Source organism: Schistocerca gregaria, chromosome 2 (assembly GCF_023897955.1).
Source record: "Schistocerca gregaria isolate iqSchGreg1 chromosome 2, iqSchGreg1.2, whole genome shotgun sequence".
Lineage (NCBI taxonomy): Eukaryota > Metazoa > Arthropoda > Insecta > Orthoptera > Acrididae > Schistocerca > Schistocerca gregaria.
The window spans coordinates 804461944-805009461 of NC_064921.1; the positions used below are offsets into that span (position 1 = coordinate 804461944).

Consider the following 547518-nt stretch of genomic DNA (forward strand, 5'->3'; position numbering starts at 1 on the left):
AAAAAATACGAGCAATATTCGAGTATTGTTCGCAAGAGTGTTTTTTAAGTTACCTCCTTTGTGCGTGGACTGCAGTTCTCAGGATTCTTCCAATGAATCTGTCTGCCATCTGCCTTTCCCACGATTTGTCGTACGTGGTCGGTCCATTCTGAATCGCTCCTTACGCACACTCCTACATATTTTATGGAAGTAACTGCTTCCACTGATTGATCTGCAACCCTGCAGTCGTACAGTAATACGTCTCTCTACCTGTGTATGCGCAATGCGATACATTTGTTTACATTGAGAATCAGCTGTAGCTCCCCTGCACCAAGCGCCGATCCTTTGCAGTTCTTCCTACATTTATTTCGCAGCAATTCTGTAGCGTTGCTACAACCATCGTCTGTTTCCGACGTTATCTACTCCTCGTTTATATGTATATATAATGAAAAGTAATGGGCCAATGAGACTCTGAAGATTTCTCTCCATTGACTGTGACGTGCTGTGTTCCATTTGCTAGAAATTCTTCGATCCAGTTACAAGCCGACCTGATACTCGGCACGCTCGCGTTTGTTTTCATTAGGCGGCAGTGCCGAACTGTATCGAGCGCCTTCCGAAACTCAAGGCTCACGGCATCCACCTGGGCATCTGTGCTACTGCTTTCTGGATCTCGTGGACGAACAGAGCGAGCTGGGTTTTACGTGATCATTTGATTCGGAAGTAACGCTGATTCTTACAAAGGAAATTCTCGGTCTCCATAAATGTAATACCCGAGCAGATAACCTGTTATAAAATTCCACAACAGACCGACGGTAGAAATATATAGTAGACATATAGTTCAGTGCGTCCATTCGACGACCTAACTCGAAAACGGGAACGACTTCAGCTGTGTCGCAATAATCAGGAACGCTTCCCTCCTTCAGCGACTTAGCTTCTCTCTTGTTAGCCATTTCAGTTGCCTTTCTATACCAGGGCCACTTATTTCGCTATCTCTCATTCTGAAGTTCTTTCGACGATTTAAATGAGGAACTGCAGTGGAACCATCGACAGTGAAACAGTTTTGGAAAAAGTAGTATTTCGGCCTTCTCTGTGTCATCCTCAGTTTCGAAACCGTTATGGCCAAAGAGTGTCTCGACAGGTGGCGTAGATTTAATGTAAGACCAAAACGTCATGGGATTTTCTGTCAGGTCGGCAGATACAACTTACGTTCGACATCGTTGAACGCTGCAGCCAGTTTTTGTCTGTCTGTGAGGCTTTCGATACGTTTAAATTTGCAGTGAAGCTCTCTTTGTTTTCGTAATAGCTTTCTAATACGCCTGTTGAATCAAGACGGGTCTTTCGATTTCTCACAATTTTGCTCAGCATCCTATATGACACCATTCTTACTGAGGAGTCAGTAAACATAAAATTGTATAAAAAAGTTTCGCATCACCAGCGTCAAAAATAAAACTTGCTGAACTGTCCATTATCAGATTCCCTGCTGCTACGTGGAGTGCACTGTGCATACCGACCACCACACAGGACGTTGTGCGCTCGCTTAAATATGTGTGTTCTGCGGCTCCGTTGTAGGAATTTTGTTTCCAGAAACTGACACGCGTGAAACAGCTGTATTAAAATCACAAGCGATTGTACAAGACGCGCGATAACAATCCAGAACAACATCAGGGAGGGGTCAGTGGATTCGAAGGCACATTACGCGTTGAAAAGACACCTTTTCAAATTTTCCATTTCCTCTTTCACAAAAAAATCATAGATAAAATATATAAACAAGCAAACAAAGCTTTGAAAATTTTTAAGTATTGTTTGGAAATACACGATAATGTCGGTCAACATGTGAGATACGTTACTTGCTATTATTTAATCTCATATTCCGTATAAGAACATGGTTCATGGTAGGACTGTTCTTGCTTTAATGTATCTACGTAGATGAAAATGAAGCGTATTCTCCCTTTTAGAATGTTAAATTTTACTTTTTTGGAATTTGAGAAATAAGTCGACAAGTCAGTCCATCATTGTTGTTTTTCGTTATTTCTACAGAACGTAATTTAGTCGGGCGACTGAAACAGACACATACCCGGCCTGTCAGTGACAATCAGCCGATAATTTTGAACGTCGTTTCGTATTCCAGTATAGGCAGATTTTTCGATCGTCCACGCCCGTATTCCTGTATTACCTGTCGGTAGATAGTGAAGTTAGTATTAACAGATAAAACATTCAAAATCTTAGGAATACGTTTCGTAAATAAATGAAGAAACAGGAAGAGTCGAAATGAATTAAAAATAATGCTGGTGATATATACAAACCACGTCTGTGTTTATCCAGTGTCTACCAAATACGACGAATCTTCCCGACCACGTATGAAAGTACGACTTTGTTTGTTTGCTCTCCTCTGTTCTGGAGCATATTCCCCAATAAAGCAACAATAATTGTCACTCTCCATAGCGTACTTAGCTTGGAACAGTTTCATTCGGATCCATCACGTAGGTTAATTAAATCAGCTGAACAGCGACGACGAGTGGCATATCTTTCGACGGTACGATGTCTTGTGATGTTGACCAATTATGAACAGAGGAGTCGTTTAGCGATCAGGATCGGCAGATGAATAATATTTCACGACAGCTTTTGTGTCTGGTTTTCCAAATTTGGAAACTGTCGGATTTATCGTAACCATCGCCAAAAACCTCCGGTAGAGTTCCTCACTAACCATATCGGTTTAAAAATCGTCCAAATTTGGAAACTGTCGGATTTATCGTAACCATCGCCAAAAACCTCCGGTAGAGTTCCTCACTAACCATATCGGTTTAAAAATCGTCTCGTGTTTGAAGCACCTACTGTAAAAATATGACCCAGTGATTGGCCGACTGAAAAATGTGCAAAAAAGGGCACTGAGCACTCTGGGACTTGCCATCTGAGGTCATCAGTCCCCTAGAACTACTTAAACCGAACTAACCTAAGGACATCACACACATCCATGCCGGAGGCAGGATTCAAACCTGCGACCGTCGCGCGGTTCCAGACTGTAGCGCCTAGAACCGCTCGGCCACTCCGGCCGGCGAAAAATGTGCATTTAGTCTTAGCTTTAGGAAGCTGTATTCCAATATGGCATCTGCTTGGTTCGGCCTGTGTCACAGGAACGATCTTGTATCGTATTGGTTCACGTTACCGAAATCCGACACGACTCAATGCGTTTTGCACTCGCGAGAATACTCAGCGATGAAAAATTCCACGTAATGACGTCACAAAACTCTTCCTGTTCGATATTCACGTTAGGTTTCACGTTCCGTGTTGTGAAGACTTCAGGAGAAAGTTCCTCGTCTATAATTGATAAGATGGGCTTGGGATCTGACTGAAATAACACTTTCTTAATGGCGTTCTGTCCCCGTCGCGACTGCTTTGAATAAGCTTCAGTGATATCTAGTTTGGCCTTGACCATCATGAAGTTGATCTCGATGTAATCTTGTTTTACAAAGGTTCCACGTTATACTTCGTACCACAAGATTTAAGCGAGAGATTACATTGACGGTGACAAAGGCCGAAAGTACTTATCTGTAAAGTGTTATTGCAGTCCAGACCCATCATTATAAATAAACTACTATACAAAGATTGCGGATTCTTATCTAGACTTTGTCATGAACAGAGCAAAGTTTAATGGCAGCTGTAGCATTGGCGTGCATATACTTCAGTGCGATAAATTTAGATTGTCTCGATGCCTTCCTAAGCCAAAGCATTTTTTGTTGTTGTTTTTTTTAATTCAAAGCTTTCGCGAAAATGTTAATTCACTCTTTGTCCCGCTCTTTGGTTCACGAGATGAAAATAGTCCGTAGCGTTATATTCACTTCTGAAGCATATTTTTAGTGAATACATTGTAAATTATGGATAAAATGCTAAGTGTATAGTTTTTTCATTCCTTACGTAATACAAAGCGTACAGCGTTGAGCCACATCTGTGAAACTGTTCTCATTTGTAGTCATTGACGCGAACAGCCGGCAGAAGACCCTACTATTCGACATACCATCTGGTTTTATTGTCTCTCCAGCTTTAAAAATTTCTGCTGAAATACCTTCATCTGCGTGTGACTTCCATTCCTTGATACCCCGTACTGTTTAACAGAACTTCAGGATTGTCGTTATTTCCATTTCTAGCTTTTGTTATTGATCTTCTGAAGAACAAAAATATTCAAAGACATCTTGGTATGTTTGCAGAAAACGTTCCCTGTTGTTCGTTATTATCTTAACGGAAGATATGTGGTGTTTGCCCGGTGCTGGTGTCTTCAATACTGTTACTCTTATCGTTTCCAGTTGCTTCTGTTGCCACTTTCTCTTGAAAATATTTAATTCGGCATATTCTATAGTGTTCCTGAAACACTCGCCTACCCTTTGATAGCTGTTTAGTTCAGTTTGAAATTTTCTTCTCTTTGTGCATTCTTCGTACCAGTAACTTCTTTTGCTGCTGGCATGAGTACCGTTATTAAACAACTGCCGTTTTCGTCTTTATATACTCTCTTTATTTCGAAGTCCCCGAGCCCGTTGCTTCATTTAATCCGGTGTACGTCGCTACTGTTAAGTAAATCATCATACCCCACTGAAAGGTCTCTGATGGATTCCTTTCATGTTAATTTCTTAAATCTGTTGTCATTTACGGCATAAATTCCTCTTCTAAATTTACTGTGGTGTTTCTGATTATCTGGGAGAAGACTGAGCAGTGAAATGTGTTACTTTTACACGTAAACAAGAACGATCTGTCACACTACTACACTTTAAAAAACAGTTTATATGTAATTCATGTCACACAGTCTCATACGGAACCTACATCCGCTTTCTTTTATATACTGTATATGACAAGATACTGTCATCCCCTTCCCTTCTGTGTGTGAGGATGAATGTGCAAATGTATTTCTAGTTGCCTGCTTGATGGTAGCAGACAATCCTGTCTGCTAGAGAACAGTAGGACCAACGTCGGAACAGGTAGCTACGCTTTCTAGAACCAGAGAGGTTTTCCATTCTTAGTATGTTCCTGTCCGTCCCTTGTCATGTTGGTATAGGGAGCTGCCTCTCTGGTCACTTCCGTTTGTAATTGGGAAGCACGCTCGCTAGGAGCGCAGGTCAGTCTGTCCGTGGCGAGCGTCTGAAGTGGTAAGATCTCCGGCTAAGAGCGTGTCTGCTAAGTCCGTAGGACAATGGATTTCTTAAGATCAGCCTAAATGAAAATTTAATGACCTTTATTTCAGGTTTTAGCTCTAAAATATCTAATGTTATCTTAAATTGCAACGCAGTGTATTTCGAGTGTCAACTTCAGAATATCTTCCAGTAGTTGCTTTGTCACTACTTTGTGAGTAAATTGGAACCACGTGTTGATCAGAAACTCTAACTAAGATCATCAATCTTAAATGCGAATGTGTTTGAGATTATAACGTCTCGTCTTAACAATATTTTTCAATATAGCAACTTTTCTTTATGTTCAACCCACGTGGGGTGTACTTTGTGAGACCAGCACCACGTGCTTATACAATTGTTTGACTCATCAGGTTAATAGTAAGACGATAGTAACCAGTTCGAGGTTTTTCTTTTTCAAATTGCTTTTCGATCTAATTTATTTTAATTATCAAAATTATTGTGCAGTTACACTCTTTGTGTAAACCAAGTGGACCATGTGAAGCATGTGGTGTAATCATCAAAGTAGCCCTCAGCTATTCTTTTCGGAAGATTTCACAGAGAGTTAGTATGAATTTAGTATACCAGTGTGTGGTAATTACATGACGGACAGGATTGCGCTACGAACGTAACTTCTTTGGGTGAAAATTGAATCGGTTGGTTGTGGTTAATTTCCTCTTGCATACGTTGCAACGTTCTTCGTGTGTTATTTTATGAATGTAGTGTTGTATGCAGTCTCCCAATCTTGGCTCCATATTTGATGTGTTCCATAAGATCACAAACTCACATTTTCACAATCCTAGATCAGGCACCAGCTTAGTTATGACTCAGATTTAACATGCTGAAATTTCAATGATCAATGTTAAAATAAATTTCCAAATATATAGAGTGATTTATTTCTTTTTATTTAAATTCTCTTTTTTATATATGTACCACCGGTTTTCGTATGACTATTAAAAGATTATAATTAATGTTAGAGTGGTTGGAAATTTGGTAAGCTAGACTGGATATCTGGTGAAACAGTTGCTCAGTAATGCAAGGTTAACTTCCTCAGATAGCTCACAGCTTTTAACCCGCTTTTATTGTCTATCAGCACCGCTTTCACATCAAATTAATAGAACAACATTACACCACATTTGTAAATTCCTTGCTGACGAGACTATTTTTGTCTGGTTTTGTATCTATATCATGCGTGCAGCTGTATGCCGGTACAGAGCAGACATGATTTCAAAAACAGATTAGGTAATTAAATAAGCGAATCGTGATAGTTGAAAAATTGTGTCGGACAAGACTGGAATCGCTATTTCCTTTATCATTGCGACCAGTAGCATCTGTAATTTGCGCTAATATAATACGATGTCATTGCTTTTAATTGATTTGATGCACGTCGACCGAAAAATTTCACTTGAGTGAGTTTAAGTTTTTCAGTTATGTGATTCTTAGTGGTTTTGTTGTTTACGAATTCAGTCACAAATCCCCCCACTTTCGAAACAACCACTGGATAACTAATTGAAATGCGGTAGACGAAGGGAGGGAATTCTGACAGTCCGAATGCAAACCAACACATGGCATCCGAAGCAATGCGCGTCCACAGGCCGTGGTCTTGCGGCTAGCGTTGCTGCCTCTAGATCACGAACCGAGCGCGGTGGTGCAGTGGTTAGCACACTAGATTAGCATTCGGGAGGACGACGGTTCAAATGGCTCTGAGCTCTATGGGACTTAACATCTGAGGTCAGCAGTCCCCTAGAACTTAGAACTACTTAAACCTGACATCACACACATCCATGCCCGACGCAGGATTCGAACCTGCGACCATAGCGGTCGCGCGGTTCCAGACTAAAGCGCCGGCGACAACGGTTCAAACCCGCGTCCGGCAAACCTCATTTAGGTTTCCGTGATTTCCCTAAATCGCTTCTGGCAGCTGCCAGGTTGGTTCCTTTGAAAGGACACAGCCGACTTCCTTCCCTAATCCGACGGGACTAATTACTTCGCTGATTGGTCCCCTCTCGCAAATCAACCAACCAAACATCTAGATCATGTGGTTCCGGCTTTGATTCCCAGCCAGTCGGGCATTTTCTCTGCCTGTGAACTTGGTGTTTGTGCTGTCCTCATCATTCCACCATCATTCGAGAAAAGTGGCGAGACTGGACAATGAAAAGATTGGGAATTTGTACGGCGCTGGTAACCACGCAGTTGAGCGCCCCACAAACCAAATATCATCATCGAAGCAATGCGAACAAATACTATCTGATCGAAACTATCCAGACATCTCTGTGTAATGCGAAACGACCACCAGATGTCGGAAGTGGCGGACCTGCCGGCACCAAAGAAGGGGGAGGGGAGTGTTGTGATGTCAGTAGAGAAACAGCAGACAGCAGGATGGGTCGGGCAGGAGAGTTCAGTCATTTCGAACATGGTCATGGGGTGTCACCTGATTAACAGAGGCATCAGGGACATTTCAAACCTCGTAAAGCTGCCCAAATCGATTCCTAGAGATGTGATGGTGAAGTTGAAACACGGACCAATCACATCTGAACCAAGACCACGCAGACCTCATGTACTGACGGACAGGTACCGTCGAACATTGTGATGGTAAAAAAAATCGCGTGAAATCAGCGGCAGGAATCATTGGTGAGTTCCAAAGCGGTGCCAGCAGCTCAGGTAGTACAATGACTGTGCGTAGCGAGTAAAAAACAATTGGGTACATTGTTACTCATAAGCCACACATTTCCGTAGTCAGTGCTAAGGGATACTTGAGATGGAGTAAAAACCGACCCCTCTGGACAGAGGATGACTGGAGGCGAACGAATTGGAGTGATGAATCACGCTATGTCCCGTGGCAATCCCCGATGGGAGGGTTTGCATTTGGCGAATGTGTGTGGAGAACGTTAGCTACCATTATGTCAAGTGCCAACACTGAAGTATCGAGGGGGTGGTGTTACGACATGGGGTTGTTTTCCGGGGTTGGGGTACACTTACTTTAAGAAAACACAGATTACAGCGTTGTGTATTGCGAACAGTAGTGGAACATGTGACGTTCGCCTGCTTTATTTGTATCCTCACAATAATGGGCGCTGAAACTATACACTGTTCGATGTTTAATTTACAGAAATTACACTTAAAACATAACTCATTCAATTAACTGAATAGATCAAAAAATTTCTCCTTTTTAACAGTTCCTTCTACCACAAAGGTTAGGCCTAATTATTTGTTTAAATAATGAAATTAACATAGTTATACAAACAATACTTTTGACAAGCCTGGTAATTATATTGGAATTAATTAAGGGCGGGCTTTGCTAACATGTTTTCAAATGGAGCCAAATAAATACTTTAAGAATCCCTGTAGTTCTTCTTCCAAATGTTTATAATTAGTACATAATTTATACTTGTTTATAAGTCAACAATAGAATCTAAGTCACGAAACAATTACTGATTTCACCCTATAACAAAAGTATTAACTAGGAATGGTCAAAATAAATTAGGGGAGTAATTACACACACAAAACTAAGTACAAAATGAGATCTGGTGCTATATTATATAAGACTGAGGGCCAACCTTTCTCTTTTAAGGAATTGCCAATTATACTCATGCATGTTAACGGTAATTAGGTAAAAATGAAAATATAATGAATTTAAGGAGCAGATTGACATGATAATGCACCCTGTCATGCAGTAGCATCTGTGAGGCAATGGCATGTGGACAATAACTCCCCTGAAATGGACTGGGGTGCCCAGTGTCCCGACCTGAACCCAATGGAACACCTTTTGGAACAGTTGGAAAGAAGACTTCGCTCCAGATCCCAGCGTGGAAACTCACTAACTTCTCTTCTTTCGGGTCTCGAGTAACAACGGGCTGCCACTCCTCCACAAATATTCAGTCGCCTCATTGAACGGTCCCCAGCAGGCCTCAAACCGTTGCAGTGACGAACATTGGACACATCTCATATTAATATCCATGTGTAGGTGTCCAGATGGCTTTGATCAGGTAATGTATTTGGGTTACAGTGAAAACTTTTGTGTGTCATGCAATGTCACAATGACTGTTCCGCAAATACGTCCGTTCGACGCGTTGTACCATACAGCTGAAAGTCGCTACACAGCCGAAAAAGCTGCCCAACGGCGAAAAAGACGACATAGGAGAAAATTCTAACACAAATTGACGGCAGCAAGTGCGGCAGATTGTTGCATCAATGGACAGGGGTCACATATTTTTGAAGTTGAAATACCTTACAACACTCCCGTGTCTGTCACTGCTGTACCATAACCTTAAATCAGGTTGTGAAATAAAACAATATTATTGAAGCAATTATGGTACAACGCAACAGAGCAGTGTTACCCTCTGAGAGGAATTTTGTTGTGTTGACCGTGTTGTACCTAACGGAGGTAGCTTATCGGAAGTGAAAGTCAGAATTACGGAAATAATTGAACAGTAACAAACAAAATTTTGCCTATCTGTACTGTTTAACAGGTAAAGAAAAAGGTCGCCAACCTAACTAGGGAAGAGAATGATTAACATTCTCGTTCAAGAAAATAGTTATTTGAATGGATAAACACAACCTATACTTTGTCACACGCGACTGCACTGAACTCTTGACACATACATAAGTGTACGGTAAGATTGAAACTAACAGTTAAAGCAGCACAAACTATATGCAAAATTATAACAGATACTGAAACACACTATTACTTTCAGGGCTTACACAAACTGAATGGTCTTTATAACGTTATTATTACTATTAACTGCAGAATCATTAATTGGATATAGGTTAAGTCTCTCTCAGTTAAATACGTTACTATTTAAAATGAAAGTTAATTTGAATCCACTTAAAGGTTGCTCCTCACTATCATTTGACTAAAGAAATTAAGGTTTTCTTAATTAGTGGTCTTTGCGTTACTTGTTACCGAGCATTAACCCAATAGACAAACTGTGGATCCTATTATATTATTAATAAGCACTTCTAATACACAGGAGAAACAAACACTTAACAAATTTGAGTATATAACGTTCTACACTGCAGTTTTCCACTTTTACTACATTGAGACACAAAATTAACATATATGTAAGATACTGACTCACCTTCTGCGATTTACAACAGGCAGTAATGTGAACATTTACTAAGGAAAACTTTATAAGCCTCAGTCTTCAGAATTTTTAATTTGAAGTTGGCAACAACACATTAATAAGCAGTTTTATTAGGAAAATTACTTTCACTAACTTTCTTTTTTTTATTATGTTCAAGAGGCATTAATTAGCAAAAACACTGGTCTTTAATGTTCTTTCAGTAGGGATACTCGGAAATTACTTTAGTTCAAACGGAGAGGAACCTGAGAGGTGTTATGATAAGGAGAAAAATCAAGGTAAGTACATAAACTCAGTTATAAATTACCTTATATTTGAGCACACTAACACATCCATTTAGCTGATCCTTCACTGTACATTGCTATAGTGCTCCATTACAGTGATTGCGCAATGTGCTGGCGATTGCATGTCGGTAGGTGGAATTGCAGGTAGAATTGCTGGACTCTGTCATTTCTTGGTGGCGATGATAGATGCAAATTCCAGAATAGTTCCAGCTATTTATCCATCCATCCGAGGCATTGGAAAGTAGCAGCAAAAACCTCTCTCTGAACCAGTACAGTATGCAACATTTACATGGCTGTGCACAATTTGGTAGCTCGTCCCCGACTGGTAGCTCGCCCCCGACTGACTCTTGTTCCACCTTTTCTACCTAGGCCAACCACAATTTGCGCGCGCTACACTCTTTCGTTCCCGAGGGGAAACACTACTTCTTTTACATACAAACTAAGAACCCTAAGTGAGGATCAGCAGTTTACATAACAGTAAAGAAATACATTAAATAAAACGGAGCATTTGCACATATTGACATTTCTACAAAAAAAATTATTCACGCAGAAATTACAATTATATACAGTAAGTTTTGTTCCCTCCAAATGGGACAAAGAATTTAAATTATAGATACACTACTTTGCATAGAATCAAGCCACAATATCAAAGTTTTAAACAAAGAAAGGATTATAAAATTTTGTGTTATCAATTCAATCAAACACATTTACAGACGCTTAACGATGTAATATTAAATGAAACAAAAGCAAAATAAATCCATACAGCATAAGAGCTGTGGTGTTACAACCTGTCTGTTCGTTCCACACTAAGATGAATGACTCACCCAAATTGCGACTCTTTTAGGTGGAATCAGCTTTGGGCGCAGGAAAGCCTCATAAATTGTTGTGTACATTTGCACTCGTCAGTTTCGCGGACGCTCTGGTGCCACTGTTTACCGTCTGGAACGCGCCACAGTCGTCTCGTTCCGTCTGCTGGACGGAAGAGCGGAGGCTGACCTTGCCCTTGCCCTTGCCCTTGGCTGTGGTGTCGGCGCACGCGCTCCGTTCTCTGCTCTCCGCTGATTGGCGGAGCTTGGGTGGGGGCGGTGCGGCCTCGGCGTTGCGAAACCAAACGGCGGGTGGCGATGAGTCCCCTGTCGGTCTCACAGCACAGCTGGGCCGGCGGCGGTCGAAGCCTCACGCCTCATCGCAGAGCCCTCACACCATCCACTGACGCTGGCTACACAGCAGGAGGCGGACGCTGTCCGTCTCTCTCAAGAGGAGCAGCCCGCAGCCTGTGACTGCGCACACCGTCAGGTTGAAATTATCCACTAGTCGTCAATAAAGGGTAGTTCTGCCGAACTGCTTTTACCGTCTTACGTAAAATACACTACTGGGCATTAAAATTGCTACACCAAGAAGAAATGCAGATGATAAACGGGTATTCATTGGACAAATATATTGTACTAGAACTGACATGTGATTACATTTTCACGCAATTTGGGTGCATAGATCATGAGAAATCAGTGCCCAGAACAACCACCTCTGGTCGTAATAATGGCCTTGATACGCCTGTGCGTTGAGCCAAACAGAACATGGATGGCGTGTACAGGTACAGCTGCCCATGCAGCTTCAACACGATACCACAGTTCATCACGAGTAGTGACTGGCGTATTGTAACGAACCAGTTGCTCTGCCACCATTAACCAGTCGAACATTTTCAGTGTCCAGAAAGCCCCGTACAGGACCTGCAACATGCGGTCGTGCATTATCCTTCTGAAATGTAGGGAATCGCAGGGATCGAATGAAGGGTAGAGCCACGGGTCGTAACACATCTGAAATGTAACGTCCACTGTTCAAAGTGCCGTACGTGCGAACAAGAGATGGCCGAGACGTGTAACCAATGGCACCCCATACCATCACGCCCCCCCATACTATCACGCCGGGTGATACGCCAGTATGGCTATAACGAATACACGCTTCCATTGTGCGTTCACCGCGATGTCGCCAAACACGGATGCGACCATCATGATGCTGTAAACAGAACCTGGATTCATCCGTGAAAATGACGTTTTGCCATTCGTGCACCCAGGTTCGTCGTTGAGTACACCATCGCAGGCGCTCCTGTCTGTGATGCAGCGTCAAGGGTAACCGCAGCCATGGTCTCCGAGCTGATAGTCCATGCTGCTGCAAATGTCGTCAAACTGTTCGTGCAGATGGTTGTTTTTTGCAAACGTTCCATCTGTTGACTCAGGGATCGAGAGGTGGATGCACGGATAAGATGCCTGTCATCTCGAATGCTAGTGATACGAGGCCATTGGGATCCTGCACGGCGTTCCGTATTACCCTCCTGAACCCATCGATTCCATATTCTGCTAACAGTCATTGGATCTCGACCATCGCCAGCAGCAATGTTGCGATACGATAAACCGCAATCGCGATAGGCTACAATCCGACCTTTATTAAAGTCCGATACGTGAGGGTACGCATTTCTCCTCCTTACACGAGGCATCACAACAACATTTCGCCAGCCAACATCGGTTAACTGCTGTTTGTGTATGAGAAATTGGTTGGAAACTTTCCTCTTGTCAGCACGTTGTAGGTGTCGCCAGCGGCGCCAACCTTGTGTGAATGCTCTGAAAAGCTAATCATTTTCATATCACAGCATCTTCTTCCTGTCGCTTAAATTTCGCTACTGTAGAACGGTCATCTTCGTGGTGTAGTAGCCAGTAGTGTAATTTCGACGACACACACAGCCGTCTTCTTCAGGTGCTGCCGAGTTCTGCTGTTGCGAGTTGCAGGACTCGGCTGTTCGATACAGGATGTCAATTTAAACACCTTTCAGCCGTCTAGTTTCCAAACTTACTTTATTTGGCTACCAGTTTCAGCGTTTTACTACGTCATCTTCAGGCCCCTGACCGACGTGTGGGAAGATTCCACCGCGGTTCTGATCAAAACTGAAGCCAGAAATATTGGTATTCGTAGATTTCTTATTGCTGTAGCGATCTCTTCAACCATCACCTCTCATCATTAACAGTCGGAAGATCATGACTGACGTGATTCCTACTGCAAGCAGAAATCTATGAATACCATTATTCCTGGCCCCTGTTTTGATCAGAAACGGGATAGAATCTTCTTACAACTCCGTCAGGTGCCTGAAGATGGCGTAGTAAAACGCTGAAACTGGTATCCAAATAAAATAAGTTTGGAAAGTTGATGGCTGAAAGGTGTTTAATTTGACATCCAGACTGGTTTCACTCCGCTCTACGAGGGGGTACACAATAAAGAAACGGAATTATTTTTAAAAAGCTATATATTTTCAAATTGTTTACAAAACAACCTCGTCTCCTTCAAAATACTCTCAATTACAACTAATACATTTGTCCCATCGGTGCTTCCGCTGTTTGAAACATATTGTGCAGTCATCTTTAGAAATGGCTGACAGCTCCTCCCTCGTTATCTGCTTGACTTCTTCAATGTTGTCAAATCTCTGTCCTTTCATGCCCATTTTCATGCGTCGAAATAAGAAAAAGTCGCACGGAGCCAGAACAGGAGATTACAGTGCGTGGGGCAGCGGAACCGTGCTATTTTTAACCAACAACTGTCTAACAGAGAAGGCTGTATGCGCAGGTGTATTTTCGTGGTGGAAGAACCAGTCTCTTGTCTGCCACAAATCGGTTCTTTCGTGACGAACACTGTTGCCCGATCTTCTTCGAACTTCCACATAAAAGGTTTGATTGATAGTCTGACGGGAGGGGGGGGGGGGGGGGGGAACAAACGCAGAATAAACGACGTCTTGCATCGGCTCGCCTGCAGTACGCCTCATCGCCAGAAATGAATGACCTTTGACAGAAAATCTGTGTCAGTTTCAAGCTGTTGTATCAAAGCGCGAGATGTTTCATCTCGACGTTCCTTTCGATTGTCAGTCAGAACTCGAGGAACAAACTTGGCAGCAACCCTTTCCATTCCCAAATCTTCCGTTAAAATTCGCTGAACCGAACTCCAAGATAACCCACTAATCTCTGGCAGTCGATCAATCGTCTTTCGACGGTCTGTGAGCACAAGTTCTCGAATTTTTTCAGTACTTTCGTCGATTCGGGCAGTTGGCGGACGTCCAGAACGAGGTTTGTCATCAATCGAATTCCACCATTTTTAAATCTAGCAAACCACTCGTATACATGACTCTTCCCATGGCCTCATATTGGGAAGCTGTGTTCATCATTACAACAATTTCAGCTGCATTTGTACCGAGTAGAAAACAAAATTTCGCAGCTGCAGGTGTTCCCTTACGCTTTCCATCACAAAAAACGAAACAAGTACAGAACAGAGCTAGAAAAAAAATCACTGCAGGTGAACAGAACAAGCCAGGTCGACAACACAGACGGCACCGAACTGGCAATGAGCTGGTGCTACAAGAGCCTAGCGGCAGAAATCCGTACTACACAAGCTCCGCGCAGGGCAGTAATTCCGGTTTTTCTTTTGGGTACCCCGTCCTCTGTAGCATAGTTCGATTCCCGATGCCCACTACGTCCATTGATAGTCTTTCGTTTTACAGAACAGGCTCTGATGCTCCGTGAAACACAGAGTCTTAGATGTTACTGAAACTGAAACATCCACACCAGTTTATTAGGTTCTCTGACATCTTCCTTTCGATACACACCTTAACCAAGGTGTCCTAGCCGGCCGATGTGACCGAGTGGTTCTAGGCGCTTCAGTCCGGAACCGCGCTGCTGCTACGGTCGCAGGTTCGAATCCTGCCTCGGGCATGGATGTGTGTGATGCCCTTAGGTTAGTTAGGTTTAAGTAGTCCTAAGGCTAGGGGACTGATGACATCATATGTTAAGTCCCATGGTGCTTAGAGCCATTTGAACCAAGGTGTCCTAGAAACTTGGCGTTTGCAGAATGATACACTGGTCTCATGGTATCTCATTTACGACTGTATTCTACTCAATGCTCGGCGCACTTGATCAGTCTAATCTAAAAACCGTAAATTCAACTAAATACCTAAGTATTACAATTACGAACAACTTAAACTGGAAGGAACACATAGAAAATGTTGTGGGGAAGGCTAACCAAAGACTGCGTTTTATTGGCAGGACACTTAGGAAATGTAACAGACCTACTGAGGAGACTGCCTACACTACGCTTGTCCGTCCTCTTTTAGAATACTGCTGTGCGATGTGGGATCCTTACCAGATAGGGCTGACGGAGTACATCGAAAAAGTTCAAAGAAAGGCAGCACGTTTTGTATGATCGCGAAATATGGAAGAGAGTGTCACAGAAATGATACTGGATTAGGGCTGGAAATCATTAAAAGACAGGCGTTTTTCTTTGCAATGGAATCTTCTCACGAAATTCCAATCACCAATTTCTCCTCCGAATGCGAAAATATTTTGTTGACACCGACCTACATAGGGAGGAACGATCACCACCATAAAATAAGTGAAATCAGACTCGTGCAGAAAGACATAGGTGTTCGTTCTATCCACGCGCTATACGAGATTGGAATAATAGAGAATTGTGAATGTGGTTCGAACGACCCTCTGCCAGACACTTTAATGTGATTTGCAGAGTATCCATGTATATGTAGATGCTTGATTGTTTTAGTCTCGGGTATGTAGCTGGTGTTCCTTGCAGCTCTCCTCGATTGTTCTGATAGTCTGGCCCACGTAAGACACAGCACATTCGCGTGGAATGCGATACACATATGGTTTTCGGAGACCTACATAGTATTTAACCTTACGAGGAGGACTTTTTTCTCGGCTAAAGGGAGCGAAATACACCGGACGCCATGTTTCCGTAGCACTCTACCGATCTTTCCGGATATTGCGCCAACGTAAGGTGTAAGACAATTTTTGGCATCTCTTCCACGGTTTCAGTCTCAAGGTGTTCCTCAGGTGTTTTTGATTTTGACTCAATCGCCCGCTCAATCTCAGTACTTATTCCTACGGAACACTATTCGTAGGTTATGGTTACCTGAGATGATTCATCAGTGCTGGAGGTGATGTATAAATTTTTACTGTAGTCATCTTGTCAAAAACAATATATGTGCAACAATCACTTTGTTAACACAGTTACTGTATTACTACTTTCGGCAATATGCATTGCCATCCTCTGTTCCATAAAACGGACAGGTGGTGGTTACAATCATACAGTGCTTAAACCACTGTCACAGCAGAACGATGTTGCCAATGTGACAGAGTGGTATAAGCATTGTATGACATAACTGCCACTGCCCCGTTTTATGGAACAGAGGATGGCAATACATATTACTGAAACTAATTGCCTTAGCACAACGGTCGTGGCAAATAAATTCTTTCTCACAAGAAGACTAGAGTGCAAACTATTCGCAGGTGGTGTTCTACGGCGAGGCTTTCCTTGTCTGAAAGTCTTGGAGCTTTATCGACCGGAGTCCTTAGCACCGAATTTCCTTTTGATGGACAGCGATGGCTCGAGACGTGGCGATGGAGGTCAGTGTGCCTAGTTTTTCAATATACGTAGCGGCCGAAGGATTCGTCCGTTCTTCTCTTAACATGTCGGCCAAAGATAGCTGGCCCACTTTTTCAAGTACCATCGTGAATTTATAATACGATGGATGGAATTTAAATATTCCACGTTGCGTTAAAGCTTTTGCGCTTCTTGTGGCCACATTATAAATTTGTCTCCCGCGTAACAATAGAAACACTTCGGTTTCGATTTGCAGATTTTAATGCCTTTGCTGGAAAGTGTTCCATTTATGGGTTCGCACTACAGGTAAAACGGGTTAACCATACCAACACCATCTCTTTTTTGGTAATATTTTCCGTCGAATAAGAAGAAGTAGATGTCAGAAATTGCCTAAAATGTTCTGTGAAACAATCATCGAACTTTCTCGCGATTAGTTACAGGAATCAAACAGTGGAACTCTCGTAAAGAGTGAGGCTACATCGAAACTGACATCGGTATCCTGGAGATGCAGTTGACTGATGCGGCATAGAAAGTCAGCGGAATTGCAGATGTGGTGTGCGCACTTCCCCACCTATTCCCCCAGAATGTGTTTTCAAGTATTTTGCAAGCAGGTGTGTAGATGCACCAATATTACTGTGAGTCTTAGAGGAATTCTTTCCCTGTATATCGTAGGAATGTCGTATAGTCTATGTGACTCTGCTGCTCGTGTTTAAGACTCTTGATGATGTGACGTGGAAGCGTGACTCATTGAGAAAAGTCATCATCGTCCTCTCGAGTTTATTCGTAGCATCGTCAACTACTTGCCTGTGTGCAACGTCATTCAAAAGATCGGAAAGCGTCTTATCATAGTCCACTCGGGACGTTAGAACCGTAATAGTAGTGTTTGTTGTTGCTGCTGCTGCTGTTGTTGTTGTTGTTGTCGTCGTCGTCGTCGTCGTCGTCTTCAACCATGAAACTGGTTTGACCCTTTACACGTCTCTTCACATCTGCAAAACTATTGCAACCTATGTGAACCTGCTTACTGAAGTCTCCCTCTATGATTTTCACCTCTTCCACTTCCGTCCATCGTCAAATTGACGACTCCTTGATGCCTCAGCATGTGTACGCTGAACCAACCCCTTGTTTTACTCATGTTTTACCGTGAATTTCTTTCCTCCGCGATTCGGTTCAGTACTTGCTCATTATTTATCCGATCCTGTCAGTATATCTACAGCATTGCAGCTTGTTCTGTCTAATGTCCATGTTCCACTTTCGGGCAGGTCAACATACCACAAAGACACTTTCAGAAAAGACTTCGAAACACTTGTATTTCAGTGAACAGTTTTTGTTGTTGCTGAGTAACAGTCATAACATAATTTTTAAACGAACACACCGCCATTTGACTGTATTTTTGTTTATTTAATTACGACCCAGGTTTCGGCTTTTATGCCGTTTTCAAGCGCATATTGCAGTACATCAAGTTCAAAAATGGCCATAAATTAGGAAAAACATTCGCTCCCCACAAAATGCTAGATGTAAAATCATCATCTTGAAAAAGGAATAGTAAGTAATAGTGGGAGCACGTCATATTTAATAAAAACAGGTTTACTTTGGTATATAAAGGATGAAGATATGCCCCCGACTACTCGTACTTCCAATTACTTTCGTCTTTCATCGATTTACTCTCAATGCATATTCTGCATCCATTAGACGGTTAATTCCATTCAACAGCCCCTATAATTCTTCTTTACTCTCACTGAAGACAGTTAAGTCACCGGCGAATCTTGTCATTGATATCGTTTACCTTGAATTTTGATCCCACTCTCGAACCTTTCTTTTGTATCCATCTTTGCTTCATCAAGTATAGATTGAACAGCAGGGGCGAAAGACCGCATCCCTGTCTTACACCCTTTTTAGTACGATCACTTCGCCCTTGATCTTCCAGTCTTATTGTTCCCTCTTTGTTTTTGTACATGTTATATATTATCTATCTTTCCCTATACCTTACCCCTATTTTTCTCAGAATTTTGAACATGTTGCACTGTTCGGCATTGTCGATTGCTTTTCCCAGGTCGACAAATCCTATACACTTGTCTTGATTTTTCGTCAGTCTGGCTACCAATATGAGCCGCAACGTCAGAGCAGTCTCTCTGGTGGCTTTCTCTTTCCTAAAGCCAAACTCATAGTCGTCTAGCAAATCCTCAATTTTCTTTTACATTGAATTCATACCAATACAGGATAGAATGTCCCCCTAATAATTTCGTAAGATGCCCGTCCATCTTTTTCAAGCATTGCCCAAACAGCGCCAATATTTTCATCAGCAACAGCAGTTCTTGGGTGTCCTACAGAAAATTCATCACTAATATAAAACCAATCTATCGTGAATTCGCTGTAACAAAAAAAAAAATGGTTCAAATGGCTCTGAGCACTATGGGACCCAACTGCTGTGGTCATTAGTCCCCTGGAACTTAGAACTACTTAAACCTAACCTAACTAACACACATCCATGCCCGAGGCAGGATTCGAACCTGCGACCGTAGCAGCCGCACGGTTCCGGACTGCGCGCCTAGAACCGCGAGACCACCGCGGCCGGCTCGCTGTAACAACTGTAAATTGTTGCTTTAGGTGGGGCTTCTTCGCCCAAATCCTTTCTAAGCCGATCTTCTCATTGTTCAGGGGGTAATGCTAATTTACAAAGGCCATAGCTCGGAAGTGTTTTACTCGAATTCATTTTTTAGTACACACAAAATATTTGCAAGGTGATAATTAACAACTTATTAGAGTCAGTTAAACACGCAATCAACTCGCTTAACATTACAAAATTGCTGTCAAATACAAACAAGTTACATTTGTTTTTAGAGCGATGACAGTCTAAAATTTTCCGTTCTCTCTCTTGTAATTGATCAATACGCGCTAAGAATGGCTCGGCGCCAGGAAGCTTACCCCACTCTCCTCCGATGGTCGCGTAAACATCACGTAGGCCTGTGCTGGTGCGATAATTTGTACGGAAAGTGGTCTAATCTTCCGGGCGCCTAGCCGTGGAAATGGCTTCAACAACACTCTAATCCCGACAGACCACGTATTTTTACTCGCTAATTTCCTGGTAGACGTACAAAAGATCTATTTTACAGAGTTTACCTCATACTGATTTGCTATTCTGGAGCAAGAATAAATGTACCATAATTCGATTTTCAAAATTTACTAGTGACTTGTGTTTTCCTTTTTTAGGAATGTGTTATTGAGTAGATCTGCAGTAGAGTAAGAAGGCATAAGTCCTGGAATCAATGAACATATGCGCAAATCATTTTGTCTCATCGTAATTAACACAGTTCTTGCAGATGCCATAATTAGGTGGGAGATACATCTATGTCAAGAGGCTATCAAGATATACTGTATACCGACTTTACGACACAGAACAGTTGATCGCTTTCCAAATGAAGACACAAAATTCAGGTTACGTTTGAAGAATGAGAGAGATATTGAGGCACATCAGATGGAAACCGTTAAGTCATGTTGGAAGCATAGCCGATAACAGGTATCGAAAAATATCTAACAATTACGAAATGATATGCGAAAGCAGTAGAGAAAAACCGTAGAAAAGGTGAAAAGACGAATACTGAGATTCCTCAAGACGGAGCAGTGTTAACATGACTAATCCTATGTATTTATGTACATGAAGTTTGAATCAGTACGAGTATGTCAGCGACACTGTTTGCTAATAGGGACGCGCTTAAATGTGTGCTGTTCGGCAAACATTTCACGCGAAGATTCCGTCGACTCTCCAGGAAGGATATTGATAAACTTTGTTATTTGGCTGTATAAGAGTAATTATGTTAAAAAATTAACATCGGGGCTGTTCCTGTAGGAAAACAAATGCCCATAACGACCTGTTGTCTTGAATTCTCTTTGTGGTGAGAATCTGCTCTTCTTAATGGATATGCGGATATCTAGATCTAGAGGGTGCTCGCCTTTGTGGCCGAGAATATAACCCAAGTGTGATGACACGAAGTTTGGCTACAGGAGGAACGAACACTGGATAGTTTTATTTATTTATTTTCATTTTCCAATAGGGAACACCAGATAGTGCCCCAAAACTGTTGCCTGTGTCTAATGAAATTAGTACACAGCCATCAGCAGCGATAACACATCTCCAAGCGCAGTCATCACAGTCATCTGAAATAAACATATATTAGGAGCTCCGTGAAGCAAAGAAGATCAGAACTCAACGTCCAGTCGACTACGCGGTCGTTAGAGAAGCAGTACAACTCGGATTACGATAAGATGGCGAAGGAAATCGGCCTTCAGTGGAACCATCCCGGCATTTGTCTTGACCGACTTTGGGAAATTACGGAAAACCTAAATGAGGATGGCCGGTCGCGAGTTTTAACCGTTGGCCTCCCGAATGCGAGTCCAGAGTACCAACCATTGGGTCACCCTGCTCGGTAAAATTGTGATTATGTCGTGAGAGACGCGTGATTAGAATTACTAAGAGTGCTATGGAAACAAACAAAATGAATCAGGCAACAAACTGGAGTGCAAGATGTGATTACAAGTGTAATAAAAATGAAATGAAGGAAGGTTCCACACGTATCCATGCTGTTGGACAGTAGATGGCTGAATGTTAATGCTTTCGCTATTTCATTGTTCTTTTTGTTCCTTTGTGAATTGATTCTGCAATTAAGATATATATTTCAGTATTAATACGTTACATTACAATGTACACATCAGAAGTTCATAGAATATACTGTTGACAGGTGTCGTACCATTAATGTTGTTTCGAAATCAGTTACATTGCTTGTTGTGTTACATGTCAAGAACATCACGTTCCTTATCTGACCGCAAAGAGATTGTAGTGTTAGAGGCTGTTCTATTGCATGTTAGAAAACTAAGTGAAGTAGTCATGCAGGCTATCAACAGTTTCACTCAAGAATCAAAGCTAATTCTATAATTATTATGAATAGTAGCCCGCTACACTGCTATGGACATTGTTTATATTTTTTACGTCATTCATGACGAAGCCATTTCGGCATATTGGCATCATCAAGTGCTCTGTAAATACATAGGTAAGCTGTAAATACATAAGCGATGTCTGAATATAATGGTCTTGTAACTATGATGTCAAAAGCTATAACACATCATTAGGTGCTTGTACTTTATATGTAACAACGTTACTGTCATGTTCTGTCTTTTTAGAATTATTACTTTCTCCTAGGCGTACAATGGAGACGTATACCGAATTTTATTTGGTTTCATGTATGCTACTCCTCTGACTGCTTGTTTGACGGATGATCAGCGATATTACGTGTTTTCGCAGTTGCCATTATAAATAAGTGATGTGTGAAATTTAGTTGTTTTTTATTATTTTTTTAGGTTTGGTTCTAATTATGTTTTTGTCTAGAGGTTTAGTTTTATTTGAGATTTTTGTTTTACATTTTTAATTTTTCTTAATAATTGTGTTATTAATTTATCTTACTGTTATGCCTCTGTTTTATACTCTTCATGTTATTATCGCTATTACTATGAATATATGCTATTTAGCTTCTCTGATTTATTACTTTACCCGTTTTCTCGATTTATAAAGCGAATAAGGTTTTCTAAGTACTTTTTGTGCTTTTGGTCGGTTTGTTCGTTCAGTTAATTTGTCTGGTTGCTGTATGCACGTGAATATATCTCTATTTCCTCGAGGACGTTCATGAATGTCCCCTTCTGTGTAATATGGAGGATTTCTAGCGCTTTGTTTAAAGGTTTTACGTCGTGTTTTTTTGTTTGTAAATGTTGAAAAAATGTGGATGGATTGTTTTGACTTTCTCTGGTGTGATCTTAATATCTAATTTTTGAAGTTTCTACCATTTTGTTCTATGTAGAATTTATGGAATGCGTTACACGAAATTTTGTAAACCAGGTGTTGTTGTATATGGCAATTTTTGAGCCGCCTTTATGGATATTGTGTGTGAGGCCGTGTGTGTTTTGAAATGCAAATGCGATGTCGGTTTTGTTGAATGATTTCTTGATTTTGTTCGAGATGTTTCCTAGATAAGTTGTGGTTACGTATTTTGTTTTCTTCTTTTTCGTTATGTTCAAGTTTAGTGATACTTCTTTGTGTATATTGTCTCTTTCAGGTTGTGTTTTACTGTGGTATAATCGTGCTACAATTTTGGGGCCGTAATCGTTTTTCTGGGCTATGTATTCTAAGAGGGCTGCGGGCCCCAAAGAACGGAAGTTAATTGTATAATGACATCTTTGACGGTTAGATCTTCAATTGGTGATAGAAAATGTGGCGTATGAGCTTTACTAATCGCCACAGGTTCACGAATAAGAAACAGGGTCTTTATTACTTCATTAAAGGATGGCAGTAGCAGATGTAATCCATGTAAATAAGGCAGAAGTGTTAAGCCGTAGGCCATCGTTAATCATTAATGAACCTGTACAGTTACGTCTTGTCCATGGCCAAAGATAGTAGATGGATCTAGATCAGGACCACGGTGTGCCAAATTTCACGCATACTGCGTGTGCGGGCGGCGGGCGGATATATTCGGAACAGCGCGACATTTGGTTTAGCATTGCGTTGCTGCATTTTTCGGTCGGCTCAACTCGTGATTTCGGCAGAACCATGGTGTCAGCGCTGTTTACCATTTGCTTTTGGTAGTGGTACGAAGGACGTTCGCAGCTCCAGTGGCTGTTGGCGCAAGAAAGAGGGATGAGAATTCCCGATTCGTATAATCTACGGGTATTGCTTATTTGCTGTGAAACAACATTACAGTACCATGCAGAGAGAATTTAAACGTTCAGATGACACTGAAAGAGCAAAAAAATTACAACGATCGACAGACGGGATTCATTGTTTTGTACATCAAGAAGCACTTTGTACTAAATTTGCAAGCAAGGAGCACGTGAAGAAATTGGTGGTACGAATACTAAAATGTCTGAAGTCGCATCCATTATTCTGTTGTTAGTTCAATAGTTTTCAGTGGAACTGAACGAAGGGTATGGAGACTTTTTATGTTATTTGCAAAGTACGTTGGTTAAGTCATGAGGCATGCCTCGAACGATTTTTCGATTTAAAACTCGCTGTTGTTAAATTTATGAGAGAAAAAAAGGAGGGCAGGAACGAAAATTAGAAGTTCGGGGATGGATTGCAGACTTCGCATTTTAAGTGGATCTGACTGCAACAGTGTTCACAGTAAGACATTGCAAAGTAACTTCTTTCTGATTTGATGGGGATGGATGTAAAAAGAAAACTGCACTGTAGAAGGGACACATTCTGATAAAGGCAGTCCAGTTCCCAAAGCTCACTGGCGTTAAAGAAAGGGCGAGGTTTGAAGAACCCATTGTAGCCTTGGAAGAATTAAAAAGATAGTTTTATAAAGTTTTCGAGGACATTGTCAGTCTTATTTTTCTTTTCGAGCTGTTTTCGAGACTGACTGCCGTTTCAGTTGAAAGCACTCCTGTGCATGCGCAGACATAATTGACTGACCTCCAAGATAACTGCAGTTTCAGTGGCAAATCTTTTAGTGTTAACCGGTCAGGACGTCTACATTGCTTTCCTCCATAACGAGGTTGCAAAAGTACTACAATATTTCGATCGACATATTTGTGCGCGAGACCGTTTTTTCGATTATGAATCTATATCAGTCACGATTAAGTGGACACTTGAGTGCAAAACTCTGAAATTGTCTGCGTCTGTCTGTATGCCGACAGTTTGTACCAGATAAAGATTATGTCTTCAGCGCGCCAAAAAGAACTAATTAATACAGAAAAACTGCTTTGTTTTGATTTGTTTTGTTGGGAAATGTTAAATATAAAACCAAGTCTCTTGCAGTGCGACTGGACTGCCATTTAAATGCGGCTCGTTCGCTGTTACTTTGTTTCTGAAGCACTACGAAATTAAATTAAAGAAGATTAGTCTTGGGCTACCTCAATAATCATCCCAAAAGCAACTTGAATCTACGCAATTTGTAACTAAGAGATTTAACTTTGAACTTGAATTAAATGATTCTGAACAATTAACAATAGTAAAATTTTGTACGTACCAAGCTGAGCTGCAGTCACAGGTAAGCTAAAATATGGTAACAAAATTCGTTCTCTTAATTTGTGCTTGTGAAATCTAAATATAATTCTGTTTGGTTATGGTAGGCAGCTATGAATACTTTAACTGAACTTTGAAATTAAAGCAGTGAAATGGAATGATATTACTTTAATTCTGGCGTTTGAATTTCGACACTCGGGTTCATTCCGGAAAAGGAAGGGACCCTGCTTGGTAATGCAATTTGGACAATGAGCAACAAAGGTTCATGCTAAGTTGCTGTATTTTTGTGATGCAACAGACTGAGAAGCTTAGGTCTGCCACACAGTTCTAAAACCTTACGTGCTTTCAGTCTTCCTTGTTGGTTGATTGAAGGTTTGAAGTGGTCGTTCGAGGAGGTGGCGACAATCACTTATTGTCGGCCGTCGTGTTGCAGAAGCTGGATGTTGGCGTGCCTTCTTCTGGACACGGTCACCAGACGAAACGGGTTCTTGATGTGTGCCAGCTAATGCTTCCCGTCCGCGAAACCGTGTCAGAAACTATCATAGCAAGTCGAGCGCAATTACATGCTGCCAGACCCCGAAAGCGCGGCAACTCGCGGGAGCGTCACACAACAAACCACTTCCACCAACCTACTCCAGCCAGACTCTGCTCTGCCCGCGCTCCACGCGGCAGAGTTAGCACCACCCAAGATCCTAAACACTTTGGTTCTCCACACGGCCTATCGATGTAATCGTTCGATAGCATAGTTTCTCCTAGGCAAGACCCAGCGTAAAAATACAAATAATATTTACAAAACAAACCAATTATACATCGACATAAATGCAAAACATTTACAATATATAAAGACAAGGAAATGTCATATCTTCAGGTAACAAAATAAGGAAAAAATTTATAGTACAATAGATGGAAATAGGAGGATATGCGTTACATCGTCATCTATTATGTGTTATCTATGTCATAATCTTCGTGTTCCCTTGCAATTTTTGCCCTTTAGAGTGCCCTATAATGCCGTAGAAATTATTCCCTGCCGTCTTCAACAAGCATCATGTCAGCAGGTCCCTTTTTGTAATTAATGTTTCACACAATGCCCTTCCTCGTCAATTCTGCGGTAAAACACCTCATTTCTTATCAATCCACGCTGTTTTATCTTCCTTCTCCAATACCATGTGTGAAATTCTTTGATTCTGTTACTTTTTGTTTTTTTAGCAGTCCATGATTCACATCCATTTAACGCTGTGCTTCAGGCATACATCGGCTGAAAATTCACTCTCCAATGACGTTGAATGTTTGATACTGCAGTAAACTTCTTTCGATGTAGAATACTCTCTTTGACCGGACTACTCTCCTACCTCGATTCGTCCGTCATGCATTATCTGTATCCAAAGTAGCGGAATTTCTTCAGTTATGTTTCTATGTGATCCTCAGTTCTGATATCAAGTTTGTCGCCGAATCCTGCTGCTGTTCAATACTTTATCCGTTTTACTCTTAGTCCACGTTTGCGCTCAGTAGCCTTCATTTCATTCAACAGGTTCGTAATTCTTTCTCAGGACCGTCTATATCATAGTTTAGAACTGAAATTATAACATAAAATCATTCGAATCTCTCCTAACTTTTACAGAAATAGTGCGATAGCCTCAGAAGATGTAACGTAGGTGCCATAAGATGCTTGGTTAAGAAACAGGAAAGAAAAAAACATTTGATGCTTTATAGACGGCGGAGTTCTAAAAACTATATTTATTTAGCAAGCAGGAATGGGATAAGGAGCTTAGAAACCGGAGCAAGGTCAATTACCCCAGAGAAAAGGCCATTCAATAATACTGAGTTACATTACAATTAGGGGAATAGCCGTAAAAGGAGTTGTGTGATCGCGCCTTCATTTTTCTTTTTATTTCCGTAATTAATCCATCAAAACGAAAATTAGAAGTAGTTTCTAGTTCCGAGTGATTTTCTCCCACTCGTTAATTACGAGTATAATTGCGTGCCTATAAAATTTTCTAGCAAATGACTGACTGACGATAGTGAGTGACACTTGTCAGATCATTGCATTAGTTTGTAGCGAGCACAATAATCGCATCCAGGGAGAATAGCGACGGCAGACAATACAATTTCGGAGCAGCCACAAATCGCACAGAGTTTTCCTCAGTTTTCATGTGTCTCGCTTGTCAGACGCGAGCATCGTCAGACATTTAGTTTGTTTTTCAAAGATCAGCTCCAGCTCACAAAAGAGCCGCTCTCCTGGTTCTGGGCCCACAGATTTTGCGGGTGTTTGCTCCTCGGAACACTCTGAGTATGAGCATACCGTCGAACAGCGTCATAACAACAAAACATAGTCGGTAAGCATCCGCGTTCGTCCCCATCTCTATTCTACTGTAGTTCCAGCTACCAGCGCGACAGCACGCTAATCTGTCCCCAAGTTATCAGGATGCCTAAACGGTGAGACAAGGTTGCAGTAGTTAAGGCTTGTTCCTGACCCGGGCCTGTGAACTCAGTGACATATAGCCTAAACAGTTTCTTGTCAGGGAGCGCGATAACCAAGCTTCCCAACTGGCGCATATCGCCGCGAGAGGAAACGGAAAGAATATTTAACTCTGACATTTTTATGGACCATTATATCAGCGCTCTAACTTCATAAATTAGTCGCGATATAAACGCGGAAGTGTGTGTGTGTGTGTGTGTGTGTGTGTGTGTGTGTGTGGTGCACAACTCCGATAGCAAGTGTTTACTTCGCTGTTGGCGAGTTACCGCCAAGTGCTCCGTCCACTGATATGTGTGCTTATTGCAATACTTTTAAGTAATTGCAAAATTCTGAATTAAAATATCTGCCATACGTGATGGAAACTACACCGGTGTGCAAAACTTAAAGACGAAAGTAACAGTTTCGATGACGCTGGGAGATAAGAGAAAGAACTGCTACAGTATAGTGCAGGAGTTAAGTGAAAGAGGTGATTAATGAGACGAACAGAAATGACACTTTTATTCAAAGACAGTAATGACATTGAAGACACGGTGATTCATGACGGTGACCTGGACATCACCAAAGGGGTGGGGGGGGGGGGGGGGGGGGGGGCGGCATGGTTTCTAATAGAGATGCATGCTCTGCAATGTGCTCCCATGCTGGACACAATGTTAGTAAGGACTTCTTGTGGCAGGGTGTTGCATTTCTTCACCAGCGCGGGTGACACCTGCTGGATGATCTTTGGTGGATAAGGACGTTCTGCAGTACGTCTCGGTAACACATCCCACACGTGTCGATGGGTAAGTCGGGGAAACAGCTACTCTATTCGCGGAATATCCCCTCGTTCCAAGAGTTGCTCCGCCTACACAGTTTGATGCGATAGCGCATTGTCATCCACAAAAATGAGAGCAGGGCCGAATGATTGTACTCCATAACGTTGACTGGTCACCGTGCTAGCGCGTTCAAAAATTCAGATTCCAGTTGGTCCATGGAAAACTATGTCTCACCACACCACAAAAACGACCCTGTTCGACAATGTTCGTAGGTCTGTTACGTGTTCCCACCTCTCGCCATATGAGAGTTCGTCCAGCGTTATCGAACATGATCGTTTTGGTAGTTCAGGTCTTCTGGTGTGTGTGGAAGCATAATGTTGCATGAGTTCACTGACCTCCAAAGTTAGTTACACTCATCGGCCAGTGTTATTGTGACACTGAATACCTTCCCCTTGTGCCCCTCCCTGACTCTTATTCCCTCCGATGATGTTTCCAGCACTGGAAGACGAAACGTTAGGCAGAGAAATATGGCTCGCACCAAAGGCTAATCCCGAAAAACAAAGATCACCGAGGAGACATTACATGGTCAATCTCAGGTCCGTAATTACGATCTACAAACCCGTAGGCTAAACAGGTGGTGCGGGCCCTGCCAGGGGAATCTTTGTGCCAACTAAACCAACAAAAATGAAAATAACGCTTCTCTCTGCTGGTTTGTGATCATTAAGTGACAGGTATGTAAGTTCTAAGAGGACATCGACATTGGTGAAACTAGATTTTAAGTTTCATTGATACTATCTTGAAATGAGAGGTGAAAGAAGTAGGCAATCTATTGAACGAACTCATTTTGAACTATAAAAATTGAATGAACCATTTTTTTTAATATTCGGAGCAGTTTCGCCAGTTGCAGCGCCAAACATTTTATCGAACGCCACTGAGAGTTTGTCGCAAGGCAACGCGAGGATTGGACGAGGAACGGTTACTTCATTGGTATCAGCTGCGTACTGACAAATTCAACGGAATAAGGAGCACATACCAAACAGTTTCGTCTACACCCTTTACTATTATAGGGAGGAGGTCCGCATCACATTACTAAAACAAAGACATCTTGCATTTCAAATTTTTGTGTGTGCCGGACCCCTTTACGTTTAGTGTTTCTTAGGGCCGTGCCCGCATCGCCTCCTGCTGATAATACGGGACCCCCTCCTTTTTATCAATTTCACAAACGCTTCAGTGACGTGAAGGACCGAGATAGCTTTCAGGATAGCGTAAAATAATGTTGTAGACACAATTTATATCACCTGAGGATGCGCCTAAATTGGCGTCGAAACGGTCGTCGTTTTAATAAAAAAAACTTTCAACAGACGCAGCGGTGTATTTCGCCATCTTATAAGAACTCTTATGCAGGCTTGTAGTCTGTATGTAAATACACTCCTAACATGAAAGTACTAGTGAAATGTGTGTTTTGTGAAACACATAACACAAGTTTTAAACTGGAAACAAACTTTCTCGTCACAATGCCCCTGTATAAAAGTTTGTTTCCTGTTGCCGCGTCAGATTAGAGTAAAAACTCGAGCTTTCGACTGTTACGTGCATGTCCTTCGTCAGGTGCAGCTGAATATCCTTTTATCTGTTTATTTGATTGCAGTGTAATATTACGGCTCGATATCATGGGCATGCGCGTTTGTGAAAACACACCTACCCAGTATTTCACAAACTATTGTAAAGTGTGTTTCATCGACTAATGATTTGTTTCTCTTTTCCAGGTAAGTGCATCCACTACACAATCTGCTGTTACTGTAAGTAACAATATGATAAACTATAAGCTGCTGCGTGACTATCGTCGTATGTTGTCTCCCCATGTTGTTGTTGTTGTTGTTGTTGTTGTTGTGATCTTCAGTCCAGAGACTGGTTTGATGCAGCTCTCCTTGCAACTCTATCCTGTGCAAGCTTCTTCATCTCCCAGTACCTACTGCAACATACATCCTTCTGAATCTGCTCAGTGTATTCATCTCTTGGTCTCCCTCTACGATTTTTACCCTCCACGCTTCCCCCCAATACTAAATTGGTGATCCCTTGATGCCTCAGAACATGTCCTACCAACCAATCACTTCTTCTAGTCAAGTTGTGTCACAAATTTCTCTTCTCTCCAATTCAATACCTCCTCATTAGTTATGTGATCTACTCATCTAATCTTCAGCATTCTTCTGTAGCACCACATTTCGAAAGCTTCTATTCTCTTCTTGTCTAAACTATTTATCGTCCACGTTTCACTCCCATACATGGCTACACACCATACAAATATTTTCAGAAACGACATCCTGGCACTTAAATCTATACTCGATGTTAACAAATTTCTCTTCTTCAGAAACACCTTCCTTGTCATTGCCAGTCTTCATTTTACATCCTCTCTACTTCGACCATCATCCGCTATTTTGCTCCCCAAATACAAAACTCATCTACTACTTTAAGTGTCTCATTTCCTAATCTAATTCCCTCAGCATCACACGACTTAATTCGACTACGTTCTATTATCCTCGTTTTGCTTTTGTTGATGTTCATCTTGTATCGTCCTTGTAAGACACTGTCCATTCCGTTCAACTGCTCCTCCAGTTCCTTTGCTGTCTCTTGACAGAATTACAATGTCATCGGCGAACCTCAAAGTTTTTATTTCTTCTCCATGGATTTTAATTCCTACTCCGAATTTTCCTTTTGTTTTCTCTACTGCTTACTGCTTGCTCTCCGCAAGAAAATGGACTAGAAAATGTTGAACTTGCAGTGGTGCACCTGTCTCATGGACAGAACACGTGATTATCTTTCGTCGTCGTCGTCATCGTCATCAAATTGTGCACATGCTGAGCAGGTAATCCGCTGAAGGATGACATATCGCGGCCTGACTGTACACGTTACGTAACAGGGAGCATTACTGTCCACTGAGGCAACCCGCTTCCCTGGTATAGTCCAGCAAAAAGCGTGACTAATGTGGCGTTAACAAAAGACCAAATAAACGCACAGTTCTTAAGAATTTCCTAGTAGCCGTGGGAGAACTGAAACACAGTTTCTCATATCGCCCACTGCAAGGCCATATTCATTGTGGTTACGAACTGCATACAGCAGGCTCATCCAAGAATTGCGCCCCGCGGGCGCAAGGCAGTGTAGTTCAGCGCCCCGTCCGCGACCGTGTGTCGCTAGTGTCGGCGTAGGAGCGCGAGAGAGACAGAGAGAGAGAGAGAGAGAGAGAGATAGTGATAGTTGCGGAGCGAGTGAGACCGCACAGCAGTGCTCTGCGCTCTACTGTCCCGCGGTCTGATCCAACGTAAACAAATTATTCTATTTTAGAAATAGTTTTATGTAAGGGATATAGTGTCTCATTCTTGCTATTAATAGTAACAAGTACATATTTTTTGAGATACTTTGCGCTACAGCTTTTTGTATTCCTTTTCAGAGCTTAGAAATCGGATCCTTAGTTTGCTCTTCTGTACGTAATAATTTTAACTGAACAAGTTTGAAAAGTTATTAAAAATAGAATTACGGTTAAAAAGCTCTTTAATTGTTACAGGCAGTATTGTTAAAGAAGACAATTAACATTTTACACGTTTTTGTGTTTCGAGGAAACGATTTTGTTAAGGTACGGTAAAATATTCCGTTAGACTGCTAACCTAAAAGAATTAAATTTGTATCGCCAAGTAATGAACGGTTCTTAGTTTTAGCAAGCTTTAAAAGAGAGAAAAAGCGCTCACAAATATACGTAGAACCAAACATTGAGAGAAATTTGGCCGCGTGCTTGTGCAAAAGAGGATATTTCTCTCCTGGAAGACATCTGTAAAAGTCATCCAAAGTTTTACACATAAGAAAGCGGTCCTTCAGGCAGATATCGCACTGCAGGTCAATCAGCTCTAGTTGAAGCGCTTGTGAGGCGTCCTCTGCCCGAAGGGGAAACGGGCGAACAAATATATCTAAGGCCGGCTGAAGCTCACTTATCTACAAAAATCTGTTTTCAAACCGTTATTGCAATTCGCAAATGATTTGAACATAATCTGAAAAATCCACATCTTCTTTAACACTGTCTAGTGCAGGAAAGTGTCCACAATTCTTCTCGCGCAACTGTTTTCCCCACAAAATTAGTTTTTGTCTGCACTAAATCAGCAACAGAGTGATTTTAGCCTTGGTGTAAATGGTTCGAAGTATTTAAATGACCAGTAAGGTCACTCAAAAAAGCCAAATTCGCCACCCACTTAAGATCAGAAAGTAATTCTTCTGGACGTCCTTTCATTTCAAAAAAGTATTTATTTTACCCCTCCAGGAGAAAAACCGATGAAGCGCCTTTCCTCTGCTCAGCCATCTTACTTCGGTGAGGAAGGGGATGTCCGGGTATTCAGCTTCGATATCAGCCAGTAATTCTTTAAATTGGAGATGTGTGAGTCGATGCGATCGAAGATAATTAACCGTTCGAAGAACTGTGTTCATAACATTTTTTATGTTGACAATCTTCGCACAAAGTGCCTCCTGGTATATCAGACAATGGACTGCCGCGAATATGGAACAGCCAACTACAGCCATTTTTGACCTGACGTAACCCAGGAATCCAGTGCGTATCCCTCGTAGCGCAGGGGCTCCATCTGTTGTTACACTCGCCAGGCGTTCCCATTTTAAACCCATTGACTCTAACACGTTTCCCACGGCTAGAAAAGTATCCAAGCCCGTGGTTGTGTCTCATAATGGTATAAGGTGGAGAGGCGCGGCGGGCGGTGGGGCGGTCCGCACGGCCAGCTGAGCGACACGGCTCGGTCACTGCGACAACATAGGAATTCGCCTGGGGCGTTGGCCGCGGGCGATCGCGGTCGCTGGCGCCCCGGGGTCACAGTTTGGACGAGCCTGGCATACACTCTCACTAGCCTGGGACGCCAATAATTGTATCACCTGTGGTGGCAGGCTAATTTGACTGATTTAATTCACCAGGAATGCTCAGAAAATGATAATTAAATACTGCACATATAACTGATTTATCAGTAAGAGAAATATTTTTACTACAAACTGACTTTATATCGTGGACGTTGTGCTGCTGACCAGACACTTCCTTCACAACTGATCATACGGTTTTAATTTTTTCATGAGAATTGGCTGTTCTATTTGCATACCACATACTCTTTGCTTTACTAATAACATTTTAAGCACCTTACACTACTGTTTGTAATGTGCTACTGTAGCTTGATTGTGACTACTTCTAACATTTTGATATAATTCCCGCTTTGTTCTACAAGATATCCTTATCCCACTAGTCAACCACCCGGGCTGCCTATTACGGCTAGTACCCCGTTTAGAGTGTTCTTATGGAAAGCAACTGTCAAAGAGTACGAGAAATGTGTTAAGGAAAACATTACATTTATCGTCTATGTTATCGGCACTATAAACATCCTGCCACTCTTGTTCCTTGACAAGGTTTAAAAAACGCTATTGCTGTTGGATTAACTTTCCTACATAGTTTGTAATTACATTCGACATTTGCTTGAGTACAAAAACCTTTTAGTGTTAAAATTTGTGCATCACGCTCTGAAAGGCCATTCACGCTTTTACTAACAGAATGCCCAATCTAGTAATCAAGAATGAATAAAATATTGTTTATGGCTGTGATACTGTTTCCCTGCACCCTTGTTGGAAAAAAAAAACATAGTCTTCATCAGATTATATAAATTTAGGAGATCTACCAACTTCCTTTTTCGTGCAGCATCATGTACAAAATTCATATTGAAGTCATCACAGATAACTAATTTCTGGCACTTCCAATAAAGCTCGAGCGGAAATGCTCTGAAGTCAAAGTTAGCGGACCTATAGGCAACAACAATTACTGTCTTCGTTGATTTCACTAAGATGGCGCTGCATCTTTCTTGATTTTGTACGAACACGCACGAAAATGATTATTGTCGCTCGTAGACGACAAGTTGGTTTAAATCAAACAGCTTTTAGGAGAAGAACAAATTAATTTGGAGCAGCGTGTGAAGGAATATCTGCGTAGGGTAAGTATCTTGAATTTATTCACAATCGCCAATTTTCAGTATTTGACCGCAACGCCCGATATACTGTAGGGCGCGATCCTTTCTTAAACAGAAAAAACACGTAAAGCAATTGCATGTTATACGCCTTCAAAAAATGTGTTATGAAGTAATCGATCATCCCTCACAGTAATGCAGTGAAGGGCCACGTTGTTCCGTTATTTATAGCTCTCACATCCGCTCCTCTAAGTTCATAAATCACATCCTGAATCTCGACAGTATCAATCACTTGGGATTTACACAAGCGTTGCTCCGCCTTTATACCGTTTCTCTACTATTAGTTCTTGAGTCATTCAGATCCACATCCTCTTACATTCGATGTCCAGAAAATCGAATGTACAGCCCTCTTCATCTTCTTCTTCTTCTTCTCCTTCTCCTCCTCCACTTTTTTTCCGTGACTTTCCTTCCATCTTCATTCAACTGACCATAATTCTTCTGTATGAGCGTTGCACCCGTAAAGCAGAAAGTATACATGTACAACACTTACGTACACACAAATTTACATATTTCATGTCATACAGATAATATTAATTAATGAAAATCAAAGAAGAGGTGTATAGGTGAACACGCCAGGAAAATTCCGTCACAGTCCGTTCTGGCATGGCTCGAAGCACTATGGGACTTAACATCTGAGGTCATCAGTCCCCTAGAACTTAGAACAACTTAAACCTAACTAACCTAAGGGCATCACACACATCCATGCCCGAGGCAGGATTCGAACCTGCGACCGTAGCAGTCGCGCGGTTCCGAACTGAAGCGCTTAGAACCGCTTGGCCACCGTGGGCGGCCCTTCCGGCATGTACTTCACAGTGGTTTGCTGTGTGTAATGCTCCTTAACGTCTTATGTTGGGTCCATTGTTGGTTCTGGATATTCAGCTGCCTTAGTTGCTGTAATTTCTTGACATCGGACTACTGACTTGTTTTACAGGATTTGTGGGTTGCCCTGCTCTCAACTCACATGTCATTCACACTGTTTCACTAAGTCCCTTCGAGATAGACGGTACCAAAAAATTTTGTGGCGCCTGTGTCAGTCAGTAGTCGACGAGGCTGACCGCCACGCGGAGGACCCTGGTTCAATTCACGCTGCTATCAAGGAATTTTCCTTACCGGTGTGGGGCGGCGAGTTAAACAATAATAGCTATCTTCGCCGTATTTGGAAGAGCCTGAAAACTATTTTTGCGGTTTGCAAGAAAGTGATGGAGAACATACTGACCATAATTTCCAGTCTACAAGTCCACATTCTTCTTGTGTTCACTGAAAGAATGTTTCTAGTCTCCATTTAGTCAGCGGGATCATGAATTATTACTATAAATAAAAGTTTTGAGTTCTAACTAAATATTCCATTCAGTACAAATTCACACGCACAGTCGGCCGGTGTGGCCGCGCGGTTCTAGGCGCTTCAGTCCCAAACCGCGTGACCGCTACGGTCGCACGTTCGAATCCTGCCTCGGGCATGGATGTGTGTGATGTCCTTAGGTTAGTTAGGTTTAAGTAGTGCTAAGTTCTAGGGGACTGATGACCACAGATGTTAAGTCCCATAGTGCTCAGAGCCATTTGAACCATTTTTTTCACACGCACAAACATAATATTATTCGTGATAATAATAATAATAATGTCCGCCCCCGGTAGCTGAGTGGTCAGCGCGACGGACTGTCAATCCTAAGGGACCGGGTTCGATTCCCTGCTGGGTCGGAGATTTTCTCCGCTCAGGGGCTGGGTGTCGTGTTGTCCTAATCATCATCATTTCATCCCCATCGACGCGTAAGTCGCCGAAGTGGCGTCAAATCGAAAGACTTGCACCAGGCGAACGGTCTACCCGACGGGAGGCCCTCCTTTCATAATAATAATAATAATAATAATAATAATAATAATAATAACGTCCCTATCATAAACAGCACTATTTGCAGTTCAGGGGCGACTTATACGGTAAGCTTCAAGTAAAATGGTCTATCGTCCTGACTCCTAATCATAAAAGTTTACTGCTCGCCTCAAAAGTGGAAAATAATCTCACCAGTTGCCGCGCGGTTTTATCAACAGTAACGGGCGGCATACAAACAGTTCCTTGCGTGAAATCTAAGCGATCCAGGAGAGTGTGTAGCCCTCGCGAGTTCACTTCCTATTTTTACCGAACACATTTGGTATGTACGTAGCTCTGACGTCATCCGAGATAGCGCATAAGCCAGTGTTTGACTGATGCGTTCACATTGATAGCAGGGTGCGAAGTGTTGTCTCCCCTACTTCCTATAGGACGTCTTTGTTCCAAATTAAGTTTTAGTAAATTACTTAAAAACTATCAGATGTAGCTTAATAGAGTCATATAGTTAATCTTTTTATATCAAATGAAGCTTCATACGAATTTTCATCTTTCTGAGTCTAATATTTAACGCCTTCAATTTTTCCTAAAATCGACGATTTTGAGCAAAATATTGCTGCGGTCAAGTTGAGACTCGTAACTTTTTATGGTGACATATTTTTGTACATCTTGAACAATTTTTGGCTTTCTAGCTACATTATTTAGCGCCACTTATTTTTTTTAATTAAAACAATGTGTTTTTCATCATTCTGAGATTTAACAACTTTTGACATTGATGTACTGAAGCATGTAATGACAAAATTTCGAAAAGTTATTTCAATTTTTAATTTCACTCTTAGACTGTGGCGCGATACTTCGTATGCTGCGCACAGGCGCGTTACCATGACGTGGCGCTAGTGGCAGTGAACTGGGGTATTTCCCGGCACACTCACACGCCTCTGTATTTCTCAGAACGGTACAGCGCTTGTTTCGCCACGCTGGGGGAGCTGGACCGGAGTCGTCTCAGGCTCGTGATGCCTGCTGAGGATCTACGTGAGTGAGTAGTAGCGGCTCCAACGTCCTGCAAGGCCGACCACGGCCGGGAGAGCGGTATGCCCACCTCACCCACAGACCACTCCAGATGGCGCCAGTGTTACGCCTGTCGGTCGGCCCACATTGGCCGATCTGAGACCAGAACGGCGGTGCTTACCTTCCATTTCCTCATTCCTCACTGAAACACACGTAAATCGCCTGCTTTCCATAGTTCGGTGCGCGTTCAGGTACAACTGCGCCAGACACTTGTCTTATATACAGAAGTGCCGCAGCACGACGTGGCATGACTCGACTAATGTCTGAAGTAGTGCTGTAGGGAAGTGCCCATAAATCCTTAAGAGTACAAGGGGGTGGACAGCACGTTGCAAGACATCCCAGATATGCTCAGTAATGCTCATGTCTGGGGAGTCGGGTGGCTAGGGGAAGTGTTTAAACTCAGAAGAGTATTACTGGAGCCACTCCGTAGCAATTCTGGACGTGTGGGGTGTGGCACTGTCCTGCTGGAATTGCCCAAGTCCGTCAGAATGCACAATGGAAACGAATGGATGCAGACAAGATGTTTACGTTTGAGTCACATGTCAGAGTCGTATCTAGACGTATCAGGGAACCCATATCACTCCAACTGCACACACCCCACGCCATTACAAACCCTCCACCAACTTGAACACTCCTCTGCTCACGGGCAGGGTCCATGGATTCATGAGGTTGTCTCCACACGTCCATCCGCCCGATACAATTTGAAACGAGACTCGTCCGACTAGGCAATATGTTTCCAGTCATCAACAATCCAATGTCGGAGTTGACGGGTCCAGGCGAGGCGTAAAGCTTTGCGTCTCGTGCAGTCATCAAGGGTACACGTGTGGGCCTTCGGCTAGAAAAGCCTATATCGATGATGTTTCGTTGAATGGTTCGCACCCTGGCACTTGATGGCACAGCATTTAAATCTGCAGCAATCTGCCGAAAGTTTGCATTTCTGTCACGCTGAACGATTGTTTCCAGTCGTCGTTGGTCCCGTTCTTGCAGGATCTTCTTCCGGCCCCAGCGATGTCGGATATTTGATGTTTTACCGGATTCCTAATATTCGTGGTACAGTCGTGTAATGGTCGTACAGGAAAATCCCCACTTCATCGCTACTTCGGAGATTCTGTGTCCCACTGCTCGTGCACCGACTACAACGCCGCGTTCAAAATAACTTAAATCTAGATGACCAGCCATTGTAGCAGCAGTAACCGAACAAAAACTGCGCCAGACCCTTGTCTTGTATACAGTAGGTGTTTCTGACCGCAGCGCCGTATTCTGCCGGACCACATGTCTCTGTATTTGAATACGGATGCCTATACCAGTTTCCTTGGGGCTTCAGTGTCTCCAGTGTATATCCCAGATCCGTGTAGCATGAATTCGTCTAGTATCTGGAGTATCTGGTATGGGTTCGAAAAGGAAAGCTACGACATATTTTCGTGCGTGATACTCGGACGCAATGAAATACCGAGGCGTGGTACTGTTAGCACACCATATGAGTACGTAGTAGGATGGGTGGCGCTTAGTGGCAAACCACACCTGTTTACACCCGAGACCTCGCCCTGAGAAGTGAAGGGGAAGGACGCGCTAAGTGGACGGCCTCATCTTTATGAATAGCAGCACAGCACAGCACAGCACAGCACATCACCTGTCCGGCCTCGCCCACTCCGTTCCCGCCCTCACCAGGCATTTCCTTCGCACCCACACAGCCGCCGCCATCGCTCCCTGCCTTTGAACCGGTTGCCACAGTCAGCAGCACACCTGCCGTCCCAGCTTTGCTTCGTTTATTCCCTCGGCTATTGCATCAGTACGCTGTCGCTATAAACATCGTTCCACCGTGGTATACGTACCTGGTGCAATCCCCGTATGAAGTACGCGTTCTAGAGTAACAACAGTAGCCTTGCAAACTAAAGTTATTCCGCAACCATTTATGAAAATTTCGATCTTGACTAACACGTGATGGTGCTACAAGGAACCCATCAGGTTTCGCAGGCGGGAAGTTTCTCTGTCGTTGAAATTGTAAACATTATAATGTTCACTGTTTATCTCCGACAGTGCTCGTGTTATGTTGACCGGTGGCTTATGAAAACACCTGTACGTAGATACCGACAGTTGCTTGTACTTATCTCCAAACTCTTTCGATTCATAATACCCCGTCAATCGAAAATGTTTCAACACTGGTTTAACAAAAAAATAGAGAAAAGATCAGATGATGGTTTTAATTCTTCCGGTGTTCTGCATAGTCCAATCATATTAGTGTGGCCACCGCCTATGTTCGACGTCAACGTGCCATAAGCACTCAAATACGGCAGGTGGCAATACTAGCACCCCGGGGGTGGGGGACAGAAAACAGTGCACTTGGCTTACGTAACTCTGCAGGCTTTCGTGGTCGTTGTCACTAAAGTTAAAAGCTTCTGGGCTGTTAGGGTGCGTCATATTTCCTTCTAAAATAATCGACGTTTCGAACCCCCAGCTGGGATCTTATTCAGGATGGCTAAAATGGCTCTGAACACTATGGGACACAACATCTCTGGTCATCAGTCCCCTGGAACTTAGAACTACTTAAACCTAACTAACCTAAGGACATCACACACATCCATGCCCGAGGCAGGATTCGAACCTGCGACCGTAGCGGCCACGCGGTTCCAGACTGACGCGCCTAGAACCGCTCGGCCACACCGGCCGGCTATTCAGGATGTTTCGGTGTCCATTATTGCTATAACACTATCAGTAGTGGACGCCAAAACGTCCTAAAGAAGATCCCAGCAGAGGGGTCGAAATGTCGATTATTTTAGATGCACCTATGATGCGACCCAGCAACCCAGAAGGTTTTAACTTCAGTGCACTCGTTGTTGTGGTGCGGGAAAGGAGCGATTTATCTGAAGTCCAAAAAAAAGCATGATTATTGGCTTTCGGGGCAAGGATGGTAGCATTTCCGAAAGCAGCAAAGTTCGCGTGCCGCTGTGAATTATACCGTGCATGGCAAAATGGCGCTATCCAAAACAGACGCCGATATACACTCCTGGAAATTGAAATAAGAACACCGTGAATTCATTGTCCCAGGAAGGGGAAACTTTATTGACACATTCCTGAGGTCAGATACATCACATGATCACACTGACAGAACCACAGGCACATAGACACAGGCAACAGAGCATGCACAATGTCGGCACTAGTACAGTGTATATCCAACTTTCGCAGCAATGCAGGCTGCTATTCTCCCATGGAGACGATCGTAGAGATGCTGGATGTAGTCCTGTGGAACGGCTTGCCATGCCATTTCCACCTGGCGCCTCAGTTGGACCAGCGTTCGTGCTGGACGTGCAGACCGCGTGAGACGACGCTTCATCCAGTTCCCAAACATGCTCAATGGGGGACAGAGATCCGGAGATCTTGCTGGCCAGGGTAGTTGACTTACACCTTCTAGAGCACGTTGGGTGGCACGGGATACATGCGGACGTGCATTGTCCTGTTGGCACAGCAAGTTCCCTTGCCGGTCTAGGAATGGTAGAACGATGGGTTCGATGACGGTTTGGATGTACCGTGCACTATTCAGTGTCCCCTCGACGATCACCAGAGGTGTACGGCCAGTGTAGGAGATCGCTCCCCACACCACGATGCAGGGTGTTGGCACTGTGTGCCTCGGTCGTATGCAGTCCTGATTGTGGCGCTCACCTGCACGGCGCCAAACACGCATACGACCATCATTGGCATCAAGGCAGAAGCGACTCTCATCGCTGAAGACGACGCGTCTCCATTCGTCCCTCCATTCACGCCTGTCGCGACACCACTGGAGGCGGGCTGCACGATGTTGGGGCGTGAGCGGAAGACGGCCTAACGGTGTGCGGGACCGTAGCCCAGCTTCACGGAGACGGTTGCGAATGGTCCTCGCCGCTACCCCAGGAGCAACAGTGTCCCTAATTTGCTGGGAAGTGGCGGTGCGGTCCCCTACGGCACTGCGTAGGATCCTACGGTCTTGGCGTGCATCCGTGCGTCACTGCGGTCCGGTCCCAGGTCGACGGGCACGTGCACCTTCCGCCGACCACTGGCGACAACATCGATGTACTGTGGAGACCTCACGCCCCACGTGTAGAGCAATTCGGCGGTACGTCCACCCGGCCTCCCGCATGCCCACTATACGCCCTCGCTCAAAGTCCGTTGACTGCACACACGGTTCACGTCCACGCTGTCGCGGCATGCTACCAGTGTTAAAGACTGCGATGGAGCTCCGTATGCCACGGCAAACTGGCTGACACTGACGGCGGCGGTGCACAAATGCTGCGCAGCTAGCGCCATTCGACGGCCAACACCGCGGTTCCTGGTGTGTCCGCTGTGCCGTGCGTGTGATCATTGCTTGTACAGCCCTCTCGCAGTGTCCGGAGCAAATATGGTGGGTCTGACACACCGGTGTCAATGTGTTCTTTTTTCCATTTCCAGGAGTGTATATGTCGTGCACCATGGGTTATTGGTAAAAGGGGTGAACGATAGCTTTAGACATGTGTGCAGGCGTATAAACGTGCAGCTGTTGAGGAACTGACTGCCCGTGTGAACGAAGGTGCTACCAACAGTGTCTCCGCAACGACCGATCATCAAAAGCGTTGATGTGTATGGGCCTTAGCAGCAGGCGCCTGGTCCACGCAAACATGTTGACTTATGTTTATTGGCGGGATTTCCGCAACTGAACGTCCACTGAGTGGCGACAGGTGACCTTTCCAGAAGAACCACGTTTCATGCTCCATCGGACAGATGGCGGTTACCGTGTACAGCGTGAAATGTCTAAAAGCAAATACACTACTGGCCATTGAAATTGCTACACCAAGGAAAAATGGACATGATAAACAGGTATTCATTGGACAAATATATTATACCAGAACGGGCATGTGATTACATGCAATTTGGGAGCAAAGATCCTGAGAAATCACTCCCCAGAACAACCACATCTGGCCGTAATAACGGCCTTGATACGCCTGGGCATTGAGTCAAACAGAGTTTGGATGCCATGAACAGGTACAGCTGCCCATGCAGCTTCAACAAGATACCACAGTTCATCAACAGTAGTGACTGGCGTATTGTGACAAGCCAGTTGCTCGTCCACCATTGACCAGACGTTATCAATTGCTGAGAGATCTGGAGAATGTGGTGGCCAGGGCAGCAGTCAACATTTTCTGTATCCAGAAAGGCCCTTACAGGACCTGCAACATGCGGTCGTGCATTGTCCTGCTGAAACGTAGGGTTTCGCAGTGATCGAATGTAGGGTAGGGCCACAGGTCGTAACCCATCTGAAATGTAACGACCACTGTTGGAAGTGTCGTCAATGCGAACAAGAGGTGACCGAGACGTGTAACCAATGGCACCACATACCGTCACACCGGGTAATGCGCCAGTATAGCGATTACGAATACACGATTCCAGTGTGCGTTCACCTCGATGTCGCCAAACACGGATGCTACCATCAAGATGCTGTAAACAGAACCTGGATTCATCCGAAAAAATGAGGTTTTGCCATTCGTGCGCCCAGGTTCGTCGTTGAGTACACCGTCGCAGGGGCTCCTGTCTGTGATGCAGCGTCAAGGGTAACCGCAGCCATGGCCTCCGAGCTGACAGTCCATGCTGCTGCAAATGTCGTCGAACTGTTCGTGGAGATGGTTGTTGTCTAGTAAACGGCCGCATCTTATGATTCAGGGATCGAGACGGTACGATCCGTTGCAGCCATGCGGACAAGATCCATGTCATCTCGATTGTTAGTGATACGAGGCCGTTGGGATCGAGCACGGCGTTCCGGATTACCCTCCTGAACCCACCGATTCCGTATTCTGCTAACAGTTATTGGATCTCGACCAGCGCTAGCAGCAATGTCGCTATAGGCTGCAATCCGACCTTTATCGGAAACGTGATGGTACGCATTTCTCCTTCTTACACGAGTCATCACAACAACGTTTCACCAGGCAACGCCGGTCAACTGCTGTTTGTGTATGAGAAATCGGTTGGAAACTTTCGTCATGTCAGCACGTTGTAGGTGTCGCCACCAACGGCGCCAACCTTGTGTGAATGCTCTGAAAAGCTAATCATTTGCATATCACAGCATCTTCTTCCTGTCGGTTAAATTTCGCGTCTGTCGCACGTCATCTTCGTGGTGTAGCAATTTTAATGGCCAGTAGTGTATCATGCAACAAACTCCGAAAGGGACCAGACCGAAGAAGGGAGCGTTACGGTCTGGCGAATGTTTTCGTGGCATTCTCTGGATGGTCTCATTATTCTGCAACACACAGTGGATCAACACAAGTACACACCTATCCTTGGCGACCATGCCCACCACTACATACAGCAGTGTTTGTACCCGCCGCGATGGCATCTACCAGCAGGACAATGCAACGTGTCACACAGCTCGCAGTGAAAGTGCGTGGTTCGAAGAGCACCCAGGATGAGTTTACCGCAGTGCCCGTGGCCACCACACACACACCAGACTCGAGAACCTACGGGACCCCCTCGATCGGGCTGTCGGCGCCACGGATGCTGAGCCGTGAAAAATACTGCAGCCGGCCGCGGCACGGGAGTCGGAGTGGCTCCACAGCCTTGTCAGTGCCTTCCAGAACCTCACTGAGTCTCTTTCTACACATGTCGCAGCAGTTGGTCATTCAAGCTTTACGTTTAGGCAGTGATAAGAAATTGTCAGAAAATTTCTTCTTCCTTGTTGTTGAACGCGCACGTCAGATTGGTTTCAAAGTCGGCCATGTCGTCAAAGCCCGAATTTCACTTTGTCGTTTTGTGGTAAGCTAGTACTGGTAACACCAAGTCTCGTCACCTGTGAATATTTTTTTCCAGAAAACAATTGTCCGCCTTTTGCGTTAGAATCGATTTCCGTCAGGTGTTGACGCATCGCTCTTTTAGTCGGGGTCAAGGAGTTCAGGACAAACTTTCACACACTTTTTCTCTTGTTGAAAACGTTCTGGAAAATTTTTGGATACTTGGCTCAGACATGTTGCTCCCCTGCGGTTTGTGACACAACAAAGGTGACACGGTACTATGAGCACACGTCAACTGTTTTAACACTGCCTGCTCACAACTGACTCGTGGAATGCACATCTGTTATGTACAGTTGGTACTTCAAGCTGCCATACTAGTTACTGCAGAGACGTCGCTTACATGCGGGAATAAAATCAGTTCTGAACGTCTTGGACTGGCCCATAACACGTCGTTGAGTTAACTAATGCGATTGTTGTATACCTCTATTCGGCTGCACTGTTCACATTAATATTTAATACAATGTCCACAATGAATACATGAGAATCCAAGTTCCTCATATTTCTCGCAATTTCCTTCGCACACAGTTTATTTAAACCAGCGGTGTTACTGGCACCCAACACTCGGTGCCCGTTAATCGCCCTTTGTTCACGGCTCGTAAGTAGCCTTAAGAAAAACGACCGCGACCGACCGTCTCCCTCTCTCTCTCTCTCTCTCTCTCTCTCTCTCTCTCTTTCTCTCCCTCCCTCTCCTCTACCTACTTACCTACCGAAGCTTCTCCTGACTTTCTTCGGACCTTTTCTTTTCCACGCGCATCCAGAAGATTCGTTTCGATAACAAGATGCTGCGCCCTCCACGTAAAGAACTACAGGGTGATTCAAAAAGTAAGAACAAATTTCAGTTCTTTATTAGAGACTATGAAAGATAGCAGGACATAAGCGACGTCGGTGGATAGAGGAGGGTTCAAAGTCTGAGCTCTATGGGACTTAACTTCTGAGGTCATCAGTCCCCTAGAACTTAGAACTACTTAAACCTAACTAACCTAAGGACATCTCACACGTCCATGCCCGAGGCAGGATTCGAACCTGCGACCGTAGCGGTTGCGCGGTTCCGGACTGTAGCGCCTAGAACCGCTCGGCCACTCCGGCCGGCGTTTGATGTTCGCACAGACACTACACCGTACACTCAACACGAGCACGATGCCGTTGCTCAGAAACGTCGAAACGGTAGTCCATTCCATTTTACACACGAATCAGCTGCTCCCTGTTCATTCAACCGAAAGCTTCAACAGTCCGATTTGTCAGCTCTTGAACAGCGCTGCCATAGGTGGAACAAAGACTTTCTCTTTTAAGTACTCGCACAGAAAAAAATCGCAAGGTGTGAGTGAGGTCTGGTGAACTGGGAGGCCAAAAACAGTGAAGAAGATCCTGTTGTCTTCCACATCAACTTTCTGGGATGGTGTCCTGTTAAGAAAGGGCCGCGCCTCGAAGTGAAAGTGAGGCGAGGCGCTCTGATACATAAAAATCATTGGAATAATTGAGAAGTTGAAAAAAAAATCCATAAAGTTTGTGAACGGAAACAGCACAAAACACATTCAATTTCGGTGACTGACGTGCGAGGATGGCAGGTTTTTGTGACCTACGAATTCTAACATTATGGAGTTTGCCTTACCCGAAAGATAAAACGTCGATTCGTCCAGAAATATGAGTAGTTAGGAAAAAGTGTCCTCTGCCATGTCCTGGAGAACTGAAATGCAAGATTCATTTCCTCTGTTATCGTCGCCGGGACCCAATTGCTGCAGTAACTGCATCTTGTAAGGCAGAGCACGCCACGCCGTTGTTTGAGGAAGCTGAAGTTCCTGGCCAGCCCGTGTTTTGGACTTCCGAGGACTCGGTGTCAATGCATCTCGGATACGGTCGACATTTTCAGCAGGCGTGCGTGGTCGACCAGTGTTCTTTCCTTTGCATATGCAACCAATTATGTATGTCAGTCATAAATCTATTTGTGCAGAGGCGGCTTCTTGCTGAATCGACAGCGTAATGTACGTTGCGCTTGAACAATGGACTGACTTCGCGCAAATTCTAACACACATAATGATTTCTCTTGTGGTGTAGACGTCCATTTTGCTACGAACAACAGCGCAACTGTGTCGAAACGCTGAACTTCCCTCTATCCAGGGCATACGCAATTTATCGTATTACAGTATATTGTTAATTTTTCTTGTTGACAGTCTGACTACAACTGAATGAAACACAAACGAAATGAAATGAGCCTATGGCCTCGTTGGTCGGAAGACCCCATTCGGGGAATTTCGAATGCCAAATGAAACACAATTTTCGTGCCAAGCGCGTTTCGCCTTTATTCTCTGCAAGGCATCTTCAGTGGCAGGTTCCTCGATGATTTTCTAGGTGTTGTAGTTTAGTTCCGTTTTTAACGCTGTTCTTTTTCTTATAATTTCCATTTGGGTTTTTCTTTTCCACATTTCACAGCACTAGTAACTGAAGACTCTTTTTGATGCTATGTTTTGGTTTTAGTTGTTGTTTGACGGTCAACAAGTAAAAACTTGCGCAATTTGTTTCTCTGTAAGGAACAACTGAAATCTGTTATTTCTTTTTGAATCACTCGGTAAAAGGACTTTGCAAAAATAAGGGGAGATATACAGTTGCTTGATTACACGATAGTCAACATATCTGGAAACAAGTAGACCCACTAAACACCTGAAAGGTTGCATACAGTCGACGTAAATAGTAACTGCCGCACAAAACTAGTCGTAGGATAGGAAGATGCGAGACGGAGGTCCATTGGAAGGCTTCTAACGATATTAATTCACCCACCAAAGAGGCAGAGTAGGAGAGCTGTAGTTCCATCAGTTGCTGAACATTGTTGATCAGTCTGGGACCCTTAGCAAGTAGGATCAATAGGAAAAAAAGATCTAAATAATAATTCCGCGCCGGCCGCTGCGTCCGAGCGTTTCTAGGCGCTTCAGTCCGGAACCGCGCTGCTTCTGCGGTCGCAGGTTCCAATGCTGCTTCGGGCGTGTATGTGTGTCATGTCCTTCGGTTAGTTACGTTTAAGTAGTTCTAAGTTCTAGGGGACTGATGACTTCAGATGTTAAGTCCCATAGTGCCTGCAGCAATTTCATTTTACGAATGCCGCATTTGGACACTCTTTCGTTAACTAAGCGCACAATTGTTACGGGTATACTCATCACAATCGAACGGCCGACGCTACTAGAGTGGCGGTGTGCACCACGGAGAGGTGTAGTGTTATATTCCAAGAGCGTGTATTCTTTAGTGTTCAAATTCCAAGAGCGTGTGTTCCAAGAAGGATCTGGCAAGTTATTACTTCGTAGCTCTTGGGTGCTGCTATGGCGTCATTCTCAAATAAACCCGCGATTTGATGTTTCGGACTACTGCAGAGGTCGTTTTCCAAGAATTCTGTACGCATTCAAGGGCCGAAACGTCGGATAGGAATATTCTAGAAGAAAGACGTGGTACTAACATTCGATAATTTATAAGATGATAATACTTCCTCCTATACTGATCTTGCATAATGACCACGAGGGGAAAATCACAGATCTGGGATCGCAACGCTCATCACACGAAAATGGAAGGCGGGAGAGGTCTAACAGTGCTAAGTGTCCCTATATGATACTATTGCCTGAATTCGTAATGAATTGGAAACGTGAAATTTCATCTTTGATAAAATAAAAAAAACTCACGAAATCGCAGCACTTACGGAAATGACGTTGGTAGTGGCTCGTAGTTATTTAGAAAGAGCGTACTAAAATGAGGCTCTTTCTTAATGCGTGTGCTCCACGTCTTCATTGAAACCAATAAAAGATATTAAGCGGTAACAGAAATATTCGTTAGTAAAAATGTCATCGATAAAGAAATGCGATGGCCACCCAATAAGTAAGTTTCCCTATTTTATTTCCCTGCAAAGTAAACTGTGTCCGTGACGGTAAAGTGTTGCCACATCCTGCATATTCACCAGATCTTGCCTCATGTGATTTTTACGTCTTGTCCCAATTCAAGGGTCACCTTGGAGGCAAGGCCTTAAACACCGGTGATGAAGTCGCGTCAACAGTTACCAGCTGGTTGCGAGCACTGGACGCGACCTGATACAACAATGGTTTGGAAAAGCATGTCACGTTACCAAAACGCTTGGTAAAACATGGCGGTTATTCAGAAAAGTAACAGAAACTTTGTGCAATATCAGTGAAATTATTTCAACCCGATAAATTGTGTGCTATATTTCCTCATAAAACACGGGAACTTATTTATCGAACGCCCTTCGTACTAAGGTCAGTTCACTTTTTAATGCTCATCATTATATACGCATCAAAAAAAGTTTTGCGTCATACCGGTTCCCAGAACTCCTGAAAATAGACAGTGACTGTGGACACTGTATCACAGGCACAGTCCCTTTGACTGCCCAGAGATGTTACTAAACCCGCCCAAAGATGTAAACAACAATGCATGAAGAGCGCCTATTAGACGGAGGGGGTCCCACAGCCGACCATTTCCAGTCATTCCACCAGGAAGGAGGTACACGGCTCGTGTTGTCTGTAGTTCAACCATGCCTAGACGGTCAATAGCGCGGTTCGATCGCGTCCGCTTTGTTTCTTCGTGCCAGGAAGGACTCTCAGGAAGGGAAGTGTCCAGGTGTCTCGGAGTGAACCAAAGCGATGTTGTTCGGACACAGAGGGGACACAGAGGGACAGGAACTGTCGATAAGATGCCTCGCTCAGGCTGCCCAAGGGCTACTACTGCAGTGGACGACCGCTACCTATGGATTATGGCTCGGAAGAACCCTGACAGCAACGCCACCATGTTGAATAATGCTTTTCGAACAGCCACAGGACATCGTGTTACGACTCAAACAGTGCGCAATAGGCCGCATGATGCGCAATTTCACTCCCGACGTCCATGGCGGGGTCCATCTTTGCAACCACGACACCATGCAGCGCGGCACAGATGGGTCCAATAACATGCCGAGTGGACCTCTCAGGATTGGCATCACGTTCTCTTCACCGATGAGTGTACGTATGCCTTCAATCACACAATCGTCGGAGACGTGTTTGGAGGCGTACGCCGCTGGTGGTCATGGAAGGCGCCGTAACGGCTGTACGACACGTGAATGCCATCCTCCGACCGGTAGTACAACCATATCCACAGCATATTGGCGAGGCATTCGTCTTCATGGACGACAATTCGCGTCCCCATCGTGCACAACTTGTGAATGACTTCCTTCAGGATAACGCCATCGCTCGACTGGAGAGGCCAGCATGTTCTCCAGACATGAACCCTATCGAACATACCTGGGATAGATTGAAAAGGGCTGTTTATGGACGACTTGACCCTCCAACCACTCTGAGGGATCTACGCCGAATCGCCGTTGAGGAGTGGGACAATCTGGACCTGAGAAATCACTACCCAGAACAACCACATCTGGCCGTAATAACGGCCTTGATACGCCTGGGCATTGAGTCAAACAGAGTTTGGATGCCATGAACAGGTACAGCTGCCCATGCAGCTTCAACAAGATACCACAGTTCATCAACAGTAGTGACTGGCGTATTGTGACAAGCCAGTTGCTCGTCCACCATTGACCAGACGTTATCAATTGCTGAGAGATCTGGAGAATGTGGTGGCCAGGGCAGCAGTCAACATTTTCTGTATCCAGAAAGGCCCTTACAGGACCTGCAACATGCGGTCGTGCATTGTCCTGCTGAAACGTAGGGTTTCGCAGTGATCGAATGTAGGGTAGGGATAGTGGATAGTATGCCACGACGGATACAGGCATGCATCAATGCAAGAGGACGTGCAACTGGGTATTAGAGGTACCGGTGTGTACAGCAATCTGGATGACCATCTCTGAAGGTCTCGCAGTATGGTGGTACAACATGCAGTGTGTGGTTTCATGAGCACTCCTCAACGTGATTCACTGTTTGGTCGTTGCACAGACACTGTTGGTAGTCCCTTGGTTGATCAGGTGCTCCACAGTTGAACGTATCTCCTCAGCCCTCGTTCACCCCTGTCATCTATGGCCCGTTAACAGTTTATAAGCTTTGCCGTTTCGGAAATGCTTCCACCCTTGCCTAATAGCTGATGATCATGGCATTTTGGGCATAAGATAAACTGCTCCGTTCCTGCATTACGACGAAGACTGAATTGTATTCCCCGTCCCCCCGGAACGCTTTATATACGCTCCATTGCTAATTCTAGCACATGCCGTGTGTCAGTGGTTGTTACGCGTTGACGTCGATCGTACGCGATGGTCGCATTAGTGCGAACAAGTAGCCTTTATCTCGCACAGGGACTATGAGAGGATAAGTGACAGGAAGGCACGTATAGAGGCATACAAACAGACATTTTCCTTACTCAGTACACGAATGGAATAGGAGAGAAACACGGAAATATTGGCACGAAGTATTCTCGGCCACGCACCACAAATGGCTGCGGAGTGCTTATAAAAATGTAGAGGTAAAACTCTCTACTGCTCTGTCGCTTTCGTTTGGTATACAATGAGGTGAGAACACTCATGGGATATCGCCTAATACCGCGTGGGACCTCCATTTTTACGGCGTAGTGCAGCAGCTCCACATGGCATTGACCCAACAGGTCGACCGAAGTGCCCTGCAGAGATATTGAGCCATACTTCCGCTATAGCCGTCCGTAATTGTGAAAGTATTGCCGGTGCAAGATTTTATACACGAACGTATCTCGCGAGTATGTCCCATAAATGTTCATGTCGGGAAATGTGAGTGGGCAAATCATTCGCTCGAATTGTCCAAAATGTTCTTCAGATCAATCGCGAACAATTGTGGCTTGGTGATATGGCGCAGTGTCACCCATAAAAACTCCATCGTTGTTTGGGAGCATGAAGTCTACGTGTGTGAATTTCTAAGGGACCAAACTGCTGAGGTCATCGGTCCCTAGACTTATGCACTACTTAAACTAACTTAAACTACCTTATTCTAAGAACAAAACACACACACTCACACACACACACACACACACACACACACACACACACACACATACCCGAGGAAGTACGCGAACCTTCGGCGAGAGGGGCCGCGCAATCCGTGACATGGCGCCGTGAACCTCGCGAACACTCCGCGGGGCTCAAATGGTTTCCCAGTAGCCGAATATAACCATTTCCAGTCAGTGATTGGTTCAGTTAGAGCAGAGGGCCCAGTCCATTCCTTGTAAACACAGCTCACACTACCAGCTTGCTCAGTGCCTTTTTTACAAATTGGGTCCAAGGCTTCGTGGGTTCTGTGCCACACTCGAACCCCACCATCAGCTCGTACCAACTGATATCGGGACACGGTTTTCCAGTCGCCTAGGGTACAATCGACATGGCCAGGAACCCAGGGGAGGCGCAGCAGACGGTGTCGTCCTCTTAGCAAAGGCACTCGCGTCGGTCGTCTGCTGCCATAGCCTATTAACGCCAAATTTGGTCACACTGTCCTAACGTATGTATTCGTCGTACATCCCACCGTGATTTCTGCAGTTATTTCACGCAGTGTTGCTTGTGTGTTAGCACTTTCAACTATACGCAAACGCTGCCGCTCCCGGTCAAGCGAAGGCCACCGGCTACTGCGTTACCCGTGGTGAACGGTAATGCCTGAAATTTGGTATTCTCGGCACACCCTTGACACTGTGGATGTGGCAATATCGAATTCCCTAGCGATTTCCAAAACTGAATGTCCCATGTGTGTAGCCTCAACTACCATTCTGCGTCGGAAGTCTGTTAATCCTCGAGATGCACTGCCCTTTTGTTTGCATACGGGGTTGTACCGCCATCTGTGCATGCTCATATCGCTAGGCTATGACTTTTGGCACCTCAGTTAATATTAACGGCTGAATATGTCTCGTGTCCCGAAATTCAGTGAAAGTTTTTGATGGGACTGGCATATGGATGTGTGTGTGTGTGTGTGTGTGTGAGAGAGAGAGAGAGAGAGAAAGAGAGAGAGAGAGAGAGAGAGAGAGAGAGAGAGAGAGAGAGAGACTGGAAATATACCAGCAGTGGGCGGCTATCTTATCTACCGCTATCAGCGCCCCCAGCTGATGGGAGTGGCGGGGCTTTCACCTCACTGGCCGGCAGCTTCCAGAGATTCCTTTCTAGATGTGCCTCCCGCTATCAGAGAATCGTCATCGCGTCAGAGTGCTCCGTGGCACGTTATCAGCGCTCAGCTAATGGAGGCGGGAGCCGGCGGGAACACAGTCCATTACTGTCTCCACCTCGTCATTAACGCTCGACTTTTCTTTCAGTCACCTCCCGCCAGGGGGTTAGCTCACGCCTGACCGGTTCGAAAATTGTCTCTGGATGAAATTACTACGACCAGTCTTTCACTGTCAAGGAAAGATCTTCCTGTAAAGCCAACTGTAGGAATATGACCCCCTTGACTTGAGAGACTCCGAGGGTAGGTTCCGCTACCTCATTCGAAAGGTTTTCTTTCTTTCGTTAGCTTTTGTGGCATCAACGAGATGGTGCGCAGCCACTCTTTGCAGTCGACGTTAGGAACCGCATAGATGTTCAGTTTGGGCTGCGTCTTCTCGGGCCGTTCGATGAGCCTAGTTTACGAGACTTTTACTCACGTGAACCTAGTTGCCGAATTGTTGCACCCGCAGAAGCAGTATCCCTAACTCCTAAGACCGTTGATCGTGGAAGACAATCTGCAGTATTCCGCTATTATCTGTGTCCTGTATCATGGGCCGACATTTTGAAGAGTACCTTGTAAATGAACACATCGTCCCCACCATTCATGGAGACTGTTGCTAAACATTCTATTTCAAGCAGTCTGCCTGTCTGAACTTGACATTTTGATATTAGAAATATGATTACTTTTCAGAAAATCAACTCCATCTTTGTATCTCACAACGTTGGGATCACAGATTTACTCCAAATTTTGTAAACCTTTAGTAGGCTGTCAAAACAACATGATGTGCAAATAGTAAGGTGCACTACTCTAGCAGTTCCTCGAAGTTTCACGCGTCTGTTATGTGGCTTATGCCGGTATTACACTATCATATTTCTTTGACAAAGATGTGATCAAATATATGATCAAATATTCGTCCAATTTGTTTGACAAAGATATTTGACGTGGCGCTGAAAAGGGGTGTTACACCGTCATCATATTTTTCGTCAAAGTTCAAGACGGCTGACAACAACAACTTGTTATTATGCGCATTATGGGCAGCAGTTGCAAGTAACACAATTGCACTGTACTCGAATTTGGGAGAAACGTACCTGGGTGAATCCGTTACGTGAGCTTCTAATGGAGGACGCCAAGTCGTACATAAATTACTTAAGAATGGATGAGCATACATTTCAGTATACAGGTATGCTCTGTAAAGTATCTTATCATATCACAAAGCACAATACTCACTTCAGATCTGCAGATGACAGGCTCACAGTAACGTTCCGAGTTCTTGCTATAGGAGAAAATTACTCTAGCTTACAGTACAGCACTCGAATACCACAGCGCACATTAACTAAACAGAAACGTGTGAAGCAATTTATAAAGCACTAAAGGACCAATATGTGAAAGTAAATAAATGCATTACGAACTATTTTTATTGTAGATCAAAGTAATAATTACATGTTGTGTCCCACAACTACAAAATTAATAGAAATGTATGAAGCTAATGAGGCGCTTTGCAATCTGAGGCACCCTGAGTAAAAAAATAGATTAAGAAGACTGGAGAGCTCAGCATTATATATATATATATATATATATATATATATATATATATATATATATATATATATATATATATATATAAAAGTATGTCGATACATACTTTCGCTTTCTCTAGCTTGAGCAGAGGTCATTAATTTTCTTTCTTACGTCGTGAGCCGCGCACCCCGACTGAATCTCACGGCTAATGACCTCCTCAATTTTTTTTGTTTTACCTCTCCAGTCTTCTTAATCTATTTTTGTACTCAGGGTGCCTCACGTTGTAAGGGTTTCATACATTTCTATAACTTTTGTAGTTGACAGCACATACGAATTAAACTTCGCAGCCATGTTTACAAAAACACTATTGGTGACAGAACACTGCAGTTATGCAAGTGCTCCTTGTGGTAAAATTTCACATTGCTGTGAACAGAAAACAAGCGACTTTTATGATCAAATCCACAGCTAGGCCCTAATCATATTTATTTGACGACAGGCAAGATTTGACAAAGTTGATTTGACAAAGATCATTACACCATCAAATTTCTTCGACATAAATGTTTGACGTATCACCTTTGACAAAGATATATGATAGTGTAATACCGGCCTTATGAATCTGTGCATAGATGCCGGATGTTAATAGTTCGTGGTGGTCAAGTGGATGTCGGCACAGTAACTCAGCGTATTTGGTCAGAGGGGTAGCTGCCCTCTGTAGTAAAAAACGAAAAATTAAAAAAAATAAACAGTGAATGGATCAAAAATGAACTTGAATGGATGCCGCGAAATGTCCGCTCTGAAAAAATGCAACGAGCCATAACGAACAAAATAAGATAAAAAAAGTGCTTAGCGTTCGAGCTGCGTAAGACGAGTTTGTATGAGGCGACGGTTGGACTCTCGCTCAGACTTAATTTTTAGTCCGTGCTATTGAAAGAACGAGAAATTTTTCAAAATGTCAGCAAAGTGTGTTTACCCTCAGGAACCTCTGAACATTCCCCATAAACGCGGGAAAACTGCATTTATCCGATGTAGTACATGCCGTATCAATTTATGTTCTCCATGCCTGTATGACAACGTGTGATTAAGAGAGCACATCCGACGGTACGTTATTCTTGTGGTCTGTCACATTGTGACTTACTGTATTACTGAATAACTTCATTCGCATCATTATTTATCGAGGTTTGACTCGGGCTTTCCAAGCCTGTCCCCCATCCTTGAAAATTTAATACAAATAGTAAATAGACAAATAACATATGAAATTTACTATAACTTTATGAAAATGCGAGTATTTTTTTCATTATATTACCTCTCAAATGTCATATAAATGAAGTAATGTGATCAGTGATTTAAAAAAAGTAGATAACAAATAAATGTTGGCGAGATTCGAACCGTTGCCTTTTCCACGAGCCTCTTTGAGACAGCAATAGCTAACCGCATGACCACTATGGCTGCTTACAACCAGTTCTTTCACATAGATGCGTTAGTTACATAACAGACGCGTAAAACTTCTCTTACGATTCTCTCGAAATTGCCCGAGTAGTGCACCTTACTGTTTGCACATTATGTTGTTTTAATGACCTACTAAAGGTGTTCAAATGGCTCTGAGCACTATTGGACTCAACTGCTGTGGTCATCAGTCCCCTAGAATTTAGAACTACTTAAACCTAACTAACCTAAAGACATCACACACATCCTTGCCCGAGGCAGGATTCGAACCTGCGACCGTAGCAGTCGCACGGTTCCGGACTGCGCGCCTAGAACCGCGAGACCACCGCGGCCGGCTACTAAAGGTGTACAAAGTTTTGAAGTGAATCCGCAGTCCGAACGTAGTGGCCTCCCATTGTCAATTACCTGTGAAAAAAATTTTCGATCCGTTCTCGTTACTCTAATAGAACTGGTGTTTTTTTTCTCCTCTTCCTCTTCGAGCGTCGGTAATATGTTTTTATCGTTCTTGTTACTTCTATTTTATGTTAAATAATAATACTGTTTTAATTATTTCCTCTTTATTATGGTAGCTGTGGTTTAGCGAGCATTGCGCTCTTATTTAAATATATGGTCGAAAGTGTCAGCCTAAAGGAATTGTGAAACGAACCCTGTTGTCCAGGACGGCGTGCCGCAAAGTGCGCTGATTCACCACGAGATGGGGAAACTCAAAGGCGTCTATTGTCTATTGAGGCCTAAGCGCTGTAGTGTGTGAGTGAGTGAGACAGACGAGATCCTATGTCATAGGGTAACCCAGTAGAAGCCGTTTGTGGCCGAGGAGACGTAGTAGCGTTAAATATGGCGGACCTAAGATCGCCCATAAAGGGAAACATTTATAAAAACTATTTAATTCTGCAGCAATACAGGGAATGAAGCCACAGTAATTTTAATCTGCCATCCTCCATAAATTTTCATGGTGATCTCAATAAAACTTTAGTATTAAATAGTTTAGGATTTATTGTTAAAGTGAAATTAACAAGTTTTTTAACAAAGACCTGAATGCTAAAATCTGAACGCTTTGTTCGATCTTAACGATCGACATTTCATATAGAAGCGCATCATTTAAATGACAAATGTTGTAAATATCAACTCTGTAAATTTATTTGTTTAAGAGATATAGTATCAGATCATCACTTCCTCCACACAAAACACATTGAACGATGACACCATGACACCTTATTGAATCATTAGGTAATAGAATATTTGTTGTAAAGTCTGGTACATAATAGTTACTTTTGTTCTTTATTTATTTATCAGAAAGCACATTGGTGCGAGGCTACTAAGTTAAGAAGGGAATTGTATTGGTTTTTTGTAAAAGAATCTAACAATGGATATTATTGTTACTTTATTTAGACCGTGAAAATGGTCAAGCTTTGGTTATTTAAATATGTTAAAATATAAAATAATGTAGAATAAGCTGTAGCCAATCAGATGGACGGCTTCAGGAAAGGGAACTGCCCTAGTCAGTTGAGCGAGGATATTCGGCGCGCGGGAAACGCGCCCGGGGACGGGCAGAGCGACAGTGCTGGTGCAGACGCAAAAGCAGACAGTTCGGCTGGAGACACCTGTAGTTAGGATTGAGACGCGAAACCGGACAGTCGGTCTTCAGGCAGCTAGGACGCGAAACGACTTAGAAAATTTCTCGTTGTGTGGTATCGCGGGAGTTAGTGTCTGAGCGGTGAGCAGCCGCGATGAGATTGTGTATGATCGAACTGTGTCAAATTGATATGTGTTCGAGTGTAATAGTAGTTCTAAATACGACCACTTTCGCTATTACTTTTCTTTCTGAATAAACATTATTCGAAGCAAATCGCAACTGTGTGGCCTACATCATTGATGGGTCATTAATTTAGCTCCCGATATTATTATTACTGTTATTATATGTTATATTAACTTTATATTTCACAAACTTGCCATCAGCCAGACAATTTAACCAAAGGGTCACAAGTGTATAATTTAGGGCGCGTAATGCAACAAGTGCTGTTCTACGCCTAGACGAGTTTGAGCCAAGACATTTCGATGAAGAGGAACTGCATGTGAGCCCGAACATCTTTGGAATGTTAGCTCGCATAGCATACTACGAAACCCTGCGTTCCCGCAATTCGAAAACACTCATCAGTGATCCAGATGCCCCTATCTGGAAAACATGATACTGAAGCCGTAAAACCTAGACTATGGAGTCGTGGAAGAAAGTCGTTTCGTCGGATGTCTTGTTTACACTGTCTCGAACTTCTAACCGGCTTTACTTCCTAAAGCCGCCCGTTGTGACCGTGCGGTTCTAGGCACTTCAGTCTGGAACCGGGCGACCGCTACGGTCGCAGGTTCGAATCCTGCCTCGGGCATGGATGTGTGTGATGTCCTTAGGTTAATTAGGTTTACGTAAATCTAAGTTCTAGGGTACTGATGACGTCAGATGTTAAGTCCCATAGTGCTCAGAGCCATTTGAACCATTTTTTACATCCTAAGAGAAAAAAATGGCAGGGTTCGCTGGTCATTTGGGGTAGATATTTCGTGCTACTCCATCGGCCCCCATCATTACTCTACCACGTCACAATACTACCAATGATTATGTGACAATTTTTCTCACCAGGTCTACGTCATATCTCCCCTGGCCACCATTGTCACGTGGTAACAATATTATTGAGCCTTTGCACTTTCATTTGGAGAGAAGGGTGCTTGATCTCTATCATCGTCATCTGAACTTCCCACTATTCTGCAGGAAAAATGATAAAAGATTCCCTTTAAAACCATGCAGAACCTGTAATTACCCATTCAGAGACGACTGGAAGCTATTTTGAATGACAAAGGTTTTCCTACAACGTATTAGGCATGGCTATGTGTTTGTGGTGTTTCCGTATTTTTGCCCACCCCCTGTATACCGACGGCATTGTGATAAAAGTGTACGTGTTTCGCCTTTCTTCGTGTTGTCTGTTTCTGATGTTTGCATAACACAGGCTTTCTCACTGTTGTGAAAATATTTTCACAGAAACAAAAATGATTGGGGCAGCATGCGAATGAATTGTAATTACACAACACTGAAGTGACGAAAGTAACAGGATACTGATATGCAATTATACAGATGCCGGCAGTATAGCGTACACAAGGAATAAAGGGCAGTGCATTGGCGGATCTGTCATTTTTGTACTCACGTGATTCATGCGAAAAGGCTTCCGACGCGATTATGGCCGCAGTACGGAAATTAATAGACGTTGAGCGCGGAGTGGTAGTTGGAACTAGACGTATGGGACATTCCATTTCGGAAGTCGTTAAGGAATTCGATATTCCGAGGTGCAAAGCGTCAAGAGTGTGTCGAGAATGCCAAATCTCAGGCGTTACCTCTCACCATGGAGAACGCTGTGGGCTACGGCCTTAACTTAACGATCGAGAGCAGCAACATTTGCGTAGAGTTGTCGGTGCTAACAGACAGGAAACACTGCGAAAAATAACCGCATAAATCGACGTGGGATGTACGAAGAACGTATCTGTTTGGACAGTGTGGAAAAGTTTTTAGTTTATGGTCTGAGATAGCAGACGACCGACGCGAGTGCCTTTGCTGAGAGCACGACATCGCCTGCAGTGCCTCTCCTGGGTTCGTGATCGTATCCCTGGGACCCTAGGCGACTGAAAGACCGTGGCCTGGTTAGATGAGTCACACGTCTCAATTCCAGTTGATACGATCTGATGGTTGGATTCGAGTGTGGCGCAAACCCCTCGAACCCACGGAACCAGGTCGACAACAAGCACTGTGAAAGCTGGTGGTGGCTCCATATTAGTGTGGGCTGTTGTTGGGTTGTTTTTAGGGGGAGGAGACCAGACAGCGAGGTCATCGGTCTCATTGGATTGTGGAAGGAAGGGGACGGAAGTCGGCCGTGCCCTTTGAAAGGAACCATCCCGGCATTTGCCTGGAGCGATTTAGGGAAATCACGGAAAACCTAAATCAGGATGGCCGGACGCGGGATTGAACCGTCGTCCTCACGAATGCGAGTCCACTGTGCTAACCACTGCGCCACCTCCCTCAGTGTGTGGGCTGTGTTTACGTGGAATGGACTGAGTCCTCTGATCCAAATAAACCTGTGATTGACTGGAAAAAGTTATGTTCGGCTACTGGAGGTCATTTGCAGCCATTCATGGACTTCATGTTAGCAAGTAACGATATCATGTCACCGGGCCACCGCGACTGGTTGAAAGTACATTCTGAACTATTCGAGCGAATGAACTGACCACGCACACCGAGACCGGTCGAAGATTTGTGGGACACAATCGAGAGGTCAGTTCCTGCATAAAATCCTGCACCGACAACACTTTCGCAATTATGGACGGGTATAGAGGCAGCACGGCTCAATATTTCTGCAGGCAACTTCCGACTTGTGAGTCCACGACAGGTCGAGTTGCCGACCCTGGTAGCCGAGCGGTTCTAGGCGCTTCAGTTCGGAACCGCGCGACTGCTACTGTAGCAGGTTCGAATACTGCTTCGGGCATGGATGAAAGTGATGTCCTTAGGTTAGTTAGGTTTAAGCAGTTCTAAGTTCTAGGCGACTGATGCACTCAGATGTTAAGGAGGAGGAGGAGGAGATTAGTGTTTAACGTCCCGTCGACAACGAGGTCATTAGAGACGGAGCGCAAGCTCGGGCGAGGAAAGGATGGGGAAGGAAATCGGCCGTGCCCTTTCAAAGGAACCATCCCGGAATTTGCCTGAAGCGATTTAGGGAAATCACGGAAAACCTAAATCAGGATGGCCGGAGACGGGATTGAACCGTCGTCCTCCCGAATGCGAGTCCAGTGTGCTAACCACTGCGCCACCTCGCTCGGTCCAGATGTTAAGTCCCATAGTGCTCAGAGCCATTTGAGCCAGGTCGAGTTGCTGCATTACCCCGGGCAACAGGACTTCCGACCCGATAATAGGAGATAATCCGTGACTTTTTTCACCTCAGTGTGTTAGTTTGGAACGATTCACCGGAGACCACGGGTTCCTAGTACGAAAATTCTCTGAAAGCATCCCTGAACCAACTACAAAATTTAGAGCTCGACTTCTCTTTGTGTGATTAACATGCAGCTTTAGGGATAGATTCCTTACATCAAAACAAGAAAATAATACTTGTAAATAAGGGCTCTAAAATGGATATCTTAAAGAGCTGTGAGTAGTTGTTCATTAGAAGAGATATGTTTCACATTAGAGAAGATGAATAAATGTAATAATGCAGATAATATATACGTATATACACATTTATACATAATAAATATAATTAATATATAACAGATTCGTGCCAGAACTTTTTCCATTACTCGAAGTACTGACGCTTTCGTGGATCGTATTTCTCCTTCAGTGATTCCATCTTAAGTTATTCAGCGTTGTTCAGACGAAGTCCCTTGTTGCTTCTTTTCTGCTCCGACAATAGGAGCTAGATCCGGCGAGTATGGATGCTCAATTTCTCTGGCTGTTTGATTCACACACTCGTCGAGTTTGTCAGTCCAGACTGAGCGCCGTCGCCCTTTCTTATCATCCTCCACATTTGAGGGACCTTCTCATCGCGATCGGTCCGCATGTCTCGCCCAGTTCACGGTGGATTTCAGCAGCAGTGCGTCATTTTGCGAGACAGGAAAGTAATCATTCGCTGAATGGCTGAACTGGCTAAATCTTTTATCATCCCTTCATAATATTAATACCTCAAAATGAAAATTGGAGTACCGAGTTTTAATATTAATTCTACGAGGATTCCCATGGTCCTTATATAATACGAAGGGTACTTTGCCATAGAGGTGCATGAAGAAAAAATGTATGTATGTAGCCGTTAAGGGTGGTAAAAGGAAGTAGAAGCTTTCACAATCACAAAACTGATGTTACATTCTCTGTCACGCATTAAAATCTCCAGTACCTGAATAGCGAAAATTGAAGAGCTACCAACCTCTGCCCTGCGCACCGATCAGGTACTATACTAGAAATGACGCACGAAAATAATAACAGTTCGTGAAAACGCATTTTAGGGGTTCTCATGTTTTCGTGGTTCATTTGCGGTTAAACATGCATACCGAGCAGCTACAATGCTACAACTGCTAGGTCGATGACGTTGTCATTAGTGAAAATCAACTTATCGTATAACGAAGTCTGTGAGTAAAGTTGCACATTGGCGTCATTATTTCACTTACTTTTCTCTAAGAGTTACTGTGTAGTCATTTGCTATAATTACCAGAAAATTTAAAGTAAGTTCCAAATTTTTTAATTTCTTCATTTTGAATAACTACGACTTCCCACTTTCCCTGTTATACGGAAAATGTATCTGCTTTCGGGTATGTCTACAAGGAGAACGAAAATTGGTCACAGTGAAAGAGGCAGAGCCAGACAGACACAATTTTTTGCGTACAGAAGGTAATAGCAATGTGGACATTTATAATGATAATGCATTTATTTTATGTAACGATCGTAATACTAATACCTGACAATCGAAAACTGCCGTACTGTCTTTTAAAATTGATTGTGCAAGGAGGCCACTGAAACATCTACAAATTGAAAGGAACTTTGCCGTAGGTGTGCACAAAAGGAAAAAAAAAATCACTTGTATGCATAGCCATTAGGAGGGGTAAATGGAAATAGACAAACACACACACACATGAGAAAAGTTTTCCTCTGTCTCTGACATTGCTATCGACTTGTACCACGCATAACAATCAGGTGCTATGGTAGAAGCGGCACACGAAAGTGGCAACGTGTCGTGAAGTTGCTTCTACGGACGACGTTCATGTTTAAATCTTGCAGAACAAGTAGAGTGCCGCAACTGCTACGTCGTTGATTACGTTAACAGTGGAAAACGAAATGTAGTAATGAAGCTACCGGGGGTAAGAAAAGTTATTTATTAGCGTCGTTTTTTCACTTACTTTGGTCTAAGAGTAAAAGGAACTAACTCTGTGTTCGTCTGCCGCTGTCGCCACAAAATAAAGTGTGTTCCTAATTTTCAATATCTTCATTTTGAGTAACTACAACATCCCCTATTATAAGGAAACTGTTTGTTTCATGCTATGCCTCGAAGAACAACATTAAAGTGTTGGACTGAAAGACGAAGAGCTAGACAGAGACAATTTTTGCGTTGGGAAAGTAATATGAATAATGCAGATGTTGATAACGATTATTGTCGTTCGGAAAGATAAGATTTAAATGTGCTCTGAATATGATTCCAAATACTTTTGAGAACTGTATTTGCGGTTTGATGAATTTAATGTGCAGATTTATCTGAGATGACTTCACGCAAAACGAAAGCATTAACATTGTGTTGTCATAAGGGAAAAGTTATTTGCCGCCAGTATCACTAAATTTATTTTTCATCGCCGTGTATCAAAGACTCCCTTCAAGCGGTCGAACAGTTAAAGGCATATCATAGAATTATTTCAAGAATATACGTAGCTGCAATACAGTATTTACCGCGGATCAGTTGTGCGACTAAAATTTCAGACACTTTAATATACACTACTGGCCATTAAAATTGCTACACCGAGAAGAAATGCACATGATAAACGGGTATTCATTGGACAAATATATTATACTAGAACTGATACGTAATGATATTTTCACGCCATTTGAGTGCATAAAACCTGAGAAATCAGTACCCAGAACAACCACCTCTAGCCGTAATAACGGCCTTGATACGCCTAGGCATTGAGTCAAACAGAGCTTGGCTGGCGTGTACAGGTATAGCTGCCCATGCAGCTTCAACACGATACCACAGTTCATCAAGAGTAGTGACTGGCGTATTGTGACGAGCCAGTTGCTCGGCCACCATTGACCACATGCTTTCAATTGGTGAGAGATCTGGAGAATGTGCTGGCCAGGGCAGCAGTCAACATTTTCTGTATCCAGAAAGGCCCGTACAGGATCTGTAACATGCGATCGTGCATTATCCTGTTAAAATGTAGCGTTTCGCTGGGGTCGAATGGAGGGTAGAGCCACGGGTAGTAACACATCTGAAATGTAACGCCCACTGTTCAAAACGTGCCGTCAATGCGAACAAGAGGTAACCGAGACGTGTAACCAATGGCACCCCATTCCATCACGCCGGGTGATACGCCAGTATGGCGATGAGGAATACACGCTTCCAGTGTGCGTTCACCGCGATATCGCTAAACACGGATGCAACCATGATGATGCTCTAAACTGAACCTGGTTCATCCGAAAAAAAAAACCTTTTGCCATTCGTGCACCCAGGTTCGTCGTTGAGTACACCACCACAGGCGCTCCACTCTGTGATGCAGCGTCAAGGGTAACCGCAGCCATGGTCTCCTAGCTGGTAGTCCACGCTGCTGCAAACGTCGTCGCACTGTTCGTGCAGATGGTTGTCGTCTTGCAAACGTCCCCATCTGTTGATTCAGGGATCGGGACGTGGCTGCACGATCCGTTACAGCCATGCGGATAAGATGCCTGTCATCTCGACTGCTAGTGATATGAAGCCGTTGGGATCCAGCACGGCGTTCCGTATTACCCTCCTGAACCTACCGATTCCATATTCTGCTAACAGTCATTGGATGTCAACCAACGCGAGCAGCAATGTTGCGATACGATAAACCGCAATCGCGATAGGCTACAATCCGACCCTTATCAAAGTCGGAAGCGTGATGGTATGCATTTTCACTCCTTACACGAGGCATCACAGTAACATTTCACCAGGCAACGCCGGTCAACTGCTGTTTGTGTATGAGAAATCGGTTGGAAACTTTCCTCATGTCAGCACGTTGTAGGTGTTGCGACCGACGCCAACCTTGTGTGAATGCTCTGAAAAGTTAACCATGTGCATATCACAGCATCTTCTTCCAGTCGGTTTAATTTCGCGTCTGTAGCACGTCATATTCGTGGTGTAGCAATTTTAATGGCCAATAGTGTACATATTTGCTAACACGGAACGAGTCCACTGACGAATTTCGACCACAGGCGATGCTAGTTTAATTTAACACAGTGCTCGTAACAGTGAGTTGGAAGTTGCGTTACAAACAGACCAGGTAGCGCTACTAGACATCAGCTAACCAATCAGTGTTGCTAGTCCCTTGTTATTGCACGATCGGTTGGTAATTTTGAAACGTACCTCGAGTTATCTTGAGGGCACCGCCATATCTGTTTTGTGCTGTACGGCGGACGTGGAGGACGCTACTGGCCGGTCCGATATCTGAACGGAGAAACGCATTCACGTTTCCGTAGTGGCCCAAAGACGTGATGTGATTTCCGTATCGGGCACGGAAGGGCCGTCCCGTGGCGAATGCGTCGCACGTACCCCGTGCAGAATTATTTCCTCGCCCCCGGCGCCGGCTCGCAGAACAGCTGCACGGCAAAACTTGGTCACACCAGCGCTGCGCATATCAAGTACCAGCGACATACCCGAAACGAACCCTTATCCCTTTCGCGGGAGCGTTTTTTGTAACAACTCAACGAACATAATTATTTTGCTATCCTTTTACAAATGTCATCAACTGCCTATATTTAGTTTTTGATAATTTTATTGTTGTGACTTAGGACCAAAAACTATGGTGGTACATATGCCACCACAACACCTCTGTGAGGTATTAAAATCATGGTGGTATATCGATCTCCCTCTTCCCTTCTTTCAGCTGTTGCCAATTACACATAAAAAATAATGAACAGTGTTTTCTCTTTTTATGTTTTATTTTACTTTATTTAAAAATTCTATGAAACGTTCTTGTGACGCCTCGTGTAAGGAGGAGAAATGCGTACCATCATGTTTGCAATTTTGATAAAGGTCGAATTGTAGCCTACCGCGATTGCGGTTTATCGTATCGTGACATTGCTGCTCGCGTTGTTCGAAATCCAATGACTGTTAGCAGAATATGGAATCGGTGGGTTCAAAAGGGTAATACGGAACGCCGTGCTGGATCCCAACGGCCTCGTATCGCTAGCAGTCGAGATGACAGGCATCTTATCTCCATAGCTGTAACGGATCGTGTAGCCACGTCTCGATCTCTGGGTCAACAGGTTCTGTTTACAGCATCATGATGGTCGCATCCGTGTTTGGCGACATCACGGTGAAAGCACTTTGGAAGCGTGTGTTAGTCATCATCATACTGGCGTATCACCCTGCGTGATGGAATGGGGTGCAACTGATTACACGTGTCGGTCACCTCTTGTTCGCATTGACGGCACTTTGAACAGTTGGACGTTACATTTCAGATGTGTTACGACCCGTGGTTCTACCTTCCATTCGATCCCTGCGAAACCCTACATTTCAGCAGGATAATGCACGACCGCATGTTGCAGGTCCTGCACGGGCCTTTCTGGATACAGAAAATGTTCGACTGCTGCCCTGGCCAGCACATTCTCCAGATCTCTCACCAACTGAAAACGTCTGGTCAATGGTGGCCGAGCAACTGGCTCGTCACAATACGCCAGTCACTACTCTTGATGAACTGTGGTATTGTGTTGAAGCTGCATGGGCAGCTGTACCTGTACACGCCATCCAAGCTCTGTTTGACTCAATGCCCAGGCGTATCAAGGCCGTTTTTATGGCCAGAGGTGGTTGTTCGGGATACTGATTTCTCAGGTTCTATGGACCCAAATTGCGTGAAAATGTAATCACATATCAGTTCTAGTATAATATATTTGCCCAATGAATACCCGTTTATCACCTGCATTTCTTCTTGGTGTAGCAATTTTAATGGCCATTAGTGTACTTCTCACAGCTCTGTAGGCTGTATTTCACAACAAACAGAAACAACAGTTGGTGCTTATTCCCCAAACCCTGTAAAGGAATACATTTAGTGGGAAGTATATCCCCCATGGCCCGCGAAAGGGTTAAAATTATGACGGAGCGGAATTAGAAATTAGAACATCGTTAGAGAGGTGTCTGCAAACCACTAGCTTCCTTTGCCCTAATCTCCATGAAACTAGCAAAATTTAACTACAACAGCAAAACCAGTCCTCTTTTCCTTGTTGGATTACCATGAAGCACACGCGATGAGTGTTACCATGATCAATAGCCGCACTGCTGCTAGGATGGCACAGAATTGAGTAGGGGCCGCGTTGGGTAACCGCGCGGTCTTAAGGCCTCTTGTCACGGTCCGTGCGTCTCCGCACGTCGGAGGTTCGAATCCTCCCTCGGGCATGTGTGTGTGTGTTGTCCATAGCGTAAGTTAGTTTAAGTTAGAGTAAGTAGTGTAGAAATGAGAACAGCGAGGAACTTAACATCAGGATTGATGGTCACGAAGTCGGTGAAGTTAAGGAATTCTGCTACCTAGGCAGTAAAATAACCAATGACGGACGGAGCAAGGAGGACATCAAAAGCAGACTCGCTATGGCAAAAAAAGGCATTTCTGGCCAAGAGAAGTCTACTAATATCAAATATCGGCCTTAATTTGAGGAAGAAATTTCTGAGGATGTACGTCTGGAGTACAGCATTGTATGGTAGTGAAACGTGGGCTGTGGGAAAACCGGAACAGAAGAGAATCGAAGCATTTGAGATATAGTGCTATAGACGAATGTTGAAAATTAGGTGGACTGATAAGGTAAGGAATGAGGAGGTTCTACGCAGAATCGGAGAGGAAAGGAATATGTGGAAAACACAGATAAGGAGAAGGGACAGGATGATAGGACATCTGCTAAGACATGAGGGAATGACTTCCATGGTACTAGAGGGAGCTGTAGAGGGCAAAAACTGTAGAGGAAGACAGAGATTGGAATACGTCAAGCAAATAATTGAGGACGTAGGTTGCAAGTGCTACTCTGAGATGAAGAGGTTAGTACAGGAAAGGAATTCGTGGCGGGCCGCATCAAACCAGTCAGTAGACTGATGACCAAAAAAAAAAAGTAGTGTGTAGGATTAGGGACCGTTGACCTCAGCAGTTTGGTCCCATAAGACCTTACCACAAATTTCCAAATCAGCAGGGGAGAGTACCTGATGAAAATTAAGTTGCAACACTGATCTGTAATCTTTCATGTACGAGGATACGTCTGAAAGTATCTGTACATTATTTTTTAATTTATTGCAACAGTAGTATAAAAAGTACAATGGGTCATTTTTCAATTCTGGTTTTAAATGCGTTTGGTCGTTCAAGCTTTCCAATACAACACCTCTTCATCGGGTGCGAATCGACGGTCTATTAAGCCAACTTTAAGTGGGCCAAACAAATGTATCTCCTATCAGATCAGGACTATGTAGATGATGATTCAACACCTCGAAATCCTTAATTATTCTGAAGAGTTTAACAGTGCGAGCGGCGATGTTTACGCACGTTGTCGTGCAAAAAAGAACGCCGTGACCTCGGCGTTCGTTTAAAATTGCAGATTTCAACTCATTGCAAAGCGTATCATGGTAATGTTGCCTGTTTAGTGTTGACCTGTTTTTGTTACTAATGTTCCAGAATGGGCCCTTCTTCACCCCCCACCCCCACCCCCCCAAAAAAGCGGTGAGCTGTAGTTTCCACCGCAGAAGGTTGACGCTTGCATTTCTGTTTGGCTGGGCGGTCCGGGCTGTAGCCCTTCCGTGCCCTGTTGTTGCTCTCTGGTTCCAAGTGATGAACCGGTGCTTCATCTGCCGTGATCATTCCTCTCCAAAACCTTTCATCTTCGTTAGCATGACGGTTCAATAGCTGCTGACAGAATGATTGCACTTGTGCTCTTCGTTCAGTTGTGACAACTTTACGAAAGTTGAGCCTGTTATGGATACAGAAGCATGAATAACGTGCATTTGGTTTTACACTTCGTCACTTGCCGCTTGTTCAAAATCAACTCACGGATTTACACGTGCGGATGGGGCAATACGGCTTGTTCGGGCACTTTTATAGTGCTCGGTCAGTCCTCTGGTGAAGCTTCTTCGTGGCAAAAGATTGCCCCCGTATTGTGCTAAAGTCCTCTGCGGATTTCAGCTCTTGGTACACCTTCAGACCAAATGGAAATGAAATGAGTGGATGGTATCGTTGGCCGAGAAGCTCCCATTCGGGGAAGTTCGGCCGCCAAGTGCAAGTCTTGTTTCAGTCGACGCCAAATTGGCCGACCTGCGTGCCTGTGATGAGGATGAGATGGTGATGATGACAAAACAACACCCAGTCCACGAGCAGAGAAAAACTCCAATCCAGCCAGGAATCGAACCCGGGCGTGGGAGGCGAGCACGTTACCACCCAGAAAAACATATTACAGAACGCTGCTCTTCGTAGGTGCGAACAGTCGGGTTAAGCTCGCCAGAGCGCAAAGCGAACTGGTGTGAAAAAACTGAAACCTACCTCAGGGGAAGAAAATGGTGCCATGTAGTAGCTAGCGAGCACTCTTCTGTACTGCCAACTGATTAGAACGAAAATGTAGATCATTATTCACTTACCCTCTTACTAACATATACTGGACGTATGCCAAGATTTGCGTGGCTTTTAGTACATATTTTGTTAAAACTGTTTAAAATGTATTCTCGAAATCAGTTTATGAATGCCAGACAAAGCGATAATTTCTATTGTTGCATGAAGATTATTGGTAGCTTGGTTGAGTGATTTAGGGGCGGCGACCAAACAGGGAGGTCATCAGTCCCATCGGACTAGGGAAGGATGGGAAAGGTAGTCGGCCGTGCCCTTCCAAAGGAACCATCATGGAATTTGCCTCAAGCGATTTAGGGAAATCACGGAAAACCTAAATCAGGATGGCCGGACGCAGGTTTGAACCGTCGTCCTCCCTAATGCGAGTCCAGTGTGCTAACAACTGCGCCGCCACGCTAATATTGTTTGTATAACTTCGTTCACGGCTTGCAGATGGTCTGTTTTGCTATTCCCATTTCTACAATCAGATTCTTTCTACGCTTGATTAAAATTCCTGTTTATTTCTTCGTTGACATTTTATAAATAGTTTTGCAAATTATTTTAATATTACTTTCCCTTCGAGCTTTAATGATCTTTAATGACACTTCGTAACCTCCTTACGCCTTTCATTTATCCGCATCTCGAATGGTTGTCTGTATATCCGGTACTATTTTCAGGACATCATTAGTTTCACTGTAAACATTGTCTGTTTTTGAAACTCTTGAAGTGTTGATCATGATGATGTTTGGTTTGTGGGACGCCCGTATGAAGTCCCAATTTTTACACAGTGCAATTTTTACAGACTGCAATCTAGCCACTGTCACGAATGTTGTTGTTGATGATGATGATGATGAAATGTTGAGGACACCACAAACACCCAATCCCCACTCAGAGAAAATCCCAAACCCAGCCGGGAATGGAACCTGGGACCCCGTGACCCAGAGGCAGCAACGCTAGCCACTAGACCACGAGCTGTTGACTCTCTCGAACTGTGAAAACATTTAAAGAAACCTTGGAATGTTTGTGCAATTTTGTCCCTGTGCTTAGCTGCTGTGATATCGGCCATTACTTTTAATAGTTATGTTTCGTTCTCCTTATGCCCTTTTCGAAATCCATCTGGTGCCAGACGTTTTACTGGACCTCCACGAGGTAACTGAGTGGACAGCCCGGGCGAGACGAAGCGACAGCGTCACATCACGTTTTTTTGCTTTCGGCAGAGCCGGACAGGCGCGGCAACCTGTTGCAGGGGGAGTCGGCACACGTTCTTCCTTTCGACAGGTCTTCTCTATCCATACACTGCACACCATACGTCACGATGCGAGCAGAGAGTAAGCTCACTGGACTGCCCGCGCGGTTAGCCGTGCGGTCTAACGCACTGCTTTCCGGGTGGGAAGGCGTGCCGGTCACCGGCATGAATCCGCCCGGCCGAATAGTGTCGAGGTCCTCTGTGCCGGCCGGTCTGTGGATGGTTTTTAGGGCGGTTTTCCATCTGCTCGGCTATTGCGGTCTGGTTCCCCTTATTCCGCTTCAGTTACACTATGTCGGCGATTGCTGCGCAAACGCTATCTCCACGTACGCGTACACTATCTACATCTACGTAATGACTCTGCTATTCACAATAAAGTGCCTGCAAAGGGTTCGATGAACCACCATCAAGCTGTCTCTCTATCGTTCCACTCTCGAACGGCATGCGGGATAAACGAGCACTTAAATTTTTCTGTGCGAGCCCTGATTTCTCTTATTTTATCGTGATGATCATTTCTCCCTATGCAGGTGGGTGCCAACAGAATATTTTCGCAATCGGAGGAGAAAAATGGTGAAATTTCATGAGAAGATCCCGTCGCAACGAAAAACACTTTTAATGATTGCCACTCTCATTCACGTATCCTGTCTGTGACATTATCTCCCCTATTTCACGATAATACAAAACGAGTTGCCCTTCTTTGTACGCTTTCGATGTCATCCGTCAGTCCCACCTGATGCAGATCCCACACCGCACAGCAATACTCTAGAGTAGGGTGGAAAAGCGTGGTGTAAGCAGTGTCTTTAGTAGACTTTTGCACCTTCTAAGTGTTCTGCCAATAAATCGCGGCCTTTGGTTTGCTCTACCCACTCCAATTTAGGTTATTTGTAATTGTAATCCCTAAGCAGTTAGTTGAATTTACAACTTTCAGATTTGTGTGACTTATCGCGTAATCGAAATTTAGCTGATTTCTTTTAGTACTCATGTGAATAACTTCACGCTTTTCCTTATTCGCGGTCAATTGCCACTTTTCGCACCATAGACATATCTTATCTAAATCATTTTGCAAGTCGTTTTGATCATCTGATGACTTTACAAGACGGCAAATGACAGCGTCATATGCAAACAATCAAAGACAGCTACTTAGATTGTCTCCTATGTCGTTAATATAGATAAGGAACAATAGAGGGCCTATAACACTTCGTTGGGGGAACGCTGGATATTACTTCTGTTTTACTCGATGACTTTCCGTACATTACTACGAACTGTGACCTTTCTGACAGGAAATCACGAATCCAGTCGCACAACTGAGGCGATACTCCGTAGGCACGCAGTTTGGTTAGAAGACGCTTGTGAGGAACGGTATCGAAAGCCTTCTGAAAATTTAAAAATATGGAATCAATTTGACATCCCCTGTCGAGAGCACTTATTACTTCATGAGTATAAAGAGGTAGTTGTGTTTCACAAGAACTATATTTTCTGAAACCGTGCTACATGTCAATAATCGTTTTCTTCGAGGTACTTCATAATGTTCGAATACAGTATATGTTCCGAAACCCTACTGCAAATCGACGTTAGTGATTTAGGCCTGTAATTCAGCGGATTACTCCTACTTCCCTTTTTGGGTATTGGTGTGACTTGAGCAATTTTCCAGTCTTTAGGTACGGATCTTTCTGTGAGCGAGTGGTTGTAAATAAATGCTAAATCTAGAGCTATTATATGAGCATACTCTGAGAGGAACCTGACTGGTATACAATCTGGACCGGAGGCCTTGCCTTTATTGAGTGACCTAAGCTGTTCCGTTACTCCGAGGATATAAAAAAAAAATGGTTCAAATGGCTCTGAGCACTATGCGACTTAACATCTGTGGTCATCAGTCCCCTAGAACTTAGAACTACTTAAACCTAACTAACCTAAGGACATCACACACATCCATGCCCTAGGCAGGATTCAAACCTGCGACCGTAGCGGTCACGCGGTTCCAGACTGAAGTGCCTAGAGCCGCACGGCCACACCGGCCGGCTCCGAGGATATGTACTTATATGTTTCTCATCTTTGCAGTTGTTCTTGATTGGAATTCAGGAATATTTACTTCGTCTTCTTTGGTGAAGGAGTTTCGGAAAACCATGTTTAATAACTCTGCTTTGGTGGCACTGCCATCAGTGACTTCACCGTTGTTATCGCGCAGTGAAGGTATCGATTGCGTTTTGCCACTGGTGTGCTTTATGTATGACCAGAATCTCTTTGGGTTTTCTCCCAGATTTCGAGACAGAATTTCGTTGTGTAAATTATTAAAGGCATCTCGCATTGAAGTACGCGTCAGATTTCGAACTTCCGTAAAACTTTATCAATCTGGGGGATTTTGCGTTCTTTTAAATTTGGCATGCTTTTCATCATAATCAACTCTACCACGCAAACATTGGGGTTACACTCGTCTGGTGTGAGACGTTACCGGGAGGGGGGGCGGACCGCACAATAACCCTGGGTTCGGTGTGGGGCGGCGGTGGGGGCTGAGTGGACAGCTGTGGCCTGTTGTGGAGTTGTGAACCACTGAGGGCTACGGCGGGCACGAAGCCTCTCCGTCGTTTCTAGGTCCCCAGTTCCATAACATTACATTACATTACAATAGAAGCTCACCGGAGAAATAGCCACCGCGTTTAAAAGAGATCACTGGCGCTTTCGAGCGTCAGATGGCGCAGAAGCGATAAAAAGGGGTCATGTGACCCTACACCGCTGATTGAAGTCATGAACGTGAAGTAGTGTGTATGTGCCGGTCGGTTGTTTCGAATCCCCGCAGTAAGATGGACGGGCGTGGAGACGTGACAGAATAGGCTATTTTCCTGTGTTAAAAATATGGTTCGGGTTGTTGTTATTCGGAGTTATTATAAGATTCAAACCTACATTTACGGTCAATATTCTCACAAAATCTCTTATTTTTATGAAATTAAAGTTTAAAAATCATTAAACATCAAGATTTGGTCATGTGACTGAAAACGCTCTGTTATTGGTTGACGCTCTGGTGACGTCACAGACTAGGAATAAGACGAAGCCACACATATGTTACAGCAGTGTTAGCCGTAGTTACTAGGCTTTTATGTATTTTTTCTGCAAATGATATAGCTATCTAGTGATGGAAAACACGCCTAAAAGATGTAAGTAAGAATAGAAAGGAATTTTGTGAACGCTGATAATGGTAACCTTACGAAAATCGATGCGTTTATGCTACACTCATCTGGAGCGGCGAAATGTGCAAGGACGGACATTCTTTCCCTTATCCCTGCTACATCATTAAACCTGCTCAAAACAAAGGAATATTTGCAAATAAGGCCGTGTCTTACATCCTCAGTGTCGACAACCACTCGTGAAATAGGACCCAAAGCACAATAAAATTATTCTTGGCAAACCGTAGTGCTGATCCGCTAAAGAAGATACTAAGCAGAGATTCGGCCGGAAGTATGGGCGCTGTGGCGGAAGGGATAGCGTATGTAACTACGAAGAAGAAGAATTTAGGGTCCAGTCTTGCAAATGTCACGAATTTTGGAAAGCTTTACCCCAAATATGAATAGGGCGTTAGCGAGAACTCATTGTAGCAGTTGTTTTGACGGTGGGCCGTATTGTATACAGCTTCACATTAATCTCAGTCTGAGAAATGGACAACTGAGGGTAAATGCTTCTAGTCTACTTACAAACAATTATCTTTTTTTGGAAAGCTTTACTAATCTTGAAGATTATCACCAGACTCCCGCAGTACAACGAGGTGTAGGATGGTGAGGTTTTGTGTGCGGAGGGAGAGATATAAAGCATGTGCAACGTGCAGGTAACACCAATATAAGGGCTGCGCTGTTTGTGAGTGTAAATTAGCGTCAGTGTCTGAAGCAAACTTAACTTCATCTTATGCAATAAGGACTCTAGCTGGACAGCACGAAGATTTTAAAAAAAGTGGTTTCCAATAAAATAGAAAGTGTGTGGTCACATTAAATACTAGAAAATATCTTTTTGAACATGACGTGTGTCAAACAGCTATTACGCATGTAAACGCTAAGGAAAACACAGTAATATTCTGCTTGTAATCGGTGCGATGAAGATCTGTCATTGCGATTTGGTTTTCGTATGAAAATACTGTCGATTTGTTTTTTTAAATAAGTTAAAATATTGTCATCCTTAAATATTCGACATTTCGCCGCGCTACCAACCGAGCTACCAATGATATGTAAAGAAACAGACATAATTATAATTCTTAGGAAGAGTTTAACTTCATTGACTGACGCTTTACTTGTTTGTAACAGTGGGAAAGCGTATCTCGCAGGTAAATTAATGTTGACTTCAGAGTGCAAGACACTTTTAATTGAGGAAACTCGGGGATCGACGTGGTGGCATTTTGCCGGTACAATGCAACCAATTTTTTCGCACCTTCTCTTTATCTGAAACACTTCGAAGCAATTTTTAAGAGTTTTATGGATGTATTTCTACAGTGTTGTACTACATACCATTTGTAATCCTTTTTCCGAATCGTAAATTCCAAAAAGAAGAAATCACTGTGAATTACCTCTATGACAGTAGGAGAACCGAGATAGCCAGTGACGTCACAGTCACCACATGACTCGAAAGGAGTGTGTTACCGGCTTTCAAATTATTTCAATTTTCTTTCCGTTTTTGTAAAAGTAATGAAATTCAAGAAAGAAAAAGCTTGTTATGAGCATAGAATGACATAGTTAAATATTTAAAACGATTTACAGAAAACAGTAAAATACCCTACTGCAGAAAGGTGTCGTATTTGGACTTGCCCGATTTGTTGATGTATGAACGCGGACTTCCCAATGTGTCTAGGAGGAAAGATACACCACTCGCAGTCATATAGCAAGACGGAACAACAATGCTCTTAAAAATATCTTGAACGACAGAGACCGAAAATGAGTGACACGCCTTGCCAATTGCAGTCGGTTTCGAACCCGACAGGATTTTACGGGGTCAGTGAATCCAGATCCACATCCACCACTTCCCGAGCGAACCTTGCGAGAGCAACCTCTTGCAATGAACATTTAGATTCTGGCATCTCGCATAACACCATCGTTTATAGCGGGACGTGAATGTGCACGTCTTCAGCGGACCAGAGAGTACAGAAACTGGGCGTTAGCTGATTGGAGGCGCGTAGATTTGTCCGAAGAGTCGTAGTTTTGTCTCTTTCCAACGATGGAAGGTGGCCTGTAACCGGCAGTCTGGGGGGGGGGGGGGGGACGTAGATCATGCCATAGGTGGTTTTCGGGCTCTTATTGGTACCGTGTGTATGTAAATATGCTAAGACTCCGCAGCTACACTGTCCAGTCACATTAACAATTGCGTACCAATAAAGTTGGTGGGGGGGGGGGGGGGAGGTCAGTGACTGATACCAACGAAATTTCTGGACTACAACTCCCGTTTCTTTGACTATTTTATTGAATACATACATGGCATTTATTGTAATGATTATTGCTACAGTTGATAATAAGGTTTTGGTTCAGATTCATTGCTGAGTTACAGCGATTGTTATGAATGAATGTGCAGTAGCGCAACAGTCACCTTTAGTCAACCGGTAAACAGTGTGGTGATTGGAAGCTTAAATTTCCTGTGGCACATTGATAGAATGGGTACAAGGATGCAACCGACATATGACGAAATAAGAAATATGCTTGAGAACTCAGACAATGAATTTAATGGGGAACTACCCGAAAGTTCAAGCAGTGCATCTGAAGATGTAGTTGTGGAACCTCCACATCAGGTAGTTTCTGACAACAGCGAGTCGGATGAAAATGAACAGAGTAAGTATTGATATTTGTTACTGTTTGCAGATATTATCGAGTATATTAGGATATAATGATGCCGAAGCCATGTTCGAAGAGAAGTCTCTCAATGCTGGGCTTGAACAGGAGAGAAATGAAACTCTTCGTTGGACTATTGGCAGGCCATAGAATTTTCAAAAAACACATACATACAATAGAGATAATAGACGAAGAGCCCAAATCAAATGTGGCAAGTGTGGTGTGTGCAAGGAAACCGCTACACATTTGATCTTCGAATGCGATGCATTGGAAATTAAAAGACACAGAATATTCGGATCAACCAGATCTACATTATCATCCAGGTGCTTTCGAGAACACCCTATGACTGTACGTTGAAGCACATCGTACGCTAATTTCACTCCTGAAGATACCTGCCCATTAAGAGCGACATAATGGAATGTACTCGCAAGGCGGTCTTCCGTCCAATTTCACACCTCTTCGGATATTCCGTTCGCACGTCCGTTGTTACTAGGCGATTGAGAGGAACTGTATCGAAGCCTTTCTGGGAGTCAAGAGAGATTGCGTAACCCTAATCTCTAGTGTCTAGTGCTATCTGGATTTTGCCAAACAACAGAGCGAGCTGCTTTTCACAGCTGCTTGCGGAAACCGTGTTCATATTAAACAAACTGCCGGAAAAATTAATACAACTAGAAATATTTTGTCGATTTTGATCCGATGACAGCATATGCCACTTGTCCTGTACTGTAATGGTTTCAAAGTTGTCCACCAATAGATAGCGTAGTGGCATAGCTACCAGAGCGCCATCTATGTCTGCCCTTCAATAGCGAACACTTACAGCCAGAAGTCTCATTGTGGTGCAAACGTGTGAAGCAAGCAGACAACCACGCTACCGAGATGTGCTCGTGGTTCCTACAGCCAACAGAGAGAGTTTGAAAGGGATCGAAATGTGGTCTTCCGAGTGGCAGGTTGGTCCTTTCGCAGAATTGCCACACAAGTTGGGGGGGGGGGGGGAGGGGGGTGTCCTGGATGTGACTGCAGAACAGACGCCCGCCATGGTCGTCATACTGTAAGGACAGCAGTGGCAGATCGTACAGCTACCACAGCGCAGATAAGAGGGCTCGTGAGCCCAGACGTGTCAACACGAACTGTTGCGAACCGGTCATTAGCTGTGGGACTACGGGCACGCACACCTCTAGCCCGTCCTCCGCTCACGCCACAGCAGTGACGTAAACTGCTCGACTGGCGCCTTCAGAGGATCACTTGGGAGGTGGAATTGCGCTCGCCTTCGTCTTCAGCAAGTGATGGTCGTTCGCGCGTAAGATGTAGACCTGCCTAGAGCTCTCATAGAATGCCATCATCCAAGAGACACTGGCCGCACCCCAGGCCTTATTGGTCTCGACACGATAAACTACAACTCTCGTTCTCCTTTGGTGTTCCTGGAAGGGGCGCTAACCTGCGCTCGACATGTGCAGAATATTATCAGACCCGTCCTTCTGCCGTTCTTGCGACAGCAAGAAAATGTGTTATTCCAAAACGATAAGGGTCGTCCACACTGCCAGTGAAGCTCAACGTGCTCTGTAAGGAGTGCAGCAACTTCCCTGGCCATCACATTGTCCACACTTGTCTCCAATCAAGCACCTGTGGTATATGATGGCACGAAATGTGACTCGTGCGACTCGCCATCCGTACGATCGAATGGTTCAAATGGCTCTGACCACTATGGAACTTAACATCTGAGGTCATCAGTCCCCTAGAACTTAGAGCTACTTAAACCTAACTAACCTAAGGACATCACACACGTCCATGCCCGAGGCAGGATTCGAACCTGCGACCGTAGCAGTCGCGCGGTTCCGGACTGAAGCGCCTAGAACCGCTCGGCCACAGCGGCCGGCTCCTTACGATCGACTGGATACCAGAGTCAGCGCCTGCATTGCTTCCCGGGGAGGCTACACCAGTGTTTCAGTATGGGTTGAAAACTGGCGCCTCAGAACCGCTTTTGCTATTCTTCTATAAATGTAATCATTCCATGTACTCGATATGCACTGTCGCAACAATAAATCTCGAGTGAATTGGAAAACTCTAAAAAGCTGCACTAATTTCTTTTTTCGGCAGTGTATAACAGTCTATCAGACACGGGGCCCTATCCTCGCCTTTAGTCGGTTTCGCCTTCGGTTTTTTGTGAACTTATGCATCTTTCGGCTTTGGCAAGAGAGCCTGTTATTCCTGCTTGACTATCGGTTATTTGAAGGCTCTTCTTTTTATTTGAAGTTTATGCGTGTGAGCATTTTTTTATGTTTTCAGAATGCATAAATGCGAGAAGAATAGTCATCCAGAAACTTTATATTTGATTCTAAACGGATTTGAATAAAAACAGTAGTTGAATATAATAATACAAACATACTTCGAAATAACGCATAAATTTTTACCTTCCGATGTACAAGAATTCAGTCATGGTTCTTATTTCCGTGCTAATTTATCTTATTTCAAGCCTATCACAGAGACATGTGTATCTTTGGTCTTCAAAGGCATGGTCGGGTCGGCAGGCATATTACCGTTTGTGAGGAAGAAACTGTGTAAGTGTGCTTGTAACTCGTCTATGAACAAATATTGGTTGTCTGGATTAAGCACAAGAAAGCTTGATTTCAGTGTTATGATGATAAAATGGAATTTATCGTCTACGTCAAAAGTAAACGAAGAGATTTTTCTCGGATTGAATAAACAGCCGTAAAGGAAGCTTGCGTTTTATTTAAGTAGCTGATAAAAATCTGGACCAAGTCAACAGGAGAAATCATTCTCGAGACGATAATGTCGAATTTAAGCATCTGCGATCATTAATTTAATGTATTCCTCTCCAATTTTTTTTTTCGAAATACAACATGGATGCTGCTCTAAAATGCCTTCATTAAATAACTGTCTCGGTAATATCATTGTGGGGACCGACTATATTTCAAGCAGTAACTGATATCGAATGGGAAAACAAGTGGACTGTTACCAGACACTGTTTGTTTATTTCTACAACGCGTTTCGAAGGTGTAAACCTCCATCATCAGGTGTATTTGTGTATTTGGTATGGCATGTATAAATTGGTTTACGACTTTCGGCAAACCTGTGCCACTGTTTCCAGTGGTCACAGGCTACATTCATTGTCATTTTACGTCACATAACCCCTGAGGGGAACAAAGATGGGGTCTACAAACTAAGAAATGCAAATTCGTTTTTAGACGCCATTTTTCTTCCGCAGTGGAGACAATGCCCAAGACTACTCAAAGTCGTGACACAACACACAAATCCACATGATGGAGGTTTAAGCCTTCCAAACGCGTTATGGAAGTAAATAAGCAGTAACTGGTAACAATAAACTTCTTTTTTCATTGCATAATAATAACAGCCACGGTTAAGTCTAACTAAAAATTTTAGTAGGAAATGAATTGTGATTTCATTCGAATGAATCAGTTTCAGAAGACAAAAATATATTTTTTGAGCGTTCATTTTATGATTTTCTATTCCGGTCTATTATGATAAGCAAACATAACGACAACCGATTTCGATCCATTGACTTTACGGAGTACTTGCGTTGGCAGATATCTGCTTTGAAATCATTGAACGCTTCTGGCATAACTTCCGTTGCGCTTGTTTGACGTTGTTCAACCGTTGTTTGACTGCAAGTATTCAGCGGCATTTCAACCTTCTAGTAAGCTCTTTGTGCTTTCGCAGAAGCTTCCTAATTTTGTTATTGAGCCGTGGCGAATCCTCCACGTCCTTCACCATTTCCGCGGAATAAACTCGTTTAGCACGCGGCCTGCAGTGCTTTCCGGATGTGCTGTAATGTCTCAGCATCTCGATGTGTCGGAGGTAAAAAGAAACGGTAGCAGCTAATTGCGACTGAGCTTCGCAGTTGGCCGTACGTTTCTTGCTACCGAACTCCCGCGTTGCGTCGCCAAGTGCCCCGCGCACAGTGCTTTAGAGTTTGCCGTCTAATTTCGGGCTGTGCCGAAGTTCCCGTTCAGTGGAGGACGCGCAGCAGCGAACGCCAAACTTGCACCGTGTGCTGACAACAGCCGCAGGCGTCATACCGTAGCGTCAGCTGCGGGTCGCGCGGAATTTGCCAGACAAGCGGAACGCAAAGCAGAGCCAACTGAACAGCGCGAACGGCGTTTGACAAGCACATACATTCAGATATATTCACACGTCGATACATCAGCAATATCGATGCATACCTCCCATATCGGGCTCTTATGTTATCTATATACTTTTACTGCGTCTTGAATCTATTTAATCACTTTTCCATGCATCTTGTTAAATAAATTTAATCAAACGAAGAGTCATTAATTATTTCAAGATAACATTATAATAAATGACACCTAAGCTAAACTACGAGGCATGTTTTTTAAGTAAGTGCCGTTTTGAAATTAAAATAAGACGTGCTAAGATATCTCAATAATTTTATTTCTACATGAAAGCCTGTACCCAGTGACTACCATCTGTTCCTGCACTTGAAGAAACACCTGGGCGGTCAGCGTCTTCCAGACGATGACGAAGCCAAAACAGTGGTGGTGCAGTGTTTAACAAGTGAGGCGGCAGACTTCTATGAGGAACGTATTCAGAAACTGGAACAACGTTATGACAAGTGCCTCAATATTGACGTAAATTATGTAGAAAAGTGGATTAAGGTACAGGCCTTCGCGTAAAAATAAAATTATTAATATATCTTAGCACGACTTTTTTAAATTACAAAACGGTACTTACTTAGAAAACACGCCTCGTATATGGTAAGAAGGTCTACTTGACGTATTTGTAAAAGAAAGCATTTGACTTTCTAGCTGTCCATATGTTTCATACATACAGGGTGACAATTATTGAACTACATGAAATAAAATCGTCATAACCTCTGAACGTTTTGCGTTAGGACGTTGGAACTGTACCGTTGGCCGCGGGGAATGATGGTAATTAGTAAGGTTTGGTTGAGTGACGAAGCCCATTTTCATAGCTCTGAGCACTATGGGACTTAACATCTGAGGTCACCAGTCCCCTAGAAGTTAGAACTACTTAAACCTATCTAATCTAAGGACATCATACACATCCATGCCCGAGGCAGGATTCGAACCTGCGACCGTAGCGGTCGCGCGGTTCGGGACTGAAGCGCCTAGAACCGCTCGGCCACACTGGCCGGCAAGGCCATTTTCAGTTGGATGAGTTCGTCAGTAACCAAAATTGACGCATTTGGGGGACTGAGAATCCGCATTTCACGATCGAGGAGTCTCTTCACCCTCGACGAGTAACTGTGTGGTGTGCAATGTCCAGTCACGGAATAATCGCTGCGATGTTCCTCGATGGCACGGTACGTGAATGGGGAGGCTTGCGTGCCTCAGCGATACAGATGGCCGTACCGTAGGTGCAACCATAACGGAGGGGTATCTGTTGAGAGGCCAGACAAACGTGTGGTTCCTGAAGAGGGGCAGCTGCCTTTTCAGTAGTTGCAGGGGCAACAGTCTGGATGATTGACTGATCTGGCCTTGCAACATTAACCAAAACGGCCTTGCTGTGCTGGTACTGCGAACGGCTGAAAGCAAGGGGAAACTACAGCCGTAATTTTTCCCGAGGACATGCAGCTTTACTGTATGATTAAATGATGATGGCATCCTCTTGGGTAAAATATTCCGGAGGTAAAATAGTCCCCCATTCGGATCTCCGGGCGGGGACTACTCAGGAGGATGTCGTTATCAGGAGAAAGAAAACTGGCGTTCTACGGATCGGAGCGTGGAATGTCAGATCCCTTAATCGGGCAGGTAGGTTAGAAAATTTTAAAAGGGAAATGGATAGGTTAAAGTTAGATATAGTGGGAATTAGTGAAGTTCGGTGGCAGGAGGAACAAGACTTCTGGTCAGGTGACTACAGGGTTATAAACACAAAATCAAATAGGGGTAATGCAGGTGTAGGTTTAATAATGAATAGGAAAATAGGAATGCGGGTAAGCTACTACAGACAGCATAGTGAACGCATTATTGTGGCCAAGATAGATACGAAGCCCACACCTACTACAGAAGTACAAGTTTATATGCCAACTAGTTCTGCAGATGATGAAGAAATTGAAGAAATGTACGATGAAATAAAAGAAATTATTCAGATAGTGAAGGGAGACGAAAATGTAATAGTAATGGGTGACTGGAATTCGAGTGTAGGAAAAGGGAGAGAAGGAAATATAGTAGGTGAATATGGATTGGGGCTAAGAAATGAAAGAGGAAGCCGCCTAGTAGAATTTTGCACAGAGCACAACTTAATCATAGCTAACACTTGGTTTAAGAATCATGAAAGAAGGTTGTATACGTGGAAGAACCCTGGAGATACTAAAAGGTATCAGATAGATTATATAATGGTAAGACAGAGATTTAGGAACCAGGTTTTAAGCTGTAAGACATTTCCAGGGGCAGATGTGGACTCTGACCACAATCTATTGGTTATGACCTGTAGATTAAAACTGAAGAAACTGCAAAAATGTGGGAAATTAAGGAGATGGGACCTGGATAAACTGAAAGAACCAGAGGTTGTACAGAGTTTCAGAGAGAGCATAAGGGAACAATTGACAGGAATAGGGGAAAGAAATACAGTAGAAGAAGAATGGGTAGCTCTGAGGGATGTAGTAGTGAAGGCAGCAGAGGATAAAGTAGGTACAAAGACGAGGGCTGCTAGAAATCCTTGGGTAACAGAAGAAATATTGAATTTAATTGATGAAAGGAGAAAATATAAAAATGCAGTAAATGAAGCAGGCAAAAAGGAATACAGACGTCTCAAAAATGAGATCGACAGGAAGTGCAAAATGGCTAAACAGGGATGGCTAGAGGACAAATGTAAGGATGTAGAAGCTTATCTCACTAGGGGTAAGATAGATACTGCCTACAGGAAAATTAAAGAGACCTTTGGAGAGAAGAGAACCACGTGTATGAATATCAAGAGCTCAGATGGCAGCCCAGTTCTAAGCAAAGAAGGGAAGGTAGAAAGGTGGAAGGAGTATATAGAAGGTTTATACAAGGGCGATGTACTTGAGGACAATATTATGGAAATAGAAGAGGATGTAGATGAAGACGAAATGGGAGACACGATACTGCGTGAAGAGTTTGACAGAGCACTGAAAGACCTGAGTCGAAACAAGGCCCCCGGAGTAGACAACATTCCATTAGAACTACTGACGGCCTTGGGAGAGCCAGTCATGACAAAACTCTACCAGCTGGTGAGCAAGATGTATGAGACAGGCGAAATACCCTCAGACTTCAAGAAGAATATAATAATTCCAATCCCAAAGAAAGCAGGTGCTGACAGATGTGGAAATTACCGAACTATCAGTTTAATAAGCCACGTCTGCAAAATACTAACGCGAATTCTTTACAGACGAATGGAAAAACTGGTAGATGCAGACCTCGGGGAGGATCAGTTTGGATTCCGTCGAAATGTTGGAACACGTGAGGCAATACTGACCTTACGACTTATTTTAGAAGAAAGATTAAGAAAAGGCAAACCTACGTTTCTAGCATTTGTAGACTTAGAGAAAGCTTTTGACAATGTTGACTGGAATACTCTTTTTCAAATTCTAAAGGTGGCAGGGGTAAAATACAGGGAGCGAAAGGCTATTTATAATTTGTACAGAAACCAGATGGCAGTAATAAGAGTCGAGGGGCATGAAAGGGAAGCAGTGGTTGGGAAAGGAGTGAGACAGGGTTGTAGCCTCTCCCCGATGTTATTCAATCTGTATATTGAGCAAGCAGTAAAGGAAACAAAAGAAAAATTTGGAGTAGGTATTAAAATTCATGGAGACGAAGTAAAAACTTTGAGGTTCGCCGATGACATTGTAATTCTGTCAGAGACGGCAAAGGACTTGGAAGAGCAGTTGAACGGAATGGACAGTGTCTTGAAAGGAGGATATAAGATGAACATTAACAAAAGCAAAACGAGGATAATGGAATGTAGTCAAATTAAATCGGGTGATGCTGAGGGAATTAGATTAGGAAATGAGACACTTAAAGTAGTAAAGGAGTTTTGCTATTTAGGAAGTAAAATAACTGATGATGGTCGAAGTAGAGAGGATATAAAATGTAGACTGGCAATGGCAAGGAAAGCGTTTCTGAAGAAGAGAAATTTGTTAACATCGAATATAGATCTATGTATCAGGAAGTCGTTTCTGAAAGTATTTGTTTGGAGTGTAGCCATGTATGGAAGTGAAACATGGACGATAACTAGTTTGGACAAGAAGAGAATAGAAGCTTTCGAAATGTGGTGCTACAGAAGAATACTGAAGATAAGGTGGATAGATCACGTAACTAATGAGGAGGTATTGAATAGGATTGGGGAGAAGAGAAGTTTGTGGCACAACTTGACTAGAAGAAGGGATCGGTTGGTAGGACATGTTTTGAGGCATCAAGGGATCACAAATTTAGCATTGGAGGGCAGCGTGGAGGGTAAAAATCGTAGAGGGAGACCGAGAGATGAGTACACTAAGCAGATTCAGAAGGATGTAGGTTGCAGTAGGTACTGGGAGATGAAGCAGCTTGCACAGGATAGAGTAGCATGGAGAGCTGCATCAAACCAGTCTCAGGACTGAAGACAACAACAACAACAATTTCGAACAAATTCTGGAGAGTAGAAACTGAGAAAAAGTGCACTGTATTCTTAAAAAGTACAGCTTTAGGGGAACAGCTATTAAAACGCATTCCAGCTTCATAAGATGAATTGTCTGCATTTTCTTTCTCCTTATCTTGCAATGTCCTTTTTCTTGCACGTCTGCGGTGTCTTGTCCTTGTCTCAAGGTCTCTAATAGTTCTCTCTGATGCCCTAACCATTTTTTATCTACGTTTAACATCTTTTCATTATAAACGACCAACAGTTTGTGGGAATCCTTCCGAGACTTCGCACCTTGCAACAAATCTTTCATTGAGAGTTGCCACTGCGTCGAAGACACCAAAATGCAGTGTACTGGCCCGTATTATGTTTCCAGAATGAAATTTTCACTCTGCAGCAGAGTATGCGCTGATATGAAACTTCCTGGCAGATTAAAACAATCTACTCCTCTCCCATCTTCCAGTTTCTGCGATTTTTATTCGTCGCAGTCTTGTACCTGTTCGATTTTGTACATGACCTACGTACTCCAGTTTAGTGATGGTTACAATTTTCTCCATGTGGCTCCTCTTCCTCACCCGCTTTGAAAGCGTTTGAATCCCCGTCTCCTAAATAACTGTCGAATCTTACCTTCTTCAACAGTTCAGATCCTTGGAAAAGGGTCTCATTCACTCAGTGTTTTGCTTAAATGAATAAACTAGAAATAAGGAATAATATATACGTATTATAAATCACAAGAAATGGGAGATTTCGTAGACTAAGATTAATGAGAACGAACATTGAAATTTTCAAGATTTCAACCGGTACGGAACCCCTTAACAGGACAGTACTTTAGAGTTGTGATTTCTGGCAACATCGTCATTGAAAAAAGAATAATCTGTGTGCCAATCTGTTCCGAAAGTTCCTTTTCATCAAAAATATCAGAAATATGCATATTTCACTTGTCAATGTGAATCACGATATATGCTCAAAAATAGTGTATATTTCACTTCTGCAACAAACAAACAAAACTGGTCTTGTGCAGAAACAAAAAAAGTCTTTCAAAAGTTTGTGCTACGCTATTTTTAACACATCAGCAAAGTTTTAAAGAGTGAACCTACTCGTGAGTTGATATTTATTTTTCGTTAATGTTCACCTGAAGCATTTTTTGAATGTCGGTTTTTTGAGACAACAGTGAAGGAAGATATTAAGTGAAACTAAGGAAATGTTAATAATGTTGCTGATTTCCAAATACGATTTGTAGTTTAGAAGAACTGTTTTGTCTTCGATATAGGTGTTAATATAGGTTTAGTTCAAGTTACCAGCTCTACAAAGTTCAGCTACTTTAAAAAAAATGAAAAATTATAGTTCTTACTATAAAATGTAACATATTTTTTTCAAAACAGATGTGTAAATCAGAAGCTGAAGACCACCCGTATAACAGATTTAATAATATGTTCTAGTTTGAATCAAAACAAGTTTTTGAAAATTACAATCCCGACACATCAAAATATCAATTTTTGCATCCCATCATCACAGCATCAAAATCATTCTGTGGATTTATTGAAAATCCGGTGTATCGATAATCAGAAATATTAGCCGCCTCTCTTGATAGGCCCTGTCACGGGACCTTGTACTTCACTAAATGTACATCCCGGGACTGACAGGCCTGATTAACACTTCTTGAAACATGCTCTTCAGTAATATCATACGAAAATGCCTGGCACTGTATTAAAACCCTGTTTCCATCTTCTGAGCTTTATCTGTATATTACGTGGTATCCTTTCAAAGTTTCGTTCCAAATTATTACTATCTTTTTCTCACTGGCAGTTGAAGAGGATTCGAGATTAGCCATTAACTTGCCTTAAGCGGACTTATAAAGGGCTTAGACATTCGACTCAAAAACTCTCCTTGTGCCGGACAGCCTTTCACATATTAGTTTGATACTATAGATTTAATACTAAGTTTGCTTCAACAGAGTCAAATTATTTTCTGTAAATTCACAAATGTAGCAACGAGTTTTCAGTATTCAATTATCCGTGACAGGTTAATGACGCCACATTAAATGGCGTTATGCGGTGTGACTCGGTGGTTGACTCGGGAGTTCAACACCCAGTCAGGTCAAGGACTTTTTTTCTTCATATTACCGCTTCTGTCACCTCTGGCAACGATTTTTATGTGTCAAAAGGCCAGACTACTCCTTAGTTCCGACTGCATTTAGAATACAGGTCCCCTTAAAACTGAGTCGAAGGTTGGAGGAAGGGAAGAGCATACCACAGGCAGTGTTAAAACCGAACAGACTTCCTCGTTGAAGACGGATGTATCTTGGGTCCTGAACCTATGGTCAACCGTGCGAGTTAATGGTCAAGTAAGTCAAGGTATGCTACAGATGACTGCTAAGTTTGGTTGTGTTTCTGAAGAAACCACGAGACCATAAACACGCCGCCAATAAACTGAGCAACATACACAAGGTCTTCAGCAACAACGGCTACATACTGTAAGTTACCTAATAAATGATCTCAAGTAAGAATTGTAATAAGACCACCGTTCAGGAGCAGAGAAAGACGTTTGTGGTTCTTTATCAGGTAACATAAGCAGCCTGCCGAAGAAAATCTACATCTGCTTGACTACTCCTCAAATCACACTTAAGTGCCTGGCAGAGGATTCATCGAAATACCTTCACAACAACTCCCTATTATTCCACTCTCGAATTGCGCACGCAAAAAAAAAGAACGTCTATATCTTTCCGTGCGAGCTCCGATTTCCCTTACTTTATTATGACGATCGTTTGTTCCTGTGTAGATCGGCGTCAACAAAATATTTTCGCATTCGGAGGAGAAAGTTGGTGAGTGAAATTTCGTGAGAGGATCCCGCCGTAACGAGGTACGCCTTTGTTTTAACGATGTCCACTCCAAACTCTGTATCAGAACGTAAACTTTCTCGATGTATTCCGTTAACCCTGTCTGGTAAGGATCCCACATCGGACCGCGTAGCTTAGGTAGTCTCTTTAGTAGATCCGTTACATCTTCGAAGACTTCTATCATTAAAACGCACTATTTGGTTCGCATTCCCCCACTACATTTTCTGTGTGTTCTTTCCAATGTAAGTTGTTCGTAAATGTAATTCCCAGGTATGTAGCTGAATTTATACCCTTTAGATTTAATTGCTTTATCGTGTAACTAAAGTTTAACGGATTCCTTTTAGAACTCATGTGGATGACCTCACACCTTTCGTTATTTAGGGTCAGTTGCCAATTTTCACACCGTACGGGTATCTTGTCTAAATCGTCTTGCAATTTGTTTTCACCTTCTGATGACTTTAGTAGACAGTAAAGAACAGCATCATCTGCAGACAACTTAAGACGGTTGCTCAGATCGTCTCCTAAACAATTTATATAAGCAAGGACCGGAGAGGGCCTATAACACTACCTTGGGGAACAACACAAATCACATCTGTTTTACTTGGTGACTTTCCCTCAATTACAACGAACTGTGACCTCTCTGACAGGATATCAGGAATCCAATCGAATAACTGAGACAATATTCGATAAGCACGCAATTTGATTACAAGCCTCTTTTGAAATATCTTATTAAAAGCCTTCTGCCGGCCATTGTGGCCGAGCGGTTCTAGGCGCTACAGTCTGGAACCGCGCGACCGCTACGATCACAGGTTCGAATCCTGCCTCGGGCATGGATGTGTGTGTTGTCCTCAGGTTAGTTAGGTTTCCGTAGTTCTAAGTTCTAGGGCACTGATGACCTCAGAAGTTAAGTCTCATAGTGCTCAGAGCCAGTTGAACCATTTGAAAAAAGCCTTCTGGAAGTCTAGAAATACGGAATCAGTTTGAAATCCCTTGTCGGTAGCACTCACACTTCGTTTGAGTAAAGAACTAGTTGTTTCACAACAACGATTTTTGTAAATTCGTGTTGGCTGTGTGTCAATAGATCGTTCTCTTTGAGGTAACTCATAATGTTCGAACACAATGTATGTTCCAAAATCTTGCTGCATATCGACGTTAATGATATGATCCTGTAATTTAGTGGATTGCTCCTACTACCTTTCTTGAATGTTGGTGTGACCTGTGCAAATTTCCCGTCTTTAGGTACGGACCTCTCATCGAGCGGCTGTATATGATCGTTAAGTATGGAGCTAATGCATCAGCACACCCTGAAAGGAAGCTAACTGATAGACAATCTGCACCGGAAGACTTGCACTTATTAAAGAGTCTTTAGTGGTTTCACTACCTCGAGGATATCAGCTTCTAAGTTACTCGTGTTAGCAGCTATTCTTGATTGGAACTCTGGAATATTAACTTTGTCTTCTTTGGTGAAGGAATTTCGCAGTCAATAACGATATTCAGATCTTCGTAAAAAATCTGGCAATTGCTGAGACCAGTTAAAGCAGCGACAGGTCTCAGAATACCCGGGGCTCTACAATGCGATCGTGGCCAGTCTTACATCGGACTAACAATGCGCATGGTAGAACAACGCTGGAAGAAACATGAGAGGTTTTATCACCTACACCACACCGAAAAACCTTTATGTTTGAACCAATTTCCCACAAACTCTTTATCCTGATGTTTGAACCAATTTCCCACAAACTCTTTATCCTGATGTTTGAACCAATTTCCCACAAACTTTTTCACGTCCTCGTTGTCCTGGAACCTCTTCCCACGTAATGCCTCCTTCAGTGCACCAAACAAATGGAAATCACTAGGTACTAAATCAGTACTGTAAGGGGGATGAGGCAATATTTCCCAGCCCATTTTGTCGATGGGTTTCACGGCTTAGTTGGGCATTATGAGGACGTACGTTGTCTTGCTGTAGAATCACACCTCTCCTCTGAGATCCACGACGTCTCTCTCTTATGGCTGGCTTCACCTTGTTTAAAAGTAAATCCGAGTAGTATTGGCTGTTCATTGTACGCTGCTATTCGAGATAATCACAAAAAACTGGACCTTCAGCATCCCAAAACACCGTCAACATGATTTTTCCTGCTGATGCTTGGGTTTTGAATGTTTTCTTCACAGGTGAGTTTGTGTGCTTCCACTCAAAGTTTTGTCTTTTTGAGTCTGGCTCGCCGGAGTTTCGAGTCCTCCCTTGGGCATGGGTGTGTGTGTGTTGTTCTTAGCATAGGTTAGTGTAAGTTAGCTTAAGTAGAGTGTAAGTCTAGGGACCGATCATCTCTGCAGTTTGATCCCTTAAGAACTCACACACATTTGAACACTTGATTCTGGCTCATAATAGTGAACCCAAGTTTCATCACAAGTTAAAATTTTATTGAGGAAGTGCTCGCCTTCTCTTCCATAACGTTCCTTTAGCTCAGTGCACACTCTCAGCCCTTTTTCCTTGTGTACCTGCGTCCACTCCTTTGGGACCCACCCTGCACGTTTTGCGGTACTTCAGCTTGTTACAGATAATGTTATGAACTGTACCCGTACTAACATCAACTACCATTTCCACAGTCACACGGCGGTCGGCACGAATAATGTCCTCAATTCTAATTTCAAGTGAGGGAGTTGAAACTGCAATTGGTCGGCCAGAACGGTGTTTGTCAATCACTGAGTCGCGACCACTTTTGACTGCTTTACCCACTTGCAAAAATTTGCACAATTCGTACAACCTTCACCATAAACTTTAGTCACTCTACAGTAGTATATTCACTGGTTTCTTGCCCTAAGCAAGTAAAAAACGAATAACAAAACGTTGTTCAAATAACATGTACGTTTCAAGCGGACTCGCCATTTTGAAATGTATTTTTGAGGTTATAAACAAAACTATGTTGATACATCAGCTGATCAGGGCTCATCTCAGTGATGCCAACTTAAAGCCAATAAAGTACCAAACTTGCCCTACTAACAGTTTTTTCCCCACATCAATTTGTCTCTTTAATTATTGAATGAACCTCGTACATGCACATTTGCATGGTGTCGAAATTGAGTAATAGTATTGACATTTTTATAGCAGAAGAGCAGCTGTGGTCACGGCGTGAAAAAACAGACGATTATTATTTCGCTCTGGTTTCACTGCGACTACTGGAAAAAGTACTTGCTGTATGGACTGCATACACTGTGTGCATTTTAGGCATAACCTATATGTGACATGTACATGGAGATATTTTTATTTAATTTGCTATTTTCCAGAGTATATGAAGTTAATGTTCTGTTTTGTATTTTTTTTTTTCAGGTAAGTTTCTCTTTGGCACGCCCGAACTGTGCGGCGGCCCACGAGAACTCGTAGCGGAGAAGTGTCAAGACCTGGACTTCTTTTGCACACTCACGCTGGTCGCGACTCCACAACACCGTGTTACCGTAACGTATCAAATAATTCTTACAGCTAATACTCGTAATTGTTTGAAAACACACAGGCCAATAGCAACAAAATAAATGGAAATCGTGCTTTACTTTAACCTCGTACACTTTTGCAATGGCTTCATGTTAGCGAAGCTGTTAAATTTAGGCGAAATCTTGTATTAGCTGTAACTCCGTAACAAAACATTTGCGAACCTATGTTTATATGAACTTTTTTCTTTAGTTTTACTTGTAGAATAACATATTAAAATATTTGCATATCTTCATGAATCACCCTGTATAAACCAGTGGCAATGTGGGGGGAAATCCTGACTATTAAGGCGTAACTGCAGAGAGAGAGAGAGAGAGAGAGAGAGATAGAGGGAGAGGGAGGTGATAAAAGGAGTTAGAATGTTCTATAGTAAAAAGAGTACGAATATGTTGGAAAGCCAAAATTTTTTGTGAGAAAGGCAGGATGAGGATTGAGACAGCTGGCTCCTCACATTTCTATCAACGTGTTTTAAAGAGGAACGTGTTAGCCTTTTTGTGCTCTGAGAGGAGCCTTTTTGCGCTGGGTTAGTAATGTCTGTGTTAGTCTCGCATTGAAAGGAATTGTCGATAATCTATTTAAAACGATATAATTTTAAAACGAGACTACTAGTGTACATAACTCTTTGTCGATAAAAACTAAACTTACGTCAGCCCTGAAAGTAATTATGATTACCTCTGGTGTGCCTATGCCAAAATATGATATAGTACTATATTTTTCGCAAGAAGTTGTTGAACCCACTCGTTTTAGTAAAAAAAAACTCTTTCACGTGACGTGAAGTACCTAATTTGAAGCTTACTCCTCTCTAAACCAAAATTCATCGTCTTTCAGAGCGGATTCAACGAATATTCTAAAGCGCCGTATGTATGAATCTCATAGACGCCACGCATATAAAATCAGGGGTGTAATAGTTTGCACAAAGCTTTGAATGGAATGGGAAGAGACTTTATCAATGGTACAGTGAAAATTACACTCCGGCACTTCATAGGACGTCGAGGAATATAAATTTCGATCTATGCCTCTATGTATTCTTGAACATATCATAATGCTACACCGCTTTTATGTGAGAATCATATCTGTCTGCTATCTTTAAAATTTCGTTTCTTGTTAGCTGCTCATATCTAAGCTCAGCTTATTTATTTATTTATTATTATTATTGTTATGAGATATTGGATCCTACCTTTCTATCTTCGGAGTTTTCAAGCAAGTCTCATTGTTTTCTGTGGATTCTTTTTCTTCCTTCAATCCACTTTGTCCCTGGTCTGGTGGTGAATTCATTCTCTGGCAGCATTTCCCATTTGCTAATTTTTTGTCTGTATGCGTTTCTGCTGAAAATGTCTGATTGATTTATATGAACCTTTTCTAAATCCTTCTTAACATGCTGGATATAGGATAAGGTTTTAAGTTGTTCTCTGTACGTCGTGCTAGGAATCTTTGGATGTGCCCATAAAATGTCAGAATGTACTGGGAAACCTCTGCTTCAGTACTTCTCTTCATAATGGCCACATGGTCAAAATTGCAGGTGTGTATTACACAAAAACCACAAGTTTTTACAATTAAAGGTGACCGTGACATCGTTTTAAATTTAACAAAAGTCTTTGAAGCCCATGGACGAAAAGTTATCTTTTTCTATCACACGTTAATGTTTGTTAGTGTATTAATTTAGCATACTAGAAAAAAGCGTGTTTACGTGTATCATAGTTTTGAACTGACCTGAAGCGGTCATCGTTGCAAAATGGAAACAGGGAGTGATTCAGTTCTGAAGTTAATGCGAATGTTCGCTTCCGAGCACTCCAGTTTTCAGTTACTTGTTCTTATGCCATGGAATATTTGTGATGTTGGAGAGAAAATTCACAAGGTGAGTACGGAATTTTGTCTACTTGCGTCTTGTGGTACGTTCTGATGTTCAATAACGTTAGATTCCTAACTTCCGCCCTCGAGTTTTTCTTAATATTGTGGGCATCGATCACTGTTTCTGTCATACATCTAGGAGCTGCTTGTTTGTAATTTATTTTGTTACAACATATATTCTCTCGCTTCCACCGCTGGTCTGTTATTTCCGTGTGAAAGATTCTACAGTACTTATTACCGATGGATGGAACAGCTGTGAACTGCGTAGCTTGATATATTGAGACGTAAGTAAATTACATTTATACATGATGAAAATCCGACAAAATATAAGCTAAGTTAAAATCACAGAAGGAATAGCAACGACTGATATTCATTTTCGACAATTATCAATAATAAAGTACACTCGCTATGAGCAACAATTTTCTGAAACTATACCAACCTCATTTCCGTTGCATTTGTGATTTGTTTACACGCCAAATTCTATAGCAACAGATTTTCAACACTGTTCGTCGACTGTTACTGAACTGTCGTATAGTTCCGTGCCTAGCCGTAACATTTCATTCTGTTACACGTTCTCTAAATGAGCGTGTGGTAATTCCAACGTGGCAAATCGATAGCTAACTATAGAGTGTGTCACGTTATCGTCACGCTGTCAAATATTGTCCCACTGCCAACACCTTAACTGCACTGAATCGCGAATTCTGCCAGTCCAGTAATAACTCTACGCTTCTGTCTTTGTCTTGAATAGGATCATTGTCCTACATTTGAATAGCTTTAAAAAAAAGCTCCTCTATTCTTTCTGCTGGATTAGGACAATAAAGGAATAACGCACTCGTTTTTCATTGATGGCCGCGGCGGCGCTGCTTCGCGATGTGCTCGCCATCTAGCGAGGTCCAGTAAGCATCCGGGCGGTGCTGTCCTCTGGTAGCGAATTTCACAACTACGCTGGCTCTGCCGTCGCCAGAGGTCTTCTGCGAAACTGTATGTTCTCGGTAGGTGGCATTAGGTGTATGTTTTTAGCGTCACTGTGTCTTAGCTATTATTAATGACAACATATATAATTTATTTCTTTTTAAAGTCATCTGGTATTTTTATTCAGTCTTGCGTACTTCACTTGTGTTACTGTAGACATAGGTATACGTCGTATTGAGTGAGTTTCATAGCTGAATTAATATGTCGTAACATCATTTCTGAAAATGATGCATTATCATTTGACACTATACAGTGACAAATAACAAAAATGGGAATGCAGTAGTCCGTATTCAAATTTTGCAAAGAAGGGTCCAGGAGAACTGCCGCAGTTTAATTCTTGCACTAATGCTAATTGTAAGATTATTGATAATAGTGGCGATGGGAAACAACTGAAATCGCCAAATAAAACCGAACAAACATCCAAGACTCGATAGAATATTTGTCAGAATTTGCGACTGAGTTAGCCCGTCACTTAACCATAATATACTGTACCGTCCGATATCACTGACTCCATTTGCTGTAGAATCTTGGAGCATATTCAAGGCTCAAACGTAATGAGGTATTTCTAACAGATTGATCTTCTGTAAGCCAATCGGTATGGGTTCCAAAAACATGGATCATGCGAAACCCAACTCTCACTTTTCTTATACGACATCGTAAAAGCCATGAATCAAGGCACTCCGGTAGATTTGTTATTTCCAGTCTTTCGAGAAGCATTTGACGCATTGCCACAATTTCGCTGTTACCAAAAGTGCAATCGTATGTAGTATCAAGCTAATTTCGCACTGGATTTAGGATTTCTTGGATGGAGAGTCTCCGGCAGCTATAATCAAAAGCAACTTCAAATGTTTCCCAGGGAACTATGCAGGGTGTTTCGCTGTTCATGTTGTATATTGGTGACCTGAGACAAAATATTAATAGTAACATCTTTCTTGAAGATAGCGCAGTTTTCTGTGGTGAAATACTTCCTGAAAAAAGCTACACAAACATTCAAAGCACTGGGACGATTGGCAACTCGCTTTAAATGTTGAGAAATGTTAAATCGAGCACTTCACAAAAGACGTAAACTTAGTAAGTAGCTATGCGTTATGCAACGTGTAGTATGAAAAATATGGATTACACACTTTGAAGATTGTATAAGCATCGTATTCGTTACTTGCATCACATAGCACATATCAACCAGTTTTCACAAATATGATCAATTTCAAAAGACAGATAGCTTCGTCAAAGAGTAAAAATTTTTTCCTAATTCGCTTAATGATCTTCAACTCAGTAAGTATCTTCTACTATAGACTTCCTAAAGTAGCCTATTTCTTCCTCAGGGTTAACAACTTTATACGTCATGCATGATGCGGAACTTTTCGCGTATCTCATTATTTATAACGTCATATATCCTGAACTATGTGTCGTACAATGACATAATTTTGCACCTTCGTTCAATGGTATACGTGAACGCTGTCTGCAAAATGTGTCGCGAATGTTAGTAGTAAAGAAGTAATAAATTAAGACGTCATGTCTGACATGAAAAAGAACAGAGAAAATGTAGTAAGCCATAAACTTTTTTCCTGTCGTCATTTTGTGGTGGTATCAGCGATAAAAAGTTTCGTAAAGGCTCGAATGGCTCTGAGCACTATCGGACTTAACTTCTGAGGTCATCAGTCCCCTAGAACTTAGAACTACTTAGAACTACCTAACGTAAGGACATCACACACATCCATGCCCGAGGCAGGATTCGAACCTGCAACCAAAGCGGCCGCGCGGATCCAGTCTGTAGTGCCTAGAACCGCTCGGCCACCCCGGCCGGCGTTTCGTAAAGGTTTTAAATTATATGTAAAGTTTGTTACAAGTCACTAAATGTTCTCGTCCTGAAATATCGGATGAATAAACCCCCGGCTATGCGCACGTCATGGTCTACACTTGTTTTTCACCCTCACCTTTGAAAGGTAAGTGGGTCTTACTCCCACAGCGATTTTTTCCAGACGGTAAGTGATATTTGTACCAGGTTTGCTTTAAATCGGTTCAGTGGTTTCGGAGGTGATGCGAAACATACGTACATACTATTTTATGATAAGTGTGGATGCCTTTTTTCTGTGCCCCGATTTTGATGAATTAAAGCCTGTACGATGCCCAAAACCATACCCAAGCCATCTGCCAGAACTTCATGAAAATTCTGGTAGTTTCGGAGATTAGCCTGTCCACACACACACACACACACACACACACACACGCACACACACACACACACACACACCGACTGTTTTACGTTTTTGTTGCTAGTATAGATAAATCCCATGCTCTTGAGCAGTATTCTAGGATGGGTCGCACAAGTGTTTTGTCACCAACTGACTGCAGTGATTGATGTTTTCTTTCATTTACGTGACGTGTTAAGAGTGAGCTGCTAATCTTTGAACTAGGTGCTCATCGTCCCTGTGCGTATCTTAGAAAGTTCTGCATGCAGTCGCGTCATGCAGGTACAGCGTTATCCTCTGCCTGCTGGACATACATCATGGACATCACGGTACGCATGCTAATTAAAAGTAACAATGTTGCGTTACAGTCACAGAAACAAGCATTGCCCTTTTCCCTCGTCCATAAGGAGAAATTACCAGTTTTTACGTAAATGCAGATGAAAACCGTAGATAATAAATAATTATTTCCCGTACATTAAGAAAGTGAACACAACCAAGAAGACGCATTTACACTTTTGTTCCCTAGTCGCTAGTCTCTCTCCCTCTCAATTATACTGATGACTGTTCGCACCTGTAGCTTTCACAGCACACCTCTGTTTACAAATCCCGTGTAACTCTCCGCGAGCAAACACGTAGTCTGCCGCGAAAGGACGCGTTTTCAAGAGCCGCTTTGACCTTGTGACGTAGTAGCTATGCTTAACTCTCAAGAGTAATTTCGAAGGAGTGTTTGCATGTTTGAGGACAGGACTCGAAAACAAAGGTGAGTTTGCTAACCACCGTATTGTTGAAGCGGTGACATCAGTTTTAGCGGATTAAATTGGCTGTTCCGTCGAGTAGACGCAAACAGCGAAATTGCTATCTGCACGGCTCGTGTTTGCTTTTTGCCACCAGACCGCAAGAGGGCCTCGCGCTGACATTCGTGCTTAGAGACGGGAAGACTGCTATTGGTGGGGGCTGATGAACGCGGGAAGTGGTGGTGGGGAGGGAGGAAGTTGGAGAGTGTCGGAAGGGAGTGAAGACGCTGAGACACCTTTATGTGTCCTTTCAACAGTGGGATTCCATTTTCATTTTAAGCGAGTCTACAGGCGGAGTTTTTCTTTGCGCCTCCGTACCTCTCATTTCATCACACAGTACGCCCGAACGTCTTTCAGCTACACGAATTGGTTTTGCAGGTAAATTCGTCACTGGTGTAGGAGTTGCCTAAAACCAATTATTTAGTTTCCTCTTAAACTGTTAAGTTATTCACATTTCAGTGCACATATCCAAGCTGAAATCCAATCGTTCCCACACCGTGGTTAACAAGTCCAGAGTAACGGAACAATAAATAGCCTCTTCAATTCCGTGCCTCAACTCTGGCTAATCTTAGGTAGCGGCGGAACGTAGACACGGTCTTGTATAAAGCCACAAAGAAAAGAATCGCATGGCGTGAGGTCAGGTGAATTTGGAAGCAGTGGCAGAGTGGGGGCAGGGATGGGCGGTGGGGGCGCCAAATGGTCTCCAACACAAACAAGATTTTCCGGAAAAAACGTTTTTATTAAAGTAAATTATCTATATTATACTACTATATGTGCTTCTCGAGGGGGGAGGGGGCGCCATTGAAGTGTTGTGTAGTACCCCGGTCGCGTAGAAGAGGGGCAGGGGTACCAATAATTCCCGGGTTCGATTCCCGGCAGGGTCAGGGATTTTCTCTGCCTCGTGATAACTGGGTGTTGTGTGATGTCCTTACGTTAGATAGGTTTAAGTAGTTCTAAGTTCTAGGGGACTGGTGACCATAGATGTTAAGTCCCATAGTGCACAGAGCCATATGAACCATTTGAACACACACACACACACACACACACACACACACACATATCTGATCATTTCGAACTGAATGGACCATCGGCGGATGTTTTTGCTACAGGGGAATTGCAATCAAACTTTAAACGAATCGCACGTTAACTGAAATGAGATATTCGTGCTTAGTAAACTGCTGAACACAAAAGCAGGAAAACAAGAAATCAATACTCAACCATGTGGTTATCTAAAACTCTTTGAATTACTCTTTAATTGTAACCTTCAACCAATAGCCTACAATGCTTATAGTATATTTTATGGGCACCCTATGAGAAGCAGTAATTAGTACACCCGTTGTTGTGCAGAAAGTTCTTCAGTTTGCATAGCAAAATACAGGAGTATTCTGTTAACTTTCTATAAGTGACCACTTTTTAGATATCATTTGCTATTGTTAAAACAGTAGAGTTCAGAAATTGGTCCAGTAATTTGCGCACAGTGAGAGTTTAAAGAAACATTTTCGTGAAGAAAGAAGGAAACTATATGTTAAGATTTTCGTTGAATGTTTTTCTTTTACGATTTTTATAAAGGCCTAGTCAACAACAACGCCTAGAGCAACATCGCTCAACTTTTCGTAGTAAAAACCATCGGGAATGATTGTTCATAATCCGTCTGCAGAACATGACGTTGTCGTGCTTCTGTTAGCGACTGATTTCGTGAAGGTCGAGCAAAATTCTGTCGTTGTTCGCAGCATGATTGAAGAACACAGACACGTGACTGAACGCCATACAGACGTACTGAACTGTGCAGTACATTCGATTTAGTCGTGTCAGAGATCTGTTGCCGATGGAAGCCACACATTTTGACTCAAGCTGAAAAACAAGCTCATGTCTGTTGGTGCAAGGAACGACCTGGAAACTAAATAGTAATCAGCTGTTTTGAGTGTTGCAAGTTGAATCAAAATAACAATAGCCGTTCGTTAACGAATCACTTCCAAGAAAATGATCGCTTGTTTTACTGGCTACTAGTGTAATATTTTTTTCTTCGATAACTCGTCGATGAAGTAGGGAAAAACAACTGAAAACGTCGCATCGTTATTGATCGTGACAGTTCCAGATTTCACGCAGCTAATCAAGTAACCGGTTATTTGACAGAGAAAAACATTAAATTAATGTCTCGTGGCTGGTATTCGCTTGATTTATCGCCTAGCGACTTGTTTTTGTTCGTCTACGTAAAAGAAAGAAACGCACTAGAACGCCACGCTAACTCACAGGGGCGGTACATTATGCAGAGTTCGGTGCTCACGCACGGGAAATGCACTCGCGAACTGTACAAAAACACCTGTAGTCGTCGAAACAGTTTTGTAGATTATGTAGGACTACTCGATCCCGGCTTGATGTACTCAACACTGCCTCTTAACCTCGCAACCAGCCGATTCTTCGTTTTCGTGAGCTCCAAACCACTCTACGAATTACTTTTATCACATAGATCTTTCAGCCAGTTAGGCTCAGAAAACAATTACGGCGTTTCCGTTGACCACTTCCTGCTACCGGCAATAGCGCTCTCCAGAAGATACACTACTGGCCATTAAAATTGCTACAACACGAAGATCACGTGCTACAGACGCGAAATTTAACCGACAGGAAGAAGATGCTGTGATATGAAAATGATTAGCTTTTCAGAGCATTCACACAAGGTTGGCCCCGGTGGCGACACCTACAACGTGCTGACATGAGGAAAGAGTCCAACCGATTTCTCGTACACAAACAGCACTTGACCGGCTTTGCCTGGTGGAACGTTGTGATGCCTCGTGTAAGGAGGAGAAATGCGTACCATCACGTTTCCGACGTTGATAAAGGTCGGATTGTAGCCTATCGCGATTGCGGTTTATCGTAACGCGACATTGCGGTTTATCGTATCGCGACATTGCTGCTCGCGTTGGTCCAGATCCAATGCCTGTTAGCAGAATATGGAATCGGTGGGTTCAGGAGGGTAATACGGAACGCCGTGCTGGATCCCAACGGCCTCTTATCTCTAGCAGTAGAGATGACAGGCATCTTATCCGCATGGCTGTAACGGATCGTGCAGCCACGTCTCGATCCCTAAGTCGACAGATAGGGGCATTTGCAAGACAACAACCATGTGCACGAACAGTTCGACGACGTTTGCAGCAGCATGGACTGTCAGCTCGGAGACCATGGCTGCGGTTACCCTTGACGCTGCATCAGAGACAGGAGCGCCTGCGATGGTGTACTCAACGACGAATCTGCGTGCACGAAAGGCAAAACGTCATTTTTACGGATGAATGCAGGTTCTGTTTACAGCATCATGATGGTCCCATACGAGTTTGGTGACATCGCGGTGAACGCACGTTGGAAGCGTGTATTCGTCATCGCCATACTGGCGCATCACCCGGCGTGATGGTATGTGGTGCCATTGGTTACACGTCTCGGTCACCTCTTGTTCGCACGTACGGCACTTTGAGCAGTGGACGTTACATTTCAGATGTGTTACGACCCGTGGCTCCCCTTCATTCGATCCCTGCGAAACCCTACATTTCAGCAGGATAACGCACGACCGCATGTTGCAGGTCCTGTACGGGCCTTTCTGGATACAGAAAATGTTAGACTGCTGCCGTGCCAGCACATTCTCCAGATCTCTTACCAAATGAAAACGTCTGGTCCATAGTGGCCGAGCAACTGGCTCGTCACAATACGCCAGTCTTGATGAACAGAGGTTTCGTGTTGAAGCTGCATGGGCAGCTGTACCAGCACACGTTATCCAAGCTGTATTTGACTCAAGGCCCAGGCGTATCAAGGCCGTTATTACGACCAGAGGTGGTTGTTCTGGGCACTGATTTCTCATGATCTATGCACCCAAATTGCGTGAAAATGTAATCACATGTCAGTTCTATTATAATATATTTGTCCAATGAATACCCGTTTATGATCTGCATTTCTTCTTGGTGTAGCAATTTTAATGGCCAGTAGTGTACTTTAATTTCACACGACCGGTTTCGGACTGTTATATAGCCCATCCTCAGGTGCCGTACTGGAAATAGCAAAAGACGGTAGATGTATTTCATGATGTAAAGTGCGTCTCAGGTCTTATCTGGTGTAAGCCTCGATTAGTTGTCGACGGTTGGTTAGCAGTTTTAAATTGACCCCACTTTTGATGTGTTCTTTTCATGCTATTGTTGCTAGCTATTAATTGGCACACTACTTTCTGACAGTATGGACTGTAAGATTTCGCTACTTTCCTTGTTGATCAGTAACGAGAGATTGTAAATAGGAGTGGCTCATGTGCATGTTCCACGTTGCCACTTATATATCACCACTAAATTTAAAACTTGTTTGCCACTCATGTGAGAGGTTCAAAATGGCTCTGAGCACTATGGGACTTAACTTGTGTGGTCATCAGTCCCCTAGAACTTAGAACTACTTAAACCTAACTAATCTAAGGACATCTCACACATTCATGCAACTAGGAAGGATTCGAACCTGCGATCGTAGCGGTCGTGCGGGTCCAGACCTTAGCGCCTAGGACCGCTCGGCCACTCTGGCCGGCCATGTAAAAGGAAAGTTTCATTGCGCTTTATGGTTTATATAATAATTTTATATCGGACCTTCCACTCAGTTTTACCACAGTTCTGGACTGACCTGTTCAATATGGTCCTTTACTATGAGTAATGTACTTTTAACTTATATCGTGTATTTTTTAGTAATTTTTTTGTTTTTTCTTCATTTTAAATGTCAAATACTTGATTCAAATTGTGAACGGCCGGGCTAGTGGCCCTGTGTTCTTCTCTCCGTCAGTAGAGGGCAGCACTTTTGCCACGCTGGTCTACCAGTTTGCCTCCTCGTTCGCATCCGCTACTCCCTGTTCTGCGCTCACAGGCAGCACACCGCGCCTGGTACACGCGGCGCTCGGGGACCACAGCACAGCGTTAAGTGTCGTGATATCATTTGTATGTATTGCCTGCGCAGGCAGTCGTCCGTAGTACTGTCTGCTGCACTTGCTCATAGATATAGGTTTCATAGCACCTAGCCCGACCGACAGTTTCGAAATGTTTTTAAAAGTTTTTAGAAAAAAAATTGTTTTTTGTTTTTTATGTGCGTTGCGGCATGTGAAAATTATCTTGCGTCTTTTGCTCTTTCCAATACGATACCTGAGTATGGGCTTATAACAGTCCGAAACCGTTCGTGTGAAAATAACATAATTTACAACTGAAGCGATATTTTCCTCCTCTGCTATTGAGACATCACTACGTTGTCTCCGACGTCGGCCAGCAGAGTGATATGATGCGGGCACACACACGCTTCCAGTAAGGTGGCGCCAGACAGATTATTTTGAAAAATGGGATTTTGTAGCCAAAAACGTGGAAAATAATAAGTCATATTGCAATATGAGCAAAACGAATCTGTTTTCAGAAAAAAAGTGTTGCATAACGTATTGAACGTCCCTCGTACGACACGTGGATCAATGGATACACGATCCAGTCAGCTTTTCTGACTGTAGAGTCTTGTACCGCAAGGAAGCAAGAGAGAAGATGTTGTTATGGATGGCCGGTATCATCATCTTACAACAAAAATGAACACGTGGATTAATAGAGTTCTTTATTTACATGAACTGGAAACATTTACTTAACTTCAATAGAGTCCATGTCTTGTGATACAAGCTCATCAGTAACAGTTCTCTTGCAGACTGATGTAATGTCAGTATCGGTAATGTTGCTATAACAAACTTGAGTTTCTCACTGCTAGTAAAGTACAATTCTGGTTGACAGAAACTAGTCCTTCTATAGTCACTAATCCGGTCTCTATGTACTGTCGTAGCCTGTGACGAACTTAACCCGTTCTGTGAGTAACTTGACAGACGCCAAACTGGGTGAGTGAGTGAAATCCTTCGGTCTGTGGCGGCGGCCTAAATACTTGTGGTAGAGAGGGCATTGGCGGCGTGTTGCTTGTCGGCGTGTCTCTGGCCTCTCTCGTGATAGGCTCGCTTGATTCGCCGGCTACTAATCGATTTTGGCGCTTCATCGTTGCCGAACAGTGTGCTGGCGACAGCTTATGGCAGCACAGTGACCACCTGTCAAAAGTCTGCATAACCATATTTAGTGGCAGGGACCACTGGGGACTAGCGAGAAGAGAGTCATTGACGTTCTGACTGGGATTTACAGCCATTCTGTGTCCAGTGACGTGGCAAGCTGTACTAGATTTCACAGTTGAGGACCCATGGCACAGACAGCCTGAGCGACACTGTCCCACAGATTCTCGATTGGGTTTAAACCGAACAGTTTGTTGACCAGGGGAATATGGAAAAGTCGTCCTGGTGAGCTTTGAACTAAATGGTTCAAATGGCTCTGAGCACTATGGGACTCAACTTCTTAGGTGATCAGTCCCCTAGAACTTAGAACTACTTAAACCTAACTAACCTAAGGACATCACACACATCCATGCCCGAGGCAGGATTCAAATCTGCGTCCCGCGGTTCCAGACTGCAGCGCCTAGAACCGCTCGGCCACCCCGGCCGGCTATCTTTGAACTATGCACGTACATTGTCAGCTATGTGGCAGAGATACTGTCGTGCCGAGGAAAAGCAAATTGCATGTAGTGGTGGACAGGGTCACCAAGGATAGCTGCGTATTTGTGTTGATCCATTGGACCTTCCAGAATGACGATATCACTCAGGTAATGTCACGAAAACGTTCCCCAGACCATAATGTTCCCTCCTCAGAATGCTGACGTTGAAGGGCCGCACACGGCGAAGGCCAGCTGTGATATGGAGCATAAAAGCGTGATTAGTACAGGAAGGCCACCTGTCTCCACTCACTGGATCTACAGCTGCGGCAAGTATTGTCGTACAAATCCAGCCATCGTCGCAGATTGGTCAATTAACATGAGTGCATGAACCGGGCGCCTGCCACAGAGGCCCACATGCAGCAACGTTCGCTGAAAGATCGTTGATGAGAGGCTGCTGGTGGCCGCTTGGTTCATCTGGCCAGCCAGGCAGTTGCTCAACAGCTGCACGTCTGTTCGCCCGTAAATATCTCCGTCGTTCACCCCTGTCATCTATGGCCTGTGGGGTACCAGTTGCCTCAGTTTCGGTTTTGGATAGCGTCATTTTTGCCATGCACGCTATACTTTAACCAAGATGGAACACGAACAGTTTCTGAAGTGCCTCGACCCTTGGCCCGAAAGACAATGACCATGCCGTTTTGATCTTCAGATAAATCGCTCCGTTTCCTCATTAAGAGAACGACTAGACTGTTTTTTACGATTCCTCGACACGCCTTTTGTACCCTCCAGCGCTAGTGTTGCCTCCTGCCATCTGTGAGTGGTTGTTAGACGTTGACATCGAACATAGACGGTGCTCACATAAGTGTGACAGGACAGTCTATAACGTTTTATGAATGGGAGTTAAATTCTTTAAAGAATTGGGGTTGGGAGTTTTCTGGTTGATTTCTGTTCCCTGTGAACTTCTATTCCCATCACGAAAATTTCTTCCTCTTACTGTATTGTTTCTTCGATGCACAAATTTAACAGCAGTAGTGATAAGCTGCCACCGAAGTGGAAATAAAAGCGGTAGCAGTTAACACCAGATTGCGAGATTATAAACTGAGGAGATGGCGGGTAGCAGTGGGTACCAGGCACCCGTAAGCAGTGCTGTGCCACCCGCAGAAAGGAAGACGTCGCTAGGGAATATCAACAAGGAGGCGGAGGGCAACGCTGTAAAGGTGTAGCAGACCTAAGGATTGAGGAGGAGGTGAAGGAGAAGAAGAAGAAGAAGAAGGAAGAAAGATACTGGCTGATAAAAAAAGGAACGATGTTAAATATGCGTTTCTTGATGCCGAAGTAGTCAACTCCGACAAATTTCGATGTCATAGGCTGGGGAGTCGCCTCAAAACTGTCGCTCGAGACGGAGTTCCACCAGGGGTTTCTGACGGCTATATATTCCGTCAGATGCCGGGAAACTCCGTCACAGGTTTCTCGCAGCGGCTAATGCTATTTGCGGACGTGAAGCGGAGAGGTATAAACGTCGATTTTGTTTACGGTGCCTCCTTTAAATATTGCCGGCAGCCACGAAAGCGTCTGGCGAACATGCACGCAGCCGCCTGTTGGATGGGTGGGGTTGGGGAAGAGGTGTGAGTGGGGGTGGTGGGGGGGGGGGGGGAAGAGCTCGGGATGCAGGTGTAGTGCAGTGTTTTGTTTACGAGGCGGAACCTTTGGCGGTACGCCAAGGCGGGCGGCCAGGTGCGCTGCCATCGCCCTTCCAAGTCCGCCACCGACTGCTTTGCTACCTGTACAGTAAACAGTGCGTTCTCGTGTAAGTACTCTGTAACTCGCCAGCCAAAGCCTGAAGCTTGGCGGAAGATAACATTCCCGACAAGCATGGTCCGTCTCTCGTAACTCCGATGTCGACGGAACGGTAAACCCTACTTCTCCTTTCCTTTCCAACAAGAAAGATTGTCCCTACCCCCATATATTCTCGAATTTCTTTAATTTTAATGTCGATAACATAACGCAAGCTATACGAGGATACTCTGGAAAGTCCCCGACCTAAAAAAAAGAAAACCACACTTGTTATTTTTATTTTTAAGATAATCTCGTTGTAAGTTCTTCTCCCAGCGATGTTCCGTCTCTTTAACCTGTCCAAATAATGCTGGCGTATTTCTGTGCAAAATAGTTGTTACGAAGGGGGTTTAGATTAAATTAGATTCGATTAATTTTTCGTTCCATAGATCCGTGCTGAGGAGATCCTCGTGGATGTGGAACATGTCAATATTTTTTTTAAGTTGAAATAACAATACTAATAGTATGAATACCTAAAATACATCATTTGTTTCTATTAAAAAATTTGTCAATGGAGTAGAAGGAATTGGCCACTAGTAAGTATTTCAGGCTCCTTTTAAACTGATCTTTATTTGTAACTAAATTTTTAATGTTTGCTGGCAAATGATTGAAAATGAGTGTTCCAGAGTAGTGGACCCCTTTTTGAAATAAAGTAAGTGCTTTTAAGTCCTTGTGCAATTCATTTTTGTTCCTTGGATTGTATGTATGAACTGAGTTGTTTGTTGGAAAAAAGAGATATATTATTTAGGATAAATTTCATTAAGGAGTAAATATACTGAGAGGCAATAGGGGTGACCTGTTCATACGACGGAAATTTCTGTCCTCTGAGCTCAACTTTTAGCTGAAGGAAAAAAAGTCGCTTGGGGCTGGATCTGGTGAGTAAGGAGCTTGGTCAAGCACTTGAAACCGCAGTTCGTGGATTTTCGCCATGAAGTTCGCTGAGGCGGGAGACAGCAGAGAGTGAACAGTCATGGAGCACAGCGTGCGGTCAGCTTTCTCATCCCTAAATTTTCAATCGGTATGTGACAAACACGTTCTTTACACATGCTCGTCGATGTTGTGATCTTCGATCCGAAGACTGTTTTGATGCAGCTCTCCATGCTACTCTATCCTGTGCAAACCTGTTCATCGCCAAGTAACTACTGCAGCGTACATCCTCTTGAATGTGCTTAGCGTAGCCATCTCTTGGTCTCCCTCAACGATTTTTACCCCCCACGCTTCCCTCCAGTACTACACTGGTGATCCCTTAATGCCTCAGAATGTTCCTGTCAACCGATCCCTTCTTCTAGTCAAGTTGTGCCGCAAACTTCTCTTTCCTCAGTGCTAGTCAGTACCTCTTCGTTAATTACACGATCTTCCCATCTAATCTTCAGAATTATTCTGTAGCACCTCATTTCAAAAGCTTCTACTTTCATCTTGTCTAAACTCTTTATCGTCCATGTTTCACATCCATACATGGCCACACTACCTGATTTCCCCCCCCCCCTCCCTACTACACACTTTTATGTTCTCATTCTATTTCAAGTTGCTTTGCAACGTTATCCCAAGAAATTTAAATTACCTGACTGTATCAACCTGCACGCTACTAATAGTGTATGCGAACGTTATGGATTAAGTTTTTCCTACTCATTTGCATTAACTTACCTTTCCTTAGAATTACAGCTAGCTGCCGCTCATCATACCAATATTTTACTATCCAGCCAATACCAGTCTTTCGATAAATTATGAAAATTTTAAAAAAGCGACTCTTTTTAATTCAGTTGTAGGTTATTCGAAACCCGAATAAAACCACAATACTTCAAACTACTGTTCATTATTCATTTTAACAAAAGAAAAAAATTAATTTACGCACTGAACTACAGGCAAATCATGGTGAGTGAACACCAGTTTCTCTGCAACAAGAGGTAATGAACGATTTCACTTGACTTTGTAAACAAGACCAGTTTCAGAGAAAAACTTTCCTCTAACTGCACTTCTGGATGGACAACAAATTCTGGCAAACTTCGTCAAATTCGGACATTGTGTGGCATTAATTGGCTGCTAGATATAAGGATCGCGATTGCAGTTGATTCGAACTGTCTTCAAATAAAAATCAATCTCGCTTTCGATCGCGTTTGTTTCTTGACCGTCACGCTAACTATTATTATTTCCATTTGCCAACTCGTTAAAAAATTCATAAAAAGTATTGTGAGCTGCGCGAATCGCAGTTGATGTCTCGTCCCATCTACTTTTTTTCATACGCATTTGGGATGAACAGCTGCTACTGCTGCTGGAAGATTCTTGGCAAAGTTTCGATGAGATCTTCTGTTTGTCTCTTTCAACTTCAACGATCACCAAACAGTCTTTTCTTGAATATAAGATCTAGAAAGATTGCAAATCGAGTAATTTGAATCTTCAGTTAAGGAGGCGAAACGCCTCTCTATTAGGGCGTGCTTTTCCGCCTCCGAATTTTTTATGTGATACTCTTAAAGCTTTTTTAAATAAAACAAACGTTATTAACATTTGACAGAGCTCGTGTATGATCTCGCACTGTAGCTCCACATGTGGATAAACTCTTCCAGTTCGTGCTTTTAGAAACTCAATTACAACACGATGTGTCTCACGCACCCATATAGTTGCGTTACACACCGCGACATGTTACTTGCTACATTTCAGAGCCCTCTAGCGGCAGAAGGTTGCAACTTGAGAGGGAACGTCGACCGAGTCATATGCGTGACATGTAATACCTCAACTGATATTGAGAACAGATAAAAAAAATCGGAAGTATTACTTTTCAGCACGCTTTTGTAATTCAGTTTTCAATGAGGCGTGTGGTAAGCCAGAGCTTCTTTGTGCTGTCCCCATCCTTATCAAAATATTTATTTAATGACGCGACGTGTAATACACTGCTGACCATTAAAATTGCTACACCAAGAAGAAACGTACATGATAAACGGACATTCATTGGGCAAATATATTATACTAGAACTGACATGTAATTACATTTTCACGCAGTTTGGGTGCATAGATCCTGAGAAATCAGTACCCAGAACAACCACCTCTGGCCGTAATAACTGCCTTGATATGCCTGGGCATTGAGTCAAACAGAGCTTGGATGGCGTGTACAGGTACAGCTGCCCATGCAGCTTCAACACGATACCACAGTTCATCAAGAGTAGTGACTGGAGTATTGTGACTCCAGTGTGCTCCGCCACCATTGACCAGACGTTTTCTATTGGTGAGAGATCTGGAGAATGTGCTGGCCAGGGCAACAGTCGAACATTTTCTGTATCCAGAAACGTTCACTGTTCAAAGTGCCGTACGTGCGAACAAGAGGTGACCGAGACGTGTAACAAATGGCAAACGTCGTCGAACTGTTCGTGCAGATGGTTGTTATCTTGATAGCGTCCCCATCTGTTGACTCAGGGATCGAAACGTGGCTGCACGATCCGTTACAGCCATGCGGATAAGATGGCTGTCATCTCGACTGCTAGTGATACGAAGCTGTTGGCATCCAACACGGCGTTCCGTATTGCCCTCCTCAACCCAGCGATTCCATATTCTGCTACCAGTCATTGGATCTCGACCAACGCGAGCAGCAATGTCGCGATACGATAAACCGCAATCACGATACGCTACAATCCGATCTTTATCAAAGTCGGAAACATGATGGCACGCATTTCTCCTCCTTACACGAGGCATCACAACAACGTTTCACCAGGCAACGTCGGTCAACTGCTGTTTGTGTATGAGAAATCGGTTGGAAACTTCCCTCATGTCAGCACGTTGTAGGTGTCGCCACCGGCGCCAACCTTGTGTGAATGCTCTGAAAAGCTAATCATTTGCATATCACAGCATCTTCTTCCTGTCGGTTAAATTTCGCTACTGTAGAACGTCATCTTCGAGGTGTAGCAATTTTAATGGCCAGTAGTGTATTACTTCAGATATGCAGGAGGGGCCAGAACTAACTTTTATTCAAAGTGTTTCAAAAGCTTAACGCAGTGTTCGATCAAAAACACCCCTGATGACACTTCAATTTGGCAAACGTTTCGTGGCCAGCCATATACAGCGAGATAGCCCCTTTTTGTTCTAACAGGCACTCTACCGTATAAAATATCGAATTGCACCCCACGCTGATATCTTACACCAATCGACGCTGCGCTAAATTTAAAATGGTTCAAATGGCTCTGAGCACTATGGGACTTAACATCTGAGGTCATCAGTCCCCTAGAACTTAAAACTACTTAAACCTAACTAATCTAAGGACATCACACATATCCATACCCGAGGGAGGATTCGAACCTGCGACCGTAGCGGTCGCGCGGTTCCAGACTGAAGCTCCTAGAACCGCTCCGACACACCGGCCGGCCCGCTAAATTTAGCTCCTTGTAAATCTGTTGAGCTAAGCCCGAATGATTGAAGTTCGTTATGAGATGTCTGCCAGCAGCAGTCATACCAGCTACTTGCGGCTAGACCTTCAATGACTCAGTTACAGCCTTCTGAAGCAAATGGATGGAACATCTAACAGAATCAACCTCAGCCACTAGATCACCTTCCACCATGTTAGCGCCACTGCCATGAATGAGTAAATATGTTTTGGTTTGGTCAGTGTCATAGCGATCTGTGATAATATTAAACTCCCTTGCTAGAATTTCTCCAGTGTAAGAACGTAGCCAAGGCAAAAAAAAAAAAAAAAAAAAGTTCCAGCTGGATTTCAGGAGAGAATCAATAAGCATAAACTCGAGAAGACGTCGCTGTTATGCAAACAGGTCCATAATTGACAAGTTACAGTAACATTGAGAGCTCCTGAAATGTTTCTTTTGATTTTTTTCCATAAATTCTGTCGTAGATGTCAGGAAGATCATTTTGCAAAATGTATCAACGGCTTGGCATTTTATAGCGAGGCAAAGCTTGTGCAAGAAGTCTTGTAAATGTGGTTCTTTCTACGAGAGATAATGGCTCGTTGTCTAGTGCAATCATTTCTGCTGTTAAATATACTTTTTTAGCATTGCGTCGTTCTCATCCCAAAGCAATTTCCTTTCAAATGATTATACGTAGTCAATTGCTTTTCTGCCGATGTTGAAGTCAAACTTGTACCGGGGCTAGCTGATGACAGTGTAGGCACGCCATCGGCTGTAGCGTTATTAATTCCCATCTAGATATTTAGTTTTTAAATTTTATTTCATAGTTGAAATAATGACTAAACAAAAATGATATTTAATTCAGATTAAGGTATGGTATTTCGTGTTAATTTACTTTTTTTTTGTATCTACGTTTCACAAAATATCCCTTTACCCCAGACATGTTTATTTAAACAGACTACTTGGCAAACAGGTACCTCGTTGATCAGTGTAATAAAATAGTTTTAAGAAAGAATAAGAGTCAAGCTGAAGCTGAGGTATGTACCTCATTTTCCTTCTCTGCCACGACAAATATGACTCGACACAACAAACAATTGGCAAAGGTATTATTGTCACCATTTATATCAAAATATTCGTAAACAGATGCTCTTCTCCTTGCCGATAACGTTTTTTGCAGTTTATCTGGCAACTAAAAAAGTAATTTGGGTAGTAACTGTAAACAACAACAAATGAATGCGATCGCAGTCCGCAAGAAGTCTAATAGTCAAGTCAGTCAATTAATATGTCACTCGCTCGCTCCACACATGAACGGCGACGCCCAAATTTAGCCGAATTCGTCTGATCGACAGCATGTGATCTCTGCGTGCTCGGTCAGAGATAGACGTTACGTGGTGCTCGATGGCAGTGTTCGGCCAAATATGTGGCCGTCTGATATCCAGCTATCCTGCTTAAGGGATGGCCAGGCATCGCGCTTCGTCTCTGATATAGAGAATAAGAGTGGCCCTGTCACGCTTCTCTGAGGCACTGCTGACGATATCCTCGTCTCCGATGAACATTCGCCATCGTGGATAACGTACTGGGTTCTCTTACATAAAATGCCTTCCACCCACTCACATATTTGAGAACATATTCCATATGCTTGGACTTTCGGTAACAGTCTGCAGTGTGGCTGTCAGAAACACGCTTTCCAGAAATATAGGAACATGGTTGTTGCAGTTCATGATGATGGGACATAAATGCTGAAACATGTCGTTCTAAATAAAGAAAAGAATGAGCTTTCGTTTTCTTCCAGAAGGTGGATTTCAGAAACTACGTTCTCTTCCACTTTCGTTTATCTTTCCTGGTAACGGTCCCAAAGTGGTTAACAGTATAAAAAGATTACGTGCTACAATGTTCCTGTAAGTTTCCTGCGCTACTAGTAACATTATTTTCCTCTGGGATTTTCTGAGATGTCCCACTGCAACTGGATTCCACCTTACTATTTCCGGAAGAACTACTCTCCCTAGATAACCAGAAATTTGTGAATGCTTTTAATCAAAGATCGTCGATTGTCTAGTTAAACGCTATCTTTTCATAGGGTTCCACATCTGAGTCGGTAAAGAAGCAAACCCCTATGCGATCACGTTGTCCGTCCATCCGTCCGTCCGCCAAGAACCCTATTTTCAGGAACGGGTAGCTGTATCATGTTTAAATTAATGTTACATACTAAGGTCTACGGTCTCTATGCGGTGTAGAACATTTGATGTTCTAAGTCAGCGCAGTCAAAAGATGCGGCGGTTTGTGACACATGTTTTGATTTCTTGCCAGTATCTGTATCGACGATAGGCAAAAATCCTGGAAATTCTCGTTTCCCGAAATGGATGAACTATCTGTACATGTAGTTAAGTTTGCACGGAACCCTCGGTGCGTGAGCTACTCGCATGTACCCGGATTTTTTTCTTTTCAATTTTCTTCCAGTATCCGTCACAACTGTGATAACAGTCATTTCGAAACTGTGACAGACATTGGAAGAAAATGAAAAAATATTAATACCGACGTTGTTGGCCCCATCCTCCATCAGTATATTGTAACTTCATAGACACTATCTTGTCTGTTTTCACGTATTGCTTTATCTTTACTTATGCTGAGAGTCAGCTGCCATTCTTTGCACCAAGATCATCTTCGAGCACTTCATGACAGTTTACGAATCACACGAGGTCTCTATACAAAGCAGGTCTTCTGGAAACAAACTCAAAGAGCTGAAAATATCTTACGACAAAAAGTAACTTGTTTCTATCTATTTTATATATCTTTTAACACTTACGGCGAGTGCAGATTGCTGCATTGTTATGTAAATCATCATAGATCCATTTATGTTAAAGCTTTCAAAAATGGTTGAAATGGCTCTGAGCACCATGGGACATAACATCTGAGGTCATCAGTCCCCTAGACTTAGAACTACTTAAACCTAACTAACCGAAGGACATCATACACATCCATCCCCGATGCAGGATTCGAACCTGCGACCGTAGTAGTCGCGCGGTTCCGGACTGATGCGCTTATAACCGATCGGCCACCGCAGCCGGCTGTATTGTTACTTCTGGACTTCCAGCTCATTGTGACATCGTCTGCATAATGATGGTGCATCTACATCTCCCGTCTCTTCCCATAACTGCATTTTTTATTTATTTCACTTGATCAGATTAAGGCCTTAACCGAAGCAGTACCAATTTTGAGGAGGGGGAGGGGGGCGGGGGTACTTTATGCTCACCTTTTGTGAATGTTGTGATCTATTCATGTACTTTATATAAATTTTGAAGAAAATATTTATTGTTTTCAATGAAGTCTTCTACCAGAGTCTGTAAGTGTTTCAATTTTTTTCATATTAACGTAATTCAAGAAAAAAAGTCTAGTTGGCTCTGAGCACTATGCGACTTAACAGCTGACGTCATCAATCCCCTAGAACTTAGAACTACTTGAACCTAACTAACCTAAGGACATGCACACACATCCATGCCCGAGGCAGGATTCGAACCTGCGACCGTAGCGGTCGCGCGCTTCCAGACTGTAGCGCCTAGAACCGCTCGGTCACCCCGGCCGGCTGTGTATCACAACGTTTTATTTTAATCTTCGAAGCCCTAATGGGTGTTTCTATAGATACTGACGAGTTTTCCTGTATTTAATTGTCTGTAACTTCACAAACCACATGTTGAACACAGTGTTTTCCTTTATTCGAAAATCTATTACCATGAAACCCATTACCATGAAACCCACATTTCTTAAAACACTTCGTTTTGGCGTCATACTTCACTTTCTGAGAGATTTACCAATCTATCCATCACTTTTCCTCTGAAAAACGTGAGCACTTCGACTTAGGCGTATTTATACTATGAAACGATACGGTACTGTTTTTGACAGTGCTACCAGTACAGACACGTAATTTAACCTTTATAACACAACAATCCACAGCTTTCTATATCAAAAATGACCGATTTTATTAGATCTTGAAGTAATGCGCTTAAAAATTTTAACATTTTCAACCGGTGTAGATTATATTAAAAAATATTTCCCATGTGAGTTTATGAGTGATATATATATCATTTTATTCGGAAAATTGCAAATTTTATGATGAGATAAAAATCTGAAAATGTGAAATTTTTTCCGTTCTAACTCCCCTTAAAGTCGACTCCAACTAGTATTGGATGATCTTAGTATTTGCACGCTGCTGACCGTAGACTTTCTTTGAATAGTGTAGAACTGTCACAGCAGAATCAGGTGGCCGGTAAAAAAACAGCCAATTGAGTTTCACCTAAACCAGTTATACGCGACCAAATAACTTCACTGTCCCACTCAACTTTCAACTTCGACCTGAGTGGAGACAATATTTTTGTCAATTGCAATGAACACACCCCCCTCCCCTCCTTATATAGCCACTAATCTGTCTTTCCAATATACATTCTATGTCTCGTTAAATACCTCAGAGCTTTCCGCGTCGAGGGTTCATCCAGCTGCCGGTCCCGAGAATAATTTGAGCGCGAGAACTTTGCTGGAGGGCAGTAAATTGGGGAACTTTGTTACGAATACTTCGACAATTTACTGATAAAATTTTGACAGTTGAAGTGTCTTTTCTCTGGACCCCGTCTGACTCCCCTTGCGCGTATCGACTGGCAAGTATTCATCAGACCACCTCAGACTATGGCCTAGCCTATAAAACCCTCATGTGCACTCCACAGGTACTCTGCAACCCTAGTAGCTGCTTTCTTTGTGGAGTCCTAAAAATCCCCAACCGATAACGCAGGTCTAGAAACGTGCAGCCAAGGCCGTCACAGAATCGATGACTACTTTGATGCCGCGCGGGGTAGCCGTGCGGTTTACGGCGGCTTGTCACGGTTCACGCGGCTCCCTCCGTCGGAGGTTCGAGTCCTCCGTCAGGCATGGGTGCTTGTGTTGTCCTTAGCGTAAGTTAGTTTAAGTTAGGTTTAATTAGTGTGTAAACCTAGGGACCGATGACCTCAGCAGTTTGGTCCCATAGAACCTTACTACAAATTTCCAACTAATTTGTTTGAGGCCGTCCACTCGGCTCTAAACCAAAGGACCCCGATCAATTCTGGGAACAGCGCTGCAAATTGCGAGTTCTGCTTGCCAGCAGTCTTCACCATTTCTGCCAGCCGCCTGTATGAACTGAGGATGGCCTCCGAACCCATGCGACAGGCATCGTTGGTGCTGACGTGAGCCACAACTTCCAGACGAGTACATCGTGCACGCTCGATAGCCACAGGCAGGGCCGCCTCCACATCTCGGTAGAGCCCACCGGCCCCTAGATACCGAGTGCACGTTGGCTTTCTTTCCAGCCCTGAACGCTACCTGCTTAAAAGGCTGTATGGCGCGTCTAACGTTGGAGCGCCGGATAATTAGCAAACCACTCCCCCCGTGTGGCTGCTAGGACCGTGCTGAAGGAGCGGTTAGCTGCCAACTCACGGGGTGAATGGGCGGCCAGTCTCCACATTGGCCGTCCGCCTTAAGCGACGAGAACGCGTTACCACCCGCCACTCACTTTGCTGTGAGAGCAGATCCACCGCGTCGGGTACACTAACAAGGGAACATCCCCATCGCATCCCCCTCAGATTTAGTTATAAGTTGGCACAGTGGATAGGTCTTGAAAAACTGAACACAGATCAATCGAGAAAACAGGAAGAAGTTGTGTGGAACTATGAAAAAATAAACAAACTGAGTAGTCCATGCGCAAGATAGGCAATATTAAGGAGAGTGTGAGGTTAGGAGCGCCGTGGTCTCGTGGTTAGCGTGAGCAGCTGTGGAACGAGAGGTCCATAGTTCAAAATCTTCCTTCGACTGAAAACTTTACTTTCTTTATTTTCGCAAAGTTATGATCTGTCCGTTGGTTCTTTGACGTCTCTGTTCACTGTAATAAATTTAATGTCTATTTTTTGCGACCGCATCGCAAAACCGTGCGATTAGTTGACGAATGGGAACCGAAAATATTTGATCGCAAGGTCATAGGTCAACCGATTCCTCCACAGGAAAACACGTCCGATATATTCTATACGACACTGGTGACAGCTTGTGCGTCACGTGACAGGAATATGTTGTCGACCCACCTAACTTGTACACGTGGCGAATGGGTAAAAAGATTCTTCTACCTTGCCCGATTTAGCATCTCGTGGTCGTGCGGTAGCGTTCTCGCTTCCCGCGCCCGGGTTCCCGGCTTCGATTCCCGGCCGGGTCAGGGATTTTCTCTGTCTCGTGATGGCTGGGTGTTGTGTGTTGTCCTTAAGTTAGGTAGGTTTAAGTAGTTCTAAGTTATAGGGGACTGATGACCATAGATGTTAAGTTCCATAGTGCTCAGAGCCATTTGCCCGATTTAGGTTTTCTTGTGGATGTGATAATCACTCCCAAAAAAGTGATGAAAACATAAGAGTTTGTCACATAAACTGAAAATAAAAAGTTCAACTTTTCACTCGAGGGAATACTTCAACCCAGGACTTATCGTTCCGCAGCTGGTCACGCTAACCACGGGACCACGGTGCTCCGGAGCTCACACTGTCCTTGATATTGCCTATCTTGCGCATGGACTACTCAGTTAGTATATTTTGCTTATTTTTTCATAGTTCCATACAACTTCTTCCTGTTTTCTCGATTGATCTGTGTTCAGTTTTTCTAGGCCTATCCACTGTGCCAACTTATAACTAAATCTGAGGGGGGTGCGATGGGGAGGTTCCCTTGTAAGAGGTGCCTGGGGAGCAAAGCCTGCGGGCGAAACAAGCGATGACACCTGAGGTGCCCCATGCGACGCGCCACATTCTCCACCACACTCTGAGACAACAGTCCGAAGGTCATTAATTGTAGCCAAAAGCGCATTCAGCGGTTCGCGAACTGTGGCCAGCTTCTCCTGTGCCGCACACAGCAAGCACACATCCTAATCATCCTAGCAACACTAACTGTGGAAGTGAAGTATGAAAACAGACAGAATTATAGCTATGCAATTTGCTACCTTCCTGATGGTCACCAATGGACACTGATGCCTCAATGAGATATGTAGTTGGCTATTCAGAAGAAATGAAAACTATGCTACAGTCTGCCTAAATTTACACTTAACAAAATGCGAGCTTATACCTCTTAAACAGAAAAACACTCTTGAAATTTAAGAAATATACTATGAGAAAAACACAGGAAAAGATAAACACTTAATTGCCGTTCTGTAGAAAGGTGACTGCCGAGAGCTGGAGGCTAGTTTCAAAAAAAAAAAAAAAAAAAAAAAAAAAAAAAAAAAAAAAAAAAAAACACGTTCAAATGTGTTTGTGAAATCTTATGGGATTTAACTGCCAACGTCATCGGTCCCTAAGCTTACACACTACTTAACCTAAATTATCCTAATGACCAACACACAGCCGGCCGGAGTGGTCGTGCGGTTCTAGGCGCTACAGTCTGGAGCCGAGAGACCGCTACGGTCGCAGGTTCGAATCCTGCCTCGGGCATGGGTGGGTGTGTGATGTCCTTAGGTCAGTTAGGTTTAATAGTTCTAAGTTAAGTCGCATAGTGCTCAGAACCATCTGAACCATTTTTGACAAACACACACACCCATGGCCGAGGGAGTACTCGAACCTCCGCCGTGTGAGCCGCACTGTCCATGACTGCAGCGCCCTAGACCGCTCGGCTAATCCCGCGTGGCACTCGTTTCCACCTAAGTAGGACGCCTTCCTCTTCCAGATACCGCACCAAACTCAACCCTGTCTTAGAATATTTCAGTCGGGGATACTCTCTCATTACTGCCGTTCGCATAAAACAGGATCATAACAGCGTATGAATTCTCTTCATAACCATACCGTTCAGTCACGTTATGCCCTGTTAAACGACAGCGTGGATGTCATACAAACAGTGTACAGCGCCAGATTTGCACCTGATGGCCAAAACTTAAAAAAAAAATCCAACATAATCGGATCCGCGTTAACGCATTAGCATTTGTACCATACCTACCAAGTTTCGCTGTCATATCATAATCAAAGCGTGCACTGGACCTCGATGAGTAGCTGCAGGTTAATTATAACCACCCAGTACAACCATCCAAAATGTATAAATGGTGAAAGAAGACTGAGATGTACATGTATTCATTGCAGGGTTTACAGACAGTCGTGCGAAGTACTTCTGAACACGATTTCTGAAAAATTGTCGTGAACAAGTACTTCGGCAACCCACACGCTGTGGAAATATTTTCGACCTTGTAGGTACAAATATTTTGTAAGACAAGACGACTTATCTTTGAACATAGCTTAAGGAAAGGCAAACCTACGTTTCTAGCATTTGCAGACTTAGAGAAAGCTTTTGATAATGTTGAATGGAATACTCTCTTTCAAGTTCTGAAGGTGGCTGGCGCCAAATACAGGGAGCGATAGGCTATTTACAATTTGTACAGAAACAAGATGGCAGTTAAAGGAGTCGAGTTACATGAAAGGAAAGCAGTGGTTGGGAGGGAATGAGACAAGGTTACAGAGACTCTCCAACTGTATTGGAAGAGCACATGCAATGCTGTTAGAGTTTAGGGGAAAAACCAAGTGTACTGAGGCGTGAATGGGAATTTGAACTGAAGAGGGAGACGTGCTAGATGAATTCCATGCCGTTGTGCAAATTCACTGTGCCAGTGTGGCGTAGTGGTTAGCGCATCTGCCCATTGAGCCGAATAATGGCTTGGTACAAATTTTCATTTGTCGCTTCTATCTGAAACGTCCCCTTAGAAAAATTAATGAATTACTGTGCTGGAAAACCCCTTACGTTATTTGATTTTCAAACAGCTGAGCAGAACTGAATGTACTCAGACATTTTGCTCTTTACCTATTCTGATCAACACTAAACTGACACAATATTTTTAGCGCAACGCAATCTGACTTTCAGTAACCCCTACAAAACAATGGCCATGACTAACATTAACCTATTCCTTTCAAAAAACATTTACCTCACAAAATCTTCGTTACTCAAACTACTGCAATACAGCGTGCGCCAATACTGCCAGCTGAATGAAAGATTCTAACTACTGAAGGATCTAACTACCGATAGGCTTAGTTAGCAAATAAAAGATTTCGATAGAGAACAAACAATGTATTTACCTTAATAGTGTTCAAAAGTTATAATATGGTTCAAATGGCTCTGAGCACTATGGGACTCAACTGCTGTGGTTATCAGTCCCGTAGAACTTAGAACTACTTAAACCTAACCTAACCTAAGGACATCACACACATCCATGCCCAAGGCAGGATTCGAACCTGCGACCGTAACAGTCGCACGGGTCCGGACTGCGCGCCTAGAACCGCGAGACAACCGCGGCCGGCAAAAGTTATAATATATCAGTTCATGATATCCAGTATTACAGATTTACTCTTTCTGGCGAACACGTCCAGATCGTCCGCTCTGAAAATTCTGCAGTCTCTCTCCTCACGTCCACCACTGCTGGCGGCTCACCTCCAACTGCGCAACGCTACGCGCTGTTTACATCCAACTGCCCAACACTACAATAGCGACTATTCGAACAATGCACACAGCAAAGCCAGTGATTTTCATACAGTGCGCTACGTGGCGTTACCAATATAAAAACCTAAACAGCCTACTTACAAGTCTGTACATATAAATCGTAGGCGTCTAATACTTGAAAAGGTCTCTGGGACCATACAGTTTCCCGGTATATTAGTTTTCCTTTTAAGTCAATGCCAGCTTCTACATTACTGAAAAAAACATTAGCGTCGCACGAAATTGCTTATCGCCGAACATCAAGTCACCTTGATAGGCTGAGAAGGCCGATGCCTGACAGTGAAGATACAAGAATATTGTCGTTAGTGAAGAACTGTTTGTCTTGAACTATTAGTGAGTGTATGTTTTTAAATCCTGAATCAGATCCATAGAGTTGCAGCATTGCCCTCGTGAAGTAGAGATTATGCTTTCGAATCCTCGTTCCGAAATTTCAAGAATGATTTTTGTGTGAAATCTTATGGGCCTTAACTGCTAAGGTCATCAGCCCCTACGCTTACATACTTAACCTAAATTATCCTAAGGACAAACACACACACACACCCATGCCCGAGGGAGGACTCGAACCTCCGCCGGGACCAGCCGCACAGCATGACTGCAGCGCTTTAGACCGCTCGGCTACGAATGATTTCTGTCGAAGCTTACTTTTAGGCTCTGCCAAACCAACACCGACTCAAAGGAAGTCCTCGGCGCCTGTTCGTAACGTCGCGTCAGCTAGGCACGGCGAACGCCAGGTCTGTTGCAAGCTCATAATGGTTGTCTCCCTCTCTGGCACAGGAAAATGTGAAACTATCGGCGGTAGTTGACCAACACACATTGTTCTGAGAGATTTCTGCAATCAATTAATTGTGCAATTAATTACACTTCTTAACAAATAGTGTACTCCTGAACTTAAATTTCCACCTGTTTTAAGGATTGACATACAGAAACAACTTCATGGTCCAGCAGCAACAGAATCCGTGCTTCTTTAACTTATTTGTAAATCTGAGGAAGTTACGTTTGTACTGGGTTGCTTTTACAAGAAACTGTGAACATATTGGTGCTCTTCTTTAGGTATCTTGGTTGACTATGGGGTGAGGAGCACTGAATATTAATGAAATATCTTGCGATTGTACACGTTGGGGGAGGGGTTGGGGGACAGAAGGAGAGGCAAGAGAGAGATACTTGTTTTATTAAATAATTCTCTTTATCTTATAAAGTTTTTCCTTTCAGTTGCAGGAGGGGAATATTTATCTTTCCTAATGTGCATGTTTAAAAAAGTTTAAGCTCAGCAGTATTTTCGATGTATGAAGCTATTTTGTTTCCTGTTTAGAATTCCTTTCGTTGAAAACGACTGTAATCTAATGACTGGCAACAGTTGGACATTTACACATGTAAATTAGTTCACATTTCCAGTGACGATGTCAAACGAAAATAAATAAATAAAAGAGACGAGTTCATTGTAAGGGGGTTGGGGTAAGTTTCGATAAAAAAATGGATCAAGTAAATACAGTTACTTGAATGTAAAATTTCCGAGCTTGCAATAGGGCAAAGCGTCTTCTCATATTGATCTACGTTTGTTTAGACAGGATTCAGTAATACAGAACTATGACTTTCATCTGTAGCTTTACGATAGTAAGAAAATCTTTCATGTAAATAAAACTGCAGAACCCAAAACAATACCAAACATTTTGTCCAAAAATAATAGATTTCTAGTGATAGGCACGCCCAGGCGTTTCTGCCTGCAACAGACTTGGCGTTCGCCGTGCCTAGCTGACGTGACGTCACCAACAAGCGCCGAGGTCGTCCTTTGATTCGGTGTTGGCCAAACACGGCCATTAAGCGCTTTCACTTTCCGTCATTGAGAGTCCGTCTAAGTAGACGAGCGACTACTTCGCCTCTAGACTAAAGGTTCTGCCTGCGACGTCAGAACAGAGATAGGCATTGGGCTCGGAGGACAGCTGTCGGCCTCCAGAAGTTTCCGCGACAGAGGAGGAGCAGGCGGCCTTATTGACCAGAAGGCGGCATCATGCAAAGGGGCGGTGCTCGACCCAGTGTCCTCCGGCGCGTCCTGCATATTTGATGCACCTGCCGGGCACGGCCGGAAGCAGAGCGACAGCAGTAATTAGTCGCGCGCCTCTCAGTCCACTGCTGTGCCGTGCTGTGCCCGAGCGTGGCGTGGCCTCCGATTGGCCACTGGCGCGCTGCCAGCGGGGCGGGACAGAAGAGCCGGCCGGCCGTTGCTGCCTGGCGGGCCACACACTGCCACGCACAGTAGTCAGCCAGCCAGCGACTGCGTGCGCACGCGTGGGACAGCGGCGTCCAGGGACAGCAGCCACCATGAAGCCCAGGTACGCCGCTCAACACCGCGAGTATTGTGCGACTTGCTGAACACTGTGCACCGTAATTACGAGACGAACTCGTTATACCGTCCTTTGCCGAACATCGTTACTCGCATGCTTTACTGAACATTACGGGGCGAGAGTATTGCAGGACGCTGCGAATCGATTTTATTGTTTAAGGCTATCACCTTTTCTGTGTTACTGAACGCCAGGAGGAAACTCCTAAACACTGGTGGTGCTGAACACCGTAAACGGTTATTGCCATCATAGTGAGTACTCAAACACTATTGCTGAACACCGCCATTAGTATCTACTGAAGAGCACTATTGAGCGTGTGATTTGCCTAGACTGTGTTCAGTAATCTGAAAGGAATCCCAGGGCACACTGTATCGCTGAAAATTACGGGGTGTCAGTTACAATGAACACCGCGAATAGTATATTGCATAACAGCACGGCATGGCATCCGATTTTCCGAACACTCTGCTTCATAATGGGCTGGCTCTGAGCACTATGGGACTTAATTTCTGAGGTCATCAGTCCACTGGAACTTAGAACTACTTAAACCTAACTAACCTAAGGACATCACACACATCCTGCCTGGGGCATGGATGTATGTGATGTCCTTAGGTTAGTTAGGTTTAAGTAGTTCTAAGTTCTAGGGGACTGATGACCTCAGATGTTAAGTCCCACAGTGCTCAGAGCCATTTGAACAGTTTGTTACTAAGAAGATCCTGTACTGCGGGCCACCTTATCGTGACGAACACCAAAGTTGACATGTACTGTTGCTAAACATTGAACTTTGCAGCCCTGCAGAACACATTTTACAGAAGACCGCTAATGGTTTATATTGCTGTTCAGTACGAGACGCGCGCGTTGCTGAACACTGAATCATTCTTATTCTTCGCGACTGAGGCCTCTCCTCTCTAGCTGCGTGGACTTTACGACCTTTTTGTAGGTGCCCCATATACCGTGTACATACGACCAGAGCCTCCCCTACTGCTGCGACTTTCTTTGACGGTCGGGAAAGCCACGGGAGGGCTATCTGTAGACGGGAACTCCACGTTGATGTTTCGGGTCGCGAAGTCCGCAGTCGGAAGGTCGGAGACACCTCCTGTCCTAAGGAACACGAGCCGTGCGACTGGTGTACGGTTGTAGCGCTGAACGCTGTTAAGCGTAGTTATTGCTCATCTACATCTACATCCATACTCCGCAAGCCACCTGACGGTGTGTGGCGGAGGGTACCCTGAGTACCTCTATCGGTTCTCCCTTCTATTCCAGTCTCGTATTGTACGTGGAAAGAAGGATTGTCGGTATGCTTCTGTGTGGGCTCTAATCTCTCTGATTTTATCCTCATGGTCTCTCCGCGAGATATACGTAGGAGGGAGCAATATACTGCTTGACTCTTCGGTGAAGGTATGTTCTCGAAACTTTAACAAAAGCCCGTGGAAAGTGAAGCACTGCGTTGCTAAACACCACCAACAGTACCTACTGGACAACAACTTGGAGCGTGCGATGTACTGTTCTGTGGTACAGCCATAAAACGCGTGTGGATAACACCGAACCGACAGCGTAGTAAATTACATGAACAACTCAGCACCACTGTCAGATCAGATCCAGGTTTAATGTGTGCTCACAGTGTGTGTGTGTGTGTGTGTGTGTGTGTGTGTGTAGAGGGCCAGCCAAGAAAAGCGACGGCGTTTGCAGGGAGGGTCGTTCTGCCGTGGTGCTTGGTACGGTACAGGGCAAGCAAAACACGCTGTGGGCGGCTGTCGGTCGCGCAACGCTCTGTTCGCTGCTCCCCGGCTCGGGATTACGCAACACGGACCACGAGCAGCGGTCAGTGATAACTTGCGTGCCAGTACGTAAACACTCTGACGTCGCTCCACCTCCTCAGTCGCGATAATGGAGCTTCCGTCAGGATTTTCACAACCTGAAATAGATACCTGTTCTTCGTGTTTTCTCGGCACCAAGATGCAGCTGTGGTGGAATGAGCCTAATAGGAGCAGTAAGCTGGTAGTTCAAACCGTAAGTTTTTAGATGCAAATGTGAAACACGCTAGTGACGGAACTCGTACAGTATTCTCTCGTTGCTTGCAGTTTGTGGGCTATTTTCCATCACCGAAGTGGCACAGGTACATGTCGTTCGTCTAGCAGACAACTGAACGTTATCTTAAGATATAAAATAAAAGAAAATGCTGGCGGCTATTACTGCGCTCTCAGACGGAACCGTAAGTAACAATATCGATGTACTGGGTTATCTATTCAGAGGCGCAGAAAGCGATTACGTACAGGGTCTCACAAATCGCGTTACTCTGTGGTACTTATCTATAGAATGTAACTTATCCTCTTTTCACATATTCAGTATTCACTGTTGCGACCGTCACAAACAAACTAGCAGATATTTATGCTTTCCCTAACCAAAATCATAGATCGTATTTTTCACAAAAGGTGAAAATGGTGCCCACTAAACGGCTCTTACTGTCAAATACAGATTTTTTGGTTCTACATTCATTGTCATTACAATAGCTTTAGCTGGCATCAGAGAAATAAGCGGAGATGTATTTTCTTTCGACAATGCTTGAAAACATTCATAGACACAAAAATAGTCGTGTACACAATTAACGCTACGAAGCTTCCGGCATTATCGATGAGATCTTTTTTCATATTATCTTGAACAGTAGGGATCCTATAACAATTCATTGCGGTACGCCCAAAAGTATGTTTTAATATTATATACACGATGATTTCGCCCCGTTAAGAACGAAATATTGTGTACTACCTACTGGAAGGTTCTAACCTCTTCACAAAGCTGGTCTGATGTTCTGTAATGTCGACTTTTTTTTTTTTTTTTTTGAGCTCTATGATAAACAAAGCGAGATGTTTTTACTACATTTGTGTTACCTGGACCGTTGTTGATTCCCACAGAGAACCTTTTCGTTACTCAAAAAGCTCATAATACGCGACGATAAATAGTTTTCTAGTTTTGCAATTCACTGACGTCAGAGCCAATGGCCCATAGTTATGCGCATCTGACCGACGGCCCTTCTTGAAAACAGGAATAATCTGAACTCCAATCGTCTGTAATCCCCTACAATAACTTGCTGCTAGAAGGGGAGCACGTTCTTTCACACAATCTGTACAGAATCAGATACGTCCAGTTACCTGGCGCTTGTTGCGCGATTTTAGTTCATCATTTACCTCAATACCTGTCATTTCAGCTTTTGTAAAAAATATTTTTACTCTCCCCAACCCCGAGGTCCGATTGGTCGCAAAATGGAAACGACAGTAAAAATCAAAAATGTGTTATCTGCAACATTTAGCTACATTATCCAGCTACGTCCCTACATAGTCGGCCCTCCAACTTGTAGACATTTGTCGTAGCGTGGTACCAACTCTCTAGGACCCTCATCGAAGGGGGCAGCCGCGTTTGGTTTCTGCCAATTCCCTACGCTGGTCTGTAGCTCGTTGTCTGTGCCAAAATGCTGTCCTCACAGCCAGCGTTTCATGTGAGCGAAGAGACGAAAATCAGAGGGATCCAAGTCCGGGCTGTATGGGGTGTGATCAAAAAATTCCCCATCGAAAACGCTGCAGCAGCATCTGTGTTGTGATCGACTCGCTGAATTAATTCATCGGTTGACACGCACTACCTTCCCTGACTGCCAGCACCAAGAACGTCTGTACGTCCTGGTTCGAAGTTCCACCACCACTGCCACAGTTTGCTGTCATGCAGAACAGTTATGTTATGTGGGCTGCATGAAAGCAGGCGGAATACCTTAGTGCGAAGACATCGAATGACTTGGCGGGAGACTGTTGTTCTAGACATCTTACGTACTCACTGTGCGCTAAGAACTGAAAAGTGCGACGTGACGCTGTCAACGGGTATACTAGGAAAAAAAAAGAAGTGATCGTGCGGCATTGATAGCCAGGAGGCCTCATCCGGAGAAGTTCGGCCGCCGAGTTGCAAGTCTTATTTCAAGTGACGCCACATTGGGCGACTTTCGTGTCGGTGATGCTGAGATGATGATGAGGGTAGCACCCAGTCCACGAGCGGAGGAAATCCCCGGGAATCGAACCTGGGCCCGCTGCACGGTAGGCAAACACGTTGCCACTCGGCTCAGCGGGCGGAATGCTAAACAATACTTGAGACATTGCGCAGCTCATCTGCGCAAAGCTTCGTTGCATTTTCACTGTGGTTTTAATTTCGCGACCGATCGGAGATTGGAAGAAAAAGGTCTCGGGTTATGACTGAAAGGAGGAACCAGAGTACGATCTTCAGCAGTGAATCAGTTTTTGGTATATTTAATTCCTAATTTCTGGTTTGTTTGTGTCGTTGTGTGCTTCGGTGGTAGTGTGGTTACCGAGACATTGTATGGCATAGGTTTCATTTTGTAAATACTACAACGTTGAGTGACTTTCTCGAAAGCGTAGAATAGATTCCTTCTGACACGAACCTGGAATTAAGGCGGAAGAAAAATGGCCTCAAACTCGAGGGAAAATGAAGCATTAATTATCACCCAATTCCTTTAGAATCTAACGATAGGGATCAGTACCCGGTTTTCATCTTTCTGTGGTCGAAATAGATTATGTCTGAGTTGCCTTATAAGTGCGATCTTTAATACCGTAGCGGTGTATAGTGGTGTGCGGCCATGTACCAGAGTGAAATCAGCAGCGTTCTCTCATCGCGCTCTAGATGGGACAGGCAGTACCTTTTTAGCGGCTACCTTTCGCTGGCCGCGCTTACGTAACCCCTACAAACTGGTTAATTTCTGTCTGCCTATCTCGCATTATGATAACCGCCAGGAGTTTGAGGCGTATATGAATCTGACAGACCAAGAGGATGCACCATCCATAGTTCTTTTTTAGTGAGGTCCAAGCCTCTCTTCTTACATTTGCGTCAGTCACCTTCCTAAATCTGAAAGTATCGCAGAACTTGTTCCATTCTTCTCTCACTTCGACGTTCCCTGGCGCTTTGCTTCCGCCATAGCGGAGACCTGGATTTAAGGCGGTTAGTACTTATGAGATCAGTGTATATCGGGTGATGGAAGTTGTTCTTGGTATTTTGGATACTTTTAATTTCCGGTTTTAATTTCAGCTTCAGGAAGTTCGACAAGCGCCAAGATCGGAAAGCAGGCGCACTGCGTAGGCCTGAGTAGGCTACTCCCGCGATTATGTTCTGTTGCCTCTCTTATAGTACAGCTGCACGGGCGCTGTTATACCAGACAGGTGCACAGTATTCTACCACAATATCCACCCAGCGATCCTTAAAGCGTCTGCCTGACAGCCCCGTCATGTATTTGCAGAACAGAATTTCGGTTCTCCAGTTCCCGCTTCGAGCCCCTCGAAGATCTGCGCGACAGCGGTCGGTCCAGCGTTCCTCCTTCTTAGGCGTAATTTTCTGTCTTCCCTTTTATTGATCGTACTGTCTTATTTGCATTGCCATATGGATGCCACTTCGTCTAATATTTACGTAGATCAAATGAAACTATATGGTTTCAGAGATCTTTTCAAGTCTTAATCATCTGTGATGTACATATGCAGACTGAAGCGACGAATGAGAATTTGTGCGAAGGTCGGGATTCGAACCCAGGTCTCTTGCTCACTAGACGTGCTAACCACTACGCCATCCTGGCGCAGTGACTTTGCACAACTGCACATACGACCCTAGCACGCCTCCCTCCTGAGTCCAAATTCGCATTCACACCTCAGCCCACTTGGAATTGTCCCTAGATTCAAACAGCATTACAGAGACTCTCCAACTGTATGAAACGGGGAATCCTACCTGAAAGCTGAACGAAGGTGATTTAATCAAATGAAATTACTTAGGTTGTCCCAACTAGCCCAGGCATCTGCAAGAACTTTGTTAATTTTGATCTGACAGGAACATCGTTATGATGAAAGTTGTTTGATTAGAAAAGCCATAGTCCGCTTGCTTAGCTCAGAGTGCCGGCACAGTAGCTCAGCGTGTTCGGTCAGAGGGCAAGCTTACCTCCGTGATAAAAAAAACATAGTAAAGGAATCAACGATCAAATTGAACGGATGACATGTGACATCCGCCCCGACAAAACGCAACGAACAGTACCGAAAAAAAAAAAAAAGTGGTAACGTATTTTCCTACCATGCAGCGGGCCTGGGTTGGAGATTTTCTCCGTCCGTGGACTGGGTGTTGTGTTGTCCTCACCATCACCGACGCGCAAGTCGCCCAATGTGGCGTCAGCTGAAATAAGACCTTCAAACCCGGCGGCCGAACTTCCCAGGTTGAAGCCTCCTGGCCTTCAGTGCCACACGATCATTTCATTTTTACAAAGGCCGTTTCTGAGAAAGTCCCATATGCTTACTCTACTGAAAACCACTGAAATGCCGTTATACATATAAGAAATAAAAATGTCAAAGGTAGTTTTTTTTAAATGGCTGTGGCGTTTTTGCGCCAGAATAGCTGATCTGCATGAGCAAAATTCTGTAATAAAAGTCTTTTGTAGGTGTCACACGAAATTTCGGAGTGGAAATTCATTGAATATACGGACATTTTTGCGCTGTTGTTGCGGCCGTTTGAATGGAATGCCGATTGGAAATTTCCGTCATTCTCCGGGGGTCGCTGAGGCAAGCGGTACTTGATGTTTACTCCGCTCTCGGCAGGAAGTGGAATAAATGGGGTAAACACGAGGGCACTGCGCCCTTTCACTTTGCAGAAGAGTTATTGGAACAGCGCTCACTTTGTCTCATTCATATCTGCTATTCAGGCCCCAAAAATACCATAGTCCCATTTTTGACCAGTGCTGATGACCATTGTATTCTTCCTTAGAATAAGTTTCTCATTTTCCATTGCATAAACAGTTAGGACTTCTGCAACCAAACAACTTTTGTCTGAACCATTATTTCGTCACATTAAAATTAACATAATTCGAATGCCAGACATCCTATATATTTAATATTTATAGAGTGTATTGGGAGCCGGCGCGGTAGCTCAGTGCGTCCGGTCAGCAGACTGGCGCCCTCTGCAATAAAATAAAAAGTTTTGATACGTAGACTTTAAGAGACGCCATTCGACGTCCGCGCAGAAGCGATCTCGCAGAGGAGCAGCGACGACAAAGAAACAGACAGAGGGGGAAAAAGGTGGTTAAGTGACAGGCTGTGGATCTAGCGGTCTCGGATTCGATCCGCAGCAGTCGTTGGATTTTTATCTGTCACTTTTTTCCCAGTGGTTCGGAACCTGCTTTAAACTGGCTCGGTAAATCGGGTCAACGGTCGGATGCAGGGAACGGCATTCCACCTCTAACAGCACCAAGCGTAGTAAAACCCTGGTGTACAGACCAACTTTCAGCTTGATGACAGGTTTAACTTTTTTTTAAGGATGTAATATATAGATTCTTCAGGTAGTTATTGAGTCTGACTTCAAATTTTTCAAGGCGTTTGATATTAATATGTATGGACATGGAAGTATTTTTCCAGAATGATTTTTCACTATGCAGCGGAGTGTTCGATCATTTGAAACTTCCTAGAAGATTAGAACTGTGTGCCAGACTGGGTCTCGAACGACTGTCCCTCGCGTTTCGTGAGCAAGACTCTGCAATATCCTTTTTTCCGGGCGTGGTGGTCCTGCAAGTTTCTCAGGAGAGCTTCTGTGATTACTGGGAGGTAGGCGACGAGGTACTGGCGGAAATAAAGCTGGAGGACGGGTCGTGAGTCGTGCTTAGACAGCTCAGCCGGTAGAGCACGTGCTCACGTATGCCGAAGGTCCCGGGTTAGAGCCCCAGCCCGCGCACAGTTTTAAGCTTCCAGAAAGTTTCACTGAAGTATTTGTTACATTTGTCACTTTTTGGTATTAGGAAAGCTACAGGATAATGAAGAGGGCGTAGAAGTAGCGGCATGTGCCGACAATAACACTCGTGAATGGTAGCTCCAGAAGCAAGCGCCGGCCTTTGTGGCCGAGCGGTTCTAGGCGCTTCAGTCGGGAACTGCGCTGCTGTTACGGTCGCAGGTTCGAATCCTGCCTCGGGCATGGACGTGTGTAATGTCCTTAGGTTAGTTAGGTTTGCGTAGTTCTAAGTCTAGGGGACTGATGACCTCAGATGTTAAGTCCCATAGTGCTTAGAACCATTTGAATTTGAAGAAGCAAGCCGGAAGATGGATGTAACATGGTCCTTCAACAATTATGTCGGTGGTGCATGGGAGTCGGTTTGCCTGTTGCGCCTGAAAAGACCATTTACATGTTTTTAAAAGGGAATCCTTGTAAGATTGTAAGAGAGACGAGTTCATGAAATTGAGCTACAGGCCCAGTCCTTCACGAATTACGTAGGGTCTTCTTGGTGCGTATATTCAAGAAATGAGCAAAAGAGCGAGAAACACGGTGAACAAAATCATTACTCTCGCCAGTTCTGCCAATGCAAACAAAAGAATGATTATGACTCTATGTTAACTGCGATCATAGGATACAGTGAGAGTGCTTTGGCCCACAGGCTTTTCCTCGTAACACCAGCACAGATATTTAACACGGCGCAATGTGGAATCATTCTTCAATTGAAGGGAGCCTGTGGCACTGTGTCAGTTGTTGCGTTGCAAGTAACATTTGGCATGTGTCCACTCGATCTCCATATGTGGAAAAAGCGGCGATATGTTGACTAAGAAGGAACAGTATCATGAAGTGCTGAATTTAATAGGAATACGGGCCATAAGCAAGCAGCGTATTCAAAATCAGACCCTCCATCTGTGGGAGAAACGGTGAGACGACGCCCAAACAGCGAGGCGCACTCATGATATTCTGCCAAATAGAAAACAGAGATTGATAATGAAGCACTTGAATCGCTCAAGAGGCCTCACACCCTTCTTGACTGGCCATGGACCCTACTGGCATCGAAATGGTAGAAGTATGTGTGAGGTGAAGAAGGTACGCCGGAACAGACCATCTGCGGACGTCTGCTGATACTGATCGGTAGCAACAGTATCGGGACGGAGATACGGCGTTGCGAAACAGAATGGCACATCTTGGACGCTATTTCAAGAAAGGCCTGGCTAGGGCGTTATTTTATCAACCAACCCCCATCTCCTGCACCACGAGAGGTTGCGACAGAAGATCGAGAAGCAATGCAGCGAAGGCAGCTGAGCAGAAGAACAGCCGTCACCGTGTGCGCAGCCATCGTAAGAACACCACAGAGAAACGCAGTCGTGGGCCGTGACTCGCCACACAAGGAACTAGAAAACGGGTGACATGAGTCGGCCGTCGGTGTGTGGCTGTGCTCGATACCGGCAACAACGATGATCCCTTGGAACAAGGGAGTCCTTCCCTGCAAACAGGGAGCCAACAAACGATGGAAGTAGCAGATGCTACCACAGCGCCCAAGGAACCGACAGGGCCCTGTGGACCGGGGAACCATGGAGTGCATTGTGGAATCTTACAGACAAAAACTGAAGCTATTATAGCAGTAGTACACATAAATTTAGTAGCTAGTAGATCTGGTTTCTTTATTAATACTAGAAATAGTATTTTTATATATACGTATACATACTGGGTAATTTTTCCACCGTGTACAAACTGTAGGGATTGATCGATGAGAGAACACGGAACAAAAAAAGTCTAATGAGCTTATGTCTGGAGATGCGTGGTTTTCATGCTAGAGACCATTTATTCAATCATACATTGTTACAGAGACTGCGGTCTAGTACGCACTGTACCATGCAGCCACAGTTACCGTATACATGATTTCCTCCTAGAAAGTGGTACTGTTCCTCATATGTCATGCCCTAGCGCCCTCTCCTACCATAGTAGTTGGTAATGTTGTGTCCGATTCACTTCCGTTGCTGACTTGTCCTGTAGTGGGTGTGATACAGCGTTGTCCACAATGGTTCCGTATGCGAAAGGAGAGCTTGCCGACATGGTGTTTACTTACGGGAAGGTAAATGGAACAGGCGGCGGACAGCAAGGTTGTTGTATCCCCTCCGACAACAACCACAGCATTAAATGTTTGCAACGGTGTGTTGCCGTTTGTCTGAGACAGGGTCGTTTCAGGAGGAAGGAAATCGCGTGGGACGTACGCGATATGCTCGGCCAACGGACTTAGAGGAATATGTGATTAACACTGTGGAAGTTGGCCTGGTAGTACAGGGTAAGACGGACGACCAAGTGGAACACTCACCATGATAATTGTTATTATACTTATCACTTGAAGCGTGTGCACGGCTTGCTAGCGACAGACAGTCCACATCGGGAGGAGTTCTGTCACTGGTTTCTTGACCAGGGAACCACGATTCCGGGACTTGTGTCGTCCATCCTATTCGCAGATGAGGCCACCTTCACGTGGTGTGGTATCTTCAATTTCGTAACAATCATCTGTGGGATAGTATGCAGAACCCCAATGGTATGGTCACAGCGGATTATGAGCATCGGTGCAGCCGGAAAGTGTGGGTTGGGATAATTGGCGACCATAATTTTGGAGCAGTCTTCCATCCAGGTCGCCTAACAGACCGGGACTGGAGGCGTTTCTTGCGGCTGACTTTGCTTCCCCTGCTGGAAGAAGTGCCATTGATGATTTGAAGGATTATGTGGCTGCTTCATTGTGGTGCTCCAGCCTACTTCGCCGTTAACGTCCGGTCGCATCTCAATCGTGTCTTCACTGGTCGATGGATCGGACGAGGGGGGTCCAGTTATAAGGCCTGCTCCTTCACCGGATCTCAACCCGTGCGGTTTCTTGTGATGGGGCCATCTCAAGAGCACGTTCCAGACGTGGAGGCACTGGAGCAGCCTGGCCTATGTGAGCCCGAGAGACAGACCATGCTACGGCGCGTACATGTACGTGTTGAGGCATAGGGAAACCATTTTCAACACATACTCTGACTGTGGCTGCATGGTACAGCGTGTATTAAACCGCATTCTCCGTAACAAAGTATGTTCGAATAAATGGTCTGTAGGATGAAAACCATGCGTTTCCGGACACAAGTCCATTGACTTTTTTTCCGTACCCTCTCATCGATCAATTCCTGAGTTTGTACACTGTGGGAAAAATCACCCTGTATATTATTAATAGTGGAAATAATATGGGGTGGAATGTAGTATTACGTGGGGTAAATTAACTATTAATGCATAATTTGTGTAAGAATCAGTATAGCCTGTGTTTAAATTACAGACAACAGGATGGAACAAATAGTCTCGTTCGTGCACTTTTTGCTGCTGCTGTAAGTTATACGTCTGTTTCGTTTTTTGATTGTGGCCAACGTTGCTGTTTTCTGTCAGGTTTAGCAAAGAGCACTGCGCCGTGCACACACCATGCCGTGGGACAGACATTTAGCGACGGCGCTGGACGCAGCGGTCAGCCAGTCCTATTGCAGCTCCCTGATAGACGCCCTGCTGCTAGGCACACAGACAGACTTCGTTACGTAATGGCGTGTGTTCCACTTCGTCCAGCAGGCTTCCAAGTGGATCGAACATCTGCAGCTTCTGCGCGGCCGTTTACTGTCCCCCCGTGTCGAGATAATCACTCAGAAAGCGTTCCTGTGGTCTGCGTCGATAGTCACGCTACAAATACAACACCAGTTTCCACTGCAGTAATTCTGGAAAATTCAGATTTTTCAAAATTCGTTGCATAGTGGCTGTTCTTGGCAAAAACGGAGCAACGATATGAGCGAAAAATTTTATAATGAAGCCCATCAACTGTGTTTTCACTAGCGTTTAGTAATCGCACATGTACATTTCGAAGCAAGTTGTGATATTAACGCGACAAAAACACATATCTGTGGGTGAGACTATAGTCTGTTTCTAGTTGAAATTTGCAAAGTTATGGTAGGACAGGTGCGCGATGGAGACTAAAATAAATTGGAAATTTGTTCTAAGGTCATCAGTCCCCTAGAACTTAGAACTAAAACCTAACAAACCTAAGGACATCACACACACCCATGCCGGAAGCAGTATTCGAACCTGCTACCGTAGCGGTCGCGCGGTTCCAGTCTGTGCGCCTAGAACCGCTCGGCCACACCGGCCGGCTGGGAATTTGTGGTGAGGTTCTATGGGACCAACAAACTGCTGAGATCATCGGTGCCAAGGCTTGCACACTAATTAAACTAACTTACGCCGACGGGGGGGGGGGGGGGGGGGGCGGGAAGCCGCGTGGACCGTGACAAGTCGCCCAAGACCGCGCTGCAACCCCGCGCAGCGCGATGGAAAAAGGTAATCTATAGCAGAGCACGATACAGGACGTGAAAGCGAGAAAAATTTTCTACATAATCATAGCATAAAAAGTTCCCGGGTTTGCACTCGCGTCAAGTAGTTAAAATGCTGAGAGCTTTCGACCGAAGACATCTTGTTAATTGTCAGTTGGTATGAGTGCCAGAGGGCTGCTTAGCACGGCCTTCCAAATAGCACTGTCGCTCTCATTCCAATCTTCACCTTTTCCTTTAAACATTCCACTTCTAATAACACTAAAAATGGCGTCAAAAGTGCTACGCTAATCTATACCATTTTAAATGCCCTTTACTATTATAATTATTATTTTTATTCATGTGAGTCATTACTGTTTTTCTCATTATTGTTGTTATTATTCTTCTCTACACCTACGTACATACTCCGCAAGCCACGGTAAGGCGCGTGGCGGAGGGTTCCCTGTACTCTACTAGCGTTTCTTTTCCTGTTCCACTCGCAAACAGAGCGAGGAGAAAACGACTGCCAGCAGTCCTCCGTATGAGCCATAGCTTCTCGCATCTTATTTTCGCGGTTTACACGAATTATACGAGGGTTGGAACTTAAAACAGTGCAACTATTTAGTCACAACCGGTACAAAAGAGTTACATGCTTGCATCTGTTACTGTCTTTCAAAGTAGTCACCAGCGTTGTGTAGAACCAGTTGCCAGCGATGTGGAAGCCGTAGTATACCGTTAGCAGAGCCTGTTGCTGTTGATGGTGCGAATGGAGCGGTCTACTGCCTGTCGTATCTCTGGAACAGTACTGAACCGAATCTCCCGAATCACATCAAAGTCACAAGGACTTAAGTCCGGGAAGTATGGTGGATGGTACAGTACTTTCCAGTCCCACCGACGGAACAGAGGAGCCACAGCTTGCGCTGTATGCGCCCGCGTATTGTGCAAAATGATCGGTGGGTTGCGCAGAAAGTGTGGCGTCGATCGCTGTCCACTAAACCGAGCGAGGTGGCGCAGTGGTTAGCACACTGGACTCGCATTCGGGAGGACGACTGTTCAATCCCGTCTCCAGCCATCCTGATTTAGGTTTTCCGTGATTTCCCTAAATCGTTTCAGGCAAATGCCGGGATGGTTCCTTAGAAAGGGCACGGCCGATTTTCTTCCCAATCCTTCCCTAACCCGAGCTTGCGCTCCGACTCTAATGACCTCGTTGTCGACGGGACGTTAAACACTAACCACCATCACCACCACCACCGCTGTCCACTAACGCGACAACAGCATGCACTTCTTCCTCAGAGACGCGAGGACGACTTGCCCAGTGCATGTCTGCCACACTTTGCCGACCTTCGTTGGAAGCGTGCCACTGTTCTGTACGGTAATGCCGATTCCCCGCACGCCTCTTGAAGACCTTGATGACACTGTTGTGCTGTACGACCTCTGGCACATTCAGTCTTGATCCAACTCCGTTGTCCTGTTTCGAAAACATAGTGACACCGATACGCTAGACCGCTCGCTCCAAGTCACTGTGTTTCCCTCGATTGTGCGCACGCAGGTGACGTGGGGCGGGCGAGTCCATTTGCTCGGAGGTAAGGTAGGTATTTCAACAACGTGTGCTATTAGGGACAATAGTAGATTCCACCGCATAGAGTCTCCACAGCAGTGTTGCCGCTATTCAAGTTCCAACCCTCGTATGCTTGCGGAAGCAGAACCGTTCTGCAGTCATCCTCAAATGGCGGTTCTCTAATAGTGTTCCTAAAAAAAAGCTTCAACTCCGCTCCAGGAATTCGCATTTGAGTTCTCGAAGTAGCTCCGCGTTGTTCGAACTTACCGGTAACAAATCTAGCAGCCGCCTCCGAACTGATTCGATGCCTTTCTTTGTTCCGACCTGGTGTGGAGTCGCGACACTTGAGCAGTACTCAAGAATAGATGGCACTACCGTCTTATACGCGGTCTCCTCTACAGGTGAACCAATCTTTCCCAAAATTCTCCTTAGTTGACCATTCGCTTTCGCTACCACAATCCTCACATTTCATATTTCTATAGCTTTATTTATTTATTATTGTTGCTATTACCGGGAAGTGTTGTAATATCTATTGTATATGTTGTTCCTCGTAAGCTGTAAAAGAGCCTTAAGGCTCTAATCTGCTCAGGCTAAATAAGCAATAAGTAAGTAAATAAATAATACGTACTCTAGTTGCCCTTAGACATCGCCACATATGGCGCACGTTGTCTCGGCTATCGCTATTCGCCCGCTTCAAATTCCCGTCTCTATTAAAGGTGTTGCCAATAAGTTTTATGTCGATGGCCACCTTAATTACACAGTTCCAGAAGCAATTTACGTGAACCAGGATAGAGGTTTCGTTAAATGTGGTCCAGTGACCGTTTCCTAAAGCACCCTCAACTAAAGCGGATTTCTCGCGGTAGCGGAGGCGATAAAACGTCTCGGCTCCTTTTTCCGTTGTTCTACATCGCTCACTGTATGTCCGACTAAAACGTCACCGCACCCGCAGGGTATTTTGCTAATCCCAGGTCTTCTGAGAACTGCTGCACCTCTGCCGGAAATTTCTCGGAGGCCTGAGGAGCAGTGTAATTTTGCGCCTTTTCAGCACGTCGCTTATGGTGGGCGATGCGGATCCACGGAACGGCAAAAAACGAGTTTAGTTTCCTGCTCCAATCATATAGCGATTCTTACTTGAGATAGTTGTCGCTGTTGTTCCTGAGGTGGCGCAGCTCATGGTTATCGGCGTCTGATATCGTTCTTGCACGATGCACCAATGTTTGCAACACAGTACTGGTGTGTGTAGAGTGACAGTGGCTGATGGGGTGGAAGTACAGGTCGGTGGTGGGTTGGTTTCCTGTACACGCTGCGGCAGAGGCACCCATTGGTCTGGCGGCGGACGAGGACGTAGAGCAAGGGCAAGGCGTCGTCTTTTTCTACTTCGACAGCGAACTTGAAGTCATTGTCAGTCCAGTTCCGATGTTGTAAGAACTCAACTTTTTCACATCCTTGAGGCCAAATGACGAACGTTTCGTCAACATACCGAAAGAAGCGACTAATCTTTAACGGGATAAAGAACGTCGCCAATGGAATGAGTATTGTAAGTGTTAGAAGTAAAAAAAGAGGTTACATGTTAGACAACTACAACATGATCTATACACAAATTACTTAAATACTGAAAATTAATATTGTTGGTTGAAAAATCTTTCTGAATTAAATAAATTACGAATGTGATTTGATTCAGGTTCATGTATTACTATGTTGCCTAGAGATAAAGTAGATAAGATCAATTTTCATACGACAGATTCAAAGATTTTCACAGATGAGGCAATAAAGTCTATTAAACGAAAAGAAGACTAAGTCAATCGTGGAAAAATGAAATAGGAGAACTGAACTCTCAACTTGGCTGCATACGTAGAGATGTACATTTAACCATGATCATTTTACGACAGAAGCATCACGATGCTATGGTGTGCTTTGCGCTAATTTACAAAATACAAGATTTTCAGTCTTCCTTAGATATGTCGCGAGGTTCCGTGCAGTGGATAGTCTGTTCTTTCGTTTCATACGGAGCAGAAAGACTTGCCGTGTAAGTTGTTACAGAAATAGCACCGAGTACTCCGAACAGGAAGTGGCTGATGTAACGTTTGAACAATGTTATCGCTTCCCTCATTGGTCCACGCACACACACACACACACACACACACACACACACACACACACACACACACAATTATTCCGCTGTTGCCGTGAACACCGTGTACTACAAGCCCGCTATGAAACTAAACTCAGATGTGTTTCTGCCTAGTAACGAGACGTCGGTAATTTCATGAAATGTGGCCGTAGTTGCGAATGTCAACAACAATTAGCTATGAACTGATAATTAATTAACACCCTAAGATGTCGACAGGCGTTGATATACATCAACGGGGACAGTTGAAAATGTGTGCCCCGACCGGGACACGAGCCAGGGATCTCCTACTTACATGGCAGGCGCTCTATCCATCTGAGCCACCGAGGGATTTATCCCTTGCACGCTCCCCGTGAGACCCACAATCCCAACTTAATGTCCACACACTACGTTCGTAGTGTCCCTGCCCCTTACACTCATTACTCGCGGCAGACAATCTTACCGAGTCCCGTTAGAGTTCGGGCAATGCGTGTGCATCCAGCAGAAGAAAGAGGTCAATGGCTGGTTAGCCTTAACTATATGAAGATGGTATCGGACATGTTCGAAAGAACAGACACCATCTTCATATAACCATTAGCTATATGACAGAATGACAATGACAATTTGTGCAGGACCGAGACTCGAAACCGGATTTTCCACCTTACACGAGCGGTTGCTTTACGCGATTTGGCTATCCTTGCACGACTCACGGTCAGACCTAAATTCCCGTATGTTGTCGTTCTTGCGTCACAAGCTGTACTCATACACAGATTACGTAATCCTCGTGCAAGGAAGGACATCCGCCTGGCTGGGCAGGTGAACACGATATTTCAGTGCCTGTATTATCAAGAAGAACGATGGAGTATTCCTTCGGACATGTATGGATGTACGATGCCATCGTGCCAAGGAAAAACAAACTATATGTAGTGGTAGACATGGTCCCCAAGGACAGATGCACACTTACCTTAATCTATTGTGTCTTCGTAAATGACGAAATTACCCAGGGAATGCCACAAAAACAGTCCCCAGGCCATAACGCATGCAGGATCCTTACTTTTAGACATTTCACACACTACACTCCAACGGCCATGTGTCCGATGGAGCATAAAACGTGATTCATCTGAAGAGGCCTCGCGTCGCCACTCAGTGGAAGTCCAGTTGGGGTAGTAGCGTCTAAATTCCATCCTTCGTCGCCGATGAACAGCAGTCAGCATGGGGGCATGAACCCGGTGCCTGAGCCTGGTCCAGGGGTCCATACGCAGCAAGGTTCGCTGAACAGTCGGTGAGGAGACACTGTTCTTGCTTGGTCCATGAGGCCAGTAGCCGCTCAACAGTCGCACGTCTATTCGCCCGTACACGTCTCCGCAGCCGTCGCTCACGCCTGTCATCTGTGGCCTGTGATGCACTACAGTTGCCGGTTTTGGACGGCGCAATTTTGCCATGAACGGTATACTATCATGGCGGCAGGTGAACAGTTTACAGTCTTAGCCGTTTCGGAAATGGCCGGCCAGAGTGGCCGAGCGGTTCTAGGCGCTTCAGTCCGGAACCGCGCGACCGCTACGGTCGCAGATTCGAATCCTGCCTCGGGCATGGGTGTGTGTGATGTCCGTATGTTAGTTAGGTTTAAGTAGTTCTAAGTTCTAGGGGACTGACGACCTCAGATGTTAAGTCCCATAGTGCTCAGAGCAATTTGAACCATTTTTTGTTTCGGAAATGCTTCCATCTTGGACCGAAAGCTAAAGATCATCCCTTTTGCACACCAGATGAATCGTTCTGTTTCAGCATTACGACAACGACTCCACTGTTTTCTGTGTTCCCTCGACACGCTTTATATACCCTTCATTGCTAATGCAGCCATTTGTCGTCTGTGAGTGGTTATTGCACGTTGACGTGTCGAATATAGGCCATGATTGTCATCGACTTTTTCTTTCATTTTATCTCCTTTCACGACATGTATCGAGCTGAAGTAGTATTTCTTGTTAAGGTATGATTTGGAAACATCTGAGGCCAATTAGATGGGGTATTAATCTAAACGTCTACATTTCAAATATGTGTCCCCTACCTAGGACAATATTTGACACGGAAGTCGACCGTGGTTCGTAACCGTTTGCGAGGTATCCTCGTTAACTGACTGTTGGAGGGTACAAGATGGCTTAGACAAAAATTTCAGTTTTTGTGATGAATGGCAGCTAGCTCCAAACGTAGAAAAATGTAAATCAATACAAATTAGTAGGAGAAACAACCCTGTAATGTTCAAATACAGCATTAGTGGCATGCTACTTGCAACAGGCACCGCAATTAAACATCTAGACGTAGCAGTGTGCAAGGCTATATGAAATGGAACGAGCATGTAAGGACCGTAGCAGGGAAAGCGAAAGGTCGACTTCAGTGTGTTGGGAGAATTTAAGGAAAGTGTTGTTGATCTGTAAAGCGAACCACTTGTGCAACACTAGTGCGACCCACTCCTGAGTACTGCTGCAGTGTTTGGGATCCGCACCAGGTCGGAATGAAGGAAGAGATCGAAGCATTTCAAGGCGGGCTGCTACATTTGTTACCAGTACTTTCGATCAGCTCGCGAGTGTTACTTAGATGCTTCGTAAATCAAATGGAATTGCTGGATCGAAGTCGACGTTCTTTTCGCGAAACACAGTTGAGAAAATTTACGCAACCATCATCTCAAGTTGACTGCAGAACGATTCAACTGCTGGCAAAGTACATTTCGCGTAAGGGCCACGAAGACAAATTGGGACACTTACGGAGGCACATAGACAGTCGTTTTTCCCTCATTCTTTTTGCGAGTGCGACAGAAAAAGAAATGACAAATAGTGGCACAAAGTACCCACCACCATGCGCCATACAGTGGCTTGCGGACTATATATGAAGATGTAGATGAATACCTTCAGAAAAGACTTATAAATATTTCAATTTATATTCAATGTTAAGAAATTCTCTTTTGCAAAAACCCTTTTCTTGCAAAGTCAGTCTGAATTTTTTTTCGTCTCTACTTAGGCCATCACTAGTTGCTTTAACTGCCCAAAATAGAAAAAACGCATAGACTGCTTTTATCAAGGGTGTCCTTAAGATAGTTTGGGGGGAGGGGGCGGCGGCTATACATGGGGCGAGGTGTCGTTAGACCTGGGGGTATAGAGTATGTTTAGTGTTGTGGAGGTCCGCCCCCGGTAGCTGAGTGGTCAGCGCGACAGAAGATCAATCATAAGGGCCCGGGTTCGATTCCTGGCTGGGTTGGAGATTTTTCTCCGCTCAGGCATTAGGTGTTGTGTTGTCCTAATCAACATCATTTCATCCCCATCGACGCGCGAGTCGCCGAAGTGGCGTCAAATCGAAAGACCTGCACCCGGCGAACGGTCTAACCGACGGGAGGCCCTAGTCACATGACATTTACATTTAGTATTGTGGAACACGAATGGTGACTTCTAAGTAGCCGCAAAAAAGTTCCGCTTCCGACTCTGTTAAAAACCTGCGCTATAACGACTCTAAAATCATTTTCTTGAAAGAAAAACACTCGAGTACACTATTTTTTTTTCCTTTCCCTGGCAGCTAAGTGGACGGCCGTGTCACGCGTATGGACGCCCTTTCTCTTACTGTGTCATTTAATAATTCTCTCAGCATCGCCTGATTTAATTCCATTACTCTTCCTTTACTTGTGTAAATATACCGGGTGAGCAAAAAGTCAGTATAAATTTTAAAACTGAATAAATCACTGAATAATGTAGGCAGAGAAGTGCAAATTGACACACATGCTTGGAATGACAAGGGGTTTTATTAGAACCAAAAAAATACGAAAGTTCAAAAAATGCCCGACAGATGGCGCTTCATCTGATCAGAATAGCAATAATTAGCATAACAAAATAAGACTAAGCATAGATGATGTTTTTTACAGGAAATGCTCAATATGTCCACCATCATTCCTAAAAAATAGCTGTAGTCGAGGAATAATGTTGTGAACAGCACTGTAAAGCATGTCCGGAGTTATGGTGAGGCATTGGCGTCGGATGTTGTCTTTCAGCATCCCTAGAGATGTCGGTCGATCACGATACACTTGCGACTTCAGGTAACCCCACAGCCAATAGTCGCACGGACTGAGGTATGGGGACCTGGGAGGCCGAGCATGACGAAAGTGGCGGCTGAGCACACGATCATCACCAAACGACCCGCGCAAGAGATCTTTCACGCGTCTAGCAATATGGGCTGCATTTTGGTTCTAATAAAACCCCATGTCATTCCAAGCATGTGTGTCAATTTGGCCTCTCCATCTACATTATTCCGTGGTTTATTAAGTTTTCAAATTTATACTGACTTTTTGATCACCCGGTACTTCTTTTAACCTCATTTCAAAAGACTATGCATTACGTCCAACTGATTTTCAGGTCCTTTGCCGTCTGTGATAGAATGTGTCACCGGCAACCACAACGCTTCTACTGGTGGATGACACGCCAGATGTTAAGTCCTTAATCCCTCCAGCAAATCCGATCCCAGAGACATGGTTGGTTCACCTTCGCATTCTAGGATCAAGGCTTTATTTAATTCAGCAAGCAGTACCAGCTGTTAGCCTGCTCTTCATTGGCTGCGTGGCGAGTGACGCAACCATCTGTTTTTCCGGTTTCTGGCGGAGCCACTCCTCTCCGGAGGTCGACCGGTGGTCGACACGTGCGGTGGCCGTAACTCAGCAGGTTTCCGCTGGCGGCGCCACCGCCGCGTGACTCACTGTAGCAGACAGCAGGTAGAGACGTCATAGGGCGGCGTCGCTTTCTCCTGGACGCCGCTATTTCGGGACGAGGGGCCGCTCGTCTGGCACTTGTTTACAAACAGCTGCCGCCGGTGCTGCACAAACAGAATAGCTAGCGAAACCAAATGCCAGCCATTGCGGAGAGTTTCCACTGCCAACCAAGTGTCCAGCGAAAAAGGGAGAACGGCGACGAAGCTTTGTGGCCCTAGTGTCACAACGAAGCTTCCACACAGACCCTTCGTCTTCTGGTGTGCTCAGTCATTATAACGCGTATGGCGCAGAAGCGTCCAGCACGCCATAATGTCGCGATATATTGGCTCCTACGGAATTTATTCCCATATCCAACAGTTTTCTCTTCATTTTTAGCTGTCTTATTATTGGAATTTTGCTCTGAAGTGTGTGTAATAGTACAGTACTGCGACAGTGAATGAAACTGTAAATCGTGATACATTCATCATATAGAAAAGTCAAAAATTTTTTTGGAGAAATTAAAATCAAAGGCTTCAGCTTTAAGATTATAAAAATAATATCACTCTTGAACGCTGTGGGGAAACCAGATAGGTGGAGAATACTTGTAGGACTTCTGCGAGATAAGAGAACTAACACTAGAATCATAGTTTTATGGAGCTTTGTAATGTATCAAAGGAGACAATCCTTGAAAGTGACCATTTACCTTCTCTAGGTTGCACATCAATTAAAATCAACATTTTATGAGAAATTCGGGTTGCACGTTTTTTATTCTACGTACGAGTATAACATTTCATATTTACGATGGGTGTTGCCGTGCCAGCTGTTGCTGTGCTAAAAACTCACTAGGGATGACAATGAATGTTTTTTTTTTTCCTCCTCGTTGCGCGGAGCATGAACTGTAGTAAGCACGTAACACTATCTTTGTGATATCACTTAGTAATGCCCGAATGAGTGAAATTAGGTAATCGCTACATGTAATGACAATGTTTTTTTTTAGTAAAGAGAAAGACAGCCTGTACCAAATAAATGACTTCGCAAGAAGATTTTAGTGGCTGTGGACCCACAATAAAAAACCTTTGCAATTTGTAGAATCACTGGATGAAATAGCAAGCAAAGGATGACACACGTTATTGTATAATCTATGACGCGAGGACATATCATCTATTTAATCTCGAAGATAACAAGCAAATAAATGCGAGAACTATAGTACAACCACGTTATCCGTCCAAGTTTTTGATCGATGCTGTATGGGAAAGAAAGGAAAAGAAAGTTAGTGGGCTGTTAGATAACGATGAGTGTGGCTTTAGGAAAGTTAAATGTACGTTTCATAACGGAAGCAAGTGATCAGAAAATATTGGACAATGTAAAATGGTGCAAGTTTTTGAAATACTCAGAAAGACATCTGTACACTGTACAGTGTAGGGAAAGATGCGTAGTATACAATATGTACAAAGCCAAGAGGAAACAATAAGAATAAAAGACCAAAAAGAAGTGCTGAGATTCAGAAAAGTATAAGAAAGCGTGCAGTCTGTCTCTCGTAATGTTCTGCCTGTACTCCGAAGAAGGAATGATGGAAATAGAACAAAGGTTCATAGGTGGGGTCAAAGTTCACAGTGGAAGTATATCAGTGATAAAATTTGTCGATGATATTCCTATCTGAACTGACCGGGTAATGTCTCGTTGGCAAAATAATAATCGTGTTCCGTCGGAACGGCCCGTGCGTTTCTGAGACCGCAATGAAAAGCATGAAAGAACACAGTCACTGCGAGAAACATTGTAATACACTCAACTTAATGCAATAAATTCTCGTCTAAATCTTTATACAAGTCCTTGAGCAATGCTGGGATAAACCAAACTACTTAACAGTTCGCAATTCACGTCCAGCTTGCAATCCACAGAATGAAACATAAGTCAAATCTTGACACCAGTTCTGTTGTGCTACGCTCCTAGGGAGAGCTGCGACTGCTGCTGAGACTACGCTCGCCTGCTGGTAGATTGGAGCTAAACTCGGCAGAGCTGTGGGCAGGCGGCCCGTTAAACACGTGATCCGTGGCGCCGGTGGTGCCTTAGGAGGCGTGGTAGTCGGGGGGGGGGGGGGGGGGGGGGAGGAGGAGGGCGGTAGAGCGGCACCGCTCGCTGTCAGACAACAGCGGCACCTCACACCTGTACCTGCAACGAATGCCCCCTGCGTGGTACCGACAGGCTACGGTATCACACTATCCTTCATAAGATGGGGAAGAATTACAGGTCCTACTGAATGGTATAAACCCTGAACACAGATTGCCGACTGAGAGTAAACCGCAGAAAGCCAATGTACTGAGGAGTAGCAAAAATTAAATTACCAGCAATGTAAAATTCAGAGATTCAGACCAAGTGGTAGACGAAATGAAGGAATTCTGGTGCCCAGGAAGCAAAATGAGGGACGAAACAAAGTGGCCGTAAGAAACAGAAAAGCGAAAGCATATGTTTTCTAGTATCAAACGTAGGCTACAATTCGGGAGAGAAATTTTGGGAGTGTACGGAATGAATCATGGAATATAGGAAAGTCTGAAAAGAAAAAAAATCGAAACATCTGAGGTGTCAAATGGGAACTTTACCAGATTCATCTCGACCCTCCATAAACTGGGCTGCTGAGCAGAAAATGAATATCTAGGACAGTTTCTGGTTATATGAGTATATTCCAGAAACATGTGTGATCATGAAAGACAGTCTTCAGACTCTTAACTAACGAACAGGCACACCATCAAACATTTTAGCTACCATTTCATTTATTCTCATTCACGATTTCCGTCTAGCTACTCGCGTTATTGTGAAATTTATAGTCTCGTGGCGTCTATCTGCTCTTTAAGCTTCCTCACATCAATGGTCACCGAGCGAGGTGGCGCAGTGGTTAGCACACTGGACTCGCATTCGGGAGGACGACGGTTCAGTCCCGTCTCCAGCCATCCTGATTTCCCTAAATCGTTTCAGGCAAATGCCGGGATGGTTCCTTCGAAAGGGCACGGCCGATTTCCTTCCCAATCCTTCCCTAACCCGAGCTTGCGCTCCGTCTCTAATGACCTCGTTGTCGACGGGACGTTAAACACTAACCACCACCACCATCAATGGCCATTATGCTGCATCGAACACAATTGAGTATAATGCCATGTCTGTTGCTTTTATCCTGTTGTCAAAGGAGAATTCACCATTGCCTGGAAAAGGACACACTCAGAATCAATTACAGGTATTCACCAAGAAATGCTCTAAAACTGGTAAAGTGCCATGCATCTCATGATAGTGAGTTGTAGTTATTCGCCAATATTGTATAGAGCGTATGAAACTGTAACAGACATGCCTAGGAATCGGTTACGCCATTATTTCTATGAAAGGCGATTTTCTTCTGTAAAACGTTTCTGGGTATGTGACAGTGCCTTCTCCCAAATCCCTGGATTGATGTGACACACTAACAGCAAGCCTCATGGGTACCAGCACTGTGAAGTTTATAACCTCCTAGCACCAATAGGAGTGGAGATACAGGCAAAAACGTGTTTTCCCTAGTTCCTGACATATAGGCTGCCCTGCACAACAGGTACTTTGTGTGGAAACAGTACCGGTCAAATTAACCTGCTTTGCAGGACAGCCTACACTTCAGGGACAAGAAACTGTTTCGCAGGAGACTGATTTGGACTGCCCACCAAGACATGTGTGTTGTGTGGTAGTGGCATCCTGCTTTATCAAACGGCTTTGCATGGCGGTGTGTACATCAGGGGCAAATAAATGATTCAAGCCACTTGCTGTATAGGGGTTACTTATGCTGATGCATATGGTTGGGGACAAGTTGAGATAGATAGAGGAGGTGATGGGTAGAGTGAGTGGGAGGAGATAATGGTCAGAGAGAGGAGATGAGAGAGAGGATAGAGGAGAGGATGGGCAGAATCAGTGGGAGGAGGAAAGTGGCAGAGAGGGGAGGAGAGAGAGATGTATGAGGCAGGTGTAATGTGTAGAGGGTGATGGGCAGGTGAGAAAGGAAGAGGGCGAGGCAGAGATGGAAAGAAAAAGGGGAGGACAATACAGTCAGAGGGGGGAGAGGAAGATGTGGTCAGAGAGAAAGGATTGGAGGAAACGGATAAAGAAGGGGGGGGAGGAGGAGATGAACAGACAGACAGTGGGGAGGAGGAGACAGACAGATATAGGAGGGAGGATGAGGTGGACAGGCAGTGGGAGGGAGAGCTAGACACAGAGGAGGAGGACGTATGTTCAATGTGTGTTTGTCAAATGTATATGTGATAGATAGTGCAGGGAAAAGATTATAATTTATTGTTACCTGTGTATTGTGTATAATTACGTGACGTCATGAGGTTTCACTATCAAAATGCAATGTGCTTTTCAGCATACAATCAGTTTATGAATAAATGTACAACAAGATCATTGACTTGTGTAACAAAGTGACTACGCGCTCATGTACCAGTTAACTATTTGCTGAAGACACCTGCCGCTGAGGCCTATGCTCGCGCCAAGACGACAGAGATTCTCGCTGGCTAAATTTAAAGAATTGGTAATCGCGGGAGACGTTACTGTAATTCCACTTCCCATAACGTATACTTCGAGTAGGGGTCGTGAGAACAAGATGAGGTAGATCAAGGCGCGTACACAGGCTTGCAGACAACAGATAAGGGCGCGCGCAGAAGTATGTACACAGTGTTTTTTTCCTCTCTAACCATACGCGAATAGAGTAGATAGAAAGTGACGAACATTGCTAGAAATACCCCCACCGCCATGCACCGTACAGTGGCTTCCGTTAGTGAACAAACACTAATTCTGTGTTCGGACCGAGCCTAATCGAGACTCCAATTTGCCGACCACGGTGGTCTCGCGGTTCTAGGCGCTCAGTCCGGAACCGCGCGACTGCTACGGCGCAGGTTCGAATTCTGCCTCGGGCATGGATGTGTGTGATGTCCTTAGGTTAGTTAGGTTTAAGTAGTTCTAAGTTCTAGGGGTCTGATGACCATAGATGTTAAGTCCCATAGTGCTCAGAGCCATTTTTGAGACTCCAATTGACCCGACCACTGCTCGTGACGTAAGCACGCAAACAAGAGAATCTGAAGAACACGAGGCTATATAGCTTGCGATACGTACAGGTATATTATAACGAGATAAAAACGACTTAATTTCGTTATACATCTAACATGGTCATGCCCTACACTGCCAACAAATTTAAAGACTTTTTGAAGTACATTTTCTTCATAGCGGCTACTAATGCCATGAATTTATCAGATGAAGGCCTCATTTTTTCCAGTTAGATTGTATTTATTTCGAGATCTTCTTCATCCACAACAAATTTGGACTTTTTAAGCCATTGTCGCGTGTGCAGCTAGAGGCTCGATAACGGCTAAAAAGTCCAAACTTGTGTAAGAAGTGGTTGTCTAAATAAATACACCCTAAATGGAAAAATGATGCTTTCATTCAGCTTACAGGCGTGGTATTGAAGCACGGACAACTGCTATAGCGAATCTTTTTATTTTTGGAGCCAAACATTATCATTTCCGCGTTTATTTATGGCTACAGCCATAACGGCCATAAATACACTATGCACCGTCGAATAACGTGTTAAAACATCACAACAGTTACACAGACATTGATCATCAGCTATTTTACATATGTTGCAGGCTAGACTTCTCCATACATTGCAGTTTTACCTATATTTTTACCTTTATTTATTGGTTTATTTAACCTCTGATCCCAGTCGCTTCAGCACGTTTTTAACGTCGTCTGCTCAGCTTATACTAGTGCGTCATCACGATCTTTTCTTGTGCCTAGGAATCCGGCAACTATCGTCCTTGATCCACAGCATCCAATCCAGTCACCTGGCTACATCTATAGGCGCCGCTCACCTCCCATTCATTCTCCTTATAGTTAGATAGTATTGTATTGTAGACTTTGTCGGCGAATTTCATTGATGAAATCGTCTCGGGTTATCAGCCAGATACCGGTGTCGCGCTGTCGCAACGTTTCACCTGAAGTTAACGAGTAGGAAACTCGTCGAAACGTTGCAACAACACGACGCTTCGACCCAGCTGATAACCTGGAATGTGCTAAGGACGCTCTCCGTTTTGCCTTGATGCCTTCAATCGAGTCAAATCGCTACCCTTTCAGTGAAAATTTCAGTTTAGGAAACAGGTAGATGTCCGCAGGAGCCAAATCAGGGGAACATGGTGGTTGTGGAAGCACAACAATTTTGAATGTGGTCAAAAATTCAACGATGGAAAAGGTACGATGAGCTGGAGCATTGTCATGGTGTAGCACCCAACTCCTGTCTCTCCACAATGCAGGCCTTTTCTTTCGCACCTTTTCGCGCAAACGCTCAAGGACATATTTGTAGTATTCCCGGTTAGTTGTCTGTCCTCCAGGGGTAAATTTATGATGCACAATACCGGTAGAATAGAAAAAATCACCAACATTGTCTTAACCTTCGATCGACTTTGTCTTGCTGTTTTCGGTCGTCGTGAACCGGGAATTTTCCACTGCGAAGACTGCACTTTGGTTTCAGGATCATATCCATATACTCACGATTCGTCCCTAATCAACAAATCTGGATCATTTTTAGTCCGGTTAATCAGTTCTTGGCACACTTCAAGTCGGTATTGTCTCTGGTCACTTGACAACAATTTTGGAATGAATTTTGCGGACACTCGACGCATGTTCAGATCTTCAGTTAAAATTGACTGAAGTGCATAGAAACTTAAATGAAATTCATCAGCCATCTCCCTAATTATAAGTCTAAGATCAGAGCGCACTAAGTCGCGAACATTCACAACATTTTCATTTCGTTTTTGAGGTGGAAGGACGGACAGACCGTGGTTCATCTTCAAATAATTCGCAGCTATTTTTAAATCTGTTGAACCAGTCAAATACATTTAACAGGCTCATACAGTTACCTCTAAAAGCTGTTTTTAATAGTTCGTAAATCTCAGAAGCTGATTTCCAGGCTTTAAAACAAAATTTCACGCGAACTCGTTGCTCCGTTTTTACGTCCATGTTCACGCAGACAGAATCCGGCAACAAGCCCATACAGACCCGCACTCAACCAGCTGCCACAACGAACTGAATGAAGGAAACGCAGTTTCCCGTCAGAGGGTGTCCAAGGACAAGGCAGTATCTGACTCCCCACCCTCCATGTACCATGCTAATATAAATTGATTTAGAATGGCAGGTGTTCATCCTTTGCGACTCCAGACATACCGTACCAGCTGTCTGGCACTACCTGACCTAAAGAAAAAAATTAAAGGCGTTTAACTTAAAAAAAAACAATGGGCTTTAATTTTCCGATTCTTTGTAACTTATTTTTTTCGTGTGTTAATATGTTTTCCTTTTTATTGACGCCACTAGTGCATTGTACTTATGAAATCAGAACATTTTCGTCATGGGAGTATCGGAGGTATGATACTTTACTGCACTGTCCACTTCGTCTCACTTGAGTCTCGTAACAAATAAATACCCCACTCATACGGTTATAGTTGGTGGGGACTTCAACCTACCCTCGGTATATTGGCAAAAATACTTGTTCAAAACCGGTGGTAGGCAGAAAACGTCTTCCGAGATTGTCCTAAATGCATTCTCCGAAAATTATTTCGAGCAGTTAGTCCACGAACCCACGCGAATTGTAAATGGTTGCGAAAACACGCTTGACCTCTTAGCCACAAACAATCCAGAGCTGATAGAGAGCATCATGACTGATACAGGGATTAGTGATCACAAGGTCATTGTAGCTAGGCTCAATACCATTTCTTCCAAATCCATCAGAAACAAACGCAAAATATTTTTATTTAAAAAAGCGGATAAAGTGCCACTAGAAGCCTTCCTAAAAGACAATTTCCATTCCTTCCGAACTGACTATGCGAATGTAGACGAGATGTGGCTCTAATTCAAAGATATAGTAGCAACAGCAATTGAGATATTCATACCTCATAAATTGGTAAGAGATGGAACGGATCCCCCGTGGTACACAAAAAAGGTCCGAACGCTGTTGCAGAGGCAACGGAAAAAGCATGCGATGTTCAGAAGAACGCGAAATCCCGAAATGGGCTAAAATTTACAGACGCGCGGAATTTGGCACGTACTTCGATGCGAGATGCCTTTAATAGGTTCCACAACGAAACATTGTCTCGAAATTTGGTAGAAAATCCGAAGAAATTCTGGTCGTATGTAAAGTACACAAGCGGCAAGACGCAGTCAATACCTTCGCTGCGCAGTGCCGATGGTACTGTTATCGACGACTGTGCCGCTAAAGCGGAGTTATTGAACGCAGTTTTCCGAAATTCCTTCACCAGGGAAGACGAATGGAATATTCCAGAATTTGAAACACGAACATCTGCTAGCATGAGTTTCTTAGAAGTAAATACCTTAGGGGTTGCGAAGCAACTCAAATCGCTTGAATCGGGCAAGTCTTCAGGTCCAGATTGTATACTGATTAGGTTCCTTTCAGATTACGCTGATACTATAGCTCCCTACTTAGCACTCATATACAACCGCTCGCTCACCGATAGATCTGTACCTACAGATTGGAAAATTGCGCAGGTCGCACCAGTGTTCAAGAAGGGTAGTAGGAGTAATCCATTTAACTACAGACCTATATCATTGACGTCGGTTTGCAGTAGGGTTTTGGAGCATATACTGTATTCAAACATTATGAATCACCTCGAAGGGAACTATCTATTGACACGTAATCAGCATGGCTTCAGAAAACATCGCTCTTGTGCAACGCATCTAGCTATCGACAGGAGATCTCAAGTTGATTCCGTATTTCTAGATTTCCGGAAAGGTTTTGACACCGTTCCTCATAAGCGACTTCTAATCAAGCTGCGGAGCTATGGGGTATCGTCTCAGTTGTGCGACTGGATTCGTGATTTCCTATCAGGAAGGTCGCAGTTCGTAGTAATAGACGGCAAATCATCGAGTAAAACTGAAGTGATATCAGGTGTTCCCCAGGGAAGCGTCCTGGGACCTCTACAGTTCCTGATCTATATAAATGACCTGGGTGACAATCTGAGCAGTTCTCTTAGACTGTTCGCAGATGATGCTGTAATTTACCGTCTAATAAGGTCATCCGAAGACCAGTATCAGTTGCAAAGCGATTTAGAAAAGATTGCTGTATGGTGTGTCAGGTGGCAGTTGACGCTAAATAACGAAAAGTGTGAGATGATCCACACGAGTTCCAAAAGAAATCCGTTGGTATTCGATTACTCGATAAATAGTACAATTCTCAAGGCTGTCAATTCAACTAAGTACCTGGGTGTTAAAATTACGAACAACTTCAGTTGGAAGGACCACATAGATAATATTGTCGGGAAGGCGAGCCAAAGGTTGCGTTTCATTGGCACGACACTTAGAAGATGCAACAAGTCCACTAAAGAGACAGCTTACACTACACTCGTTCGTCCTCTGTTAGAATATTGCTGCGCGGTGTGGGATCCTTACCAGGTGGGATTGACGGAGGACATCGAAAGGGTGCAAAAAAGGGCAGCTCGTTTTGTATTATCACGTTATAGGGGAGAGAGTGTGGCAGATATGATACACGAGTTGGGATGGAAGTCATTACAGCATAGACGTTTTTCGTCGCGGCGAGACCTTTTTACGAAATTTCAGTCACCAACTTTCTCTTCCGAATGCGAAAATATTTTGTTGAGCCCAACCTACATAGGTAGGAATGATCATCAAAATAAAATAAGAGAAATCAGAGCTCGAACAGAAAGGTTTAGGTGTTCGTTTTTCCCGCTCGCTGTTCGGGAGTGGAATAGTAGAGAGATAGTATGATTTTGGTTCGATGAACCCTCTGCCAAGCACTTAAATGTGAATTGCAGAGTAGTCATGTAGGTGTAGATGTAGATGTCTTGCAGCCGTTTTCATTCACTCTTGAAGCGCCTTAGCGATGACACAGACTGAAAAAACATTAACCGATCTGCCAAATATTTGACATAATCAACACTCTTAACTCTAAACAGGAATATCAAACAGACCGCTTTTAAGCATTCTTTGTCTTCACAATACCGCGCGTTATGGAACAGATAGATATTTGGATGTATCTTTACGAAATGGGCTTTCCGCCTTTTTATTTCCCAGGCCCGACAGTTCAATAAAATTGTTTGTGCATTCCGCTTATTCTTGTACTTTACCTGTTACACAACTTTACTAATATGAAGTTTTAGAACAGCTCAAAAACAGTTCAAATGGCTCTGAGCACTATGGGACGTAACTTCTGTGGTCATGAGTCCCCTAGAACTTAGAACTAGTTAAACCTAACTAACCTAAGGACATCGCACACATCCATGTCCGAGGCAGGATTCGAACCTGCGACCGTAGCGGTCGCGCGGATCTAGACTGTAGCGCCCTGGCCGGTCGGTGTGGCCTTGCGGTTCTAGGCGCTTCAGTCTGGAACCGCGTGACCGCTACGGTCGCAGGTTCAAATCCTGCCTCGGGCATGGATGTTTGTGATGTCCTTAGGATAGTTAGGTTTAAGTAGTTCTAAGTTCTAGGGGACTGATGACCACAGATGTTAAGTCCCATAGTGCTCAGAGCCATTTGAACCATTTTTTGTAGCGTCTAGAACCGCTCGGCCACCCCGGCCGGCTAGAACAGCTCCATGCGTTTCCTCATTATATACGTTTCGCGCCAGCAACTTTGCGCTTTTTTTTTTACTGTCTCCGTTTGCTGTGGCCCCTTTTCCGGGCGACCTTGCGGGAAGCGGCCGTGTGTCGCCCAAGGCTGGTCACGCCTTCGGAGCCCCGACGGTGCAGAACGGACAAGTGAGATACGAAAGAGGGGAGGAGGGAGGCAGGCCTTGGTGAGACGGTCCAGCCACTGCCATCATCACCCTCTGCGTGTTGCGTCGTCCACCAAGACGCACGCAACTCCGAGGTACTGGGAGTGGGGGAACATCCCCAATTCTTATTATTGTGTGACAAGGGTGGAAGGGGAGTGGGGGGTATTTCTAAACCTAGTTTGTTGTCCGTGGTATCCTAAATAATGTAAAAGTCGTCACTCGGTAGTTCCCTTAAGAAACGAAGATCGTTTTATGAGAATGCAGGCTTTGTCGGCGAATCTCGATGATAAAATCTTCTCGGGTTGACAACCGAGTCAATGTGTCGTTCTCCGGCAACGTTTCAGCAAGTTTCTTACGTGCCACCTTAAGAAATTCCTGTCGAATTTGTGATTTGCGTGTATTATAGATGCAACTAAAAGGTAAAAGTATTTTTTTGCCCCCTTTCAAACCATAATCTGCGTATTAGCGCGACAGGCAATCAACTTTTCTATTGTACACTAAAATTAACCATCTACATACCACAGACTCTAACAAAACATTCCGCGTTCTTCGTGTTGGGAGCATAGTTTCAGATAAGTAACCGATACATGATTGCAGAACAGACACGTTCGATATCACGAAAAATTCGGCCGTGGCTTGTTTTATTTGCTGCTTGAATATCAGTTCTTGCAACGTTGTATAAAGATTCCACACTGTACCACTGCAGTATCGCGGTGATTTCACGGCTAACCTTCGCTTGCCTGAAATACTTGTCAGCATAATGCCACGTTATTTTGCAAGTGTAAAATTAGTCAAATTTCTTTCAGTTAGTGAATGGTGGTTGTTCTTATTCGTAACACTTTATCAACCAGCAGTGTAATTCTAAGATACGCTTGGTTGTAACAGGTTGCATCAACCGCACACAAAATAATTTTCATCTTCAGAACCGTGTCCAGCGATGCATGCAAATTATATCCGAACTCTGCTGATGAGAAAAATTGTCTAAGGCCAGCAGGAATGAACTAGCCAGGCTTAATGGTGTGCGACTTCCCGCGACGGTAGCTGTTTTTCATGTTTGTGACAATTGTACCGAAATGGAATGTGTTGACATTTCTGGTTCAAATGGCTCTAAGCAGTACGGGACTTAACATCTGAGGTTATCAGTCGCCTAAACGTAGAACTACTTACACCTAACTAGCCTAAGGACATCACACACATCCATGACCGAGGCAGGGATTCGAACCTTCGACCGTAGCGGCCGCGCGGTTCCAGACTGAAGCGCCTAGAACCGCTTGGCCACATCGGCCGGCTGTTGACATTTCTACGGAGCCCAGGAGAATGTAGGTACTGCGCCTCAGAACAGTGTGTTCCAGATGTAGCCTACACTAATCTGGCGTCGCTACATGCCACGTACTACTGGGAAAGGGTCACATCCTGCACTAAGCACCCTGTCCGCATGCCATTTTATTGACAAGGCTGTGGAGCGTGGCTTCCTCCCAGACCTCCTTGCTTCAGCTGATCTCTAACCGGCAAGCAGTGTTCTCTGTTGTGAAGATAAGAGTTCACCGAGACTATCAAATGGAAGCCTTTATTGATTTACAATGAGCATCACTGTATACTGCATTATATCGACAAAGAAGATGTTGTGTAAAAGTTATGATGAAGAATGATTCAAAAGAAGTACGACCGACTAAAAATAAAACAGTGTTCGGTGAAGGTAGACATTTTTCTATTCCAGCTGAAGCAGCAAGTGGAGTACGAAAAAGCGCAAAAAAGCGTGCTAAAGGAAAAGCTACTAAATTCCATCAGTTTACGCTGAAAAAGTAGTACAGCTCTTCAATGGAGGCTACGGCTAAGTAACATCATTATCGTCAGACAGCAGTGCGAAACGAAAGCTGCATCAAATTAGATGAAAATATGTGGGAACCACAAAATATCAGACAGATTCTCGTGTTATATTCTTTTAAAAAAATTACTGTTTAATGCTGGCAGCAAATTTTTATTTGCTGATGACAACACGAGACCGAATGAGATAATATTCGCATCTGTCAGTGAAAAGGGAATATGATGTTTATCGAGCTGTAAATCGTTCTTTGTGGACGGAACGCTCAAGAGGTCGAATAAACAGTTGGGACAGTTCTCCCTACTGCACGCCGATCTTACAAGTTCTTGGCAGGAAACAAACACTTTCCCAGCCGTCTAAGTTTTGCTATACAACAAAAAGCGATCTTTCTTTTTAAGTTTGGATGGAATCCTGCTCTTCTCGTTATGAACTTCGAAATTGGTATCATACAGTCAGCTAGAAGTTTGTTTCCTAAAACAGATTAAGCATTGCAATTATTTTGACAATGTTTGTGGAAACAAGCTCAGTGTTGCGGTCTTGTTCCTGTCTATAAGAAAAACGCAGAAACATACTGCTGCGGAAGAGTGTGTCCAGCTGTAGCACCTGTCTGAAAACCAAAAGCTTCAGTATTTCTAAGACTATTCCGGGACTAGTGGGTCGACAACGAGCATACTCCAAGGCATATGTCGAGTTGCAGTAGAAGGGGCCGTCGCACTAACAACGCCTCTCGAGGATAAATACATTATTGTCAGCTCATTCAAATCTGTACCCATTTGGGAAAAAATATTTGAGAAGAGGCAGAGTGCCAAGGCCACAGTTCGGATCGATTAATTTTAAATTTCTATGGGAAAAGAAGAAAGAAGTTGTCGATTAAGACTGACGAGATTTCTGCAAAGGATTTAAAATGGCTCCAGAACATTTCTGACTCATGTGGCCTACGCATAGAAATTATAGTTACTGGAAATCATGTAGTATGTGCAAGTCACACTGATTGGCAGTCTTGTAAATATTGTAACTAAGCGTAATGTAGGACGAAATGTGATTTTGCTTGGAAACGACACAAAGTAGTCTGAATGTGTCTTGAAAATTGTAAGGTGTTCGCTACTGAAGACCGACAGTACTGTCTCAAAGGCCATGCCTCTTCTACGGAATGATTACGGGATTCTCCTTGAGAGATTCTTAGAGTCAAAATCTGTATGGGTCGAGACAGAATACAAAATCTTTGCAGCGGAAACGCAGGCAGATTACATGCAACTGCATCCATTCACTCTCCACTCGTCTCGAGACTTGTCGTAAATTACAAAAAAATGGCTCTAAGCACTATGGGACTTAACATCTGAAGTCATCAGTCCCCTAGACTTAGAACTACTTAAACCTAACTAACCCAAGGACATTACACACATCCATGCCGGAGGCAGGATACGAACCTGCGACCGCAGCACCAGCGCGGTTCCGTATTGAAGCGCCTAGAACCGCTCGGCCACAGCAGACGGCTCGTAAATAACATCTCACTGCATTACAGTGCGAGAGTAATTGGCGTGTCCAGAATCACTTACCCCAACAAGAGCCACATGCTGTGTAGGATTGTCATTCCGTACATGTGTTCGAACCACATTATCCATCATCCATTGGAAAGAAACTTCTGGAATGCTGGGAGGAAGCAGGATCTCAAAGAAAGCGGTTTTAACGGTAGCAGGGAATGGCCAGTGAGAATGTCCGCATCCTGCTGCTGATTGTGATTGACTGAAAGGGCCGAATGTTTAATAGTGTGGATCAGTTTGGTGGAGCAGATGCGGCTAGCTGTGTGTCCGCTGGGGTGGAAGAGTGTAACCCCAATAGATACTTGATGATTCTTCGTGGTCAGCTTCAGAAGCGGAGAGGCTACAAAAATCGGAACAGGATTGGTGTCGAATTTTTGTTTGTTTGTAGGTTTTGTAGGTGATTTTTACCTTTTAGTGTGCATAAGTGCCTAGGGTCATAGCTAACACTTGGTTTAAGAATCGTAAAAGAAGGTTGTATACATGGAAGAACCCTGGAGATACTAAAAGGTATCAGATAGATTATATAATGGTAAGACAGAGATTTAGAAACCAGGTTTTAAATTGTAAGACATTTCCAAGGGCAGATGTGGACTCTGACGACAGTCTACTAGTTACGAACTGTAGATTAAAACTGGAGAAACTGCAAAAAGGTGGGAATTTAAGGAGATGGGATCTGGATAAACTGACTATACCAGAGGTTGTACAGTGTTTCAGGGAGAGCATAAGCGAACAATTGACAGGAATGGGAGAAAGAAATACAATAAAAGAAGAATGGGTAGCTTTGAGAGATGAAGTAGTGAAGGCAGCGGGCGATCTAGTAGGTAAAAAGACAAGGGTTAGTAGAAATCCTTGGGTAACAGAAGAAATTATGGATTTAATTGATGAAAGGAGAAAATATAAAAATGCAGTAAATGAAGCAGGCAAAAAGGAATACAGACGTCTCAAAAATGAGATCGACAGGAAGTGCAAAATGGCTAAGCAGGGATGGCTAGAGGACAAATGTAAGGATGTAGAGGCGTATATCACTAGGGGTAAGATAGATACTGCCTACAGGAAAATTAAAGAGACCTTTGGGGAAAAGAGAACCACTTGTATGAACATCAAGAGCTCAGATGGAAACCCAGTTCTAAGCAAAGAAGGGAAAGCAGAAAGGTGGAAGGAGTATATAGAGGGCCTATACAAGGGCGATGTACTTGAGGACAATATTATGGAAATGGAAGAAGATGTAGATGAAGATGAAATGGGAGATACGATACTGCGAGAAGAGTTTGACAGAGCACTGAAAGACCTGAGTCGAAACAAGGCCCCCGGAGTAGACAACATTCCATTGGAACTACTGATGGCCTTGGGAGAGCCAATCCTGACAAAACTCTACCATCTGGTGAGCAAGATGTATGAAACAGGTGAAATACCCGCAGAGGATATAAAATATAGACTGGCAATGGCAAGGAAAGCGTTTCTGAAGAAGAGAAATTTGTTAACATCGAGTATACATTTAAGTGTCAGGAAGTCTTTTCTGAAAGTATTTGTATGGAGTGTAGCCATGTATGGAAGTGAAACATGGACGATAAATAGTTTAGACAAGAAGAGAATAGAAGCTTTCGAAATGTGAAGAATGCTGAAAATTAGATGGGTAGAGCACGTAACTAATGAGGAAGTGTTGAATAGGATTGGGGAGAAGAGGAGTTTGTGGCACAACTTGACAAGAAGGGATCGGTTGGTAGGACATGTTCTGAGGCATGAAGGGATCACCAATTTAGTATTGGAGGGCAGCGTGGAGGGTAAAAATCGCAGAGGGAGACCAAGAGATGAATACACTAAGCAGATTCAGAAGGATGTAGGTTGCAGTAGGTACTGGGAGATGAAGCAGCTTGCACAGGATAGAGTAGCATGGAGAGCTGCATCAAACCAGTCTCGGGACTGAAGACCACAACAACAAGAACAAGTGCCTAGGAGGAGCCATATTATGCAAGAGTGTGAAGATAGCTGCAGGCAGTGTTCACTGAACGAAGCACACCTGGAGGGATTTAAGTGAACGGTATTAATCCCATTTTCATCTGCTGATGTTGAACTGTGTTGTTGTTTTGTTGTACAGAGATTACTGGCGGGCGTTGTTAGGAGCCAGTTGGAGGCCTTGTTGGAAGTGTCTGCGCTCTACGTATTCCAGTTCAATCGTAGTACCTCAGAATCATTCTGAGAGTGCTTACGTACCCACATGTGCTGTAATTATTGGCTTAAGAGTGGTATCTAGATAATAGTAATGTCGTGTGGCTGGGGCCTCCCGTCAGGTAGACCGTTCGCCCAGTGCAAGTCTATCGATTTGACGCCTCATCGGCGAGTTGCGCGTCGATGGGGATGAAACGATGATGATTAGGACAACACAACACCCAGTCCGTGAGAGGAGAAAATGTCCGACCCAGCCGGGTATCGAACCCGGACCCTTAGGATTGATATTCTGTCGGGCTGACCACTTTTTTTCTATCCATCCTTTTTTAGCCTTTCGCGGGCAAGTGCTTTACCAACTTTTTATAGCGCGATTTCCCAGAAACGTCGTTTTTTATTTTTTATTTTCCTTTTTTGTTTTTATTTTTTTATATTTTTTAATTTTTTTTTACAAGGGAACCACTTTTTTGTCAGAATTGACGGTTTTTATCATAATTTTTTATTAAGGAAGTTAGGAGAAACAAAAACCTTTATTATTAACAAAATAAACATAGTATGTCCTGACACATGATAACTGTCCTGGAAGGAACCTCGCTGCCGTCCTCCCATGCAGCATGAAACAACAACAAAATCAAACCAGTCAGCCGCCGGGGGCGGACGGTATGCAGATGACATAAACATAGTGGCAAGAACCCGAAAGACAATGGACGAAACATCAACAGCTCTTGAACAGGCCGGCAGGAACATGGCATCAGTCAACAGAAAACAAAATAGTTGGCTGCCGGAAAGGCTCGCAAGGAGAACATGCCGGCCTCAGTAACGGTGGCAAACTATACTTGATAACAAACTGAGAAAGTTTCTCCGTGACAATTCCTTCTGTTCCGTAGAAGAATTTCTATTACTATAATGTGTAGAAAGTGCTCGTTAGGAATTACTAACTCACATCTGTATATATATTTTTCTTTTGTAAAAAAAATTAGAAATGTTCTGAATGTAACCGTATATACAAATTAATTTGTGATGTGAATGTATAAGAACTCGATTTTGAAAGAGATGAGCAGTACAGGTGTCTGTTTTCGACAGTCATCTACTCAAATGACAGTTCCTATGAAACCGGAGACTAATAAAATTCACTGCTGACATCTTCTCCAAAGTCATGGAGAAGGTGATGTATTTTGGAATATGATTTCACCTTATCGACAACAGTATCCTAGCCAATCACAGTTTGGGTTTCAGAAGGGTTAGCACCGGTTGGTATTTTGTGCGACCTCTCTAACACATGATCAATTATCCCCTGTAAGATCAGTGCTCGCGTACGCCTCAACAACTTGGGCCCTAACAGAAGAGGACATTGAAATGCTGGAAGCTTTCGAAAGAAAGTTTCGTCGAAGAATCATCGCCACAATTTGTGATATAGATATATGGCGAGGAATATATAATCGTGACATGTAGATCATTTATAGAGACCCTTCTATCAGAAGTGTAGTGAAATAGTTCAGACTGATATGGTGTGGGCGTCTAGCAATGATCAGTGATGCGGAAGACCCAAAAAAATTACAAGGAAATCCGGTAGGTTAGGGAGCTGAGAATCAGTTGGAGGATAGGTTCATTGAGGATCTCAAACCTTGAGTTGTAGAAAGTGGAGAGCTGTAGCAACGAATCGAGATAAATGGTAGAAAATTGTGGAAGAGGTCTAGGCCCTCAACGTGCCATGGAAAAGGGCTGTTGATAAAATATCGATATGTCCATGTTTTTCCGAACAGGTATCAATATAAGTCGGCGATATTCTTTTCCTGATACATCGATAGATGGCTATCAGAATGGTAATATCGAGTGCCGATATTTTTGTTGTATATTATTGTTGTATATTATAAATTTTTTCACTGTTTCTGTAAATATTTGCTGTTCTTTTGAAATTGTAGTAGAATATATTTTTACTTTGACTATGTGAAGGAGTCATACTTTTTGAGCTTTCTTCACCTCCAGTCTTTGCCTTTGAATGTGTGAAGCAAATATATGTGGTACAAAAAAATAGAAGTCCGATTTTCCTGGCAGGTGGCGGTGTGAATAGAATAACAAAATTTCCGTTGTGACGAAATAGCACATCAGCTCCGTTAGAAACAATTTTTAACGCAACTGGTGTGCTATTTCGTCACATTGGGAGTCTTCAAAAACAGATGCTGAAAATGATGAAGAAATATCATTACGATGGACGGAGACGAGTGAGGGGAAATTCTGACGTAATCGGCACTCAGCGCTACCAAGAGAAACTGCAACGTTTAACTTGACCACGCAATTTTGACACTATAGCTGCTAGTTCGCTGGTGTAGGCAGAAACGAAAAAACAGGGCAGACAACATGAAGTGTTCCGGACAAAGCCGATATGTGACGAAATCAAACAGCCATGCGGAGTGACAGTTCGGTTTGAGGTGCCATGTCACGGTTTGCGCGGCCCCTCCCGTCGTAGGTTCGAGTCCTCCCTTGGATATGGGTGTATGTGTTGTTCTTAGCATAAATTAGTTTAAGTAGTGTGTAAGTGTAGGGACACACACACACACACACACACACACACACACACACACACACACACACACACACTGACCCATCAGACACCTTTTGTTGTGGCACTTACAGACTGTTACCATTGTTACCAAAGTGGTTATCGCAAGCGTGAACGTACGTCGTTTTCCTTTCAGTTCTTGCTCTTAGAGGATAAGAAGGCTGCTAGTTTCTTGATGTACACAATATCTAATAATAAATGAATACTTAAATATACATCTCTAAAACTGACAGTATATTTAAAGTGTGCAGCCGATTTTTTTCTAGGCAGCTAGTCTATATTTCTTTCGTCGATATATCGACGCATCGATACTTTTGATATATCGACATCCGTCAATGGTACATCATTTTTAAAAATATCAACGGTCCTACCGTGAAACCACAAAAGGAGAAGAAGCAAAAGGAGAAAGAAATTTTAACACAGTCTCGTTGGTCAAAACAAGCCTAGCGACTACAATTTAAACTGCTTTAGCATGTTTAATAGTGCAGGGAATCAATCCAGATCACCAGTAAAATCTTCCGAGTAAACGTGAGTAGCAGTCTGTCGCGTATTTGTTTCGCACCCCAAGAGTGTGCAACTTCGGGCCGCACCTGAGATTTCCTGCGACGCCAAGGAAGCTCCGACGTTTCAAACCTCTGCTGTTTATAATTCCCCAAGAAGTGGAAGTACTCCTTTTTTATTTCTTTAGCTTATTTTTCTCTTTTAATCGCCCTCGACAACTTGGCCAGGTACGAATAAGTGTGTTTTCTCGCTGAGACGTTGTTGGCAGTCGACTATAGAAACAAAGTTCAGCAATTTACGCGTACAAAGAAATAGCTCGGCGTTGTAAATTAAGTTGAAATAAAAATTAGGGGCCCGCTGTGAGTTACTAATTTGGCTGGCGAGGACGTGCAGCTGACGCGGGAACTCTTGATGTTTCCAGCTGCGGTGCGCGCCAGTGCTGCCGCCTTCCGGGCGTCCCCGTAATTACTGCCGGGCCCACTAATGCGCTTAGCCGGGAGTTCGAGCCGCGCACAACTTTTAATGAAGCGACGCCGAGGCGTTCACACGGGGCAGACCGCTGTGCTGTCAGCGTCGCGCGAGTGTACTCGCCAAAGGGCTGGCAACGGCTGCACCGCCATCAGAAGATGGACACGCACCCCGTCATCAAATGTGAACTAAGCAGTGTGAGATATACTGTTCAGAGGACCTAGGTATAATGAGAAATCTGTTCTTGGGGCAGTATATCTTAGACAGCTGGAGCAACGAACTGTTGGTTGGAATGATTCATTGGAAAGATGCAATCAATAACCAGCGGAAAAATGCCCCTATCGGAGCCCATCAGGAAAATATGCTCGTGCTTGAAATATTCGCTCGGGAAAGAGGGGTACCAGCTGTCTCCTTCCACCTTCCCCAGCATCTTTCCAAGGCTATGTCGCCACTCAGTGGGAATCCAGTTGCAGTATTGTCATACAAATTCCAGCCTTCGTTACCAGTGAACAGAAAACAGCATGGGTGCTTGAACCAAGCGCCTGCTGCGGACTTCTATATGCAGCAACGTTCAGTGGACGGTCGTTGAGGAGATACTGTTGGTAACCCCTCGCTCAGTTGTTCATCAGTTGCACCACTATTCGCCCGTACACAACTCCCCAGTCACGCTTGTCATCTATGGCGCATGGTTAACCAGTTGAACTACGCCGATTTTGAATAGCGCCATTTGGGTATGCACAGTGTACTTTAGCCACGGCAAACAGCGAACAGTTTACAAACTTAGTCGGTACGTAAATGCTTCCACCCTTGGCCCGAAATCCTCATCCCCTTTTGGAAGCCAGATAATTTTTTTTCGCATCACGACAACGACTGCGCTGTTTTCCACGTCCGACCGATACGCTTTATACAGGGTGATTTTTCTTCCACCGTGTACAAACTCTAGCGATTGATCGGTGAAAGAAAACGGAACAAAAAAGATCTGAAGAATTTAAGTGTCCAGAAATGCTTGGTTTCCATGGTAGAGACCATGTATCAATCATACTTTGTTACAGACTGCGGTCTACCATGGAACCACAGTTGCACTATGCATGGTTTCCTCGTAGAAGGTGATACTGTTCCTCATACATCATGCCCTTGCGTCCTCTCCTGCCACACTAACTGGTAATGTGTCCGATTCACTTCTCTTGCTGACTGACCTTGTAGTGGATGTGATACAGCGTTGTACACAATGGTTCCGTATTCGAATCGAGATCTCACCAATATGGTTACGGAAAGGCAAATGGCAACGGGTGGCGGGCAACAAGGTAGTATCAGGAGACCTATCCCCGCCGACAACAACCACAGCAGTCAATGAAACTTCCTGGCAGATTAAAACTGTGTGCCGGACAGAGACTCGAACTCGGGACCTTTGCCTTTCGCGGGCAAGTGCTCTACCATATCAGCGCACACTACGCTGCAGAGTGAAAATCTCATTCTGGAAACATCCCCCAAGCTGTGGCTAAGCCATGTCTCTGCAGTATCCTTTCTTTCAGGAGTGCTTGTTCTGCAAGGTTCGTAGGAGAGCTTCTGTAAAGTTTGGAAGGTAGGAGACGAGGTACTAGCAGAAGTGAAGCTGTGAGGACGGGGCGTGAGTCGTGCTTGGGTAGCTTAGTTGGTAGAGCACTTGCCTGCGAAAGGCAAAGGTCCCGAGTTCGAGTCTCTGTCCGGCACACTGTTTTAATCTGCCAGGAAGTTTCATATCAGCGCACACTCCGCTGCAGAGTGAAAATCTCATTCCACAGCATTCAATGTTTGCAACAGTGTTTCGACATTTGTCTGAAACAGGGTCGTTTCAGGAAGCAGGAAATCATAAAGGACGTACCCGAAATGTTCCGAAAATGTATTAACACTGTGGAACTCAGCCACCGTGTCAATAGCAGGCAGTTGGCCCGGCAGTACATAGTAAGCTAGAAGCCAGTGTGAAACATACTCCATAATTGTAACAACCCTTATCACCTATAGCGTGTGCAGGGCTTACTAGCGATAGACTTCCCATATGGGGAGCAGTTTTGTCACTGGTTTGTTCAACAGGCGGCCAACTTTACGTAGAGTGGTGTCTTCAGCTTTCGTAACAGACAACTGTGCGATAGTATGCATAATCCCCATGGTATGGTGGCAGCGAATCATCAGCATCGGTGCAGCCGGAATGTGTGGGTTGGGATAACTGGCTACCGTATTTTGGGACCAGTCTTCCTTCCACGTCGCCTAACTATCGGCTTTTATTGCGGGTTACTTTGTCTACACTGCTGGAAGAAGTGCCTTTCATGATTCGAAGGCTTATGTGGCTGCTACGTGATGATGCCCGCCGTTAACGTCCGGTCGTTTTCCCTGGTCGATCGATCGGACGAGGGCGTCCAGTTGGATGGCCTGCTCTTTCGCCGGATCTCAATCCGTGCCATTTCTGGTTACAGGGCCATGTCAAAAGTGTCGTGTATGCAGAGGCCATTCCAGATGTGGAGAAGACCTGGCAACATATTCATACTGCCTTTGACATTGTTCCGATGCATCCTGGCCGATGTGAAGTTGTGAGACAGAACTTGCTACGGCGTGTTCCACGCCTGCGCTGAAGCACGTGGAAACCATTTTCAACACACACTGTAACTGTGGCTGCATTGTACACCGCGTATTAGATCGCAATCTCTGTAACAATGTATGATTGAATGAATGGCATCTAGCATGGAATCCACGCATTTCCGGACATTAGTTCATTAGACCTTTTTGTTCCCTGTCCTCTCATTGATCGACCCCTAGAGTTTGTACACAGAGGAAAAGATCACCCTGTATACTCTGCACTGTTAGTGCTGCCACTTACAGTCTGTCAGTGGTTACTGCACGCTGACATCGAACATAGTCGGTGGTCACAATAATGTGACTGGCCTCTCTAGTTGTAAAGACAGCAGCTGTTGGGTTGAGGTTTGTTGGACGAATCCCAACGCAGTGTAATTCACCCGCAGAAAAAGGATGGGTGCTACAAATGGTTCAAATGCCTCTGAGCACTATGGGAGTTAACTTTTGAAGTCATCAGTCCCCTAGAATTTAGAACTACTTAAACCTAACTAACCTAAGGACATCACACACATCAATGCCCGAGGCAGGATTCGAACCTGCGACCGCAGCCGTCGCGCGGTTCCAGAATGAAGCGCCTAGAACCGCTCGACCACTCCGGCCGGTTAAAGGGTGCTACACCCAAGGATGGTGGACCGATTCTTCATTATTACTCGCCAGTCCAAGATTTTCACCAGGTACGATTAATAGTGTAGGCAGAGAAGATCCAGAGAAGCGCGGCGTATTTCATCACGGGTATGTTTAGATAGCGCGATAGCACCACAGGGATTCAAAACAAACTCCAGTGCCACACGTTACAGGTGAGGATTACTGGTAAAAATCAGTGGCTTACGTTTCAAGGAAAGGCAAACCTACGTTTCTAGCACTTGTAGACTTAGAGAAAGCTTTTGACAACTCTGATTGGAATACTCTCTTTCAAATTCTGAAGATGGCAAGGGTAAAATACAGGGACCGAAAGGCTATTTACAATTTGTACCGAAACCAGATGGCAGTTATAACAGCCGAGGGGCATGAAAGGGAAACAGTGGTTGGGAAGGGAGTGAGACGGGGTTGTAGCCTCTCCCCGATGTTATTCAATCTGTATACTGAGGAAGCAGTGAAGGAAACAAAAGAAAAAGTTAGAGTAGGAATTAAAATCCATGGAGAAGAAATAAAAACTTTGAGGCCGATGACATTGTAATTCTGTCAGAGACAGCAAAGGACCTGAAAAGGCAGTTGAACGGGATGGACAGTGTCTTGAAAAGAGGATATAAGATGAACATCAACAAAAGCAAAACGAGGATAATGGAATGTAGTCGAATTAAGTCGGGTGATGCTGAGGGAATTAGATTAGGAAATGAGACACTTAAAGTAGTAAATGAGTTTTGCTATTTGGGGAGCAAAATAACTGATGATGGTCGAAGTAGAGAGGATATAAAATGTAGACTGGCAATGACAAGGAACGCGTTTCTGAAGAAGAGAAATTTGTTAACATCGAGTATAGATTTAAGTGTCAGGAAGTCGTTTCTGAAAGTATTTGTATGGAGTGTAGCCTTATATGGAAGTGAAACGTGGACGATAAATAGCTTAGACAAGAAGAGAATAGAAGCTTTCGGAATGTGGTGTTACAGAAGAACGCTGAAGATTAGATAGGTAGATCACATAACTAATGAGTAGGTATTGAATAGAATTGGAGAGAAGAGAAATTTGTGGCACAACTTGACTAGAAGAAGGGATCGGTTGGTGGAGCATATTCTGAGACATCAAGGGATCACCAATTTAGTATTGGAGGGAAGCGTGGAGGGTAAAAATCGTAGAGGAGACCAAGAGATGATTACACTAAGCAGATTTAGAAGGATGTAAGGTGCAGTAGGTACTGGGAAATGAAGAAGCTTGCACAGGATAGAGTAGCATGGAGAGCTGCACCAAACCACTCTCTCGATTGAAGACCACAACAACAACAACGTTTAAGATGATTCAATCAACATATTACGTTGCCAAAATGACCACGACGGGAAAAATAAGAGAATTTGTAGCTCGTACGAGGACTTGCCGACGGTTCATCTTGTGTGCTTGACTGACAACTGGAGTGAGAAAGGTGGGAAACTGTAGCCGTACCAGTAATATGCGTCACACCGTAAGGCGCCTCTTGCGGAGCACACATTGAGGTACAGATAATCGAGAAACATCCAACTGTAGCACACGTGACATTGTTGTGCATAAAGCCACTATTTCAAAACAGAGCGAGGTGACGCAGTGGTTAGGAGGCTGGACTCACATTCGGGAGGAAGACTGTGTCGGAACATAAGACATTTAGGTTTTCCGTGATTTCCCTAAATCGCTTCAGGCGAATGCCGGAATAGTTCCTTTGAAAGGGCACCGCCGATTTCCTTCCCCATCCTTTCCCATCCTCCCCTAATCCGAGCTTGTGCTTCGTCTCTAATGACCTCGTTAAACACTAATGGCCTCCTCCTCCTCCTCCTCCTCCTCCTCCTTCTCCTTCAGCGGTTCCTGCTGCATACACAGCCATTGTCAATCAAAATGGCTAGGTCTGAAGATGATCATGTAATGATAGAAACCGGCGACCTCTGAATGAATCTGCCTTGCGATCTAGACTGTCATAATTATTTTCAAAGATTATAATCCGATAGCTGATAATTCGTATAATGTATTCAAAAATTAACATACTGATGCGACCTGTTTTCACTGGCGTTCGATGTACACGCCGTGATTCTCAGGCAGTGAGCCTTGTTCTACCAACTGAATAGAACTGTGGACGGTTATTATGGACGAGTGTGCAAGGACTAACAGTTTGTGTTGTGGAAGTGGGACACGAGTTCTGTTTTACTTCAAATCTATCTGGCCGTGTAATGCGCTTCTGGTTTCTTCGGATTAATTTACAGTGTATTTTATTCCATATTGTGCCGAGTCTAGGGACGAAACAACTCTTAGTGTGAAACATCCTTTTGTGTAGCAGCGCTGAATCAGCGTATCGGTCGTTAGTACAGACGCACCCACCTCCAGCTCCAGAACTAGGTAGCCTCTGACACCTGTCCGGCTAAATTATGCCACCGATGATGCCAAGCGGAGCGTCTTCGGTCACCGACCATAGGGCTAAGTTCAGATGTAAATGTCTCTTAACTCTCTACTGCACGATTTTTTGTAGGAAACTAGTAGCAGTGAAAAAGTACCTGCGGGTAGGGCCTAACGCGCAAAACATTATGTAACAGGTTGAACACTGAAATTTTGATTTATTGAGTGTGTTAGGTTTGCTGCTGCACGGCAACCAAATGAAAATATTCATTAATTATTGATCGTTCAGTTACGGTAACATGGAAACCTAACGTTTGCTATCACTAAGCATCAATTCATATACCATAAAAATCTGATTCGCTCTTTCAACTGTTCTCGCGTGTGTTTACGGAAATTCGACCTTCACTCACACAGTTAAGTAAACAAACGCGCTTGGACACCTGCAAAAAATATTTGGCTCGCTATGGTAACCATGGGGACAACTTCTGAGACAGAACCATTGCTGGTGACGAAACATGGATCCATCATTTCGAGCCGGAGAGTAAACGGCAGAGTATGGAATGGAAACATCCAAATTCGCCGTGCAAGAAAAAGTTCAAGACCCAACCGTCCGCAGGAAAACTGATGCTTACGGTTTTCTGCGACGCACAGCGTCCAGTACTGAAACACTATGGGGAAAGGGGCACAACAATAAACAGTGTACGTTACAGTGAGATGGTTACTGCCAGGCTAAAGTTTGCAATTCGAAGCAAACGCCGAGGGTTGCTGTTGTTGCACGACAAAGCCCGTCCGCATACTGATGCCAACAATTCTGAAACGCTCCAAAAACTCAAATCTGAAGTACTGGATCGTCCTCTATATAGTCCCGACCTTGCCCCTTCTGACTATCGCTTGTTTGGTCCACTCTAACAGGCATTAAGGGGCCGTCGATTTGCCTCGGATGAAGCAGTGAAAGAAGCGGTGCATTCCTGGCTCGCTGCTCAACCGAGAACCTTCTTTTATGAGGGCTTCAGGAAGCTTGTACAAAGATGGACCTAGTGCGTTTGAAATGCAAGGAGACCGTGTCGAAAAATGATGTTCTTCTAAGTTTCCTGTATGATTACAGTAAAATTTTGTAACTACTTTGCGGATAATAATTGACTTACCCACAGTTGCTGAAGGCCGGCAGGGGTGGCCGAGCGGTTCTAGGCGCCACAGTCTGGAACCGCGCGACCGCTACGGTCGCAGGTTCGAATCCTGCCTCGGGCATGGGTGTGTGTGATGTCCTTAGGTTAGTTAGGTTTAATTAGTTCTAATTTCTAGGGGACTGATGACCTTAGAAGTTAAGTCCCATAGTGCTCAGAGCCATTTGAGCTGAAGATGGATAAAATACTAAACTTCTGATTTTACACGAGGCACAGTACTATCTTGTAGTTGACAGCAGCAGCAGTTAGAATGCAATCAATACCGGTCGATGTCGTTTGATTTCTGTCAATTCAGGTGCCCTCTTCACTGGCATCGTGAAGAGTGTGAATAGACCGCGCTTGCAGTAGCTCTGCTGCACATCTCTGCTGCCATTCTATGCCCGTTACACTCATGCAAGGGGCTGGGTCGTCACATAAAACTTCGGAACAAACGCCGTGTCCCACATGGAGACAATGTAGAGGATTAGCACTTAACCACATACACGTTCAGCATTAATCTCAGACATCAGTGCATAACGTTCTCAGGTAAGGTTACTGTTTTTCAGCAATGTTATTCAACAATGATACATTGCTCTAGAAAATGGAGTGAAATTGGAGTCAATTTGGAGAATATATACAGACATAATTTGTTGCCACGTTGTTCAAGTTAAAGACCGAGAAGATGTGCAATATTTGGCGAGCAAAAGATTACAAAAGATGTGGTCTGAAACAAATATTGAAAAAACAAAGTACTTGGTAGTAGGATACCTGAGAGAAATCTTCCTAAAGGACATTCGCTTGATGCGATTACGGTTTGCGGATCTCATTACCTCCTATATCCTTCAGGTAGTGACTAACCTGTGGACGGATGTCGTCCTCTTGTACTGTGTAAGTATTTGCCCTTGTCGTTCTTGTTTTCTCAACGCAAGGGTCTGTAATCTCGCCAGAATGTATAGAATTTAACAAGTCCTTACCTTACTGGCAGCGCACACAAATCTCCAAGCTGGAGTCAGAGCAAACATCCACTGTATCGCCCTCTCTATATGTCGACCTTCAGTAGTATTGGATGTTGTTATCCCTATTATCTCTGACGTCAAAATCCGCTTTCGTGTGTGAAGAGGACTAGCTGCTGACATTTCGAGGGGGGCCTTAGTCCTATGTAAAAGCTCTCGTAAGTCGTAGATACACACTTTCTTTCCTGGTGTGCAGGTCAACATGTAGGGGGAATTCGTCTCTGATTAGAATTTCAGGATGATCAGTTGAAATAAGCCAAGATGTGCCGCTGAGAGAGTTTCGCTAAGACACGTTTTGTCAAGTACTTCATTTTCGGACTATACCCGTTACTGTTTTCTCGCATTTTTATACCAAATTACGATCTGGATTAATGATTGTAGTGCACAAATGTACGCGCGGTATAATCACATTAAGGAGTGCGTAACAAGTCGTACTGTGATTAGAGATGGAAAATGGCAACTGGGCAATGGAAAGCAATAAGTGAGAAAACAGGGAAACACTGTTTGGAGAAGCTTTATAGGTAACTATAAGAAATTAAGCTAATTAAAAATGAGGACACTATTCAAGAAGATTGTAGCGGAGATTCCTTCTCTCTAAATTACAAAAAGTTTTGCCCCAACTTTGAAGGAATGAATGACTGGGTTGGAATCAAACACCAGCGGAACTCTTACGGCTATCAGGCCAAAAGGCGGAGCAGGAACTTTACAAGCTCGTGAATGTAATTTGTGCAACTAAGGATCTTGCTTCAGGTTTTGAAGATAATATAATTATTACACTTCCTTATATTACAACACAGTCAGCGTTCTATCACATGCGTCACAGATATTCACAATAGTACTTTATCCAATAATGGAAGGAATAACTGAAGGTACTGTAAATTAGGAGAGACCCGTTTTCCTTTAGGAGAAGCAGGGACACTAAAAAAGCAATTTTAGCACTGCAGTTAATAGTAGGGTCCACGTTTAGGAAGTATGAAGAAACATACACTCCATTCGTTGATTTTTAAATGATTTTGATAATATGCAATGGACTGAAAAGTTTTGGATTCCTAGGCAGTGTCGTATGTGGTAAAGAGGCTGAAGGAAAATCCATTCTCTTTATGTGAAGGAACTGGACTAGTCAGCACAGGTGGAATGGCACAAGAGAGAGAAATTAAGAAAGGTATCAGGCGAACTATCTCCTGCCATCACTGATATTTGATTTGTGTTGTTCTACTGAAATGGAGATGAGGCACGTAAAACAACTGATGTCCGAGTTGTTTGCTACGGACTGAAGATCACCATGATATACTTTTTTTATAACATAGTGATAGTCACGGTTGCTGAATAGGTACTGAGTCGGGTGCTTATTGAAATGGAAAATGTTTTAGCACATCACCAAAAGGAAACTAAGTTACTCGTGTGCGTAAAATGTGGACATTTTGGGAAGGTAAGAGTTGAGACACTTGAGAAATTTGACTAATTTTCCTGTCGTCGATGTATAACAGATACAGAAGGAAAATGTGAGAAAGACATAGCGAGGATTGAACAAGGCAAGATGACTTTCTATAAAAAGGAACATATGCTAATAGCCAAAAATATAATCCCTGAAACCAGAAATGATCAATGAAAAGCTTTATACTGATGCACGATGTAGGCAATACGGAAGAAATAAATGGAACAATTAGCAGGTTTTCGAATGTCGTCTTACCAGGTGACCACCGAAGACCAGTTGCATTGATTAATGCGTGAAGGTAATTGATAAAGAACAACATAATGAGCCGAAGAAAACAGTAGCTGAAGAAACGGTGTAACAAAAGAATCACAGAGGCAGGCCTAGGTATGAGTGTATGGTGTTAGATGCAGCATCTACGCTGAAATGAATACGGTAGCTGGCGGGCAAAGGGACTCGAGAATTGCCTTAAAGTTGATGACCGAAACAACAGCAGCTGGTATCCTGGACACATTTGTGAGGTGCACATTCGAAGAATCGTTTAACTGACGCAGTGCGCGAGGCAGGGACACGGATGAGGTTCCTACCAACTCTGATATAGCTCTGACGATTACGAGCCACAACTGTGTCTCTCTCAACACACCGAGGCTGGCACCGCGTAAGCCAGCGTTCGAAAGCAGACGACGCACGATGCACGTTGATTCAGCTGCCCCTATCGATGTCTTTTAATGCAGCCCGCAATGTTATATCTGGCGTTGGAAAACTACGCACGAGGTTTTCATATTCTCTCGCTCTCTACTGTTTGTTCTACAGAGAAAGTGAACGGGATCTTTTTGTGAAATTTAATGTAGTTAACAAATTTTATTCTGGGATACGTTTTCGCTAGAGGCCATAGTTTTAGAGTTATTCAAGAAAAACGTACGAAAGTGACCTTAAATGTATCTTCATTCTCACACTCAGCCCCCACCGGTTATGGTTTCTAGTATGTCGTTCATATTACATTAAATTAATACTAGTTCCACAGATCATGAACAAGACATTTCGTAATGATGTGGAACGTGTCAGTCTAAGAAAAGGTTTCTTTACACGCTATAATTAAGCATCATCTGTTGAGTTCATTGCACTCCCTTCTTACTATTGCAATGACAGGCCTTATTACGCCACAGGCTAGTTAAACACTTACAAATTGTAAAAATGTCCTTATTGTAAATTTTATCTAATATTTTTGTGAATTTAACAGCATAAAATAATTAAATCGTTATACTCGTCAAGTCTTCTGAGTGTGGAACTACTGTGCTTGTAAGGGTTAAGTTTAGATCGAGTTGTCAGCGTAACTTTTACAGAAGTCGTTATTCTTTCATTACCCTAACGGGCACGTTTAAATTAATAACGGTAACGGAATAGCCGACTATGCTGGTGGCGTAATAGTCCAGTCAGTATAGACTAAAAATGGTCGAATATTGGGAATAGTTCGTTAGTCGGAAAGTTTTGTACACTGATGGGAGGGAGTGTCACAAACATCATAGTAGAAATCCGGACTGGCGAGGGATGAGTGTTGGGATGGAGGTGCGTTTGAAGGTCACTTTCGTACATTCCTCTTGAATAACACCATTCTTCTTGAATAACACCAAAACTGTGGCATTCAGCGGAAGCCTACCCCGTCCAATAGCTTGCGCGTAGCAAGCGAGAGAATGTGAAAATCCCACGCGCGGTTTTTGAATGCCGGATGTAGCATGCGGGTTGCATAAAACGACGTCGGTAGGGGCAGCTCAATCAGCCTGTATACAATGATACCGACTGCGTTCGATTTCAGCGCTACGGCATAGCAGAAATAACGGAAGAGAACACACTAGCTCGTAACAACTCTGAAGAGTATCACTGATGTAGTTCTGGCAAACGTCACGGAGCTCGCCATTTCGCTTAAGCGGTCTGGAACCACATGTTATGCAACAGTGCCCTCTACGCCACAAAAGACCGGTCCACTAAGGCGGCCTCGAGGAATAATTGGTTGTAGCCTAGGACTTGCTTCTCTCGCTTTCGGTGTCCTTCTACAACAAAGCGAATTTATATTTTTTGACACGTGCTGGAGATATGGCAACGAAGGATATCACTTCGTTTTTCGATTACAACTTGGTGAGAATAATGTGCCAAGCATGAGCCGATCGCAGCTAGACGTCCTGTAATACGTTTCGTCTCACCTACATCGGCGGATGATAGTGTCGAAAAAAAAGGTGGTTTGCTTACGACTTTTGAAAGTTTAAATACAGTAAACAAATAAGAGTCAGTGTTACTGCTATGAAATCCACCCACTACCTACCTAAAGCGCCAATAGGTATGAAGTGTCACAGAGAATGTCGCGATTTACCTCATCCTATGGACATGGCACTGACGTCAGTCACTTTCAAATATTTTCCGCTTTCGATTGTTTTTCCATCTCACCAGATTCACTCTTTTTACAACAACACCTAGGAGTACTAGTGATGTATTACACCTAGTACTTTTCACATAGTATGTAATATAAGTAATATGTGTACCACATTTGATTGAAACTGTTCCACAAATTCCATAGTTGTGCTCTACATCAGTGCCCCCCCCCCCCATCCCCTCCCCCCTCCTGGCCACACTCCTATCCCTATATGTCTGCTGTGGTGAGGACAATCACCAGTCCGCGTAACCAACCTGAAAATTGTTAAATTGACATTAATGCGAAGCCTTTTTGATTATTTTTGCAAGTATATCCTTTTTTCATACGTATTTCAAACATCTTGTAACAGTTTACGTTATCGAACGTGTTTTCTATGTCGACAAATCCAACGAAACTGTCTTGCCATCAAGATAAATCATTGAATTAAAACTGCTTTTCTGGGGCCGTTGCCCTTTCCTAAAACCAAAGTCGCCGTCTAACAGATCCTCAGTTTTCTTTTCCACTCTTCTGTGTATTAGTCTGGTCGGCAGTTTATATCCATTAGTTGTCAAACTGATCGTACACTATTATATGTTTGGTTTCTGTTCTTTCGGACGTCTTGCAGCCATTGTGAATCAAGACACAAAGGAATTAAAAAGATTAGGTACTTTTGGGCATTGCTTTCAATCAGTGGGGCAACTTGAAAATGTGTGCTGGATTGAGATACCACATCAGTAGTGTGTTAGAAGTTGGATCTGACACGATGCATGCTAGGTTAGTCAATATGGTTCTTGTGAGCAATGTGTCCAGATGGCGTAGTGGTCAGCACATCTGCCTAGTAAACAGGAGACCTAGGTTCGAATCCCAGTCCGGCACAAATTTTCAATTACTGGTGTAAATCAGTGCCCATTGGCAACTAATGTCTTTAATTCCTTTATGTCTTGACTATACAATTGTTGTAGCACAAATCTGCCATAGTTGTCATAATTGTGTGGAGGATATTCGGATAGTTTGTCGCCAGTTTCATAGTTCTACAAACTAAATTGACATAATCGTCTTGATGTCAGTTCCTTTATTTTAGAATTCCGGAAGAATTTAATTCCGCTGTGTGTAACAGCCTGCAATTTGTTTTTCATGTGATGGTCCTTGTCGTGTCTGTTTTTCAGTGTTTTCTCGCATTATAATTTCACCGTAACTACTATAAATCAAAACAGGAACAAATATTTTATAACTTCCGTTTCGCACACAATGAAGGCTTTGGTTCCAAAAAGTAACTAGCGAAAAACGGCCCAGTCCGGTTTTACTTTTGTGTTCACTTCATGCAGAAATCATCTTCAGCTGCCCTAAATACAAAAATTGTTTGTGTTATTGGATTCTTGTGCCTAGACGACAGTGTAGCTAGGAACATGTGACGTTTGTGGTCGGTGTTTCAGTGTAGTGATCACTGATTTTAGGAGCACGTGAAAGAATTCGCTCTGTAGACCTCCAAGTTCATTTTCCGCCATTTTTTCATTCTTTGTTGTTTTTAGACAGGGCGTTGTTTTTGTGCAGCATTTGTAAATATTGAGAGTTCTACTCATTTAACTGCTGTGTAAAATATTAAAGCCACTTGGAATGAATTGTTAAGATGTTCAATTACACATTGTTTTTGCGAGTAATCATTCTGTAGGCTATATTTTTGAAACTAGTTATTTAATGTATGGACGATTAGGCCGTACTTCGTAGGTCATGTACGACCTTGTGCACTGAAACAGGAGGAGGTCATATACTATGAAATATGTGATACTCGCAAAATGAAATGAGTTTTTCTAATCTTAATTGAACTGAAAATGGATATTTGTGTTAATTTTCAACAGCTTCAGTTTCAGAATGTATTAACTTGCAACTGTCACAACAGGCCTCGGAAGGGCCAACGGTATCGACCGACCGCCGTGCCATCCTCCGCCGATAGGCGGCACTGGATGTGGATACGGAGTGTCATGTAGCCAACACACTGCACTCCCGGCCGTAGTCAGTTTCAGTGACCAGAGCCGCTACTGTTCAATCAGGTGGCATCTCAAATTGGCCTCACGAGTTCTAAATGCACCTCGCTAGCCAACAGCGCTCATTCATCCGTCGAAGGGCTAGTCAAGTACGACAGCGCTTAACCTCGGTGATGTGACGGGAACCGGTCGTACACTGTGGGAAGGCCGTTGGCATTTAGCCTGTAACAGGTTTTTGAGAAAACTCTTGCTTTGTTTGATTACGCTTACTGTTTACTGATGTGTAATACATTAATCACGTAACAGAAAGACGATTAAATACAGTATTGACGAGATTATTCTCGATTGCAGCGAGTTTGAATTTCAATAGAAATAAATAGATTAATATGAAAATATATTAAACATCCGTTACAGGCCTGGCTAGAGGGGAATGTCTGAAGAGTATTGCAAGGTACATGGGCCCTAACTATTTAACTTCTAACAGTTTTTTGAAAATGGTAGTGTCATTGAGCAGGAAAGTTTTTAAAAAAAATGGTTCAAATCGCTCTGAGCACTATGGAACTTAACATCTGAGGTCATCAGTCCCCTTGAACTTAGAACTACGTACTTAAACCTAACTAATCTAAGGACATCACACACATCCATGCCCGAGGCAGGATTCGAACCTGTGACCGTAGCGGTCGCGCGGTTCCAAACTGTAGACGCCACTCCGGCCGGCAGCAAGAAAGTGTTTCTACGTAACCGGCCGGGGTGGCCGAGCGTTTCTAGGCTCTACAGTCTGGAACCGCGCGACCTCTACGGTCGCAGGTTCGAATCCTACCTCGGGCATGGATGTGTGTGATGTCTGAGGTTAGTTAAGTTTAAGTAGTTCTAAGTTCTAGGGGACTGAAGACCTCAGATGTTAAGTCCCATAGTGCTTAGAGCTATTTGAACCATTTGTTTCTAAGTAACGACATTTTAGCTGCCTCACAATGAGCCATTCATAATCATTCATCTTCTGGAGAGGTTCCGAAATACAGTTCAACAAAAACGGGAAACAATTTATATAATGCATTCGCTGACACAAATCGTGAAAAAATCTGTATCAACTAAGAAAGTTAGTTCCTCAGCATGGTGTGGTTATGTGCAATAATTGATTTTTGTAACAATGGCTGTTGAAAGTGGCACTGTGTGAAATTTGACGTGTATGTAAGTAGTAAAACATTTACTCAAGTTAAATGTGTCTAAGAATGGAGTGTCATTATTTAACAAATGTAGTAAACGAGAGGGGAACGAACCACGAAGTCTGGATATGGTCGTAATGAGGAGGAGGTGCTGAAGGTCGGGTTTAATACGATAATAAAAGAGAGGTAGGACGAGGAGGCACGACTGAGTTTGTACGAATTGTAAGCGTTTAGTAAGTAATCGGTGGGGACACGCAGAACCACGAAATTCCTTAAAATGTCAGCCACAGAAACTTCATATTGGGACTGCGAATAGGTGTTGCGTGTGGTTAGTGTTGGGCGTGTAGTCTACACGGCAGGCGTGCGTGCTGAGTGCCCGCCTGGCCCTTGGAGGCCGGCTGACCCACTTCACTTCAGTCCCCTGCGGGCCTGGGCCTCCGCGGTTAATGGCGACCTTGCCGGGCGGCTCACCCGTCGGGACACAGAAATGCTCGCCACCAACCTAACGACGACACTGTCCTGCATTTCTGATTCTCCGGGAGAGAAATCAACAGAAGAAGAGGTTAAGAATGTACTGCAAACAATTATTAAGTGCTACCCTTAATTGAGACTACACTTTATTCAGTTTTATACAACAAATCGAATCACATCAACAATTAATGTAGTGCATATAACAAACCAAGAGTTACACGTACATCTCGGGTTAACCAAAGTTTGCGATACCACTTTCTTTTGCCGCAGTGTTCATTCCGATTTTCGGCTACAAAGTGTGACGTTCATGTTTCTCATGTTATTACGTAGTATATTGGTGCAATTACGCGCCGGCCGAAGTGGCCGAGCGGTTCTAGGCGCTTCAGTCTGGAACCGCGCGTCCGCTACGGTCGCAGGTTCGAATCCTGCCTCGAGCATGCGTGTGTGTGATGTCCTTAGGTTAGTTAGGTTTAAGTAGTTCTAAGTCTAGGGGACTGATGACCTCAGCTGTTAAGTCCAATAGTGCTTAGAGCCATTTGAACCATTTTTGCAATTACGCATCTCAGCTTGCGGTTAGAAGAATTGGCGTGCAAGCGGACTCAGTATTTTGAGCATAACAGGTGGAGACTACCACTATCAGTGTGCTGTTAATGAGGTTGCAAATGGGACATTCTTACTAGACGAACTCATATTTCGTTTCATTTAGGGTCACCATTAAGTAGAAAGCTATATCTTGCTGAATCAACCAGTCACGTGAAATATAAATCTGGAGTGTAGCGCACATTATTGGTGTGATTTTCCTGATATTTTATGTTCAATAATTTAACTCGCATTACGTTTCTGCCCTCAAACATTTCACAGCAGGATCACCAGTGCAGTGGATTGACGGGTCACTGCCATATCAGGGCGTAAAGCAGACGTCGTACAGCTAGACTCTGAGACATCTACGAGCCAAGTTTTTAGCGAACAGTCATACATTAGCCCAAGAACGTTAAGTCACAAGCTAAGTACCACTGTTTACTTGAAGCTCTTTTAAGACTGAGCATAGAGAGACGTTCCAGAAGACTGTTCAGATTTTGGGTATTGTTTTCGCTTCCAATGTGATCTTCAGTGGGAAGAAATTTTTCTTTTATTGTTAGTTTTTTTGTAGTCGATTGTGCTTCTGTGCTTCCCTCGATAAGACATTCCTCTAATGTTGACTGCTGGCTGTTACTTGTGGTTTCCCTTGCGAGTATCTCATTATAACCTCTGCGTTCACAAAATGAATAAATAAATAAATCCGGATTGGTCGCGTATTCAGATCTCCAGGAAAGCTCTGCCAAGGGGACTGAGCCAGGTGGCGCAGTGGTTAGCACACTGGACTCACATTCGGGAGGACGACGGTTCAAATCCACGTCTGGCTATCCTGATTTAGGATTTCCGTGATTTCAAAAATCATTTCAGGCAAATGCAGGGACGGTTCCTTTGAAAGAGCACGGCCAACTTCCTTGGCCATCCTTCCCCAATCCGATGGGACCGATAACCTCGCTCTTTGTTCCCTTGACCCCCCCCCATCCACACCCCCCCCACACACACACACACACAACTATCAATCATCCAACCAACCAACCAACCAACCTGCCAACGGGAGATGACTACGAGAAAAAGACTGAATAATCAGTGAAAGGGTAACATTCAACGAATTGGAGCGTGGTATGTCAGAAATTTGAAAGTGGTAGGAAAGCTAGAAAATTTGAAAAGGGAAATGCAGATGGCTAGTCTAGATATAGTGAGGGTCACTGAAAAGAGATGGTAAGAGGATAAAGATTTCTGGTGAAACTAACATGGCGCAGTATCAACAATAGCTGAAAATGTTATAACGGGAGAACAAGAAGCGAGGGGAGAGAGTGAATAGTTCAGTGATGGGATTATCCTCATCAGAATCGACAGCAAACGAACGCCAACAACAATAGCCATGGAAACACGCCAACGTCGCAGACATAAAAAGAGATAGAATGGATGAGGGCACGAAATGGGTGATCTACTGTGCAAAAGTAGGTGGATATCTATTAATTACGGGGTATTGAAACGCTGTACTAGGGGAAGGAATGGAAGATGGCGTTATGGAAGACTAACGCTCGGTAATAGAACGAGAGAGGGGGAAAGCTCTGCAATAAATATGGGCCGCTAATAGGGTATACATTGTTCAAGAGTAACAACAGAAGCCACATTTGAAAAAGGGCTGAAGGAATGAGAAGATACTGGAAGGATTATATTATGGCCAAAAAGAGATTCCGAAAACAGGTGTTGGTTTGTGAGACGTGCCCAGTAGCAGATATCGTCTCAGATCACAATTTACTAACAGTGAATAGTAGTCTGACGTCTAAGAGAGTCATCCAGAAAAATGAATTTGGAAAAACTGGATAACTGAAATACCGACGAATGATGAGATGTGTTTGAAATTCTGTCAGATAATGAATATCTTAGTAAGAAGCGTGCAGTCACATAAAATGGACAGACCAATGTCTGTACAAGGAAAGTAATTGCGGAGAAACCTTGGTTAACCAAGGAAATGCTTCAGTTAATGACTCACTTAGGAATGAAATAAACAGGGTTTGCAGTGAAGCTAAAGCGAAATGGCTGGAGGAAAACTGTGAAGAAATACAAAAAGAAACTGTCATCGGAAGGATAGGTTCAGTATTGGGAAAAATCAAAGCAGCTTTCGGTGAAATTAAAAGGAAAGGTTGGTCGTGTCAAACCAGTCAGAAGACTGACGACCGAAAAAGAAAAACAACAACAAACAGGTTTTTTGTGTCCGTGTTGGTGACGACGCTTTAAGAAAGTTTGGAAGGGGTTAGGGGTGGAGGGACGGAGGGAGGGGAGAGCAGCCACACGTTCCTGTCGGCTCCCTGTGACGTCCAGCTAGCAGGGGGATGTGTGCTTCACCTTCACGTAGCCACGAGCCGCCTTCCCAAGGTCGTAGCCTTGACTACAGTCCCACAGCTTGCAATGACGCTTTTATATAATAGAGGCAAATTCGCGGCCTTAAAAAAAACTGCTGTCATTTCGTGTCAAGACCGTTGAATGCAATACTGCTAAACTGCTATAAATATCTCTCTCGCTCTCTCCAACCCCTCCCCTCCTCATTCCCCTCCACCCCCCCCCCCCCACACACACACACAAAACAAAAAACAAAATTGCATATAACATAGACGAAACGGGTATATTATATAACAGATACTTACGTGAACATCAGATGATGCTACAGATAGAAAGAAAGCAAGGGAACAGAAAATCCCAAATGACACAAGCCAACCATTAAAGAAAAGGTCAGAGTTCCAAGCAAACAATACTAGCTCCAATACAAGATAAGGTGAACTAACTGAAACAATTCGTAAAAATTTAGAGTGGATCTGAGCGCCAGGTGAGGTGTATGGAGACATTCAAGGTATGAAGAAAGTGAAGGTGCTTTGAGCTGATAATCTAGCAGTACAAATTGTTAAAAGAGTAGGGGAAGTAATACAAAAGGAACACGACGAACTGATTATAGAACAGCTGCGAAGAAAGACAATTTTGTGGAATGTCGCAGAACTAGAAGAGCACTCTGATATTATTATCGTTAACAGAAAAGAGAGCGCGAATGAAAATAACTATAAATATATCAGTCTCTTCTCCGTGAAATAAACATATTGACTAAAATTATAAGAAACTGCTTAGGAGAAAGCAATTAATCAAGAAAAAGATCGTTTTTATAAGTTGATATGGCACAATGGTTATTTATAAGTCGTGATTAGAATTACACAATTCAAGAGAGCGTGTGAATTACCTTTTCATGAGAGTTCCATGCGTCCTCTAAAAACGTTTGACTCAGTTTCAGCTGAATACGTACGTACGTTAATGCTACAGCTTCCTTTACATGTAATCAGGATAGAGGGAAATTCAGAATTTGATGAACAGGAGTTTGGGGAATAGAGTCCGCATCGGCTGAACTGTTATCGAGAACAGCGCAGGAAGTCTTCTGATCCTGAAACTGGAGAAAGGAGGACGAATGCGTGTCACTGGAACGTGTCTGAATCAGCTTTGGTTTGCTGATAGCACTGTACTGTTTACCTCTAGTGGAGACAAACTTCAGCAGTTAATGGAAGAACTTAACAGGAGCGGAAGGGAGACTGCAGAATTTAATATGTTGCTGTTTTTCTGTTTCCTAACGGAGAAATCCTTTACAGAAATCGTTACCTTTTTCTGCATGCTGTATTTCTATCAAGATTGATTATAATACAAGCGAAATCCGCAGGAAGTAAGGAATCAAGATTCGGGTTTTACGTCCCGTCGACATCGACGTCATTAGGGACGGTGCACAAGCTCGGAAGGTGTAGAGGATGGGGAAGGATACCGGCGGTGCCATTTTGAAGGAGAAGTAAGATATAGCGGTTTTGTGTGTGTGTGTGTGTGTGAGAGAGAGAGAGAGAGAGAGAGAGAGAGAGAGAGGCGCGCGCGGTCTTGTCATGTGCTATCTTGTCAGGCGAGTATTGGGACTACTTCATCCGGGGATAAAACAGCAGGCGCCATGGTCAAGTACATTAAGAAAGCCTTCATGACAGGGTGCTGTCGATGGTCCACCATCAATCGCACCCCTACACGAGCGGGCTGCAGTGACGCCACCATAGGTACACACGTAGTACATGGGTCTGCTGTGTGGACAAAGCACTTACATCCATTGACTGTTGATCTGTACTTGGTCTGCACACTGTAATGTACGTGCCACGTAGTTTTCTTCTCTTTGCCCTTTGCAGAAGAAGCACTCACTGGATGTAATAAAAGTTTCTACTTAGGTTGCTTCTCTTGACATGCGGGTTCTAGTACAGTTGTTTCAAAATAATAAAGGGATGCCATTTAAATGTGAGTTATTGCGGAAAGACAACTTCACTGACCCCCGAAATACAGCGTGCATGTCTCGAATATATTCTCCGTGAGTTGTTTCACTGCTATGACAAGTATCATACTAAATATTTAAAGTAATATGTAAGCGCTAAGTGCACTCTTAAATAAGTGTTATCGAAACAGACTAACTACAGAAGATAAACAGTGTTTCCTCTGCCAGAGAGCAGTGCCCGACTATAGTTGCATTGCGCTAAATTTCAGGACAACTTTTTCGTAAAACTTTGTCGATGCTGGAGATAATCTTGTGTGTGGGCTTTTAACATTTGATGAAATGGGGCAAGCAACTCATTTTCATCTCTCACCGGTGAACGATACAGAAACGTTACTACCTGGCTAGGTGCACCCGTTTGTTGGCCTGCTGTACCTCGCTCGCGAGCTGTGCTTCCACTACGATACTGCACGAGTCCGTCGAACACTGTGTAGGCATGATGGTGCTCAGGTCATGTGACTTCAGTCATTTTGAGAAGTTCTGGGTCGCCTTGGGCAGAACCCGTATAGACTATTGTGTCTGGTAGTATTCTATCCACTGTATAAATCGTGATTAACTGAGAGCTTCGCTTGAAATATGTGCCACGTATATTGAAAATGTTCGTCTAATGACCAATTACAACATAATGTTAAGTGTGTCTGTTATCTTTAGGATGGTCTTATTTCATGGAACAGTGTGGACAGCGACAGAAATCGAATCATTCGATACGTTTCTCTGCTCGCAAGGATATAGACGTCTTACATCTCTTCCACATCAACGCAAGTAATTCTCCGCTGTTTTCATTCACTGAGGTCGCAGAAGCCTTGTCAGCGCAGCAGAAGAAGTGGATCAGTGGCGGCTATCTTCCCTGGTCAGCTGTGCTAACGCCCGCGACAGCGATTAACGCTACCAGTGTGTGCCCTCCTGACCCGGTGACGTGTATACCGAGAGCCTCCCGACACTGCTCCGGCAAGTGGATGTCTCATTCGTCGTATCGCCCGCGTGTTGGTCCACACTAGTGCGCAACTGCGATTGTGTATCTCGGTGAGTAACTAGCGGGCCGTGTAGTGCTGCTCTTACGTCACGCCTTACACATCGTTTGGTGAGTAATTGTATGCCGTCCTCACTTCACTGCAACACTGAGATCACGTTAAACGCCAAACTTGTTTTCTTCTTTCAAATCTGCCATCAGCCAGTTCGCGGGAAACCTCGTTAGTAAGATAGAACAGCAATCGCAAGAGGATACTCGTAGTCCAAGAAATTAACGGCTTTGTAGCGTTTTTCCATAAGTTTAATGTACACAACAGATACAGATAACAGAGACTCTAGTCATCAATAAAATATTCTCCTTCACTGTTTACAATAGTCTGTCAACGCTGAGATAGCTTTTGGATTCCACGATTGTACAAATCACGCGGTTTTGAGTCGAAGAACTCGTCGAACCATGTTCGGAGCGCATTTTCGTGCGGATAGGTAGTTCCTTGAAGTTTGTTCGATAGAGAGGGGAAAAGATGAAAATCTGTGGCCGCAAGATTAGCCGAATAAGGTATATGCTAAATGACTTCCCCCAACCCAACTCTTGTATAGGCTCTTCCACATAATCTTTTGCTGATGCGAGAGTTGCTGATTTGTTTCGACTCAGCCATTCATTTCTTTTCCTTACGTTAGCAAAAAAATGGTTAAAATGGCTCTGAGCACTATGGGACTTAACAACTGAGGTCATCAGTCCCCTAGAACTCAGAACTACTTAAACCTAACTAGCCTAAGGACACCACACACATCCATGCCTGAGGCAGGATTCGAACCTGCGACCGTAATGGTCGCGCGGTTCCAGACTGTAGTGCCTAGAACCATTAGGCCACAACGGCCGGCTTACGTTAGCATATGCACACCATTTGTCGTCACCAGTAACGATACAGAATAGGAATGTTCGGCCTTGTTCACGATACAGTTCATGACGAGCAAACAGATACGCACGTATGGCAATCCGCAGATTTTTTTGACTTTGGCTTAGTGCATGCGCTACCCATACACCCGGTTTTTGAACGTTCCCCATTGCATGCAAATGAGTCACGATGGTGGAATGATCACAGTTAACTACATCTGCCAGTTCTCGAATACAATGGCGTGCATCATTGTCACTTTATACGTTTAGACGATCTTCACCAAACACCGAAGGTCTTCCTGAATGTGGAGTGTCACTAATGTCAAAACGATCCTGTTTAAAACAAAAAACCACTGTCTTGCCGTTCTCGTCCCAGTGTCACTATCCCCGTACACGGCGCAAATGTTTTTGGCTCTCACCCCTATATTGAACTCAAATAGGGCAATACATTCCAATTTCTCCACTAGGCACTCCATTTTTGTAGCCTCCACAGCTCCTTTCACTGTCTGCAAATGACAAAATGACATATCTAAATTCAAAGCAACACTGAAGTAGAAATAAAAGTGATCATCGATAGATAAATCCAAAGCGACTGGAATAATAATATACGGAACAAAAACGCTACGAACTTATGCACCAGCCTAATACTGTTCCTGCTGATAAAACAACCAGCATGGGTAAACTAAGCTCATTAGTAAATAACGCGTGCATTTGGATGGCAGCACCATTCGGAACTTGATGGAGAAACTACCTCATGAATGTGCCATCAAGCAGAAGGTTCGTTTGAACATCGACACCATGATGGAATTATCACAGTTCATCACATTTGCAGTTCTCGAGTACACTGACGTGGTTCATTGTCAATTAACACGTTAGCTCTGTTAATATTTATAATTTGCGCTAATGATTCAATGGGTAATTTCGTGTATTCGTGATACTGTTTGCAGAAGAATATTTTGCCTATATGGAGACGGCAACATCAGAGAACTGTGGAATGCAGGGAGACATGCAATTGATCAACGTGTGATGGAGAGATTGCCAGCTGACTCAGAACATAAAAACGCATAAATAGGCGAAGAGATCCTCTGCTGCATGATTATACTACTGGCGACAAATCACTGGCAACAAATGCCCACGAGTAACCGTTCAGAGCCTCGTAAAGCTGAACGACCGCATAAAACTAAATATACGAAAAACAGATCAAAGGCTGAGACTCAGTGGAATAAACTTAATGAACTATAATTCATCCACGAAAGTAGTGCCTCATAAAAGACATGTTCGACCGATTCTTGAGTACTGCTCATCACTGTGTGACCCAAACGGTTTGGATTAATGGAAGCAAGTGAGATGATGCAACCAGTAGTGGCACGTTACGTCACGGGATGCTTTGGTTCGTGCGAGAGATTCACGCAGATACCCAGCAGACTCCAGTGGCACACGCTATAGGAGAAGTGTTGTCAGTCATGAGAAGTTTACTGTGGAAATCCAGATAGAGTGCATCGCAAGAAGAGTTTTTCGTCCCACATTCGTGTCACTAAATGACCACGACGAAAAAATAAGAGAAATTAGAGCTTGTGTGTGTGTGTGTGTGTGTGTGTGTGTGTGTGTGTGTGTGTGTGTGTGTTGGGCGGGTGGGTGGGGGGTGGGGTGGGGAGGAGGAGAGTTGTTACCGACAGCCATTCTTCCCACGTAGGATTCTTTAGAGTCATGGAAACAAAGGTAATGATAGCGAAAGAGCCCTCCGCCTCACACCGGAGGGTAGTTTGTGGAGTGCAGATGTAGTTGTACTAGGGACGGCCCTATCTCTACCCTTCGTCCAGGCTTGGATCTGACTTATTACCCTCGCAATTACACAGCCAACCGTCGTACAGCACGTTGTTTTTAACGTTAATAAATGTTTCCCATAAACGTTTGGGTCGAAAAGAGTATGGTTTCTTTCTAAGTAACGTTATCGTCCTTACGTGGCCTAAAGTCGCCTAAAGCTTGCTGGTGAGGCCTTGAAACACCCTGTACAGTCTCAGGGATTCCAAGGGCAATGTCGTCCTCCACGGAACGTAGCATGCCGCTTATCTTAGGTACAAGGCAGAAAATTAGCTCGGTGCCGTGTTCCCCTAGTCTACCCTGCCCTACATACGCGCGCGCGCGTTTGTGTGTGTGTGTGTGTGTGTGTGTGTGTGTGTGTGTGTGTAAGACCGCAAGCTATTATGACGTAGCCAGCAACAAATATATTTCGTGGAGCAGCCACGGTGTCGGAAATGCATACTGAATGACCACTAAACATTCGTAAGTATTCCCGTGGCGAAAGAGGTGAACAAAAAGTATCTTCTTCAATCCTCGTTACGCCAAAATTAATTTGATGTGCGTAGTGTTAGTCCAGCGTGATGACTCTCGGTGCGTTTTGCAGAAGCAGTGCGTGAAGCATTGCACTTTCGGCAATCGGTGGAACGGCCAGGAAGGACTTGTACATTGGCCTGGAAAATCCCCGAATCTCACCACATCAGACTCCTTTCCGTGGGGCTACGCGAAAGTCGAAGTGTATTGTACTCCTGTTGACTTAGTTGAGGAATTTGTTCCAAGAGTTCTTGCAGCGGCCTCGCACGTATACAATACGTCACATATTTTCCATCGAACCCTGGACGCCCTGTAGGGGAGTGTGTTTTACCTTGAAGGTAATATACCTAGATAGACATGATGTTCCCCGGTCGGTGTTTCAATCTACAGTGTGCTCCGAAAGTACTGGTTCCAATTAATACAGGATGTAGAGAATACAAAACAAAAAATTCGATAAGGAACATCGAGTCTGTTAAGTCAGCTTGTAATGTTAGAGAACATTTTGTTAGTGGTGTTGACGTAAGCTTTTGTGACGGGGTTGCTGACCGGGAAAGTGGATGATATAGATCGTAATCGAACTGTGTGAACTGCCGAATTGGAAGACGAAATTCTGCGACATGTTGAAGACGCTCCGTCTAAGAGTACACAAGTACACAATTCTTGACGGCAGACATAGCCTCCTGTGGAGTGTGTTACATGACCAGCAGCTTCGTCACTTCCATCTGTTGCGCGTGGCACTACTAGCGCCTGAAGAGTTTCCCCAACGCTTGCAGTTCGCACAGTGGTTTTTACAACGGACTGCCCTGCACCCCTTACTTCCTGCCGAGGTCCGGTACACCGACGAGGCTGCTTCAGTATCCGTAGTTCGTATGTTTGGGCACATGTGAATCCAGGAGGTAGTCGACCTCATACTCATCAACAGTGATTCGGATTTAATTCGTAGGTCGGAATTTTCGGTGATAGGTGATTGAACCATACATTCTACCACTCCCCCTCAACCGAAGTAGATATTGCATAATCATGGAACATGTATTGCCAGAATTGCCAGTGGATGTACCTTTGAATTTTAGACACAGGACGTGCACTATGTGATCAAAAGTATCCGAAAACCTGGCTGAAAATGACTTCCAAGTTAGTGGTGCCCCCCATCGGTAATTCTGGAATTGAGTATGGTGTTGGCTCACCCATGGCCTTGATGACAGCCTCCACTATCGCAGGCATACGTTTGATCAGGTGCTGGAAGGTTTCTTGGGGAATGGCAGATCATTCTTCACGGAGTGCTGCACTGAGGAGAGGCACCAATGTCGGTCAGTGAGGCCTGGCACGAATTCGGCGTTCCAAAACATCCCAAAGGTGTACTGTAGCATTCAGGTCAGGCCTCTGCATGCCAGTCCATTACAGGGATTTTATTGTCGTGTAACCACACCGCCACAGGCCGTGCATTATGAAAAGGTGCTCAATCGTGTTGAAAGACGCAAACGCCATCCCTGAATTGCTTTTCAACAGTGGGAAGGAAGAAGGTGCTTAAAACATCGATGTAGGATTGTGCTGTGATAGTGCAACGCAAAACAACAAGGGGTGCAAGCCCCTTCCATGGAAAACACTACCACATCAGAGCACCACCGCCTCCGAATTTCACTGTTGGCACTACACAAGTTGGCAGATGACGTTCACCGGGCATTCGCCATACCCACACCCTGCCATCGGATTGCCACATTGTGTATCGTGATTCGTCACTTCACACTACGTTTTTCCACTGTTCTGTTGTCCAATGTTTACGCTCCTTACACCAAGCGGGGCATCATTTGGCATTTGGCATTTACCGGCGTGATTTGTGGCTTATGAACAGCCACTCGACATTGAAATCCAAGTTTTCTCACACCTCCCTCCTAACTGTCATAGTACTTGCAGTGGATCCTGATGCAGTTTGGAATTCCCATGTGATGGTCTGGATAGATGTCTGCCTATTACACATTACGACCCTCTTCAACTGTCGGCGGTCTCTGTCAGTCAACAGACGACGTCGGCCTGTACGCTTTTGTGCCTTATGTGTCCCTACAAGTTTTCACTTCACTATCACATTGGTAACAGTCGACCTAGGGATGTTTCGGAGTGTGGAAATCTCGCGTACAGACGTATGATACAAGTGACACCCAATCACCTGACCATGTTCGAAGTACGTGAAATCCGCGGAGCGCCCCATTCTCCTCTCTCACAACGTCTAATGACTACTGAGGTCGCTGATATGGAGTACCTGGCAGTAGTGGCAGCTAAATGCACCTAATATGAAACACGTATGTCTTTAGAGGTGTCCGGACACTTTTGACCACGTAGTGTACTTCCAGCGCCCATCGACGGATAGGTTGAGTTGGCACTGTGGCTTGCCAACCCAACTCACCTTACCACACGTGTCTGGATTTCTTCCTCTGGGACATAGGAAGCAGCTGGTGTATGAAACCTGTGTGGAAAGAGATCACCACCTCACCGTTAGAATTGCAACCGCTTCTGGTACGATTGCAGACAGGCCAGGAATTTTCGCATGGACACGACTACGAATAGTCTGATGTGCTGCATACATACAGGAAAATGGTCGCCCATTCGAGCAGTTCCTCCTATAACTAGCATGCTACACTATCTTCCGTGTAAAGCGTCCCCAGTGTCATAAATTTCCCTCGGGGCCTATGTGTACTATAACCAAATGTATTTGTTTTGATGTTGTCTACCTCCTGCATTTATTTGAGCGAGTAGTTTCAGAACACCCTGTAGTGACCTATTTTCAAATTACATGAAAGAATGCACGCTATAGACCGTCATTAGTTGTTTGCAGCCTTTCCTGCTATTTTTGTCGTTGTGAGACGTATGGCTGTTTTCTTTTTTCTTGCAATGTTTGTAAATATTCTGAGTTCTGGACATTTAAGTGGTGTGTAATGCATGAAAGCTATTTGGAAGATATTGTTAATTGTTCGTTCACAGAATTTTATCGTGAGTAAAATACAGTATATTATTAAGACTAGTTACATAACTTTTAACCGTGGGTTCGGTTTGGAGTAGGCGGAGGGGTGAAGTGGACTGCGGTAGTCGTCGTGGGGTCGTGGACCACTGCGGCTGCAACGGGGACGGGGCCTCTCCGTCGTTTCTAGGCCCACGGTTACCATACAATACAATACAATACATAACTTTTTAACAGTTAAGCCATACTCCGTAGATTTTGCACCATATTGTACCTTGAAGCGGAAGTAAGTCTGTAACATGTGAGTATTTGCAAATCACCTAAGTTTCTTTCCTGTCGTAATAATTTCACCTCTCTTGAAAATACACACTTGTGTTACTTTCTAATAAGTGCTATTACAAAATGCATTTAACTTGTAACTGGTTTTGAATAATGTGATTTTACTGGTGCGTATCAGAGTAATATTGTAACAGATAGAATACTGAATAAAGATTTGACAAGATTCACAACACTGCAACAGTTTTAAGTTTCAATAGCGTATTGTTCCTAGGTACATGGCCTTGTTCTAACTTCGAACATTTTTGTGACATGTGTAAAAAAAAAAACCTTAATTTTTCTGAGTAATCTTTGTAATTTCAGGAAGAGACTGCGGTACACCGACAGTCAAAGTTCTCATTTAAAAATGGAATATGAAAATAATTTAACTTCGATTACAGGCGAAAGTCTGAAAACTGCTCCAAGGTACAACATTCTCCCCTACTTCACGGTGTCCACTTGAACAGTACTACATATTGCTCAGAACAATAAAGGAGTGAAACAAATTGTACACTTTTACATTCCCAGTAACACACATGACGTGCCGGATGCTACGTGCTTATTCAGTATGGATTTCCGACGTCTGGTTGCTTAGCGAAACGGATTTGTTGTTTCAGAATGAGATTTTCACTCTGAAGCGGAATGTGTGCTGATATGAAACATTCTGGCAGATTAAACCCGTGCGGCGGACCCAGACTCGAACCTGGGACTTTTCCTTTCGCGGACATATGGTCTGCAATCTAAGCTACTCAAGCATGACTCACAACCCATCTACATCTACATGATTACTCTGCAATTCACACTTAAAAGCCTGGCGGAGGGTTCATCGAACCACTTTCAAGTTCTCTACCGTTCCACTCTCGAACTGCGCGTGGGTAAAACAAACACTTAAATCTTTCCGTGCGAGCTCTGATTTATCTTATTTTATTACGATGACCATTCCTCCCTTTGTAGGTGGGCGCCAAAAAAATAAAAGTTGGTGATTGAAATTTTATGAGAAGATATTGCCGCAACGAAAAATGCCTTTGTTTTAATCATTGCCACCCCAATTCGTGTATCATTTCCGTAGCATCTCTCCCCTATTTCGGGATTGTACAAAATGAGCTGCTCTTCTTTGAACTTTTTCGATGCCTTACGTCAATCCTATCGCATGCGGATTCCACACTGCACAGAAGTACTCCAGAAGAGGACGGACGAGCGTAGTATTGGCAGTCTCTGTAATAGACAAGTTACATTTTCTAAGTCTTCTGGTTTGCTTTACCCACAACATTATATATGTGATCGTTCCAGTTTAAGTTATTCGTAATTGCAATCCGTATGTATTTAGTTGACAATAGAGCCCTTAGAATTATGTGATTTTTCTTGTAACCGAAATTTAACGGATTCCTTTAGGTACTCATGTGATGGCGTCACACTTTTCATTATTTAGAGCGATTGCCACTGTTCGCAACATACAGATACACAGCTTGTGTAAATCAGTTGGCAGTTGGTTCTGATCATCTGATTACTTTAAAAGACGTTAAATCACAGATCATCAGCAAACAATCGGAGAGTGCCACTATGATGGTCTCCTAAGTAGTTTATGTGGATCAGGAACAGAAGAGGGTCTATAACGCTTCTTTGGAGAACGCCAGATACTACGAGTACTTCTGTTTTACCCGGTGACTTTCCGTTGATTACTACGAACTGTCACCTTTCTGAAAGGAAATCACGAATCCAGTCGCACAAGTGAGAGGATAGTCACAAGTTCACTTCCACCAGTACGGGTCTTGAGTCGTGCTTGGTCAACTGAGACGGTAGAGCACTTGCCCGCGAAAGGTATAGGTCATGACTTCGAATCTCGGTCCGGCGCATAATTTTAATCTGCCATAAAGTTTCTGATTTTTTGTTATCTCTATCGTCATATTTGTCATTTTCAGCATTGAATTTTTCAACTGTTTACACACTTTCATAACAAAATGAATACAATGGTAACATTGTCCCAGAAAAAGATTAAAATTGTTCCAATCTCGTAGTCCGCCCAAGGTTTTTGGAGGTTTCACTTGATGACTAGGCTAATGCTGGAACTAAAAATCGCTCCCAAAGAGTTCCGATTGGGATTCCATCTGGGCTGTTGGGACATTTGGCTGACAAAGACGAAGTCGTACAACAGTCAACCGTGCTCTCACGAGTAGGGAACGAAAGAAAAAAAAAAGTATTCAGGGTCGCTTGACTTTTCTTCGCAGGAATACCCAGGGGACGTGCTAAATGTGAGTTTTCACTCTGTCCGTAATCTATCCTCGCCACAATGTGTCTCCTATTAAATCGGAGTATCTTTTCTTCCAAATTAATTTTGCAACCTAATATTTAATCGCTGTAGATGGGCACGGTCAGACCGCTGTAGAAAAGCACTGACGTGCATTGTTACACTGGGCGGCTTTCAGGTGGCGTGAGTGTGACGTCTGGCGTGTTTCGTAACGACACGGAGTGGGTGATACGGTTAGCGTGAGAAGCATACATGAAGCAGGACGTGATAGCGGGGGGAGACCCGTAATTAAGGCGCGAATGACACTGTAGTTTGCTGTTCATGTACAAAACAGAAACTGTCGATGTGATGGTCCGAGGGATAACCTGTGTGTAAACGACAGTTCTTGTGCTACTTTTAAAATACTGAGCACATTGTTAATTTATATAAGAAAGGGCTCCGCTGTCGTCGACCGAACGTAGCCAAGTGAATGTGAAAGGTAGGCAGTAGTAGTCAGCTTACTTTGCAATGCCCTAAAGTGTCAAGTCGTCGGGCGCGTTTCGAGTCGGCATGATGGAGAACGATGATGTTGCAGTTTAATAGTAACTTTTATAAAGTCCACATATGTCAAGGATTTTGTTTTATTCGAAAATCAATAAACAAGGCTTGTTAACATCTCGATCTTTAGTGGTTTCGTGGAGGTTACGTGTTGCGAACCCAGTTTTTTCCAGATTCTGCATCCAAGATTGGCAAAAATATCGTCGTTTTTGTGTTTCCTGCTGTTCTTTACGTACTTCTGTTTTATTATTATCATCACGATTGCTGTTGTTGATATCGTCTTGCAAATGCAGTCCATCTATCCAAGTAAATAAAAGCCTGTTTGATGGAATTAAGTTTTCCTTGAGATATATGAATCTCAACTTTATCTACGATAATGATAGAAGCTTTAGAAATGGAATTAAAATTTGTGCCACTGCGAGGACTTGAACCCAACTCTCCTGCTGAGTAGGCAGATACACTCCTGGAAATGGAAAAAAGAACACATTGACACCGCTGTGTCAGACCCACCATACTTCCTCCGGACACTGCGAGAGGGCTGTACAAGCAATGATCACACGCACGGCACAGCGGACACACCAGGAACCGCGGTGTTGGCCGTCGAATGGCGCTAGCTGCGCAGTATTTGTGCACCGCCGCCGTCAGTGTCAGCCAGTTTGCCGTGGCATACGGGCGACAGCATGGACGTGAACCGCATGTGCAGTTGACGGACTTTGAGCGAGGGCGTACAGTGGGCATGCGGGAGGCCGGGTGGACGTACCGCCGAATTGCTCAACACGTGGGGCGTGAGATCTCCACAGTACATCGATGTTGTCGCCAGTGGTCGGCGGAAGGTGCACGTGCCCATCGACCTGGGACCCGACCGCAGCGACGCGCGGATGCACGCCAAGACCGTAGGATCCTACGCAGTGCCGTAGGGGACCGCACCGCCACTTCCCAGCAAATTAGGGACACTGTTGCTCCTGGGGTATCGGCGGGGACCATTCGCAACCGTCTCCATGAAGCTGGGCTACGGTCCCGCACACCGTTAGGCCGTCTTCCGCTCACGCCCCAACATCGTGCAGCCCGCCTCCAGTGGTGTCGCGACAGGCGTGAATGGAGGGACGAATGGAGACGTGTCGTCTTCAGCGATGAGAGTCGCTTCTGCCTTGGTGCCAATGATGGTCGTATGCGTCTTTGGCGCCGTGCAGGTGAGCGCCACAATCAGGACTGCATACGACTGAGGCACACAGGGCCAACACCCGGCATCATGGTGTGGGGAGCGATCTCCTACACTGGCCGTACACCTCTGGTGATCGTCGAGGGGACACTGAATAGTGCACGGTACATCCAAACCGTCATCGAACCCATCGTTCTACCGTTCCTAGACCGGCAAGGGAACTTGCTGTTTCAACAGGACAATGCACGTCCGCATGTATCCCGTGCCACCCAACGTGCTCTAGAAGGTGTAAGTCAACTACCCTGGCCAGCAAGATCTCCGGATCTGTCCCCCATTGAGCATGTTTGGGACTGGATGAAGCGTCGTCTCACGCGGTCTGCACGTCCAGCACGAACGCTGGTCCAACTGAGGCGCCAGGTGGAAATGGCATGGCAAGCCGTTCCACAGGACTACATCCAGCATCTCTACGATCGTCTCCATGGGAGAATAGCAGCCTGCATTGCTGCGAAAGGTGGATATACACTGTACTAGTGCCGACATTGTGCATGCTCTGTTGCCTGTGTCTATGTGCCTGTGGTTCTGTCAGTGTGATCATGTGATGTATCTGACCCCAGGAATGTGTCAATAAAGTTTCCCCTTCCTGGGACAATGAATTCACGGTGTTCTTATTTCAATTTCCAGGATTGTATGTCAGCCATTACACCACCGTAGCAGTAGAGCTAATACAGCTGCACAGACTTCCCTCTTCTAGTGCCCTCCATAACACAAATTCAATTCACACCTTCAGCCTGTTTTAGCCTTCTTAAATCGTCATTATTACCGAGGCTCTCCGGTGTTGGAGTCTCACCGCTATTTTGTGCGTAATGGGGATATCCTGCGTGTATGTCAGCTGCAGGTGATCTACAGGTCTGATGGAATTACGTTTTCGTTGAGGTATATCTCAACTTTATCTACGATAATGACAGAAGCTGAAGAAGTGAATTAAAATTTGTGCTACAGCCGGGGCTTGAACCCAGGTCTCCTGCTAACTAGGCAAATGTGCAAGCCATTACATCGCCAAAACACTATAGAAAACGTAGTGTCCGTGCAGCTGTGTCTCATGTATTTTACGGTGGTGTATAGGCTGGCACAAATGACTAGTTAGCAGGAGACCCGGGCTCACGTCCCGGCTGTAGCACAAATTTTAATTCACTTCTCCAGCTTCTGTCATTATCGTAGAGAAAGTCTGTTTTTTTTACGCCATGTGCGATACGCTTCCTTTTATTTGCGAAGCATCATCAGTAGTATGTAATTTGTGTTTGTTATGTACATATAATAAACGTGTTTCCAAAAAATCTGCAACATAGTCTGTAATGTAGTAATTTATCTGGAAACACGTTTATCAAAAGCATACAACAAATGTGTATTACATGCCACTCAGGATACTTCGAAGATGAAAAGAAGCGAAAAGCATGTGACTTAAAAACAGAGTCTATTAGTGTTTTTTTAGACATGTCGGGAACTCCGCGGCCGTTAACGACTAACGTTGAAGAACACAAAGAGCCACAAATACGAAATAAATCTCTCTTAAAAGTATTCGTAGCTCGTTACGTTTTTCACCAACAAATGTTCAAATTGTGTGAATTCCTAAGGGACCAAACTGCTGAGATCATCGGTCCGTAGACTTACACACTACTTAAACTAACTTACGCTAAGAACAGCACACCCATGCCCGGGGAGGACTCGAACCTCCGGCGGGATTTTCACCAACAAAACAGTATTTTATTTAGTTATATAGACCGACTGTATCTGCAAGATGATGTCAATTATAATTTTCAAAAACATCGTTCTATCAACTTTACAACAAATCGCCTCGCGGCATCAATGCTGAAAATATATCGGATGTAAATTGTTCATATTTGCGATGTATCAGATTGTCTATGTATACAAAAACGAGTGATTTCACTTTACTTTTGAAACACGAACTTATTATTTCTTAAATTTTCTGTGTGTGACAGAGAGGCCTGTCCATGTTGGTAAAGAAATTTATTAAATTTTTATAAAATTCATTGTATTATTTTCATTGATTTTGAATTTTAAAAGTTGTGCAGTTCTTTAATTATGCTGAACCTATATCATTACAGATATCAGACACAAAAACGGTTCTTTCAAATTGAAAATAATGTTTCATTATCACCAGAATTAAGATGCCGGAACGTGTCAGTCATTTTAATTATCTGTGGTGTGATATCACGCAAGAGTATGGGAAACACATAGGAAAAAACTAGCAAAATTTGGAAACATCTGTGGAACAATAAACAGGTGATTTTTAAACAAGACACCAATAAAAACCACAAATAAACTTTTATGTAAAGTAACGGTAGTAGTCACATTACTCTGCGCCCCACGGAAGTCAGTTGTGGATCTTTTACAAACGACAAGAAAGTAAGAGGCAGATAGGCGAAATAAAATTTCTTAGGACTGCGAAAGGCTGTACCAGAGTAGCGATGGTAAGCAAAAGGAATTAAAAATATTTAACGTAAGAAACAAAACTGAAGACAAGAGAAGCAAATTGGGAGAACGTGGCACACTTCCCTGTCAATTCAGGAATTATAATCTGGTAGCGCGAAACAGTCTGGGATAGCAGAGGAAGAGATGGGCACCGTAACAGGCGAACTCCAAATTCTTGAGGTGCAGCCTTAGCCGCCCGTGTTTCGTCTTTTTTGAAGCGCGAGACTAGCGTGGCACTAGAGCAGCTTGAACGAGCATGAGCAACCGCATCCAAACGTTCTTATTAAGTTGGGCGGTGCGCCAGACCCCCCCCCCCCCCCCCCCCCCCCCCCCCCCCCAGGGCCGTTAGGTAACCCAGTACGCGCGTATTCGATCATAGTTCGTTCCACATAGCTGTCCCGCATGACTACCCGTCAAAGCTGTACGGGCAGATTGGCCTTCTCCTAAGCAATCCAGAAAGATGCGTTATCGCTACAGAGAGAAACTACAGCGATGCTATTATTGTGTTGTTTACCAGTGGTAGCACGGCCTCACCTGTAATAAAACTGTATTGTTTGCTTTTCGAAGACTAACGGTGTTTTCTTTTTTCTTCCAGGTAAGTGCGTCTGCTCTCCTGCCTCCTCTTACTGTAAGTACAAATTATCCGCTGGTGTGCTACTCGCACGTCGTACGTGTAATGGCCGACGAAATGTGGCGCTCACCTAGGCTGGGGTAAGAGCGGCCCCGACAACAGTCGGAAGACGCAGTCACCAGAGGCCACCCGATAACATCAGACGACAGCTTCGTCACAGTACGTTCAGATCTCATTCGTCTGTTTTTGGCGGAATCGAGGAGGTTAGGTTAGAATGTATTCCATCAAGTAAGTTAGATTCTATGTTAATATCCAAGGGCGAAATGGATGCCACAATGCCCCTGTGCTTGGAGAAGAGTGCTGCATTGCGGTTTTTGCTATTAAAGGTATGCCGAATGAGTGTGAATCAACTGTATTTGTCTCGAAAAGAGTGTGGCGAGTAATGTACACTTTTTCTGCAGTTACTGGAATAACATGGCAAGTTTGATAAACGTATGCAATGAAGAGAGAACGTTCTATTGCATAACTCGAGATTCGAATGAAGTATTGAGTTCTATTGACAAGGGATTTCAGATCGATTCCGTATTTCTGGATTTCCAGAACGGTTTTGACACTCTACCACAGAAGCGGCTTACAGCGAAATTGCGTGCTTATGCAATATCGTCTCAATTACGTGACTGGATTTGTGACTTCCTGTCAGAGAGGTCACAGTTCGTAGTAATTGACGGATAGTTATCGAGTAAAAGTGATTTCTGGCGTTCCGCAAGATAGTGTTATAGGCCGCCCTTTTCTGTTCCTTAGCTATATAAACGATTTGGAAGACAATCTGAGCAGCCGTCTTAGGTTGTTGGCAGATGTCGCTGTCGTTTATCGACTAATAAAGTCATCAGAAGATCAAAACAAATTGCAAAACGATTTAGAAAAGATATCTGAATGGTGCGATAATTGGCAGTTGACCCTGAATAACGAAAAGCGTGAGGTCATCCTCATGAGTGCTAAAAGGATCCGTGAAACTTGGATTACACGATAAATCAGTCAAATATAAAGGCCGTAAATTCAACTAAATACCTAGGAATTAGAATTACGAACGGCTTAAATTGGAAGGAACACATAGAAAATGTTGTGGGGAAGGCTAATCAAAGACTGCGTTTTATTGGCAGGACACTTAGAAAATGTAACAAACCTACTAAGGAGACTGCCTACACTACGCTTGGCCGTCTTCTTTAAGAATAATGCTGCACGGTGTGGGATCCTTACCAGATAGGATTGACGTAGTACATCGAAAAATTTCAAAGAACGGCAGCACGTATTGTATTATCGTGAAATATGGGAGATGGTGTCAGTGAAATGATACAAGATTTGGGTTGGACATCATTAAAAGAAGACGTTTTTCGTTGCGACGGAATCTTCTCACGAAATTCCAATCACCAACTCACTCCTCCGATTGCGAAAATATTTTGTTGACACCGACCTACATAGGGAGAAACGATCACCGCGATAAAATAAGGGAATTCAGAGCTCCCACGTAAAGATATAGGTGTTCGTTCTTTCCGCACGCTATACGAGATGGGAATAATAGAGATTAGTGAAGGTGGTTCCATGAAACCTCTGCCAGGCACGTGAGTGTGATTTGCAGAGTATCCATGTAGATGGAGACTAATGGTGTCATTGAAAAGAGAGGTTACAAACATGCCGTGCAACTTCAAATAACTCCAGCAAAACAGACATATGTCAGTTAACCGTGAATGACTGTGTTACATGAAATGTAATCGCAGTTGCGAATACGAACAACCATCAGCTGTATAAGGGAGTGACGACAGTGAAAATTTGTGCCGAACGAGGACTCGAACCCGGATTTCCAACCTTACGCGAGTGGTCATCTTAACCGCTTTGGAAATCCGTGCACGGCTGACGGCCAGATCCAAACTCCCATACGTCCGTCGTAACAAGACAGGGACTGCAGTATCGTATTTATGCTCCCCCTTGTACGAGAAACACGTAATGTGTGTACGAGTACAGGCTGTGATGCACGAACGACAACATACGCAAGTTTGGGTCTGGCCGTGATTCGTGCACCGGATAGCGAAAGCGATTAACGCGACGGTTCGCGTAAGGCGGGAAATACGACTTCAAGTCGCGGTCCGGCACAAATTTTCATTGTCATCAAACTCTTATACATCTGATGGGTTTTCGAATTCGCAACTGTGAATACCTTTCATTTATTTCATGACGACTATAGTCGCCGCAGTGGACGCATATTCGAAGGAACACGGCAAAGTTCTTAACAACACAAGCACTGCAGTACATGTTCAGTGACTATCGTTCAGCGTGTTGTGGGAAAGACGAACGATAATTTTAGAATTAACCACTTCTTGTAACAAAATCACCACCCTATGCGCATAGAAACACCAGTAAGCAGTAGTAATAATTCGTAAACAGGTAGTGCCTACCTGCCACAACTCAAAATTGACCCACTACAGTAATTTCAATCATTAGATACGCCATCCTTCTCATTTGATCAAATTATTTATAGAGACTATAATTTACGCCTAAAATTTCCGATAAATATTTTGCCCGCTTGTGGTTTCCGATAAAATTGCGATTTAATTCGATAGATTCCGGTCTATATTCCGATAATGATAATTTTCATCATCAGCGTGCTACCATCTCTTCCTTTCGTGGGCTAAACGTGTCCGTACCTGACAATACATATTTTTTGTGAGAGATCGTCGGCCTATTCGACCGAAGAAAAACAAACTGATGTGAATTCCATCTACAGTCCTCCGACGTTTGTCCAATGACAACGGCAGCATTGTGACTGCACGGGTGCAGGCGTACTGATTTGAAAAGCTCGATCGTCTTCAACCGATTTCGGTTGTCAGCTGAATTCCTGTGTGTGTGTGTGTGTGTGTGTGTGTGTGTGTGAGAGAGAGAGAGAGAGAGAGAGAGAGAGAGAGAGAGAGAGAGAGCGAGAGAGAAAGAGAGAGAGAGAGGGGGGGGGGGTTTCTTTGGTAGAAGCGCATCTTCTTGAAGGGCGTGTGGTGCCGTTTGCTGCATCCGCGTGTAAATCACGATCTTAACCGGAGAAACCTGACCAACGTAAGAGATGTATGAGTTACCTGCTAACTATTTCGACGGCGTGTTACCGAGCGAATGTTTGTCGACCCTGAACCCTGTCTTAAACGCTGTGACAAGTTCAATGAAAAGTCGATCTAGTCAGTACGCTTGGGTGAGTCGTGGAATACAGAGGTTGCCGTCTGCCAGAAAACGTGTACAAGATCTGGCAGAAAAGAAATGACTCTGATATGACACTGCAAATTTGTTTATCCATCAAATGTGTTCAACTAATGGTGATCGTCCTCAGTGTAAGACCGACGTCAGTCCATGCACGTCTGCTTTCGTTCATTACACTGCAGCAAAAAATTGCTGCTCGTGATTTTCCGTGAAGCTGCACACCATGTCCATTACTCTGAACTTTCCAGTTGAGCCTGGAAACGTCTGTAGTAGACTGATAGTTCATAGGCTCCGACTTGACCTGCGACCCTTAAGGTTTGACAAGTTTAACCAAACATCAATTAAGGCCGAAAGAAAGTCAGTCAGTCCCCCATTTACACAGTATGAGTATTACTTCTGTTGACCTTACGACAGCCCGACTCTCACCATTCATTCTTACATTTTTTTTTACTCAGCTTTCAATCCATCCTGGAACGGAGAAGGTGGAAGTAATAGGGCAACAAGGACGTCACCCCACTCTGCACTGTTGCCAGATTTATTCAAGACGGCGGCAATGGATATGGCAACATCACAATGACATCATGGTGAGAAGTTCAAATTTTGGCGGGAAGATAGGTCAATTGGGCTACCTCCACTAACCTACCCCCTGCCCTCTCCCAGAAAATAGCAGGAAGTTCAAATTTTGGCACAAAAAAATATCCATCTTGTATTTAAGCGCCTGCCTCTCCCTCAGCGAGGCATGTGATATTAGCGTGAGTCTATCGATATCTCGCCTGCAGATAGCACATTTACTTTGCTTGTTTCTGTGTACAAGTGGACGTTGTTAGCTCGTGAGGTTTTCTTCTTGTGACTCTATTGCTTCTTGACCCCACTGCTTCTTGCATGTTGTTGTTCTTAGGGTGTTGCTCGGTTGTCAGTCGTGTTCGTGTTCGTCCTTTCCCGTTGTCCATTTTGTTGTTCGTAGGCCGCTCCCGTTCGGTCCCGCAACGCTTTCGTTCTCTGGAACCCTGTGACCGTTCCAATTGTGGTTATAACTGAAAGGACTCAGCCTTTGCTCGGCAGCTGGATAAGATGGACGTAAGTCTTTATTTTGTAGGAAGTGTTTATTTAAACAATTTGTGGCAGTAGCTCCACCCAGTGTGTTCACCATGACGTCTGGAGTCCAACTGACCTAGTACACAATACTGCCACCAGAAGGCACTTTCACCGCCTGGCGGTCTGGGGGACTGTGTTTCCACACTGGCAGCATCAGTAATTTGGCGAGTAAACTCAGTGAAAGCCATTCAGAATGCTCTATTCATTGCCAATACGTCCTTTGTGCTGCGACATAAGAGCCTCTACATAGCGGAGAGAACTTTTACCGTTTCTGAGATGTATGTTGAAAGCAGGATATTACGATTACAGGAAGGGTAACACGTGATACCTCGTTAGGATCATAAGGAAGAATGCAATCTGCGTTACTCTGAGCTATTTTCGTAAACTGCTCCTGTTAGTACAAGAATCTCCATACAGATAAGCTAAGACATCACGAAAGCTCCTACAAAAGCGACCTTTAACTATTTCTGTGACACTTTACAATTTCCGAGAGGTCGACTTGACTCTTATTTACATAGCCATGTGATGTCAGTATGACATTTTGAACCCATTTAGATGCGCCTGCGCGGATGAGTTGCTATCCAGACATCTCTTGCTTGACCCTGAACTTGCAGGTAGGCGTCAGTCACAGCAAACACGTGCGCGGCCAGATGTGTCTCACATGTTCCATTAGGATCGCTAGGAACAGTGCACCCTGTGCTATTCTGGGAAGCATTGCAACAGATTTCTATAGCGCGACGTATGACGTCAGTATACACTCCTGGAAATGGAAAAAAGAACACATTGACACCGGTGTGTCAGACCCACCATACTTGCTCCGGACACTGCGAGAGGGCTGTACAAGCAATGATCACACGCACGGCACAGCGGACACACCAGGAACCGCGGTGTAGGCCGTCGAATGGCGCTAGCTGCGCAGCATTTGTGCACCGCCGCCGTCAGTGTCAGCCAGTTTGCCGTGGCATACGGAGCTCCATGGCAGTCTTTAACACTGGTAGCATGCCGCGACAGCGTCGACGTGAACCGTATGTGCAGTTGACGGACTTTGAGTGAGGGCGTATAGTGGGCATGCGGGAGGCCGGGTGGACGTACCGCCGAATTGCTCAACACGTGGGGCGTGAGGTCTCCACAGTACATCGATGTTGTCGCCAGTGGTCGGCGGAAGGTGCACGTGCCCGTCGACTTGGGACCGGACCGCAGCGACGCGCGGATGCACGCCAAGACCGTAGGATCCTACGCAGTGCCGTAGGGGACCGCACCGCCACTTCCCAGCAAATTAGGGACACTGTTGCTCCTGGGGTATCGGCGGGGACCATTCGCAACCGTCTCCATGAAGCTGGGCTGCGGTCCCGCACACCGTTAGGCCGTCTTCCGCTCACGCCCCAACATCGTGCAGCCCGCCTCCAGTGGTGTCGCGACAGGCGTGAATGGAGGGACGAATGGAGACGTGTCGTCTTCAGCGATGAGAGTCGCGTCTGCCTTGGTGCCAATGATGGTCGTATGCGTGTTTGGCGCCATGCAGGTGAGCGCCACAATCAGGACTGCATACGACCGAGGCACACAGGCCAACACCCGGCATCATGGTGTGGGGAGCGATCTCCTACACTGGCCGTACACCTCTGGTGATCGTCGAGGAGACACTGAATAGTGCACGGTACATCCAAACCGTCATCGAACCCATCGTTCTACCATTCCTAGACCGGCAAGGGAACTTGCTGTTCCAACAGGACAATGCACGTCCGCATGTATCCCGTGCAACCCAACGTGCTCTAGAAGGTGTAAGTCAACTACCCTGGCCAGCAAGATCTCCGGATCTGTCCCCCACTGAGCATGTTTGGGACTGGATGAAGCGTCGTCTCACGCGGTCTGCACGTCCAGCACGAACGCTGGTCCAACTGAGGCGCCAGGTGGAAATGGCATGGCAAGTCGTTCCACAGGACTACATCCAGCATCTCTACGATCGTCTCCATGGGAGAATAGCAGCCTGCATTGCTGCGAAAGGTGGATATACACTGTACTAGTGCCGACATTGTGCATGCTCTGTTGCCTGTGTCTATGTGCCTGTGGTCCTGTCAGTGTGATCATGTGATGTATCTGACCCCAGGAATGTGTCGATAAAGTTTCCCCTTCCTGGGACAATGAATTCACGGTGTTCTTATTTCAATTTCCAGGAGTGTAGCATTAAGAACCTTTTAGCTGCGTCTGCAAGGGTGAGCCGTCGGCAATTAGGTCTTCGCTGGACCACAGTTAGAGAGGCATCACTCCATCAATGACAAACACGTTAATGTCCAGATGGTGATTTGGCAATAACAGACATATGACATCAGTATAATACTCGAGAAACACCCGAAAATAGACTCGACTTTCACCTGCACCCGTTGACGCCTGTGCAACGTTGCGGTTGATGATAGTTCGAAAGCGTTTATGTGCAGTGAGTGTTTGTGCACCTCATTATTTTCGGCTGTTTAAGCATTGCGAGCGTGTTGGCAGATTGTTATATATGCATTATTTCGGTGATTTACGAATAGTTTGCAGGTCTGTACGCTGTCTACTGCATTGTTTCGGTAATTTACGGTAATTTTCGCGAACAGACGTTTGACACAAGTGACACCCAAACACCTGACCACGTTTTAAGTCCACGAGTTCCGCGGAACGCCCCATGGAGTACGCTGTTATGGAGTACCTGGCAGCACAATGCACCTAATATAAAAATCGTGTCTTTTTGGGGGTGTCCGGATACTTTTGATAACATAGTGTACCTTGTGTCATAGAACTTCACCAGCCTATTCATCAATGTGTTAAAGTATTACGACAAAGTTAAGGAATAGTTTTATGTATTGATGCATTGTGAACCTGTAAGCAGTTAGTTCATGGTCATCGGTCAATAATAGTATATGAAAATGTTATACAGCAATGGTTTTTTCTTTTTTCCATACGAACATTTTTGTTTTTCTCTTCATAGACGTTGTCGCGATGTTTTAGTGGTCACAGTTGTACTAAATATGGAATTAAACTTAGACTGGATAAAGCAGGACGAAGCAGGAATAACAAATTACAGGACAAATCTAGGAAGGACATGCGGCCACCCCAACATTGCCAAATTTAGATTAACTCGCCGACTCGTGAAGGCATTGGATGATAAAATATGACTACAGTAACCTTTGATGTGCTTGACGCTTGAGCTATTAACATCGTTTTGTGGTGTGAAACTTACTAGTTTCATGTGGGGACACTTTGTTAGCAATGTTAATTATGATTTGCCCAGTAAACAGGACTCAAATATCTGTCGAAAGCCCGCATCCACATATCACTGCCGACAACACTGATATACAAGTCACAGTTCCAACTCTAATCGGCTTTTGCAAGATTTTGCAACCATGTCGATGCGGTGACTTTTACTCTGGTGAGCAAACGGAGTTTCCTCCTAGTTTGATAGTACGATTTCTAGTTAGAGAATGTATCCTGTAACATTAAACGTGATGTCGTGTGGCCAGCTTTTGTGAGTAACAACTGTGTATAAAAGGGATTTCTAAAAAAAAATGTTTTACAAAGAATTGTGTCGTCAAAAACTATCGATCGCTGCGCTACACATGTTGGTTGTCTTCTGTTTTCTTGGTTAGCGTGACATGTTGCAAAATGGCTACTCCGCAGCAGAAATCACGTTGTGTCCTTGATTACAGTGCAAAGACGTTTCAGGTTGCGATACTTAACTGATCCTTCGAATAGACGGAACATTCGCAGATGTTATCGATAGTTTGTAGACACAACATGTGTTAAGTAAAGGGAAGAGTCGTGGGCGCATAAGAATTCTAACCGCTTGCCAACGTAGTCCTACAAAATCAATTCGTCGTCCAGTCGGAGGGTGAAACTGCATACAATTATTTGGCGAGTTTTGTGACGTCCATTGATTATGAAGCGTGAATGTCTGAATGAAACTCTATCAAGCCGTCGTATTGGTCATCAAACAGCCGGCAGCTTACAACTTGTCAATTGTCCTCCACATTCACCGGATTTGACGCGCTGTGACTTCTATCTCCTTGGTCCCATTGAGGACAACGTTTCTGCACCAACATTGCTACCACAGAACCTAGACCCTAGAACTGAGCGAGGTGGCACTGGACTCGTATTCCGGAAACTAGCGGTACAAACTCGCGTCCGGCCATCCTGATTAGGTACCATGATTTCACGAAATCGCCCCAGGCAAATGCCGGGATGGTTCCTTTGAAAGTGCACGGCCGACTTTCTTCTCTGACCCGATGGGACCGATGACCTCGCTCTTTTGTTCCCCATCTTCTTGAGAGATTTGTAAATACGAGTCTCAAGTTTCATATCTTACAGTTGAATAAACACACGCGTTCGAAATACGTACATTATTTTTGTTAACACCCTGACGCATCCGCAACGGCTTTTCGTGGTGAGCTCTCTCTCCCTCCCTCCCTCCCTCTCCCTTCCCTTCCCACTCCCACTCCCCTCTCTCCTTCTCCCTCTCTCTCTCCTCTCTCTCTCTCTCTCTCTCTGTCTCTTTTCTTTCTTTCTTTCTGTCTCTCTCTCTCTGTTCTGTAATGGGCAACGGCGGACGCGACTGAATTCGTAGCAGCGCCGCAACCGCATCTCAACACGCATTACGCATTTCTCTCGCGCCGCGCGATGGCCGGAGTGCTGTGACGTTTAGTACGCGTATTACTGCAGAGAGCCGCCGCAGATATATTTTGCTGCCCTCTGGCGTTCTCGTGGAAATGTCGAGGAACGCGGCTCTGTACGTGACAACGGTCACAAAACTCGAAACCTTGTCCTTTATTCGCTCTGCCACTGTCTAGGTCTGTGCGACATTATTTGTGTGACGGGGACACATTACTGCGGTATGCGGCGGCTACCCGCAAAGTTTACGGTTTACTTCTTCCATTACATTCGTTTATGATTCTCCGTGCAACCACGAATTTGCAACTACATTAATCTAATTTTAACACTGTAATCATTGTGTGAGTTATACCGTTCCTTATTTTGCTGACGACCGGCGAGGAACTAGGTCTGCCGTTCAGTAGGAGTGGAGGTAGTGTATTTTTTGCGCTCTCATAGTGCTCACAGAATTGCATCTATTACTTCGTCAAAAGCTGCTGTCACTCAAAAATGTTTGTCCGTGCTCAAAAGTAGACGCATGGCGGCTTGAAAAGATCGAAAGCGTTGTCCACACGCGTGTTGGAGCATGCGGGCTGTAGTTATAATACACTTTTTTTTTTACTTCACTTATAGGCAATTCGTTGCGAGCGGTTATGCTTGCGTCGATGAAATTACCTAATACACATTATTTTGCCCAGACACTTTGCGTTTGGGATAATTTTGTCGTAACTGGTTGCCCTTAAAGTTTCCCAGTCACCTGAATAATCGCCTCCTTTCCTTACTCCACTCACGTACGGCTATATCCCTCAGCCTGCACGTCCTATTCTCTCTTTTTTCATTCTTACCATCTCTTAGCAGGATATGCGATGAAGGCTGTAGAATTGCCCTACCGTCTCCCTCAAACACAGAGTTTCTCGACGACGATGCCGTCTTTCATTCGAAATGTTGTCGATCGTCCAGCGGTGAAGCGCTTGTCTGGAAATCGAGACGTCGAGGAATCGAATTCCAGTTGTACCGTGGAATTTACTGTCAGCGATTTAGTGCAGCCTTCACTTCTGTCGCCAGAAACTACAAGATATTCGGTTTCCACATTAAACTGTAGGTCCGGTTTCCCCGGTTGGATAACTGGGGTAGGTTGGACTCAGACACGTCACTGAAATGGTGTCCAATTAACAGACCTGCACCAGGTCGCTGGGCCACACGAAATTATTTTTATCCGACCAACTATACCCGCTAAATTTCTCTTTTGTAAACCCGTGGAGCAACTGTATATCAGGACGGAGATTATAACTTCTGCCAACAACGACACCACAAATCATGATGTCACATACTAACTTACATGTAAAGAATATGTGTCGATATTTTCCTTTTAGTATACCTACCTTAAAGGTATTGTGCTTTTACAAGCTAGAAACAGAAATCATTTGGTTCTTTTTCTAGTTTGTAATTTACAAGGGTCATTCAGTAATTAGAGAGACAAGTTGGTCTGGAGAAAAAAGCGTTTATTTTTACAAAACATTACTTTTTCTGCTTTTCAATATAGGAGTAATCCCCTTAATGCACTTGTTCCAACGGACTACAAGCTTTTTTATTCCGGCTGCAAAAAACTGTTTATCTTGATGTTTCAACCAATTTCCCACAAACTTTTTCACGTCCTCATTGTCCTGGAACCTCTTCCCACGTAATGCCTCCTTCAGAGCACCAAACAAATGGAAATCACTAGGTGCTAAATCAGGACTGTAAGGGGGATGAGGCAGTACTTCCCAGCCCATTTTTTCAATGGTTTCACGGGTTAGTTGAGCAATTTGAGGACGTGCGTGGAAGGTACATTAGCTTATTTGTTTTAGTTGTAAATATTTGTCATGTATTATTGTTTTTCTGACATGTTCTACATCCTGGAGGACTTCACCATTACGTGTCAATTGGAATGAAAGTAACATAATCTAATCTAATCTTGCTGGAGACTCAAACCTCTTCTTAGAGATCCAGGATGTCTCTCTCTCTCTCTCTCTCTCTCTCTCTCTCTCTCTCTCTCTCTCTCTCATGGCTGGCTTCACCTTGTTTAAAAGCAAATCCGAGTTGTATTGGCTGTTCATTGTGCGCTGCTCTTCGAGGTAATCACAAGAAACTGGACCTTCAGCATCCCAAAATACCGTAGACATGACTTTTCCTACTGATGCTTGGGTTTTGAACTTTTTCCTCACGGATGGATTCCTGTGCTTACACTCCATGCTTTGTATTTTTGATTCTGGTTCATAATAGTGAACCCAAGTTAAAATATAGTTGAGGGAGTGCTCGCCTTCTCTTTCATAACGTTCCTTTAGCCCAGTGCACACTCTCAATCTTGTGTCCTTGTGTAGCCTCGTCAACTCCTTTGGGACCCATCTTGCACATGTTTTGCGGTACCAGTACTAATTTGAACCTTATCAACTATCATTTCCACAGTCACACGGCGGTCGGCACGAATAATGTTATCAGTTCGACTTTCAGCTGAGGGAGTTGAAACTACAACTGGTCGGCCAGAATGGTGTTCGTCAGTCTTGAGTCGCGACCACTTTTGAACTGCTCTACCCCCTTGTAAAAATTTGCACAATTAATACAACCTTCACCATAAAGTTTAGGCATTCTTGGCTTCACTGGCTTCTCGCCATCAGCAAGTCAAAACCGAATAACAGAACGTTGTTCAACTAATCTGGACGTTTCAAGCATACTCGCCATCTTTAAATGTATTTTTGTTGATACATCAGCTGATCAGGGCTCATCCCAGAGATGCAAACTTAAAATCAATGAAGTACTAAACTTGCCCTACTAATAGTTTTTTTTTTCAGACCAATTTGTCTCTTTAATTATTGAATGACTCTCATATAATGTATGCAGTGAGTCCAATTTGAAACATGCGTCAAGCGTTAGTTCAAAAATAGTTCAAGTGGCTCTAAGCACTATGGGACTTGAAATCTGAGGTCATCAGTCCCCTAGACTTAGAACTACTTAAACGTAACCAATCTAACAACATCACACACATCCATACCCGAGGTAGGATTCAAGCCTGCGACCATAGCAGCAGCGCGGTTACGGACTGAAGCGCCTAGAAGCGCTCGGTCACAGCGGCCGGCAAGAGTTAATTATGAGGATTCGATTGGTTGCCAAGGTTTACGTATATGGTTTGGTATACCAGGGTATATTATAATATTCTATCAGATTGTGGTAAATTCAATCATTGTAACATAGGTGTTGCAATCTTCGCGGGTATTTCTGTCACATAGACACAAAGGTACTTCAGCTAGTTCGCACTGATGTATACGGAGCTAGTTATTACGATCTTTGGTGGGTAAGTGGCACTTGACTTTTGTTAGTGAGTGGACACAGTTCTGTGAGAGTCTTACGCGCCTCCAATAATGGCGATCAGTGTACCTTTACATGTGGAATGGAGAGTCTTTTGTGTTTGACAGTGCGTTTTTGCTACTTGCACGTTTGTACTGTTCATAATGGCACAATACTTTTAAGGTACGTAATACTACGATGGGGGTCAATAAGTAAAGCAACAAATCTTTTTATCGGTCAATTTCAGTTGAAAAAGTGCGGAATTCGGTGTCAGACCTAGTAGAATAGTCCAGCTTCAGCCCCTGTAGTTTCATGAAGTTCCGCTAGCTGACGACTCTATACATAGCCTTCTACATCTACATCCATACTTCGCAAGCCATCTGACGGTGTGTGGCGGAGGGTACCTTGAGTACGTCTATCGGTTCTCCCTTCTATTCCAGTCTCGTATTGTTCGTGGAAAGAAAGATTGTCGGGATGCCTTTGTATGGGCTCTAATCTCTCTGATTTTATCCTCATCGTGTCTTCGCGAGATATTCGTAGAGATGGAGCAATATACTGCTTGCCTCATTAAGTGAAGGTATGTTCTCGAATTCAACTAAAGCCCGTACCGAGCTACTGAGCGTCGCTCTTTTAGAGTCTACCACTGGAGTTTATCTATCATCTCCGTAACGCTTTCGCGATTACTAAATGATCCTGTAACGAAGCGCGCTGCTCTCCGTTGGATCTTCTCTATCTCTTCTATCAACCCTATCTGGTAGGGATCCCACACCGGTGAGCAGTACTCAAGCAGTGGGCGAACAAGTGTACTGTAACCTACTTCCTTTGTTGTCGGACTGCATTTCCTTAGGATTCTTCCAATGAATCTCAGTCTGGAATCTGCATTACGGACGACCAACTTTATATGATCATTCCATTTTAAATCACTCTTAATGCCTACTCCCAGATAATTTATGGAGTTAACTGCTTCTAGTTGCTGACCTGCTGTATTGTAGCTAAATGATAAAGGATCTCTCTTTCTTTGTATTCGCAGTACATTACACTTGTCTACATTGAGATTCAATTGCCATTCCCTGCACCATGCGTCAATTTGTTGCAGCTACTCATGCATTTCAGTACAATTTTCCATTGTTACAACCTCTCGATATACTACAGCATCATCCGCATAAAGGCTCAGTGAACTTTCGATGTTGTCCACAAGGTCATTTTGTATAATGTGAATAGTAACGGTCCTACGACACTCCCCAGCGGCACACCTGAAATCACTCTTACTTCGGAAGACTTCTCTCCATTCAAAATGTCTGTAACCGAGGTGCGGTCCAAGCAGAGAGCTGTCATTGAGTTTCTTTTGGTGAAAAACCAGAGCATCGCAGATACTGATAGCCGCTTGCAGGACATCTACGGAGAACTGGCAGCGAACAAAAGTACAGTGAGTCGTAGGGCGGGGCGTCTGTGATCATCGCAAGTGCGCGCAGCCTTGTCCAGTGTCCCGCGTGCCGGCCTACCGCACATACCTATGACTCTTGCAGAGTTGCAGTGTATGGACACTCTCATTCGAGGTGATCGACAGATCACAGCCAAACACCTCGCTGCACAGCTGGACGTCTGTGTCGTTAGTGCTGACACTCTTGTCCATCAGTTGGGGTACTCAAATGTGTGCGCTCGCTGGGTTCCTTTCCACCTAACAGAATGCCCATCCGTTTGGCCCAATGAAGGAAGCAGTACGTGGATGATGGGGAAACTACTGATGTAGTAAAGCATTGGCTCTGACGTCGATGGCCGGCCGGGGTGGCCCAGCGGTTTTAGGCGCCACAGTCTGGAGTCGTGCGACCGCTACGGTCGCAGGTTCGAATCCTGCCTCGGGCATGGATGTGTGTCATGGTCTTAGGTTAGTTAGGTTTAAGTAGTTCTAAGTTCTAGGGGACTGATGACCTCATAAGTTAAGTCCCATAGTGCTCAGAGCCATTTGGACCATTTTTTCTGAGGTCGATGATTAGAGTGACAGGCCTAGCATGAGGGCATACAGGGTCTCCCAGTAAGATGGTGTGAGGCTATCGCATTGAATGGCGATTATGTTCAAAAATTGGGGTTGGTAGCGAAAAGAGTGGGGAATAATATGGTGTATTGCAATCCTGAATAAAACCATCTTGCGTTCATAGAAATTGTGTTGCATTACTTGTTAAACGCCCATCGCACATGAACAACACAGCGATATATCTTTTACTTGTTTATTAGTATTTGAAATAAAGCAGAATATAGATTAGTGTTTTACTTCTTTATAGAATTTGATAATAGAATCGTGTCTTCCTAAAACATGTTCTAGTTATAAATTTTAATAAGTCACACCATTGGATAGGTGGTGCGTCATAAACTCTGTAAGGATACCACTGTTACACTTTCGTACCGGCTGTACCGATTTGTTATGGCCGTAACAACGGGTTCTCTGTGTCTACCTTCGTTACTGCCCGTCAAAGGCCGCAGCAGCACTGTAGAATTGCTCGAATTAGCGTCTTGTATGCGGCTTCATTAACAGATTCAGTGTACACAAAGTCCTTCCACAAGAACTTACTCTTCCGATAGGCTTCGCTACTGCTGCCGTAGGTATTTACCGACATGACGGGCTTCATAAAGTCACCACTTATCCTGTAATAGCACACAATACATTCTAAAACCGCAATTCTGCATCTGTTGTCAACACCCACCCTTGAGGAGCACGTAGAACTGTTTCCCGGAGAACGTCCACTACCCACGTCACACATGCTGTTTACTTTGGGGCAGCTCGGGCTACTTTCTTCCTTCAAATTAATTTCAGGCATGCACCTCGCTAGAACAACGCAGCGGGTAGAGGACCTACTTTGCTGCTTGATTGGGCCATTCTTCCGCACGCGTCGCACTTGGATTCCTAATTAAGATTTACTGGCTGTGCTCACGCGCTCGCACACTTAACAGCTTCTTCTGTTGGAACCCGTGGCACGTCGTTGTCAAAGGTTGTATTCGTGTGTCGCTTACAACTAAAACGTAAGCTTCTGGATGTAAGAGCTAAATAACTAAATTATGACTTTCGAACTGTGGACTACAGTTCGGCTTTTCTTTCCTCTTGGCGTCGCAAAAGTACGCAGACAATTGAATGCGGAATCGAAAAGCAATCGAAGACGCTCGATAGGAGGAAGGCCAATGCACCTGTGTACCTGATACATTCTGTGAGGCGTAGCAAACTTTTAAGGTCAACTGCCTGTGGTACTTTATGGTGGGACGTTTGTTTATTGGTTTTTCCGACGTCTCGCCAGCGCGAATAGGCGGTATTGTTAATGACTCACTCTCCACTGCTGGTCACAGTCTGGGTTCTATAACTCTATGGTTGACCCTTGTTATCTGCAACGGTCGTTCGATGCAGCGAAAAGAGGTCGGTGAATCGTTGCCTTGACGGTGCCAGACACTAAAAAAAATCATAAAGTAAACGCCGGCCAAAGTTTCAGAGACAGACAGAGAGTACGTCATCAAGCGGCCATCAAAGCCTCAGCAATTCTGTACTTTACGGTCAAGTTTATATAGATTGCGTGCATATGGAGTACCGTCTCAGTTGTGTGACTAGATTCGTGATTTCCTCTCAGATAGGTCACAATTTGTAGTGATAGACGGTAAATCATCGAGTAGAACAGAAGTGATATCTGGCGTTCCGCAAGATAGTGCACACGCCCTCTGCTGTTCCTGATTTACATAAATGATATAGGTGATAATCTGAACAGCCCCCTTAGATTGTTTGCAGATGACGCTGTAATTTACCGTCTAGTAAAATCATCAGACGATCAGTTCCAATTAAAAAGTGATCTACAGAGAATTTCTGTATGGTGCGAAAAGTGGCAACTGGCACTAAACAAAGAAAAGTGAGAGGTCATCCACATGGGTACTAAAAGAAATCCGATAAATTTTGGGTATACGATAAATCGCACAAATCTAAGGGCTGTCAATTCGACTAAATACCTAGGAGTTACAATTACGAGCAACTTAAATTGGAAAGACCACATAGATAATATCAGGGGGAAGGCGAAACAAAGACCATGCTTTGTAGGCAGAACACTTAGAAGATGCGATAAACCCACTAAAGAGACAGCCTACATTATACTTATCCGTCCTCTGCTGGAATATTGCTGCCCGGTGTGGGATCATTACCATGTAGGATTGACAGAGGACATCGAAAAAGGTGCAAAGAATGGCAGTTAGTTTCGTGCTATCGATCACTAGGGGTGAGCGAGTCACTGATATGATACGCGAGTTGGGGTGGCAGTCACTGAAACAAAGGCGGTTTTCTTTGCGGCGAGATCTATTTACGAAATTTGAATCACCAACTTTCTCTTCCGAATGTGAAAATATTTTGTTGACACACACCTGCGTAAGGAGAAATGATCATCATAATAAAATAAGAGAAATCAGAACTCGAAAGATTTAGGTTTTCCTTTTTCCCACGCGCCATTCGAGAATGGAATGGTAGAGAAGTGATATGAAAGTGGTTCGATGAACCCTCTGCCAGGCACTTAAGTGTTCATTGCAGAGTAACCATATAGATGTAGAATCTTGAACAAAATGCTTTGAGATAAGCAGCTGATGGTCGAAAATAAATGTTCAATCTTTTTGTGAATGAAAGGAGGAACTGTATTAGGAGTATCTGCCGTGAAAACATTGCGGAAGGCCGAATTCAGTATTTCGGCCTTCTCTCTACATTGTCCATCTCGGTGCTGGTATGTTCACTGAGCGACTGAATGCACGATTTTGATCGGCTTACTGATTTTACGTAAAATTAAAAACTTCTTAGCGTCTTTCGTCAGATCAGTTGCGAAACTTATACTTCCGTAGTTATTGAACGCTTCCCTCATTGTTCTCCTTACGTCACTTCATTCAGCTTTTGTTTCTCAGCTAGGCTTTGATTCACTTGAATATATGTCGAAGCTTTCTTTGCTTTCGTAGCAAATTACTAACACAGCTATTAAGCCACGATGAATCTTTCGCATCCCTTGATCGGCACCTACTTCTGTAAGACATATTGAGCAGTCATTTTGAATTTTATCTATTTGAGCTCCACATCATCGTTAGTGACTTATGGAACACTTGTTTCAAAGATTCTTCAGTACTGCTGTGCAGTTTGGGACCGTTACCAGGTTCTATTAATAGAAGAGATGGACGATATCGAACGAAGAGCGGCTCGTTTCGTCACGGAATCGTTTACTCGGAGGGAGCGTTACGCAGATGCTCAATAAACTACATTGGCAGACGTTACAAGAGAGGCATTGTCCATCTCGGAAAAGTTTACTGCTGAAATTCCACGAGAGGGTACGATCTGGGAAGAGTAGGGAAACATATTACTTCCATCCACATACATCTCTCACGAAATGACCACAACAAGAAATCTGAGAAATCGGAGCTAATACAAAGTTTTGCCAACGACTATTGTTCCCTAGCACCACTATCGAATGGAACAGATTGTGGTACCAGAAGTATCCTCCGCCATACGCCGTAAGGTAGCTCAGGCGGTAGAAATGTAGACTAGATCAGTCGCTGGAATCGGCTAGGAACGTCAACTACCCAAGAGTGTGTGTCCGGAACGATTTAACACCCACGTAAACCTGGCCACGGAATAGACGCAAGCGACATTCAGATTTATTGCAAGCCTGGTGAGAACATTTAAGTCATCCACGATAGGCGTAGCTTTCAAAACACTCGTTCGGCCATTTTATGATTATTTTTCGCCCGTATAGTACTCCTTATTAACTTGAGTAAATATCTACATCTACATCCATACTCCGCAAGCCACCTGACGGTGTGTGGCGGAGGGTACCCTGAGTACCTCTATCGGTTCTGCCTTCTATTCCAGTCTAATATTGTTCGTGGAAAGAAGGATTGTCGGTATGCTTCTGTGTGGGCTCTAATCTCTCTGATTTTATCCTCATGGTCTCTTCGCGAGATATACGTAGGAGGGAGCAATATACTGATTGACTCCTCGGTGAAGGTATGTTCTCGAAACTGAAACAAAAGCCCGTACCGAGCTACTGAGCGTCTCTCTTGCAGAGTCTTCCACTGGAGTTTATCTGTCATCTCCGTAACGCTTTCGCGATTACTAAATGATCCTGTAACGAAGCGCGCTGCTCTCCGTTGGATCTTCTCTATCTCTTCTATCAACCCTATCTGGTAGGGATCCCACACCGGTGAGCAGTACTCAAGCAGTGGGCGAACAAGTGTACTGTAACCTACTTCCTTTGTTTTCGGACTGCATTTCCTTAGGATTCTTCCAATGAATCTCAGTCTGGCATCTGCTTTACCGACGATCAAATTTATATGATAATTCCATTTTAAATCACTCTTAATGCCTACTCCCAGATAATTTATGGAGTTAACTGCTTCCAGTTGCTGACCTGCTGTATTGTAGCTACGTGATAAAGGATCTTTCTTTCTATGTATTCGCAGCACATTACACTTGTCTACATTGAGATTCAATTGCCATTCCCTGCACCATGCGTCAATTCGTTGCAGACCCTCCTGCATTTCAGTACAATTTTCCATTTTTATAACCTCTCGATATATTACAGCATCATCCGCAAAAAACCTTAGTGAACTTCCGATGTTATCCATTAGGTCATTTATACATATTGTGAATAGTAACGGTCCTACGACACTCCCCTGCGGCACACCTGAAATCACTCTTACTTCGGAAGACTTCACTCCATTGAGAATTACATACTGAGTTCTGTTATCTAGGAACTCTTCAATCCAATCATATAATTGGTCTGAAAGTCCATATCCTCTTACTTTGTTCATTAAACGACTGTGGGGAACTGTGTCAAATGCCTTGCGGAAGTCAAGAAACACGGTATCTACCTGTGAACCCGTGTCTAAGGCCCTCTGAGTCTCGTGGACGAATAGCGCGAGCTGGGTTTCACACGACCGTCTTTTTCGAAACCCATGGTGATTCCTACAGAGTAGATTTCTAGTCTCCAGAAAAGTCATTATACTTGAACATACTACGTGTTCCAAAATTCTACAACTGATAGACGTTACAGATATAGGTCTATAGATCTGTACATTTGTTCGACGACCCTTCTTGAAGACGGGGATGTCCTATGCCCTTTTCCAATCTTTTGGAACGCTACGCTCATCTAGAGACTTACGGTACACCGCTGCAAGAAGAGGAGCAAGTTCCTTCGCGTACTCTGTGTAAAATCGAACTGGTATCCCATCAGGTCAAGCGGCCTTTCCTCTTTTGAGCGATTTTAATTGTTTTTCTATCCTTCTGTCATCTATTTCGATATCTACCATTTTGTCATCTGTGCGAAAATCTAGAAAAGGAACTACAGTGGAGTCTTCCTCTGTGAAACAGCTTTGGAAAAAGACATTTAGTATTTCGGCCTTTAGTCTGTCATCCTCTGTTTCAGTACCATTTTGGTCACAGAGTTTCTGGTCATTTTGTTTTGATCCACCTACCGCTTTGACATGAGAGAGAGAGAGAGAGGGGGGGGGGGGGAGAAGTTTCACAGAAGATATGCGCTATTCATCACTTGCGTGTGTGCTTAGAGAGGGCGCTTCGGGAAGTACTAATCAGTCTCCAGTTGGAGACGCTACGCAAACACTTCATGCATTGCGTAAAGGTCAGCAGTTAACATTCAGAGAGTGTACGTTCTCAGAACCAGCCAGCCGACCATATCATCACGCGGTGGTCACGGCGGTAGGGGCATGCAAATACGTGTTTTTAAAGAGGCGAACCGAAAACCGTTGTTCCCGCACACTTCGCGCTGACGGAACACGGGGAAGGTGAAAGGGCGCTGGCGCACCGTGCCTCGCCCGCTAGCGCGGCCTGCAGAGAGCTGAAGTAAAGCATCTGGATTGCCCTGTCGCCACTATAAAGTTAATATTCGACAAAGCGAACTGTGGACTCCGTCGTAGCAGGAGCCAACTTGGTTTCCCGACTATAGATCCAGCCACGCTCCACTTCCCAGTGTTGTTTACCTTCTTCGGAAGTAAAGGCGAAAAATGGCTCCACCCCGCCCCCCTCCCCTCCCCTCCCCGACGCAGGCAGCTGCTTCAGTTTATCATTAACGTCGAATTTATTGACGATTAGAAGGGGAAAAAATGTGATCGTGCTGACGGAGAAGGCGGCTGGACGTGCAGAAAAATACTTCAGTAAAACGACTGCCTGCAAATTCCGGCAGGATGGTCAATATGCGGAGCGGAGTGAAGTTCAGGTACTCGTAACTATCCCAAAGAGGAAGAGTCAATATTCTAATGATGATGTGGATAAATATGTTATTAGCGACTGTATTGTGAAATCTGCAATGATGATGTGGATGAATAAGTTACTAGCGATTGCTTTATGAAGTTTGTAATGATGATGTGGATATGTTATTAGCGACTGAATTATGAAGTTTGCGAAGACTTCACAGCTTTCGTCGCATTGGACCTCAAAACTGACAAGAAAACCGTGAGAAAAACTGTTTTCCTTATAGGACTTACTTTTAAAAGGTGCCTGAATGGGAAGTCGTAGTTGGAAGATACGCAGGATACTGCCTACAAAGCATCGCGTGCAGCTTAGGAAGGTAAATACAGTACGTTGTACGTCCCTGTTTCTGTTCTTGTTCCAGATGGGCAGTTAATTCAGTGGAGCTCAGCTAGCGTGATACTATTCCACTTGTAGTAATATTGGACTGCACGGTATTACTACCTCCTCCTTCGTACTTTTTGGGTACCGAACGACTCTTGTGCGCTCTTGGTAGTTGTTATTTTTCTGTTTCCTTTTTTTTTTCTTTAAATGCGTGGAAACTATAAGTGGTTAACTCGTTTTCAGAATTCTATGTTTTCGCAAGTATGACGTGTAGAAATATGACTGATACATGAATAAAGCCGTAAACTAAACGCTAACAGTGTTTGCGTTATCCCCCCCCCCCCCTCCCCAGTTGGTGGTACGATTACAGTGTCTTGACGAAATGGCAACAACACAAGAAAAGAGCTTTTGCGTCTTGCAATGTGCGAGATGTTTATCTGTTACAGCAGTGCGGCGTTCATTCAGAAGGTACGACGAAAAAGAAACGCCATGTAAATAGGGCATTGTGCGCTGGTATAGACAGTTTAGGTACAATGCTTCTCTTTGTAAACACAGAATTGCTGTTCAACCAACCAAGTGTGCCAGACACTACCGTAAAGCAGGTGAGGCAAAATTTCGTACGCAGTCCAAAAAAAAATTCAACAGTCCGAGCAAGCCACGAACTTGGAATGTAGCTCCAGTTTTGCACCACAATGCAGGAAGCACCTGAAGATGAAAACATGATATTCAGAAACTAAGCAACCTTCCATTCAAATGTCAAATCAAAACACTTTCAGCCATCTAAATATCCGGTTTTATTTTATTTGAGCAACCAGTTTCACCGTTACATTACGTCATCTTCAGGCCCCCTGATCGACCTGTAGGAAGAATCTCACCTTCTACAGAGTCGAAATACGGGCCGATGATGACAACAGACGATCGAAGGGATGGACGTGTTAAGAGGAAATCTACGGATACGAGGAACTGAATGCTGGCCCTTATTTCGACTGTATAAGAGGTGAGATTCTTCCTTCACGACTGCCATGGGATCTGAAGACGACGTAATGTAACGATGAAAGTCTTTGCCCAAATACAATAAAAATGGAAATTTAGACACCTGAAAGTGTTTTGGTATGGCATTTTATACTGAACAGCCGAGGTCCGGCAACCATCTTGTATAAAGATGGACTTACAGAAACCTTCCATTTATGTGGAAAGGTTAAGCGCCACTTTTGACAGTGTGGGGCATTGAACATCTTCATGAAACTTTGGGCATGAGCGAGATTCGCCGAAGGTTATTGTTTTCTGTGCAGTATCACAGATGAAGCTGTATGGGTCGCTTGCCTTCTGTGAGAAGACTGTGGCGGGTATCTCTTACCTTGATATGTTGTAGTCGTAGTTGTTTCCAGAACTGACGGCTGATCCAGAAAATTTCATCTTCCAAATTTACGGGACACTCCTCGTTGGAGCATCGATGTTCATCGCTAGTTAAACGACGAAATTGCGCATCACTGGATTGGCTGTAGTGGTGATGATGTGTGTCTGTTTCGCTGGTCCACAGATCGCCTGATCTAACTCCTTGTGGCTTTTTCCATTTGGGGGGGGGGGGGTAGATTAAGAACCGTGTTTACGTAACACCCATCGCCACGAACAGTGGACCAGCTCGGAATACGCATCAGTGCTGCTGTGATGATCACTAACGGAATATTGTTACATAGGGTATGGAATGAACTTGACTGCCGCTTTTACAAGTGTTTGATCGTAAGGGCGCTCGTGGGGTGCAAAATGTGAAATTGATGGGTTTACAGTTATATTCATGCATCCATCATATTTGTACACGTAATACTTTCGAAAATATAGAGCTTTGAAAACGTGTTCCTCTTTTATAGTAGACCGGTACTTTTCTTTTGCGTAGATGCTGACACCTTGTGGTGTCGTCCAACTGCATCCGATGCTCCTCACATTAGCACGCTGGCGTGATGTTGCGGAGCTATTCTGGCGTGGCCTAGTGCCGCTCCGCACCTCTGGGTGACCTGTATGCGAAAGCTGAGGGAGTCCAGACGGCAGGTGCTATTTCTCGCTTCTTGCGCGCGTCCCGAAGAACTGGGTCGCCAGAATAAAAGTCTGCAGCCGTAGCGTCCAGGCGTGCAAAAGCGGAGGCGTTTCACGAGTGCGGAGCTAGGACGAGAAAGCCGGTAATAAAGCGACGTAACGAACGCCGCACACGGGAAGACGTGCGTTGGCGCGAACGCGGAATTCTCACAGACCGCGACCGCTCTCCGACAAGGATATCGTCAGTAAGATGAGGAAGGCGGTGGTTGATCGCCAGAGGATGCCTGCAGTCGACATTTTTCTCCTCTCCGTTTCTTCTTGCGAGCTTCCCCGTGGCACGATTTCGTTGCGGGAGATGTAAACGAGTTCTCCGTTCCTCAGAGAAAAGCTGTGGTTGTGTAGTATGGCGGTTGCGTTTTCCTGTCCACCGATGAATTGCCGAAGTCATTGCAAGACGTTGCAAATGCGCCGGAAGATTGCCAACGGAACGTTCAGCGGTCTGCCGCGATCACAGTAGGTTCCCATTCCCAGTGACAGATTAGCGGGGCTGTTTGTCTGTACTTTCCTACCCCCAAAGACCACGTAATCGTCATAACTTGTACTTGCTATATGATGGCAGAATGCATCTGTGGGTACTTACACAAAGATAAACAAAGAGCCTACGTAATATCAGACCAGCTGTGAGGCTGGATTGAAGAGATTTTAGCAAACAGAACACAGCATGTTGTTCTCAAGGGAGAGACGTCTACAGACGTTAAAGTAACCTCTGGCGTGTCACAGGGGAGTGTTATGGCACCATTGCTTTTCACAATATATATAAATTACCTACTAGATAGTGTCGGAAGTTCCATGCAGATTTTTGCGGATAATGCAGTAGTATACAGAGAAGTTGCAGCATTAGAAAATTGCAGCGAATTGCAGGAAGATCTGGAGTGGATAGGCACTTGGTGCAGGGAGTGGCAACTGACCCTTAACATGGACAAATGTAATGTATTGCGAATACATAGAAAGAAGGATCCTTTATTGTATGATTATATGATAGCGGAACAAACACTGGTAGCAGTTACTTCTGTAAAATATCTGGGAGTATGCGTGCGGAACGATTTGAAGTGGAATGATTATATAAAATTGATTGTTGGTAAGGCGGGTGCCAGGTTGAGATTCATTGGGAGAGTCCTTAAAAAATGTAGTCCGTCAACAAAGGAGGTGGCTTACAAAACACTCGTTCGACCTATACTTGAGTATTGCTCATCAGTGTGGGATCCGTACCAAGTCGGGTTGACAGAAGAGATAGAGAAGATCCAAAGAAGAGCGGCGCGTTTCGTCACAGGGTTATTTGGTAAGCGTGAAAGGTTTACGGAGATGTTTAGCATACTCTGCAAGAGAGGCGCTCTGCAACGCGGTGTAGCTTTCTGTCCAGGTTTCGAGAGGATGCGTTACTGGATGAGGTATCGAATATATTGCTTCCCCCTACTTATACCTCCCGAGGAGATCACGAATGTAAAATTAGAGAGATTCGAGCGTGCACGGAGGCTTTTCGGCAGTCGTTCTTCCCGCGAACCATACTCGACTGGAACAGAAAAGGGAGGTGATGACAGTGGCACGTAAAGTGCCCTCCGCCACACACCGTTGGGTGGCTTGCGGAGTATAAATGTAGATGTAGATGCAGACGTACAGGCGTGGACGAAAATATGGAAACACCACTAACACACCATCTTAGCATTCCTAGTATGACGTAGGAAAACTATTGGCATTCAAAAGAGCCTCCAGTTGTCTTAGAATGGATAAATACAGGTCCTGTGTAGTTTTCATAGGACTCTTAAACCATTCTGCTTACAAATTAGTGGAAAGTTGGACAACGACGATAGAGGTGGGTAGCGATCACGTAAACTTCTTTTTTCAAAGTAGACCACAAACGGCTCATAATATAGAGACCTAATGATTTTGGTGGCCATGGGAGATGGAACAATTCATCGTTGCGCTTACAAAACGAGTCCTGGACGATGCTAGGTGTGTGGACAGCGGCCCTGTCGTCTTGGAACGGAGTATCACCATTGGGGAACAAACACAGTACCAAGGGATGGACCCGATCATCCAATACACACTCAATCCTCGGCAGTAATGCGACCCCATGCAATGTCACGAGAAGGCTCCACAGATCATCGCCTAACGCCCGCCATGTTTCATTCTTGGGACGTGCACTACGTCAGAAGTTGGAAACAGTGTGAAGCAACACTAATCCGACCAAATGAATTTCCTCCAGTGCTCCGAAGTGCAGGTTCCACGGCTTCGATAGCACGTTTTCCTGTTGGCTTCATTGGTGTGTGGTTTGGAATCCCAGATCGCCCTGCAGTTCAAAGCTCATCGGGCTCCCCTCGTGTATTGTTTTGGTGCTGACACGGTTCGAGTGCGACATTCAGTTCTCAAAAATGGCTCTGAGCACTATGGAACTTAACAACTGAGGTCATCAGTCCCTTAGAACTTAGAACTACTTAAACCTAACTAACCTAAGGACATCACGCACATCCATGCCCGAGGCAGGAATCTAACCTGCGACCGTAGCAGTCGCGCGGTTCCAGACTGAAGCGGTTTTCCCGGTATGCGGTATAAATCTTTGAAAAGGAGCCTTTGAAACACCAAACACTTCGACTCCTTTGATTACGGAAATACCCAAAATATGAGCTTTAACAGTTTCCCCGCGCTAGAATTCACAAATTGAGGTCACTGGGCAGGTGCCGTTGGTGGTCAAATTCAATGTCGCCACCCGCAGGCATGGCTAGCGTCTACATTTATCTTCGAGCATGCATTTCATTTCGCGCGGTGTTTCCGTAATTCTGTCCAACCCCTGCAGGTTTAAGTGATGTAGAAGAAGAAAAGTTAGGCCATTAAAGATTTTAAGATATTGTTGTTACTGACTAAATTGAACGCCGTCGTGGACAAAATTATTACACCTTTTTTTCTCTTTTTCACCTGTTATTACGTCATTAGCAGTGATCATTAACTATCGCGGATCGATATGCATTTCTGTGAAAACTACTAAAACTCTTTACTCCTTATTTCTGCATCTGCCCCCATGCTCTGCAAACCACTGTGAAGTGCCAGGCAGAGGGTACTTCTAATTGCACCACGTAATACTGTTTCTTCCCGTTCTATTCGCGGGAAGACTGACTCCTTAATTCTTCTTTGCTCATTGGAAGTATTCAAATCTTGTCTTCATACTACCTACGCGAGCGATACAAAGTGGGCTCTAGTGTATTTCTAGTGTCATATTGGACCAAGAAACCTTATAATGGGCATTTAGGGCATAGTCGGCGTGTATATTAGAGTGTCTGCCAGATCAGGTTATTCAGCATTTCCTTGACGCGTTCCTCTGTCCCAAACAAATGGGGCACCATTCATGCTGCCGTACTTTGCATACCTTAAGTATGGCCCGTCAGAGCTACCCCGCAGTCTTCAAACATATTTCAAGATGGATCCCACGAGTGTGTTGCAAGCACTCTTCTCTCTGGACTCACAGAATTTTCCCAGTTGCATCAATTTATGTGTGGTCGGTATACTGTGCTACAAATACTTTATTTAGATATTCTACTATACAGAACCATTGAGCAGTTAACAGTGCACATATTAAGTTCTTATCAAAGCGCCAGGAATATATATATATATATATATATATATATATATATATATATATATATATATATATATATATATATATCCACGAAAAAGATGTGAATTGTATGACCTGTTTCACCTTCTTAGATAACAAGCCGTAAGTGTGAAAAAAACATAAAAAAACTGTCGCAAGTGTTGTGAAACATTTCTGGCAATCACTGTAGCAGTCACAGAGAGCCTAAATAAACACACAGGATGCAAACCTAAAAAAAAGTGCGTCATCTAACTATTTCTAAAAAAGTAGACAATAAACAGCCCCATGTGTGGGTATTTCTCATCTTTCGTTGCCTGGTAATATTTATAGTACTTGGGCTTATTTATTATTTTCTCCATATGACCTCGTCCAATAAAAATGGTAGATTAGTCAGGATAATTTTGACATTTGATGGCGCATTTTACGCTGCTGCGTTAGCCGCGACTGGTACATATATATATGGCAATAAGCTGATGACAGTTTATGTGTTGGCCATGTTATCGTCGATTCGTCAACAGGCCAATGGAGTTAAAATTTGATTAGTTTATTAGTTGTCCACATAATGATGGGCGTCTAATGGTTCAAATGGCTCTGAGCACTATGGGACTCAACTGCTGTGGTCATCAGTCCCCTAGAACTTAGAACTACTTAAACCTAACTACCCTAAAGACATCACACAACATCCATGCCCGAGGCAGGATTCGAACCTGCGACCGTAGCAGTCGCACGGTTCCGGACTGCGCGCCTAGAACCGCGAGACCACCGCGGCCGGCAATGGGCGTCTAATACCTCACGGTTACATTCCCATGTAAGTTGGGTCCACAAATACAGTTGCTTGTCTTCCCCTGAACTTCCCTTCTTTCACGACCTTTTGGTCCATTCCTTATCTTAAAATTAAATTAAAGATTAATTGTCTTTTAATTTTTCTTTTTTGCCATACATATTTGTGATGAAACTTTGTGTGATGATCATTTTCTTCATTTGGATTACCACAGCCAAGAATTTATGGAAGGTTAGAGACAGGGTTGCATCTCTGTTGTTATAGATTGGTTTGCGAGGTTCACACTGTTGACCAGTTTAGACCTTACAGGCCATTCTCAGATGCTGTAGACGTCAAAACACCGAAAGCAGGTAGGCATGCTCGTACCGTAGCCCCTATTGTACACCATGGCAGTGTAGAAGCACGAACAGCAGTGCATCCGATTATAGTTAACACACGGTGTGTTTCGAAAGCGGGAACATACTCGTGCAAACCTCATACACAAGGTGATGCAGCTGCCCCTACCGTTGTCGTTTTATGCAACCCACAATCAACCCAAAATGTTATATCGTGGCTTCATAAACCACGCGCGAGATATTCATATTATCTCGCTCGGTGTGCGCAAACTGTTAGTCCTACAGAAAAAAATTAACAGGCCCCTTTTATAGGAAATTTTATTTAGTTAAATTTTGTACTTGGATACGTTTTCACTAGAGGCCGTAGGTTTCGCAGAAAAGCTACTTTCAAACGTATTCCCACTCCCACATTGTGTTCCCACTGGTCAGGATTTCGACTGTGTTGTTAATGGCACTCCCTCCACCCACTGCACAAAAATTTCAGAGTACACAACTATTCCCGATATTCGACCTTTTTTGTTATCTATCGATTGAGCTATTAACCCACAGTAAGGTCAGTCAGATACTTCTGCAACATTATTAATTTGAACGTGCTCGTGAGTGTAATGGAAGAAAATCGACTTTTGTGAACGTTACGCTAAAACTGATTACGTTGACAGTTCGATCCAAACGTAGCCCAGGGCAGCACTGGTGAATACAGCGATATTGTTTATTTTATGCTGTTAAAATTCACGAAATTGATACGGAAAATTTACACAAACGTCTGTTATACAATTTGTAAATGCTCGGCTAAGCTGGTGGCATAATAAGGCTTGTAACTGAAGACCAGCAAACAGAATGTGGGAAATAATTCGTGCAGCACAAATTTTGGTTCAGTGGTAGAAGGGAGTGCCATGAGCGACATACTAGAAAACTTGACTGGTGGGGCCGAGTGTCGAAGTGCAGTTGCGTATGAAGGTGACTTTTGTACGATTTTCTGGAATAACTGGAAAACTACGGCCTCCAAGGTAAACCTATTCTAATACAAAATTTAACTACATTGAATTTGCTACAAAAAGGTCGTGTTCATTTTTTCTGTGGGGCTAATAGTTGGAGCGCAGCGAGCGAGAGAATATGAAAATCTCGCGCGCGGTTTATGAAGGCCAGACATAACACTGCTAATTTCATAAAATGACATCGTAGGGGCAGCTGAATTACCCCGTATATAAAAAAAGGAAAAAGTTACAGGACTATACTAACGGTCATCGTTAACGCTTGAACACATTAATTAAACACTGGATGTGGTCGCTGTCTTGCTCGTGCAGGCACACACATTACCATGGTGGATGTTGGGAACTAAGATGCGAGTGTGCCTACCTTATGTTCATGTTTTGATACCCGTAGCATCTGAGAATAACGTGTAAGGTTGAAATGGGCCGACTGTGTAACAAGAAATAAAAATGCTTACAAATAAAGCAATAACAGCTGATATCTAACCACGCCTCTAATCCAGAACTTTGTATGCCGGTGGGTTATAATGAGTTAACATTAGCTCTTATTGTGTGTTTTAATACGTCTGAAGATGAAATTCTTTACTTTAAAATCGGTTACGTGAGTTAAATACAATCATTACAACAGCCTAACAGATCACCCAATAACGGCATATCGATGAAATAGAGCCGAATGCCCTTAATGTTCCAGCGGTGAAGATGAATCACACCATAACACAAAAGAGTTTATTTGTGGGCAGTTGGAGATTACACCCCATACCGCTATTGATGATGAGTGTGGGATTCGAATAAAATGTTATTTAATAGCCACAATGTTTGATAAATATCTGACCGGAGGTTGACGCTGTAACGTTTTCCGTTGCTGCCTGTTTGTATAGGGCGTCCCAGGGTGTCCAGCAGAAGAGATGTGTTTCACAGCAGCGAAGATGAACAAGCGCTCATATCTCTTAAGTGGTAAATTTTAAGCCCGTGTTTAGTAGTCTTTTTTCTCCGAACGATCGTCTCTTTCATATCGCTGAACCCGAGCGGAGTAGCGCTGTGGTTACCACACTAAACCCGTTCCGGCCATCCTGATGTCGGTTTTCCGTGCTTTCCCTAAATACACTACTGGCCATTAAAATTGCTACACCAAGAAGAAATACAGATGATAAACGGTTATTGATTGCACAAACATATTATACTAGAACTGACAAGTGAATACATTTTCACGCAGTTTGGGTGGATAGATCCTAAGAAATAAGTACCCAGAACAACCACCTCTGGCCGTAATAACGGCCTTGATACACCTGGGCATTGAGTCAAACAGAGATTGGATGGCGCGTACAGGTACAGCTGCCCATACAGCTTCAACACGACACCACAGTTCATCAGGAGTAATGACTGGCGTGTCGTGACGAGCCAGTTGCTCGGCCACGTTTGGGCAGACGTTTTCAATTGGTGAGACATCTGGAGAATGTGCTGGCCAGGGCAGCAGTCGAACATTTTCTGTATCCAGAAAGGCCCGTACAGAACCTGCAACATGCGGTCGTGCATTATCCTGCTGAAATGTAGGGTTTTGTAGGGATCGAATGAAGGGTAGATCCACGGGTCATAACACATCTAAGATATAAGGTCCACTGTTCAAAGTGCCGTCATTGCGAACAAGAGGTGACAGAGACGTGTAACCAATGGCGCCCCTACCATCACGCCGGGTGATACACCAGTATGGCGATGACGAATACACGCTTCCAATGTGCGTTCACCGTGATATCGCCAATGCGACCATCATGATGCTGTAAACAGAACCTGGATTCATTGGTGCACCCAGGTTCGTCGTGAGTACACCATCGCAGGCGCTCCTGTCTGTGATGCAGCGTCAAGGGTAATCGCACCCATGATCTCCGAGCTGATAGTCCACGCTGCTGCAAACGTCGTCGAACTGTTCGTGCAGATGGTTGTTGTCTTGCAAATGTCCCCATCTGTTGATTTAAGGATCGAGACGTGGCAGCACGATCCGTTACAACCATGCGGATAAGATGCCTGTCATCTCGACTGCTAGTGATACGAGGCCGTTGGGATCCAGCACGGCGTTCCATATTACCCTCCTGAACGCACCGATTCTATATTCTGCTAACAGTCATTGGATCTGGACCAACGCGAGCAGCAGTGTCGCAATACGATAGACCGCAGTCGCGATAGACTACAATCCGACCTTTATCAAAGTCGGAAACGTGATGGTACGCATTTCTGCTCCTTACACGAGGCATCACAACAACGTTTCACCAGGCAACGCCGGTCAACTGCTGTTTGTGTATAAGAAATCAGTTGGAAACTTTCCTCCCGTCAGCGCGTTGTAGGTGTCGCCACCGGCGCCAACCTCGTGTGAATGCTCTGAAAAGCTAATGATTTGCATATCACAGCATCTTCTTCCAGTCGGTTAATTTTCGCGTCTGTAGCACATCATCTTCGTGGTGTAGCAATTTTAATGGCCAGTAGTTTAGCTTAAGGCAAATGCCGGCGTGGTATCTTCGAAAGGGCAGGGCCGCTTTTTCCTTCACCATCCTTCCCTAATCTCAGCCTGTGTCGCGTCTCTAGTAACGTCGTTGTCGACAGGATGTTAAACACTAATTTCCTCCTCCTCTCTCTCTTATCCCTCAACACTAACCATTCCTTCCGGAACACACTTCATTTCTGCCGTTACGCTAAGTGTGTGTTTCGCTCTAAGTCCCTTGCAGCTACCATATATTAGTGTCCATAAGCTTTAGAGGTGCTTACGAAAAATGCTGTAACCCGATCTTTTCGCCTCTGACTCCTAGCTAGCAGAGAAATAGTGTGGGAGACTCCAGAGCGATGTAATCAGTTTCTTCCAGGCAGCACAGCAAGACTTAGCGCCCACGTAGCAGGTGCGAGGGCGGACGGCTGAGTGGAATGGATGCGGCGCTGATTAAACGGCGCCGCCCGACCCGGGTCACGGCGTCGCGACGCCAGGCGTCGGCCGGTCTGCGGCCTTGGCCCACATGCGGCGTCACGACCACACCGCGGGGCGGCCACACGCAGCCGCGCCCGCGCCCGCAACCAGTCACTGCCTGGAGCCGCTCCAGCGAGCAAAACGAACAACAACAAGAAGAAGCGGCGCTGTGCCTTAAAGCTGTCAACTAGCGGCTACGCTCCATTCCACTCCATCCTGCGCGGAAACAAAAGTGGCTATGGAGTAAACATCGCTTGATGTGCTGGGTCAGCGAGCGACTCGGGGCAGCCACAAAACGCACCCGAGCGGTGCACGCCAAGGCTGCCGTACCATCTCGCGGTCACTGCCAACACAACACTACGTTGTCGAATACTTTTGCGACTACACGGCTAACTATACCGGGGAAATCTATAGTGCGGAAAAGGCACACATCAAAAAAAAATTGCATCATCTCGGTTACGAGAGTTCCGGAACCTGTACAGAAAATTGGAACAGAGACCAACATAAACTTCATTTTCGCCCTATTTATTGCTCGTGAGACCGACACATTGCATGTTGTATCACCATACAGCGAGACCTTCAGAGGTGGTGGTACAGATTGCTGTACACATCGGTACTTCTAATACCCAGCAGCACGTCCTCTTGCACTGATGCATGCCTGTATTCGTCGTGGCATACTACCCACAAGATCATCAAGGCACTGTTGGTCCAGATTGTCCCACTCCTCAACGGCGATTCGGCGTAGATCTCTGAGTGGTTGCTGGGTCACGTCGTCCATAAGGAGCCCTTTTCAATCTATCCCAGGCATGTTCTAAAGGTTTCATGACTGGAGAACTTGCTGGCCACTCTAGTCGAGCGATGTCGTTACCATGAAGGAAGTCATTCACAAGATGTGCACCATGGGGGTGCGAATTGCCGTCCATGAAGACGAATACCTCGCCAATATGCTGCCGATATGGTTGAACTATCGGTAGGAGGATGGCATTCACGTATCGTACAGCGTTACGGCGCCTTCCACGACCACCAGCAGCATAATGCCACCCCAAAACGGCAGGGAAAACTTTCACCTTGCTGCACGCTCTGCACAGTGTATCTAAGGCGTTCACCCTGACCGGGTTGCCTCCAAACACGTCTCCGACGATTGTCTGGTTGAACGCATATGCGACACTCGTCGGTGAAGAGAAGGTGATGCCAATCCTGAGTGGTCCATTCGGCACGTTGTTGGCCCCACCTGTGCCGCGCTGCGTGGTGTCGTGGTTGCGAAGATGGACCTCGCCATGGACGTCGGGAGTGAAGTTGCGCATCATGCAGCCTATTGCGCACAGTTTGAGTCGTAACACGACGTCCTGTGGCTGCATGAAAAGCATTATTCAATATGGTAGTGTTGCTGTCAGGGTTCCGCGGAACCATAATCCGTAGGGAACGGTCATCCACTGCAGTAGTTGCCCTTGGGCGGCCTGAGCGAGGCATGTCATCGACAGTTCCTGTCCCTCTGCCTCTCCTCTGTGTCCGAACAGCATTGCTTTGGTTCAATCCGAGACGCCTGGAACTTCCCTTGTTGAGAGCCCTTCCTGGAACAAAGTAACAATGCGGACGCGATCGAACCGCGCTATTGACCGTCTAGGCATGGTAGAACTACAGACAACACGAGCCGTGTACCTCCTTCCTGGTGAAACGACTGGAACTGATCGCCTTTCTGACTCCCTCCATCTAATAGGCGCTGCTCATACATGGTTGTTTACATCTTCGGGCGGGCTTAGTGACATCTCTGAACTGTCAAAAGAACCGTGTCTGTGATACAATGTCCACAGTCAACGTCTGTCTTCAGGAGTGCTGGGAACCGGGGCGATGTGTGTGTGTATACATAAACAAAATGTGGCTTTCACAGATGGTATTTCCATCCTTGATGATTTTACTGCTTTTTACTAGGTCGCGTTTTTGTCTCTGCCTGTGCAGCACAAATTTTAAACGTGGCCCAGAACTGGATGGTAATCCAATATTAACTCACTTTCTTGTGAGTCTGTTCTGTAAGAGTGGGGGCGTGTGTGAAAGGGGTTGCTAACACCTGACATCTGTGCTGCCCTGCAGGATCAAGACGTCGCGCAGGCAGTATTGGAATGCATCGCAGGTGGTATGCGAGTGGACGGGCACGTCTGTGCAGACATTAGAGGACGGGGGCGAAAGAGAGGTTGGATATCTCTTTTTTGTGTGTCTGATACAACTTTTACAGTTGATTTTAAACCAGCTTTCCAAAAAACTAGACTTGAAATTACAAAAATTCTTCAGAACTGGATGACCACGCAATATTAACTCGCTTTCGTGTGTGCTGTGTGGCGGAGGGCACTTTGTGCACCATTGCCATTTCTAACTTTTCGTGCTGTTTTACTGTGAGAACGATTGCCGCTAAACCTCTGTGTGAGCTCAGATCTCTTTAATTTTTACCTTCACGGTCTTTTACCAGATATACTGACTGAGTCAGATGAAGAGAAACTGAAATAAAACTGAAATTTACCAAGTGTCTCTGTCGTAATCTCATCATAAAGTTTGAAATCCATCGAAAAGTTGTCCTCAGCTCGTGATCTAGTGGCTAGTGTTGGTGCCTCTGGATCGCGCGTTTCCGGGTTCGATTCCCGGCCGGATTGGGGATTTTCTGCGCTGGAGACTGGGTGTTTGTGTTGTCCTCATCATTTCGTCATCATTCGTGAAAATGGCGAGATTGGACTGTGTAAAGACTGGGACTTTGTACGGGCGCTGATAACCGCGCAGTTGACCGCCCGCAAACCAAACAGCATCGAGAAATTTCACACTCAGAAGACCATAAAGCGGAAAATATTTATTCGAATAAAAATAAATTTTTAATTTACCAAGTTTTTACATCGGACTAAAAAGTATGAAATTATTTTTCCTAGCCTCATATAAATTTCTGAAAATTTGTGGCAGTGAATTTTTAATAGGTATGAAAATGCTTTTAAGATTTAAAACGAAAAATATAGAGCGCTGCAATACATAGTTGATACGTGAATAGTTCCTTGCTTGGTATTATCTGTTGTGGCATGTGGTCCAAGATTTTCGTTTCAGATCTTACAAGTACTGTGATAGTTATTAAAAATTAACAGTCACACATTTTTCACGACTACATGTATGGGGTTAGGAATCTTTACGGGGCGAGGAGAAATTATTTCGTCCGTTCTTACTCGAATTTAAAAAAAAAGTATTGTGCTAAAAATCCATTTTTATTTAACAAATCATTTATTTTGTGAGCATTAGGTCGTGGCCTAAAGCAAATAAATATGTCTCAGACCGTGGTATAGCGCCCACAAAACAGAAATCACTGAGGATGTAAAACTACTCGAAGTGTTTCCGTGACGCAAAAAAAAAAAATGGGAAATATTAGAGAGTAGCCGTTAGTGAAGGAAAAAAAGGCTACCGCAAAGATGCATTCTCGATACCTACAGATAATTCCTTCGTCTCTGAAGAACTGAACAACAGTGTTTGTATTCTAAAGTTATCAGGGATGAACTATAGTCACCGAAAGGCTATTCACAACTTTTACAGAAACAGATTGGACTGATAAAACTCGAAGGGCATGAAAGGGAAGCAGTAGTTGAAAAGGGAATAAGATAGCTGCTGTAGCCTGTCCCCGATGTTATTCAGTCTGCACATTGAGCAAGCGTGAAGGAAACCAAGCAAAAATTTGGAAACTTAGTCGAAGTAGAAAAAATAAAAACCTTCAGGTTTGCCGAAAACATTGTAATTCTGCCTACGGAGATGATAGATAAACTCCAGTGTAAGACTCTGCAGGAGAGACGCTCAGTAGCTCGGTACGGGCTTTTGTTAAAGTTTCGAGAACATACCTTCACCGAAGAGTCAAGCAGTATATTGCTCCCTCCTACGTATATCTCGCGAAGAGACCATGAGGATAAAATCAGAGAGATTAGAGCCCACTCAGAAGCATACCGACAATCCATCTTTCCACGTACAATACGAGACTGGAATAGAAGGGAGAACCGATAGAGGTACTCAGGGTACCCTCCGCCACACACCGTCAGGTGGCTTGCGGAGTATGGATGTAGATGTAGAGACAGCAAATGACTTGGAACAGTAGTTGAACGAAGTGGGAAGTGTTTAAAAGAGGTTATAATATGAGAACAAACCGAAGTGAAACAAGGGTAACGGAATGCAGTTGATGCTGAGGGAATTAGGAAATGAGTCTCTAAAAGCAGTGCACGAGTGTTGTTGCACTCGGCAGCAAACTAACACAATGACTGAAGAAAACGAATGTAAAATGCGGACTGGAAGTAACAAGAAAGGCGTTTCTGAAGAGAAGAAATTTGTTAACATTTAGTACAAATTTAAGTATGAAAAAGTCTGCGCTGCAGGGATTTGTCTTAGCGTAGTCTTGTACGAAAGTGAAACGTGGACGATAAGCAGTTCACACAAGAAGAGAGCAGAAGCTTATTAAATGGGGTGCTACAGAAGAATCGCGATGATTAGATGGGTAGATGAAATACGTAATAAGGAGGTACTGAATCCAACTCAACAATAAAGACACTTGTCGCACAGTCTCATTAAAAAAAGTGTGAGGTTGATAGAACGCATGCTGAGGCATGAAGCAGTCATCAGTTTGGTAATGGGAGGAAGTATGGTGCGTAAAAAATATAGCGGGAGGTCAAGGCTTGGATAAGGTAAGCAGGTTGAAGTGGGCGTGAGTCGCAATAGTTTCTCCGAGGCGAAGAGAACTGCACGGGACCGAGTAGCTTGGACAGCTGCATCAAGACCACAAAAACAACAAGAACTACTACTGTTCAAGTTTTGAAGAGTGGACCACGCAAGCGAGACAAATATTTGCAAATTAGATCGTTATTCTTATCGCCTGAAAGTTCTATATTTTGGACCCTATCAGTGCCTAATTGGTACCGCACACATGCAAAACACTTTGACGATGAAAATAATGAACTTACAAAACCATTTAAGCTGTCCTTACTTTTCCGGCCGTTATCAGTGGGCGATACGGAACTAACAGCGTTCATCGGCTGTTGTCATGACAGCAAAACGAACTACACATAAACTGCGATATCTCGTGTCTACACTTTGTTCGTCATAAGAATGAACCTGATGCAAACAAACACGAACGCGACGATGGCCCAGAAGCAGTAGCGTACGTACACTGGTGTTGGTACCTGGAAGTAGGTCCTACTTACGTATTAGATATGCTATTACTAAGTTACGTTAAATGAAACTTAAAGTTATTCTAATGTATCAACAGCTATCAATCTTTTTCCTTGATCGGCTTTAACTGTGTAGTTTTTATTTCAAAAATCGAGGAAACTCAGTCTGTGAACAGTTGCGCTCTGATTGCCGCAGTATGAAAATCGCGGAGGCTGCTTCCTGCTCCGTAGTGAAAAAATCGGCTTTGAAGTTTTCCGAGGTACTATATTTGATACAGTGGAGACACGGATATGCGCTAGGTGTTTAGCGGAATCGGTAGCGTAGTTGGGGTTGGTTGTTTGGGGGAAGAGACCAAACTGTGAGGTCGTCGGTGTCACCGGATTAGGGAAGGACAGGGAAGGAAGTCGGCCGTGCCCTTTCAAAGGAATCATCCCGGCATTTGCCTGGAGCGATTTAGGGAAATCACGGAAAACCTAAATTAGGATGGCCAGGGGCGGGATTGAACCGTCGTCCTCCCGAATGCGAGTCCAGTGTGCTAAGGTAGCGTAGTAAAATGACAATCTCATGCAGCTCACGGTTCACTGATTCAAGACTTGCCTTGGCCATCCATTTCTTTCCTTCAGTTTGAAGTACCTACATCTCGTAACAGTAAAATTCATCATCATTTTTTTATGAATGATGTACGCCTTCTAGTTTCTAATTACATACAGCAAGCGAAATTGCTGTTATCATTTCAAATATAAATTCTTAACTATCGATATTTTATGAAAGATTATTAATGAAGATTGCTTAAATTAAGGGAACATACGTTTAATTTTTTAAGACAAAATGAAAAACCAAATACTTTTTATTTGGATTATATCCATTGTTTTATACCACAGCTGTAGTCTCACACGAACCAGAATGATGAGTGTCGCAGAAAAAATAAAAAAATCATTTTCAAAGCATCGAGCACACCATACAGTTGCTGCATTTTTTACATTTGCCGCTGTACGATTACAATATAATCCCAACAGAACTGACCTGGGACCAAGTTACGGAATTTGTCGCGACAAATAACGAGACTATTAAGCTGGTAGACGTACGGGAAACTAACGCACGCAAGTTTTTCACGTGTCACTGCCGAACGCTGGTGGGATATGGAGCGGCACGTCATGAAAGAAGAGGAGAAAATGTGGCACCCTAATGGCTTCGTGGATTCTGTTGGTATCAACGTAACAGGCGACACTTCCAGAACTGAAATGTATTTCTCGAATTCTAATAAGGAAGGAGCTAAGAGATTACTAGACGACTGACTGTAATTGATACTTTCAGTGGCGTCAGTACTCAACAATACGATGAAATGCTTTCCGTCTGGTCCACTAAGAAGCGTGCGGTAGTGCTGGAATTCTGCTGAATATTATTTCATTCTCTTTAAAAGTTAAATGAAGTACGAAGCTATATTGTTCCTCTGCTCGTCGCATTGTACGTCTGAACTGTAACAGCTCGGATCATTCCAGCTTAGTTGGACCAGCTAGCTGGCCAGTGCTGTTCAAGTCAAATGCGCCGGTAAAGCTGTAGTCTCGCATTATCGCTCAGTCTATGTGCGTGTAACACAGCGTAAAAAGTATCCTTATGATCGTACTTGACTAGTCGTAGCTTGGCTTCCTCTCCATGTGAAACTCCAATGAGATTCAAGCAAATGCGTAAGAATACATGGTGTAATGTTTATTCAGGTTTATTCTCACGATGAACACAGTGTAGTGCGCCAGCGGTAACGACATTGCGCATGGGCGCAGCGAATTCTCTCGCGCGCTAGCAGTGTCGCTGGCTAACCGACGACTGTACCTGGGCTGGCCCGTCGCACGCTAAACTCGGCCGGCTTTCGCTGTCTGTGCTGGCGCTCTGCCAACATTGAGGCTGGCCGGCGTCGTAAACAACAGGTGATGCTGCTGGTGGACACAGGCACAGCTACAGCTAAACAACAGCTCCCTGATCTTCATAACAAGTCGCATCTTCCTGTGTCGGCGTCTGATCGACAACGTGGCCTCAGGGAGAGCGAATTCATTGTTGCGTTTCGACTCGTGCACACGTGTGCTCAAAACGTCCAGTCGTTCGAAAATATGGGATATTTTAAACATTTGTGAACAGTTTTATCTGTGATGACATTTCTCCCTTACAGTGCGTATTTGCTCAGTGATCAGCTTCGACGCCAGGAGAAACTTATCGTCAGGCGGTGTCCTTTACAAACGATATGCACAGAAACCAATGTATTGTGCTGGTGAAGACAGACAAGTTTCATTGGGACTTGCCACTAAAAGAAGTAAATAACAGGGAATGCAGTCATTAAAACTACCATACAAGATGATTCATTGGTGGTGTTACAAACTTTCAGGGCTGATGGAGAAGGGTAAATGTATCAAATTAGGGTAAGAAATCCTGGCCCGGGAACGACGTAGTGGAAAGTTGTAAGCGAAAATCTAATGCAAACTCTTTATTTCTCGTATTTGGAGAGGACAAAGTATGGACCACAGCAAGGAAAAGAAATCTGGTAAATACGGCCTCTAAAGTGCATACCTTAAAAAGTATGAGCACTTGTCCAGCTTTGCTACTATGACACACATTTCTTCTGCTGAACAAATCATCATAGCTAGGCCGGCTGGAGTGGCGGTTCTAGGCGCTACAGTCTGGAACCGTGCGACCGCTACGTTCGCAGGTTCGAATCCTGCCTCGGGCATGGATGTGTGTGATGTTCTTAGGTTAGTTAGGTTTAAGTAGTTCTAAGTTCAAGGGGACTGATGACCTCAGAAGTTAAGTCCCATAGTGCTCAGGGGCATTTGAACCATTCATCATAGCTCTTAAGCTAAGTATTTTAGAGCCCATGTTTACTAGGCATTTTTTTATTGTTTTTGTCCATTCTATCTCCTTCCAAACTGTGGAAAACAAAGAGCTTTTAGTAGAAGAGGTCCGCTGTGGGTTATAAACGTTCGACTCTGTCGTTTCCGGACCAGGCCCCTTACCTCAAATTGATACATTTACCCTTGTCCATCATCCCTGAAAGTTTGTTACATGATCACGGAATGATTTTGTGTGTGCCATAGACATGAAAACGTCATTTTTAGGGAATGATTAGGCAGTAGGAAACGCGCATTGTTACTCTTGCCTTTTACAGTATTTCAGACAGTAACTTATTACTGCACGCACAGATTCGTGGAAGTAAGAGCACTCTAGGCTGCTGAACCCGTTTTCTCTGCCCATTCCTTCAGATGTGCCAGCCAGACAAATTTTTTGTTTTCAGATTAGACGTCGTCGGAGGCAGAAATTTCTTCTCTTATCCGATTCGCTGAATACAAGCGTGTCAACTGGTGTACTGTGCAGAGAAAGTGATACGGATGATTCAGGACTCTTCTGATTTAAAAAAGATTGGACCGAAAAAACATTTTTACCGCTAATGTGACAAAATGGAGGATTTAGCGTAGAGGCCAAGTAAGCATGTCGGGAACACAATATGAAAATTTTGCCGTGCGAGACGTTGTTTTTCCGTGAAGCCAGAAGGTGGCGTGGCTTGGAAATGACGCTGCGGTGTGCAAAATCAAACTGTGCGGCCCATAATCTTTCCTGCTACCGGTCGCAGAGATAGAGATGGTACAATTTGGCACCGATCACCGCTGTGTAGTTCAGTGTCCCCTCAGTCATGGGTAAGCATTCAAGAAAGGGGACGCATTTACTTGTTAAACCCTAGAACACTAAAGAGGGGAAAATATTAGGTTGTTTCTAGACAGTCGTAAATTTTACTACTCCATAATTTATTAAAAGGAGTTACAATTTATGGTTTATGCACTAATTACAGTCAGTGGTGTGTCACATCCAAAATAAGTTTAAAATGACCCGTTTTACATTCTATACTGTCAATAGCAGATTGGCGGGAACCGCGAATTGGTACCAACCGCAGTCGCAAATTATACGAAACTTTATTCATGAGGAGTTAACCAGTGGCGCACGTGTTTCAGTGCGACACATTTTAGCTGGGTGAATTTTATCTCGCCACGAGGGGACGCTGTAATTTTAGCTGGGAAACTGCCTTCTACGAGGGCTGCCAAGTAGTAGAAAATTGTGTACAAAAAGAAAGGGGGTGGGGGAGAATTGACTGATGCTGTAGATTTGTGTACCTGGCCTATATCTACATCTAAATGTATCACTATATATTCCGTAATTCACAATACAGTGAGCAGTGGATATTCTCTCATACGCAATTTATATTGTTACAACGTCGAATACAATATCACTAAATTTACACAACAGGCTTCCGCTGCAACAATGTCACACTTGCCCGCATCTCGTGGTCGTTCGGTAGCGTTCTCGCTTCCCGGCGGGCGGGGTCAGGGATTTTCTCTGCCTCGTGATGGCTGGGTGTTGTGTGCTGTCCTTAGGTTAGTTAGGTTTAAGTAGTTCTAAGTTCTAGGGGACTGATGACCATCGATGTTAAGTCCCATAGTGCTCAGAGCCATATTTGAATGTCACACTTGCTCCGAAGATCCCGTTTAACTCCCCAGAGCATTTCTGTTGCACTTTCATTCGGGCTGTACGGACGTGTTAGGGTCCTAGCAATGCGTCTCTGAATTCGTTCCTTGTCTGTTGTCATGCGTACGCAAAGAGGACTCTACACGCTGCACAATACTCCGGAATTGGTCGCACCATCGCCTTGTATGTCCTGGATTTTCGCAGAACCCTTCCAACAAATCCAAGCCTACCACTCACCGTTGCTAACCCTTTCATTGCTGAGTGCGCCAGAATAGTGCGCACATTCGTGTGCGGGCGGGCATTATCTTGCTGAAATTTAAGTCCAGGTTTGGTTGTGCCACGAATGGCAATAAAACGGTGCGTAGTATGTCGTCGACGTATCGCCATGCTGTAGGTGGTGCCACGGATGACAACCAAAGGGGTCCTGATAAGAAAAGAAATGCCACCCTAGGCCACTACTCCTGGTTGTGGGGCCGTACGGCGAGCGACAGTCAAGTTGGTATCCCGCCGCTGTCGATGGTGTCTCCAGACAAGTCTTTGCTGGTCATTGGGGCCCAGTTCGAAGCGGGACTCATCACTGACCAAAATGCTACTCCAGTCAGTGAGATTCCAGGCCGAAGGAAGGCGTAGGGTGCGAGGAATGGTACGTGATTTGATTTAGCGGCAGTGGATTTACCCGTCGTCATACGGGGCGTGAATGCTGACACGGAGGTGGAAGACCACTCGGTTTCCAGAATGTCTGGTGAGCGCTCAGAAACCATCATAAGGGACGTACTTACCAACGTGGCTTGTGACCGCAAAGCTCTCAGGCGGCACTTGTCGCATACATCTGGAATCCAAAAGACCCCGGAAAGGGACCCGCGTGCAATAGCTGCGGCAACTACATGTGCGCTTCTTAAAGAAGCGCGCAGAAAATTCCGAAGAGTATTGTGGCGATGCCAGTGGATTCTTGAATTAAAATTGGGAGTGTAATAGTATACTAAGTGATGATATCACTTGTTTGACGTAAATGTCAGTGTAGTTCTTTGCAATAAACAATATAGCATACGCACTAAACCACGATGTATAAGTTTATGAGGTGCGACAATAAAGTAATGAGACTGATATGAAAAAAAATTTACTTACCGTTTTAGTCAAGTTTAGTGTTGTTCCTTCAAAGTAGTTCCCTTCTGATTGTACACACTTTTTCCCGCGCTGCTGCCATTGATGGTAACATTTCTGAAACTCATCTTCTGTAATATCCTCCAAGGTCCTCGTCACAGCTTTTTAGGCATCTTGTGTTGTTTGGAAATGGTGTCCCTTGACCGCTGTTTTGACTCTTGGAAATAGAAAAAAAGTCGCACGCAGCGATATCTGGTGAATAAGGTGGCTGTTGTAGAACTGAAATTTGTTTTGAGGTTAAAAACTGCTGTACTGACAGAGCAGAATGGGATGGCACATTATCGTGATGCAGAATCCAGTCATCAGCAATGTTGTCACGGACACGAAGAACTCTTTAACGAAGTCTTTCGAAACTTTCTTTGTAGTACTTTTGGTTAACTGTTTGTCCAGGAGGCACCCACTCTTTATGAACAATTCCCTTGGAATCAAAGAAGCACACAAGCATGCATTTCAGTTTTGACTTTGACATGCGAGCTTTTTTAGGTCTGGGTGATCCCTACGAGCACCACTGCGAACTTTGGCGTTTTGTCTCTGGATCGTACTGAAAAAAACAACTTTCATCACCAGCGATAACACGGCTCAACAATTCTAGATTGATTTCCATTTGCTCTAACAGATCGGGTGTTTGTCACTGTTGTCGTGTGAGATTTTCGGGGACCATTTTTGCACAAATGTTTCTCATAGCAAGATCTTCAGTTATTATTAGACGAACCGTTTCTCGATTGATGTTCAGTTCTTCTGCAATCATTTTCACGGATAATCTTCGATCAGATCGTGCAAGTTCACGCACCCTGGCCAAGATGACATCCGTCCCTGAGGTTGATGGTCGTCCACTGCGGTCTTCATCTTCAACATTCGTTCTGCCTTCACTAAACATTTTATTCCAACAAAAAACTTGAGCTCTTGACATAAACTCCTCTTCAAAAGCCTTCTGAAGCTTACCGTAAGTTGTCGTCGCGTATTCACCCAATTCAACCCAAAAAGAAATGGCATACCGTTGCGCAATATTATGCGGTTCCAATTCCGTGACGAGGGACACACACACGAGTTAACTTATTACAGCGCAACTCACGACTGAGGAGTTGCATCGATGTGCTGCTTGGACTAAAAGCAGCTTATAGACCAAGTCAAAGAGAGTGAAGACCCTTCAGAAAATGGATGTTTGTAAATTTGACGTAAAAAGCGACCCTCGTTCCTACTGGTTCACGTTTCGTACTCCGTTGAGGAAATCAGGAGGGACTTGCTGTGCTCTTCTACTCTGACGAATGTTCGTGAATGTGGCGTCACAGAACTCGTCCCGCTGCGCGTCCCACGTGAGGACGGCCTTAACGGAGAGCTTCGTTACGTGGGAGGAACAGCCGGCTTCTGCGGCTGCCGGGTCAGCGGCCTCTGCTGGAACGAGGTCAGTGACCCGTCCGTCGCTCTGGCCACGCTTCCTGGAGAGCGCTACAGCCGCAAGAACTGAGGCGGCCAGGCGCTGCTATTTGTCTGTGGGTGCCCGTTACCGCGGCGCGGGTCGCGGGCGAGTTCTCTGCAGTACGGGCTTGTTCTTGTCCACGTGTCAGAGCAGGTAAAAGGGGAGAGTAAGCCTCCGGAAACCGAAGGAGAAATACAGGATCTGCTGAATTGAATCAACTGTCTAGTGAATACAGGACACGGAATGAAAGTAAATCGAAGAAATACGAAAGTATTGAGACTTAGCGGAAATGAGAACAGAGAGAAACTTAACGTCAAGATTTGTGATCACGAAGTAGATGAAATTAAGGAATTCTGCTACCGAGGTAGGAACATAACCCGTCACGGTCTCAGCAAGGAGGACATAAAAGACAGACTATCACTGGCAAAAAGGGCATTCCCAGCCAATAGAAATATGCTAGTATCAAACATAAATCTTAATTTGAGGAAGAAATTTCTGAGAATGTGCGTTTGGAGCACGGCACACCATGGTTAAACCGGAAAAGGAGAGACGCGAAGCATTTGAGATGTGATGTTTATGTGGACTGATGAAGTAAAGAATGAGGAGGTTGTCTGGAGAGTCGACGATGAAAAGAATACATAGAAAACACTGATAAGAAGAAGGGACAAGATCGTAGGACATCTGTTAAGACATCAGGGGATAACTTCCATGGTACTAGAGGGAGCTGTAGAGGGCAAAAACTATGGAGGAAGACACAGATAGCAATACATACAGCAAATAATTGAGGACGTAGGTCGCAAGCATAACAACGGAGATGAATTAGTTGGCACAGGAGAGGAGAGGCATCTGTGGCGGGCCACATCAAACCAGTCAGAAGACTGATAAACCAAAGCGTCTCGAAGCCTGAAAGAAAATAGATCTGTAGGAGGGAACTTGTGAACACAAAATACCGGTTCCTCCAGGATAGAGCGGAAGTGTGGGAGCCGAAAGTCAAAAAGATTTTTTGCTTTTGTTTTTTGCTTGTGAAGTGGATTTATGGGACTATTAGTATCTCAACGTTGAGGTATGAAAACAATTTTACGATAAAAATAATTCGCTAATGAGAGTCTACCAAATATATGGATCTCTCTTGTGAAACAGTTGCCAATAAAACATTTATTTCGAAAACCGGTTTGAATAAGATTACGTTACCACCTCCCGATCTTACTTTCTGTAAATCCACATAATCTTCCCCATATGTGCTAAGTATCGTGTAGAGCGTAAGATCCGAAGGTGGTAATGTAGTTTTACCGGCACCGGTTATCGAAATAAATGCGTTAATAGGGATCCTGGCGTTTTCTAGTTTTTCTTCCGAGTTCATTATACTGCAAATAGCCCCCCGTTCTGGCACAAATGGCACGAAGACATACTGAATTTTGAACCAAAGTTCGTACACGAGACTTACAAGAGAAACCTACACACAGGGGTCAGCGATTATTTTGCTCATCTTTCGCACGGTTCTGATACGAACTTAGAAGTAACGGATGTTCTCTACTACGATCCATTTCTATTGCATTTTCAAGAAACCTAAGCTCAAAGTTCGATGAGCCTGTTGGATACCACATGAGAGGGCAGAGGCGTTAGCGCAGCCGCCGATTCCTGTGACGCCTGGCTGATGCGATGATCACGGCAGGCGCCTTAACTGACACACAAAGTTGATTTCTCTTCGTATGTTACTGTTCCACGTATCAGCTTCTGATTTCGATATCGGTCATAGTTATTGTGATGCTTAAATTCTTTGCACACAATCGGAGAAAACTTGGTTTGCAATAATACTGTCCAACGGGCCAGTAGACAGCGACAGCTGCCGCAGCCGCTCGATAGGAACAGCAACTTTAGAAAATTTATCACCAAAGTGTTTCATAATTGACACATGATCAAAAATTAACTGCAAACGGCCTTGCCGCAGTGGTAACACCGGCTCCCGTCAGGTCACCGAAGTTAAGCGCTATCGGGCTGGGCTAGTAGTCGGATGGGTGACCGTCAGGTCTGCCGAGCGCTGCTGGCAAGCGGGGTGCACCCAGCCCTTGTGAGACAAACTGAGGAGCTACTTGATTGAGAAGTAACGGCTCCGGTCACGAAAAGTGACGACGGCCGGAGAGCGGTGTGCAGACCGCATGCCCCTCCATATCCGAATCCAGTGACGCCTGTGGGCTAAGGATGACACGGCGGCCCGTCAGGTCTTCATGGCCCCTTCTGGCGGTGTTTCTTAGTTCAAGAATTAATTGTTTACACGTGAAAAGGAAAGCACAAATTTTGTGTGATAGAACAGAGAAATATTATGTTAATAAAGTCTTGCATAATTCCTCCAGTTGTTCCATAAATGCACTGACAGCACTTCTTTGGATAATAAGATAATGATCCTTCAAAATAGTATTTCCGTCTATTGACTTCTAGGTATCGCTTTCAATGGCCAAAGCTGATAGTACACACAATCGTTCTTCAGGAAGTGTTGATTTAAGATACACTCCTGGAAATGGAAAAAAGAACACATTGACACCGGTGTGTCAGACCCACCATACTTGCTCCGGACACTGCGAGAGGGCTGTACAAGCAATGATCACACGCACGGCACAGCGGACACACCAGGAACCGTGGTGTTGGTCGTCGAATGGCGCTAGCTGCGCAGCATTTGTGCACCGCCGCCGTCAGTGTCAGCCAGTTTGCCGTGGCATACGGAGCTCCATCGCAGTCTTTAACACTGGTAGCATGCCACGAGAGCGTGGACGTGAACCGTATGTGCAGTTGACGGACTTTGAGCGAGGGCGTATAGTGGGCATGCGGGAGGCCGGGTGGACGTACCGCCGAATTGCTCAACACGTGGGGCGTGAGGTCTCCACAGTACATCGATGTTATCGCCAGTGGTCGGCGGAAGGTGCACGTGCCCGTCGACCTGGGACCGCAGCGCAGCGACGCACGGATGCACGCCAAGACCGTAGGATCCTACGCAGTGCCGTAGGGGACCGCACCGCCACTTCCCAGCAAATTAGGGACACTGTTGCTCCTGGGGTATCGGCGAGAACCATTCACAACCGTCTCCATGAAGCTGGGCTACGGTCCCGCACACCGTTAGGCCGTCTTCCGCTCACGCCCCAACATCGTGCAGCCCGCCTCCAGTGTTGTCGCACAGGCGTGAATGGAGGGACGAATGGAGACGTGTCGTCTTCAGCGATGAGAGTCGCTTCTGCCTTGGTGCCAATGATGGTCGTATGCGTGTTTGGCGCCGTGCAGGTGAGCGCCACAATCAGGACTGCATACGACCGAGGCACACAGGGCCAACACCCGGCATCATGGTGTGGGGAGCGATCTCCTACACTGGCCGTACACCTCTGGTGATCGTCGAGGGGACACTGAATAGTGCACGGTACATCCAAACCGTCATCGAACCCATCGTTCTACCATTCCTAGACCGGCAAGGGAACTTGCTGTTCCAACAGAACAATGCACGTCCGCATGTATCCCGTGCCACCCAATGTGCTCTAGAAGGTGTAAGTCAGCTACCCTGGCCAGCAAGATCTCCGGATCTGTCCCCCATTGAGCATGTTTGGGACTGGATGAAGCGTCGTCTCACGCGGTCTGCACGTCCAGCACGAACGCTGGTCCAACTGAGGCGCCAGGTGGAAATGGCATGGCAAGCCGTTCCACAGGACTACATCCAGCATCTCTACGATCGTCTCCATGGGAGAATAGCAGCCTGCATTGCTGCGAAAGGTGGATATACACTGTACTAGTGCCGACATTATGCATGCTCTGTTGCCTGTGTCTATGTGCCTGTGGTTCTGTCAGAGTGATCATGTGATGTATCTGACCCCAGGAATGTGTCAATAAAGTTTCCCCTTCCTGGGACAATGAATTCACGGTGTTCTTATTTCAATTTCCAGGAGTGTATGTGCTGATTAATTTGAGTTCTGAAAAAGACCTTTCGTCTCTAGTTACAGATATAGTTTAAACTAATCTGATTCGTAAGCTTACAAAAGAATTGGCAACACGATTAAATGTCATTTTACAATATAATATGCTTTGTCGGGAAATTCCTGAAGGAAAAATGGACGCTAAGGTAAAAACTTAGAACTTGAGTTCCTTTCCATTTGTGTCACATTCAGTATCATCACTTAATTACTCCAAGAGCTATGCGTGCGCCTTTTAGTTTTCCATCATCCCACGTCTGCAGATCACGAACACCTGAAGCTCTCACTGTTACTGTCGAATCTATCTTTTGGTGAGCAGAGAGCTGTGCCGACAATAATGTGGGAAAAAATTGTCTTAAAGAGCGTTCTGGTTTACCTTCATCAATAGAATCATCGTTACACTCATAGGTAAACAGCTCGTTCACTTTCCTGGAACGAATTTTCTCTTTTTTGAAGTCTGAATGAGCTCCAAGTTCGTCACTAAGCACTTTTTTATCCGTCATCACATCGTTTAAACCTTTTTCTGATCTCATTTTCTTACAGAAAAACTTATTCAAATAGATCTACAGCATTCTGTAGCTTTGCGCAAATTCCGTCGAGAGATTTACAGACCTAGTCGATCCTAAACATAGGTTCATACAGACCGCTTTACAGCAAACAAAGCTTTCCTCCAACACTTTCTCAGTTATTTCGAAAACGGCTCGTTCGCTGGCCCATGTTTACTGCGCCGATATGGCTTCTGCTGTACAGTCTCCGCCAGTGCCAAGTCTTCGCTGCTAATTGCGATCCACCCCGCATCCGGACTTTGCACGTTTTCGTCTCTGACTTTGTCGCTTGGTTCTCGAACTGGCATATATAGGAAACGGTGTTTCCCTGCAGATTGAAACTGAAGCAGCACAAAAACGATAACAAAAGCACAGAATGTGAGATTAAATTAGAAAGTATTTTCAGGATCGATAAAACGTGCTGTAGTTACTGCTAGCTCCTTTGCTTTGCAAACCGCTCGTTGGCACGCGGCTCCAGACGCCCTTCGCACAGTGACTGGACAGTTTACGCCCAGAGCAGCACTGTCCTCGCTGAAGCGTGTCACGGCTTCGGCTCCTGGGATCGGCTCTCCCTCTCACCGGCCACTGATGACCTCGCTGATCACAGTTCGTCCACTCATGTTACTGGACACTTCCCTCCACATTGTACGTCAGCAGACTTGCGTCATGTGAAAATGTGGAACCACTTTTCGAGCTGCTTGGCTCGGAAACAAAACACCCACTACCCTCCTCTCTGTTCTAACCGGGTTTAAGGCTGCGTTCACAGTGGCTCCGACAACAGTAGCCACACGGCGTCGCCACAGCTTGTCGGATAACATCCACCGACAGCTTGCTAAGTATGTAATAAAATGGAACACATACAGCCGTCCTATGGATGTTGTTTATCATACGGCTTACAGTTCCGGTGCATTAGTGCACAATCTTCAGATCTTATTTGGCGCTGAGGGGGTTAACTCCAATCGTGTAGACGATTCCTTCAGTGGCCAACATGTGTGAACGGGAACACCTGATGAAGACGTCAAGTAATGACGTCGAAATATCGTGTTTGGAAGACGCTGATATCCGGCAGAAAACTCGATTTCCACGAGATGTATGAACGGGTTCCTGTAGACTGTAACAACGATGTTGTGGCTTCTACCATCAACTACGAACTCGTTCTTACAGTCTACGGAAACCAGTTGATACATGTTGTAACCTTCCCATATAAACACAAAAATATAAAATAATTATGTGCAACCTTCCCGAAAAGAAAAGAAAAAATAAAAATAATAGAATTTCGATACTTAAACTCTGACGTACGAAAACTGATAAATCTTAACTCATGAGAAACTGATGAATTTTGACATAAGCATCGCTACGACATGACCCTGTGAAATCAATCTCAATCTGCCCGTGAGAAATAAGCTGAAAAGTTCTTACCTCGTGATGTTGTCGCTGGATAACGCTGTCTATATATCTGCTCGTAAATGGCGACGCTTAGTGCAGTGCTGGCCTATCTACCAATACTGGATAACTTTTGTCTGAGATCTGAATTACTAGAAAAACTGACTTTACTTAGTGACATAGCTGCACAGCTGGTCGTCTGATTACTAAAGAACACATGACTATGATCTGACAAAGATTCTGGGATATTTTTATTTAGATAAATGACTGGATCGGGACTGGCAATGACTTAAGGGGAAATTATACTTTTATAGGTGACTGGTAAAAACAATTATATACTGAAAATTTTTTACGTTATTGATAAAGATCTACAATCCATTACACGGGAAAATTGAATATATTTCAAATCTGGGTCAAGTGGTGCTGACGAATCACAAAAGAAAAGCCTGAAACAGATACGTATTAACATCTCAGACAAGTGACTTAACTACGCACATGCCAATAAAAGTAATAAAATTTACCTTACAATAGATCGCCGACTTAATTACACTGTTGGTTTTTCATTATATTAACAATTATTCATTTGTTCATCGTCATCATCATCACATTCTATGGTATCATTTAGCTCTGCGGCTGATCACAAAAAAAAGGTTCAAATGGCTCTGAGCACTATGGGACTAAACTTCTGAGGTCATCAGTCCCCTAGAACTTAAACCTAACTAACCTAAGAACATCACACACATCCATGCCCGAGGCAGGATTCGAACCTGCGACCGTAGCGGTCGCGCGGTTCCAGACTGTAGCGCCTAGAGCCGCTCGGCCACTCCGGCCGGCGGCTGATCACAATTATTATTCAGTTGCATATAATAAAATTTTACAATTTGTTCTGCCCTGTGACTTTAACAACTGCTAACTAATAACTGCGCTGTACCAGCGACAGACTACAACTACACTGTAGCAGCGAGAAACTGCAACTGCCGCAGAAACTGCTCTGACCTGCGACTCTATTGCTGCTCTCTTTTAACAGGGGCAAAGATATTTTATGTCTCAGGCAGCGCCTGTGAATTTTCATTGTAGCAAGTGAGCAATACATCGAGATTACATTTGCTCCAGCAGGGTGGTGAACCCCTAACAATGTTGACCACTGAAGCAGTCGTCTATACTATTGGAGTTAACCCCCTCAGCGTCAGTTGAGATGTGGAGATGGTGTACTGAAGCACTGAAACTGGTAGCCATATAATAAATAACATCGAAAGGACGACTGTAGGTGTTCCATTTTATTACATAAGTGAACGACCGAAGTCCCTCAAACTTTCAGTCGGAAGGATAGACATACAAAAATTTTGCTAAATACGTCCGATCCCCTTCGTCAGTTTTTGGCGGAGTCAGGGAGGTGAGGTGTGGTTATATTAGGTAAGCATCTATTCTAACCGAAGGTAGCATGGCTACCACGACGTCTCTGTCCTCGGAGACGAGAGCTGCAGTGCGGTCTTTGCTGTTAAAAAGACGCCGACTACACGAGAATGATCTTTACCTGTTTCGAAAATAAGGTGGTGGGTACTGTAGACTCTGTCCTCAGTTATAGGAATAACCAGACAAGTTTTACTAATATAACAGATGAAAGGAGAAACTTTCTGTCACATACTCGAGACGATTCGTAGTGATCTTGAAAAGCAAGCGTACAAACATTCTGTTTTGCTGTATTTATTTGAAGTTGTGCAGACACACAGTTAACCTTCAGCGACTGTCATTCAGTATACGTATGAAAGACAAGCATAAAGTTTAGAATAAAATTTTCTGAGCATCTAAAGGAGTCAAAAGTGGAAACTACACACCACATTTCCAAATCACTTCATATAGCAGAACCACCGCCCTACTGCCATAGAAATACCTATAAGCACTAATAATAATTTGTAGATAGGTCATATCCAACTACCTCAACCCAAAAAAGATCCACTACAGGCTATGTACGCCACCCTTCTCACTTGAATAAATTATATTTTAGGTTATAATTTACGCCTAAAATTTCTCATAAACGTGCGATTTCAGTCCATAGATTCCCGATTATATCCCGATTATATTTTTCGTATTCAATATGCAACAAACTCACTATTGAACTAAACTTATCAGCTTCTCAGGGTCCATATTCCACGTGTGAGAACGTCTGTCAGTTTCACAGAAGAAAACCCACTGATTTGAATTCCACCGATTGTCGTCCGAAGTCTGAACGGCTATGGTGTGATCGGGCACGTTGTAGCTTACTGATCTGAGAACGTCGGCCCTTCTCGGCCGGTGTCGTTTTTCGGTGGAATCCACCTATATCGGTGCCGCTGTGACCGCAGCCTTAGGCATCGAAATCATTTTTACTACAGGCGGTAACTCTACCTTGTCTGCATGATCACAACTCTACTGAAGTAATAGTCGAACTACAGACTGTTTAAAGAAAAGACGTAATTAAAATAAAAAAGGAAGTACGACAATTAAATCAATAACGGAGTTCGTACAACAAGAAAAGTCAATGCTCGGTCAGCCGAGAAAAACTGTACGTATAAATTATTACAGGATACTTAACAAAAAGGGGGAGAAATGGAACACTCGCTTGGGGGTGAGCGAGGGAGGTACGGTCTACTGATGTCACACGGCAGTAGAACGAGGTAGTCTGCCGTAGCGGCTGCATGCAGGCATCAGTGGCAACAGGACTATGGATTTCCCAGATAACCTATAGTACTAAAAATCAGTCAACCGCCTAGATCGCGTAAAATATTTCTTTATTTAAGACAACCGGTTTCGACAGACTTTGCCGTCATTTTTAGGTCAGTAACAAAGTGGATATACTGTTCGCGCAAACAAAATTGACACTCGGTGCGGTGGCTGATGGGGGCAACTGTAAATGGGAAATGCCTTTATGGTCACTCCCTTAAGCGACCGCGCCGAGTGTCAACTTTGTTTGGGCGTGTAGCACATGAACTATGTCTCACAATGTGATTTAAGACGTACTACAGTGTGTGTCAAAATGAATCATCCGATTTGGCACGTCTATATTTCTGAAACTAGCCAACGGCCTTGCCGCATTGGTAACATCGGTTCCCGTCAGATCAACGAAGTTAAGCGGTGTCGGGCTGGGCTAGAACTTGGTGACCACCCGGTCTGCCGAGTGCTGTTGGCATGCGGCGTACACTCAGCCCTTGTGAGACCAATTGAGGAGCTACCTGATAGAGAAGTAGCGGCTCCGGTCTCGGAAACTGACATACGGACGGAAAAGCGGTGTGCTGCCCACATTCCCCTCCACATCCGCGTCCGGTGACGCCTGTGGGCTGAGGATGACACGGCAGACGGTCGGTACCGTTGGGTCCACCACGGCCTGTGGACGGAATTACTCTCAGTTCATTCATTGTTGTTGGTAACGGAGGCACATAAACAGAGTCCTTTATAAACCCCAGCAAGAAATGATCACATGCATACAGTAAGGTCAGTAATCTAAGGCTGAATCATTTCGTACAGTGCGACCGATCCATCGTTCAGTAGTCCTTTGATTTAAAAAAATTCCGCACTTCGAAATGACAGTGTGGCGGTACGGTGTAAAACTAGAGTTCGCTCTTTCCTACATTATGCTGTTCACGCACATATCTCAAATAAAATAATAGTTATGATTTTTTAAAAATAGGATGATTCTTTTTGATACACCCTGTATTTGAGATAACAGTTTTAGTCTGGCATTATAAAAACAGGAAATGGAACTGTGGTTTTTATAAAACCAAACTGTAATTATTATCTCAAATATTACGTCTTTACTCGTGTTATGAGACACATGTATATGCATAATATTATAGACCTGAAGATGACAGCAAAGTCTGAAGAAACTGGTTGTCTTAAATAGAGAAATATGCTGTTGAATGTTTTTTAGCAAGCAAAACAGATCGCGCCTTCAGTACTCTCAAAATGAGAATATTCAATCTAACCGACAATACTACATCAACCTCCTTGTGTCTGTAGCACTCAGTTAACTATCTGCACTTGCGACCTAAACAGAAAGAGCATGTGGCTTAGACTGACGGCATTAGCTACAAAAGAACTTTTAGAGTGCAGAACAATTGAGTTCGGAATGAGGCAGAGCTCTTGCTGTGAGGTTATTTAAAACCTCTGTTTTATAGCCCACCTAATCGTTTTCATTTGCACAATTTTGGACGTGCTACCAAGTCGAGTCAGATTGGCTAGCACTATCTTCCTCTAAACTGTCAGTACCGCTTCTTTGGCACATTTGTTTTATCCATGCGCGAAGGGCCGATGAAAATAGGAACACGAGGCATCCTTGCAACGGAAAACGCGCGATCTTGGCGAAGAATACCACCTCCTGAGTTTATAGCGCACACACGAGCCGCAAAATTTACGGGCAGTAATCCTCTGCCGTGGCATCTCCAACGTCTATTTTGTATCTTTCTATTTCACCACACAGACATGCCCTAGTCTCACAGTCAGCCAGTTACCCACACTAGGCAGCCTGGGTTCTCAGCACAAGGGATGTGTTTCGCAGTGCCAGTCTCCTTCCTCACCTCTCTTTAAACCACAACCTCTAGCAGTGTATCACATTTCATGATGAAAACCAGCACGGGGCATTGATTAATGAAATACGACTATCAACTGAAATACGTAAGTAACTATAACCACTCATTGTTATTGAGGTTTCCATTACCGGTTTCAAATATCTCTGTCATCACGTGGATATACTCAAAATTAACTGTGCATAAACGATTTGAACGTACGATTTTCTGAACAACCTCTGGCATTGTCTGCCAGAAAAAGAGAGAACTAATATGGGATGTGGCTCACCTTTACGTGCATTCTCTAATTGTGTAAGTTAGCATTTTTAAAAACATTTATACCTTTCAATGTCAACAGGCTACTTTTCGAGTCGTATTTACGTTACAATTACCCTCTATAGACTGAAGCAACCAAAGATGCTGGAACTAATGACTGCTAACTACATGTAATGATTCCGCAATCATTGACGAATTTCATACAAAACTTTTCAAAAAACATCATTTAAATTTTTTATTAATTACATTATTTTTCTGTCTTGATGCCTTTCCTGTGGTTCGTATCTCAGAGGGGGACTGATCACAAGTGAGAGGGGTGGAAGGGGAGTGTGTTCAGAGAGCGAGAGAGAGAGAGGGGGGGATGGAGGGGAGGGGGGCGATAGGCATCACATATGTTGCTCGTTTCAAATGTATTGACGTGAGTCACACTCAGTCCTAACCTAAAATATTCACATTTAAATGTGAAATTCATATCAAGTCGAGTTTTTGTTATCAGTTTGTATTAAGGAGCATATTATCAGTGTTTATTATCATATTTTACTTGTGGCGCTGACACGTGGACTTTTAATGGGAAAACCATTCAAAAACTGAGGGATGTGATACAAGTAATTGAGACATGTCTGTTGGAAATTGTTAGTAGAGCTAGGAGAAGAAACAGATTGGAGAAGAAGACATAATCCTGATTGCAATGAAAATGAAATCCTCGTGGGCAGGACGTGGATCCTAGAAAGAGAACAATACATGGGTCAGGGATGTTATCTGCTGGGTTACAAGAGATGAGGCAAGAGAGAGACGACGACCTAATTGCAAAGCGGGTTTCTCTTTCAGCAAGCGCGTTTGAATGTTATTTGTTTGTTAGGAGACAGAGTTTTATGCCTAGTGTACGAAGGAGAAACGTCTGCTGGCAAGAGTCGGATTTCGACAGTGGTAACGTCTTCGCGTATCCACACGCCTGGTTACCGTTCCGCGACACTACATCTACATCTACATCCATACTCCGCAAGCCACCTGACGGTGTGTGGCGGAGGGTACCCTGAGTACCTCTATCGGTTCTCCCTTCTATTCCAGTCTCGTATTGTACGTGGAAAGAAGGATTGTCGGTATGCTTCTGTGTGGGCTCTAATCTCTCTGATTTTATCCTCATGGTCTCTTCGCGAGATATACGTAGGAGGGAGCAATATACCGCTTGACTCTTCGGTGAAGGTACGTTCTCGAAACTGCAACAAAAGCCCGTACCGAGCTACTGAGCGTCTCTCCTGCAGAGTCTTCCACTGGAGTTTATCTATTATCTCCGTAACGCTTTCGCGATTACTAAATGATCCTGTAACGAAGCGCGCTGCTCTCCGTTGGATCTTCTCTATCTCTTCTATCAACCCTATCTGGTGCGGATCCCACACTGCTGAGCAGTATTCAAGCAGTGGGCGAACAAGCGTACTGTAACCTACTTCCTTTGTTGTCGGATTGCATTTCCTTAGGACACTGCTGGTCGGGATCCCGCAACTATCGTGCAAATGTGGAATCGATTCGTTCAAGAGGTCCATAACGCCATACAGGATCTCAATGACCCCGCGCGACTAGCGCCCGAGAGGACAGATATATTTTTCGCTCAGCTGTTCAGACTCGTACAGACCTTTTCAAGGCGCTCACGTCAGGTAACGGACTTGTTTGCAGCAAGAAGACCATCCACACAGACAGGGCGACCACCTTTGTAGCATTACGGACTGTCAGCACAGTGACCACTGTCATAGCTTCTCCTATAGTCGTTTTACGCTCTTAGAGCTGCCGTGTAAACGGCGCCGATATACGGTTGTCGAGAGGTGAACGGTGTTCACAAGAATGGCGTGCTGCAACAGCCTTCGACACAAAAGCGGCACTTGTTGCCCCTCTTTTCGACCCAGTCCCGCTTCTGCATACAGCATTGCGATGGTGTACTCTTCTGAGAAGGCTGCGAGGAGAAGGAATGGTGCGAAAATTGCATTCGTCATTACCATACCGGTTCAGCACTTGGCGGCATAGAATGGGTGCCAGTGCGTACACAACACGTGTTGTGCCCAGTGGCTGTGTCCTGTCTTCAAGTTCTCCGTGACGTTGCCTTGCAACAAGATAACGCAAGACCGCGTGTTGTCTTCGGTGTCTAGATCCACCTCGACAGAGAGGTTGTTCGGCCTTTGCGCTGGGCATCATCTGGTCACGGGTTTATGTGAAACTAGCACACCACCACTCACCAGGTATTCCTATTGGTGAACTGCAGCATAAATGTGACGGACCATGGAATGATGCTCTCGTATCTGCTATCTAAACTCTTTTCGTCTATATGACGAATCATAGTAGAGCCTCCGTTGCTGCCACAGGTGTCAGCTGACCCTACTAAATCTCGAATCTTGTGTACTTCCAAATCACCAACAAGTTTAATATGTGTTCTGCCTCCTGTACTATAAACGCATACTTGTAAAATTTCTTCATTTGCCACCCTTCCTAGTGTTTCTCATTGAATGACCACCTGCGTATTTATCAACAGACGTATGGTACGCATTTAACAACATGAAATGGCTAGAAACTGGAGAATATTTACATAGTTCGTACGGCAGGAAAACACAAATTATGTTTCACGAACTTTTTGACGCGATCCTCACTGGATAGCTTTAGGTACAAGTCTTTCCTGTACATTGACGTAAGTTCATATTTGGTACTCTAGTTTGTAAAGGAATTTCTTTGATGCGAATGTGTGGCAGAGACGTCAGTCAGTTACCACCTGTTTCCACATGCACAGCTGCAGCAGCAGATATAGTTTGTGGCGTTGTCCACCACATGTGCCAGACAAACACATATGTGCAGCCGTATGCACTTGAGCAACACAGTGGCTCTCACAACAGGTGATTTGTTTTGCACGCAGATCAGAGTTACACCACTGCTTCAAGGTAAGGACAGAACACCTCAGGATATGGCGAAATGTCCCTACCTTCTATGAAAACAAAATAGTGAAAGACGATTTCGACATGTCCCAGCCTGAGTGCTAAGGCCAGCTAACGGGAAAAATTGAAAATTTGTGGCAAGAACCTACGGGACCAAACTGCAGAGGTCATGGGTCCCTAGGCTTACACACTACTTAATCTAACTTAAACTCACTCACGCTAAGGACAACACACGCAGCCATGCCCGACGGAGAGCTCGAACCTCCGACGGGGGAACCGCGCGAACCGTGGTAAGGCCCCCAAGACCTAGCGGCACCAACTAACTGGAAGTGACCACCCTATTATCACCACAATGTAGACTGTATCGTTGATCGACATCGAAGACACAGCAGAAGTATATTAATTATTCTTCAATACAGCGTGAGGGAAAAAAAAAAAAAAAAAAAAAAACAGACAAGTCGGTCACAAGCCTCTCTGCTATCAGCTATTCACCACATATTTATCTCTGCGACAGCAATATGCAGGCGGTTGCAGAATGCTTCTGGGTTCCTCTACGGAAGCTGTTTTTAATTTGTTAAGTAACACGACCAGGGGCGTACTGGCAGCGGCTAAGACCGGATGATGTTCGTGTTGACAGCTGAAATCAGCGTGACAGGAGCACGTGGAGGAACAGTTTCACACTATGCTCCACACAGACGGAGTTGTCGCAGGACTTCCAATGGCCACTAAGGTGACCGCATCACTGGAAAATCCTTCCGCTGGACAGCACAACGGCTGCTCGTTTGTCGTGGCCGCTTTTCGTGTCCAGTGTAAAATTAAAGCTTACTACGAAATTAGTACGTATTGAACCATAGGTGTCACTGAAGAGCCAGCGGGCTCATTTGAAGCGGAAAAGATGGACGATTACGAGTGTAGAGTCGCGTCTTCGATATCCGCGTTAGTTTGTCAGTTATTGTAAGTTAAATGTTGTAAATGATACCTGAATTGTAAAAGTGAATATCTCGGCAAAGCTTTATGCGACTGAAACAAGCGAGGTGTCTACGGATACATCTCCAGCTGTATCGGACTGTGATAGTACATTTACTGAAGTTGTTCACAGCCGGCCGCGGTGGTCTCGCGGTTCTAGGCGCGCAGTCCGGAACCGTGCGACTGTTACTGTCGCAGGTTCGAATCCTGCCTCGGGCATGGATGTGTGTGATGTCCTTAGGTCAGTTAGGTTTAAGTAGTTCTAAGTTCTAGGGGACTAATGACCACAGCAGTTGAGTCCCATAGTGGTCAGAGCCATTTTTTTTAAGTTGTTCACATGTTTAAATGAGAGGCTGAAAAGTGGATTTCGCACAATTAAAAACAGTATCCTACGACTTCTACATCGCTGGCAACGGGTTACACAATGCTGGTGACTACTTTGAAGGTCAGTAAAATTTTGAAGCACGTATCTGTTTTGTACGAGCTGTAAATAAATAGTTGCCACTATTAATGTTCCAGTCCTCGTATAAATACAGTAAGTAGCGACACTACTGTAAACCTGAGATATATAGGAAATTAATTAATGTATAATTTAAATTGTTGATTAATATTTACATTGGTATATCCGAAAACAGAGGAAAACCATAGAAATGCTTGTTTATAAATAAACTATGGCAGATAAAAGAAAACTGATAACAACACAATACTTCTCAGAAAATTTGTGTGATTTGATGTAGCATATGTGTATAAAAGGTTAAATTTAAGAATATCAGCAATTTTATCGTTCAGTAGTTCGTCTGACTTCAGTGGTGGTTGATCGAGGTTTCCTGGGTGAACAGTGCCAATCTGAGAGGGTCTCGATTCGGACGCCATTGGAGGCGATCAGGCTGTGTTAGGAGAAAGCTTTACCTGACGGCCGGTGAAACAGCCGCTACTCCGCGTGTGGGAATTATTCAGAGTTCCTACTTTCGGACATTGATATTTTTCAGCATCTGATGAACTTGTTACTTTTTGGGTTGCGTGTGTTAGAAGACGCCTTTATAAGGTTTCAGTGTGTAGTCATTGTCGAATTTATAATTTGATGTACAGTGGACCTTTAACGGTTTTTAAAGATAACTCAGGCAATTAATCGTGGCTTTTTCAACCGCCTCCAGGATCTTAGGAAACTTGTTGAGGCTCCGAAATTAATTTATTGTGAACTGAGACTCACAATGTTTCAATATTCTTATTGGAAATAAACTCGAATTTGTGAAACTTTGAAATATACGTAAGTGCGTACGTGGTTTTTGTGTAGCAAATCCTGCCTGCATTTATATTAAATACTTTTGTGGAACATTGGGTACATTGCGACGGATGTGAGTTGGCGCCCCATTTACGGGGGTCCATTGAAGTGTTTGTGCTGTCTAAAGTGTGGGTAAGTCTTTTTGTGCAGTAGCACGCATGGGCTCCGAGCTGATGTAGAGCTTGTGAACGGTTTAGAACTTTGATTTTCTGCGAGATGATGAGAGAGATCGTATTTATTTCGTCATCCACACCACATGCGCATTCACATATAACCCGTACGGTCACACTGCTCCAAAATAAGATGTCTTTCTTCTACGTTTTTGAGCCGTAACCCCTGGCGATATCCTTGGTTCGCACTGATTTATGTGCGAGAGTGTAGAAGTTTGTTGGCAACCGCTGCGGCTTGTTGGAGGCGTCGGTAGTGAGTGTGAGTGGCGCGGCGGTTTATTTTGGCAGCACGGCTCTGTGGGACAACGTGGCGTGCGAGTGTTCCTGATAGCGGAACTGGTGTTTGGCTGGGGGCGTGAAGCAGACGTGGCCGCTGCCGAGGGCTGCCGGTGCTGGTGTGCGCACGCCGCAGCTGCAGTCTGCTTGTTCGAGATCAGTTCCGTGTCGCTAGTTGGTGCCGAGCGTTGCACCGAGTTGTTAATAGCGAGCTCTACCGGCGAACGTTCGGCTGCCACGAATTGTCAACAGTGTAGCAGTTCTTCAGCGACAAATTGAGTAAAATATATTTTTTTTAAGTGCGCTTGTGTGAATTATCTTCAGCTCTCAAGTTGAGTAAAATATATTTATTGAAAGTGCAGTTGTGTGAATTAATCTTTTGCTTGCCTATTCAGATCTGTACGGCGACAGACCCCTTTGGTCTACTTCCACCCAGTTATCATTAGCAACGAAGACATAAAGTTTGGCTGCACCGAACATAACAGTTGCCCACTCGCATCATAACATTTCCTGTGTTTCCATTTCTCGTCATGTGAGGGTACGTGCAGCATGGTCCAACTTCACCGTTTTGGTGGTGCATGTGTTATAATGTGGTTGGGGGGGGGGGGGGAGGGTATAATGTTGCGCGGGCGTTCTGACCTCCAAACCTTTGGACACGGTGCACACGGAACACTGTACATTCAATGGTTGGGTGGATGGTTTGGTGGAAGAGACCAAACAGAGAGGTCATCAGTCCCATCGGATGAGGGAAGGATGGGGAAGTCGGCCGTATCCTTTCAAATGAACCATCCCGGCATTTGCCTGAACCGATTTAGGGAAATCACGGAAAACCTAAATCAGGATAGCCGGACGCGAGATTGAACCGTCGTCCTCCCGAATGCGAGTCCAGTGTGTTAACCACTCCGCCACCTCGCTCGGTACACTCAGTGGTCATCGTTATTGGGCACTGCACTCCTTCCAAAGGACCCATTCCTCCAGTGTTTTGGAGAGGCATAGCTGTGTTACTTCTGGCTGGTAGGACGCCGACGGTACATCAGCCGCGTCACAGACATCCTATGTCCTTAGGTGTTGCCACTCATGCGTCAGTGTCTCTATGAACTGCCTGTCCGCGTGATGTTGAGGTAGTGCCATGCCCATCAAGACACGCAGATCAGTTGCCGACCTGCTCAGACGTCAACTCCGTTCCAGTATCCTGTATCCAGGATATCGAGGACCAGTTACAACAGTTGTGGACCAGCTTGCCTCAGGAAGAGATAAAACGGTTTTATGACACCCTCCCCAGTCGAATCGGTGCATGTATGCAGACGAGAGAGGATGCCACGTCATACTGATAACTGGATCATAACGGCAAATTCTTCGTAAATTTAACTCAGTATGGTAATCAGTGAAATAACATCACACACCCTGTCAAGACGCCAAATTTCACTTCATTTCCCCTCCTCTCCTTCCGAGTTCGTCACTACTTTGTCAGGGAACGTATATACGTGTATTCCGCAAGCGACCTTAACGGTGTGTCCGGCGGTTTCCCTGTCTCCTCCTCCTCCTCCTCCTCCTTCCTCCTCCCACCCCCTCTCCCCGCTCCCCCGTTGTTTTTCCTACTTCAGACTTCGAATGGTGCGCGGAAAGAGCCATTGCTCCGTGTGAAGTACAATGTCCCTGTCGTTCCCCGTGGTGCCGGAAGTACTGTCAAACGTAAAAGCTATCTCTAATTGAACTGCTCATAAATCTATATCGCGGCGTGGTGTGAAATTATTCTTATGGCCGAGGCAAGATTGAGAGCTGTTTCAGTTTAGGCAGAGCGATGCCAGCCCCGAGTCTCACCCTAGTCTGCTTACCGCGGCTTCTGCCTCCAGTGTTTAAATATGTAGGCGCTCGCGATGAATGAGGTCAACGGCAGCGCGCGTGCGTGCGTGCATGTGAGGCGCCGGCAAAGCGTTGTCGCGGCTGAGCGGCTCTGTGCGTGAGTGCGTGAGTGGCTGCGTGACCAGGTGCGTGGCGTGGCGGGCGCCCGTCTTATTGATCGGCTGTGCCGCCCTCTCCCAGCCCTGAATGGAGTCCTCCGGCCGCCGTCCAACACCCGCCCCCTCCTCCCCCACCCCATGCTCAATTATGCCGCAACTGGCGCCGGGCCGCGTGTGACGTCAGCACTCAGGTGGAGGCGGCGGCGTGGCTCTGGACAATGTCCGCTGGGCCGTGCTGCTACATTTAGCTCTGCTGTTGACATCCCCAGCTGTCTACATACACAGAGGCGACAAAAGTCAAGGGACGCCTCCTAACATCGTGTCGGACCGCCTTTTTCCCGGCCTACCGAGGTGTGTTCAAGAAATTCCGAAAAATAAGTGATTTCACCGCAATGGTGTGTTGGAGCGAAATGCGGTTGGCATCCCTGCACACTCCTGTGTTTGATGTGCAAGTGCCGGAAGTTGCATTGCTTTATGTCTGTCAGTTATTGTTCAGTACATTTTTGAGTAGAACGTTGTGTCGCACTGTTTGCGAATTTCAAAATGGTTCAAATGGGTCTGAGCACTGTGGGACTTAACCTCTGAGGTCATCAGTCCCCTAGAACTTACAACTACTTAAACCTAACTAACCTAAAGACATCACATACGTCCGTGCCCGAGGCAGGATTCGAACCTGCGAGTTCCGGACTGAAGCGCCTAGAACCGCTCAGCCACCGCGGCCGGCGCGAATTTCAACATACAGAGTTAGAGGAGCAACGTGTTTGCATTAAATTTTGCCTGAAACTCAAGAAAACCTTTACAACGACGCACCAAATGATGCAGGAACCCCTACGGTGATGAGTGCTTAAGGCATATTCGATGTCGCGAACGGGTAAAAATCGCCGGACGGAAATTAAAGATGATCCTCATTGAGGACGCCCTTCGACGTCTACGGACGACCCTCATGACAGGAACGTCAGCGAAATTGTGCTTGCTAATCGAACACTGACGGTCGAGGGATTGCAGAACAAGGTAATATTTCAGTTGTACCATGTCATCAAATCCTGACACAGCATCTTGGAATGCACCGTGTTGCCGTCAAGTTCGTCCCACGGCTCGTGAGTCAGGACCAGAAAGAGCTTCGCCTCGAATTCTATGAAGAGCTTCTGGATGGCGCGAGTGATAACGAGATGTTCCGAAAGAGAATCGTAACTGGTCATGAGACGTGAGTCTACGGTTAAGATCTTGAAACAAAGCTTCAATCTTCACAAGGGGCCGGAAAAGGTTCTGCAAGATCAAAAAGAACTTGCTAAGTCAGGCTAAATGCCAAAGCCATGCTGATAGTTTTCTCTGACGTCGAAGAATTAGCTCATCATGAATTTGTGCCACAGGGACAATCTGTTAATCGATTGTACTATCGCGACATGTTGCCACGCGTGCGAGAAAATCTGAGAAGGAAACGGTCTGAAGTGTGGCGAGACAATTCACGGCTCTTGCATCTCGGTAACGCACTCGCACGTTCATTCCTGCTGGTGCGTGACTATTGCTCAGAAAACGAAATTACTGTGCTCCCTCATCCTCTGTAGTCTCCAGACCTGGGCGCTACGGACTTCGTATTTAATTCCAAAGTTGACAACACCGTTGAAAGGACGAAGATTTGCTGGGATAGACGAGAAAATTCGTAGGCCGCATTTCTCGCTATCCAGCAAGAGACGTACCAAGACTGCTCCCGGAAGTGGAAACGGCGTTGGGAGCGGTGTATCAATTGTGCAGGAGAGTATTTCGAAGGAGACCATGCACAATAAGTAAAAGATAAGCGTAGAAAAAAATTGTAGACAGAGTTCCAGAATCTTTTCAACAGACCTCGTGCTTCAGCAACTCAATTTAGCAAGGACTCAACAAGTCGTTGGAAGTTGCCTGCAAAAATACTGAGCCATGCTGCCGCTACAGCCATCCATTAATTGCGAAAGTGTTGCCAGTGCAGGATTTTGCGCAGAAACTGACCTCTCCATTATGTTGCATAAATGTTTTACGGCATTCATTTCGGACTACGTGGGTGGCCATTATCATTCGCTCGAATTCTCCAGAATGTTCTTCAAAACCATCGCAAACAATAAATTGTGGCATGGAGCGTTGTTGTATTGTACCGTTGAATGGCTCTAAACTGTCTACAAATAGTGGAACATATCCTTCTCCAGTCAGGGATCGGTTCAGTTTGACCAGAGGACCCAGTCCTTTCCATGCAAACCCAGCCCACACCATAATGGAACCGTCAGAAGCTTGCGCAGAGCCTCGTTGACAGCTTGGGTCCATGGCTTCGTATAGTCTCCGCTACACTCGAACCTTACCATAAGCTCTTACCAACTGGAATCCAGACTCATCTGACTATTCCACGGTTTTTCTGTCGTCTAGGGTCCAACCGACATCGTCACGAGGCGAGGAGAGACGCTGAAGCGAATGTCGTGACGTTAGCAAAGGCACTCGCCTCGGTCGCCTGCCTCCATAGCCCGCTAACGCAAAATTTCTCCACACTGTCCTAACGGATACGTTGGTCGTACGTTCTACATTGACTTCTGCGGTTATTCCACGCAGTGATGCTTCTGTGTTAGGACTGACAACCCTACGCAAACGCCGCTGGTCTCGGTCGTTAAGTGAAGACCGTCGGCCACTGCGTTGCAGCTGGTGAGAGGTAATGCCTGAAGTCCGGTATTTTCGGCACACTCGTGACACTATGAATGACGGAGTATAGAATTCCCTAACGATTTCCTAAATGCAGTGTTCCATGCATCTAGCTGCAACTACCATTCCGCCATGAAAGTGCATTAATCGTGTCGTGCGGCCATAATCACGTCGGAAACCTTTTCACATAATTCACCCGAGTACAAATGACAGCTCTGTCAACGCACTTCAGTTTCATACCTTTTGAACGCGATAGTTCCGCCATTTGTGTATGTCCATATTGCTGTCCCCTAACTTGTCACCTCGGTGTTGTTGTTGTGGTCTTCAGTCCGAAGACCGGTTTGATGGAGCTCTCTATGCTACTCTATCCTGTGCAAGCCTCTTCATCTCCGAATAACTACTGCAACCCACCACCTCAGTGGACATACATTAAATACATAGACACTCCGCAAGTCACCGTACAGTGGATGACGGAGGGTGCTTTGTACCAGTTCTGGTCATCTGGTTCTCTGTTGCACTCCCCCAGTGGATCGAGAGAAAAACGACTGTCTATATGCCTGCGTAGGAGCCCCGATGTTTCTTGTCTTCGCGGTCCTACGCGAAATGTACGTCAGACACAGGAGAATCGTTCTGCAGTCAGTTGCAAATGCCACTTCTCTAAATTTTGTCGATGGTGTTTCGGGAAAAGAACGTTTTCTTCCCTCCAGGGATTACCATTTGAGTTCACGAAGCACCTTCGTAATACTCCCGTGCTGATCCCCCATCGGTAAGAAATCTAGCAGCCCGCCACTGAATTGCTTTAATATCTCTCCTCAATCCGACCTGTTGGGGACCCAAAACACTCGAGAACGGGTCGTACCCGTGCTCTATACGCCGTCACCTTTACTGGTGAGTTACGCTATTTTTTAAGACTACTCCCAATAACAGAAGTCGCCCATACGTTTCCCTAAAACCGACCTTATGCGCTCGTTCCGTGTCATATCGCTTTGCGACATTACGCCTAGATATTTAATGGACGCGACTATCTCAAGCAGCAGACCACTAAAACTGTATTCGAACATCACAGTTAGTTAACATGTTCCGAAGATCATTTGAACGATTGTTCTTCCGAAACAGAACAAGTCAAAACTTTTTCGTTCTCATGTGCATTAACTTATATTTCTCTAGATTTGCGGAAAGGTTCCAATCAACAGACGAAATAGTTCATTAACTACCCTGACTACTTTCAAGCAATTAAATATTTTCTTGCAATACGAGACCAGCACGCTGTGGTCGTATTGATAACCCATTTGTCCATTTCTCTCTTTTTGTTTGGCTATGAAAATTCGGACAAAACTCATTACATAATTTGTAGGGACCCTTGTTTTCGCTCGCTCAAACATTTAACCTAAACGTTTCGAGTGTTAATCATACAACATAATACGTCCTTTTTGCGTGCTGTCATTTCCAAGAAATCTCATTTCGATATCTTGAACCGTCTACGAAATACAAGATTTTTACGATTACTTGATTCCTGATGCGTGCGAAACTATTGGGGTGCGCTGCAACCCGTCCGGAGATATAACAACCAGTATTTCGAGAACGAAGAGAGATATTAATCCGCTCTCAATTTTAAATATAATTTACATATGTCGGTCGTATTTCATACGCGAAGTCTGCGCAATGCAATTTTAGTTCTGCAAATTATTAAAAATTTCGTGCAGCGATTTACTTAGTTTCGTGCAGCACAGTAACTATGACGAATAAAGAAAATAAATTCAGTCCTTCATTGAGTGAACATAATTATCAAGCTGTAAGGTTTGGAAGAATCAAATATTTTCACGGAATAGGTTTTTCTTAACTCAGATGATAAGTATTTTATAGCAGCCGAGTGCTTTGCCGAGAAGACTCATAAAGTTGTAGCCATGGCTGTAGCGACCACATTGAAACACGCTTGAATTCGAACGTCGCCATGTTAATAGCAGACGACAGGCAGCGCCACGGGCGTCACTGGCCTAGGACACTTCCGTAAGTATCCCTGCGGTTGTGTTTTGTCGTCTGAAACAGCCGCGCGCTGTTGGTCGCTTCGGCTCTTAACGTAGGACGCTGTCTTGTATATTTAAGACGTCGGGATAAGGTGATCCTTCGTGATCAGCTGAGTCATTTCTTGCTGTACGGAAATTTGTGAGAATCCGAAAATGCATTACCGTAGGTATGCGTTAATTTCGGCTCAAATCATTACTGCATTCTAGTCGAGCATCAGCTTTAGCGAGTGTGCACACTGAATAGGCACAGACCTCAAAATTGCTTTTGGTAAAGTGGAGGACTTGGCGAGGTTCAATAGAAGCCAATAAATTGTATCTTTTTGCATGGAAATTTGGAAGTGAAGATTTTGTGTGACTGTTTCCATATTGACTTCGAAGTGTATTCTTGCCACTCTGTAGCTAGACAGTGCGGTACCCGGTGCGGAGTTTTAACTTGCCGATTCTCCCACCGCACTCATACAAATCCAACAAAAGCTTCAAATAAATGTTTGAGGGGGAAACAATGTTTTGACACAAGTATTAACGTAAGCAAATTATAATGTTAACTAGTTTATAATAAGTTTTTGTATGATTGGAAAGAAATGAGTAAAACGATTTTTAATATAAATAACATGCATTAATTAAATATTAATGAATCAGTATGAATAACTGAAGATCTTTTTAGTGGTAGGTGGCTGTAATATGGTAGTTTCGAATCTCTTCCTTCTTTCAGTGCTGCAAACTTGGAAATTTCGTGGTCAAAATTGATAACTTCAGATAAACGATTTTCGATTAACAAAACTACTAATCTAGAGAGTGTTTCTTGACTCATTGTGGACATAATTCTCAGTTTTAATTTTGAGCAGCTCATGTCACGAGATGCGACCGAAACACACAGTTAAGAAAAAACTTGACGCCAAAGTGAGGTTCCGAACAGATTCGGAAACTTCATATTCAACCAAGAACTGTAAAAATCTTAAGTTTGTCCAGCCAAAACACTCTTATTTTAAAAATTTGGCATCTTGCAGAATATTCTTTGGAGTGGAATTTCTACAAGGATATCATCTTCAGAAATGTCATCACACTTGTCATCTAAACTTCTTAGAATCGTGGAAAGTTCCGTTTCTAAAATTTTAAATAAATCGCTGGGCGCTAAAACAGCAGAACGACCAGATAATGTTCCGTGTAGCGATTTCTTGTAGAAACCTGTCGATGTCTTCTTAACATTGACCTCGTCAGGTTCCTGGTGCAGTGTCAACGTCTCTAACGTCATTGACATCACTGTCTCAACCAGTGTTCGAAAATAATTTTTGTTTACACGCTATTTCAGACGTAAAATGTGCGTATGCATTCTAAAGGATTTGGCCCAGTCCATAAAGCTCTATACCTGTTAGCCCGCTTTTATAAGAGTCAGGAATTAAACGTCAAAAAACCATTTTTTATTTTTATTTTATTTATTTATTTATTTATTGCAACTCCTGCCACCGAACTTAGCTAGTTTTGTCATCCCCACGGAAATGGTATCTGGTTGTAACGTACCGTTATCGATACCATGTCGCTGGACTTCTAGAAGGTTCCAGGAACGAGTAGTTGGCGCCCACAGACGGAGAATCGCCCTCATTGGATAGCGCACACTCTGGCAGGCGCTCTGTGAAGAGCGGCTAATGATGGCGGTCGGATTGTGGGCCCAGTGTCGGAACGGTTTACGTCAATTGAAGAAATATTATCATGGTCAAGATCTTGAGGAGTTCCAGTGAATGAAGGAAGTAAATCTATAGTCGTGGAAGAAGTTTTGATAATACATTCGCAAAGAATCGGAAGTTACAGCTGTGAGATCCCCGAATATTACGTGTGTTGCCGCCATTAATGCCACCTGGGCGTTTTATCATTAATAAAATGACCGTTGATATTATCTGTTATTGGAAAAAGTTGTATTGTGTGCGAGCGAGTCAGTTCAATACTGCAGAACGTGATTTTAAAGTTAAATTTTACATTGTAGCTAGACAGGGTGAGTGAAGCTAATCTGCAAACGAAACGGATTAGGGACAGTTTACTTGTCTCAAGAATTAATACACCGTATTTCCATAGATGAAATTTTATCTTTTCAAAAGTATCGTTAAATATAGATCCCAATGAGCGTAGGTTGGTTTCAAGCACACCATGGGATTCAACAACCGCCTACGTATCTGAATTTTATCGTCAACCCTCTTCCCTCACCCCCTCTCTAGCTACGCCTCTGTGTTCTTGTTTTGTTGTGTAGGGATGATCGGTGGAAGTTGTGAGAAGCGATTTGGAGGCGGTGCACATGTTCCAGTCTAGCACTCGGATCTCGTAATCTTTCTGAAAGTGGTTGGGTTGCTTCATGGGTTTCATTATTGACACTGGAGAAGTGACAAGTTTAGCATCGTCTAATGGATCCTAAGCGAAGATGGCAATCCTTCCTTAGAGTGGTTTAAAGGTGCAGCAGAGCATATTTGATGTGGGACTCCAAATCCGCGAAGCAGTACGTCGCTTAATTTATCTTGCGTGTCTCACTGCACCATGGATGTGTCTTTGGATTCTGGCTGCGACCACGAAGGTCCGATGCACGGGCGAAAGGATCGTTTCAGCGTGACCGTACCAGCGGAGACGAACTTTTCCCATTTCATCCACAACTGGAGCGACGCCAAATCTTTGTTGGCCACCCTCAATTATTGCGTGATCTTATCGACTCAATCCGAGGGTCCATCAAAACATCTTCATCTCCATGAAGATCTGTTCATGTTCTTCCGTCACTGGACGGCATTCAGCACCTTAAATGGTTGTTAGGCATATCAGTATATGTCTTGCAAATAATTTTGCCTTTCCATGTCTGGGCACCTTCTTATCGTCTATCTTCGTCCGTGTATCAGAAGTGACGTCATTGTATGAGGTAACCATGTGTCCCAGATCTTCAGCAGGTCATCAGTTTAGATTCTGCCGTTGCTTCGTGAGCCAAATTCCACATTTGTTGGTACAGATGCGCAGCAAATATTCGGCCATTCTGTCTCCTAAATTTTGTACCCGATGCCGGAGTTATAGGCGTTGTCACATCATCTCCGTAATCAAGCGACCAGGGGTGTAGGGTCTGTAAGTCAACAGTTGCTGTCTTCATGTAGAGGACGAATGACGGAGGTGATATGGCAGAGTCCTGAGGAAAACCGACAATGATATAAGAAATTCGAGACATTCCAGTTGGGTCTAGCGAGTAATAAAAAAAATAGGTAACCTTCGTTTAATTTGTGTATTAACTAGCTGACAAACTTGACATTGCCAAAATACTCATATTGTCAATTGTCTATTAGCAGCGGAAACAAAAAATGAACTTGTAAATTATACATTGCAGCGATCAGTCCCCTTTTTTAAAATTTTATTGTGCAGATCTAGATTTCGGGTAGAAGCTAGTCATTCTCAATGCACTTTTATTTTCGCTCAATGGATGTAATGCATGTTGGTCGGGCTTCTTCCACAGTTCATTGAACTGGCTACTATTAATTTCTATACGAACTGTGAAATGTCTGCCATTAATGTTTCACCAAGTCCGCCATCTTTGGCACTCCCGGCGTGTCTCCTTCATAGACACAACGTCACCATGAAATTCCCAGCCACGCGGTCGGGCTGGACCCCTCTTGCTTCGGCCAACGTCGGGCACCTCGCGGTTGCTGCCGGGTCGCGGCTTTGACGGGCGTCCTGTGTGGCCTCCCCAGTTCCGAACATATAATATTTACAGGACACCACAACTCGCCCATTACCTCACAATCTCTACTGGAAAAGATTGTGACGCTTGCATCATCAGAAAGAGAGACCAATCTCTGCATTATCTAGATGAAAGGTGATTTGCATAGGAGTAGAACAGAAGTGGACTTGATATCAAACCCTATGGAACATCAGTTGTAACTAATACCGTTAAACGAGTCTTCCGCATTGCGTTAGGTAATCGCCGTGACGAGATGCTACCTTGGCAGGAATGCGGAAGTGCAGCAACTCTGGAGGTTTCGTCGTAACCACAAGTGGCGCCTCTGGCAGAACGGAATGGAGGCGTCTCTTCCTGGAGCGTTGAGGAGCGTGCCAGCGGCTCGCCCGTCAGGGGCCGCTAAGACAAGCCGCCCCAATCGCCAGGTCTCGCTACCCCCAGAGATCGCAATGCAGCGTCCAGCAGTGTCTGTCTTTCCATTTTGTCCCCCGCTGGATGAGGTGACCCCACCGCACCCCACGCGCCTCTGACGTGGACAGCGCGGCTGTACAGTAGTAACTCTACCCGTGTCGGCTGCTTACAGTTGCAGAAAACGTACGTTAAACTAAACCCGTAATGGGAGAAAATACTGCAATGACCCGTGTTCGCCCCGCTAATATGTTTAACATGCATGAATGATCTCCCAGTTACTTTAAAGGACAGTCTGAAAACTGTCGGCTGGTCCCGGCAGAGGTTCGAATCCTCCCTCGGGCATGGGTGTGTGTGTTTGTCCTTAGGATAATTTAGGGTAAGTAGTGTGAAAGCTTAGGGACTGACGACCTTAGCAGTTCAGTCCCAAAAGATTTCACATACATCTGAACATTTTTTTCTGAAAACTGTCGACAACATAATGATTCAAACTCAACCTTTCCATACACAGCCCAGATGATAGATGAACAGGCATGCAGCTGGTTCGCAGCTGTCATTTTAAGTCTTACTCTCACAAATATTCATATCACGCGATTTCACTCGAGCGATAATGACCTTGTAGCACATGGAGTAGACATTAATGGTCAAACACTGAATCAAATAATGCGCCTAAAATTCCTTGTGGACCCGCTGAATAACGAGTTACGTAAAATGGAGTCAGCTCATAGCTAAATTAATCAGGAACGTGAGTTCAGCATGTTTTGCTCTTAGAAGTCACTCCCATTATGTGTTGCCGCCATATTTTCAGTCTCTGTTGTCTTACGAATTTATTTTCTGGAACTAACCATGGACAATAAAGTATTCTTTCAGAAGTTACCCCATAAGAATGTTATGTAAGGTACATAACTGCACGTCTTTGAGAGGTCCCTTGCTGGATATTGGAAGCCTTACACTCAATTTCCCAGAATATTTACTCTTTAGTGGGTTTAGTTGCTGACAGTAAAAATTAGTTGGTTACGCTGTGATTTACAATCACAATATGAGAGACAAAACCAATGATCGTATAGACTGTAGTCAGCTCATAATTAGTGAAGTGGTAACACTCCTCTCACTGCTCTTTCAATCAATGCTGTTTCGTGCATACTATCCGCTTAAAATAAAAGTAAACACACTAAGAGAGTATCATATACACTCTGACCGTTCTCAATTTTTTACTGGACTCGTCGGTTGTAGTTTTTCCGGCGTCGTGAAGAGTGATTTGGTGTTGAGTTTCATCAGGAGTGGGCTAACCTGTCCACGTGACTAAGCCAAAAAGTGGCAAACAACACAACTTCATCCTCTATTCTGTAATGAAAGGAAGATTAGGGTGTAAGTCCAGTATACGACAAATTCTTAGACACAGTGTAAAGGTTAGTACAGGGGAAGGAAGTAGACCGCATCATTTATGAGGAAGCACTTCCAACATATGTGTGGCACGCACAGTGGTCTGCGCTTCCCAATAACAAATTGCGGGACGTGAAAGCTCTTCGTTGTGCTTGGACCTCTTCCTCCCGACCTCGTCGCCAAGAGGAGGTAATTTTAACTAGACTCCGGATAGGGCACTGTCTTTTTAGCCATCGACATCTTTTAAGTGGCGATCTTCCCCCACTTTGTCCCCCATTGATCTCAACCATGGACGGTGAGACACCTTTCACTTCAGTGCCCCTATTTTAATCCGCTACGCGCCCGTTTACAGCTGTCACCTTATCTATCTTCCCTTTAAGCAAATGACACGCTCTCAGCCGAGCGATCGCGTCGTGGAGTTTAACAGTGTCAGTGAGATGACGTCGGTCATTTGAAGCTCTTTTTGGGGAAAACACCCCCCCCCCCCCCCGCTTCTATAGTGGTTTTCTAAGCTTTCCTTCTGTGTTTTAGTTTCCCCACTTTTTGAGGTTAGCTCCCGTTGCTGCTGATTTCCAATTTTTTTTTTTTTTTACCCTTCCCTAAGCCACAGAACGGTCGCTAGTGACCGTAGCAGTTTTGCGACTCTCAACATGCTGCTTAAGCGATTTATGGAAATCATGGAAAACCTAAATCATGAAACCCAGAAGTTTTGAATCCCCACCCTGCACATCACCTGGTTCTGTTCCTCCACGGTATTCTGCTTGTGTAGATCTGAAATGCCTTACAAAATATGACGGTGACTGTGGAAATTTCAGGAAGAGACTTTCCGTAGGTGACTTAATTCTGCGGCAGATTTTCATCGTCTGGGACTACTTTCGCTCGATTCACTACAATGGGCTGAAAAATCTGGGCTCATGTGTATTATAGGAGACCAGTCCCGGACTCCTCCAGTCCTCAGGAGAGAGCAGGATGCAGTGACAAGCATAGAGAATGCCAAGAAAACACCATTGACAATAATACATTTATTGAGCAGTCATACAGGATTGTCTTCCAAAGCACCGCTCACAGCCATAAGAGGGGCCGCTATGCGCTCCACTTTCGCCTGGTCCCCGGCACGAATCCGCCCGGCGGACTTGTGTCGAAGTCCGGTGAGTCGGCCAGTCTGTGGATGGTTTTCAGGCGGTTTTCCATCTGCCTCGGCGAATGCGGGCTGGTTCCCCTTATTCCGCCTCAGCTACACTATGTCGGCGATTGCTGCGCAAACAAGTTGTCCACGTACGCGTACACCATCATTACTCTACCACGCAAACAGAGGGGTTACACTTGTCTGGTGTGAGACGTTCCCTGGGAGGGTCCACCGGGGGTCGAACCGCGCAATAACCCTGAAATAGTGTTTCGGTGTGGTGCGGTGGAGGGGTGAAGTGGACCGCGGTAGTCGTCGTGGGGTTGTGGATCACTGCGGCTGCGGCTGGGACGGAGTCTCCGTCGTTTCTATGCCTCCGGTTAACATACAATACAATACAACGTCATGGGGCAGCCGTCGACACTTGGACGCCAGCTCTGTGTATCGATGTCCAAAGGTGCTGACGTCGAGGATTTTGTAAGTAGGCTGTTTAGGATTTCATATTGGTAACGCCACGTAGCGCTCTGTATGAAAATCACTGGCCGTACTGTGTGCAGTCTGTGGCTAGTTTGCATTGTTGTTTGCCATTGTAGTGTTGGGCAGCTGGATGTGAACAGCGCGTACCGTTGCGCAGTTGGAGGTGAGCCGCCAGCAGTGGTGGATGGGGGAGAGAAATTGCGGAGTTTTGAAATTTGTAAGACTGGATGTCATGAACTGCTATGTATATTATGACTTTTGATGACTATTAAGGTAAATACATTGTTTGTTCTCTATTAAAATCTTCCATTTGCTAACTATGCCTATCAGTAGTTAGTGCCTTCCGTAGTTTGAATCTTTTATTTAGCTGGCAGTAGTGGCGCTCGCTGTATTACAGTAGTTCGAGTAACCGAGATTTTTGTGAGGTAAGTGATTTGTGAAACGTATAGGTTAATGTTAGTCAGGGCCATTCTTTTGTAGCGATTTTTGAAAGTCAGATTGCGTTGCGCTAAACAATATTGTGTGTCAGTTTAAGCACAGTCATGTATAATTTTTCTAAGGGGACGTTTCATAATTTGTACTCACGAGTCACACTCCTAGGTCCACCTGAAGTGCTCTTTGACTCACAAGAGCCAGCTCTCAGCCCCCCTTTAGGAGACAGGAGCGTCAACCTCAGGAATGCGATGAGCAGCAGCAGGAGCCGTCCCTTTCGAAGGTGGATGGTGGGCGGTGTCCTGGACATGCGGGTCGTAACTCAAGCAGGGTGACGGTCGTCTCCACACCCCATCAACGTTGCCTCCAAAGTTGGCAACATCTTCCTTCCAGTCAGACTCGTGGCACCACAGAAGACTCAAGACAGTTATGCGTACACAGGGTCGACCTCCAAACCACCCCTCTCACCGTACACCTGCAGCTGACACAAGCGCTGATACTACGTAGTGGGCTGTCGGTAAACAGCGCTCAGCAATCCGATCGTGACCTGGTAGTCAAGGGAAGGCAGGAATCGGTTTCGATTGTGGACGGGTCCGTAATCAGTTACTATTGGTTGCCTTTTACAGTTAAACACAATTTATTTTAAACCAGTGATTCCAGACCAGGCAATAAATACAAAACTACCACACGTTATTAATGAAGGAATAAAGAACTGTGTAAATAATAGTGTTTTCAGTGAGTTACAATTTAACAGATCACCAGTTAATGCAGATACAACAATGTTTTAAAAGCAAGCCACTGTGATCTGGGCAGAAGGCCTTACACGTCAGGAATGGCAATAAATTAAGAACTGTTTAAAACTCGCTGCAACTTACAAATTAAAGGTATTAGAATATTAAAGGCAAGTCGCCACAAACACAGCAGACGACATCAGACGCCAAGAATGGTAGTAAATAAGGTTTTAAAGGCTTACTGCGTAAATACAAATACCAAATTAGAATTTTAAAGCAAATAACCACAATCACGACTGAAGGCCTTACACGCCAGGAACGGCAATAATATTAAAAAAAAATTGAAACCTGCTGCGAAACAGCAAATACAGTAGCAAAAGTTAATTAAAAAACAAGCAACTGATCCAGACGGTGCTCCAGGAATCGACCTCTGAGAACGTCCGGCAACCAAAACTTCCGCGAGCGATGAGATAGGCAGCCAAGAGCTGCATTCACTTCACAAGATGGTAACTCAGACTAGTGGCAGTCCAACGAATGACTAATGAAAAATCTTGGTGAAGCTACCTGACGCCCGATAAACCAAATGCAACAATGGAACAATACGCCAAAGCCGGAACCGGCGGTCTGCACTACGTCCCCAGAATACTGTGTTTAGAGTGCCCGGAACGAGAAAGGAACCACTACCACCAGAGTAGAAGAATCACCAACCGGCCTAAAATCAAGAAAGCTGTCAAAACTACAGGCCTTACCGGGCAGCAGCGGCAAGGCGAGGAAACGTACACTGCCGTTACACACACTAACCCCCAGGGCAGGTAACGGGGCTGGTTGAACTTAACAAATTCTAACAAGTTGAACGTAGGAAATAGTAATTAGAAGTCGAGGAAAGCTAATCAGATCCGCCTTCCCCAAGCATTCCACGCGCTGCGACACTACGAGCAGTAACACGAATCCAAATCAGTGGAGAATCGCAGGATATCACAGCGGTGGAGGTTTCTCTACTTGGACTGAAAAGCCCTCATCTTAAAGCTTGATGGATCCGGTTTACGACGAGGTCGTGCACTCTCGTGACCACAGCCCTTCCATCCGGCAATCCATGCGTGCCGCCAGCGGTTCCGGCGTGTTGTGGCACTGCTCGGACCTGGCTCCTGCTGAGTCCCAAACCGAACTGGCTCACTCACACGCCCCGGAAAAACAACAGTTACCACATATCGATAACCGCCGCTGCTGCCACTAGCGGACAGGCAGCGCTTGCAAAACAGAGTGGCGCCAGTCAACACGGGAAGAAGACAAAGAGCCTCAACCATGCCAACTAAACGATACCATCTGGCCTGCAACAGAGGGCGGAAACTTACAAACAGCACCAACGCAGCACGGCTCACCGATATTTGTTAAGAATGGTGGGGTATTTACGTTGGCACTTATCACACGCTCTGCGGTGGGGATGGCTACGACATCATGTGTCCTGGTTTATCCTCGCTCTCAGTTTTGCTACTGGCTTTAGACTATCGCGACTTCACCTTCCAGGGGCTCTTTTCTACTGGTTCGGCACATGAATACTTAATGTTGCGTTGCAGCTAGGCCTCCTTATGACTGGTTTGTCACCAGAGTACGACTGTATCTCACGGCTGTCATGTTATTATGCTTCGCTCGCAGACTTGGACTGTGCTGCGACAGTTTCCGTGTTTGCCGCAACCCGCTCAGAATTTCCTCCTAGCAAGGAGTCTACTGGGCAGTGACGCAGGCGATTTGGCTTCTGGAAGCTGCCATGGTTGAATTTGAACGAATTTTTAGTGTCAGCCGGGAATAGGGACCTACTATCCTCCGACTGGTAACAGCATGTAGGAGAGCAGAGAAGATGATACAGTGCAACACGCGGGCGCAAAACTACAGTATTCGTGAAAACATTTTGAGCATTCGAGAATGCTGTTGTGGACAACACTTAGGAAAAGCAGACTGCAGACTGATTCACTGGAAGAGTCGTTAAGAGGTGTAACCTACCGACGACAGAAATAACTTAGGGTTCTGTCATTTTTCAGTATTGCTCCTTAGTCTGATAGCCTTACCAGATAGCACTGTACAGACATCCAAAGGAAACAAGTGCGATTCGTCACATGTTCGTTTACCAAGCTTGAGCGCGTACGATCCAAGAGTAGTCAACCAATACATTGCTTTCTCATTCACATCTCTCGCGAGCTCTAAGTGCGCAACATTCGCGACTGGAACAAGGTAGGAGAGGGGGCGTTGGTGACAGAGATACACAAAGTACCCTCCGTCATGCACCGTAAGGTGGCTTTCGATTGTAAATGTGTAGAGATCCAAAAGGCAGTGCCGGCCGTGGTGGTCGAGCGGCTCTAGGCGCTTCAGTCTGGAACCGCGCTACTGCTACGGTCGCAGGTTCGAATCCTGCCTCGGGCACGGATGTGTGTGATGTCCTTAGGTTAGTTAGGTCTAAGTATTCCTAAGTTTTAGGGGACTCATGACCTCAGATGTTAAGTCCCATAGTGCTTAGAGCCATTTGAACCATTTTGAACCAAAAGGCAGTAGGTGACGCGCACAGGTTGATGCCGGGCTCCTTGACTTCCAGAAGACATTGGATACTGTTCTGGTGCCTACACGATGAAGGTCGTCTTGTGGAGAATAGATGTAATTTTCACTCATTGATTCCTACAACAGAGCTGGACCAACCCAGATTTTCTAATCTTTGCGCTGTGGATAAACTGAGCAGTCTTCACAAGAGGCGACATGCAGAATTGTAGTAGCTTATAGTACTGGACCATGTAAAGCTGCAGTCACGAGGCACTTGAACCAGTTTGTGTAAAAAATCCACACGCAGTTGATGTCCAACCAATAACTGTACATAATCACAAAGTACACTTTAGTGACTCATCGTTATTTTGCAACGTGAATGATAATAAGTTGTCTGGTTCTACTTTTGTCAATACTTGTCTTTTGGAACGGCTGTAATCGTCCAGGGGTAGTCTCAATTTCTTCAGGATCTGAAATCAGTTCATCCGGGTCTTCGTCTCGAAATGTTTGAGAACACTAATGCCATTTTGGCATCGCCGATTTATTACTAACTCCTTGTCTCAACACCAGTAACATTTGACACCAAGTTCAAACATAAATCCACATGTACTGGCTCTTACTTTCAAAGCCTTATTAGAATAATTAATTAGCAATTTCCTTTTGCTTTCATTATCAACTTCCAATTCATTGCAGTGGTTGCGCCAATAACAACTCCAAACATTCTACAAGTCAGATATATACGAGGTCGTCCTGAAAAATAATGCCTCCGAATTTTTTTATTCTGTTTTATATATCGTTGAGGCATTAAATGTCATGCATGTTAGTCAATTGATTATTCTCGGCCATAGTAGCTATGTTTGTGAAATTTGACTGTGTGGGATATTTAATTATTTCTAATTTCTGCTACCAGTCACTTTTTATTTTCTGTTTCATCTAACATAATACAACGCGTTTCGAACATGTTCTGTTCATCTTCAGGCGTTTATAAGTGCATACATACAGAGAATTGTTACTTAAAAATAAAGTCTTAAACAAGATTAATCTAGAACTCTTTGTATAGACAGGTTTTGTTGAATTTTATATCAAGACGTGTTTTGAGTAACTTTAACGTAATATTTCTGTATGTACGGGCTCCGAATTGTTGCGTGTAATCTGGCAGTGTGTAACGTAACTGTGTCGGTGCGTCAGAAACAGCGTGCTGTAATCCCTTAGAAAAATGAAAGCACGAATTCCAAGACTACTTCCACAGACGGAGCACTCTCTCCTCCAGCATGGGAATGCTAGACCGCACACCAGCGCTCCAACATGCGCCACGAATCGACGCCTGGATTCACTGTCACCGATCGTCCTCCACACAGTTCAGACTTGGCCCCATCCTATTTTCATCTGTTTCCAGAACTTCGAGGACTTCAGTTGAATAGTGAATGCTTTATTTGAAAATGTTCACGAGTTTTCAAACAAAAAATTCGGAGGTATTACTTTTCAGCACACCCTCATATATCGAAGTATTTTCAGCAATTTTTTTTTTCATGTCTAGGATGAAAAACAAAATTCATGTAATAGTATATTACATTAAAACATATTGTTAGTTTATGCACTATTGTTTATTATTATTTAATCTCAAAGGGTGATTACATTTTTGGAATCAGTCATACTCAAATATTATCATGATTTACAAAACGTGCACTGATATAGCAAAGCAGGACAAAAGTAATGGAAAAATGAGTGTCAGCAAAAACTGAAGATCGCGAGAATCGAGCTAAAGTGGTATCGAACGGTTCATCTACTTAGAATTCGATATCTACTTAGAATTCGATATCTAACGAGTTAGTTTATAAGAATAAGACTTTTCTTCCATCTCTGTTGTAGAAATCAATGAGTGAAAATTATTTACATATGAATAACCCTTGGGATGTTGTAAGTAGTAGTACATCATCTCAGTATTTCTTGAGGTTACTACCTTGATGTAGGGAAATACCTCATTCATTACGTAAGGTATATTTTGGCGTAGTCATACGATACACAAACATTGAAATGATGAAAACCAGTTGTGTCTAGTGATAACGTAGTATTAATGAAACCGTTTAAACAGAGAAATTTGTTACGGCAACTGTTACGGTTCGGTATCAGTTTCAAGAAAATATATTTATTGTGAAATAAACGCGTTCTTAAGTGGGTCTTCATCATTGTTTGCTTTTTCGATGTGCTAGCAGCGGACGTGTTTCTAAAAGAAATTGTGGACTTGGGTTCCGCTGATATATGTTGTTGCTGTTGTGGTCTTCAGTCCAAAGGCTGGTTGTAATGCATCTCTCCATGCTGCTATATCCTGTGCGAGGCTCTTCATCTCCAAGTAACTACTGCAACCTACATCCCCCTGAATCTGCTTAGTATATTCACTTCTTAGTCTCCCTTTACCGTTTAACCCCCATGTTTCCCTCCAGTACTAAATTGGTGATCCCCTGATGCCTCAGAATGTGTCCTACTAACCGATCCCTTCTTCTAGCCATGTTGTACCACAAATTTCTTTTCTCTCCAGTTCTATTCAGTACGTCCTCAATATTTGCGTGATCGACCCATATAATCTTCATCATTCTTCTGTAGCACCGCATTTCAAAAGCTTCTGTTCCCTTTTAGCCGGCCGGAATGGCCAAGCGGTTCTAGACGCTACAGTTTGGAACCGTGCGATCGCTACGGTCGCAGGTTCGAATCCTGCCTCGGGCATGGATGTGTGTGATGTCCTTAGGTTAGTTAGGTTTAAGTAGTTCTAAGTTTTAGGGGACTGATGACCTTAGAAGTTAAGTCCCATAGTGCTCAGAGCCATTTGAACCATTTTGTTCCCTTTTTGCCTATACTGTTTATCGTCCGTGTTTCACTTCCATACACTCCATACAAGTACTTCAAAATAAACTTCCAGATACTTAAATCTATACTTGATATTAACAAATTTTCTCTCCTCCAGAAACGCTTTTCTTGTCATTGCCAGTCTAAATTTTATATGCGCTCTACTTCTACCATCATCAGTTACTTTTCTGCGCAAGTAGCAGATCTCATCTACTACTTTAAATGCCTCATTTCCAAATCTAATTCCCTCGGCATAACCTGACTTAATTCGAATACATTCCACTGTCTTCGTTTTGCTTTTGTTGACGTTCATCTTATACGCTCCTTTCAAGGCACTGTCCATTCCGTTCAATTGCTCTCCCAAGCAATTGCTGTCTCTGATAGAATTATAAGAATTATAATACCTTCGGCCAACATCAAAGTTTTTTCTTCTTCTTCTTCTTCTTCTTCTTCTTCTCCTTGGACTTTAATTCCTAGTCCGAATTTTTCTTCTATTTCCTTTACTGCTTGTCCAATATAGAGATCTCTATTTTACCCCTACTGCTCTTACCATTTCAAAGAGAGTATTCGAGTGAACACTGTCAAAATTTTTCTCCTAGGTCTACAAATGCTGTAAACGTAGGTATGCCTTTCCTTAACCTGTTTTCTATGAGAAGTCGTAGAGTCATTGTTGCCTCACATCTTCCTACATTATTCCAAACTGATCTTCACCGAAGTCGGCTTCTACCAGTTTTTCCGATCTTTTGTAAAGAATTACGTGTGAACTACGGAAGTCTTTTCATGTCACTTTTCTTGCCGCCCCACCCCCACCTCCTCAAAAAAAAAAAAGAAAAAAAAAAGACATGAGAAGGTTTCTTCGCCGAAAATGTAACATAAGAAGATTTTAGAGTTTACAAAATAAACGGAAGCCAATCCCATTTTTGTTTGCTCATTTACAAACCTCATACTCGTTATCTAAAGGACGCTATTTACCTCCGATCCAATTATGTAAACAATGTGTTTTCGTCGAGTGGCCTGCGTAGAGGCTGAATTTGCCTTTTGCGTGGGCAGACTGTGAGCGCTTTTCCTAATTGCGACCTCGATGACAGAGTGGGCGAGGGAGGATGACAAAGGGGTAAGGGCTGGCCGCCTAGCGGTTTCTAAAAAGGGACCCAGAGAGCTTTCATTGAGGTAAAGCGCCTGGGGGAAGCGCGGCAGGTGCACGAGCAACAGGTACGTCCGCGCCCCGCGCATGCGCAGGCACGGCAGCGGAGAAGGTGGTGGGGGCACCCCCACCCCCTGCCCCCCAAGCCGCGAGCAGGCGCGGTCGCGTCCGCGGCCGCCCAACCAGTAGTGTGGGCGCTGTGATGCGGTGCGGGTCGCGGTCGGCTAGTGCCGGAGACGCGGTGGCCGAGGCGTAGCAGCAGGCAGCGTCAGAGCTGGCGGCGGCACAGCAGCCGCCGGGCGGCGCGGGCGCCATGAAACTGCAGCTGATCGTCGTCGAGACGGGCGAGCGGTGGCGGCGCGCGCTCCTCAGGTAACTACTGATGTGTGTCGCAGCGGAGCGGAGCGCATCAGGGTCGCCCGGGCTGGGCGAGGGCGAATGCGTGACCGCTTCGGCCGGCGGTGGCGTGGCGTGCGGGCCGACCGGCACGCGCTTATCGACCGCGCCGAACACGCCCCGGGGTCGCGGCGCCGGCGCCGGGACGGTGCCACAACCAGTGTCTCAGCGGGCATTCGGCGAAAGCAAAAGAAAACAGGCAGCTCAACTTAATAATACGAGAGTGTGTAACAGGTTAAAATGAAGCAGTATGACAGCACTACCACGCGATTCTGACTGATCGCCATATCATCCTCTGCCCAATAGCGTCATTCGGGTAGGGTGCGCGCCGGAAATGTCGAAAAATCTCAGTTGACGGAAATGTCCCTAAGATCTTTCGGAAACCAACGTAGATAGTTCCGAGAACAGGTTTCCGGTCCAAATCTGCGAATTGTCCCCTGTGTTATGTCACTCCTGTACAAAGTGTGGAGATAAAATAAATTTAATAGCACTTCGAAGGAACTGTTACCTCGTCGTTATTACTCAATCTGGAAATGGAACATAATTAGCCTTGTGTCATAGAACGCTACCCACATTGTTTACGCGAGTTATAGCAATTAGCAGAGTAAAGATACGGAACTAACTGGTGAAACACAGGAAAAACAATGTTTTTGGAATATTTCACAGGACGTTTTATCATTTCCATCCCTCTCCCGTGTCAGTATATGACTTGTTTTTCAAGTCTGAGTGTCTGAAATTTCATTTTCGTGTATTGCACTTATTATCTGAAAACAGGAGTTACATCTATCATCAGATAACACGGAATAATAAAGAGTCCGTACACTGTGTACTTTCGCACTGTAACTGCATCTTCGGGGTGCCATTATGTATCATTAGCGCGTTAGGACGTATCCCAGGAAGGTATATTAACTTAATTAATATTTTCACTTCCGTCCGTAATTTTAAAGCTCGTTGCGGTTTTCAACGTCGTATATAAGCCAATAGTCATCTACTGGAGATAATGCAAATTATGTGTGTCTAAGGCAAATAAATAAGTGGGTGAATCATAACGCTGAATTTCTATACTCCAAAGGGCACAAAAACTAAAAAGCGCTACAGTATTGAAGGGATCATGGATTGAAATACGAGTTCGAAGATACTGACAAAGTACAATTTTAACGCGTGAATTTTGTTGTGCCCAGTATGGTAGTCTTCATTCTGTGGATGAATCGGAACAGCTCTCGTTACCATTCAAGCATTCGGATCGGTATGTTATCTGCATAGCGCAACTGCATCATGCGCAAGTTACCTGTATCGTAGATTATAAGCTGACATATGGCAAAGAATCCGGAGGTTTGTAACTGCATGCTTAAGCTATATGAAAGTACGGCTTCCATTTTTGGTGTGGGTATTGAATACAACATATGGTAACCCCCGTCCCCCATACAAAGTCCGGCACATACTGTAGTGGCTTCTAATTTCACTGTGATAGGGGTACTTAGGAAATACTCGCACCTCTTGCGAAGCCAAAGTTCTTCTCGGACAGCAAAATGTCGCACTGTGCCTGCAAACGCAATGCTAGTAATAGTAAACGCTTCAATCTTGCTTCTCGCATGGTTCTTCCCTGACTGCCATCTGCTACCAAAAATGTCTTTTTCAGCTCTTTCGATCGGCCATTAATGTTCTAGCAGAAGGTGAAGTTCTTGACGACCACTCTGATCTATCCGTGATGTTTCCGCGACACATTCTAGGGGTTCACGTTACGACAACGCAGGTCTCCTGACGAGCAGTACCCCAGCACGGTCGGTTCATTGTCCTCGCAGCTTTCAATCCCAGACCCGACAAAGGGGAGGTTTCTCTGCTGACTGTATACTTTCTCATTTGTCCTTGCTCCGGGTCGCGTCAGACGCCAGGAGCCAAAAAACAGCGGAAAAGGAGGCCCGTTGTCAAGAACAGAAGAATACTTCGTGTGGAAATAAAACATCTCTGGATTCAGTAGGAGCTAACGTTTCGGTTGTTTTTTTTTCTTTTTCAGAATAAGCTAGCAAAAAATACCGTAATTATGAAAAACGTTGAACATCATTATATGAACTTTGCGTTAAAATGTTGTGCAGAAGTTCGGTTTTCGTACATTTTTGGTAAAATGATTATTACATTAAACTGACGAATTCTTGAATCTTACTTTTCACTGCCCTTTCAAGTACTGTTTGTAAAAATTTGCTGATTAACAGTACCACCGTGCCTTCCGTCAGCGCCAATGGTGCCACGTTTTTACTCGTTGTTTAAGGGTTAAGTATCTTGTTTATTACATAGATCAGTTTACTAGTCAGCATTCTGCGCGCCGCTATACTTTTTAGTTAACTAGCTCACCTGTTTCCGAGAGTGTGAAATAGGCTTGTCTTCTCGTCTCAGAAATTCTGAAACATCTTTCGTTCTTCTTTTTCTCCCTCTCCCCTTAATCTTGGTTAAATAAATAGGAGTATTACCACAGCCGAAGAGTTCACTTTTCGCTGATAGAGGTGCGTAATCAGTCTTATTTATATTATGAGTATATTGACATTGTTAATATCAATGTTATTGATACTGTCAGTATCACTGAGACACGTCTTTGCTGCCCTGATTTTTGAAAGTGAATACGATAGTTGCTTCATTTCGCAGTTTTGAATATTGCTGTACGCCGCCCTTTGGCATCTCATGCTTGCATAGAAAATAAGAAAAAGAAATGTTAAATGCTGATTTCTCATTTTTCAAGCTGTACTTTCTTTTATCTTCATAGCCTCTACCGAAAATGTTGAACAGAATGCAAAGCACGTACCTGTTTCAGAATTTAACAATGTTTACTTGGAAGGCAGCATACATGCTTCGCATATCTCGAACGTAGATATCCACCCACTTAGTATGTTATTTTAATTGCGACTACGAACCTGGCCGGGAGACTAGGACTACACATATGGAGCAGTAGTGACGAGGTCACAGATGTTTAACAGCGAAAGCATTGGCAGTTGTTCTCCCTGGTTTCTGCACTGATAAAAACATGTTTTGTTTTTATCTTAGAATGTGGTATATCTGTAAACGCTAAGTACTTCTAGCATCAACTGGTAAATTCCGCGCATAACCAGTTGGTCTAGTGCCCCTGTTAATAGGCCGCCTGCTGACGTGGGCGTCGGCGGCGGGTTCAAAGGCAGAGACGAGGAAGGAAGTGGGGATAGAGAAGAGGGGGAGGGGGAGGTGGCAGGGAGAGACAAGGGGCGCGGCCCGCCGGCGAACCGCCGTGGACCGCCGAGGCTGGCCGAGATGGCGGTGACGTCACGGCTACGTCAGAGTTCACTCCCACCCACCGTGATCGATAAGGTCGGTCGCCCTCCAACGCCGCCCCTCTTTTTCTATTTTACCCTCGATCCTCCCCTCACTACTGTTCTCGTCTCTCTCTCTCTCTCTTTCTCTCTCTCCCGAGAATACGTGAGGGAGGACCGAGAATAGAATGAGTGGGACAGCAGCATTCGATAGGCTGCCCCGATATTCGCCCCCAAGCTGGTGGACACATGTGAAAATATTTCATCTCTTAATTATTGGTGTCCTCGTAACAGCATTGCGTGACCTAGTGTCAAGAGAAGAGATGATTACTACAAAATGTTGGCTTTGCTATTTAAACGAAACAGCTATTATTTTTTTTAAAAATCAGTTCTGACTGCTGCCTTTTCGCTGTTCTAACAGGCAATCTTGTTTGTATGATTTGTTAAAATAATTAACACAGCCATCGCTGATTAGTCAGACTATACAGATGGTGTCAAGCTAATGCTCATTAAGAAATGGGCATTTAAATTTTCTGCGTATATGGTGCAGGATACTTTATGAAAATTGTATTAGCATTTTTACTAACTTTTAAAAGTGGTCCTTTCCTCATTTGCACGCCACGTATATCCTTGTATGTTCCACACAAACGCGACATACGTAGCAAATCGTTTCCATTGTTAACAATGTTGCGGTACCAGTAAATGTGTAGACACTAGAGATATGTAGCTTCATTGTTGTACCAACAAGTGAACTATTCCTGCCGGCCGATGTGGCCGAGCTGTTGTAGGCGCTTCAGTATGGAACCGCCCGACCCTTACGGTCGCAGGTTCGAATCCTGCCTCGGGCTTGGATGTGTGTGATGTCCTTAGGTCAGTTAGGTTTAAGTAGTTCTAAGTTTTAGGGGACTGATGACCTCAGATGTTAAGTCCCATAGTGCTCAGAGCCATTTGAACCATTTGAACTCTTCATTTCAAGATGAGCCCTCCCTCAAGGCGGGCAAGCAGTCGAGGCAATTATTCTTCCGGGAGATAACCTCCAGGCCCTTGTTTATTCGTATTAAGCCCCGGAGATTTTTACGAGCTCCTATTATTTCCATTATTGTCCAACAAACAAGTGCAGTGTGAAAAATTGTGATTACACGTGTCTGTGCTGCAAACTGCGGTACTTCCTGACTGATGAACGATGTACCCTAAAACTGCCATGCGCTTCCAGTCACTGCGCGAGTTAGTGCAAGCTCTGACGCATCTGGGAATTAAAGGTGACAGTAAAAGTGGTCCCCGAGGTGCAGAAGGAATCAAACAGTATTTCTTTTCGGTATTGACTTTTCAGTTGATTTGCTTCAGGCGACTCTTTCTTTATCTGTTTCCATTGCCCCAGAATTCTCAAAATGACTCTTCTTTACAATAATCCACGTGCGTTCTACACAAGAATGTGGCGGTGCATGCAGCGTGAACCAGAGTGACGATTGCCGTTATAAGGAACTCTTTGTGCAAGACGCGATGCCAGCTCTGCAAGAACGCAGCTCTATCCACACACCTATTTTCATGCAACGTGGAACAACACATGTTGCTTGCCACGTGGAAGATTTAGCTCGATAAACCGTATCATCTCCAGGCAGTTACAAGATGTGTGGCCTTCCACATACCCGACCTAAACCCGTACGACCCCTCGTTGTAGGGATATCTGAAAGATCGTGTCCATCAGGGATGTATCCAGACTCTTCCTGATCTGAAGGATAGCATAAGGCGACAGATCGCTCTTGGTTCAAATGGCTCTGAGCACTACGGGAGTTAACTTCTAAGGTCATCAGTCCCCTAGAACTTAGAACTACATAAACCTAACTAACGTAAGGACATCACACACATCCATGCCCCAGGCAGGATTCGAACCTGCGACCGTAGCGGTCGCGCGGTTCCAGACTGTAGCGCCTAGAACCGCTCGGCCACCCCCGCCGACAGATCGCTCTTATTACACCGGATATGCTGGAAGCAACTGTCGATCATGCCGTGTTACGGATGCAGTATATTGCTGAGTCGGGAGACCATATTGAATACATGTTGTAACTTGTGACCATATCCAAATAAATGTGCCAGAGGCATCGGTATGTGTTTGATCGTTCCTCCCCTTTTCCTGCACTCACACCACAATCTGACTGCTTACAGCTCCGTTTTTTCACCTGGTGGCAGACAGTGGAACTATTATTTTTTCAGCATACTTCGCGAGCACACCGATTGGTGAACGCACCCACGATGTTTCAGCGTCGTGCGATGTATACAGCCCGCACTGCAGCACAGTAAGTTTAATGATAACCACCAGGTGTTTCAAGCATTCAAATTTACCGCCCTCCATAAGCGAGTGCAACTCGAAGACAGCCAATATTATGTGGTACAGGAGTAAGTACCCTCCGCCACAGACTTCAGAGCTATTTTCATGGTGTGGTTGTAGAGGTATGTGTGTTCACGCTATTTTGTCAAAAACTGATATTGTGAGACAGTCGCTATGTAAGAATACAGGGTAATTCTTACAAAAAAGTCAAACAAGGAACCAGCCGCTATTAATAATGCTATTTGTTATGTACAACACTCCGATGACATTCAACGTTCAAGGGGGTGAGGGGAGCGGCAGAAAACGGTCACATGTCAACATAACTCCCGGAGCCTCTGGCGCTATATGTTCTTAATACATGGCGTTATTAAGCGAGGTTGATAGGAGTTCTTACCTTTTTGTAAGAATTACACCGAATGTCCGTTCAGTCCCTAGCTGTAATTTGGCTGTTAATGTTGAATAATAAACATCTTACTCCCATGTCTAACAGAATTTTACAGAAAATAAGTAATTTTTGCTACTGGCTACTTCACCTGCTACTGTGTGGATTGTTCTCTGAGTTCAGAGCGCTTTGTTTATACACTCCTGGAAATTGAAATAAGAACACCGTGAAATCATTGTCCCAGGAAGGGGAAACTTTATTGACACATTCCTGGGGTCAGATACATCACATGATCACACTGACAGAACCACAGGCACATAGACACAGGCAACAGAGCATGCACAATGTCGGCACTAGTACAGTGTATATCCACCTTTGGCAGCAATGCAGGCTGCTATTCTCCCATGGAGACGATCGTAGAGATGCTGGATGTAGTCCTGTGGAACGGCTTGCCATGCCATTTCCACCTGGCGCCTCAGTTGGACCAGCGTTCGTGCTGGACGTGCAGACCGCGTGAGACGACGCTTCATCCAGTCCCAAACATGCTCAATGGGGGACAGATCCGGAGATCTTGCTGGCCGGGGTAGTTGACTTACACCTTCTAGAGCACGTTGTGTGGCACGGGATACATGTGGACGTGCATTGCCCTGTTGGAACAGCAGGCATGCTACCAGTATTAAAGACTGCGATGGAGCTCCGTATGCCACGGCAAACTGGCTGACACTGACGGCGACGGTGCACAAATGCTGCGCAGCTAGCGCCATTCGACGGCCAACATCGCGGTTCCTGGTGTGTCCGCTGTGCCGTGCGTGTGATCATTGCTTGTACAGCCCTCTCGCAGTGTCCGGAGCAAGTAATGGTGGGTCTGACACACCGGTGTCAATGTGTTCTTTTTTCCATTTCCAGGAGTGTAATTTATTTCTCCAAGCTTCCATTTCAGGAATGTTTCGCACTTATCAATGGCGTCCCTACAGTAGCATGTCCCGACACGAGCCGTCTTGTCTTACCCCAGCGAAAGAGCCTCTGTGAGGCAATGTATTCTTTTAACTTGGAGTCCATCCTCTGCCACGGTAATTCTACTAATGCTGAAATACCAAGTGCAATTGGTCTGTTACGTGTTTACCAGTCATGAACCATGCACAACTTGAAGCAACTGCATCTCTGTTATTATTATACTAATACCTCGGTGACCATTTCAAGAATCGCTTCATCGTCAGACAACCAACCAGACTTCACTTACACGTTCATATGGAAGTTTCGTGTGGCGGTGTGCTCCTAGTATGTATATTAACACTCACTCCGCATTCAATAATGTTCTGAAAATTACGAGCCCTGGCTAAATTACTGCCTATGTATTGACGATGTGGGTGGTCAACAAAATGTGCAGCAAAACAAGCATTGGGCAGATTAACAGTATTGTGCTGTATCAGTGGTTGCCTTTAGATAACTAGGACTAAAAATGAGTGTTACAGAAGAAAAGGTAAAGCTGTCGTGAACGCGAAGGATGATTTGAACAGCGCAGTGCTTTTGTCCCGTCGGGCGTGCTATGCCGCTGCTTTCCGCGACGCTTGAACTGAATGACCCAGTTACAGGGAAACCGGCATTTTAACGTCGGCTGCGAAGGACGGTGCTTACAAAGGCTAGATAAGACAACGCAAAACCCTGGTGAAACCTAGGTATCCACAGAGGCATTACAGGACCGATTTAGTTCCATAAAATGCACCTTTTGACGATATCAGCCGGCCGCGGTGGCCTCGCGGTTCTAGGCGCGCAGTCCGGAACCGTGCGGCTGCTACGGTCGCAGGTTCGAATCCTGCCTCGGGCGTGGATTTGTGTGATGTCCCTAGGTTAGTTAGGTTTAAGTAGTTCTAAGTTCTAGGGGACTAATGACCACAGCAGTTGAGTCCCATAGTGCTCAGAGCCATTTGAACCATTTTTTGACGATATCGTCAAGGAATATGTAACCCCTCCACCAAGTGCAAGTAGGATCTTTCTGAATAGTGCGTTCCTAATCTGTACTTCTTACCGAAGTCTTACACGTTGTGAATATTTCTAACAGTCTGTGGTTGAGTGTACGCTGTTGTAAAACTTGCTGACCATGACACATTGTGACGAACCAGGGCATTCAGTCTGCAAGTGGCAATAGTTCGGGGATCGAACCCAAGGCCCGTCCGGAAGGCTGTCTACCAGTATCGCCTGAAATTGCAACAAGCATTACTCAGGCGTGCGCTTTAAGTCCTCCCCCATCCCCCCGCCTCCCCCTTGTACCATCTCCACCTCTAGACATGAAACGCCTTCGGGACTGTCGTCAATCACAGCCCAGTGACCCCAGCCGGCCGGAGTGGCCGAGCGGTTCTAGGCGCTACAGTCTGGAGCCGCGCGACCGCTACGGTCGCAGGTTCGAATCCTGCCTCGGGCGTGGATGTGTGTGTTGTCCTTAGGTTAGTTAGGTTTAAGTAGTTCTAAGTTCCTGGGGACTGATGACCTCAGCAGTCCCAGAGTGCTCAGAGCCATTTGAACCACTTGAACCAGTGACCCCATAAATTATTGGTTCTATTGTAATGTACGAGGGCTGTTCAATAACAGATGATCATAATTCTATTATGGTCATAATTTCTCGCACTAAAATTTAATCTTATGATATTCTGTTAGCTTAATGTGCAACAAATACACCGTAGTAGCTTAATTGTTGGGATTCGTGGTTCCTGCCTGTGAGAAGCAGGCAAGGTCAGACACGTTAGTATCGCCTACTGCTGCAATGGAAGGAACACGCCAGGAAAAATATGCGGCTTTGAAATTCTACTTTCGCCTCAACAAACCTTCAGCTGAGGCCTATACAATGTCACAGGAGGCCTATGGAGAGTCTGTTATTCCCTACAGCACAGCTCGAATGTGGTTTAAAATGTTTAAAGAAGGGAGACAGTCAATTTCAAAGGAAGGTGCACCCGGTGCACCAGTTACTGCTCTTACGGAAGAAAATACCAACGCTGCTGCTGTCATTGTGAGAGAGGATCGACGACTTACCTTAAGATCACTTTCTGAAATACTGAACATTTCATTGGGTGTCACCCACACGTTGGTGTCAGAAAAATTACACATGACACGTGTTTGTGCGCGATGGGTTCCAAGGCTGTGCAGGTCTGCATGCAGTTTAAGTTGATGTTAGAGAAAGATCCCATATGACTATTTTCTATTCCCTAACATGCAGAGACACCTTCAAGTGAGGCATTATCAATCATCAGAAGCAGTGGTGAAGGCTGCGGAGGCGATTTTGAGGGACCTCTCAAAAAATGGTTTTCAGCCTGTATTTGAAGACTGGCAGAAAGGCTGGGACGAGTGCTTCGCTTTCATGGGAGACTACTTTGACAAGGACCATTAAAGTGATGAGTAGAGGTATGTTGTTAAAAAAATTACGATTATTCTTTATTGAACAGCCCTCGTAGTTACTTTTCGATTATAGTTACGCACCCCGGTCTACCACCAAGGGTGCTAGGGGAGACTTACCCGAATATATATTTCTCTAGGTAGTAAGTGAAATATGGACCCAGTTTAGTTGAAATTGCCCCAGGTGCTTCTGAGCTTTGCTTATATTTTAAAACTTTCCACTTCGAAGTACAGGGGTAATAAGTGTGTCTTACACTATGGTAATAGTCTGCTGAAGACATAAGTGAACAGTGTGTGGCTGGTGTTGCCTTGCATCACATCGACATTGTTCTAACATCCATCCTGCGATCGTGACGCTAGAAACACAGGAATTTGGCTAAAAATGGGCGTCTACAGTCATCATAATCAGCTGATGACCACTATCCGAGAGGGCAGTGTCAGCCCATAAGTTGTCCGTTACGAACAACAGCGTAAACCCTCCGTCAACGTGCTGCACATAGGATGTGGGCAGTTTTTGATCAGTGGCGTCGTCCTGTCTTCACTAATAACCACAAGATTAGTTGGACACCTGATGATCGTCGAAATAGTGTGCGGAGGTGGTGAGGAACGAATCCACCTATCAGGCCATGCAATCTCCCTGGTCCAGCAGGAAGGTGCGTCAGCCATGTTTCAGGGCGGTACCCTGTCCCAATGTAGGTTGCCTCTCATTGTTGTCGAGGTTAATCTGTGGGCTTTTTCCTGTTCAGGCAGGATTCTCCGACCTATTGTGCAGCCATTCAGACAACATTTCGGCGATGAGCTCGTCTTTTAAGACGAGCATAAGGGGCCCACTCATGAACACCTTCCTCCATAAGATGGGAATCAACCGAATGGAATGGCCTGCGGTATCTACTGGCGTTAAATCGACTGAGCACGGTTTGAACCAGTTGAGGCCTCCAGTCCGTCGTTGCAGGGAACCTCCCCCCAAACTGGATGACTTCAGGAGGGCCGCTGTCACACTGCGAGGCAGGCTTGAGCAGCGACTTCTCCACCACCTTCTGATGGGCAATGTGGCCAGAAGGATATAAGACTAGGTGCAGGAACACTGCACTGGATGTTACCTAGCAGCAGATTTTGAATTCACAGATGACCACTTTCCAACAGACTTAATTTTGGTGATATTTTCTACAGTATAATTATTATACAGAGTGTAATGGGTATAATTGCAGATATTTTTATATTTCGTTCTATAATATCTACACGCATCAGTGTGTGTTGGTTGTTTTCTTCTACATGTGGAAAAGTCTTCCCACAGACACGTCACGAACTTTACTGTCTGATGTTTTGTGCATGCCCGTAATTGCATCACTAAGCAGACTAAGCCTGTCAGTATAGACTAATCGTCTTGAATCCTCGTGTCCACATTTCAGTACCTAGTGTGCAGCCCAGGGGAAAATAAGCATTTATCGCTTGCTCTTGCAACTTGCAGTTGGAGGTACAAAACAATCTAAAAACATACTACACCTAATAGCTATAATTATAAATCTTCAAATGCTGTAAATACTGGTACAATGTTGTTCAGTACACTGTCCTCAGTCACCAGTAGAAATATCTGTACTTACAGCCAGTGTTTTAGATTCATAAGGCTTACACTTTCATTCTCTGCTCACTTCTAATCTCATGGACTGTGCGGCTGGTCCCGGCGGAGGTTCGAGTCCTCCCTCGGGCATGGGTGTGTGTGTTTGGCCTTAGGATAATTTAGGTTAAATAGTGTGTAAGCTTAGGGACTGATGACCTTACCAGTTAAGTCCCATAAGATTTCACTTACATTTGAACATTTTGAACACTTCAAATCTAAGACAAACGCATTGGCAAATATCCAGGTGGCGCAAAATCCGTTTTAGTCGTTTAGAACTGTGTGGTTAAAACACAGAAAATTGCGCATCAAAACAGGCCAAACAAAAAGTATTGATAAAGCATCTGTGACAGGGTAATATTTCAGTTTACGCTGGGAAGAGTGGGGTTGCAGAAGAAGATAAATTTCTCTCGATAATGGCAGAAAGACTTGAAGGAAATGAGAAAAACTGTCGTGATCTTAACGTAAACATAGATATTTGCCAGAATCACTTGACATATAACTTGTCAATGAGGATCAGTTCTGGGTTTGTTCCTGCTGCCTTTATCTGACGGGCAATGTGTCAAAGCAACAGGTTGAGAAACCACACAAGCCTCGTGGAATATTTCAGCCGGGTTTCGCACGGCTTCTTGCGCAATATATCTGCCGTGCGACGAACACGAGTCTATGGAAACGCTTACAGATACAATGTACAGAGAATACACAGCCACTCTGAGCAAAATACGAGCATACCAAAAAGTTTCTGTTTCTACTAACTCTTCCATAACAACAAACATTATCTTGTGGCAAATACAATTAATATCGTCTGACTTTGATTTTGTACTTAGTTTATCGCTATACCTTCCAAGTTTATCGGCGGCATGCGTTCGATTCCTAGCAGTAAAGATTTTTTGAACAAAGGTGTATGTTCTATTAGCTATATCACGATGCCTAATATACATAAAGCTGAAAAAGTTTCAACTTTGATGCTTTTTTTTTAATCTGTAAAATCTTTGTTAACGATCTTTTATAAAAGACTGTTAATTAACAATTTATATTAGCAATGAAAACTGAATTTTTGTGTGCAATGCGTAGTTTTTTATAAAAAATGACACTTTTATATTATTAAATATCATATATTTGATGAAATTTATACACTCCTGGAAATTGAAATAAGAACACCGTGAATTCATTGTCCCAGGAAGGGGAAACTTTATTGACACATTCCTGGGCTCAGATACATCACATGATCACACTGACAGAACCACAGGCACATAGACACTGGCAACAGAGCATGCACAATGTCGACACTAGTACAGTGTACATCCACCTTTCGCAGCAATTCAGGCTGCTATTCTCCCATGGAGACGATCGTAGAGATGCTGGATGTAGTCCTGTGGAACGGCTTGCCATGCCATTTCCACCTGGCGCCTCAGTTGGACCAGCGTTCGTGCTGGACGTGCAGACCGCGTGAGACGACGCTTCATCCAGTCCCAAACATGCTCAATGGGGGACAGATCCGGAGATCTTGCTGGCCAGGGTAGTTGACTTACACCTTCTAGAGCACGTTGGGTGGCACGGGATACATGCGGACGTGCATTGTCCTGTTGGAACAGTAAGTTCCCTTGCCGGTCCGTGCACTATTCAGTGTCCCCTCGACGATCACCAGAGGTGTACGGCCAGTGTAGGAGATCGCTCCCCACACCATGATGCCGGGTGTTGGCCCTGTGTGCCTCGGTCGTATGCAGTCCTGATTGTGGCGCACACCTGCACGGCGCCAAACACGCATACGACCATCATTGGCACCAAGGCAGAAGCGACTCTCATCGCTGAAGACGACACGTCTCCATTCGTCCCACCATTCACGCCTGTCGCGACACCACTGGAGGCGGGCTGCACGATGTTGGGGCGTGAGCGGAAGACGGCCTAACGGTGTGCGGGACCGTAGCCCAACTTCATGGAGACGGTTGCGAATGGTCCTCGCCGATACCCCAGGAGCAACAGTGTCCCTAATTTGCTGGGAAGTGGCGGTGCGGTCCCCTACGGCACTGCGTAGGATCCTACGGTCTTGGCGTGCATCCGTGCGTCGCTGCGGTCCGGTCCCAGGTCGACGGGCACGTGCACCTTCCGCCGACCACTGGCGACAACATCGATGTACTGTGGAGACCTCACGCCCCACGTGTTGAGCAATTCGGCGGTACGTCCACCCGGCCTCCCGAACGCCCACTATACGCCCTCGCTCAAAGTCCGTTAACTGCACATACGGTTCTCGTCCACGCTGTCGCGGCATGCTACCAGTGTTAAAGACTGCGATGGAGCTCCGTATGCCACGGTAAACTGGCTGACACTGACGGCGGCGGTGCACAAATGCTGCGCAGCTAGCGCCATTCGACGGCCAACACCGCGGTTCCTGGTGTGTCCGCTGTGCCGTGCGTGTGATCATTGCTTGTACAGCCCTCTCGCAGTGTCCGGAGCAAGTATGGTGGGTCTGACACACCGTAGTCAATGTGTTCTTTTTTTCCATTTCCAGGAGTGTATATTAAATGACGAAGATACGCGAAATGAACGGAAAAAGGAAGAAAATAATGACTGAAACGAGTCTCGAACCAGCTATCCAGCAATTACCAGTCTCCAGCGCTATCGATTTTTTTCTTCGTTGTGAATTTTACGCTTCACAGAAATGCTCGCACAACATGTCCCTGTGTTTAAAAACTTGCATTCACTGAGAATTGAACAGACGCCCCCTCCCCCCCCCCCCCCCCCTCATTGCTACCAAACTTCGAAAAATACTTCCAGACTAGGGGTGGTAGAAATTCTGCAAGACAACTGATATCCGAGGACAAGAGCGAGAAACCACCGTGTAGACCAGTCTCCGGAACTGCGCTGCTGCTGCAGTCGCAGGTTCGAATCCTGCCTCGGGCGTGGATGTGTGTGATATCCTTAGGTTACTTAGGTTTAAGTAGTTTTACGTCTAGGGGACTGATGACCTCAGATGTTTAAGTCCTGTTGTGCTTAGAGCCATTTGAACCATTTTAGACCAGTCGTACACAACGCTTGTGCACGAGTACCATCCAACAAGCCACGCCACACGGCAACAAGTAAATTAACGATCCTGCAATGCTGTACCTATCATCAGTTAGTTGCTAGTTTCTAACTGTAGGCGTCGTTTTTGAATTAGTACTGACCGCTTTTCGCAATTCCTATAATAATTCAGTAGTTCACAATAATGGGTATTTTACGAATAAACGTTATTCGTTTTTTAAAGTTTTATTAAATAAACAAAAATTTTAGCACTGCTGCTACGGCAGATTTATGTGTCGATTTTTTACCCGGTTATTAGTTAAAAGTGCAAAAGCTGTTACAATTGATCCCAGAGAAATACGGGAAAATAACGATTATTCTGAAGTGAAACGTAGGTATCGGTTTTAACCAGGCGCTTACAGTACCGTCAGCCACACCCTGTGGACACGCTCCAGCTGCCAAGTGTCGCCGCCGCAGCCCTCACGCCTCCAGTGGCTCTGGCCGTGACGTGTCGGCCCTGTTGCTGTCCGCCCCCACTGTCTGTCTGCCGAGTAATGGTCGCGCCTGCCGCCCGCGAGATCGATACCGCCAGACGGCCGCCCCCCCCCCCCCCCCCCCATCCTACAGTACAGTACTAGCTCACAGCGCACGGGGTCATCGCGTCACAGCTCCCCAAGTTTCGCCAGCAGCTGTTCACGGGGCCAGCAGCTGTCTGAACCTCATTCGAGATCTCGATAGTGTGCTACACCGATACTCCAAAACCCACTGTATGGTGACTGAAGGGGGGTGGTCTGCGTGCCACAAATCACTTCCCCCTCTTTCCCTGATCCAGTCGTCAATGGTGCGCGGGAAGAACGTTTGCTCCGTAAGCTTCAGCGTGGGCTCGAAAGTCTAGTTCCACCTCCGTGGTCTCTTCGCGGCATATATGTAGGAGGAACCAATATATCGGTTAACCCTCCTAGGAACATACATTCTTGTAATGTTACAGTTAACTACACCGTAGTCCAGAACGTCTCTCTTGCGCCGTCAGTTGGCTAAGAACCTTCGTGACGCTTAGCCATTTACTAAGCGAACCTGCAACGAAATGTGCTGTTGGTCTTTGGATCTTCTGTGTTTCCTCTATCAATCCTATCTGGTACGCGTCCGATACTGACGAGCAGTGTTCAAGTATCGGTCGCACGAGGATTTTGTAAGCAATGCGGGTACCCTACCATTCTTGGAGATTCTTCCGTTTACTGTCAGTCTGGCATCTGCCTTACCTGCGAGTAGTTTCATGTTGTCGGTTCACTTAAATCCGTACGTATGCCTACTCCTAGATACTTAACGGATATGTTTCCATTTGCTTATATTAACGTCATTTGGCAATCCCTGCACCACAGGTCGATCTTCTATAAGTTTTTCTGCATTTCGCTGCACTTTTGCAGCATTGCAACTTCTCTGCATACAACAGCATCATTCGCAAAAAGTCTGATAGATCCGCTAGGTTAGTTACATACAGGGTCAATGAACTGCCCCAGCCGGCCGCTGTGGTCGAGCGGTTGTAGGCGCTTCAGTCCGGAACCGCGCTGCTGCTGCAGTCGCAGGTTCGAATCCTGCCTCGGGCATGGATGTGTGTGATCTCCTTAGGTTAGTTAGGTTTAAGTAGTTCTAATTCTAGGGGACTGATGACCTCAGATGTTAAGTCCCATAGTGCTTAGAGCCATTTGAACCTTTTTTTTTCAGCTGCTTATTCTCTAGCTTGCTATGTGTGAAATATTATTTCTATAAAACAATAAGCAGGACCTTTTTGTAGGGAACTTAATGTAGATCAATTCTGTTTTTGCTAGAGACAAAAGAAATGCACAAAGGTTACCGTCAAACACATTTTTCTTGAATAATTCGAAAACTGTGGCCTCAAGCAAAAACGTACCCCAGTACGAATTTAACTACATTAAATTTCTTTAAGAGTAATACATTGCGCGCAGTGAGCGAGAGAATATCAAAATATTGCGCGTGGTTTTTGAAGGCATTGCGGGTTGCATAAAACCTATCTGTAGGGGCAACTGAATCACCCTCTATGTCACATGAAAATGAGAATGACTAAATAACGCCCGCATCTCGTGGTCGTGCGGTAGCGTTCTCGCTTCCCGCGCCCGGGTTCCCGGGTTCGATTCCCGGCGGGGTCAGGGATTTTCTCTGCCTCGTGATGGCTGGGTGTTGTGTGTTGTCCTTAGGTTAGTTAGGTTTAAGTAGTTACTGTGGGAAAACCGGAACAGAAGAGAATCGATGCGCTTGAGATGTGGTGCTATAGACGAATGTTGAAAATTAGGTGGACTGATAAGGTAAGGAATGAGGAGGTTCTACGCCGAATCGGAGAGGAAAGGAATGTGTGGAAAACACTGATAAGGAGAAGGGACAGGATGATAGGAGATCTGCTAAGACATGAGGGAATGACTTCCATGGTACTAGAGGGAACTGTAGAGGGCAAAAACTGTAGAGGAAAACATAGGTTGGAATACGTCAAGCAAATAATTGAGGACGTAGGTTGGAAGTTCTACTCTGAGATGAAGAGGTTAGCACAGGAAAGGAATTCGTGGCGGGCCACATCAAACCAGTCAGTAGACTGATGACCAAAAAAAAAGTTCTAGGGGACTGATGATCATAGATGTTAAGTCCCATAGTGCTCAGAGCCATTTTTCACTAAATAACGAGAATGACGCGGACGTGGTAACGCGGGGGTTGCTTGTGTAGAAGAGACCTCTATTGGGTTTCTGGGAGGAAGAGTGCGAACATTCACCGCTGTGCCATTTGTCTATTAGACATTCTTAAAGTGAGGTCGGCTGCCCTGTGTCCGTCTGGCCTCACTATGAGGGCTGGGAAAGAGAAACAGCGAGGCGTAGTGTGCTTTTGACTACAGGAGGAGTGTCAGGTAAAGCAGTTCGTGCCCGAGTATCTGCTGTGTACAGCGAACATACTATGTCACATGCCCCAGTGTTTGCGTGGAATAAACGATTTCGAGAAGGTCGGGTGCCACTGAAAGACAGCAGTCGGTCAGGACGGGTTCAGCATGTCGTTGTCCCTTCTGTCGTTCCTGCAGCGAATGCTGCTGCCAGAAATGACCAACGGCGATCGATGGAAGGCATTTGCCACATGTTTGACACCAGTCACTGTACCCCTGGCGCTATCGTGTCAGAGCGTCTGAAGTTACGGAAAGTCTGTGCGCAGTGGAGCCTGGCGTCGGAGCAGAATATGAACGGAATCCCGACACCACTGCAGCACCTGGAACGGTATCACGATGAAGAATATTGTTTCCTGCCCCGTATTGTTGCCGGAGATGAAGTATGGTGTCATCATTTTGTAGCTGGAGAGCAAAATCCGCGGACAACAATGGAAGTACAGAACAAATCGAAAGCCGTGTGCACACCAGTTGCGGGAAAGCCATAATCACTGCTAAGGCCTGTTGCTCACTGTCTTTCTTGAACACGGCGCCACAGTTAACGCACAGAAGTACGTGGGCACGTTGCAAAAATTGAATCATGCCATGAAATGCACAAGCCCAGGAATGTTGATGGTCGGCATCATGCTGTTGAAGGCTGACGCCCGTCCACATTGTTGCTAGGATTGTTTCGACCACGCTAAGAAGTTTCGCTGGGAAGTCCTTACACATCGTTCATAAGGTCCTTATCTCTCCGCATGCGATTTCCATATTTTTGGAGCCGTGAATAAGAACATTCGTGGCAGTCGCTTTGCTTCGGACCGAAGATGTGCGCGCCTGGGTACAATCGTGGTCCCGTAGGCAATCCTAGACATTTTTACCACAAAGGCATTGACTGTCTTGCCTCACAGTGGCATATAAGTGTTAACAGTGTCGGCGATTGCTTTTGAATTTTCCCATCTGTTTCGTTTAATTTGACTGCCCCTTATATATTATGAAAAATAAATGTCCCGGAACATTGCCCTGGAGCACGCCTGAAGTTACTTCCACATTTAAGATTTCTGTCCGTTCAGAACTTTGGGTGTTTAAGCCTATGACGAGTCTAGGTTTGTGGGATCCTTCCAATGGATACGATAAACTGGCGATCAAAGATCTGCACATTCTGGACGTAATCGTATCTGAAGTGGAGACGTGTTCATACTAGGGTGCGTGTCAACACGTCACGTCAAGTGGGCCGCGGAGGAGGGGTTAGAGAGTCGGGTGCCTCCGCCCTAGCTCTGAGGAAATGGATAAAAAACGTAGTATAGTCTGGTGCTTTCTTTCAGGTAAATGATTTAATCCGTATTACACAGGTTTCTAACAGGGTCGGTACTGGAACTTTTTTGTGGCTACATAAACGTCCCACTCGGTTTCCAAAATATTAAAAATACTCCATGCCCCCAGGTCTTGCCGCCGACACCTGCCACCCCCCCCCCTCCCCTCCCTTCCACCACCGTCTACAAACTATAGTGTCGGGCGCCCTTCCGTCACGTCGCTTACCGCAGTAGGGCTACTGAACGGTTAAAGTGGGCTTATGACGTACCATCCGCGTTGCAAAGTAGTCACACTATATTATCTGCATTAAGCAACTAACATCGACAGCAAAGTTTATTAACGGCTAAAACAAAAGCCGATATTTCGCGCGTTGTTACTTTGTAGTCTGTGTCTCATTTGCTTTCTGACTAATGGCGTAAAAAAGTAGTATTTCTTCCTTCAGCACAGCTGACTTGTATGCTACTACAAAAAAAGGGATTTGTAATGAAAACTGTTTCATCTTGTAATGTGCTTACTTAAGCACGCTGTACGCTTACGTTTGCAGTGATGTGCCGAAACATTGCCACGACCTGTTTAATGGCAAGTCGGTCCACCTTCGCAACGCAGCATCGATTCGACAACATCTTGGTAGGTTTCTGGAGGTACGTGCTACCTGTTGTCTACTTCAAGGGCCACGCAATTTCAACATACGGGACGGTGGTTTCTGGGCTCAGAGCTGTCACCCGAGTACGTTCAAGATGTGTTTTGTCGGCTTCAGGTCTGGTGAATTCCGTGACCGAGACATCAACGTGAGTTCACCATCAAGCTCCTCAAACCACTGTACCACGACCCTAGCCTTGTTTCACGAACAGTTACTCATCTGGAAGATGCCATCTGCGTCTGGGAAGTCGTCAAACCAGAAGGAATGCAGGTGGTCCGCAATAGTGTTCGCTTAGTTTAAGGCTGTCATGTTGCCCTCGATTACTATCACAGGTCGTATAGAAACCCAGGTGAACGTCCTGCATAGCGTAACACTGCTCCCATGGGTCTGCGCCCATGGCGCGGTGCTTGCTTCCAGCGTTCGCCTGGATGGCAGAGTATGCGGATACGACGATCACCCTGGTGCAACGAGAACAGTGATACAGGCGGCATGTTTCCATTGTTCCACGACCCGATCTCGATGAACCTGTGCCCAGTTCAATCACTAGGTCAACATGGGAACACCTAAGGGTCGTTTAATGTGTAGGCTCGCTTCATGTTCAACAATTCTGGTCGTATGTAAAGTACACGAGCGGCAAGACGCAGTCAATACCTTCGCTGCGCAGTGCCGATGGTACTATTACCGACGACTGTGCCCCTAAAGTGGAGTTATTGAACGCAGTTTTCCGAAATTCCTTCACCAGGGAAGACGAATGGAATATTCCAGAATTTGAAACACGAACAGCTGCTAGCACGAGTTTCTTAGAAGTAGATACCTTAGGGGTTGCGAAGCAACTCAAATCGCTTGATACGGGCAAGTCTTCAGGTCCAGATTGTATAGTGATTAGGTTCCTTTCAGATTACGCTGATACAATAGCTCCCTACTTAGCAATCATATACAACAGCTCGCTCACCGATAGATCTGTACTTGCAGATTGGAAAATCCATCGATCTACAGACCTATATCATTGAAGTCGGTTTGCAGTAGGGTTTTGGAGCATATACTGTACTCAAACATTATGAATCACCTCGAAGGGAAAGATCTATTGATACGTAATCAGCAGGGTTTCAGAAAACATCGTTCTTGTGCAACGCAGCTAGTAATGGCCGCTATCGACAGGGGATCTCAAGTTGATTCCGTATTTCTAGATTTCCGGAAAGCTTTTGACACCGTTCCTCACGAGCGACTTCTAACCAAGCTGCGGGCCTATGGGGTATCGTATCAGTTATGCGACTGGATTCGTGATTTCCTGTCAGGAAGGTCGCAGTTCGTAGTAATAGACAGCAAATCATCGATTAAAACTGAAGTGATATCAGGTGTTCCCCAGGGAAGCGTCCTGGGACCTCTGCTGTTCCTGATCTATATAAATGACCTGGGTGACAATCTGAGCAGTTCTCTTAGGTTGTTCGCAGATGATGCTGTAATTTACCGTCTAGCAAGGTCATCCGAAGACCAGTATCAGTTGCAAAGTGATTTAGAAAAGATTGCTGTATGGTGTGGCAGGTGGCAGTTGACGCTAAATAACGAAAACTGTGAGGTGATGCACATGAGTTTCAAAAGAAATCCGTTGGAATTCGATTACTCGATAAATAGTACAATTCTCAAAGCTGTCAATTCAACTAAGTACCTGGGTGTTAAAATTACGAATAACTGCAGTTGGAAAGACCACATAGATAATATTGTGGGGAAGGCGAGCCAAAGGTTGCGTTTCATTGGCAGGACACTTAGAAGATGCAACAAGTCCATTAAAGAGACATCTTACACTACACTCGCTTGTCCTCTGTTAGAATATTGCTGCGCGGTGTGGGATCCTTACCAGGTGGGATTGACGGAGGACATCGAGAGGGTGCAAAAAAGGGCAGCTCGTTTGTTATTATCGAGTAATAGGGGAGAGTGTGGCAGATATGATACGCGAATTGGGATGGAAGTCATTAAAGCAAAGACGTTTCTCGTCGCTGCGAGATCTGTTTACGAAATTTCAGTCACCAACTTTCTCTTCCGAATGCGAAAATATTTTGTTGAGCCCAACCTACATAGGTAGGAATGATCATCAAAATAAAATAAGAGAAATCAGAGATCGAACAGAAAGGTTTAGGTGTTCGTTTTTCCCGCGCGCTGTTCGGGAGTGGAATGGTAGAAAGATAGTATGATTGTGGTTCGATGAACCCTCTGCCAAGCACTTAAATGTGAATTGCAGAGTAGTCATGTAGATGTAGATGTGCGCTGTACGGTATATTTGAAACACTGGTGTCTGTACTGTCTTCAGATCCGTCACTGATCGCCGGCTAACCCGTTTAAAAGAGCGGAAAACCGTTCGACCTCCACGTTCTCTGATGAGGCGTGAACGTCCACACCTTATCGCCTAGTCGTGTTTTTGCCGTCCTTCAAACACTTTCCACAGACGCTCACAACAGGAGCACGCAAACAGCCAACCAGTTTCGCCGTTTCCGACACACTCGTTTCCAGGCGTTGTGCCGCAACAATGTACCCTTTGTCAAAGTGGCTTACTCCTGTGGATTTCCCAATTGGAGCCCGTATCGTCACTACAATGATTCCGTATTCGTCTCTGCTATGCTTATGGATGATGTTACAAAAAGGCACGGCCAAACTTTCAGGAAACATTCCTCACACACAAATAAAGAAAATATGTTATGTGGACATGGGTCCGGAAACGCTTAATTTCCATGTTAGAGCTCATTTTAGTTTCGTCAGTATGTACTGCACTTCCTCGATTCACCGCCATGATATCATTCGGGATACTCTACCTGTGCTGCTAGAACATGTGCCTTTACAAATACGACACGACATGTCGTTCATGGACGATGGAGCTCCTGCACATTTCAAAGTGTTCGTACGCTTCTCAACAACAGACACGGTGACCGATGGATTGGTAGAGGCGGACCAATTCCATGGCCTCCGCGCTCTCCTGACCTCAACCCTCTTGATTTTTATTTATGGGGGCATTTGAAAGCTCTCGTCTACGAAACCCCGGTACGAAATGTAGAGACTCTTCGTGCTCGTATTGTGGATGGCTGTGATACAATACGCCATTCTCCAGGGCTGCATCAGCGCATCAGGGATTCCATGCGACGGAGGGTGGATGCATGTATAATCGCTAACGGAGGACATTTTGAACATTTCCTGTAACAAAGTGTTTGAAGTCACGTTGGTACGTTCTGTTGCTGTGTGTTTCCATTCCATGATTAATGTGATTTGAAGAGAAGTAATAAAATGAGCTCTAACATGGAAAACAAGCGTTTCCGGACACATGTCCACATAACATTTTTCTTTATTTGTGTGTGAGGAATGTTTCCTGAAAGTTTGGCCGTACCGTTTTGTAACACCCTGTATAGGCTCTCTAGTGCGGCCGATCCCCGACCGCCCTCTCAGTCACTGCTGGCGCCGGAGACGGCGGGAATTCAAAGTGGCGACCGCTGGAGCCGTAGTAGAAACGTCACTCTAATGAAGAATTACTGGCAAGATGCTAACTTATAAAGAATACACGAAGCATGAAAAGGAACAGAACTCATTGGGAACTGTTCTCGAATCAAATCCCAGCGTACGTCCGTTTGGGAAAAAAAAAAAAAAAGGAATTCAATACCATCAGCAAGGTGGTTAACAAGTTCACAGAAACATGCTGTTTATTGTTACAAGGATTGATTGTGACTTTTTGTCGAGTCAAAATAAATATTAATATCGTTAATGCATAAAAAGTTATCTCAAGTTAGAGACATTCCTAGCTCTTTAAGTGGTACAGCGAAGCTGGCTGTTCGAAATTCTCTCTCTAGCTGTTCAACGGACGGAGCTCGGAAGGGGACTCCAGATCAGAATGGGGAGAAATCTCCGTCTCCGGGAAACCTGTTTCGCAACTTTCGTGACGGCCGCTAGTCGCTAGTGAGCACACCCAGCTAAGCTGCGTCGCCATGGAAGTGCGAACGCAGACCGCTGTAACACCGTTGCGCGCCTCATGGCCATTACCGTCGCATTAGCGCTGCTGTACCGCTTTCTCCTGGCCGCCTGCGTGATATAGTCAAGAAAGGGATCCACTCAGCTTCGTGTTGCCAAATATGCTGCTCCGCGCGAATAAATACAGTAGTTGGAACAGCTGTGACACGATTCCAGTGATTCTGATACATCTTAGTCTCTGTGTTGTGCCTAGAACAGTTGAAGAGTTCAAAGTACGTTCCAGCATTAGCGCAGAAGGAAGGAAAATGCTATTCCACTAACATCTACATGTTAGTTCGTCAAACGACTAAAGAAACCGTCCGAACGGGGTATATGTACTCGATCTGGACGGGTTCTTTACTCCTTTTCGATATATATGTGTATTTACAGTGTGTTCGTGAATTCTCGTTACAAACTTCTTGCACTTGTAGAGTAGATAACACAGGGTGTATCAAAAAGAGCCAACGGCCTCGCCGCAGTGCTAACACGTGTCCCCGTCAGAACACCGAAGTTTAGCGCTGTCGGTCTGGGCTAGGATTTGGATAGGTGACCATCCAGTATGCCGAGCGTTGTTGGCGAGCGGGGTCCACTCAGCCCTTGTCAGGCAAACTGAGAAGCTACTTGATTGCGAAGTAGCGGCTCCGGTCTCGCAAACTGACATACAGCCGGGAGAGCGGTGTGCTGACCACACGCCCCTCCAAATCCGCATCCAGTGACGCCTGTAGGCTGAGGATGACACGGCGGCTGGTCGGTACCGTTGGGCCTTCCAAGGCCTGGTGGGACGGAGTATCAAAAAGAATCATCCGATTTCGCACGTTTATATTTCTGGAATTAATAAATTTTGTTTTTTGACGAACGGAAAACTGAAAAAGGTTGTTTTTTTTTTCAAATTTTTTCATAGCCCCCTTGAGATGCACGGCATATGTCGATGCGGTAATTATATTTTTCCCACACTGCAGAGAGCGTGTTTTGAGTTATAGCTTCCTCAGCTACTGTTATGCGATGTCTCAGTTCATTCACTGTTGTTGGTAACGGAGCACATAAACAGAGTCTTTTATAGACCCCCACAAGAAATACTCACATACAGTCAGGTCGAGTGACTTTGGAAGCCAGTAAGGTAAGGTTGAATCATTTGGTCCAGTGCGACCGATCCATCGCTCAGCAATCCTTTGATTTAAAACTTCCTGCCAGTTTGGCGGTGCCCCATCCTGTTGGTAAATGGAGGCGGTTTCAAGCATATCGAGATACGTACTTCCTGTAACAGTGTTCTTAGCAAAGAAACATGGACCATACCCCTTTTTCCGTGAAACTGCATAAAACATATTAAATTTTGAGGATTCGCTCACATGGTAATCTGTAATTGTGGCCAAAGGGGGGAAACGGGTGTGCGATGCAGTCGGACGTTGTGGTGAACGATATTGATAAAGGCCTCGAGCAGCTCTTCCTTTACCGTGAGCTTCGCCGTTCACAAGGATCGTGTCGGTGTTTGCCGTAGGCGTGTACTCAACCATATTGCTGTAACACTAACAGACAAGTGAACGAGACTCGAACCAGGCCAAAGATGACGTCAGGCGATATGACGTAACCATCCCCCCCCCCCTTCCCTCCCCACAATGACTACCCTGTTGCATACTCACCTAGTAAACACGTTTTCAAACGGCTGTAGCACGGAAACGCTACGTTTCCGGACATGGGTTCCTATTCAGAATATTTTGTACTCGCTCTCCTCTAAAAGTCCTAAAAGTTTGTAACGGGAATTTCCGAATACCCTTCATAACTCTGTGCTTTCTAATGCAGCCAGTGACATAACGTTTTTATATGATAGCTCCATGCACTTTGTGTCTCTCTACAACAAATTCAGAATTAAATGCAATGCAGACGACTAGCTGACAGAAACGAAATTGCACATGTTAACCATTGCATTCGTCTGAGGATGAGGCTGGAAGCTGTTTCAATTTATGATATACTAAAAAATTTATTTCCATAAAATAAATTTACCCTTGTCTTGCTTTCGTCCTTAACTAGTTATGCAGTTTGTTCTTACTCAAAATTTCACGATAAGACGCCTGAAATGCGAAATGACCGTACGATCGATCATATCGCAGTGAGGCGAAATGCTGCTTTTTAGAATGTTTGCTTTAAATCCAGGATCTATCCTAAGAAGTTTTAAACGCTTTGTCCACAAACTTCTGTGGCGTCTGGAAAGCATCTGCGTTAAGTCAGTAAACAGTTCAAGTCGAGATTATCGTGATTATACTTGTGCGATTTATATGCAAGAGAGAAATACACATTGTATTTTCTGAAATGTTTGTGAGTGTAGCGTGTGAGTTTTAGAAGGACCTGTATTTGTGCGAGACCACCGTCGTGTGCGACAGCTCTGCTCCCACTTCGTGCTACGACTTGCTGCCTTCTGTGAAGGAAGACGTAAGATTTATATCAAAATTTGCCTCCAACTATACGCCTTCTCCTAAAAATATTTACTAGGGTAGTTTGCCAGAGTTGCAACACAAGACGGCTTCTCAGTTGTTCCTCACAAGTGACTTCTCTCATCAAATTGGGTGCCTACGGAGTACTGTCTCAGCTTTGCGACTGGGCTCGTGATTTCCGGTCACGTAAGTAATTGACGGAAAACCATCAAGTAAAACAGAAGTGATATTTAGCGTCCCTCAAGCAAGTTTCACAGACTCTGCTATTCGTAATCCACATAAAAGATTTAGGGGAGTGTAACAGCTCTCATAGATTATTTGCAGATGATTCTGCCATTCACAGTCTAATGAAGTCATCGGAAGATCAAAACCAATGTCAAAATGATTTAGACAAGATATCTGTACGGGTCGAAAAGTGGAAATTGACTCTAAATAATGGCAAGTGTGAAGTCATCCACATGAGTACTAAAAGTAATCAGTTAAATTTACCTTACACGATAAATAACGTAATTCTGAAGGCTGTCAGCTCAACTAAATACTTAACTATTAGAATTACAAATAACTTAAATTCGAAGGATCAAACAGGTAATGTTGTGTGGAAAGCAAACCAAAGAGTACGATTTTATTGGCAGAACTCTTAGAAAATGCAACCTATCTACTAAAGAGATTGCCTACACTGCGCTTGTCAGTCCTCTTCTGAAGTTTTGCTGTGCGGTATAGGATCCACATGAGATAGGATTGACGGAGGACATCGAAGAAGTTCAAAGAAGGGTAGCTCGTTTCGTGATGTCACAAAATATCGGAGAGCCCCACGTTTATGATACGTGAATTTAGAGGAATAGTCTGAAGGTGGTTCAATGAACCCTCTGCCAGGCACTTCATTGTAAATTGCAGAGTAGACATGTAGATTTGGGTGTTGTGTTCGTCGAATTGTCTGTATTGAACACAGTATGCAACCTTGAGTGATGACTATTGCTCATTTTGCAAGTACTGATTTTTAAACTGGAAGTAATGCAACAACCATCATCTCTGTCCTGCATGCAATATAAGCAACTTCACGAGATTGTAGTAAATACATAGGTAATGAGATTAGAATTACTGCATGTAACTGATGCCATAGCACTTCTATTTATTCTTCATAAAATGGGAAAGGCGGAACGTTGCTAAGCTGAAAAACCTTTCAATAAACTGAAAATGCTCTAGAACTTGTGAAGTTCCTAGTTCGCAGTGAGCTCAGTTGAGTGATAATAGCTAATTTGCCCCAAACAACCAAGCGCGCAACAGTCGCGTGACGATGACGTCATACCTCAGTGCTCCCGAATCACCTCGCTGCGCCCTGCCGCCCACAGCAGGTTCTGACAGTTCTGCCAACATCTACTGGCTACTGATAGCTACGGCGACTTCGAAGGCCTTCGTTATTGCACTGGCATTCAACTCACCCGCCAACCGAGCCGTTACGCTTCTCAGCTCCATCTGCAGTGCCAGAGACAAATATCTGGAGAAACTCGCTTTCTCCGCAGGCACTGCAGAATTTCTGCTGCGAAAACTCGGCGCACAGTTAATTAGCCGTCCCATCCAGTATGCTATTCCAAATGTGGAAAGCGCGACTTTCGACAAACAGCGCCTAGTAGCAACAGGTTCGCTTTCGACGCCATGGCTTTGGTTCCAAGGTCAAGGGGCAAATTATACTCGGCGAGTAATATTTTTCTCGTCTTGGCGTTAATCAACTATTGCAGGGGCACGCCTCAAGAGCCTTTGATCTGCAGCTACGCACTATTACAGTGGTGGTTCCCGTTGGATGACGTATTCGAGATTCCTACCGATTAGCGTGGGCAGCACGGAACGAACGACTACTTTTAAAGCGTCTTGCGCTCTGTCATTAATTTATTAATTTAATCATGTCCTGGTTCCTACGGGAGCGATACGTAAAAAGCTCTTGTATTCCTCATGTAAAATTGGTTCTTTGAAACTTTCTAAGCAGGCTTCCTATACTTAGCGTCTACCGTAAAGGATCTTCCAGCTCTGGCTTTTCCAGCATCTGTGTGACGCCCTCCCGTGAATCAACCAAACCTACAACAATTCGTGGTGCCCTTCTTCGTCAGTCCCGTCAGTCGTATTTGGCATGGGTCTCTTAAACTTCAGAAATATTCTAGGATCGGACACAAGAGTGTCCTGCAAAATCCTCTTTATAGATTGTTCGCGTTTTCTCAATGCCCTAGCAATGAAGTACTGGCGTGCTACTGCGTCAAATAATTTCTGGCATTGAAGAATTATTGCAGCTACGTGATTGCCTTGATCTTATTTTGATAAGTGCCGTGGTGGTTCCTACTATAAGGTCACGGCCAACTACCTGTCCCATCCTTGTCAGATTAGTCGTTTAAGTATGTCAATGGCTGTATATATCAGTTCCGTTGTTTTTGTTTCTCTTAAATTGTATTACCAAGACATCTACATCTACATGACTATTCTGCGCTTCACACTTAAGCGCCTGGCAGAGGGTTCGTTGAACCACATTCACTCTTATTTTGCCGGCCCGTGTGACCGGGCGGTTCTGGGCGCTACAGTCTGGAACGCACGACCGCCTCGTGTGGTGGATGTGTGTGGTGTCCTAAGGTTAGGTAGGTTTAAGTAGTTCTAAATTCTAGGTGACTGATGACCTCAGATGTTAAGTCCCATAGTGCTCAGAGCCATTTGAACGATTTTCCCTCTTATTTGTCAACCGTTTCGCCCTGGAACAATGCGAGGGACAAAAGAACCCTTAAATCTTTGCGTCCAAGCTCTGATTTCTCTTCTTGTATTGTGATGATCATATCTCCTTATATATGTGGGCGTGAACAAAATTTGGGGGAGAAGGTTAGACAGAATTTCATCAAAACATCTCGCCACAACTAAGAACGCCTTTGTTTTAACGATAACCACCCCAATCCACGTATCATACTCGTAGCACTCTCTCTTCTACGTAGCGATGATACAAAACGATCTGCACTTCTTTGAACCTGTTCGGTGTCGTCTGTCAATCCAATCTGGTAAGGATCCTGTGCCACACAGCAGTGCTCTTGCAGATGACGGACAAGTGTAATGCAGGCAGTCTCCTTAGTCGATTTGTTGCATAAAAAGCGGTCTTTGGTTCGCTTTTCCCCCACAACAGTATCTATGTGATTGTTCCAATTAAAGTTTTCCGTAATTGTTATCCTCAGGTATTTAGTTGAACTGACAGCCTTAAGATTCGTACGATGTATCGTTTAACCGAAATTCAACGGATTCTTTTTAATACTTATGTAGATCATCTTACACTTTGCATTATTTAAGAACAGTTGCCACTTTTCGCATCATAGAAATATTTTGTCCAAATTATTTTGCAATTGGTTTTGATCTTCTCGTGACTTTGCTAGACCGTAAATTACATCACATCTGCAAACAATCTGAGATGTCTGCACAGACTATCTCCTGAGTTTATATTGGCTGAATAAAACAACAGCAGCAGTAACAACAATCACTGCTCTTCTTCTTCTTCTTCTACTACTACTACTACTACTACTATTACTACTGCTGCTGCTGCTGCTGCTGCTGCTGCTGCTGCTATCTGTGGCTTTCAAAATGTCATGTAAGGAACGCTTAAATTGATAATGCATGATCCATGTATACCGGATGCATCCTGGATGGCGTGGAACAGGTAGTCCTATCCGAGGCACCTCATTCCTTTTGTGCTCAAAATATGTTGCTAGATTCTGCAACAGCTAGATGCCAAAGATGCCTTTTACTTCTCTTGTGGGCGGATGGAGCCCATGCTTTCTTACAACTACTGACCGCAGTAATGAAATGAAATGATTGTATGGCATTTATTGGCCGGGATATCTCCTTAGGGGATCGGCCGCCATATTGCAAGTCTTTTTAGTTGACGCCACTTCGTGTCAATGATGATGGGCACACAACACCCAGTTCCATGCTGGGAATCGAACCCGGGCCCCCTTGTGTGGTAGGCGGTAACGCTACCGCTGCGCCACGGAGGTGGACAGTAATAGAAACCTGCGTTATATTTTGGTCGAACGTCTGCGTAGTTTCTGATAAGGATTTCTGTGGTCATTGAGGTGTTATTCACTGACAGTGATTTCATTGAACTTCTGAATCTTGTTTCGTTGGCTGGACTGCTTTCTCCTTACAACGTCATTTTAATTTGATGATAGTAATATGTCAGGAAAACGCTCTTTGAAAATCTGAGGGTAGCAGGGGAAAAATATAGGGAGCGAAATGCTATTTACAAAATGTACAGAAACCAGATGGCAGTTATAAGAGTCTAGGGGCATGAAAGGGAAGCAGTGGTTGAGAAGGGAGTGAGACAGGGTTGCAGCCTATCCACGATGTTATTCAATCTTTACGTTCAGCAAGCAGTAAAGGAAACAAAAGAAAAATTTGGAGTGGGAATTGACGTCTAGGAAGAAGAAACAAAAACTTTGAGGTTTGCCAATAACACAGTAATTCAGTCAGAGACAGCAGAGAACTTGGAAGGTAAGTTGAACGGCATGGACAGTGTCTTGAAACGAGGATATAAGATGAACAGCAACAAGAGCCCAACGAGGATAATGGAATGTAGACGGATTAAATGAGGTGATGCTGAGGGAATTAGATTATGAAATGGATTCTGGATGTAGTAGATGAGTTTTGCTATTTGGGGAGCAAAATAGCTGATGATGGCCGTAGTAGAGAAGATATAAAATGTAGACTGGGAATGGTAAGAAAAGCATTTTTCAACATCGAATATAGATGTGTCAGGAAGTCTTTTCTGAAAATATTTGTATGGAGTGTAGCCATGTATAGAAGTGAAACATAGACGATAAACAACTAAGATAAGAAGAGAATATAAGCTTTTGAGATGTGCGACAGAAGAATGCTGAAGATTAGACGAGTAGTAAAGAGGAGGTACGGAATAGAACTGGGGAGAAAAGAAACTTGTGACACAAACCTGACTAGGAAAAGGGAATGGTTGGTAGCACACATTCTGAGACATCAAGAGGTCACCCATTTAGTATTGGAGGGAAAACATGGGGGGGGGGGGGGGTAAAATCGTAGAGGAAGATCAAGAGATGAATACAACAAGCAGTTGAGAAGGATGGAGGTTGTAGCAATTATTCGGAGATGAAGAGGCTTGCGCAGGATAGAGCAGCATGTAGAGCTGCATCAAACCAGTCTTCGGACTGAAAACCACAACAACAAGTAATATGTCTCGCGTGTGCTTCCCTGGAGTTGTGCGACGTGTTTTTCAGGTAGAGATGGAGAATCTCTACGTCATTCCGTAAAGTGATGTAAGAAACTAAAAATTGTTTCTTAGCTGAAACATCAAGCCTTGAAACTTCTTCTTCCAATCAAAGCCCGATACCAAGGCAAATTATACACCGTTGCCATTGTGCCACGACAAAGTTTCAGTTCACTTGCGGAGTCATAATTATAGAATACTTCGCGGTGGCTGACATACACGGATAAAGCGCACTTACCTGGACCGCAGGATCCAGCCCTCGGTCCGTTGTAACTGTTGCGTACTCCAGCGAGCAACAGTGAGTTCATCTTTTCCGGGCTGGTAGCACCTAAGGAACGCTGACATTGTTGGGGCAGTGCCACTGCAGTACCACTTGAGAGACGTCAGCTAACAAGTAATTTCAATTAGACTGTATAGAGACGTAGGGTGGTGTACCATTGAGAAAACGAGTGAGTTATATGTTGTGCGTGGGAGTGAGGGAGAGAGAAAGATAAAGAAAGAGAGAGAGAGAGAGAGAGAGAGAGAGTTTGTGTTTAAGGCGTTTACGGCGTCTGCAGTGTGATAGCTGTCTGCCCCAGGCCACACACACCTGTCATTCATTCCCACGTACTGGCAACGCCGATGTATGTTCCACATGGCAATAGTGTTTCCCTGTTCGGGAAGTACTATCGTTTTTAACGCAATACTTGTTGTGTTAGCTCTGGGTCATCCGTACTGAACACAGCGGTAGCTAAATACTCTGAAGCGCCAAAGAAACTGGTATAGGTGTGCGTATTCAAATACAGAGACACGTAAACAGGCAGAATACGGCGCTGCGGTCGGCGAAGTCTATACCGGGTGTTACAAAAAGGTACGGCCAAACTTTCAGGAAACATTCCTCACACACAAAGAAACAAAATATGTTATGTGGACATGTGTCCGGAAACGCTTACTTTCCATGTTAGAGCTCATTTTGTTACTTCTCTTCATATCATATTAATCATCGAATGGAAACACACAGCAACAGAACGTACCAACGTGACTTCAAACACTGTGTTACAGGAAATGTTCAAAATGTCCTCCGTTAGCGAGGATACATGCATCCACCCTCCGTCGCATGGAATTCCTGATGCGCTGATGCAGCCCTGGAGAATGGCGTATTGTATCACAGCCATCCACAATACGAGCAGAGAGAGTCTCTACATTTGGTACCGGGGTTGCATAGACAAGAGCTTTCAAATGCCCCCATAAATGAAAGTCAAGAGGGTTGAGGTCAGGAGAGCGTGGAGGCCATGGAATTGGTCCGCCTCTACCAATCCATCGGTCACCGAATCTATTGTTGAGAAGCGTACGACCACTTCGACTGAAATGTGCAGGAGCTCCATCGTGCATGAACCACATGTTGTATCGTACTTGTAAAGGCACATGTTCTAGCAGCACAGGTAGAGTATCCCGTATGAAATTATGGCGGTGAATCGAGGAAGTACAGTACATACTGATGAAACTAAAATGAGCTCTAACATGGAAATTAAGCGTTTCCGGACCCATGTCCACATAACATCTTTTCTTTATTTGTGTGTGAGGAATGTTTCCTGAAAGTTTGGCCGTGCCTTTTTGTAACACCCTGTATAAGACAAGTCTCTGGCGCAGATGTTAGATCGGTTACTGGTGCTACAGTGGCAGGTTATCGAGAGCGTTGGGACACAGCATCTCCGAGGTAGGATGAAGTGAGGATTTTCCCGTACGACCATTTCACGGGTTTACTATGAATATCAGGAATCCTGTAAAACATCCAATCTCCGACATGGATGCGGCCGGAAGAAGATCCTGTAAGAACGGGACCAACGACGACCGAGGAGAATCGTTCAACGTGACAGAAATACAACCCTTCTAAAATTGGTGCAGATTTCAATGCTGGGTCATCAACGTGTCAGCGTGCGAACCATCCAACGGCACATCATCGATATGGGCTTCCGGAGCCGAAGATGACTGCACGGCGCAAAGCTTTACACCCTGCGCGGGACTGTCATCACCGACACTGGACTGTTGATGACTGGGAACATGTTGGCTGGTCGGACGAGTCTCGTTTCAAATTGTATCGAGCTGATGGACGTGTACGGGTATGGAGACCAACTCACGAAACCATGGACCCTGCAACTCAGCTGGCGACTGTTCAAGCTGGTGGAGGATCTGTAACTGTGTGGGGTGTGTGCAGTTGAAGTGATATGGAACCCCTCAAACGTATAGTTAAGACTCTGACAGATGACACGTAGGTAAGCATCCTATCTGGTCATCTGTATCCTTTAATGTTCTTTGTGTATTCCGACGGACTTGAACAATTTCAGCAGGACAGTGCGACACCCCACACGCCCATTATTGCTACAGAGTGGCTCCAGGAACACTCTCTGAGCTTAAGCACTTCGACTAGCCACCAGACTCCCCAGACACAAACATTACTGAGCATACCTGGCATGCCTTGCAACGTGCTGTTCAGAAGAGATCTCCACCCTCTCGTACTCTTGTGGACAGCCCTGCAAGATTCATGGTGTTGGTTCCCTCCAGCAGTACTTCAGACATTAGTCGAGTCCATGCCACGTCGTGTCGTGGCACTTACACGTATTCACGGGGACCCTACAAGATATTAGGCAGGTGTACCAGTTTCTTTGGCTCTTCACTGTAGTTTCGCATCTACCTCTACCTCTACAGTGGCGAGACGTTCTTAATGTGACACCACATAGTTCAACTATTCTAATCCTCGAAAACGCAGTAGTTTAATATTTCTGGCTTCTTTACGCCCGGTTCAGATTGATAGTGTGTTTGGGGTTTCTACACAATATTTCAACGACTGATACAGTCCGACTTGGCGTCAGACAGCGAGCAGCATCACGCGGTCAATGCTGTTGTGACAGTGAGGGAGATTAGCAACTACACTTCTGTTTGAAGATGAGAAATTAGAATTTTTCAAACCCAGAGTAAAAACAAAAAAAGAAAAAAAACAGAAATTGTATCATTATTTGACGAATAGCTCTAGCAAAACTACGGTTCGGTAGTTTTGGTACCCTAAACAAATGACGTAGTAAGTGGTAGGATTATGGTAGCATTGTTAGAACCGGTAGGGAAAAGAACATAAATGAATGTAAAAGAAGGAAAGTGGGAGCTGATGAGTTCTCTTTTTTGTTCATAATTAGAACAGCACGCCATTCTCTCTTAGTCCGTTGTGTGTCTCGTATCCTTACAGAATGTAAGTTTCATTTTATAAGTAAAGAAAATTAGTTGACTGCATAACTTCTGCGCTTTTATACAGCCAAAGAATTTGTATCGTTTTCTTCAGTTTTTAGTACTACATCCATCTGTTTCACATGACGAAACAACAATTTTGAATAAAACAAAATGTTCAAATGTGCGTGAAATCTTATGGGACTTAACTGCTAAGGTCATCAGTCCCTAAGCTTACTCACTACTTAACCTAAACTATCCTAAGGGCAAACACACACATCCATGCCCGAGGGAGGACTCGAAAGTCCGCCGGGACAAGCCGCAAAGTCCATGGCTGCAGCGCCCTAAACCATCTGGCTAATCCCGCGCGGCAATAAAACCTGATCATTTCAGTTTTACTATAAATACTATTTATTCATAAGTTACAGACAGGAAGTCAACCATGTAGAGCAAAAATGTTCCGGGGTTTACCTGTCCCCTTACTATACTCCCTCGGTTTGTATAGGGTTCACCACTTCCAGGTCTATTAAGGCACTGATCGCATACGTAAAAAAGCAGTTGTTATAAAGTAATTGCAGATAGGTATGCAACACGCCCAACGTACAGGTAATGCGGTTACGACCTTGCCTGACCAAAGCTGCTAGGAAAACTACAACTACCGTAGCCTACGCTAGTTTTGCAACTCTAGTTAATAAGGAAGTCTCGCCACGCTTCATTAGACGCTGCAGTAAACGATGTTTCTTGTAATCGTAGGGGACAGCTGTAGATGTGGTTAGCGCCCTCCTCCGCGCCGTGCTTGCATTGGAGGGTTTTAGAACAGATAGATGTGCATGACGAACAACGTTCTTACCCCACCTCCGCTACATAGACGACATATGTGCGACACTATAGTCTTACTGTTAATATTAAACTGGTTTGAAAATGTTTATTTAATCGAAACTGGTTTCCTAATAAAATTAATCGCGATTTGGATTATTTTGAGTATGTATATTCTGAAACATTGGGAATTGCAGTTTGTGAAACTTCAGTAACTTACCTGACATGCAATTAGAAATTGAGTATCTGAGCCTAAGTACGTCGGTAGTGGTGGTTAAAATAAATAGCTGAAGCTGTAAATGATGCTCCTTTTGTGTACTGTGACGACGCCAGGTTAATACGGCTGCTAACGACATTGTGTGGATGCTAAGACTGCATGAGTAAGGTGTTGGAGGTGGCTTTATGGCACCCGAGGAAAAACAAAACACTTCGTGTCACATGACAAACATTCCCTCCTCTCTGTCTCGCGTTATCTGCCTGCTGCTTTGCACACAATGCTGCGATCACGAGTCTGCATTAGTATGTGGGAATGTGGCCAAGCGAGCGAACCGGCGCGCAGTTCGTAAGTAATTGTGGTGGATGCAGTCCCCCGTTTCGGCGCTCCTCCAGGGTGAGCTGGAGTCGACGCTCAGGTTCGATTAAACAGCGCATTGCTTTGTAAATAATTGTTTCCTCTAATCTTGCGCCTAGAGACAGAATATGTTCTTGCTTGGTGCGCTCAGTATTTCTTGAGAAAATGTCAGCTGTGCGGAATAACATTCGCAACATGTGTCTAACATAGGGTTGCTGTGCGTCCCGATATATCGGGACCGTCACCGTTATGGGTCTTCTTGCCCCGACATCGCGAGAAGACCCAATTTTGTCCAGATTTTGCGAAATACTGTCACGAGCTTGGCTGAAGTACCGAAGGAACGCCATCTGTTACGCAAAATGTAAATGCCGTCTCAGTTTACGTCAACAAATTCATGTCGACCAGGTCGTGTCACAGATGGCGTTGCTTGTTGCGTGTCCTGTATCGATGATGCAAGCACCTTTTAGTTCTAGCGCCATCATTTGAGAAACTTCTCCAGTAGTACGGGGCTGGAACTATTTAAGCAGCGCCAGAATCGGGCAGTTCCCATTTGAATAAAGATCTGATAAGACGATTCTTTCTAAACGTAATATGAACGAGTGCAAGTTAGTAATGTTTGAAGTGTTTATTGCGGATGTATAGGGCATGAAGTGCATGGTGCCGTGTACTTCGATGAAAAAGTCGTTCTTGTCGACTGTTCACCATCTAATAAACTTACCGTATCATAGCTTACGAAAATGCCAAAGGATGGAAAGAAAGTGTCTCACTTTTCGGATGATTACACAAAAGAGTGCTCTTTTGTCAAGGAAGGACGCACGGATCATGAAGCGTTCCGTGGGATTCGTAGCTGTTTCACCTCAGTAACTCATGGAGGTAAGGCAGATGTGAGGCATCAGTTTTGTAAATACGTAAAAGGGTAAAAAGACGTGCTGGAAAAGATGAAATCTTCCAAAAAATATGGTGTACCACAGACTCTTGCTGCAACAACTTCCTTGTAATTGTGTTCTAAATAAAAAGTAATTATATTAAATAATTTTTTTACTTCATTTCAGCACCCCCGTCTCAAGAGGGCCTCGACGGGCAACCCTAATCTAACAGTGACACAACGTGTGGTTACATAAATAGGATTTTAGGGATTGCGTGCTTAATGCGGGAACTGTTCCAAGAATTAATGAGAGATGTCTCCGAAAAAATTCAAGGAAATACCCACCAATTGAGCCAATATTAAATAGTATTTTCATCAGTTAAAATTTCTTTGGAAGCCGAGTTTATTGCGTGGTAGTAACGTAACGTTGTCCTCTTACCCGATTCATCTTTATCGATGAGAAATATGGAGATAGTGTCCAAGGTACATAACGACTGATCTCTAAACGGTGTAACTCGGGATTTATTTCATTTGGTAACCGATTTCCGTTATACAACCATCTTCAGATGCACGGTAAGTCTGACCGTGGATATCATGTTAGCCGATCTGTGAGAACTGGGATCCTGTACTTCTAGATGACGGTATTTAATTTTTCGGTAATATGTGTAAGTTAAAACATTTCAAAGGTTTTAATTGTTAGTGATCCTGCAAACATAATCTGCATCTTCCGTGAAACATCTTGGATACGCGACATTCGTTTTCATTTTCCCACACGGCGTTTAGAATTACTGTATTTAAGCGGCGAGATAACTGATGAGTTCGTAAGAAGTTCTTGTCCGCGCACTTCGGTATTCCGTCGTACTCATTTTATGAGCTAGAAGTTACCTAGCCCCAATAGCCAGTCACAAAGCTCATTGTTAAGTTCCGATCACGTGGTTCCGACGTCAGCAACTAGCAGCAAATGGTGCGAGCGTTACCTCAGTGCTGCTCGTCAGCTGCACCAAGATTGTAAAAGTCCAAAAATTCTTAGCGATTCGTGCAATGCAACAAGCGTTATCATGTTTACAACACGGTGAGTTCGATCTGCGCTTATCCTCCCGCGTCCTTGAGTCGTAACAGCGTATGCACGTTCGAGACGATCATTGTTCAAATTCCCGTCTGTGGTCTTATTTAAAGCGAATGCTGGATTGAGTGTAGCAATCAACCCGCGACAAATAATAAGCTTCACCTCGCATTGTCGGACAACTGTCCAGCGACGTCTGTATCATCACGGTACTAAATTCAGCCCACATTTGATCCCGTTATTACAAATAGCAGCTGAGGCTCCTTAACGCTTAGCACTCCGGCTTGTTCAGCTTGCTCTAACGGTTATTAAATGTGATAAAAGAACGAAACGGTTCTATGTTGGAGTTCCACGTGTAACGTTCGCCTGCAGTAAAATGGTTCAGCACATAAGCACATATTGTTGAATACTTTAATTCAATCAGTCTGGCCTTAAGCGAAACGTGTACTTTGAGAGCATCGCGAACTAAAATATGACACGAAACAGCAGTGAGATAGCGCTCTCTCTGATATCTATTTTGTGGTGTCACCGCCAGACACCACACTTGCTAGGTGGTATCCTTTAAATCGGCCGCGGTCCGTTAGTATACGTCGGATCCGCGTGTCGCCACTATCAGTGATTGCAGAACGAGCGCCGCCACACGGCAGGTGTAGAGAGACTTCCTAGCACTCACCCCAGTTGTACAGCCGACTTTGCTAGCGATGTTTCGCTGACTTCTAGGCTCTCATTTGCCGAGACGATAGTTAGCATAGCCTTCAGCTACGTTATTTGCTACGACCTAGCAAGGCGCCATTATCAGTTACTATTGATATTGTCAATCATGTACCGTCAAGAGCGACGTTAATCATTAATGGATTAAAGTTAAGTATTCCACCAGCTACGTCCGTTTTTCTAAAGTCTAATTTCCTTGTCCTGTTCCAGACCTCACGCCAGCCTGCGTGAGCTAAATCGCGTGCCATTCGGCCTCCTCTAGTAAAACGGTGTTGGCTCTCCTGCCAACCACAACACATTTTCTTCTTTATATGGTCAAATAACTGAGTGTGCTTGTACATAAATGTTATTAACTAACGTTAAATTCGCAATGAAAATATTTCAGTATGGTAGGTACAATGTCATTATGCTTTTCTAAGCGATCGTTTTGACAGTGTCTTCTAGTTAACGCTTTTTCGGGATGATCATCAGTACATACTGCTCGGAAAACAGTAACTACTTCTCCTCAATTCGCTGTACGACTTTTTTCCCTCTAGAAACTTCATCGTAGTATTACAGTCCACAGCGGATTTGTAAATATTATCTTTGTACCATGGGAACTTAAAAAAGTAAATGTATCTGTCAGTGTATGCGCTAAAAGAAAAATAACATATTTCGTGTAGCGTTATATGAAAAATCGCAAGAAAATACAAATTATGAGCAATACCTGATGCTGAACATTTTACCCTATTTATTTATCATGTGAAACGGTTGTTTGGCATGGGGTAAATTCAAATGAGAAACCGGTTCAAAGAAGAAGCGACGTCGGTAATTTTTGTCGACATACTAATGTCAATTAAAAGAGATTGTGAGGACAAAAGGAACCAACAACGTTTAAGGATAAAATGCCTTCAGTTGCTATGTAAAGCCGGCCGCGGTGGCCGTGCGGTTCTAGGCACTTCAGTCCGGAACTGCGTGACTGCTACGGTCGCAGGTTCGAATCCTGCCTCGGACATGGATGTGTGTGATGTTCTTAGGTTAGTTAGGTTTAAGTAATTCTAAGTTCTAGGGGACTGATGACCTCAGATGTTGAGTCCCATAGTGCTCAGAGATATTTGAACTATTTTTTTTATTTTGCTATGTAAACATCAGTTTGTCAATTCTACCGTATGTACGGTATGATTCGAAGTACAGTATTGTTTATGATTAACTGTTGCGAATTGAACTTGAACTTGTAAACCATTGTGAACGTAGAGGGTAGTATATGAACAGTGTGTAGAATATGATCGGTGGGTACAGCATTTTTATTTAGTAACTATCATTTTGTTAACCTCGTCCATACATATTTGTTGGATAAAAATTAAGTACTGTAAAGATAAACCTTTCTTACGAATAGTTTCAAGATATTAAATAAAACGCCGCGCTGAGTAGCCGCGCGCGGTCTGGGGGGGCCTTGCCACGGTTCACGCGGCTCGCCCCGTCGGAGGTTCGAGTACTCCCTCGGGCATGGGTGTGTGTTGTCCTCAGCATAAGTTACATTAAGTAGTGTGTAAGCCTAGGGATCGATTAACTCAGCAGTTTGGACCCATGGGAAAACAAATTTCCAGAATTAAGTGAAGCAAGCTGTAACGACATGAGCAAGCTGTTTGTATATGGAGCAGCGTGTATGAAATGCCAGGTGTAAAACACTACGAAAGCCAACCGACGTTGATAACATAACCATCAAAAAGCGTGGTTGATATAACTAGAAATACATAGACGTGACAAAAGTCGTGGGACAGCGGTATGCACGTACATAGATGGCGGTAGTATCGCGTACACAAGGTATAAAAGCACAGTGCACTGGCGGAGCTATCATTTCTAATCAGGTGATTCATGTGAAAAGGTTTCCGAGGTGACACAGCCCACACGATGGGAATTACCAGACTCTGATCGCGGAATAGTAGTTGGAGCTAACTCATGGGACATTTCATTACGGGAATCGTTAGGGAATTCAATATTCCGAGATCCACAGTGTCAAGAGTGTGCCGAGAATACCAAATTTTGTCAGTGCTAAAAGACTAGCAACACTGCGTGAAATAACCGCAGAAATCAAAGGTTGGACGTACAACGAATGTATCCGCTAGGACAGTGTGGCGAAATTCGGTGTTGATGGCCATGTCAGCAGACGACCAACGCGAGTGCCTTTGCTAACAGCTCTACAGCGCCTCTCCTGGGCTCGTGACCATATCGGTTGAACCCCAGACGTCTGGGAAACGGTAGCGTGGTCGGATGAGTCCAGATTTCAGTTGGTAAGGGCAGATAACAAGGTTCGAATGTGGCGCAGATCCCACGAAGCCATGGACCCAAATTGTCAACAAGGCAAGCTCATGATGGCGTGGGCTGTGTTTACATGGATACTCTGATCCAACTGAACGGATCATTTACTGGAAATTGTTAAGTTCCTTAGTTAGAGACCATTTGCAGCCACTCATGGACTAAATGTTCCCAGACGACAATAGAATTTTTATGGATAGCATATTGCCTTGTCACTGGGCCACAGCTGTTCGCTATTGGTTTGAAGAACATTCTGGACAATTAGAGCGAATGGCTTGACGCTACATACACTCCTGGAAATTGAAATAAGAACAACGTGAATTCATTGTCCCAGGAAGGGGAAACTTTATTGACACATTCCTGGGGTCAGATACATCACATGATCACACTGACAAAACCACAGGCACATAGACACAGGCAACAGAGCATGCACAATGTCGGCACTAGTACAGTGTATATCCACCTTTCGCAGCAATGCAGGCTGCTATTCTCCCATGGAGACGATCGTAGAGATGCTGGATGTAGTCCGGCTTGCCATGCCATTTCCACCTGGCGCCTCAGTTGGACCAGCGTTCGTGCTGGACGTGCAGACCGCGTGAGACGACGCTTCATCCAGTCCCAAACATGCTCAATGGGGGACAGATCCGGAGATCTTGCTGGCCAGGGTAGTTGACTTACACCTTCTAGAGCACGTTGGGTGGCACGGGATACATACGTGCATTGTCCTGTTGGAACAGCAAGTTCTCTTGCCGGTCTAGGAATGGTAGAACGATGGGTTCGATGACGGTTTGGATGTACCGTGCACTATTCAGTGTCCCCTCGACGATCACCAGAGGTGTACGGCCAGTGTAGGAGATCGCTCCCCACACCATGATGCCGGGTGTTGGCCCTGTGTGCCTCGGTCGTATGCAGTCCTGATTGTGGCGCTCACCTGCACGGCGCCAAACACGCATACGACCGTCATTGGCACCAAGGCAGAAGCGGCTCTCATCGCTGAAGACGACACGTCTACATTCGTCCCTCCATTCACGCCTGTCGCGACACCACTGGAGGCGGGCTGCACGATGTTGGGGCGTGAGCGGAAGACGGCCTAACGGTGTGCGGGACCGTAGCCCAGCTTCATGGAGACGGTTGCGAATGGTCCTCGCCGATACTCCAGGAGCAACAGTGTCCCTAATTTGCTGGGAAGTGGCGGTGCGGTCCCCTACGGCACTGCGTAGGATCCTACGGTCTTGGCGTGCATCCGTGCGTCGCTGCGGTCCGGCCCCAGGTCGACGGACACGTGCACCTTCCGCCGACCACTGGCGACAACATCGATGTACTGTGGAGACCTCAGGTCCCACGTGTTGAGCAATTCGGCGGTACGTCCACCCGGCCTCCCGCATGCCCACTATACGCCCTCGCTCAAAGTCCGTCAACTGCACATACGGTTCACGTCCACGCTGTCGCGGCATGCTACCAGTGTTAAAGACTGCGATGGAGCTCCGTATGCCACGGCAAACTGGCTGACACTGACGGCGGCGGTGCACAAATGCTGCGCAGCTAGCGCCATTCGACGGCCAACACCGCGGTTCCTGGTGTGTCCGCTGTGCCGTGCGTGTGATCATTGCTTGTACAGCCCTCTCGCAGTGTCCGGAGCAAGTATGGTGGGTCTGACACACCGGTGTCAGTGTGTTCTTTTTTCCATTTCCAGGAGTGTATATCGAACATGTATGGGACATAATCGAAAGGTCAGTTAGTGCACAAAATTCTACACCGGCAACACTTCCGCAATTATGGACGGCTGTATTTCTGGGGTCAATATTTCTGCAGGGGACTTACAACGATTACTGAGTCCAGGCTATGTCTTACTACGCCGAGGTGGCATGATATTAGGAGGTATCTCATGACCTTTGTCGCTTCATTGTATATGACTGGCGCGGAACTTTGCAGTTATTTGGCCGTTATTAACAACTCGCAGCCCTCCCAAGGAGCACATTGTTGCGAAACAATTGACTGTTTAGGACATCGTAGAGAGGACGTAAATTTATGGAACCGAAAGGTTACTGGGAGACTGCAGGGGAGCTTTTCTAATCTGTCGTATGAACACGCCACCTTTAGCATTGTGAACCAGGAGGAGAAAGCTAATGGTCGGTTGCCCAAGTGACACACACATTTGCAGCAAGACAGTGCCAGCAACATGAGCACCGAGTTACCCCACTTCCCCCGGCCCGGCTGTCGGTTGCGCAGTTCCTTTTTTTCCTTTTTTTTTATCCGCCCTCAGGTGGCGTGAGGCCAGCCGTCACCCCCCCCCTCCCACCCCCCCCCCCCCTGTCGCCGCTCCCTACCTCCTGCACCCAGCCCAGGCGCCAAGTGTCAGTAGGTAATGACGTCACCGGGCGTGTGACGTCGCAGAGTATCGACCGCGCGCCTGCCCGGTGTCAGAGGCATGTGACGTCACGGGACAGCGCGACCCGGGCGCAAGTGGGGCGGCCTTTCCGCGGGAATGTCACACGGCTACGGGCAGGTGGCGCGTGATGGCCGCTGTGTGCTCCGCTGTCCCACAAAGCCAGCAGACGTTAAGTCTGCCTGCTGGCGTGGAGGGGGGCGGCGGCTCATGTTTCCCGGGCGGGCGAGACCTCGTTCTGTGAATGCTACAGTCGCCTGTTGTGAGGGAAGAGAAAGTAAATGAATATGAGATGGGAGATATGATAGACCGCTACTGCGATAACAATTTGAGAGAGCGTTGAAAGACCTAACTCAAAACAACGCCCCTGGAATAGACGTAAGAGACTGGCACGGGTTAAATGAGTGGAAGGGCTTGGTCGGGGTGGGTGTGACACATTTCTTTCAAATTGCATTTCATCAAAAGCACATCGCTGAAACACATTTTATTACACTAAAAGATTACCACAAAAAAAACCACAACTGGACGATTCGAGCTGTGTGAACAGCGGTCCTGTCGGTTTGGAACTCAGTATCACCATCGGGGAACGAGCACTGTACCAGGGGATGTTTATCCAAAATGGTCACAAACCATGACGTCCGTGGAATACCACGATACGGCTGCTCAAATTGCCACTGAACCCCCGCCAGGTTTCTTTTCTTCTTGGGACTTAAACTCGGCCAGATGCTGAAAACAATATAAAAGAAGACTCATCCGACCAAATGACATTCCTCTATTGCTCCATAGTCCAGGTTTTATGGCTTCGGCACCACGTTGTCCTGTTACGGACATTTGCACCACAGATGAGTGGCTTTGGAATTCCAGCTCGCCCTCCAGATCCCAGATTGTGGAGCTCCCGTTTTTTTCGGACTGGGTTCGCGTGTGCGTCATTCAGATCTGCAGTGACTTTTGCATCTGTCGTCTTCTTATTTTTCGCCGCATTCTTCTTCGATACGGTGGCTCATGAAATACGAAACTAGACTTTCTTGGTTACGGAAGCACGTACCATACGAGAACGAACAGTTCACCCACGTTAGAATTCACGTAACTCCGATATAATGCAGAGCACATTGTCTGTTCCAATCCTACTAAGCAGCCTGCAGGCTTGGCTACCACCTTCGTGTATTCCTCGCGGTGTTTCCATTTTTCCGTTGTGGCCGAGCGGTTCTAGGCGGTACAGTCTGGAACCGCGCGACTGCTACGGTCGCAGCTACGAATCCGGCTTCGGGCATGGATGTGTTTGATGTCCTTAGGCTAATTAGCTAAAAGTAGTTCTAAGTTCTAGGGGACTGATAACCTCGGAAGTTAAGTCCCATAGTGCTTCAGAGCCATTTGAACCTTTTTTTTCCATTTTTCCCAACCCCTGTACATCTCCCGAAATGACGACAGCGGCAAAATCAGAGAACTGCCAGATCGTGCGGAGATTTCTAGCAGTCGTTCCCCCCACGCAGTATTCGCTGTAACGACGGGGAAGGATAAAAATGATACCTGTACCGTAAGTACGCCCCGCACACACCGTAAGGTGGTCTGCGAAGTACACACACTCTGTACGTATAAACGTAGGCGTGTCCTCTTTCTGTTAGTATAAAACACAGTTTCATAAAGATGCGTGTGGCATTTGAACATAAGACTGCGTGTCGGGGTTATCAATACTAAAACTATAGTACAACTTCCACTCTATCTGCTGTCCCCGCAGTAGGAAGCTGTTGCAGTGTCGACCGGATGACTGTATTAGCAAGCTTCTGGGAATTCCTTTGCGACTGTGTGACTGTCCACCTCTGCTGCTGACAACGAGGCTGACTCACTTCCTGGCACGGGCTCAAAACTTTGTCTCCAGTGCGCACCTACCCGACCCCCCCCCCCCCCCTCCTTTCTACCTCCTCGGGCTCCCTTTTTCTTACTCCGAGTTCTTGTAGTTGTTCTCGTCGTACTACTTCTCGCAAGCGTTACGTTCAGATACAAAGACGTAGACAGAAAAAACAGTAAGCACGTACAAATGGCCAGAGAGACGTACAGATGAGTATTCTTCCAGAAGAAAGTAAAAGAAACCTTGTTTTGTCAATAAGTGGCACATCGAGTATGCCGAGAGTCTGTAGCAAGATAAGCTATATAACACCTCCCTGTACCACTAAAGTAGTTGAGCCTTGAAATCATTTTCTTGCTAATTGCAATTACCGGTTTCGAACAAAACGTTCGTGAATTAGTTGTAATACACTCCTGGAAATTGAAATAAGAACACCGTGAATTCATTGTCCCAGGAAGGGGAAACCTTATTGACACATTCCTGGGGTCAGATACATCACATGATCACACTGACAGAACCACAGGCACATAGACACAGGCAACAGAGCATGCACAATGTTGGCACTAGTACAGTGTATATCCACCTTTCGCAGCAATGCAGGCTGCTATTCTCCCATGGAGACGATCGTAGAGATGCTGGATGTAGTCCTGCGGAACGGCTTGCCATGCCATTTCCACCTGGCGCCTCAGTTGGACCAGCGTTCGTGCTGCACGTGCAGACCGCGTGAAACGATACTTCATCCAGTCCCAAACATGCTCAATGGGGGACAGATCCGGAGATCTTGCTGGCCAGGGTAGTTGACTTACACCTTCTAGAGCACGTTGGGTGGCACGGGATACATGCGGACGTGCATTGTCCTGTTGGAACAGCAAGTTCCCTTGCCGGTCTAGGAATGGTAGAACGATGGGTTCGATGACGGTTTGGATGTACTGTGCACTATTCAGTGTCCGCTGGACGATCACCAGAGGTGTACGGCCAGTGCAGGAGATCGCTCCCCACACCATGATGCCGGGTGTTGGCCCTGTGTGCCTCGGTCGTATGCAGTCCTGATTGTGGCGCTCACCTGCACGGCGCCAAACACGCATACGACCATCATTGGCACCAAGGCAGAAGCGACTCTCATCGCTGAAGACGACACGTCTCCATTCGTCCCTCCATTCACGCCTGTCGCGACACCACTGGAGGCGGGCTGCACGATGTTGGGGCGTGAGCGGAAGACGGCCTAACGGTGTGCGGGACCGTAGCCCAGCTTCATGGAGACGGTTGCGAATGGTCCTCGCCGATACCCCAGGAGCAACAGTGTCCCTAATTTGCTGGGAAGTGGCGGTGCGGTCTCCTACGGCACTGCGTAGGATCCTACGGTCTTGGCGTGCATCCGTGCGTCGCTGCGGTCCGGTCCCAGGTCGACGGGCACGTGCACCTTCCGCCGACCACTGGCGACAACATCGATGTACTGTGGAGACCTCACGCCACACGTGTTGAGCAATTCGGCGGTACGTCCACCCGGCCTCCCGCATGCCCACTATACGCCCTCGCTCAAAGTCCGTCAACTGCACATACGGTTCACGTCCACGCTGTCGCGGCATGCTACCAGTGTTAAAGACTGCGATGGAGCTGCGTATGCCACGGCAAACTGGCTGACACTGACGGCGGCGGTGCACAAATGTTGCGCCGCGAGCGCCATTCGACGGCCAACACCGCGGTTCCTGGTGTGTCCGCTGTGCCGGGCGTGTGATCATTGCTTGTACAGCCCTCTCGCAGTGTCCGGAGCAAGTATGGTGGGTCTGACACACCGGTGTCAATGTGTTCTTTTTTCCATTTCCAGGAGTGTACATTTATGAATTGAATGACCGATCATCCGACGTCCCTGTGCGGCGTACGGTACATACACTGAAACCAAAGTGCTACGTGAGATAATGATTCTGTCGGTCGGATAGCTACACGAGCTTCATACTCGGCACGCATTCTTTGCGGTCCTGGCGTGTGGCATCAGTGTTCGTGCATCTAGCCCTCTAGTGCATCGTGTCCTCAAACGAGGACGTGTAATTTTTGTCTCGTTTCTCTCATATGTTAAACCTGACGTGACCGTAAAATCGCAGATTCCGTAAATGAGGTCAAATAAAAGTTTCAATGCAGTCTGCAGTATCTCAGTGTCAGATGTTAGCGAGTGGGAAGCTTAGTTTTGTCGCTGTAGCTTTGTTGTGAAAGCTTTACACTGATTTGTGGAAAAGGTGCTGCAGTCTTCGCATACGTATGTATTGTAATTCGTTCGTTGATAGTTATTACGGGTTATTTTATGGCGGTTGCGGATGTCTGAATCGTGTGAATATTGATATTCGTAATAATCACTCCTGTTTCCATATGAAGGCATTATCCGTCAAGATAACTTTGCGTTACTGTCTTCAGCTCATTCGGGTTTTTTTCTCTCTTTATGCTTTTATAATATGGTATTTTACTGCGTTTCTGGGGTGTAGCAAAATCAATTTTATTTGCGGACATTCATGGGAAGAACCACAAAATTTACGTTGATAATCTCTTCAGCAGCGTTCTCTTGGTACTAAACCGTTCAGTGAACCCTCTGCCCGGAACTTAATTGTGTAATGCATTGTCAAATTTAGAGTAATCGTGTAGATGTAGATGAAAACTGAAAAGCTAAACATATGGTATGTTACAGAAGTAGGGAAGCACCAGTTCTTCATTAACACCCCAACGCAAGATATTAATGTCAGAAGGTGGATTGATTATTCACTTGTAACTATTTTATCATCATTTTCTGGACTATAACCGGAAGCTATTGCTAACCAGTTTAGTCGAAAGGGAAAAGGGGTTTCAAGAGGTCAAAAGATCCCTGCTATACGCGAATTTATGGTAAGTATTTGGAATTGGTTGACCTAATGGATTCTCTAGTTGTTCTCTACAGAAAAGACACTGGGTAGCTTAAGTGGTGCATGGTTACTTTCTATCACGTGCTAAATGTAACTGTAGTGAATGCCTAGATACTCTCGAATGGACAAGAATATGTGAATTTCAAAATTAGAGCGGCCCCTGAGCTAATGTAGAAAATCATAGAGGTCATCTTCAGTTGAAACAAATTGTCGTACAGACATAAAAAAAGAGAGCTGCTCGTTCCATATTCAATGAATGGCCCTCCAAGTCAAGTGATGCAAATACCAATAGCTGTAATGATCGTGATTGTAGGCCGTTAAATCTATGAGAAGTGTAATGTTTCTGTGTGCCACGAGTTAACGAAACAATTTCATTTCACAAAATAAAATTCAAGACAGTGTGTACACCTAGTTGTTGTAGTCTTTGGTGTTGTTTTTGTTAACTGTATTGAATTCTGTATAAGACAGGTCCTTATCAGATATTTTTCAATTTCGGCTTGATAATACGTGTATGAGAGGATCTGCACGCTGTAGAGGTAATGTCGACATGCCTCCTTGGGCAGATAGTACTAATTAATTCTTTAGGGCGAAGTCTAATTTTTTGTATAATTTACTATGTAATAGGAAAGAGCGGAGGAGGATTAGGGTTAACGTCTTGTCGACGCCGAGGTCCTTAGAGACCAGGCACAAGCTCGAACAGCGAAAGAAAAAGAACCGATTGTCAACAGAGTGCGGTTCAATGACCGTACAAATCATGCTGATAATAGGATTTTTTCTGTCACCTCTGGGAAACATTTATTAATGCGAAAAGTACCAAGTTGGTCCACAGTCCACGTGAAACCGCAGGTGCCCCTGTCTGGGTAAGTCAGCTCAGAAGTCGAAGGCAAGGGCACAGCTCCTATAATAGAACCACGCTAGTTAATCACTGCACTTCTTACGCCGCGGTTTCAACAGTCTTACACTGCCATCGTCTGATCTTGCAGTAGTTGGTATGAAATTGTCATGTTAAAGACACTCCCCCCTTATACATTTTTTGAAAAAAATCCAGTTGATAAAATACGAGGATTTTAACTATGTGCATTTTATCATTTGTGTGCATTTTGCCAACTGTCTGAATTTTATCAACTGGATTTTTATCAAGATATGTATACGTGGGAAGTGCCTTTTATGCTTTGACTGTATGTAGCGTAACATGTCAATTTTATAGCAAGTTCCATAACATCAGATGTGGGCAGGAAACCTGTCATCTTGGAACAATAAAAGTGTGATCGCGGCGTCCGAAGTGTGTCCATCATCAACCACACAGATTGCTCCACAGCACAGCATGTGTATCTTACAAAATCACTGCACGGTTCAAATCAGACTTCGAGTGGGGTACAACTTTTTTACTTAAGATAATGACACAACCATGTTGAGAGGATTGTGGTACCACTACTAACATTAGTAAAAATACGAGGATATTAGCAAAATAAAAATTAAACGCGGTGTCTTCGTCATGAAATGAAGTGGCAGCATTTGATATGAGGAATATGAATCTGAGTCGTCTGAACAGCGTGTACGAAGATTATTACAGTAGTTGTTTTCACGTTAATGTTTAGTTGAATCATTTAATTCATCTATCGATTTTTGAGATAAACTAGGCATCTGAGGTAGTTTGACCAGTCAATTACATTCCAGTTACGGGTTTGATACATTTAACTTAGGGCGTTCTTCTTCCGAGAAACCTGTTACCTCACTGCTGGTGGAAGGCGGTTCTGGTTATCGATAAATGATAGCAACTCTTCGGATGATCTCAAAAAACGGGAAAAAAGAAAACTGTATTTGCGTGCTGAACATTTTTGAGTACATGAACATCTACATCTACATACGTACTCCGCAAACCACTGTACAGTGTGTAGCGGAGGGTACCTTGTACCATTACCAGTAATATACTTTCCTGTTCCATTCGCAAATACAGCGAGGGAAAAGTGACTGTCTAAATGCCACCGGATGAGCCCTAATTTCTTGTATCGTATCTTCGTAGTCGTAACGCGAAATGTCTGGTGGCTGCAGTAGACCCGTTCTGCAGTCAGCGTCAAAAGATCTGACACTCTAAATTATGTCAGTAGTGATCCTCGAAAAGAATTTCGCCTTTCCTCCAGGGATTCCCATTTGAATTCCCGAAGCATTTCCAAAACACTATCGTGTTGTTCGAACCTATCGGTAAAATGTCTAGCAGCCCGCCTCTGAAGTGCTTTGATGTCTTCCTTTAATCTGAGCTGGTGCCTGTCTCAAACATTATGCAGCACTCAAAAAATATGTCGCACCAGCGTCCTATAGACGGTCTCCTTTACAGATAAACGATACTTTCATGAAATTCTCCCGGTAAGCCGATGTCGACCATTTGTCTTCCGTACCACAATCCTCACATGCTCGTTCGATTTCATATCGCTTTGCAGCCTTATGCCCAGATATTCAATCGTCGTGACTGTGTCAAGCAGAACACCACTAATGAATGCTATATCAGAACATTACGGGTTTGTTTTTCCTACTCGTCTGCATCAACTTACATTTTTCTGCATTGAGAGCAAGCTGCCATTCTTGACACCAACTAGAGATTTTGTGTAAGTCATCTTGCATCCTCCTGCAGTCACACAACGACAACGACTTCCCGTGCACCACAGCATCACCAGTAAACAATCGCAGATTGGTGCCCAGCCTCTCCGCCAGATTGTTTATATGTATACAGAACAATAGCGGTCCTATCACACTTCCCTTGGGCACTGCTGACGGCACGCTTGTCTCGAATCAACAGCCGCTGTCGAGGACAACTTGCTGGGATATATTACGTAAGAAGTCTTCGAGCCACTCACATATCTGTCAACCTACTCCATATGCTCATACCTTCGTTAACAGTCTGCAGTGGGGCGCCGTGTTAAGTGCTTTTCGGAAATCTAGAAATATGGAATCTGCCTGTTGCCGTTCACGCATGGTTCGCGGTAACCAATGTGAGAAATAGGTAAGTGATGCTTTCTAAAACCGTGCTGATTCTTTGGACGTAACGTAAAATGTGTGCTAATTGTGTGGAGCTAAAAAAAAAGTAAGTTATAAGGTAAGACCAGTTGAAAAGGAGACCTTTGACTTAGCGTTGTCGTATGTAACCTCAGTGGGAGAATGTGTCTGCCGAGAATGGTATTCCCAGTTGCACAAGCGGAGTTAACGGCTTCGCAGCAGTTTCCCCATTTGTGGAGAGTTGTTTTCACAGTTCGTTGCATGCTGGATTCCTCCCGATCAGCACAAAGAGCAGTTATCCAATTTCATCGCTTCACAGATTTATCACACGATGAAAGAGGTGCACGGAGAGCAAAGTGTCGCACGATGCACAACACTCTGGTGGTGTCAGCGCTATGAGGCGGGACCTGTAAACGTCGACATGCCACGCCCTGGGCAGGCAAACGTTGTCGCCGCCATTGCCACGATTTGGGCTGTGCAGGAGCTCATACGAACGAATCGTCGGACCGCATCACATAACATCGCTGTCGAACTGTCCATAAGCTGAAGAACTGTGTATCACATAATCCACTAGAAGCTTCGTTAGTGCACAGTGGCTGCGCAAGCATCTTTCAGAGAATCGGAAGGCGGCGAGAACGGGCGTTTGCCGGGCCCATCCCTTGATATACGCGGAGCAAGAAACGGCTTTCATTGCTCAGATTGTGGGACGTGACAAAACGCGACGACACGACATCGACGCTGCCTCCAAACGAATTAACATGGAGCGGCGGCATCCCGGCTCCCCTAGTACAAAAAAGCCCTCTCTGCCGCGAAGGCCGGAAAAGTAGTGCTCAGTTTCTTTTTCGCAGAAGAAGAACCTTTACTAATCGACTGGCTACCACGAGGTGCAACAGTTATCGCCGACCAGTATTGCAACACGTTGCTGAGGCTCAAACGGGCCATCAACAGAAAGTGCAGGTGGAAGCTGTCGAATGGGTTAGAGTTTCTCAGGCACAAGAAGACTCTCGAGATCCTTCAAAATTTCGGTGACATGTTCCGGGACATTCTCCTAACAGCCCCGATATCTCGACATGTGACTCGCGTATCTTCCGCTCCATAAAACAGTCTCAGAAAGGTCTGAGGTTCACGAGTGACAATAGAGTGCAAGACACCGTGGAAAACAGGACCTGTCTGCAACGCCGAAGTTTTTACACTGGCGCCATCCACTCCCGTCTTACGCGCTGCGTCGGTGTATCAACGTCAATGGCAGTTATGTATAGTTGCACTGTTCCACATGAACTGTAATTATAGTATTTTTATTAAAATTTCGGAACAGGAGGAGATTAGTGTTTCACGTCCGTAGACAACAGTGTCATTAGAGAGGGAGCATAAGCTCAGATGAGGGGCCGGTCGGGGTGGCTGAGCAGTTCTAGGTGCTACAGTCTGGAACCGCGCGACCGATACGGTCGCAGGGTCGAATCCTGCGTCGGGCATGGATGTGTCTGATGTCCTTAGGTTAGTTAGGTTTAAGTAGCTCTAAGTTCTAGGGGGCCGATGACCTAAGAGGTTCCATAGTGCTCAGAGCCATTTGAACCATTTGTTTTTCAGATTAGGGAAAGTTTGGGAAGGGACTGGTCATGCCCTTTCAAAGGAACCATCCCAGCATTTGCCTGAAGTGGTTTAGGGAAATCAAGGAAAACCTAAATGAGGATTGTCGCACGAGGGTTTGACCCGTCTCCCTCGCGAATGCGAAAATGTGCCAACCACTGCGCCGCCACCTCGCTCGGTCATTAAAATTTCGATATAACTGTTCGTTTCGTTTGTTCAAACCTTGCACAAGCAAACGGAAGTGTATGTTACGCTGTATTACAACTAATATTTTCTGTGTGAAGTTAGGTTATAAAACCGAAGAATATTAAGTTATCGACTCTGCGATCGCTACCGATTAAAGAAGCGTTGCATTCATGAGAACTGTAGCGCAACGGAAGGAACTGTCTGTCTGAGTCGTGTCCTCTGCTGCTGAGTTTTTCGTTTGTGCCGCCTGTTTTTCTCCTGTCATGGAGCCTAGAACGGCAGCCTGATCGCGGCTGTGCAGATACGCCAACTATTGTTGGACAGTATAGGAAAGCCCATGAAAAATGCCCCTCTCCGCTGGTTGTACACTTCGTGAGGCTGAATGCTCTTTCAGCTGCTCGTCACGTCTAATAGAAAGAAGTCTTCAAAGTCAAGTGCGACTGCGCCTACAAAGCATGTTTTGCGTACTGAGCGGCGATGCGCGGATGTTTTGCGAGTGACCGCACAGCGGCATCTGGCGATGACGTCTGTGGCGGTATTTTAATTCCTTTCATGCGCCGCGACCTTGCGTAGCCAGGGTACGAGTCAGGTGACCGGCAGAGCTTCCAGTTAGTTCGCTGTAGGTGTGACGTAACACTACGCCGTGCCTCAGTGGGTTCGTGTGGTTGTTTTAGTCGCAATGATTTCGTCCTTTTGTTTGTTCCTACATGTAGGTAATGTTATATTGTTCTCTCTCGTGTCGCTTATTAACAATGAAACTCTGTTTTAATTATGTAAACATGTGTTAAACATAAATAACGTTGCAAGAATCTGTGGATATGACTTCTTGTAATTATCTAAACAATAGATGTAATCTACACTACTGGCCTTTCTCTGCCTCGTGATGACTGGGTGTTGTGTGATGTCCTTAGGTTAGTTAGGTTTAAGTAGTTCTAAGTTCTAGGGGATTGGTGACCGTAGGTGTTAAGTCCCATAGTGCTCGGAGCCGTTTGAACTACTGACCACTTAAATTGCTACACCAAGAAGAAATGCAGATGATAAACGGATATTCATTTGACAAATATATTATACTAGAAGTGGCATGTGATCACATTTTCACGCAATTTGGGTGCATAGATTCTGAGAAATCAGTACCCAGGACATCCACCTCTGGCCGTAATAACAGCCTTGATACGCCTGGGCATTGAGTCAAACAGCTTGGATGGCGTGTACAGGTACAGCTGCCCATGCAGCTTCAACGCGATACCACAGTTCATCAAGAGTAAGACGTTTTGTGACGAGCCAGTTGCTCAGGCACCATTGACCAGACGTTTTCAGTTGGTGAGAGATCTGGAGAATGTGCTGGCCAGGGCAGCAGTCGAACGCTTTCTGTACCCAGAAAGGCCCGTACAGGACCTGCAACATGCGGTCCTGCATTATCCTGCTGAAATGTAGGGTTTCACGGGTATCGAATGAAGGGTAGAGCAACGGGTCGTAACACATCTGAAAGGTAACGCCCACTGTTCAAAGTGCCGTCAATGCGAACAAGAGGTGACCGAGACGTGTAACCAATGGCACCCCATACCATCACGCCGGGTGATACGCCAGTATTGTGATGACGAATGCAAGCTTTCAATGTACGTTCACCGCGAAGTCGCCAAACACGGATGCGACCATCATGATGCTCTAAACACAACCTGGATTCATCCGAAAAAATGACGTTTTGCCATTCGTGCATCCAGGTTCGTCGTTGAGTACACCATTGCAGGCGTGTGCGATGCAGCGTCAAGGATAACCGCAGCCATGGTCTCCGAGCTGATAGTCCATGCTGCTGCAAACGTCGTCGAACTGTTCGTGCAGATGGTTGTCTTACAAACGCCTCATCTGTTGACTCAGGGATCGAGACGTGGCTGCACGTTCCCTTACAGGCATGCGGATAAGATGGTTGTTATCTCTACTGCTACTGATACGAGGCCGTTGGGATCCAGCACGGCGTTCCGTATTACCCTCTTGAACCCGTCGATTCCATATTCTGCTAGCAGTCATTGGATCTCGACCAACGCGAGCAGTAATGTCGCGATACGATAAATCGCAATCGCTATAGGCTACAATCCGACCTTTATCAAAGTCGGAAACGTGATGGTACGCATTTCTCCTCCTTACACGAGGCATCACAGTAACGTTTCACCAGGCAACATCGGTAAACTGCTGTTTGTGTATGAGAAATCGGTTGGAAACTTTCCTCATGTCAGCACGTTGTAGCTGTCGCCACCGGCGCCAACCTTGTGTGAATGCTCTGAAAAGCTAATCATTTGCATATCACAGCATCTTCTTCCTGTTGGTTAAATTTCGCGTCTGTAGCACGTCATCTTCGTGGCGTTGCAATTTTAATGGCCAGTAATGTAGAAGGAATAGTAAACGAAAAGAAAAAAAACGTGTCTCGCCACAGATTCTTTCTTCGTTATGTTTTAATAGCTCTCCTGTACCGCAAGTAACAACCCTCTTATCATGTCTTCTTTCCTGTTGTTTCAGGTAAGTCAGCTGACAGGCCTGACGTGGCACCTGGCGCTGTGTAATGACGCCACGGGGTCGAAGACCGCAATCTGCAAACAGTAGATGATAACCTGTTATGGAAGATGCGCGGTAGTGAGTATGCATGCACCTTTTTTCGGATTTTCTTTCTGTGAAACCATGGTCGAGAAGGATAAGATATGTGTAAAGGATGCCATGTTTTGTGTTGAGGGATAACTTCTGTCTGAACAAAACCCACTTTGGGTCGAAATCTGTTACGAAAAAGCAAACCAGAAGAAAATTCAAGTTGATTGTTTATGGGGTTTGAAATATCTCGATAAAACTGAGCAATTCTGGAGGCATTCTCTGACTGACCACACGTGAGATAAGTGCTCCCGACTTTATGTTGGAATTGGAAAAGTGGGACGCTATTGCAAAAATGATAGAAATCCCAAATAATTCTCAAAAATGGTAGGTCGTGAGACATCTTAATTACCTCAGTCGTAATTGCGAACCCGCAAATATGCAGATTTATAAAAGTAAAAAATATAAACCATATGAAATATGCAGAATGGTTTGACACAGTCTGAAAAGTTTGTAAGGGTGTTGCAGGGCAGGTGTTGCTGAGAAATAACTGTCAAGAAAAAAATTCGATACGATGTGTCGTTTCCGAATTAATTAACACTGAAGTTATCAAATCAGGTCGTCGCATGCGCAAATTCAAGCTGTCCGCCACATACATTTAGTGTCACTTGTTCTCATAGCGTAGATGATCACGCACGAGACTTGTCAGCCTTTGGCTCTGGTTCATTCTTTACCACTGTTCTCTGTCCAGTTTTTGTACCACTCTCTTGTTCGAATTTAGGAGTCCAAAGTAAGAACACGTTTGGCGGCACAGTCTCTAGCGGGCCTCTTGGATTTGCGCATACAACGGCCTGATTGGCTGACTTCATTACTAATTCGGAAACGGCGCAACGTATCGAATTTGATTTCTCAGCAGTCTACCTTGTAACACTCATACAAGCGTAAAACTTTGAACATAGCTGCTAAGGTTCAGTGACCGAGTCAGAATTATAGTAGAACAAATAAGCCCTCGGTCACAAATTTAAGTCAAAATTGACCAGGTTTCGACGCTACTATGAGCGTCGTCTTCAGAATTAGACTAACTGTTCGAAAACATATTAAGTACATAATACATTAATAAAATTAAAGTTTGTACTGACTGGAAAAAGATGCAGTACTTACAAGTCACATATTAAAAAAGATCTAAGCCGGAAAGGCGACGTCATGAATAGTTGTAATATGGCGAGCCGCTAAGGGCTGCTTTTACTTTAGTGAACAAGGGTTGCAACAAACTTTTCAGACTGTTTCTGGGTACCGTGTGTGCATATAAAAATTATATATGAGCTGGTGGATCACAGACACACATTTTTCTTCGTGAAAGCTTGCTTCAGCATTAAAATAGTCGGCGAGGAAATTTTGCAGGACGCACCTGCACAGGCAATTAAAAAGAGAAAAGATGGTGTCTCATATTTTCACATTTGGTAGGATTCGTCAAAATACAGGGTGTTTAAGAAAGGGTAACCCATGTTTTAATCAAAACTAGGAAAGAAAGTAAAACAAACGGTTGTCCGTTAAAAAAATAAATAAATAAAATAAAACTTCACGCTCTGGGAAATTATTGTATGCAATGTTGAATTTAATGAGTGCGTGTCGTGAATCTCTGGGTGTATGCTTTAACAAATGATATTCCGTCACAAAGGAAAATTGCATGACGTTTATAATTCTATTCATTACGAGTTTCATTGGCCAGAATTTTGTAACTTATTTACGTACAGCGGTTGGACAAAATGTAGAAATATCCAAAATACAACACGTATCACGCCTGATGCGGCATTAGAAAACCAGTGGCATCATTAACAGCTTCCACTGGTTTCGGAATGGTAAAATACCGGTCTTGAATGGTTTTCAAGGGAATCTCATACCATATCCGCAGCTCGTGGTCTTGCGATAGCGTTCTCGCTTCCCGCGCACGGGGTCCCGGGTTCGTTTCCCTGCGGGGTCAGGGATTTTCTCTGCCTCGACATGACTGGGTGTTGTGTGTCTTTCATCATCATTGACGCGCAAGTCGCCGAAGTGGCGTCAGCTAAAAAGGACTTGCAATACGGCTGCCGAATAACCCCGCATGGGGTCTCCCGGCCAACAATGCCATACGATCATTTCATTTCACTATAGTTCCTGCATAATAACCGCACGTTCAAGTAACGATGGTGGAGGTGGACAGTCACCACGCACCGTTCTCTCCAAAGTAGACGCAAAGACACAGTGGTATTGAGATCTGGTGGGTGATGCGAGCTTTGCGAACAGAGGCCGCGTCATCTTGGAAAACAGCATCAGCACTGGGTAACAAGTACTGTACAATGAGGTGGACCTCATCACCCAAAATAATCACATAATTCCTGGCAGCAATGGAGCCTTGCAGAGTGACCGCGGGGCCCGTTGAACACCACGCTATGGCTCCCGAAATCATTACCGAACCCCTGCGATGCTTCACTCATGGGACGTGAACTCGGCGTAAAGTTGGAAACGGTGTGAAACAAGATTCCACCGAGCAAACGACATTCATCCGTTGCTCCATAGTCCAGGTTTTATGGCTTTGGCACCCCGTTTTATTATTACGGGCATTTGCATCACTGATCAGTGGGTTCGGAACTCCAGCTCGCCTTCAAATTCTTTGCTATCGGAGGTGCGGGGTATTCAGAAAGTCTCTCCGCAGTGCCGTATGATTGTTAGCCGCGAGTGCCGTATGATTGTTCGCCTGCCTGGGTTACTTACCTCCAAGTGGACTCTCCTAACATTCCACTCTTTCGTTTATCTCAGCCAGAGTCAGTAGTATCGTTGGTGTGTGTCGTTACGTGTTGACGTAAGGTTTAAGTTTAGTTCCTTGCTCGTTTGTTTCGTTTTTGTCACTGTTAAAATGCTAACCATGAAAGAACGTGTGTTTTCAGTCGAAGAAGTGTTCAAAGCTGGCGAAGTACAGGTTCAGTGATAGATGCACCGAGAAGTGGTCGTCCTAGCGTTTTGTCTGAGGATAAACTACTTGATATTTCCGAAAAAATGTCTATGAGTTCGAACAAGTCAGTAGAAAACTCGCCCAGGAAATCCATGTTAGTGTCGGAACGGCCCACACAGCTGTAAGGAAAGAATTAGAATTTTTCCCATAAAAAGTGACAGTCGTGCAAGACCTGAAAAATAGTGACCGAGGCAAGAGACTGCATTATTGTCAATGGTTCAAAAATTTCGTTCAACAAAATGGAAGGGATATTCTTAATGAAACGTTTTTCCTCTATCAGGCGTTTATCCGGGTACATGAACTCGCAAAATTCTCATATGTGGAGTACTCCAAATCCATTGTGTATTCACGAGGAAACACTTCATTCTGTGAAAATATGAGTTTGGATTGCAATTTATAGATGTCGGATTGTTGGTTCCATATTTTTCAACGAAACAATAAACGCACAACGACACTGCAGTGATTTTCTGTACCCGTTCATAGGAGAACTTGTGTTAAGTGAAGTACTGAACGGTTATTTTCAACAAGATGGTGCAACCGCGCATACAGCTCGCGTTTCAATGTCACTGCTGATGTTTTTGGTGATCGCCTAATTTCACAGCGACTTTGGCCTCCGCGATCGCCTGACGTAACACCACCTGACTTTTTCTTCTGTGGTGCAGCAAAAGCAACTGTCTATAAAAACCGTCCAAAACCAATCGATGAACTGAAAACTGCAATATCCACTTTCGCTGCTACTGTTACAGAAGAAATGTTACAGCTTGTGTTTGGAAACATGATTAGACGAATTGAGTTGTGTATTCAACAACAGGGGGGACACTTTCAACATTTAATGTGAAAATTTATAAGTAAAAATGAATATTCAATAAATTAATAACTTGTATTTCACTGAGTTTCATTTCGGTATATTCAATGCGGAATACGGCACGCGGGGCTAACAATCATACGGTACGGCGGAGAGACTTTTTGAACACCCCGTACCATCGTGATGTTTCGGGGCTGGCGGGGTTCGGTGCAGTGACTTTTGCAGCTGACGTCTCCTTATGTTTCTTCACAATCCTAATCAATGACCGTCTGTCACCATCACGTAACACACACTTCCTTCCACGTTGCGACGTAGTCGTCAGCGCACAGTGCTTGAAGGCGAGGCATCAGCACTGCTGGAAAACTCACCCTCAACAAGCTCGCAGCGTGTTGCGTGGGAAACGGGTGTAAACCATTCCACAATTTGGCATGTGTGGCATCAGGATGATTTGCACCCCTACCGCCTTCAGGTGGTTCATGCTCTAAACCCAGACGCACTGAATTATGCCAGTGGTTTTTGCGGAGGTGTGCCATTCAACCGGACTTTCCGAAACGTGTACTTTTTACGGATGAGGCACCCTTTACACGTGTGGGTATGTTCAACAGCCACAATCAACACGTGTGGTCACGGGAAAATCCGCACCAAGGTCACTTCGCTGTCAATATTTGGGCCGGCTTGGTAGACGATAATCCGGTCGGTCCGCACGTTCCCCTCAGATAATTAATCTTCTTACGAGAAACCCTGCCAGGGTGGCTGGAACATGTCCCACTCAACGCGCGTGACAGCGAATGTGGCACCAACACGACGGTGCACCTACGCACATCGCACATGTAGTGCGAATGCATTTGGATGAAACCTTTCGTGAGAACTTGGGCCGGTGGCATGGCCCACACATTCCACCGACTTGAAGCCCTTTGTTTTTTTTTTTCTTCTCGGGTCACCTGGAGTCTGAAGTCTGTTGTCTGTGAAACACTCGCCGAGACTGATGAAGACCAGATAGTGGCAGCCTCCGAAGCAGTTTTCACTTTGCCAGGAGTGTTTTGCAAAGTGTGCGTGAAATGGCAACCCGTGTCTCAGCATTGTCGAGGCGCGCTCGGCGATGTCTACTTTGAAACAGCGTGAAATCCTGTAGCACTTTCTGGAAAGCACTGCGTACCCGCAGGGTCAAGAGAAACAGAAATATTTTACATTATTCAAAACTTATTACGAAAAAAACTAGTTCCGGCACAGAGCACAAAACGTTTCAATGAAATATGAACAACATACGGACTTTATTAGTCTGTGTCACTATTACCTTACAATATTAGAGGTTTAAACTATGACTTTTTATCACAGTTTTAAGAATGAAAACTGTTAAAGATGTTCGGGTACGTGAGTCATTGTCGTGATACGTTAACCCTAAGAGCGCCAGGTTATTTTAGTTTACAGGGAACACAACCAAAGGTAAAAACTGCTCTATGTTCTAAATCTTCAAATATGTATTTATTTTAAGTGATCGTGTTCCATTGCGACATCAGTTTAAAAGTGCTCATACAGGGCGTCCAAAAATGTGTAGATTAGTATACCATTTTTCTATGGTAAAAGGTATAAGAAGTAATAGTGGTCAGAACAGGGACAACGAAAGTTTGTATAAATTAGAAACATATGTCGTACACCTAAATACAGTCTGTCCAATATTTCAATTCAGACTTTTTTTTCTTAAATGAACATAGCGCCAGTTGACTATATTGTTGTTTATTTAATTACGGTCCAGGTTTCGGCCTTTTATGCCATTTTCTTGTGACTGAGTGTATGTCATTAACATATATTGCAGACATCAAGCTCAGAATTGGCCATAAATTAAGGAAAAAAGTCAGTATTTTTCTTCATTTATAGTGAATTTTGAGCTTGATATCCTGCAGTGTATGTTAATGACATAAACTCAGGCATAAAAGGCCGAAGCCTGGGTCATAATTAAATACGCAACAATACAGTCAAAGGCAGGGCGTTCATTTAAAAATATCACGACAATGACTGTTGCTCAGCAACACCATCAAAAACTATTTATTCGCTCTTTAGTATATTTGTCCTTGAAAATAAGTTTCAAAAACAGAAACAAAAACATTTCGGCGCGCTAAATAAAGTGGCCGCCCGCGAACCGTTCTCAGCTAACTGGCAGAACGTGCACCGGGCAACTTCACGGATCGCTGGCGCGTCCGAGGGATTTCCAGCAATAACCTTTCCTCGCGAAATTTTGGCAACCACACAGCAGACACTTAAAAAAAGAGTCGAACGGTCAGCGGTTTTACACTATAGCTCATTGAGATATTTAATAAAGTCTTTTGCAACTGAACTAATTACTCTAGCAGGCGTATATCCTTAATATACTGGCTGTTTCCGTTTAGTAAGCTACGAGGTCTGTTCGAAGAATTCCGTAACATTCGCAATTACGCGGCAATGGTGCGTTGGAGCGAAATGTCGTTGGCATTCCTGAACACGCCTGTGTGTTTAATTGTTGTTTGTGTGTTAGTTATTTATTGTCCAGTGCTGTATTGAGTAGAACGTTGTGTCGCACTATTTGCCGATTTCGAGATGGCAGAGTTAGAGGACTAACGCTTCTGCATTAAATTTCGCGTGAAACTCAATAAAAGTTTTACAGAGGCACGAAATGATGCAGGAACCTAGGGTGATGAGTGCTTAAGCCTTCCTCGGAGTTATGAACAGTTAAAGATGATCCTCTTTAAGGACGCCCTTCAACGCATACCTACGATAATCATGTTAGGAACGTGAACGAAATTGTGCGTGACAGTCGAAGACTGAGTGGCCGAGGCATTGCAGAAGAATGTAACATTTCTTTGGATCTTGTCATGAAATCCTGACACAGCAGTTTGGAATGCACCGTCTTGCCGCCAAGTTCGTCCCGCGGCTTATGAGTCAAGACGAGGAAGGCCTGCTCGCAGTCTGTGAAGAGCTTCTCGATCGCACAAATGAGAACGAGATTTTCCTTAAGAGGACCACGGTTCAGACTTCACAATGGGTCGGGTAAGATTCTCCGAGCAAAAAGCAGCTAGTCAGGTCAGGTCAAATGTCAAAGCCATGCTGATAGTTTTCTTTGACTTTGAAGATTTGGTTCACCGTGAATTCGGGCCACAAGGAACAAATTCTTAATCGGTGGTACTATTGGGACGTGATGCAAAGCCTGCGAGAAAATGTAAGAAGGAAACGGCCCGTAGTTGGTACGAGACTATTGCACAAGAAACGAAATCAGTCTGCTGCCTCATCCTCCATACTCTCCAGACCTGGCCTGTGCGAACTTTTTCTACTCCCATTTTGCCGTGGCGACCGTGCCCTTCGATTGGAAGAAGGGTAGCGGAGGCGGATCACAGAACTGCCGTCCAATATCCTCGACATGCATTTGTTCTAAAATCAAACGAAATGAGCTATCTCGAATGGAATGACCTCCCCCATGTCAACCAGCAATGAAGCCGAAAATATCGATCGTGTTAAACCCTTGTCGCGCATATCTCATATGACATCGTGAAAGCCGTAGGTCAAGGTAGTCAGGTGGATGCAGTACAGGGAGTTTTAAAGAGGATTTTAAAACTTAGCAAATTGAAATAAATTAATTTATAGTACCTACAGAAGTGATCGTAGTGTCAATTTGTAGGGAAAATCATAAAGTATTGTCTCGCGTAGTTCGCTAGTGCAGTATCGCACCGTAAGGAGCGCTAGCGGCGGTTACCTTTAAGATTAGAGATGGGCAAACTGAAACACGTAACTGTTTAGAAACAAATTAAACAGTACAATGTAATGTTTCGATACGCTGCTTCGAAACAGTGAAACAGTTTGTATTTTGTAATCTAATAAACCTACACATTTTATCATCTTGAATGTCTACTGTATAAGTATGTCCATATAAACTTCAATGAGGTGCCGGCCTCGGTGGTCTCGCGGTTCTAGGCGCGCAGTCCGGAACCGTGCGACTGCTACGGTCGCAGGTTCAAATCCTGCCTCGGGCATGGATGTGTGTGATGTCCTTAGGTTAGTTAGGTTTAAGAAGTTCTAAGTTCTAGGGGACTAATGACCACAGCAGTTGAGTCCCATAGTGCTCAGAGCCATTTGAACCATTTTGCAATGAGGTGCGAGAGCGCTAATCATATCGCAGAAAGTATGAAACTATCACTTAGGCGTCTTGGCAGTTTCGTGTTTCCTGAAGCAAATGCTCTGCTTTCGTGTCGTGTGACTTTCATACTTTTCAATTGGCTGAGGACAGCCATACCCGAAAGCAGACGAACCACCACGAATGGAACTGGAGATGGGAGCCAACTGCAGAAACAACGGATATGCTACTGGGATTCCCACATTCCGTTAGTATGGGTAATATACCCATCCTGCTAATTTCCACGAGGACAGACGAGATAAAAGAAAATCCGCAGACGGCTCTTCCCGCGATCTTGCAAGAGGCGTACAAAGAGTGCTTCCTGGAAACGGCGTTGGCAGTGGTGTGTCAATTGCGGAGGAGAGTATTTCGAAGGAGGCCATGCAGGCCAGTAAAAGGTAAGCGTAGAAAATCTTTGTGGACGAAGTCCCGGAATTTTTTGAGCAGACCGCGTACTAATATTTTTTGAAGTACAAGCAAAGTGGGAGTTGACCGACGAAAATCGGCGAAGCATGTTTTGTCGGCCTATCTTTAACACGTTGATGAGGAACCGTGGAAAGATGTTTCCTACGTCAGAATTAACTTTTCAATAAAATGACGCATAAACATTGGCATCGGACTTCGTTTTCATGTACTTGAGGGAAAATAGGTCCCTTTTGATAACACGCTGTGAGTACTTACGGTCCAACAACGAATATTTGCAGAAAAGCATTAAAAATCACTAAGTGAGAACAAAGAGGAAAATAAATAAAACAAATGAATAAAGTAAATATTCATATCCTTACATTTATATTTGCTAAGAAAACCGGGATTCTGCGCACATTATATAATTAGAAACAGGAATAAGTGAATTCTTCATAAGAAATGTTGATAAGTGTTAAGTAGCAAATATTAGATGATTTTCAAAGGCGTTGATATTCCTAAATGAACGAAAAAGAAAGACCAAAGCGAAATTTGAACCAGTCTTCTATAGACTATTTAAGCTTACGATTCCACAACTCTCCCGATCCAGCCATACATCCCGTTTACGAAAAAGCTTTAAATTTATTAAATATAATCCTCCGAAAACTTCAAAGCCGACGTTTTTTGCTGTAAATTTGTGAAAAGCTTCGAGAACAATCCGTTTCTCCACACTTTTTAACGGTGTTGCACGTGCGAGTTTCATTACGGAGTAGAAAACAAAGCGACAATCGGAGAACAACACTACAGAGACTTGGACTGGACACGATTTTAAAATAAAAACTGCACTACTGGCCATTAAAATTGCTACACCAAAAAATAATGCAGATGATAAAGGGGTATTCATTGGACTAACATATTATACTAGAACTGACATGCGATAACATTTTCACGCAATTTGGGTGCATAGATCCTGAGAAATCAGTACCCAGAACATCCACCTCTGACCGTAATAACGGCCTTGATACGCCTGGGCATTGAGTGAAAGACAGCTTGGATGGCGTGTACAGGTACAGCTGCCCATGCAGCTTCAACACGATTCCACAGTTCATCAAGAGTAGTGACTCGCGTATTGTGGCGAGCCAGTTGCTCGGCCACCATTGACCAGACGTTATCAATTGGTGAAAGATGTAGAGAATGTGCTGGCCAGGGCAGCAGTCGAACATTTTCTGTATCCAGAAAGGCCCGTACAGGAGCTGCAACATGCGGTCGTGCACTATCCTGCTGGAATGTAGGGTTTCGCAGGAATCGAATGAAGGGTAGAGTCACGGGTCGTAACACATCTGAAATGTAACGTCTACTGTTCAAAGTGCCGTCAATGCGAACAAGAGATGACCGAGACGTGTAACCAATGGCACCCCATACCATCACGCCGGGTGATACACCAGTATGGCGATGACGAATACACGCTTCCATTGTGTGTTCACCGCGATGTCGCCAAACACGGATGCGACCATCACGATAACAGAACCTGGATTCATCCGAAAAAATGACGTGTTGTCATTCGTGCACCCAGGTTCGTCGTTGAGTACACCATCGCAAGCGATCCTGTCTGTGATACAGCGTCAAGGGTAACCGCAGCCATGGTCTCCGAACTGATAATCCATGCTGCAAACGTCGTCGAAATGTTCGTGACGATGGTTGTTGTCTTGCAAACGTCCCCATCTGCTGACTCAGGGATCGAGACGTGGCTGCACGATCCGTTACAGCCATGCGGATAAGATGTCTGTCATCTGGACTGCTAGTGATACGAGGCCGTTGGGATCGAGCACGGCGTTCTGTATTACCCTCCTGAACTCACCGATACCATGTTGTGCTAACAGCCATTGGATCTCGACCGACGCGTCATTGGATCTCGACCGACGCGAGCAGCAATGTCGCGATACGGTAAACCGCAGTCGCGATAGGCTACAGTCCGACCTTTATCAAAGTCGGAAACGTGATGGTACGCATTTCTCCTCCTTACACGAGGCATCACAACAACGTTTCACCAGGCAACGACGGTAAACTGCTGTTTGTGTATGAGAAATCGGTTGGAAACTTTCTTCATGTCAGCACGTTGTAGGTGTCACCACCGGCGCCAACTTTCCGTGAATGCTCTGAAAAGCTAATCGTTTGTATATCACAGCATCTTCTTCCTGTCGGTTAAATTTCGCGTCTGTAGCACGTCATCTTCATGGTGTAGCAGTTTTAATGGCCAGTCGTGCATGTAATTAAAGTATGACTAAGAAAACGTTGATGACTGTTAGTACATTAGAATATCCTAAAGGTTCATTGATCGTTAACTTAGTACAAGTTATCTAATACGTAAAGAGGACCTACTTCGAAGAACGCAACAACACCTGGATCCGTGTGCTACGGCTACTGAACAGTCATGTTTGAGTATGTTTACATCTGGCTGATTCTTATGAGGAACAAAGCGTAGTACTTGGTGGCGGGTAGTGCTTCCTTTGTTTTCCCGGCGCACCCAGTGCGGTTGGCGAGGAGCGTTGCCTGGGATCTCGGAAGAAACCGGTTGCTCAGGCGGTTTCCTTCCAGAAGGTTCCGCGGCGCCCACGCCACGGCCGGCGCATTTCACGGCACGCCCGCTTATGCAAGGAAACAGCAGATTACCGTGGATTTGTGCGCGCCGTGTGCCTCGTTACGTAAGCGACGCCTCAACACCTGAGCAGCTTCGTAACACGGCCGCCGCTTTTACCCAGCTCCCCCTTATTTTGCCGTGGCGACCGTGCCCTTCGATTGGAAGAAGGGTAGCGGAGGCGGATCACAGAACTGCCGTCCAATATCCTCGACATGCATTTGTTCTAAAATCAAACGAAATGAGCTATCTCGAATGGAATGACCTCCCCCATGTCAACCAGCAATGAAGCCGAAAATATCGATCGTGTTAAACCCTTGTCGCGCATATCTCATATGACATCGTGAAAGCCGTAGGTCAAGGTAGTCAGGTGGATGCAGCACAGGGCGTTTCAAAAAGGATTTTAAAACTTAGCAAATTAAAATAAATTAATTTATAGTACCTACAGAGGTGATCGTAGTGTCAATTTGTAGGGAAATCATAAAGTTTTGTCTCGCGTAGTTCGCTAGTGCAGAATCGCACCGTAAGGAGCGCTAGCGGCGGTTACGTTAAAGATTAGAGATGGGCAAACTGAAACACGTAACTGTTTAGAAACAAATTAAACAGTACAATGTAATGTTTCGATACGCTGTTTCGAAACAGTGAAACAGTTTGTGTTTTCTAATCTAATAAACCTACACATTTTATCATCTTGAATGTCTACTGTATAAGTATGTCCATATAAACATCAATGAGGTGCGAGAGAGCTAATCATATCGCACGAAGTATGAAACTATCACTTAGGCGTCTTGGCAGTTTCGTGTTTCCTGAAGCAAATGCTCTGCTTTCGTGTCGTGTGACTTTCATTCTTTTCAATTGGCTGAGGACAGCCATACCTGAAGACAGAAGAACCACCACGAATGGAACTGGAGGTGGGAGCCAACTGCAGAAACAACGGATATGCTACTGAGATTCCCACATTCCGTTAGTATGGGTAATATACCCATCCTGCTAATTTGCATGCACACAAAGGGAATCATTGTGGATAATAGGCACAGTGACTATAGACTCACAAATAATTCGAATAAATAACAAAACATAACAGAAAAAATTTTGTCTTTCAAGGTGTTTCGAACAGTTACTATAAATTCATCATGCTTCCCAGCCCTTCCTATTCACTATTACACTATCAGTGATTTGTCAAACAGATTGCTTGCAATTATACCTACATCAAATTTATGTATATGTCTAATAACTGTCACTCTACGCCTTTTTTTTTTCAAAATGTTGTAGGCTTACTTGTGTTTCTTAATAAGATTACTGTACATGACCAGAGTAACGTATGTTATAAAAAAGTGTAATTTAACTGAATGATTTTCACATATTTATTATTTTGAATGTGAATAGTATGGATTGTTTTATTGTTTGGTTAGTGTTTATAAAGCAGATGTTCCTCCATTTCGGAATAGGACAGTCAGATAGAAACGAAACTTTATTTTCGGATATCTTAAGCTTCATGCTATTGCTTGTCAAAAAGATTTCGACACCGTTGAAAGTGTTTCACGAAATGGTATGTTGTGTTTCAGTACCTGTGCCGAGCTCGAATCTCGTCCGACACAGAGCGGAATGAAACATCACTGTTTCGATGCAATTAGACCGTTGTTTTGAAACAACACTGTGTCTGGCTCGAGATCGAATCTGGTCCGGTTATTCGAGACAGGGGCGCAATGAAACACCACTGTTTCGAAACAGTGAACCACAGCAGTTCCGAAACACTGAGACAGTTCCACGTATCGATTCACTGTAACGAAACATAGAAACAGTGGCCAAGTCTATTAAAGATGGCCGCCTTCATTGGACCCGAGCGTGCTAGCTGTGTATTTTGGTTTGAAGAATGAAGTCGGCGACAACAGTTCAGCGTAATTTCCGTGCCAAGTACGCTAAAGATCCTCCTAGTAGGCCTACAGCTTATGAGTGTCATAAATATTTTGTAGAAACAGAGTGCTCGGTAGGACATGGGAAATAATCAGGTCGTTCAACCACATCTGACGACGTAGTTGAGGGAGTAAAACAACGTTTTGTCAACAGCCCAATTAAATCGGCCCCGCGTGCATCTCATTAACTGGAAATCCCACATACGACTGTCTGTCGTGTGTTGAGAAACCGTTTGCATTTGAAACCATACAGATTGACGATCGTACAAGCAGTAAAAGACACTGATAAAATTGCTCACAAGCACTTCTTTGCGGATATGCTAAATCGATGACATGAGAATAAATATTTATGGGACAAAATCATCTTCTCTGACGAGTCGTCTTTTAACTTAAGTGGCAAGGTGAACACAGACAACAGTGGGAATTGGGGCAGTGAAAATACACATCAAAGGTAGCAACATGTTCATGATAGCCCTAAACTGACAGTTTTTTGTGCATTGAGCAAGAACAAAGTGTGTTGTTGTTGTGGTCTTCAGTCCGGAGACTGGTTTGATGCAGCTCTCCATACTACTCTATCCTGTGCAAAGCTTCTTCATCTCCCAGTACCTACTGCAGCCAACATCCTTCTGAATCTGCTTAGTGCATTCATCTCTTGGTTTCCCTCTACGATTTTTACCCTCCACGCTGCCCTCCAGTACTAAATTGGTGATCCCTTTATGTCTGAGAACATGTCCTGTCAACCGATCCTTCCTTCTAGTCAAGTTGTGCCACAAACACCTCCCCAGTTCTGTTCAATAACTCCTCATTAGTTATGTGATCTACTCATCTACTCTTCAGCATTCGCCTTTTTTCCGTGAGAACCAGCAACGCGATACTGTACCTGGATATGTTACAACAATTTTTGATACCACAGATCAATGAGGATGACCAAGAACGAAATTTTTACTTCATGCAAGATAGTGCACCACCCCACTGCCTGGCTGACGTACGGGATTTTCTCAGTGACCGCTGTCCCTGGTCAATGGATTCGCCGTGATGTACCAATTGTATGGTCTGCACGTTCCCCAGACCTGACAGCATACGATTTTTTTTTAATGGGGATTCATCAAGGATATCGTATTTGTATCTCCTGTGCCGGCTTCTCTCCCTGAAGTTAGAGCAAGAATTTATGCCGCCAGTAAGCAAGTTACGCCTGCAGTGCTACAGCGAGTTTGGTAAAAGAAATCGACTTCCGATGGGATGTGTGCAAGATAACCAACGCAAGCCACATATGACAGCTTTAGTCAAAGGTATAAAGACTTGATGTGTATCCCTATAAAATAACAGTAAACGCAGCTCTACATCTTCTTTCAATAAATTTATATGAATTTTTAAAGTTATAAAGTCCGTTTTGAAAAAACCCTGTATTTTTGGAAAGCATTTGACCCAGTATCACGGCGACGCTTGTAATAGAGATTCACATGATACCAAGCGAAATTTGTGGCTAGACTGGATGTTTCAAAATGGTTCAATGGCTCTGAGCACTATGGGACTTAACATCTGAGGTCAGCAGTCCCCTAGAACTTAGAACTACTTAAACCTAACTAACCTAAGGACATCACACACATACATGCCCGAGGCAGGATTCGAACCTGCGACCGCAGCGGTCGCGCGGTTCCGGACTGAAGCGCCTAGAACCGCTCGGTCACTGCGGCCGACATTGGATATTCGTGGTAGGTAATGTTACCCAGGACGGTCAGTCATCGACAGATGTAAAGTATCTTCAGGAGTTCCCCAGAGAACCGTGTTTGGATCATTGCTGTTCATATTGTGTGTTAATCACCTCCGAGTTAATACTAATAGTGGGTTGCCCGCCCGGTTAAACAAGCGATCCAACGCACGGTTTTCCGGAGTGAGAAGGAGCGCCTGGTCCCCGGCCCGAATCCGCCCGGCTGATTTGTGTCGAGGTCCGGTGAGCCGGCCAGTATGTGGATCGTTTTTAGGGGGCTTTCCATCTGCCTCAGCTAATGCGGGCTGGTTTCCCTCATTCCGCCTCAGCTACACTATGTCGGCGATTGCTACGCAAACGAGTTCTCCATGTACGCGTACACCACCATTAGTCTACCACGCAAACATAGGGGTTACACTCGTCTGGTGTGAGACGTTCCCTGGGGGGTCCACCGGGGGCCGAACCGCACAATAACCCTGAGTTCGGCGAGGGGCGGCGGAGGGGTGAAGTGGACTGCGGTAGCCGTCGTGGGGTTGTGGACCACTGCGGCTATTGGGGGGGGGGGGGGGGGGAGGGACGGAGCCTCTCCGTCGTTTCTATGTCCCCGGTTAACATACAACATTAGTGAGTTGGTGCATGAGTTGGTAGCGCCTTTCGGTAAGTTTAATAAACACAACATATACACGCAACAGAGAGTTCAGTCATCAATAATATATTTTCATCCACTGTCTACAACAGTCTGACCAACGCTGGGGTAAACATCATGTGCCTTTGAGGCGAAGAACTCGTCGAGCCATGTTCGCCGGAAATGAAGTTTCTTGAAGGTTTCTTGATAGACAGCGAAGAAGGTGAAGGTCTCAGGTGAATAAGATGGGTGTCGAATGACTTCCCAACCCAGATCATATACAGTGTCTTTTGTTAGTCTAGCAGAATGTGTGTGGGCGTTGTCGTGGAGTAGCATCACTTCACGCAGTCTTCCTGGTCGTTGTTCTCGGATTGCGTCTGCAAGACGTCTCAGTTGTTTGCAATAGATGTCAGCAGTGATGGTTACGCCTCGGGAGGCAATTCGTGGCACACTACAGCGTCGCTGTTCCACCAGATATCGAACATTATTTTTGTGAGTAAGCGCTGGTGTTTGTACGGAGAGTTGCCACTTTGTGAGGGCTCAACCATTTCTTTCTTTTCCTTACGTTACCATAAAGACACAATTCTTCGTCACCAATAACGATACAGGATAGGAATGGTCGGTGTTGTTCACGAGCCAATCGATGACGAGGAATTAGAGACGCACATATGGCCAGTCGCTGATTTTCGTGATTCTGGCTTACAGCATGCGATATCCATGCAACCGATTCTTGAACCTTTCCGCACTCCATGAAAATGTCACACGATGGTGAAAAATCACAATTCATCGCATTTGCCACTTCTCGAGCATACCGACGTGAATAATTGTGTACTGGTACGATTAACGAACTTTACCAAACCGCGAAGATCTTCCTGAACGTGGAGAGTCACTAATATCAAAACGAATGTCCTTAAAACAAAAAACCATTTTCTTGCGTGCCCTGTCCAGTGTCATTATCCTCGTACACGGCGCAAATGTTTCTGGCTGCCTCCGCTGCTGTCACCCCTCTGCTGAACTCAAACAGGGGAATATGTCGGAAATGTTACGATGTCTCCTCTTGGCTCTCCATTTTCTAGCGTCCACAGCTCCACACTGTATCTTCAAATGACAAAATGATACTATGTAAACTCAAATGGCAACAATGAACTAAAAAAATCGATAAATAAACCCATAGCAATCGGAATACCAATATACAAAATAAAATCTCTACTAACTTTGTGCGCCAACCTAATACTAACTTCAGATATTTTGCAGATGGTGCAGTTATCTACTTTAAAGTCGTCTGAAAACAGCTGCACAAATAATCAGCGGAATCTTCGTAGCCGGCCCTTGTGGCCGAGCGGTTCTAGGCGCTTGTCTGGAACCGCGCGACCGCTACGGTCGCAGGTTCGAATCCTGCCTCGGGCATGGATGTGTGTGATGTCCTTAGGTTAGTTAGGTTTAAGTAGTTCTAAGTTCCAGGTGACTGATGACCTCAGATGTTAAGTACTATGTTGCTCAGAGCTATTTGAACCATTTTAAATCTTCGTAAGATTTGAAAGTAACACAAACATTCACAATTTAACTTAAATGTTCAGAAATGTAAAAAGAAGTATGCACTTCACTTCGTAGTATCAAGTGATCATAATATCAGTGAGACACAACTGTAACGGTCAACTCATACAAATACCTGTGTGTAACAGTTTGTAGGTAAAGCCGTTGACAGATTTCATTGCTCTGGTAGATTACGAAGGAAATGCAGGACGTCTACAAAGGAGACTATTCGCAAAACACCCATGCCACCCATCCTAGAGAATTGCTTAAGAGTGTGGGATCCGTACCAAATAGGAATAACAGAGACTTTGACTGTTTGCACAGAATGGCACCATAGTTGGTTACAGGTATCTTTGAGTAATGGGACAGCATTACGGGGATGCTGTAAAGAAAGATTGGCAGATGTGTAAACGCAGGAGTAAACTACTCCCCCACAGAAAGTCTACATAGAAAGTTCGCGAACCGAAGTGATGAATCTGGGTGTGTACTGCAAACCCCTACATTACGCTCCCGTAGGTATCGCAGAGATGATACTAACTGTAGCGCGCACGGAGGCGTTTAAACAAATTTCTTCCCGTCCTTGGTGCTTCAATAGAATGGGAAAAAGCCCTCATAATTGGTACAGACACTATGTACGATGCATTTCATAGCGTTTTAGAGAGAAGGAAGACTGTGGCTGTGTTATACCTGTAGATAGCGACGTAGCTCTGCTTCGACGTGGAATGGCCTTGTTTAGGATATTCTGTGGTATCACCAGTAGGTATTACCGGATTTGAAGGTGGCTCCACTAGGCAGTTTGGCTGTCTATAGGTGTTATGCGAAAATGACTGTATTACTAGCGTAGTCGTGTATAATTCTCTGTCGTCTGTACATATGTATATTTAAAGTAACGTGTGTGACGATCATCTTGAGTCCCTTGTGCTAGGTAGGCGAGAGGTCCTCGTACCCTTGTAACCTATGTTTAGTATCAGATGTTATCATGCATGCTGGCAGTTGTTTTCAGTTATTGGAATTCATGAGTTTTGATTTGTAGCCGTGGCAGATGTCACCAATCATGTTACACAATTGAGGAACGCTTAGCGACAAGTGCATGGGGGCACTAACGACAACACACAGGGCAGACAATGAAACAGATTATGGGAGCATTCCAGGAAAGATCTAATAAGTGGCCTTCGCGAAAAGCAACACTTCTGGGCCGGGAAAGACGTGCTTTTGCTTTTGGCGGTGTTAAAGACAGCATGCGGAGTTGAAAGAAGACACGAGAAGAAATACGTGCCGGAGTCTCTGCTTAGATTCAACAATCTCCTATGAAGTCGACACATAAACGTGCTTCTGAACTCTGTACAGCGAGGGCAACAATGCGAGATCATGTGAATTAAGACCTTAAGGTCAGACCTTTTCGACCGGCGTTCGTAAATGAGTTACCAGATACAGAACGGAATGAGCGCGTTTTAGCATGCCATGTTTCGTTAACTCAATATCCAAATGTAGTAAATCGTGCCAAGATTATGTTTTCAGATGTATGTGCCATTTATCGCAGGTCACGTGCTAGAAAAATCATCGTCTGGGCCAAAGAGAATCCTCGTTCCACAGTAGAGTTAGATTGGATCTGCTTCACGTAATGATATGGGCAGCGATGAAATCACAACGTCTGTTTGGGTCGAACTTTCTTAAAGGAACTGTGAATGGCACAAGTTATTTACATGTGTTACAAACATGATTAATACCATAGCTCGAGGAAAGGGGCCTTACGGAACGCATGTTGTTGTAGGAAGGCGGAGAGTGGTTCATCAGGAACGTCAGTTCCCCTGAGATGGCCACCGGGAACTCCTGACTTCACCAAAAGTGACAACTCATTATGGGAAGTCATGAAGGCGCTTGTACATGCTACGGACGAAGAACTGCACAATGCTGTTGAGGATCCATATCTCACTATAACGGAGGACATGCTCAAAAATATGTCAAGATGAACATCGAGGCGTATGGAAATGTGCTTGCAGCATCATGGGCAACATACCGATATATTGGTTATTTAATACGTAAGAACTTACTTGTGCTAAAACAAATCAAAGCAGTTAGCAATTGACACTAGGGGGTACAGAGATTTGTCGCCCAACCTGTATGTGCAGGATTCAGGAATTATTGATCTAATGACTTACAAAATTCTGAAGCTAAGAATCCGTTTTTCCATAAAAGTCGATGGACTTTGATGGGATCGAGCGAGGCAGTGCGGTGGTTAGCACACTGGACTCGCATTCGGGATAACGACGGATCAAACCCGCGCCTGGCCATCGTGATTTAGGTTTTCCGTGATTTCACTAAATCGCTTCAGGTGGATGCCGGAATGGTTCCTTTGAAACGGCACGGCTTGTTTCCTTCCCCATATTTCACTCTTCCGATGGGACCGATGAAAAATAGTTCAAATGGCTCTGAGCACCATGGGACTTAACATCTATGGTCATCAGTCCCCTAGAGCTTAGAACTACTTAAACCTAACTAACCTAAGGACATCACATCCATCCACGCCCGAGGCAGGATTCGTACCTGCGACTGTAGCGGTCGCACGGGTCCAGACTGAAGCGCCTAGAACCGCTCGGCCACTCCGGCCGGCTCGGAAAGTAAAATCCTAACGATCGCGAAATGGAAACCACAGTGAAAATCCGATGAAACCTTTCAGAGATGTGTTGGGCATTGTCTCCAGTATGTCTGCCGATCGAATCACGTTGCTCTTTTCAGTTATGGGCGCACAGTGATCACGTATAGATGCCTATATAAAGTGTCTTCCGCCAAGTACGAAGGCCTGGTGAGAGATTTCGCCTGATGTCATGCAGCCCACGTAACACAACAGTCGTGCGTTTCCTTCGTGATGGCTACTCTCTGCCTCACTCTGCATGGGCAATGAAGATGCTCTTGCAGCGTTTATGTTTGATCACTAACAATACAGCCCGTAACTGACTCCTTCCGCATTTCATCTCTGCTCACATGAACCATTGGCCATGAAGACAACATTTTGGCACAGACAACGAGCTACAGACCAGTGTAGAGAATTGGCGAAAAGCGCAGTACGACGAGGGTATTGGAAAGTTGATGCAACACTGCGACAAATGTGTAAGTAGTAGCGACGAGTATGTAGAGAAGTAGACGGAGGGTGTAGATAACTGTTGCAAATAAAACATATTTGATTTTCACAGTGTTTTCCATTTCGCGCCCGATCGGACCTTACTTTCCGAATAGCTCTCGTATGTTCCCCATTTCGAGATTGTGCTGTGTCTCTAATCTCTAATGATCTCGTCGTCGACGGATCGTTAAAAACCTAATAGAGATCTTTAAAAAGATTTCATTGTACGGTTGCTGCTCCAACCACGTACAGAATTTTAAGATCTAGTAGATGTATTTGACATTTCGATACCACCTCAGGTTTTCGGAATTTAGTCGAAATTCACCATTTTTTATGCCGGTAGTTGGTACACTTCAAAGTTGTGACTATTTTCTTCTAGCAGGATTGTGATATGTCAGATATATATATTTTCACAGAGCAAAAGATATAGGACGAATAGGACGATAAGCCGGAACAGTTATCTTGGCGTAGAGAATCGGCAAAACCGAGCGAACAGTGTGCCCGGTCACGGCTGATTGCTGGTATCCAGTGACGGACTGCCGGCATCTCGACGGGTGGTAGCTGTTCGGTGTTTACGTGGGGCCGTAGTGACGGGGCTTCCGGGGTCACGACGGCGCACCGGCCCGAGAGATGAAGGCGTCGCCGGAGGGCTCAAGTGGCCTGTGGTGAATAATTCAGGCGCCGGTGTCGGGCGGTTACGTAAGCTGGGCACGGCCGCGGCGGTCGATGTACTGAGCACATCTCCTCGGCCCAACGCTCTTGACCCGTGATCGATATAGGCGGTTCCTCTGCTGAGCTCCAGGAGCCCACAGCAGAGCATAAAGCTGTCTCTCCGCACGGAACGAGAAAGTTAGCATGGCACGTAGGTCTAGTTTCCACCGTTGGAGCGTGGTACACACGGGACTTGTTACCCTACTGAATTGCGACCGCAGTGCCCTCCGGCGCACACGTCTGGTACATCGGGAGCATTGGACGCACAGATTTTGATGCACAACACGCGCGAAATAGCTGAGGCAACTTCATCCTTTTTATCTCTTCACAGTCTTATGGGAGGTTCTCCGCGGTCCGCCACGAATTCCACTCCTGTGCTTACCATCTCATCTTAGTAGCACTTGCAACCAACATCCACTATTGTTTGTTGGTTACATTTTAATCTTTATCTTCCCCTACCGTTTTTATGCTCTACATCTCCCTTAAATTCCAAACAAGTCACTCCTTAACACGCGTCCTACCGCCCTCTCCCTCCTCCTAATGACTCTTCCACACGTCCCTCTCCTTGCCGCTTCTGCCGAGGACCTCTTCATTCTTACTTTATCTTTGGCCAGTCCGCCGCCGTAGCCTAGCGGTAGCGTTACCGCCTACCACGCAGGGGACCCGGGTTCGATTCTCGGCAGGGGACTGGATGTTGTGTCGTTCATCATTTTCATCATCATTGACTCGCAAGTCGCCGATGTGGCGTCAACTGGAAAGAACTTGCAATACGGCGAACGAACTCCCCCGAATGGGGCCTCCCGCCAACAATGGCATACGATCATTTCATTTCATCTTCGGCCTTAGTGGTCTAGTAGCAAAGCGCCGCCTGAAAAAAACAGAAGGTCGCAGTATCGAATCTCGGTCGGGAAACGAAATGTTTCAATTTATAGGTTGAGTCTTACATACAAGACAACAGCAACCATCTACTTCTGACAATGGTATTTATTTATTTAAATAGCGGCGTTACCGGTTTCGAACCGACAGGTTCATCTTCAAACGGCTACTTCGCGTTAAGATACATATTACATTAGCTTTCGCTATTTCTTTTCGCGTTGTTGTTGTTGTGGTCTTCAGTCCTGAGACTGGTTTGATGCAGCTCTCCATGCTACTCTATCCTGTGCAAGGTTCTTCATCTCCCAGTACTTACTCCAACCTATATCCTTCTGAATCTGTGTAGTGTATTCATCTCTTGGTCTTCCTCTACGATTTTTACCCTCCACTCTGCCCTCCAATACTAAATTGGTGATCCCTTGATGCCTCAGAATATGCCCCTTCTTCTAGTCAAGTTGTGCCATAAATTTCTCTTCTCTCCAACTCTATTCCATACCTCCACATTAGTTATGTGATCTACCCATATAACCTTCAGCATTCTTCTGTAACACCACATTTTGAAAGCTTCTATTCTCTTCTTGTCTAAACTATTTATCGTCCATGTTTCACTTCAATACATGGCTACACTCCATACAAATACTTTCAGAAACGACTTCCTGACACTTAAATGAATACTCGATGTTAACAAATTTCTCTTCTTCAGAAACGCTTTCCTTGCCATTGCCAGTCTACATTTTATATCCTCTCTATTTCGACCATCATCAGTTATTTTGCTCCTCAAATAGCAAAACTCATTTACTACTTTAAGCGTCTCATTTCCTAATCTAATTCCCGCAGCATCACCCGATGTAATTCGACTTCATTTCATTATCGTCGTTTTGCTTTTGTTGATGTTCATCTTATATCCTCCTTCCAAGACACTGTACATTCCGTTCAGCTGCTCTTCCAAGTCCTTTGCTGTCTCTGACAGAAATACAATGTCATCGGCGAACCTCAAAGTTTTTATTTCTTCTCCATGGATTTTAATTTCAACTCCGAATTTTTCTTTTGTTTCCTTTACTGCTTACACAATATACAAATTGAATAATATCGGGGATTGGCTACAACCCAGTCTCACTCCCTTCCCAACCGCTGCTTCCCTTTCATACCCCTCGACTCTTATAAAAGGGAAGCAGTGATGGGAAGGGGAAATTTCCTTCTTGTGGTGCTAATGTGAAATGTATCTTAACGTGAACTAGCCGTCTGAATATAAACCTGTCGGTTCGAAACCGGTAACGGCGCTATTTAAATAAATAATAGCATTGTAAAAAGTGGGTGGTTGCTGTTATCTTGTATGTAAGAGTCAACCTTTATTTTGTACACATCTACGGTCTCACAATGTCAGTTTTCGACAAAATAGCATTTTTGCGTTTTCCTTTAAAGGACCCTTCGACTCTCAACGATGTGAAGGTCAACGGATTCCATGTTAAACTGTAGAACGCACAACAACGCACCAACTTCTACTTTTGGAAATATACTCTGTAAGTAATGCATGTCATTTAAGATTAAGTAACAAGTACACTGTTTTTGTTCAGCTGAGTGTTGCTTATTTCTGATTACTTTCCGGCTTATTGGAAGGGACCAAAAGTTATAAGCAAAGATATAATCCACCTGCATAATGTTGTGCATCAAACGTGTTTCTTAACGTTGAAATTACACTTTATCCAGTAGACAGTATTAAGCACGATAAATAATTAAACTACACCATGTTACAGTTTAAATTGTGACATCTTGGCATTGTCTGAGAAACTGTTAAAGTGAGCTCTCTTCATTTCTGTTGTGCAACGAACATGTTTTACATTGTAAATTACTTTTATGCAGCGGGCAATATTGAACACAGTACATTTTTAAAGTACAAAGTATTACAGTTATTGAAGTTTGTGGGAGAGGCAATTTAGGAATAGGAACTTATATTGAGTTTTAATTTTGTGTAGCAGTATGTGTGAGTCTGGCGGTTTGTGGGAAGTGGCTTGTTTATTGCATCAAGTAAAGTTCACAAGTGGCGACGTGCTCAGCTGTTATGGATCATTTAGAACCAGCTGGGGGTTTGGGGCTAAATGTTTGTTTACCTCAAGTGCTTCTAACAAGCTTAGTTTTCTTCCGTTGTTGGCTGTCTGTCGTACTTCTGTGTGGACTTGTATAGTATCTGTGTTCTTCCTTCAGCACATGTTCGGCAAAGTTGGAGTCTGACTTTTGTAATCTCCAGCGGCCACACAAAATTGAAACACAGTAGAATTTCCTATTCCTTAACTTGCCTCCCCCACAAACTTCAACAATATAAATCGTAAGACTCTAATATTGCTTACTTTGACCAAATATTGTGTTCGGTATTGCCCACTGCATAAAAGTAATTTACAATTTAAAACATGTTTGATGCACAACATAAATGAAGAGGCTTAGTTTTAACAGTTTCTCAGTCAATGTCAAGATCTCACAAACTTTAGCATTATAACCACTTATTGTGTAATACTGTGTAGTTTAATTATTTGTCGTGCGTAATATTGTCTGTTAGGTAAGGTGTAATTTCAACGTTGAGAAAGTTTCATGCAGAAAATGCTACACAAGTGGATTCTAACTTTGTTTGTAATGTTTGGTTACCTAGGAGGTAGCGTCCCTTCCAGACGCTAGTCAGTTGTTTCCTGAAGATGACCCAATAAGCGAAAAGTAGTTTGATGTAAAAAAAAAATCAAAAAAAATTTGTAGAACAAAAACAGTGTACCTGTTAATCAACCTTAAATATGGAATTATTCTACGAAGAAGTAACGGAAGAATCCGTAGATGTTGTTGTTGTGGTCTTCAGACCTGAGACTGGTTTGATGCAGCTCTCCATGCTACTCTGTCCTGTGCAAGCTTCATCATGTTCCAGTACCTACTGCAACCTACATCTTCTGAATCTGCTTAGTGTATTCATCTCTTGGTCTCCCTCTACAATTTTTACCCTCCACGCTGCCCTCCAATGCTAAATTTGTGATCCCTTGATGCCTCAGAACATGTCCTACCAACCGATCCCTTCTTCTAGTCAAGTTGTGCCACAAACGTCTCTTCTCCCCAATCCTATTCAATACCTCCTCATTAGTTACGTGATCTATCCACCTTATCTTCAGCATTCTTCTGTAACACCACATTTCGGAAGCTTCTATTCTCTTCTTGTCCAAACTAGTTATCGTCCATGTTTCACTTCCATACATGGCTACACTCCATACAAATACTTTCAGAAACGACTTCCTGATACATAAATCTATACTCAATGTTAACAAATTTCTCTTCTTCAGAAACGCTTTCCTTGCCATTGCCAGTCTACATTTTAAATCCGTAGATAATGCATGTAAATTTTCGCCTTTTGCGACAAGTAAGTTGGAAATTAGTATTTTATTGTGCTTGCTCTCCTGCACAAAGTGACTTGTTGGTTGCCGTATAACTCATACGAAAATAATAAGTGATTTAAATCACCCCGTGAGTCATGGAGCTGTTTCTAAGCATTTATCTGATGAGAATTTAGATGCTGAGATTAAGTTGATTAAAACTAATGCAGTTAATAATGGATATAAACCAACCATAGTGGATAATATTTTTAAAAGTGAAACCAATAATAGAATCATCATTCTTGGCACTTCTCTTAATAACGAACGTAATGAAAATAAAAAAGTCTATGTCGTTTTTAGGACCTGTATCTTACGGGATTCAGCGTCCCCTCCAAAACAAACTCAACTGTAAAGTAGCTTTTTCGAGTAATAACACCGAGCGAGGTGGTGCAGTGGTTAGCATACTGGACTCGCATTCGGGAGGACGACGGTTCAATCCCGTCTCCGGCCATTCTGATTTAGGTTTTCCGTGATTTCCCTACATCGCTTCAGGGATGGTTCCTTTGAAAGGGCACGACCGATTTCCTTCCCCATCCTTCCCTAACCCGAGCTTGCGCTCCGTCTCTAATGACCTCATTGTCGACGGGACGTTAAACACTAATCTCCTCCTCCTCCTCCTCTACTAATAACAGCTTGAAAAATAATCTAATTTATAATTTAAAACCAATGCATTCTCCCTTACAAAACGCCGATGTCTATAAAAATTAACTGTGACACATGTCCAGTCTGTTATGTAGGACAAACAGAACGAGCAATTGCTGTTCGGTATAAAAAAACATGTCCTGGGGAAAAAAGTTATAAATATATGTAACTCATCCTGTGCTAATCATTTATTAACTACAGGCTACAAGCCTAAAGAAGTTCACGACGTCAGTATCCTGTACACTGAGAAGAAAGGCTTCAGATTTGATATCATTAAAGAATTAGAAATTTTCAAACATCTTTATCTTAATGACGGTTTCCCTCTGAAAGAACAGTTGCAGCTACGTAATATAAGTTTCTTTAATGTTACGAAGTCCTTACTAAGAATCGCCTAAAACTGACTCCTCTCATCCTCAGAGCGGACTCTAAAATACCGGCTTCCTCTCTCCATTTTATTTATTGCAATGTAATTCGTGCTCGCAAAACATGTATAGAATAATTGCAGATTCAATTTGCACAGTATTGGCTGTTGACTCATGACATAAACACATACCCTCTATTGTAAGTATTTCTATAATGTAAGCAGCTGATTTCTTAGATTTTTTTACGAAGTAGCGTAACGTTTTTCGTGTCCACACTGTGGCGACTTCGACCTGTGAGGCATTACTCTGAGGCCACCTTCAGTACCTGCTTCCTCTTACAGCCTCTAACGGTGTGCAGTGTGCATGTAAGTGTATAGTTTTACCGACAGTTACCAATTTTGTGTCAGTTCCAATGCCTTTAATTTTTATACGGTTTAAATATTGTCTTCTTACGAAGTATTTTGTTTGACGAAAGCACTTTGTTCGTAAATCTGTTCATCTGTTTCCACGTGTGAGTGTAGTCTCCTCATGTCTGCTACAACAATCGACTCTCGGTTTCTCTCTGTGTTAAAGGTTTTGTAATCTGTTTTAGGTAATTGTTTGGACTTTCTGACAAGGAAGACACCCTTACTCGGTGTCGAAACCAGATTAAAGTAAAATCTTGTTGCAACTGTTAGGCTGTATTATACAAATCGTCATCCTGTAATGTTGGGAGGAGGAGGAGGAGATTAGTTTTTGACGTCCCGTCGACGACGGGGTCATTAGAGACGGATCACAAGTTCGGATTAGGGAAGGATGGAGAAGGAAGGCGGCTTGTCCTTTAGGGAAATAACCGAAAACCTAGATTAGGATGGCGAGAGAAGAGGATTTTGTGGCATAACCTGTCTAAAAGAAGGGTCGAGTGGTAGGACACGTTTTGAGGCCTCAAGGGGTCACCAATGTAGTATTAGAGGGAAGAATGGAGGCCAAAATTCGTAGAGGGAGACCAAGGGATAAATTCGCTAGACAGACTCAGATGGATATAGGTTGCAGTAGTTAATCGGAGCTGAAGAAGCTTGCACAGGATAGAGCAGCATGGGGAGCTGCATCAAACCAGTCTCTGGATTGAAGACCCGACAACAACATCGTTGCCGTTCGTGGTCAAATGCAACAGCATTGACAAGGAAGACACCCTTACTCGGTGTCGAAACCAGACTAAAGTAAAATCTTGTTGCAACTGTTAGGCTGTATTATACAAATCGTCATCCTGTGATGTTGGGAGGAGGAGGAGATTAGTTTTTGACGTCCCGTCGACGACGGGGTCATTAGAGACGGATCACAAGTTCGTATTAGGGAAGGATGGAGAAGGAAGGCGGCTTGTCCTTTAGGGAAATCACCGAAAACGTAGATCAGGATGGTGGGATGAGGGTTTGAACCGTCGTCCTCCCGAATGCGAATCCAGTGGTTCTCTGATGTTGGGTCACTGGGACAAGCTGGGGGTGTGCGACGCCTGTCTTGTAGAGGCGACCAGAGTTCTTTCATCCCACTCTACTCTACACGCGCTGTGCCCCGTCGCTGTAAGATCTGGGATGTGGCTGGATGCATTGAAATCGGAGGTAAGCAAATGCGCACTGTGTTTTGCACCGTTTGCGAGGAAGTCCACTTACTCGCTTTGTTGGAGACCTCGTAGCCAGAGAATGCGTTCATACATCGCTGCTGTCCGCAGCTCGTGGTCGTGTGGTCGCGTTCTCGCTTCCCGCGCTCGGGTTCCCGGGTTCGATTCCCGGCGGGGTCAGGGATTTTCTCTGCCTCGTGATGACTGGGTGTTGTGTGATATCCTTAGGTTAGTTAGGTTTAAGTAGTTCTAAGTTCTAGGGGACTGATGACCATAGATGAGTGCTCAGAGCCATTTAAACCATACCTCGCTGATTCAGTCACCTTCTGCGTTTTATTTATAAGGTGATTGTTGCTGTCCCTCTTAATGCTGGGGGAGTGAAAGCTCGTATCACACGTAACGTCAGATGTAAGCAACTTTTCCTGGAGAGCTCCCGTGTTGGCCACTGCTTCTGGATTTACAGTATACTGACGTTTTCTGAAGAACGGACGACGGCCTTTCTGCTCGGAGATCAGATTCATTCTCGCCACTTTCATCTGTGGAGGCAGTTGTGACAAGACAATGAAATTGTTTTTCCTCTTTAGCCCTTCTGCGAATTGTCAAAGCCTTAACGCGGCGGATACCCACCTGAGCTTGGTTCCTTAGATGTTTATGTAACTATCAGCTCCAGAAAGGCTGTCGTCAACCGTTAGGCGCAAATTCTGACGTGGCTTCTATGTACACTCCTGGAAATGGAAAAAAGAACACATTGACACCGGTGTGTCAGACCCACCATACTTGCTCCGGACACTGCGAGAGGGCTGTACAAGCAATGATCACACGCACGGCACAGCGGACACACCAGGAACCGCGGTGTTCGCCGTCGAATGGCGCTAGCTGCGCAGCATTTGTGCACCGCCGCCGTCAGTGTCAGCCAGTTTGCCGTGGCATACGGAGCTCCATCGCAGTCTTTAACACTGGTAGCATACCGCGACAGCGTGGACGTGAACCGTATGTGCAGTTGACGGACTTTGAGCGAGGGCGTATAGTGGGCATGCGGTAGGCCGGGTGGACGTACCGCCGAATTGCTCAACACGTGGAGCGTGAGGTCTCCACAGTACATCGACGTTGTCGCCAGTGGTCGGCGGAAGGTGCACGTGCCCGTCGACCTGGGACCGGACCGCAGCGACGCACGGATACACGCCAAGACCGTAGGATCCTACGCAGTGCCGTAGGGGACCGTACCGCCACTTCCCAGCAAATTAGGGACACTGTTGCTCCTGGGGTATCGGCGAGGACCATTCGCAACCGTCTCCATGAAGCTGGGCTACGGTCCCGCACACCGTTTGGCCGTCTTCCGCTCACGCCCCAACATCGTGCAGCCCGCCTCCAGTGGTGTCGCGACAGGCGTGAATGGAGGGACGAATGGAGACGTGTCGTCTTCAGCGATGAGAGTCGCTTCTGCCTTGGTGCCAATGATGGTCGTATGCGTGTTTGGCGCCGTGCAGGTGAGCGCCACAATCAGGACTGCATACGACCGAGGCACACAGGGCCAACACCCGGCATCATGGTGTGGGGAGCGATCTCCTACACTGGCCGTACGCCTCTGGTGGTCGTCGAGGGGACACTGAATAGTGCACGGTACATCCAAACCGTCATCGAACCCATCGTTCTACCATTCCTAGACCGGCAAGGGAACTTGCTGTTCCAACAGGACAATGCACGTCCGCATGTATCCCGTGCCACCCAACGTGCTCTAGAAGGTGTAAGTCAACTACCCTGGCCAGCAAGATCTCCGGATCTGTCCCCCATTGAGCATGTTTGGGACTGGATGAAGCGTCGTCCCACGCGGTCTGCACGTCCAGCACGAACGCTGGTCCAACTGAGGCGCCAGGTGGAAATGGCATGGCAAGCCGTTCCACAGGACTACATCCAGCATCTCTACGATCGTCTCCATGGGAGAATAGCAGCCTGCATTGCTGCGAAAGGTGGATATACACTGTACTAGTGCCGACATTGTGCATGCTCTGTTGCCTGTGTCTATGTGCCTGTGGTTCTGTCAGTGTGATCATGTGATGTATCTGACCCCCTTCCTGGGACAATGAATTCACGTTGTTCTTATTTCAATTTCCAGGAGTGTATTAGCGTAGGCGGTCGTAAAAATGGATCGACAAAAACACGTTGCACGCAACATTACGAAATCTAGAAGAGTCCAGTTTCCCCTGATTAGAGCTGTTGCCACTCGCAGTTCGACATGCCATGCTGTAGGAATGATAAATCGAAGGATGATGAATATTTTATTGCAAGTGAAGGAAATTAAAGACCAGTTCATTACAAATATCTATTGGAAACGCGAGCATAACTCAGGTTGAGGTTTGTTGAGAATGTCCTAGTAATTACTTGTTTTTTTTTTTTTCTCCAAAGATGTTTATTTATCGACATGGGATTATATATTCCCTTTTAACTGACCTTGACGCCATGCTGGCGGGTATCTTATTTCTCAGTAATATTATGAAACGTGTTTCACTTTGATTAAACAACAAAACGCTCTAACTCGACTCTTATATCAAGACGAAGTTCCCACTTGTTTCCGTAAACACTTTGAAAGAAACCTAGCTCCATTTTTTATTTATTTATTTTTTTTGAGAGCATATGGTGTAATCAAATAATAATCTGTTGGGAACAGGACATACACGGTCCAGTCACAGTAATCCAATCACTGCCTGTGTTCGATGCTGACTTGCAATAACCACTCACAAACAGCACGTGGCAGCACTAGCAGTGGAGAGTATGTAAAGCGTGTCGGGATTGGGGGGGGGGGGGGGCGATTTATCTGTTGACCAAAAGGTCACGATCATTGGTTTTCGAACCAGGGGTGGAAAAATTTCCTGAATGGCTGGGTTTGTAAACTGTTCCATTAAGTTTCGGATGTGCAGCCACAAGAATTCTACTTCTAATATTTCGGCTGTATAACGTTCAGCCATCTTCAGAGCGAGCCGCAAGACTGCCGCTACTGCCCATATGGGCAGGGGAGGGCTGTCAGCGACGCAATCCGCCGCCCTTCTGCCGAGTGACACTACAACTAAAACAAGAATAAAATAATACATACATAAGGAGATAAAAAAGGGGAACATAAAACAGAGTAAGGGGAGAAAATGGAGGTAAAATATACACTGACATGGAGACGTTCATGGGGGACAGTTAAAAAAGTCACCAGAAAGGAAAAAAACACAATTGGCGATTCTTAAAACACAGAAAAGACACTGAATGCGCAGGCACAGCTTTAAAGTTGGCCATAGTAGTAAAAACACACCGGAACAACACACTTAAAACCCACTTGGAGCACACATGACGAACAATAAAACTGCCAGGTGAGACCTGCCGAGGGAAAAGGTCAGAGAGTATGGAAAAGGAGGGGAGAGCAAGCGGCAGCTGGGGAAGCTGTGGGATGAAGAGAGGAGGGGCATCAGTGGGTTCACGAAGAGGCAGGAGACACATGGGTCAGGAGAGGAAGAGGGAAGACAGGGCAGGAGGGAGCGCAGAGACAATGGAAGGGGGCACAAGAGATGGAGGGGGAGTAGGAGGGGGAAGCCGCTCAGGAGGAGGGAGGGGGAGGAGAGGGAGCCCAGAGGAGGAGGCAGGAAGAAGGGGTTAGAGTTGGCACGAAGGGTAGATGTCAGGGAGGGGTAGACGGTGGAAGTTGTGTTGGGAAAGGAGATGGAGGGTGTGGAGATGGAGAGAGGGTGAGACACAACGGTAAAGGCGCGGCAACTGGTTGGGGGTTGAGAGGATGGGAGAAACCAGGGGGTGAGGGGGATCAAGGCGGCGGACAATATAGAGCGTACGAATGTGTTCAAGGAAAAGGAGTAGGTGGGGAAGGGGATGAGGTCGTAGAGGATGCGCGTGGGGGACGGAAGGCGGATGCGAAAGGAGAGGCGGAGCGCATGGCTTTCGAGGATTTGGAGGGCTTGATAGAACCAGGGAGGGGCGGAAATCCATGTGACGCTGGCATAACAGAGGATGGGTCGGATCAAGGATTTGTAGGTGTGAAGGATGGTGGAAGGATGCAGACCCCACGTCCGGCCGGACAGGAGTTTCAGGAGGCGGATGCGGTTGTGAGCTTTGTTTTGGATGGTAAGGAGATGGGGAGTCCAGGTGAGGTGGCGGTCGAGTGAGGCCAAGGTATTTGAGGGTAGGGTGAGGTGGATAGGACGGCCATAAATGGTGAGGTAGAAATCATGGAGGCGGAAGGAGCGGGTGGTGCGGCCTATGATGATCGCCTGGGTCTTGGAGGGATTAACACGGAGGAACCACTGGTTGCACCAAGCGGTGAATTGGTCAAGGTGGTGCCGCTCCAGTGCTCGCTTCGTCCCTTTATACTCGTGTACCGCGCAACTGCGCATGCGGCCACAGATGCAAATGCGCCAGAGACGTTGGTCGGCGGCATAGACGTGCACAATGCGCGAGGTACATCTAAGACTCCGGGCGGGAAGGAGCGCCCAGTCCCCGGCACGAATCCGGCCAGCAGATTTGTGTCGAGGTCCGGTGAACCGGCCAGCCTGTGCATGGTTTTTAGGCGCTTTTCCATCTGCCTCGGCTAATGCGGGCTGGTTCCCCTTTTTCAACCTCAGCTACACTATGTCGGCGATTGCTGCACAAACAAGTTCTCCACGTACGCGTACACCACCATTACTCTACCACGCAAACATAGGGGTTACACGCGTCTGGTGTGAGACGTTCCCTGGGGGGGGGGGGGGGGGGTCCACCGAAGGCCGAACCGCACAATAACCCTGGATTCGGTGTGGGGTGGCGGAGGGGTGATGTGGACTGCGGTAGTCGTCGTGGGGTTGTGGACCACTGCGGCTGCAACGGGGACGGGGCCTCTCCGTCCCCGGTTAACATACAATACAATACATGTATGACTCCGCAGTCGATCTGTGTTTGCATGTCGATATATCATTGTGAGCTGCACTGTGACTGTAATGTGCGCGCCAGTGCCACAACTGGACGTCCATTGAGTGGCGACACAGGGGCTTTTCAGTTGGATCACGTGTTTATGTTCCATCGGACAGATGGGCGTTGACGTGTCCGGCATGAAACGGTGAAAGCACACAGCCTGCGACAATCTTTAGAAGTTCTTGATGCAATAATTTACCAACAGCCATATGTATTGTAGAAATTTGTTTCATTTTATGAACTTCTATGTACCAGTCTCGGCATTACATTGAAGCCATCTTTAGGCCCCACTCGTCATAGTCGTAAAATCGCTATACACGCAAGGAGCCATAGAACTGGATCCTGAATCAAATCGTCCTGCAACAGCTCTTGGTGGCCAGGCGAAACAGACTGGTAGCACATAGAAGTTCATAAAATGAAATAAATTTTTACAATACACACATCTGTTGGTAAATTATTGCATCCAGAAGTTCCAGCCGTCGTCCCATGATCCATAATGGATCAACGAAGATAAAGAATCTTTAGAAGCGCTCAGGCCGGAGGACGGAGCATTATGATCTGGTTAATGTTTTCGTGGTATTCCCTGGGTGATCTCGTCATTCTGGAAGGTACAGTGGATCATCCCAAGCACGAAACTATCCTTGAGGACGGCGTCCACCCGTGCGTGCAGTTTGTTTTTCCTCGGCACGGTGACATATGCCAGCCGGGCAGTGCAAAGTGTCACACAGTTCGCATTGCACACGCCTCGTTGGAAGAGCACCAGCATGAATTTATCGTACACCCCTGGAGGCAAACTCTCCAGTTTTAACCTCAGTCGCCAATCCGTGAGCCGGCTTCTTTGGCCGAGCGCTGCTGCTAGGGTCGCAAGCTCGAATCCTGCCTCGGGCATGGATGCGTGTGATGTCCTTAGGTTAGTTAGGTTTAAGTAGTTATAAGTCTAGGGGACTGATGACCTCAGATGTTAAGTCCCATAGTGCGGGGAACCATTTGAACAATTTTTTACAATCTGTGGGACCACCTCGATAGGGTTGTTGACGCCAGAGATCCTCCCTCACCCGAGAAACCTGGTGCAGCTGGCCACGGCACTGGAGTCGGCATGGCTCCACACCCCTGTCGGTACCTCACAGAACCTCACCGACTGTCTTCTTGCATATCTCTCTGCCTTTGGCAGTGGTCACGTTAATGTAATTGGACGCTTTGTTATTCCCTTCATTTCCAAGTTCTTCGGTGTTAATGTAATATAATATTGTGTTTTAATGCATTGCGATAACATTTTTTTAAAGATTAGCGTTTACTACAGAATGTCATGAAACTTGTAACCAGTTTAAAGTGGGAGTTTGCCAATGTAAGTGCAGGAAGAATACGGATGCTTAAGTTTGCAGATGACACAGCTCTGAGTGCTCCAGACGCAAGAAAAACCCCGTAAAATCTAACTAGATATGGATCCAGTGCCAAGAGATGAATACAAAATGGAAGGTAATGTTTGACATAAATACTAAGAATCACAAGTAGCTAACCTTCGAAAGAGAAAATAAAATGAACAATTTCATATAAATATTTAGGCGGTAAGGTAAAACGAGAAGATAGAAAGCAAAGCAAAGGTAATGGCCATAAAGGAAAAATTCTGTCCTCATCGCCAGACCTTGCACCAAAATATTGGATTAAACACAAACCTGTTGATGTCGTCGATCGGAGTCATTAATCCCGTGGGGGGGGGGGGGGGGGGGGGGAGGTGGCGGGCGGTGGCGGCTTGGTACTATTCGCGAACCGCATAATTTATAGGCCTTGTTCATATGCTTAAGATCCTTCTGGTGAGCAAGAGGTTTGGGTTGGGTTGGTTTGTTTGGGGGAAGAAACCAAAGAGCGAGGTCATCGGTCTCATCGGATTAGGGAAGGGCGGGGAAGGAAGTCGGCCGTGCCGTTTTGAAGGAACCATCCAAGCATTTGCGTGGAGCGATTCAGGGAAAACACGGAAAACCTAAATCAGGATGGCCGGACGCGGGATTGAACCGTCGTCCTCCCGAATGCAAGTCCAGTGTGTTAACCACTGCTGATGAGCAAGACTTAGTGCATAATGTAAGCTGAACTTCTGTCTTTATGCTGGTCGTTTTGGGAACACAACCTACGACCAGCTTAGAGACAGAAGTGATGACACTTTCTGGAGGACCTGACCATCATTTTGCACGATAATGCTCAGGCACATATAGTGCAAGCTGTAACTGATTTGTTTGACTGTTGGGGCTGCTATGTGCTGTACCACCTGCTGCACTCCCCGGACTTGAGCCCTCGTAAGTTCAACTCGATTTCTAAACTGAAGCAAATACTTCACGGCATTCGCTTCAGAACTGCTACAAATTCGTCGGGCAACAGACTGCGCCGCTCGAACTGTCAACACAACAGGCACTGCTAAGAGTATCCTACGACTTCCACATCTCTGGCAACGGGTTATACACAATGCACATGACTCCTTTGAAGGTCAATAAAACTTTGAAACACATATCTATTTTGTACCAGCTGTAAATAAATAGTTGCCACTATTAAAGTTCCAACCCTCGTAAAATGAACATCAACAAAAGCACAACGAGGTTAATGGAATGTAGTCGAATAAAATCAGATGATGTTGAGGTAATTAGATTAGGAAATGAGTCGCTTAAAGTAGTAGATAAGTTTTGCTATCTGGGGAGCAAAATAAATGATGATAGTAGAAGTAAAGAGGTTATAAAATGTAGACCGTTTATGGCAAGGAAAGTGTTTCTGAAGAAGAGAAATTTGTTAACATCGACTTTAGATTTAAGCGTCAGGAAGACTTTTCTGAATGTATTTGTATGGAGTGTAGCCAAGTATGAAGTGAAAAATGGGCGATACATAATTTGGAGAAGAAGAGAATAGAAGCTTTGGAAAAGTATTGCTACAGAAGAATACTGAAGATTAGATGGGTAGATCACGTAACTAATGAGGAGGCACTGAATAGAATTGGGGAGAAAAGGATTTTGTGGCACAACCTGTCTAAAAGAAGGGTCGAGTGGTAGGACACGTTTTGAGGCATCAAGGGGTCACCAATGTAGTATTAGAGGGAAGAATGGAGGCTAAAATTCGTAGAGGGAGACCAAGGGATGAATTCACTAGACAGATTCAGATGGATATAGGTTGCAGTAGTTAATCGGAGCTGAAGAAGCTTGCACAGGATAGAGCAGCATGGAGAGTTGCATCAAACCAGTCTCTGGATTGAAGACCCGACAACAACATCGTTGCCGTTCGTGGTCAAATGCAACAGCGCAATCTGCGGGCTTGGGTAGCGTCTGCATACACGTTCAAGCATGCATTTCTGCAAATGTTTTGATATTTCTGTCCAACCTGTGTTTTTAACTGGTTTATGGCTACAGAGAGGGGTTTCCAATACGGAGCTTCATACTTCAGTTATGAGTGGTCTAGTTGTTTATATATCGCCTGGTGGTGTGTGCGGAAATGAACTCAACGACCACATATTCTCACTTAAAGGTACGAGGAGTGGCTGCCTTTTGCGGTCTTTTGAGATACCGTTATGAAAGAGAACGTTCGCTGCAAGGCCCGTATTGAATACTGCTCACATTTGTGAAATTCATGCGTCATGAGCGACGTAAAGAAAGAGGTCGGCTTCGTTGTTCCCTAGGATACAGAAGAATGTCAACTGCAAGGCACTGTCTCTTAGAGAGAGACGTATAATAGCTTGCAAACTACTAATAAAGTTCGGCATCCTGGTCGTAATATGTGAATATTACGCTGCAAGTGACCTATTTCTTCTGTAGAGATCTTGAAGATCGCACAGAGGGTTATAAGATACACGTGAATGGAAAGAAAAAAACCCGCACACAATTGGTAGATAAAGTACGCTTTGCTTTTTAATTTTTGGTGAATACTACTGAAGAAATAGAAGCGGTAGTTGTGATGAGAGAGAGTGAGAAATCGGGTGTATTGGTCATACAGAACTGATTTAAAGTTACAGATTTCCTTACGATTCGAATTAGGTACTCGCTTTCTTGCGTACACAAGCCATTGGTTTTACTGTCACGAAATTCGTCATTGCTTTTCACTTAAACCGGAGCTGTGTGTTGACTGGTCTTGTTATTAGTCTTAAAACTGTCTCCCACCCTTTCTGCTAGTATCTCTTCTAGTCCTGCCTTGCTTATTCATCACTGAATACCACTTGCGTTCCACGCAACCCTCTGTGGGTTCGTAATGTGTCTCATAAGGCGCTTTCTCTCTGCTTCCACCGTTACACTGCAAACACCAGCCGCGCACCGTTATTGCGTCAGCATGACGCAGACCTATATCAAGAGAGTCTGATGCTCAATTCCTGAACAGTCAGTTGCTGCAGTAGAAGTATTGTTAAATACGCGGCGCTCTAAATGCAACGTAGTGGGAACCGAATAAATTTGATTGCTACAATGCCCATCCACTACGCTTGGAATTTGACCTGCACACCTGTAATACTACAGTGCTGCAATTCTAAGTCGTGTCTTGTGATTATTTGTGTTCTTCAGATGTATGCCTCATATGACAAGAGCCGTTGGGCTTCATTCATTGTACTTAATCAGCATGTGATTTAATAAGGTCCATTAAACATTCTGAAGAAGACTATTTTAAAAGTGTCGAAATCTAGGCCGAGGGTTCCGATAAACCTTTATTTGCAACTGGTTGTTTGATTTTTTTTCCAACCTTTCGAAATTCAATATAGTTCAGTTTCTGGATTTAAATGATTCACCTCATGTCAACAAAATGCGCATGGTCACAAAGAAGTATAATATTTGAGATGGGAAAAGAGAACAGAAGTCTCGCAGAAATGCGAGAGTCCGTGAAATCCTCGAGCACGCCGAAATCCACAGGCAGACTGCAGGCGAAGCTCGGACACTGTGCATGAACAACAAAATTATGGACGCAGACGACGCGAGTTGTGTCACCTGTACAAGAACTTGCGGATTTTTCTTGCAGAGTCGGCTATTCACCAACGACCTTTTCTGACAACGTCCTTACACGTCTGAGACAGGAGATCACAGTTGCACGGGCAACGGTCGCCAGATGTCGCCCGATTAACATCGGCCAACAGCTCGGTCCTGATGCGTCCCATCTCCTTCATCAGCGTTTGGCAGCATTAAGGGAGTTGGGTTAGGTTAGGTCAGAAACTATTCTATGTATGAAGTATGTTAAATTTTATCCTCCAAGGTTTGAATGGATACCACGACGCCTCTGCGTTTGCTCTTAAACGCATGTAAGCATGTAAGCCGGTCAGTGTGGCCGAGCGGTTGTAGGCGCTTCAGTCTGCAGCCGAGCGACCGCTACGGTCGCAGGTTCGAATCCTACCTCGGGTATGGATATGTGTGATGTCCTTAGGTTAGTTAGGTTTAAGTAATTCTAAGTTATAGGGGGCTGATGACCTCTGATGTTAAGTCCCATAGTGCTCAGAGCCATTTGAACCAATGCAAGTAAATGAGATATATCCGTCTCAGAAATAACATGGCGAGTACTATACATTCTGTCCTCAGTTATTGGAACTACCAGACAAATGTTACGAAAATATGAGGTAAACGGTAAAACGCAATGCCAGAAAGGTTAAAAAAGTTTTGTGACTCCACTTTCCTTCTTCCACCACCGATTACAGTCAAAAGGGGCCGCCACTTTTGAAGCTGACATGCTAACATACTTGTACGTGTATATTACGAAAATATGTAGCTTCAGGATGTATATGTAGCGTTAAGGATCTCTTAAAAGCACGTTGTTCCGAACATGGTTTGTTATGCTAAGGTGGTAGGAAGTGCGACTTCGGTATATAACAATTTTGCCAATGAGGTTATGAGAACTAATGGTTAATTTACGTGGTGAAAGTATCTGATGCTTTCCGTATATAATGCGAGGATAAAATTTATGTCTAAGGAAGCGAAATATTATTATATCATATGATAAGGAAATGTTATTCTGCCTTGATCAAACTCAGTTTTTCTTGTTTTGTTACACATACATGCTTCGCGAAGTTCCTCCGTCTTCAGTGGGTTTTATTATCTGTTGAACAATGCAAAGAATTTATGCATTATGACATCACTTTTTGTGATTATAGCATTTACATTAATAAACTTCTCCGAAACATATGAGTAGTGAAACAAGAAAAATTTTGTTTGTTCAAGGCAGAACAACATTTTCTTATTGTGTATTAGGAAACAAACCGGTCAAGAAAACAGCTTCGACCACAAAATTATTATTATGTAATTAATGAAAGGTCGACTTGTGGTTTTACTTTATTCTAAAAATGGTGAAAATTAATGCAATCAATACAGGCAGTATATTCAGATAATCACATTGTAATACTGGAATCTTCAATGCTCTTTAAACACCTGCGCATTGGATTTGAGAAGGAAAGTAACCAAGTTCATCGTAGCAGTATTATTTTATGGTGAATGTAGCTTTTACTAAAGGAAGTGAACTATATTACAGTGTGTTTCAGTGCACGTATACCAACCATAGCCCTAAAATTAGATGTGGAATAAATTTAATATTTCGTGGTATATGGGGTGCAAGAGTGAAAATGTTAATCTTTGGGGCGTCGTAAATAGCGTCCAACGTCACACACCAAAACTTTGAAGTTCTAGTTTTCAGAACGTGGTACAGTTATTATGTTGTTGTTGTTGTCTTCAGTCTTGAGACTGGTTTGATGCAGCTTTCCATGCTACTCTATCCTGTGCAAGCTGCTTCATCTCCCAGTACCTACTACAACCTACATCCTTCTGAATCTGCTTAGTGTATTCATCTCTTGGTCTCCCTCTACGATTTTTACCCTCCACGCTGCCCTCCAATGCTAAATTTGTGATCCCTTGATGCCTCAAAACATGTCCTACCAACCGATCCCTTCTTCTAGTCAAGTTGTGCCACAAACTTCTCTTCTCCCCAATCCTATTCAATACCTCCTCATTAGTTATGTGATATACCCACCTAATCTTCAACATTCTTCTGTAGCACCACATTTCGAAAGCTTCTATTCTCTTCTTGTCCAAACTAGTTATCGTCCATGTTTCACTTCCATACATGGCTACACTCCAAACAAATACTTTCATAAACGACTTCCTGATACATAAATCTGTATTCGATGTTAACAAATTTCTCTTCTTGAGAAACGCTTTCCTTGCCATTGCCAGTCTACATTTTATATCCTCTCTACTTCGACCATCATCAGTTATGTACTGGAGAAATGTAATCGCTAGATGTCAAATATCGAAGTGTCACTTCCAGTTTTACGCGAGACAGAACTGCATCTTTAATGTGAGTATCGGATTGTTTAATAGATCTCGAATCACGCCTCATAATTACTCGAAATGAGCTTTAGTTATCCGAACGTGTTTCACGTATGGGTCTTCGGTTTTACGTACCCGAGATGATTCATGGCGACTTTGAACAGCAATGCTGAATTTATTTGAAGTTGTGCAGACGTACGTCTGCCCCCAAAAATGACCCATAAGCATAAGATACGTCAAACTTACCACTTAAAATTTTTTTTTCGAAATTATAATTTGCACCTAAAATTTCCGATAAATAACTTGCGTACTTGCAACTTCAGTCCATAGAGTCCGAACTATAGTCCGATTACGATATTTTTCACCCTCGGAATGCCAGAAATTCCTTCTTTGACGAAACTTAACAGTTTCTCACAGTCCCTGTTTCGTCCCGCGTCGGCCTTTATGACCGAAGAAGACAAAAGGATTTGAGTTTCGCCGATTGTCTTCCGAAATCTGTACGTTTGGGCGATGAGATCGGCTACATTGTGACAGCGCATTTCGTGCGTACCGATTTGAAAAGCTCGGCCGATGTCGGAATCTACAGATATCGAGAGTCGTGCTGGCAGTGAGACCTCCCGCGTCTGTAACGGTCTCTGCTGTCACCGCCAGCTGAGCGTTCGCTATTTTTAAACAGTGTTTCCCGCCGAAGGGACGCGCTCGCATTTCGCGGGAGCGCTGGACTGCTGCCTTCGGGGATTTCCGGACAGGCGAGCGGCGATCGGGCAGTGTGATCCGGAAGAGCCCTTCGACGACAGTCGCAGCGCTTCTGCGCTCCGCGTCTACTTCGCTAGCGTGACGGTATTCCGGATGCAGAGTCCGAGCGGTTGGAATCGTAGAGGTAACGCAACTTGCTACTTGTTTTGCTGTTCGTTCATAGTGTATGAGCTTCGTCTGCAGTCTGTCTGGGAATTTCAGCATGTGCGAGGACTTCACGGACCCTTGCGCGTCATCAAGAGTCCGTTTTTGAACGTATTCGAGAGCACAGAACGCTGATACGCGGCTACACATTTCTGCTCCTCCTTGTTTTCTAATTATAGTTCTGTCTTTCCAAACCAAGATAGAATTCGCATATTGCAAGTACTTGGAACGCATCAGAACTATTGGGTGGCATTGCAATGTGTGCTTCTAGTGAAGATAAAACTTCAGCAATGACTGTAAGAACTGAATAGACCAAGTAAGACAGGAAGTATGAAAATCAGTTTTGATACGAATAAAATCGTTTGCGAACAAAATGTCGAAGAGAAAATAGTGCAGATTAATAATGACGCTGTAGAACCATTAGATTAGTTTCTATATTAAAGGTAGCTAAAGACAAAGACTGGATGGACAGAAAAAATACAAAAAATTAGCGTTGTTCTTATAACGTATCGTGTTGCGAACCCTACCAAGAACGCCACATCCAGAGACGAGCACGTAGGCGGCCGAACAAAGGCCAGAAACGAAGGACGAGTCGAGGAATACGAGGGTGATTCAAATAAAAACCTTACATTTGTAATAACGAATCGAAATTTTCCGCCGTTATCCTGTAAGTTGGTAAGCGTGCTACAAACAGCGTGCAGAGTGGCCTGTAGGTGGCAGCATAGTGCAGATGCACACATACCGTCGCAGTATCAGTATAAAGATGGCCGCCCCACTCGCGACTTGCACCAGGGAAGAACCGCGTTCTGTTATTCGGTTTTTGCGTAGTGAAGGTGTGAAACCTATCGAAATTCATCGACGAATGAAGGTTCAGTACGGTGATGCATGTTTGCACAGCAGCAAGTCTACGAATGGAGTAGGAAGTTAGCAAATGGTGTGACTTCAGTGGAAAATGCTCCCCGTCCAGGTCAGGCACAACGAGTTGTGACTCTACAGAACATGCAGCAGTTGAAGCCATAGAGACGGAAAACCGCCGAGTGACACTGAATGACATTTCAGCATGTTTACAGATTAGTCATGGGTCAGCACACCATATTGTGCATGATGTGCTCCAGTTTCACAAAGTGTCTGCAAGATGGGTTCCCGACAGCTGACTCCTCTGCAAGATGGGTGCCACAACAGCTGACTCCTGAATGAGAGAACGACGTGTTGATGCTTGTGAAGAACTCCTTCGTCGCTTTGAATGATAAGGTGATGCCTCCCTTGCAACAATCGTTACTGGGGACGAAACCTCGGTTCACTTCCACCAACCGGAAACGAAGAGAGTGAGCAAGGAATGGCGTCATTCGTCATCACCAAGTGATTTCCATATGTCTGTACCACTCAATGACGCAATGGGAGGAAAGAAGTTCCTTCTGATGAAAAGGTACGCCACGCGTTGCATGAGTGGTTGCGCGGACTACCAAAAGAATTTATTTCTAAAGGAATTTATGCACTTGGTAAGCGCTGGAGGAATTGCATTGAGCGTGGGGATATTATGTTGAAAAGTGATACGGCTTTGTACCACTTCCGCACAATAAATAATATTTAAAAAAATTTTTAAGGATTTCATTTGACTCACCCTCGTAATTAATGAATATCAAATCAGGTGACAGATTCGGGATCTTTCGACGAGGAAGAAACCGCTGCTATATCTGTAATTGGCATATCAATTTTATTTTGAAGTATCTAAAGATCAAATCGCGAATTACAGCATCTAAATGATTACAGAAACGAAAGAAGACTTGTAATAATAATTCCCTACGTACAGAGGAGCCGAAATCTGTGAACAGATCTCGGCTGCCGTAATTTCGAGAGGAATTTATGAATTGTTCAAAATGTTGGTGGCTGTTAAAAACATTCGAGTTTAAAGGGAGCAGCTTTTTCGTTTTGAGACGCACACAAGCACAGAAAATCTCGCATCCCAACGGTCGAGGCTGCGCCAGGTTAGGAAACTGCAGGGGGCAAAACTGAAGCTGCCTGGAATATGGCCGAGCAGGCGCTTGACCACCCGGCAAGTTTGCACCGGAACTACTTTTCTCAGCCGTTGGCATAATAGTGAGAGGTGCTGACCAGCTAACAAAACCCCTGAGCATCGCCGCCCGGGCCGATTCTGAAACGTGTGCAGGGAATGTCCACTTGCTGTCGTTTCGCCCGCGATCGTCTATTGTCCACGGGCGTACGCCCCGCCATGCAACGGTAAAGCTTAACGGTTCGTTGTTTCGAACACAGTCTAATAACGATGCTCTGATCCGATCGCTGTTGCGGACGACGGCGAGTATTTTGCGATACTACGGAAAGCAGCAGCGGCAGTCATGCGGTTCACTTAGTCTGCCGCCGCTCTCCTCCGCCTTTTGTTGCCGAAACCTACTTCAGATGGTTCAGTATTCCCACTCCGAAGTGTTCTGTGTTCAACTTACGTAGCAATAGGGCGAATGCTATCTCTGTTGTCATTCTGTGAATGTGTCTATGTCAGTAGAGGCTACAGTCTGTTAAAGAGTACGTTGTTCTGTGCTGATTTCGGAATGTACCTATTTGTGCTAATTTCCAAGCATTTTAATTGTGTTGCGATTTCTAGCACCATCCCCCAACATTCATTCAAATCAGTGGTCTCCTGCAAGTAGTATCGTAATACATGTCGCCTTCCCACAGTCTGATACAGTCTATGTAAAGCTCCAGCCACCTTCGAATGTGTGATGGGCAAGCTGCTTTTGTTGAAACTGCAGGCCTCCATCTGAATCCAAACAAAAGTACTTCATCCCCACACAAGAAATAAAAATCATAGGGCCTGTAGTAATGGTGATCGAGTCCATTCGTATCCAGAAGAAATAAGAGCAGTCACAGATTTTCCAAATCCTGAGCCCATTTATGTTGTGAGATATTGTTTTGAATGTGCTCATATTACTGACAGATTCATAAAGGACTTCTGTATCAAGGCACATCCTTTGCAAGAATTACTATAGGGAGACACCAAATTTTCGTGGAACAAGGAAAGTTCTTTCGTTGTACTTAAGGAGGCAATAATGTTTTCTCCAGTCCTAGCATTGCATGATGAGAATGACAAGGCAGAATTCACAACAGTGCTAGCAGTTATGGATAGGTGCAGTTCTGGTACAAATCCACTATTTGTCAAATCATTCTCCGTAGTTACAGACCACAATTCCGTATGCTGGCTGAGTAGCCTGAAGCATCTGTCAGTTCAACTGGCCAGATGACAACATGGGATCCAGATCATTATTTATCTCTCCCACTACCTGCAGCAAGCTCTTTCACTCAGGCCGCCTGGGATTCGAGAACTGTGAGTCAGTCAGTTTAGGTGTGGTAGTGCACTCTTTCTGGTAGATTTTCGACCTGTGTGAGAAGTTTGTAATTCGTGTGTTGTACCATTTTTAAACATGACAGTGAGATATGGACTCATAATTACGAAAGTAATTAAAAACTTAACGGTTGCTCAAGAAGCAATGAAGGTAACACGCGTTGGGAATACTGTTTAGGCTACTGCCTGAGCGCAGCGCTTGGCGGAGAGCGGGCAGAACGTTGGATGACGTCACAACGCGAGCCGACGCTGTAGTGACAGAGTTGCCGTTCTTTGTCCAGCGGTTTGTAGTGGCGCTCTGCAGGGATGAGACAAACAGTAGACTCGGACGCATTGCTATCCGATTTAATAGTGAAAGCAAATAAATGTCTGAATGCCGATTTATTCAGATTTATCGAAGTGCATCTTCAAATTGGCCTACATTGTAATAAAGTTGAATTAGAAAGGCTTAAAGCTACCTTGGTACTGGACGAAATTAGGAAAATTAAAAATTAGACTTATCGATAAATGTTGATAAGGAAGTTATGGGTGTCGATAATAAAATATCTGCACTAATAAATTGCCGTCGCCATGAACAAGAAAAATATTAAGGCAAATATATGCTTCCGTCGGCATAACAAGCTTAACACCTGACAGCCTTGAAATAAACGGAATGAATTAAAAGAGTAAAATTTCCAACCGGTCATTTTCATGAAAGTTATAGACCACAAGTGACGGAGGAAAAACATAAAAACGTGCGAAGTAATTATCTTGCCAGGACGCAGTGAAGAAAAGGCAGTATCAGGCCTGTACAGTCTGTCAAACGGTAAACATGTTTACCATCTGACTGAATGTACAGGCCTGATATTGCGTTGTAATCATTTTTTCCTAATTTTATTTTTAATAAAAATAGTATTACACAATTTAAACAACTTAATCTTGCATCACTAGTGGCAAGAAATTTGAGAGACATGATTATGAATTATTAGTTTGAGGCCCATAAGAATGCGCTCTGCTGTTCTAACGACTAGAAAAATTCCTCGGACTGTCGCAGTTTGTACGACCGTCTAAAAAATTGATATGGTTTTCTTTTAGTGTAACATCGCCGCGTGTTTCCGATAATGACCACGGACGTAAAGTGCAGTAATATCGTGGCTGGCTAGTACTTTTCTGGATTACTGAAGAATGGGATACAACCCGTCGGCTTAGACCAATTACGTCAGAAATTAGCAGAGATGTTGTACTCCACAGATTTAACAGCAAAGACGAATGTCGGTAAACAAGGAAATGCAGGAAAGAGAAAGAAGATGGCAGAGATATATCACGCACATCCATATTTCGAACATAGTGTTACGTATATAGCTTCTTTGAGCCCTCGTACCCTATTCTTCAGTTGACCTATGTAGGTCAACTGAAGTATGGGATACAAATTTTACAATTGTTGCTTTTTTTCGCCTTCTCTACTACTACAAATAGCAAAAAGTTGTTCAAATGGCTCTGAGCACTATGGGACTTAACATCTGTGGTCATCAGTCCCCTAGAACTTAGAACTACTTAAACCTAAGTAACCTAAAGACATCACACACATCCATGCCCGAGGCAGGATTCGAACCTGCGACCGTAGCAGTCGCCCGGTTCCGACTGAAGCGCCTAGAACCGATCGGCCACCGCGGCCAGCTTACAAATAACGGCCTATTCTTCAGATGATACCAGTACTAGTGAATGCGAAAAGACCGATATACGTATAATACGACACCCAGCCACCACGATATTACTGCACTTTACGTCCGTGTTCATTATCGGAAACACGCGGCGACATTACACTTAACGAAAACCTTATCAGTTTTTTTCGACGGTCGACCTATATGGGTCAACTGAAGTATAGGATGCAAATTTTTCGTACGTCAATTTCTCGCCTTCGATAGTAGTAGTAGCATCGACTGAAAAATAACGTTGTAATACTAGCGCTATCGAAGGCGAAAGAAAAAAAATCAACAACTGTAAAATTCGGCCGGCCGAAGTGGCCGTGCGGTTCTGGGCGCTGCAGTCTGGAACCGCGAGACCGCTACGGTCGCAGGTTCGAATCCTGCCTCGGGCATGGATGTGTGTGATGTCCTTAGGTTAGTTAGGTTTAAGTAGTTCTAAGTTCTAGGGGACTAATGACCTCAGAAGTTGAGTCCCATAGTGCTCAGAGCCATTTGGACCATTTTTTTGCCACGGTCGCAGCTTCGAATCTTGCCTCGGGCATGTGTGTGTGTGATGTCCTTAGATTAGTTAGGTTTAAGTAGTTCTAAGTCTAGGGGATTGATGGCCTCAGATGTTAAGTCTCATAGTGCTTAGAGCCATATGAACCATTTTTTGCTATTTGTAGTAGTAGAGAAGGCGAAAAAAGCAACACTTGTAAAATTTGTATTCCAGGATACGAGAGCACAAAGAAGTGATATACTTAACACTGTGTTCGAAATATGGATGTACGTGATACATGTCTGCCATTTTCTTTCTCTGTCCTGCATTTCTTTGTTTGCCGACATTCGTCTTTGCTGTTAAATCAGTGCAATACATCATCTCTGGTAATTTGTCCCAAGCGGTTATTAAACAGTTTAAAGTGAGGGTCAGTAACGTGAACAACAGACTTAGTCGTGGTTACTGAATCCACAACGCAAAGTCCCAGGTGCGGTCTCGGAGACCGCTAGCACGAAAGAAGCAGTAACAGCATAGGTCCATGTCATATTCAAGTGGCTACTGAATGAGGAAACAACGGCAGTTTCGGGAAAGAGCAACTTATCCCACCACAATGCGTTACCAACAGAGTAACAATAAACGCTGGCAGTCTGTGAGGCCGCACTTAGGACGTTACGAGTTACGAAAGCGTATCTCGTGCAGATTACGTCCTTCACTTGCTTATGTAGAATAAGGCGCGTACCACTGCCATTAGTGATAACCCCACAACAAATGAAATAAATGTTGTTCTAAATAACTCGCTACGATCACATTTATTGCTCGTACTTGCTACGACATTCGCTGCAGAGCGCCCAGAACAGTACTGAACGCTCACTGTCTCTCGTAGAATGCGTGACGTAGATGCGCCGAATTCTTTGCAGGCGAATGGAAAAACTGGTAGAAGCCGAACTCGGGGAAGATCAGTTTGGATTCAGAAGAAATGTTGGAACACGTGGGGCAATGCTGACCCTACGACTTATCTTAGAAGATACGTTAAGGAAAGGCAAACTTACGTTTCTAGCATTTGTAGACTTAGAGACAGTTTTCGACAATGTTGATTGGAGTACTCTCTTTCAAATTCTGAAGGTAGCAGGGGTAAAATACAGGGAGCGAAGGGCTATTTACAATTTTTACAGGAACCAGATGGCAGTTAAAAGAGTCGAGGGGCATGAAAGGGAAGCAGTGGTTGAGAAGGGGATGAGACAGGGTTGTAGCCTATCCCCGATGTTATTCATCTGCATATTGAGCAAGCAGTAAAGGAAACAAAAGAAAAAATTGAAGTAGGAATTAAAATCCATGGAGAAGAAATAAAAACTTTGAGGTTCGCCGATGACATTGTAATTCTGTCGGAGACACCAAAGGACTTGGAAGAGCAGTTAAATGGAATGGACAGTGTCTCGAAACGAGGGTATGAGGTGAACATCAACAAAAGCAAAATGAGGATAATGGCATGTAGTCGAATTAAGTCGGGTGACGCTGAGGGAATTAGATTAGGAAATGAGACACTTAAAGTAGTAGTTTTGCTATTTGGGGAGCAAAATAACTGAGGATTATCGAAGTAGAGAGGATATGAAATGTAGACTGGCGATGGCAAGAAATGCGTTTCTGAAGAAGAGAACTTTGTTAACATTGAGTATAGTTATAAAGTGTCAGGACGCCGTTTCTGGAAGTATTTGTATGGAGTGTAGCCATGTATGGAAGTGAAACATGGGCGATAGATAGTTTAGACAAGAGAGAATAAAAGCTTTCGAAATGTGGTCCTAGAGAAGATTGCAGAAGATTGGATGGGTAGATCACATAACCAATGAGGAGGTACTGAAAAGAATTGCGGAGAAGAGGAAGTTGTTGCACAATTTGACTAGAAGAAGGGATCGGTTGGTAGGACATGTTCTGAGGCATCAAGGGATCACGAATTTAGTATTGTAGGGAAGCGTGGAGGGTAAAAATAGTAGAGGAAGACCAAGAGATGAACACACTAAGCAGATTCAGAAGGATGTAGGCTGCAGTAGTCATTCGGAGATAATGAGGCTTGGAGAGGATAGAGTAGAATGGAGAGCTGCATCTAACCAGTCTCTGGACTGAAGACCACAACAACAACAACAACAACAACAGGTTCGCAGAACGAGCCGAAACTCGATCGCCATCGTACCTAACTCGAACTGTAGAAACTATATGTGTACCATCGTATCTGCTGCCCTTCGCGACCATATTCTGAGATTCGGACCAGCTGACGAAAGACTACATTGTGCATTCTCGAGGTCACTAGAATTGGCTATTGACATTTAAGTTCAAAAATGGTTCAAATGGCTCTGAGCACTATGGGACTCAACATCTTAGGTCATAAGTCCCCTAGGACTAACCTAAGGACATCACACACATCCATGCCCAAGGCAGGATTCGAACCTGCGACCGTAGCAGTCCCGCGGTTCCGGATTGCAGCGCCAGAACCGCACGGCCACCGCGGCCGGCGACATTTAAGTAGATTGTTATTTTTGGGGGTGGGGGGATGGACAGAAAGCGTATTAGAGCGACACTGTCCACCTACTTTAAAACATTCCCAGCGTAACTCCTCACGACCCACGTGCGGTCTCTCAATCCGCTAGCGTTTATTGTTAATCCCGTTGCTAATGCGTAAGGTTGGGGTAGGAGATTGCAAACCTTGTCTAATTGTTATTTCCCGAAGCTACCGTAATTTTCTTTGTCAGTAGCTACTTGAATGTGACGTGGACCTATTCTATTACTGTCCTTTTCATGCTAGAGCCCGCACCTGGAACGGCGTAATGAATTCAATAGCCAGGTCTTTGTCTGCCGACTTTGAGGATACTGTTTTAAAATGGTCTGAGAACTGTTTAGGAAGTGATGTAGGATTAGCTGGTGACAACGACACTGAAAGTGAACGTAATTCAGAAAAGGAACACTGCGAAAGTGAAGACGAATTTGTTTTGCCACCTGTGAAGCTCTTGAAAGAAACAGGTCATCGGAGTGATGAAGATAGAAATGTAGAGACTGAATGTTTATCTAATCGTTCTGCTACAGATATATTAAGCTAAAACAAATACCTCTGGTCGTTCAAGCCTCTTCCAACGATGACCAATGGCATTATGTTTTCCGCATGTTTGACATAAGTGGGGTGAATGATTTGTCCTTCACAATTCCTACAAAGACGGTACTCAGGTGAGCCGTTTTAATTTTTTGAAGAAGCTTGCAAACACATTGGCGACACCACAGATAAAAAAAACGAGTTAACAACTCTCACATTACCTGTGAACTTCGTGCAACCATTCACCGTGTTTTGGGTGTAGCAGAACTAAGAGTAGAAGTCGTTGTAGGAAGATTGTAAAGACGCCATGTATTTGCCATTGTTGCAAGAAGCCAATCTAACTTGATTTCCCTACAAAAATTTCCAGCTAGTGCAAAGAAAACCTTTGAGAATGGATCTAAAAACCAGAAAACTACTAGCGTAATTTTCATTTTTTGAGTGTTTTATAGGAGTCTTTTTTATTTTTTTATTGTCAGGCGTATAATAATATAAATATAGCACAGTAAAATTTATAGAGTGCGGGATATTCGAGTTTTCATAGCATTTATATCTTGTAATTAATATCTTGTAATATTATGTTCATTTTGTGCAGTTTTCTGTTTAAATGCTTGTTTTTCGTAAAAATAAACTTTAAAATTTATTTGCATATTTTTTGTGTGGTATTAATGTAACCTTTCACACAAAAAACTTTTTCAATGAAACTGCTGAATAGCTATTTAAGTTAAAGGTTGGCTTATTTGTGAAATGACATAAATATTCGTATTACAGATCTGAGTTGCGGTCTCTCAAATAGAATTTCAATTCCAATAGTAATGCAGCTTTGCTTGACTTTAAGGTGACCCTCCCGTTAGTGATTTTTGCAAAGCCTCGAAAGAACAATGGCTCCCGTAATTAAACTATTACAATGTTCTTCTGCGACTCAAGGTCGCTGGACAAGGAAACTCCAGACCTCGATAGTCAAAAGATACAGGTTGCTGGCCCGAAAGGACGTATATAATAACACGAGACCGCCAATAAAATTTTAGTTAATGGCCATTATCCTTCGTCAATTATCTCCGCGGCGATTGCTGCGAAATGTTACTACACAAATACAAATTGTATATGACACAAGCAATTAGGTTCGGTGTACTGTCGCTTAAATAAAACACCAATACTTATGATGACTTATTTTACCAAGTAAATAATTGTGTAGCGTCTGGTAGTTTACGCTAAGACGTTCTTCTCAAAACTCTAACAGACAGAACAATAATGATTGAAAGTTGTTTGTCTCTTTGTTTTAGAAATAAAAATTGTCTGACATACTACCTCTTACTCATATCGCATGCATGTAAGTTTGCGACATGCATATAAGTTTGCTCTTTGCCGCTACTCGGCACATTTATTTCATACAGAATTTTTCTTTTACCTTAAAAGATTTATTACAAAATATAGCTGTCTGTCAGACCGCTCTTGAGATAGAGTGTGACAAAGAAGTGACCTAGGAAGCTAAGGGTTAACAATCGGTTGCACGGAACCGTCCTCCCATATTGTGCTTAATGTGCCGGTGAAAGTTGCCGTCATTAGTGGCGTAGAGACGCAGTTGCGGCGCCTGTTGCGCCATATTGCGGCCGCGGGAGTAAACAGTGGCGCTGGCTAGTGTGCTTGTGCTGTCGACTGTTAATAGCCTCCCGCATAAAGGAACCCCACTATACGCAGCGATCCCGGTCAAGGCACAACACGCGCGTGTGTCCGTCTGTACCTGAGACAGGTCTGGCTGCGGGCCAGTGCCTCTGACTCACTGAGCGCAGCGCGTCTACTGTTGCTATCGATTTCACGACTGGAGGCTGACAGCTCAGCTGGGCAAGAGAGCGTCTGACCCCCACTTCGGCAGGGCCGGCCTTTGGTCCTTACGTAAAGACGAGCAGCACGGTCCTCCCTCCGACTCTGGTTGACACCTGCGGAATTCGTCGCAAACCGGGTAACATCAGGCCCCTCTGCTTTTGGTACAGATTCGTACCCGTCCCTATTTGGCTTCATTTGATTCGCAGCAACCAGTTCCATGCGTAACGTCTGTTACTTATGAAATAGTCGGATTCGACACATATGTCAGATGCAACTAAGGTAACATCATTAATAACCCAGAGTAATAACTGTTAAGGTTTTTTCATATTCTTCTGACGTGAAAACGTCTGCACACACTACGCCGAGAGACTGAATATTTCAATATCTGATGTACCTATAGACACAACGCCGCAATCTTAGACACTAAAAATGAAAAGAATAAAACTGCTAATTTTTCACCGGTACTGGTTCGAAAGTAATGAAGGCCGGTCATGTAGAAGTGCGCATACCAATTTTAGACGTAACGTAACCGACATCTTTGTTACTACGTGGCTTAATCAGAACCACAGTCTCTGGTGCAGTTTGCCAATCTAATGGCTGCAAGGGGCAACAACAATTCAGTTTTCAATATTCATATACTTGGTGACCGAATTAAAAAAATTGAAACCCAGTCGTAATCTACTAATAAAGAGATATAATTTTACGTTACAGGTTTAACAAAATAAGTATTACAGTAAGAAACTATGTGTATGCCTGGACATAACGGACTCACAAAAATTGAAACCCAGTCGTAATCTACTAATAAAGAGATATAATTTTACGTTACAGGTTTAACAAAATAAGTATTACAGTAAGAAACTATGTGTATGCCTGGACATAACGGACTCACAAGGAGTCAACACGAAAATGTTGACGACAAATATGAAATAAGTCGGACGACAATGTACGAATTTTACTTATGTTCCATTTCATGTAATTAAATTTGAAGTGGTTTACTTCCATTGAGGTTTATATGTAGTTCACATAGATGACGCCATGTGACCAACCGATGTGTTCTCCACACAGCACGCCTTCCGCAAACATTAGTGTTCAATGAATTGTGGACAAAGCCCGACCAACAGCCATTACATGCATTGACCAAAAATGATAGCGGAATGTAATATATAAACCATATCAGTTAAGCCATTAATTGCAACATTTTTATGACATCATCTAACTATGTACCTGTTGTATTCTTAGCATTGAGAATGGGTAGTTTATAGCTGAAATCTAGATCTGCCAATAAAAATTCCAAAGGAGAACTGATAGCTGAAATCTATTATTTACAAGTCAAAATAACAGTCGCTGCGTGCAACAGCCTCTGAATGGAGGGTAACCTGATGAGGTGTTCAAATGGTTCAAATGGCTCTGAGCACTATGGGACTTCACATCTGTGGTCCAGACTGAAACGCCTAGAACCGCTCGGCCCCCACGGCCAGCGGAACGACATACGCATACATTTTTAGATGACTTTCATTTTTAAAAATAATGTCGCTGTGCATCACAAAGATACGCAATTTGCGGAAGTGGCGTTGAGAAAGGTTTGCTCCAAGTTTTCGGTAGCAGTTAAGTCTACCACTGTTGCCTGTTCCTTTATGCTGATATTGTATTCCGACTTTTTGTAAGGCGGACGTTTCCTTTTAACGGCACTTAACAGTGCGAAGTAATTTATGCTGAATTTTTGCGTAGTACATACTTGGAAGGAACGACGGCCAGGCAGGGACAGAGCCGCGTGCCGTCGGCGGGCGCGAGGTTTTTGGTTTCTCACAAGGCGCGTTGCTGGGGACGTCTGTCCGTCTTTCGCGGCGATCAGGAAGTGGTGTACCGACTTGGGTGGTCAGACCACAGGAAAGAGGCGCCAAGGTGCTCCTAGCCGAGCGGACAGGAAACGCGGGGTTGCCACGTTTCCAGGGCAGCCGTTGTAAACTCGCAGGCCGCAGCTTGCCCTTTACCTGTGAGGAATGCAGGCCAACGTCCACTTCCACTCAGTACTGTTACTGTGACATCAGGTGCCCGAGTTCTGAAGCTTTTCAGGACAACTGCCTGCAGAAGCTTCCTGAAATGACGCTGCGACGTAATCTTTTGCACTCGCCGCTCTTTTCAAAAATCCGAAAAAAAAATGGTTCAAATGGCTCTGAGCACTATGGGACTCAACATCTGAGGTCATCAGTCCCCTAGAACTTAGAACTACTTAAACCTAACTAACCTAAGGACATCACACACATCCATGCCCGAGGCTGGATTCCAGACTGCGACCGTAGCGGTCTCGCGGTTCCAGACTGCAGCGCCTAGAACCGCACGGCCACTCAGGCCGGCCACAAATCCGATATCTATTGCAAACTATCTGTTGCATATCGATTCCCTTAGATGGGAATTGCTTTGTTCGTTACGGCCTACGTCCTACATAATAAAAAGTACGTTCTGATGTAGCAAAACAAACCCTGACGGAGACTACATAATATTGCTTGAAATTTTCCTTATAGATATTTTTACTTCTATTTAGTTCAGCAGCTTTCGTCTTCTGATTAAAGTTTTCGTATTTCGTTTCTGTTTTAGAAATTTTCTCAACATTATTAACGTGTTGGAAGTCAGAACCATCTGTTATTCGCTGCTGTGACATAATAGGTTTTGTGGGTGATGATTTCCATCAGCTAATCCCGCAGAGCTGATTATGAGATGAGAACACTGCTCGCCCTGACATTTATTTAGATAGGCCTTTGGAAACAGTTGATGGTCTTAAGTCGAATAATGACGTCAGAATATCTCGATTGCCATAGATTACTTTAGAGGCGATGTTTTAATTTCTAATAATTAAAATGTCGGTGAAGATTCATGAGTAGTTTTCGTGATTCTTTGCCTAGACAAAATCTGATTTCAGTTTTGTAATCCTCTGATCAAACAGAATCGTTTGATGTACTCGTCCATCGCGATATCATTTTCTTTGATTTTTATTTTATCATTTTCCCAGTAATTTTTGTTTTCTATATTTTCTACCCCTTTCTGCACGCTCTCAAGCTCCATCAGTGCGTTATAAACACGACTTGCATGCCAACAGCCCAACAGAACATGCAGTTTGTCATGGGCTGACAATATCCTTTGAATGCACTGAATTATCTGTATAATTAGCTATCGGCGTAAGTTAAATTAACATGGATCTTAATTTGACGAGTAAGACACGTCGTAATTTTGGTGTAGGGGTTGTCCAACGCCACGGATATGTCACTATCCGCTTGAATAGGAATAACAATCGACACATTAGACCGTGGACTTGAAGCGCTCGCCAACAAACAGGGATTGTGTATTTGGTACGTTATTAGTTGGGGCTCGAATTGATATCGTTTAAAATAGACTCAAGATAGATATCAACACGTTGTCCGGAACTTTCCTTGTAAGACGACTTGCCATACCAATCATATCTCCTCAATCCGCTAATATGTGAATAAATTTCAACTTGAAAATAAAAATCAAATTTTGTAACCATTAATAAATTGTTACAGAGTACACAAGGTCAAGCCTAAGCTACGTTATACCTGTCAAGTTTAAGTTGGTATGTCGCTTGTTTGTGACAACACATTTGAGAAATTGTACACTTACAACACTTCATTTAGTGAAAGATTTTTATTTAACCTTTTGCCGACACATTGACGGGATGTATGGTTAAAAATGAAAAATACATTACGTAAAGCGTTTTAAATAATTATATATGACACAAAATAGCTTTATTTGTGAAATTCTCGGAAATATTTTATTTTTCAGATCGGACACAGATGACGATACATGAATACTGCATGTCCTCTACTATTTGCTATCTTACACCTATGTTTGTGTCTGTAATCTGGGGCCAATAAACTATTGCATCACTTCGGGTAGAGTTGCGACCGATTTTGTTCGGTCCTTATACTTCTTTAATAATACTTCTGTCTCTGTGCAGCCCTAACTATCATCTTTTATGATGCAATTCTCCTACTTGCAAAGTGCCTCTACTTTTTCAGATCTGAATACTAGTAGATCCTTTTGTTTACTACGGGAAATTCTGGAACTGTCGTAGTCCCTCTCCGCAGATGGTGCACGAGCTTAGAAATATCCATTTGCATTTCGTGATGCATAAAACCTCGGCGATCTATCAGTAATAAAATGAAGTTTCATTATATTATAAGTATATTAGAATTTCCAGATCACAATGAAAGTGAAATGCAGTCAATGAAAACACTGTTTAAGTCGAATGTTATAACTCAAAGCATCGACTGTATATGCAGCACGTCAATAATGAATGCAAGTGGTCACTGAATTGCACTCGTACTACAAATCAAGGGGCATACTTGATTCCACCTCTTGCATGCGCCCACAAAGGTACACAACACTTCATGATGCGTGCTTTACACAAACAGAATTTCCGAATTCACTTGCACTTGCAATTAGATTATTGCAGTAAAATGAGTTTTGCGTCACGTCAGAGATGTCATACACAGAAGAGCCAAAGAAACTGGTACACGTGCCTAATGTCGCGTAGGGTTCCTGCAAGCACGCAGAAGTGTCCAAACAAAAAAAAAAAAAAAAAATTCAAATGGCTCTGAGCGCTATGGGACTCAACTGCTGTGGTCATTAGTCCCCTAGAACTTAGAACTACGTAAGCCTAACTAACCTAAGGACATCACACACATCCACGCCCAAGGCAGGATTCGAACCTGCGACCGTAGCAGTCGCACGGTTCCGGACTGCGCGCCTAGAACCGCGAGACCACCGCGGCCGGCTGTCGCAACACGACGTGGCATGAACTCGACTAATGTGTGGAGTACAAGGGGGTGTAGATCTCTTCTGAACAGCACATTGCAAGGCGTCCTAGATATGCTCAATACTGTTCATGTCTGGGGAGTTTGGTGGCCAACGGAAGTGGTCCTGGAACCACTCTGTAGCAATACTGGACGCGTGGGATATCACGGATTGTCCAAGTCCGTCGGAATGCACAATAGACATGAATGGATGCAGATGAACAGACAGCCGGCCGCGGTGGTCTAGCGGTTCTAGGCGCTCAGTCCGGAGCCGCGCGACTGCTACGGTCGCAGGTTCGAATCCTGCCTCGGGCATGGATGTGTGTGATGTCCTTACGTTGTTAGGTTTAAGTAGTTGTAAGTTCTAGGGGACTTATGACCTAGGCAGTTGAGTCCCATAGTGCTCAGAGCCATTTGAAGGTGAACAGACAGGATGCTTAGATACGTGTCACCCGGAAGAGTCGTATCTAGATGTATCAGGGGCCCCATGTAACTCCAACTACACACGCCCCAAACCATTACAGAGCCTCCATCAGCTTGAACAGTCTCCGTCTGACATACAGGGTCCAAGGATTCATGAGGTTGTCTCCATACCCGTACACGTCCGTCCGCTGCATACAATTTGATACGAGACTCATCCGACCAGGCAACATGTTTCCAGTTGTCAACAGTCCAACGTCGGTGTTGACGGGCTCTAGGCGAGGCGGAAAGCCTTGTGTCCTGGAGTCAACAAGGGTACACGAGTGGGGCTTCAGCTCCGAAGCCCATATCGACGATGTTTCGTTGAATGGTTCGCACGCTGACATTTGTCGGTGGCGCTGACACTTGTCGATGGCCCAGCACTGGAATTTGCAGCAGTTTGCGGAAGGCTTGCACTTCTGTCTGGTCCCATTCTTGTAGGATCATTTTCTGGTCGCAGCGATGTCGGAGATTTGATGTTTTACCGGATTCCTGACATTCACGCTACACTCTTGAAATGGTCGTACGGGAAAATCGTCCCTTCATTGCTACCTCGGAGATGCTGTGTCCCATCGCCCGTGCGCCGACTATAACACCATGTTCAGACTGACTTATATATTTATGACCTACCATTGTAGCAGCAGTTACCGACCTGACAACTGTGCCAGACACTTTCGTTTTACATAGGCGTGCACCGTGAATAAAGGTGGGAATAGCAAGTCGTTCGAGAAGTAGCCGAAACACGCCGCATGTGACAGAGGCTTTGGTACATTCGTGTAGAATCTACACCTACGATCACTGGCGCTGAAAAGCAGCAGATCTTCCGTTTATTAGTGTCGCTTTGTTATTGTACGGTTTCGCGACGCTCGCCACTAAGGGGTAAAAGGCAGCATCTAATTTTTCGTAATAAACACCATTTACACGAACGACTTTAATGCGCCAGACGCGCTTCTCAGGAGTGGCCGTTTGAGCTCGTACGTCGGCGTCAAAATCACGCGTATGCTGACAGTAGATGTCATGCTCATTCAGCCCTGTTCGATTCAAGTGAAGCTGTGAGGGACCATGTGTCGTAATACGAAAAATAGGAATGTACTGCAGTAACATTGATGAGCAACTAGTATAGTTTATTAACAACGTTAAAAGCAAAATTCCTAACAGATTTTACTGACAAAGATAGTATGGTGAGTACTGGAGGATCTAAAATCTGTTTGTGCAGTTACTTAAAAAAGAAAAAAAACGGATTTTTATCACCATACACGTTTCATTTTATTGATTTAAATATGTCATCAGTGATGGCATTTTTGTCTTGATTGCCGTGCACAATCAGAAATGCCGTCAGCTCGCACAATTTTCAAGTATTCCTACATTTGACACTAATGTTTTTGGCCCAAAATCACGTCGGTTTCAGCAGTACACACTTCCTGGCGCGAAACGCGACAGCAATATATAGCTATATTGTCAGCACGATAATAGCTCTATCTGGTGAGCAGTCCATTAGAAAGTATATCAAGTAGCCCAGTGTGTGTGATTTCGAGGACGCTTCCCAGTCAGTAGGCGGGGCGTGACGTAACAGGCGAAAATAGGCGCCGCGTGCATAGGCAGCTGACCATGCCCGATACGTCACTCGCTGGCAAGAGTGACGTCAGCTTGTGACGGAACCGCTGCGCTGGCTTTCTCGGAACAGTTTGCTGTCCGCATGTTGAACGCTTTGAATCACCAGACATTGCGGGTCATGAGTTTCGCATGGTTGCGACCATTCTCCGTTCTGCGGTGGACTTTATTGCCTGCACCTGTTGTGTGTGTGTTTTGATGAAGCTCAACGGATAGGTGTCGATCTGGGCTACAGTTTTCTGGATTTTTCTTTTATTCGTCTCTTCTTTCACTCTGCCGCCCCAAGCAGTGACTTTATTACGTGAGAAATGCCATGTTGCTCTCTAAGAAGTCTGTGGCAAGGGATACTATTTCCAAAAGGACCGTGCTGAGTAAAACACGTCCTCACTTAATTATTTGGAATGATACAGCTTCCATAGTGAAGGAAAAAATGCGGACATCACCTGCTAAACTTTTCACGGTGAAAAACAAATAGTATGTATTTTAACATCGCAACAATTAATCCTTAAAGACTTCTGACAAACCTATCAAGTTCTTTGGAAAGCCTCCTACTTTATTTAATAAGTGTTTTTCCAAAGTACATGGTAGGCCTTGTCACAAATCATCATAAGTATATTAGCATTAAAATACACACTAGATGCAGGCACTAAAACTAATCAAGGCTTGCGCCGCAGTGGCAGAGCGGTTCTAGGCGCTCCAATCTGGAACCGCGCGACCGCTACAGTCGCAGGTTCGAATCCTGCCGCGGGCATGGATGTGTGTGGTGTCCTTAGGTTAGTTAGGTTTAAGTAGTTCTAAGTTCTAGGGGACGGATGACCTCAGATGTTAAGTCCCATAGTGCTCAGAGCCATTTGAACCATTTAATCAAGGCTTAGCCACTCTCCAGCTTTATTGACGAAAGGATTTCTGCGGTGAGAAAAGGCGTTTCATTAAATCTCGGCAGTTATATCACCAGTCTGCTACTTACTGATCGTAAAATTAGTCGTAATGACAACGGAAAGGACTGTCAAAGGAAGCTGCATCAGTTGTACCTAGCGCATAGGAACAAAAGACGATAATAGTAATATTTAAAGTCGTCCATGCATTTTGAACAAAGCTGTTTTATCTTGTTGAGAAGAATAACTATAGCTCTTCATTTGCAAATTATTTTTATTCTTGGTTTTTTAACAACAAAATTTGGACTTAATTGACTTAGGCACCAGAAGACGCCTAAATATAAGCTGTTACCAAAACGACAACACAAAAAATACGTAAATTTCAATATATATGTAGCAGAATATACAGAACACTTAAGAACAAGAACAGGAAGAATACATGGCTAATATTGCATAAGACATTCTTGCTGTTTACAGTACACTACAGATGTAAACACTGGTCTGTGTCTCCAGAACGGAAAAACTCAAATAAATCACCCAGGTGAAATTCCTGGTGAAAGTGTAAGTTTGCACTCTACTAGACAATTCGCAATTCTTCCTTAATCCGAGCGCGCGCCATTTTTAACGGCTTTTGACACCGGCGGGGCGTTAAACCCTAATCTTCCTTCTTCTTCTTCTTCTTCTTAGGTGATCAGGATGGACCAATATGTGCAACTGTAATAAATAAAAATGAAAAAGTCAATAATTTTAGTTTGCTGTATTTTAGATCAGTGTTGGAGCGATCAGTTTAGTGCTGTAGTAGCTACTGGAAATAGAGGTTGCTTCAAAAAGGACGTTACAACTTTAAAAATTCATATAAATACATAAATTTATTGAAATATGATAGAGAGCTGGATTTAGCGTTATTTTTTTACGTTAAAATAAAGATGTATGTGGTTTACGTTGGTTATCCTTCTCACATCATATCGGAAGTCTATTTCTTTCCAAATTCGCTGTAGGGTTGCAGGTGTAACTTGCTCAGTGACGGCTAGATTATTGTTCTAAGTTCAAGTAGAGAAGCCGGCCAGGAGGTACAAACACGATATCCTTGATGAATCCCCATTAAAAAAAAATCGAGTGGTGTCAGGTCTGGCGAACGTGGGGACCATGCAATTGGCGCATCACGGACAATCCATTGACCTGGAAAGCGGTCACTGAGAACTGTGGTGGTGCGCCATCTTGCGTGAAGTAAACACTTCGTTCTTGGTCATCCTCGTCGATCTGTGGTATCAAAAGTTGTTGTAACATATCCATTGACGGTGCTCTCACGCAAATAAGGGGCCGTACACTCTGTTCTTGCTCAAGGCCCAAGAAAAGTTCAGATTAGGGCTATCACAAACATGGTGCAATGTATCGAAATGACACTGAACTGTTGTTACCGACTTCGATTCTTCAAACCAAAACACACAGCTAGCACGCTCGGGTCCAGTGAAGGCAGACATGTTCAACGCAACTGCCACTATAATCCGTTCATCATAAGAATAAACCTGATGCAAGCATTGGCTATGTATACTTCCGCGTTTGTTGGAACCTCACTGGATTTCCGTTTCACGTGGGACTGCAGCCAAGCTGTCTCCAGTAAGATAACAAGGGTACGTTTTGTGCTGGGCGTTACGAGCATATCGACTTAGCGGAAAACAGCTTTACCGGCGCATTTAACTTGGACAGCACAGGCCTTTCAGCTGGTACAGCTAGCATGCAGTGACGCGGCTAGCAGTTCACACGGAAAAAGGGATGGGCAGAGGAACAATACAGTTTCGAATGTCATTTAATTTTTACGCAGAATGAAATAATACACTGCAAATCTCCCACAATACGCTCCTTAGACGGTTAAACGAAAACACCGCAACACGCTATCGTTTTTAGCTAACATAATATTGCAATTAAAAGCAAGAATGATGAAAATTCCTGACTTAACCAAAGGGTAATTTTTCTGCACAAAGCTGTGTGTAACGTGAGAGAGTTTTGAAGGAATTCACCATTAAATATTGAAGCCACTGAAGGTATTACTTACTGTCACTCGTCTGGTAATCTCTTAGCTTCTTCCATATCCGAATCCGAGAAATACATTTCAATTCTGGAAGTGTCACCTGCTACGTTGATAACGAACCTGTCAACAACAGAATCCATGAAGCCAACCAGGTGCACCACTTTCTCTTCTTCTTTTAAGATGAGCCGTTCTGTAGCCCACCATTATTCGGTAGTGGCGTATGAAAAAGCTGCGCGCCTGTACGTGTGGAAGCTTAACAGTCTTGGTATTTCTAGGGGTCAAATCACGTAAATGGTCTCCAAATCAGTTATGTTGGGTTCATACTGTAATGGTACCATGTAAATTGCATGCAGCATTTGTATGATGTGCTCGATTATGTGAAAATGATTGCTTTTCATGTTTCTACAATACTTACCTATCTCTGTGGTATAAAACGATGGACATAGTCCAAATAAAGAGGATTTCGTTTTCCAATTTTGCCTTAAAATTAAATTGTTGTGTTTTCTTAATTTAAACAAGTTATATAAACACTCTTTCATAAAACATCGATAATTAAGAATTTGTATCTTGAAATGGCGACAGGAACTTCGCGTCCAATATGTAATTAGAAACAAGAAGACGTGCATTATTCATAAAAAAATGATGATAAGTTTTATAGTTACGAGATGTAGGTATTTCAAATTGAACGAGAAAAAAATATACTGGTGAGATTGGAATCAACGCACGAATAATAGAATTTGGTTTTTCATTCAATTACGCCACCGACTGTGCTACACGTTCTATGCGTGTTTGCATATCAACTGCATTGTATACAACGCTGGTACTCTTCAAAAAACGATTATCTCCGTAAATTTATGAAAAACATTCAGAACAGCGTATTTCTCGGCACTTTTTACCCGTGTTCCACGCGCGTATTCCACTACGGATCAGAAATCAGCCTGAGGCATTTTTATACTGCGCATTAACAGCGCGACAATCACAACACAACACCGCAGAGGCAGTGACTGTACACGATTTTTGAAATGAAAACTACGTAGCTAAAGCGTGATTAAGAAACACGTTGTTGGCTGTTAATACATTTCAATATCTTAAAGTTTCATTTAACGTTACTTAGTGATAAAATATCTAATACATAAGTAGGACCTACTTCCACGAGCGTAACATTTGCTACGGCTTCTGACCAATCGTCGCGTTTGTGTTTGTTTACATCAGGTATATTCTTATGTTGAATGGATTATAGCGCTTCTTTACTGTGCTGTTCGGAGTACGCAAGACAAAACTTGATGTATTTCCCTACAAATTGACACTACAATCACCTCTATAGGGTGGCCGTGCGGTTCTAGGCACTGCAGTCCGGAACCGCGGGACTGCTACGGTCACAGGTTCGAATCCTGCCTCGAGCATGGATGTGTGTGACTTCCTTAGGTTAGTTAGGTTTAAGTAGTTCTAAGTTCTAGGGGACTGATGACGTAAGATGTAAAGTCCCGTTGTGCTCAGAGCCATTTGAACCTCTGTAGATACTGTGAGTTAATTTATATGAATTTTCAAAGTTGTGAAGTACTTTCTGAAACAGCCTGTATTTTGATAGTATCCGTGAATTTGTAGGCCTGTATACAAGCATCGGCACCCTAGGATTAGAACTGAGATGGACGTTTCTGACCAGCAAATTTTTTTGTAAAGAATAATTGTTATTTACAAAAAAATTTACTGGTCAGAAACGTCCATCTCAGTATCACACTCCAGGGAAGAACATCTGAATACGGTCGAGAAGGCTGAAGAAATAACTTTTTTGATGAATAGAATACAGGGATAAAGATTTACTTCTCCACAGTCGTCACTGTGATTATTTTGGGCGACGACATATTTATAGAGATGGACAGACGATATTGTTTTTCTCGCAGTAATCGAAGTTGGAACGTAACGTTATATTTAGATTTTCTGTCCTGTGTTCTTGTAGCCATTTTTAAGTGAGCCTGTTGGAAAAAAAAGAAAAAAAAAACAACGAGGCACTTGAGGATATTTGTACAACGTGACTGGCATTTTTCCTGTCGTAATCGTGTAACCAAAGATTACTATCTTTTTATGTTTGCTTTCCCAAGACATGTCTTTCGTTTGGAACCATTTCGAAAGCGTAGCTACGCTGCGCTGTTGTAGAGAATAAGAGGCGAATGAGGGCGGCTGCATGGTCTTTTGGCTGGAACTGCTGGAACTGGCGGCGGCACATTCTTCGCGAGGCGGTCTTTAATAGGGGGCAAGTGGGACACGAGACGACGCCCCCGGGCGCGCATGCTTTCTCACCGTTCCCGTGGGCGTGGCGTGAGCAATACTACCATGTCTCTCCAGCTCGCGGGATTTTAACCCAATTCGCTGCTGAGTTAGCCCCTTTGTGAACTATAATAATCCATTGTAGATCCCTCGAACAAAAAACTGTGCCCGGTAGCTGAAAAAATGCACAGGTCACACCTGTCAACGAGTAGGGTAGTAGATAGAAGTGATCAATGTAAGTACCGTCCAATATTTGAAGATTGACATCTATTTGTTGAAAATCTTAGAACATATTCTAAACTCAAGGAGGTATCTCAAACAGAATGACCTACGTGTCCACCAGCATTGATTTCGAAAACGTATATCTTGTAAGACCCAACTTGCATTTTTCTCACATGACAACCTGAAAGTCATGGATGAAGGCAGTCTGGTAGGGGCAGTAATTCTCAATTTTTCGAAAAGCGTTTTACTCAGTACCATACCAACTCTTATTATAGACGTATTGGGCATCAGACAAATATGTGATTGGATTCAGAATATCTTTGGCAGCAGGGACGCAACATGTTATCTTTTGGATGGACAGTCATCGACAAGTAGAAGTAACTTCGGGTGTACCCCAGAAACGTGTGTTGAATCCCTTGTTGTTCGTGTTCTACATTAATGATTTTACGGACAGTATTAAAAGTAACCCCAGACTTTTTGCCAATGATGCAGTTATCTACAACAAAGTATAGTCTGTACGAAGATGTACTAATATTGTGAGACATTGACAAGATTTGGAAGTAGTGCAATGATTGGCAGCCTGCGTTAAAAGTTCAAAAGTGTAAAATTGTGCACTTCGCAAAACAAAAAATCTTGATATCCTTCGAATATAATATTAGTGAATCACAAGTGGACTCTGTAAACTCGTGCAAGTACTTCTGTGTAATACTTAGCAGGGACATGAAGTGGAACGATGTTATAGGCTCAGTAGTGGGTAAAGCAGATAGCAGGCTTCGGTTTGTGTGTGTGGAACCCGTACCAAATAAGACTAAAAATGGCTCTGAGCACACTGGGACTTAACTGCTGAGGTCATCAGTCCCCTAGAATTTAGAACTACTTAAACCTAACTACCCTAACGACATCACACACATCCATGCCCGAAGCAGGATTCGAACCTGCGACCGTAGCGGTCGCGCGGTTCCACACTGTAGCGCCTAGAAGCGCTCGGCCACTCCGTCCGGCATACCAAATAAGACTAACACAGGATATTGAACATACACAGAGAAGTGTAGCATTAATGTTCGACCCATGTCAGACTGACACTAAGATACTGAGAAAAAAGACGCTTGAAGACATGTGTAAACTATCCTGTGAAAATCTACTCAGAAGTGCGCTACATATGCGAATGGAACGGCAGAAAGCCATAATTGCTGATATAGTGGGACGTACCCTCTGCCAGGCACTTCACAGAAGTTTGCAGGGAATGAATGTGGATACAGTTTTTTTGTATAATTACTCACAATAGATTGATAAACCGAAAAACTGTAACGAAAACAATAAAAATATAAATTCGTGTATTGCAAAAAACAACCTTTCTTTTTGCCCACGTACATGAAATTGACGTATCAGACAGCGACGGAAAACTTAGTTAGCAAGGCATTTAGGTTTTGCGAAGCTGGTCTCTGCCAGAATGTGTATTCTATATCTTTCGCGTCACTTACTGTCCTGATCTAGACATAAGCAGAAAGTAAAGTGTTAGCAACAAAAAATCAAATGGCTCTGAGCGCTATAGGACTTAACTTCTGAGGTCATCAGTCCCCTAGAACTTGGAACATCTTAAACCTAACTAACCTAAGGACATCACACACATCCCTGCCCGAGATAGGATTCTAACCTGCGACCGTTGCGGTCGCGCGGTTCCAGACTGAAGCGCCTAGAACTGCTCGGCCACACGGGCTGACTGTTAGCAGCAATCTGGAGTTGTATCTTAAGATAAAAATGTTCTGGAAGCCCAAGTCTAAAGTAAACTCTTTCGCATATGTTTAAAAAAAATATTGATGATAAGCAATAGCTTTTAACAGGTGCAGTGGCTATGGTAGTTTGAGAGTTTTCACCCAGGAGTAAAATCAATAACGCTTGAGTAGTTTAACCCCTGCGAAAATTTCATTCTTAGTGTTCAGTGTGCCATAGAGTTGAGTTCGTGTTGATTTTAAGCCTTGGCGGCAGTAAGAATGCTAAGTAACAGTGTCATCTGGTTTTCGGCGCCATCACTTCTCTCAGATTCTGCAGATCCATATCTTCTTAGTTCATATTTGCGAATCTCGCTGTGGCTTCGTTGTTTGCCGCAGTCCGGCCAATTACTGAGGTACGCGAGCACTCGGAACGGCGACCCGTTTCGTGACGTCACGTAGTTTTACCACCTCCAAGGCCACCGTCCCCTCCACGGCTAGTCTTGGTGGGGATAAGGAACGCGGTGGGGACTACAACAAACAGTCTGCTTCGGGCCGTTGCGAAGGGTAGGAAGCCATTTTCAAGTGTGTTACTACAGGGGTCGGAATGTGCGTGTGCGTGTATTTTTCATGGAGTGCCGTGTCTCCATAGAACATCCTCTAACGCAGTGTTTATGTGTGCAAGAAGACAGTGACGTACGTGGAATCTGTGATGTTCCTGTGGAAGCAGTGGCCAGGTAAGCCCATACTCTTGCAGTGGATGCTTGTAATGTCGAGACCGCTAAAGCTTGTCAAACGGTTCATCCGCGTACGTTGATATGTGCAGCTATACATATGACAGTTCTACGCGCCTGATCTATATTTGAAGTACCACGCATTGCATCCTTCAAATGGAATATATTTTCACCCCTTCACCTGTAATAGTAACACTTTCTAGTTAGCTACAGGTGTTTCTTCATCCTAAACTTTTTGTAGTGTAAAATGACCATACTACATTTTGCAGAAGAATGTTGTACGAAGTTGCAAGGCGTACTCGGAGAGGAAGCGTTCTTGGCGGGATTATGCACTTAAAGGGATTCGCGTTGGACGTGTGTGTGTGTGTGTGTGTGTGTGTGTGTGTGTGTGTGTGTGTGTGTGTGGTTTCTTATAATTCCAACCATATAGTGTACAATTCTATTTTTTTTAATTTTTTTAAAATGAAATCACAACCCCCGGAAAGCATAACAGAGACTGCAGTAAACACTCCGTCTAGCTAATAAACATACGTTGACGTTTCTCATCACTTGTTCAGGGTTATTGATGTTTGAAAGTTAAGAGGTGACAAATGTGAACGATCTGTCCCATCTCAATTACATATTCAGTTAAGTCGCGAAGAAAGAAAATGGAATGAGTGATAGTAGCATTTGCTGAACAAGTTGTTCTGACGTAATATCCTGATGATCCAACGTTTTTTTCTTTAGTGTATGAGTGCAGCAATGTTGGTAAACACGGAAAAAGGGGTTGGGGAGAGAAAGTGACAAAGGAAGATCAAGAAAAGCGCATAGTTTGAGCACACAAATTTTTACGAAAAGCGTGACGTGAACATTCAGAAAGTAAATAGAAATTAAAGAAAATGGCGTTATTTGAAGTTGCAATAAAATGGCAAAAAAGGGAAATCAAACTATTTTGTGGAAAGTGATTTGCTATCAGAATGGTACATATACATAAAATATGGATTCCTGTTTTCAGTTGACTACCATTGAGGTTGTTAAAAGGTTGGAGAAGAAGAGACTAATTCCACATATTAGTTGCCTCAAAAGGTGCAACAAACTTAAACGGCTGAAGGGGTTGGCCGTCTGCATGTAGGGCTGTAGCTTAGAATGATAAGATTTTTGGATTAGATGTATGATGCTTTTTTACAATGTCCTATGTAAGTGATAAATTTGTTGTCAACTGGTTTATTGTCGTTACATTTCTAAAACTCTCGGGGCAATATTAGCTTATTTTACAGTGCAAAATAAACGACCACTAACAGAATTTAAAATTTCAATTCCATTTCGCTTTAATATTTTTGTAATGGTGCCTATCATATGCTGGTTATTTCTGCCGGTTGATTGTGGAAAATGATTTCCTATTTCCGAATCTTGTTGAAGTTCGGAAGCAGCAGATACAACCGCTATTTGGGTAGCATCTATCAAAACGCCATCATTGTTATTCGGGACAGACGGCAGCAATTCACCATTGTAGCTCTAGGAATACGCAGCGCTTCAGGTCACAGTAGATGTGCGAGTGAGGGCAATAGTCGGTTACTAGTTATACTCTGGAATTACTAACGCGGAAAAATTAGATTTTGATTGATTGACCAAAGCATATTCTTCTGCAAGCATGTTTTGTTTTCTATGTTTTGGGTATAAACTCTGGTATTAGAACGTAGCCATAACATTATCAGGCAGTTTGTTGACCTACTGGTGTGACTGCTCAAAGAGTTTTGCACACTGGATGCACATATGTGTGGTAATAAGACAAATGCGCAATAGTCATAGGGTTATTCATATGATTGGTCGAAACTGATTTCAATGACAGCGGTATGTGAAGAGGTAGGCCTATATCGGAAAATAGGCAGTTTTTCTTTAAGCTGATGAATTTTTTATACATTAATTTCAATGAACCAGTCTGTCTTCGGCCATGTGCAGTTTCTATTTCTAGTTAATTTTTTATTTCCAGCACCTGCAATAACGGCTTTTGAGAGTGTAATATTCCGTATTCTTTATATTACAGGATGGTTTTGGACCCTAAGAACAGCCACAACGATTATGGCAGTTTCCATAGTCCTGGTGTTCAAGGAAGCCCACATCACGCTATAGACGTAGAAAGTTCTTCTCATCAAGTGAATGATGATACTACAGTCCTTCACAGCGAGAGTGAGAGTTCCCGCCTAGCTCCTGATATGACACAGTCTGATCTTTATCAGCGACAGGTAATTGCAAATTGTTTTTGTTTTGTGATTCTTATGGATTTTGTTAAGAGGAGGGGAGAAGTTTAAACCGAGCCTGCATCTTTAAATTGCACTTATCGGGACACTGAGCATAATGTATCCGTCGGCAGAAGGTGGCGTAATGTCATCACTCCGTGGTTCACTACGGAAGCTTAAGGCGAGCACTATTGTCACCTTAGCTCGCCAAATACTGGCCGTAGAAATTTATCACCGCCAAATTCGAACTGGCTACTTTGGACAACAGTCCTGCTGACGCTGGCCTGGATTATTTTCATGAAGTGCCGTTTCAAACCAGGGGTTCCTGATTGGGGACAAAATCTGCCCGAATTACGACAAAAGAAGCGAAACTGCACCTCCTGATTACTCTTTTATCTCGTAAGTAGTGAGATGTTATTCTTGAACTTGGCTTGTTGAGGATGCACTGTGGTGATACGCTAAAATCATGCGTATGAACACTGCAGCAACTAAATGCATCTCCAGAAGTTGTTGAGAGATTTGTAAAAAGGAAAGGTCACCAAGATCTCAGGGCAGATGACATTGCCTGGCTCCAACAAAAACTGGATGAAATGGATGTATAGAGTGAGGTCAGGAGTGGGCATGCCCAAAGCCAGTTTAAAAAGATGGGATGGTGTAGTGTGAAATTGTATGGATGTCAGCAAAATCAAGTGTAAATGTGGCAAAGACCAGACTATGTATTTTTGGACCAAAGATAAACTGTTTCAAGTGATGCAAAATGTACCAAATGTTGAAAAATATTGTTTAAAAATGTGGTAATACATTTTTGTTTCGTTGTAATATTTAACTATTTTAAAAGGAGTTTGTCATGAATGTACGTGTAAAGTAGTAAGCCTATTTGGAACTGAAATAGTAGAGAATCTGCAGAAATTTTTATGTGCATAAACAAGGTATAATCTTAGAGGAGTAGTGAAGGGAGCTCGTCATGTATAGAGCCGTTTTGAGAAGTAGACGGTTGTATGAACAAGACTGAAATTTCGTTACCAGTACACGTTTCATGTATTTATTCAGTTTTCCATCCAGGATGTTTTCTGGTGGCCAGAGGGATTACTTTCACCATACATCTTATTCAGACTGTTTTTCGCTCTGATGTGATTGAAACTGTATGGATTCCTATTAAGGTGTTAATATTATTTTGTAAGGTCTTATACGGACCAAGCTATGTGGAGTGCTCTTAATGTGTGTCCAATCAACTTCAAATGCCACTCTCAGGGGTTTACAAATGACAAGGCCACTCAGAAGTGTATTTAATGGAAGCACTTGGCATATTGCTGAGTGGTGCACAGATGATTGTGGAGACCAGGAGAATTTAAATAAGTGATTTTGTGCCATATTTACGCAATAAGTGTTTGAAAGATAATGAAGGGGCCAGAAATGAAGGTTTTTGTACAACCAGTCAGCTTTGACCCAGTGACAGTGTCAGGATGATGGACACCCCTGTTTCAGTAGTATACAGTGTGGTGGCCATGATGTCAATGTTTACACACACAGACAGACAAAAATAATGCAGGGAATTTTTAATTTAAGAATTACAATGAAACTAATGCAAAATTAGGGGGGGAGGGGTTGGGTGGGGACAAACTAAATACAGGACACTCCTAATAATGAAGACATGCCAAAACAAATATTAACACAACAATCAAGCCAACAGTATTCTCAGAAGTCAACAAAAACTGAAGAAAAGAAATTGTCAGAAATTTTCCTTGACTCACGCAGCTCAAAGAAAGTCCATGAGGCTACAAAGCCAAACATAGCTACAAAGCAGGAAATTTCACTTGACCTATATAGCTGAAATGAAGTCCAGGGTACCACAAGACCAAAACTCACCTCTTATAGCTAATACCGAGAACCTAACCCCACCAATGTGGGTAAAATAAACTCCATTGCACGTACCAATTTTAGACCAACATGATTACTGACAACTCTAGCATCATCACTGTAGGTAAAACAAACACCACTAACAACACAACCTAGAACTTCATACAACAAATGCTTAACTCCAATTTTGTTATACAGGAAACACAGTTGTGCGCATAACAGCGCACATACCATGCATACTACAGGGAGGGGGGGGGGGGGGGGGGGGAACCTCTGACACAAATCCATTAATCTGCCAATGGAAAAAAGTCATTAACACAATCTCTCGAATGGCCAGCATAGACTTCCAGCAGGAACCACTTCAGGTAGAATGTGTTGTACTGTTGACAACGCCACATTTACTGGTTCCAGTAACATCACAATAATAATTCCGAACCCTAAACTGCCTGTAACTGCCAACATCAAAATAACTTGCACACTAATTGCCACAAACTCATCCAATATTATTCTCACAAACAGCATTCACAGAACCCAATAAATCGCAAATAATTTAGAAACATAAATATCCCTGAATAGAGAGTGCCATCGGCTGCTCCAGCTCACTCTCTCCCAATAGGATAAGGTTACATCTCCAAGCAGGTGGGTGGCACAACAAACTTCCGTTTATTCATGAAGTATTCTGTGTGATACACTCAATGATTATGTGCTGACATTTAGACTACATTGTTGTTTCACAAATTGTTTATTCTCCATCACTCATTTTCTTCTTCAAACCAACGACATTGCCAGAAACCCATGGATACAGAATAAATGGGATCATTCCATATCAAGTGATCACATTTTCCACATGTTTCCCACTCTTCCATTTCAAATTTTGTTCAACTTTACTGTTGAAACACACATAACATAGAAGAGAACTCTTGCAAAAACTCATAATACCTTACAGGGTAGAAACTGTGGCTCTGTATTTGAGAAGCTCTTTCAGACGGGTGTAGTGAAAGCGAACAAACCTCAGTTTTGGAATCTTTCTTAATACAAGGATACAGCAACTAGGAACATCTTGTTTTTAGATCCTGTGTAACTTTTGGCTTCGAATTAGAAAAATATAGTGTGGCAATGTGTAAAACACTATAAAGCATGAAACTACCCCAAAAAACCTGCAGAGAAAAACATTCAAATTTTTTGGCCTTCTTTGGAGTCAAATATCTCCGGAAGAAAAATGCATAAGAACTACATTAACAGTACTTGAGGCAGGACCCTATCAGTACATCTTAGTACCTAAGCACTTATTGTGAATCAGGCCCAATCAGAAAAATGATGCCAAATATAAAACTGCAGAAAGTGGGCCAAGTTCAGGTGAAAATATTGCAAAAGGGTCAGTTCAGAAGTAGTTATTTCCAGCACCATTGGAAAGAGCACACTTTGCTTCCCTAGAAACATCTTGTTGTATCTTAGATCATTTAAGCAAAGGGATGAAAAGTAAGAGAATTATGCGCAATATTCTATCATTGGAAGCTGGTACAGCTTGCTTAATGCACAGCACCAGCTCAAGCAACAGGGGTGATCGGCAAATTGATCCTCATTTTCAGTTGACTATGAAGATCTATATAATTTTCATCTAAAAATAGCCCTTTATGAAGCCACTGGAAAGTAGTTTAGCCCGATATTGCTAAATTCATGTATGATGTGGTTCAGCATGAAACAGCAGGCTTGAAGAAAAACAAAGAAAATTTGAGGTCTGATGAACTAGTTAAATTCTAACAAATTTTGCGGGAAATTATTCTTTCATTATCCAGGATGCTGTTCAAGGATATCACTGGGATAACAGTGAAGCAACATTGTGTTGTCTGTTGTAGACTGTAAAGCTGAAGAAGTTCAATTTATTAACTTACGCATTATCAGCGATTGTCTCAAACATGACACTATTGCCATCCATACATTTCTGGCCAAACAGATTAACTGTACAATGGAAGTAGTAATACGCATTCGCTATTTCACTGGTGGTTCCACTGCTCAATACAAGAATTAAAAAAAATTATCAACCTGTGCTACGATGAGGAGGACTTTGGTATAACCACTGAATGAAATTTGTTTGGCACAAGCTATCATAAATTTCTGTGCTATGGAATTGTTGGGATGGCGAAATACTTAGCAGCAGGAGCAATCCTACAACGAATTACAGGCAATCAAATTGTAACCCCAAAAGATTTATTCAAATTTTGTGACCCGTGGCTACAAGGAATAAAGTTCATCTTTGTTTAAAGCCAAGAAGTAGGAAATGAAAAAAGCTACAAGAAGAATGATTTGCAAATGACCACATCCAAGTTAGCTGCATTTCAAGTAATGCAACTTCTTTTGTGGCCTCAGTATATCAGTCAATTGCCACCATTGTGGCATTCATGGCAGTTTTAAGCCTTATTCCAGGCCAATACATCACCTGCATCTATGACACTCGCTAGTGGATTGGTAATGTGTGAAGTTGATACTGAATAACACAATGCTCTCATCAAATTCGACACCCTTGAGGTCCAGCTTGCCCATTCAGTTGGCCTGAAAGAGAAGATAAATGTTAGATTCCTCGACAGCATATCAGCATGAGTTTTGTAGCACCTTCAGCAACTAGAACAGAATGTCAGCAGAATTTTCCAGAAGCAATATTGAACAGTATTTGAGGAAAATTTAACTACATGAAGCAATAATTTTAAATAGCCCAGCTTGGGATCCAACAAGAAGAGACCCACATATTGGCTTCGAAACCATGGCAAGAAACCCAATTGAGTCTTTGGAACTTCGATGTAGAAACCAAAAAACGCGGGTTGGAAACTAAGGCAAAGAAATCCACTCGAGGCTTTGGAACCTCGATGAAGAACCAACACAACCATCTATATGTAACAGAATAAACAATGTTTTATAACATCATACCCACCTTGCAAATCAGGACACATGCAGAAACCGAAGCAACTAATGGTTTTGAACTGATTGAGTCATCAAATTTTCATGGCTTTCATAACTAGTTAGAACAGAAGCATAAATCTATCAGTTGTCCCTCTTGCTTGTCTTGAAGCAATAAGTTCAACAACCTATACCGTGTCGTGATCGTAACATATTGCACATACTTTTGTTGAAGTTCAACCTCATAATTGGTCCCTTTGTTGACGTTACTGTAAGATCCAACAGGGTGTTTCTAGTGCAGAAAATTGTGCTCCTTTAAGTGGAGCCAGAAAGGAGAATTTCTGAAATGTCCTTTGAGCAATATTTACATTGGAACTTGGCTCATTTATTGTAATTTTGAATTCGACACCATGTTTGTGATCAAGTATAATTCAAAATAGTTGGATATACGGGAAAATACGCTAATGAAATCATGTCACAGGCTCTATCAACAAATGTGCCAAGTTGTTGTTCCTTTGCATTTTTTCTTCCTGAGATATCTGACCCCAAAGAGGGTACAAGAAAACTGTGTACTTTTCTCTGCAGGTTTTTTGAATCACTTTAATGCAGGTTCACATTCTATCGCACCCTGCTTTTCTGATTCACAGCCAAAAGTTACCGAAGACCTGACAGTAAGAATTTCCTACTTGCTTTTGTCTTGTAATAAGAGTTTACAACATTGAATTCTGTTCGTTTTCAGGCACATTTGTTGGAAAGCTATTCAAATGGGTCACGGCTTCTCATATATTTAAGTTTATGATTTAAAAATTTGTACATGTTCATTTCTAGGATAGGTTTCAGTCTACAGCAAATGTCAGGAAAATTGAAACAGAGTGGGAGGCCCATGATCACTCGAGGTGGAATGACCCAATACCATTTCATACCGAGACTGAAATCTATAAAATATTATGCTGTATACCCACAGTGGACAAAATATGTAGTCAACGAATGTTGGAACATCTTTAATTTCTTGTACACCTTCTCGATAACATGCTCAATCTTTTCTTGTTACAGCCCCTACTCCCACCATCAGCAAAAAATGATTCGTGGTCTGGGAGTGGGAAAGGCAGTGTACTCCATTCACCATCCAGTGAATACTATGATGTGGAAGATAAGACTGAGGGTCTGTCCATTCACAGAAATGGTAGCCTTTCAAATGGCATCGTCAAGATCGACGTACCACCACCTCTCCGTGAAGAACCTAGGTTCCCAAAGGAGAAATGGAAAACATTTGTTGGTATGTTTATAAAGACCTTCTACTCGTATACTAAGTTTTATAATACGTACTGTACAGCTAGTGTACAGAAAAGAAGTCACTGTGTGCGTTAGAAGAACAGCATCTTAGTTTTGTCTATTATAATGTTTGCTGTTTTAATATCTCAAACATTATGCTTTTGGTCATTGCAATGACATAAACAAGAAACCTTGTACACCTGAGCTGTCTCTGATGGCAATAATTTATTTCTGACACCACCACTGCTGTCGGGTTGGGTTGCTAACATCTCCCTGCAGTGGTGTGAAAGTCTTTTGATACAAGACTTTTCTTTTATGTTATCCACTATGAAAGTTGAAGCTGTGACTGGGGTTAAAATAGTGGGTGCATTTGATTGATAATGGAACTAGTCACTTTAGAGTACTAAAAAAATAAATAACAAAGATGCTGTGACTTACCAAACGAGAAAGCGCTGGTAGATAGAAACAATAAAAAACACACAAACACACACAAATTTCAAGCTTTCACAACCTAAGGTTGCTTCATCAGGAAAGAGGGAAGGAGAGGGAAAGACGAAATGATGTGGGTTTTAAGGGAGATGGTAAGGAGTCATTCTAATTCCGGGACTGGAAAGACTTACCTTAGGGGGAAAAAAGGACAGGTATACACTCTGTACCAAGCATGGAGTTTCCATTACATGCTACTAGAATGTGAATGCCAAGGGGAGCACATCTTCCCAGCACAGTTTGTGATTTTTGTACAGAAAGTGTAAATAGCATTCATCACTAAAAACATGTTTTCTTCCCATTCATGCAAGTTAGGTTACTTCGGAATTTCACATTCCCATGCATCTTTAGGAAGTTTTAGCTCCTTGCTCATGGAGGAAAGAGGGGTAGGTTGGGGAAAAGGTCAAAAAGACAAGGCAAATCATTCAGACTCCTGGATGAGAGAAGCCCACCTGTTCTGAGGATGAGGAGATGACTTGTTTCTTCATCAGGTTCTTTGACATCTAGTAAGTTGTTGAAAGATGTTACGTATTGTTACATTATAATTTTATGTACACAGACAACATAATATGGAAGATATGTACATGTCAGTAATACCATTTAATGGCACACGTATGTGGGACTGATAGGTTAGAAAATTTGAACAAAATTCTCAAGAAGATAAAATTTACAGTTTAACATCAGCCTACAGAATGGATTATCTTCTTTGATTTGATTATCAACTATCATAAGTGTAAGTAAACCTTCCAATACATAGACAATATAGAACATAAATACAGTAAATCAAAAAAATTTGTTGGAGTAGTAAGTTTGAAATTACCTGTTACCAGCTGTGGTACATACAAAAACATTACATATTACCTGATAACCAAATCCTTACTAAAATGAACACTTTAGAATTAAAGGAGACCACTCACCAAAAAGCAGTAGTATAACTCCGAAAGATAGTAAGTTTTCTTTCTTTTGTTTGTGCCTATTGACAACTTGGCACTTACGATTTAACCACTTTCTGCTGCCAACCTCTTCAATTGTATTTTTAGTGCATTAATGTCTTGCTCTGAGTTGCCCCCAGTAGCAGTTTCATTTTAAGTTGATGGAATCTAGGTGATTTGGAAAGAATGAGGAGTGGGAATGAATGAGTGATGCTCATTGGTGTTTGTTGCACAGACAGGTCGTTGTCAGATAGTAGGAGGGCGTGTAGTTATTCTGAAGTAAAGGGTTTCAGGCTTGCTGCTTTATGAAGCTGAGAAGTACCAGAGTAATAGGATTTTATTTCATGATTTCTCATCAGAAAGCTAACTGATGTTTCACTTTACTAAAGCCTGCAAAATAATTCTTTACTACCATAATAATCTTTTTTGGGGTAAAATTCTCAGAATTTCCCCATAAAGCTTGTGAAGCCAATCATTTGTGCCAATGTGTTTACATTTCCATATTTAGGATTGCATAAACCATGCTGTTGGAATATGCTGAAAATTATTTTATGTTCTCTGGATATCTTAGATGCAAAGAAGAATTTTCATGTGGATACAAGAATTTAATGTAGAAAGAAGGTGCATTATCTTGTGTAAAGTGCATTTGACATTTATTTTGTGCTGTATTTTCTTCGCTTCAGTAAATCTCAGGTGTACAGTACAATAAAGCATTGTACATTAGATATAGGGCAAGTCATTACTTATAACTACACTAAAATTTGTACATAATTACAGTTGAATACCAGTTACATGTCCATGATACAAGAAAATTGTAACACTTACAGGATATTTTTCCAATAACAATTATAACTGAATTAAGTACAAAATAAACTCCTTCGTATTGATTATGTTCTCATCTCATATAATTATTTCAAAGATAATTAAAGTATGTTATGTCAAAAACTGGTAGCACTAGTTTTCAGAATACACATTTCTCAGGATGAAGAGGAAGCAGAAACAATACCATCCCAGAATATATCCAAGTGTTGTCAGTTGGTATGAAGAGAATACCTGATAATGTGCCCTTGTGTTTGACTGAGGCACACCACAAATAGATATTTTACAAACATCTCTGCAGAATATGTTGTGTGTCTTGTAGAAGGAACTTCACAGACTATAAATTTAAGTAATTGTAATTTGGTGTATAAGAATCTGTTTGTTGAGTAGAGTGTAGTGGAAGTTATAGCATACCCCCTTCCATTGAGATAAGTAGTAATGATGTTGACAAGCTACATTGTATGTAGCAGCACCTTTCTTTTAAATATTATTAAAGTAACTTTCGTATGACTAACTGGACAATACATACACTTCAACAAAATTTTAATACCTTATTTATAGAGAAAACTGAACTAAGTAAGATTCCAAAATCCTTGTTGATGACTGGAACAATATTATGGAAAGGAAGTTGCTACTCACTATATATCAGAGATCTGAGTCGCAGATTGGCACAACAAAAAGGCTGTCCGAATTTGAGCTTTCGGCGAGCAAGGCCTTCGTTCAAGGTAGAAAATACACTTGCGCGCACACACACACACACACACACACACACACACACACACACACACACTAGCAGTCTCTCGCTGTTGAGGTGGAAAGTTCGTTTCCGACAGTCTTTTTGTTATGCCTATCTGTGACTCAGCGTCTCCAATGTCTGGTGAGTAACAACTATCCTTTTCGTAATAATGTTACATCCCATCCAGGATTTTCCATTGTTGAATTGTGCTTAATGACTGGGTTTGTTTCAGCATTTCTAATGTTAGTGGTGAATTTCATAATCACCACTGCAACTCTGGCGTTGGTGCATGAACGTGTACCTGATAGAGATAAATATGGACCACTACCAGATATATTCCTGGATAACGTCAAGGCTGCAGATTGGGCCTTAGATGTGTCTGAAATCCTTATTATGATCTCTACAAACACTGCTTTCATAGTTCTTATCTTCCACAAACACAGGTATTTGATAAAGTTACTTTTCAAATATATTAGAACATTGCTTTTCAGTAAGTTAAAGGCAGCAGTTGTATGTTGCACAATTTTATGTAATGTGAATTTAAATGGTTGACTTTGAACAATGTTAAGATATACATTGTCATCACACAAACAGTAACAAGAAAGTTTCTATCCTATTCATTCTCTTTGAGTGAAGCCCCTTGTTTAACTAACTTCTTTCCTGTTTAGTCTTTTGGATTTTAACTCCACTTATTACTATGTATGTGTAATCTGTAGCTGAACGAGGACATTTAGCAAATTATTACTTAAATTTGTTTCCTATACCTTTTCCTTAAATAATAAATAATAATGATGACAATGCTTTATCACTTTTACTGCTGACTTGTATACCCTTTCCTTTCACCTATTTTCATCCCGTTGAAAGAATTTTAAAACAAAGATTCCAATATATTTTTAAATTTGTGTTCATGTAAGCCCTCCATTTGTTCCAGTTTCACTAGCTAGTAAATAGTTATACAGCTCATGTCACATTGGTTTTGTATTACCATTTTGAAGAGGCAGTGTTGTATTCCCAGTCTTAGTTACATCATTTGTTGTTAACTGATACTTTGTGTATAAAACGAAATAGTATGTAAATAAAACAGAAAGAAACTTCCACATGGGAAAAATATATTAAAAACAAAGATTCCAAGACTTACCAAGCGGGAAAGCGCCGGCAGACAGGCACATGAACAAAACACACAAACACACACACAGAATTACGAGCTTTCGCAACTGGCAGTTGCTTCGTCAGGAAGGAAGGAAGGAGAGGGAAAAATGAAAGGATGTGGGTTTTAAGGGAGAGGGTAAGGAGTCATTCCAATCCCGGGAGCGGAAAGACTTCCCTTAGGGGAAAAAAAGGACAGGTGTACACTCGCACACACACACACACATATCCATCCGCACATACACAGACACAAGCAGACATATTTTTGCCTTTAAATATGTCTGCTTGTGTCTGTGTATGTGCGGATGGATATGTGTGTGTGTGTGTGCGAGTGTACACCTGTCCTTTTTTTCCCCTAAGGGAAGTCTTTCCGCTCCCGGGATTGGAATGACTCCTTACCCTCTCCCTTAAAACCCACATCCTTTCATTTTTCCCTCTCCTTCCTTCCTTCCTGACGAAGCAACTGCCAGTTGCGAAAGCTCGTAATTCTGTGTGTGTGTTTGTGTGTTTTGTTCATGTGCCTGTCTGCCGGCGCTTTCCCGCTTGGTAAGTCTTGGAATCTTTGTTTTTAAACGAAATAGTATTTATAACAGTGGAAAGTAAGTTGGTGGTGGTGTACACTATGGGGGCACATTGTGTAGTGCTATGTGCTGGTCCAGTTTTTGGAAATAAAACATTCCTTGATAGAAGTAGTACATCTGTTTTTCTTGCTGACGAAACTGTAACACTTGTTTTGAAGGTTTATCTGTAATAAGATGAAGCGATATGTGCTTTTAATGTAACGTAAAACTTACAGGAAACCAAGCAGGTCAGGTGGCCTAGAGGTGTAGCCTACCACAGTAATTTCTTATGAAGATGTGTGTACGCTTTTGTAGAGGGAAAAAAATCAACCCAATAGTTTTGCAGAAAGAAACTGTATGTATCTCAAGAATACACAATCTAGGCATGTCAAAGACGGAAGAGATTTGAAATTTCAGAAATTGTGGTATTAGCACAATGGAATATAAAGGAATTAGGACAGAGTGAACAGGGAATTACAAACAGAAAAATGTAGATATAGCTGTCGTAATTGAAACAAAAAGAAAAAGAAATTGTGTAAAATGATCAAATGATTGTATAATCTACAGCAGTGTAAATCAAACGACAAGAGCATGATCTGTGATCTAGAGCAGGGTTTCCCAAACTGTGTGCCACGGGAACCAAATGAGTTTTGCGAAAACCTATTATTAACGTGGCATTTCTGTTTCGGCATTTTGACGATACTAATTTGTTTTTAAAACTTTATTATGATTTCCATGTTATTAGCTATGATTTAAAATCGAAGTAATCATGGAACAAAACAATTCTTTCTGAATTTTTTTAAATTTTTTTTAACTGTCAACATTAACAAGGTTTACCATTAATTTACCAGCATTCTCAAAGTGTTCCATCAGAGTGTGAGTTTGGGAATGCCTGATCTAGAGTCACTAAATGTATTAGCAATAAATGAAAAATAAAATTTATGTGACTGAAAGAATACTTACAGTATGAAAGAAAACAGATAATGCTTGACAATGAGAGTTGTATATGCTCCTAAAGAAGGGGAAAAGGAAGAAACTGATTTTCTTTATGAAGACTTGAAACAGTAGACAAAAATAAATATGACCACTTGTTAATAAAAGGAGTTCTGAATGCGTGTGTTGGGAACATGCCAATACCCAAGTTGTAGGAACATACGAAGACCACACAGACAATAAAGTACTCGCCAAGAATTAGGATTTTGCAACATTTAATAGTATGAAAATTATAATCATATTCTTTGGGGGGAAAATTCGTAAATATACATGGAGTGCAAGAGGCCATCAGTCTCTTGTTGATTATTTGATAGTAAATAGAAAACCTGTTGGCTAGATGGTAAAACAAACATATTACACAACACCAAAGAAGCAGTATTTAAAGTTTATCTTTCACGAGAAGACATTGGTCCTCTATGCCAATGAATACATGCACAATATCGACAGAATGAAATCATCCAGAGGAATGGACAAACATAAAATGGGAAAATTTCAAGTTGTGTTTTGACAGCAGCAATGGAGGCTGTAGAGGGAAAGAAGAAAGACGACTTATTGCTGGACAGATTTGTTTTCAGTTATAGAAATGATGTGAATGGAAGTCAAGAGGTTATGGAATGGTTTACAAGCAAAGAGGAGTTGCTGCAGGAATAAATATACACAAAGAGACTTCAATAAAGCACTGCCAAGAACTGTGAACTGAATATGACTAGCAGAAGAAATAATTATTTCAGATGAAGGGCATTTGTGTATCACGGAGACAGCATTATGCTATGTGAGATACAGGAGGCCCTGGAACATGAAAACCAGGAAAGCTAAGGACCTGATGGAATCAATGTAGTATTCATTAAATACCGAGGATTATTACAGCTGAGGCTTATGCCTCATAAATGAATGCTGGAAGATTAGAAATGGTACCTGACTCATCGACGAGAGCGGAGGTGATACTATTCTACAGAAGAAGAGGAAGCAGTGTCCGTGAGAACTATAGAGGAATAAGCATTCAAAATGTTTTTTTATAAACCCTATGCAAGAATTATTAACAGTAGAATGAAAAGGATGGCTGACACCCTCCTGATGAAGAAACAAAATATGTTTGGAAAGTGATCAATTTATAGTGACTGTTTCTGTTGCACAATAGTTAACTGAAAATGACAATAATACAACTTGGGACTCAAACTGAATTCATTTTTCAATGTGAAGGGTACGTGTATTCTGACAGATGTTGACATTAACAAAGAATGACTGATTAATGTTATGGTGAATTATAAACCAATATGAAAGGGAGATGTAAGACAATCAAGAAACAGATGGCTTCAGTGAAGACGGAACAGGCTGTGTAAGCCTGCTCCATGACATGAAACTTAGATGTGGTAATTTGAGTGCGCTGGTAATATATTGCATCATTAAAGTACAATGTCTCAAAAAGTTTAATTCAGTTACCCATATATTCTGCAGAAATTTCAAAATAGATTTTTGATGCTGAAAGTTACTTTTAAAAAAGTTAATATCATTTTCTTCTGACTTGACTCTACAATTTTAAGTTGTCAGGTTTTAAGCCTGGACCCTAATTGACACTGAATTTAATGTATCACACAAAATACAAGTAACTGCAATGGACATTTATTTATTTAATTTTTTCTTTAGTTCAACACCTGTGAGAGTGATGTAATGTCCCAAAACATGTTATAACATAAAATCTCCTTTATGAAAGGAAATCAGATGGAAGAATGTAAATAGCAATGTGCACAATAATAAAATGTTTAATTAATTTCAGTTAACAAGGGCAGTGTGCTCATAAGAAGGTGGGTGATGAGTTGATGAACAATGACAGAGCAGTGTACCATGTGATGGCCCAGCCAGTAGCTCCATTCTGCAGGGTCTGTGTGTAGCATGCTTATAGAACATTTAATGTTGATTTTCATATCAGTTTAGGTACAATGAAAATACTTAGCTGTAGTGTTCGTGTTGGCTGACATAAAGTGTACACCCAATTATAACATCAAAAATTGTCAGCAGTAGTTTTCTGAGCATTGAAATTAATCTATGGAGAGTCAGAAGCAGGAACAGTGGCCCAATGTGGAGCTAACCACAACATTGACAGTTAGCAGGTTGGGCAATGGCTGTAGAGTGCAGCTCGGGACAGAGAGCGCACATACTCTATGCTGCGAAGTATGTGTGTCCTCCTCTGTGCAGAATGGTTTGTGCTACCACAACTGGCAATTACTGCCTGTTCACCAGAATGATTTGGGGAAACAATGTGAGGGGAAGTCATAAAGGTTTAATGAGCTGCTTGAAAATTTGTCATGTAACTAACCAGCTGAAAAATGCCCCTGTCAGAGCACAAAAAAGGCAAATATGCTCCTCTTTAAAAGACTGACTGGTAAGTAGGAAAGACTCTGATAGAAGAGTGGGGAATCAGCTGCCTCATTCTGGTTTTCTCACCAACTATTTTGTCATACAAAACTTATTCATACTCTTTTAACATGGACATTCTATATCCTTTACCCAAGAATCCTTCACCAGTCTCTCGTTGTAGTGAAACCTCCATACTCGGCATCTCCTTCTCACTCCCACTGTCTCTATGTCCCTCCCCCACTGTCTCCTTTTTCTGCCAAGTGCACTGCCTCCTATCTGTCTTTCCTGGTCAGTGTCTTTGCTACTGTCACTGTCTTCATCCTTTTCTCTCATTCTTCCTTACCAGTGCTGCTTAAACACTATCTGTCCCACTGCCATTGTCTTTCTCTCATTCTTTTCTTTCTTCCATTGCCATTGTTTCGTACTTTTCACTTACAGTCTGCTGTCTTCCCCTTCAACCACCATTGTCTCCTTTTTAACACATGGGTGTTGGGGATGGGAGAAAGTGGAAAAATTTTCTTGTTTTAAATTTCTTCAGTCTGGGGTAGGGGTTCAACCCCCCCTACCCCACCCCCAACCCTATATATGGTCTCTCTCTTGCTCCCACTGCTACTGTCATTATCTACCTCTCTTTCTCCTATACTGCCACTGTTCCCTCTCTATTTTGCTGCCACTCTCTCACTGAACGTCACTATCTTCTCTCTCTTTGGTTCACACTGCTGTTGTCTTAGTCTTCCTCTTTTTATTTTTCACTGCCATTTTCTGCATACCACTATTATTGTCTGCTCTCTTTTTCTCTTTCACTGGCACTGTCTCCTGCACCAGCACTGTCTCTCTGCTACTCACATTCAGTACAAAAATGCGAACATGTTTGCATGACAAATTTTTTGTTGTGGAAGGCAGACTGAGGATTAAAGAAGCTGATTCCCTACTTTTCTGTTAGTCTTTCAAAGAGGAGGATGTTCTCCCTTTTTTGTGCGCTTACAGCTTTTTCAGCTAGTTTCCTTCTTTGCCCTGTTACCACAGCATGTGCTGCTTATATAAAATTAATTTTGTAGGTCAGTAAAGTTTTGATGTTTTATTTATACATTGACACATTTACATACTTGACACACATAAACAACAAAAAAGTTCACATAGTATAGGTCAGCACAGTGTCGTGTCCCATCTAGTGCAAGTTCATTTTACCCTACTTTACATGAAAATGCACAACATTTTTAGACTGCACCTATAGTATACCAAAGAATGCATTATTTGGTTTGCAAGCACAAAGAATTTTGTATGACAGAAATTTTATCAGAAACTGCTCATGAACAAATGTTGCTTTTATAAGCTGCCAAAGGCCCGTCCCAGACCACAACTAACACAAGATAAGCAACCAATTTGCTCAGTTTGCATGGGCTGACCCTGTACTTTTGGATACCTACAGTTTGCCTGTTCTTCAGATATGTTTGCAAATGGTCGCTGGGTCAAAGGCTATCCAAAACACATGGCACCTTATCTCTGTGATCAACAGAACCCAAGATAAGCACCCTTGAAAAACTGTATTTTAGAGTGCAGGTTTTTGGAAGAATTGACTTTTTGTTTGTTGGTAGGTGCATATCGGTACTGCTGTTAAACTTCGAAATCCTTCCACCACAGTTCTGTATCAAGCTACAAGAGGAGCCATGCTGTCTTGTTTTGGCTGCTCTGGCAGTGTATTCTTTTGTGTGGAGATTTCAGTGTATACCAGTGCTACAGACATGTACCTACCAACAAAAAAAAGTCCTTTCTTCTGAGGTTGGAACTATTATTATCCCTTGTAGATAAAGAAATCTCATTGGCTGGAATGGGTAAACAAGCATTGCAAAGTTTTTGAACTTCTCAACATATTTTAAACACACACAATTGTATCACCAACATCAAATTGACAGTATTGTTTGCTGTTCCGTTTGACTTGGTGAATTAAATTCCCATAACAGGTTAAGTGGGCTCACGTATTCTGGGAAGGAATAAAAGCAGATTGTCTATAGAGAAGCTTTCAACCTAGGGTTTCAAATCTGCTGTTTGTCATTAACAGTCTACATAAGTATAAGGAAATGTGTATTGTGAATACACTGCTGGGAGACGAGGAGACTAGTGCACCTAGAAAGATGTCAGATTTTGATCTGATGACTGGATATGGCATCAGGTAGATAGATGTACTGATTATGGTTTCAGCGTCATTTGCCAACAGATAGCACAATGGCATAGCAACTAGAGAGCCCTTTGTGTGTACCCTTTAATACGAAATGCTCACAGCTGGAAGGTTCAGTTTCATGCCGATGTGTGAAGTAAGCAGGCAACCATGCCACGGAGATACACTCGTGCTGTATACAGCCAAATGAGCCATTTTTAAAGAGGTCAAATTGTGGCCTTCAAAGTGGCTAGATTGTCCTTTTAGAGAATTGCCACACATGTTGGACATGCTGCGTCAGTCGTGTGACAATGATTAGTGGTCAAGTGAACATTCTCACACCGGAAGATAAGGTTCTGGATGTCCACACAGTACAGTTGCCCACCTGGATTGTCGTATTGCAAGGGCAGTAGTGGCAGATCGTACAGCTACACGGCACAGATAATAATGCTTCTGAGCCCAACATGTCAACACGAACTGTTGCAAACTGGTCATTATCAGTGGTACTCTACTAATGCTACAGCATCAGTGTGCATGCTTCGCCGGGTATCGTCACAGGATCGCTTGTGAGGCAGTATGGCATGCCATGCAGTGAAACCAGATCCTGCCTGTATGCAAGTGACTGTCATTTGTGGGTATGTCATAGGCCTGGTGAGCACTGTGTTGTAGAGTACACTCGTCCAGGACACACTGGCCCCACCCCAGGCCTTATTGTCTGGGAGGCGATAAGCTGCATCTCTCGTTCACCTTTGGTTTTTCTGTTGCGGATGCTAACTAGCACTTGGTACGTGTAGAATGTTCTTAGACCAATTCTTTTGCCGTTTTGCAACAGGAAAGTGATATGTTGTTCCAACAGGATAATGTTTCCCCCCACACTGCCTGTGAAACTCAGTATGCTCTGCAAGATGTGCAGCAACTACCCTATATAGCATGATCTCTGGACATATTGCCAGTTGAGCACATTTGGAATATGATGGGACGAGAAGTGGCTCATGAAACTAGCCAACCAACAACTCTTAGGTATAGCAGGCATAGACAGTATACGCCATCTGTACAATTGATTGGCAATATGGAGGAGTCCTCATATGAGAACAGTAAGAACAAAAGCTACTACGTCTTACATAGGGCATTTATTAGTAGTATAAAGAATATATGAGAGAGAGTACAATATTTTGAATTTTATTTTGTGTAATGAAATTGTTTCATGCACTCAGGGCACACAGGATTGAAGTATAATTCATTGGTTATAGAATTCAGGTGTTCTTCATTGCAATCTCTGCTCTTCCTAGCAGACCCATATTATTTCTTTTGTTCACTCATCTTATTGAGTATCTAGGCATTTACTAGCCACATTTAGCATGTGGTAGCAAATCCTCATGAACCACATAAGGTTTCTAGTGTCATTTCTGCAGAGAGCAATCAGAGAATCCATCAGGTGAACCCCTCTCATTTGCTCATAGTCTCTAAAATTCTTTTCCTTTTGACTAAACTGGGTGGCTATACTTTCAGGTTCTCTTTCAATGTATGATAAATGCAGTAGTTAACAAGGAAGTTGTCAATCCATCTTGTCACAGTAATGACCTCTTAGAATTTCAGTCTCAGTGCTGTTTGTTATAATTGTTACATTGTTATCAATATTATTGTCAGTATCACTTGGAGGACATATCACAAGTATCAGTGAGGGGGAGGGAGTTTGCTTCAAGTGATGAGTCATTGTCAGCCATCATCCAAACCAACTCATCGTTTGACTTGGCCTCCAAAATTTGTATCATTTTTGCGTCCGTTATAACCTGGTGTTACTTTTTTCTTCATTTGTATGAATTATACCATCCTGAATAAATTTTGGTTGATGAATGCGGCCTTTCTAAAGGAATGATATAGCTTTGCTTACTTTTGAGAAATAACTCTGCAAATATTATTCGTTATGTGTGCATATTTGAAATTAATTGTCTGAGGTTTGGCGAAAACCACTAGCTGTATTTAGTGTATATCAGAAATCACTACTAGACACAGTACGACATATGATAAAATACAGTATTATAAAAGCATAAAGGGGAAGAAAATCAAAATTCTGTATGAACTGAAGCCACTAATGGAAAGTCCTCATATGAGAACACAATAGATTATTACGAAAATCGATACTTATACGATTCAGATATCTGCAACCCATATCATATGATCTATAATAAGTAACAAAAATGCATTACAACACATACCTATGCAGAGATAGCAATATTGTTCTCGCTGATCAATGTAAAACTTTCATGACCGAGCTTCATGGCTACACCAAGGATAGAATGACTAAACTAAGCTTTCCATACGCCAACCACTTACACTGCCATCTTGCGGGTATTCTTTGCTCATGTAAGTTACCTGCACTTTGTCACCTCAGACTTCAAAAATGAGAGAGATGCTTCCAAAATGTAATTTTAACTAGTTTGTGCCTAGAAAATTCCTGGGAAGCAATGTATATAAATATGAGATACAAATAAAATAATCATGGAAAAGTTTGGAATAATTATTTAGGCTTCTTGTGAAAGTTAATGAATGAAGAGCAAATGTGTTTGTAAGAGCATGTTACTCTGCTGGCTTTTTCTCAATGTACAACATAGTAAATATTATATGAATATGTGGTAATGCAGCTAATGGTGAGGTCTTGTTGTTCTGTTGTTCATTATAGGTATATCGTGATGCGGCGTGTCTTCATGATCCTTTCCTTGTTGTACCTGCTGCGTTCCATCACGATGTTTGTGACAGTCCTTCCTGTAGCCAGCACAACATATTACTGTTCACCTAAAGCCAATGCTACAAATGGGTACATAGTGGCTCAAAGGGTGTGGCAGTTGATATCTGGTTTTGGGCTTTCCATTAATGGAAAGCACACTTATTGTGGTGACTACATTTACAGTGGGCACACTGTCATTCTTACCATGAGTTACCTCATTATTGCAGAATGTAAGTAAAAACTTTCTTATGTTGATTATAGCTAGATGTGAAAAGGCTTGTCTCAGAAGTTTATTTCCAGTTTACTGTGCAGTGGAATCTTCTTACACCTTAATCAGCATCTTTTCTGCAAAAAATGTTGATGCAAGAGCTATAGAATCCAGAACTGGGAATAAACTTGTGGAAATGTGCTGTATTTTGTGCAGGAAACTTGTCTGATCCAGTAATTTTGTTCTTTTCAACCAATTTTCCTGCTCCTGCAGACTTTCAGTGTAAAATATGATGATTAAAATAACACAGATAGTGGCACATAGATCTTCATTACCATGTTGCTCAGTAAGGAAAATTCGTGTACTATATGAAGTTGTCATTTTTCAGATTCACCAAAGCGCTGCTTCCCCGTTCATTGGATTTCGTGGATTGTTTCTGTCGTTGGGGTTATTATGGTGCTTGTTGCTCATGGACATTATGCTGTTGATGTTATTATAGCGTACTATGTTACTACAACTTTGTTCTGGATGTATCACACTTTGGCAAACAATGCTAATTTGAAGGTGAGTATAATCTAAAGCTATAGTGACTGATGCCTAAAATAAATGTCGAGCTGTGTTATATTTTGATTTAAAAACTTTTATTGACTTACCGTGATTAGGGAGCAAATAATGAAATTAACCACACTAGATGATGCACAAATGTTCTGTTAGTTTTCACTCAACTTCATATTGTAGTTATTTTTTGTGTTAACAATAAAATAAGAAAAAGATAATCACTCCCTGTAGGGCAGAGGTTGTGCAGTTTGCTGAGCTCTTTATGCATGTTTATTGATTGAGGGGGTTATCTTTTCATTCCTTCTAAATAATTATTGTATGTGTTTAATACCTACTGTAAAAGTACATGCAATATATGTAATGTTTCAGCAAAATGGACCAAACAATTTCCTTGCAAGGTTGTGGTGGTTCCCAGTGTTCCGGTATTTCGAAAAGAATGTCGGAGGGCCAGTTCCGCGGCAATATGAGTGGCCCCTGCCTTGGCCAAGATGGTGCCATGGCAAGCACCCCAACAGGAACAGTTAGTGATTACTACAAAACTGTTTTGTATACCAGTGTGCTTGCATTGTTTCATCATGCACAATTCAGGGAACAGTGTAAATTTGGTGAAATATTTATTTCAACTGAACGGCTGGAATACTTTAAAAACATTTTATATGTGAGAGAGTGACTTTTTAAGTGAAAGACTGAAAACGCAAAGGGAAATATATAAACATGAGCGACAAGGATTCTAGGAACATTAGTATTATTCGGCAGTAACTGGCTCTTGTGTACTGTTCCTGTATATTTTGCGTGTGCCGCCGTGTTCCTATTTTGTAATAATTTATTGAAATAAAAAAAGAAAAAAAACTGTTAAATGCAGATACATGAGGGGGTAAAGAGAGTCTGTGTTCATGTTTGTTACATCGAAACTTGGAGGGGGGAAACTGCTACTACAAAAATAGTGTGTGTGTGTGTGTGTGTGTGTGTGTGTGTGTGTCAGGGGAACTGTAAGTGTTTGTGTCTGTGGCGCAAAAAGAGTTGTGCTACTTTGTTGTTGTGATAGCAGATATTTATTTTATGCTCTACCAGGGAGATGGAAGGGATACTGTCTGTATTTGTTCAATTTATTATACATATTGCCTTAATAATCAGTTTCATCTTTTGTAAATTTTATGTACACCAATACTGAGAGCAGCACACAAACTTAGAGCATCAAGAGGGGGAATACAACAGTGTACAAATCAGTTTTAATTTATTACATCTAGTACACTTCCTGCACTGCGATATTTTGTGACCTTTAATGTCGTGGAACTTTATATTTCTTTTTTTTAGTGTTTTTGCAGCTCAGTTCCAACAAATGTATATTTTTGAGAAATTGTATTTTCAGTCTTAATATAGTGTGACCACGAGTAAATGTTCGGCAAAAACTATTGCACAACTAAAAGTATTATCATTAAATAAGATAACTATGATAGTTGCACTTTTATTTCAAACAAAACTCAAGAGTGTACTCCATGTAACGGAATTTGTATTCTGTGTGTTTTGGATAAAGGAAATAACTTCCTTTTCATTGTAAGAAGCTACTGATACATACATTTTTGTAACTGTGCCAATTATTCTGCAGCGGTAAATGTTTGCAATTAAGAAAAGAAATATATTTCAATAAAATAATAAGAGTGATTGCTTTGACTTACATACATAGTGGAATATTTAAGATAAAACATACATAACATATTTCAGACAGGATGTGGTGAAGATTCAGTCAGTAATTTTTGCCCATTTGGAGTACATTCTCACTGCCATTACCTGAATGATTAAACTTCAGTTTCACTTATCTGGCTGTTCACTCTGAGGTTTGTCCATTGGCTATATTATGTATGTGAATAGCTTTTTAAATGTTTTACGTTGGACAAGGACTGAATTTATGGTTTGAAGGAGAAAAATGGCTTTTATTTTAGACTGCAGCTGATTTTTCTCTCTCATCACATCAGCTTTGCGTTTGTATCAGCATTTCATAGCTGTCTTATAAAATTATCAAAGTTTATTGCCAAATGGTTCTAAATATCTAACATGTTTGTGTGTGTCTCAAGATGGTGTTGCAACATGTGGTGATAATAAGTCTACACATAGCTTGGTTGAACTATCCTGTCTATGTGCACAGTGTTGACATAATCACTGTTGTAATGGAGTATCAGTGATTCTCCTTAAACATTATTTTATCATTAAGAAATTTCTTCCAAAGAATAATCTGAAATTCGAGTTCTTGAACTTATTAAAGGGCAGTTTATCCCTTTGATTAGTATATTTCTGTAGAAATTTGCTATTTTTTTATAAACCCAAACTAGTCTAGAATTTTTCATTATGTGGAACTCCACGTCTGTATATTATTGGACTGGAGAGGAAAAGCTTCCATCAGTTTCTTTTAAGTGTGTCTGAGTGTACTGATTTACTTCTATTGCAAAACCGAAAGAAGCTATAATAATAATATGCGAGATGTAACATCCACACTTCGATTTTTTGTAGTGCATTTGATCCTTGGAACATCACCGAAGTCATACTCCCTTTTAGCAGCTTATGAAAACAGTTAAAAATGCAGAAGAGAGGGAGTAAACTCATTTTCAGTTGCAGTTTTCTGAGAATTGCTCTCTTAAACTTATTATAGCTTCTACGTGTTTTAGGCACAAATAATACTTAAAAGTAACAGGTGGCAGTTATTTCTCCAAGTCTAGACTAGAATAATTATGTGTGCCTTGCAAATACTGTCCAAACAGAAATAAAAACCTTTTTCTGACTATCATTTCTGATATTTTTTGGAACATGAATAAACAGTTATAAAATTTTTTACTGGCAGATGTTTGTATCTAAAGTATTGTTTCTTCCTGATCTTGTGTAGAGACATACCTCTTATTTTCCTAAACATAGTGTAAAACAAATCTATTATTAAGGAAATATTTTTACAAGAGTTAAATTGAAGAGCTTTTATTTTAAAGCAGTGTTGTCATAGTTAAAGGATTTATGCAGTTTCCGTATCATTTCAAAATAAATAAATATATATATTCTTTATTGGTAAGCCAGCTCTTGGTTAGAAATATTAACTGCTGGTTAAATATATGTGCTGGTGTTGACTTTTATTAAGATTATTTACCAATTACCAACCTTGTATTAGGTGTAAATTTAATAAAAATGTACACATTCCAGTTGAAAATGATTTCGAACTGTAATGCAACCCACTTACAACCCTTCACACACATTTATTTAAATTGACATTTTTTTTCTGCATTTGCCCTATTGCACTTTGTTCTGAAATTAGTATTTTACCAATCTTTGGAGCAGGTAAGTAATTTATGTATAGCAGCAGAATAAGTTTATTTAATTAAAACACCCATCTTAAATGTACGTGGGACAGAGTGAAAAGAATAAAAAAGGTAGGAAAACCAAATTGTTAACTGGATTAAGAAAAGGTGGTATTTGAATACCATTGTCAGTTATGAGGTGATATAAGTGAATACACACTCCTTAATTTCTTGCCTAGAATAAGAAGGTAGTTCAAACAACAAACATTTTATTTACCAGCTCACTGGTCAGTGTTGTTGGTCACAAAACACTGCATTGTTAGCTTTGATTGGTGGTGACATCATGGAATTTTATGCATTAGTTGGGTCTACAATGAGGCCATATGAAAACCTAGAAACTGATAAGTGAGGTGCTAAAGTGGCTAGTGCCAGGAAGTGAAGCATATCAATTTTTTTTTAACTAAGTGATGCATCCAGGAAGTAATTTTGTCCTTCCTTAAAATGGTTGTAACTAGTTTCAAATAACATTAGTTTTAGAAATTTTCACAGCCCATGAGACCACATTCACTTCTTAAATGATATTTTTTACACACACTTAAATGTGCATTCAAATTGTGATGATTGATTGAGACAGACACACACACACACACACACACACACACACACACACACACACACACACACACTGGCTCCATTTAGTCCTTGCATGCCCTGCCAGACTGCACCCCCCCCCCCTCTCTACTTCCCTGCCCCACTGCAGATTGCTTTCATTCAATGTGACAGTTGCATACGGGGCCAAGCTGCCAGACGGTGGTCATGTGCCTGAGGTGTGCTTGCTTGTGTGAATGTGTTTTATTTTTTGAAGAAGGCTTTGGTTGAAAGCTAAACGTGTAACAGTCTGTTAGTTGTGCTTATCGGCAACTCAATGTGTCAACTTTGCGATGAGTAGCAATCTAGCCTTTTCCTAACATTGTTGATATTCCAACCAGGAGTTTCCATTGTTTAAAATTAAATCATTTAAAAATGAAACATATTTCTGTAACAATAGTTGTTGGTATTTTGATTCGGCACTGCTAACTGACGCAAGCAATACTTACTTACTTCTCAAAGTGAAGTACTAATGTTTTATGGGACACACAACAAAGCACTCTTTCGTGAACAACAAAGAACATGCATTGTCCGGACACAATCAATATCGAATTGGTACCTTTAACTTAAGATTTGTACATTTGACAATTATAAAACACATTCTGTTGATCATGCATTTTGTTATGATCAATTACGAAAGTAACCAATTGTGCATCTTCAAAATACAGTGAATCTAGTAGATGAACATCTTGAGCCTATTACCCACAACCACTCTTCTATATATAAAAGATACCGACTGTTTTCTCTAGCGACACTCTACAGTTCCTGTTCCTTTACGACACAGTGTCCTGCTTGTCACTATTTTGACCTTTACTAATGTCCCTAATGCCCATGGCCTTACTGCTATTGAACGCTACCTTTCCCAACACCTGACAAACTCCAAACCAATCACCTCGTTCCTAGTCGCCATGACTTTCACCCACAATTATTCTCCTTTGAAGGCATCACCTAAAAACAAATACGGGATACAGCTAAGGACACTATCCTATGCCAACCTATTCATAGGTCATCTAGAGGAATTCTTAAACGCCAAGAATCCCAAACCCCTCACCTGGTTCAGTTTCACTGAAGACATCTTTGTGATCTGGATCGAGGGTGAGGACACCCTACCCAAATTCCTTCAGAACCTCACCACAACTCCCCCATTTGCTTCACCTCGTCCTACTCAACCCATCAAGCCACTTTCCTTGACAGTGACTTCCACCACAAAGATGGCTACATCATTCTCTCTGTTTATATCAGACTTCCCAATCACCAGCAATACCCCTCCACTTTGACAGCTGCCATCCATTCATACCAAGAAGAAACTTCCATTCAGCCCTAGCCACCTATGGCCATTGTAATCTGTAGTGAGGAGCAGTCCCTCTCGAATTACACCAAAGGTCTCACTGAAGCCTTTATGGAATTGCAATTACCTTACCAATCTTGCCTTATATTTCCAGTTACCCAACACCTCTCAAAGCCTCACCGTTCCAGCCACAGAGGAGCATTTCCCATTACCACTCACGACTGGAGTAACTGATTTACATTCTCTGTCTGGGTTTTGACTACCTCTCGGCGTGTACTGAAATGAATGTCCTACCCACTATCCTTCCCTTAATGTTATTCCATGCCTGTTGCACTTACTCAGTATCCTCGTCCATCCCTAGACAACCCCTGCTCCCAATCCCTTGCCTCATGGCTCATGTCCCTGTAATAGAACTAGATACAAGACCTCCCAAGATACATCCTCCCACCACCGCCTACTCCAGTCCTGCCACAAAGACAAACTGTGGACAAGAAACAACTGGAGCTCATGTTGCTGAGCACGCTGCCCAGTGTCCTTTATTTCAATGGCTACTTCACAGCCTATGACATTTGGATCCTTCCCACGATCAACAGCTTTCTTTGGGAACTCCCTGCATATATCCTACATTCCTGTAACCCTCCTGGCCTCAACCTTCATTAGTCATTGCTCTTGTCCAGCCTTGCCCCTTCCCTGTTCCCATCCCCCCCCCCCCCCCCCTCGCATCCCTGCAGGCTCCCAGCAGCACTTTTATCATGCACCACCCCTACCTACCCTGCTATCCCTCCTTCTCCCCACCCCAGCCTCCTCCTTACCCCTAACATTGCCTCTTGCATAATGTGCTACTGCTCACAGTCTGGCTCTGGCTGCCAGAGACTTTGGTCGTGTGTGTGTGTGTGTGTGTGTGTGTGTGTGTGTGTGTGTGTACCATGCTGGTAGAAAGGTAACTTTCCGACAGTCTTTTAGTTGTGCCTTTCTGCCACTCGCTATCTCCAGTCTATGGAGAGAAGCAACTATCCTGACTTCTTTTACTTCAAATTTAGCATATTCTCTAACTGATCTCTCATTTTTAAGGGGATTGTTATTGTTCAAGTAACAGATTTCAGTTATTGTTTTTTCTCCAATGAATTTGTCTCTGACCATGCCATCCTACCACTTCAGTTCGTTCAGAAAAACTATTTTTTTTCTCTTCAAACCTTGTGTGGTCCTTGGATTCCCTTCCAATAGCCTTACCTAAAAATTATCTTGTGTTGCCAAGCATTCTATCAAAAAGGCCACAATTCCCAATTCCTTCTACTACCTAACCCTCACCACCTTGTTCGTACATAACCACGTCATCCAAGCAAAGAACGTACTATACTGTCATATCTGCCCCTTACTACTCAGTAACAATTTAATGCAAGCTATGTTCCAGAGCGAATCGTGGACAGACATTTGTACACCTCCCACTAGAAAGACCTTAGCCAGCCAAAACTATACCTCAAACTTTGTTTCATCCATTTCCAATCTTCTTTCACACTCAATCTGCAATCCTTCCATCCACTCATAATCTACCAGGACAATTACCTATCTCTAACGCTGCTTCAACTCCTTTCTTACATCCACTAAATACTTCTTCCACTGTATCTGCATAGTTTATATACAGGATCGGACAAAAATATGGACACCCCAAAAACGACACATTTTACCACACCTAATATGATGCACAAAAACTTTTAGCATTTAAAACAGATCCCAGTCATCTTAGAATTAATACATTCCTGTACTGTACGTTTTTCACTATTTTATACTACTCTGTCTGCAAATTAGTGGCATGTTAGGTAATGATGGTGGATAGTGATTACATAGAACACAGAGGATGAATAATACTGAGGTCTGGTGAGTCTTGTGGCCAGGGAATATGCAACGGTTCATCCTTATGCTCACAGAGCCAGTCCTGGATGACAAGCTGTGTGAACAGGGGCCCTCTCATCTCGGAACACAGCATCACCACTGGGGAACAAACATTGTACCATGGGATGGACATGATCATCCAAAATGGTCATATAATCCTTGGCAGTAATGTGACGTTTCGGAGAGACCATGGGGCCAATGGAATACCATGATACAGCTGACCAAATCACCAAACCCTGCCAGTTTGTCTTGGAATGTAAACTCGGCTAAAAGTTGAAACTGTATGAAACGAGAACCACCTGACCAAATGACTTTCTTCCACTGCTCTGCAGATCAGGCTTTTAGGGCTTTGGCACCACATTTTCCTGTTATGGGCATATGCATCACTGATGTGTGGGTTTGGAATACCAGCTCACCCTGCAATTCCTAGCTTACAGAGCTCCCTTCGTGTTGTTTTGGTGTGACAGGGTTTACAACTGCGAGATTCTGTTCTGCGGTGACTTGAAGCTGCCCTCCTATTTATCATCAAAATCCTCTCAATAACCGACTATCCTGATCACTCAACACAAACTTTCGTCTATTGTGCCTTAGATGATACTTTTCAGTTTACATTTTATGCAGTATAAAACTTTGATATGGCAGATCTTTAAATGTGAAACACTATGGCTACCTTGCTTATGGAAGCACTCGCCATATGAACAACAGTTTTCCCTTGTTCGAATTCACTTAGTCCCGACAACACATCCACAACTACCGAGACCACTGTTCTGATCACGACTGACACTTGCCACGTGCTGAGTATATTGCACAGGTGCCATTCATAGTAAAATATGAGCCCGTGCTGAAAATTTATATCTCAAAATTTTTTTTATATGAAAGCTCTTAGAGCTTATTAAATAAAACAAGTGTTAGTAACATTCTAAATCTTTATTTTTCATGTCTACATATTTATTTCTCAACATAATTACCCAGCCAGTGAACACATTTCTCCCAATGAGAGACCAGTTTGTTGATGCTGTCACTGTAGTGTTTGTGTTGACGAAGCCACAACCACATCACCACCATCAAAGTGAACTGATTTAAGCGGCTCTTTAATTTTTGAAACGTGCAAATCAGGTATGGAGGAAAATCGATCAGTGTGAACGCAAGGTATCGGGTTGCTGCAGATTTCGCAGTGCTCCTGTGTGGTCTGGCATTATCAAGTTGAATGTGAGGTTGCTCCTTGTGTGAGATCTCTTAGAGATTCAAAACTTGTTTACAGCACACTGTTTCTCAAGCACTGACATGTTATGTTACACACTGCCACACATGCTACAATTTGGGGTCATCTAGCGGCTGCAAATCTGAAGACATTAAGAAAAAAAAAGTTGAATGTTGATAAAATTACTTTTCTTTAAAAAACTTTAAAGCATTTTCACAAAAAAATCTGAGAGATTACTTTTTAGCACACTCTCCTACAACAGAGCAATCTGTAGGCTTGGCTAGCATCTGCATTTATGTACAAGCATGAACTTCTCAGTGTTTCCATATTTTTTTTCCAACCCTGGTATGAACCCTTTTCTTAAAGTACCTTTCAAAACATGTTAGAAGTGCACTACTGAATAGCATGCCATTTCATTGAAAACAAAATTAAACCAAGCATTACACAAAATCTGTTGACTGATATAAAATATGTAATGACCACAACTCCAGCTAGGAAGGCATTCCAGCTCAAGATGCTGCAGTTCGCAGTCGATTGTGTGTGTGTGTGTGTGTGTTTACTGATGAAGGCTATGGCCAACACTTGTACAGTTTATAGAGCAGGTTCAAACATCCCACTATGAATGTCAATGCACATTTGCACTCTAACGATAAGATGATGTGTGGCTTGAAATTGTTCAATTGCCTGTTGTTGGTTCTTAATCAATTCAACAGCATCCATGATGCGCCGAAGCAGATCCTCTCATGTGCAGGGTGTTTCAAAAATGACCGGTATATTTGAAACGGCAATAAAAACTAAACGAGCAGCGATAGAAATACACCGTTTGTTGCAATATGCTTGGGACAACAGTACATTTTCAGGCGGACAAACTTTCGAAATTACAGTAATTACAATTTTCAACAACAGATGGTGCTGCAAGTGATGTGAAAGATATAGAAGACAACGCAGTCTGTGGGTGCGCCATTCTGTACGTCGTCTTTCTGCTGTAGGCGTGTGCTGTTCACAACGTGCAAGTGTGCTGTGGACAACATGGTTTATTCCTTAGAACAGAGGATTTTTCTGGTGTTGGAATTCCACCGCCTAGAACACAGTGTTGTTGCAACAAGATGAAGTTTTCAATGGAGGTTTAATGTAACCAAAGGACCGAAAAGCGATACAATAAAGGATCTGATTGAAAAATTTCAACGGACTGGGAACGTGACGGATGAACGTGCTGGAAAGGTAGGGCGACCGCGTACGGCAACCACAGAGGGCAATGCGCAGCTAGTGCAGCAGGTGATCCAACAGCGGCCTCGGGTTTCCGTTCGCCGTGTTGCAGCTGCGGTCCAAATGACGCCAACGTCCACGTATCGTCTCATGCGCCAGAGTTTACACCTCTATCCATACAAATTTCAAACGCGGCAACCCCTCAGCGCCGCTACCATTGCTGCACGAGAGACATTCGCTAATGATATAGTGCACAGGATTGATGACGGCGATATGCATGTGGGCAGCATTTGGTTTACTGACGAAGCTTATTTTTACCTGGACGGCTTCGTCAATAAACAGAACTGGCGCATATGGGGAACCAAAAAGCCCCATGTTGCAGTCCCATCGTCCCTGCATCCTCAAAAAGTACTGGTTTGGGCCGCCATTTCTTCCGAAGGAATCATTGGCCCATTTTTCAGATCCGAAACGATTACTGCATCACGCTATCTGGACATTCTTCGTGAATTTGTGGCGGTACAAACTGCCTTAGACGACACTGCGAACATCTCGTGGTTTATGCAAGATGTTGCCCGGCCACATCGCACAGCCGACGTCTTTAATTTCCTGAATGAATATTTCGATGATCGTGTGATTGCTTTGGGCGTGGATTGGCCTCCCTATTCGCCAAACATGAATCCCTGTGACTTCTTTCTGTGGGGACACTTGAAAGACCAGGTGTACCGCCAGAATCCAGAAACAATTGAACAGCTGAAGCAGTACATCTCATCTGCATGTGAAGCCATTCCGCCAGACACGTTGTCAAAGGTTTCGGGTAATTTCATTCAGAGACTACGCCATATTATTGCTACGCTTGGTGGATATGTGGAAAATATCGTACTATAGAGTTTCCCAGACCGCAGCGCCATCTGTTGTTGACAATTGTAACTACTGCAATTTCGAAAGTTTGTCTGCCTGAAAATGTACTGTTGTCCCAAGCATATTGCAACAAACGGTGTATTTCTATCGCTGCTCCTTTAGTTTGTATTGCCGTTTCAAATATACCGGTCATTTTTGAAACACCCTGTATTTACATTCACTTTGTGCACCTATGATTTCATCCAACCTCATAAGCAGAAATCTAAAGGTGTAAAGTCAGGTGATCTAGGACGCCGGTTAATAGCACCGCAATGTCCAATCCAGTGATTAGGGTAGGTGGGGTTGAGATGGTCCCTCACACGTAAGGTACATGTGGAGTGGCACCATCATGTTGAAAGTACATTCCAGTTCGCTTGGCTAAAGGAATGTCTTCCAATAGTTCCACAAATGAATTTTCCAAAAAATGCAGGTACCTCTCTCCCTTAAAATTGATAATAAATGGACCTATCAAAAGGTTACCGATCATGCCGCACCAAACATTTACGGCAAAACGAACTTGGAAATTGCTATATATTGAAGCTTGTGTATTTCCCTGTGACGATTGATGTTTATTGCGTGTGTTGTTTATTTCATATCATGAAAACGGCATCGTCAGTGAATATGTATGGAAGATGACTATTCTCAATTACCCAGTTACAGAAATAAAGTTGTTGGGCATTGTCACCAACGTGGAGATTTTGGACACGATGTATGTGAAATGGATATCGATTTTCCGCATATAATGTTTCCCATACACGTGTCTGTGGGACATTCATGTGCAGGGACATTCTTCGTATGATTGTACTGGGACTTCACTCAACACTTGTGATAATTTCTTCCTGTTCTTGCAAAGTTTGTCGACGTGCACGCTTGGACAATAAATGTCTACTTGGAAGAGAGAGAGCCTGTTGCACGCAAAGTGATAAACACTTTGGTAAACACCATACAATCAGGTAATTATCGATTTGGAAAGTGCCTATGGTATTCTTCTCTTGCAATGGTAGCACTACCTTTGCAGAAGCCATAAACATACACCATATCTGCATATTCCTCATTACTGTAGACGTGTGGCATTGTTAGCAGGGCTTGTACAAACACAGTTAACACCATACACTACATAGCTAACCGATCCGTTGCCAGTACACTACACAATGCAGCTTACACAGCACAACTGCACAAACAACAGGTTATTATACTACATACGTCACATGACCATAATACGTCGTAGGTTGCATAGTGTAAACAGGGCATGTACCCGTGCATTGTTTGCAAGAAAATCACGTTATGGTCCAGTTGTATTGCATATACATTCATTTTGTGTACATCAGTTTTGCAGAGTTAAAGCTCCTTTCAATGCCCATACCTCCTTAATGAAGCATTTGCGGACCTATGTTCATATAACATTTTTTGTTCAGAATTACTTATACTATCACTGTTTAAAATATTGATCTTTCCTCCCAAAACACCCTGTATATATGTGTGTCTTAATTGTGCCTGACTGGAGCAGGATGTATACTCTTAACAGTAAGTAGCAATACGTCTTTTCCTACATTGTTGTAAGTTTAGTCAAACCCTCTCCCTTTCCCTCTCCATGATGCCCCACTGAAGTGTTCTATCAGTCACTTCTTTTGATTATGCCATAAATTTATTTTCTCCCCAATTTCAGCAGATACTACTTCATTAATTTCTCATCTTACCCATGTAATCTTCAGATTATCCTGTAGTACCAGCATTCCAGAAGCTTCTGGTCCCCCCTCCCAGATTTTGAACTGTGACGTGATTGACACAGTCAAGACAGATATCTTCTACAGAAAAGACTTTCTATCATTTACATTTGTAATTGATGGTAACAGATTTCTGTTTTCAAGACATGTCTATCTCCCTATTACCACTATGCATTTTACACCATACCTACTTCTGCAACCATCATTTATTTTTCTGCCCAAATAGCAAAAGTAGTTTACTTTCAGTCTCTTATTCCCTAATTTGATGCCCTTAGCATCACATGATTTGCTTGCATTCCATTACTCTACATCTACATTTATACTCCGCAAGCCACCCAACGGTGCGTGGCGGAGGGCACTTTACGTGCCACTGTCGTTACCTCCCTTTCCTGTTCCAGTCGTGTATGGTTCATGGGAAGAACGACTGCCAGAAAGCCTCTGGGCATGCTCGAATCTCTCTAATTTTACATTCGTGATCTCCTCGGGAGGTATAAGTAGGGGAAAGCAATATATTTGATACCTCATCCAGAAACGCACCCTCTCGAAACCTGGACAGCAAGCTACACTGCGATGCAGAGCACCTCTCTTGCAGAGTATGCCACTTGAGTTTGCTAAATATCTTCGTAACGCTATCATGCTTACCAAATAACCCTGTGACCAAACATGCCGCTCTTCTTTGGATCTTCTCTATATCCTCCGTCAACCCGACCTGGTACGGATCCCACACTGATGAGCAATACTCAAGTATAGGTCGAACGAGTGTTTTGTAAGCCACCTCCTTTGTTGATGGACTACATTTTCTAAGGACTCTCCCAATGAGTCTCAACCTGGCACCTGCCTTACCAACAATTAATTTCATATTATCATTCCTCTTCAAATCGGTCCGCACGCATACTCCCAGATATTTCACAGAAGTAACTGCTACCAGTGTTTGTTCCGCTATCATATAATCATACAATAAAGGATCCTTCTTTCTATGTATTCACAATACATTACATTTGTCTGTGTTAAGGGTCAATTGCCACTCCCTGCACCAAGTGCCTATCAGCTGCAGATCTTCCTGCATTTCACTGCAATTTTCTAATACTGCAACTTCGCTGAATACTACAGCATCATCCGTGAAAAGCTGCATGGAACTTCCGACACTATCTACTAGGTCATTTATATATATTGTGAAAAGCAATGGTCCCATAACACTCCCCTGTGGCACGCCAGAGGTTACACTAACGTCTGTAGATGTCTCTCCATTGAAAACAACATGCTGTGTTCTGTTTGCTAAAAACTCTGCAATCCAGCCACACAGCTGGTCTGATATTCCGTAGTCTCTTACTTTGTCTATCAGGCGACAGTGTGGAACTGTATCAAACGCGCGTTGCAGAAGTCAAGGAAAATGGCATCTACCTAGGAACCTGTATCTAATATTTTCTGGGTCTCATGAACAAATAAACCGAGTTGGGTCTCACACGATTGCTGTTTCCGGAATCCATATTGATTCCTACAGAGTAGATTCTGGGTTTCCAGAAATGACATGATACACGAGCAAAAAACATGTTCTAAAATTCTACAACAGATCGATGTCAGAGATATAGGCCTACAGTTTTGCGCATCCGCTCGACAACCCTTCTTGAAAACTGGACCTACCTGCGCTCTTTTCCAATCATTTGGAATCTTTCGTTCCTCTAGAGACTTTCGGTACACAGCTGTTAGAAGGGGGCAAGTTCTTTCGCATACTCTGTGTAGAATCGAACTGGTATCCCATCACGTCCAGTGGACTTTCCTCTGTTGAGTGATTTCAGTTGCTTTTCTACTCCTTGGACACTTATTTCGATGTCGGCCATTTTTTCGTTCATGCGAAGATTTAGAGAAGGAACTGCAGTGCGGTCTTCCTCTGTGAAATAGCTTTGGAAAAAGGTGTTCAGTATTTCAGCTTTACGCATGTCATCCTCTGTTTATTGATGTTCACCTTATAACTTTTTGCAGGATACCGTACACTCCGGCAACTGTTCTTTGAAGTCCTTTGCTGTCTTTCACACAATTACAACGTTACCGACAACCTCAAGTGTTATATTTTCTCCCTAATCTTCAGTTCCCTTCCCAAATTTTTCCTTTTTTTTTGTTTTCTCAGTATAAAGATTGAATAACTACTGTTTCCCTTTGACTCTTAAAATTACAGTCTAGTTTCTGTACAAGTTGTATGTAACCTTTCTCTCCATGTATTTTATTCCTGTTACCTTCAGAATTTTAAAGAGTGTGTTCGAGTGTAAATAATAAAAAGTTTAGTTGAAATGTGCGTATTACCATGTATATCCAGAAAGCAAACTGGTCTTCCCTGAAGTTTTTTTAATTAATTTTTCAAGTTATTTGTCAGTAGCTTGCAACTGTGAGTCATTAGGCTGATGTTTCAGTAATATTTTCACCTATCAGTATCTACCTTCATTGCAAAAAGAATTACTGTATTCTTCTTGAAGTTTGGGGTTATTCTGTCTGCCTGATAGATGTCACATGCCTAGAAGAATAATTGTTATTGTAGACGGCTCTCTCAAGGATATCAATTCCGACCAACTTTCAGCTTTCCCTTCATTGTGTCATTCTAGTTTGCAATCAGAGCTAATGTTCATACTGCTAACTTTCTTATCCAAAGCGCTCTTTAATTTCTCTATATGCAACATTGATGTCTCCCATACTCACGCATGATTCTATTCCCTGGCATTTCTCCTGTAGCAATTCCTGCTTTGCATATTTGCACTTTTATCAGTCTCATTTTTAAAGGTCTATATTCTTCTTTTCGGGCTCCGTTTTTGTATATTTGTCCTTTTATCAATTCTTTTGGCTACTTAATTCTCTAATTCCTTCACTATTTCAACCTCAAAGCTTTCCACTCATCTTCTATTATATCCCTTTTCCACATTTGTCAGTTGTTGCTTAATACTCCCTTTGAAACTCTCAACAACCTATGGTTCTTTCAATTTATGCAAGTCTCAGCTTTTTAATTTCCTAACTTCTTACAATTTCTTCAGTTCACAACCAATACATTATGGTCAGAAACCATACCTGCAGCTGGAAATGTTTTGCACTTTAAAACTTGGTTTGCAAATCTCTGTATTACCATTACATCATCTATCTGAAACCTTCTGGTGTCTGCAAGTCTCTCCCATGAATACAACCATCTTTCTCTTAAGCCATGTGTTACACACAATTAAATTATGTTCTGTGGGAAATTTTGGCACTGCCTTCCTTTTATTCATTTCCCCCCCAGTCCATATTCACCTAACGTTTTTCTTTCTCGTTCTTTTCGTACTCTTCTGCCACAAACAAATTTCTGTCTCGTAAAGTATGTGAAAAAAGGGTGTGACAAGATAAAAGAAATTATTCTATTTCTTCATCATCAGTGGAGGTAGTGGGCATATAAACTTTTACTTCTTTGGTGTGTTGGGTTTATTTAAATGGCTTTGCTACAATAATGTGTTCACTAGCTTACTGACATTCATATTTTCTTGTACATCATTAGGCATACTCCATCATTAGCCCTGCCTGATTTTGTGTTATTAATGCTATAGTCACCTGCCGGAAGTCGTGTTCTTCCTGTCACAACACTTCACTATTTCTCAATATATTTAACAACACATTTATGATTGCCATTACATTCATAAAACCGAGAAGTTTCTTGCAGATAGTAAGGAAAGAAATTGACAAAAGTATATTTATGTTCCCAGATGCAAAAGAGAAACGCAGATTAAAAATGATGAATCTGTCCATTCCTGTGCTTCGTTCGCAAATTAAAGTATACAAGAAAGGGGAACTGATTCAGCCGATTGTTAATAATATGTCATGTCCTAATTACAAATTGAACCGGGAGTGTGACAAGAAACTGTGAGCAGCATATACTTACAGAAAATCATTTAATGTCAGGAATAGTTATGAATTTTCGAATGAGATTAATGATGCACCAATCCCAGCTGGAGCTACATGGGCTTCTTTTGACACTGTTAACTTATATACCAACATCCCAATAAATGATATGTTGGAATTTATAAGGAAGAACTTGCTAACATAGAAGAAGATTAGTCAAGGAGAAATAGTAGAACTTTTGAAAGTTTTAGAACTTGTGTTACCACTAAATAATTTTAAATTTAACAACAAGATTTTTTATCAGGACAGACTCACAATGGGCATCAGTGTGTCTGGTCTTTATCTAAGATATTTGTAAATGAGCTAGAAAATAAGTTTTTGAAATAAATCCTGACATCTGCGAAAAAATTGTCTCTTACAGACGATATGTAGATGATGTCATACTACCGTACAGAGGTGACGAAAGTGATATACGCAAGATAACGGAAAGAATAGGTGGGATGCATGAAAAAATTAAATACACAATGGAATTTGAATAAGGAAGTATAAGTTTTTTGGATATTTGGTTAACTAAAAGAGATGGAAGACATAAGATTAGCATATTTAGAAAGGCAACAACCACTGACACTATTATAAATGCGAAATCCTGTCACCCCAGGAAGCATAAATGGGCATACTTCAGGGCTATGATCAACAGGATGCTAAAGCTGCCACTTACTCCCAATGACGAGGTGGAAGAATTAAGCGTGATTAGACAAGTAGCTAAGACAAATGGATATAAAGAGTGTGATGTAATAAAACTTTATTACAAACTAAAATAAAAAATATGTGACAGGAAGGGGTCAATAGAACCAGAGAGCAAGAAGTTTGTTGCTATGACGTACACTGGTGCGTTATCCGACAGAATTGTGCAGACTTTCAGAAAAACAAAAATAAAAATTGGGTTTCAATTGAAGGTACAATTGGTTGTAAGCTATGGCATAAAGTTGACAATGACGGCGATAAATATGTGGGGTCTGGTGTTTATAAGATCAGCTGCCAAGATTGTGTCATTTTTTATATTGATCGGACAAGAAGGAATTTCCAGACTTGTTTTAGAGAACATACATGTAATAAGAACAAGAGCGCTTTCAGTACACATTTAGACAGAGAAAGACATTCAGTAGGAAGCATAGACAATAATATTAAAGTGTTGCATACAACACCAAAGGGACAGTTACTGGACTTACTTGAATTGGAGATTTATGTACACAGGAAACAACAACCGGAATTACTGCTGAATGAACAGAATGAGTTCAATCTAAATTTTGATACATTCAGAGGCGTATTAGTTTGAGTAGCATAGAGCACTCCAAGTGGATTGGCGTGCGCTGGCCGCTGCTGACGAGGAGACTGGGCCTTCCTCCATAAGCTTCACCACAGGAAAACAAGGATACCACGACATGTCGCCACTGAAACCACACACTGGATATAATATCAACTACTGATTTTTGACTTTATAATGTATAGTTACTACTTTATTAACTGTACTAAAATTAAGTTTATGGTAACTGATCTGTCAGGCTGGAAGATTTTTTAGATATTTTATTTTGTTGTTATGCTTTTTATACTAGCTTTTATATAAGTTGTATTGTTTACCTAGTCAGGCTAGTGGCTTTATTATATTAGTATTTGTACTTTTTATGGTATTTTAAGTATGAATATAATCTCACATCAGTATACGTTTTATTGTCAGCTGCTCGTTTCGTCATGGCAAACAATTAAAAAAAAATTAACTAAAGGCTCTGCAAGCCACAATTTAATCATCACATTGGCGACACTGGTTTAGTATGCGCTCTAGCTGAAGTGCCTCTGGTGGCATTAGTTTCTTGTATAAATACCAGACACAACCTGAGTGTTACCAGCACGTGCCATGTAATGACCTGTTTAATTTGACGATGATTTACATGCGCATATTTTATTCATATGTATGGCTGCTATACATGGCTACAAACATTTAATACTTTAATATTTGGAGTTGTTAGATTTAGCATTAAATAATTGAACCTGTCGCTTACACAATACTTATTTTTGTAACAGTTCTGAAGTAACACACTGACTGCCAGTCTTCATGATGGATGTTTCACTGCCAGGCCAGGCACTTGGTGTTAGGTGTGGCCAATGGTGGCCATACAGAATTCATCAAGTTAGCTTCAACCTATCCATTTTTTTAAAATTCTCTAACCTGGCAAAGGAGTTACAGGATTTAACATTCAATGCTACAACCTGTGGATTGCTAGTTTCATGTAAATACATAAAATTGCAATAAGTCACTTTTTTGAAATAGTTATTCATTCCATGAACCAGTTTTCAAACCTTTTCAGCCTCAACTTCTAATGGTGTACAGGAAGTTACATAGCTATTTCAAGCATGCTGCTGGTTGCTGGCTCTGTAACAAGAAGACGCAAGTGGAATTGATAGTCCTACTTGTGTGTGCTCTTTTGACTCCAACCAGACTGACATCTGATTCAGATGACTAAATGATAATGAAAATATTAAACAGATGAAATGAGTTGTCAATCTAGTTTGGTACCAATAAAATAATGTATTTCGTGAACTAGTGTCTGCCTCTGTACTGCTATGAAAACAGGTAAAGTGTATTTTGATGTCTACGAGGAATGACAAAGGTTGGCTACAAAATTTAAATGCACAGATATGAAAATGTACATCTGATTGGCCTTGCAGTCTATTCATAGTGTACATTTTGCAACATCAACTTATGATATATGGATTACCTGTTTAATGTGATTTTAAGAGAGTAATGAAGTCACCCTTTCAAAAGAAATAAAAAAATAGTCTAGGAGATTATTTTCCAAGCTTTTAAGATCTTTCCAGAATGAAATTTTCACTCTGCAGCACTCCGTGCACTGATATGAAACTTCCTGACAGATTAAAGCTGATGCTGCACCAAAAGAAATTTGCTGTAACAAACTATTAACACAGAAAATAACACAGTTACACAACAGAGTTTAAAGGTGTAATACACAGTGTCATTGTTTTGATAGATCATATATACACTACATCTTACAACTGTGTTTAACAAAATTTCTCTTCTTTCACAACTCAAAAATAACTCACTGACATGGATCAGCCATACAAAGGCCAGCTTAATGAATGAGCTGCAGTTACAGTCCAAATAATCTACATAACTTTCTCAGGTTTCCTCTGGTTTCTGGAGCAGTTCTGCATGTTTCTGCAAGTGGCTGACGAGTGTTCTTTGGTGGTGTGTGATGTTACTCAAGACTTGGCTTACAGCAGAATTCAGTGTCGCAACAAGGCCAGCTCGAGCCGTTGTCAAATCTGGCAAATTACTGTACATAACAATTTCATTTCTACTCAGAAGGCGATCTTCAGCAATGCAAGCTGTAAAATAATCATATAATTAATGTACATAAACAGGCTTTAAAGCCAAAACAAGATAAAGCAAAGTGGGTAATGTTTCACATAATTTATAACTATGTTACCTTTGTGTCTGTCACTTCTTCCAAGACATCTATACTCATTAATTTAACATATATAAGGCAATGAAATGTGTAAAACCTGACACAGCCTATATCGTATCTACAACACACTTCACAAAAACAAATTCTCACTTACTCGAGTAAAGTCTCACCGATTTTCATGTGAATAATGGGCCCATCACCACTTAAAACTCATGATTTCCTTAGATCAAATGAGATAATCATATATATTTACTAGTGGTAATGATTCTATTGAAAGTAATATATCATTACCACTGCACCGTTAGAAAAGCAACAGTATGCTATTGTAGTCTCTCAACCTGCAGCAGAATTACTATCACATAATTGAAGACTGTCAGAAGCTCTGCTCAAAAACTGACCAGCACACTACATCATTTAGTGTGAAGTTCATCCTTTGCAGTCTCAGAGCTAATCAAGAATATTTGTTCCCATTATGAAACAGTGAAATTGTTTTTTCCAGTGGACTGACAATACACAGTTATTTGTGTAACTTATCCTCAAAATTCTACAGCAGAGTTTACTGGCAGTGAACAGTGTGTATGCCAACAATACTGGTAAGGAATTTACAACTCTGTGACTGTGGTTAACTTGCGGAAAACCACTCTGCACTCTGGCTGTACTGTGTAAGATACACAATTTGTCTTAGCAAGGGCAGCAGCTATGACTGATTTGTTATCTGGTAATTCATGTTACTTTCCTGATAAAAATCATTTGTCTGATGCAGTAATAATAAGAGGAGGATGTTTTCTACATTCTATTGATCCAAAGCTGCTACTGAAATGACTGCTGGTTTCAATATCCAACTAACAATCAATATCATTTCTGAACAATGTCAAATGGTACTAGATGACCACCAGAACAGCTTGTGGAACAAACAGAAGGCAGAGACTTTAAAATCCATGACCCATGTCCCAAGTAAAATAACTGAGGGAGCAGAGATGAATAAGCATTTAATGAAATGGAAAAAAAGAGCATTGGTGCATTGTCACAAATAAGCCATCGCTTGATAAATGCCATTTTGTCTTCGTGTCAAACAGCAGAAAGACAGTGCCCTGATAGCTTCCAACAACTAATCATTAATATGTGAACAGCAAGTATGAACACAATTGTATCAGACACAAGGAATATACAAGTAAGACCAGTAACAATGATGTGATGTCATTTGTTATACATCGCCGTATGAATCATCTCCTTTGATGTGATTCTGCTTCTTATTCATTGGTTCATGGGTAGGATACTATGCAAATATAATCACTCTACACAGAAGACTGCTTACATATCACTTGTGCGACTCATCCTAGAATATTGCCCAAGTGTGTGGGAACTGAACCAAATAGAACTAACAGGGGACATTGAATGTAAACAGAGAAGGGCAGCACAGATGGTTGCAGTTTGTCTGAACCATGAGAAAGTGTCCCAGAGCGGCTGAAGCAACTGAAATGGCAAACATTTGTATACAGACAAAAGTTAGCCCAAGCAACCTACTTACAACATTTCACGAGCAAGCTTTAAATGATAAACTCGGGAATGCACAGAGGTATTTAAATAGTCACTCTTCCCATGCTCCATATGTGAATGCACAGGAAGAAGACCTAATAACTGGTACACTGGAAGTTCCATCTGCCATGTTCTTCATAGTGGTTTCCAGAGTACTGATGTAGATGTACATCACACATACAATTCCTATTGTTAATGAAGTGTTCAAATGGCTCTGAGCACTATAGGATTCAACATCTGTGGTCATAAGTCCCCTAGAAAACTTAGAACTGCTTAAACCTAACTAACCTAAGGACATCACACACATCCATGCCCAAGGCTGGATTCGAACCTGCGACCGTAGCATTCGCGCAGTTCCGGACTGAGTGCCTAGAACCACGAGACCACCGCGGCCGGCTTAATGAAGTGTCAAAAGTTAAAGTAGTCTTTGAAATTTTATGATATAAACTACCACAAACTGGAGATTACATCATGTTGTAGGAAGCCCAGAACCAATGGTGTTAATTTTTTTAATCTGGAGCTGCAATTACTAAAAAAAAATCTTGAAACATTTTTTATGTGAGTTTCAGTGTATTTTTAAATGTGGTACCACACATTTTTAATACTTTTGGATTGAGGACCCTTTTGGATTGAGGATGGTCAGAGTTGGGTCAGGAGTGCTCACATCACTGTGGATGGTGCCCTGTTGTGCTGAAAAGGAGAGAGGTCAGATGACCTGCTGGGCTGGAGAGACACGCCAATGTTGAATGAGTATCATCAAACCTCTCCTGAGTCAGTTTGGGTGTGATAAGTACATGCACTGCCTTGCTGAAGGTATGAGTTCCCTGCAGAATGTTACGACCAAACAAACTGATGTAGATGACTGGACAACAGGTTCCTGTACTGAAACTTCATGGGCAGATGGGGACTTGTACCAGCCAGGAGGTTTCAAATCAGCGCATACTTCACTGCATAGTGAAAATTCATTCTGAAGGCTCATGTTTTGTTTCCCAGAACAGACATATCAGATGACCATTTCGTCACAAGTGATCATCCCCTTCCCACGAACCTTTCCACCACCTGCCTTAATGATACCCTATTGGGAAGCAAGGTGTATTGTGCAACATGCTTGTACCTGTAATTGACTCGTACCAACAACTTCAGTGAGTCATTAGCCCTTCCATGTTTACACCGTCCATTTGCATTGTTGTTCTACCAATGCTAGATTCTGTGCTCCACTGCAAGGCAATGGTTCGAGGTATAGCTGTACACTGGTTGTTCAATGATTCCAGATGGTATGGTTGTACACGAATTGTTACAAAGCATTGAAATGGTTAGTTATTTGCTGCACTGTAGCCTGTGTTTATCCACTTTACAGTCCGCACTAGTCAAGGACAATCCCAATTATCAACACATTATCTCCCACAATGTTCAACTCTGTATGTGGCATTATCCCTAATTTTTTGTACTCACTGTGCACCCCTGACATAATGATCATGAAATGCTCACTGATGTAGAATGTCTGATACATCCACAATCTGGCCATTAATTGTATATGCTGATACTGTAAATCTTGCCCATCTTGGTGTTGACTGTCACACATACAGTTCAAAACTTACGAAGACATCCAAGACACGTAACTCGTTGAGGTATTCCATTTGCTGTAATGTCAGGCGTGATCTTTTACCTACACCACAGCTGTCTCTAATTCATAATTTAAGTGCCATTGGCTACTGCATAGGAAGAATGATCAAACTTTTAACATTTCTCCAATTCTAACTGTGACAATTCACCTTCCCTGTTTATAGAGTACTTGGTGCATGGTTATCTTACTAGTTGCCACATCTCTACTCATATCTGACAAAGATCACTAACAACTGAATTGTGTTTACTTGTGGCTTCATAGTTGTCTTCGATTTTATGGTAAATTATTTTATTTATTCATATTTGATATTGAGTACTGCTTGAGTGTTTGGGATCTTCACCAGGTCAGATTAAGGAAGAAATTGAAGCAATTCAGAAGCATGTTGCTGTATTTTCCAGTAGGTTCAATTAACCACATTACATAGCTGCTCTATGAACTCAAATGTGAATCCCTATAGGAAAGAAAACATTCTTTTCACGAAGAAACTTTAAAGAAGCAGTATTTGTGACAATCCTACGGCCACTGACATATAAGGACCTCAGAGGCAAGATAAGTTAGGGCTCATGTGGAAGCATGTAACCATCGTTTTTTTCCCTCGCTCCAAATGCGAGCAGAATGGAGCTTGGATGCAGAAATAGATGTGGATTAACAACATACACTCCAATCATCTCAGGAAATAAATATACGAAGTTACAAAAATGGTCATTCCTCAAGCACAGTTACGCATTACATTGGTTGTGCCTGTGCCAAAATTAATAAGTTGGACACTACAGGGCTATTATAAATGATTGAAGCGATTTCATAAATTCACTGTAGCTTCATTCCTTGACATATGGTCACGACACACTACAGGTACGTAGAAAAACTCATAAAGTTTTGTTCGGCTGAAGCCGCACTCCAGGTTTCTGCCACCAGAGCGCTTGAGAGCGCAGTGAGACAAAATGGCGAAGGAAGCCGAGAAAGCGTATGTCGTGCTTGAAATGCACTCACATCAGTCTGTCATAACAGTGCAACGACACTTCAGAACGAAGTTCAACAAAGATCCACCAACTGCTAACTCTATTCGGTGATGGTATGCACAGTTTAAAGCTTCTGGATGCCTCTGTAAGGGAGAATCAACGGGTCGGCCTGCAGTGAGCGAAGAAACTGTTGAACGCGTGCGGGCAAGTTTCACGCGTAGCCCGCGGAAATCGACAAATAAAGCAAGCAGGGAGCTAAACGTACCACAGCCGATGGTTTGGAAAATCTTACGGAAAATTCTAAAGCAGAAGCTTTACCGCTTACAATTGCTACACGCCCTGACACCCGATGACAAAGTCAAACGCTTTGAATTTTCGGCGCGGTTGCAACAGCTCATGGAAGAGCATGTGTTCAGTGTGAAACTTGTTTTCAGTGATTAAGCAACATTTTTTTTTTAATGGTGAAGTGAACAGACACAATGTGTGAATCTGTGCAGGTAGAGAATCCTCACGCATTCGTGCAGCAAATTCGCAATTCACCAAAAGTTAACGTGTTTTGTGCAATCTCATGGTTTAAAGTTTACGGCCCCTTTTCCTTCTGTGAAAAAAAAACTTACAGGGCACGTGTATCTGGACATGCTGGAAAATTGGCTCATGCCACAACTGGAAGACCGACAGCGCCGACTTCATCTTTCAACAGGATGGTGCTCCACTGCACTTCGGCAATTCTTAAACAGGAGATTGGAAGACCCATGGATCGGTCATGGTGGAGATCATGATCAGCAATTCATGTCATGGCCTCCACGCTCTCCTGACTTAACCCCATGCGATTTCTTTCTGTGGGGTTATGTGAAAGATTCAGTGTTTAAACCTCCTCTACCAAGAAACGTGCCAGAACTCCGAGCTCACATCAACGATGCTTTCGAACTCATTGATGGGGACATGCTGCACCGCTTGTGGGAGGAACTTGATTATCAGCTTGATGTCTGCCGAATCACTAAAGGGGCACACATCGAACATTTGTGAATGCCTAAAAAAACTTTTTGAGTTTCTGTATGTGTGTGCAAAGCATTGTGAAAATATCTCCAATAATAAAGTTATTGTAAAGCTGTGAAATCGCTTCAATCATTTGTAATAACCCTGTATAATACTAACAACACCTTTATAACTGACTCTGCTGTGCCCACACCCACAATTTGCAATCTGCCTGCAATAAGAAGATGGCCAAATCTGGCACATCATGTGAAAGCCATAGGGATACTAAAGTCTGCATACATCATCTCAATACTAATATCACACACTGGCGTTATCACAAAGCTAATTGTGAGGAGCCTACAAGGACCTAAGATGATTTTGAATCATCCTCTCTATTGGTTATTACAAAAAGCATTTGTGCTGAACACTCAGATACTTTGATGGATTCTTGAGAATGTAGTTAAGTTATTGATAATTTTTGTTTCTTAAACAGCTATGTCAATGCCATGTAAAAAGAGTTGGCAAATAAAAAAATTAATACTTCATGTTTGTACCCTTCCACATTTGCGTTTTTCTTTTGGTAGGAGCACGAATTCCAGTGGGAAGAGCTTCAGTGGATTTTCAAAAACTGTGGAGCTCATGATGGACTTGCACTCATTTTACACGCTTTATGCGGTTCTTTATTTCTTATTTTCTAAAGTTTCACAGTTTTACCATTTAATGCCAATAATATTCTAAAATGTTATAAAGAATGGTACACCAATTAAGATACCTACTTATGTATGTGGAACCTGGGTATAAGATTTATATTATATATGCATACTTGCTTAATATTACCAAAAAGGGTTTTTTTTTATGTAATATTTTCATATTCAGCTTCATACAAAGGACCACAGTTCTTGGAAATGATTTTGAGGGTCATAAGTCTCAAAGATGTAATACTTACTCATAAGGATCAGCTGAGGAATACGCTTTGAAATTTTCAAAAGCTGTGCCAGTTGCAGTTCTGGACTGAATACCACTGCTGTTCTTGACTGAAATAGGGGCAACACTGCACTATATTTTGTATTTTCCAAAGCATACTTGATTACATTTGGCCCATACTGCTTTATGGCCATGTTGTGTTTATGGAACATAACTCTCGCCTGAGGAAAAAAAAAAGTCTTTAGTGAATCAAGTGAAAATTAAATTCTATACCAGAAAGTGGCAGAGGTCATTTAGGGCTTTACAATGAACTGAATTTCAATCTAAAACTAACAGCTACAATACAAAACAAAAAGAGTCTTATCACATCTAGGAAAAAAAATATTTGTATGCCATACCGTGCCATACATCTCAGCCACATGGACTGAATGCTCTGCCTACAAGATGATTCATATTATAGATGATTATTTTAGGTTGACACTGAAAGAATAACACTTCTACCTACAGACTTATAGTTACAGACAACAAGAATGTGTCTCAATACAAACATAAAGGTGGGTGAAATTTTTATCATTCATGAGTAAACTGAACATGAAAACCTTTACAAGCATAATTAGGTATCAGGTATTTCTATGTTTATTACATCCAAAAGAAAAGGTTTTTAGGTTGAGAAAAATTGTGAAAATGTTTGAGTAACAGATCAGTCCTAAATGGCCTTTTATCAGAGAAAATAGAGAATCAGAGCTTCATTTAAGGTTACTCTTTAAGACTGTATGAAAAATAGTACCAGCCAACCCAGAAAATGTGAAGTAACATTTCTGCTCTTGCACTCAGTAACTAATTAGTTCAGCAAATTCAAAAGGACATAGGTTGCAGTAGTTATCCAGTAATGAACAGACTTGCACAGAACAGAGTAGCATGGTGAGTTGTAACAAACCTGTCTTCAAACTAAAGGCCATGGCAGCAATAGTGATGCTAGTCATTTCCTTATTCCAAATCTTTCCAGTTATAGTTGTGCAGAAAATTTTAGCTACATGAAGAGGCAATTACTTACTTTGAACTGGTCTTCACCTTTTATTGGGTTGGCATGAAAAAATGCAACCATTTTTGACTGGTTAAACCAATGCAAGCATTCTTTTGCAATTATCAGCTCATATGGGTTTTCCTGAAACAAAAGAATAATTTATTGTACATCTGAAATATGTAGCTTTGAGTGTTTGCTGTTATTTTCATTACTATTTGAGTTCCCACCAATAATTCCATAGCTAGTACCAGAAGTTCCCACAAGACCAGGGATAGGGTATAGCCTTAGCCATGAGAGACCACAGTAGTATAAAACAAATAAACTCAGTAAGGCAAGTGAAATTCAACTTCCTAGTAACTGTAGCTGTGAGATAGGAGATATTAAATTCAAATAACTGCCTACTAAAAGTGGAAGAGGTGATAAAGACTATAAAAAGAGGTAAATCACTGGGCTGGATGAAGTAAGTATGGCGCTAGTGAGAGAAGCTGGCATTGTTGGAAAGCAGTGGCTGTATCGGGTCATGAGAACAGTACGGAAGAGGACATCTGCTGAGTGGAAAAAGGGAATCCTAGTGCTAATTTTTAAGAAGGGTTGCAGGGCACTGTGTCAAAATTCTAATGGAGTAACTTTGGTTTGCCACACTGCTGAGGTATTTGAGAAGATTCTGGAAAAGAGCATACACAAGGTAGTAGGACAGAGAGGAACAATATGGGTTTAAATCAGGAAAGTCTGTAGAGGATCTAATTTGAAATGTAAGGCAGCTCCAACAGTGTCAGTATGAATATGGTAATGATTTAGTAATGGTGTTCATAAACACTGAGAAGTAAAGTTCTATGTACTGACTTGGCAGAAAGTCCTAAGAAATTTTGGTTTTATGTCAAAGCAGTAGGTGGATCAAAACAAAATGTCCATACACACTGTGACCAAAATGGTACTGAAACAGAGGATGACAGACTAAAGCCCAAAATACTAAATGTCTTTTTCCAAAGCTGTTTCACAGAGGAAGACCGTCGCACAGATGACAAAATGGTATACATCGAAATAGATGACAGAGGGATAGAAAAACAATTAAAATTGCTCAAAAGAGGAAAGGCCACTGGACCTGATGGGATACCAGTTCAATTTTACAAAGAGTATGCGTGTTCCGTAGGTCTCTAGAAGAGCATAGCATTCCAAAAGATTGGAAAAGGGCACAGCTCATCCCCATTTTCAAGAAGAAACATCGAACAGATGTGCAGAACTATAGATTTATATCTCTAACGTCGATAAGTTGTAGAATTTTGGAACACGTATTATGTTAGAGTATAATGACTTTTCTGGAGACTAGAAATCTACTCTGTATGAATCAGCAAGGGTTTTGAAAGAGACAATTGCGTGAAACCCAGCTCACGCTATTCGTCCATGAGACTCAGAGGGCCATAGACACAGGTTCCCAGGTCCGTAAGGCATTTAATACAGTTCCCCCCAGTCATTTTATGAACAAAGTAACAGCATATAGACTATCAGACTAATTGTGTGACTGGATTGAAGAGTTCCTAGATAACAGAGTGCAGCATGTCATTCTCAATGGAGAGAAGTCTTCTGAAGTAACAGTGATTTCAGGTGTGCTGCAGGGGAGTGTCGTAGAACCGTTGCTATTCACAATATATATATAAATGACCTTGTGGATAACATCGGAAGTTCACTGAGGCTTTTTATGAACGATGCTGTAGTACATCGAGAGGTTGTAACAATGGAAAATTGTACTGAAATGCAGGAGGATCTGCAACGAATTAACGCTTGGTGCAGGAAATGGCAATTGAATCTCAATGTAGACAAGTGTAATGTGCTGCAAATACATAGAAAGAAAGATCCTTTATCAGAGAGATTAGAATAGAAGGGAGAACCGATAGGGGTACTCAAGGTACCCTCGGCCACATACCATCAGGTGGCTTGTGGAGTTTGGAGGCAGATGTAGATACAAAATTGTGAAAAGGAGCAAGATCTTGGAAATTCTTCACAAAAGTGGAATTTGAGGGCTTAATATGAAAAGGATAAAGGAAATGTACGAGGAAAAAAGATAGATTGGTTTGAACAAAAATAATGGACTGAAGTAAGGCAGTGCATTATCTCCTAATTTTAATGGTTTTACAGATGAGATAATGATAGGAACGACAGCGCAAACAGGAGAGGAAAATATTATAGTGTTACTGTTTGTAGATAATTTAATGGTGTGGAGGAAGAGAGGTACAACAAAGATTAAATATATGGGAGGAAGTGGTGTCATAGTATGGATCAAAATTTAATGCAAAGAAGTGTGAAGAGATGGTGACAATGAGGAACAAGGGGAGAGTGGAACAAAAATAAGAATTAGATGACAAGTACCAATGAAAGTGTGAAGTTTCAAGTACCTGGGGAGCATAATAGAAGACAGCAGGAGGAATGATAAGGAAATAAATGAAAGGTGGAAGGTGAGTTCATTGTTTGCTGCAGAGTGTTAACAGGCCTGGTCTGAAACAAGGATATACTGTCAAAAAGTAAGCAAATGTTGTACCGAGAATATTATGCTACAGTACTCCTGCATGAATCAGAAATGTGGGTACTGACGAGAAGGCAGGTGGACATGATACAGGCTTGTGTTATGAAATTTCAAAGAAATACACTAGAACTTACCAGAATGCATAGGGAAATAGATGAGACAGTGAGAAGCCAGCCTATGAAATGACAACAGGAGACAAGAGACCAAGAAGCAGACCAAGGAGGAGAGAGAGCATTGGAATGAAGGAATGTGTGCCAAAGAGAGGAGAAGACTGGGACAAAGTGAAGAGAGAAACATGGTGGAAGGACAGTAAAAGATGGAGAGATTTGTTACACAAACAGACCCAGTCAGGGGCTGCAAACTGTAGAAGGTGGAAATGATGATAAGGGCAAAACATGAACCATTGAAAGTGGATCCGTTAAACTAAATAGACAGGTACTGCTTTCTCCAGCACCACACAAAAGTTTTGTCAAATCATGTGCTAAAGAGCCCATAAAAATCATCTGATCACTAAAACACAGTAACTCTGCCAGTTGTTATGGTATTTCGTGGTATTTCCACCAAAACACTAAACTCTTGTGCTGACTTAGAGGCACCTCCCCTTGACATACTTTTGCAATGAGACAGTGAGTGAAGGTGTATTTCATGAATTATTCAAGAATACAGTGGAAACACCTATTTACAAAATTGGGAATAATAACCTCTAATTATAGACCCATCTCCCTCCTTCTCTGGTCCCAAATTTTTGAGGAGAAGGTATCTTAGAATATGATACTGTACCACTTGTCTGAGGAATATCTTTTAACAGAAGCACAGTATAGCTTTCCTACTGGTCAGTTACAAATACATATCGGCTGATAAACAATGACCTTAGTTCACCATAAAAATGTGGTGTGGCCTTCTGAAGAATCACATCATTAGTCCCTGTTTTATTGATGGGATACTAAACAACCACAAGTATCTACAGTTTCTGACACATATGCTGCCACAGTTATTGAAAGACAACCAACTTGATATAAGGCAAACCATGTGTGATCAACATGACAGGTGTCCCAGGTAACTACAGACCTTTTTAATGGAACCTTTGGGGATCTTCGGATCGGTTGCTTAAAAAAAATCAAAGTGTCCTACACACTCACCAGATGTAACAACCCTGTACTTTTTTTTTTGTCTGTTGGGAAAATTAAAATAAGAGGTCTACAAATGAACACTACCAACTCCCAAAGACATTTAATGCCATATAACACAGGCCTGTGCTGTGTTAAGACCAGACGAAATTCAATATGCAGCGTTGTCTGCCCAGAATAATTTTGCACAATGTATCACTACTTGCGCTAAGTTTTTTGACACATGTAATAATAAACACTTATGAACAATTACTAATTTATGCACATTGTGTCTTTAAAATCCCCATTGAAGGCTTTTTCCAGTGACACAGAAACATTAAAAATAAGTCTGAATCATAAATAGGCACCTAAAAATTACTCGGGTGTATCAAAGTTTGCCACACTGTTTGCTAAAGCTTGGAAAAAATTGTACTTTAGTCTACTTACTCATTTTGGACACATTTTGGATGGTTTGTCTTAGTTACCTAACCTCTAGAGACGTGCAGCTCTTGAACCTTCAGAAGTTCAAATATTAAGGAAGGAGAATGAGTGTTTAATATTCCACTAGCAACAAGGTCATTACAAACAGAGAATAAGCAGTAATGCACCTTAAAAAAGTCAAGTTGAGTGCATTGAACCGAAATCAGAATGGCTGGACTGGTATTTGCATTGCACTCTTTCTGAATGTGAGTGGAATCTGTGTGTGCACCATTTTTCTCAGTGAAGTATTGTAAATCCTTTTTAATTCAAGGAATTTGGGAAAAACTGAATGACACAAATTCAGAGACCTTTTACTTTTCCTGAATCATCAGGCCACTTATTGGACTTCCTTTAGCTCACTGTTGAGTAAACCACAAATTAAGGACTTCACTAGCTTTAATTACATGATTTCATAGTTTTACGTTCAGCAAATTTTGACACTTTTTTAAGTAGAAGAACAAGATACTTTGGTAGAATTCCACTGGTCTAGTTTGGCTCCATTTTGTCTCCAGTCACCTACTGTTACTTCACATGCACCCAATATGCCACCATCTTTTTTAAAGTCAACCCACTGTTGAAACTTTTCAATGATAAAACTGTCATCTCCAACAAAACAAATTTCCTCTTTTATTTTACTGAGCCTGCAGTGATACTGGTGAAAAATGGCAAGAACAATAATAAATACATAACATGGTCTGATAATAATACACACTGTATTGAGCATCAGCAGACACTGGCTGACTGGCAACAGGTTAAAACAATAATAGTGGCTAAAGCAGACACGGTCGACAACAATGTATGCATGCTCATCTCGGCCACTAAGCACACCCACTCCCTGCGTATTTTCAGTTTTATTCGTGATATTCTTTTGATTTTTCTTCTTCTTCTTTTTTAACACAGTATTGATCTATCATCTACCTCAGATTAAATGGATGCTCAGATTGCCAGGGATCAAATTACTGAGGTTTTATTGTAATTAAAAAATACTTTTAAGGGCAAGAAATTAACATGACAAAAAAGTAAGTTATTCGTGTAACATTTGTGAGTGTACTGCAGTATAATATACTTAACAATGATGCAATATAAATACTGTGGAATAGGAAAATGCAGTTTCAACAAAGTATATACACAAATGAATGTGGGTAGTTATCACTGCATAAGCAGGGCTTCCAGCAGTTGATAAAATTCTACTCTGAGTTGGTATAACACAAAGAGATACTCATATGATGGCTTATTAACTGAATATAGAAAAATAAGTCAAGAATAAACTGGCACAGACTTAACAATCCTTCAACTGAACAGCAGCATGTATTATGGAATGCTATGTAGTGAAACAGAAAATTATTCATGTAGATCCTTCCTCGTGTGAAAGAACACACACTTACTGCCAAAAGTGACAAATGTTGTTATATAAAATAGCAAAAAGAATAGTTTTAAATATTAGCTACTGAACTAACAGGGCAAAATTCATTAGAGACTTTAAATTTATTTCAGTCACCTATCAGTAGTGTGGCACACTTTTCCTAATTTCACTTCTTCTAGACAAAGCCTCAAATCTTAAAGAGTAACATTATTCTGCAAGGATAGAAACAAAAACTAAACATCCTACACAGCTACAGCATGATGTCATTTGCCATCGCACAAGAAAACACTGAAATACATTCACATGAATGATATTCGGTAGTTATCAACAACAGATAGAAATGGTTGTGTCATTCCTGTATATAATCTAATGGTATAACACATCACTGCAAGCACAAGACAACAGTAAGTGTAAAGTTCAGTGAAATTTAAGGAGCTAAAAAAATTTATGCGTATAAAATGTGAATGCAACATTCATAATTTCGCTACATTATCCAAACATAATTTGAAGAGTCGTACAGAAAATTACAGTATTTAGTTGCAGACTCCACTATTTTGTGCTCATAAAATCTAAATGCAACAGAGATAGGCACACTCAAATTAAAGGGAAGTTAATGGGATTTTTGAAAAATCAAGAAAAACCATAACACCAAATTCAACCACATATTTACAGGGGCTCGTAAACACTGTAATGAACAACTTTAACCACATTGCCATTAAATTATAACAAACAATTTGAAAACAAGTTCTAACAGTTGTTAAAAATCATGAAGCAACTGCAGTCACAGAATATGAAAAAAAGGACAGTACAGAAATTAAAGCTCATAAAAGCTCCCTTGACAGATATATAAGGAGTATTCAAATGAAAAGGTATGAAACATCAAACAACCAAACTGACTGAAATTGGAATATGCTGCTTTGGGATAAAGAACTGAGACATCTAGGTAATGGAAGCATGCGTCATCACCCTCTCCCTAAAAAAATTCAAAGCTGTACCCTCAGCAGACAAGGTGATACTCACTATCTTTTTCAATGTACAAGGTCTGATAGAGTCCGTGCAAGGTATGGTGGCTGATGTGCAGTGACCAATTTTCGTCCAAAGCTCTGGGTGAGTTCGTTCATTTTTAAGGAAGGGGAGGCCAACACCATCTGCCACCTTTCGGTGGGTCATCAATGACAGAAACAAGGTGCACCCTGCACTCTTTCTCAAACAATTTTACAGAAACTACTTACTAAAAAGAAAAAAAAAATCATTTTTGATTTACTTGTAGCTTTATATGACATGTTCATTATGATGTGCCCATCACTTCATTAATGGTCATAGTATTGTGTGAAGTAAGAGACTGCATGAAATTCGAAAAAAAAATTGTAATGAAAAATAGGGGACACTATGATTTTTGCTTCTGATCCATATTACATATGTTGCTGCATATGAAAGTTAGCTCACTCATTTACAATCGTGCCGTGCTAGCGATAAAGTCAGAGTAAAATATCCACAACATTCCTCATATTTGATAAATGATTCCAGATATTGAAATGAGATTTTGGCAAGTGATAGCACACAAACAGAAGAGTATTATGCTACAGTTATTATGCAAAATCTCACTATCAACCATTTTATTCCATTATCTACAGACTTTTTCCATGAAACAATGTAATTTTTAAGGGCCAACGATAGTTAGTGAAACGAGAAATACTATTGGTTTTGGAACAATTTAAGTAAAGACATACACATTTATTTTGTAACAAGAATGCACTTCTGCACAAGATACTGATCTTACCTTTCCTCAGTTCCTCACTTAATAAACCACTGTTTCAGAATTCTTTTGCAATTGCATCTGCGCAACATGTTTGTGAGATGAGACTGTGTACGTTCCACTGTGTTATGGCAAAAAAAGCAAATTTTGACATGGCAACATGAGAAATGTGCAAGTTTTACTCGAAATTTGCCACTCTTGACACTCCTCTGAAATTTACAAATGGTTAACAAGCCAATGGTCTCCATGCGTGCAAGTGTGGGCTTGTAAGGGTCCTGCTTAATATGTACAAAATATGTGGGTGTAGGCTTGAGTTTAGAATGGCATTTCTCGTTCAGCACTCGGCATTTCCCTTACATCACCTGCCCACAGCCCCCAACACTACTGCTCTCCCCATACATGCCCTGTGTCTGTATATCTACTGGCCACAATATTCTGTGTGGACTCTTCTCATTGAACTCCTCGAGCATGGAAAACCATTAACAGTGATGTGTACTGTGAGACAATCCGTGGTCTACACAAGTCTATCAAGAGCAAATGGGCTGGGTTGATCATGGAAGGCGTGATTCTGCTCCACGAGAATGCATGCCCACATTTTTCTAAGGCCACACAAAGTATAATGGCCAAGTTCAAGTGAGTGCAGCTTAAGCATATACCTTACAGACTGGACATGTCACCCTGAGACTTCCATGCATTTGGTCCGCTAAAAAAAACATTTTAAAGGAAAGCGCTTCAACTCGGACGACGAACTGAAGGACTCAGTACAGAACTTGCTCCTGTCACAGCTACAGAAATACTTGGAATAGGGAATCCTTTGGTTCATGAAACAGTAGGATAGTTGTTGTCAGACCCCTGCTGATTACATCTGAGTAAAGACTTCAATTATACCCACAGTGGTGTTTCATACCTTTTCTTTTGAATATTCCTCATAGTAAACAAGTAACTTGAGTTTGACAGCTTACAGGATTTTCATGGAAATGTGGCTGGGATGTCAGGGCTTGAACTGGTCCAAGCCATAACAATCTAACAAAAGACAAGCAGCTCACATCATACCGACACATCTGATCAAGCCAGAGAGAGGGTAGTCAACGTGTAGGACATTGCACCTTCAAGGTGGTGCAGGCACTGGGTTCTCCATCTGCACCATTTTTGGTTTACATCTACATCGCTACTCCAAAATCCCCTTTATGGTGTGTGAAGCTGAGAGTACTGTGGATGATAATATCATTTTCCCTTTTCCTATTCCATTCACGAATTATTGGAGGTACAAGCATCTGTCAGTACACCTCCAGATGAGTTCTAATTTCTTTGATTTCTCTCATGATCGTTTTCCTATCCTGTGTGGCATGGATGGAAACTGTTTACTGTCACTTACTCCGGTGGGTACACTGAAACACAAGGAAACAAGCACACGTCCCTATGAGTTTCCAACAGACTAAGTTCATAAAGTGAACAAAGCACTGGACATAGCAAAGTCAGTGTAGCAATACAAGAGTTCCAAATCAGTACCCACTCAAGATAAGAAACAAACTAAGTCATCTTGGCTGTGCAGGGGCACAAAACAAACATCTAGAAAATACTGCAAGGAGTTATGTGTGCTGCAAGCCTGGGTCACAGGCTCAGCAGCAAACAGTTGCCACCGGGTTATGCCACGTGATGCGCATATCTCAGTGATAGCTGCCTTATAATGGTGGCCCACAGCCACCACTTGCAGCCTTTGCACCTCTGACACATCTGTGTCCAGGCTAGCCGGGGAATCAGAATCACTGCCAGATACAAAAATTGTCATTAACTGAGATACATGTAAGGGGAAATTGTATGTTGCTCAGCTCTTGATGAAATGTGTGCTCTCAAAATTGTAACAGTAAATGTCTCCATGAAGCAGAACATCAATCATGCAAATGTAGCTAGAGTTTTATGAGCACCTTTGTACCTCAATGTAGAAACAGATGTCACCAGTCAAAGGCTGTGAACAACAATGTGTCAAGAGGGAGAGAGGGAGAGAGAGGGAGGGAGGGAGGGAGGGAGGGAGGGAGAGAGGGAGGGAGGGAGAGAGAGAGAGAGAGAGAGAGAGAGAGAGAGAGACTGCTTTCAACCATCATGGATTGTAGCATGGACAACAGAGAAACAAATCACTTGCCAAATCAGTGTTTAACAACTACAGCCATTACACATATCCAGTACCACTTCCTTGGCAATGATTACAAAAGCTGCTGCCACAGATATGAACCTCACCGCACCACATGTCACAGAGCACAGATTACCAATAGTGCTGAAATGCTACCAATGGTTGTTTGAAACAAGAAAACTGTTATCTGGACTGTTGAGTCATGGTACATATTGGTGTGTGCCAAGGGCAGGATACGACGAAGTTGAAAACTACATGACGAAATGCATGCTGAATGATAACATGCCGTTCTTCAGGCAGTTAGTGAAGGTACTTGCTTCTATGGAATGTTTTCCCAGAATGAAATGGGGCTCTTGACACACCTTTCACTCTTCGAGTGAAAAATATTGCAATCTACTGTTCGATTATGTGCATTTGTTTGTCCCACTGCAGCACTCGCAGGCGAATTTACCTTCAGCACACCAAGATACCACACCACTGATACTAAGCTGATGCCAAATGCTAAGAGGAACACTCCACTTGCATGAGGTCAGCTTACATAAACCCTGTTGAGTATCTCGGCCAGTGTGCAGCATGGCAGATAAATATTCATGGATGAGAATAGCACCCCATCACCTGATGTATTGCATACCACAATGCTTCATCTACACTTGTAGCATAAAAGGAAATACTACATGCTACTACGTATGTCTAAGGTCTAATTCAACTGCTCATGAGATATTGCAATGCAATGAAAATAACTTTGTGATTGCTGTTTCGGCGAGTTGAGCGGTCACCAGCCAATTGCAGATCTTTCTCGGGTGCCACAAGCTCACTGAATTGCCTATTTTGTAGGTAATTCACAAACATACCCAGCTTGGCTAACAGTATCTTGTCCGTTTTTTATTTATCTACCTTGACCTATCTATACTTATTCTTTCCTTTCCTATAATTCATATTGTAACATTTCTTTTTATTTCGAAATCGTATGATCAGATTATCTCCTGAGATATTAACCTGAAAGACTACTGTCACCAATGGAGTAGATGCATGTACGATAAAGATCTCAACCCCAATGGCTGCGGGAACCAATTGACAGCCATCGTTTTCCTATTTATGTTTCCTGTATTTACTATGTAGTAATTTGTGCATAATACAAAACCAACAGCATGCCTTCAGCTCAAAGAGAAATAAAAGATAGTGCTAACAACACTGTATGAAAAATACATTCCTTGAGAAAAACAATTAATAGCTGCTCTCAAATTTTAGACACTATGTATTTAAAAGGCCTAGTGAATGGTCAACAGTAAATATTTGTAAACAATGTCTTATTTGTATATATCTGAGTTCAACAACAGATTATCTATATTTATTTATTTTGCATGTCCAGGACTTAGATAATACAAAAATAATGAAAATAATAACAAAATTCTGCCAGACACTACTCACTTCTGTTATGTGAATGGTAAGCTCCAGAATTCCACTTCTCAATGACCTTATAACTTGCTGCATATAGATCTTCTGTGGTGCGAGGATTGGACAGGTTTCTACAAACTAGATGATGTTGTGGGTTCAGCAGCTCACCACACTCATGTGAGTCATGTCCAGTCAAGACGTCCCACTTCCTAAGGTTCACCTGTCCTCAATCGGTTGAGTAACTTCCATGTCACATATGGCAGATGAAAGCCTGCGGCAAGTTCCTCTTTGATGTCCTTTCGGTTAATGAATTTCTCCACAGCTCTATGTGGCGAGTTCCAGATGGCGATGGAATTGCTAATATTTGGTGTATGAAGCTCTTCCTTATCCTAAACCTAGGTTTTTGGGGTTCATATCCAAACAGGGGCTGTTTGGTATTGACTTCCTGATTCTTTTTCTCCACTTCCGCGACTGTTGTTCTGCGGGTGTCAGGTGGTGCTATACACTTAATTTGATAAATTTTGGTGACAGGAGTTGGTTGTAAGTGGTCAGTCTCATTCAACGCTATATCCACCTGTTTGGCATGTGTGGAATTTTGCCAAACTGGTCCTATGAATTCTGCTTCAGACAAGCATTGTGCCAAGGAAGATGTACAGAGCATGTTTGGCTGTGGGCCCCAGGTGGTGCCAGTAAGTTTATGACGGATGATGATGTTCTGGGCAGATAATTTTAGCTACGTTTCTTGGCAGTGATTTTGGAATTTGACACTAAAATCCAACTTTACTCCCAGGTATTTTCCAGCAACATAATGGAATAGTTGCTACCCTCCTCAGCTAATATTTAATTTCCTTCTGGCTTTCTGGTTTCTCAGATGAGAGGCACAGACCTGCCTTCAAGGGCTACTATCAGCTTCATCTTCTCTTCCCCAAAGGGTTTGCCTTGTTGCTGTTTCATCTGCGTAAATAAATGTTCTTGCTCCAGAGTTAATTGGTTGGTCATTTATGTAGACGCTGTTCAGCAGGGGTTCCATTACACTATCCTGAGGGACACCACTCTTCATGGTCCTACATCAGTTCTTTGTATTCTGCAGAGTGACAAAAAAATCCTGTTTTGCAGCAAACACTGGATAAACTGTAGTTTTCAGTGACTGAATATACCTTTTTATGAATTTCTTGTAGTTGATGTTGTCATACACTGCTGACAGATCTATGAAAGCCACTCTTGTAGCCTGTGTTCTTTCATGTCCATCTTCTATGTACTGCGTCAGATTAAGGTTTTGATCACAGCATGACTTTCCTGGGCAGAAACTTCATTGACTATTTATGAGGTTTTATCAATATTTTGTGAGATACATCAAACATACTCGCAATTGTGAAAGTGGACAACCATCAGTTGTATAATGAAACAACAAAAATGAAAATTTGTGCCTGATCAGGTCTCAAACCTGGATTTCCCGCTACCATGAGCAGTCACCTTACCATTGGGCTATTCAAGCAAGTCTCACAGCCAGATCCAAACTTTCATATATCAACCATGCTTCTACAACCTGCATTTGTACATCCATTATGTATTTTCCCATTCAGAAGAGACATTTTCATCTAAAGTTGCTTGCCCAGTGCAATAAGTGGGAAATCCGGGTTCGAGTCCTGGCCTGGCACAAATTTCATTGTCGTCATTCCATTATACAGATGATGATTGTCCATATTACCAACTGCAAATACATTTCATGTATTTCATAATAGCTGTAGTTTACGCAGTACTTGTTTTTCGGGCGTGCATATGTAGTGGTGGTGGTAGTAGTAAGTTCCTATGGGACCAAACTGCAGAGGTCATCTGTTCCTAGACCTACACACTACTTAATCTAACTTAAACTAACTTAGTATAAGGAGGTTGTTTGTGTTGTTACCCTGGATGATAATTACATGAAATATTTGTCAGGATTTGTAAGCAATGGGTTCTTGAGGTACAGGAATATGGGAACGCCGAGAAGTAAGTTTAAACAGTTTATTAACAAAAGACTGATTATAAAACACGCACACTATGCGCACCCATCATCAATGTGTCTGACATCCTAACACTGGCTAATTACAGTTGTATCAAAAGGCTCCATGGTGAGCTACAAAAAGATACATATTTGCACCCGAGGCTGCACTAGTTATATGGTGCGCTGTGGACAGTGGACAGTCGCTTACTCCTCTGTGGCACACTACGGCCGGACGCACATCTACTGACCAAGCAAATTTCCTGCATTCCAAGATAGGTCAGCTGGCGAGCCCGTGTTACGTAACATGCAAACCCGTAGACCCTTACATCACTCGCCCCAGAGAAAAAGAGCAACTGTAGGTGGCTCAAAACAACCTCCTGGGTGTTATGAATCTATTTCGCCATTTGTGGCATCAGAAGTCATTGCAACATGTATTTCATTTGCAGACACAGTAATGTTCGGAACAGAGAAGCGAGCCTTCAGGATGGCAGTTTCATACATGACAAATGCTGTTGACAAAAGACAAATTAATAAAAGCAATAAAATCACAATACTGACAATCAAGTATGCATTAACATTACTGGATGAATTGAAGAACTTAATTCTATTCGCTGCTTCAATGAAGTTTAACTCATTATTGGAAGAAATTATATTTTCATGGATATCCTTAATTAAATCACTGTCTTCAGAAAAACTTGATAAGGAGTGTTTTCCATGTGCTAATATGTATGAATCATTGTAATAAACAGATAACATTCTCGTTAATGGCAAATGTCCAGTTGAATGAAATGTAGTTGGCAATAGACTAGGCATATCAAATAGTTCAAGTGATAAATCACAATGTGTGGCATTTAAGATTAATCCACTATTATTCAATTTGAGTGTAGAGGGTAGCTCAGGTGTATCATAATTTTTACATGTAAATGTGACATCAAGGGTGTAGTTAAATAAGAAAATTATACCTTCAGAACATCGTTTAAGAAATGGATGATAAAGATGCATTAAAATTCTAGCGCACTCATCTCTTGGGGGATGATTCATAAACAATTCTTTCTCTCAGCTGTACACTCTACTATCCAAGAATACTGATGATTCAGGGCAAATTAACTTATTACTACGTTTGCACATATTCAAATCAGTTTTATTTTGGGATACAAAATACCTCCGATCCTTGCTGATCAGTAGATAATCATTTAGTACGTACTTTACATAAATACCTGCCTGTCTCCATTTCACAGGGTAAGTATAAATCTTATACATTTCAAAATTATGCTTTGATCTAGCAATGGGTATAGAAATAATAACAGTTAATTGATCTTCAATCATTAACGAGTGGGTGGTGGTTAAGTTGTAGTAAGCATATAAATTGTAAGAGTTAACAGGGTAAATCATAGTATATGTTGCATCCAGCTTTCATTCAATTGACAGTAGGATCTATAAACGTTGTTCTGGATGTAGTAGTACACTGCTCAAACTATCATTTGAACTACTTTCTATGGCTGTTCTTAAGTTAAGGGCATCAATTCTAGCATTTGATAAACTATCAGTAATCCTTAACAAAAGAGTGTTTAAATCTAAGTGTGCAATCACAGCATTTAATCCTTGGAATAGTTCTAGGATATTTGCATTCGTTTAGTTGCGAATTACATGGAAATGTGAGATAAACTGCTTTACAATCTGTTCAATGAAAACAGTATGGTTAGTAATGGTTCTTTGCGTATTCTTTAATACGATAATTTCATCGGAGAGGTCAGTTGAATTTGTACTGGACTGTTGTTCAAGGGCTAATATTTTGTTTTTAACTTCCAGTAGATCTCGACTAGTTAAAGTGCCAAATACAGTACGAAGGATACTCCCTCCAAAATCAAACCAGGCATGTTTATGCCTAATTAAAGAGTTGTGTGGCAAAAGCATTAAAAAACTGTAAATCTCTTGTTCATAATTAGCAAATGTAGACTCTACCTACATTTTGGCTGTGATCCAGTTGTTATACCATGATGTACCTATTTCCAAAATTGTATCATTATCCTTAACAGAATGAATTAGATCAATCTGCTTCTTTAAAGAACTGAAATGTTGCTGGATTTCACTCAGATTGTAATTAAGTAAAAGTTTTGCATTACTTGTTGAAACTACCCTGTCTGATCGTGGTTCAAACGAAACACCTGTACTCTGTGGTACTATTACTACAGCACTGGTATACTACGCTACCATAGCAAACATTAGATTAATAATTAACATAGTTAATCAGTTCTAAATACTACAGTTAACAACATAAAATAAATGAGTTGCTTGTGGTAACCAGTTGAATAAAAGGTTTGGTTTCACTTGTGCACTCGTATAACAGCTTCAATACTAAATTTTCACAATGCATTCACATAAGCACATGGCTGAAATAAACACAAGCATTGCACTCTCACACACTACACACATTTAAGCAGATTGTAGGGGTGCCTGGAACAGGATCGCTTGGAACGTAGTGATGCCTCGGCTTCGAAGTCTGGACTGAGACCTTGCAATTCTCGCCTCCTGGATTTGAAAACAGCACGTCTGCCTCTCGGTCAGTGCTCATTATCTGGCGATGCTACAGGAAATCTACCCAGAAACGGCTTTACACGACTGACATGAACGACAATCGAATGAAAGGGCAGTTTGAGCTTAAGAGTGACTGGCAACACCACCTCCAAGATTGGATATGGTCCTTTCCAAAACTTCTTAAACTTTTTGACTTGATTGTTCTATAACAACACTTTGCTCAGATACACAAGACATCCAACTCGATACTGTGGCACCACTGCTTGGAGGTCATGGTGTCTTGCTTGCCGAAGAAAGGATTGATGATTTCATTGTTTCACTCCCCTCCATGCTTCCTTTAGTTCGCGTGCTAGATCCCTTATGTGTTCATTACTGATTCCGACAGTCGATCGTGCGAAGTCCAAGGGTGAATGAATTCTTCTTCCTTAGACGACCTCATATGGACTTAGGCCATTTTGACATTGTAACAACTTATCAAGTACGGTAAACAGACCTACCAATTGTTGTGTTTGGCGTCCACATAATGGCTAACCATTTTAATAATTGTTCTGTGGACTCGTTCGACTCTTCCCGCCCGGTACACACAGCTTTACTTCTGCCAGTATCTGTGAGTACCGGGCGTGAGTCGTGCTTCGGTAGCTCAGTTGGTAGAGCACTTGCCCGCGAAAGGCAAAGGTCCCGAATTCGAGTCTCGGTCGGGCACACAGTTTTAATCTGCCAGGAAGTTTCATATCAGCGCACACTCCGCTGCAGAGTGAAAATCTCATTCTGGATTGTCAATATGTATTTGTTTCCATCTTTAGTCTTATGCAACGGTCCTACAACATCTAGTTCTACTCTGTCAAATGGTTCACCTGTCTCTGGCAGTTCTTGCAATGGTGCTCTACTTATTCCTACGTTATTCCATCTGTTACAGGAATCACATGTGAAACAAACTCGAAAACGTCAGCTTTGCGGCTCGGCCACCAAAACATATGAGCTATTTTAAAGTTTGTTGCTTTTTTAACGCAATGTCCTGATAATAAAGAATCGTGTTGTTCTCTCATGATTTGCTCTTTTGTGCTTTCTGGAATAACTAGGCAGCTTCCTTTACTAGTGATTTTGTACAAGAATCCATCTATTTCCACAAAACATTGATCAGTTTTTCATAATTTGCATTGTGGATCTTCTTCTTGTGGTGAATAACCTCAAATTGGTATTCACTCAGTCTTAATGCCCATCTTGTTAACCTGGAACATGGATCCTTTAAGCTCAATAACCATTTAAGTGCAGCATGATCTGTAATAACTGTAAATTCTCTTCCTGTTAAGAAAAATCTGTTACGCGTTACACCAAAAACCAAAGCACAAAGCTCTTTCTCAGTAGTAGTATAATTATATTCTGCTTTGTTTAATTGTCTGGAAGCAAATGAGATTGGATGTTCATGACCATCAACTTCTTGAGACAAGATTGCACCTATGGCAAAACTGGATGCATCTGGATGGAAGAATAAAAGGTTTACTGAAATCCGGATAGGATAACACTGGGGCTGTGGTTAGAGCAGTTTTAAGTTTTTCCATTTCCTTTTGCATTCTGTCAACCAATTAAATAGTAGCTGTGTCATTGGACTGGTTATATTCGCATAACAGACTATAAATTGTCTGTAGAAATTTGACAATCCCAACAATGACTGTAGTTCTTTCAAATTCTGTGGTTCAGTTAATTTTGGACCAGGACAAACACCTTCACTGGTTATAACATTACCAAGATAGTTAACTTTACTTTGTGCAAAATGAAATTTATCTATTGACAAAGACAGGTTTTCACTTCTTACATACTCAAAAACAGCTAGTAGTCTGTCAGTATGCTGCTTCATGTTTGTGCCGGGGTGAGCCCTCACAAAACTGAATCCATCAGGTGCTGAAATGTAGCTGGAGCATTACAAAGTCCAAATAGCATACGAAGATACTTGTATACTCCTGTTGCAGTTACAAACGAAGTTTTTGCTTGATCATCTGGATGCACAGTTAACTGATGATAACCTCTTGTTAAATCACGTACTGAAAAAATTCGACATCTGCCCAAGTAATCCAAGGTTTCCAATAAATTTGGTAATGGGTAAATGTCGGGTATGGTCACAGCATTCAAAGATCGGTAATCAACACAAAAACGGAACTGTGGTTCTCCAGAAATTGATTTCTTCTTTACAATTACAACAGGCGAACACCACCGTGGGTCTGAAGGATCTCTTGATTTTATAATTCCCGCTTCTAATTTTTGTTTAACCATGTCTTCTACCAACTCTCTTTGACTGAATGGTATTCAATAAGGTTTCTGTGTGATTGGGGTTGCATTTCCTGTATGAATACGATGATGATCTAAATGACTGACAGGTAAATTTTCACGTTCTCAGAATAAATCTGCACACTCCAACAAAACAGGCACTAAAATCTTCTGTTCATCTGCTGTCAAATGTTCTATCTTCTTCCAAATCTTGCACTTCAGTTCATTATTAACTTCGGCTCCTTGTTGCAATTTTGCGGTACTGTTACAAAAATCTGTGTTTATAACTGCAACGTTTGTTACCTCATCTGGAATCTGTATTACGTCACTTTTACTTATGCTCGACACTTCAGCAACTTTCATTCCTCATGGCAAAACAACATCCTCATTTTCTAGCAACATAACAATGCATTGTATCCAGTAACTCACTTTCCTCAGATCGTTCAATTAATAACAAAGTTCCTTCCTTGCATCGTGTCGACTTAACTTCAATGTAGATTGTCTTTCCTGCTCCCTTGGGAATTTGCTGTTGTTGATCAACCTGAACATTGACTTGGACAGTTTGAACTGATGCATTGTTGGGGCGGTCCATTCCCGCGACATCAGTATTGCTGTTCCTTTGAGTACAATCTGAAGAATGATTTCCTAGGTTGTAGTTGCTACAACCTCGTCTAATCTTTCTTTCTGCAACAAATATCTTCGCCTTGTTAGGCAATCCAAGTACACCATCGTAACGCGTTTTGTTATTTGAAACTACTTGCACCCTTGCTGTGTATTTATCTTTATTTTCACCTTCATCTTGGCCTTGGCCAAGAATTAATTCTAAGTCAACTTCTCCATAGTAACGTAGTACTCCTCCATTTAACCCTCACAGTTTTAATAGCGGTGGTTTCAATTTATCCCTTTTATCTATTCAACACCACATTAATGAGGTCTGTGCTCCTGTGTCAATAAGTAGTCTCTACCAGGGCGGATGGAATGGTGGCCCGTATGTCACCGTACTCATTTAAAGATCTGGCAGATTGTCTGTTGTCTGCATTACCTTTCTTCTTGTTGCGACAATCTCTTGAAACATGACCCTGTATCCCGCAATTACAGCAGATTTGATTCTCTTTACAATCCTTGCATTTGTGACCCAGCTTATTGCATCTGTAGCATCGTACTGTTGTGTTGAAAACTCTGCATTCTTGTTTCTGCATCTCATTCGGTCGTTTTAGTGCTTCAAGGAAACCAATGGCTGATTCTACTGCTTTCTGAAAAGTTTTACATCGTGCCAATCTAACAGCTTTGCTTACTTCCTCTCCATACAACCCAAGGTCTCTGGTTGGCTTCAAATAACTGAATGTGATTTTCATTTTCATCTTCTACTAACTAGTATGTTTGATCACTGATGTTTTGAATTCTGTCAGCAAACCGCTCAATAGATTCGTCTCATTGCATTCGAAAACTGTAAGGCTGCTCTCTCTAAAATCTGATCGCGTTTTTGCGTTTAAATTTCTGAACAACCATTCTAAACTCATTGTAATCTTCTGTTTCCACGCAAATAGGCTCCGCGCTATGAAATCTTGTGCTGCTCCCTGAATTCTTAATTTGGCAACCACTAGCTTATCGGAATCTGTCCGTGATCCTAACAGGGCGGCACCTTCAAGTTTACGAAAAAACACTTTCTCATCATCTTCGGGTTTCTCGCTAAACACCGGTACTGGCAATAATGAAAAATTCTTTATTGTAGCTGTACTTGTACTGCGTGAATTATCATTTCACAAGTCTTTTGGATTGTTACGCTCATTTTTTTATGCTTGTAACTGCTGAATCTCTTCTTGCAGTAAATTAATAACAGTTTGTAGGTCGACACCGTTACTCTGACTGGATTGCGGCATTTCATCTAATTTAACGCTATTGAGTCACTCAAGTGTAAAATAAAAATCCATCACTGCCATTCATATTCTAACCAAACTGGAGTAAATCAACCTGAATTCCAGCGTTGGATGTTCCCGCGTAGTCGGAAGACGTTAATGCTGCTGCTCGAAGTTCACATTGTGCTGCACCTCTTCAGGACTGTAGGTTTTCCATAATTATCCCCATGCTGACACAACTTCTATGAGGAGGTTGTTTCTGTTGCTACCCCTGGATGATAACTACACGAAATATTTGCCAGGATTTGTAAGTAGTGGGTCCTTGACGTACAGGAATAACCGAACACCAAGAAGTAAGTTTAAACAGTTTATTAACAAACGGCTGATAATGAAACTTGCATACTACGCGCACCCATCATCACTGTGTCTGCAATCCTAACATCAGCTAATTATGACTGTATCAAAAGGCTCTATGGTGAGCCAAATAGGCATATTCACGCCCGAGGCTGCACTAGCTATAAAGCGCACTGCGGACGGCGGCCAGCCGCTTACTCCCCTGTGGCGCACTGTGGCTGGACGCACGTCTACTGACCAAGCAAATTGTCAGCATTCAAAGATAGGTCGGCTGCCGAGCACGTATTACATACTGTATGGCTACGTGCAAACCCGTAGACCCTTACATTACGCTAACGACAACACACACCCATTCCCAAGAGAGAACTCAAACTTCCGTCGGGAGGGGAGGGGGGGAGCCACGCAAACCGTGGCAAGACGCCCTAGACCGCTCAGCTACCAGGTGCGCCCAAGCGTCTGAAGGAACATTGCATTATACTTGTTATAAATACAGGCAGTGCAATATTGTATTTTATGAGATTTTATTATAGAACAACCTTTCCAAGACTTTATACAGTTGGCAAAGGAGAAAGACTAGTCGAAAGTGTTTAGAACACTATCGGCTCTTTTCCAGACTTCACAAACACTACACATGTGGCTTTGTGCCAGATCTTAGGAATCTATAATTCTGAAATGCATGTTTTCATTGAGTTTCAGATTCATTGCTTTGTTACTGGCTCAAACATTTTAATTTGTTCTAGTCTTAGATTATCCAAGTCTACAGCTTTATTATTCTGCATACACTGAGAAGTTACTTCCAGTTTTTCCATGGTGAATGGAATACCAAGGCAGTCTTCCTCATTGGTATTTCGTTGAAGCTTCATGTTCACAGTGCTTTTAATTTTAGCATTCAGTAGTAGTTGATGTGTAATCCGATCAGGAATTACATTAAACATGCTTGGCGCATCACTGTAAAGTTTATTCAGTAACTTTCATGCCTTACGGTTGTTTTGTTCCATGCGTAATTGTGACACTGTACCACTCAATTTCTGTCTTCTGGTTGCTGATAAAGTATGCAATATGTCCTTGCATGTTTGTATTGTTCCTTCAGGGAATGGGTTGATTTCCCATAAGTTCATATTTCTGAAGGAGAGACTCGAAATCGCTATCAAGCCAGTGCTATGTTACCGAATTGTGTTCTGGTGATTAGCTGCTATAACCAGCAACCCATATAAGTAAGTCAATTGTAGAGTTTACTTAATGTTGCTTGCATCTTAGGTAGTTGAGCTATGCATGCTTCTGGTTAAAAAGAATTGCTTAATAATATCATGGGGTTGAGCCACACGTCTGCTTTCATGCCCAGCAACTAAATCGCTGCAAATCATAACCGGCAGTTGTGATTCTGCAGTCAAATGGTCTATGCACTGATTGGAATTGTGAATGAATGAAATACAGACATATTAAATAACAGATAAATGAATATTTTAATGAAATTGGCACTATTCTAACTTCTATAACTGAGGAAGACAACAGAGAATTATGCCAAATAATATTTATTCAAGAAAGTATATCTCACATAAACAGAAAGTGGTCCTATGATATCCAATTAAACTACAGACAGAAAATAACCTTATCAAATGCAGTAAAGATGCACTGAGAGGGTTACGAGAATGGTAACAGAATCTCCAAGCTAGTCTTCCAAGATGCATGAAAACTAAGTCCATTTTGTGATCACAATATACCAAATATTCGCCAGCTCAAAACATCTCACAGTTCAACAGAATGATTTACAAATAAACACATGTGAGATAACAAGTAAAAACTCATTATGTGTGTATTCCAAATTGCATAACGCAATCAGAAAAAGTTAAAAAGAGCATTGTAGCGGCCGTTCACCACTCAGAAAACACCTACAGGACTGAATAACTCATGTCACATCAGGCAAGTCTGCCTTCTTATATTGTTCTGGAAGAACAAACACAAATGCTTCCAAAACTGTTCACTGCCGACAATCTATCACCCAGATGACCGAAAAACACACTATATCGCAGGCCAGTCTGCCTTCTTCAAGAACCAACAGAAAAGTGTCTAGAATTGCTTCCTTCAGTGCACCGCCCAAAAGAGTCTCTCCCCACTTGACTCCGGTGGTGTTCTGCCATTGTCTGCTTCTCCACAGGCTGAAGGCCATCCCCACCAAAAATGCATCGTACTTACATTCCATACACATGATTTGACTCAACTTGACCACTTCCCGCACTACACTACTAATATATTACAACAATATTTACATAAAGACATGTTATAAACATTTGGTCACACTCAGACCATTCACAATAATTTCAAATAAAGGTTTGTTCATAAATAAATAAGCTAGTATTCTTGCACAAGAGTTTTCTCACAGCTTCTCTCAACAACACTGCTAAAATCGCTCACTGACAAAGGTATTTCAAAGACAGGGGGAGGTCAGCATGGAGACAGTTGTCACAATAATACAAAATAAGTAAGAAACATAAAGCATTAAAATCCAAAGGGATTCTACTTGAGGAAATGGATAGGGAGGGAAGGGTGTAGGGTTACAGCTATTATTCATTCAGTGAACAATAAGTTTATATCATCTATCAAATCGAATGTATGTTCAATGAAAACATATACATTATGAAACAGAGACTCATAAGCTATGGGTATATTTTTATTTTTGGCATAATTTGTAGTTACATCATCATCATTGCAAATAATTTTTTTTCCAGGCATCAATGACTGGTCTGTCAGTATAATATTGGAAGATTCATTCTGAAATATATAAACAGATCTAAAATACATTATACTCACTCACCTCTTTGATTTTCTTTGATTTCAGTTCGGTCTGTTTTCTGCAAGTTACTTCAGGGCTGAGTCCATAATTAAATTTTGGGTATCGTGGTTCACACACTGCTAAAACCTTTGCTTTCTCATAGTGTGGCTTTGCAGGCCTCTGGACATTTACTCTACGATACCTTACGAGTTCTAAGTGAGGGATATTCTTGATGTACAGTAAGCCTGGAAACATATCAGCAATGTTTTGTACAGCATCACTGATAGTGCATTGCAGCTTCGAAACACAAATGAACCACTGGTCAACATGACATCAGGTAAATGTACTGTGACAAATCTTTCAAAACAATTACATAATGTCTATATATTGAAGGATGGCACAAAGAAAGAATATTGGGGTTTAACAACATCTTAGTTAGATTTAGTGGGAATTACTGAAGTTTGGTGGCAGGAGGGACAAGACTTCTGGTCAGGTGAATACAGGGTTATAAATAGAATATCAAATGGAGGTAATGCAAGAGTAGGTTTAATAATGAATAAAAAATAGGAGTGCGGGTAAGCTACTGTGAACAACACAGTGAAGAAATTATTGTGGCTAAGATAGACACAAAGGCCACACCTACCACAGCAGTACAAGCCTATAAGCCAACTAGCTCTGCAGATGATGACGAGATTGAAGAAATGTATGATGAGATAAAATAAATTATTCAGAAAGTGAAGGGAGACAAAAATTTAATAGTCATGGGAGACTGGAATTCGATATTAGGAAAAGGAAGAGAAGGAAAAGTAGTAGGTGAATATGGAATGGGGGTAAGGAATGAAAGAGAAAGCCACCTGGTAGAATTTTGCACAGAGTATAACTTAATCATAGCTAACACTTGGTTCAAGAATCAAGAAAGAAGGTTGTATACATGGAAGAAGCCTCGAGATACTGAAAGGTTTCTAATAGAGATTTTGGAATCAGGTTTTAAATTGTAGGACATTTCCAGGGGCAGATGTGGACTCTGACCACAATCTATTGGTTATGACCTGTAGGTTAAAACTGAAGAAACTGCAAAAAGGTGGGAATTTAAGGACATGGGATCTGGATAAGCTGAAAGAACCAGAGGTTGTACAGAGTTTCAAGGATAGCATAAGGGAACAATTGGCAGCAGTGGGGGAAAGAAACACAGTTGAAGAAGAATGGGTAGCTCTGAGGGATGAAGAAGTGAAGGCAGCAGAGGATAAAGTAGGTAAAAAGACGAGGGCTGCTAGAAATCCTTGGGTAACAGAAGAAATATTGAATTTAATTGATGAAAGGAGAAAATATAAAATGCAGTAAATGAAGCAGGAAAAAAGGAATACAAACATCTCAAAAGTGAGATTGACAGGAAGTGCAACATGGCTAAGCAGGGATGGCTAGAGGACAAATGTAAAAATTTAGAGGCACATATCATTAGGTGTAAGATAGATATTTCTACAGGAAAATTAAAGAGACCTTCAGAGAAAAGAGAACCACTTGCATGAATATCAAGAGCTCAGATGGAAAACCAGTTCTAGGCAAAGATGGGAAAGCAAGAAGATGGAAGGAGAATACTGAGGGTCTACATAAGGGTGATGTACTTGAGGCAATATTGTGTAGATGGAAGAGGACGTAGATGAAAACGCAATGTGAGATATGATGCTGCGTGGAGAATTGGGCAGGGCACTGAAAGACCTAAGTCGAAACAAGACACCGGGAGTAGTCAACATTCCATTAGAACTACTGACAACCTTGGGAGAGCCAGCCCTGACAAAACTCTATCATCTGAGGAGCAATATGTATGAGACAGGCGAAATATCCTCAGACTTAAAGAAGAATACAATAATTTCAATCCCAAAGAAAACAGGTGTTGACAGGTGTGAAAATTACCAAACTATCAGTTTCATAAGTCATGGCTGAAAAATACTAATACGTATTCTTTACACACAAATGGAAAACTGGTAGAAGCTGACCTCAGGGAAGATCAGTTTGGATTCTGTAGAAATGTTGGAACATGTGAGGCAATACTGACCGTACAACTTATCTTAGAAAATAGATTAAGGAAAGGACATCTTACATTACTAGCATTTGTAGACTTAGAGAAAGCTTCTGACAATGTTGATTGGAATACTCGATTTCAAATTCTGAAGGTGGCAGGGGCCAAATACAGGGAGGGAATGGCTATTTACAGTTTGTACAGTAACCAGATGGCAGTTATAAGAATCGAGGGGCATAAAAGGGACGCAGTGGTTGGGAAGGGAGAGAAACAGGGTAGTAGGCTATCCCCGATGTTATTCAATCTGTATATTGAGCAAGCAGTGAAGGAACAAAAGAAAAAATTGGAGTAGGAAATAAAATCCACAGAGTAGAAATAAAATCTTTGAGGTTTGCCGATGACCTTGTAATTCTGTCAGAGGCAGCAAAGGACCCGGAAGAACAGTTGAAAGAAATGGACAGTGTCTTGAAAGGAGGATGTAAGATGAACATCAACAAAAGCAAACTGAGGACAATGGAATGTAGTCGAGTTAAGTCAGGTGATGCTGGGGAATTAGATTACAAAATGAGACACTTAAAGTAGGAGATGAGTTCTGCTATTTGCGGAGCAAAATTGGCAATGATGGCCAAAGTAGAGAGGATATAAAATGTAGACTGGCAATGGGAAAGAAAGCGTTTCTGAAGAAGAGAAATTTGTTGACATCAAGTATAGATCTAAGTGCCATGATGTCTTTTCTGAAAATATCTGTATGGAGTTTAGCCATGTATGGAAGTGAAAAATTGACGATAAATAGTTTAGACAAGAGAGTAGAAGGGTTTTGAAATGTGGTGCAAAAAACCACACTATAACAACTTTAAGTTAAATGATGAAACTATAGAATGTGTAGACTACACAAAATTTCTTGGTATGCATGTCAGTTAAAGTGGGAAGAACATATTAAAATACTTACTAACAGAATCGCTACAGCATGCTATGCTCTTAGAACTCTGACTGCAGTGTGTGATACTACATGTTTCAGATCTGTATATTTTTCCTATATCCACTCTGTTATTACCTATGGAATAATATTTTGGGGAGTCAACGGTAAAAATATTCAAATAGTATTAAATTACAGACAAGAGCAATTCATATAATAACTAAGAGTGGCAATAGGGCTCACTGCCTTGAACATTTCCAAAAGCTGGAAATCCTAACTGTCCCCTGTGAAAACATTTTTTCAAAGTATTGTATGTGTATGCAAAGGGGAGGAGGGAAATTGACTGCCATGTTAAAAATTCTTTAGTACACAGCTATAAAAATAGAAACCAATACAATCTGCATCTAGAGAGGAAAAATAAAAATAAAACTCAGGAGACCTTGTTGTACAGTGCCGTTAAATTATAAAGTATATTGCCCCAAAATATAAAAGATATTGACACAATTGGACAGTTCAAAACAAAACATTTTTTTTATTAAATCAAAGTTTTTATGCAGTAGCAGACTATCTGAATTAAAACATGTAGCGTAATTAAAGTAGCGTGCATTGTAATACATGAGGAAATAATTATAATATGAAATCCAGAATTGTACAGTACTATAAGAAAATTACATAAGGATATAAAACTAATGTAAGATGCTTTAAAAATGTGTGTAAATATTAATTTTATTAGTATAAATTGTAGGTATACTGTATTGTATATGATTTTGCTGACAAAATCAACACAATGTAAATTGTAACATGGATCAATAAAGAAATCAATCAATCAATCAATCGATATTACAGCCCATTTTTTCTTATTTAACTCCTCTTCCAACTTCAATAAATTATCTTCTGACATAGTTAATATGGTAGATCAGACATAAAAAGTTTTACTGGTGAGTAAGTATATAATGCATTAAGTCGAGCACCTCTTCATTTACCCAGCATAACTTATTCATCCACTACAACCACAATAACACTGACATGCATTCTACTCCTGAATAAAAGTACTTGGTCATTACATACTGTTTACAGATGATTAAACAGTATTTATTATTTAATTTAATGTCTAGCAGGGGCTTTTTATTAAGTTTTATTCTCTCGCAGATGTTGCATATTTCCTGTTACATATTGGGCTTGAAAGTCTAAGAGTAATGCAAGATGGCAAAACTGTTTTTGCCACTGTGATTGTGTCACTTGATTGATAATTGTTACGCATATACCTACAAGGTAGAATAAATAAAAACATTAAAGTAGGCCTATGTAAATGGCTTTGATGAACATAATGCATAGTGTTTTTAAAGTAGATTATGAGATGATGAATGACACATGTAAAACATTAGTGATGGCATATAGTGAAGTTTAATTGACTTATGCTGATGGAATTTGAGTATGAAATGACACACAGAAAGTAGTAAACGAGTTTCCTATTAGGGGGAATAAATGGAAAAAGTCTAAGTTATGAGACTATAAACATGTAGACTGACAATAACATGAAAAGCTTTTCTGAAAAAGAGATATTTTAACATCTAATTTAAATTCATATGTTAGGAAAGCTTTGCTGCAGGTACTTGTCTTGAGTTTTGCCTTGTACACCAGTGAATATTAATGACAGTGCAGACAAAGAGGGAAAAGTACCTTATGAAATGTGGTGTTACAGAAGAACACAAAAGTGTTGAGGCACACCAAGACTTGGCTACAATAACCAAGTTCCAATACTCAAAGTAGTTGTGAAGAAGCTAGCACACAATAGCCTATAATGCAGATCTATTTCAGATTCCAGATCACAAAAAACTGATGGATATTATTGTAAAAAATAGTCAATTTCATCACTTAAATGCGTAATACAATGTCATTCTGATTTTCAAGATTAAGCTACCTGACACTTAAGAATGAAATAATTTATTGGTTTTATCCATCTGTAAACCTTAGCAAAAGAGTCTGCCTGTTGGAATTCTCACATACTTAAGATAAATATTGTTGGAATGTGAGCTTCACAAAATTTTTTGAAAGGTGGCTACAAATCCATTGATTCACGTTTACAATCGGTTAACGACATATTCGAAAAACATTATGAAAAAGTACTTATGAAATTACTTTCTTTACTCGTCTGGTGGCAAATGCTGTCAGCTGATCCTGAAATTAGTGCACATAAAAAAATTGATTTTCGTCATGACATCTAATAGCAATCGAAATACAAAAATTTCTGTTATTAGTCACTTCATTAATGGTAGAAAATTAGGGGTTATTGACATCGCGGTTTCTCACGCTTAACTTATCATGTTCACATTCAATCAACCACCAACTACTCTTCGCAACATAACAATAACATCAAATGTAGACTACAACATCTTCAAATAGAAAAGGTGGCGTTCAAAAGAACCGGTCATCATGTTCTGAAATTTCTTAATTTTACAAAAGATCGGAAGGTGAAAAATACCTTTATGGCAGAAGGATTCCATTGTGGTTCACTGAATCACACTAACATATGATTGTCCGTATGTTATGGCAGTAGATACAAAACATTCCCATACGTGATTTTCCAAGAACTACATAAACATTAAACAATAACAAAATTACGTCTTTCACTTCATGAGCTTTGGTCAGGCCAGCAGACATCGCATCCATGGGGTATAAACCTTCGACCATAGATATTAGTGGTCGAAGGTATAAACATTTATCTATCGAGCATGCACATTCGTGAAAGAGAATTCTGCCATATGATCACAACCCAGATAGCTCAGCCGGAAACTATAAGAGTTCCATGACTAATGGAATGAGTCTGATTTTTTCCCCTTGAACTTTGAGGATAAGACAAAGAATCATCATATAAAAATTTTACTGTATTTTCTACATAAGCAAACAATTATAATTTTGCGTAAAGGCTGATGTTTCATTCTTGTAATAACCGTGTGAAAAAAAAAATACTTTCAAGTAACTGAATGACTTGCATCGTCTCATAAATTCTTGTAATAACCGTGTCAAAAAAATACTTTCAAGTAACTGAATGACTTGCGTCGTCTCATAATACATTAACTCAGCTCACACATTTCCTAAAAAAACTCTGTTATGGAGAGAAATTAATGGTAAACAAGATGGTATAAAAGAAAAATGCCTTTAACAACTATTTTACTAATGAAATTTTAAAAATCTCCACGAATACAATGACACTTAATGAAAATTACCAGTTAACCTTTGCGTTGTCACATAAGTAAAATGGTACTTAATCCTCTGATCTACAGTAGGTGCAGCCAGCTTCTTTACACATGGTTCTAAGCACTAAGCCACATCGGCCCGCCAGCTTCTTTACAACTTGGTCTTTTTCCACACAACATTTATATTACTTTGAGGGAAATTTAATTACATATCTTCCCATTTGCGTAATTCTTTCTAAGAAATGAAATTTCTTAACCATTATCAATATAAATCTGCCCCACAAAAATATCTTGACTCTTTTTTTTTTTCAGCATATGCAACCAGAGAAAAATCGCCTTGAAACAAGGCAGTATGATTAATCAGGCAATTTGAATTTGCTTTGGGTGAAGCTTGCAGTACGAAATGGTATGAAAACTTCTGGTTGGTTAGTTTGAGGGGGATAATCAGTCCCATTGGATTAGGGAAGGATGGGGAAGGAAAACGGCCGTGCCCCTTCAAAGGAAAATCGAGGAAAGCCTAAATCAGGGTGGCAGGACGCGGGTTTGAACCATCGTCCACACGAATACGCACCCAGTGTGCTAACCACTGCGCCATCTCGCTCGGTTGCAAACTTCTGGGGGGATAGTGAGTAATACTAGTACCTCATAATATGAGGAGGAACCTCAACATGGTTTTGGGCTGCTCTACTGAAACTATTCCCATCCATATTTCATTTAATTTCTCCTTATTGTTTGCTATTATTCGAAAATGTTTATGCTGTGACATCTTTCATTTTTAATTTTTGTAAAGTCCTCAACACCAGATAGTTATGTGTTTCCGCCGGCCACGGTGGTCTCGCGGTTCTAGGCGCGCAGTCCGGAACCGTGCGACTGCTACGGTCGCAGGTTCGAATCCTGCCTCGGGCATGGATGTGTGTGATGTATTTAGGTTAGTTAGGTTTAAGTAGTTCTAAGTTCTAGGGGACTAATGACCACAGCAGTTAAGTCCCATAGTGCTCAGAGCCATTTGAACCATATGTGTTTCCCAGCTTTGCAGGTATTTCAGAGTGCACACTTCACAGTTCCACCAATCCTATTCTTGAGTCCTTTGTCATGTGATGTGCCAGAGAAGGGCCATGAACCATTTATTCTATAGTTTTCTCAGAAAAAAAGGTTAAACCGGGAAACAGGAAACACTGCTTAAATTGACTGTCTGCACCATTGCTATAGCAAACTTGTAACTAAACAACACATAGAAATGCTTCCAGGAAGATATTTTCGCTTTGCAGCAATTTGTGCACCGATACGAAACTCCTGTAGATCGCAACTGTATGCCATACCAAGACTTGAACTCGGAACCTTTAGCTTCTGTAGACAAGTGCTCTACCGACTGAGCTACCCAAACATGACTCGCAACCCTTCTTAACAGCTTTACTTCCACCAGTACTTCATTTCCGAGTTAGGAGAACAAAGATAGCCAACATTCTATTGCAGTAGGCTTCATAGGAATTTGTTAATATAAAGATTATATTGAATTTATTTATGTATCATCATTTGCAGTGTTTCCCACAGAAAGTATTCAATTATTAAACTTCCTGGCAGATTAAAACTGTGTGCCGTACCGAGACTCGAACTCGGGACCTATGCCTTTGCCAATAGTGCTAGTTCTGCAACGTTCGCAGGAGAGCTTCTGTGAAGTTTGGAAGGTAGGAGACGCGGTGAAGACGGGGCGTGAGTCGTGCTTGAGTAGCTCAGTTGATAGAGCACTTGCCTGCGAATGGAAAAGGTCCCGAGTTCGAGCTCGGTCCGGCACACAGGTTTAATCTGCCAGGAAGTTTCATATCAGCGCACACTCTGCTGTAGATTGAAAATTTCATTCTAAAAAAACATCCCCCAGGCTGTGGCTAAGTCATGTGTCTGTAATATCCTTTCTTCCAGGTGTGCTAGCTCTGCAAGACACGACGGCACTGCTAAGAGTGGACAATTACTGGGACAAGATTAATTCGCTGCTGCAGGACCAGGCCTACAAAGAAGTGGAGTAAGACCCTACAACAGCTTTGACTGGAAAGACCATCGGTCTTCTGAACAAATCAGGTCTGAACCAGGACCTGATAAAAAGGCTTTATCCCAGAGCTCCAGTTCCACCACTGTTATATGGACTCCCCAAGATACACAAGATAGAGGTACCACTACACCCGATAGTAGACACGATCAGTTCTCCTACCTATGGTATAGCCAAACACCTGGCTCAACTATTCAAGCCTCTCGCGGGTAATTGTCCTCACTACGTCAGGAATTCCACGGAGTTTGTTAAGACACTCAAGGAGTGGCGTCTTGAAAAAATGATGTTATGGTCAGCTTTGACGTTACATCCCTCTTCACAAGGGTAGCATTAGAGGACTCCTTGAAACTACAGGAGAATCATTTCAAAGAAGACACAGTGGAATTATTCTGCCATGCACTCACGACCACGTATTTTCAGTGTGGGGGGAAAGTTTTACCAACTGGGGGGTGGAGTCGCTATGGGATCCCCACTGGCACCATGTATCGCCAATCTGTTCATGGAATACTTCGAGGATATCGCCTTGAAAACAGCACGCCTTAAAGCCAAGGTCTTTTATCGGTACGTGGACGATACTTTCCCAAACTGGCCGCACGGCGAGGACACTAACTGAATTTCTCAATCATCTGTACAGCATACATGAGAACATAATTTCCCAATGGAATTGCAAGAAAATGGATTCCTACCCTTCCTTGATATACTGATAAAGAAGAAAACGGACGGCACACTGTGACACACGGTCTACTGAAAGGAAACACACACAGACCTGTATCTCAACGCCAACAGTTGACATCGTCCAGCGCAACAGTAATCCATGCTCACTATCCTTGTCCGTCGAGCTCATGACATATGCAACAAGGACAGTTTATCTATTGAGATTCAGCACTTGAAGAATACCTTCCAGAAGAATGGATCCACCGAAATGCAGATTAGACACGCTCTCAAGATGAGCAAGAAGAAGAAGAAGGAGGAGGAAGAGGAGGAGGAGGAGCTTCAGGAAGAAGAGAACATCAAAGGTCTGGCGTACCTCCTGTACGCAGGGCCGCCCACGGCCATGATTGCCAGGATACTGGAGAAGAACAAGATAAAAACCATCTTCCATCCTCCAGTAAAATCAGAAATTTGCTGGGCTCAATGAAGGACGACTTATGTCTAAGAACACCGGGTGTCTATAGCATTTCCTGTGGGAAAAAATATATTGGACAGATGCATTTCTGAACATGTGAGAAGCATTCGCCTCAGACAAAAAGAAAAATACGTGGTAGTGGAGCACAGTTTATGCGAAGAACACACATTTCAATTTGAAGAAACCAAGAGGTAGTGGAGATACGTATAAGTCATAACCTGGTCAACCGGGATAGTGGCTTCCAGCTCAGCGCCGCATGGAACACAACATTATCAAGAATAAGACAAGAGCGCACCGATGGAGGCAGGTCTATGTGACGGATGGAGTAAACAGGTTGCGCTGAGACAAGATGCTAGGACCCAGCGGACGTGACTCCCCTCCCCCCCGCCCCCCCCTCCCCCCCCCCCCCACCAACAAGCGCCGCGGCGCCGTTTCCACTGGCGCCTGATTGGCCTGACTGGTGCTGCGGATGAAGAGAAGCCTGTGGTCCAGCAGCTGTAAAGATCCAGACGAGATGTGAACCTGACACTTTGCCTGAAGATGATGGCAAGTAAGAAACTTGCTGAAATGTTGCTGAAGAACAACGCATTGACTCGGCTGTCAACCTGGTAAGATTTTATCAACTGAGGGATATGTTTCCAGAATGAGGGATATGTTGCTTGTATTAAAGCTGAAAACTTACCTCTATTTCTGTTGTGAGATGTGTGAATTTTACATTAACCTGTCCCTCATGTTGTATTCATTTGTTACTGCACTAAACCTATCAAAAAGGCCCAACCCTATTATCATCCAACACACACAGAAATTCACATTAATAGAGCCCTAACACATTTCTCTACTGTTGAAATTATTTACCTGTTTTAAGGCTCAGTTCAGAAATGCAAACCAGATGTGATTGGCACCAGTGCCAATGTGGAGTCTGAATATGTTGTAAAATCAAAAATTTGGACCGCAGACCAAGAAGATGCCTCATCAAAAATGTGCTGCTAGTCTATGTGCTGTGGACAGCTTTATTGTTAACATTATCATTATGCAGATTAAACAGTATTTTACTGTTATATCTTATCACAACTGTTCAATATTTAATATATCTGTGCTAAACACAATCAGACAAATGTGTATAAAAAAGGGGCACCAGGGAATTCCATGAACAATCTAGAAATTACCACATATTTTCTCCATAAAGCAGACCAGAGTCGTTTATAGTGCCTGTGATGCTGGCAGGATGGTAGATGAATTGGTGTCTATTGCAGTATTGTTATGACGTAGCATTCACAGTCACATTTATATATCAACACTAAAAGGATCTTGAAGGAAGGAGTACGAGTTTCTTGCAAAAATATGTGGTTGGTTTACATACTCCAGAACTACAAACAAGTTATCTCAGGTTGTCTGTGAAGCCAATGAACTACAACTGGCTACTCATATTCTACTTTAGCAATGAATGTAGCCATGTAGAGAGTTAACAATGACACTTAAGAAGAAAAGATAAGGTCACTCAATAACATTAAGACTGCAGTTAGCGTCATCTCTAACCCTAGAGAAATATGTAAAGTATTCAATAAGCATCACTGCCAACACACTACTCAAACTGATGCACGAATGCCCTGCCCCCTCCTGATGAGACGTCGATTTGTTACCAGGTTCATTTGTTTGATGTAGTCTCACTAGGTGAGATCTTCAGTACTATAAAGCAAAAACCAAACTCTCATGTGGTTTTGATGGCATATCTTATAACCTGCCCAGAGAATTCTGTCATCAAAAGACTAAAATGTGTGTATTTTGCATGTTCACACTCATTTTTCATTCCATTTTTGGAGCATCTTAGCTCAAGAAGTGTTCTGTATGTGAAGAACAGAGCATTGTATGGCACATTGGAGTTTTACATAACAAAATATCGAAAACAAAGTTGGAGGGATAAAAATTCAGAAAAAGTAATAAACTTCACGACTTTCTATATAGCAGAACAATTAATGGTTGATTAAAATTAAATGAGTGTCGTGTAAATGCTTTTTACAGCAGTTCATTACTTATGAAGACAAAAATAAAAAAAAGAAATTCAGATTCCAGTAAATGTGGTAGAACAGCTATGCACTGTTTTATTTTTAAGAAATAATGAAAGTTTACTGAAGCATTTCTTTTGGGGTGTTAATTTATGTGTCACTAAGTTTCATCTGAATGGAAACCCACTCAAGTCTTCAGTTATGTAAGCAACAAGCCATTCTCCAGAGAATAGGATTTTTCACCATAATACAATGCAGAACTGCTTAACATGTAGATACAGAATATATAAATTTATTTCATAAAATATTAAAATTATACATTGAAATACGGATTAATCTGTCAGACAATGGGTTCTATAAACTAGGATTAGGATTTTTCATCGCAATACAATGAAGAACTGCTCAAATATACTGACAGAATACATAAAGTTTATTTGCATAAATACATTACAGTTATACAGTGAAATACGAATTAATCTGTCAGACAATGTATACTATAAATAACAGACTGCCTTTACATAATCTGAATTATTTTTATTCTTTAAATGTTTATCATAATAGCAGTGCATTTAATTATGTGACTCTATATGAATAATGAGTAGACAATCTTCAATGTTTTATTTGACATTAGTAGACATATCAGTTTTTACCAGAAGCAGATCACTGTATGTCTATCAATGACTCACCACTTCTGCTCTACAGTATTAGTGGCCCCCTTTAATCCTAAAGTATTTACATTCTACAAGAACTTTCCTATAACATTTATACTAACCAGTTTCTTTTATGATCCGCATTATCTGATATTTCACAGAAGCATTGGGATCATCACAGATTCAGCAGTATTACTTCAATACCGCCATGTTGTTTGTAAGTAATAAGGAGTATGCAATCGTAAACAGACTGGAACAACTTTATTTCTTAGTAGAGAAACTGAAAATATCACTTAGTGCCACAGTTGGTATTACAATACTACTCTCTCTGATATTATTCCATGTTATTCAAAGTTTTCCAGTCAGCTGAGCAATTTGCACTAATCACAGCAAGTGTGATGAAGCAAGAATATGATTTGTAGTCAACATTGAAATATAAAAATCATTTAACAAACAAGTAGACTGTGTAGATCCCCAGAGCTACTACAAATAAACGAAACATCAATAAAAACACAGCCAGAATATATAAAACCACCAATGATGAAGTATGGAGTTTAAAGAACACAAAAACAAAGCATGTTAAGAATAGTAAATATTTGCAGAACTGTGCAAACATGCCTCAGAAACAGCAAAGGAATTACACCAACGCATTATTATAATCTGGAGTAAAGAACTACCAGAACATTGGACTGTAGCTACTATATATATGTGACAAATCCATTCTAGTCCAATCAGTTTTGTACAATCACTGTACACATCAACTTGGACAGAAACTAGGAGATTACCAAGGAGTTTATAGACCCTGGCGAATCTAACAGGAATATATTATTTTGAAATTAGTAATGGATGTCTACAAAAGATGACAGCAAAAAGGAGTGAAAACCTTTGAAGGCCTCAGGAAAGTCTTTGAGGACACCCTTATCTTTTAATATTGGATATACAAACAGACTTAGGACTTCATCCAAAATTAGTCAAAACTATAATATTAACCTTTACATACATACAATATGAAGTCAAATCCATGAAAACTTTGAGCTGTTAATGACTAAGACAGAGTAATGATCTATCGCCACTACTCCTCAGATTTTTGTAATACTTAATAAATAGTACAACAAAAATCCTAAGAAAATACAAATTCAAACCAAGAAATATGAAGCACTTAAAGTGCTTGGGTTTTACAGACTGTTCAGCATTACTTATTGATATAAAGTCCACAGAACAAGTAGGAATAAAAAATATATCACAAAATCAGGATTCTTGAAAGGAATGTGATAGTAAGTAGTGAATCAGTTTGTATCCTGTGAATCAATTTGAATATCATATTTAGTAGAAATCATAACATACAATTTGAACAGAAAATCTGCTTGGCAAGAAAAAACCAATGCAATTGTAAAGGCTCAAAAGCTAATATGGTCTATATACAAAAGAATATCACTCTGAACAAAATTATGACAATGTGGTGTTGCACCCACAGAATATACACAAGTTAAACTTTTTAAAAGTATTTCAGAGACTCAGAACCTGTAGATAATACTGCCAGACAGAATTCCTATAATTGAAAGAGCTGAGCTCCAACTAAGTACTTAACAGTTACATTATAACATTCTTTAACATTACGTGTTTTGTAAAGTAATCACTCAATCTGGAAAGCTTTTAACTGATTGTTTAAAATTTTTACTTCTCTTTATATTGCTTAGCTGTTGATTATGCTGGGATAGCCCCTATTCTTTCTCCATAGCCTGATTTACTGTCTTTTCAACTGACTTCATTCACTTTGAGCTTCCGTGTGTAGTCCATGACTGCACTTCATAACATTGACATCAGTGATATGATCAATAGAAAAAGGAATACAAATGTATTGCAACCTCAGACTCAATTCTTAGACACTGAACATTAATCCTTCAAATTTAAAGTTACTAAAACTGTTAACAATCAGAGTGTATAATTTTATCTGATAGGTGTTTTACTAACATTTGTTCCCATATGATGGTGATGGGGCATCTGGTGCTGCTTTTACATTTGCAACTGTGCTGCAATCATGTTCCTCTTTGCCACATCAGTTCTATCACCTCTATTGTAGAAGCCTACTGCTAGTTCTTCAGCTGGTGTATCATTGTTCATATGTTCATTTATCAGCCATTCTGCACGTTTACCATGCAAATTACTTCATCAAAATACAACTTGTCTGGATCAGAAAGTTAAATACACTCAAGAGAATTACAAGTTATTTGTATATTAAGCTTACATTAGTAACATTTACAGAATATAAATGTATCAAAACAATGAAATAATACAGTTATTGCTGCATGTATCTTCGTTATCTTCTAACTCCAAGTTATCTTCAACAGTGAGATTGTGTAGCACACTGCATGTTCAAATGAAGTGCACCACCTCATTCACATTCCTCAATTTTAAATGGTACAATGGTCCAAAATGCTGTTTTAACAGCCCAAAGCAGTGTTCAACCACACCCCTGTTTCATGAGAGAGCCATAATAAAATCACATGGCACTTTAGACAAATGCCCAACCTTTTACGTTTTAAAATAACGACCCTTTCAAACAACTAAAATTTTTAATATTGTTAAACAGCTTGCAAGTTTAAATAAGTCTTGGGAAAAAAATCGATAATACAAGGTTAGAAATATACATAGTTTACTTGGTGACTGAATGGAAATTTAACATTGGGTTTCTGTCTGGTATCATCCTCATGATTGTTCAAAATATTTTTAAGGAAGCTGTCAGGACGGTAACGTACAATACAATGTCTGAAACGTTATTATTCTGAGAATGTTGTCGGTTTCGACTTAACCCTACCACAATTTCACTGTGAAAATACCGTGACCCCTGAAAAGCTGTGATAAACTAATCAGCAGTTTATTAAATACTGTAACATGTGTGGACCAGTAGGAAAACCCGACTCTACCTAAATTTCTTGTACAAATTACAGAGAAGTATCAAGTCAACCTTCAATTATCGTAATTAATGTATAATCTCTGTGGTCTTCATTATCGGAGGTTCGTTGTAATAAGACCCTTTTGACAAAACGTTTTGATAAAGGGCGTGTTTTACATTTTTAAACACACATTTGTAAGAAAAGAACAAAGCTGAGTATCTAATAATGTATGAAATACACTTCACAACAGTTTTAAAATTTTATTTATTTATTTATTTAGTCACTTTTTTGGCGAAAACAGAAGAAGAAACCAACTCTCATTTGTCTCATTTATTGTGTTGCAGTTCCCACTCTGTGCAATCGAATAATATGTGGCATTGTGAATTTTATATTAAACCTCTTAGCTAAGCTGTTTCCCTTCTTCGAGGTAAGGTTATTTTTATTTTATGTTGCAAAAAATGGTGTGTGTTTAGATGTAACAGCGGTGTACACACAAATGACGACACACCACATCAGCTGCCAACAGGACTACTTAAACTTTGTAATCTGTCTCCTCTGCCCACAGAAACTGCTAAGATGTTGTACAAATAAGTGGCACAAGAATCGGTACAGCATACATGACTGCAATAAATTGCAAAAATTATTTGATTCTTATACACTCCTGGAAATTGAAATAAGAACACCATGAATTCATTGTCCCAGGAAGGGGAAACTTTATTGACACATTCCTGGGGTCAGATACATCATGATCACACTGACAGAACCACAGGCACATAGACACAGGCAACAGAGCATGCACAATGTTGGCACTAGTACAATGTATATCCACCTTTCGCAGCAATGCAGGCTGCTATTCTCCCATGGAGACGATCGTAGAGATGCTGGATGTAGTCCTGTGGAACGGCTTGCCATGCCATTTCCACCTGGCGCCTCAGTTGGACCAGCGTTCGTGCTGGACGTGCAGACCGCGTGAGACGACGCTTCATCCAGTCCCAAACATGCTCAATGGGGGACAGATCCGGAGATCTTGCTGGCCAGGGTAGTTGACTTACACCATCTAGAGCACGTTGGGTGGCACGGGATACATGCGGACGTGCATTGTCCTGTTGGAACAGCAAGTTCCCTTGCCGGTCTAGGAATGATAGAACGATGGGTTCGATGACGGTTTGGATGTACCGTGCACTATTCAGTGTCCCCTCGACGATCACCAGAGGTGTACGGCCAGTGTAGGAGATCGCTCCCCACACCATGATGCCGGGTGTTGGCCCTGTGTGCCTCGCTCGTATGCAGTCCTGATTGTGGAGCTCACCTGCACGGCGCCAAACACGCATACGACCATCATTGGCACCAAGGCAGAAGCGACTCTCATCGCTGAAGACGACACGTCTCCATTCGTCCCTCCATTCACGCCTGTCACGACACCACTGGAGGCGGGCTGCACCATGTTGGGGCGTGAGCGGAAGACGGCCTAACGGTGTGCGGGACCGTAGCCCAGCTTCATGGAGACGGTTGCCAATGGTCCTCGCCGATAGCCCAGGAGCAACAGTGTCCCTAATTTGCTGGGAAGTGGTGGTGCGGTCCCCTACGGCACTGCGTAGGATCCTATGGTCTTGGCGTGCATCCGTGCGTCGCTGCGGTCCGGTCCCAGGTCGACGGGCACGTGCACCTTCCGCCGACCACTGGCGACAACATCGATGTACTGTGGAGACCTCACGCCCCACGTGTTGAGCAATTCGGCGGTACGTCCACCCGGCCTCCCGCATGCCCACTATACGCCCTCGCTCAAAGTCCGACAACTGCACATATGGTTCACGTCCACGCTATCGCGGCATGCTACCAGTGTTAAAGACTGCGATGGAGCTCCGTATGCCACGGCAAACTGGCTGACACTGACGGCGGCGGTGCACAAATGCTGCGCAGCTAGCGCCATTCAACGGCCAACACCGCGGTTCCTGGTGTGTCCGCTGTGCCGGGCGTGTGATCATTGCTTGTACAGCCCTCTCGCAGTGTCCGGAGCAAGTATGGTGGGTCTGACACACCGGTGTCAATGTGTTCTTTTTTCCATTTCCAGGAGTGTATTAGAAAGACAGTGTCAAAATATTCAGAACATATTTGCGTCCCAGCTAAAATTCCGACGGCGCAGTAAACAGAAGCCAAAACAGGGACTGCCCTGTTTTGTTTACGAGATAAATTCCAGGAAGCAAGTGTGCTTCTACTGTTCACTGACAACAGAGAAACAGGCGACAATGAAATTAAATTATTTTGTATTGTCGTTCTTTCATAGCACAGTTACGCCGAGTAATCCGCATCGCCCCGTGTTTAAAGGATAAATCTTTGTGCTTGTGTGCCGTGCTTAAAGTAAAGAGCTTTGTGCCCTGATGCGGTGTGGTATGAGTGAAACTGGACACAGTGTTTCTTCCTTTCCTTGTACAACTTTTTCTTTTGTTTTGACTGTTGGTTGACGATTTTGTAAGTGCCATAAAACGAATCACAGTGAATAAAGCAAATGTCCAAAATTAAGTTGGACGGCATTCCTGAATTTATCGAAGGAAAGGCGAAAACGAGAAGCGTATGTTCTAAAAACGCTTGGCAGAGGAGGTTTATTTTTCGCGAAAAATGTTGCTGCTTCGACTTCGAATTCAAGAAGTACGGATGATATTTCTGGCACTGCAGCTGTTGTAAAAGAAGTGAATACAGACAAAACAAAAGTTAAAAGTGAAGAAAAGCAGATTGTTCCTGATTTCGAGTTTCACCAAAAGACTAATTGTCGAGTCTTACCTCGTTAGTGATGATCCTGCAGAATGTTGTGTCAATAAATTAACAATCGACATCCTCTTTACAATGTGGCATTAATCAGAACTGTAGCGGTGATTTTTCTAATTCGAGAAGATCAATAGGCCATAAAACCAGATATTTGGACAAAAATGTATTTTACATTAACTTTTAAATAATGAATCAACTTTGCGTGATTTTCTAGTATAGTCCTGTAGCACTGGTGCTGTTTTTTGTGCACCATGTAAATTGTTCTGAGGTAAGACCACGATTGCTACTAATGGTATTGGAGATTGGAAAAATATTTCTAATATTTTATCTCATCATGAGAATTAACTTGAACACAAAAATTCTGAGTTATCACTCGTAACAGAAAAAAGTCAATTGGAACAATAGATAACCATTTCGAGTCATATACTGAGAATGGAAAAATGCACTGGCGCAGTGTGTTGAAAAGGGTGTTTGCAGTAGCGAAGAAGCTAAAAGGTCGTGGACTTCCCCTGTGTGGACAAGTTATAAGATTCCATTCATTACATAATGGTCAGTTTATGATGTCTCTTGAACTTATAGCAGAGTTTGATCTTTAACTTGCAAAGCACATTGAGCGATGTGGAAATCCAGGGCAGGAACATACAAGTTATCTTTCTTCAACAATCTGTGATGTAATAATAGAGCTTTTTTCTGAACGAATAAAAAGAATTATCATAAGTGAAATAAAACAGGCCAAATATTTCTCTATAATAGTAGATTCTACTGCAGACATTTCACATATTGATCAATTATAATTCATATTATGATATGTGAACGAGAATGGAGTATCTGTCGAACGTTTCCTTCTGTTTTTACCAAACCTGGGACACAAGTCTGAAAACTTAGCTGAGGCCATACTAAAAGTCCTGTCTACAAATTCCACTGATATTACTGACTGTAGAGGCCAGTCATATGACAATGTGAGCAATGTCAGGAACCTACAATGGTTTGCAGCACCCATTACAGAACGAAATCCGAAAGCTCATTATGTGCCTTGTGCAGCACATTCTTTGAATTTAGTCGACACTAATGCTGAAAGCTGTTGTCGGGAAGCATGTTCATTTTTCAATGTAGTGCAAAACGTTTATAAGCTTTTCTCTGCTTCTACACAATGCTGGGATAAACTTCTTTCTTTTACGAAAACAGAAAGCAAAACGGTAAAAGTTTAGCAAAAAGGTGTTGGTCATCAAGAAATGTAGATTGTGTAAGTCTATGAAAACTGGGAGGGTGTTATCAATATTGCCAATAATACATTTGGAAAACCACTTGTGCGAAATGAGGCTTCAGCTTTATTGAATAAACTCAGCAGACTAGAAACAGTTTTGGTGACGGCAGTTTGGAAGGACATACTCCAGAGACTTAATAGTGTAAATCTGCAATTGCAAAGTGTAAATATTTATATTAAAATAGTGAATGAATTATATGAATCACTTGTAGGATTTATTGCTTCTATTCGTAGCATGTTCGTCTATTATGAAAAGAAATCCATGGAGATTGTGACTGATAAAGACTATGAATGTACCTATAAAAGATCACAAAAACGCAATCTTCATGATGATGAAGAAGCGGACTCTTAATAAGTTTTTCTGACTGGAAGGGAAAAATTTAGAGTCAAAATATTTCTGTCTGTGCTCGACAACTTGTACGCCGAATTAGTGAGGAGAATGGAAAGGTATCGAACACTGTTGGGCTCCTTCACAGTTTTCAGTAACCTTAAGAACCGTTCACCTGACGATATTGGTGAACGTGCAGCAAAACTCCAAGCATCATATGACACAGACTTAGAGCATTCCTTCTCTAGTGAATGTGTACATTTCGCGGAACTTTTGAAATATTCTGAGATTAGTGAATATACCAATAGAAATCAGTAAATTTTTAAGAAAAAGAGAGGTTACAGTCCATGTTCACGAATGTTGACATTGCTCTTAGATTATTTCTATGTATGGAACTTTCAAATTGTTTAGCAAAACGCTCGTTTTCGGCTCTTAAAAGACTGAAATCGTACCTATGTTCTACGTTGTCTGAGGAGAGACTGAATGCCTTGTCCATTCTTCACATCGAAGCCGACTTCCTAATTGATAACCATCTGACCTATGAAGATATGATCAACACGTTTTCTGCCGTCAAAGCCAGACGCAAACTTTGCTGACTGGTGCGTTTGTTTATTTATTCATATTAGTTTTAATAATTTAAGATTATAATGCTATTAGGGCACATTCATTGGATTTACGAACTACATATTACCTGTTTATTTGACAATTGCCGATGGCAGGACACGGAACTAAAACTTGTTTACGTACTGACGTGACGGAAGGCGCCCGACAATACTAAACAATACACGAATGACCCAGGTCGCTCGGCGCTGTATATTCAAGTCATACTGATACTGTAGTTTATTACTACTGATGCGTATTCTTAGCGTCTGCTGAAATGTATAGTTATCGCGGAAATATACGTTATCAGAGTAAGCTTACATGAAAAAGTCTTAATAAATAACGTAGCTCAGTTCTATCGATAAATCTGTAAAAGGTTTGCTAATAGTTAGAAAGAGCTATGGTGAGAGCAGTAGTTGCAGTACAAAACTGTTCAGTCCTTACATGGGTTATTGGTATTGTGTACACTTATTATGCAGCATCTAGCTACACAGATCCTAATGCTTCACATGTTAACTATTAGATTATAAAACAAATTTGATTTTTTCGCACTAGTCTGTAAAATTATGTAATAGCAAATCCAGTTCTGTGTCTGTTCGTATGTATTTAGTTATTAGTTCATGCACTGAAATCTCTATTTCATTTTCAGTTCTTATACTTTCCTATAGATTCATGTATTAATACCGAATGTGTTTGCTACACATTGAAGTTATTAGATCGTAAAACGACAGTTTAATTTTGAACGTATCTCTGTAAAAGTACGTATTAATTTCCAATGTACTACATGTTCGCTTCAATTTTTAGATCGTAACACAACTTTTTTATTTTCATTTCCAACAGTTGCGTGTAAAAGAATATATTAAAAGTGAATGTACAACAAAAATACGTAGTCTCCTACACGCTGTGCTGAATTTTTAGGCCACAAAAGAAAAGTTATTTTCCTTGTGTTCGTTTCTGTTATCTTTCGACAGGTTAACACAATGCAGTTTTAAGCTTCTTTTATCCATTGCCATATGCCAAGTACTGTTTAGGAACCATATTACGAGGCATGTTTTCTGAAGTAGGTACCGTTTTGAAAGCTAAAAAAAAAAAAGACGTGCTAAGATATCTCAATAATTTTATATTTACATGAAAGCCTGTACCTTAATCTGCTTTTCTACATAATATCCGTCAATAATGAGTCACTTGTCATAACGTTGCACCAGTTTTTGAATACCCTCCTCATAGAAGTCTGCCGCCTTACTTGTTAATCACTGCATCGCCACTGTTTTGACTTTGTCATCGTCTTCAAGACGCTGATCGCCCAGGTGTTTCTTCAAGTGCAGGAATAGATGGTAGTTACTGGGCGCAAGATCGCGGCTGTACGGAGGATGATCTAGAGTTTCCCATCGAAAAGCTGTGATGAGATCTTTGGTCTGATTTGCCACATGCGGACGGGCGTTATCTTGCAGCAGAACGATGCCCTTTCTCAACTTGCCACGTATTTTGTTCTGAATTGAACGGCGCAGATTGTACAATGTCTTACAGTAAGCTGCTGCATTGATTATCTCATTACGAGGCAGAAATTCCACAAGCAGTACTCGTTTTCTGCCCCAAAAAACTCTGCACATGATTTTCCGGGCAGAAATTATTTGCTTAAACGTCACTTCTCTGGGTGAATCTGAATGCCGCCATTCCATGGACTGTTGCTTTGATTCTGGTGTGACGATGGGCCATCCATGTTTCATCGACCATAACAATTTGCCTTAAGAAATCATCACCGTCGTTGTGGTCCTACTCAAGGAAAGTCAATGCACTGTCTAAACGTTTGGTTTTGTGCACATCCGTCAACATTTTCGGTACCCAACATGTGCACAATTTTCGGTAATTCGGGTGCTCGATCACAATGCCATACAAAACAATACAAGAAACATTAGGAAAGTTATCCCACAAGGAGGAAATCGTAAGGCGTCTGTTTTCTCTCACCTTATTGTCCACTTCCTGCACCAAACTTTCATTAACGACCGAAGGATGCCCACTCCGTTGTTCATCGTGCACATTTGCGCGGCCATCTTTAAATGCTCTCACCCACTTTCTTACCACTCCATCACTCATAATGTTTTCTCCGTAAACTGCACAGATCTCACGATGAATATCGATCGCTTTTAGGCCTTTAGCACTAAGAAATCTGCCTTGTACTCCATAGGTATATTTTCGATGGCGTAGAATATTTTTTCATTTTGTTACATAGTGCAGCACATAAAGTGTGACTATGTTTACTAAGCTATTTTTTATACAAATTCCTTATGTAAAGACTTTGATTTTGTTCCTGATGATCTTTCAGATAGTTTCATTAAATGTATTGTGTGAAACAGAATGCAAGAGGCAGAAGTGTCATTACAACTGTGGAGCGAGAGTGGTATTGATAGTTGTCAGGTCGAACAGTGAAGCAGACGGTGGCAGATGGCGCGAAAGCATTTGTGTGTAGCAATGGCGTGCTTTTAACACGATATTAATACCGGACGTTTTTGTGTTAGACCGGTTTGGAATTAGCTTTATGATGGATAATCTGAAAGGACATTGTATTAACAAACGCTGTTGGTTTTCTGCAGATGGATCCCTCTGGAATTTAAAATGCATTCAACAGATAGTATTGTCTGTTTAGAATTGAGCTGCTGTGAATTTAATATTGCGCATTTTCTTGACTACGATATATGACGTGTGCTGCAACACTAACTGCCAATGTGGAAACTGTGAATTGTGTTGCTACGTAAGAGTGTGTTTACGAGGGAACAGTGTTATTGTGAACTGTGAATATTAACAGGAATTTAGACAGGAGAATGTATGTGTTGCACTGTGTAATGTGGCCAAATGTGTAAGTTGAGGCATCTGCCATTAAAGTTATTTACACTGACGAATTAGTTTATTCGCCATTGGTTCAGGTTTTTCCACCATCAAAGAATTTTTTAATAAGGATTTTAACAGAATTCGGAAACTTCTCATATACAGATGTACTATTAAAGTTTCCGGAAGTAAATTGGATCCATTGGGATTACACAATATTAATTTTCTTCATGCAGTTTTTCTTTAAACATTTTCTTATTACAAATTCACAGTCATAGTAAATCTCCAGGACCTGTTTTCTTTACAGTCCTGAACAATCTCCCGTCATGTGCAGATCCTGGACAGCCAGCGAATAAGTCCCTAATGCATCAGTGATGATCTGTAACTATTTGAAGCTGAATGGAAAAATAATTTTTCCTATTCATATATGATTGAAGATCCTTCTGTGGATTATCTATTCTAATGTGTGTCCCGTCGATTGCACCAGGCAATCAATTTCCCCGAAAATGAGCCTCTATTTCTGCTCTTCTTTGGCGGACAGCCGGTTCATTACTTCTCTACCTAAACCATTGGCAGAGTTTCTGACTCTCTTTATTACACATCGCAAAGAAGAAATACAGACATTAAATCTATTGGCAGTGTCTCTAAAACCTGCTGCTTCATGACCAGCAAATCACAAAATTATCAGGACGTATTGTAGTGGGAGCAGTTTCCCATTCTCTCTTGCCTGAAAATTATAGTAACTGGAATTCCTAAACCTTTCACTGAGACGGAGATCTTCTGCCACGTGATGCCACATACTAAAATGTTTCATGAATTCACTCTCACTGTAGTGGGGCACCACATTCTATATGTAGTTTTCAATCTTTTTGTCGCTTTCCCAGCGTATGCGTTGTTTCCAGGGCTCTTGGGTGCCCAGCTGGATACGATCGTTGAAGTCCCACTATATTTAGGCGAGTAACCTTTCCGCCATCAAAAGGGTGGTTCTAATGGAATGGTCTGTTCAAAAATGGTTCAAATGGCTCTGAGCACTATGGGACTTAACATCTGTGGTCATCAGTCCCCTAGAACTTAGAACTACTTAAACCTAACTAACCTAAGGACATCACACACATCCATGCCCGAGGCAGGATTCGAACCTGCGACCGTAGCAGTCTCGCGGTTCCGGACTGAACGCCTAGAACCGCTAGACCACCACGGCCGGCGAATGGTCTGTCTGCCTCCCTCTCACCTTTTACTTTCCCCTCCTTGGGGAAGTGTATTGAGGACTTTATAGCCTGTTGGCTTTTACTTCACATTGTGTGTGTGTGTGTGTGTGTGTGTGTGTGTGTGTGTGTGTGTGTGTGTGTGTGATTATCTTGGATAATTTTGTCTGTCTGTGTACTGTGATGGTGTTCTGGTTGTTTCTTGTACTTGCCTGAGGTTGGCGAGATTTAGGGTATTTTAAGGATTAAGGATTGGTATTAGGACTTGGAGATTTTGGGATTTTTCTCCTTGACTTAGTAGTCAAAGATCGTCATCGGGCGTTTGTGCTTATTGTGGGACATGTCATACCGAAATAGGGACTGGATGAGGTTATTTCCAGATTTGGAAGAGCTCTCATAGAAAGCCCTTGCCAGATCTTGGAATTGTTATTTTGCGGAGGGAGTTTCAGCAGCAGCATGCAAGTAGTCTGTTGCAAACCCATGCGGTAGATGCAGAGCCCTCCTGAGGGTGCAGTTCTGCAGTCTCTGGAGCTTGTCCAGATGCTGCTACGCAACATACCCCCAGGAAGGACATGCATATTCCATTATTGGATGTGTGATTGATTGGTATACATTCACCCCTATCGAGCAGGAGAGGGATCTGGTTGTGTTGAGGATTGGGTATAGGATGGACATTCTGGCACAGGCATTCCTATGGACCTCGTCTATGTGGGTCTCCCATGTTAGCCTCGAGTCCAAGGTTACACCGAGGTACTTGGCGGATCTGCACCAGGGGAGTCGGGATAGGTGTAAGTGAAGGGTGTGGCTTTGTGGGGGTCTGCATCTCCCGAGCCCCTGGGTGATCAGCATACCCAGGGTTGATGGTGATGCAGTCGCATTATGAGTGTAAAAGGCTGTGCAGTGTGCACCAGAGGGGCTGTGGGGGTGTCCACAGTGTACAAAACGGGCCCCAGGACCGATCCCTGTGGCACCGCAGGACGAATACACCTTTTGGTGTAGGTGGCTGTTCCTACCTTGACAGAGAAGGTTCCGTTCGTGAGATAGTTTTGGATTAACCAAGCTACACTCCCTGGGAATCCCTGTGTGTATAACTTGTATAATAGCCCTTAAGGCTATACTGAGTCGAAGGCTCTGGCTACATAAAGATGCACAATCCTGCAGTAGCCTCTGTGGTTGACGCCCTTTGTGGCTGCTTCCACCAGTCTCATGATCTGCTGTGGGGCAGAGTGCTTCTGTCGGAATCCGAATTGGAAATACGACAGAAGTAAACTAATTGGTGATGTGATCTAGTATGGGTATTAGCAGGAGGCGCTTACAGATCTTGCTGAGAGCTGACAAGGAGTGGTGGTTGGAAGACCATGTCAATTTTGTGTAGTTTTTACAGTCTCCCAATTTTTGACGTCATGTTGACTGCATACACTAGAAAGGCAAGGCCTGGTTCCTCATCTTTAGACTGATCTTCATCTGGGTTTCTGTCGAGATTCCATCATCTGAGGTCCGTCTGGATTTGTCGATTGCTGTACCTGTTCTTGCAATTTGTCGATTGCTGTACCCATTCCTGCGGAGCACATTTTCTAGGTTTTTGAGTTCTTTGTGCAGATTTTGTCTATCTGACATCGAGTATGTCCTGTGAACCAGTGTGTTGAGCATCCCGTTGATTTGTGCAGGATGTTGACAACTCGAGGCATGTAAATATAGGTCCATATGTGAAGTCCTGTGGTACACACTGTGACCCAGTGTGCCACTTGATCTCTGCTCTATAAGTAAATCAAGAAAGAGTAATTTCCCTTCCTTCTCGATTTCCATGGTGAACTGTATGTTGTTGTGGATGGAATTTAGATGTTCTAAAAACGTCTGTAGATGATCAGGTCCATGCGGCAAGATGAAAAATGTGTGTGCCACATATCGGAAAAAACACACAGGCTTGTAGTGTCTCCTCTTCAAAACACTCCATAAATAGGTGGATGTAAGTACGTGCCTCAAAAATTGTGTCAGTTCGGAATCAAATTTCTCGCTGATAAGGTGGATCAAATCTTCTAGTGGGCCCCGTGTGAAAAGTGACATGCCATCAAAGCTGGCCATGATGTCTGTTTCCTGTAATGTCAGCTCCTTAAGATGATGATTGAAGTCCTTTGCAGGAAATTGAAGCCCAATTGATGGACATAAATAACACTGACAATGAGCAGACAGACCATTCCATCAGAACCATGGTGGAAAGATTATTCGCTGAAATATCATGGGACTTCAAAGATCACATCCGGCTAGACACCGGAGAGCCCTGGAAACAACACATACACTAGGGTTACATATCATAAATCTCTATGGAGAGGGTATGTACCACCTGGTGAAGAAACTAGATAAGCTTTGGAACCAGCTGCTGTGTTCACTCGGCTTTTTACTAAGGTGTAGGGACAAAAACACCATTCGTACATTTATCAAAATGGTGCACCATTTATGCACGCCCACAGCAAACCCGATCAAGAAACAAGCCAACCTGGCCTTGGTTAGGGAAAGGATTCACTACACTCAATAACTTGACAAGAATGCCAAAGAACTGCTGCACCTTCATCTACAATTAGATTTCACGTTTCAAGACCGTTCCTGGGAATGGGTGGATGGCGTCACATGGGCCCAGGCTGACTGGACACGCCTGAAATCCACTGACAAACAGATTGACAAGTTTGCAAGGCTACCAGGCACACAACAAGAAGAGACAGAGCTGATGAAATGAACTGTGACTAAACTCACAGGGAACCCATTGGACTATACAGCCACTTCCATACTCGAAAAAGGACTCAACTTTGCACCGACCTCAGCTCACCTCACAGGCAGTCCAGGACTTAACCGAGGACAAGGCTGCAGAAGTCAGGAGGCAAAACCGACCACCAGCAACATCTTACGGGAAGAAAGGGTAGCACTTCAGGCCCTCAGAGAAGACAAAGGGAGCGTTGTCCCACCCACCAACAAAGGAAACAGCACAGTTGTTCTGAACAGACAGATCTATGAACAGAAGGTGCTCCAACTACTTGACAACCTGGCACACTGGAAGATCGAGGTGGACCTGACCAACAGGATACAACTAAGCATTGCCACTCTACTGAAAAATGGCGCAATTGAGGAGCAGGATATCAAGAGACTTCAGCAGCATTCGGCACTATCTCTGAGAATATACAGCCTTCCTAAGACACATAAGGAAGGGATGCGTCCTAGTGTTAGAAACATCCATGTACCCTCTTGCACAACTCCTGGCAGGCCTACTCAGACCGTATGTGAGAAAGTGCGAACACCATATTTGGAACTCAACAGATTTCATTTGTTGTTTTAAGGAGCTGATGCTACAGGAAACAGACATCATGGTCGGCTTCGATGTCGTGTCACTTTTCACACAGGTCCTGCTAGAAGATTTGATCCACCTTATCAGCGAGAAATTTGGTACCAAACTGACAATTTTTGAGGCACGTACTTACATCTACCTATTTCGTCTTCAGTGGCCAATACTATGATCAGGCCGACGGTTTGGCTATGGGAAGCCCTCTCTCACCAGTGGTAGCTAACTTATTTATGGAGAGTTTTGAAGAAGAGACACTACAAGCCTGTGTGTTTTTTCTGATATGGACCTGATCATCTACAGAAGTTTTTAGAGCATCTAAATTCCATTCACAACAACATGCAGTTCACCATGGAAATCGAGAAGGAAGGGAAATTACCCTTTCGTGATTTACTTATAGAGCAGAGAACAAGTGGCACACTGGGTCACAGTGTGTACCACAGGACTTCACATACGGGCCTATATTTACATGCCTCGAGTTGTCACCATCCTGCACAACTCAATTGGATGCTCGACACACTGACTGACAGGACATACTCGATGTCAGATAGACAAAATCTGCATAAAGAACTCAAACACTTAGAAAATGTGTTCTGCAAGAACAGGTACAGCAATCGACAAACTGCAAGAACAGGTACAGCAATCGACAAATCCAGACAGACCTCAGACGATGGAAACTCGACAGAAACCCAGATGAAAATCAGTCTAAAGATGAGGAACCAGGCCTTGCCTTTCTAGTGCATGCAGTCAACATGACGTCAAAAATTGGGAGACTGCTAAAACTACACAAAATTGACATGGTCTTCCAACCATCGTCAAAGATACACGCCTTACTGGGGACTTTGAAAGACGGATTTGCCCTCAAGAAAGCGATCATATACAATATTCCATGTGGTTGTGGCAAATCCTACAAAATCCTACATCAATCAAAACAACCACTGCAAAGAACACCAAGGCCATACGCACCTAGGTCGCCCAACAAATCGGCACTGGCAGAACACTGCTTGGAAACTGGACACAACATGAAATACAAAGAGACGAAGATTCTCAGCTTCTACTGGGACCAAATCTTCAAGGAGGCCATTGAAAATTGTGTAATGTACAATCTCATAAACCGAGACACAGGTTATCAACTCAGAAGGCATGGCGATCATTACTTAGCTCCATCAAGGAGTCACGCCTCAAGCGGACACAAGATCCTTCCATGATGGCTGTTGGGGCACTCCATGGGATTCTGCATCTTCCACCACCTATCATGATGCTGCGGGATGGCGCTGACCCAGGTCGGCACCCGCAAACGGATTGACAGCGGCCGCAATTGGATTGTTGACGGCCACAGTCAGCCTATTGGTGAAGGGAATCGAAGCCTGACTGACAGACATAGGTAACACCGACAATAAGCAGACCGACCCAAGAACAGAGTGGCAAAAGAGTGGAAGATCACCAGAAATTGGGCCACCAGCAGGCTGCTCAATCGTCTACAGAGAGAGCTGAAGATAGCGCTCAGCGAGCACAGAAACCGCAATGGCAAAACCGCCTCACAGCTCTCAAAGTAGATGATCACACACTGTGGCAAGCAACCAAGCAATTCACAAAAAGATGCGCTAGGATGCCACCACTGCACGGCGAGCGGGGTCTGGCCTACAGCCATGCTGAAAAGGCCAATGCCCGCTCTGACTCCTTCGAGAAGCAGTTTCAAACGGCAGAATCCCAGGATGAGGAACATGAAGAGGTAGTCTGTCGTCAACTGGATGTCTTCCTCAATGCTGAGGAGGACCCAGAAGACGAACCGCCACTTTTCGCCCCTGAAGATGGGGCTAAAGTAATTAGGTCCTCCCCACAAAAAAGGTGCCAGGACACGAGTGTCACCAATCAGTTAGTTAAAAACCTCCCACCCTCAACAATCACACACCTTGCGAACGTCTTCACGGAGATTACTCGTTCCCACGAATTCCCAGTTGCAGGAAACACGCGGAAGTGGTCGAGATACCCAAACCAGGGAAAGACCCTCAATTCCCACAGCACTACCGGCCGCTAAGCTTCTTGCCAACTCTCAGCAAGATCTGTGAGCGACGCCTGCTAATACCCACACAGGAAAATATTACCAGAGAGCAACTTCTGCCTAATATACACTCCTGGAGATTGAAATAAGAACACCGTGAATTCATTGTCCCAGGAAGGGGAAACTTTATTGACACATTCCTGGGGTCAGATACATCACATGATCACACTGACAGAACCACAGGCACATAGACACAGGCAACAGAGCATGCACAATGTCGGCACTAGTACAGTGTATATCCACCTTTCGCAGCAATGCAGGCTGCTATTCTCCCATGGAGACGATCGTAGAGATGCTGGATGTAGTCCTGTGGAACGGCTTGCCATGCCATTTCCACCTGGCGCCTCAGTTGGACCAGCGTTCGTGCTGGACGTGCAGACCGCGTGAGACGACGCTTCATCCAGTCCCAAACATGCTCAATGGGGGACAGATCCGGAGATCTTGCTGGCCAGGGTAGTTGACTTACACCTTCTAGAGCACGTTGGGTGGCACGGGATACATGCGGACGTGCATTGTCCTGTTGGAACAGCAAGTTCCCTTGCCGGTCTAGGAATGGTAGAACGATGGGTTCGATGACGGTTTGGATGTACCGTGCACTATTCAGTGTCCCCTCGACGATCACCAGAGGTGTACGGCCAGTGTAGGAGATCGCTCCCCACACCATGATGCTGGGTGTTGGCCCTGTGTGCCTCGGTCGTATGCAGTCCTGATTGTGGCGCTCACCTGCACGGCGCCAAACACGCATACGACCATCATTGGCACCAAGGCAGAAGCGACTCTCATCGCTGAAGACGACACGTCTCCATTCGTCCCTCCACTCACACCTGTCACGACACCACTGGAGGCGGGCTGCACCATGTTGGGGCGTGAGCGGAAGACGGCCTAACGGTGTGCGGGACCGTAGCCCAGCTTCATGGAGACGGTTGCGAATGGTCCTCGCCGATACCCCAGGAGCAACAGTGTCCCTAATTTGCTGGGAAGTGGCGGTGCGGTCCCCTACAGCACTGCGTAGGATCCTACGGTCTTGACATGCATCCGTGCGTCGCTGCGGTCCGGTCCCAGGTCGACGGGCACGTGCACCTTATGCCGACCACTGGCGACAACATCGATGAACTGTGGAGACCTCACGCCCCACGTGTTGAGCAATTTGGCGGTATGTCCACCCGGCCTCCCGCATGCCCACTATACGCCCTCGCTCAAAGTCCGACAACTGCACATATGGTTCACGTCCACGCTATCGCGGCATGCTACCAGTGTTAAAGACTGCGATGGAGCTCCGTATGCCACGGCAAACTGGCTGACACTGATGGCGGCGGTGCACAAATGCTGCGCAGCTAGCGCCATTCGACGGCCAACACCGCGGTTCCTGGTGTGTCCGTTGTGCCGTGCGTGTGATCATTGCTTGTACAGCCCTCTCGCAGTGTCCGGAGCAAGTATGGTGGGTCTGACACACCGGTGTCAATGTGTTCTTTTTTCCATTTCCAGGAGTGTACAATTCTGATTCCGGCAGAACTACTCTGCCCTACAACAGAGCATGAGAGTGGTCGAAGCAGCCACAGAGGGCTTCAACCACAGAGGCTACTGCGGGATAGTGCTACTAGACATAGCCAAGGCCTTCGACTCAGTATGGCATAGAGGGCTACTCTACAAGTTGTATACACAAGGGTTCCCCGTGAGTATAGTTAAGCAGATTAAAAGCTATCTTATGGATAGAACTTTCTCTGTTAAAGTAGAAACCGCCACCTCCACCAAAAGGCGTATTTGTGCTGGGGTGCCACAGGGATTGGTCCTGGGGCCTGTTTTGTACAGTCTGCACACTGCGGACACACCAACGGCTCCCCTGGTGCACACTGCACAATATGCAGATGACGCAGCCTTCTACGCATGTAATGCTAACAAGGACCTGGCCATCCGTAGGCTACAAAGGGTTTTAGATGACACAGAAACTTACGCCCATCACTGGCGCAACACCATCAACTCGGAAAAGACGCAGGCTGTGCTAGTCACTCAGAGGCTCGGGAGGTGTGGACCTCCTCAACTTCCCCCCCCCTCCCCTCCCTCAACCTTCACCTAAACTCCCCTGGCGCAGAACCACCAAGTACCTTGGCGTAATCTTGGACTCTCGTCTTATGCTGAAACCCCACATAGACGAGGTCCATAGGAAGGTCTGTACCAGAATGTCCATCCTATATCTGGTCCTCAACACTACCAGCTCCCTTCCCTGCTCTGTAGGAATTAATGTTTATCAGGCCCTTATACGGCCAGTAATGGAGTATGCATGCCCTGTCTGGGGATACGCTGCGAAGCAGCACCTGGGCAAGCTCCAGAGGCTCCAGAACCACGCCCTCAGGAGAGCATTGCATCTACCCCTGTTATTCCCCACCAACAATCTGCACGCCGCAGCTGAAATCCCACTCTTGAAAGAGTATTTCTAAGATCTGGCAAGGGCCTTCTATGAAAGCTCATACAGATCAGGAAACGTCCTCATCCATTCCCTAGGTCGGTATGACATGTCCTGTGACAAGCACAAATTCCCTATGATGATCTTCGATGACTAAGTAGAAGAGAAAATCCCTATATCCAATCCTCCCTCTCCCATAATATCATTCTTCTCGCCAACATCAGGCAAGTACCGGACACACACACACAGAACATTCATCACATTACGCAGACACCCAAAAATCATAGAAATAATCACAGACACAATTAAACAAGTGGAGTAAAAGCTGAAAGGCTACAAAGTCCCATACATATTTCCCCAAAGGGGGGAAAGTATCAGATGAGAGTGAGTGAGCAGACAAACCATTCCATTAGAACCACCTGATGATGGCAGAAAGGTTATTTGCTGAAATTTCATGGGGCTTCAATGACCGCATTCAGCTGGACACCCGAGAGCCCTAGAAATAATAAATTTCATGCTTCAACGAATTGCAGTTCTTTTGCACTCCTCCTAGTAAAGGTGATTTAATATGAGTAAATAAAATGAAGCTTAATCAGCAAAAGAGCAAACTGACCGCCACAACAGCTTCCACAACATTAAAGAATGATCAAATGATGAACAGTGAATATGCATGTGAACTCTGTCCCCACTCCAACTCACAAAGCTCTGCACACGTGCAAATCTGGCAGCTTGGGTGCGCCAGAAAATATTTTATGGGTAGCATCTACAAACCTATTAGCAACAATACCATTTTTGGATAACAAAAGCCAATAGGATTGCTACATTTCAAAGGCTGAACCAAAACAGTCAATTTGAGGGTATACCAGAATCAGTTGCGACACTTCCCCTCGATTTCGTTGCCTTCTCTATCAGCAGCATGCCAAGTGGCCAATAAGTAAAACTGTTGAGTTCGGCGTGATCATGAAAGTGAAAGCAAATAGCAGTTATTTGTTTTGTACAACGGTTTTTTACAAACAGGAATGTCTGAAACGCAATAAATTGCAGCAACAACAAGAAGAGAACACAATGTCTGCCTTTGTCTAGGTTACTTAACTGTATCATCAGGATACACTTGTATATTACATGTGTATTCATGACTGTTTCATTTTAGGAGCAGAAAATGGCTAGTTAGCAGCAGACAAGAAGATCTTTTCAAAAAAGACCATGTTTATCTTTATAATAATGTTAACTTTTGTACACCTCACATCGATCCAAACCAATTCATGAATGCAGGCAATGATAAACTCATGTGGAATGCAGTACCCACACTGTTTGACATCCCAAACAAACCACCTCAAGTAACAATGAACAGGAAACTGCCACACAGGTTCAGTACTCCGTTTAAAATTGTGAAACAGTCCTATAGCACAGAAGCAGCCAGTTCAATTCTCCATATATCAGTGCAAGATTCATCTGAATCGTCAACACAAACCTGCTTTGACGATGAAGCAGTTAGATAAAGTGCAGTTATTTGTGACTTGTAAAAGCATGTGAAGCGTCAGTCTGCCGATAGCTAGACTTTGTGCAAAACTATTATGGGACAAGGAAAGAGTCTTTCATTTTAAGTACAGACAGAAACAGAAACTGTATCAGAAGGGTCAAGTGAAGGAGGACAAACACAATATGAAGACTATAGGATCCCCATATTTAAAGAAAGATGCCCTTGACTTATTGTTAAACCAGATTAGCATGCCATTGAAGGAGAAACATACTGCAATATGGAAAGATGAAAATAAACTGTTTGTTCTAAATTTATTATATTACAGCACTCGGACATACAGGTCTTGCCAATGTTTTATGCTTCAGTCATTGCTTACATTACAGAGGTATGTGGAAGGCATACAAATAAAATGTGGGATAGGTGACAATACATTCCACCTTTTAAAGCAGAAGGTACAGCTTTTCTCAGATACTGATAAACCAGTGTATATGTCATTGGGTGAAACATCTCTAATGGCAAATTTAACATATGATAGCACTTCTGACAATATTATTGGCTTTGAGGACTTGGTGTTTACACACACAACATATTTCTACCACTATTTGGCTGTTGCTTGTCCCACTTAGAGTAATATAATGTGGCAATAGGCAACAATGACAGAAACACAGTAGGCCTACAGAACGACAAATGGGGCATCAATCCCTTTTGTAGAAGTACACGTCTGTGCTTCTTATGTGTGGATCTGTGTGTTCATTCTTTTGATGTCAATGTGGTAAGCTGCAGTTCTATCCAACGCTGCAAGTATTTCCTCATGAATGTGTTGAAGCCTGCCGCTGGATTCACGATTTTTTTCCCTAGTTGCGCTTATTTAATACTCATTTTTAGAGACATCTATGTCTTTTGATAGTACACAAACTCTTGGAGGGGGAAAAAAGTATTTCATAAATCATAAAGGAAAGGGATGCAAAACAAATATGCCTATGGCACATTAGACATTCTCCTTTCTTGGTGCTCAGAGCACTAGTGTTGCTCCAGCTGTCAAATGGCAACAACTTTCACAGCAATGTGTGGGTGGGCATAGTCATAGTCTTACGTGTAGTTTTTTTTTTTTTTTCCTTAATGCTGCAGCATGTGCTGTGAAGTGTGTCTGTTTCAGCACTGAAATTTCTATCACATCGAATGTCAATTTTCAGTGCTTCGTTGTTTGCAGCAAAACCTACCCTAAAAAAAGAAAATTTAGACATTTGATGGAAATTCATGGAGTGCAAGTATAGCAGCCGTTTTTTATTATCCAGGAAAGTATTTGTTTGAACATTTACAGTCTGTACATGAAATGTATGTGAAGTAATAAGTTTTAGCTCTGTTGCTGAATTTTTAGAAGTGGAAGGAGGAAACTGAGAAGATAACCTTGTCGAAGTTCATCAAACGACTTGGTTCTCATGCTAATGTAGACTATTCAATAACTGTTTATTATATTTGACACCAATGTATTAGGTTTGTGGAAGCTACTATTTGAAATATGTTTCAGCCCATGTTGCCCACAAATTTGAATTCAGTCATCTGCAGTTAATAAAGAGAACGTTTTGTGGCAGATATAACAAGAGGCATACCATTTTCTGTCATATTACACAAAATTCAATATACTGTTATAGATACCAACTTGGAAAGGATAGTTTGATTATGAGACAGGTAGTAAGACAACAAAATGATGCTGTAAATGTTGGAGTGTGGGTAAATGAAGTAAACGTTGTAGACAGATTAGATTCAGTTTTCGTTCCTTAGACCCAAAGATGAGATGATTCTCATGGGTGAGGAACATGTCAGAAAATATAACAAACTATGTGATCAAAAGTATCCAGACACCCCCAAAAACATACATTTTTCATATTACGTGCATTGTGCTGCCACCTGCTGCCAGGTACTCAATATCACATCGTGAGAGAGCAGAATGGGGTGCTCTGCGGAACTCACGCACTTGAAGCTTGGTCAGGTGATTGGGTGTCACTTGTATCATACGTCTGTATGTGAAATTTCCACACTCCTAAACGTCCCTAGGTCCACTGTTTCTGATGTGACAGTGAAATGGAAGTGTGAAGGGAACAGGTACAGCACAAAAGTGTACAGGACAGCTTGTCTGTTGACTGACAGGGACCGTGACTTTTGAAGAGGGTTGTAATGTGTAATAGGCGGACATCTATCCAGACCATCACACTGGAATTCCAAACTGTATCAGGATCCGCTGCAAGTACTATGACAATTTGGTGGGAGGTGAGAAAACTTGGATTTCATGGTTGAACGGCTGCTCGTAAGCCGCACATCACGTTGGTAAATGCCAAATGACGCCTTGCTAGGTGTATGGAGCATAAATATTGGATGACTGAACAGTGTAAAAATGTTGTGTGGAGTGACGAACCATGGTACACAATGTGGTGATCCGATGGCAGGGTGTGGGTATGGCGAATGCCCTGTGGTGATCCGATGGCAGGGTGTGGGTATGGCGAATGCCCTGTGATGATCATCTGCCAGCGTGTGTAGTGCCAACAGCAAAACTCTGAGGCGGTGGCATTATGATGTGGTCGTGTTTTTCATGGAGGGGGCGTGCACCCATTGTTGATTTGCATACACTATCACAGCACAGGCCTACACTGATGTTTTAAGCACCTTCTTGCTTCCCACTGTTGAAAAGCAATTTGTAGATGGCAATTGCATCTTTCAACATGATCAAGCACCTGTTCGTAATGAATGGCCTGTGGTGGAGTGGTTACACGACAATCACATCCCTGTAATGGACTTGCCTGCACAGAGGCCTGACCTGAATTCTATAGAACACCTTTCAGATGTTATGGAATGCTGACTTGGTGCCAGGACTCACTGACTGACATCAGTACCTCTCCTCAGTGCAACACTCGATGAAGAGTGGGCTGTCATATCCCAAGAAGCCTTGCAGCACCTGGTTGAATGTATGCCTGCAAGAGTGGAAGCTGTCATCAAGGCTAAGGGTAAGCCAACACAATATTGAATTCCAGCATTCCCGATGGAGGGCGCTACGAACTTTTAAATCATTTTCAGCAAGGTGTCTGGATACGTTTGATAACATAATAATAAAAACAATAGGACACTTGAATATAATACTCACTTCCCTGCTCATTTGTCAGGAAATTGTAAAAATATGTGAATACATTACAGCAAACTGGAACTGCTAATATTTAAAGAATTGACACACTATCAGAATGAAACACAGTTAGGCACTTTTAATAAATTTATTAAATGTAGAATACCTAATCTTGACAGTTGTGACCAAGTGCAGTCGGAACTGAAATCTAACAGACGTTTTTACTTAAGTTGGTGTAACAGTCCATGTTAAGATATCCATCTGTAGAGTAGAAGCACTTGCCTTTCAAAAAGAGTGTCCTAGTGTGTAGTTCTAGAAACCACAAGATGTGTCATTGCTTTGTACTCACAATAGTATGTTGTTGAAATTAATATTTTAACATGCTATATGCTTTTTGTTCTTAAAATGAATAAAAACTATTAAATAAAACAATTTAATTTTTTAACTGATCACTTTCCATTTTCTTTGCACCCCTTAAATTGAGCTTTAGTGATTTATTTGTGGTACTGGAGTATCCATGTTAAGGGATGAAATAAATTACTCAATTAGGTGAGATTTGTTAAAGTACGTTTTTCGTTTGTCATGGCCGTAATTATTATCCACATTCTTAGAATGGTGAGTTCTTGGAGTACATAATCTCTACTGGAAACTATACAAGTTGGTATATTAAATGGCCATCGACTGTATCAAATGGAAAATTCTATATGAATCATGATTATGCCATACGAGGAAAAATCATGCACAGTCTCTATTGGTCAAACAAGAATTGTGTCTTCAGGAAAGTACAGTCAGTCCAAATGCATATGAAATAATAGAGTGAAGAAAAAATTCCTCACTTAGTGGTTGGGATGTGATTCCTCATCCCAGTTCAAGATAAAAGTGTACCTAGCAAAACATAGTCCCACCAGTAGGTTTATTAGAAACGTGATTTAAGAAACGAAGCTACGGCAATGCTGTAACTGTGTGCACATGTCCAAGAACAGGTATCATGAACTTTTCACTGTGCTGAAACTGTCCCATTAGTACAACGAGACCATACGATGCTGTTGGGAACGGATAAGAAGACTTACCATTGTTCAAGCCGTGTTCATGCCAAACTTTTTTTGCCAGTTAAAACATCAAATTACATCCAATTTACACCTCCGCAATGTAGTGTCTTGTGTATTTTTCTCTGTTACCATTACATCCATTTAAATATTAGGACCTAACATGAGCTACTTACAGACATTACTGGTCACTTTTTTTCATCCATGACACAAATAAAGCTAACAGAAAATAATAGTGGCTTCCGTAATATCATCTGTATCTGATGAGGTACAAAAAAACACTGGACATTATGCTACACAGAATAATTACATTTGGTATGTGTGATGTGCAGGCTTATCTTCAGAGAGCTGATACATACACATACAAGCAATGCTTACTTTAGAGAAAATGTTCAAAGTGACCATCTTACATTTTCAAACACTTCGCCACTTGCTGGATCACACATTGTTGGCATGCTCATAAGCTGTACATCGTGTACATCTATAGGTAGAGTACTATATACTTTTTCCTTAAGTGTCCCCATAAATAAAAATGTAGTAGATTAACATCTGGGGAACGTGGAGACCAGAACATTTTACTTCAATGACCAATCCATCTCCCTGGAAACACTTAATAGTTACGCACATTCATTCCATAATGTGGTTGTGCACCGTCATACCGAAATCAATACTAAGTGGAATATTTTCTAAAGTGTCAGGCAAAATATTGTAAAGAAATGTATGATACAGGGCACATTCGATTTGTCCGGCAATAAGTAAAGGACCAAAAGCATTCCTTCCACAATTCCAGACTACAGGTTTATGCAAAAACATACCTGAAAGCCACATTCGTGGCCGACACATAGGCTGTGTTCTGAGTAACAATGGCTGTTGTAGAGGTTGAAAATAAAAAGCCATTTAAAAAGCTGTACTCATCAAATACAGTCTTCCGGCTGCTGGTGTTGAGTTAACATGAAATGATATGGAAGCAGTTCTTCATCATGCAACACTTAAACAATTAGTCCTTGAGATATCTGGAACTTCCTTGCAATATAATGAGTACTTCCCCAAGATATTGGTGAATGGTTTCGAGAATAACATCCTCTGTTTGTGGAGTATGTCTAGTTGTTGGATGACCTCTGTTCATTACTTGTGGATGAAGATTAGCAGTTTCCTGAAGGATTTGCTTCGGGCAATAAAAAACATTGTTATCAGGGTGGTGCCTTAGAGGGTACCGTGCAGCATATACACGAGCAGCAGCAGCAGCTTTCTTATTGGATGCACCAAGCACCAAAAGTGTATTGGCATATTCATCATTTGTGTACTCCATCGGGAAGCCGCACTACATCAACTTGACAGGACCATTTATGGTCGTGCACTGTGCATTTAGTAGACACATGCATTTAGTTTAATGAATCCCACTGTCACATGATAGACTATTGTCATATGGCTAAATGATGTGCTTATAAATGATGAGAACTAGGGAACAGACATAAAAAAAAAATAAAAAAGGAACCTGACAAGGATTCGAAACATATTCTATGGTGGGTGTGTTTGATGTCCCAGCAGCTTGCTCACTGAGCTGTGATGGCTGATATGGTTGTGTGGGGCAATATGCGTTCCTCTGTACATTCCGATATACTGCACAATCTGACTGTTTTGCCAGCTCCAGGTTTTTATATGTGTGTTTTCAAAATGCACCCAATATGATTTAGCAAGATAAAATTTTCTATTGGATCTGGATTAGGAATCGCATGCCGACCTCTGAGAGTAACATTTTTTATGTACCTTCTGTATGAAAATGGCAAGGGAGTGTGTTACTTTCAGACCATATCAAATTGCGAAGAAGGACTTCATTAGCTAAGCATTCATTCCCATATATGCTTAATTGTATTAAACTTCCATTTGAAGATGACATGGTCTCAGTCATTTTGCTGCACTAACTACACAATAACAACCCAAGCCATTTAACTATTAAAGAAATAGTACAGAACATACTGAGTAAGCTACAGTTAGGGAACAGGACATCTTTGTTATACATCCTTTATCCATAAAATCTAACCATTTTCTCTGAATAAAAATGGCATAGTTACCTCTGACAACAACTGATGATAGGCCTTAATAAAACTAGAATTATACAGTGATACTTTAGAGCACCACTGGCGAGTGAAGACTGTTTCATCTTTGCATGGGACAAAGATGCAAGGGTGTTCTGAGTGTTCGCTTGTGAATGGGCGTGTTCATGTATCATGCTTGTTCAATATCATCATGTACCAGTATCATTGCTTTGGTTTCATTATTGGTACATTCCTATCAGCTCATAGTGAATTCTACCAAAGTGGTGACCCTGGGTACAACTGCAAAAGGCGAATTTTCAGTTTAAATGGCCCACTATGCATTAACAATGCAGCCATCTTTAGTTGAATTCCCAATAACACCAACTCCATGCAACATGCAGCAATAGTGTATTACTGTGCTCAAAACAGCTCAGTGATAAAGCACAAATGCGTCACAACGTTAAATGACACCCTGACCACCAACTCAAAACCAATGGACCATAACAGTGGCCAACAACAGGCATCCTATTTCTAGACTTTGAACAAGATTCCTCTGTTAATTCAAACCTCAGTGCAGTGAATCAACAGGTGACAAATGTACCTACTAATAAACTACTTCATGAAACCACTGTGACTGTCACAACACCTGTTTTGGTTGAAATTCAGTTGTTCTGCACCCGCAAGCAGTTACTATCCACATTAGTATGTGCTGAACCAACAAGTGGGACTCACTAATAACTGTGATGTGGTTTGTGAATCGTCCATGTCTCCCATCAGCACAGGCACCATATCAACCAGTAAGCCACAACATCACCGTAGCAGTCTACAAATCAACAACCCAGCCCACATGCCGGACAGTGCTGAGCACAACTGAATTCTGCCGATGGTGACATTAGCACCATTGTGCAGTGGCAGACTGCATGCAGCGTCAACCCTGCACACTGGACAACACAGCAATGACTGTGGCTGGTTCAAGGATACTAGCCCGCTGGTGCCACAACCTATTCGGTGATGCCGTATGTGAATGCTGTGCCCATGTGGTTTCCAAAAGTGCAATCACAAGTCATTGTAGGTGTGATGGTTTGCACAACTGCATCAGGTCACCACCAATCACTACCTGTGTTGCATACACACACCCCCTCACATGGTCATTGAGATGGCAGGTTATAAATCCTCAACCTTAACTCTCATGAATACTTCTCACTGACAATGGATCTGACATCAGCTCCTTACCATGAAATGACACACCAAGAGTTGATAGTGTGCAGTCGCTCCAACTGCGTGCAGTGAACAATTTAACAATTGTGGTATATAGATCCACAACATGCAATCTCCAACTCTCATGTCAACACCAACTTGCATTGACATTCTGCATAATTGACATAACTGACCATGCATTGGGCATTGATTTTCTTCTTCATTTCCAGTTCTCGCCAGACATTACAGCTGAACCAATCATTTTTGAAACAACGTAACTCTATGTTTTATGCAAAATAAGTTATGGCCTTCTTTAAGGGTAGCTGCAGCATTTTGTATAGAAATGATGCAATTTCTGTCTACTTGTGTCTGGTAAGTTTGTATTAGTATCAGAAACAACATAACTTCTAGAGTTCTGGTGTTTCTAATCTTAATTGGCAGTACTGTGTAATCTATTTATCCTAGTAATAAAGATTTATCAATGTTGAAGAGTTGGTCGTCTTTTAGGTAGAACATTCTTGGTGTTGGTTATTTTATGTGGTTACAAGGTGCAGTTTGATACCAGTTATATTTTAAGTTCTGTGGTAATGGAAAACTCTATGCAATGAAAGAGGGGTGTAGGGAATGAACCTAAATAAGAGAGTGAGATAATTAGAAGTGCATATTTGAAGGAAGTGAATACGTAAACTATGCACAGGAAAAACAATTCTAGAAGGAAAAACAGGTGAGAAATGCAGTTGTAAAAAACCATGTTTTTCTAATGTTGATATATTTGTGGAAGTAGGTACGATGGCTTAAATGAATACCCTAAGATTCCATGTGTAGAGATAAGTACTTTAATAATCTGCTTGATACCACTATACATCAACACAAAGCCAGTCCAGTTCAAATATTCGCAACGGACTGGAGGTCTGCACAATATCGGTCGCAGACCCAAAGAAGGCAGTCCAACAAAGATAGGTCACTTGACTGATTGCATGCTACAGCCCCCTCCCCCCTTCCGGCAGTGTGGAGCACTTGTGGCATTATGCAGGGGGAAGGCATCGAGATGCTGCATACAGGCAAAGATCCAGGAGCAGTAGGTACATCTGGGTCTGTAGGCAGGACCCGTGCAAGTCACTGCTGATTGGTGAGGGAGGGGGGGGGGGGGAGGAATGATGTAGTCCTCAAGCCATGCAGGTGGGCATAATAAGCAGCCTGCGTTTGAGGGGAGTGGCCGTCAGAATTGGTCAGTGGGAGGGGAAGGCGTGAGTGGAATGATGACGATTAGAAGGCCTGTAGCTCGATGAAAGAAGAGGTCGCATTGATCTACGCACCTGCAGGGAGTTGGAGGTGTTTGGTGATAAATATAGAAGAGGTGGGAGGGTCATTGGCTGAGCAGGGAGGAGCATGAAGGATGAAAATGACACCTGTAGAGAGATGTCATCTGGGGGTGAAATGGGACACATCTGTTTGGAGGGTAAACGAGCTAGAAGGGGAAGGGGAAAAGTGGGTAAGGGGTGAGGAAGGGGAACCCCCATCATCAGGGGTCAGGCTTGGGCAGGCTGGAGTTGGAGCCAGTGCTGAGCAGCCGTCGGGCGGCAAGATGTCGGTGTCAGCGGAGACCTCGAGCGGTGATGTAGGCAGCTGGACAGGAGCAGGTTCATCCACAGCATTGTCTACAATGGTCCATACTGGTTTCAGTCAGTGAACTGAAACAGTGAGAGGTGAGTCACATAGGAGGAGGCCAAATGCGTTTGTCGCACATGCTAACACTTTATGGGGCCTGGAATATAGGCATTGTAAAGCTGCATGCACTAAGTCATTGCATAACATCACATAATCACACTTGTTTAGTTCATCGTGGATAAACACGATCAGAGTGTAGTGAGAACTGGGAGATGGCACATGCTGTCAAGAAATATGGGAGCACCCCTGCTCTACTAGGGGAGGGAGTTCAGTGTCTGCAAGTGGAGGCGAGTCCTCAACAAACTGGGCAGGTGGAACCAATGGTCCACTACACAATATTTCGGCCAAGCAGGCCTTGAAGTCCTCCAAAAAGGATGTGCAGATACCCAGGAGAAGCCAGAGTAATATGTCAGACCACAAGGAATTGTGGCACATAAGAGTGGCTTTTAAGGTCTGATGCCACCGCTCCATGAAGCTGTTAGTTTGGGGGTGGTAGGCAGTAGTCTGGAATCGCGCTACTCCACAGAGTTCTCATAATTTGGAAAAAGTATAGATTCAAAATGCTGGCGTTGATCTGTTGTAACATAGGATGGACAGCCAAAGCAAGAAACCCATGTGGCTATGAAAGAACGAGCAACAGAGTCTGCAGAAATGTCCATAGCTCCACCCAATGGGTCACCCTATCGATAATTGACAGGATGTATCTATAGTTTCGTAAGGAGGGTAGTGGACTGACCAAATCGAGGTGTACATGCCTGAAGCAGCCTCGGGTTGCATCAAACCTGCCAGTCGGAGGTTGCTGTGTCTACCAATCTTGGAGTATTGGCATGCAACACATGCTCGTGTCCAGTTGCAGCACTGAGCTTAAATTCCAGGCTACACGACGTGTTCAGTGATAAGCCTAGTCATGGCTTTGATGCCTGGGTGGGCGAGGTTGTATATGGCATTGAAAATCTGTTGTCTCATGGGTGATGGGACAAGTGGGAGGGGTGAACCAGATGAGACGTCACTCTGGAGTGGAACACTTGACCCATGGAGTGTGCAAGGCTTGATCTTAAGAACCGTGGAATTGTCTGTAATTTCACACATCGTGAGGTTGTACTCGAGCAAGTGCGTAGAAGTCAGTGACACTATCTATGGCAGAGATGCAGGAAAGATAATTGGCCATGACATTGTCTGCTCTCTGAATATCGTGAAATTTGTTTGTGTATTGGGCAATAAGGTCCATGTGGTGAGACCGATGGGGAGGGGAGTCCACAGGTGGGTTGCATAAAGTGTCTGCGAGGGGCCGGTTAGTGAAGACCATAACGTATCTACCCTCAATGTCTTTGCGAAAATAATGCATTGCCTTGTACACAGCAAGTAGCTCCCAGTTGAATGCCGACCATTTCTTCTGGGAGGGCGATAACTTTTTTGAGAAGAAACGTAGGGGTTGTACTTCATCCCCAACGTGCTGTTGCAGGACGGCCCCAATAGAAGTATCACTGGCATCCGTGGTGACGGAGATTTTTGTGTCCACAGCTGGATGAGCTAAAGTGACAGCTTGCACAAGGGCCTGTTTCAAATCCGCAAATGTGCGCTCCATTTACTCAGTCCAAGGTACTTTGCATGTACCGGTTGTGTGTGGGCCTGACAGAGCATCTGTCAATGGTGTTTGCAGTGATGCAGCCTTAGGGATGTGGCAACAGAAGAAGTTAATCATCGCAAGTCACAGTACATTTCAGGTGAGGGTAGGTGACTAACCAGCACAGTTTTGTCTGAGGTGGGTGCAGCCAACACTTCATTGCCGAGAAATGTGACTGAAGTGCATCGGAGTTGCCTTTTGTCCTCATTGGTTATCACACCATTATCAGATAGGATATGAAACACTGCCTTGAGATGATGTTCGTATTCTTCTGCAGATGATGAAAAAATTAGAGTGTCATCAAGGTATGCATAACACAAAGGAGAGAGTCCAAGAGGCGTTGCCATGTCTGTGCTGCATTCTTTAAACCATATGGCATGTAGCAATACTCGTAAAGGCAAAAGAGCGTGATGATAACAGTTTTATGTATGTCATCATGGTGCATCAGGATTTCATGTTCTGATTTCTTGCAATCTACCATCTACATCTACATGATGTAGATGGTACATCTACATCTACATGACTACTCTGCAATTCACATTTAAGTGCTTGGCAGAGGGTTCATCGAACCACATTCATACTATCTCTCTACTATTCCACTCCCGAACAGCGAGCGGGAAAAATGAACACCTTAACCTTTCTGTTCGGCTCTGATTTCTCTTATTTTATTTTGATGATCGTTCATACCTATGTAGGTTGGGCTCAACAAAATATTTTCGCATTCGGAAGAGAAAGTTGGTGACTGAAATTTCGTAAAAAGGTCTCGCCGCGACGAAAAACGTCTATGCTGTAATGACTTCCATCCCAACTCGTGTATCATATCTGCCACACTCTCTCCCCTATAACGTGATAATACAAAATGAGCTGCCCTTTTTTGCACCCTTTCGATGTCCTCCGTCAATCCCACCTGGTAAGGATCCCACACCGCGCAGCAATATTCTAACAGAGGACGAACGAGTGTAGTGTAAGCGGTCTCTTTAGTGAACTTGTTGCACCTTCTAAGTGTCCTGCCAATGAAACGCAACCTTTGGCTCGCCTTCCCGACAATATTATCTATGTGGTCCTTCCAACTGAAGTTGTTCGTAATTTTAACACCTAGGTACTTAGTTGAATTGACAGCCTTGAGAATTGTACTACTTATCGAGTAATCGAATTCCAACGGATTTCTTTTGGAACTCATGTGGATCATCTCACACTTTTCGTTATTTAGTGTCAACTGCCACCTGACACACCATACAGCAATCTTTTCTAAATCACTTTGCAACTGATACTGGTCTTCGGATGACCTTACTAGACGGTAAATTACAGCATCATCTGCGAACAATCTAAGAGAACTGCTCAGATTGTCACCCAGGTCATTTATATAGATCAGGAACAGCAGAGGTCCCAGGACGCTGCCCTGGGGAACACCTGATATCACTTCAGTTTTACTCGATGATTTGCCGTCTATTACTACGAACTGCGACCTTCCTGACAGGAAATCACGAATCCATGCTGAATATCTTAGAACCACTCAGCTGCTGTACAAAATCCTGTAAATGGGGAACTGGGCAATTGTTCAAAATGGTTCTGTTGTTTAATCTATGATGATACCCACAGAGCCTGAATGAACTGTCCTTTTTTGGAGTGAGGCGAATTGGTGATGACCAATGAGGGGTGAACAATCCCTACAGTTAAAAGTTCCTGAATAATAGACTTAGCAACCTTGAGTTTATGAGGGTTCAGTCTCCGAGCTTTATGTCTAACAGGGGGGCCTTTGGTAGTGTTTAATTTATGACATGCACCATTGGTGACAGTCAAAACACTTTGCGACTGGGGTGGAAATCACATTGTTCACTAGGTGTGGCAGGAACACTGGCCTTAATATCATCTGTCACATGGTGGTCGGTGTCGGCAAGTGGCGAGGCTGAACAGTTGGTGCTGTGAAAGATGAAGATCTCATGTCTGGCGAGGTTGAGGGCATGAGTAGTATACTCGATGAGTCATTGTAATGTGGCTCGATTAGCATCACTGATTAAGTCCAAATGGTCATGTAAATGGCTGGTGAGGCACATGAATTCGATTCCTCAGAGTGGAATTGAACTACAATGTCACAAGTGGCACTCATGAGTTTAGCTGTAAGCAGAACACACTGAGCTGTCAAAGAGCTAAGACAACTGTCACAAGGTGGCGGGGGTTGCGCTCGAGAGGCAGATGTGAGAGAAATAGTCATGTCAGTTGATAGATGATGCAGGATATTGCCTGACATATTGACAGAAAATGTGTGTGGTTTAGGAAATCAATGCCTAGCACTGAGTAACTGACTTCTGCTATGTGGAATGTCCATGGAAACAGCAGAGAAGCAGATAATTTCAATGTGAGTGGAGCTGTACCAATCAAGTTGATGTTTTAATCATTTGCAGCCCATAGTAATGTAGGCAAGGGTCACAGATTTGGAGGTGCAAGTGATGGGGGAATGATGCTTGTGTCAGCCCTGCTGTCAATCAAAAACTTTTTGTTAGTGGTAGCATCGTCCACATAGAGGCATCGGCCGACAGGTGAGGTGATATGTGCTGATTGCTCACGACTGGCACTGTGTATTTTTTGCTCGAGATGAGGCGCCTAATGAATCTCATGTTGCGTGTTTTCCACTGTGCATGGTGAGCGAAGTGGCAAGCGGTGTCGCCGAAAGTGGCGTGAACCTAGCATAAGAGGGATAACGTGGGTGCCGTTAAGTGACCGTAGCAGTACTGGAGGTTGCTGCTATGCTGTCACACAAGGCCGTCAGAGAGGGGCAGGCTGCAGATCACAAGGTTCATGGTTTAGGCCACCAGATGGAAGCACTCGTGCTGGCCGCATTGACGAGTGCGTCCAATACCGGCTGGTGGAGTGGGTGGTTCTGCGCTGATGTCACTTGACTGAGTGGGGGAAGCTGAAAGCGCTGTCTGTCACTAACAGTTTCTCATTGAGTGAGCTCAATGTGAGAGGCAGGAGCTGCAGTTGTAATGTTTCCGGTAGTTTCATTAACCAAATCGACCACAGTGCTGTGTCTACCAGAAAGCCATGTGTTGAAAGGGCATGTAGACAACGCCACAGTGCAGAGAGAGCAAGGTCACCTAAATGTTTCTTGTGAATAATGTGGTGAATGATCTCGTCAGAAGATAGTGACAGACGTTCACAGATAATTCGTTTAGCAATTGTGTATTGCGAAGGTGGGGAGGCATGCACCACAGCATCACTGATTAAGTCCAAATGGTCATGTAAATGGCTGGTGAGGCACATGAATTTCGATTCCTCGAAGTGGACACTAGTAGCACGAAAAAGTGAGTCCACGAGTGCCAACCAGGTGTGTGGCTGGTCCTTTACAAAAGTAGTCAATTTCGAATATTTGGCATGTGGGATGTCTGATAACACAGTGATACTTGGGTGTTGATTGTGCGTAACTGTTTGTTTGGTAGTGGTAGCACTGGGGAGAGGGGGACATGAGGTCCCAGAAAGTTGACCAGGCAGGCTAGGTTCCTGTTGCAGCCAGGGCATCGGGAAATGTTGTGGTGAGATAGTAGGATCTCTCATATCGATAATGCACCACTCAGAATGCACAGTAGGCATGGGGGAGAGTTGTAATTCGGTCAGAAACGTGGCTGGTGCTCTTGGCATGGCAGACTTGACCTTGGCCAAGACAAGACGTCATGAATCGACAAACCCATGTTGTACGAAATCGGATGCAGTACATATCGGAGCACGAAGCACAGTTCATGGTACATCACACTCTTGTTCAAAATATCCATACATGTACGAAGGCACAATCTAAGGCAATATGGCAGCAGCCACATAGGTCCTGTTAACCAAAGCACTCACAGGCACAGTAGAAAAATGATGAAAGTTTGTGTTCAGAAGTTCTGATTGCATATCTGGAAGCTTCGATGGCATCTGGTTCACAGATAAGTAAGGTTCTTGAGTCACAGTAGGTGGAGGTAACTGCTGTTGGCTGTTGAAAGGCCACATGGTGTAGCAACAAAAGATGATACAAAAAACACAAAAACAGGTTCAGAGCAGTTCTCATCAGGGTCATCAGTGTGGAAGTAAGTATGGTGGCTTAAATGAAACACTAAGATTCCACATGTAGAGGTAAGTACTTTAATGATCGGCTTGATATCACTATACATCAACACACAGTCAGTCCAATTCAAATCTTCACAACGAACTTAAGGCCTGCGTGCTATTGGCCGCAAACCCCAAAGAAGGCAGTCCAAAGATAGCTCACTGGAGCAATTGCATGCCGCCACATATTTCATCAGACATCTTTGTTAGATAGATTCAATAGTTTCAAGAGCAAAGATGAACAGGATATATACTTACATGTCCTCATTGCCTGTAACAATGTACAAAGACCTTGTCCATCTAAAAACATGTCATCTGTTAAGCGTAGTCACAGTTTCAATGCTTCATCATACTCAATTATGAAAGGAAGGAGCTCTGCCAGAAAGCTTTCATAGCTTTCCATTGTTTTAAGGCTGACAGTAGACTGCATCATCTAAGAGAATTGTTGATAGCCGGTAAGTATCCTGTTGATTTAAGAGGAAAAATCCCAAAGCAAGAAACTAAGATGCTCATTTGTTAACATATTGAGTCTTTTCCAAGAAATCAGGCTAACTATTACTTCAAGGTGAAACATTACCTTCATGCTAAGTTATATGTGAAAATCATGGTTGGTTGGTTGATTCATGGGAGGCGATGAAACAGTGAGGTCATCGGTCCCATTGGGTTAGGGAAGAATGGGGAAGTAAGTTGGTTGTGCCCTTTCAAAGGAACGATTCTGACATTTGCCTGAAGCAATTTAGGGAAATGACGGAAAACCTGAATCAGGATGGTTGGACGTTGGTTTGAATCATTGTCCTCTCAAATGTGAGTCCAGTGTACTAACCACTCTGCCACCTTGCTCTGTGGAAATCATGTTTCAGATGTTTATGGAAAAACATTCTGATGTAGACATTACATATCAGTACTGTGCTAAATATTTCAAAGACCAGTATATTGAAAGGTCCGCCTCAGTTGCGAGAATTTTCTAGTCTTTACCCAGGTTTTGGCTAGAATAATCTAGCCTTCTTCAGAAACATAAAATTACTATAACATGCCAGAGTAAGGCACAGAAAACATTAAAAATTAAAACCTATAGTACCATGGTACCATGTCGCATTAAAACTACTTAACTGAAGTCCAGCCCCAGAATCACTTCATCCCCGCGGTCAGCTGGCATCGGCAACTAAATAGTGTAATATGCTAATAATTCTTAGATTTCAAAGACCATTTTTACCTCAGTTTTAGGAGGCCTCAGGTAGCTACCTGCAGTACATGGGGAGTTCTGGAACTGAAACTGAAGTCCCCATTGTGTAACGAGAAGAAAAAGGAGGTTATTGAAGTAGAATTAATGATCCACAGAAAAGCTAATTTTTTTTTTCTACAATACTGTTCCAACTTTCATGAATCTGTTCAAAGAAAGGGTGGATCTGGCTGTTATAACATTTGATTACATGCAACATATTTCACTGCCTAATATTTAGGTGCAGGATTTGTTTTGCCTTTGATTAAACCTCAATGTTTTTGAAATTCATAATACAAAATCAGGAGTAGGTAATTGTTACCTCTATGATGAAATCCTGGATAACATAGGACCAAATACAGTAGCTTTTTTTCTTCTGCATTACATGGATAATTGCATTCTGAAGGATGTGAAGAACTACACTTCTTTAGTGATAGCTGTGGTGGTTGAAACAGAAATCACACCATAGTAAGGTTTTTAATGGCTCTTTTAGAAATAGAGCATTCTGATAAAATATAGCACTTCTTTCCCTTGAGAGGACATTCTTTTCTCCCTAATAAACATGATTTTTGTGTTGTGAAGAGGCTTTTATCAAAGCACAATCGAATTTATCTTCCAAAAAAGTATGTGAGATGATAGATAAGTCAAGACACTCTGGATAGTTCATGGTTACTGTGATAGGTATTGAATATGTAATCAGCTTTAAGAACTGGTGGCATCCTCTATACAAGAAGCTAGGAAAGTCGCTGGAAAGTGAATGTCTTTCAATAAACAAGCATACTGCATTCCAGATATCAACATTGAGGCATTTCAAGTACTCATCTCAGCACAAAGGGACACTAGCTGCTCAATACAGCAGTGAAACATACACACATTCTGCAGGGTAGTGGGAAGTGAAATGAGTGTTTAGTGCAACAAGGCCATACAATAGACAGCTGTCAATCACTGGAGCTAAACACGCTGACCTGAAGAAGATCTTGCAGTATATTCCTGAAGAATATCAGCAATTTTACCTTGAAATTTTAGACAATCATTGATAATTTGAAATAATTGTTTTCAGTCTTGCATTTACATTACCAATTCATAATATCATAAGACTAGTTTTGTTGTATAATTTTTTTAGAAAAAATGTTAGATGCCTCAAATTAATGTTAATCTTAAAGGCAATATATTACTAGTGTCATAAATTTGTGTAAGTTTACTGTATAAATCAGTTTTTTACTCACATCACAGCTTTTTAAAGTAAAATTATTATTAAGTTGATTACAGTAGATGTTTCAGTGATATATTTTCACAAGCATTTGACTTATTTTTGGAAAGAAATGTAACTCTAATTGATTTGATCACTTTTGGCAGTCTACTAGGCGCTAGAGATTATATTGTATGTTAAATTACGCAGTCAACTATAGTCTTTAAAACTAATTTTTGATTTGTATTGAACTTTCTTGTAAATATAGTTTTTTATGTTTCCTGAAAAACATGCATTTATGGAGGTATGCTGCTTCTAAAATTACTGATTCAACTGCTTACTTATACATGGTACCAGAGAACATACCCCAGGGCTTTTCGCCCTGACTGCACCTCCACGCTGCCATCCATCTTTCTGCCCTCCCCAGTGACACGTTTCCATATGCATTTCGATATAGTCGGCAAGTTTGTCACAACAGCCCGGGAAATTCTCATAACCCATCCGTGTTATGACAACTGCTGTGCCAATACCAATGCACTTCATGAAGAAAATGCTTCCTTACTCCAACATATCAAGGATACTTCAACTACTCTCACATTAGCACGCAAAAACCTACAACATACTTTGCTCATGCACTACATCGAACATCACACCTATGCACATGCCCATGCCATCTGACCACACTTCATCGGCACCACTACACTGTCTGTTTTGCCTTGTGCTGCTTCGCGCACTACCTCTACTCCTTTCTCAAACCCCCACATTAGGAGGGCTAGAGCATGAACAATCTATGATAGCACCATACACCTAATATTAATTACCAATGGCCCACTCATATGGCATAAAGCATGCTGACTGGCACCAGCTAACTTACGCACTGCCAGAGAAGCGATTGCCAAGATGCTGCAGGCTGGTATGGTTCGTTCACTCGATAGCCCATGGTATTGGCACTCTATGCCTCTGCAGTGGTTACAGAGCCCTCAACACCCGTACATTGCAAGACAGTTACCCAGTAAACAATCTACAAGACAGTGTGCTTGATTTTTTTTAAAAAAAAACCTATTTACAAATCCCTATGCACACCAATGAGATTATGAAAAAGGCAGTTGTCACACCCTTCTGCACTATGAATACCTTTTTGTGCCGTACGGGTTGAAAAATGTCACACAGACATGGCAGCAATTTATTGACAAGATTGTATGCCACCTCGAACATTGTTACACCTACCTCCCTTTTTCTGCCACAAAACTTTATGGGACGCTGTTGTGTTGATCAGTCATGACAAATCTGAAGTATGTCAAAAAGAACCTTGGACACTTAGTGCCACAGGCTTCAAACCAACAGCAGACAGGGAAGACACCATATTACAGCTCCCGCTACCTCAAACTTACCACGAACTCCAGTGTTTCCTCAGAATTTTGAATTTCTACCAACGCCACCTAGCACAAAAAATTGCCTTACAAGCCTCATTCACCGACACATTATCAGGTCACAACAAAAGGCTAAAAGGAAGGTAAAATTGACTGAAGATGTGTTAAGCACTTTTTACCATGTCTCTGTACTGCAATCACATTCACACATACCATCCGAGATGCTCAACTGCTTGTTACCACAGCTGTGAGACACCACCATGGTGTGGTCAGCATTTGATAGCTAAGTACTTCCACAAAGATGTTGAAAGTCGAAACACCATATTACTCTAGGACTACAAGCCATTTATTGACACTATGAAACAGCTTTAGAAGAAAGTCATTGCATGCCATTTTTGACATCTGTATTTTATCTCATTGTACTCAACAGACATATGGCACCTACATGATGAAGAGAGCGTCATTGTAATTACCTATCAAAGGTTAGTACCGTCTCCCTCTGCTTCGACTATGAATACGTAGCTACTGCCCAACACAGCGATACCAAAATTGGTGAACTACTATGCAGCAATGAGATCAACCTCAAAACTGAAAGATGCACCATTCCAGGGAGTGGAAGAGTGATCCTGTCTCCCTCAACAAAATTCAACCATTTGTACCAATAACAATGAGATGTGAAATCACTGAATATTTTGTGTTTCCCAGCATTAAGAGAGAATGCTGCCCCTGAGCACAGACATGTGAATCTTGTCAACAGAGAAAGATAGGATGACACGCCCAACTGCAACTCGGTCAATTTGAGACACCCAAAACTTGCTTCCGCCTCCTCCACATGACCCCCTTTCTCAGTTGGAGGGTTACAAATTTCTTCTCTCCAACCTAGACAGAAATTCATGATGGATCGAAGCAACAACCATCAAAGAATTAACCCAAAATGACAGTATGTGCTTTTGTCGATACTTAAATATCAAGCTTCAGCTCATCTGAAACAAATTACTGCAGACAATGGCCACCAATTTGAATTGGTACTCTTCAGGGCACCCTGAATATTATCTGGTACTAAATGTACCTGCACCACTGCTTATCACCTGCAGAGTAATGGCCTGGTTGAGAGGTGGCACAGGGTCCTGTAAGGTGACATGTGCCATGGCAGATCTGGGACCAAGGCTCTGCCCTGGATTCTTCTCGGAGTGCACACAGCTTACAAAGAAGACCTGCAAGCATCGCTGACCAGAATCTTATACAGTGAGTCTCTGTCCTCTTAGCTGACTTTATACTACCAACACCAAGAAATGAACATTCAGTCCACCAACACTTCTACAATGTGTCAGAGAACACATCCGATACTCCCATGTACCACCACTCACTCCTAACATCGCACATAGAGTATTTGTACACAAATCTCCTTCAGACTGTAAATATGTTATGTTGTGATATGATAAAATGCAGTCTGCACCCCAAAAAATATATTCAGGCCCGTGCAAAGTTATCAGACAAAAAACACACACTTTTGATTTCACTATCAACAATAAAGTCACTATCATTACAACCAATCAACTGAAACCGGTGTGGGTACTTCAAGAGAGCAGCACTCCAGATGATTCCAATAGCATCGGTAGCTACCCATCTCTAATTACCATGCAGATAGCCACAACCAATGCAAAACCAACTGTGACTATCAAGCAGCATTCAACCCAAATGATGTTTCCACCAAACTCTTGGACAGTGGCTTATCAATAACTGCCCTAAACAATCACTTGCCTTCAAAAGATGCTGCAAGTATTTGACAACTGGAATACACTTAGACCCTTTGAGATAATACTGATTACGCAGCCATCTTGTCCTATGTGCCTGAGGACAGTGTCATCATCGCTATGAGCCCTATGACTGCTAGTTAACAAAAAACTCATTTGCTCACACCACTCAACATGTCGGATGCATCAGCAGTTATATGATCACATCCCTGATGCCTCCTTCACCCCTCGTACACCCACCAACACCCAGGTACAGGCATCCCCAGTGGCTTCCTCAACATCTGAAACTATATCTCTTGTTTAACATTAGCATCACACTCAACTCCACAACACCTACTACCAAGAAACAGTCTGTCTGTGACTCGGACCAGCATCAGACATGACACGGTCAGTCATGCGCATTTATACCAACAACCACTGAGATGGGCCCACCAGAACCAGCCATGGCATGGTCAGTCACATGCATTTGTTGCACCGTATCCCATGCTCCAGCCATCTCCGTGGCAACCATCTCGTCAGCCGATTTCCCCACATGCATCCTACCTTGAGTTTGTTTTGTTTTGTTTAAGGGTGCAAAAACAAGTAGGGTTATATGTGCCTATGTCAGAACTGTAGAACACAAAGACAAACAGAGGAGTTAAAAACAACTAGACATTAATCCCAGTCGATGGAAGAGAGAACAGCTAAAAACAGGGACATGGAGGAAGGTCTATAAAATATGCCATAGAGAAGTGGAGATCCTGAATTAAAGATTAAATATCCTTCACCATGCTGCTACAATGGATAAAAGGTAAAATGCAGTTGACAGCCAGCATGTTGTTTACCGAAATGGCTGGTAACTCAGACAGCAAACACAAATGAGAACATAGGTGGTTAAAAAAAATGGCATTCTTTCAGGAATTGGAATGCCGTCAAAGGTTGAGGGCAATGAGCATAGACTAGCAGGGGAGCACCACTTGACAAATGGTGATGGCTAAAAAGACAGTGCCCAATATGCAGACTAGGTAAAATGAACTCCTCATGGCGATAGGGCTGAGAGGAGGTCGTCTAATGCAGTGGGAGAGGCTTAATAACCCAGAGCTTGTTCCCAGGAAGCCTCCCTTCGGTGCTCTGCACTACAGCAGTGGGGGTCTATATGGGATATCAATACCTATGAGCATTGCATTGCACAAAGACACTAGTGCATTCTGAGCTATGCTTGTGAGTGAGTGGATCTGTTTAATGTTTAGTGGTTGTTCAATAAATCCTGTACCAGCATCACTGCTTATGTCTTGTTGTTGCTACATTCCTGCCACCTTGTAATGAATTCTACCAAAAATTTATTATGCTAAGTAAATGTCAGTTTGTATGCTGTGATAAGCTTATCTCAAGCCAACAGAAACTGAATTTGTAATGTTGCAATATAAAATGTCTTTGAAATTTACACTTGAATGTTTTAGTTTTGTTGCTTATGGATCTCTTATTTTTTGAGATTTTTAAAAAAATTATTAATATTTTTTTTAAATACAGTGTTGCTCCTTTAGCAAACTGAACTAATAACATCAGATGCAGTGTCAATATGTTTTGCAACTATGAGTTTTGTGCAAAATGGGGAATGGACATTGAGGTTACGATGTCTAACTGTGATGTGTACCATAATTTCCATACTTCTCATCGTATGTCTCACTAAATGATCATACAAGGAAAAAACATACAATTAATTGTGGTAAGCAACACTAATTGTCAAGACAACTATTCAGTACACTGTTCCAGAAGTAACAGCCAGCTTCAACAAGCACTCACACATTGAAATGTGGATCAAGTTTTATTTCCCTCCCCTTTTTCAGAAAAATAACTGCAGTGACAAAATACACTACTCCATGAATTATTTGCTAAAAAATTATTCCTGCTGTTTCACATATCAACATCCTGCTTCCATAGTTTCTAGCAAGCGTCCACAGAACGCCAAAGATAAAAATGTCTACAGCACAAATGAAGGAGTCCTGTTGGTTCTGACTGCCTTCAAATCCTATTGCTCATTCTCATTTTGGGTTGAGCAGTCATTCCACATGACATCCAAATAACAAGCGACTAAAATTTGGACGCCATAACTGGGATTCGGCATTTGGCTGGCGTTCAGATCATGTGACAACCCTTGTTTACTCTGTAGTATGACCTTTCTGTCGGGTGTCGAATTTGCTATAGCATTCTTAACAATTCAATTGTGGCTAAATATTTGTGACAAGCAAGAACATAAATGTAATTGCTGCTCATTTCAGTAACAATAATTTAAGCTGTGGTTCTTCAGGTATCATGACCTATTCAGAATAAACAGCAAAGTATTTCTGACAAGCAAGACAAGAAATATTATTGCTGCTTGTTTCACTTGGCGAAATTTAAGCTGTTGTCTTAGGTTCCTGCCTAACCATACCTTCTGAAATTGCGGCATATTCACAATAAACAGTAAAGTATTTGTAACAAGTTAGAATGTAAATGTCATTGCTGCTTGATTCACTAGCATCAATTTAAGCTATACTGTAATATATTTGTAACTGCCCTGCCATAGCTCTACTAACCTCTGTGAAACTGCAGTTAGTTTGCTCTGATCATCATTTGTGATAATGTGTTTTGTACCTTGTAAGATAATAAAATATGTTTGTATGGAATCGTATGAACTTTTACTTATTATTATGCATAACTACTATCCCATGTAGTGGTGACCCCTTGCAATTGTGGGTAGCTAATGAGTCCTTGATACCGGTGGCTGGCACTGCCTCCATCACTCTGGATCTCAGCAACCACATGCTTATGCCCTGGATGTTCTTGGTGGCTGAAATGGTGGAAGCCATCTTAGGAGCTGACTTCCTCAGGTACTACTATTTACTACCAGACCTGAACAGCACTCTGCTCCTGCAGCGACAAGGTCAGCAACTCCCTTCACACCAATGATAAGCCACCGTCTCCTACTTTGCTGTCAGAGACACCTCTCAGTCCTATCATGAAATGTTAAATGCTTCTGGATGAGCTCTGCATGGCATCTGCCTCACACTCCAAACTCTGGTGTTCCAACTCAGACATGAGAGCAACCAACAACCATCTCCACTCATTCATTGTCAAGAATCTAATGAGCATCACATGGCTCAGTAGCAACTCACCATTCTACAACATCTACACCCACTGACCAATGACGAAAACAACAGGTTGACCTGAAAATAGGTCAGTCAAGTGCTGACTATGCTTGCCCAACCATTCCCAGTGTTATCAATACTGCCTGATGTTACAATAACAACTATCGCTAGGCCCCCAGCTCCAACTTCACACCAACCTATCTGGATGAAGACTATTTGTACTGTCCGTGATAGGACACTTCATCGCATCAGCTCCACCTCCAGCCCACCTGCTTGTCATTGCCCCCCCCCCCCATCCCCCTCCACTGCTCAACACCTACCTCCCCACAAACTCAAAGTGGCAAAAGCTGCCATGGATGAACTCTTGCATGCTGGTATTTTATCATCAACCGACACTGCCTGGGCTTCTCCTCTCAAGCTCGTTCTCAAAAAGCATAATACTTGGCAACCGTGTGTCAATTATCGGTACCTCAACACCTGAATTATAATGGACAGCTACCCTGTACCAAACTTGCAAGACTCCACATATGAACTTGTTGGTGACACTATAATCAGTGTTGTTGACTGTAAAAGGGTCAATTTACAGGTACCTATGGCAGACAAGGATATACCAAGAACTGTAATAATCACACATTTCAGTATTTTCAAGTTTTTATTTATGCTGTATGGGTTAAAAAATTCAGCCCAGAACTAGCAGAGGTTTGTTGATGGCTTACTATTTAACATGTTCTTCTGCTATGCTTACCTAGATGACGTGATAATTTTCTCACAGTCCCCGATGAATGTGCAGATTGTGTGGGAAGCCAAATACAGTTTTATGATTGGTTTGCAGGACAATTGGTTGTGTCCTCTCATGCAACACTCACACCAAACAGGTTTGGTGGCTCCTGGCAGTGTCTTGTCCAGTTAGTAGGTTGTGATCTGTGGACTATGTGTCAGCAAGCAGATTGAAGTTCAGCTGAGTAGATGTGGCTGCCAAGTGAGACAGGTAGTCCACAACTATGTTTTCCACATCTTGGACATGTCTGACATTGGTGATAAATTGCAAGATCAGGTCGAGGTGGCAAAAGCACCTTGGTTTGGTGTTAAAGGGAAGGATTTTGATTGTGTCTGCAAGAGGCTTGTGGTCAGTGTAAATGGTTAGGGGCTGTCCTTCATAAATGGCCAAGAGCTCTCTATCATTTACACACTGTGTTGGACAAATTAGTGGCACATGGCATCAGAATTGATAATGATAAATGCCAGCTATGGCACTCATGCGTCACCTTCGTTGGACATTTGGTTGATGCTTCAGGGATATGCACTACGCAGGAGAATGGGAAACAAATCTACCTCTTTCCTCTGACTATCAAGAACTACTGCATTTCCTTGGAGTCATCAGTTTTTACAGACATCATCTCCTACGCACTGCAGAAAAACTCTTTCCTCTGACCGAGCCGCTGCGCAGCAAGAGCACCATTAGCAAATGATGCCTAAAGCGAAAGCCTGAAATTCAAATGGCCTTTGACAAGATTAAATCTGATCTCGCACAGGCTGTCACCCTCGTGCCTTTCTATCACTGGACACACACCTTGTGATCACTGCAGGTAACAGCGACTGTGCAGTGGTGCGGTACTGCAACAAGAGATCGCCAGTGTAACACAGCTGCTGCGTTTCTTCTCTCAAAAGTTGACCGATACGTAGAGGAAGTGGTCACCTTTCGATAGAGAGCTCTTGGCCATTTATGAAGGACAGCCCCTAACCATTTACACTGACCACAAACCTCTTGCAGACACAATCAAAAACACCAAACCAAGGTGCTTTTGCCACCTCGACCTGATCTTGCAATTTATCACCAATGTCAGACATGTCCAAGATGTGGAAAACATAGTTGTGGACTACCTCTCTCACTTGGCAGCCACATCTACTCAGCTGAACTTCAATCTGCTTGCTGACACACAGTCCACAGATCACAACCTACTCACCGGACAAGACACTGCCAGGAGCCACCAAACCTGTTTGGTGTGAGTGTTGCATGAGAGGACACAACCAATTGTCCTGCAAACCTATCATAAAACTGTATTTGGCTTCCCACGCAATCTGCACATTCTAGTGTATGTCCCTTGCTCAAATTAGTCATGGAATGCTTGGTATGGCCCAACATCAAGTGTGACTGCACTGCACAGACAAGGGACTGTGTTTCTTGTCAACAGGCAAAGGTAGCACGCCACACTCAACCCCCCTTTGGGTGATTCCTTATCCCAAAGAGGCATTTTCAACACATTCCCAGTGATTTAGTGGGGCCACACCCCAAGTCACAGGGTTCAAAGCACATCTTATCCATGACTGACCATATGACACACTGGGCAACTGAAGCCGCCCCATTATCGGACATTTAAGCCGACACAGTTGCCAAGGCCTTTGTTTGCAATTGAATTGCCAGGTTTGGCTGCCCTACATCACTAATGCAGATGAAGGCCAGGAATTTCAGTCTGCCTTGTTCAATGAAATGTGCCGACTCTATGGGTGCCCTTGTTTCCACATGACTGCTTACCACCACCAGTCGAGTGGCCTAGTGGAATGACAGCACCACACACGCAAGGCAGCATTAATATGCCACACACAGTTATGAACTGATGTCCTGCCTTAGGTGCTTCTCGAAATTAGGATTCCAGAATGAAATTTTCACTCTGCAGCAGAGTGTGCACTGATGCGAAACTTCCCGGCAGATTGAAACTGTGTGCCGAACTGAAACTCTAACTTAAGACCTCTATCTTTTGCGGGCAAGTGCTCTACCACCTGAACTACTCAAGCATGATGCATGACCCATTCTCACAGTTTTATTTCTGCCAGTACCTCATCTTCTACCTTCCAAACTTCATAGAAGCTCTCCTGCGAAACGTGCAGAACTAGCACTCCTGGTGGCTTTGTCACAGCCTGGGGGGATGTTCCCAGGATGAAATTTTCACTCTGCAGTGGAGTGTGCGCTGATACAAAACTTCCTGTCAGATTAAAACTGTGTATCGGATTTTCACTCTGCAGCAGCGTATGCGCTGATACGAAACTTTCTGGCAGATTAAAACTGTGTGCCAGATCGAGACTCAAACTCGGGACCTTTGCCTTTCGCAGGCAAGTACTTTACCATCTGAGTTTGATTCTCAGTCCGGCACACAGTTTTAATCTGCCAGGAAGTTTCGTATCAGCGGACATTGTGTTGCAGAGTGAAAATTTCATTCTGGAAATGTTCCCCAGGCTGTGGCAAAGCCATGTCACCACAATATCCTTTCTTCCAGGAGCGCTAGTTCTGCAAGTTTCGCAGGAGAGCTTCTGTGAAGTTTGGAAGGTAGGAGACGAGGTACTGGCGGAAGTTGTGAGGACGTGTCGTGAGTCGTGCTCGGGTAGCTCGGACGGTAGAGCACTTGCCTGCGAAAGCCAAAGGTCCCGAGTTCGAGTCTTGGTCTAGCACACAGTTTTAATCTGCCAGGAACTTTTGAAATTGGGATTGCTCATAAAGATGGTTTGAATGCCTCACTACTGAGGTCCTATATGTTGAGTCACTCTTCTTCCCAGAAATTCTATGCATAAGTGCTGTCAAGCCACTTATGGACACCGCCCCCTACAGCAGCCCATACCATGTAGTCAAGTGGGACATCAACATGTTTGACATCATCATCTCAAGAAAGACAGAATGAAGCCTGCAGGGCACATGCCGACCCATTGGTGGCATGCCCTGCATTGTCGTCTCCACAGCCAACAGACACTTACTTCAAAGTATAACTAAATATGAGTGACTTTCTGCAGGAACATATTGACATCACCCTATGTGGTCCATTGTTAGTCATCTCTGCCAGTTTCATAAATAGGTTGGCCCCGGTGTAGTCTCCAGGTCAATCGAACATGCCACACTCGTGCCCTCCTTTAATACAGTGGGTTCAACATCTCACCTCATGACTGATGGATCCCTCGTCGTCACTGCCCCTGTATATGCTGCTCCCACTGGTGATGTTGCCACCTCTACCACTGCCTCACCAGCCTCTAATTAATCAGCATGCAGGGTAAGCTGCCCCTCCTCATGTCTCCCACTGCCTCACCGGTCACAGACCATCCTACTGTATTGGTATCACCGATCACTTTAAACGCCAATCAGTGCTAAAGTTATACCTCTGTGAGCAATTTTTGAGAAAGTTGACCATGAGATTACCTAATGGAAACAGAACAATCAAATTGGGATTCATTTCCGAAACACTTCAGCAGAGTATAACTAACAGTAAACAGGTGGGTCGGGAGTTGTTCTCCCAGCATAAAAGCAATTTGTAACATTCAATATTAAAACCAGTCACTAGCCTGATTAGGCATTCGTGTGTCAAGCAAAATTATAAAGCAGATGGCAGTGTTAAGGCTAACCTAACCTTCCTTGACACACACACACACACACACACACACACACACACACACACACACACACACACACTCTCTCTCTTTCCTTATATCTGTTCATACTACAATACAGTAACCTAGCCTTGCAGATAAATGTGTTACTAACAAACAAATGGCCAATGAAATAGTGAACAGTAACATATGCCTCTCAACAACACATACCTTAAATGAACAAGGTGCGACAGTTTATAAAACCAATTACTGATACAAGTGAAACTAGCAGCAATACTGAACAGGGCAAAGCTTGAAATGATTCTAAATTTAAACCAGGGGGTCTGCTAATGATCATAATCTATAAATTCATTGCTCAGTACAGGGTCTCCATGCCTGTGCATTAACTGAATTGCATTAGAATATATAACACAGTAAATAGTTCTTTCTTAAGCGTGGTTTAAAGCAAATAAACAGAATGCAAACCTAATTACACTGACTCTGAAGGAGCCTTTGCATTGCTTCATTAACTAACTAGCCTAGAGCATGAGGGCCCTTAAACTTACATGGTTGGAAGAACTATGCTCATTAACAAAACCACACCAGTATGTATGAGAAATGGTAAGTAGTCTTATCATTAGTTATCAATTAAGTAAAGCTTGTGGTGCCGATGAGGTCGACAACAGCATCGATCCGAGTATCGTCTTCAAACTAAACTAAGATTATCTTTGAACAAAGCTGCCATGTTAGTTCTTTGTAAGCCTTCTTTGTGTAAAGAGGTGAATAAATGAACTATTGCAAAATGGGGAGTAGTGTTTGGTGAAACCGACCCGAACTTCTCCCTCACTCATGACCCCGAGTTGTAACGTCTTCTGTTTTCGCTGTTTTACTGTGTCCGCGGCATCCGCATTGGTTATGTTCGCATGTATTACTTCGACACAGCACTCAAGCAATGACTTCAGCCCAATGCCTAACACCGGATTTTGTGATCGATATGCATCATGTTGCGGGCGATGTACACCTACCAGGACTGCAACACGATGCCTCTCACTCGACAATTACGCCGATTTCGCTGGACGTTCTCAAGCCTGCAACAATAAGTGAGGTTAGGAGTGTGCATGACTCCGGCTATCTGATGCCTTTCTTCCTACCACATGTGCCCTCCCTCATTGATGGTGCAGTTGTCTCTTATGGATTTCTGCGCAGTGCAGGACCAATGCCGATTTCTGCAAATGCTTCGTTGAACAACCTACCGCCGCCAGAACAACGATTTGCCAGGCTGCAATCTGTGCAGTACCATGCAGATTCCTGCCATGGCTAGAACTGTTTTGTTTACAGGTCAACCTCCTCAGCATCCGATCACATCCGCGCCTGCCTCGGTTAAGCATCAGCTCATGCCTTCCTGCTTCGATACTTCAGCATCCAACAGGAACAATAACTTGTTATCTGTGCCTGACCTCCTTCTCCGTCCCACTGCTATGCCTCAGTGGTTTTTTGCCATTACATTCACCTTATCCGCACACCATTTTGAGTAGAGTGACTATGAACTGTGAACATTCACACATTCCGCCCGACGTTCGACATCATTTTCCACACTGTGCTTCTGGACAGCTGGCGCCAATCGAGCTTCCACTACTGTTCTCGGCACATTTCAGTGCCTCATCCGCATCAGTCTTCTGCGACACGTCAAACTGAACACAACCACAATGTGTTGAGCTTCTGCAACTGCAATTGACACATTACGGTGTCTCACCGTGTCGGCCTTCTGCGTCGCGATGGATCGCGCTCAACCACAATGACTCACCTTCACGCTGCCACCCGACCAGCTGTCGTCGCTACATCCCCGGGAGGCACACTCTCCTGGAATACTACAGCAACAACAGCTTGTTTCAGGCAGAGCCCTGATGTAATCAACTCAACCTGTTCTTCTGAACATTCTACAACGCTTACCAATGCTGCCGCCGTTTAATCCCGACAGAGCAACAACTTGGTTCAAAATTATGGACAAAGAGTTCAACCATTACAAACTCGACAAGTCAGACAGGTTTCTGTGCCTCATCACCCACCTGCACGACCAGGAAGACTTGATTGCTGAGCTGGTCGACACCTCGGACTCATCTACTCGGTACACTCTAGCCAGAGAGACAGTTCTATGTCGGCTTGCATCCTCAACTAAGGCAGCAATACGGCAAGTGCTCCACGTCGAACAACTAGGCAATGACAAACCTTCCCAACTCTGGAGACAGCTACGCACCCTGGCCAGCGCCGATCTACTCTCTGACACAGCTCTCCTCGCCATCTGGTCAGATAAACTATCTCCTCACATCCGCTTTGCTCTGGCTCAGAGGCCTCCCGAAACTGTCAAGCAAATAGTGACAATTGCTGACAAGCTACATGATGCATCACTGCTCTATTGTGCCAGCCACTGCCTACCTGACAAGTCTCAGGTTCAGGCTCATTGTCCTGCCGCTGGACGTGGATGGGGCCACACTGTGCCGACCATTCAGCTCGCTCCAGGAAGCAGTAAACAAGCTACTGGGATGTCACCGGCACTGCCCATGGTCACGCCCCCTCCTGCAACTGAGCCTGCTGCGACTACCGAACCTCGGCCACTGTCACTGTCAATAAACGTTCCACAGGAAATGCAACTGCACCACACGTACTGTTACTTCCACCCATGGTTTGGTGAGGTGGCATGGACTGCAGACCACCCTGCTACTTCCCAAATGCCTCCTGCACACAACATGACAGGCAACCTTCAGTGCTACATTCTGTCCGGAAACGACCAGATAATGGTGGATGACTTTACATTAATGACATTTCGTCGGGATACCTTTTCCTAGTGGACATGTTTCATTGCTGCCCATGTCCTTAGCGTCGTCGAACATCCGCCCACATCATACTTCACTGCAAGTCATGAATTCAACTAAACTACAATTCTCGGGTTCAACTTCATATGTTGTCTCACTCTCCGCAAACTGCAAACTCGAGTGGACTTTTTTAGTGTGCAAAATTGACGAACCTATACTAGGCATTGACTTTTTGCAACACCAAAAACTTTCACCGGACCTAGTGCGAAACTCCGTGTTCCATCACCCGTCAAAGACTCACTTCCCCTGTGTTCTGTCAAGCAAACCCCCCATGATAAATCGATCTGGCCTCATCTCATCTGTACATTCTCATCTCTGTCGATGACGTTACAAAAAAATCACGCGTAAGTGCCTTGTCGAGCTCGAAAACCTCGCTCGCCTATGCAAGGAAAACTTCGAGCTCTTCCTCCGGCTCCACAAAACTCAGCTCCAGCTCTCCAATGCAGCAAAGGAATTACAGACACTGCAGCAAGGACAAAGCAAGGTCAGTAATTGCACCGAATCTGCTTGCAGTCCCAGCAATTGAGCCTCCGTGTGCTTACCTCTTGCTACCCATTGCAACTGTGCTATCAAGTCTGCCATAACGTGTACCGACAGTTCCACAGCACCACACCCCTCTAACGCAGCAGTATTTGACACTCGGCCAGACACGAGTGCAAATGCGTGACGAGCATCACGTGTTCCCGAACTGACAGCTCCTACCCCTCCCCTCGCAGACAGCACCTCAAACTATGCAACTTCGGCTCCTGTGAGCTGGTGTGCGACCGCCACTGACAACACTAACAGTGCACTCGTGCCTAGCGCTTCGCCCACGATCGTACTGCCACAGGCAGCATCCTCAGACAATGGACTCACTACCACTTCACGAGCTCTCCCGACCACGGTGCCACTGCTTTGGGCCGGCAGCCATCTTGTCACGTTGACTCCTGGGACACTTCGCCGCCTCGGCACCCATCAGATCCGCCGAGTGGCTCTGAACATCACGACCTCGCCTCGTCTGCCCCACCCACCACAAATTGTAAACAAACCACCTCCCGTGCCGCAGGCAACATTTCCGTCATCAACAACGGCATGGTTCACAAGCTTCGCCTCACGCCAGGCCCACCCCCGATCTTCAGTAAACCACGCCGACTTTGTCCCGATCGCCTCTCCGACCTTAAAAAGCAGATTTCCGAACTTCTAAGCTCTGGCATCATTGAACCCTCTGCCAGTAGCTGGTCTACGCCCATTCATATGACACCCAAGAATGACGGATCCTGGCGCATGTGCGGAGACTACCGTCGACTAAACGCACGAACAATTATGGACACCTACCCCATACCTAACACTGCCGACTTTACCAGTCCCCTCGCAGGTGTGACCAAGTTCTCTGTCACTGATTGCAAATGGGCCTACCACCAGATCCCCATGGCTCCTGAAGATATCGGGAAGACAGCAATCACCACCCCAGTTGGGTTATTTCAGTTTCGTTTCATGCCCTTTGGTCTGAAAAACGCAACCCAGACCTGGCAATGCTTCATCAACGAAGTGCTATTCGAACTAAAATTCTGCTTTGCATATCTTGATGACATTCTTGCATTCAGCTCCTCCGTCGAGGACAACATTCGACATGTGCAAACTGTTATGAACACTCTTGTGGCAGCAGGCATCGAGACCAAGCAGGGCAAGTTGCAACTACATCAACCCGCTGTCACTTTTCTTGGTTTTTGGGTCTCTGCCGACGGCAATTCACTGCCCCCTAAGAAAGTACAAACAATACTAAACCCACCCAGATCTTCATCATTCAAAAAGCTCTGGCTCTTCCTGGGGATGGTTAATTATCATCACCATCATCTACCTTGGGCTGCGGAGATTCAGGCTCCACTGACGGATGCCTTGGCAGGCACCAAGACTTCTGGATCTCGGCCCGTTCCATGGACCCCTGCTATGACTGCCTCTTTCACTGCCCTCAAAAATCTTCTTGTCGAGGCCTGCACCACCACGCATCCTCATCCCAATGTGCAGCGTTTCATCACCACAGACATGAGCGATACTGCCATCGGCACTGTCCTTAGCCAGACAGTCGATGGCCAAACTTCACCTCTGCAGTTCTTCTCGCGCAAGCTCACTAATGAACAACAGAAATATTCCGCGTTTGACAGGGAGTTGCTCGCAGTCTATGAAGCGATCAAGCCCTTTCTATGTTTTAACAGACCACAAACCCCTGGCTGCGGCCATTACAAACCCGCCAGCTGATCCGCCTCCTCGCCGCTTCAGATACATGGACTTCATATCTCAGTTCACCACCGATGTCAGACACAAAAAGGGTGCTGACGATATAGTTACTGATTTCCTTTCACGAGTCAACACCATTCATTTGCTGTTAGACCTCTCTGAACTGCCTAATCTCCAACCCGCTGACGAGGACACACAAAACCTGATTTCAGAGTCTACCTCTTCACTACACTTCATCCACACCACCTTCCCTGGCATTTCTGGTGAGATCTGGTGCGACGATAGTACGGGCACATTATGCCACCTCATCCCAACCATGCTCCGTCGAGCTGTCTTAAACACACTGCATAATTTAGCTCATCCTGGTGTTCGTGCGTCCGCCTGCCTTGTAGTGGAACACTTTGTGTGGAGAAATGTCAACAAGGACTACCAGCAATGGGAATGCTCCTGCGTCGCATGCCAAGGCAAAGTACACAAGCACACTTCATCCCCCCTCGGCACCTTTTCGATCCCTCCTGGGCGTTTCCAGCATATTTATATTGACATTGTCGGCTCTCTCCCCCACTCTAACAGCTTTTGTTATGTTGTCTCGTCTATCGACCGAACAACTCACTGGGTCGGGGCTGTCCCCCTCCCCAATATCACGGCAGAAACTGTTGCTCAGGCAACACCTATGACATCCAGATAAAAGATTCAGCTGTTACAGTCTCTCTCAACAGACTTAAGCCTGCTCTTGTTGAGCCTGCTTCTACCCCCCTTCAGGCCACCTCACTCACTGTCGTGGCTCGCGATGCTCCGACCACTCCCTCCACAATGGACTTACACATTCAGTCGAGTGGCTTCCAGCTCCAATCGTTGACTTCTCTGACCTCGCCCTCTACTCCGGTCTCACGCACTTCGTCGAGTGACTACATGGTCACCACGTCAAGCTTACCTACAATCATGCCCTCGCCACCGGGCCCTTCGCCAGTCCCTTCGACCTCTCCTCCTTTGCCTGCCTCACCCTGTCAAGGTTCTCATGGCCCCCCCATCTTGAACGTGCCCTCGCTAGAGGTGCTTGTGCCTGTCCTCCTGGACATAATCCACGACATCTCTAAATACTACGTGATGACACCCTGTACATCGTGTGTTTGCCTTCATCCGGTGCTCATGACACAATTCACAACCTCTGCCATTCTCTGCCACCTGGTGAAATGTATTCCCCTCTCGCCTGACGTCAACCTGGACATGCTTCGTGTGTTCACTATGCCCACCGGAGACATCGTCATCGTCGCTCCATTCCACCTGCAACCCGGCGGCCTCCCTGTTGCTACACGACCAGCATGCTCATTAAGACACCCGGCGCGCTTCAACGACTTCCAGGTTCGGTGGCCGAACCTTCCTTCATGTTATCTACTGACACAGCTCCGACGACGCTCTAACTGAATGTGGTCTGGCTCCCACGGACCAGGACCACCCCTGCCGACGCCATAGTCACCCCCCCCCCCCCCTGGTCTCTCAAGAGTGCTCCATACGCCAGGTGGGGGGTTGGGGAGGGGGGGGGGGGCGCTTGTGGCGCCGATGAGGTCGACACCAGCATCAATCTGAGTATCTTCTTCGAACTAAACTAAGATTATTTTTGAACATCTTAGTTATTTGTAAGCCTTGCTTGTGTAAAGAGGTGAATAAATGAACTACTGCAAAATGAGAGTATTGTTTGGTGTAACTGACCCGAACTTCTCCCTCAAGCTCAACACAAACTATAACTCTTTAAATAACAAATGTTCTTTCATAAGCAGTTTTTTGACCTGCTCAGAATTAGAATTGGCTGTGCAAATGACAACACAACATTAAATTCAAGTTCAACCACTTTCTCATAGTAAATTAGGACACTCAGAATTAAATTTACAAGGATACGATTCCTGTCCAGGTTTGTGATTTGGGATAATCCGTAGCTGTGGGGCTCCCCCACATCCCTTACATTCAACACTACATTCCCTAACTATGAACCAAGTCATTTAGAATACATTACATAACAATCATTCCACTACTTATTTAAATCCACAAGCATTATTTAAACATCATTCTAAAGTTTCAAATACTTATACATAGTCAAAGAATTTCCATGACAGATACAACATTATACATAAGCAATACTACAAATTTACATCGAAATATCGATATACATACAAAATAGGTCAAAAATAGGTGTTAGAATACAACCTACACCCCACTGCCATTCACCTCTCCTCAGCCTCCAGTAGCTCCTCCCACTTCCACATTGGCTGCAGACTGCACCTGCTGGCACACCTCACTAGTTACAACATGTCAGCAGTTAACACCTCCATCACACTGGCATCCTGCTGTCGCACACAGCTTTCTGCCACATGCTCTGTGCACTACAAGGGGAAGGCGGTTGGCACTGTGGGGATGTAGCCCTGTGGTGTCATCCAGAACAATATCGTTGACGTGTGGTAGCTAAACTAACCTCTCTGTACCTGCAGTTAGTTCGCTTTCTTCAATGTTTGTGACTTTGTGCTTTGTACCTTGTATGACAATAAAATATTTTTGTATGGAATCATACAACCTGTTAGTAGTTGTTATACATAACTACTGTCCCGAGTACCCTTACCTCCTACACAGGGTTTCAGTCACAGTCGCTGTTTGCTACTTGAGGTTGAAAAATCCTATCAACTTTAAAATAACATTTGCAAAAATGCAATGACATCCTGCCATAGAAACAATTTTTTTATGTCACCTTTCATTCAAGGGACTGGGCGCTTATAGTGTTTTGTTCTTTTGAATGTTGAAAAGCTGGCAGTGGGATCCCAATTAGCACATAAATACAAACAAGCCCTGACAATCTGTCCCAGAAACAAATGAAATGTTGCCTTCTCTCCCAGAATGTGACAACAATCTGTCACAGAAACAAATGAAATGTTGCCTTCCCTCCCAGAATGTGACAACAATCTGCCACAGAACCAAACAACAGAGGCTAAAAACACAACCTTTCAGGTTACAACAGGCCGTAACAATATGTCACTCGAACAAATGGTATGCTGCTTTTCCTCCCAGCTAGTGGATCTCATTACTGCATGGTTTACTTAGTCTTGTCAAATGCACTCTGTGTATGTTTGTGCATTTTAAGAAGTGAGGGTTAAATTTGTTTTAAGGAAGAAAAGGGAATGAAGTCCTAGTCCCAGTGAAACTAAACGTGGATATTCAAAAGAAACAAAACCTGATACTAAAATAGGTGTACTAAATAAAAAGTTAGTGGAGAAGTGGAAAGTGTTATATAAGTGGTGCAAATTCAGTATGGTAGAAAAATTCCATTATTTGTGTGTAGTTTGTGCAAGAACAAGAAAAAGAAGAATTTTTTGGCATAATCATCGGGCAAGCTGTAGTATTAATGAACATTCACAACAAACATGAGAACTTACCAGTTTTTTAATAAAGACAGCAATGCAAATGATTATTATAAAATCATTCTTCATATCGATTGTGTTGAACTGCGTCCTCAATGTCAGTTTGTTCACACAGCAACATCATATATCAATATTTATTTAATATATGGCTTGATACTTATTTTACTTTCTTTTTCATCTAAAATTTTATTAATGAAATGCATTATGATGATGATTTTACATTTGTTTTCCATCAAGATGATGATAATTTTTTTCACTCTTCTGTGAAACAATTTTTTTTACATACAAGGTTGCTGTTTGTCACCACCGAGATCTGTGATTAGGTTAAAAGAAAAGCTCATGGTTCTAATTATAAATGTTGACTTAATTAATTTGTTAATGCAGTTCTAAATTATTATGTTGTTAATTAATAATTTGAATATCATGTATTGCAAGTACATCTTACTTCTAGTTTCTAAGCTAGATACAAATAAACCCATGGCCAACAAAGGTTCTTTATTTTTCTTTAACATTCAGGATATCACATTGTCATACATGATACATTAAGGAGGCATGAAAATCTTGAAGGACTATAAGAATTCAGTACAAGAATTGTTCCATGGGCCAGATTTTGTCAAAGCCTTGGCTGGATCCTGTAAAAATGGGGAGAAAACCGTAATAGCTACTATGAAAATTGTCTACACCATAACAAAGGAAAGTACCGGTACAAAAAAGTTTGCATACTAAAAGAACTGTTTATATACTTAAGAATTCTTTCTTTGACCAAGTTAACTTTCGGTGGTTATGCAAACTATGAAAGTTACGATAGTATTCAGAATATGGAAGATGCAATGTGTAAAATAATTACTGATAACATTTTATCAAAATAAAGCCAGACAGGTGGTATTCAATTATGGTGGACAAGTGTACTGACATTACTCAAACAGAAACTCCAGTTTTGCAGGAATTCGATCTGGAATGGCAACACTTTTTAAAAACAATTACATCCACCTGTGCAGTGTGTGGCCCATCTGTTAGCTCTAGCAGACAGTCAAGCAGATGAATACTGTTCAGAGCTCGTAAAATCTCAAGATACTCTAAACAGAATTTAGGGCTACTTTGAACAGTTATCAAAGAATACCAAAGTATTAAAAGATATGGAAGAAATACTTTATGAGCCAAGGAAAAATTTTTGGGTTTTCAAAAGCCAAGTTTAGATCATGAGTGCATGCAAATTTGTGTGAATAAATGTGTGCAAAGGCTCGAGAATCTTAAATTGAAACCTGGTCCAAAGTACAGTCCTTTTCTTGATAAAGTACCTCCAGAATTTCAAGAAGGTGAGTTCAAGTTTCATCGAAACATAATTCAAGATTTAATGGGAATAAAAGTGTTATTAAGTACACAATCTGCATATTCACAGATAACTTGCTTATAAATTTAAATGAGACACTAAGGGATTCCATGAACCACGGACCTTGTCGTTGGTGGGGAGGCTTGCGTGCCTCAGCGATACAGATAGCCGTACCGTAGGTGCAACCACAGCGGAGGGGTATCTGTTGAGAGGCCAGACTAACGTGTGGTTCCTGAAGAGGGTCAGCAACCTTTTCAGTAGTTGCAGGGGCAACAGTCTGGATGATTGACTGATCTGGCCTTGTAACAATAACCAAAACAACGTTGCTGTGCTGGTACTGCGAACGGCTGAAAGCAAGGGGAAACTACAGCCGTAATTTTTCCCAAGGGCATGCAGCTTTACTGTATGATTAAATGATGATGGCATCCTCTTGGGTAAAATATTCCGGATGTAAAATAGTCCCCCATTCGGATCTCCGGGTGGGGACAACTCAAGAGGATGTCGTTATCAGGAGAAAGAAAACTGGTGTTCTAAGGATTGGAGCGTGGAATGTCAGATCACTTAATCGGGCAGGTAAGTTAGAAAATTTAAAAAGGGAAATGAATAGGTTAAAGTTAGATATCGTGGGAATAAGTGAAGTTCGGTGGCAGGAAGAACAAGACTTCTGGTTAGGTCACTACAGGGTTCTAAACACAAAATCAAATAGGGGTAATGCAAGAGTAGGTTTAATAATGAATAGAAAAATAGGAATGCAGGTAAGCTACTACAAACAGCATAGTGAACGCATTATTGTGGCCAAGATAGATACGAAGCCCACACCTGCTACAGTAATACAAGTTTATATGCCAACTAGCTCTGCAGATGACGAAGAAATTGAAGAAATGTATGATGAAATAAAAGAAATTATTCAGATAGTGAAGAGTGATGATAATTTAATAGTCATGGGTGACTGGAATTCGGTAGTAGGAAAAGGCAGAGAAGGAAACGTAGTAGATGAATATGGATTGGGGCTAAGAAATGAAAGAGGAAGCCTCCTGGTAGAATTTTGCACAGAGCACAACTTAATCATAGGTAACACTTGGTTCAAGAATCATAAAAGAAGGCTGTATACATGGAAGAAGCCTGGAGATACTGACAGGTTTCAGATAGATTATATAATGGTAAGACAGAGATTTAGGAACCAGGTTTTAAATTGTAAGACATTTCCAAAGGCAGGTGTGGACTCTGACCACAATCTATTAGTTATGACCTGTAGATTAAAACTGAAGAAACTGCAAAAAGGTGGGAATTTAAGGAGATGGGACCTGGATAAACTGACTAAACCAGAGGTTGTACAGAGTTTCAGGGAGAGCATAAGGGAACAATTGACAGGAATGGGGGAAAGAAATACAGTAGAAGAAGAATGGGTAGCTTTGAGGGATGAAGTAGTTAAGGCAGCAGAGGATCAAGAAGGTAAAAAGACGAGGGCTAGTAGAAACCCTTGGTTAACAGAAGAAATATTGAATTTAATTGATGAAAGGAGAAAATATAAAAATGCAGTAAATGAAGCAAGCAAAAAGGAATAGAAACGTCTCAAAAATGAGATCGACAGGAAGTGCAAAATGGCTAAGCAGGGATGGCTAGAGGACAAATGTAAGGATGTAGAGGCTTACCTCACTAGTGGTAAGAAAGATACTGCCTACAGGATAATTAAAGAGACCTTTGGAGATAAGATAACCACTTGTATGAACATAAAGAGCTCAGATGGAAACCCAGTTCTAAGCAAAGAAGGGAAAGCAGAAAGGTGGAAGGAGTATATAGAGGGTCTATACAAGGGCGATGTACTTGAGAACAATATTATGGGAATGGAAGAGGATGTAGGTGAAGATGAAATGGGAGATACGATACTGCGTGAAGAATTTGACAGAGCACTGAAAGACCTGAGTCGAAACAAGGCCCCGGGAGTAGACAACATTCCATTGGAACTACTGACAGCCTTGGGAGATCCAGTCCTGACAAAACTGTACCATCTGGTGAGCAAGATGTATGAAACATGCGAAATACCCTCAGACTTCAAGAAGAATATAATAATTCCAATCCCAAAGAAAATAGGTGTTGACAGATGTGAAAATTACCGAACTATCAGTTTAATAAGTCACAGCTGCAAAATACTAACGCGAATTCTTTACAGACGAATGGAAAAACTAGTAGAAGCCGACCTCGGGGAAGATCAGTTTGGATTCCGTAAAAAAACTGGAACATGTGTGACAATACTGACCTTACGACTTATCTTAGAAGAAAGATGAAGGAAGGGCAAACTTACGTTTCTAGCATTTGTAGACTTAGAGAGAAAGCTTTTGACAATGTTGACTGGAATACTCTCTTTCAAATTCTAAAGGTGGCAGGGGTAAAATACAGGGAGCAAAAGGCTATTTACAATTTGTACAGAAAGCAGATGGCAGTTATAGGAGTCGAGGGGCATGAAAGGGAAGCAGTGATTGGGAAGGGAGTGAGACAGGGTTGTAGTCTCTCCACGATGTTATTCAATCTGTATATTGAGCAAGCAGTGAAGGAAACAAAAGAAAAATTCGGAGTAGGTATTAAAATCCATGGAGGAGAAATAAAAACTTTGAGGTTTGCCGATGACATCATAATCCTGTCAGAGACAGCAAAGGACTTGGAAGAGCAGTTGAACGGAATGGACAGTGTCTTGAAAGGAGTATATAAGATGAACATCAACAAAAGCAAAACGAGGATAATGGAATGTAGTCGAATTAAGTCAAGTGATGCTGAGGGAATTAGATTAGGAAATGAGACACTTAAAGTAGTAAAGGAGTTTTGCTATTTGGGGAGCAAAATAACTGATGATGGTCGAAGTAGAGAGGATATAAAATGTAGACTGGCAATGGCAAGGAAAGCGTTTCTGAAGAAGAGAAATTTGTTAACATCGAGCATAGATTTAAGTGTCAGGAAGTCACTTCTGGAAGTATTTGTATGGAGTGTAGCCATGTATGGAAGTGAAACATGGACGATAACTAGTTTGGACAAGAAGAGAATAGAAGCTTTCGAAATGTGGTGCTACAGAAGAATGCTGAAGATTAGATGGGTGGATCACATAACTAATGAGGAAGTATTGAATAGGATTGAAGAGAAGAGAACTTTGTGGCACAACTTGACCAGAAGAAGGGATCGGTTGGTAGGACATGTTCTGAGGCATCAAGGGATCACCAATTTAGTATTGGAGGGCAGCGTGGAGGATAAAAATCGTAGAGGGAGACCAAGAGATGAATACACTAAGCAGATTCAGAAGGATGTAGGTTGCAGTAGGTACTGGGAGATGAAGAAGCTTGCACAGGATAGAGTAGCATGGAGAGCTGCATCAAACCAGTCTCGGGACTGAAAACCACAACAACAACAACTAAGGGATTTAGATAAGATAGGAGTATTTGATATATTGTATCCTAAAAACTACATAAATGAGGACAAGTATGGCAATAAGGAAATAACAGAAATATGAGCCATCCAAAATTGAGAGTGAAGCTTGGGATTAGCAAGTGGTGGAGGCACAGGTGAGGGAGGTGACAGGGCCGATGCAGTCGATGTGTCTTGTTCTGATGACAGAAGTTGGAGCAGGAGGTGTCTTGAAGTAGCCATGACTGTGAGAAGCCTGTCTGCAGAAAGTGACGGAACCCGGATCGACCTTCGATGAGAGGCGATATTCTTGGGAGAATGTTTCTGGTAGCGTGCCTACTGTGGATGCATTGCTCAACTTATCCTTACATGGCGAGAAAGTGTCGATTGATTTGACTCAGGTTGGAACTAATGTAAGTCCACTCGTGCTATAACTGTCTTGTAGTCTAGATGAACGTGTGTAATATCATCTATGAGATTACTGATACTCCCAAGCACATCGGTGGTGTCATGCAGGATCCACATTAGTCAATTCTGATGACTGTAACATAGGACTGTTTACCATGCAACAAACATCAGATGTACTGTCACCCCTTGTAATTACTTCATGAGGTCCCGAGTAGGGTGGGTGTGATGCTGGTCAGACAGTATCATTGTGCAGCATTACATAGTCACAGTCTTCAAAGGCTTTATTGATGGAGATTTTCTGGGGTCCATGTGCTTATGGTGGTGGTGTCTTTAGGTGTGCAATATGTTGCTCGATTTTGCAGGCAAGCTAGGCAGTTCTTTGTCTGCAGTTAATTGGAATGGTTTTGTAGTTTCTCTGTAAAGGAGTTTCATGAGAGATGCACAGAGTTGTTCTTCATAAGCCGTTTGCACACCTAGATGAACTCATAGGAGGCTGTCTGTCCACTCCCGTCCATGGCACATGAGAGCAGTTTGTAGGGTGTGGTGCTAGCATCCTATGAGCCTGTTACTTTGTAAAAGGTAAGCTGTTTTCTGAAAGCACTAGACACTGTATACATGAGAGTTCAGTAAAAAAGTGCTGACTCGAAATGCTTGCCCTGTTCCGTAGTTACTGTGGCAGGGCACCTGAAATGAAAACTCCATTGGCTGGTAAATCCTTCTGCAGTTGTTTCAGCAGTGGTGCCTGGAACTGATGTAGCCTTGTCCCAGCACATTACTCTGTCAATTGCCGAAAGTCTATATCGATACTCATTTGAATAGCAAAAGGTCCCAATGTGATGTAAATGGACTAGCTGAAAACAACATTTACGAACAGTGTAACACCTGAATCATGGTTTTGTACACAGTCCTGTTTTAGAGCTCTGGTAGGCAATGCATGAATGTGTGCAACATTTACGGTTTTTCTTGATCTTTGGCCAGATGAAGCTGTCAGTGACAAGCTTCATTATTGGATGAATACCATGGTGTGAAAGCTCATGCAGTTTATTGAAAATGGCTCGTCTCATGGAGCGTGGTACCAGTGGACGAAAGGGGCTTTGGGAGATGTAATGGCTTTCAATCCCCAATCCAGTTATTTTCTCATGTAGAAGTTCCCGTACCTGTGGGAATTTAGTTACCTTGGAAGTTTATCAATACCTATCAAAAGAGTTTTTATCCATGAAAGGAAATCACCTACAAAATTCTCCACACCATGTAGATCTTTGACACCTTGAGTGGATTGTGCAATGAAGTCAAAATGGCAGAAGCACCAAGGACAATGATCTTTCATGAGATTTTGAATAAAATCCACTAGGGGGCGATAATCCGTGTGAACTTTCAAAGGTCTGGTCTTAACATCATTTTTTAAAGTACCATATTACTTTGTACACTGCCAACAGTTCTCTGTCATGGGCTGACCACTTACAATGTGAGTTTGTCAGCTTTTTCGAGAAGAAACACAGTTGTTGCATGCTTGCTATTGACTGTTAGACAGCAGGGTCAATTGCAAAATCACTTGTGTCCATGGTGATAATGAGTTTGGCACTGGGTACTGGATGAGCCAGGGTTATAGCCTGATTTTGTCAAATGGTTGTCGCATCTATGCAGTTCAGTGACTGGGCTTTTTGCCTGAGGTATGATTGCTTAACATGTTTTTAAGAGGTGCCTATGTGGCGGCTTTTTTCTACAATAAAAATTTTTCATGCTGAGGAATTGGCATAAGTCATCAAACACCTGTGGCCACTGAAAATGACGAATGAATTCAAGATGGTGAAGTGCTGGCTGAGTATCACTGTGGTAAAGCAAATGCCTTAGGAAGGTTACTTGATATTTATTATTGTTGACAATGATGCCAAGTTTGTAAGAAGTGTTGAAAATGCATGCTCTTCTTGGTAATTAGAGGAAACTAAAATCTCACCTAAGTAAGCATAGCAGAAGAAGAATTTAAAAAGAGCAATACCTACAAAACTTTGCTAGGTTTGTGGTGCATTTTTAAGTTCAATGGCGTATAAAAAAAAATTAATGCAGTGTAAAAGTAGTTACTGTAACTGTCTTTGGAACACCATTGGGGTTCATAGGGATCTGTAAACATGCTTTCTTACAATCTAGTATGCTGAAAACTTGGGAAAGAGTAACTGTTAAGTATCGTGCAGGAGTTGAGTGCTCAATCGTAGCTAAAAGTACCATCCTCCTTGGGTATGAGCCAAATGGGCAACACCCAAGGATTAATAGTCTGGCTAACAATCTCATCTTACGACAACTCCTTTATAACCAACTTAGCTGTGCAAAGTCTATCCGGAGTCAGTCTACGCAATTTGTGTCGGACTGGGGAACCTAGTGAGGTGTTTATTTTATTAACTGCACGTTTACTGATAGAATACTGTTGGAAATGGATAATAAATAGGATCAGGAAAACACACCCGGCAAGTACATGGGCACCAGAAGAGGAATGCGCTTGACTGACCAGTACAGGTGCTGAAGAAGTTGTTGCAGACTCCTCCAGTGTGTGTGTGTGTGTGTGTGTGTGTGTGTGTGTGTGTGTGTGTGTGTGTGTGCGCGCGCGTGTGTGTTCGACATCCCTGACTTGTTGCTAAAGAGAGAAGAGGACAGTGAAGAGGTTGCAAGCTGAGGTCTGTAGCCATTGGTTGTGTAACAGACAGTGGAATGCCAATAAATCCTGTGACACAGTGTTTGTTGCTGTGATGCAAAAGAGTTCCAAGTCAGAAATCAGCAGAAAAGAGTAAATTCCTCAGAACGTCAGCCCCCAAGACTAGTTCATCGACATCAATGATGAAAAATTTTCAAGAGAACTTGTCTTCTAAATCAAGGTCAAATGTTCAAGGTGTGGTTCTATACACTGTGATGTGTGAACATTCATGGCACGGATTTGGAAAGCAGATGAAAGTTTTTCCTACCGATGGTGGATCACCTGTAATAATGCTCACCTCAGTCTCCTTGCCAACAGGAAAACATTGATTAGAAATGTGGTCTTACATGTACGATCTGCCGTACGAAGGCGGTGTGCAACAATATTGACTCACATGTCGAGATGGTAGAAGACTTGATATGGTGTGACAGTCTGGTGCACCTACTGTGGATTGTCCTGCCCATTTGAGAAGTCAGCAAGTGGAGAGTTGTCAGCCCACATGGTTGAAAATGACGTTGCCTTCAGAGATGTCCATGAACAGTCAGTGTCGTTTGGCCAGAAGCTGCTGCAAGTCACAGCTTGTACTAAGGCGTAGCCCGTCACTGTTGTCCATTCAACTCAAGCATTGTTGGTGCTGCAACACTGCAAGAAGTCAGTCTGCCAAAATTAATCTTCTCTTGAGTGGGTCATGCTAATGTGAGATCATTGCTAATTGTAATCGAGGAAGTAATTTTAAAATTCCAAAGATGCTGTTCCAGCGAGACACTGAATGAGAACAGTTCTTAGCTGCATCATTTTTGTTGATAGCCAGGAGGGAAAATATATCATCATCAATAAGGTCTGCATGGTCGCCAAGGTGCTGCAGTAATGGATGAACCTTGAACTGTCATCAGTAATGTCATGGTTTGGAAAATGCACTCAATGACACTGAACCAAATGTTTGGTTGTTCGGTGCAGAAGGGTGGCAGCTTGGGTGATGAATTAAGCTGCACAGTCTGCTGTGTACATTCTGAGGTCCACGTATCATTGCATTTTGTTGGAGGGACGACAGGTGAGCTCTCATGAGGAGGCCATGGCACGCATGTAAAATCCGTGAGTGAGATCATGGCCCAAATGGATGGGCTGCATATCATGGTGTGAGCCTGTTTGGAAAAATTGTACATGACATCGGAGGTGCAATATGATTTATCATCATCATCATCATCATCATCATCAGACCAGTGGTGGTGCCAAAGTGATACCACATGCTGACAGACGACAATAAAGAGATCATCAGAGAGACTGGAAGAACTAGGGAGCCAAGGGAGGAGGACTGCAGCCTTGGCAGCAGCCTCATTTCTCATCAGACTGAAGTGACCAGGAACCCATATAAACATCACAGTGGCTCCCTCAAGAGTGTGCAAGTGGAAGCTTTCTTGGACCTGTTGCACTAAGGAATGGATACTCTACAGCACACAGAGGCTCCGAGGGGCACTGTGAGAATGGGAACAGGTGACAATTGAAAAGCCTGTGTTGCTGAATGTATTGCATGGTCTGTTATAGGGTGAAAAGCTCTGCTGTAAATACTGGGCAGTGTTCCAGAAGCCGATATTGAAAATCATTGGTGCCAATGACGAAGGCTCTCCCGACACCACAGTCAGCTCAAGAACCATCAGTGTATACTAAGGTACTATCACTAAATTCCGTGCAAGAGTCGAGAAACTTACAGCGATAGATTGAATCTGGAGTAGTTTCCTTAGAAAGTTGATGAAGTCCAAGATGAACCAGGGCTGCCACACAAAGCCAAGGTGGTGAAAGGGATCACACCCATCAGGAAAGCAGCAGGTAGTGTGAAGTTAAGCTGCCAGAGCAATAGCTGAAAGCAAACTCTGGGAGTTAACAGAGAAGAACGTGCCCCTTACTGGCAGTCAGAGGAGTCATCAAAGAAGACGATGGCATAGGATG

The 547518-nt window shown here is 43.3% G+C and overlaps 2 protein-coding genes across 5 annotated transcripts; one reads left to right on the plus strand and one right to left on the minus strand.

Moving 5' to 3' along the window:
* The first annotated feature begins 120345 nt into the window (after positions 1-120345).
* LOC126335085 (phosphatidylcholine:ceramide cholinephosphotransferase 2-like) lies at positions 120346-422606 on the plus strand. Of its 4 annotated transcripts, none has more exons than XM_049997983.1 (7): positions 120346-120495; positions 399533-399731; positions 405528-405750; positions 408952-409162; positions 418609-418883; positions 419250-419425; positions 419789-422606. In XM_049997983.1, the coding sequence occupies exons 1-7, from the start codon at positions 120485-120487 to the stop codon at positions 419942-419944; spliced, it is 1251 nt and encodes a 416-aa protein (XP_049853940.1). In that variant the 5' UTR covers positions 120346-120484; the 3' UTR covers positions 419945-422606. The 4 variants fall into 4 exon arrangements, with proteins under 4 accessions (XP_049853940.1, XP_049853938.1, XP_049853939.1 ...); XM_049997981.1 differs by lacking the exon at positions 120346-120495 and adding an exon at positions 277154-277342; XM_049997982.1 differs by lacking the exon at positions 120346-120495 and adding an exon at positions 312445-312517.
* Positions 422607-438404: 15798 nt separating this feature from the next.
* Positions 438405-474058, minus strand: LOC126335088 (39S ribosomal protein L10, mitochondrial). Its single transcript, XM_049997986.1, has 5 exons — positions 473844-474058; positions 468471-468673; positions 445952-446062; positions 444920-445118; positions 438405-438799 (listed from the first exon to the last, which is right to left on the minus strand). The coding sequence occupies exons 1-5, from the start codon at positions 473863-473865 to the stop codon at positions 438591-438593; spliced, it is 744 nt and encodes a 247-aa protein (XP_049853943.1). The 5' UTR covers positions 473866-474058; the 3' UTR covers positions 438405-438590.
* Positions 474059-547518: the final 73460 nt, after the last annotated feature.

Bases quoted from the DNA above. Each gene is read 5' to 3' on its own strand.
- LOC126335085 (XM_049997980.1), top strand. From the start codon at position 397,406: ATGGAGTGCCGTGTCTCCATAGAACATCCTCTAACGCAGTGTTTATGT. The intron at 399,732-405,527 runs GTAATTGCAAAT...TTCTTGTTACAG, and splicing joins CTGATCTTTATCAGCGACAG to CCCCTACTCCCACCATCAGC. The intron at 418,884-419,249 runs GTAAGTAAAAAC...GTCATTTTTCAG, and splicing joins TTACCTCATTATTGCAGAAT to ATTCACCAAAGCGCTGCTTC.
- LOC126335088 (XM_049997986.1), bottom strand. From the start codon at position 473,865: ATGGAATCCTTCTGCCATAAAG. The intron at 446,063-468,470 runs GTGAGTGAGTAT...CTTTTGTTTCAG, and splicing joins AATCAAAGAAAATCAAAGAG to GAAAACCCATATGAGCTGAT. The intron at 445,119-445,951 runs GTAAGTAATTGC...TTTTTTCCTCAG, and splicing joins AAGGTGAAGACCAGTTCAAA to GCGAGAGTTATGTTCCATAA.